This window comes from Stegostoma tigrinum, chromosome 2 (assembly GCF_030684315.1).
Source record: "Stegostoma tigrinum isolate sSteTig4 chromosome 2, sSteTig4.hap1, whole genome shotgun sequence".
Taxonomy (NCBI): Eukaryota; Metazoa; Chordata; class Chondrichthyes; order Orectolobiformes; family Stegostomatidae; genus Stegostoma; species Stegostoma tigrinum.
Genome location: NC_081355.1, coordinates 116,659,797 through 117,236,512, shown reverse-complemented (window position 1 = coordinate 117,236,512; position 576,716 = coordinate 116,659,797). Strand labels below are relative to the sequence as shown.

At 41.9% G+C, this 576,716-nt stretch overlaps 1 protein-coding gene and 1 pseudogene across 4 annotated transcripts; one reads left to right on the top strand and one right to left on the bottom strand.

The window, feature by feature from the left end:
• Positions 1-225,210: 225,210 nt before the first annotated feature.
• plxdc2b (plexin domain containing 2b) lies at positions 225,211-576,397 on the bottom strand. Of its 4 annotated transcripts, none has more exons than XM_059638778.1 (15): positions 576,156-576,397; positions 451,472-451,671; positions 400,710-400,856; positions 399,800-399,869; positions 333,414-333,536; positions 326,582-326,700; positions 325,351-325,450; positions 300,537-300,632; positions 298,288-298,369; positions 285,188-285,248; positions 284,654-284,816; positions 277,656-277,694; positions 272,044-272,133; positions 244,029-244,189; positions 225,211-230,761 (listed from the first exon to the last, which is right to left on the bottom strand). In XM_059638778.1, the coding sequence occupies exons 2-15, from the start codon at positions 451,658-451,660 to the stop codon at positions 230,642-230,644; spliced, it is 1,560 nt and encodes a 519-aa protein (XP_059494761.1). In that variant the 5' UTR covers positions 451,661-451,671; positions 576,156-576,397; the 3' UTR covers positions 225,211-230,641. The 4 variants fall into 4 exon arrangements, with proteins under 4 accessions (XP_059494761.1, XP_048407224.2, XP_048407234.2 ...); XM_048551267.2 differs by lacking the exon at positions 576,156-576,397 and adding an exon at positions 575,666-575,973; XM_048551277.2 differs by lacking the exons at positions 272,044-272,133; positions 576,156-576,397 and adding an exon at positions 575,666-575,971.
• On the top strand, positions 566,776-567,180 carry LOC125447711 (eukaryotic translation initiation factor 1b-like; annotated as a pseudogene).
• Positions 576,398-576,716: the final 319 nt, after the last annotated feature.

Below are 576,716 nucleotides of genomic sequence, written 5' to 3'. Positions count from 1 at the left end.
CTTGACAGTCTTTTAGTATTTTCCACTTTCAGTTCATGATCTTTTCCTGTGTTCATAGGATGCGTGTAAAATATTTGAACAAATACAGCATGTTTCTGGTGATTTTTCTTTGCTGGGGCTCCTGATCTGGCCCATCAACCACAACTTCTGGCAATAGCGTGTGATTTACTATTAACAAAACAGTAATACAGCAATTCTCCAAGATCACCTCATCAGCACCTACCTCTTCTGCCAAGTCCATCATTGAGGGAGTACAGCAGTAGTACTGTCATGGAACACCTTCATCTCCAAGTTCCCTTCAGGTTATTCAGCAATCTGACTTGTACATCATATTCTTCAAAAGTATTGAGTCAGTACACTGGCCTCTACCGACCAGCATTCTGGAAGCACTCTCACTGTCAGGAATGCAAAGTGGTTCAAGGCATACAAGTTACTCGAGTCCAATAACTTCTATAATAACCTTGCAAAGGTCAGGATTGGTCCTTCACTTTTAAGGGGTCCTTTTCCTTTTCCTGATTACACTTTTACTTCAAGACTTTTGCTACTTCCCTTTTCATGGATGACTATTTTGTTTCTTGCATTGAAAGTTTAGTTTCTCTGGTCTTCACTCTCTTTGTTTTCTTTCTAAATCTTTTATAATTAATGATTTTCCTTTTAATTAAACCATGTAAATTTGTCAAATTGCTTTTTACATAGCTAATTTTTTTGCAACTTTTATATTTATTCATGAATTTGGTGCCGGCATAGCTACCCTTGTAAGTCTGGTCAGAATATCTTTAACATCTAACATATTTATTTAGCTCTGAAATGTCTCTGACCACTGCCCTGCTGTTTGTTCTGCCATTTTCCAAAACCAATTAAGCTGAGCTAAGTCAATTTGACACCACTAAAATTAGTTAGTTTCCAGTCAGGCATCTTTGTCACAGGCTCCTTTTTATGATTTATTCTCTGTGTGCATCTGATAAGGTCCTAGTTGCTATTTCACAAGTATTTGCACGTCTTGCTTGATACATCTGTTAAAACTTGTTTGTGTTCCAACCTACAACTGCAAAAAAATGTAACATTATTGGAGGGTAAATGTCATAATCTATTAATTTGGAAATCAGCTGTATACTAATTGCACTTTGTGTGATCATTTTGATTCTGAATATTATGAGAAGAACTGATCATCTCACTGTAGAGAATTGCAGGATGTACATGCATAGAATTGTAACATTCAAAGTTGTTCAAAGAAGAGAAATATTCAGGTATTTCACTGGAAGGTGTGGTGTGAACAGTTGTAAGTTACTAATCAGAGACCATATGTAATTAGGTAATGGTGAAAAAGCAAGACCAATAGGAGATGCATTTGAAGATAGGACACATGCTGTCTTGCTCTCTCTGTAGTCATGGCAACAGCTGTATCTATTTTGTACACATTCATTTGTAACAGGTGAGGGAAAAGTAGGTCACACATGCTCTAGTTGGCTTAGAGCTACAAAGGATCATGCGAACTGGCTGAGATAACAAGGCATGGAGCTGGATAAATGCAGCAGGACAGGCAGCATCAGAGGAGTAGGAAAGCTGATGTTTTGGGTTAGGACTCTCCTTCAGAAAAACTGGCCACAAGGATATAGGTTGGCATGGAGGGTATGATAGGTCATGGGGTCTGAATGGCATGGTTTGGCACAAAATGGGACATTGACAGTGCGTGGAGGGCTTGATGAGGAGGTGGTCTGAGAGGAGAAGACTGGACAGCTGATATTTCCTTTATTCTTTTATTGGCAGAGTTGAGTAAGTGTCACTGCATGACGTTTCACCCAGTCTCCGTCCACCTTCCAGAACCAATGGCCATGATATTCCTTTCCACTTCATGGTGTCCAGCACCCACACTTCGGTCCATTCACCCACGAATGAAAATTTGGACTTGTGGATAACTTTGTCCCAGGTCGCATTGTGGGGAGCTACCCTGACTCAGTACTCCCAACCTACAAGCAATAATTAAGACCATGAGTTAGCACACAGAAAGAGACAATTCTATCCTTCATTTATGAGCCTGGTTTAAAAGCTACCTTGTTAGAGTCAATCCTCTGTCCTTTCTGAATGCTCTGCCATTTGTTTTAGTTCAAGTTTTTACTCAATTCTCCTTTAAGATTTATCATTGAATCTTTTCTCCTCACCCACCAGGCAGTGGTTTCTAGTTCATCACAATTAGCTATGACAAAAAAAGTTTCCCATCTCCCTCTTTTTTTTAATTGCCACTCACTTTAGGTTTGTGTCCTCTGATTTGGGACTGTTGTGTCCCTAGAAACAGTTTCTTCTCCATCAAGTCACTGATCATGATTTTATACTTTCATTAAATATCCCCTCAATGTTCTCTGCTCAATGGAGATCATTCCAGCGTTGGTCTCCCGATGTAATTGAACATCTCCCATCCCTGATTATCTCACCTACCCTGTCTAATACCCTGACATCCCCTCCAAATTCCAGTGTCCGTAATTGAAATCAGTACTCCATCTGAGGCCCAACCAATGATTTCTAAATATTTAGAACAGTTTTCATCCTTTTCCACTGTAATGCATTTATTTTGCCAACTTTTTTTTAAACAGACTTCTCATCTTGTCACTTCAATATCTGTATGTTCACATTGGGTCACTTATTTCTGTACCCCTTTTAAAATTGTGTCCACGTTGTTTCAAATGCCTATCTTCATTCTTCTTCTCAAAATGCTGCAGCTCATACTTCTTCATATTGCATTGCATCTGCTTTGTGACTGTCTTCTCATCTATATCCCCTGAAGTTTGTTACAATCCATATCATTCTCTATTACATCTCCAAATTTCATGCAACCTGCTAACTTTAAACTCATGGTCTACACGCTGAAGTCCATGTCATTAATATATATTAAACTGAGCAATGGTCCTAATATTGGCTTATGGGAATCATAAATCTGTACCTCTGCTCTGGAAAACAACTATTCGGTATGATTCTCTTATTTCTGTCCCTTGTCTAATTTTCTATCTATGCTGTCACTGTCGCTTTAATCCAGCAGGCTTTAATTTTTCTGACAGGCCTCTTACGTGGTACAATGTCAAAAACCTTTTGAAGTCCATTCACACAGCATCAGCCTATTCTCATCAAACCCCTCCATTACTTCATCAAGGAACTCCGGTTGATTACTCACAATTTACCTTCAAACCCATGCGGCATCTCATTTATTAGCTGATACTTTTCCAAATGCCAAGTAATTTTATTTCAGATTGTCTCTTTTAAGCTGGCTGTTTTTGCTGGGTTTATCTCTTTCCCTTTTATATGTAGGGATATAACAACTAGAACCTTATAGTCACTGGCATGACCTCCATATCCAAGGAGGATTGGAAGATTGTGACCAGAATATTAACTTCCTTCAGTAACTCAGGCTACATCATATTCAGACCAGGTGACTTTTCTACTTTGAGATCTGCCAATTCTTAAATAAATTCTGTTTTTCAATATTTATCTGATGCAATATTGTTTCTGAACTCCTTTACGTCTACATTGTTAACATCTCTTTTCTTTTGAACACAGATACAAAGTACTTAATTAATACTTCAAACACATCCTCTGTCTCCATTAAAAGTTAAAGGTCAAGTCACTACAGTTTTACCGGACATCTTCCAAGATGGCGGTGCCAGCATGGTAGGTATTGTTTGGGCTGAGCCTGTCTGTTTCAGGTGGCCACGTTCTTTTTCTATATCCTTTTCATCTTTTATTCCTTTTCATTTTCTTTTCTTCATCTTCCTGGTGTTGTGGGGAGACTGGAGTGGTGCCTGGAGTGGGGTTTCCTGGCTTGTAGGCCCAATATGTGCACTCCTGGAATGGTGGCAGGCCCTTGGCTACAGCGATGGCGAAGCGGAAACTCTCGGCTGCAGTAGGCCTGAAGCATGGACATTTTCGGCAGCGTGGGTTGTTGATCGCAGCAGAGTCGATACCGGGAGCGGGGACTCCTGGCTGTGGCAGGCCCAGAGTGGGACCTTGAAGGAGTCCTGGAGCCATGTTTGAGACCCCAGCTGATGAAAACAAACTCTATTTAAGTAAAGACAACAAAATGTGAGGGTGGATGAACACAGCAGGCCAAGCAGCATCTCAGGAACACAAAAGCTGACGTTTCGGGCCTAGACCCTTCATCAGAGAGGGGGATGGGGTGAGGGTTCTGGAATAAATAGGGAGAGAGGGGGAGGCGGACCGAAGATGGAGAGAAAAGAAGATAGGTGGAGAGAGTATAGGTGGGGAGGTAGGGAGGGGATACGTCAGTCCAGGGAAGACGGACAGGTCAAGGAGGTGGGATGAGGTTAGTAGGTAGATGGGGGTGCGGCTTGGGGTGGGAGGAAGGGATGGGTGAGAGGAAGAACAGGTTAGGGAGGCGGAGACAGATTGGACTGATTTTGGGATGCAGTGGGTGGAGTGGAAGAGCTGGGCTGGTTGTGTGGTGCAGTGGGGGGAGGGGACGAACTGGGCTGGTTTAGGAATGCATTTGGGGAAGGGGAGATTTTGAAACTGGTGAAGTCCACATTGATACCGTTAGGCCGCAGGGTTCCCAGGCGGAATATGAGTTGCTGTTCCTGTAACCTTCGGGTGGCATCATTGTGGCACTGCAGGAGGCCCATAATGGACATGTCATCTAAAGAATGGGAGGGGGAGTGGAAATGGTTTGCGACTGGGAGGTGCAGTAGTTTGTTGCGAACTGAGCGGAGGTGTTCTGCAAAGCGGTCTCCAAGCCTCCGCTTGGTTTCCCCAATGTAGAGGAAGCCACACCGGGTACAGTGGATGCAGTATACCACATTGGCAGATGTGCAGGTGAACCTCTGCTTAATGTGGAATGTCATCTTGGGGCCTGGGATAGGGGTGAGTGGGGAGGTGTGGGGGCAAGTGTAGCATTTCCTGTGGTTGCAGGGGAAGGTGCCGGGTGTGGTGGGGTTGGAGGGCAGTGTGGAGCGAACAAGGGAGTCACGGAGAGAGTGGTCTCTCCGGAAAGCAGACAGGGGTGGGGATGGAAAAATGTCTTGGGTGGTGGGGTCGGATTGTAGATGGCGGAAGTGTCGGAGGATGATGCGTTGTATCTGGAGGTTGGTAGGGTGGTGTGTGAGAACGAGGGGGATCCTCTTTGGGTGGTTGTGGCGGGGGCGGGGTGTGAGGGATGTGTTGTGGGAAATGCGGGAGACGCGGTCGAGGGCGTTCTCGATCACTGTGGGAGGATAGTTGCGTCCTTGAAGAACTTGGACATCTGGGATGTGCGGGAGTGGAATGTCTTGTCGTGGGAGCAGATGCGGCGGAGGCGGAGGAATTGGGAATAGGGGATGGAATTTTTGCAGGAGGGTGGGTGGGAGGAGGTGTATTCTAGGTAGCTGTGGGAGTCGGTGGGCTTGAAATGGACATCAGTTACAAGCTGGTTGCCTGAGATGGAGTCTGAGAGGTCCAGGAAGGTGAGGGATGTGCTGGAGATGGCCCAGGTGAACTGAAGGTTGGGGTGGAAGGTGTTGGTGAAGTGGATGAACTGTTCGAGCTCCTCTGGGGAGCAAGAGGCGGCGCCGATACAGTCATCAATGTACCGGAGGAAGAGGTGGGGTTTGGAGCCTGTGTAGGTGCGGAAGAGGGACTGTTCCACGTAACCTACAAAGAGGCAGGCATAGCTGGGGCCCATGCGGGTGCCCATGGCCACCCCCTTAGTCTGTAGGAAGTGGGAGGCAAGTACCTTCCTTTTATTCTTTTGTACCTCAAAATGGCGCCAGGTAGTGGCAACAGAACACTTTGCACTGTATCTCCCTAGATATATGACGATTCATCATTCCTGCATTCATTTACCATAGTCTTACCAGACTTTAGGGTTACTCTCATGTTAGAGACAATTAATGTTGGTTAACCTGAGGGTCACCATGCCCCAGGTGAGGGAAGAAGTTTAGAAGGAGACCCCTTCAGGTAAAATCAGCAGGTGTGGAAATTGCACCTACACAGTTGTTATTTGTCAACATTGCAAAACAGCCATACAGCAACCCAATCCCCCCCATTAAAGCACATCAATTTTGATTTCTAATTGGCTCATCCCTTCCAATGACTAACCCTTGACTGTTTTTGTGTTTACACTGTTACAATTTAGATTCCTCCTTCACATTGTTGTTTACTTTTGATTCATCATCTCTACTTTCCCTCTTCAGGCTTCTGTAATTTTTATTTTCAGCTTGGTTCTCTAATACACAATGTACCTGAAGCTTGTTACAAGCTTCTTTTTAATCCCAGATCTCAATTTAACTTCTATATCTTTATAGTCATCCTGGAACTCTCAGTCTATCATCAAAGGAAAATGAGAAAAATGTAACTTCAGAAGAAAACTGCAGTTTCAAATATTGATATGAAGGAAGAAATGTAGAAATGTAGAAAGAGTAGGGCCGATCAGGGATAGCATACGGAACTTGTCTGTGGAGTCTGAGGAGGTAGGGGAAGCCCTAAATGAGTTTTTTGCTTCTGTCTTTACGAAAGAAATGAACTTTGTAGTGAATGAAACCTTTGAAGAGCAGGTGTGCATGCTGGAATGGATAGAGATAGAGGAAGCTGATGTGCTGAAAATCTTGTCAAACATTAAGATTGACAAGTCGCCAGGCCCGGACCAGATTTGCCCTCGGCTGCTTTGGGAAACGAGAAATGCAATTGCTTCGCCATTTGCGAAGATCTTTGCATCCTCACTCTCCACTGGAGTCGTACCTGAGGACTGGAGAGAGGCAAATGTAATTCCTCTCTTCAAGAAAGGAAATAGGGAAATCCTCAGCAGTTATAGACCAGTAAGTCTCACGTCTGTCGTCTGCAAGGTGTTAGAAAGGATTCTGAGGGATAGGATTTATGACCATCTGGAAGAGCATGGCTTGATTAAATGCAGTCAACACGGCTTTGTGAGGGGTAGGTCATGCCTCACAAACCTTATCGAGTTCTTTGAGGATGTGACTAGAAAAGTTGATGAGGGTTGAGCTGTGGATGTGGCGTATATGGACTTCAGCAAGGCGTTTGATAAGGTTCCCCATGGTAGGCTCATTCAGAAGGTCAGGAGGAATGGGATACAGGGGAACTTAGCTGTCTGGATACAGAATTGGCTGGCCAACAGAAGACAGCGAGTGGTAGTAGAAGGAAAATATTCTGCCTGGAAGTCAGTGGTGAGTGGTGTTCCACAGGGCTCTGTCCTTGGGCCTCTACTGTTTGTAATTTTTATTAATGACTTGGATGAGGGGATTGAAGGATGGGTCAGCAAGTTTGCAGATGACACGAAGGTTGGAGGTGTCGTTGACAGTATAGAGGGCTGTTGTAGGCTGCAGCGGGACATTGACAGGATGCAGAGATGGGCTGAGAGGTGGCAGATGGAGTTCAACCTGGATAAATGCGAGGTGATGCATTTTGGAAGGTCGAATTTGAAAGCTGAGTACAGGATTAAGGATAGGATTCTTGGCAGTGTGGAGGAACAGAGGGATCTTGGTGTGCAGATACATAGATCCCTTAAAATGGCCACCCAAGTGGACAGGGTTGTTAAGAAAGCATATGGTGTCTTGGCTTTCAATAACAGGGGGATTGAGTTTAAGAGTCGTGAGATCTTGTTGCAGCTCTACAAAACTTTGGTTAGACCGTACTTGGAATACTGCGTCCAGTTCTCGTCGCCCTATTATAGGAAAGATGTGGATGCTTTGGAGAGGGTTCAGAGGAGGTTTACCAGGATGCTGCCTGGACTGGAGGGCTTATCTTATGAAGAGAGGTTGACTGAGCTCGGACTCTTTTCATTGGAGAAAAGGAGGAGGAGAGGGGACCTAATTGAGGTATACAAGATAATGAGAGGCATAGATAGAGTTTGTAGCCAGAGACTATTTCCCAGGGCAGAAAAGGCTAACACGAGGGATCATAGTTTTAGGCTGGTTGGAGGAAAGTATAGAGGGGATGTCAGAGGCGGGTTCTTTACACAGAGAGTTGTGAGAGCATGGAATGCGTTGCCAGCAGCAGTTGTGGAAGCAAGGTCATTGGGGTCATTTAAGAGACTGCTGGACATGCATATGGTCACAGAAATTTGAGGGTGCATACATGAGGATCAATGGTCGGCACAACATCGTGGGCTGAAGGGCCTGTTCTGTGCTGTACTGTTCTATGTTCTATGTTCTATGTTCTAGAATACTGCTCTGCTGTTCTCAAATTGCCTAGCTTCCAGGTTTTGACTTTCACTTTAAAATATATTTGAGATGATAGATACAAAACAAATATTAAAACAATCCATTATTTTCTATTTACAACTTCCTTTCACACTCTTTGGTTATTTGAAGTAATTGGTGTTTTAGATAAAGTTTCCTTTTCATCAGTGGTTGCTGGGGAAATGGGAATAGCACAGTTAAAAGGAAAACTATTGATTTAGATACAAAAGGAGAGAATTATTCTAAATATTGTGTCAATAACTAAGAATTGGTCCCTGTTGTACATTCTTGTTTTGATTGCATAAGCACTTCCAATATTGGCTTCAAACTATTGTAAGTTTCAGGCCTGCATTATATTTGCTTTCCTGAGAGCGACCACTGAGCCATTCATGTTCGGTCCATAAACATTGCTGATGTTTAATAATTTGTGGAATCAGAATGAGCATAATTTGGCTTCACAAAACAGCCCCTATCTTTCTATTAATCTTGTCACCCCTCATTCTTAAATTTTTCCACTCCTTCCCAGAATAACCTCACGCCCATGGCCTTTGGAATGATATTAGGATCTTCTTCTGTGAACATTGATGTGATGTATCTATTTAACTCCTCTGTTATTTCCGGGTTCTCAATTATTATTTCCCATCCTTGTTCTGTAAGGTCTCACAGGGCAACCCATGATCTTAAAATAGTGCCTTTAGTTTTGCATTCTCAAACAGGAGAAAGCAGGCTTTCTACTGATGAAGGGTCTAGGCCCGAAACGTCAGCTTTTGTGCTCCTGAGATGCTGCTTGGCCTGCTGTGTTCATCCAGCCTCACATTTTATTATCCAGGCTTTCTACTTCACTTTGATAAGAGCATTCAGAAGCTTACCAACTTCAGTCAAGACACCTCTCACTCTTCTAAACTCCAGTGGAAACAAATCCTGTCTGTCCAGCCTTCTTCATAGAATAATCCACTCATTCCAGGTATCAACTGAATGAACTTTCATGGGATCTTCTCCAATACATTTGCTCCTTCCTTAAATAAAGAGACAAAACTGCACAGCATACTAGAAATGTTGTTTTGCCAATGCCCTGTATAACTGAACAATTTTATGATCAATTCTTCTCAGTATAAGGGATAACTGTCTATTAACCTTCTTGATTACATACTGTACTTGTATACAAATCTTTGAGACTGTTGCACCAGAACTCTAGACCCCTCTGCACCTCAGAATTCTGCAGTCCTTCTCCATTTAAGTAATACATTGAGCACAACTAAGCAGAACATCAACCTTCCTTATGCTACCCTGAGGGTCTTGTGGCACAATGGCAAATTCCTGACCTTTGGGCCAGAAGGTTTCAATTTAAGTACCACCTCAGCATATGATGGCCATGGAGGTGCATCATAGAATGTTCCAACAGGTTGATTAAATGTTGTTTTCACTCATACCATTCAACTGTGACATTTCAGTGTTGGGGGCCTTGCTGTTTGTGGCCAATATAAATGATACAGACTTCAAGGGTTGAATAAGTTCACAGATGATGAAAAGTTGGTCGGCCGTAAATAGAGAGGAGGATAGCCTCAGATTACAAGAGCATATAGATATCCTGGTCAGATAGTTTGGGCCGTGACAAATGGGATTTCAGTCTAAATAAGTGTGAGGCTATGCACTTGGGCAAAACAAACAAGGCAAGGAATTACATGATGAATGGTAGTACTCTGGGAAGCATCAAGGACCGAAGGTGTCTTGGTGTCCATATACAAGGCCAGGGTTGCAATTCTATTCCAAAAACTCTTTCTTCTGGCTCTATTTTTTTTCCCAGTGGATTGCTTCAAGGAGCCTCTGTGGCATTTCACAGTTCGTGATCACATGCAGAAGGTCACAGATAGTCTCTTTGTGAAAGCCAAGCGTTTTATGTCTTTTGCCCTTGATGCAGGAAGTCAAGCAGTGAGGGATTCCACAGCCATCACTGGCTCCCCAGAGGTTTGCACCCACATAGCAACCAGAGTGCTCAATCATTAACCAGCAGTTTCCAGGAACAGAAAAGGATTCCACTCCCTTAACACACTAGTCAGATGTGACCACAACAGCCAGATAATGCAGGTCTGTGCTCGATATCCTGGGAGCTGCCATAACTTGTATCACATGAAGTTGGTTGCTGTGTTGCAAGGGATAGCCCCTTCACAACTGCCTGGCAAAACCTGTAAGTATTCCTCTCACTGACTCGAAGGACAGATACAAAACATTCAATGCCTATCCAGGGACACCATAGTTCGGACTATAGGTTGATCATGAAGCTGAGCTTCCAGTGCCTACTGGTCAGGAGGCCTGATGTAGTAGACTCCACAAATGGTGTCTTATATCCTAAATCAAATAGTTTAGTGGCCAGAGAATTTTTCAAGCACAAAGATTGGAGTTGTGCAGTAGGAGCAGATATAATCCACAGTGCAGCTGACTCCATGGGATTTGCCTTTGAAATTGAATTCTGCAATGGGAAATCTGCCTGCATCTTGAACTCTCTGAAACAGTCCATTGAAGCCAGGGAGTTGAGAGGATTCTGAACCACTCAAGTTAAATAGTTACCTGGGAAAAGTTAGAGAATTAAAAACCTAGTATAACCCCAAGTTACCTATTAAACTGACCCCTGACTCATCACTGAACATCTCCCCTGTTATACCTCCCCTGATCTCTGGTACCCTCTGAAGGAATACCACACAGCCCCTGACCTGCTCACCTATAATCGACTCACCACTGTCCCACCACAGCCTGGAGCTGACCACATCTCTCCACCCAAACCAGCTGGAGCAGACACTCACCCACCCAAGACCTTAATCCCTGACCCAGTCCTGCTAGAGTTGACACCCAGTCAATTCTCTCAACTTCAATGTGATCCAACCAAACATGACATGACCCCATTAACCCCAACCCCGAAGTAGTCTGCCCCCTTTACCTACTCTTCTGGCACCTTACCACTTCATCCACCTGCCCCCTCACACAGCATCCCTCTACTCCCTGCAACACTGTAACACTACCCTTGCACTGATTAGATTTCTCTGATGGTTATCTTTGATGAATACATTTGGGACAGGCCAAATTCAGATTCTTAGCTGGAAAAACATTGGTTGAATCTGTACCAATGATAATAGGATTACCTGAATACAGCATTCACAATCTCAGTCATGGGAGCGAGAAATTGGTGGCCAAGGAAGTGCTGCAGGAGTGAGGAAACCTCTGAGGAGGAAGATGAGGATAAGAATCCCGAGGTGGGCCATGAGGACTGTCAAAGAGATGAAGGCAGGCCGATGGTTCAGAGACCTTGAGAGTCCACCTGCTTCCAGAATGACTGAGCTGCATTGAGACTTCTGTTCCTGTTATTATTTCACCTGTGCTGTTCACTGACAGCCTTCTGCTTGCTATATGCCACATTCCTCATAGTTTGACATGTTTTCTTGTTGATTTATCTATGCAACAAGATGTTGACTTTTCTTAGGTATTGTGAGTCTAATATCCTCACCTCTGTTAAAGTGCATACACAAATTTAGCTCTGGACCAACGTTGGTGGTGAAGCAAATGTGATACATTGAGCACTTCCACTACCTCAGGCTCCTGACATTTACACTAAAATGGTCCATGCCCAATAACATGTGAGTCACATCAGGAATTCCACAGTCCACTGGCACAGTATTAATGTCATTGTCCCAGTAGCCCACAGAATAAGTGTTTTGGAGATACAGATTCAAATCTCAGCATGGCTCATGGTGAAATTTGAATTCAATTAAAATCTGCAAGCTGGCCTAAGGATGACTTTGAAATCATTGTTGATTGTTATAAAAACCCACCTGGTTCACTAATGTCCTTTAGGGAAAGAAAGCTGCTATACCCTACCTGGGCTGGCCTACATGTGACTCTTGACCCACAGGAATATCTTGATTCTATCTGACCTACAGGCAATTACAGTGAGCAATAAATGCGGGATGCTCACAACCCATGAATTAATTTTAAAATAATCTTGAGATAGCTCCTTAGATCTTACCATCTGTGCAGTACTTAAGAATAAAATAAGCTTTCATTATACCTTTCTTTGAATGATATCCCCCAGTTTGTTCAATCCATTCCAGTAACAGTAATTGCTTAGCTTTAATATCTTTCTTGTCAATCCATGTTGCATTTTCTACGTGCATCTATGTTCATTTTTAAAGTTTGGACTGCATAACCATGTATGAGATTTAAGTACGGTCTGACTAGGGTCCTGTACGTGTTGGACATGACTTTTCTAATTCCAATTTTAAAGCTCTGATGATAAGTCCGAGCACCTTGTTTACATTGTTAATTGCTTTGCTGATTCACAATGCTGCTTCTAAATATTTGTTCACCAATATCCCTTAATTCTTTTGCTCCTTTACTTCATTCAGCTTCAGTAAGGGCAGGTGATGTTTCTAATTTTCCTTCAATGTACATCACTTCACATTTATCTCTGTCAAAATTAGCTTGCTACTTGCTTGCCTAGTCTGCAAGATTTCAACTGTCCCTTTGAATTACATTGTACACTTCCTCAGTCTTAGGTATAAATTTTGGCTTGGTTTCAGATGCAAAAATTGCTGTTGAAATTCTTGTCAGAATAAATATGTTAAATTAATAAAGCAAATTCCACTCATACACAGTAACATGAACATTGATGGAAATGTGCCACAAAGGAAAAGGTCTGCTTGTAGGAGTTTTTTCCAGGATGGTCAAAAAAATATTCAGTTGGGAGGAATGAAAAGTCAGAATTTGGAAATCAAAAGATTTCCTGACACCCAAGAATCTGGAAAATCATAGAAAGGCGATAGTTCAGAAAGCTGAAAGGTATGATTATTGAATTGAAGGTGATGTGCAGCCTGTAGCCAGAAATGCAATGTGAAGGTGGCTTCAGGATAGGGAATACAATAATTTAGGTTTGGTGATCTCAAAGCAAATAGTCAAGGTGCCAGGGGTTTCACAGTAAACCAAAGTCAATATTGGAGAATAATTTTATTCCAGGGTAAGTCACAGGGGAGTTGAATCCATTATATTTGTGAAATAAATGTATTGTATGCATATATTTACATCCATATCACCATCATTTATGAACTTTAAAGACTGTTGAAAAGGTTTAGCAGGTCTGGCAGCATCTGTGAAGAAAAAAATCAGAGTTAATGTTTCGGATTCTGTGACCCTGCCTCAGAACTGAGGAATGTGTTCTGAGGAAGGATCACTGAACCCGAAACTTTAACTCTGTTTTTTCCCTTCACAGATGCTGCCAGACCTGCTGAGCTTTTCCAGCAAGTCCTGTTTTTTTCCTGATTTACAGCATCCGCAGTTCTTCTGGCTTTTAAATGTTGTTCATCAGCTAGATAATAGCTCCAGTTTCAGATTGGCATCTTTTTCTAGGTAACCATTAAACATGGAAAAAACATGATCCCAGCTGGGGTGGGGGCATGCTGAAAGGCAGCTGATTCAAGAACAAGTGCTATCATTTGATTTGATTTGATTTATTATTGGCACATGTACCGAGATACAGGGAAAAGTATTCTACTGTGTGCTAACCAGACAAATCATACCTTACAAAAGAACATCAGGATAACATAACAGAGTGCAGAATATATTGTTACAGCTACAGAGAAGGTGCAGAGAAAGATCAACTCTAATAGATGAGAGGTTCATTCATAAGCCTTTTAACAGCAGGGAAAATGCTGTTCTTAAATCTGTTGGTAACCGGTTTCAAATCTTGTTATCTTCTGCCTGATGGAAGAGGATGGAACGGAATAACTGAGATGGGAGGGGCCTTGGGCTACATTGGCTACTTTACTGAGACAGTGGGAGGTGTAGGTAGAGTCAATGGAAGTAATGCTGGTTTTCATGATGGACTGAGCTGCATTCACAACTTTCTGTAATTTTTTTACAGCCTTGAGCAGAGCAGTTGCCATGCCAACCTGTGATGCATCTGGATAGGATGCTTTCTATGGTGCAAATTGGTAAGAGACATTGTGGATATGCTGAATTTCCTTAGCCTTCCGAGAATCATTGAAAGAATCTGGTTAGTGCATTTACCCTTAGATTTGTGCAGAATCACAAAAGTTTTGATGGGTGTTCAATGTGACACAGAAGGCAATATAAATCACAGAGCTGACTGCGTTGGCTAACTCGAAAAAATGTAGCGGAAGAAGTAATGATTATGGCTTGTGGTGAAAACAGTGAAGTGCAAAACATTGGGGAGAACATAATCCATGAAGACATAACCTTCATTCAGGTAGAATTAACTGGCTCATCGTTTAGAGGGAGAATGATTCATTATTTAAATAGACAGACCCATGTACATGACCATAATGGAAAAATTTCCAAAACTGGGAGTGACGTGGGCTGGAGATCATTATTTTTCAGTCAACTTTTCTAGACAATTTTGCTTTCTTGTTAGAATGCAGTGCTCTGCTATCACTTGCATACTAAATAAATGAACGGATTAAAACTGGTTGAAACACAGCCAAAAGAATCAGGAGCAAATATACATTCCTAAAGTGTAATGTATTACATTTGATATTGGAATGCTGTTATCGCAGCAGTCACAAATTCAACTCCCTATGTTAATTCAGAGAAATGCTTTCAATTTATGCAACAACTCTTCATGTCAACCAAAAATGTCACAAAGAACTTCACACAAAATGAATTACTTTGAAATGATCTTGATAGCAGAAACTGTTTCCTTTCACATTTTGGATAAACTGTCATGAGAAAGTAAAACTATTTCCCCTGCTCATATGTCCATTCATCAAAGGTCCGGTACTGACATTAACCGTGATGTTTATAATCGGATCCTGTAGTGACACAGGCATGCACATGACCTAGGATTTTATAATGTACACCGTGATTAGTGCTACACATTTAGCTCGTTAAATAAGCAAGGGAGGCAAATAAAAATGCTTACATTTACAGAAACGTGTTGCATTATATAGCACTTGGGGAATTTTTGAAAAGGGTGAGCTGAAATGTGAGCTGCATGACCAGCTTTTGTTGCCTGTTCATAATTATCTTTAAACTGAATGCCTTGCTCGGCCATTTCAGAATGCAGTGAAGATTTAATCAAATTGGGGCCTGAAACCAGTTAAGTTTTTACAACAATTGTTTATAGTTTCACTGTCAACATTACTGAGACTTCTAATTTCATATATAAGACCATAAGATACAGGAACAGAATTAGGTCATTCAGCCCATCAAGTGTACACTGCCAATTGATCATGGCTGATACATTTTTCAACTTCATTCTCTTGGCTTCACTCTATAACCCTTGATCCCCGTACTAATGAAGAACCTAATAATCTCTATTTCAAAGACATTCAATGACATGGCCTCCACAACCTTCTTTGGCAATGAGCTCCACAGATTCATCACTCTCTGGCTGAAGAAAGTCTTCCTCATTTCATTTCTAAAGGACATCCCCTTCACACCGAGGCTGGGTCTGTAAGCCCTAGTCTCTTCTGCTAATGAAAGCATCTTCTCCATGTTCACTCGATGAAGGTCTCTCAGTATACTATAATTTTCAATCAGACCCCTCTCATCCTTCTAAACTCCATCAAGCACACACATAGACTCTTGAGCTATTCTTCATAGGACAAGCCCTTCATTCCTGGGATCATTCATGTAAACCTCCTCTGGAACCCCTCCATAAGCAGCACATCTTTCATTAGATTCATGGCTCCAAAACTGCTCTCAATATCTTACTTCCAAAATGGTGGCGAAGTGGGTCTCCTAAGCTGGAGCTTGTCTGCTCATCCCATTCTTTTTCTTTTTTCCTCTTTTGTGTTTTTTTTTCTTTCTTTATTCTCAGTGATGTTCTGAGCTCCTGGCCTCAGAGAGGGCCTGGCATGGTGATCTCTCATTCCAACATGGTGGCCTCACGGTCCAGCATGATGGCCCCCTGGCCTGGTTTGATAGTTTCTTAGCAGCCTGGAGTGGCAGCTGCACGGCCCACCGTGGCAGTCTCACAGTGTCTCAGCAGCCTGGAGTGGTGTTCTTTTGGCCCAGTTTGGCCTCAGTGGATGTCCGGCCTTGAGATGATTCAAGAGGCATCTCTGGGCCTTGAGAGTGTTGAGGGGAAGCCCAGTGCATTCTGAAGTCATGGCCTGGCGTGGGCTAACAGCGAGGTGCTGGTGTGGACTCAGAAACACTGTTATTCTGAATTTTCGAATTCTTCATTCTTCTGATTTATCCATAAGATCTGTAAAACTGGACATATTATTTATTTATTTTTCTGATTGATTTTTGCCCCAATAATTTGTACTTAAGCATTTGTACCTAGGTACCTTTGTACCTAAGATATACTAATGGTGACTTGTAAACTTTTCACTGTATTTGTTACAGTAGACGCGACAATAAAGCTAATTCTGTTCTATTCTATTCTAATTCTATTCTATAAATGTGGCTCTGACCAGAGCCTTATTCTGTCTCAATAGCATATCTCTGCTCTTGTCTTCCAACCCTATCAAAATGAATGCTAACACGGCATTTGCCTTCCCAACTGCCAAATGAACCTTCATATTAACTTTAATGGAATCCTGAACTAAGACGCTCAAGTATCTTTGTGTTTCAGATTTCTGAAGCCTTTCCCATTTTGAAAATAGTCTATGCCTCTTTTGTTCCCACCGAAGTGCATTACCTCACACTTTCCCACATTGTATTCCACCTACCTTTTCTTTACCCGTTCTGTTAGCCTGTCCGAGTCCTTCTGTAGCCTCTCAGCTTCCTCAACATTACCTGTCTCTCCACCTATCGTTGCTCATATTAATCAAATTTGAATTCCAGCAACTGCTATGGTAGATTTGAACTGTACTTTGGATAACTAGTCCAGTTGCATTATCACATTGCCATCATCTCATCCTAAAATCTAATGTCCAACATTAAGGCAATTCCAATTTAAAATCATCAACTGCTACATTTGCCCCTCAGTCATTTTGCTGATTCCAATAATGAGACTAGTCAGGCTGGAACTCATTCACAAAGGGAAGACTGAAGGATGGCAGAAAAGAGAGCAGTTATTACGAAAAAGCTTGAGACAACAGAGAGGGGGAGAATGTGTCAGATAAAATTCAGGAATATGACTGAATACTCTCCACTTTCATGAATGAACGCAGTTCCAACAGCTTTCAAGTAGCTTGACACAATCCAGGACAAAGCAGCCCGCTTTGTTGGCACCAGATCCACAAGCATCCACTCCCTGCACAACTGACACTTTGTGGCAGTAGTGTGTACAATCTACAAGATGCACTGCAAAAATATCACCAAGGCTCCTTGCATAGCACACTCCACAGCTGTGACCACTTCCACCTAAAAGGACAAGAGCAGCAGGTACATGGGAGCATCACCTCCTCCAAGCACTCACCATCTGACTTGGGAATATATAACTGTCCTTCACTGTTGCTGGGTCAAAATTGTGAAATCCCTTCCTAACAGCATTGTGGGTCCACCTACAATGCATGGACTGCAGCTGTTCAAGAGGGCAATATTTCACCACCTCCGCTGGGCAGCTAGGGACGGGCAATAAATGCTGGCTGGCCAGTGATACCCACGTCCCCCGGCAGTAAATTAAAGTTCAAGGAAGCGGGAATCTGTCATTGAAGAAACCATCTGGTTGGTGCTGCAACAAGTAACCGACTTTAACAAGGTCAGAGCAGACCCCGGACCATTGTCACTAAAATAACACAAAAATCTGCAGGTGCTGGAGATCCAAAACAAAGACTGAAATTCCTGGTGAAACTCAGCAGGTCTGACAGCATCTATGGGAAGAAAACAGACTTAAAGTCTCAAGACCGGTGATTCTTCACCAGAACTGTTAGTAACTAGAAAAAACTGATATTATGCCAAAGCCAAAGTGGGATGAAAGGGAAGAGAGGAGAGATACATGAATGGATAGGAGGAAATGGAGCCTAAGGTAAGGTATATGTAAACAAGGAGATAAAAAGATTTCATAAATGGAACTTTTCCTGCCGTGTGATTTCCTAAGACAATAGCAATGAGCCAGTTGCGTATTCAATAAGGTGATTAGTGAGAAATGTTGATCTGGGCCGTGGTGGGCTGGACCCAAAGAATCTCACTTGAAAAAATACTTCAACTTAAAATGCGAAAACTCAACTCAGCCTTACTAAAGAGCAAGGCACAAAGGATTTTTTTTATTGTGGAAGATACTTGACACTGTTAACAAAAGTATCTTGAATTATTCACTGCTACAAGCAAAAGTTCAGTCGACTTTTATTAGAAGTGTATCCATGGTTTTCAAACAATTCAGGAAAGTACTGGTAATGTGGTTAGGAAAGAAAACTGAATTTTATACTATGGTGAGCTAATATTATGGTGACCTCACTAATCCTTCTCAAATTATTTCTGCATTAAGAAACCTGAAAAATATTTATGAAGGGCTTCTTTATTAACTGGAGGCAGGTGATAATTTCATGACTTAGGGACATCATATATGCTTTCAAAGGTGTTAGAAATATTTACAGCCACTAATTTAAACAATTTGCATGTAATTGGGTTTGTAATATAGAATTATTATGATTTTAAAGTTGAACTGCAATTCCCTCAGGTTACAAATCTCTATTTACTGCACAGCACTGAATCTCACCCAGAGACAATCTACAACCTGAAAGTGACAGAGGAAAGTTATTACCTTCAAGATGTATAGCTGTGGGGTCTGTGCTCTGCATGCTTGAATTTTAAATTAACATCAATTGCATGTTATCAGCATTTTATTTCACCTCAAATCAAACCAACAATTGGATATAATTCATGTTTGCTGCTCTGCACTGGATTGACCAATCCTACAGTTGTAAAGCTCTAACATTTGGGCTAATTTTTTTTTCTGCACCATTATTCAGTATTCACAGCCTACCATCTTTGCAACCGGTACATATTAACAATATGTGTGTGAGTCAAAGGTGATGGCTTGGTCATATTGCTTCTGGTCTAGTAATTCAGAGCTGCAGATTCAAAACACACCACAGCAGATGGATTGAATCAAAGTTTGGAATGTAACGTCTAATGATGCCTATGAAACCACTGTTGTACAAACCATCTAACTCATTAATGTCCTTCACAGAAGGAAATCCACCTTCCCCACTTGCTCTGGCCCGTCTCTCACTCTAGACCCACAGCAATGGACTGTAGTTACAGTTCAGTGCCTCCTTCGAAAGAACAGTTAGGCAACCTGCTAGCAAAGACTACATCACTGAATGAAGTTTAAAAATGTAGTTGGCCCTTAACTGCTCTCTTAAATAGTCATGCAAGCCATTCAGTTGTATGAAACCACGACAAATCTTCAAAGGAATAAAGTACATTGACCATTTGGTAAAGACCAAGGCTTCAGGAATAACAACAGCAATTACAAAGGTGTTGACTTTGCAGTAGTCCTCCTTATTAATATCTGGAGCTTAATACCAACACTAAGAGAGATGCCTCACAGAACAGTCAAACAACAGCTTGACATAGAATTATATCTTACAGGTAATGTCCCGGACCCCAATGTCACCATCTCTGGGTATGTCCAGGACAGACAGAGTTGACAGCACAGTTGTACATAGTCAGGAGGGAGTTTAATGGGTAACTCAAAATGAATGCCTGACCACACAAAGTCTCATGGCATTGGATCAAACTTGAGCAAGGAAATCTGTTGCTGATTATCATCATCCTTACCCCTCAGTTAGTGAATCTGAACTCCACCATACTGAACACTTCTGGTGGAAGAATATACTCTGGGTAGGGAACGTTAATATCCATATTAAGAGTGGCTCAGTAGTTACTTGATTGATTAAGCTGGTCAAGCCCTAAAGGACATGGCTGCTGGATTGGGTCTGTGGTAAGTAGGAAGGGAACCAATAAAAGGGGAAAAACCTATTTGACATTGTCTTCACCATCTGCCTGTTACAGATGCATCTCTCCATGAAATTATCATAAGGGTTATTGCTACAGTCCTTGCGAGGCAAAGTCCCATCTTTGTATTGAGGACTCACCCTATCATGTGGTCTAGCCTAAAGATGTGTTAAATTATTTTTAGGGATAAATTTCAACCAGATCTTGCAACCTGAGATTGGTGTCTGCGGGGGCTATCCATGGGTCATCATCTGCAGCAGAATTGTACAGAAATGCAACCTGCAAACTTGTGGCCCAGAACATCCCTCCACTCTATGCTGGCAATGCCAATATTTGGCCAGGTATGTCACATACACAAAAAAAGGACAAGTCAAACTTAAATAATTACCACCCCATCAGTCTACTGTTAAATGTCGGTGAAGAGTCATCACCAGAGCTCAGTTTGGGTTCTGCCAGGGCCACACAAATCTTGATCTCAATGCAGTTTTGGTTCAAACATGGACATAAAACTGAATTCCAGAGGTGAGGTCAGAGTGACAGCCTTTGACATCAAACCAGCATTTGAACAAGTATGGTATCAAGGAGACCTAACAAAACTGGAATCAATAAGAATTAGGGGGGAAACTCTCCACTGGTTGGAGTCAAATCCAGCACCTAGGAAGATGATTGCGTCTGTTTGCGGTCAGTTATCTCAACTTTATGACATCTCTGCACCAGTTCTTCAGAGCAGTGCGCTAGGTGCAACCATCCTTAGGTAATTTGTCAATGACCTTCCTTCAGTCATGAGGTCAGAAATGTTCAATGATGATTGCAAGATAATGGAATCTAACCATTGCCCTTTGACATTCAAAGGTATTTCCATTGCTGAGTTGCTCAATATCAACATCATAGGAATTAACATTGACCAGGAACTGAAATGGACTACCATTTGAATGTCTGAAATTCTCCACCCGAGAGAGTTGTGGATGCTGACAGTATTTAAAGGGGAGGCAGATAGAGTTTTGAAATGTAAGAGTTGAGAGCTATGGCAGGATGGCACAAAAATGGAGTTCAGGCCTGGAGCAGATGAGCTACAATCTTGTTGAGTGGTGAGGCAGACTTGAGAGACTGAATGGCCTGGTATACTTCTTTCTCTTATATTCTTAAGTAAATACATAGGCTATAAGGGCAAGTCAGTGGCTAGAAATTCCGCAGAGAGTAACTCACCTCCTGGCTCCCCAAAGTTTATCCACCATCTAAAGGCACAAGCCAGGAGTGTGATGGAATACTCCCCACTTGCCTGGATGGGTGCAGCTCCAACAACACTCCAGAAAGTTGACACCATCCAGGACAAAGCATTAATTCCGTCCACAAACATCACTCCCTCCAACACTGATGCTCAGTAGCAGCTGCAGAATGTAACTGAGGTTCCTTATACAGCACCTTCCAAACTCACAGCTATTACTGTACAAAAGGGCAAGCGCAGCAGGTACCTGGGGAAGTCACCACCCACCCGCTCCCCTCCAGGAATCCAGACTTGGAAATATATCACTGTTCCTTCATTGTCACTGGGTCAAAATCCTGGAACTGCCTCCCTACGCCAAATGTAGTGTAGCAGTTTAAGAAGGCAGCTCACCACTAGCAGAGAAATGTGAAGTAATACATTTTGTGGAGAGACAATACAAAATACAGCATGAATCTAAAGGGGGAGCATGCCTAGATGGATATGTGCATTAATCATAGTAGCTTGCAGGTCAGATTGAGAAAGCAGTTACTACAGCATGCACTATCCAGGGCTCCAACAACAAAGACATTGATTACAAAAGTAACTTATGGCAAACTTACAACAAACATTAGTTTGGCCTTAACTCAAAGACTGTATCCAGTTTTGGACACCACACTTTAGGACATATGTGAAGGCACTAGAGGGTGTAGGAAGAATTCTGGAAAATGGTTTTGGGATATGGAACCTTCATTTTGTGGATAGATTGGAGAAGCCAGGGTTGTTCTCCTTGGAGAAGAGAAAATTAAGAGGAGTTATGATAGACATTTGAAAACAACAGGTATCTGAACTAACCAGACAGGGACAAACCCTTCCCATTGATGGAAGGATCAAGTACCAGGGTGGGTGGGGGTGGCAGGGCACTGATTTGTGGTTATTGCAATGATACAATAGTAGCATGTAGCATATGCCTAAGATTTTGAATGCACCACCTGAGTACAATGGGGGCTTTCAAGGCTTTCAATCAAGGCCTTCAAGGAATTACATGAAGTAAAAAAGACTTGCAGGATTATAGCCTAAAAGCCAGGGATTGGGACTAACTTCCAGAGAACCAACTTCCAATGACCAACTGATCTCCTTCGATATGGTAATCATTCAATGAAACTATAACTGATTAACTCTGAAGATGTTAATGGCATTTACTATTAATATCTAGAAGTAATATCATAAAATACACAGAATAAATGCAAGTATGTTATGACACTGTAGTACTCTTGAGCAAACTTTTAAAGATTACTGGAAGCCCAGGAGCACCTTAATCTGGAACACTGCAACACTCATTATTTTATTTCCTTTAGACTCTGCACCATTTGCCATCTATCGTGATTTTAATGATGCTTCATATAACCTTTTGGATGTTGTTTCAGTATTCTAAGTTTGTCACTGACTTTAACAGTTTCTGGCTGCCTCACATGACAGAAAGAAAGAAATATTACAGGAATGCCTTGAAAGTGCTCCATAATAAGACAGGAATGAATTTTATGAACAAATTATGAACCACTGCTTTCTCAGCAGTGTGAATGGAACTTTATTTTGTTACTTTATCCTCTCCATAACTCTTACGAAAAGAGATATCTCCCAGTAAAAACAAACTGAGAAATTTTTCGGAGCAATTAGGAATGGACAATGAATGCTGGCTTTGCCAATGTCACCAACAGATAAGCATATGGACGTACATGGAATAGTGTAGGTTAGAATGGCTTCAGATCGGTATGACAGGTCGGCACAACATCGAGGGCCGAAGGGCCTGTATTGTGCTGTAATGTTCTATGTTCTATATCCCATGAATGACTTAGGAAAAACTACTTGCTATTCGGGCCAATGATAATATGAATGGGTACAACACAGCCTTGATAGTGATATCCTTATCCTGAGGGAGAATTAAAGTTTGAGTCTCTACACAGGATGAAAATGTTAAAAGGAAAGACAATAAGCAATTATTGTTGATCCATTGCTGAAATAACAAATGTGTTTTTGAATGTGGAAAATTACAAATAATTATGTTGTACTTGTTCATATTTCCTTGATAACATTGAAAGTAAGAGACATGGATTGGTCCAGTTGTGACTTAGAAACATGAGGCATCATGCTTTTTGAAATTAGAATATGCAATATAATGAATCTTCGGAAAATCACAAAATAACACAGATACCAAGGGCATTCAGACTAACAACTCATTAGTTAATAGGGTCCACCTTTCAATAGCTATCTCAGTTATGTTCTTTGTTGTCTTGTTAAAAAATATCCACCAGTATGGAAAACCTATATTAGAATATGTAAACAGGTGCTGAAAGTACACTTAAGTGATCAGTGATCTGGTCTGCTGCTAAAGTGTGGTATTAAATTAAAATACACAATGTTTGATAATGTTCTTGTAACAGTAAGTATATATGATATCGTTGGTACATTTCATTATATTTTCTGCCGTAAAGAGTTATTGAATGTATGAAATTGACATGCACTGAACAATTGTATGTTTTGACAGGCTTATAAACACTACAAAAGAAGGAATGTAGCCAGTGATTTGTGCGTGTCACATCAATGTTATGTTAACTGACAGGTAACAATAAGTATTAGGAAGACTGTCATTCGGAGATATGCAACATGTGGACAATTTGGGAAACAATACTACAAGGATATATCAATTTCTGGGGCACTCTTGTAACTACAATGCTTGAATTTCGACAGTAAGTGCTGCCTCAAGTTGAAACCAGTTGGTGCTAATGTTCAGAATTGACCCTCAGCAGACAATGAGAGCCTGGTCTACAAAGGTGAAAATGGCACGGGAGGATACCTGTCAAATAATTCTTAGGAAGTATCTTAGGAAGATCTCCTTGTCCAAAAATACAGTACTCACACGCTGCCTTTTTGGATTTAACTTGAATATCCAAATTGTGAAAGCTCGAATATGGAGGAGAATAGATGAAAAAAAATTAAAATTAAAATGCATTAAGAGGGTAATATTCGCTTTAATAGAACACATGCCTGAAAAAATTTCTTTAAAAACCTGATACTTGACAATTATCAGCTTCATTAATATGCCAGTTGCATGGAAGCTTAAAATGACTCCCCTCTGTTATGAAGCCCTTAATCAGTTCACTCTCTTTATATTCCTTCTGATGACACCTTTACTTAGCACACTATCCCCACGATCCCCACTATCAAAACCTCAATGTCTCTCAGAATTCTAAGTTATCTCTCTGCCTGTTCTAAACAATCAGTAATCCCCATCCCCTTTGAGCACAGTTATTCTGCTCCACAGTTATACCTAAGGAAACATTGACCAACTTTAATGCTGCATTCATTCGTTAGCTCAGTTGGCTGGATGGCTGGTTTGTAGTAGAGTAACACCAACTTTGTGAGTTTAATTCCTGCACTTGCTGAGGTTACGATAAAAGCCCCACATTCTCAACCGTGCCCCTTGCCTGAAGTGTGGTAACCCTCAGAATAAACCACTGTTTGTTGTACTGTCTGCCTAATGAGAGAGAGGGGCAATGGTAATTTCAATTTTTATGCATCTTCAGTTCTTCTACATGAGTTCAGAATGGTAAGGGTTTGAGTTTTTTTTTATTAACCTCACAAGCGTGCTTGTAGGTGGCTTTAACTTTAAGTGCCCACACCCACTGGCCAAAAGCAAGGTGCTTGAGGCATTCAACTTCCTGGTATTTCTGGTCAGGTCATTTCTCAAGGATATGGAAGTTTTGCTGGTACATCTCTGACTATAACTTTTTGTTCTTAAAATAATCTTTATAGCTGCCATATTGACAGTTCCTTAGGCAAGAGGAAGTAAACTGTGTGAGCTTTACCCGTCAGCCTACAGTTGTTTGATTGTCCACTTTAACTGTTGTTGTGTGAGACCAAGTATTTTATATTTGGAGCAATAAACTGAAATACCAAGAGAGGTTTGCAATTAAAAAAAAACTAGTGCTACATGCTTTATGAGCGATGCAATACAGTGTCATATTTTGAAGCCCCTAGGAATGTGAAAGCAAAGGTTGTTAGGGAGGTTACCATTGAGGAAGAGGGCAGTACTGTGTTTGTGAGGATTGAGTGTTTTTTTTAATCAGAAATTCACACCACATTTTAGCAGTGTGGTTGCTCCATTGACTGGCTTATTGAAGAAGTGCAGAAAACTTCAGTGGAATGGCAGACTGTCAGAAGGCATTTGACAGCCTGAAAGCTGTGTTTACCTCTGTTACAGTGTTAGCCACACCTAATCATGCAAAGCCATTCAAGGTGGCTATTGATGTGAGTGATGTGGGCATTGGTTTTGTAGAGGAAGACAACAAGAATGGGGAAATTTGTTGACCCATACTTCCAGCGGTTGGTTGAATTAAATGCCTGGATTCATAACTGGATATAACAGGACTGCAATGGTTAGATCACATCCATTTGTTCTGGCATTGCTGAGTTCTGTCTATTACATACATCTTATGCTGTTCAGAATGCAAGTGATGCAGTTTGGTTGCTGAACTGGGTTGATACCTCAGTTTGACGTATGTCTGATGCCGTTCCTGGCAATCCCTCCTGCACTTTCCATTGAACCAAGGCTCATCCCTTAGTTGAAAATAATGGTAGAGTGGGAGATATGCCAGGCCATGAGGTTGTAGATTGTGGTTGAGTAGAATTCCGCTGCTGCTAATAGCCCACAGCACTGCATGGATGCCAGGATTTTGAGTTGCTGGATTTGTTTGATGTCTGCCCCATTTAGCATGGTCTTTGTATCTCACAATATGATGGCGGGTATCCCCAACGTGAAGATTGGACTTCATCTCCAAGATGCCTGTATAATGGTTATTCCTACTGACAGACGAATCTACAGCAGGTAGATTGGTGAGGCCAAGTTCAAGTATGTTTTTCCCTTTTGTTGATTTCTTTACCATCTGCCAATTCATGGCAATATGAAATGAATTAATGTCATTGTTCCAAAATAAGAAATTTCACCAAACCACAACTGCTATGAATTCTCAACATGAAACCTTTCTGCATCTGTAACAATGACTGTTTACTTCTCTGATCTGTGAAAAATGCATTTTCTTTCAGAAGAAAATGTATGGGTTTCCTGCCGAGGGAACTATTGCAACAATAGAAAGTTAAGAAACTTTATTACTTTACTTTCATCTGACAAATGCTTTGAATTTGATGCAACTGGCAGTAGGAGAAGAGTAGAAGTAGTGATGGGTGATACTTTGAAAATCGTTTGCTGAAAAAAAGATGTGGGAAGCAAACTCAGCTCCAATTAAACAGCTCGTCTTGACTATGGATCAGTGTGGCAGTGACAACAGGACAACAGAATGAAAGTAATCACAATGGGAAAACGTTAGTTCAGTAATTGAAAAATTACTTTAAGAATCACCTGTGTGAAATAAATAACTACTCAGGAAAAGAAGGCTGCTTCAGGGGCAACCAAAATGAATTCTTCAGAAGAAACCTCACAGCAATTTGATTGAATATTTTGAAAGGGTCATTAGCTCTCTAGATGATGGAAATTCAACAAAAAATATCCACTTTATTTTCAGAAAATTTGTGGTAAAGCACTGTGTATGAGGCTTCTTTATAAGATAGAATCTTTTGGCATACGTGGTATTACACTGCAGGGAATTCCAGTAAAGACCAGTTTTCGGGAAATGGGCTATTTGGTATTTTAATTAATTTTCAAGGAAAATTCAAAAATACAATACATAAGGGCCACCTGTGGTATTGGGCTCAGTAGATTTTAACAGTTGTCTTATCATAATCTTTCTGTACTATGCTCCTTAAGGAACTGCAATGCCAAGACTGAACAGTATAGCAGACAGTACATTTAATCAGTCCTCCATTTAAACCACAGCTTGCAATCTCTCTACAGGCCTCACAAACTATAGATTTCATCACAAAATGCCAAAAAAGCATATCCTGTCCAGCAAGAAGAATTAGACCTAAATTTTCAGCATGCTGGTGAATGTCACAGCAGAGTGGCTCAGTGGTTAGCACTGCTGCCTCACAGTGCCAGGGACCTGGGTTTGATTCCACCCTCTGGTGACTGCCTGTGTGGAGTTTGCATGTTGTTCCTGTGACTGTGTGGTTTGCTGCTGGGTCCTCTAATTTCCTCCCACTGTCCAAAGATGTGCATAGGCTGTGCCAAATTGCTGCATAGCATCTAGGAATGTGCATGCTGGGTGGATTAATCATGATAAATGTGGGGTTAGAAGGATGGGCTGGATCTGGGTGGGATGCTCTTTGAAGGGTTTTTGCAGACTTGGTAGGCCAAATGGCCTCTGTCTGCTCTAAAGTTTTCCATGATCTCCTCCATGTCAAAAATGGCTGAAATTGTGAATTCCAAGTCACATCTGAAATTTGCATTTTAGTAAGAGCAGGACTGGGGACTGCACATGTATGATTTTCCCAACAGTTGGTCCTTTATGTGACCAGCTGTCTCCACTGCAAGTGGATCCTGGAACCCCTGGTTTCCGGAAGCCAGAGTATACAGATTAGACCAGGTAAAAGCATGCCTGTTCTCAGTGCACTTCTGTTGATTAGCCAAGGGATGCCTTTGGGGAGCTGAGGGACCCTGTGAATTTAGTCTCAGGACAACATTTGAGTGAGGTTTCAGGTATTCTTTGTGGATGCGAGTCAGGGCTTCTTTGGTGGAGTCAGATGCCTTTTGGGATTCCTAAATAAAGAGACAATTGCTCATAAAAACGTACATAAAACCTTGGAACTTATCAAGACATTTCAAATGTCCCTAGAAGTGTCAATGAGGGCTGACCTGTTGAGAAGATCAAAAGGTGTCACAATGAAGTCAGTTTGCTGCATGGAACTTTAAGTAATCCAAATGTAATTTTTCATGTGCAAGGGTGTAGATTCATAGAATCATATAGTGCACAACATGTCCATCATATCTCTACCGCTAAAAAATAAACTACTACCTTCTATTTTCCTGCACTAGACCCCAAGTCTAGAATGTTATGACTACTTCAAATGTTCATCTGTACTTTTTAAAGATTATAAGGTTATCAGCCTCAACTAATCTCCAGGGCAGTGCATTCTAGATGCCCATCACCCTGTAAGTGAAAAGAAAATCCTCCAATCCCCTGTAAACCTCCAACCTTTTACTTGTAGTGCTAGTGGATACTCTGAGTTGGCATTGGAAAGAATAGTGGGTGAAAATAGGTATTAGCTTGGTAATGGAGTTTGAAGGACCATACCAATGGACAGTTTTGGGATGTAAGGCAACATAGAGATGGGTAAAGGGGCATAGAGTATCTTGGATGAGGCATTGGGAGTGTGAGGGGGCAAGTGGGAATGAATAGTTGGAATTTCTCTAGTATCTATGCCCTTAACCTGGGATTGAGGATTGGGACTCCACGTTCAGTGGCAAAAGGATGATTTCTAGGTCTTTTAGTGTGTTTGTTTCGAAAGAATTATGACCAATGCTACAAAATTCTAATTAAAGCAAATATGTTTCAAGGGTATATTCACAGGATAATTCTTATTACAAAAAAAGACTATTTATAATATTGCTTCAGAGATAGCAGGAACTGCAGATGCTGGCAAATCTGAGATAACAAGGTGAAGAGCTGAATGAACACAGCAGGCCAAGCAGCATCAGAGGAGCAGGAAGGCTGACGTTTTGGGCCTAGACCCTTCTTCAGAAATTGTTTGACCGCAGTTGGAATACAGTATCTAGTTTTAGTCACTTCATTTTATTAAGATGTTGTGAATTTAGAAAGGACAGAAATGAAAGCACAAGATTAGATCTCAGTTTAAGAGGGAGTGATGGGAAGAAATTTTTCAGGTTTCTGGAAGTTTACTTACATTTTACTTTTCTAACGTTTTAAGTGGTTAAAAGATTTATTAGTGTTGATGACAAGAAATTATTTCCTATAAGGCAGAAGATTAACATTAGAGCAGGATAGTTCAAGGTCTGATGTAAGTTATGTTATTTATACATATAAATACCATTTATTTTAATGTTTGGATTTTGAACCAGTGGCATCTGGGTATTGATACGGAAAAATTAGATCAATATTTTCATGAAAAAGGATATCCAAAGAAATATAATCAGATCAACGTTCAAATTTTAGATCATAGATTTTCAAAGAAATGATGGATATTTTGAGAGTGGAGTGATTTACAATTTCTACTTATCATCCACAATCTCAAAGTGCTCCGGAAAGACGTTATCAAAGTTTCCCTGATTACAGTCTCATTGTTAAGAGCATCCTAATGATTGAGCTATTGGGAATCCTTTTGCTACTATTTACTATTAAGGATGAGCCAAATGGCCATGCCCAGAATTCAGTTCTTCTGAGCTACAACTGGACATGAGCTGAGAGAACCTCTTAAATTAATTAAGGAAAAATTGATAAACTTAAGTTCGGAGATGATGCCATCAAGCTATGTTTTGAATTTCAGAGACAAACTCACCAAAGCATGGGAATTGACCAAAAACATTGTAAGTACTCACCAATGAAACTAAAGCAGGTAAATGACCAAAGTTTAAAATATTGTTGCTGGAGGCAAAATGTTAGTGTTGTTTCTGGAGAACTATTGAAAGCAAGTTTCAGTGGACCTTATCAAATCAAAAAGAAACAAAATAATGTGAATTGTGCAGGGAACAGTCCAGACAGGAGAAAGAATCAATGACTGTTTCTGTTAACAAGTTGAAAAGATATTATGAAATGGATGATAATTGGGAAAAAAGTGTACTTATGGCAGTGAGAGAACTTGGGAATTAAATAGAAATGTCAGAGCATTGTAGAACGAATCAGATGTTGAAACTTCAACAATGGACTTGACAGCAATCAGAATGGATAATACAGAGGTGCTTGAAACGCTTGGAATCATCAAGCTTGATCTTTTTGAATCCTGTTAAAGTGACCAAGTAAAGCTATCAACAAAATTATAAATTTATTTGTGAAATAGGACGGGAAAAGTGGATTGGGCAATTTAGGATATTAAGGTTGGGGATATGTTATAAATGAAACACAACCCTTTAAACTCAGTTCGGAAAGATTGGCTGAATTGAAGGAAAGGATCATATTCATGTTGGAAAATGTCATTGTTGAACCAACTGACAGCGATGTGAGTGAAATAACACCCCAGAGGCTAGTATCATGTCACCAAGTCACTCTTTATTTACACATAGAGAGTGCTTTACACTGATCCAGCTCCCCCACAGTCAGCTCTCAAAGTCAGCAAAATGTCAGCAGAACTCTATGCCCCTAACCTGGGGTTGAGGAATGAGACCTCACATTCAGTGGCATTGTTTATATCTGTCAACCAGGGCTCCCTGCTTGGACCAAATTAACAGCCCCAATCAGGAAACTCATATTCAATGATGTCCACCTGGCTGACCTTGTTATAATCATTGCATCCCTCCCCCTCTGAGGGGGACTGAGGCCAGTTTTTTTTTATAGCTCCTCCTGGGACATTTTTGCACTGAGTCAGGTTTCTCCAACTCTGCTTCTGATACAGGCCATGTGGAATAGCTCACCTCTTGCGCCCAAAGCTTCTCAGAAGAAATTCATTCTCTTCTTCAGGTGGCAAAGGCATTGAAATGGTGACATCTACTGTGTCCACCTCAGATTCTGGGGTATGTTCAATGATTGACGGAAAGGAAGAACCTATGGGTTCTGAAACAGTCGGAAAGCTGTTGATCAGCCAGGCACATTTTGCTCTCATATTGTTTGCAAGTTTCCAACTTTCATATGGCCCATGTGATTGTTCAGGACCATTGCACCTACTCAAACTTGATCCAGGAAGATCAAGTAATCTGGCTTGGAGTCTTCTCTCCATTAGCAACTCTGCTGGAGCTATCCTTGTAGTTGTATGAGGGGTGGCCCTATAATCAAATAGGAGCCGGGTTGATTTAATATTTAGTGAAGATATAAGCTGTTTTGTTAAGCCTGCCCTTCAAAATTTGGATTGCTGTTTCTGTCAGACCATTGGATGATGGATGGTATGGTGCTGTCCTGATATATCTAATGCTATTTGACTTTAGGAAATGCTCAAACTCTGTGCTTGTAAATGATGGTCTGTTACCTGTGACCAAGGCTTCTGGGAGCCCGTGTATCATAAAAGATGCACAGAGTTTTTCTGTCATCGTTCCCGCGATTGATGAATGAATTCTACGTACATTCAGCCATTTTGAGTGGGGCATCTACAATGACAAAGAACATGGAGCCCATGAAAGGAACTGATGCATAACTGAGTCCAGCATTTCACCAGCCTTTCCACGAAAGTGGGGTGAAATGCTGGAAGTTATTTTTGTCCATGTTGACACTCAGGGCACTGCCTGACCAATGTAGCTAAGTTTGCGTCCAATACTGGCCACCACACATAATCTCTCACCAACATTTTCATTTTGACCCTGATGGCGTTCAACCAGTATCAGGCAGTGACCTTTCCTCAGGACAATCACTCTTACTCCCCATAATGCTATACTGTCCTCTGGTGTCATCTGGTCTCTCTGAGTCCAAAAAGGTTTCAATTCTGGTTGTAATGGTTCTCTAAGTGCTCATTATTGGCCTTCCCAGTCACTAGCATGTCACCTCGATAAATGGTGACTTGGAGTCAACCTTGTAAAATGGTCTCCATCGTCCGCTGTAAAATTGCACAGGCTGATGATACGCCAAATGGTTGGTTTACCCCATTAGTGCCAAATGTTTTAGTTTCAGATCTTTCTGTGCTAATGCAATAATGTCAGCTGTGATTGGAAGTCTGTCCAGAAAATTTAAAAACATTACAGACTCTTGCAGTGGTTGTACCATCAGTAGTGTATCCACCAATGGTGGCTCAATGCATTTGCACTTGCTGCTTAGCCTCCTGGATGGTGTTCCAACTTGTAATTATACACACTTAGTATTAGAGCCCACCACTGAATTTGCAGCACTGTCTTGTCCTCTTTAAGTAGACTTAGCAGGAGTCTGTGGTCCATTATACTCACAAATTTACATCCATGAAGGCATTGGTTAAACTTCCTGATTCCAAATATGACCCAAAACTTTCCTTCCCTGTGTGGGCATATTTATGCTCTATATTAACCAAAGCCCTGGATGCATTAGTTATTGGGCCTTCCTCTCCATTGGGCCATTATGAGCTAATACTACCCTGATGCCATATGGGGAGGTATCGCATCTCAATACCTGTTCTCATTTGGGATCATAGTGTACCAGCACAGTAGAGGTTGACAGCTGTTTCTTCACATTCCTGAGAGCCAAGGCTTAGCTATGTGACCATGTCCAAGGCTGACCATTTTTAAAAAGAGGGGCAAATGTGCCAGAACGGAAGCCAGGTTATGTATGAACTTTCCATAATAGTTCATTAGTCCAAGGAAAGACCTAAGCTCCAGTACAGATGTGGGGGCTGGGTTATATTTGATTGCCTTCTTTATAGAACATAGAACATTACAGCACAGTACAGGCCCTTTGGCCCTTGATGTTGTGCCGACCTGTCATACCGATCTCAAGCCCATCTAACCTACACTATTCCATGTACGTCCATATGCTTGTCCAATGATGACTCAAATGTACCTAAAGTTGGCGAATCTACTACCGTTGCTGGCAAAGCATTCCATTCCCTTACTACTCTCTGAGTAAAGAAACTACCTCTGACAACTGTCCTATATCTTTCACCCCTCAATTTAAAGCTATGCCCCCTCGTGCTCACCGTCACCATCCTAGGAAAAAGGTTCTCCCTATCCACCCTATCTAACCCTCTGATTATTTTATATGTATCAAGTCACCTCTCAACCTTCTTCTCTCTAATGAAAACAGCCTCAAGTCCCTCAGCCTTTTCTCGTAAGACCCTCCCTCCATACCAGGCAAAATCGTAGTAAATCTCCTCTGCACCCTTTCCAAAGCTTCCACATCCTTCTTATAATGCGGTGACCAGAACTGTACATAATACTCCAAGTGCAGCCGCACCAGAGTTTTGTACAGCTTCACCATAACCTCTTGGTTCCAGAACTTGATCCCTCTATTAATAAAAGCTAAAACACTTCATCTTTATCTTCTCAGAGGTATATGCCAGTCTTCTTGACCCTGTAGCCCAAGTTAGGTCAATTGGGGTGCCTGGAACACACCCTGTTCCCTTCTAAGCTGTACTCCTGCATAGGAGAAATATCTAAGGAGTATGTCCAAGTTCTCTAAGTGCTCATTATTGGTCTTCCCAGTTACTAGCATGTCACATAGATAAATGGTGACTTGGAGTCACCACCTTGTAAAATGGTCTCCATCGTTCGCTGTAAAATTGCACAGGCTGATGATATTGCAAATGGTAGTCATATATATTGGTATAAACCCTTATGGGTATTAATTATAGCATACTTCTGGGAATCTTCATCTAACTACAACTGCAACCATGCAGGCTCATGTCCAGCTTCATGAAGGACAGCCCCTCTGCCAGCTTTATGTATAAAACCTCAATGTGAGGGACTGGATATTTATGCTGAGAAAAGTAGTTTACTGTTTGTTTAAAATCCCCACAAAGAAGAACCAGCCAGTTGGACTTCACAATCAGTGTGACTCGTGTTGTCCATTCCGCACACAGGACTGGTTTGATGATTCCTTCACTTTCCTGCCTCCTGATTCCTGCCTCTATCTTTGCCCATAAGACAAATGGCACTGTGTGGCATTTAACTGGGACAACATACCATCCTAGCTCTCGCCAACTACGGACGCACGTGGGAATTCCTAGAGGCCTGGTTTTTCAACCCGTAAAGCAATCAACAAACATGTGGAATTAGATCACAAATACAAACCCATGCAGAAAAGGACCAGAAAAAATCACAACCCAGCTTAGCGCTCCGATTGTATCATTACCAAGCAGAGTAGAACAACATCACTTCATCGGAGGCCGCACTGATGATGTTACCTAGCATGGTGATGAAACATCTGCAAGATAACCAGCCAGCTCGGCAAGCAAGCCAACAACCTCAAACTCTGAACTGTCTTTATTTGCAGTAGACTTGAGTGGAGAAATTTTATTCTCCAGAGATTTACACCACATGAAACTGACTGTAACATCTGGTTGTATTCTCTGGACAAACAACATTGTATTTTTTGCCATTAATTAGCTTTACAAATTTGAAAAAACAGATCTTCACTTTCTGATATTCTTTATTAACCCTCAAACGATTTGGTCTCTTTTTTCAATTATTGTTAAGTTTCCCTTTGTGATCAGAACAATCATTCGAAAAATACTAGGTCATTTTTCAAGAATAGCAAACTGCTAGGTGCAAACATGATGGAGTTTGAATTGGAAGCTCGGCTAATTATTCATTGATTCAACTCTGCCATTACAAACCACTAAAATATCACATATGAAGAACTATATATCGGTCATACATTCCTTTGTCAGTTTTCCTGCAAGAATGGATGTCAATATGCATAGAAACTGTTGTGCAGCCTCGCTTTGGAAAGATTGCTAAGTCTGTGATTGATTCAAGCAGTACCTAGATTATTACATATTAAGAAATGATACATGACTTTGGAAGTATGCCTCTTCTGAAACCATAATGTTTCTCCTCCAGCCTCTCAGTGATGTATTTCCCTTCAAAAAGGAGGTCCTGTTTTAAGCATTTCAAAGCAAAACACTATATTTTCTCTCATCCCACTGAGTTTTTAAAAATATTTTTAACATTCATAATTTCATAAAACAATTTCTCCCTAATCATTTTCTTGTCATATTTGGGAGATCTGTAATTTTTTGCTGAGCTATTGGTTCTTGACTTGCATGACTTTGTTTTAGGATTTAATATCCAGTTCTTTATTGATTTTTTGGCTCAAACTCTGGTTCATCCAAATGCATAATGATTGAAACAAAAACAGAAGTTGCTGGAAAACCTCAGCAGGTCTGGCAGCATCTGTGGAGAGAAGTTATAGTTAACGTTTTGGGTCCAATGACCCTTCCTCCGAGCTGATGGTAGCTAGGAAAATGTCAGTTTATAAGCAGAAGATAGGATGGGGGAGGGGGTAAGCAGTAAACAATACGTGGGAACAGAACCCAAAGAGAGAGAGGAACAGTTGGACGGACAAAGGATTGGATAATGATCTGGCTAGGTGGGTGAATAGCTGTTATTGGAGATTGTTAGTGGCTAACAATAGATAGTGCTTAATGGCAGACAACGTGATAACAAAGCCTGGAGTGTGGGATATGGGGCTCGGACATGAGAGAGTTCAGGCTGTAAAATTATTGAACTCGATATTGAGTTCAGGAATTTGCAGGGTCCACAAATGGAAAATAAGGTGTTGTTCTTCCAGCTTGTGCTGAGCATCACTGGAGCACTGCAGCAGGCCTGAGGCAGAGAAATTGGCCAGGGAACGGGGTGGTATGTTAAAGTAGCAGGCAACTGGAAGCTCAGAGACGATTTTGCAGACAGAACGCAGATGTTCTGTGAAGCAGTCACCTAGTCTATGCTTCATTTTCCCAATGTAGAGGAGCCCACATTGTGAGCAGCGAATGCAGTAGACTCGATTGTGGAAAGTGCAGGTGAAGTGTTGCTTCACCTGAAAGGTATGTTTGGGGCCTTGGATACTGAGGAGGGAGGAGGTAAATGGGCAGATGTTACACTGCAGTTGCAGGGGAAGGTGCCCTGGGGCTGTGGGGTGTTGGGGGTTCTGAGGAGGAGTAGACCAGGGTGTCCCAGAGGGAATTGTCCCTGCAGAAGGCGGACAAGGAAGGAGAGGGGAATATATGCCCGTTGTTGATGTCCCACTGGAGCTGGCATAAATGGCGCCTGAATGTCTTCTAGATGTGAATGCTGGAGAGATGGTAGGTAAGGACAAAGAGGAACCCTATCACTGTTGCTGGCTGGAAGGGAGGGGGTGAGCGTGGAAGTATGGGAGGTGAGTCAGACCCAGTTGAGTGTCCTATTAACCTCAGTGCTGTGAATCCTCAGTTGAGAAAGAAGGTGGACGTTTCAGAGGGTCCCTTGTTGAAGTTGGCCTCATTGGAACATATGCAACGAGGTCAGAGGAACTGGGACAATGGAATGGAATGGAGTCTTTACAGGAAACAGGGTGTGAGGATGTACAGTACAGGTAGCTGTGAGAGTTGGTGGGTTTTTTGAGGATATTAGTGGCCAGTCTATCCCTAGAAATGGGAACAAAGGTGTTGAGGAAGGGAAGGGAGAAGTCGGAGATAGACCAGATGAAAGTGAGCACAGGGTGGAAATTGGAAACAAATTCAATGAACATTTTCAAATCCAAATAAAAGAGGGAAGCAGCATGGATGCTATCATTGATATATCGGAGAAATAGTTGTGGATGGGTTCTGAAATAAGAGTTAAAGAAGAAATGTTCCACATACCCCACAAAGAGACAGGGATAACTGGGGCCCAAGTGGGTACCCATGGCCAAACCTCTGACCTGAAGAAAATGAGAGGAGTTAAAAGAGAAGTTGTTCAGGTTGAGGATGAGCTCAGCTGCAGAGTAGGGTGGTGGTGGGTGGGGACAGTTTAGGCATTTGCTCCAGGAAGAAGCGTGGAGCCCTGACACTATCCTGGTAGGGGATGTTGTGTAAAGGGATTGCATATCGATGGTAAGGAGGAGTCGCTAGAGCCTGCAAGCTGGAAATCCTGAAGCTGGCGTAATGCATCAGAGGAATTGCTGATGTAAGTAGGCAGGAAGAGGACCAGGGAAGAAAACACTGACTCAAGGTAGAAAGGGCTAGGGTGTGTGAGGCAGGAGCAGGCAGAAACAATGGGTCTGCCTGGGATGTGCTGTTTGTGAACTTTTGGAAAGAGACAGAAGCAAGCTGTATGAGGCTGGGGATCTGTCAGCTTTGAGACAGTTGGGGGGACATCACCCAATAAAGAAAGGTCAGTGACCATAGTAGATAAAATGTCCTGATGTGTTATGGTGGGTCCACGGTCCAGGGGAAGATAGGAGGAGGTATCTGAGAGCTGGCACTGAGCATCTACAAGGTAGAGGTCAGTACTGCAGATGCAACAGCCCCACTGCTATCAGCAGGCTCAAGAACAAAGTCAGGGTGAGATCTAAATGCACAGAGTGCAGTCAGTTCAGAGAGAGATAAGTTGGATTGGGTGGGGTGGGGAGTGCAGAGAAATTGAAGTGATCAATGTCACGTTAACACTTCTCAATGAACACATCAAGTGCAGGTAAAAGGCCAGAAGGAGGGGTCCAGGTGGACAGACAGTGTTGGAACTGGGCAAAGGAGTCCGTGGGATGGGGAGAGGTCTCGTGTCCAAAGAAATGGGCACTGAGGCGTAGGCAATGGCAGAGGAGTTTAACGTCATGTAGTGCCAAAAATTCATTATGATGGGGACACAGAGGGATAAAACTAAGAGCTGTGCTGAATACAGAACATTTAGCATCAGAGAGCAAAGGTTAGGAGGTCCAGTGAATACCCAACAGGAGGTGGGGTTGGGAGAGGGGATGAAATCAGAGGGAAGGGGAGGAGGGCCATGGGTATCTCTGAGTTGTTGCATCTTGTGGGCCTTAGTGCCTGAAAGAAAAAGAAAAAGTCTCTTGTTAGTTCGACGAGTGAGCCAGAGGATGAAGTGGAACTGCGGAGCGGTGCAACAGTGTAGCAGTGTGTTGTGATGCTGTTGGAGAGAAAGGTCGAGAGTATACATGTGGCACCACTTGGCACTGAGTGTAGATCTCAGGATATGGTAAGAGCATCTGCCTGTAGAATGTTGAACATGACAGAGCTACCTGTGATCCTGGGTGTATTCAAAGCAAAAGGGTTAAAACTTGAGTTGGAATCCATATGGGGTGAATCTGAGCTGGAGGCAGTCATCGAGGAATGTGATATGGCTGTGGAAACAATTTTTAGCAAATAACTGATGAAACATGAGGAGTGACAGTGAAATTAATGTTGGCGGACAAGGAGAAATAGGGGAACAGAAATCCTGTCGGAGGAGCAGAACATCTTCAAGGTGGACAAGCCTAGAAGGAATGTGGCAGTGAGTTAAATACAAAATAAAAACAGGAAGAAATACAGAAGCTATAAATCAGAACAAAGACAAAAGTTGCTGGAAAAGCTCAGCAGGCCTGGCAATATCTGTGAAGACGAATCAATGTTAACATTTCGGGTCCAGTGACCCTTCCTCAGAAATAATGGTAGCTAAGAAAATGTCAGTTTATATGCAGATGATAGGGTGGGGTGAGGGGGAAAGGAGAAACAAAAGGTGGGGATAGACCCCAAAGAGAGAGAAGAACAGTTGGTCAGACAAAGACTGGATAATGATTTGGCAGGGAGAGCAGTTAATGGAGTCTGTTTATGGCTAAAATAAGTAGTGTGTAATGGCAGACCCGTGATAACAAGGTCTGGTGTGTGGGGTTGGGTGCTATTCAACTCAATGTAGAGTTTGGAGAGCTGCAGGGTCACCAAGCGGAAAATGAGCTCAGTGTAAGCTCATCCGCAGTTCTTTCAGTTTTTATTTTGCATAATTGATTGTTGTTGATGAATAGAAATAAGGTACTCCTGTTTACAAATTCAGTACTTTCACCGTATGTTCTCAATAAGATGTCTGATTATTACCATCTTTGGACAATTACTCCTCTTTCTTACATCCATACAATTTCTCCTTCCATCAACTTGAGTATCTTCCTATTCTGATTCTTCCATTATGCTTTAACATTACTGTTTTTTTGATAAGACTGTATACACTCATATACTCTTTGACCATCTTTGGCTCTTGCTTTAGAAGTAATTTTTGGGTAAAATAGGAGACTGTGTTTTGAGCTTTCAGTTCAAATGGTGGTAACCCACACTGCAATACAGCAGTCTGTAATTTAGGAGTGTGGTCTGAACTTTTTTTTAAGTAATGCTTTGATAATTCAGACTCCCTTTTGGCTTCAATATTGAATTAGGGAAAATTATGATTTGTACAAATGAACAGTTTTCCACAAGATATGCAAAGTGGTCATTGGCAAATTTTGGATCATTGTTGGAGACAATCTGGTCAAAGATCCATGTGTTGCAAATATTTCCCTTAAAGCCTGAATGACAGTTTTAGTATCATTGTGTACAGATTTTCATCTGGAAAATAATCAATGACGATTAAGTAAGATTTTCCATTCAACATCAATACATACAATCATAGCCTGTATGGAAATTGAATGACAACAAGGGAATCCATTTGGTTTTGGTCAATGCATTGCCGTACTTAGCAATTACAAATAACTTCTTCTTGTGTTGTGATCCCAGTTGATGTTATTAGTAGATAAGTCAGATCCCAGGCACGAATCTGGCTCAATAGGTCGCATTTTTTCTTTTGTTTGGTTTTGGTTTGGACAAAGAATGACAAGAATAAGTATACAATATGGCAGAGATAATGGGAACTGCAGATGCTGGAGAATTCCAAGATAATAAAATGTGAGGCTGGATGAACACAGCAGGCCAAGCAGCATCTCAGGAGCACAAAAGCTGACGTTTCGGGCCTAGACCCTTCATCAGAGAGGGGGATGGGGAGAGGGAGCTGGAATAAATAGGGAGAGAGGGGGAGGCGGACCGAAGATGGAGAGTAAAGAAGATAGGTGGAGAGAGTGTAGGTGGGGAGGTAGGGAGGGGATAGGTCAGTCCAGGGAAGACGGACAGGTCAAGGAGGTGGGATGAGGTTAGTAGGTAGCTGGGGGTGCGGCTTGGTGTGGGAGGAAGGGATGGGTGAGAGGAAGAACCGGTTAGGGAGGCAGAGACAGGTTGGACTGGTTTTGGGATGCAGTGGGTAGGGGGGAAGAGCTGGGCTGGTTGTGTGGTGCAGTGGGGGGAGGGGACGAACTAGGCTGGTTTAGGGATGCAGTAGGGGAAGGGGAGATTTTGAAACTGGTGAAGTCCACATTGATACCATATGGCTGCAGGGTTCCCAGGCGGAATATGAGTTGCTGTTCCTGCAACCTTCGGGTGGCATCATTGTGGCAGTGCAGGAGGCCCATGATGGACATGTCATCTAGAGAATGGGAGGGGGAGTGGAAATGGTTTGCGACTGGGAGGTGCAGTTGTTTGTTGCGAACTGAGCGGAGGTGTTCTGCAAAGCGGTCTCCAAGCCTCCGCTTGGTTTCCCCAACGTAGAGGAAGCCGCACCGGGTACAATGGATGCAGTATACCACATTGGCAGATGTGCAGGTGAACCTCTGCTTAATGTGGAATGTCATCTTGGGGCCTGGGATAGGGGTGAGGGAGGAGGTGTGGGGGCAAGTGTAGCATTTCCTGCGGTTGCAGGGGAAGGTGCCGGGTGTGGTGGGGTTGGAGGGCAGTGTGGAGCGAACAAAGGAGTCACGGAGAGAGTGGTCTCTCCGGAAAGCAGACAGGGGCGGGGATGGAAAAATGTCTTGGGTGGTGGGGTCGGATTGTAAATGGCGGAAGTGTCGGAGGATGATACGTTGTATCCGGAAGTTGGTGGGGTGGTGTGTGAGAACGAGGGGGATCCTCTTAGGGCGGTTGTGGCGGGGGCGGGGTGTGAGGGATGTGCTGCGGGAAATACGGGAGACGCGGTCAAGGGCGTTCTCGATGACAGTGGGGGGAAAGTTGCGGTCCTTAAAGCACCTGGACATCTGGGATGTGCGGGAGTGGAATGTCTTATCGTGGGAGCAGATGCGGCGGAGGCGGAGGAATTGGGAATAGGGGATGGAATTTTTGCAGGAGGGTGGGTGGGAGGAGGTGTATTCCAGGTAGCTGTGGGAGTCGGTGGGCTTGAAATGGACATCAGTTACAAGCTGGTTGCCTGAGATGGAGACTGAGAGGTCCAGGAAGGTGAGGGATGTGCTGGAGATGGCCCAGGTGAACTGAAGGTTGGGGTGGAAGGTGTTGGTGAAGTGGATGAACTGTTCGAGCTCCTCTGGGGAGCAAGAGGCGGCGCCGATACAGTCATCAATGTACCGGAGGAAGAGGTGGGGTTTGGGCCTGTGTAGGTGCGGAAGAGGGACTGTTCCACGTAACCTACAAAGAGGCAGGCATAGCTGGGGCCCATGCGGGTGCCCATGGCCACCCCCTTAGTCTGTAGGAAGTGGGAGGAGTCAAAAGAGAAGTTGTTGAGTGTGAGGACGAGTTCAGCTAGGCGGATGAGAGTGTCGGTGGAGGGGGACTGGTCGGGCCTGCGGGACAGGAAGAAGCGGAGGGCCTTGAGGCCATCTCCATGCGGAATGCAGGTGTACAGGGACTGGACGTCCATGGTGAATATGAGGTGTTGGGAGCCAGGGAATTGGAAGTCCTGGAGGAGGTGGAGGGCGTGGGTGGTGTCACGGGCGTAGGTGGGGAGTTCCTGGACCAAAGGGGAGAAAATGGAGTCCAGATAGGTGGAGATGAGTTCGGTGGGGCAGGAGCAGGCTGAGACGATGGGTCGACCAGGGCAGGCAGGTTTGTGGATTTTGGGAAGGAGATAGAAACGGGCCGTGCGGGGTTGGGGAACAATGAGGTTGGAGGCTGTGGGTGGGAGGTCCCCTGAGGTGATGAGGTCGTGAATGGTGTTGGAGATGATGGTTTGATGCTCGGGTGTGGGGTCATGATCGAGGGGGCGGTAGGAGGTGGTGTCGGAGAGTTGGCGTCTGGCCTCGGTGATGTAGAGGTCAGTGCGCCATACTACCACTGCGCCACCCTTGTCTGCGGGTTTGATGGTGAGGTTGGGGTGGGAGCGGAGGACTGCCCATTCTGCGGGGGAGAGGTTGGAGTGGGTGAGAGGGGTGGAGAGGTTGATTTGGACATAGAGCAGTTTTTCCGCTGTCTTCGCCTCCATGCCTACTTCTTCAAACCGGGAACCTAACCCTCCTTCCACTGACCCCTTCACCCGCTTCCAACACAAGTCCTCCTCCTGGACACCACCCCCAGGCCTCCTACCCTCCCTCGACCTCTTCATCTCCAACTGCCGTCGAGATATTAACCGCCTCAACCTCTCCACCCCTCTCACCCACTCCAACCTCTCCCCCGCAGAACGGGCAGCACTCCGCTCCCTCCGCTCCAACCCCAACCTCACCATCAAACCCGCAGACAAGGGTGGCGCAGTGGTAGTATGGCGCACTGACCTCTACATCGCCGAGGCCAGACGCCAACTCTCCGACACCACCTCCTACCGCCTCCTCGATCATGACCCCACACCCGAGCACCAAACCATCATGTCCAACACCATTCACGACCTCATCACCTCAGGGGACCTCCCACCCACAGCCTCCAACCTCATTGTTCCCCAACCCCGCACGGCCCGTTTCTATCTCCATCCCAAAATCCACAAACCTGCCTGCCCTGGTCGACCCATCGTCTCAGCCTGCTCCTGCCCCACCGAACTCATCTCCACCTATCTGGACTCCATTTTCTCCCCTTTGGTCCAGGAACTCCCCACCTACGTCCGTGACACCACCCACGCCCTCCACCTCCTCCAGGACTTCCAATTCCCTGGCCCCCAACACCTCATATTCACCATGGACGTCCAGTCCCTGTACACCTGCATTCCGCATGGAGATGGCCTCAAGGCCCTCCACTTCTTCCTGTCCCACAGGCCCGACCAGTCCCCCTCCACCAACACTCTCATCCGCCTAGCTGAACTCGTCCTCACCCTCAACAACTTCTCTTTTGACTCCTCCCACTTCCTACAGACTAAGGGGGTGGCCATGGGCACCCGCATGGGCCCCAGCTATGCCTGCCTCTTTATAGGTTACGTGGAACAGTCCCTCTTCCGCACCTACACAGGCCCCAAACCCCACCTCTTCCTCCGGTACATTGATGACTGTATCGGCGCCGCCTCTTGCTCCCCAGAGGAGCTCGAACAGTTCATCCACTTCACCAACACCTTCCACCCCAACCTTCAGTTCACCTGGGCCATCTCCAGCACATCCCTCACCTTCCTGGACCTCTCAGTCTCCATCTCAGGCAACCAGCTTGTAACTGACGTCCATTTCAAGCCCACCGACTCCCACAGCTACCTGGAATACACCTCCTCCCACCCACCCTCCTGCAAAAATTCCATCCCCTATTCCCAATTCCTCCGCCTCCGCCGCATCTGCTCCCACGATAAGACATTCCACTCCCGCACATCCCAGATGTCCAAGTTCTTTAAGGACTGCAACTTTCCCCCCACAGTCATCGAGAACGCCCTTGACCGCGTCTCCCGTATTTCCCGCAACACATCCCTCACACCCCGCCCCCGCCACAACCGCCCTAAGAGGATCCGCCTCGTTCTCACACACCACCCTACCAACCTCCGGATACAACGCACCATCCTCCGACACTTCCGCCATTTACAATCCGACCCCACCACCCAAGATATTTTTCCATCCCCTCCCCTGTCTGCTTTCCGGAGAGACCACTCTCTCCGTGACTCCCTTGTTCACTCCACACTGCCCTCCAACCCCACCACACCCGACACCTTCCCCTGCAACCGCAGGAAATGCTACACTTGCCCCCACACCTCCTCCCTCACCCCTATCGCAGGCCCCAAGATGACATTCCACATTAAGCAGAGGTTCACCTGCACATCTGCCAATGTGGTATACTGCATCCATTGTACCCGGTGCGGCTTCCTCTACATTGGGGAAACCAAGCGGAGGCTTGGAGGCCGCTTTGCAGAACACCTCCGCTCAGTTCGCAACAAACAACTGCACCTCCCAGTCGCTAACCATTTCCACTCCCCCTCCCATTCTCTAGATGACATGTCCATCATGGGCCTCCTGCGCTGCCACAATGATGCCACCCGAAGGTTGCAGGAACAGCAACTCATATTCCGCCTGGGAACCCTGCAGCCATATGGTATCAATGTGGACTTCACCAGTTTCAAAATCTCCCCTTCCCCTACTGCATCCCTAAACCAGCCTAGTTCGTCCCCTCCCCCCACTGCACCACACAACCAGCCCAGCTCTTCCCCCCCACCCACTGCATCCCAAAACCAGTCCAACCTGTCTCTGCCTCCTTAACCTGTTCATCCTCTCACCCATCCCTTCCTCCCACACCAAGCCGCACCCCCAGCTACCTACTAACCTCATCCCACCTCCTTGACCTGTCCATCTTCCCTGGACTGACCTATCCCCTCCCTACCTCCCCACCTATACTCTCTCCACCTATCTTCTTTTCTCTCCATCTTCGGTCCGCCTCCCCCTCTCTCCCTATTTATTCCAGCTCCCTCTCCCCATCCCCCTCTCTGATGAAGGGTCTAGGCCCGAAACGTCAGCTTTTGTGCTCCTGAGATGCTGCTTGGCCTGCTGTGTTCATCCAGCCTCACATTTTATTATCATACAATATGGCAGATTTTGTTTAAACAATATAACAAGTTTTGTTTTACAAAATAAAGGAAATAAAATAAAGCAATACAAGCTATCTATCTATAACACAGATTTAAAAATTTTAAAATGCACAGCATAAGTATAACCCCAAAATGTAAATTGAAAAGAAGAAAAACAACTTTTGTATAACATTCAAAAACCACATCTTGTAGAGTGTCTAAAAAACTATCAGCATAAGTCTCACCAGAGACCCTGTATCAAATACCTCAGAAGGTTTAAGTCATTTGTAACTTCAAATTTTAAATGGGAACTCCAGATATCTTTCCCCTGGAGCTATCTTATATCTGAGTTTCAATTTATTCAGCTTTAAGTAAGCATTTCAGGGTTTTATCCCAACATTTTTGGTCTGGAACTAACATTAACTCTTTACTCTAAGGACCAAACCACTAACCATCATTCCCTTTTCAAGAACATCATACAGCCATCCTTTTCCAAGGATCTTACAGGCCTACCCCACTCAAAGTCCAAAGTGAAACAAAATGCTTTTCAGTTATTGTCATTTCCCTTAAGCTTAAAAAAAGTCAACACTCTAAAATCTTGCTAAACAATCTAAAACAAAATTTATAAGACATAGGTGCAGAAGTAGGCCATTTGGTCCATCAAGTCTGGTCTGTGATTCATGAGATCTTGGCTGACCTGATTACCTTCAACTCTATTTTCTTACCTGATATCTCATAAACCTTGATTCCCTTATTGAGTAAAAATCTGTTTCTCTCAACTTTGAATATATTTAATGATCTAGCTACTACAGCTCTCTGCAACAAACAATTCCATGGAATCGCTGCCATCTGAAAGAAAGCAATCATCTTCATCTCTCCCTTGAATGGGCAATCCTTTACTTTGTGATTTTGCTCCTAGACTCCCCCACAAGGGGAAACAACCTCTCCACATCTACCTTGCCAAATCTATTCTCTGTGCATATGAGCCCAAAATACTCAACCTCTCATCATAAGAAAAAGTCTCTAAACTTAGAATCAACCTGGTGACCTTCTTGAAAGCAAGGCCTCAAAATATATCTTTTTTAAAGAAATCGCCAAGTCTTTAGAAATACCTGAAATGTATAAGTAACTTCTGACACATAGAAGACCCACCACATACCAAATTTACACATAGAAAACCCACCACATACCAAATTTCCAGCCACTACACAGGTGACTGAGCCCATGTACTGTGCCCTGTGATTCTCTTGTGGATCTGCTGTATTTTATGCAAAAGGTCTGCCTGGAATGAGTCTGGAATCATTAGCCTCTCATCATATAGCAGCAAATCGGGCCTTGTGGTACTGTAGTAATATACCTGACTCAGCCAGGATGCCCAGGTTCAAATTCTAGCCACTCCACAAGTCCGTGATAACAACTCTGGGCAGGTTGATTTGTAAAATATCCATATCAGGAAATCATTCACAAGAGTAAATGGTTTCCTTTGCTCAAATGAGGAATCTCTCTGCAGTACCACGAGATACTATAATGGCCAACCTTGAATAATATTGCTGAATGCGGAAGCATTCTTCGTTTTGAAATGAACATGACAAATTTCTTTGACTATTTTTGACTTTCAGACTAGTGTACTATTGCAGACTAAGAATATAACACACTATTGCTATTGGGGTTAGCATCCAGATGTGCAGGATGGTCAATGGGGGCATTTGCTGTCATTTGCAGCTTGCCATGGACAGACACTGTTTCATAGCTGAATCTCATTATCCTCAACATTATTCTCAACATAATCTTTGGTGTTTGGAAGCATTGTATTGAGCTAATTCTCATTAAGGAAAGAAATTAGGAGTTTATGGCTTATGCTGAAATTTAAGTCAATAATATAATCAGAGAATTTTTCAGAAGCCTGCTTGGCTGCCTGAACCTTTTGCTCATATACACCATGGAGGGGGTGTCATGGTTGCTCAGTGGATAGCACTGTTGCCTCACAGTTACCTCAATTCCAGCCTTGGGTGACAGTCTGCGTGGAGTTTGCGCATTCTCCCCATGTCTGCGTGGGCCTCGTCTGGGTGCTCCAGTTTCTTCCCACGGTCCAAATATGCACACGTTAGGTGGGTTGGCTAGGCTAAATTACCCATAGTGTCCAGGAATGTGTCGGTTAGGCGAATTAGTCATGGGAACAGGATTACTGGGATAGAGTAGGGCAGTGAGTCTGGGTGAGATGCTAGACAGAGGTTGGAATGGTCTTGTTGGGCTGAATGGCCTATTTCCATGCTGTAGGGAATCTATTCTTCCTGATAGTGTCATACAATGCTCAGACGTAAAATAACTCAGCCTATGACACCTATGTGGCATTACGTGAAGAAAGACTGTCCCTAATACTCTAGCTGAAGGAAACTTGAAATGGTTCAGAAAAGATTTACAAGGATGTTGCCAGAGTTGAAGAGTTTGAGCTACAGGGAGAGGCTGGATTGGCTGAGGCTATTTTCCCTGGAGCGTTGGAGGCAGAGAGGCGATCTTATAGAGATTTATAAAATCACGAGGGCCATGGATAGGGTAAATCAACAAGGGGTTTTTCCTGGGATGGGGGAGTCCAAAACTAGAGGGCATCAGTTTACGGTGAGAGGGGAAAGATTTAAAAGGGACCTAAGGGGCAACTTTTTCGTGCAGAGGGTGGTGTGCGTATGGAACAAGCTGCTAGGGGAACTGGTGGAGGCTGGTACAGTTACAACATTTAAAAATCATCCGGATGAGTGCATGAAAAGAAAGGGTTTAGAGGGATATGGGTCAAATACTTGCAAATGGGACCAGATTAATTTAGGATATCTTGCTGGCATGGACAAGTCAGACGACAGGGTCTGTTTCTGGGCTCTATATCTCTATGATTCTATGACTCCGTCTGCCAAATTGAGGTTAGTAGTGACAAGTTAAAATTTGCTAAATCTCATGAAATTATCATCTACTTGGTCCTTTGTGATATTTGCTTCTGATGTGCGTTCCAACTCCATGTTTGAAGTTTCTTTAAGTACTGTCCTATAGGTTCAGCAGCTTGTGTTACGTTAGGCAGGAATTTTACCAGCTGATTAACCATTCTAAGGAAGCACTGAATGTTCTGGATGAACATATGATTTGGGAATTCATTCATGGCTTTCTTTTTTGTGTGGTTCTGTATGATGTCTTCATTATGTACAATGTGCCCTAGAGAATGAATAGATGTCTTCAAGAAGACACAAATTCCATTAAGTGTCTTGTAGACAATTTAAAGCATACAACTACATTAGCATTACGAATTAAGAGTAGGCCATTTGTCCCCATGAGCTTCATCCATTTAGTAAACTCAAACTGATCTGATTCCTTCACACAAAAAGAGAAATTGTTGGGGAAACTTAATAGGTCTGGCAGCATCTGCAGAGAGAAAGCAGGGCTAATATTTCAGGCCTAGTGACCCTTCTTCAGAATATCTGTTTACTCCCATTAACGTTTCACCTCCTCATTTATCATGAATCTAACTACTGCTGCCTTAAATATATTCAAAAATTCTGTTTCCACTGCCTTTTTAAGAAGAGAGTTACAAAGACACATGGCACTTTGTGAGGAAAAAATGCTTCCATATCTCTGGCTTAAGTGGGGAACTGCTCAGTTTTAAATGGTGAATCCTAGTTCTAGATTCTTCCACAAGAAGAAACATCCTTTCCAGTCCGACAAGATCCCTCAGAATGTTATATGTTTCAATCAAGTCACTTTTTACTGTTCTAAACTCCAGCCATTACAAACTTAAGAGTATAACTTTCCCTCTTAAGACAATCCACTTTGAACACATATCAGTCTAGTAACCATTCTCTGGGCTGCTTCCAATGCATTTCTATCCTTTCTTAAATATGGACACTACTATTGCACATGATTCTTCAGATGTTGTCTTACCAATGTCCAGTATAGGTGATAACAAAGTGTGGAGCTGGATGAACACAGCAGGCCCAGCAGCATCTTAGGAGAACATCCAGCTCCACACTTTGTTATCTCGGATTCTCCAGCATCTGCGGTTCCTATTATCTCTCCAGTATAAGTGAACTGTATCCTTCCTGCTTTTGCGATCAATTCCCCTCACAACAAAGCATAGCATTCCATTAATTATTGTAATTACTTATTGTTTCTACATACTAATTTTTATATCAAAATTGTGGCTTGGATGCTTGCCTTGAAGGAGCAGCTACCCGAACAATGTTATTAAGGAGGGAGTGTCAGGGAGCTGACAGTAAAAGAGCAGCAATATATTTCCACTTCACCATGGTATTTGAAGAGGAACTTTGAAGGGGCAGGGTGAGGGGGGTGGGTGTGTTAGTTACTGAAGTTCTTAAGCACGTGCTCTCTTTGTCCCAGGTGAGAAGGGTTGTGGGTTTGGAAGGTGCTGTGGAAGGTTATTTTATTAGATGCTGCTTTGTATCTTAAATATGGCGCATGTTGTATTTTCTCAGATGACCACTCCTGGCAACTTTTTGGTATTTGCATCCTCTACCAGTCTGTGATATTAGGTAGAGGTTGTTCGAGGTAATTTGCTGGAACCATTTCTCCAATGTCTGTGCTGAGTCTTAGGCCTTTCAAGTGATTAGTGATGGTGAATACATCTGTGTAGAATATCTATACAAGAGACAATGTCCTTAAATAATAAGAGGTGTTCTTACATGACAACAATAAACACACACTTCATCATGCAAACTTACTAGGATCTTAAAGAGCTGGTACAGATATATCTGAGTCCTCTGAAAGCTGGAGTAGAACTCCTTGCTTCCACCCGCAGACAGTATGTGGCGTTATTATAATGGATGGTGACCAATGTCACATGAACATTAACATGTTCAGAATCGTTACCTTGTGACAACATTCCCTCACAAACTTTTATAATATTATCAGAATGCACTTAGGCAGGACAGAGTTCTTTGTACCTTGTTGTATCCTAAATTTCTGGAATAGACAACAGCTTTCTTATTAAAAGAGCTAATCTTCTTTGCTTTAACGAAGCAGGTTCTTGACAAAGTCCTGAGTTTCTGGATGTTAGCTTGTCTCCCCCACAGTTGTATGTAACTCAGCTTCCTCGTGGTCTTCACTTGCCCAGTGCTGTTGTTTGGCAGGTTATATTAACCTTTCAGACCCTCGGCTGGAACACTGAAAGATCGTGGCAATCTGTCACTGTTATTAACTATTCTGCTTTAGAAGATAGTGAATTAAATAGTTCCATTAGTCCTATGAAAACTATGATTTCTTCAGTGTTGACGATGTTACTCAACATTTTTATGCTAACATATGTAATTTCACAAGAGGTTTTCTTCTGCTTGGGTATCTAGCTTGTGTCTGGGAAGCTCAGTGGCACCTTTTAGCAATTGCTCCTTCACTGGATGGGCATTTTGTGATTTGTTCCTGGACCCAAGTTTGGATGATTGTTTGTTTATCTCTGTTGATCTATTCTGACTCTGCTGATGAAGTTGAAGTCAAGATGAGTGTGTACAGGTTGAAACCTTTTTCACATATTTTTCAGTGCAGCAGTCCTATGCTCTTACCAATTATTCCACCAGGACAACATATTCTCATCTCTATAGGCTGTGACATTGATCAGATAAACCAATTTTCCAAGGAGTAGCAGGTGGAGCTTAATTCAACAGATCCAAATCTGCTGTCCCTAAATCCAATCAGAGGTAGTAAAGAATTGCAGATGCTGGAGTCAGAGATAACAGCGTGGAGCTGGAGGAACACAGCAGATCAGGCAGCATCAGAGAAGCAGGGAGGCTGGCGTTTCAGGTGCGACCCTGCTTCAGAAATTTCTGGAGCAGGGTCCCAACCCGAAATGTCAACTTTCCTACTCCTCTGATGCTGCCTGGCCTGCTGTGTTCCTCCAGCTCTACACTGTGTTATCCCCCTAAATCCAAAACTTTCTTTTTGTACTTTGTTTGTTTCTTTGTTCATAATAAGCTTAAATTGTACCATGTTGCAATTGCTATCACTAAAGTGCTCCCTCGCCACCATCTCAACCACCTGTCTGGCTTCATTCCCCCGAATTAGGTCCAGAAGAGCTCTATTCCATTTTGGACCCGCTATAATTTAGTTTAAAAAGTTCTTTTGTACTCATTTCAAGAAATCTGCTCTATCCAAACTCTTAACACTATGTATAACCCAATTTATGTTGGGAAATTTGCAATCTCTGACTGTAATTACCCATCTGTTATTATTTTTACACACCTCCGTGAATTGCGGACAAATTTGCTCCTCAATTTCCTGCCAACACTTTGCGGGGTCCATATTAAATACAACCCCTTTTTTATTCCTAAGCTTTTCCCACAAAGCTTCATTTGATCCCTTCCAAGATATCATCTCCTCATACTGTGGTAACTATCTCTTTAAACAATAATGCAATACCTCCCCCTCTTTTACGCCCTCATCTATCTCGCCTGAAGATTCTATGTCTGGGAATGTTGAGTTGCCAATCTTGCCCCTCCCTTAACCATGTCTCTGCAAGGGCAACTATATCACACTTCCATGCGTGAAACATCACCATTAATTCTTCCACTTTATCTGTGATACTCCTGGCATTAAAGTAAAGACCATCCAGCCTTCCCTTACTCACATGAAATTAACACAGTTGCACTTCCTCTGACTTAATTGTTTTACTGTAAGATTCTGAGCCCTTATTCTGCTAAGAGTCTGTGTCCCCTACTCCTGCTGAATTAGTTTAAAATCCTTCCAGCAGCATTAGCAAGCCATCCCACAAAAAACGTTAGTCTTGCTCTGATTCATATGTAGACCTTCCCAGTTGTTCAGGTTCCACCTTGTCCAGAGATGGTCCTAATGATTCGGAATATAAAACCCGCTGTCTTGCACCAACTGTTAAGCCACACATTCATCTCAACTGCCTTGTTCCCTGAATTCTTGATGCAAGTCCTCATCCTCTTTCTAACTTTGTCATTGATACCAACATGTACAATGGCCTCTGCCTGAATATCCTCCCACCTTCAGGGTGCCCTCCAGCTGTTCAGCAACATCCTGGGTCCCTAGTACTGGGGAGGCAACACACCATCCTAGAGTCACATTGAAGGTTGCAAAATCACCCTTCTATTCCCCTGTCTGTGGAATCTGCTATTACTATTTCCCATCCTCACTTCCTCCCCTGCTGCACAGACAGGCTGCTTATGGCGCCAGAAGCTTGGTTCTTTCTGCACCGCCTGGAGGAACCAATGCCCTTATCAGCCTCTAAAATGGAATAATGATTTGTGAGGAGGACCCCAGAGGTCTCCTGAACCACTTGCTTCTTTCTCTTAGATTGCTTGGTGGTCACCTGTTTCCTTCCTTCTTCAGGTCACTTCATCTGTGGTGTGACCACTCTCTAAACATGCCATCTGCAATGCTCTGAGGCTTGCTGATGCTCCACTGTGTCCCCAGCCATTGCTCCAGCTCTGAAACATGAGCTTCCAGGAGCTGCAGCTGGACACATTTCCTGTACACGTGCTGGCCCTAGGCATTGGAAATGTGCCCAGCCTCCCACATGAAGCAACAGCAACAAACCGTGGCTTCAAGTTCTCCTGCCAATGACCAAAATCTTTAATCTTTAAAACATTAGACGATCTTTCCTTCTCAAAAATGAATAACCAAATAAGTCCCTAGCCTTGCTTAAACAAAGACTTATGAAATAATGGTTTGGACATACTCACCAGGGCTAAGTCAGCAATCAGCTGCTCCGATATCCTTTCTGAACAGTAACGCCTGGTCTATCCTGCCCCTCGACCACCCACACCCATGACCTGTGGAAGTAGGAAGGGAAAGAAAACACAACAATATCTCCCTCCTCCACTTCTCTAAACTCCCACACTCATTTTAACTCACAGCATCTCATTCTTTTCAGCGAGCACATTCAGCTTGTATTTAACACCAGATTTCATTGAAATCAAAGTTCACCAGCTGAGAGAGTGAGATTCAAACCCATGTTCCCAGGCCATTAGACTGGTGTTCTGGATTACTAGTTCAGTCACATGACCATTACATCACTGACTCCCCACCATGCTTGATGGAATCACAGAAACATGCAGTAAAGAAGAAGACCTTCAGCCCATCAAATCTGTACTGGCCAAAAAAACCTATATATCTGGGTTGATTTGCTCAGTTGGCTAGATGGCTAGTTTGCAATGCAGAGTAATATAAACAGTGTAGGTTTAATTCCTACACCAGCTGAGGTCACCATGAAGGATTCTTGTTCTCAACCTCTCCCTTTGCTTGAGGTGTGATGACTCTCATGTTAAACCACCACCAGTTGTCTCTAATAAGACAACAGCTGAATGGACTGGTAAGACAATGACAACTTTACCTTTACGCTTATCTTATGCTATATCTACACAAATCCCGCTTTCCAGTGCTAGGCCCATAGCCTCAAATTATATGACATTATTAAAATGCTTTTGGAATTCGAGGGGACCAAGAAAATTTGCCCCAACATAAGGCAGAATAAGACAATATTGATATTGTGATGTTCTTTTATTTTTCAAATAACTTGCTGCAGACTGCTTTCTAATAGCTGACCTTAAAATGCCCTATTTTGGTTGGGTATACTATTTATCTCCAATGCAAGCTAATTATATATTACCTGTTATTCAAAATTATTACCTGTTGGATTTCCGAGGTCTGGTCATTGAAGTGCATTACCTAAAATATCATTGTACTATTTCACTGCAAATTATTACATTGTACAATTGGATTAATATCAAACATGTTTGTCCAATTACGTGGTTAGGCAGTACTTAAACTTTGTGAATAGAATGTTGCTATAAATACAATTTGATGCTTGCTGTCTCTAATTACTGTAAAAATTTACCACAGTACATATGGTGCATCAACCCTTTTATTTAGGCTAATACAGATTGTGGTAAGAAAAGCACTGAACACCAAGGAGGAAATTATCATTCTTGATATATTGAAACCAAAACAACATCTTTCATCTTTGTTGGGATTTTGGTATTCCCATTCCCAGACAGAGAAAAAGGAAAACAGTCAGTATCCAAAATGCATCCGTATTCTTTTACATTCATGTCACTAAAAATGATAACCTTTTCAGTCTTCATACATTCCTCTAGGAAGCCCTAGCTCATTCTTTAGTGCTCCAAATGATTATAATCTTTGGTGAAGATTAATGTTTAATTGAAACAGAATTCCAACAGCAATTTAATAATTATAGAAAACTGATTATTAGGGATAGATTTCAATTTGATGCATGATTCCAGTGGGGTTCCATATAGATGAATTAACTGCCTGTCTGCCAGAGGCAACAGGAGACCACAGCTATTCAAAACATGGGCTTGTATTTAAAGATTGCCAGTACCGTTGCTACCTAGAATGGGTGGGGAGAGGGATCGGAACTGTAACTACCAAGGGAAGACTGGGCCAGCTGAAAGCTAATTGTAGCATGTGGGAGGCTAGATGTTAAGCCCTCTCAAGGCAGAATTTTTATGGCAGCGATGATGGGGATAGGGGTGGGGATATATAAAACACATTGAATATAATAGAATAGAAATTTATTGTCATGTGTATTTTTATGTGGAAAATACAATGAAAAGTTTTATAAGTAGCTCCAACATGGAAAATGGAAAATTAAAACAAAGTTCATCACAATTCTATTAATGGCCCCTGGGCTCAGGGAAATCCAGGAACAATGGAATACCCTGAAGACGCAGTTGGGATGAGACCGCCATTCTGGGATCAGACCATCATACTAGGTTGATGGAATGTTTGGCCAGAAGGCTCTGCCAAAGAAGACCACCATGCCGTGCTGAGACTACCACTTCTCCTCCTTCAGGTGCCTGGGCCTAGCCACAGGCCTGGAATCTCAGCCCAGTCTGCGAGCCCAGGCTGGAGCAGTCAGCCTGGGACCTGCTCTTCACTGACTGGAAGACCCTGGGCTGGAGTGAAGCCATGTCTATCTCGTTTTGCTGTCGCTGCTGCTGCTGGAGGTCTTCTCCATCACCTGCCACTCGCCAGGCTTAAAAGAAAATAAAACAAAGGAGAAAAGAGAAAGGGCAAAAGAGAACAGAAGATAAAAAGAGAGAAAGAATGCTGACAGGATCAGATGAGCCCCAGGTTCAGCCCATCTACTCCACCACCATCTTGGAAAAAAATCAAGTCTTATTACGTGGCTAGGCCATTGGTTTCCCAACCATATTCAGTGATATCTTCCCTGGGCAGCACAGAGGCTCAGTGGTTAGCACTGCTCATCACTGAGCCAAAGACCCAGGTTCAATTCTAGCCTCAGGCAACTGTCTACGTGGAGTTTGCACATTCTCCTTGTGGCTGTGTGGGTTTCCTTCCAGCATCCAAAGATGTGCAGTTCAGGTGGATTGGCCATGTTGAATTGTCCGTAGTGTCCAAGCAAATGCAGGCTAGGTGGATTAGCCATGGGAAATGCAGGGTTAAGGGATAGGGCCTGGGTGGGATGCTGTTCGGATGGTTGAAGTGGAATAGGTGGGCTGAATAGCCTGCTTCCACACCGTCGGGATTCTATAACTCAGTCTCTATAAAACAATACGATGCTGAATACTGAAATTGGCAGCCTGACCAGCATTTTTTAAAAAGGTAATTAACGGTCAATTAAGCTTAACAGGCCAAATCATCCAAATATTGCACTGTTCACACCATTAAGATGTACCAGTACTCTTGTTTGCATAATTCATGAGGCCACTCAACTGCCTACAGAATCTTTCATGTCAAGAGTGGAAATGGTGGAAAGGATTGTTTTTTGAAGGGGTAAGTAATCTGCTTGTTTTGAATTCTCCACCATGGAACATGTACAAGTAAATTGGACCGTTTCATCATTCTGCTGATTTATCACATTTAGAGACCAATGGTTGGAGCTTTCAGCCCTGAAAGAGTTGATCCTTATTACCTACATTTTACATTGGAGTCTTGACAAAAGTCGAGCCTACAATGTTCCAAGCAAAACACTAGATAAATAAAAAGAATAAAATCTTCCATCAATACTAATGGATTAATTCAAGTAATTGTTTTTTGAGCAAGCAAAATTGAAAGATTGTTGTCTCTGCCAGGAACATTTTTGAAATGGAAATGCTGTGGTAAAACTATTCTCTGTCTTTCTCTCTCTAGAGAGACAAAGTAGAACCTCAACTATTTTCTCATCATGTTACATGCCAAAAATGTTGATGGGTGAAATATGTCATTGGTTTCAGATTTGTTAAGCCAGATGTCCAATGAAAATCATTTAACTAAGTGGAAATCGGAGTAGCTTGACAGAAAGATCAGTACAATTACTTTTAATGATTTCACATAAATTGTAACAATCTGCTGATAGTGTTTAGTAATGATCGTAAACATAATTATTTGATACATATTTCTGCAGTCACTGATGGACCATCCTGAAAAGTTTATTGAATATCTTGGCAGGATAACAATCAAGCACTAGGAATTGAATATATGTTATCAATACAAAGTAGACCTACACATGCTCCAAGATAACAAAGTGTGAAGCTGGATGAACACAGCAGGCCAAGCAGCATCTCAGGAGCACAAAAGCTGATGTTTCGGGCCTAGACCCTTCATCAGAGAGCCCTCTCTGATGAAGGGTCTAGGCCCGAAACGTCAGCTTTTGTGCTCCTGAGATGCTGCTTGGCCTGCTGTGTTCATCCAGCTCCGCACTTTGTTATCTTGGATTCTCCAGCATCTGCAGTTCCCATTATCTCCTATACATGCTCCACTTGCCTTTTCTCACTGCTGGTAGCTCTGTCTGAGTTTTGGAATTCCCTTCTCAAATCTCTCCATCATTCTCTCCTCTTTAAGACATTACATATCTTTGTTCTCTTTGACCAAGTTTTTAATCACTCAACCTTAAATTTTCTACTTTTGCGTGATGCCAATTCTTTTTTTCCTCAAAGACGTTATATAAATGCAAGTTGTAGTTGTAACTAAGCCTGTACTACAAATGTAAGAAGCAAAATATCTTAAAAGAATTGATCCCCATTTCCCCGACTTTTCCATATCCTGAGGGAAAATTGACATTTCTTCTAATTGGCTTTTTTTGACATATGATCTGTACTGTGGGAAATTGTTTTGTCGGATCAAGGTGCTACTTTTTGATTCATCACTTCTACAGGGCAGCTGTCATCATGGTCATCAGCTCAGGCTATTCAAATAACTCAACTTTCTGAATTTAGGACAGGATAATTGTTGGTGAAATTAGCAGATCTGAGTTGATGCCCTATTCACAAAGCATCCGCCAATCTGTTGATACAGCAGGATTTACGTCTTCTTAATCAAAACTCATAAAATAACTTAAGATATAATAAGGAAGAAATGTTTCTGCAAGTGTTGAAATAGCAGAGCTCAAACAGAATTTATACACTGTTGCAAAAAATATTCGGGTATGTTTTACCTTGGAATCGATCAGAAAGTGGATTGAAGCACAACTATACGCAAAGTCAGTTTAAGATTCTGCATTCCATCACAAAGGACGTTGAAGCACTTCTAGCCATTTGTAGATGGAATAGCTTGTTTTAAAAATCAAACAGTGGGGCTTTAAACACTGACTTAGAATTCATCCACTAAAAGGCTATTGACCAAGTATATTCATTTTAGGATTGCAAGATTCTGTTCTCCATGAGCATCTAATTGAATCATTTAAATCAATTAATGTTGTCCTGTTTGATGGGATATCTTATCGTAATGAAAATGTTTTATGTCTCTGTTGTTTGTGTACATCATTCTAAATGTTAAACATTAAATGAAAAACATCGCTGTCATTGACGAACAAGTGAGACATAATGATCATATTATGTAAACATTCAGTAATATCACTGCTAAGTGCTAAAGAAGCTTGTTAATGGCCACTGCTCTGGACATCCATCAAATGCTTGGGCAAATATTGCACTATGTTCACTTCTGGTGCAAAGTTGCACCTTGTCATGCGCATTTTAGACCCCGAATACTATTTATTTCAGTTTCTTCCACAAGATCTCATCAGGTTTGTTTTGTAATGTTTGTACTTCTTTCCATTTTCTTCCCCCATATTTATTCCATGTGCTGCAGTGTTGTGTTGCTATAGAATAAAATATTTAAGGAACAAAGAAAAAGTGAAGGGAAAATTAATGTAAACATTGATGAATATTTGAACAAAACATACCTAACATTTTAAAAGCCACAACTCTGTAAAGCCGTGACAAATGTAACCATTTGTTCGTAACTAGAAACAAAATGTTTGAAAAACATAGACCATCATCGAATCATACGGTCCACAAGAAGCATTAATATTTCTGAACCAGTGACCTTTCTCCAGAACGCACTGGGCTCGAAATGTTAACTTTGCTTTTTCTCCACAAATGCTGCCAGGCCTATTGAGTTTCTCCAGCAATTTCTGTTTTTATTTTAGATTTTCAGCATCCGCAGCTTTTATTTAGAAAATGATATCCTTCATTGTCACTTGTACAAAAAAGAATCATAAGAGTACAGTGAAAAGATTTTACAGTAGCTGCCTTTTAATGAGCCTAGGCACAAATCTTACAGAGTTAAAAATATATATATTGGTCTTACACAAAGAAGATTAAAGGAAAGCATAAACATTACTTACAAATGATAGTTACAACTTGGTGAAAAGGTTTGAAATTACAGTACGATAACAGCAGTTCACCATGCGGGGTCAGGCCCAAGTGTAGTAATTGTCCTGCATTGCTGCAGCTGCTGCAGTCCGCTCCTCACTGGCACTCAGCAGGACCCAGGTTAATCGCTCTGTACTGGGATTCGTATTTTGGACCCCTGTGGCTCCCGCAACTTGGGCTCTCTGACGCTTCGGGTCTTGGCCCTTCCATTGTTGCTTCAGGATAATTGCTCCCGCACTGAGTCGACTGCCTCAGGCTGCCTTCTGCCGCTCGCCTCGGGCTGCCTGCTCCTACGTGCTCCTGCTTGCACCACCGGTTCATGCTGGCTGCTTGGGTGATGGCCTGGGGCTGCTTCCCCATATGTAGCTGCGGGGCTCTGTCCCACACTGCTTTGGGGCTCACAGCCCATGCACCGTTGCAGGGCTTGCTGCCGCGGTGTTCTGGAACACGGAGGCTTGCTGCCCACTCCATTGCTGAGGGGAGAGAAGAAGAAGAAGAAAAGAAAAAAAGAACAGATGGAGCAGAGGAGCTGTGACTGGAGTGCCCTACTCTGCCTTTCTCTTTCACAGCTTGTTACACCTCTATTTAAGTTTGTTTTATTACAGTACAGAAGAGGATCATCAGACCATCATGCGTCTACCACCAAAGCTACTCTAAATCTACACTAGTCTGACGTTTCAGCACTAGGCCCATAATCATGAATATTATGACACTTTGAATGTTGATCCAAGCACTTTTAAAAGTTTTGAGGCTACCTGCCCCAACTATTATCCCAGGCAGTGCATTCCAGGCCCCCAACACTCTATGGGTGAACATGGTTGATTCAAATCCCCTCCAAACCTCAGGCTTTTCACCTTTGTATGCTACTTCTTTGTTAGTGGCCCTTCAACTAAGTTGAACAGCTGCTTTCTATTCTGTCCATGTCCCCTCACAATCTTATACATCTCAGTCAGGTCTCCCCTCCATCTCTATATTTTGAAGGAAACAACCCAAGCTTATCCAATCACTCTTAATAGCCAAAGCGTTCTTTCTGAGGCAACATCCTGGTGAATCTTCTCTGAGCCCCCTCCAGAGCAATCACATCCTTCCTATATTGCAGTGACGTGATCTGCACGCAGTACTCTTGCTGTGGCCTAACCAAAATGCAATGCAGCTCCAGCATAACCTCCCTGCTCTTATAATCTTTGCCTCAACAGATAAAGCTAAGTGTCCCTTATGCCTTCTTAGCTACTGTATTAATCTACCCTGCCACCTTTAGAGATTTGTGGACAAACATCCCAAGATCCTTCGCAGCTTTCTAGTGTCTGGCCATTCATTGTGACCTTCCTTCTCCTATTACTAGTTCCAAAGTGCATCACTTCACAGTTATCACGGTTAAGTTCCATCTGCCATCGATCTGCCGATCTGACCAGCCGGTTTATATTCTCCTCCAACCTCAGGCCTTTTTCCTTACTGTTGACCACCCAGCTAATCTTCATGTCATCTGCTAATTTACTTATTATCCACCCCCATGCCTTGAATTTCTGAGGGGAATGTCATAACTTGTAAAACAGAAGGCAGAAGGGGCCGAGAAGCTAAGTGAAAGTTCGGTACTGAGCGAAAGGCTACTAAGAAATGTATGGAGTTACAAAATGACACAACTCTGGTTCAGATGGACTTCATCTGGGGTTTGAAAACAGGTGGCTAACGCGTTAATAATTGTATTAGTATTCTGTGATTCCCTCAATTCAAGCAAGGTTCCAGCAGAGGAAAAAATGGCAAATATAACTTTCCCTGTTCAAGAAGGTTGGAAGGAGGCTGAGAACTGGAAACTATTGTCACGCCTCACCTGGATAGTGCACTGGAAAAAAAAATCTGAGTTATTCCCAGGTTCAATACAAAAGTTAAAAATATTTCACCAACATTTGCAGAGTCCCCAGTTTACCTATCTGATCAATGCAGATTTACTGAAAACATGGACTAGGTTTCTATACTTAGCAAGCACCACTGTTTATTGGAACTAAATACATTCTATGCAGTTCTAAACAACTATGAGCTGTCAACACAATTCTCTACCAGTTAAAACTCTAGCATTCTAGAACTCCACCACACACATACAAGGAAAAAATTGTTTTATGGTAGTAGGAAAATAAAATACTGAGGAAACAATTCACTGGCATTAGTCCTCAGGATTTGATGGGGGTTTCCTTTGCTTTTCCAAATCCTTTGGTTCTACAATGTTTTCCATTGCATTCTTTAATTTCTTCACAGGAGTACAGGATGACTGGGTCTTAAGTTATAAAATCTCTGACTTATTGGCTAAAAACATTGGCGTATAGTAGTTGATGGGAGAAACAACTGTCCCTCTTTAGCTTCAAGTATTTTACTAGACAGAGAGAGAGACAGACTACCTGTCCTTCCAAAGATCCAAAAGCTTCTCACTGTATCACTCATAGCCACTAACTATTCAGTTATTCAGAAACCACTCAGACTGACATTGTTAAGCTGTGACCTTTGACATCCATGACCCGGCACAGTTGCCCAAACCAATCAGCTACTTGTTGCTGGATGGATATCTTTCTGGGTTCAGGGCTGATGCCTCTTATACATACCCCCATTGCTTGCAAAACCACAGTGTAAACATAACTTACAATGCGTTTTAGTATCTTGCGTTTTTTAGAAGTACAACAATTCCTTCCTCAGTCATAGTTTGTATTTTTTACAATTCACAATAACAATAAAGAAAAAATAAAACTCATGGACTTTACACAATATGTAAGTATGCTTGACATTCATTGTGGGAAATACATTAGAATTGATCATTAAACAGATTGTAACCATACAAAAAGAAAATCTCAGGGTAATCAGTGTCAGCAGAGTTTTACCAAAGGGATATCATGTTTAAGCAATTTAGTGGAGTTCTTTAAAGGAGTAACATGCACTCTGGATAAAGAGCCTGCAAGTGTACAATACCTGAATCTCCATGGGGCATTTGAGAAGGTGCCACATCAAAGATTATTGCAAAAATGAAATTTCAAGGTACAGGGTATAACAATGTAACATAGATAGAAGATTAGCCATCTGGCAGAAAAGACAGTATGCATGAATGGATCGTTGACTGGCAGGACATGACCAGTGAAGTCTTGCCAGAGTCTATGCTGGGGTTTAAATATTTTATATGTTACATCAATGGTTAGATGGGGTGAGTGAAATCATTGTAAACAAATTCACAGACAGTACCAAGATAAACAGGAAGATATATTGCGACTAACACATACAAAGGTTACAGACACACATAGAAAGGTTGAATGTGAGGAGATAAAGAGTATAATGTGTGAGAATTCCAAATTGTTCCCTGTGGTAGGAGGACTTGGTTGAGTCCACATCTCCTCTGTAAGATGTAATTACTTTGGAGGTGATACAGAAGGTATGCAATTAATTGATCCCTGAAATAACTGGGTTATCCTACATGGACAAGTTGGACATGCTTACCATATTTCCACAGGAGATTAAAGGGTGAAGGTGATTTGATCTTGAATGGCCTTCACAAGGTTGCCCTGGGATGTTACCCATTGTCAGTGAGTTCAGAACTAAAGGGTGTAATTTTAAAATAAGGGATGAAGCTGTTAGCATTGAAATGAGGAGAGTTTCTTTTTTTTCTCAAAGGTCTGTGTAATGTTCCAGATCTCTGCCTCATAAGTCATTAAAGGCAGAGCCATTAGATGTTTTCAAGGCTGAGTTGAATAGATTATTTTGAAGCAGGTGAATCCAGAGATAGCAAAGTCAGGAATGTGGAATTTGAAACACAAAATGATCAGCTGTGATAGTGGTGAATGATGGATTAGGCTGGAAAGACCATATTGTCTGTCCATTTGATTTGGTTTTGATTTGATTTTTTGATTTGAATTATTATTGTTGCATGTGCTGAGATATAGTGAAAAGTATTATATTACGTGTTAATCAGACAAATCATACTTCACATAAGTACAACAGGGTGATAGAACAGAATGCAGAATATAGTGTCACAGCTACAGAGAAGGTGCAGAGTAAGATCAACTCTGATATTTGAGAGGTCTGTTCATAAGTCTGATAAAAACAGACAAGAAGCTATTCTTCAGAGATAATGGGAACTGCAGATGCTGGAGATTCCAAGATAATAAAATGTGAGGCTGGATGAACACAGCAGGCCAAGCAGCGTCTCTTTTGTGCTCCTGAGATGCTGCTTGGCCTGCTGTGTTCATCCAGCCTCACATTTTATTATCTAAGAAGCTATTCTTGAATCTGTTGGTACGTGATATCTTTGTATCTTTTGCTTGATAAAAGAGGGAGGAAGGGCATTATTGACATGATTTTGATTTCTCAGTGTAAGGTCAATGAAATCATCAAAAAGTGTGGCATAAGCAGACATCTGTAAACATGTCAGACAAACAGGATGTTGGATAAACATAGCAAGCCAGGCAGCAGCTGAATGAAAGGAGCAGTCAACATTTCGGATATACCTGGGGCTTTACCACTGGAATATGCAGTGAATATGTTATAGCCAAGTTTTCAGGTGGAAAACAACTGGTGAGAATGACACTAAGAATGACAGTGAGATATAGAACATTCAGTTGAATTGGCAAATACTTGGTCGATAGATTATAATGTAGGAAAATATGAGGTTATGCATTTGTCAGGAAGAATAGAAGAGCTGGATAAAATTTACATGGGAGAAAACTGCAGAAAGCTGCAGCACAGAGGAATTTAGGTTCCTGGTGTATGAATCACAAAAAGCTAGCATCCAGATTTAGTAGATAATCAGGCAGACACATGAAATGGAATATAAAAATAGGGAGGTCACGTTAAAACTATACAAGGTACTAGTCAGACCACAGCTAAAAAACATTTTCTAAGGAAAGATACAATGGCATTGGAGGCAGTCCAACTAAGGTTCAATAGACTGATGCCAGGTATGAGGAGACTGTGAATCAGCTGAGCTTGTAGCCATTGGAATTTAGAAGAATGAGAAGAAAGCTTATTGAAGCATTTAAGATTCACCTGGATTTGTATGTATAGGTGCAGAGATGTTGTTTCCTCTTGTGGCAGGGTCTAGGACCAGAGGACATAATCTTTGCGTAAAGGGTTGCCTATTTAAGACCAAGAAAAAAATCGATTGTTCTTTTTCCTATAGAGGATAGGGGATCTGAGGAATTGGGTGTGAGGTGCAGATGACTGTTGACATTGCGTTGTTCAGTAAGTTCAAGTCTAAGGCATCTAACCCTGAAGGGAATTGAGTGTTGTAGGGCTAAAGCAAGAAACTGGGGCTGAAGATTGTCAGATCAGCTACAATCTCCTTGATGGAGGAGCAGATGTGATGGACCAAATGCCAGACTTCTGGTCTTATGTCTTATAGCATTACCCTTCACTCTTCTAAAGTGGCATCATCCTGTCCAACCCATCCTCATACGACAACCCACTCATTCCAGGTATCAATCTAGTCAACCTCCTCTGAACTGCTAACAATGATTTACAACCTTCTTTAAATAAGGAGTCCAGAACTGTGCAAAGTACTTGAGGCATAACCAATACCCTGTATAACTGAAGCATAATGTCCTTACTTTAATCTTTATATGCGTAAACATCTCCACATAGGGCCATTGGAATAACAAAGTTAAACTGCTTAGAATGTTCCATATAAACATGACCAGACCCAGTCTCCACAATGACTAAAACATGTACTGACACTCTTTGTTTATGTAATGAGGATCCACACGCAACGCAATACAGTCTCTCTCAAATGTGAACATCGACTCGTCCATTGTATGTAGCAGAACATTGGTTGATGTCCATCATACAGCAGTTGGTTATGAGGCAGATCTGTGCCGCATGGAGCAACATCAAGAATACTTAGCACATGATTACCAGGTTTGTATGGAGAAGAGCTGTCATTCTCATTTGCCGAATTTTTGTTTCATGATTGTTAACCTTATTCCGATTTTTTAGCACATGCTAAGGTCTCTTCAAATTGTATCTTCAGGTAATTTGACCTGACAGAGAAGGGGATAAAACATCAGTATTTACAAACCCCAAAGAACATAAGCTTGCATTCTGCCACAGTTTACTTTGGCTCCTGAGGCTGGCTCAGATTGGTGTCAGATAATCGTCAGTCTGTGCACTGACAGATCCGAGCCGAAGACATCAGTCATGTACAAGGTGGCTTTGACCTGCACACCTCCATAACTGAAACTGCGCTGCTAGGATTTTATAAAGCATTTAGATTCAATGATTCATTTCTGTCCCAAGCCTCATTTTGAAAGCATATCCATCATGTAGTTGTGCAATATTCAGCTTCTTGATCCCAGATGATGGTACAGATATTCACTGTCCTGTCTCACACAGAGACAATACCAACCCTGAGTAGATCATAAAGATCCTCCTGCTGGATACAGCACTGGTTTGGTCAGAGTTGATCACTAAATCCAGAGAAAACTGACTGATCTCAATCACATTAGCACATTATTATGATATAAGTTTATTCCTGAGCATGCATCAACAGATCACAAGATGGTTCAGACACATTTTGACACGCTTACTGTAAGCCAAGAGCCTGATAGAAAGGGCTTTGTATCTGCTAAACTGGGTCCACTACAGTGTGCAGTCTGGTATCATACAGATAAAATAAGATTGCATAAAATTATCCAATTGTTTGCTTACAGATAGGTAAACAGATTGGCTTTGTAGTTGTTATCAGGAAGGGTCATTGGACCTGAAATGTTAACTCTGTTTTCTCCTCCCCAGATGCTGCCAGACCTGCTGAGCTTTTCCAGCAACTTTGTTTTTGTTGGCTTTGTAGTTGGTCTGCTCAGTCAGTACATTGGTATGAAAACAACAATTCTCCTCCAAGTAGCTCCAGGAAGTTTTCAGTGAAAGTTGTCTAAAGTTCCATCTAGATAAGTTTGGACCTCTATGGAGCCTGTTACTGAAGTGGCTGCTGAATCTTCAGAAATGCATTGTGTCTGTAAATAAAATAGAAATGAAATTTTAGTATGCAACTCACAGCAACATATTAGTTTTTACACAGAATTATGTTTAAATTAATATATTGCTGTTTATTGGAAGTAATCCTTCAGTGCAATCATTTCATCATCACAACTTCATTTCATCTGCAGATGGGAAAACATCTTGCCTTTTAAGTGCAGATGAAATGGCACATATTTAATCAAATGTTTTACTGTCATCTCCTGGGTCATCAATGCATTTATACAAATAAAATTTTCATAGTGCCAGTTGTAACAGAAATCTTTTTCTACAACATCCATGTTTATCATAGAATCATAGAATCCCTACAGTATGAAAACAAGGTCTTTGGCCCAACAAGTCCACACCAAACCTCAGAGAATCCCATTCAGACCCACCCCCCTCTAGCCCACCTAATCTACACCTCGCTGAACACTATAGGCAATTTAGCATGCCCAAACCACCTAACCCGCACATCCTTTGGACTGTGGGATGGACTGTGGCAGGAAACCCACACAGACATGGAGAGAACGTGCAAACTCCACACAGACAGTCACCCGAGGCTGGAATCAAACCTGGGTCCCTGGTGCTTACAGGCAGCAGTGCTAACCACTGTGCCACTGTTTATCATTTTGTATTTAAAATATTGCACTTTCATAATGCAACACATAGGAGGCCATTCTACATAATTAACATTGTTAGAATTTCAACAGTAAAAACACATTGGTGTACTGATGTTATTTTATATTTTAACAAGCATTTTAAGAATGGGTAAAGAGAAGTGGTTACCTGAATTGCAAATGACTACATTGAGGGTGAATTTCCTTGGAGTTTCTCACTGTCCATAAGGATAAATTTGACATAGCTTTTTATAGAATCTCAGTTACAGTGTTCGCGAAACCCTGTCAGAATTGTAGCAGCACAATAGGAGAAGTAGGAAAATATTCAAGGAAATTCAATTCATTAATGCGATTATTGTACATGGTTCAAATAAACCTTAATGTAAGTGCATGATACCTCCAAATACAGACATGTGGTAGACACTGAAGACAAAGTCCTAAAAAAATCTCCAAGTTTTCAGCTGATTTCTCATTGTTACTCCATAAGAACTCAATGGAATCAACAGAGAAAGGATTGGGTCCAATTATGGCAGATCTTCTCCAATTCCAGGAGATCTCTGTCAAGCTGCAACAGACAGCACTCATTTCTGTACATTGCCTGTTATGGGGATGCCTGCTTTTTTGCAAAGCTCCCACTTCTTCAGGCCTCAGCTTGAAACTGCAGATTGTATCCTGAAAACATCATTAGGTTGATCTACATAAATAAAACAAATACCCCTGGCCAGAGAAGGTAAATGACCCACTTTATTTTCATTGTCCACGATCAATTTCCCGTAACTGGCGCAAAAAAGATATGTTTAAACTGTTTAGGGAATTGATGATGCTACTTACCCTGCATCATCCCAAACCAATATCCACGCACCCTCAACAGCCCAATCAGTACTCTCTCTGAGATTGGAGATTGCATCTGGAATACCTTGCACAGCAGATTCAATCTACGCATTTAAAAAAGCTCCAACAACGTCCCTGAAACACTACACCCTCGCCCAATCCTAGAGATTTCCTGCTCAGCTCTACAAAACAGTGAATTAATATCTAAACCCTCTGAGACTGAGAAGGTAAATGACTGAATTTATTTTGATGTCTCCCCTGCATCAATCCCACCGTAACCCAGTAAACCTCTGATCCCTGTGGCACTCAGTTGTAGATTGCAATCCTGAAAATGCCCTTTTTAACCCAGCTCACTAACTTCTACTATTTAGCCAATCCTCTATTCATGCTAAGACTATCACTTACACCATGGGCTCTTACTTTTTTCAGTAGCCTAACGTGCAGTATGTTATTAAATGTGTTTTGAAATCCAAATATGTTACAACAACTGGTTCCCCGTTACAGCTCCTTCTTGCTTTTTATTCTTATTTGCTATTTTTATCATTTTATGAATTATTTCTAAATGTGTTATTCTCAAAGAACTCTAAAAAATTTAGCAGGAATGATTTCCCCTTCATGAAGCCATACTGATTCTGCTTAATTGTAGTATATATCTCTAAATGCTCTGCTGTTATGTCCTTTATAATAGATCAATATTTTCCCAATGACTCATGTTAAGCGAACTGATTGGTAATTACCTGTTTTTTGTCTCCTACTCTTTTTGATTAAGTGTTTTACGTTGGCATTTTTCCAGCCCTGTGAGTCTTTTCCCAAATCTAAGGATTCTTGGAAGACTACAACCAGTGTCTCCATTATCTCTGCATCTACTTTCTTTAAAATCCTAGCATGCAACCCATCAGGCCCAGGGGTCCTTTTGGTTTTAGCTCCCAATACTTTTCTCTGAGAATTTTCATTTCCTCGCCCCTTTTACCCCTTTGATTATTCAGTAATTTTGGAATACTGTTGTGAATTCTGCTGTAAAGACTGACGCAAAGTATTCGTTCAACTGTTCTGCAATAGCCTTGGCTGTCCATTATTATCTCCCCAATTTTATACTCTAAGAGCCCTATGCTCACTCTGATCTCCCTGTTCCACTTTTATATATTTAAATCAGCTTTAATAACTCTTCTTAAATTATTTCTAATTTGGCCTTAGAGTTCATTTTTTTCTCTCTGTTTTTGTTTCGTCGTCTTTTCTTTGGTTTTAAAACTTTCCAAATCCTCTGACTTATCACTAAACTTTGCCACATTGTAAGAATTTTCTTTCAACTTGATGCTATTCCTAACTTAAGATAATAAAGTGTGAAACTTCCCTGGTTAACTATGGTCAGTTCATTTCCTTCCTAGAATGCTTTTTCCTCACAGGGATGGATTTTTGCTGTGAGTCATGAACTGTATTTTCTAAATGTCTGCTACTGTTCATCATCTGACTTTTCTGATAAACCCCATCTCCAGCTCAGTCCGGACAATTCTGGTGTAACTAACAGTACTTAAGTTTAAGATAAGAAAGTGTGGAGCTGGATGAACGCAGCAGGCCAAGCAGCATCTTAGGAGCACAAAAGCTGACGTTTTGGGTCTAGACCCTTCATCAGAAAAGGGGGATGGGGAGAGGGCTCTGAAATAAATAGGGAGAGAAGGGGAGGCGGACCGAGGATAGATAGAGGAGAAGATAGGTGGAGAGGAGAGTATAGGTGGGGAGGTAGGGAGGGGATAGGTCAGTCTGGGGAGGACGGACAGATCAAGGCGGCGGGATGAGGCTAGTAGGTAGGAAAAGGAGGTGCAGCTTGGGGTGGGAGGAGGGGATAGGTGAGAGGAAGAACAGGTTAGGGAGGCGGGAACGAGCTGGGCTGGTGTTGGGATGCGGGGGGGAGGGGAGATTTTGAAGCTTGTGAAATCCACATTGATACCATTGGGCTGCAGGGTTTCCAAATGGAATATGAGTTGCTGTTCCTGCAACCTTTGGGTGGCATCATTATGGCACTGCAGGAGGCCCATGATGGACATGTCGTCTAAGGAATGGGAGGGGGAGTTAAAATGGTCTGCGACTGGGAGTTGCAGTTGTTTATTGCGAACCGAGCTTCGGCCCAATTATTTTAACTCAAGTTTCTCACTTTCAAACTGAATTCCAAATTTTACAATGTTGTGGCCAGTGTTCCCTAGGAAATTACATACTGTGAGTTTATTTATTAAACCTGCCTCGTTACACATTACCAGATTCCAAATATTCTGATTCCTGTTTGGATCTACCATATATTGTTCTTGGAAATTGTTCTGTTTCGGCTGGAAGAATTCTTCTTTGTGGCTACCTTTGCTAAGTTGATTTTATCAATCTACGTGAACATTAAAGTTACCCATGATTAATGTACTTTTTTCACCTGACCTCATTATCTTCTGATTTATTCTCCACCGTATAGAGCAGTTACTGCTTTAGAACTTCTCCCACCAGGGCTTTCTTTGCCTTAATATTTCCTACTTCTGTCTATTTAGATTCTATATCATTTGATCTAAATTATTTTTTGCTTTTCTACTTATTTCATCTCAAACTAACAAAGTAATCCCACCACTTTTCCTTTCCTGTCTGTTCTTTTGAAAAGCTATAGGCCCCTTACTATTTAACTCCCAGCTCAGATCTCTATAACCATGTCTGCTTTAATGGTTCGAAGATCATACCCATTAACCCACTTGTGTTGGGGCTCCAATTATTCACATTATTTATTAATGAATTGGATAATGGCAGAGAAAGTTACACATCCAAATTTGCTAATGACACGAATTTAGATGGCTTCGCAGAGAGTGCAGAAAGAAATTCAAGACAGCAAAGTTCCTGGCTGGCACAAATTGTTCTGTTTTCCTGACAGTATAAACCCTGATAAGTGGTATAAATCCTGAACTCTGCAATCTGGTCTCTTGTATTTTACAATCTTCAAATTTCATATAGTAGGGCTAAAGTGGTCAAGTTCAAAATTCTGAATTTCAGAAGTAAACCTGTGCATTTTACAAAGTTGAGCGAAAGTAGTAAGGAAGAAAAACAAGAGAATTATCAGAGCAGCAAATATTTAATAATTAGAATGAGCAAAACTGTGTTCAACAGCATTTTCTGCAAAAATGTATCAATAGCTAAATCTAGCTTTTGAAAAACATCAATTAGATTTAACAGTTGTTACATTTTTCAAATTCTATGAAAGTGCGGTAAAGGAAACAAATCCATTGACAGGTATATAATATTTTTCCAGATTATTGGTTCAGGAATTGCCAGGGCCTTGTAACATAAAATCATCTGCCTGCCTCAAATATAATTATTATGTTTCTATATATTTTGTATGTGTTGATTACAGTCTGCCACAATTTAGAGGAAATGAAAAAGTGGATTCAGGTGCCAAGAACCTCAGAATGGAATAACTGATCTAATCCTTTGTTGGCAGTGCAGAGCATTGAGATACAAGGGGGAAAACCTGTTACTACAAGTTACCTCATTTAAAGTATATGATATATTTAAGTGTTTAAGTGAGTAACGGGATAGTCACAATTAATTTGTTTCATAACAAAAATTGTTCAGTGTATGGAGTCAGTGGCATTGATTTGGCTGTTATTAGAATCTAACCAACAAAGGCTACAGATCTAATTTGTCTGAATTTCTTGCCAATGACCATTTCATAGAAGGAGCTGGAAAGATTCTGCTCATCGGATTTGAATAGGGTCTGAGGTAAACTACTTCAGGAACAAAAGTCTTTGCCGGGTCTCACTTCCTTTGAAAGCCCTATCATTAAAGCTTGTGAGCTGATAAATCACTGGAAGACTACATGACCGCAAGTGGAGGGCTCCTGAAAGAGAATATGGAATGTATTACCACCCTGTCTGGCAAAAGTGAACGCAGCCAGCCACAACTTCTCCAGGAATACATTACAGTGCCAACAGTTTCAGTGGCAAGTGATTTTGGCTATGAACCAGCAATGCATGAATAATACATTTTTCTGAATTTAACTGTCACTTGACCAAAGTTGTTTTGCATGTATATGTCAGTGTGTGTGGTACAAAATTGAAACTGTTGTTAATAAATTACATCTTTGCTTGAGTAAGTTTTGTTTACAATTCCTACCATTTAAGGATTCGTCCTGATTGTCTAATAAGAATATTTCTTTTAACAATATTTCTCATTTTTTAAAAATTCAAACTTTATTATGACCTTTGTGGAATGGGACAAGAAAAGGCATCAGGTCATCACTCTGAACTGTATCATTGATTTATGCTTTTGACAGGAACATTTGATCTATTTTGACCTCTTTACAGGTCACTTTGACAATTCCTCTTGACATTTTTAACAGTTGTCCTTTACATAAGTGCTCTGATGATTTTGATAGGTCCTTTAATAGTACAAATGAATTTGACAGTGATAGACTATCCACCATTTACACAAATATAAGCTCACTTTGAACAGTTCCAAAAGGCATGTTGTCTCTACCAAAGGACACCTTACTTCACTGAATCACAGAAGTATTATTGCACAGATGAAGGCCATTCAGTTCATCATACCTGCAGTAGCTCTTTGGATGAGCATCATTACATAGTGTCAATCTGCTGCTTTCTCCTCATACCCTTACACACTATTTCTATCCAAATAAGCATTCTCCTGAATGCCTCAAACTGCTTCCACCACAGTTCTGAGCAGTGATTCAGGAATTGAGCAGTGATTTATACACCCTAACTGCTTTCTCTGTGGAAAAGCTTTTCGTACACATCTCTTGCATCATTTTTGAATCACTTACAATCCATACTGTCTTGTTCTTGTTCCTTTTAGAGTGGGAACAGTTTCTCCAGTTCTTCTATCCAGTCCACTGATGATTTTGGGAGCCTCTTTCAAATTTCCTCTCAGCTATCTTGTCTCCAACCAGAACAATTCCAACCTCTTCAATCTATCCTGAGAACCAAAGTTGCTTGTTCCTGGAACCATTTCTGTAAATTGTTTCTGCACTGTCTCCAATGCATTCTCACCTTTCCTATAATGTGGCACCTATAACTGTATGCAATATTCCAGTTGAAAGGTAATAAATATTTTGTATAAATTCAACATTACCTTCTTGCTGTTGCGCTCTGTGCCCCAATTAATGCAGCTGACAGCACTGGATGCTTTATTAACTGTTCTTTCTACTTGTGCAGCCAAATTCAAAGATCCCTTCACATATAAACCCAGGCCCCTCTGCATCTGTAGCCAATTTAGAATTGTACCTCATATTTTATGTTGTCTTTGAATGTTCTTCCTACCAAAGTGTATCACCTCACATTTCTCTGCATCTGCCACCTATCTGTCCACCCCAGCAATTTGGGGCAGCATGGTGGCTCGATAGTTAGTACTGCTGTCTCACAGCACCAGGGACCTGGGTTCAATTCCAGCCTTGGGTGATCGTGTGGAGTTTGCACATTCCCTAGTCTGTGTGGGTTTCCTCTGGGTACTCTGATTTCCTCCTGAAGTCCAGGGATGTGCAGGTTAGGTGAATTGCTAATGCTAAATTATCCAAGGGTGTGTAGACTAAATGGATTAGTAATGGCAAATGTGAGTTACAGGCATAGGATGGGGCTGTGGGTTTGGGAAGGATACTCATTTGAGGGTCACTGCGGAGTCAATGGGCTGAATGGCTTCTCTCTGCATTGTGGGGATTCCATGATGGTCAATGTGCTTTTGGGGTTGCTCACTATCCTCCTCAGGGTTTACAATTCTTCCAAGTTTACTGTAATGTGCAAACTTTGAAATTGTTCCCTGTACACCAAAATGCAGATCATTATTATAGATCAGGAAAAGCAAAGGTCATAATACCCACTTGGAACTGCACTAATAACCATCCCTTGGCCTGAAAAATATCCATTGACCATTATTTTTTGCTTCTTATCACTGAATTAATGTTGTATCCATGTGGGTACTATTCCTTTTATACCATGACCTATAACTTTCCTCTCAAGTCTGTTGAGTGGCTCCCTGTTGTGGCCTTCTGGGAATCCATAAATTACCATGATCGATCCTTTCTGTTACTTATCTGGAGTTTTAATAATTGTTTCCAGAAACTTCCCCATCACCAACATCCATCATGTGCCAACGCAGTCTTGTTGGGTGGAAAGGCTTGTTCCTATATTATACTATTCTTTCTTCTTAAAATGATTATCTGTAGTTATCCTTACGACTTTTCTGGCACACGTTCATAATGTTTGCAATTCTCACTTTTCTAGCACCACCTGAGCCCAGGGAAGAGTAACAAATTACAACTGGTGCTTTCCACCAGAAGGTATCTTTCCAACCTGAAAGGTGTCCCAGGACTGAATCCAAAGGGGCATTTATCTCTCCATAGGTACGCCTTGTCTTAGAAAGAAATGTACAAAGTTCAGTTCCGTTCCTATCAGGTTTTACCTGTGCAGACATTATAATGCCAGCAGTTACCAGCTCAGTCACTGGCACTGCATTATTTTAAGGCCTTATCATGTAAGAGCAGAAGGAGGCCATTTGGCCCAATAAGTCTGCTCCACCATTAAATGGGATCTGATAATCCTGTGTTCCACTTTCCTGCTGTTTTGCTATATTCCTTGATCCCTTTACTGATTAAAGTCTGTCCATCTAAGCTTTAAATACGCTTAACAACCCATTCTCTACAGCACTTGGTAAAAAAATTCCCCCAATTTACTATCTTCTGAGAGAAGAAATATCTCCTCATCTCTGTTCTAACTGGGTGATCTCATACTCTGAGATTATGCCCTCTGGGCCTAGACTGTCCAACAAGGGGAAATGACCTCTCATTATCTATTATATCAAGTCACCTCTCATTCCTCTAGACACCAAGTATAGTCCCAATCTAAACCTCTCTTCATAGGACAATGCTTCCGCTCTTAGGGTCAAACTGGTGAACCTGGACTGCCTCCAATAGCAGGTATGAATCCTTAGATAAGGAAACCAAAACTGTACATTGTATACTATGTATGGTTGAATGAGTACTTTGTGGTGTTTTAGTAAGAATTACCTGTGGTCCATTTCCATTTCCATTGAAATAAAGGCCAACATTCCATTTACCTTCCCTATTACCTCTTGAGTTTGTGTACTAGCTTTTTGTGATTTATGTGCAGGTTAGGTGGATTGGATTTCGTGAATTAGAATCATGCAGTCATACAGCATAGAAACAGGCCCTTCAGCCGAACTTGCCTGGGCTGACTAAGATTCCTGAACTGAACAATCCTATTTGCCTGTTTTTGGCCCATATTTCTCTAAACCTTTCCTGTCCATGTACCCGTACAAATGTATTTTAAATGTTGTAATTATACCTGACTCTACCACTTCCCTGGCAGTTCATTCCATGTACGCACCACCTTCTCTATGGAAAAGTTGCTCCTCAGATACCTTTTAAATCTTTCCCCTCTCACCTTAAACCTATACCCTCTAGTTCTGGTCTCCCCTATTCACCTTAACTATGCCCCTCCTGATTTTATAACCTGTATAAGGCCACCCCTCAGCCTCTTACGTTCCATGGGAAAACGTCCAAGCCTATCTAACCTCTCTTAACTCAAACTTTCCAGTCTTAGCAACATCCTCATGAATCTTTTTAGCACCCTTTCCAGTTTAATAATATCATTCCCATAGCAGTGATGAGAATTGCAGATGTCCCAAGTTCTACACTCAATGCTTTGACCGATGACACATACCAGAGGCCTTCTTCACCACCCTGTCTACCTGTGACATCACTTTCAAGGAATTATGTACCTTCACCCCTATGATTCTCTGTTCATCAACACTCTTCAGGGCTGTACCATTAACTGTATATGTCTTGCCCTGGTTTGTCTTGCCAAAATGCAACACCTTGTGTTTATCCGAATTAAACACTGTCTACCATTCTTTAGCCCACTGGCCTAGTTGATAAAGATCTTAGACAACCTTCTTCACCATCCACTGTACCACCAATTTTGGTGTCATCTGCAAACTTACTAATCATGTCTCCTGTGTTCTCATGCAAATTGTTCATATAGATGATGGACAACAGTGGACCCAGCACTGATCCTTGCGACAAACTGCTGGTCAGAGTCCTCCAGACTGAACAACAACCCCCGATCACCACCCTCTGTCTCCTATCACCAAGCCAATTTGTATCAAATTAGCTTGCTATCCCTGGATACGATGCATTCTAACCTTACCAACAAGAATACCAAAACCTTCTTGAAGTCCTTGATAAAGCCCATGTATGCAAAGCCTACCGATCTGCCTTCATCTATCTTCTTGGTCATCACTTCAAAAAACTCAACCAAAGAATGATTTCTCATGCACAAAGCCATACTGACTATTCCTAACTAGTCCTTGCCTTTCCAAACACATGTAGATCCTGTCTGTCAGAATCCCCTCCGACAACTTATCCATCACTGACCTTAGGTTTACCTGCCTAGAGTTTCCTGGCTTTTTCTTGCAACCTTTCTTAAATAATGGTACAGTATTAGCCATACCCCAGCCTTCTTAGTGTCATTTTCTTGCTCATCCTGGGATGTGCAAGCTATGTGGGTAAAATGTGGGTTATGGGGTTACGCCGTGGAGGCGTGTGGGTGGGCGTGGGTTCTGGGTCTGCATGGATGGCCTTCAGAGGGCTGGTACAGACTCATTAGGCTGAACAGCCTCTTTCCTCATTGTAGGGATTCCATGATTCCATGATTCACATATCCAGCTCTGCTGTAGATTTATGTAGTCTTTCTCCACCAAAATAATGTTGAACCCCTTTATTCTGTATTATTTTTCTGTATTATATTCCATCTAGTAAGTTTTTATCCACTCTCTTAAACTATCCATATCCCTTGCAGCCTTTTTCTGCCATCCTCACTGTTTCCCTTCCTAGCTGTTTTTGTGTCATATGCAAAGTTAACTACAGCGTAATCACTTTCCTAATCCAAATCATTGATAAATATTGTAAACAATTGTGGGTCCAGTGCTGATCCCTCCATGTACAGGTTGCTCTACTTAATACAAATCTCTGTCTTCTATTAGTATCAATCCTCTGTCCGTATTAATATATTATCTCCAATCCCATGGGCTCATGTTATTAAATAGCCTCACATGTGAAATGTTACCAAATGCCTTCTGAAAACCCAAATAAGTTACATCCACTACTTTCCTTTCATCTATTTCTGCTTGTTACCTCATCAAGAATTCTGGTAAATTTATCAGGTTACATTTCCTCTTTGTGAAGCCATTCTGACACTACTTGATCACCTTATGCATTTCCAAAAGGTCTGCTATTGTATCCTTAATAAGAGCCACTAACATTTTCTCATTGACAGGTATTAAGAGGAATGCCTTATAGTTACTTATTTTTTGTCTCCTTCCTTTTTTGCATAAAAGTGTTACACTGGCAGTTTTTCAATCCATTGCCTAATTTTCAGAATGAGGTTGTAGACTTGCTCACTGAAGCAGTGTTGTCGATTGCAGATATTTTATCAACCTGCTAGCTAACATTGTCAGTGCGCCTCTGGTGACGCGTTGGCGTTCTTTCCCGCTTGTTATTGATATACCTCGGTTTGCCGGGGTGGTTAGCATTACTTGCGGTTTTGTTTCTCAGTGGTATATATATTGGGTCCAGTTCAATGTGTTTTATAGTGGAGTTTTGGTTGGGATGCCAGACCTTCAGAAATTCCTTGGCTTGTCTCTGTTTGGCTTGTGCTATTATGGATGTATTGTCCCAGTCGAATTCGTGTCCTTCGTTACGTATGTACGGAGACCAGACATAATGGTGGAAAGTAAGAACAATGGGATACTCCAGACCAGCTATACAGGAAGACCACACATATGGACCAGATACTTAATTACACCAGTAACCACCCTAAAAGCCATAAACGGTGCTATATCAGGACATTATTCAAACGAGCCAACATACTGCAGCAACCTGGAATTGTGCAAAACATAACAGAAGCGGTTATATGGAGTTTTTAAAAGGAATGGATACCCAAAAAGCGCAGTCCACCGTTACCTCTGTGATGGACCACAGCAAGAAAACACAACATGGCCGGACACACTAGTCACCCTACCGTATATCAGAGACATCTCCGAGATGACCACAAGACTACACAGACCCCTAGGTATCAGGGTAGCCCACAAACCAACAAGCACCCTGCGACAGCTACTGATGAACGTAAAGGATCCCATACCCACAACCAATAAACTCACATAATTTACAAAATACCATGCAAGGGCTGTGAGAAACATTACATGGGCCAAACCGGGAGAAGACTGACAATAAGGATACACGAACACCAACTAGTCACCAAGAGACATGGCCAATTCTCACTGGTCTCAATACACACTGACAAATAAGGACACAAATTCAACTGGGACAACACATCCATAATAACACAAGCCAAGCAGAGACATTGTAGGGAATTCCTAGAGAACTGGCAGTCTAACCAGAACTCCATCAACACACACATTGAACTGGACCTGATATACAAACCACTGAGAAACAAAACCGGAAATAATACCAACCATCCCAGCAAACCGAGGCACATAACTAACAAGTGGGGCAGAACAGCAGTGCTTCACTCGAGGTGCACTGACAGAGTTACCCAGCAGGGTGATGAAACATCTATGATCAAACCCACCGGCTCGGTGAGCAAGTCTACAACCTCATCCACAGCCCTGAACTACAAATCACCTCAAAAATGTTTTTCAGAATCTAAAGATTCCTAGAAGATGACCATGACTAGATCCACTATCTCTGTAACTACTTCTGTAGCAATGTAGATGCAAGATCTGTGCATGCTGAGATCATCAGGTGCATAAGTCTGCAGTCATTAGGTAGAAAGGGTTATACATGTGGCAGCTCCCAGAGGTACAAAAAATGTTGGGCTCAGGTCCTGCTGCAGAGAACTAAATGAAGAAGTTGATGTATAGCCCTACAGAAGAAAGCTGATGGTATGCACTATGAAATGTTTGGTGGATTGGCAGAACAGCCAGAGCACCTGCAATTCATGTCAAGGAGCATAGAGGTATCTCGCAACTCCTCACAGCATCTTGGGAAACCATCCTTTGCTTCTTGGCAGTGGAAATCGGCTCTGTTAACGCGGTAGCAGAGTGGACCATGATGTAGTATCTACTGACCAATCTCTCAGCTTCCATGAATGCTGCACCTATTGGAAATTCAGACCGGTCTAGCTGCTACAATATTGCTGTACCACCACATAGTGTGTTCACAAAATCCTCCAAACTCAGTGCCAAGAAAAGTGTTCAAAGCAATAACACCTCTCAGGCCCAACTGGTTAGCATTGAGGTGGCAATCACTCAAACGCAGATCTGCTGGACAGAACATATCCTTTGTATGCATCACACCAGATTCCTGAAGCAACCTCTCAACCCACAATATAGTCATTGCAGGAGGCTGTCTGGAAGACAGAGATATTTGCAAAGCATTCCTGAAGAAGTCAAATATAGCTTTCAATTCATGAATCTTACGAGGTTTGTAACTTCATAAGCTTCACTCAAAAAGTCAACAAATGCTTTGAGAGATTTTTGCTGAAACTCATGGAATTGATAGAAAGAAAGGAGGAAACAAATCTTCCAATGTCTCCCCAGTGCTTCCCTGGGCAGGCTCTGTACATCACACTCTAGACATTGATGTATTGGAACATCCCCTGATTGTCATTTGGCACCCATAAAGTGATGTGGGTGCAGTCAGTGGCACCCACAACATGGCAAAGCCCATTTTCCAGGCAAAGTCATGTGCTTGCTTTGCCTGCTTCTTCCTGAAAAGTGAGATTGTAATAAATTCAGACATAACAAGGTGCAGAGGTAGGAAGGAGATAAAAGTTGGCGCCAACTCTCCGACACCTCCTCCTACCACCCCCTTGATCATGACCCCACCCCTGACCATCTGCTCCTGCCCCACCGAATGCATCTCCACCTATCTGGACTCCATTTTCTCCCCTTTGGTCCAGGAACTCCCCACCTACATGTGTGACACCAACCACACCCTCCACCTCCTCCAGAGCTTCCAATTTCCTGGGCCCCAGCACCTCATTTTCACCATGGACTTCCATTCCCTGTATACCTGCAATCCTCATGCAGATGGCCTAAAGGCCCCAGCTATACCTGCCTCTTTACAGGTTACGTGGAACAGTCCCTCTTCCGCACCTACACAGGCCCCATAACCCACCTCTTGCTCTGTTACATTGATGACTGTATCGGTGCCAGCTCATGCTCCCACAAGGAGCTCAAACAGTTCATCCACTTCGCCAACACCTTCCACCCCAACTTCAAGTTCACCTGGACCATCTCCAATAGCTCTCTCTCCTTCCTGAACCTCTTTGTTTCCATGTCTGGCAATCACCTGGAAACCAATATCCATTTCAAGCCCACCAAGTCCCACAGCTACCTAGAATACACCTCTTCCCACCCACCTTCCTGCAAAAATTCCATCCCCTATTCCCAATTCCTTCGCCTCCACTGCATCTGGTCTCAGGATGAGGCATTTCACTCTCGTACATCTCAGATGTCCTTGTTTTTCAAGGACCGCAACCTCCCCCCTGCAGTGGTCAAGAACGCCCACGACCGTGTCTCCCGCATTTCCTGCACCTCATCGCTCACACTCTGTCTCCGCAATAACAACCAAAACAGAATCTCCTTCACCCTCACGTACCACCCCACCAACCTTCGGATCCTCTGACACTTCCGCCATCTGCAATCTGACCTCACCACCAAAGACATTTTTCCCTCCCCACCCTTGTCTTCTTTCCAGAGGGACCACTCCCTCCGGGACTTCCTTGTCTGCTGCACACTCCCCTCCAGCCCCAACACACTCGGCTCTTTTCCCTGCAACTGCACGATGTGCTACTCATGTCCCTACACCTCCCCCCTCACCCCCATCCCAGGCCCCAAGAAGATTTCCCACATTGAGCAGATGTTCATGTGCACATGTGCTAATGTGGTATACTGCATCCACTGTCCCCGTGTGGCCTCCTCTACGTCAGGGAAACCAAGTGGAGGGTTGGGGACCGCTTTGCAGAACACCTACCCTCGGTTCGCAATAAACAACTGCACCTCCCAGTGGCAAACCATTCCAAATCCTCCTCCCATTCCTCAGACAACATGCCCATCCTGGGCGTCCTGCAGTGCCACAATGATGCCACCCAAAGGTTGCAGGAACTGCAACTCATATTCCGCTTGGGAACCCTGTATCCCAATGGTATTAATGTGGGCTACACAAGTTTCAAAATCTCCCCTTCCCCCACTGCATCCCAAAACCAGCCCAGCTCGTCCCCGCCTCCCTAACCTGCCCTTCCTCCCCCAATCCCCTCCTCCCACCTCAAGCCCCACTCACATGTCATACCTACTAACCTCTTCCCACCCCCGTAACCAGTCCATCCTCCCTGGGCTGACCTATCCCCTCCCTACCTCCTCACCTACACTCACCTTTACTGGCTCCATCCCCACCAATCTTCTCCTCTATGCATCTTCTATCCGCCTCCCCTCTCTCCCTACTTATTTCAGAACCCCCTTCCCCTCCCCCATTTGTGATGAAGGGTCCAGTCCTGAAACTAGTCCTTCAGTTCTGAGGAAGGGTCACTGGACCCGAAACGTTCACTCTGTTTTCTCTTCCACAGATGCTGCCGGAACTGCTGAGCTTTACCAGAAACTTTTGTTTTTGTTCTAGTCCTGAAACGGCAGCTTTCCTGCTTCTCTGATGCTGCTTGTCCTGCTGTGTTCATCCAGCTCCACACCGTGTTATCTCAGATTCTCCAGCATCTGCAGTTCCTACTATCTTTGTAATAAATTCATCTTTCTTTGCATTTGGAGTATCAGTGACTGCCCCTCTCATAAATTGAGAAGTAATGTAAAATTAAAAGATATTGTTTAGCAATAATTGTCACTTATGCTATAGAATATTCACCTCCTCCTGCATAAAGCAAGCTCAAATCCTTCTGGTGCCTTTGGCTGAGAACTAGTGCTCAAGAATCTTAAGTTCACATCACTGTAGTGATTTTAATGAGGACTATTACAGTACATCTACTGGAGCAGCAGGATGTCGGGGATAGCAGCTTCCAAATTTCAGTTTTTTTTGTGTATTTGTGGATGCCAGAAGTTGTTGCTCAGCTTGTTTAATGATATTATGACATCTGATAGTCTCCTTATTATTCCCAATGCATGCTTCGAGCCAAAGTTAAAATACTTTGTTCAGTGAATAAGCACACTTGCAAATAACATTATTTGAAACAGCTTTGGTACTAATCCATGTGATAAATCCATTGAGATATATTGTCTAACAAAACTTTACAACTTCTATTGGCCTCTTGGTTTATCAAGCAAGATGCAATAATTTCCTTTTCATTAAAATCAGTATTCCAACGTACATCTGCTGCAAAAGCTTCACAGATTGTTTGGCCATAAACATAAAGATTGACAAATCTCATAAAACAATAACTTCTGGTTTTTCTATTTAAAGAGGAATTCCAACAGTAGAGATTGTAAACGTTAATGGTTTACTCATAAACAAATTCCTCTGCCAGATGTTTTGGAACATATTTACTGTGAAGAACATTAAACATTTTCATCACCAAGACAAAATTGGACTCTTAAACACAACTGATTTATTTTGCTAATGTGTGTTTCACCGGATGGCCACTCAAAATGGTAGAATTGGATAATATACCAAGCATGCTGGGAAGTCAAGCCAAGCATTGGCCAAAGTATTTATCCTAAGATACTGAAATAAACAGACCCAGACAGACGGGCTGCAGCTGCAGACAGCATAATACACAAGTGACTAAGCTTATTCACCAGAACAATAGGAAACAATGATAACACAGTGTGGAGCTGGAGGAGCACATGAGGTCAGGCAGCATCAAAGGAGTAGGAAAGTTGATGTTTCGGGTTGGGACACTCCTTCAGAAAGGGTCTGAAGAAGGGTCCCAATCCCAAATGTCAACTTTCCTGCTCCTCTGATGCTGCCTGCACTCATGTGTTCCTCCAACTCCACACTGTGATATCTCTGACCCCAGCATCTGCAGTTCTTACTGTCTCTGAGATAGGAAACGTCGAGCTGTTTCCAGAACCAAAAGACACCACTTGCTCTTACCTGAGAAGCCTACCTGCCTTACATACCTCTGAATGGAGGACCAAAGACCACCCTACCATCCACATGGCACAGCCTGACTGGGCTTGATCAATCAGGGTAATGAATTCCTGATCGATCCATTAGTGGGAATCAAAGATCCTCCCAAGGGGGTGCGAAAGCTTCCAAGGAAAAGAATTACTACAATAGTACCATTGGGAGTGGTAACTCGAGACCAACCACTGGGAGAGAAAGACCAGATGACCACCATCACTTGGATCAAGGTCAAAGCCTAGTGTGGTGATGTTTGATTGTTCCAAATTAAATTGAAGTACAAGATACTGACTTAGGTTTACAGTGTTGTCAGATTTATAGTGTTAATTGTTAATTTGTAGCATAATCACTTTTATAGTATTAATTATGTTATGTTATCATCAGTAAAGATCATTTCCTATTACTAGTAAAAATCAACTCACAGCCCTTCTTGGGATATACAAGCGAAACACACTGTGTGGTGAGAGCAACATGTGTTCCAAAATTTAGTGCAAACACTTGAGGCAGTTAAAGAGCATAAATTAAAATCTGAAGAAAGAAAATAGATCTTATCAACAACGTAATTCTGTTTTCAAAGTCTTTTTTTTATTCTTTCCTGGGATGTTTGCACCTTCGGAAAGACCAGGATTTGTTACCAAGCCCTAATTGTCCTTGAACTGAGGGCCTGACTGGGACATTTCCTAAAGCAGATACAATTCAAACACATTGCTGTGGGTCAGAAGTCACATGTGGTGTAGAGGTGACAGATTTCCTTCCCTGGCGGATATTAATGAGCCATGTGGATTTTTGGAACAATCAATGATAACTCTCAGGGTTGGCACTACTGAGACTAACTTTATATTCCTGGTTTATTCATTCAATTTAAACTCCACTGGCCAGCATGGGGTGATTTCAACCTGTGATCAAATTCAGAGCATTACTTGGGCCTGTAATTACTAATCCAGTAACTTCATCATGATGCCGTCATCTCCCTAATTATTCTGTAACTTAGAAAACAAAAATTTGGATTACAATGTGTGATGCAACATTAGTACATGAACATCTTTACAGGCTTTTGCTTTTGGGGTTAACTCATTAGAATTAATGGGTTAATGTCTATTAAATTGCACTGCCCAAGTTTAATCAATGGAAGCATTATGCTTATGAGTTAAGCTACGAAATTATCCCTTTGAAAAGAAGGAAAAGGTATTATATGCAGCTGTCTGACCTAATATTTTTGCCAGAAGATAAAAGAGTTGGATGAGTGATTAACATTGATTATATGAGATTGGGAAATACTACATTCAGGCAGTTGGGAATAGCTAGGCTGTTTGTAACCACAGTTTGGCAGCTTGTAGATCTTAAAGCTTTCAGTCTACACTGACTTGGCACTATATAGTTCAGAGAAAAATAAGTATTAAATTTCAAGAACAGCTGCTGCATCAATAGCATGTAGTTAAGCTCATGAAAATATCTTCAATAATACAACAGAAATCACCTATAATTAAGCAGAAACAAATGCATACTGCTCTGATTGAAATTTGCCCTGCAACCAACACTGCTATCAAAGCAAAATATTTTAGAGAAAAAATTCCACTGAAATGCACATGAATGTTTGTCAAGTCATATCATTAGCTCGAATACCTGAATTTGATCACAGCAAAATTAAAGTGGTGGGTGTGCTGAAATACCGTCATTTCATTTGCTTTCCTGCATTACAGTACATGGCAATTGATGTCGAAACATTAAGGTAGTAGATTATTTTAAATTCATGCTGTTAATGAGCACTGTGCTGCTGTGATTCTTTTCTATTGGTTTGAGTAAGTGCAACATTAGAACCGATGAGACATACAGGAAACAAATTATATCTGGTGCACTCTAAGGTCTCGGCCTTATATTCCTCTGTGAATATAATTACCGGACTGGCCGGGTTTAGGTAATTTACGTAACAAAGCATTCGCTGAATATTTATTCCACTCATTGGTGTATACTTCCTTACAATCATTTCTGAAACATAGAAAGATTCAGCTATGTTTCAATATCTTGGTCATAATAAATTATTATCAGAAGTAATTGAAAATAGTAGAATATTGGGAAACCTTGAATTTCAAGTCCAAATGGGCCAGTAGGTAGATGTTTTTTACTCAAAAGGAGTTGGATATATTCTGCTCAGTGGCTGACATATTAACAGAGAGAAGGTAGGTGAGTCTTCTACCTCACAGTCATGAAAAGGACATGAAACGTGTTTGACTGCCTATACAGGCTTGATTTTCTGACTTTGTTTTCCCCTAGTTTGGCATAATCAATTTTCCTCTATTTTTATTTGTTTCTCCAAGCTGATTCAATTACTTCATGGCATGGGAATTTACAGCACTTTGCCTGAGTTTGTCTATGGGCAGAAAACTTAATGCGACCCATCATTTACCAACCTCAAATTCTTATTGATCGAAAGCTCTCCCTCAGACTATGCCCATACTGATCTATATTGGTTCTTTCCGAAACCCTCCTACTTTGGTTGTACAAGCTCAGCCCTCCACCCCATCCTCATATGTCAAGTTAAAGTTCTGTTCTGATATTGAAATTCTTTCTGCCCTTCCCCTCCTAAAGCTCAACACATTTCTGTCATTAATTTCTCTGTTCTTCATGCCTCCATCTTAGCTTGACCTCCAGTTAATATCTGACTGTCATCAAAGTGTTCTGGGATATTCTTTTATGTTAATCGTACAAGCAAAATCTAAGCTGCTGTTTCTGATCACCTCAAGTAACAAATGGTCTCTCCTTATACCGGCTAAAATAACAAGGTTCGTCCAGCCTCCCTCAGCTTAGCTTACGTTGTCAGGCCTGAAAGTGGGACTTGAGCACATTACCTTGAGATAAAAAAGTCTGACTTTTGACATTGACCAACTGAGAACATTACTAATTCCTTCACGGCCAAATTTACCACACAACAGGAAGTTGTAAAAACTAGATGACAACTCTCACAGAATTCTCAGAATATCTAGTGATTGCCAGACAGATTCCAATGTCACCCATGTGCTAGCCTGGAAAGGCAATGAAGATCATGGACACTACCAAGAGAAGATTACCAGCCAGAAAGTATTCAGAAAGGGAGGCTAGATGGCAGGGATCATGTAACTAGGGAGTTGGGGGGTATCAAGGCAGCACCTTTCTTACTAGGTAGAAAGAGGCAATTTTATCTTTACTGTTTCTTGGTAATGCAGGCTTTATATTTTTGAAAAGAGAGCCATGTTGCATTCATCAAGACAAACACAAGAGCTCCAAATTTTATAATGATCACAACAATTGATACTGAAGTAGAAAGGTGGACTGTTTTGTTCACAGGTTGATGCTGACTGGCTGAGCATTACCACAGAGAAAGCAAAGGGAACGAATGATAAATGATTACGATAAACTAATTATAAAAGAGTAATAAACAATTGGTAAAAGATGTAAACTTTGAACATTTCCTTTTTGTTTGAGGAGAATAGGTCACTGCATATGTGTTGCTTTTCACAAATGTTAAGGAGTTGGATTATGAACTTGACTGATTATCTTAAAGTGGTTTCTAGTACAGTTATGAGCAAACTCAGGATTGTTCAACAATGTTATCATATCTTGTAATCACAAATAAAAGTAAATGTTTTATTGTGGATTTTGGAAAAGCAGTTGATTTAGTATGGTCTATATTCTGACTATTACGAACAACGGAAGGAACATGCTCTTTGATTTTATCTGAACTGAAATTGAACTATCGATGTAAAAGGTGATTCTGGACTCCCAGCTACAGGAAGGATGTTGTGAAACTTGAAAGGGGTCAAAAAATATTTACAAGGTTGTTGCCAGGATTATATATAGTTTGAGCTACAGGGAGAGGCTGAATAGGTTGGGGCTATTTTCCTTGGTGTTGGAGGCTGAGGGGTGGACTTATAGGGGTTTATAAAGTCATGAGGGGCATGGATAGGGTTAATAGAAAGGATCTTTTCCCCAGGGTAGGGGAATCCAAAACTAAAGGACCTAGGTTTAAGGTGAGAGGGGAAAGATTTAAATGTGACCTAAGGGGCAACATTTTCACACAGGGGTTGGTTTTATAATGATATATTACAGAGGTAACCATTTTTACTCTTCCAATGTATACTTCTGGTATTTTACTTTCTTCCTTCAATTGTAGTCTTCCAGATATAATTCACAAAGCAATGCCATCCTGATCACAGAGGCTTCTCAGTCTTCTGAGTAAACTACAAATATTTCTGGACCGTTCAGTCTCATTTGCCACTTTATTTTTATTGGGGCTCTAAAATCCTTTCAATATTCATAAGAAGGGTGACTTGCCTGGTGCTTGTTTTCAAAGCATAATATCTATTCTAATAAAATGCTGCTATTTACCTACAAACATTGTGTACTATACACATTTATATTGACGTGTGATCACTGTACATACATTGGTATGAAGTGGCCTTTCTTCTCCCGGGAGACAGCCTGCCTGATACAGCTCGACTTCCCAAATGCAGCATGAAATTATGACTTAATCTGAGCAAGATACAGAACTGTAAAGAAGTGTGCTGTGTGGGACAGTATAGTCTAGCTAAGATTCATTAGATTTTCTTCACTCTCCAAGTACTTCATTGTGAGACTTTACTGTGTTTTTCATGAGATTTTCCTCACTCTCTAAGTACTTCACTGTGAGACTTTACTGTGTTTTTTAAAAGTATGTCATAAAAGATGAACCAGTTTTACTACCACTCAATTATAATGGATAACAGCCACCTGACAACAGCTCAGATTAAATTACAAAAAGATGGATTATCACTGTTATAATGGCTTGATTAAATTAAAACTTTAAGCTAAAATTAATGCTGTAATCCCAGAACTGTTAGCTACAGCTGAAGGAAAGGTAACTATTGGTGGAAACCTCGGTTCATGAATGAAGGAAGACCATAAGACCATAAGACATAGAAGCAGAAACTAGGCCATTCAGCCCATTAAGTCATGCTGTGCCATTCAATCATGGATGACAGGTTTCTCAGCCTATTTTCCCACTTTCGCCCCGGGGCCCTTAATCCCCTTGACAATCAAAAATCTATCTATCTCCATCTTAAATGCACTCAATGATATGGCCTCCACAGCTTCAGTAGCAGTGAATTCCATAGATTCATCACTCTCCGGCTGAAGAAGTTTATTCTTATCTCTGACCTAACAGGTTTTGCCTTTATTGTAAGGCTTTACCCTCAGATCCTAGTCTTTCCCACCAATGGAAATATCTTCCCAACATCCACTTTGTCCAGGCCATTCAGTATTCTGTAAATTTCAATTAGATCACGCCTCAACCTTCTAAACTCCAATGAGTATAGGCCGAGAGGCCTCAAACGTTCCTCATATGTTAAGCTTTTCATTCCTGTGACCATTCTTGTGAAGCTCCTCTGAACCCGCCACAGGGTCAGTACATCCTTCCTGAGATATGGCGCCCAAAACTGTTCACACTACTCCAAATGTGGCGAGACCAGAGACTAATAGAGCCTCAGAAGTACATCCCTGCTTTTACGTTGAAGCCCTCTCAAAATAAATGCCAACATTGCATTTGCCTTCCTGACTACTGACTCAACCTGCAAGTTTACCTTGAGACAACCCTGGGCTAGAACTCACAAGTCTCTTTGCACATCAGACTTCTGAATTTTCTCCCCATTTAGAAAATAGTCCATGCCTCTATTCTTCTTACCAAAGTGAATTACCTCACACTTTCCCACGTTGTACTCCATCTGCCACTTCTTTGCCCACTTTCTTAATCTGTCCAAATCCTTCTGCAGCCTCCCTGTACCTCTATCTATCCTTGTATCCTCTGCAAACTTAGCCAGAATTCTCTCAGTTCCTTCATCTCTCGACATTAATGTGTAAAGTAAAATGTTGTGGTTCCAACACTGACCCTTGTGGAACACCACTTGTCACCTCCCATCCTGAGAACGACTCTTTTATCCCCACTCTGCTTTCTGCCAGGCAGCCAATCTTCTATCTATGCCAAGAACAAAGAGATGGGGCAATTGGTTTTGATTAAAACACATTCAAATCTCAACTTTGAATTATTCAATTAATATCTCAGAAACAGCTTGGCTATTCTGCACTGATTCATGGTTAGTAATGGCGCATCAAAATAATTATGCAAAGCATACAAGTTTGATTAGTTAAAAAACCAAGAGTCATTAGAAATAATAGGAACTGCAGATACTGGAGAATCCGAGATAACAAAGAGTGGAGCTGGATGAACACAGCAGGCCAAGTAGCATCTTAGGAGCACAAAAGCTGATGTTTTAGGTCTAGACTCTTCATCAGAAAATTAGAATATGTTACAGGAATATTAACTGTGGTGTTATAAAATAGAGGTCTTAATCTCTCCATCCTGTATCCTCTGTGTGACTTTTTATCAGGATACAACAGGGAAATTCTGAGAAGAGTTGTCACTATTTATGTATCACTTAAATTGAACTATTATTGTACTGTATACTAATCTTGATCATCTATATGGTATTTTTGATTTTCACAATTGCTTTGTTAATAACTGATCTTTGAAGACAAGAACCTAGAACAAAACTAAGTGACTTGCAGATGTTCTCCTTTAGCGGTGAGGCAATTAGGCAGACTCTGTGTTAACACATCACACACCCTGAGATTGTCAGTAATGCATCTTGCTATATCTGCTTAAATGACGCCCAGTTTGCATTCCACCAGGGCCACTCAGCTTATTACAAACTTGATTCAAACATGGGCAAAAGAGACAAATTCCAGGGGATAGATGAGAGTGACAGCCCTTAATATCAAGGCTGCATTCGCCTGAGAGTGGCATCAAGGAGCCCGAGCAAAATTGGAATCAATGGGCAGCAGGGCACAAACTTTCCAGTGGTAGGAGTCATAGGAAGGTGCTTGTGGTTGTAGGTGGTCAATTACCTCAGCTCCAGGACATCACTGCAGGAATTCCTCAGGGCAGTGTCCTAGGCCCAACCATCTTCAGCTTCTTCATCAATGACCTTCCTTCCATCATGAGGTCAGAAGTGGTTATGTTTGCCAATCATTACACAATGTTCAACACCATTTGTGACTCCTCAGAAACTGAAGCAGTCCATGTTCAGATGCAACAAGACCTGGACAATATTCAGGCTTGGGCTGACGAGTGGTAAGTGACATTCACGCCACACATATGCCAGGCTGTAACTATCACCAATAAGAGACAATCTAACCACCACCCCTTGACATTCAATGGTGTTACCAACACTGAATCTCCCACTTTTAACATCCTAGGGGTTACCATTGACCAGAACTCAACTGGACTCATCACATTAACACAGTGGCTACAAGAGCAGGTCAGAAGCTAGGAATACTGTGGCAAGTAACTCACCTCCTGACTCCTCAAAGCCTGACCACCATCTACAAGGCACAAGTCAGAAAAGAGATGGAATGCTTCCCACTTGCTTGGATGAGTGCAGCCCCAACAACACTCAAGATTGACACCATTCAGGGCAAAGCAGCCCGCTTGATTGGCACTACATCCACAAGCATTCACTCCCTCCACCACTGACGCTCAGTAGCAGCAGTGTGTACTATTTACAAGATACACTGCAGAAATTCACCAAAGACAGCACCTTCCAAACCCATGGCCACTTCCATCTAGAAGGCCAAGAGCATCAGTCATAGAGGAACACCACCACCTCCAAGTTCCCCTCCCAGCCACTCACCATCCTGACTTGGAAATATATCCCCATTCTTTCAGTGTTATTGGGTTAAAAGCCTTCTCTAATGGCATTGTGGGTCAACCCACAGCAGGAGAACTGCAGCGGTTCAAGAAGGCAGCTCACCGCCACCTTCTAAAGGGCAACCAGGGGGCAGGCAAGAAATGCTGGCCCAGCCGGCAATGCCCACATCCCACAAATGCATAGGATAAAATATTGTACACAGAACATAGAAGAGTGCAGCAAAGGAACAGGCCCCTTGGCCCACCATGTCTGTGCCGACTATGATGCTATTCTAAACGAATCCTCTCTGTCTATATATGGTCCTTGGCCCACTACTCCCCCCCTGCCTAAATGTCTGTTAAATGTTGCTATTGTGTCTGCTTTTACCACTTTCTTTGGCACTGCGTTCCAGGCATTTGCCAGTCTCTGTGTAACCTATTTGACTTGCACATCTCACTTAAACCCTCTCCCTCTTTACCTTAAAACAATGCTGTCTAGTATTTGACACTTCTACCCTGAGAAAACAACTCCGACTATCCATCCCTCTCTTAATTTTATAAACTTCTATCAGACCACCCCTCAGCCTCTGAAATTCTAGTTAAAACAATCCAAGTTTGTCCAACCTCTCCTTATAGAATAGAATAGAAATTTATTGTCACATTTACTTTTACTTGAAAATATAGTGGAAAATTGCCCCACCACTCTCTCAATCTATAATAGAAGTGATCACTGAGAATAAAAAAATGTAAAATTAAGATAAAGCTCATCACAGTTCAGATAGCTAAGACATGCCTATCTAGGCAACATCCTGGTAAACCTCTTCTGCATCCTGTCCAATGCCTCTGCACTCTTCCTGAAGTATGGTCACCAGAACTGCACACAAAACTGCCATATATAGCCTAACTAAAGTTTTATACAGCTGCAACATAGCTTGCTAACTTTTATACACAGTGCCCTGACTGCCGAAGGTAGGCATGCTGTGTGCCTTCTTTATTACCTTATCCACTTGTGTTGCCAAACTATAGACATGAGCCTCAGGATCCCTCTGTATATCAGTCCTGAAGGTCCTGCCATTTACTGTTTACTCTCAACTTGCATTTGACTTTCCCAAATGCATCACCTCATATTATCTAGATTAAACTTCATCTGCCAATAGAATCAAATAATCTCTACTGGGTGGAGAGAGGTCATTCAGCCTGTTGAGTCTGAAAAGCATTCCACCCAGACCCAGCTCCCCCCCGCTTATATTTCAGGTTCAGTAATAAATACCATATTGTTGGAAATAAAACACTGAGAAATAAGGAATGCTGAACATTATTGCTGCATACAACATTAACCCATGACTCTCATAAACTCCAGTGAAGCCTGGTGAATATTTCAGCTCCAGCATCGTGAGTCATATATTCTGGTACCACTACTGCTCATAAGTCAAGAGTAACTTTATTCCTGCAATAGCTTTGATTGATATGATAGCAAAATAATTATGTTTTGGATGAATATGTTAGAGGCCAGGAGCAATGATGTGGGTGATTGCAGTCTAATTGTTTTTGTTCATCCACAGGATATGGATGTCAGTGGCTGGGCCAGCATTTATTGCCTGAGTTAAGGGTCCATTTGATCTGGGTCTGAATTCACATGTAAACTAGATGGATGGATAGCAGACCAGATGGAGGTTTCCTCCCAAAAATGGTCATAATTTTCATGGTCAACATTAGAGTTATAATTCCAGATTTTTATTGAATTTAAATTCCACCATTTATCAATAGTCTAGTAATAATATCACGAGGCCATCAACTGCAAGGCTCCAGTGAGGAATCCCAGTCTCCGGCGAATCCTGACCTCCGATGACTCCTGGCCTGATGCAATGCCGCCTATGGTGGGCCCCCCGGTGTGGTACGGTGACCTCCTGGCCTGGCGGAGCTGCCTCCTGGTGTGGCATCCTGGTGTGGTGGTCCGAAGCAACCCCCCAACCTTATGATCCACAAGGTGAAACTGGCCATGGTCTGGCACTAGGGCTTGGTCATACTGGAAGGTAGGTGCCAGTGTGCTATGTTGTTTTGAGCTTTTATTTTTGCAATGCTGAACATTTCACTTCCCTGTTGTCTAAGATCTTGTAACTAAAGAAGCTGAGCCTTTGGTGCTGTAAGTGGCGATATGTAAACAGTTCAGTATAGTCATTGAGTGTATATGATAATGAAGGCTAATTATAATTCCAAATTCAAGTTACCAACCATGAGAAAGAAACTAATATGAATGTTAGTGCCCATGATGCTAGTGGATTGTCATAAAATAACCAAGCTGGTTCGCTGATGTCCTTTATGAAAGGGAAACTGTTACCCTTAAATAGTCTGATCTCAACATGACTCCACGCTCACTATTAACTCTTATGTTTTCTCTGAAATAGTTGGCAAATCACCCGGTTGTACTCAAAAAGGTGGCACACCACAAACTTCAAAGGCATTTAGAGATGAGAAATAAATGCTGATGCTATCATTGACATCCACATCCCATGAATGATGTGTTACAATATGATGAGGATGAGTGCTCAGTTCCTCTTTATTTTTAACCCTCTCTCGATTGATTACAGCAAATATTTTTATTTCTGTTTTTACTAAAAATCTCTCACACGTCAATTAAACTTAGTTAACTAAATCTGAAGTGAAGAGGAGCCAAATCCAAGATTTTCTGAAGTGAAAGTTGGTGGAACTTTCTTAAACCTGACAAAAATGTGAAAATGTATCATTAAATGTGCACACAGGACAGGTAAACATGTTTACGGAAAAGGGGTGGAGGGCTCCCTTAAACACTGAGCTATAAAGGCAGTTGCAGTTCCTGTGGAGATTTGTGTTCTATATATGAAGTATGAGGTATTTTATTTGTCTTCTTGACAATTCTTGGCTCTGGACCCATGATGCTGTGGGCCTGTTTTGAGCTGTAAATCTCCCTTTTATTGATAATAAAGTTTGGCTTATGCTGGAGAAACATTTATAGGTTTTTTTTTCTCCACTGTCTCCATGAAGAGTGAAAGATGTGGGGAGTGGGTGAGTTACTGAGGGAGCATGGCAATATTCTGAAGACAGATCAAAAGCTTGAAACATTGCCCCACATTTCACAATAGTGGAGACTAAAGTTCCTCTGTAAAGAATGTCATAGAACCATTGGGCCATACAGCACAGAAACGGGCTCTTCGGTCCAACACCAGGTAATTACCCAATAGAACTGGCCCCACCTGCCAATGCTTGGCCCTTATCCCTCCAAACTTTCCGATTCATGTGCTTATCCAAATGTCTTTCTCTGGCAGTTCATTCCACGCACGAACTACTCTCTGTGTAAAAAAGTTATTCCTATGTCCCTTTTGAATCTTTCTTCTTTCACTTTGTAAATATATCCCCTAGTTTTGAACTCCCCCGCTCAAGAGAGAAGACTCTTGTCATTCCATGGGATTGAGGGTGATTTAGCGGTTTGGACCAGGAATTGGCTAGCCGTAAGACGACAGAGGGTGGTGGTTGATGGGAAATGTTCATCCTGGGGTTCAGTTACTAGTGGTGTACCGCAGGGATCTGTTTTGGGGCCACTGCTGTTTGTCATTTTTATAAATGACTTGGATGATGGCACAGAAGGATGGGTTAGTAAATTTGCGGACGACACTAAAGTCAGTGGAATTGTGGGTAGTGCGGAAGGATGTTGCAGGTTACAGAGGGACATAGCCAAGCTGCAGAGCTGGGCTGAGAGGTGACAAATGGAGTTTAATGTGGAAAAGTGTGGGGTGATTCACTTTGGAAGGAGTAACAGGAATACAGAGTACTGTGCTAATGGTAAGATTCTTGGTAATGTGGATAAGCAGAGAGGTCTTGGCGTCCATGTGCAAAGATCCCTGAAAATTGCCACCCAGGTTGATTGGGTCGTAAAGTAGGCGTACGGTGTGTTAGGTTTTATTGGTAGAGGGATTGAGTTTTGGAGCCATGAGGTCATGTTGCAGCTGTACAAAACTCTGGTGCGGCCGCACTTGGAGTATTGTGTACAGTTCTGATCACCGCACCAGAGGAAGGATGTGGAAGCATTGGAAAGGGTGCAGAGGAGATTTACCAGGATGTTGCCTGGTATGGTGGGAAGGTCTTATGAGGAAAGGCTGAGGGACTTGAGGCTGTTTTCGTTCGAGAGAATAAGGTTAAGAGGCGACTTAATAGAGACATACAAGATGATCAGAGGATTAGATGGGAGGACAGTGAGAACCTTTTTCCTCGGGTGGTGATGGTTAACATGAGGGGACGTAGCTTCATATTGAGGGGTGATAGATATAGGACAGATGTCAGAGGTGGGTTCTTTACTCAGAGTAGTAGTAAGGGCGTGGAATGCCCTGCCTGCAACAGTAGTAGACTTGCCAACTTTAAGATCATTTAAATGGTCATTGGATAAACATATGGATGATAATGGAATAGTGTAGGTTAGATGGGCTTCAGATTGGTTTCACAGGTCGGCACAATATCAAGGGCTGAAGGGCCTGTACTGTGCCGTAATGTTCTATGTTCTCTGTTCACCTTATCTATGCCCCTTATGATTTTATAAACATCAATAACCTCATCCCTCAACCTCCCATGCTCCAGTGAAAAAAATCCCAGCCTCTTTCATTCTATTTTTATTTCTCAAGGCCTCCATTCCCAGCAACAACCTTGTAAATCTTTTCTGAACCCTCTCCAATTTAATAATATCCTTCCTATAACAAGACGACCAGAACTGCACACAGTACTCCAGAACTCCAGAAGAGGCCTCACCAAAGTCTTGCACAACCTCAACATGCCGTCCCAACTCCTATACTAAAAGGTCTGACCAATGAAGGCACACGTCTTTGCAGGGGAATGGTAAAATTCTGCCTGTTAACTTTGTTTCTCTCTCCACAAAAGCTGCATGACCTTCTGTGTTTCGCAAGCATTTCCTGCTTTTATAATTATTGTGTGAACATATTGTGACTTCACCTTTGGGACCTGAGTTGAAATCCAATCCAAGCGGATAGTCTTCAGCGCTCCCTTGGTAATACATTAAATGAGTATGGGTGGTTTCAATCCATTTCATACCGGGCCTCAGGTTATAATGCAAAACCAATAACAACATCATTAAGACGGCCCAAAAAAGAAGTAGAAAAATATGCACTGATGCACAGGAGAGTGCTCCTCAGAAACTGAGAAACAATATATTTTTGCTACCAGGACACAAAAGAATTACTGTAACTTGTATGAGTGACAGCCAATCAAGAAGTGCCCAAAGGCAGCATTTGTTTTTTTCCCAATAACCTTCATCATGATAATCAAAATAATGTGGCTCACTGTTCACAAGGAAAGATTGATTCCTTATCAACCAGACAGTTTCCTGTCTCTAAGCTCTTTGATTTCCAAGATTACACCTAATGTTGAAATGCCTTATTGATTAACTGGTGATAAAGTAAGATGCAAGACTAATTTCATATTGGCACTTGGACAATAGTTTGAAGTTGGATTGTTTGCCTGCAAACCCTGAATAATCATCCATAGATTGATTCTGCCCACAGGATTTTCTGTTTCATAGAAGTACTAGCATAAGAATTACTGCACCCATTTTCCAATATTTGGATGTTAAAGGTTATAGATCCTGAAAGATTAACATCATAATCAATGAAACTTATTTCTATTTTCCTTGGGCCTCAAAACCCTTGAGCTCCTCACTTCATCAATCCTTGCTTTTACTGACAATCTGCACATTTGTAAAGTCCATGCCAAGGTACAATAGAGCAGCAGCTGGAAATATGAAAAGAAATAGAAAATGCCAGCAGCAATTAGAAGGTCAGACAGCATCTGTGAAGAGATACAGGATAATAACATTCTAGACCTGAAACGTTTTCCAGCATTTCCTGTTTTCATTTGTAAAACCCAACTTTGGGTAATCTCCCTTTGTCTTCAATGATAATGTAATGATGTTCTGACATTTGATGTCAATATAAGTTTGGAAAATGTCAATATCACAACCTTGCTGAATTAATAGTCATTCCACCTAACAAGCAGAGCCTTGCAAAATAATCACTAGCTCTTCTCATCCTTGTTGGTGACATGTAATGTTGTTGAGTTTGTTCACGTTTTGGAGGTAACAAGGAAGTTTAATTACAGGAGTAAAGAGAAAAGCAAGGTGCTGTAGATGCTGGAAATCTGAAATAAAAAACAGGAAGTGCTGGTGAAACTCAGCATGTCTGGTAGCATCGCTGGAGAGAGAAACAGAGTTAACAGTTTGGGTTCATATGGCTTGTCTTCAGAGGAAGAATAAAAGCAAACCAGCGTCTACAGGAAAACAACACATACGGACCAAATACTGAACTACAGAAGCAACCGTCCCAACCCCCACAAACGAAGCTGCATTAGAACATTATTTCAATGAGCCACCACACACTGCAGCACAGAGGAACTACGCAGAGCAGAGGAAAACCACCTATACAGTGTATTCAAAAAGAATAGGTACCCTATGAACACAGTCCGCCGATTCCTCAGCAATAAACCCAAACAAACAGACAAAACGTGCCCAGAAACCATAACCACTCTCCCCTACATCAAAGACATCTTGGATATGACTGCCAGACTACTCAGACCTCTTGGCAGCATGGTAGCCCACAAACCCACCAACACGCTGAAACAGCAGCTAATGAACTTAAGAGACCCTATACAGACAACAAGCAAAACGAACGTCATTTACAAAATATCTTGCAAGAACTGTAACAAACACTACATTGGGCAAACAGGCAGAAAGCTAGCCACCAGGATACACGAGCATCAACTAGCCACAAAAAGACATGACCCACTATCACTAGTATCCTTACATACACATGAGGAAGGACACCACTTTGATTGGGACAACACATCCATCCTAGGACAAGCCAAACAGAGAAACACACGAGTATTCCTAGAAGTATGGCATTCCAACCGGAACTCCATCAACAAACACCTTGATTTGGAGCCCAGCTACCACCCTCTGAGAAAAAGAAAAGTAAATGACATCACCAACACAGGAAATGATAGCAACACAGGAAATGACATCACCAACCCAAGGAACCCTAAACAGATAAATAGAAAGTGGGACATAACACCAGCGCTTCGTCGGAGGCTCACTGATGATGTTACCTAGAATTGTGATGAAACTTCTGAAGAACGAACCTTCCAGCTCAGCGATCAAACTCACATCCAGAATAATGATGGTTTTGCCTTCTTTCCAAAATTATTTGTTACTTCACTGGCCCAGAAGAATAAGTTCCCCAAGATTCCAATATTTGATGTCAAACAATGGGCAGATACTTCCCAGCACCTGAATGATGTGGATATTGGTGAGAAAGTTTGAAAAAAAGCGTAGGTTGGAGCAAAAGAAATTATATACTTGACATTGAAAATGAATGTCAAATTCTATAACCATATTTTGAACGATGAGATGAGAATCGCACCCGTGAGCAGTGAGAGGCCAAATGCATCCATCTGCATTCCATTAGTACCTCATCTCATTGATATGAAGTATTCTATTCGCCAACCTGACCAATGGTAACTTTACAGAAACACCTCCCAACTGCAATGTCAATGTCACACCAATCTATGTTCCAACAGCATATGCAGGAAATGCATTGCATGTGTTTCAACCAAATGTCCATTTCTCAAAATCTAAGAAGAGTAGTGTTCAATCAAGCCAAAGAACACAGCCTTTATGCAGCCATTCCCAGCACAGACTCAGAGGGTGATGGGAATCTGGAACTCACTGTTGGTAATGTTGGTAGCGTTGGTAAATGCAGAATTCCCCAGAAACATTTAAGAAGCATTTTGATTTGCACTTGCAATGCCAAGGAATGCAAACTATGGGACAAATGCTGGAAAATGGGATTAGAATAGTTAGGTGCTTGATTTTGACCAGTACAAACTCGATGGGCTGAAGGGCCTTTTTCTGTACTGTAGATCTCTATGACTCCATGTCTCCATGTCTCAGTAAGGCAAGGAAACAGTCTGATGAAGGATCTCGGCCTGAAATGTCAGCTTTTGTGTTCCTAAGATACTGCTTGGCCTGCTGTGTTCATCCAGCTCCGCACTTTGTTATCTCAGATTCTCCAGCATCTGCTGTTCCCATTATCTCTGACTGCCCAGCTGCTGGCCAGAGTGTATGTACCACAGTAGTTTGAGGAGTGAGCCACAATCTGTCTTACAGATCCTGTTCTATCAGTCTGGGAAGTCAAGGTAAGTCAATCAGGTAGCTGCATCGAGATTAGTTGGGGGCCCAGTCACCTATTAGTCAAGGTTGTCTGTACAAATCAGGCAGGAGTGTGAGCTATGGTCAGTCCTGGAAATCAATTTAATGTAAGTTAATGGGAGTTATCAGGGGCCATTGCTATGTTAGGGAATTGGAGAAATCAATGATGGCGATTGGGGACAGCATGCTGGGATGCAGATAGCACAGTATGTGAGGGGTCAGTCAAATATATAAGGGGATAGGACCATAGTGCATTAGTAGATGTAGGTCACTGTGGAAAGGAATCATCACAGTCACAACCAGCCTGAACTGGACAATGGGACAGTGCAGCACGATGATTGACATGACTATGCTGTAGGGTCAGGGTTCAAGAGGCAATACTGGGAAATAAAAGTATAATTTAGCAGTGTGAGAGAATGTGGGGAAGCTCACTACTGATGTTTCAAGAGGGAATAGCAGGAAGAGAGGAACACTGATATTAAGAGGTGAGAGCTCCTTCCCTGATTACCGGCTGAGGCTGCGACTTGCTGTGCCAAGTGCGACCTGCCTTTCGTACTCACACAAATCGTAAGTGTATTCATAGTGCCCTCCATGCGAAATATTTGCAGCGTCCAGCTATGTGGGTTTCAAATCCTGATTACAAGCAATCTTGACCATGGGACTGGTCATTGCAGACTGAAGACAGTTGCACTATGAGGCAGAAGTAATCACAGGTGACTTTAAAAGTGTCACATGGGGGTCACAATTGACAAAGACAATCCAAGATCTCGCAGGCTTCATGAAGGCATGAAACAGATTTTCTCTCACCTTGTAATTGTAAGCATTCTTCAACATGCTCTTATGTGTGCAATGTTGCCTTTTTGGTTGATGAGAGCAGTGGGTGAGGGGATGACAAGGTTTAAGTAATCATACTGTATGTACAATCTCCAACTGCATTTGAGCAAAATGGCTTGTGCTGCATTAATCAGAATAGGGTCCTTATGTCAAAAGCCTATGTCGAAGAATTCAATGTCCATTGTTGTTGGAGTCTCCATGTTTCACTGTATAGTAAAGCATGCTGAACTATTAAGCGCAGGATGCCTTACAAAGTTGGTTATTGGGACACAAGGGCCACGCTGTGCAACCATGGCTGATGATTCCATTACACAACTCCTGACTGAGGCTAAACAAAAGCACAATGCTGAGACAAAAATAGAAATTGCTGGAAACGCTCAGCAGATCTGCCAGCAGCTCAGAACGGAGGAAGGGTCACTCGACCTGGAACATTAATTCAGATTTCTCCCCACAGGTGCCGTCAGACCTGCTGATCTTTTCCAGCAATTTCTGTTTTTGTCTCTGATTTACTGTGTCCACAGTTCTTTTGGTTTTTATTTCATTAAGTACAATGCTGCTCATTCTCTGACTAGTGACATCATGGAGCAATTGGTATGTCTGCTAAGTACAAGATTCCAATGCTTGGATCAGCGGGGTAGTTATGGGGATGGTATCTTGCAATACAATTCACAGTATTTCACTTAATTCTTGTATGCTGTGCTCTGCACAACAAGAGTGGGTAAAGTGAATGGATGCAGAAGATGCAGAAGCAGTCATCTGAGAAGGAAAGATGAGGATATTGAATGGGAGGAACATCATTTCCTGTATAATAAAACAACTGTAGGGTCAGGTACAATAAAAACAGACAGGACATAATTGACTCCCGAATCCAATTGATAAGAACTGGTGGCAGTGAGCACTCATTGACTAAATTTGTTGCTGCTTGAAAGGTAAAGAAGCAGAAAAACCCTCAATAAAACACATCAAAATTGACACTGTTGATTTCTGGTGAAATTCAGCCCTCATCACTGCAGCAGTAAGATGTGAGCAACGCTCTTGCTAAAATTACATGTTGTTTCTAATCACAGTTACAGAAATTTGACATGAATCTATTTTATCGCTTGATAAATAATGAAACATCTTAGCTGTTGAATGTCAGCTTGAAAACTGAGTGTCAGTTGAAGAAAATATTTCCACTTCCCTCAGAACTCAGTTTGGCCCATTCAACATAAATCAATCACCTGTAACTGGATCAATGTAAACCTATCTCATGAGTCGTCGTATATGAATCAGGAGTACTTAATGCACCCTTCGCCTTCATGTACAGGGGTTTTGCAACAACACAATACTCGCGTTCCTATGTTACAATTGTGCTATAAAAATAACAGGACCTGTGGGAAAAGTGGGGTTGGGAACAAACTACCAAAAACAATCACTCAAAATGGGCGGCACAGTGGCTCAGTGGTTAGCACTGCAGCCTCACAGCACCAGGGACCCGGGTTCGATTCCTGCCTCGGGTGTCTGTCTGTGCAGAGTTTGCACATTCTCCCCGTGTCTGCATGGGTTTCCTCCGGGTGCTCCAGTTTCCTCCCACAGTCCAAAGATGTGCAGGTTAGGTGGATTGGCCATGCTAAATTACCCGTAGTGTTCAGGGGTGTGTGGGTTATAGGGGGATGGGTTTGGGTGGGATGTTCCAAAGGGCGGTGTGGACTTGTTGGCCTGTTTCCACACTGTAGGCAATCTAATCTAAAATCACTCAAAAGCCTAACATAAAAGATAGCATGTTTTGAATAAATGTGTAATTCATATCTCATGCAATAAAAGTATATTTGACGCTTTACCTCGAAAAGGCGGCAAGATGACCTGATGGGGGAGAAAGTTTTGAGGTTGCTATATTGTTAATGTAGGGGTTGAGGGTCATCATCACCACGTTCAGGTGCAGTTGTGGTTACAGGATTAGGGCAAAAAATAGTTAATCCAGAAGTGAGTGGCTGTGGTTCACTGTTTTCTGACCGTTTCTTGGCTTAAAAAAGACATCCAGTTTTTGCTAATAGATTACTTTGTCCTTTTCCTTCTTTCATGAAGAAGCTGCTCATAGGGTGCCAAATAAGATCTTATTCCATGAACTGCTCCCCTGCTGCGTTCTGCATTGTCATTGTTGTCCTCTAAGAGCTACAACTGCTTCTCCATTTCCTTCAGGATAGAGGACAAAACAGAAGTGGAAATCTCTCATGGTGCTGCAACCTGGACTTCATTTTCTTCATCTCCAGCTTCCACTTGCCCCTCAGCAACAAGTTGTTTGTAGATCAGCTGTAGAAAGGTCTTCACCGTGGGACTCAAGCAGCTCTTCAACATCCTCACTTTCCATTTCTTCAAGCCGAACTTCCGATGATCATGTGATGCCAATGTGGTGTTAACTTTTGGTGTTAACATTGCGCATCCTCAGGACAAAACCCACAAAATAATCATGTGATATCAATGTGTACTCCTCCATGCATTGATAGAATCGCGTTACAGACAACACAAGTTTGTATTTTAGAATTAGCATTCCCCTATTCTTCAGTCATGTTACAGCCAAACTGCATTGCCGGAACACACTTTATAGCAGAATTCCCTGTACCATTATACTTCACAGGAAATATCAAGAATGACAGTTATAATGAAGTTGAAGTGCCATGGCATGATCAATTTATGACAGTGGAATGGAATTTTTTACCACTATTTGATTATATGAGACAAGATTTATGCTCAAAGCACTTGATAGAGGAAAAGGTGAGACAGTTTCACTACAACACCCCTGGTTGAGTCTCTACAAGACTATTTTCTTTCTTTCCCTGTCCTTTTTCCTAGTTACTTTATATAAGCAGAGCCTGATTAATCTATTTCTTGAAATACAGCTTTGCTAAACACAGCTTAAAAGGATGTACAAATATTCCCAATGGGCATCATTCTGTTGTACATGAAGTTCCCAGTGTGCCTTTGCTGTTGGCTAGATAAGCTGATGTTAAAGCAATAAGATACTTAACATATGCTATCCCAAAAGCTAATTGTCAGTTTCAAATTTTAAATGGTTCAAAAGAAATATTGCTGCATCTTAGCTGTTGCGGTGAGTTGTAGTATAAAATATGAAAATAAAAGCACATTGTAGGGGAATGAAACAACAATCAAGAGGGATTTAGTATTCCATGTATCTTCAGAAATATTTTCATTTCTTAAAAGCACATAAGCTTTCCTCTAAATTTCCCTTGGAGTCTACTTCTGCTCATAAAGAGGAAAAAAGAAATCACAAGTGCAGTTGGCTCTAAAGGTGAACACTTCAAATCTCTGGGCATGTATTATTACTAATATATATGTGTATACATAGAGAATCATAGAATTTTATTGTAAGGAAGGAGGCCATTCAGCCTCTGTACTGGCTCTAGAAAGCGCTACCCAGCTAGTTCCATTTTCCAGCCCTATCACAACAGCCCTCTAAATTGTATCAGAGATAATGGGAACTGCAGATGCTGGAGAATCCAAGATAATAAAGTGTGTAGCTGGATGAACACAGCAGGCCAAGCAGCATCTTAGGAGCACCTGTACTCCTGAGATGCTGCTTGGCCTGCTGTGTTCATCCAGCTTCACACTTTATTATCTTAGCCCTCTAAATTCATCACCATAAATATATATTCAACTTTCTTTTGAAACCTCCGGTGTAATTTGCCTCCACCACTCTCCCAGGAAGCACATTCCAATTGCGCTCTGAATAAAGAGGCTTTTCCTCATTCGTCTCCCAGCTCTCTTGCTGGCAATCTTGAAATTTTGATCCCTAGTTACTGACATAGCAACTTATGGAAACAAGTTATCCTTCTTTACCCTGTCAAAATTGTTCATAATTTTGAACTTATTTACAAATTCACCTCTTAATCTTCTCTGCTCCAAAGAGAATAAGTCCAACTTCTCCAATCTTTCTTTGTATCTAAAATACCTCATTCCTCATCTCACTCAAGTGAATCTCCTTTGCACTGGCTTCGGGGCTTTAACATCCTTCCTTATACAAGGTGCCCAGAAGTGAACACACTCATGAAAATATGGCCTGACCAAGGATTTGTTGAAATATAGCATCACTTCATTGTTTTTATACTCTATGCCTGTATTCATAAGCCCAAGAATCCTCTAAGCCTTCTTATCAGTTGTTTCAACTTGCCTTGCCACCTTCAGAGAATTATACACTTGAACCCCAAAGTTCCTCTGCTCCTGTACTTCCTTCAAAGTTGTACCATTGAGTATGTATTATCTCTCTATGTTTCTTCTACTAAAATGCATTTCCCAACATTTCTCTGCATTGAAATTCATCTGCCAGGCATGTGCCCATTTGGCCAATCTGTCCCTCTGAAGTCACCCAGCATATTACTCTCAATTCATTACTCTCCCTAGTTTAGTGTTATCTACAAATTTAGAGATATTTTCCTCCAGCACCCATAGAATCATTGAATCACAGAATCCTTACAGTGTGGAAACAGGCCATTTGGCCCAACAAGTCCACATTACCCTCCGAAGAGCATCCCACCCAGACCTATCCTCCTAACCTTTTACCTGTAACCCTACATTTCTCACATCTAATCAACCTAATGTACACAATCATTTATATAAATCAGAAAAACAAGGTTTCCAACACTGATCCTTTGGGAACATTGTTTTCAACCCATCTCCAGTTTAAGAAATGCCCATCTATACCTACCCTTGGTTTCCTATCTTTTAGCCATCTTCTAAACCAAGCTGCCAAGGACCCATCAATCCCAAACATTTCTCCTTGGCTAACCAACCTGTCATGTGGCAGGTTTCTGAAAGTATAAACACTCAACAACCACAACACTACCCTCCTCCACTCCCTGTGTCAACTTATCAAAGAACCTAATTAAATTTGTCAAACATGACCTGCTCTTGACAACACCATGTGGAATTTCTGGTATAAACTTATTTTTTTCTCTAGGTATATTTATCTTATCCCATTTTATGGCTTCTCAGTACTTCTCAGTTTTCTCAGTACTAATGTCAAGATGGCAAGTCTGTAGTTTGCTGGGTTACCCCTTGCCCCTTTCTTAAACAATAGTGTCATATTGACAATCCTCCAGTCTCCTAGAATTAATCCTGAGTTCAGAAAGGCCTGGAAAATTTCTGTTAATGGCTCTGCAATTACCTCATTCAACACTCTAGGGCGCATCCCATTTGGGCCTGGTGACTTCTCTACCTGAGCTATACTGCTCAGTTGCTAAACATCCACAGCACCAACTGGGCCATTGTCACCATCTCATATTTTGGTAAAGACAGAAGCGAATGCTCCTTTAGTATCTTAATCATACCATTTGCTTCAGTGAGCAATGTATCTTGCTTGCTGCTTATGGATTCTACTCTATCCTTCACAAATCTCTCACTGTTAATATATCTGAAGAACACTTCACTACTTGTTTTAGCACAGTCTTCCATGCTTTCCTCTGCTTCGTCTTGGCTTTCCTTATTTCACCCTTAGCCACACTCCTGCATTTGAGGTACTCTTCTTGATTTCAATTGCTATTATTATTCCAGTATGCCTCCTCGTCCCCCCCCCCCCCCCCGCCCCATCCCCACCCCCTTATTTTCTTCCATATTTTTCTAATGGAAATAGAGACTTGAACAGTTAATGGTTACATTAAGAAGAATAGAGCAATGCTGAAGTTTTTACAAGCTGTTTAACAAAATTATTTTATCACTTTTGCACCATTCAGTAAAATTCCAAATTTTTTAATGTCACTTCACAGAATTTCATGGGAAATATCAAGTATTGTAAATATTATGATTCTGCTCCTACCAATGTTTTTGCATGAATGAGTTGAAGCCAATAGCATCCTAGGAATAAGTTTTTTTGGCAAACATATACAGTCTTATATCAAGGGCCTTCAATCTCATTTTTCTTCATTTGAAAGTCAAATTTCAGCACTGAGAGGATGTGAGCAATGGCTATTTCGATTACATCATTAATTTTACAGCCAGCCTGATAAAAATACTGATCTCTTTTGATCTGAATGAAATTGATTTCTCTGCAAATAATGTGGCTGAGATTGAAAGTTCAGCATGTGAATTCAAATCTCCAATCTTCTACTTCAGTGTTTTGTGTCCACACCGAGCCTGGATGAGCTTCATTCAGCCTGTAGTCTTTGGTTGCATTGATGCACATTGAAAAGGTGCAGTAAAGTAACTGTTAAACTCCTAGACTAGTAATTCTGAAACTATAGCCTTAACTACTATCCAGGCAGTTATTAAACTAAAAATTGGAAGTAAAATGTTGTTATCAGTAGAGTAATTGTGTGCAAAGTCTCAGCATGCTTTCGAACATCCTTTAGGGAAGGAGACCAGCTGTTTTAGCCAGAGCTGGTCTGTGTGTCACTCTAGTCCCATTCCAATGTGTTTCACTCTTAATTGTCTAAATTGACCAAACAAGCCATTCAATTGCATCACCACTAGAAAGATAAACAAGAATAGGCCCTTGACTGTCATTTGGCATTGAATTAGAACATAAGGAAGGTATACAAGATAATGAGAGGCATAGATAGAGTTGATAGCCAGAGACTATTTCCCAGGGCAGAAATGGCTAGCACGAGGGGTCATAGTTTTAAGCTGGTTGGAGGAAAGTATAGAGGGGATGTCAGAGGCGGGTTCTTTACACAGAGAGTTGTGAGAGCATGGAATGCGTTGCCAGCAGCAGTTGTGGAAGCAAGGTCATTGGGGTCATTTAAGAGACTGCTGGACATGCATATGGTCACAGAAATTTGAGGGTGCATACATGAGGATCAATGGTCGGCACAACATTGTGGACTGAAGGGCCTGTTCTGTGCTGTACTGTTCTATGTTCTATGTTCTATAACCAGCACAGTCAGCCCAGGAAAGTCCTCCACAACAAGATATTTGGACTACTGTCAAAATTAGGGAGGTTCAATAGATTTTTCAAACAACAGTTTGACATATTCACAGCCTCAAATTTGTATCCATAAGGCAATGACCAGGACTCTTCCATCATTAACCCTGAATATGTTCCGTCCTGAGTGCAGAGCAGAGCTGTCAGAGATGGATGGCACAGTTGTGTACAACAGAGAGGGGTGGATCTGATGGTCCTCCACATTAAATGTCCCCAAAATGTTAGTGATTGCTGAGTAAACATGAATGTGGGAACTTTAAAATCTTCCCTCAGCTAATTAACCAACTGAACATCACTTACAATCACAGAGTCATTGAGCTGTACAGCAACTTGTCCTTGACAAACTGATGTCCCAAATTTATCTATTCCCATTTGCCAGTATTTCGCCCATATCTCCCTAAACCATTCCTATGCATATACTCATGCAGATGCCTTTTAAATGTTGTAATTGTACCAGCCTCCACCACTTCCTCTGGCAGCTCTATCCATAAACTCACCACCCTCTGCATGAAAAAGTTGCCCCTTAGGTCCCTTTTACATCTTACTTCTCTTATCTTAATCCTGTGCCCTCACAGTTTTGGAGTCCCCGACCCTGGGGAAAAGACCATGACTATTTACCCTATCCTTTGGAGGAAGCATTGAGGGTAGTAAGGGTACACATTATCGCGTTGCTGGAATTATAGCTTTGGTCTAAATATGGAGACAAAACAAGAATGTTGAGTTATAACCATTTACATCAAGGCTTAAGAAAAGGTAGAATGAAGGACACCAATAAAACTAAAGTCAATGGGGATCAGATGAAAATACACCAATGGCTGGAATAATTTCTGGCACATATGCTGCAGCTACTGGAGGATTTTCAGGCCACAACACTGTTGTAGGAAGTCCTTAGGGCAGGTATGTCTTAAACATTTGGGGATGTTAGTGTGTAGCTTTGGCACAGGTAGGACTTGCAAGACACTGCCAGTGCACCACAAGAGCCCAGTTTCTTGGGACTAATATTTTCTATTTCAATCTATTCAGAGATGGTATTACACACCGCCAGAGCAGGTGGGGTTTGAACTTGGGCCTCTTGGCTCAGGGGAAGGGAAACTGCCAAATTTCCTTAAGGCAATATCCGAGGAACAACTGCCTTCAGATGCTTCATCAATGACCTTGTCTTAATGATATCAGAAGTTGCTGTATTCTAATGTTTTCACAATGTCTAGCTTCATTCACCATTCTGTAAGTATATATTGATCAATGGTTGCATGCACAAAGATGTGAACAAGGTCTGGGCTTGGGATGATAAGTAGCTGGCATATTAATGCTTCCTAGCATGAAGCAATGCTTAACTTTGATCAATAAAATTCTAACAACCTACATTTGTCATCTCAGATTGAAATTCAACCAAACACTTTACTTTAGTTCAATACCAACAGCCAGGGCTGAACTCTCTGTATGGCAAAAATTGACATTTAATATTTGGAATAAAAGGAGCTCAGTATTTGTTTTAGGGCTTAGAAGGGTTTTATTTTGTCCTGAACACAGAAAACATGGAGAATAAAACCAGATTGACAAGTAGCCTAAGTAATGGTCTGAAAGAGAACCACTGGGGACTGCCAAAAATATCATTTTTCAAAATAATATCTTAGCATGGAGCTGCGTCTGGGAATGAATAAAGGGGAGGAGGCTAAGCATCTAACGAGCCCAAGGCCCTTTGATTTGAAGAATGGAAATCTAACTTTTCAACTGCATCCTTTACTTGTGATCAAATGTGTACTCTGAGGCGATTTATACAGAGTGCAGATAATAACTGCAATGATTAATTGCAACAAATGTCGTCACTGTAAGTTTAGATATAAGCTGGAAAATGAAGAGAACCTAATACCTCCCTCTGCCACAAAGGAAACCGCTGCACCAGTAATATGTGAAATATAATTAATTTGAATTCTGCTTTTGAGAATATGTAAGTGAAATGGGGATAGTAATATCTACAATTTTTTGTTCCTATGCAAAACAAAATCACATTATTTTCAGTCCAAAGATCTGGATTTTAAGGACGGCCTATTAATAATTTCTCATTAATGCTCATTTTCATTGGTGTAATTATAATTACTATTGTGAAATTTATGCAATACTGGAGCATGCTGCGAGATCATCAAAAATGACTTGTCTTAACTACCACCAGTAAGTTTATGGTAATGTGAATAGATTCCCATGCCATCATGAATTTAATAGTATATCAATCAGTAAAGATCAGTAATTGCATGTAATGGGAATTGATGTTGCTGCTGTCTCAGAGTGTTTCATTTGAGGCAACTTCAACTGTTGAATCTGGCCAAATTTTTGAATTGAACTAAAGTAAAATACTGCAGATGTTGGAAATCTGAAAATAAAAACAAAATGCTGGAAAAATGAAACATATTTTGCAGCATCTGTGGACAAAACTCATATTGAATTCGAAACATTAACTCTGTTTCTCTCTCTACTGATGCTGCCAGATCTGCTCAGTTTCTCCAGCATTTTCTTGTTTATATGTGATGTGAACCACTTATATTGCTCACTCGGATTTGTTGTTGTTGAAAATTGGGGGTAGACATCTTTGAGCTATACAAAATTAAAGGTCTTGCAGTGGGCTAATTTGGAAAAAGGAGTTGACAGCAGAGGCAACTAATGCCGTCAGAAGCAAAATCCATCCCCAAATCCCATCCAACATTATGTTGAGAAACTTCCACAATGAAATATGTTTGAAAAGAAACATGTAAATTTTTGTCCCACAATTCTAACATTCTGGAAAAGCAGCCTATTAGGATCCTGCAATCATCCTTCTGGAAATTTCAAAAGAAATCCTGAATTAACCTTGGACTTAGTTGCAGAAGACCTTGTTAACTGTTGGATCATTTAATTGTTCATACATGTTTCAGACAGGAGTTTTCTTTATTTCCTCTGGTCTACCAGAAATGTGATTACAGTTGAGGATATCGTGTTCTGGCTCCCTGCTCTTATAATAGTCTAGAAAATGGCAATGAAATGGTCTTTTCAATCATAATTTTTTGACAGTCATGACCTCCAAAGACAACTGTCTCAATGAGCTAGGTTGCACTTGGTAATACTCTGATAGAACAATGACTGAAGCAGTCTGGGTCCAAATGCAGAAAGAATTTGAAAACATTTGAGTGTTGGCTGACGAATGGCAAATAACATTTGCGATACACATACATCGACCAGCTTGAACGTGACAGAATCCAATCATTGCCCCTTGACATTTAATGGAATTGCCATTGTTGGATTGATTCCCCACTGTTGATATCCTGAGAGGTTACCTCTTACCTGAGACTGAATGGACAGGTTAGATTTTGGAAATTCACTTCTTGCCTCCTGAAAACATGCCCAGCGTCATTAAGGCTGGAATCATGAATGTAATAGAATGATTGGTAGTTGGCTGGATGAGTGCAGTTCCAACAATATTCAAGTAGCTTAACATTATCCAGGATCAGCCCACTTGATTGGAAGACCACCTAACATTATTAACACTCAGTCTCCCCACAACTAATATACTGTGACAGCTGTGTGTGCCACCTACAAGATACACTGGCAGTAACTTACCACGGCTTCAGTAATAGAACCGTGCAAACCCATTATATCTACCAATTTGAAGGAAAAGGGCGATAGACACATGGGAATATCATTTTGCTTGGATTGGTGTCTGCACTTTGTGTCAACTGCAGAGTCTGGTTCATTAAGTATATTCAAGGCTGAGGCAGATTTTTAAACAGGAATCAAGGACTTTGGGGGAAAGGAGGGAAAGTGGAGTTGAGGGTTGTCAGATCAGCCATGATCCACTGAATGGTGTAGCAGACTTGATGGGCTGATTGGCCAGTATAGGGGGGCTTCTATATAGGGGGGGCTCGCTGCATCACTACCTCAGCTTTTTGTGCATTGCCACCTCATTAAAACCTGCAGGCTCTCAACACTCTTTTATTGCCTTCTTGTTTAGACAGACTCAAAGTGAGACAGCTTGTCATGTTTGCCAACAAAGAACGCTCAAGAGGGAAGACATGTTGCTGCATGCCACTGTGCTATGCCTACCGTGTCTACATGGCAAATAATTCACTCAGTTTCGTCTCATTTCCCCATCACAACGTCAGTGCTACAAACCAGGAGGTAGGCTTTTCCACCATAAAAAGCATAGAAATTAGGAGAGGGAGAAGACCATTTCATCCTTTGACCCTGCTCTTCCATTCAACATGATCATGATTGATTTTCTATCTCAGTGCCATATTCCCACCTTCTTCCCTCACCCTTTGATGACTTTAAAATCTAATTTATTTTTTCTCTTCCTTGAATATTTTCCATGGCTTGGCCTCTACAACCTTTGGTGGTAAAGGATTCCAAGGAAGACATTTTCCCTTATCTCAGTCCTAAATTGTCTACTCCATATTCTGAGACCGTGTCCCCCATTTCTAGACTCCCCAAGCAAGGAAAGAATCCTTTATGCATTTAATCTGTCCAGCACTGTTCGAGAATATTTGAGACTTTTCAAAAAGACTCTGACTCATCCTTCTAAACTCTCGTGAGTACAGGCCCAATCTTTCATCATACAACAATCCATGATATCCATGATATCAGCTTATTAAATCTCCACTTCCCTCCCTCTTTGGCAAGTACATCAGCTCTTAGCTGGGGAGAATGAAACTGCACTCAATACTCAGTGTTGTCTCCTCAAGGCGCTGTATAATTACAGTGAGACTTCCTCACTTTTGAACTCAAATCCTCTTGCAATGAAGGTGAATCTATCATTTGCCTAGCTAATTGCTTGCTGTACATTCCTGTCTACTTTAATTGACTGGTGTACAAGGACACCTAGATCCTTTTGTACACCCACATTTCCCAATATGCCACCATTTAAATAATACACTTCATTTCTGTTTTTCATACTTAAGTGTATAACTTCATATTTAGCCTTATTAAATTGCATCACCCAAGTCTGCCCATTCGCTCAACGTGTCTAAATCTTCTAGGGATCTCCCTGTGCCCTCCTTGCAACTCACAATCCAACCCACAACAACAACAAAAACAAAGAAACAGAAATTTCTGTTTTCAGTTCTGAGGAAACTGAAAAGTTAACTCTGTTTTTTCCCTTCACAAATGAGCTTTTCCAGCAAATTTGTTTTTGTTCCTGATTTACACCATCCACAGTTCTTTTGGTTTTCACAATCCTACCCAATTTTCTACCATCAGTACACTTGGAAATGTTGCATTTGGTTATCTCTTCTAATTATTTATATATATCGTGAATAGCTGGTGCCAAATTACTGACCCTTGCAGAACCCCAATAAATTTTGTCTGCTACTCAGATTTATTCCTACCTCCTGTTTCCTGATCCATGCCAGCATACTACCACGATCCTACGCGCTTTAATTTTGTCCACTAACCTCTTACGAGGGACCTCTCCATCCTAATAATTCCTTCCTAGAGCAGGGCAGCCAGAACCTCACGAATCAGCACAATACAATGTCACAACTCCTATACTCAAAGGTCTGAACCAAGAAGGCAAGCATGTCAAATGCCTTCTTTACCATTCTGTCTATCTGCAATGCAACTTTCAACTAACTGTGTACCTCAACTCGTAGGTTTCTGTGCTCTACAACACTCCCCAGGGCCCTCACATTACCTCTATAAGCTCTGCCATTATTCATCTTTTCAAATTGCAACACCTCAAATCCTGCTCCACAATACAATTGCTAGTTTGTTTTGTCCAATCTAGATCTAAATTGAAGTGACTTATGATTACAGTTGTACCCTTATTGCATGAAGCTCTTATTTCTTATTTCTCATTTAATACCTTCCTTTACATTTCTAGTACTGTTTGGGGCCCATGCCAAACAAAATTTTCTGCCCCTTGATGTTTCTTATTTCCATATGTACAAATTCCACATCATGGTTATCCAAGCTAATATCCTTTCTTGCTATTGCAACGATTTCCTCCCTTACTAATAAGGCTGCCTGACCTCCTTTCCCTTTTGGTCCGTCCTTCCTAATTAAGGAATATCCCTCGATGTTCAGTTTCCATTCTTGGTAACCCTGCAGCCATGTCTGTAAAATGACAACTGTATTATAACCTTGTATATCCATCTACTCTGCCAATTCACCTATCTTATTACAAGCTTTTCATTCATCAGGACACAAAGCCTATAGATTTGTCTTTTTAACATTGTTAGTCAGCATAGCTTTAATTTTGGACTGTGGCAACATTTATTTTCCACCCTTATAGAGTAATACAGTTATACAGCGCAAAACAAACCCTTCAGTCTAACTAGTCAACGCTGACCTTGTTCCTAAGCTAAACTAGTCCCACTTGCCAACATTTGGCTCATATCCCTCTAAACTCTTCCTGCTCATGTACTTATCCAAATATCTTTTAAATGTGGTAACAGTACCTGCACCCACTACTTCCTCTGGCAGTTTGCTCCACACATGTACCACTCTCTTTATAAAAATGTTGTCCCTGGTGACCTTTTCAAATCTCCTTCCTCTCACCTTAAAAATATGTCCCCAAGCTTTGATTTCCCCCATCCCAGGGAAAAGACCCTTGCTATTACCTTATGTATGCCCCTCATGATTTTATACATCTCTGTCAGGCCACCCCTCAACCTCCTACACTCCAGTAAAACAAGTCTCAACCTATCCAGCCTATTTATAACTCAAACCTGCCATTCCCAACAACATCCTGTTAAATCTTTTCTGAACGCTCTCCAATTTAGTAATATCCTTCCTATAGAAGGATGACCAGGACTGCACTTGGTTCTCCAGAAGAGACGCTACCAAGGTCCTGTATAATGTCCCAACTCCTAATCTCAAAGCTCTGAGCAATGAAGGCAAACATGCTAAACACCTTCTTTACCACTCCGTCTATTTGTGATGCAAACTTCAAAGAATTATGTACCAAAACCTCTCGGTCCGTCTGTTCTACAACACTATCCAGAGCCTTCCATTAATTGTATAAATCCTGCCGTTGTTTGTTTTACCAAAATGTAATGCCTCGCATTTATCCAAATTAAACTCCATCTGCCACTCTCAGCCCATTGACTCAAATGATTAACATCTCTGAAAGCTTAGAGAACCTTCTTCTCTCTCCATTATGCCACCAAGATGAGTGTCATCTGCAAACTTACTCGTCATGCTTTCCATATTCTCATCCAAATCATTTATATAAATTGTTTTGTTTATACTGCCTTCTACTTTTGCTTCTTACATTTCTGTCTTTCACTTCCATCCTCGATTCTCCATCTTCTGTCACCTGCAATAGGGTTAGGGTCACCCTGATCAATACCCATCCCCTTTAACAGCGCCAGCAAACAGCACCATCACCATGATCCTACCCCACCCCCAACCTCACTGACCCTGGTCCCAGTCCTGCCCATATATAATCTATCCTGCTTGCACTGATCTCACCTTCTCCAGAACCAGCTCCAAACTCCCAGGAGTCTCTATCCCTCCTTCCTACACTGTCTCTCCAGCCACATTTTCATCTGGTATGTCTTGTTACTTTTACTTTTGCTAAAATGTGGCACTGGTAGCATCCAGACATTACTACCTTTGAGGTACTACTTTTCAATTTACATCAAACTCCCTCTATTCCTCTTGTAGGAATTCATTTGTTTTTCTTAACCTATGTCATGGGGACCAACATGCAACATGAGCACCGGTTGTTTACTCTCCCCCTTCACCCTGCCTGGCTTCTCCCAAGTGCAGGGCACATGTCATGTTGAGAGTGCCGTAATCACAGTTCAGTTAACTTTTTCAATAAAAACCAGAGTCATACTGTTGCACCTTCATCCATATCATATCGTGGTGGTCTGTGCCAGGTATTCTGGGAGCTGTCATTATGCTAATATCAAGAGCTCTAAGGATCCTGCTTCATCCCAATGACTAGATGCCTTATAAAGATAGTGGAAGATGAGGACTACCCTCTGTAACCATGATTAATGTCCCTGAGTGAAGCTAATCTTGGACACAGTGCACTCCCTTGGTTAACCAGAGCCCTTGTAGATAAGATGATAGGCTTCCTGAAGATGAGATTCAAATCCTTGGATCTGCGGCAGCCAGCCTTGTACTACACTGCAGGCAGAATGTAGTTTGTAATCCTATGTGCTGTACTCTATACAAGTGGAGCTGCCAAAGATGTTCAGAGTGTTTATATATTTGTCTGGCTCTGGCTTTCACAGTACTAGACTTGATGGTGATTCTTAACCTAACGAGGACACATGATGCTCTATAGCAGCAGCAGCAACAAGAGTGTTTCTTCTTAATGTGGTTTATTTTAACACAATGGCCAGTCCATCTGTAGTTCTGTATGTAGCCCGTCAGAAGTTGGCTGCCTGTAGGAACATCATGGTAAGTGCTAGCTTAATAAACCCATGTTTCAAATAAATCTCACTAGGGAACTTGTCAAAATGTAACTTTTTTTCACGGCTTAAAACTTTAAATAGTATAATATTACGATCATAATTTTCAGCAAACCTTATGTTAATGCCACTCTACTCCTTGGATAATTAAATCAAAGCAGGACAAGCTCTTAGACTGACAGAAAATCAATCTACCATTGGTCTATGTGGATTTAGTGCAGACCCATCCAAATGTATTGACAACTCCTGAGAAGCCCCTCTGAGTTTTGAAATTCTATAAAACAATAAATGTCCAACAGGATGTTTGCAAAAAGATTCTTCATTAAACATTTAAATGTTCTAAATAACAACAAGGATACTAAAGACAAACCTAACTTATGTCATGACAAGGTTATTGCATTTATCTTGGTCATTCAATCGTTAGATGATATTGACATTCTGCCAAGTCTGATTTGTCACTTTCTCAATTAACATAAAATTTCTTATACCTTCCTGCTCTATAAGTTAAAATGCATTTACATTTGAACCAGAAACAGAAAGGGCAGTCTAATCAGCAAGCTTTCTTTTTGATAATAATAATTTAAGGATGAATGTCTCTGATTTATTGTGTCAGTCGAGGATGCAAGTGGACATTAGATCATTCTGTAAATAAACGATAAAGCTGATTTCTCGATCAATTTATGTGATTTTTAATTTTCTCAGGGAAGAAATGCTGGATGTACATTGCTCTTGCACAAAATAACAGCCCCAATTACAATATAAATGTATGCAAACAGCTTTATGTAGACCAACATTTAAAACATAGAAAAGCTCATCAACAGCTGAACAAAAACCTGCCATCAAGAAATAATGAGCAGCTCAAGAGTAAACAGACCATACGACACAAAGATGACAGCATAGATCAGTAGGAAATGATGGTTACCATCATAAGCAACAGATATTTCATGCTTACAACAGTGTGATAATGTGATGGCTTTAAGAGATGTATTTTGTCCTAGCTTTTTTTACGAAGAGAGTTTGAGACAGAAGTGCCAATTAAGAAAACAGTTTGTGAGACCTACTATTTCTTTAAAAGTTGGAACAATGGAAGTAGAATGAATGGGTGGAGCCAGGCTCCCTCAGAACCAAGGTTTCATTTAGCTTTCAGTAGATGTTGGGGTTTTGAAGATGCCATATATCTCTCCCTACTATAGCAAAATGCTTATGTTTTCTCTCCATGCCAGAATATTCTCTTGATGTTCATTCCTTCCGAATTGGAGAAACATTGCATGTGGGACAATCTATTTTGCTGAATTTGCCTTTACCAAGGATGTGCTAGGGAGATGTTACTGTCTTGGAACAGTTGCTGCTTAGTAGTTAAATAATCTGTTATTCTGCTAAATTTTCAAATAGAGTTAAGTTATTCAAATTCTTCTTTCTTTTGCTTGGATTATATTTATATAATAAGAATAAAGTATGTCTTACATAAAGCTGAACACAGCACCTTACATTTGCCTTTAAAATAAGATAAAAGTTAGGGCCTATGGTTTTTTTGATGTATTTGAGAGGTTTGGTCTGGTCCATTAAAAGGGGAAAACTCCTGAAGTATATAAAAGTATGATTTGTAATAATAATGAATTTAAAAGATCCTGTAATGTGCAATAAGTGCTGCATTGTGAGTTTACTTTTGGGAATGCTGCAGCTCATGCTCTTGGGAAATTTTGATTTGTAACTGTTCTGCGATAGCTTTGGTCTTACCGGAAGACATTGAGAGGCGAGAGGCAGATTATGCCACTTTTCACGCTTCTTCCTAACAAATTATGTGGCAAGGTGAGCCTTCTTGGATGTTTTGGTTTTTGTTATCAGAGGGGGTTTGTCCTCTGCCTCGTAACAAAATACCAAGAGAATGAAAAACTCAGAATCTCTCTGAGGGAAGATTTCCATGATATTCCCTTTAAGTGTTAAATTTTAACCTTAGAATCTTGCCATTGAGCAACTACTCTATTTCCATTTGCTTACGTCTCTAAAGAGAACCAACTTGCTTTATACATGTGCCATTTCCAATTCTGCTCTCCTTCACAGAGAAGTTAAATGGTAAAAATTCCTGGCATGTGGGTCACAGCAGGTACCTGGTGGCTGCAATTCGCTGAATGCTTTTACTGTTCAACATATAAATGGTTTTTCACAACAACGGCCCTTGATGCTCCATGGTCACCATTCACCTCCGCCCTTCAATCATTCAATTTCTCATTGTCAGACTATTAGTTTCACCACATTATTGTTTACGTAGAGATAGTACGAACTGCAGATGAAATGAAGAAGGGACTAGGTCTGAAACGTCAGCTTTCCTGCTCCTCTGATGCTTCTTGGCCTGCTGTGTCCATCCAGCTCTACACCTCGTTATCTCAGATTCTCCAGCATCTGCAGTTCCTACTATCTACTGCTGGAGAAACTCAGTAGTTTGTAGAGAGAGAAAAACGGAGATACCATTTTGAATCCAGTGACCTCTTGGCAGAGTGTTTGATGGCCTGTTTACCCGTTTTGATCCCTGTCAAAAAGATTTATTGTCTTCCACACGGATAAGAAACCATTACACAATGAAATCAAGTTACTGAGAAAAGAACTTGGTCTGTATACCTTGATCTGATGCTCTCAGATACACCTGCCGGATTGTAATAGCTATCTGTCAGACTGGAATCAATCTCACTCGTTTCTAATGTCACTTTTCAAAGTTTGCTCCAACATAGACTGCTTTTCTTGAAATCACTTTGATAGCAATCATATTGAGTAAACTAACAAAATTTATAACTAGGCACTGTGACCCACAAACAAAAGACGTCAATGGTCAGCACTGCACATCAGAGTATGACACTAACAAAATCCTAGGTCCAGAGATCTCACTATATTTTACTTCAACTAATTGAATTTTATTAATCTGCTTTGACTCCCACTTATCATTGTTTTCCAAACTCACTTTCACTCACCTTAGGCCAACCAAAAAGAAATCAGCCCACAAAAAGCAGGGAATATATCAGTCCTGATTTTAAATTCTTTACAAACTTCCCTTACTCTACCTGTTAGCTGCTTAACATTCAACAGGGTGAATTTATAGTTTCTATTAAGCATTGTAATTTAATTGGACATTTAATTTAAGACATTGTTTTGAGTCTGCTCCAAATTCCATTACCTTGCTACTGATTCCATCACTTCTTATGCCAACAGTCTGAAATTAAGCCAGTCTTTTCAAAACCTCGTGGCGTATTTGAAGCAAGGTCAGCTCTTGACAACATATTTCATGCCATGGATAAGACACCCCTCTTTCCACACTCGTTGTTGCGCCTGACTTTACCTCATAACAATTCATCAGCTCTGAGACCTTCACTGATGATTTTTATTGGCTGTCCACTTTACCACCCCAGTGGATTCCAGACTGTTCTCCCACATCCTAAACTTGTTGCCTCCAAATTGGAAAATTAAATGTAATAAAGTGTGAAGCTGGATGAACACAGCAGGCTGAGCAGCATCTCAGGAGCACGAAAGTTGACGTTTCGGGCCTAGACCCTTCATCAGAGAGGGGGATGGGGTGAGGGCTCTGAAATAAATAGGGAGGGAGGGGGAGGTGGACCGAAGATGGATAGAGGAGAAGATAGGTGGAGAGGAGAGTATAGGTGGGGAGATGGGGAGGGGATAGGTCAGTCCAGGGAAGACGGACAGGTCAAGGAGGTGGGATGAGGTTGGTAGGTGGGAAATGGAGGTGCGGCTGGAGGTGAGCCCAGCTCATCCTGGCCTCCCTAACCTGTTCTTCCTATCACCTATCCCCTCCTCCCACCTCAAGCTGCACCTTCATTTCCCACCTACCAACCTCATCCCACCTCCTTGACCTGTCCGTCCTCCCTGGACTGACCTATCCCCTCCCCACCTCCCCACCTATACTCTCCTCTCCACCTATCTTCTCTATCCATCTTCAGTCCGCCTCCCCCTCTCTCCCTATTTATTTCAGAACCCTCTCCCCATCCCCCTCTCTGGTGAAGGGTCTAGGCCCGAAACGTCAGCTTTTGTGCTCCTGAGATGCTGCTTGGCCTGCTGTGTTCATCCAGCTTCACGCTTTGTTATCTTGGATTCTCCCGCATCTGCAGTTCGTATTATCTCTGGAACATTAAACGTGTTGGCTTTCTCTGGAAGTTCCTTTTATTGCAGGTGAACTTGGATGCACGCAGAGACTATGTAACTGCTGGAAATCTGCAACAGTATCTTGTCCCTGCCTGCCATTTATTGGGAGGGGTGATGGACTAGTGATATTATCACTGGACTCTTAACCCAAAGGCCGAGGTTCAATCCTGTCATGTCGAGATAATTTAATTCATTTTAACAAGAGGAAAATCTGGAAATAAGAGTTAATGATGACCATGAATAATCCATTGTCAATTGGTAGGGAAAAACCCATCTGCTTCACTAATTTCTATTAAGGAAGGAAAATGCCATCCTTACTTGGTCTGGCCTACATGTGACTCCAGATCAGGTAAGGATTAGCAATGTGGTTGATTCTTAACTACTAACCTTGCACCATTTGGCTATGTAAAGTGAAGTAGCCATGTAATTGATGGACAAGATTTAGCCAGAAAAGTTTGTAATACCTGGTTACTGAAGCACACTATTTCATATTTGAATCATTCTGCGTGACATCAAGAAATGGCTCGGTGCACCGGATACAGCTAAAGCCGACAACTTGGACTGGAGCTGTCTACAGTGCAGAAAATTTCCACTCCAGGATTAACTGGGCTGTTCCATTACTGCTACACTGGCTTATACCTGATAAAGTGAAACAGTACATGGGTGTGCTCTGTCCACAAATGGCAGGATGAAACCAATCTGGTTATGCACTGTCCTATCTGCACACGTCCAGTCATCAGCCAAATGAGGGAAGAGGTTGTGAACTGTATTATCAAGCAGTTTTTCCAAATAAACTTGCCAGAGTCGGTTAGCTCCAGACAGTAATATGGGCCATCGTCTGAACCTGGAGGTTTGGCAACTGATATTCCTGGGTATCAATACAGCACTCTAAATGTACATAAGTGTAACAAACATCACGAGCCAACCAGCAATGAATTAAATAGGCAATCATGCTTACTAGTGTAGGACTAAGCAAAAGTCCCCATATTCCAAAATACTGGACCAAGATCCTGGACTTTTCAAATAGTTTTTAAAGTTAAAAAAATAAGAGGCAGCTGGGCTGAGGGAAAATAGACACACTGAGATAGTTCATAGCATCCCTACAGAGGGAAAACAGGCCCTTTGGCCCAACAAGTCCACACTGAGCCTTGGAGCATCCATCCAGACCCATTTCCCTAACCCACCTAATCTACACATCCTTGAATACAGCAAGCAATTTAGCACAGCCAATCCACCTAACCTGCACAACTTTGGACTGTGGGAGGAAACTGGAGCACCTGGAGGAAATCCATGCAGACACGGGGAGAATGTGCAAACGTCACACAGACAGTTGCCTGAGGCTGGAATCAAATCCAGGTCCTTGGTGCTGTGAGGCTGCAATGCTAACCACTGAGCCACTGTGCCATTTGGAACTAGTGTTCAGCTCAAAAATCTATTCACACGTCCGCTCTAAAAGAACAGTCAACCTGGCCTAAACCCTACCCAACCCAGATGGGATGGGACCTCTGCAAATACCAGACATTCAACTTCGATCAACATTTATGCACCGGGCATTCCACTTCATCAAAATACATTTTCACCTACTCTTAACTATCAGGAAGCTAATTGCCTCAAAAGGGAACTGCAGTAACACAACAGCAAACGCAGATTTAGTGCGAAGATAAGAGACCCGCAATCAGTATAATTCCAGGCCCTGACCTCACTTGGGAGAGCTATCTCCCCAAGATCTATTTGCACATGGGTTGCCATGGGTACCTGCATGGGCCCGGGTTATGCCTGTCTCTTCGTGGGGTATGTGGAACATCCCTTGTTCCAGTTCTATTCCGGCCCCCACCCACAACTCTTTCTCCGATACATCGATGATATCATTGGTGCTCCTTCCCGCTCTCGTCAAGAATTGGAAAACTTAATCAATTTCGCCTCCAATTTCCATCCTGCCCTCACTTTCACCTGGTCTATGTCTGACTTCCCCCTTCCCTTCCTCGACATTTCTGTTTCCATTTCTGGGGATAGACTGATTACTAATATCCATTACAAACCCACCGACTACCACAGCTACCTGCACTATACATCCTCACACCCAACTTCCTGTAAAGACTCCATCCCATTCTCTCAGTTCCTCTGTCTCCATCACATATGTTCAGATGAGACCAATTTTGACAAGGGAGCCACCAAAATGTCCACATTCTTCCTCAAACGAGGATTCCCCAGCTCTGTTGTTATCAATTGGGTCTGACCCATCTCCCACACTTCCACCCTCACCCCTTCTCTTCCCTCCCACAACAGCGATAGGGTCCCCCTTATCCTCACCTACCATTCCACCAGCATCCACATCCAGAAGATCCCCTGTAACTGGCGATGGTGCAACATCTGCCCATTTACCTCCTCCCTCCCCAGTATTCAACGGCCCAAACATATCTTCCAGGTGAAGCAACACTTCACCTGCTCTTCCTAGAATCTTGTCTACTGCATTCACTGCTCACAATGTGGTCTTCTCTACAAACGAAGTGTAGACTTGGCGACCGCTTCACAGAACATCTACGTTCTGCTTGCAAAAAAGACCCTGAATTATCTGTTGCCTGACACTTCAATGCACTGCCTTGCTCCCTGGCCAATACCTCTGTCTCTGGCTTGCTACAGTGTTTCAATGAAGCCCAGCGCAAGCTGGATGAACAACACCTCATTTTTGGCTTGGGGACCCTACAGCCATCTGGACTCAATATTGACTTCAATCATGTTAGGGCCTAAATTCCCCCATGTCCCAGCCCCCCACCGCACACACCAGGCCTTGTAACCACATAACCTGCCATTACACACCCCCTGTTGTTAGTCACCACAGCCCCCATTAACAACTACTCACCCTCCCAGCCTGATCGTTAGCAACTTCTTTATCTAGCCAACTGTCTTTCTCTCTCTTTGGGCTCTATCTTATCGTTTACTCCCTACCCCAACCACCTCCACATTTCCTGCATGTAAACTGACGCTTTCCCAGCAGCCATCAGTTCTGATGAAGAGTCACCGGACCCGAAACATTAACTCTGTCTTCTCCTTCACAGATGCTGCCAGACCTGCTAAGTTTTTCCAGCAATTTTTTTTCCTGATTTACAGCATCCGCAGCTCTTTTGGTTTCTATGTGAACACCTACCTCTGGAAGATCCTAGTGGAAATCCTGCAGCCTACCGACATAGGCCTGTTCCATACCAGGAACCACGACCAGCAAATCTGACAACCAATGACCCCTGAAAACCACCAGTCTGATTGACAAGACCTCAGAGGCAATTGGAGGTGAAAATCCACCACAAGACAAGGAAAATCTAAGTTCTCACCCGATAAATTCAAAACATGTCCTACTGCATCAGTGGATTCAACCTAGTCTACACCGTCTGAAGTCTTCATCGAAGCACCAACTACGGCAAGTGGAAATGGCCAGCTATATTTCAAAATTGCTTTCATCCCCAGTGGTAAGCTTATATTCTCGAGGTCCCAAAGGATTCAACCTAGCTGGCAGGAAGGGGAAGGTGCGTGGTGGCAGGGCAGCGTACACCTAGGGTAGAAAGACAGATTAAAATTTCTGTAATTAGAGCTACTGTTTAGTTCAAATTGTGTTTAACCTATGTTTAATTTAATGGTGTTTGAAGTACTGTCCTCTATATAATTGATGATATCAATTTCACTGTTTTGTATTTGCCTTTATTTTCTGTAATATAGAAAATCTATCTTTTGTAGAAACATAGAAGATAGGAGCAGGAGAAGGCCATTCGGCCCTTTGAGTCTACTCCACCATTCATCGCATTCATGGTTGACTGTCCAACTCAATAGCATAATCCTGCTTTCTCCCCATAAACTTTGATCCCATTTGCCCCAAGTGCTATATCTTGTCTACTCTTGAATACACTCAATGTTTTGGAATCAAATACTTCCTGTGGTAATGGATTCAACAGGCTCACCATTCTTGGGGTGAAGAAATATCTCCTCATCTCCATCCCAAATCATCCATCCCAAATCTTCATACAGTGACTCCTGGCTTTGGACACACCCACCATAGGGAACATCCTCCCTACATCTACCCTGTCTAGTCCTGTTAGAATTTTATAATACTTTATGAGAGTCCCCCGTCATTGAAATAAATCTAACCGAGCCAATCTGTTCCTCACGTATCAGACCCACCTTCCCGGAATCAACCTGGTAAACCTTTGCTGCACTCCCTGAAGAGCAACAGCATCCTTCCTCAGAAAAGGAGGCCAAAACTGCACACAATATTCCAGGTGCGATCTCACCAAGGCCCTGTATAACTGCAACAACACATCCCTTGCATGCTCACCTTCAGCGACTGGTGCACCAGGATGCCTAGGTCCCACTGCACACTCCCCTCTCCCAATTAAAGCTATAAATGCAGAGGTTGTTTTGCACTGAAATGCCTGTCAACTGTCTTCTTCATTTCACATTCCCTAAATAATTCCAATGAGTCCAGTGTCAGAACCAGGGATCTGGGAGTGATTTGAACCATCTAAAAATCAGCTATTTACTGATTGCAAACCAGAATCCCTACTCTAGTAAATTTATAGTGCTTGGCATCCTTTTCTCCATTATTATGGATGAAATGCACAAAATGTGATGCGAAATTGAGGAGTGAACAAAAATATAATGTGCTCCTAGTACTTGCCTACATTAGAATGCACCCTTTGCAATACATTCTGCTTATGGAGGCTTCAGCGTTTCCAAAATGTCTCCTGATCTGTACCAAAGAGAACACCATTTTGAATAGTTGAGTATGCATCCATATTCTAGGCATTTCTAGAACATTTCAGATCTGCACAGAAGAATTCTCTTGGCAGCAAATAGGTAGAAATGGTGCAGGAAAAATAAAGAAAATATTTATTCTTTAGATTGGAGAAACAGATCTGTAATATTTAATTAATTGTTAGCACTCAGGCACTAGGAAATGCAGCTGTAGGATTGTAAGAAAAGAAAAAAATATTTATTTGGCAAGGTAAAACAAAAAATTTGGACTATCAATGCATTGTTTCTACCCTGTCACCTGAGGTATTGGGTATTGAAGAGATCTAGACAAATGAGCCAATTGATGGGCTATATCCAATTCCATTCTTGAAACATTTCTGATTACCACTGTGCTTTATTTGAACCATTACTTCACAATTTATACAGTGATAAAACAATACTTTATCAGAGTTGATAAGGGGGAGCCAATGAATGTGATTCACTTACACTTTCAACAGGTTTGGGGGTGGGCAAGGGGAACCGGAGGCATTTATTCTGGTGGGGACAAGGACTGTAATGGGAGCAGGGAGGTATTGCTTCAGAGGCAATGGTGAGTTATAAAAGGAGAGACCCTTGGTGATGAACAGTCTTCAAATATAGCCTAGGCAGAGTGCTGTGCATCCTGGTGAGCTGTGCTCTGCCCAATTAGAGCAGGCAATGAGGCAGAGTGATAGATGCTGAGGAAGTGTAGGAATGGGAGCAATTTTCCAATGAGGAGATGGAGGGCATTGGGGTTGGAATCTCTTGTAGTTCATGACTGATCTGACCTGTGTCAGGTGCTACAAGCCAGACTGGACCTGATTGACACCTAGTTGCAGTTGATGAGAGCTGGGTGCAACAGACCAGTGGAATACTAAACAGTTGTTGCTCATGATGTCAGCATTTGATTTCCATTGTGGGAGTGAACTACAGCCTCTATTCATTTTGAGGGTCTGTGTTCCATTTGGTGGCTGGAAACAAAAGCTTCAGTTTGGAATTGTCTGATTACTTGCTGATTACAATGTGATGCGTCATGACACGCTTAAGCTCTACAGTGGGCATTGGAGAGATAGTAGTGATGACTAAGAGTGGATATTCTGATTGGACGGAACTACAGACAGTATGGTATAGCCTAGTAGTTTAATAACAGGTAAGGTGAGACAATGCAGGGTTGTATGAGTGAGGGCATGTCGGCCATACCGGCTATAAGCTGCGTACAGTATGTTATTGTGGGTGCTGTGCTATTACTCTGCCAGTGAGGAGATTACCAACTCTTGTCCTGAAGCACAATGGCCTTTTAAAGATGTCATGACAGACAGTGTTGGTGTCTTTTGGCAGCTATCCGGTGAGTGGTGAATTATTCTTGGAAAGGCACATACTAAGTCAAGCTAGAATGGGGGTCAGGGATAACTGGGATGGGATAGATCGTAAATGATCAGATACAGGAGAGATATTGTTTGGTTTCATGGCAAGAAACCCTTCAATATATCTTGGCACTTTGGCAAAAAAGAAGCTGTGCTTATGTTTCCCTGCATTCAAGCGAATGATATTTTACTGATAAAGTTGACTTTCCTTCTTGTGAGATGAATTCTATAGTATTTGTTTCTGGATAAATGTTTGGCTTTGCATTCTCTTAGTCAACATGCTAATTAACCATCTAATTGGAATTTACTGCTAATTAGGATTCAGTACATTTCTCTTTTCATTAGGTGCCTATTATATCTCAAATCTAGCCTAAATTTTACACCATAAACTGAATCACAAATAAACAGGTAAGCTTCTCTTTTTAGCCATGAAGGGAGCAGCATTTTGTAGATAGGATAGGAATGGATGTTTCTGCATGCTTTCTATTTAAGTTATAGCTTCAATCTTTGTGTAATTTTGTGATACTCTCACTGAGACAAGATCCCTTCACTGATGTCTTTCTTTCGAATGACAGCATGTTTCATAGATCCTGAAGAAGGTAATATGTAAACTTTTGCAGGCGGCCCATAGTACACGGAGCAGAGGCTAGAGAATCAAATGGTGGTAGCAGAAGAAGAGCAGAAATACCTGGTGCTTGAAGGCCACATGACATCAATAATTGCTTACTCATTGCAATTATATCAACTGGTAATATCATGTTAATATTGTTGTTTAGTGGGAATGGAAATAAAAATCATACACCAAGCATTTGTCATGTGTTTCTTAACATTTGCATCATATACAGTGATCAATACATCCCCTAAGCTGGTTAGATGGTCAACCATGTAGCAACCAACACTGTACTATAGCAGGGAACAAACAGGCCTTGCAGAAACAAGAATCCTTTCAGATGTATTTTTGAATGTCACACGGCAGTCTTAAGGGGATCTTGATGAGCATAGCAAGCAGGAGTTAGTGGAAATGTTCGTTGTGACCTGGACTATCACTGAAGCAACAGGGCCGGTTGGCTGCTGATGTTCTGACAGTAAATATGGGCCAGGTACAACAATGAAGTCTGCTTATTGATGTGTACCAGGTCTGTGGATTCAGTTCATCTTGTAACAAGAATGGGGATGGAAGTATACTGCACCTCACAGCAATTCATGATTGATTTCCTGGTTAGTGCTGCCAATAATCTTGAAGAGAGACGTTTATGAAGGTTTTTGTTCATTCTTTCCTTTGAAGCCTTGTTTATTAGTTATAACATGTTTAGAGATGGGCACATAGTTGTTTGCTTGGGAATGCTGGTTGGTGACCTTATGAAATATCCAGAAACACATCCCTCCAGAGCTAGAAACATTACAAATCCTTTAAGGAACACAGGAAAGTGAGTGGAAGAGTTAGCCTCTTGAGGGTGTTCTGCCATTCATGACTGACCTGTAGCATTAGCCCATATTCCCATCTTTATCATAATTCTCTAATATCTTTGGTTTTACAGATATTTATTCATTTTGGATTTAAAATTAACAATTGATCTAGCCTTAACTGTTATTTGTGAAAGGGAGTTCCAAACATCTACTGACCTTTGCATGGAGAAACATTTACTAAACTCACTCCTGAAACACTTGACTCTATTTCTTAGGCAAGATTACCCAATCCTTGGAAACAGTTTCACTCTACTAGCCTTTTCTTTTTACTCACTTGTGGGACATGGGTGTCACCAGCTGGCCAGCATTTATTGCCCATCCCTAGCTGACCTTGAGAAGCTGCCTTCTTGAATCATTGCATTCCACGTGCTGTGGGTTCACCCACAGTGTCATTACGGAGGGTATTCCAGGATTTTGACCCAGTGCCAGTGAAGGAACGGCAATATATTTCAAAATCAGGATGGTGAGTGGCCTGGAGGGATACTTGCGGGTGATCGTTTTTCCATGTCTCTGCTGCCTTTGTCTTTCTAGATATAAGTGGTCATGGGTTTGGAAGGTGTTGTCTGAGGATCTTTGACGAATTTCTGCAGTGCAGGTTGTTGGTAGTGTACACAACTGCCACTGAGTATTGGTGATGGAGGAAGTGGATATGTGGTGATGTGGTGCCAATCAAGTGACTGCTTTGTCCTGTAAGGTGTCAAGCTTCTTGAGTGCTGTTGGGGTTGCACCCATCCAGGCAAGTGGGGAGTATTTCATCACTCTCCAGATTTGTGCCTTTGTAGATGATGGACAGACTTTGGGAAATCAGGAGGTGAGTTACTCATTGCAGTATACCTAATTTCTGACCTGCTCTTGTAGCCTCTGTGTTTACGTGGTGAGATATTTGAGTTTCTGATCAATGATAACCCCAGGGAAGTTGATAGTGTGGAATTCAGTGATGGTAACACTATTGAATTTCAAGGGGCATCATTTAGAATGTCCCTAACTGGATATTGTCTTAGTCTGGCATTTATTGTCACTAGCCACTTGCCAGCCCAAGCCTGGATATTGTCCAGATCTTGTAGCATTTGAACCTGGACTGCTTTAGTATCTGAGGAGTTATCAATGGTGCTGGACATTGCTCGACAATGATTGCACATCCCCACTTCTGACCTTTTGATGGAGGGAAGGTCTTTGATGAAGCAGCTGAAGATGGTTGGGCCTTGGATTCTACCCTGAGGAACTCCTGCAGAGGTGTCCTCGAGCTGAGATTTCTGACTTCCAACAACCACGACCATCTTGCTACGTACCAGGTTTGACTCTAACCAATGGAGAGTTTTCTCCACTTTACCCATTGATTCCAGCTTTCTGGAGTTCCTTGACAATACACTCTGTCAAATGCAACATTGTATCAAGAGCTTTCAATCTCACCTCTGCAATTCAGTTCTTTTGTCCACATTTGAGCTAACGCTGTAATGAAGTAGGAAGCTGAGTGGTCCTGGTGGAATCCAAACTGGGCAGCACTGAGCAGATTATTGCTGAGGAGGTGTGGCTTGATAGCACTGTTGATGACATTTTTCATCATTTTACTGACGCTCAAGTGTAGTCTGATGGGATGGTAGTTGGCCAGGTTGGATTTGCTCTGCTTTTTGTGAACAGGATGTAAGTGAGCAAATTTCCACAATGTTGGGTAGATGCCAGTGTTGTAGCTGTACTTGAACAGCTTGGATATGGATCAGCAAGTTCTGGAGCACAAGTCTTCAGTACGATTCCTAGAATGTTATCAGGGCCCATAATCTTTGCAGCATCCACTCGTGTCTTCAAACATTTATTGATAAGGCACAGAGTTGGCTAAAGACTGGTATGTGGTAATCAGCAGGAGGTTTCCTTGTGCATGCTTTATCTGAAGCCAGGAGTCTTTATGGGATGTGGAGTCAATGTTGAGAATTCCCAGGGCAGGACCCTCCAGACTGGGCTGGTGGGACAGGACATATTCATGTTTGGTGATGGTGATAAACCTGACAAATCTCCTTTAATATCTTGAAAGGTTATGAATAAATCATGCCTTGATCTTTAAAATTCTACAGTCTTCAGCTTTGATTTGTGCAATATTATGACACGTTGAATCAGCTCCCCTCTTTGTACACCTTTCCCTCAGTCAGCTGCAACAAATGTTTTTACTTCTTTTTAGTGCAAAGCTATATCATGCTTCAGTTAAAATGTAGTCACTAGATTGGAATTAAGAGCCAACTGTAAGGTTTGCTTGCGTGAAAGAGAGAGGAATTTTAGTATCTATTAGCCCTGAGTAAAATAATAAAACACAACATCCTACACACACAGGGATGAAGTCTAAAGAGGGAAGAATGTCTCATACAATAGGTAGATGAAGGATATACAAATGATAAAACTCTTAAACTGCTTCAGTTGTTTGAGTTGAATCTGACACCATTGCTGTTTAGTTGACAACTTGGGTTTTGACCACACTTGGAATATTGTATCCAGTTCTGGTCACCCTATTATAGGAAAGATGTGGAGACTTTGGAGAGGGTGCAAAGGAGGATTACCAGGATGCTGCCTGGACTGGAGGGCTTGTCTTACGAGGAGAGATTGACTGAGCTCAGACTCTTCTCTCTGGAGAGAAGGAGGAAGAGAGGTGACCTGATCGAGGTGTACAAGGTAATGAGAGGCATGGATAGAGTCGATAGCCAGAGACTTTTCCCCAGGGCAGGATTGACTGCCACGAGGGGTCATAGTTTTTAGGTGTTTGGAGGAAGGTATAGAGGAGACGTCAGAGGGAGGTTCTTCACCCAGAGAGTTGTGAGCTCATGGCATAGTTTACCAGTGGTAGTCGTGGAAGCGGAGTCATTAGTGACATTTAAGCGACTGCTGGACATGCACATGGACAGCAGTGAATTGAGGGGAATGTAGGTTAGGTTATTTTATTTTTGGATTAGGATTATTCCACGGCACAACATCATGGGCCGAAGGGCCTGTACTGTGCTGTACATTTCTATGTTCTATGTCCTATGTTCTGAGTTGAGGTTCTTCAATTCAAATCAGTTCCAGATGGGATACACTGAACTGTTAAGCTCCCATGTCAGCAACAGTGAATTAACTCCCCTTCTTTACTACCCACTCCCTCGGTTAGTCATAAGACTCTTTTACAAAAGAACCCCCTGTAATGAATACCTTTCTCCGAGAACAAATGAATTTAAGTGATAAAAGCAGCCAATTTTACAAGACATTCTTACATTCACGAAAGACTGACTAAATAATTAAATAAGAAAGAGTCATGCAACACAAATTCTAAGTCGGTGTGGACTCGTTGGGCTGAAGGCCCTGTTTCCACACTGTAGGGATTCTATTCAATGATTCAATAAAATTAGAAATAAGAGGTGGATCCAAAAAGATAAAAGTCAGAAACAACAGGGAAATAAATCGATCTTTGAATTGTTTGCACAGAGCACGTTGTTAAACATTGAAACTGATACAGTCATTTCTGCTACTGTTGACATTAAAATCGAACAGTAAATTTTGCAATTCTTTTTCAGATTACTTAAGATTCTGTAGCTCTGACAGAGGTGGATGAGGTGAGGACAAGGAGTCTCTATAACTGGTGTCAGAAGGAAGAGAGGGGCTGAAGGGCAGGAGATATTTCAGACCCGGCTGGGGAGCCTGTCAACCACAGTGCTGGGGAGCCCTTGGTTGAGGAAGAAGGTGAGATAACAAGGTATAGAGCTGGATGAACACAACAGGCCAAGCAGCATCAGAGGAGCAGGAAAGCTGATGTTTCGAGCCTAGACCCTTCTTCAGAAATGGGGAAGCGGAAGGTGGTTCTGAAATAAATAGGGAGAGAGGGGGAGGTGGACCAAAGATGGGTAGAGGAGAAGATAGGTGGAGAGGAGACAGACAGGTTAAAGAGGGGGAATGGAGCCAATAAAGGTGAGTGGAGGTGGAGAGTTAGGGAGGACTGGACGGGGTGGGGGTGTGTGAATGAGGTTAGTAGGTAGGAGATGGAGGTGGGGCTTGAGGTGGGAGGAGGGGATAGGTTGGAGGAAGGACAGGTTGGGGAGGGAGGGACAAGGCGGCTGGTTTTGGAATGTGATAGGGGGAGGGGAGATTTTGAAGCTTGTGAAGTCCACATAGATACCATTGGACTGCAGGGTTCCAAAGTGGAATATGAGTTGCGGTTCCTGCAACCTTCGGGTGGCATCATTGTGGCACTGAAGGAGGTCCAGGATGGACATGTCATCTGAAGAATGGGAGGGGGAGTTAAAATGGTTTGCAACTGGGAGATGCAGTTATTTATTGCGAACTCAGCGTAGGCATTCTGCAAAGAGGTCCCCAAGCATTTGCTTGGTTTCCCCAATGTAGAGGAGGCCACAGCACAAACAGTGAATACAGTAATCCATGTTAGCAGATATGCAGGTGAACCTCTGCTTGATGTGGAAAGTCTTCTTGGTGCCTGGGATGGGGGTGAGGCGGTAGGTATAGGGGCAGATTTTGCACTTCCTGTAGTTGCATGGAAAAGTGCCGGGTGTTGTGGGGCTGGAGGGGAGTGTGGAGCGGCCAAGTGAGTCATGGTGAGAGTGGTCCCTCTGGAAAGCAGATAAGGGTGGGGAGGGAAAAATGTCTTTGGTAGTGGTGTCAGATTGCAGATGGCAGGAGTGTCGGAGGATGATGCCTTGGATTTGGAGGTTGGTCGGGTGGTACGTGAGGACGAAGGGGATTCTGTTTTAGTTGTTACTGCGGGGAGGGTGTGTGGGGGATGAATTGCAGGAAAGGCAGGAGACACAGTCGAGGGCGTTCTCGACCACCGAGGGGGGCAAGTTGTGGTCTTGAAATGTGAGGACATCTGAGATGTATGGGAGTGAAATGCCTTATCCTGGGAGCAGATGTGGCGGAGGCGAAGGAAATGGGAATAGGGGATGGCATTAATTCCAGTCCCCCGTTTCTGAAGAAGGGTCTAGCTCTGAACTGTCGGCCTTCCTGTGCCTCTGGTGCTGCTTGGCCTGCTGTGTTAATCCAGCTCTACACCTTGTTGTCTCAGATTCTCCAGCATCGGCAGTTCCTTCTAGCCCCGTCATGAGATGCTCATCATTTTTGTAAACATGAAAGTTCACATTCCAATAGGTTGCCTTGCCTCTTTTCCAATTTGAAGGACTGTTGTTTGAAGGTCACTTTGCCTCTGTGTGTGTATAACATTTCATTCGTTCTCTGTCTCCAGGCAGCTACTTAAATTTCATCTGCAATTATTTTGATTTTTAACCAGGCTTCTTTTAAGGAAACACATTTTTGAATTAAAAACTAAAAGGCCTCCATGCTACTTACTCGTCATTTCAATGCTTGTATCCGCAGCAGTGGCAAAATTTGTGGAATCCTTTTGTTTTTAGTCAATGTGTGTTTCCATGAGAGAATAGAGTTTTCCAGTCCTGGCTATTATCAAACCATTTTTTCTTTTTCTATGTGCTCTGCTTTGTCAAACAGCTATTGAAACATGCTTATTTGTATATTATCGAGTCTAGTTTCATTGTTTGCCTAGTTACATATTTGCAAGCAATCTTTCATGTCCCAATCTTTCATGTTTAACCATCATACAACTGTAAACCAAAAACAAGTTTCTTGACACCTGCACCAACCATTTTAGTTCATGTCGGTCTCAGGCCTGATGATAGAATGACTGAAGTTGAAAACTGATAGTCCATATTCTAACAACTTCCCTAACAATAATCACTCCTCATAATTTAACTCTGAGTCCTAGTATCGTTTTGGTAAATAAAAGTAAAATCCTGCAAATGCTGGGAGTCAGAAATTAAAACAGAAAATACTGGAGAAATTCAGGTCTGGCAGTATCTGTAGAGAGGGAAACAAAATTAATGTTTCGGGTCTAAAATGGCTTTTTTTAAAAAAACTGAACGGAGCTGGAAAATGATAGGTCTTATGCCGTTGACAGAGGTATGGAGATGCAAGAGGAACAGATTATGAGATTGCCCATTGCAAAACACCATGGGAGTGATAATGCTGTTCATTGGTAGAATTATAAAATAGGTGCCAATGATGGCTGTAAAAAAGAGAACATAGCCTCTGCCAGATATTCAGAGTTTTGCCAACTCTTCTTGTTTTTATCCCCAGAGTGGTGCTATATTTCTTTACCCAATCACTGTCTAAGTTCAGAAAACACTACACTTGATACACAACATTTGGTAGCAGTTATAATAGAATATTTACAATTTCATGATCACATTTTAAAATGTGCTTAATTATCTGTAGAATGTTTTAGAATAGCCTGAGATGTAAAAGGTACTATATAAATGCTTGCATTTCTTTCTTTAACTTTCATGGTTATGGAGATGACATGGTGGGGAGATAATATCCCAAGTGATTTGCAATAGAGTGACTTCCGTGTAACTATTGGTTCTCATTACATTTACATGGAATTTCAGCCCAGGTAAAGGCATATTTTGGTTTGTAGGTGACCCAAATCTATTTTTGGAGTTGCAGAGCTCAAAGAAATTCATAGTATAAAGCATGACAGGTCATTTTCAACAAGTTTTACTAGTACTAGTTAAATATTAAAATAAATGTGGTGAAGTGAAACAACATAAAAATTGCACTTGCACAGTGAAAACACATGAAAAAAAACTCACTTTATGAGCTCTATTGCAGATGGAATTTTTATTATCATCCATTCTACTTGGGTGAACATTCAGTTCACCCCGTTCCTAATCGGATGGCAAATCATACCAGCTGTTATCATCGTTTGACATCTACAAATAATGCTTAAGTAAAGCTCTCATATGTTTCCTATGAGAGCATTTTGGGCTAATCTAAAACACCATTTTGCATTGCACCATGATGTAGCAATCTTGTGAAGAAATGTCATCTAAGTTTCACCTCAAGTATATTCTGAAGGAGCTGGGTAACCCTATATGAAAAGAAGTCCCAATTATCGATATGAATATATTCAACAAAATATCCTGTACATAATAATTAAGGCCACTTGGTCAATTTCCAGTTGCTGAATTAATTGATCGTGGTGATGACAAATTACAAGCATTTCCTTACTGACCTGCCATTTTCATTAAATTGCATAGAGTTACATATCATTATCCTTACCCTGATGTGATCCACAAGTATGTCCAGACCCATTGCAATGTGATTAACTTTTAACCTGCTGGGCAGTTAGGGATACAAAATAAATGGCCAGCCATCCCCACATCCTGTGAATGAATTTTAAAACAGTGCCAGATAATAAGGAATGCTGAGGGAAATGAGAAGTGTTGCATTTTGGTAAGACCAACCAGGGCAGGACTTACACAGTTAACAGTAAGGCCCTGAAGAGTGATACCGTGTGGAGAGACCTAGGAGTGCAGGTACATTGTTCCATGAAAGTGGAGTCACGGGTCGGCAGGGTGGTGGAGAAGACATTTGGCACATTTGCCTCCATTAGTGAAAGCATTGAGTACAGGATTTAATACGTCATCTTAACGACTGTACAAGATATTGGTAAGACCACATTTGGGTACTGCCTACAGTTCTGGTTCCCCTGCTATAAGAATGATGCTATTAAACTGGAATGGGTGCAAATAACATTTACAATGGTGTTACCAAGACTGGAGGGCTTTAGTTATAAAGAGACGCTGACAAGCTGGAACGTTTTACCCTGGAGGGTAGGAAACTGTGGGGTGACCTTACAGAGGTTTATAAAATCATGAGGGACATGGATAAGGTGAATAGCCAAGGTTTGTTCCTCAGGGTGGGGGAATCCAAAACTAGAGGGAATATGTTTAAAGTGAGAGAGGAAAGATTTCAAAGGGACCCAAGGGGAAAATTTTCATGCAGAGAATGGGCACATGTACGGAATGAGCTGCCAGAGGAAGTGGTAGAGGTGGGTACAATTGTAACATTTGAGAGACATTTGGACCAGCACATGGCTAGGAAAGGTTTAGAGGGATATGGGTCAAACACAGGCAAATAGGACTAGTTCAGTTAGCAAACCTGGATGGCGTGGATAAGCTGGGCTAAAGTGCCAATTTCCATGCTGTATGACTTACTCTATTTAAATGTGGATTCAAAATTGATACTTCTGATAGCAAATTCTCCGCAATTTTATTCCCTTCTCCGCTGCCCCATTTAACTGTAAATCTTTTGATGAGCTAGTGACGTGAATGAATTTTAACAAATCATTGAACCTGCTTTGGTTGAAGCTTTGGCCCATTGTCTGATAAAATCATTCAGCTATTCTTATTTCTTCTTTCTAATATTGTGAATAATTTCAAAATAATGTCAGTTAATTGTTTCTTTTTTTCACTTCAACCATACCACTTCCAATTTTCTTCCTGAGTTTCAATGGGTAACAGGTGCCAACTTCTCTGCTTGCACCAATCAATTTGAGGTGCAGAGTAGCTTTAACACCCTTTGGTGCCACTCGGATCCTAGCTACAAATCTTATTTTCTGAGCTTTAATTAATTCTCTAATATCATAAGTTCTTGTAATTTACTGTTAAAAGTTATGCAAGTTGAATTTCTTTATACTCAGGACACATCTACGTTCACATGAAACTATGTGAAAATCAATCCTACACTTCCCCTTGTTCATGCATTTTTAACATTGAATTGTTTCCCTAAAGGCTTCATTTTTATTATATTGGACATGTGCAGTGAAGTGTTAGAAACCTGAAGGTCTCTGTAATTTGGATCATCAGTCTCAAGTATCCATTCCATGAACTTGGAACATTACCAAGTTAGCCATCCCTTTAACTGACTCCACCTTTAAATTACACCAAAGCTGATCAATAGTCCTACTCAATTTCCCCACATTTGCACGTCAATCCTTTGAAACGTTTGTCTGGTTTTAGTTTTGGTGTTTGTGATTGTCATGAAGTGAGGGCAAGCATACTTCTGGTGCCTAACAATGACATCATTTATCAAACGAGTACAGAATATGCAATACGGAATGTGATACACTTGCAGCAAAGAATGATAATGGTAAAAACAAAATACCCACTCCACACCACTCACCCAGTTCCAGCTTCCGTGCCATTCCCTTTCAGCCTCCTACTGCATTGGAGGCAAATTGTTTTGGTGAAGGGAAATTCGTTTGTGGGTTTTGTGAGAAAGGATTCCTGATTTCACGAAGTGAAGAGGAGTGATAGCCTAGTGGTATTATCAGTGGATTGTTAATTCAGCAACCCATGTAATGTTCTGGAGAACATTTTGGGTTCAAATCCCACTGCAGGTGGTGAAATTTGAATTGATAAAAATCTGGAAGTAAGAGGTCTTATGATGACCGTGAATCAATTGCCAGGAAAACCCCATCTAGTTTACTAATGCCCCTTTGACAGAAACTGTCATCGTTACCTGGCTTGGCTGAAACGTGATTCCAGAACCACAGCAATGTGGTTGACAATTAGATGGGCAATAAAATGCTGGCTTTGTCAGTGATGCACTCATCCCATGAATTTACTGAAAGAAAAATGGAAATTCTCAACCACTGTTGCAGCAGAAACTGTTTACGTGCTACTGCTGCATCATTTATTCTGGCCAGCTAATGACTTAAATCATGATTCAATTAGATGATGAGTAGTTGCCAATTCTATTCATTTAACTGGATGCACACCTTTGGTCAATCCATTGAGCATCTATGACAGAATACCGACAGAGGTCAGCCGAAAGTCTTCAGCTTCAGCTCTGTAATGATCCCTATGATTCTGTGAACCTAAAATATAGGCCCTGAAGTTCCATGGAACAGGTTCCAAGCTGCTGCTGTAACTTTTCTAAATGTGTGGCACAAATCTTAATATGCAAATGTAGGATTTTATCTGCATCTCTGACAAAGTCAAGGCAATGGAATTAGAGCACAAGCAGTTCTGTGGCGGCTTTCATCTTTTTCTGGGCCTGTTGTTTATGGATGTTAATGGTTTGTATGATTGCTTTTTGTGTGGTACACGCCACGATGGGACTTGCAAATGAGCCTGTATCGTGGCTTAACAAGAACAGCAGTTATTCAGAACCATGGCTTGCTGATTACAATACAGAATTGTTTATGGCATTACTTAAAGAATGCTTTGAATTGCAGTAGAGACAGAAACATTATGCAAAACATACCTTTAATCAGCAATGAAATTCTGAAATAGGAAGCCCTTCCCATTGTCAAAGGCAATCGTCAGTAAAGCAATACATTGCAAAGGAATTCACAGATGGTAAATTAGTTCCACAAACGGGTCAGACAGTCACTGTTAGAACAGAGAGATTAAACAGATGTTAAATGAGAGGTTGATGACTTTAATCTTAGGACTGCCAATGCAATTAACTCAGCCATCCCATTCCATGACACTTTCCAGCCTCTACCAATAGGGGCAATGAAAATCAGTCATTTAAATATATCAAAATGCAACTCTGATATTACTATAGAGTCATAGAGCTCTACGGCGTGGAAACAGATCCTTCCCTCTGACTCATCCGTGCTGACCAGATATCCTCAATTAATCTAGTCCTGTTGCTCAGCATTTGGCCCATATCCCTCTAAACCCTTGCTAGCCATATACCCATTCAGATTCCTTTTAAATGTTGGATTTGTACCAGCCTCCACCACTTCCTCAGCCAGCTCATTCTACACATGTACCAGCCTCTGCATGAAAAGGTTGCTCCTTAGGTCCCTTTTAAATCTTTCCCCTCTCACCTTAACTCTGTGCCCACTAGTTTTGCAGTCCCCCATCCAAGGGCAAAGACCTTGTCTATTCACCCTAGCAAATGTCCCTCATGATTTTATAAACTTGTATGAGTATGCCCCTCAGCTTTCTATTTTCCCAGGGAAAATAGCCCCAGTCTAATCAGCCTCTACCTATAACTCAAACCTTCCAACCCCAGCAACATCTCTGTAAATCTTTTCTGAACCTTTTCCAGTTTCACAACATCCTCCCTACAGCAGGGAGACCAGAAGTGCAGGCATTATTCCAAAGTGGGAAAACCAATGTCCTATAGGGACACATCACTTCTCAGGGGTGGACGCTAGGAAGTTGTTTCTGTTAGGCAGGGAGGCTGGGACCTGTGGGCACAGCCTTAAAATTAGAGGGTGTAAATTTAAAACGGAAATGAGACGCCATTTCTTCAGCCAGAGAGTGGTGGGCTTGAGGAATTCCTTGCCGCAGAGTGCAGTGGAGGCCGGGACGTTAGATGCCTTCAAGGCAGAGATCGACAAATTCTTGATCTCACAAGGAATCAAGGGCTATGGGGAGAGTGTAGGGAAGTGGAGTTGAAATGCCCATCAGCCATGATTTAAATGGCGGAGTGGACTTGATGGGCCGAATGGCCTTACTTCCACTGCTATGTCTTATGGTCTTATGGTCTTATGGTCTTATCATGACCTTCCAACTCTTAAACTTAAAGCACTGACCAATAAAGGGCAGCATACAAAAATATTTTTCCACTAACCAGTCTATCCCTGCTCTCCAAGATGCTTTTGTTCAGCAACACTCCCCAGGCCCTTACCATTAAGTGTATAAGTCCTGCCCTGATTTGTCTTTCCAAAACACAGCACCTCACATTATCTACATTAAACTCCATCGGCCACTCCTCGGCCCATTGGCTCATCAGATCAAGATGCTGTTGCACTTTGAGGTAATCTTCTTCACTGTCAAACTACATCTCCAATTTTGGTGTCATCTGCAAACTTACTAACCATACCTCTTATATTCACATCCAAATCCTTTATATAAATGATGAAAAGCAATGAAGCCAGTACTAATTCTTGTGGAACTCCACTGGTCACAGGCCTTCAGTCTGAAAAGCAACCCTCAACCACCACCCTTTGTCTTCTACGTTCGAGCTAGTACCATATCCAAATGGCTAGTTCTCCCTCTATGTCATGTGATCTAACCTTACTCACCAGTCTACCATGTGGAACTTTGTCAAACATTTTACCAAAGTCCACATAGATCATGTCCACCACTCTGCCCTCACCCGTCCTCTTTACTATTTCTTCAAAATGTTCAATCCAGTTAGTGAGACCTGACTTCCCACACACAAAGCCATGTTGACTATCCCCAGTCAGTCCTTGCCTTTCCAAATACAAGTAAATCCTGTCCCTCAGGATTCCCTCCGACACTTTGCCCACCACTGATGTCAGGCTCAGCAGTTTATAGTTCCCTGGCTTTTCCTTACCACCTTTTTAAACTGTGGCACCATGTTAGCCAACCTCCAGTCTTCCAACACCTCACCTGTGGCTATCAATGATACAAGTATCTCAGCAAGTGGCCCAGCAGTCACTTCCCTAGCTTCCCACAGGGTTCTAGGTTACACCTACAATCAGGTCCTGGGGATTTACCCAGTTTTATGCGTTTTAAGACATCCAGCACCTCCTCCTCTGTGATATGGACATTTTTCAAGTTGTCACTATTTCTCCACATTCTCTATCTCTATCTTGATTCTTCACCATTTTATATAATTAAACAGCTGCCTTTTTTGGGAATATGACACATTTGCTGTCCAACAATATCGACTATCACTGCTTGAGCATGAGGATACAGGAACCTTACTCTTCCTTGAATTTACCAAACTAGAAGGTATGATGTTGAAATGAGCAAAACACTCATTTAATATCTCCCCCATCTCCGGTGATTTCACAATGATGGTCTTGCTAACTTTAGGGGGCCGTATTCTCTCCCTAGTTACTCTTTTGTCCTGAATATATTTGTAGAATCCCTTTGGATTCTCCTTAATGCTATTTGCCAAAGCTATCTCATGTCTCATTTTTGCACTCCTGATTTCCCTCCTCAGTATACTCCAACTGCCTTTATCCTCTTCTAGGGAATCAGTCAATCCCTGCTCTCTGTACCTGAATATGTTTCTTTCTTTTCTTAACCAAATCTCAGTTTGTCCACTCATCCAGCATTCCTTACTACTACCAGCTTTGCCCTCCACCCAACAGGCACATACTGTCTTTGCACCAAAACAAAGTTCCTGGAAAAACTCAGCAGGTCTGCAGCATCTGTGAAGGAACAAACAGAATTAACATTTCAGGTCCAGTGACCCTTCCTCAGAACAGTTCTGGGGAAAGGTCACTGGACCCAAAACGTTAACTCTGTTTTTTCCTTCACAGATGCTGCCAGACCTGCTGGGTTTCTCCAGGGACTTTGTTTTTGTTCCTGATTTACAGCATCCACAGTTCTTTCAGTTTTTATGCTGTCTTTATGTTCTCGTTATCTCATTTTGAAGGCGTCCCATTTTTCAGCTATCCCCTTACCTGGAAACATTACCCCCAATCAATTTTTGAAACGTTTTTGCTTAAAACCCTCAAAATTGACCTTTTTCCAATTTAGAACTTTAAATTTTAGATCCGGTCTATCCTTTCCCATCAATATTTTAAAACTAATAGAATTATGGCCACTGGTCCCAAAATGCTGTTCCAGTGACACCTCAGTCACCAGCCCTGCCTTATTTCCCCAGGTGCATCCACATACTGAATCAGAAAACTGATCAATATATTCATAGATTTTGGTTTATCTGCAATCTTTAAGTACTATTGAAAACAAGGCATCTCGGAAAGTTTTTGTATCTCTCAGGAGGCAATGATGAGACTGACCAGCAAATGGTCTCCACTGGATGAAACTTTTTGAAAACATCAAGGGAGTTCCATGATTATAACGTCTATATATAATTTGCCTTTAATTATACAAAATTTGAAAGAGAGACAGCCGATTGGGATTGTATCTTTTGGCTGTTACATTTTTAACTTTAAAGCTGCTTAAGGTTTTTTTCTAAGAGTGAGTCAGCAGGCAGTCTGTAACTTCTGATCATGACTGTCCCTGCCATCCCAGTGTAACTGAGTAAAATAATTATACCAGCATGATGCTAAGGCACGAACACTTAAAGGTACAGTTCCTATTATTGTGATATGCCTTAAAATACATTGCTGAGAATTGTTGTAAAGCACATTTGTTTTGACAGCTGCATGATGAATTTAGAAGACCAGGAAAGGGTTTGAGTCTGAAGTTAAGCAAGTATTTGTAATGACTTGATTCTTCACTATTTTATATAATTAAACAGCTGCCTTTTTTGGGAATATGACACATTTGCTGTCCAACAATATCGAGTATCACTGCTTGAGCATGAGTATACAAGAACGTTACTCTTCCCTGAATTTACCAAACTAGAAGGTATGATGTTGAAATTCTGCTGTGCGATATTTCTTGATTGACAAAATAGTGAATGCAACATGAAAGCAATCAAAGATAGTAAGAACTGCCGATGCTGAAGTCTGAGATAACAGTGCGGAGCCGGAGGAACTCAGCAGGCCAGGCAGTATCAGAGGAGCAAGAAAGCTGATATTTTGCCACTTCTAACTCCTGCAATCTGACCCCACTACAAAGGATATATTTCCCTCCGTACCCTTATCCGCCTTCTGGAGGGACTGCTCTCTCCGCCAGCCCCACCACCCCTGACACCTTTCCCTGCAATCGCAGTAAATGTTACACCTGTCCCTATACCTCCCCACTCACCTCAACCCCAGGCTCCAAATAAACCTTTCACATCAAACAAATGTTCACCTACACATCTGCTAATGTGGTCTATTGTATCTGCTTTTCCCGATGCCGTCTCCTCTACATCGGGGGGACCGCTTGGTAGAGCACCTATACTCGGTTTGCAACAAACGACAACACATCCCAATTGCGAACCATTTTAACTCCACCTGCCACTCCCTGGATGACATGTCCATCCTGGGCCTCCTCCAGTGTCACAATGATGCCACCTGGAAACTGGAGGAATGGCACCCCATATTCCACCTTGGAACCCTACAACCCAATGACCTTAATGAGTACTTTATGAGCTTTGATATCTCCCCACCCCGACCTCATCCCATGACCAGGCTCTCCTCTCATCCCTTCCTCTTTGACCTGTCCGCCTTCTCTCCCACCTATCTGCTCCTCCCACCTCACTGACCAATCCCCACCACTACCTACCTGCACTCACTTTTACTAGCTTCATTCTGACCTCACTGACCTGTTCATCTTCTCTCCCACCCTATCCGCTCCACTATCTACCAGCTATCACTGCCACCCCCCCATTGCTATTTATTTCATAGCCCCTTCCCCTCCCCCATTTCTGAAGAAGAACCCTGACCTGAAATGCTAGCTTTCCTGCTCCTCTGATGCTGCCTGGCTTGCTGAGTTCATCCAGCACTACCCTGTATTATGAGAGCAACCAAAGTTGCAAACTCATTTATTTCAAATACATGCTTTTTAGTACAGAACTTAAACATAGCTAAAATTAGAAGTTGAAGCGTTTTGTCTTGTATTTACCAGGGGTAGGATACAAGAAACAGACTTTGAAAAGAAAACAAAGACACCATTTTATGCAGTATGAGTCAAGGGTGCAGGTTACTTGGGCTGTCATTGGCGTGAACAGTTAACTGTCAATCTCAATTCACATGCCCAGGCAAGTAGATACTGATTGGCTAGGACATTGTCAGGGGGAATGCAGCAGAGCCTGGATGTCTCCATGACGCACTTCTTGAAAAGAAAATGCAAGGTAAGTACAAATTCCTTTCACCTACATAAAACAGAGTCTAGAGTATTTTTGTATGCAGCTTCTAGCATGCATAAATGCATCATACTGTGGACCTAGCTGATGATCTTCAATTGAGCAAAGTAGAGCAATTTGGCAAGGGTGAGTGTGGAAGTGTAGCCCTGAAAACAAATGATAGAATAAAAGCCGCAGAGAGATAGAAACATTGAAGTTAGGAGCAGGAGGAGGCCATTCAGCCTTCACGGCCATGGCTGATTGTCCAACTCAATAGCTTAATCCTGCTTTCTCCCCGTGTACGTTGATCGCATTTACTCCAAATACTCTATCTGGTCGCCTCTTGAATATGTTCAATGTTCTGTCATCAACTATTTCCTGTGGTCATGAATTCACAGGCTCACCACTCTCTAGGTGAAGAAATGTTTACTCGTCTCCATCCTAAATGGTCTATCCCAAATTCACCTGTGACCCCTGATTCCGGACATACCCACCATCGGAAACTTCCTTCCTGCATCTACCCTGTCAGTCCTGTTAGAATTTTATAAGTCTCTATTAGATCCCCTCCCCCATTCATCTGAACTCCTGTGAAAACAATCCTAACCTAGTCAATCTCTTCCTGATATGTGAGACCCATCATTCCCTGGAATCAACCTGGTAAACCTTTGCTGCCATCCCTCAAAAGTAAGAGTATCCTTCCTCAGAAAAGGAGACCAAAACTGCAAACAATTTTCCAGGTGTGGTCTCACCAAGGCACTGTATAACTATAACAACACATCCCTGTCCTGTACTCAAAATCTCTCACAATGAAGGACAACATATCATTTGCCTTCTTTACCGCCTGTGTCTGGTGCACAAGGACTCCTAAGTCTGGCTGCACTCTCTCCTCTCCCAATTTACAGCCATTCAGTTAATAATCTGCCTTCTTGTTTTTGCTTCCGAAGTGAATAGTATCACATTTATCCAAATTATACTTCACCCGCCATTGATTTGTCCACTCACCCAACCTGCCCAGATCATGCTGAAGGATCTCTGCATCCTCGTCACAGTTCACCATCCCAGTCAACTTGGTATCATCTTTGAGGCATTACATTCTTTTCCCTCATCCAAATCATTCCTTGTGGGGGGTCCAGCTCAAGGAAACATTGACAGAACAGCAATTATTTGCCAATAGGACACGTAAGATTCCCCAAGTGTCATATTGTGAGAGAGGGGTTTTATTTGTTAGGTGTTAGTGACAGAGGAGGTGGCAAACACTTTCTTCAGACCTGGAATACAAGGTAAACAAGGCCTAGAGCCTCTCCAGGTGATAAATTCAAGGGATTACTCCTCAATCCTGCCTTACAGATTCTAGTCAAAATATTCCACATCCTCGGCCCCTGTACCACATTGTGTCAAGTGTTCACAAATCCATGTCCCTCAGCTGTTTCAATGATGGCCCCTGTTTTGACCTCCTACTTTTTCTTACTTACTGATCTCTTTCAACATTTTGCTAACTCTTAGCATAGACAAGCCGATGATACTTGATGATTTCAATGCAAGAGTTGATGCAGATCACCAAATGTGGGAAGTATTCACTGGAAAAATAATAAGGTCGCAATTGTAACATTAGTTGAAGGTGTGTACAGCATTTGAGGTGTTAATCACCAACATTGTTTTCCACTTCCCTAGCTGTAAGGAAACATTTGGGATACACCCTGGTCTGTGCATTGCCACTTGCAAAGTCATCACGAGGCAGGGGCACACAGGATCAGTCTGGAGTGAAATCATCGCGTGACACTAACTGATAGACTGACTACTGCCTTATCGCTTCTTCTTAAACATCAAAGTCTATCATTTTGACACACCACGAAACAAAGATTCACAAATGTCTCAATGTCTCAATGCTCAAACAAGCATGCATTAAGAGATCTCATTCCAAAGAAATTCAAAAGTAGTACATCTACGGTTTAAATGAACACTCACTGAGAATGACAGGCAGCTCTCAGGGATGTAATGGTCTCCACTGCTCTCGAGATCCTTGACTCTAACTCTCATAAGCAAAGATTAGATCAATAAAAACAATGAGGTTTTCCCAAAACCTCTGGAGGAGAAACTTTGTTCTATAAGTTTACTTCAATGACACTTCATCACTGTCCCAAGACAATGCTTAACAAAACATCTTCAGGATTGTTCAATGTTCAGACAAATACGAGACACTTGAATGAATCAGAAAGCAATTAAATCCTCTGTCATAAGCAGACAACAAATACTGGAAGAGATGTGATGACATTGTGAAATCAGTCTGTAGATATCAGTCCACAGGCTCGTCACCAGTCTTCAGTGCTGATGGATCAACAGTACATGAGGCAAAAATGTAAATTCTAGAAACATGGGGATGATTGCTGATGATTGCATAATGATCAGCAAATTTGCAATTCCTCAGACACTGCAACAATTCATGTTCCTATGCCGCAAGACCTGGAATACATCCAGGCATGGGCTGACATCACAGCAAGTAACATTCATGTCACACTAGTGCCAGTCATGGACCATCTCAAAACAAGAGAATCTAACCAACACTGCTTGACATTGAATGGCATTACCATTGCTGATTCCCCTACCTGGAGAATGGAGTCAAGGAATGGAGTGAGTGGGACATGACACATGGTGGAGCAGACTGAGCACGGGCTGAATTCCACAATAGAGTGAGCACGGGCCGAGTCCCACAGCGGAGCGAGTACAGGCCGAGTCCCACAACAGAGCGAGCATGGGCCGAGTCCCACGATGGAGCGAGCACGGGCCGAGTCCCACAACGGAGCGAGCACGGGCTGAGTCCCACAGCAGAGCGAGCATGGGCCAAGTCCCACAACAGATCGAACATGGGCTGAGTCCCACAGCAGAGTGAGCACAGGCCAAGTCCCACAACGGAGTGAGCATGGGCCGAGTCCCACAACTGAGCGAGTATGGGCCAAGTCCCACAGCAGAGAGAGCAAGGGCCAAGTCCCACAACTGAGCGAGCACGTGCCAAGTCCCACAGCAGAGCGAGCACGGGCTGAGTGTCATGGCAGAGTGAGCTCGGGCCGTGTCATGCGGCAAAGCAAGCAGACAATTCCTGGACCGGAGGTGGTGTGAAGTGGATGGAGACTGGCAAGTGAAGATAGCATGGCTCATGCTCTGGGGCCTGCGGGCACAGACTGGAACTTAAGTACTTATGGTCACTGATTATCATTCTGGGCTTTTTCACTCTTTCATGCTAATCTATATTCCTTTTTACTCTGTAAGATTAGTACCTAGATACTTGTAACTAAGATGGCACCATTAAAGGCAGCCAATGTAAAAGCTTTGCTGTACTCCTGTACTAGAGTACAAGTGACAAGAGTATCCTGGGCTATTCTATTCTATCCTTTGTTACATTGATTGGAAACTGAGCTAGACTAGCAATATAAATACAATGGCTGCAAAAGCAGGCCAGATGTAAAGTAACTCACTCTGACTTCTCACGGCCTGTCTACCATCTACAAAGCACAAGTCAGGAGTATGATGGAATACATTCCATTTGCTTGAATAGGTGTAGCTCCAACATTTAAGACACTCAACACAACCCAGGATAAAACACCACATTTTAATGGTATCTTATGTGTCATCTTGAGCACTTCTGACCACTCCTGTAGTCAGACCTACATCCCATCTGAGCCATAGTTCTTCATTTCCTTCCTCATATTAGCAACCAATAGAGGGCTCCACGCATTAACAAGAACCATTGACACTAGCTCTCAGTTTCCAGAATGCACCATATTCTGTCACATGTACTTCCAGATATAATCATGACTGGCAGTTAAATTTCACACAGAATTCTCCTACAAACATCAATTAAGTAAATTACCAGGTTCATTTGCTTTAGGTTTTGGTTGAGGGATCAAAGTTCTCAAGGGTAATGAGATAATCCCCCTGCTGTTCATCAAAGAGTGTTGTGGGGCAGATAGTTCAATGTTTCCTGTGAAAGCTAGCACCTCTAACAGAGCAACTCTGATGTGTCAGCGTAGCCTATGTGCTCAGGTCTTTGGAAAGAGTTATTGGGGCAGTGAGGGCTTAATCTCAAAAGCTAAAACCTTCTGGTTCAGAAGTGACAATGCTACCATTGAGCACATAACGTCCTGAATTCGGCATCACAAAATGAAAATCCTTAGCTATATAAACAATTAATATAATAAAACCCTTCAATCTTTAGTACCATCCAGAAAATTTTTCTGTGTTTTACCTAGTATGTTTCAAAAAGTGCCCAGCTATTTTCTGTCTGAATCATGTTTTTAACCTGTTATGCACATCTGTTGGCAATATTAGATTTCAAGCTGATAATTCATTTGACAGAAATGTATCAAAACCGAAAAAAAATGAAATTGCTGGAAAAACTCAGCAGGCCTGGCAGCATCTGTGGAGAGACATCAGAGTTAATGTTTCGGGTTGAGTGACCCTTCCTTAGAATTGGTGGTAGCTAGGAAAATGTCAGTTCATATGCAGAAGATAGGATGGGAGGGCGGGTTAAGGAGTAAACAATAGGCATGGATGGAGCCCACAGAGAGAGAAGAAGAGTTGGACAAAGGAGTGGATAATGATATAGCTAGGAGAGAGAATAACTATTAATGGGGGCTGTGGGTGGCTAACAATGGATTGTGTGTGGAAGCAGACTATGTGATAACAAGGCCTGGTGTGTGGGTTTTGGGGTAAAGACATGGGAGAGCTCAAGCCCTAAAATTATTGAACTCGATATTGAGTGCAGAAGGCTGCAGGGCCCCCAAGCAGAAAATGAGGTGCTGTTTTTCCAGCTTGCATTGAGCTTTGCTGGAGGAGTGCGGCAAAGCTGAGATAGAGATGTTGGCCAGGGAACAAGATATGTTGAAGTAGCTAGAAGCTCAGAATTTTTTTTGCAGACAGAACGTAGGTTTTCTGTGAAATCTTCACCCAGTCTACTGTTTGTTTCCACGATGCGGAGGAGACCACATTGTGAGCAATGGTTTAGATGGTGTGAAATGTAGTTGAAATGAAGCACTGCTTCACCTGGAAGGTGTGTTTGGGCCCTTGGATAGAATAGAATAGAATCCCTACAGTGTGGAAACAGGCCATTTGGCCCAACAAGCCCATACCAACTCTCTGAAGAGCATCCCGCCCAGATCTGTACCCCTACCCTATAATCCTGCATTACCCATGGCTAATGCACCTAAACTACAAATCCCTGAACACTACAGCTATTTTAGCCACCTAACCTGCACACCTTTGGACTGTGGGAGGAAACCCCCAGAGCACCCGATGGAAACCCTTGCAGACACAGGGAGAAAGTGCAAACTCTATACAGACAGTCGCACAAGGAGGCACATTGGCTCAGTGGTAAGCCTCACAGCGCCAGGGACACTGGATACTGAGGGCAGAGGAACTAAATGGGCAGGTGTTACACCTTCTGTGATTGCAAGGAAAGGAGCTGTGAGGCTGTGCAGGGTGTATTGGGAGTGAAGGAAGAGTGGACCATGTGTCCTGGAGGGAATGGTCCCTGCAGAAGGCTGACTTGTCTGGTGGTAGCATCTCGTTGGAAGTGGTGGAAATGGTGGCTAATGATCCTCTGGATGCGGATGCTGGTGGGATGGTAGGAAACTATCACTGTTGTAGGAGGGAGGAGGGACAATGAAGTCTGAAGTGCTGGAGATGGATAGGAAGCATTCGCAGTTTTTTCAGGTTTTATTTAGACAGCAATGTATATTTACCACAATGATCCTTTTCACAAATAAATTAGAAAGCAAAATATGAAAATACAGATAAAAACTTCTTTTAAACAAAGCATTGAGCTGTTTTATATTGGTGTGATTTGACAATAAGTGCCTTTAAGAGGGATTTGTTCTGTCCCAGTACACTTAAAGAGGGGTGTTATAAACTCGGGTGATGAGGTGTCTGCTATAGGAAGTATAGTAAATTGCTTTGGTGTTTTTCTTAACAGTAGATAAAAGAAGTATGAGTAGGTGGAGTCAGGCTCACACAGACCCAGAGTTTTAGTTTTGCTTTCAGTTGTTGCAGTGGCGGGCGTTGGTGGTGTTTGGAGTTGAAGCTGCTAGATATAGCTGTTGTTTATTGGATGCTGCTGTATTGGAATTGTTGATGTGTAGTAGCTAAAAAATATTCTGTAAAGTATTTTGATAGAGGTGTGAGAATAAAGTGTGCTTTGCTTAAAGCCTAGTAGTTGGACCAATTGAATCACATCTGGAAGGCAGTGCCTCACTCTTGCCTCTATAACTAAGTTAAAAATTAGTGTCTAGGCTGTCTCCTCGATATTTTGAGGGAGTTTTGTCTGGTCCATGACACATTGGGGAGTCATGATGAGATCAAAATCTCTAATTCCAAGTTGGGTCATGGATTATCAGACTCAAAGGCAGTGAATGGTGGGTGTTGGTGTTCTCTTTTCACGTGTTGCATTTGGTTGGTTGACGTAGGGAGTGCTTTGTGTAATAACGGTTCTTTCAGTGGTTAAGAGTTTTCTGATGCGGAAGAAGTCATTCTGCGTGGTTTTACAGAAGCTTTTGGAATTGGCAGATAAGTTGGAGTTGGGGTTGCCTTTTTCCATGAAGAAAATGGAGGTAATTGCAGCAATATCTCTGCATTTATGATTGCCATAAATCGGAATCATTGGAAATGGCCAAAATTCAATTGCAAATGAAACAACTTGAACATGAAAAGGCAATGAAACAGTTTGAGTTATGAATGAAAGCAGAAGAAAAAGAAAGACTAACCCTCTTGGAAGAAAGGGATGGAGAACTTTGAACTTTGGTAGTTGGAACTGGAAAGTGAAAGTTGACTTAAAATGGTGGAGGGAGAGGTAAAAGTTGGGAGTAGCAATGAGGACAGTGATTGAGAACAAACAAAAAGCCTGGTGGGGATCTGTTTAACTATGTCCAAGTATTAACAAGCTTCAACAAGAAGGATGTGGAAGCCTTTTTCAAATCATTTGAGATAGTGGCTAAACAAATGAAATGTGGGCATTGTTGATTCAAACAAAGTAGGTAGGTAGAGCTAGTGAGGTACTTGTATCATTATCAGAGGAGGTATGTGGGGAATTTGATGAGGTGAAAAATGCCATTTTAAGAGCATATGAACTAGTACCAGAATCCTACCGACAATATTTTAGGAATCTAAGGAGGGAACTTGGTCAAATGCACATTGTGTTTGAAAAGATCAGACAACTAACTCCGAGAGCTGGATAAGGGCATTGAAAATAAATTAAGCATGTGATGTTCTTAGAGAGCCTGTTAATTTGGAGGAGTTCAAAAATTCACTTTCTGAGGTATTGAGAATTCAAGTGGAAGAGCAGAGAGTTAAGACTGCAAGGTTATCAGCTGAAATGGCAGATGATTATGAGTCGGTTCATAAGTCAAAGTTTGTCTGTGAGGGATAGAAATTGAGGTAAAGGGAAACCATCAGGAGTTAAGGAAAAGGGAGTTCTCATTGAAGAGAGTAAAGATAGTTTACCACAGCTAAAAAAGGAAAGCCATGAGAGGAGTAAAGAGAAGCAAAAAACATCCGGTGCTTTCACTGTAACAGGCCGCAGGAAGTTGCAGTGTTGGTGATTTAAGAAAAACACTGGCAAGATGTAGGAAAACAAGACAAGCTAGTGGGTTTTGTTAAAGTGGTAAAGGAAACCACAATGGAAGGTAAAAGTCTGCAAAAAAATGCAATCTGGTCAGGGACTGATTGATAACAAAGTGCCAGATCTCTAAAGGATTTACAGGTAGCTCTGCTATAACACGTGTTATGTCAACGCACATTGGCTGTAAGACGATAATGGGTGCTATTTGGACAACGTGAACTTTCTGCTGTACAGTTCTCGTGATTTTCTACAGCGATTTCCCTATAACACAATTTTCTATAGCGCAAGATTTTAAGAGATACAGGAGCAAGACAATCTTTGATTGATGAGAGATGAAGCAATATGTAATTCAGAAGGAATATTGCCAGAAAAGGTAGGAATGTGTGGAATTCATAGTGAGAAGAGTAGCATTCCATTATATAAGAAGAAGCTGGAGCGTCAGTTGAAAAGTGAAGCGGTGGTTGGAGTAATAGGGAAATTCTTGGTTCCAGAAATGTACTTTATTCTCACTAATGATATAGCTGGAACACAGGTAGGAGTGATGCCTACTTTGTTTGAAAAGCCAGTGGACAATCAGACAACTGAAGTATTATAACAAGTATGGAACATTACAGCACAGTACAGGCCCTTCGGCCGTCAATGTTGTACCTATCTGAAGCCCATCTAACCTACACTATTCCATCAACATCGATATGCTTGTCCAATGATGACTTAAATGTGCCTAAAGTTGCCGAATCTACTACTGTTGCAGGCAAAGCGTTCCGTTCCCTTACTACTCTCTGAGTAAAGAAACTACCTCTGACATCTGTCCTATATCTTTCACCCCTCAATTTAAAGCTATGTCCCCTCGTGCTCGCCGTCACCATCCGAGGAAAAAGGCTCTCCATATCCACCCTATCTAACCCTCTGATTATTTTATATGTCTCAATTAAGTCACCTCTCAACCTTCTTCTCTCTAACGAAAACAGCCTCAAGTCCCTCAGCCTTTCCTCGTAAGACCTTCCCTCCATACCAGGCAACATCCTAGTAAATCTCCTCTGCACCCTTTCCAAACCTTCCACATCCTTCTTGTAATGTGGTGACCAGAACTGTACGCAATGCTCCAAGTGCGGCCGCACCAGAGTTTAGTACAGCTTCACCATAACCTCTTGGTTCCGGAACTCGATCCCTCTATTAATAAAAGCTAAAACACTGTATGCCTTCTTAACAGCCCTGTCAACCTGGGTGGCAACTATAGCTTCCTTCGTCACTATCCACAATTCCACCGACCTCAGTGTCATCTGCAAATTTACTAACCCATCCTTCTACGCCCTCATCCAGGTCATTTATAAAAATGACAAACAGCAGTGGACCCAACACTGACCCTTGCGGTACACCACTAGTAACTGGTCTCCAGGATGAACATTTCCCATCAACTACCACGCTCTGCCTTCTTTCAGCAAGCCGATTTCTGATCCAAACTGCTATATCTCCCACAATCCCATTCCTCCGCATTTTGTACAATAGCCTACTGTGGGGAACCTTATCAAACGCCTTTCTGTAATCCATATACACCACATCAACCGGTTGACTCTCATCTACCTGTTTGGTCACCTTCTCAAAGAACTCAATAAGGTTTGTGAGGCACGACCTTCCCTTCACAAAACCGTGCGGACTATCCCTAATCAATTTATTCTTTTCTAGATGATTATAAATTCTATCCTCTATAACCTCTTCCAACACTTTACCAACAACTGAGGTAAGGCTCACTGGTCTATAATTACCAGGGTTGTCTCTACTCCCCTTCTTGAACAGGGGAACAACATTTGCTATCCTCCAGTTGTCTGGCACTATTCCTGCAGACAATGACGAGTTAAAGATCAATGCCAAAGGCTCGGCAATCTCCTCCCTGGCTTCCCAGAGGATCCGAAGATAAATCCCATCCGGCCCAGGGGACTTATCTATCTTTACCCTCTGTAGGATTTCTAATACCTCTTCCTTGTGAACCTCAATCCCACCTAGTCTAGTAGCCTGTACCTCAGTATTCTCCTCAACAACATTGTCGTTTTCTAGAGTGAATACGGTCGAAAAATATTCATTTAGCGCTTCCTCTATCTCCTCTGATTCCACACACAACTTCCCACTACTATCCTTGATTGGCCCTAATCTTACTTTCATCATTCTTTTATTCCTTAAATACCTATAGAAAGCCTTAGGGTTTACCCTGTTCCTATCCGCCAACAACTTCTCATGTCCCCTCCTGGCTCTTCTGAGCTCTCTCTTTAGGTCTTTCCTGGCTACCTTGTAGCCCTCAAGCGCCCTAACTGAGCCTTCACATCTCATCCTAACATAAACCTTCTTCTTCCTCTTGACCAGAGATTCCACTTCCTTCGTAAACCTTGGCTCCCGCGCTCTACAGCTTCCTCCCTGTCTGACAGATACATAACTGTCTAGGACACACAGGAGCTTTTCCTTGAATAGTATATCTTGGGATTTTTCCTGACTGGATGGTAACAAGGTCACAAAGTCACAGGTTGAAGCAGGAGGAGAAAGAAGGAGTAAAGACAGGGAAGTTGAAGTTCAATTATCAGAAACTATCTTTGATCAAATGGTTGAGAGAGAAAAAAGACGGAAGAACAGGTGGAGGACAAGGAAGATATTCTGTGTTCAAAGATGTTAGCTGAATTACAACAGATGAAAAACTAAAGCAGTCATATGAAAAAGCAAACACAGAAGAATGAGTGTATCCTAGAATATTGCTGTTTAAAAATGAAATTTTAAAGAGAAACTGGAGACGAGTACACATACAGGCAGATGAAAAATGGGCAGAAGTTCACCAAGGGATAGTAAGAACTGCCAAAGCTAGAGTTAGAGATAACACAGTGTGGAGCTGGAGGAACATCAACTTTCCTGCTTCAGAAGTTCACCAAGGTGTATTACTGGCGGGTTATAGAAAGGAGGTGTTGCAGGGAGCATGAGTTATCAATAGGAGGTCATTTGGGAGTAAGGAAAGCTCAAGCCAAAATACAGAAACGTTTTTATTGGCCTGAACTGAACAGTGGCATGGTTGACTTTTGCTGGTAATACCACACATGGCAAGTAGAAGGAAAACCCTAGTCAGAGATAAAAGCTGCACCTTAATATCACTTCCAGCATTTGAGGTATATTTTATAAAGTTCTGAATTGATTGCATAGAGCCCCACCTGAGAACAAAAGGTGAGAATCAGGATTTGTTGGCCATAATGAATGTGTCTACTAGATTTTCAGGGGCCATTCCATTATGCAGTATCACGATGAAAAGGATTGTAGAAAAGTCACTGAAATTTTTACAAGATATGGATTACTCACAGAAAAACAATCAGATCAAGGATCAAATATTACATGAAAGTTATTCAAGGAAGTTATGGATAGCTTAGGAATTAAACAATTCAAACTCACTGCGTAAGATCCAGAATCACAGGGAGTGTGAGAATCAAACTTGAAAGAACATGTTGAGGGCCTATATTCAAGGTTATCCAGAGGATTAGGATAAAGGAATTCTTATACTTTTTAACCAGTAGTGATGCTCCTAATGAATCACTAAATTCAGTCCGTTTGAATTAGCTTTTGGGCATGGGATAAGAACATAAGAATGAACATAAGAACTAGGAGCAGGAGTAGGCCATTTGGCCCTTCGAGCCTTCTCCACCACTCAATAAAATCATGGCTGATCTTTTCATGGACTCAGATCCACTTACCCGCTTTCTCACCGTATCCCTTAATTCCTTTATTGCTCAAAAAAAACTTAGCTTTAAAAATGTTTACTGAAGTAGTGTCAACTACTTCACTGGGCAAGGAATTCCATAGATTAACAACCCTCTGAGTGAAAAAGTTCCTTCTCAATTCAGTCCTAAATCTGCTCCCTCTAATCCTGAGGCTATGTTCTCTTGTCCTAGTTTCACCTGCCAGTGGGAACATCCTCTCTACTTCTATCTTATCTATTCCCTTCATAATTTTATATGTTTCTATAAGATCCCCCCTCAATCTTCTGAATTCCAATGAATATAATCCCAGTCTACTCAGTCTCTCCTCATTAGCCAACTCCCTCTGCTCTGGAATCAACCTAGTGAACCTCCTCTGGACCTCCTCCAGTGCCAGTACATCCTTCCTCAAGTAAGGAGACCAAAACTGCACACAGTACTCCAGGTGTGGCCTCACCAGCACCTTGTACAGCTGCAATGTACCCTGTCTGCTTTTAAACTCAATCCCTTTAACAATGAAGGACAAAATTCCATTTGCCTTCCTAATTACTTGTTGTACCTACAGACCAACCTTCTGTGATTCATGGACAAGGACACCCAGGTCCCTCTGCATAGTAGCATGCTGCAACTTTTTACTATTCAAGTAATAATCCCTTTTACTATTACTCCTACCAAAACGTATGACTTCACATTTATTTGCGTTGTATTTCGTCTGCCAGACCTTTGCCCACTCACACGATGTATCTATGTTCCTCTGCAAAGTTTCACAGTCCTCTGCACACTTTGCTCTGCCACTCATCTTAGTGTCATCTGCAAACTTTGACACCCTACATGTGGTGCCCAACTCCAAATCATCTATATAAATTGTAAATAATTGCGGTCCAACACCGAGTCCTGAGGCTCACCACTAGTCACTGATTGCCAGCCAAAATAACACTCATTTATCCCTACTCTTTGCTTCCTGTTAGTCAACCAATCCTCTATGTGTGCTAATGCTTTGCCCCTAACGCCATGCATCCTTATCTTATGCAGCAGCCTCTTGCGGGGCACCTTGTTGAAGGCCTTTTGGAAATCTAGGTACACCTCTTCCACTGGGGTCCCCATTGTCCACCTGGCTCATAATGTCTTCATAGAATTCCAAAAGATTTGTCAAGCATGACCTGCCCTTCATGAACCCATGCTGCATCTGCCCAACGGGACTATTTCAATCGAGATGCTTTGCTATTTCTTCCTTGATAATAGACTCAAACATCTTCCCCACTGCAGAAGTTAGGCTAACTGGCCTATAATTCCCCATCTTTTGTCTACCTCCCTTTATAAACAGTGGCGTCACATTTGCTGTTTTCCAATCTGCTGGGACTGCCTCAGAGTCCAGTGAGTTTTGGAAAATTACTGCCTGTGCACCTGCTATTTCTCCTGCCATCTCTTTTAGTACCCTGGGATGCACTCCATCAGGGCCAGGAGACTTATCGATCCTCAGCTCCATTAGCTTGCCCAACACGACATCTTCTGTAATAATGATTGTTTCCAGGTCCTCGCCTACCTTCATCTCTTTGTCAATTACTGGCATGTTATTAGTGTCCTCCACTGTGAAGACTGACACAAAATATCTGTTCAATGCCTTGGCCATTTCATCATATCCTATAACTAAATTCCCCTTCTCATCCTCTAAAGGGCCAATGTTTACTTTAGCCACTCTTTTTTGTTTTATATATTTATACAAACTTCTGCTATCTGTCGTTATATCCTATGCTAGTTTTTTTCTCATGTTCTATCTTGTTTTTCTTTATAGCTCTTTTTGTGGCTTTCTGTTGACCTGTAAAATTTCCCCAATCTTCTAGTTTCATCCTGTTTTTGACCACTTTGTAAGCCTTCTCTTTCAATTTGATAGCCTCCCTATTTCCTTGGACACCAATGGCAGATTACCCCTTTTCTTACAGTCCTTCTTCTTTACTTGAATATGCTTTTGCTGAGCACTTTGAAAAATTGCTTTGAAAGCCCTCCACTGCTCATCAACTGTCCCAGCATAAAATCTTTGTTTCCAGTCTACTTTAGCCAAGTCCTCCCTCATTCTACTGTAGTCCCCCTTGTTCAAGCATAGGACCCTGGTATTGGATTTTATCTTCACACTCTCCATCTGAATTCTAAATTCAATCATACTATGATCACTCCTTCCAAGAGGATCCCAAACTATGAGGTCGTTAATTATTCCTGTCTCATTAAACAGGACCAGATCTAGGATAGCTTGCTCCCTCATTGGTTCCATTACATACTGTTCCAGAAAATCATCACAGATACACTCAATGAACCCCTCCTCAAGGCTACCCTGACCGAGCTGGTTCGACCAATCTACATGTAGATTAAAATCCCCCATGATAATTGCCGTACCATTTTTACAGGCATTAGTTATTTCTTTGTTTATTGCCCGCCCCAATGTGATGTTATTACTTGGTGGCCTACAGACTACACCTATCAGTAATATTTTCCTCTGAGAATTTCTAATTTCCACCCAAATGGATTCAACCTCATTCTCCATAGAACCTATATCATCTCTCAGCACCTGCCTGATATCATCCTTGAATAACAGAGCTACACAACCTCCCCTACCTTCCTGTCTGTCGTTCCGAATAGTCTGGTACCCTGGATATTTAACTCCTGTAACAATGTCTCTGTAATGGCTACCAAATCATATTCATTCGAGATGATTTGTCCCATTAACTCATCAACCTTGTTACGATTGCTATGCGCATTCGGGTAAAGTGCCTTTATGCAAGCTTTCTTACCCTCATGATTTCCAACGTCTCTAATAATATCACCTGAGTTATCCTTCCTTTTTGCTTCATTCACAGTCTGCCTTGAACTTAAACCCTCCTGACACATGCTAACCTTTTTATTTACCATCACATTCCCTGTCGTTTTCCCTTTCCCTTCCCCCGCGACTCACTAGTTTAAAGTCCTCGTGACCACCCTATTTATCCGTTTCATGAGAACACTGGTTCCAGATCCGTTCAGGTGGAGACTGTCCCATCAGTGCAGATCCCCCCGTTCAAAAACTGATGCCAATGCCCCATGAAATGGAACCCCGCTTTCCCATACTACTCCCTTACTTCCTTAATTTTCTTGTCCCTATGCCAATTGGCACGTGGCTCGGGCAGTAACCTGGAGATTATGACCCTGGAGGACTTGTTCCTTAATTTCCTTCCTAGTGCTTGATAATCCCAAAACAGGTCCCCCATCATTGCTTTGCCTTTGTTGATAGTCCCAATGTGGACCACAACAACAGGATCTCCCCCTCCCGCTCCAATATCCTTTCAAGCCGGACAGAGATGTCCTGCACCCTGGCACCGGGCAGGCAACACACCATGCGGGACTCCGATCCAGCTTGCAAAGGATACTATCCATCCCCCTAACTATAAAATCCCCTATAGCTACTACTTGTCTTTTTGATCCTCCCTCTTGAATGGCCTCCTGCACTATGGTGCCATGGTGATCTGGCTCATCCTCCCTGCAGCCTTTTTCCTCATCCCCACAGGGAGCAAGTATCTTGTACCTGTTGGATAAGGTCAAAAGCTGAGGGTCCTCCACTCCTGAACTCAGGATCCCCCTACCTGCCTCACTTGCAGTCACACCCTGTTGTCCCTGATCACTAACAGAATTTGAATTACTTAATCTACCGGGTGTGACTGCCTCCTGAAACATAGCGCCCAGGTAACTCTCCCCCTCCTGGATGTGCCACATAAGGGGACCACTGAAATTAAGAGACTACATATTTGGACTATCTGTCAAATTTTAGAGATTAAATAGAGTGGTTGAGTTGGCTAGACACATTTAAAAACAGCACAGCGTGTGATGAAACTGAAAGCGGACAAGAGATCAAATTTTGCTAATGGAGATAAAGTATTAGTGTTACCACCAGTGGTAGATGAACCTTTAAAGGCAAGGTTTAGTTGGCCTTATCAAATTGAAAGCTAATTGAGAGAGGTGAATTATTTGATAAGAACGCCAGATAGAAGGGAAACTCACAGAGTGTGTCATGTGAATCTGCCCAAACGGTATTTTGACAGGTAAAGAAAGCAAAAGGAATCAACTCAGAGTGAAGAACCAAGTTCAGAGGATCCTGGGTTAATAAAATGTGAGGCTGGATGAACACAGCAGGCCCAGCAGCATCTCAGGAGCACAAAAGCTGACGTTTCGGGCCTAGACCCTTCATCAGGCTCTCTGATGAAAGGTCTAGGCCCGAAACGTCAGCTTTTGTGCTCCTGAGATGCTGCTGGGCCTGCTGTGTTCATCCAGCCTCACATTTTATTATCTTGGATTCTCCAGCATCTGCAGTTCCCATTATCACTCAGAGGATTCTGGATTGGGTATTTCTCAAATTAAATTGGACAACGAGGAAGTTGTCAAAAAATGGGATAAATTATTGAGTTACCTTCCAGAGGAAAGATTTATTACAATCACATGGTGAGATATGTAGGAATAAGCTGGGAAGTAGTAAAATGATTGTGCATGATATAAATGTAGGAAATGCAGAAAAGGTTTACAAGGATGCTATCACTGCTGGAGGATTTGAGTATATGGAGAGACTGAATACACTGGGACTTAAAGTTATGCCAGTTAGTGGAGATAAAGTGTTAGGTTTACTATCTGTGGTAGGTGAACCATAAAAGGAAAGGTTGAAGTTAAAGTTATGCCAATTCATTTTTTTTGTTTGTTATGTTAACTGTAGTATAAGAATAAAGTGTATTTTGGTTTATTCGATGTCTGACCAATTGAAACACACCTTGAATGTAGCACCTAATCCTTGCATTCAAATAAAATAGATGTTAGGGTCTAGGCTATCACCTTGTTTTGAGGAGGTGTGGTCTGGCCCACAACAGTAACCCAAGTCAATATCCAATTTCATTTTTGCTTCATTTATTTGGCAAATGCACTTATTTAATGAGAATGATCAATAATTTCATTCTGTGGAATGATAAGTCACAACAAAGAAAAGTAAGATTGCAATAAACTAATGATTATTTCAACCAGGAATATATAATGAATATTTCAAAGATGGATGCCATTATCCAGAGGTAGACAAGAGCTAGTTCTGGCTTTTCCTACTTTCAAAATTGGGTGCATCTGGCCTTCTCTAAAAACTTCCAGGAACAATTGTAACGATTCCAGCTAATGGTAAAATCAGATCCCGGAATGAAATATGACTTGATAGATTTTGTTTTCGTTTTACTTAACATGAAGGTCATTCACTAAAACATGGTTACACAGTGCTGCTGTCTTTCTTCAACAGGAGTTCATTGTATAAAAGACAAAATCAGGGTTTTTTTAAAAAAAACATGCTATCCAGATATGGAACACAGAAAAATCACAAAGCAAAAACAAGGTTTCAACCTATTCTGCAAAATCATCACTTTACAGCAATTCAGATCCACAAAAATTCCTTCCCTACGTCAATATTTCAGTTTCACTTCTTTGATTTTTTTTCCAGTTCTTGCCCTATGAACTCTGAATTCTTACATGAATACCCACAATATTACAGCTGAGACTTTAACAATTTCCAACAACCTGCAGATATCTAACTAATTGCTCCTGGTCCGAAGATGCATGAACTATTTTTTTCTGCTAAGGTAACATATATGCTTAACTGCTCTGAAAGAAAATATTCTTCCCAAGTGAGACCATACTTGTTTTGAACTCCTGTCGGGTCGACACAGAACTGCTTTTATATCTTTCAATTTCTTGACTTTCTAAACCCAAAGTCAATCCTTGATTATTCCAAACCGAAAACAAGCCAACGGTCTTCAATATATTAACTACATCTGTCATAAACCACTCCACTGTACATAATTATCCATTTATTTTCCAGGGACCCCCGCTATCTAACACAGACTGAATTAGCTCACTGTTTCAGAAGGCCTGACTAATTAGTTTTTTTAACTTTTCATCAAAGTAATTAGCCTTTATATGCCATTATTTTGAATTTTGAATGCTGTATGCCTAACATCTATTTTATTTGAATGCAAGGATTAGGTGCTACATTCAAGGTGTGTTTCAATTGGTCAGACAGCGAATAAACCAAAATACACTTTATTCTTGTACTACAGTTAACATGCAAACAAAAAAAATGAATTGGCATAACTTTAACTTTAACCTTTCCTTTTAAGGTTCACCTACCACAGATATAAGGCCATAAGAAGTAGGGGCAGAAATTAGGCTATTCAGCCCATCGAGTCTGCTCCTCCATTCAATCATGTCTGCTACGTTTCTCAAGCCCTTTCTCTCACTTTCTCCCCTTAACCCTTGATCCCCTTGACAATCAAGAACCTATCTATCTGTATTAAGTGTATTCAATGACCTGACTTCCACAACCTTCTACGGCAGTGAATTCCATTGATTCACCATGATCTGGCTGAAGAAGTTCCTTCTTACCTCCATTCTAAAATGTCTTCCCTTTACTCTAAATTTGCGACCTTGGGTCTGAGTCTCTCCCACCAATGGAAACATCTTCCCAACATCCACTCTGCCCAGGCCATTCAGTATTCTGTAAGTTTCAGTTAGATCCCCCTCATCCTTCTCAACTCCATCGAATATAGACACAGAGTCCTCAAACGTTCCTCATACATGAAGCTTTCCCTTCCTGGGTCCATTCTCATGAACCTCCTCTGAACCCGTTCCAGGGCCAGTCATCTTTCCTGAGATATGGGGCCCAAAACGGTACTCCAAATGTAGCGTGATCAGAGCCTGAGAAAGCTTCAGTAGTACATACCACTTTTCTATTCAAGTCTTCTCAAAATAAATGCCAACATTGCATTTGCCTTCCTAACTACTGACTCAACCTGCAAGTTTACCTTGAGAGAATCCTGGACTAGAACTCCCAAGTCTCTTTGTGCTTCAGACTTCTGAATTTCCACCCCATTTAGAAAATAGTCTGCACCTCTATTCTTCTTACCAAAGTGCATGACCTCACACTTTCCCACATTGTACTCCATCTGCCACTTTTTTACTCACTCTCCTAACCTGTCCAAATCCCTCTGCAGCATCGTCAATTCTACCTGCCCCTCTACCTATCTCTGTACCATCTGCAAACTTTGCCACAATGCCCTCAGTTCCTTCACCTAGATCATTAATGTATAAAGTGCAAAGTTGTGGTCCCAACGCTGACCCTTGTGGAACACCACTTGTCACTGGCTGCCATCCTGAGAAAAACCCCTTTATCCCCATTCTCTGCTTTCTGCCAGACAGCCAATCTTCTATCCATGCTAGCCCCCTGCCTGTAACACCGTGGTCCCTTATCTTACTCAGCAGCCTCCTGTGCAGCACCTTGTCAAAGTGAAATCTATCTATTGGTTCTCCTTGGACTAACCTGCTCATTTTTTCCTCAAATAATTCCAAGAGATTTGTCAGGCATGACCTCCCTTGATGAAGCCATGCTGAATTTACCCTATCTTACCATGTACTTCCAAGTATTCAGAAATCTCATCCTTCACAATGGACTTTAAAATCTTACCAATGACTGAGATTAGACTAATCAGCCTGTAATTTTCATTTTTTAAAATCTCACTTTCTTTTTTAAACAGGAGTGTCATGTTTGCAGTCTTCCAGTCCCCTGGGAACCTCCCTCACACTAGCTATTCCTGAAAGATCACCACTAATGTCTCCACTATCTCTTCAGCTATCTCCTTAAGAACTCTGAGGTGTAATTCATCGGTTCCAGATTATTTATCCACCTGCAGGCCTTTCAGTTTTTCGAGCACCTTTTCCTTAGTGATGCCCACCATACTCAGCTCTGCCCCCTGACTCTCTCAAATTTTTGGGGATATTACTCGTTTCTTCCACTGTGAAAACTGATGCAAAGTAATTGTTCAGTTCCTCAGCTATTTCCTTGTTCCCCACAAGTATCTCTTCAGTATCATTTACCACAGCTCTAATGTCTACTTTTGCCTCTTCTTTGCCCTTTACATATCTAAAGAAACTCTTATAGCCCTCCTTTATATTACTGGCTAGCTTACTCTCATTTTTAGTCTTCTTCCTCCTTTTTTTTGTTGCTCTCTGTTGGTCTTTGTAAGTTCCCTAATCCTCTGGTTTCCCATTGCCCTACACCACATTATATGCTTTCATGCTATCACTGACTTCCATCGTTAGCCATGGTTATCTTCATCCTCCCTGTACCATGCTTCTTTTTCCTCGGGAAGAATTTTTAGCTGTTTCCCCTGAATTACTCCTAGAAACTCTTGCCCTTGCTGTTCCAATATTTTTCTTGCTAGGCTCCTATCCTGATCAATTCTGCCCAGCTCCTCCGTTATACCTCTAAAGTTGCCTTTATTCAGTTGTAATACCAATACCCCTGTTTCGGTTGTCTCCCAATCAAATTTCAGAGTCAATTCAATCATAATTTGATCACTGCCTCCTGAGGGTTCCTTCACCTTAAACCCCCTTATCAAGTCTGCCTCACTGCACAACACTAAATCCAGATCTGAGGAAGGGTCACTGGACCTGAAACATTAGCTCTGTTTTCTCCTTCACAGATGCTGCCAGACCTGCTGAACTTTTCCAGCAACTTTGTTTTTAAATCCAATATTGCCTGTTCCTTCGTGGGTCCACCAAAGCTGCTCCAAAAAGCCATTTTTTAGACATTCCACAAATTCCTTTTCTTGCAATCCACTACCAACCTGATTTTCCCAGTCCACCTGCACATTGAAATCCCCCACAATTACCATAACTTTGCCTTTCTTATACACCTTTCGCATCTCCTTTTGTACCTTGCGCCCTAGCTCCTGACTACTGTTTGGAAGCCTGTACATAATTCCAACTATGGCTTTTTTTAACCCCTTGGGTTCCTCAATTTATCCACACGGATTCTGCACCATCTGAAACTTCTTCATTTCTTACATCATTTCTTACTAATAAGGCAACCCAATCCCCTTTGCCCACCTGCTTATCTCTTTAATAAGATGTATATCCTTGGATATTCAGCACCCAATCCTGGTCCACTTGCAGCCATATCTCCATGATGACAACCATGTCATATCTGCCAATCTGCCATATCTGTGCCACAAGCTCATTTACCTTCTACTGCGTGCATTCAGATATAACTCCTTCTGTCCTGTATTAACAATCCCACTTCTCATTGTCACTCATTTATCCAGTGTGCTTGAAGTTTGATTCCTAACCCTTTCCAAACTTTCTGTCTTATTTTTGTCTGTTCTGGAGACTTTAATAACTTTTCCAGGTTGTAAATCATGCACCTTTCATCACACAATGTGTCAGTATTTCTGCAACCGAATACATTACGTTTGATAAGATGAACAGCTTTTAAAACTTTGTTCTATAACAAGTAAATCCCGGTGAAGTAACTGTATGCAAAGTTTTCCCTCTGGACATCTGAACCCTGCCATCACACTGAAATTAGATATGGAAGCCCACATTGTTCCGAAAACAATCAGTGCTTGTAATTCTCCTTGTGTTGTGTAAGGTAATGGTTCACAAAGATTTAATGTTGAAGTTGCACAGGGCTCTACCCAGTCTGATAATGTCATACAGGCTTTGAGTCATGAATCAGACAGTCTTGCGTGATCTCATGATGGAGGCAGAAGTACCATCTCTAGTTCCTGATAGTCTTATGTACAAATGCTGAACTAGTCAACATAAGTTGTACCTATCGCTTTCAGTCAATCGACTACCTCTTGTTATGTAATGAAAATGCCTCTTCATGTTCAGAACTAGTCTATCCCTATCATTATTAATTAGACAGGCTCTTCGACTCAATTTAGACAAGAGAAATCCCTGTGCAGGGAGGGGCGGATTTGTCATTGGCCCTCCTTGTTGAGTTGCTCCTGGGCTTGGCCAAGGTGGTCATTAGCAGGCCCTGGCAGTGGGTCATAGATGCAGGCATAGACTTTTATGGTTATATTCAAGTGTCCATCGTGAAGCAACATAAAACTATAAGATCTGGATTAGAATTAAGCCATTCAGCCCATCAATATTGTTCCATCGTTCAATCATGGCTGATATTTCTTGACCCCGTTCCCCTTCCTTCTCCCCATAACCTTTGATCCCCTTACTAATTGAGAACCTACCTGTGTCTTAAATTCTTCCTTATCTCAGTTCTAAAAGGTTGCCCCTTCACTCTGTGCCTGCGCCCTCAGCTCCTAGTCTCTCTCACTAGTTGAAACAACTCCAGGAAGATATGGATACTCTCCATCCGGGCCTCTCAGTATTCAAGTTTCAATCAGAATCCTCCCTCGTCCTTCTAAACTCCATTGAGTGCAGACCCAGAGTCTTCAACTGTTCCTCATATGACAAGTCCTTCACCCTGGGATCATAACAAAGTTGCTGGAAAAGCTCAGCAGGTCATCTGTGAAGGGTGCTGACAGACCTGCCGAGCTTTTCCAGCAACTGTGTTTCTGTTCCTGATTTATAGCATCTGCCGTTCTTTTGGCTTTTATTCCTAGGATCATTCTTGTGAAAGTTCTCTGGACCCCTTCCAACAGAAGCTTATTCTCCCTAAGATAATGGGGCCCAAAACTGCTCACAATATTCAATGCAGTGCTAGAGGCCTTTAGAGGTTAGTGGGCACCACAGGATCTAGGGTGCATCATCACTATGGAAACTGTTATTTTGGTTTCATAAGCTTCCATTTACTCTTGTAAGCTTCCGTTAACGATTTGATAGTGTTTTTGATGCAGTGCTCCACCGGGTGCTGTCCAACTATTTGTTGATTCAGCATTCAAGAGCAGACAGGAGAATTGATGGCAGCACCTTATTAAAACCAACCTGAGTCCAATACTGCATAACACAGCAGACAAGTAAAGGTATGAGAGTGGGAACTTAAGAACAGCAGAGAGGTTCTCAAAGCCACGGGGCCAACCTACCATCGAGAAAGCAGCAGTAGAATGCAAGAGAAGGTCATTGAGGGAATAAATGCTTCAAATGGGTGAGGATAGAGTATTAGGATGTGAGGGACAGGGTGTCAAATGGGTGATTGCTTAGGATAAGCTGATGGTTTGTGTCAGGGCGAGTTTCAGGTCTGGTGTCACATACAGTGGGGTCAGATTGGCTTGTGGGCAGCTTGTTGTGTCCACTTGGCTCAGATGGTTCAGGCCAGGGGGTGGGAAGTATCACAACTAGAGATACTAGTGTTTGGGAGCTGGGTGGGTGTCAGTAATGTGTCTGGTGCTCAGTTCAACCAGGAAGCACAGTAGGTTTTACTTCCCTAGTTTTCCTGGGTAACTGTTCGGCTTAATTGAGATGGAACCCTCCAAAATCTTCAATTCTAACTTTTCTGGAGGGTGCCAGAAGCTCAGCATTTGGCCCAAGGAAATATCAAGTTCCTGGACAATTTCTGTAGAGTTGGAATTTCCACAGGGTCCCGAAATGCAGTTTCATCTACTCTACAAAAACTACCACCTTCCCAGAGGGATTTCTGGGCCATTGTCAGTTAAAGGAATTGGAAGTATATTTTCACCACATATTCTACATCAATATCCAGAGTCAATATACACAACAGTCTGTGTTTCAAACTGACAAGGTATTTATCCATAAAACACAGAGTGTAACGAGAGAAATACCTTTGATGAAGGGCTTGCATTTAAGTTCAATGGTGTCATTATTTCAAACTTCTGAGAAATATAAAACATTACACTCACCAACCATAAAGATTTTTTGAAGTGGTATTTATATGTATACATACTTCGTGTTTATTATCCTGAACAGTAGAAACTATCACACTGAGCAAGTTAGGTCAACCTTTAGCCTTGATTTTAATTGTATTTACTTTTCAGATGGTGATGTTAGAAGTTGCAAATATTTTTTAAGTCACAGAATTTAGACAATTAGCACTAGCTTATTTTACCAAGGTGTGAAACTTGCACACCAACATATATCAATCAGATTGAGATTTATCTCTAGTCTCTACTGTCTGTGGAATTAAATTAATTATTATATGGTGCCCATTGTCCTCCTGATATGGGATAGCATCATGTGAATCACTGTAGTGTTGTGAGTAATTTTTACATGTGTGACTGGTGGCAACTACTTTATCATGATTACATGGGACTGCACTATTAATTACTGCAATGGTGGATAGATGAGAAGGTGGCACCTCTCACATCTGTTCTCATTTACTGTCAAGTAGGATCTCAGTCTGCGCAAAAAGGATTTAAAAATTCTGCCAGTCCAATTGTGGGTTGAACTCTATTTTGTCTCCTGAAAATATAAAGCACTAAATGTCTGACTGTTTTCACAAAACCTCTCTGCTAAAGGGAAAAATGAAATGTTAATATCATAGAGCATATTCAAGACAAAGTACAACTATATTGCCCTGAACAAAGCTTCTTCATCTGACAAAGTACAAGTATAATGAAGCACTTTAATAAATATATAGATTAACCTATTTGAATTTATACAACATAGGAGGGGTATTAGTTATGTTTATCAAATGCTATTTCAACAGAGCCAATGCACTTACTGGAAAGTCATGTTATTGATACAGTCACAAACTAATTGATACTCTGAAAACTTTAATATTCATTTAAAATGATACTATACATAAAATAATCCATTCATATATAAGTAGTGGAAAATGGTATATTGTTAACATCTTAACGGTGGCTGGCTATATATACTAGAACAAAATTGAAGATAAATTTTCTTGAGCCCAGCTCTGATTCGCCTTCACTAGCTTGCATTTGTAAAGATGTGTTCAACCTTTACATTTTCTACACTTTGAATTCTCAAATCATGCAAGTTATCAAAGATTGCCCAACTATTTCTATGGTACACAGGTCGTGCATCAGGACTTAAATTAATGTGTCTTCAGTGAATAATTCCAGTACCCAGTACAGAAAATCAAAGATTTGCATTCTGTTTCTCTTCCACGTGTTTTCTTTTCAGATGCCTCTCAATTTTTAGGAAATTAAAATATCGCAGATGCTGGAAGACATTAACTGCTGGTGGTACTGAGTAGCTGGTCTGAAGAGCAAGAAGTTGAGATAATATTTTACGACAAATATTAGTTTTCTTCTGAACTGAAGGCAGGTAGAAATGTAATGGATTGTTTATTGTGGAAAAGGGAAAGAAAGTAAAAGTGGTTGCGACCAGGGAGCGGGAACAAAAATGACAACAAAGCTATAGAATTAAAAATAAAAGGAGCAGTAAAAGAAACAAAACATTTATCTAGAGTGTGTATGAATGGCAGAACATGGATAGGATGAATAACCAATGTCCTTTTCCAAGGGTAGGGGTGTCCAAAATAGGCTTAAGGTGACAGGGGAAAAAATTAAAAAGGACCCAGAGCGATAACATTGTCTTGCAGAGGGTGGTGTGCATATGAAAGTAGCAGGCAGCGGAAGTGGTGGAGGCTGGTACAATTACAACATTTAGAAAGAATCTGGATGGCTACATGAATAGGAAGGGTTTAGAGGAACATGGGCCAAATGCTGGCAATTGTCTGCTGGCCAGACATCCCACTCTGATCTAGTCATATTTAGAGTTTAGAGTCCAATAGCATGGAAACAGGGCCTTGGGTCCAACTCATCCGTGCTGACCAGACATCCCAATCTGACCAGTCACATTTAGAGCCAGAGTCATGGAGATATACAGTACCAAAATAGACCCTTTAGTCCAACATATCCTACGTAAATCAAGTGTCAAATGCTGACAAATGAGACTAGATTTATTTAGGATAACTTGTCGACATGTATATCTCTATGGCTCTATGGTGAGATTTAGGAATGCAGTTTGGCATAATGTGAAATATCTAACAAAGTCTCCAACTTTCCATTGCTGTCACATTCCAGAGTTCCATTGCTCAGTGTCCTCACCACTATTTCCATGTCAAACAAAGCTTATAAAAGTTTGTGTATTATAACCTACACTCATGTTTGCTTTTATTATAAATTAGGAGCAACATGCAACCATGTTGGCACAAATGCAAAATATTGGCTCATGCTGAGGGACAGGTGAGGAAGTGTCTGGAGGAATGAATGTGTGGAGTTATAACGTCTGACAAGTGTTGTTCAGGAAGATACCAGGAAAGTCAAAGAGTGAAGGATGGTATTCTGGGCCCTCACTTGCCTTTTACCTAGCAACTTGTTAAATGAAAGTATGCTAAAAAGTGGTGGAGAAAGAACTGACAAGAATTTCCCCAGTAATTTTATAGGAGGGAAAGTGTCCAGTTTCAAGGGACTAGACTCTTACTATTTGCCTCCTCAGTCATTTTCATCTATTTTTGCTTGGTTTGTGGCCCTGGCCCCTTCCTGCTGTCAATGAGAAATAGCACTTCACCTCAGTCTCTCAGATCCCACAGCAGCCGCACATCCAGGGAACAGCCAGAGTTCTGGAGAGGAATTTTATAGGGGCCTGAGCAATGAAGCAAGATCCTTACTCGGCAGTGACAAGTTCCTTATTTTGGCAATTATTACTTTTTAACAACCTTATTAACTGCATTAATAGTAATGTGCAGCCTCCCATTCTACCATCCTCCATGAGCAAATGAGGTGCGGAGAATTCTTGACATGGAAGTCAGAGTGGGTGCCTGGCTACCTCAGCTAGCTACTGGCTGTGAACAGTCTCAATATTCTTCAAAGATCAACAGTCAATTGATCCTTTTCTGTATAACTGGCAGGTGGGTTGCCAATTCTGCCTTCCCCATAGTTCCTCACATATATAATGAGAGTCAGTTTGGAAGTGAGTGGAAAGGTGGTGGGATGCGCATTGGCCCTATCTTTCACACCTTTCCTTGCCTGAAAACATACTCAGTGGGAGCATGCAATATCCAATCTTTGGCTTCAAAGGGGATTTTGACTAGAAACTAGCTTAGATAAGCCTGGTGTTTAGTTAAGAAGTCTCTACTTAGATTCTTAATAGACTAGGATATTAATTGTAGATTAGAGGCACAGGCTCAAAAAGTACAAGTAAAGCTTTTTCAAATACTAGAAGACTTTTGGTTAGTGCAAGGCCCATTGAAAGCTTATTTCAATTTAACACTTTTCATTTTAAAGGATGTATGGTACTATTAGGATCTCCACAAGTTTAACAAAATTAAGCTACTATGCCCTCAGTCAAAATCCCACTCTTTGTTCTGTGAGGTAGATGTTAGTCCACTAACGCTACTTCAGGCATAATGAATTTTAATAATTTTCTTTTATCCTCAGTATTTACTAGAAGAAACAGTATCTACTAGTTCTGAAGATGGGTTGAAACTTTAGCAATGCTTTCTGTCCACAGATACTGCCAGACCTTTTCAATATCTCCAGTGATTTCTGTTTTGGATGTTTCAGATCACTAATATACATAGATCTGTGTTTTATTTTATTACAGCATTTAATATTTCCTTCCAGTGGTTGACTAAAAGGTCTTCACAATGCAAGACTAAAAATTTCCAGAAGGATATCTGAGCTCAGCCTAGGTAGTACTTGTTTGGAACTTTCGAGAAATTAAAGTTGATTTAATTCATGTGATTGGTGCAGGTCATGTTTTAGTCCGTAAAAATCATTTTAAAATTTAAACAAGAACCTATTATTGTTAAAAGAAGTTATACTCTCTCTTCATGCCTTATGGACATGACAAAAGAAAAACAGTTTTAAAAACAGATATGAAGTATGTTAAATGATGATTATCGTGATGTTAGGTGCATGAGAAACACAAAAAAGTTAGCTTGTGTCTAATCAAGCAATTACAAATGCATATGGGATGTTGGTTCATGGGCTTTTATTACAAGGGCATTGGACTGAAAGAATATTGAAATTTTGCAATGACTACATTGGCTTTGATAAGATCAAGGCCGTGCAAGCTCTGTTTCCATGCTTAAGCAAGCATATAAATGGGGCAGCAATACAATGAATGTAGACTAGATCAGTCCATGGTATGACCACACAACAAAGGAACAGAAATCTACCAATCAGCAGATTGAGTCTGCTCTGCCATTAAATGACATGATGGCTGATCTTCACCTCCACCTTCCTGTCTTTTCCCCACAACCCAAGATTCCCTTACTGATTAAAAATCTGTATCTCTCAGTTCTGAATATTCTTAATGAGCGAGCCTCTACCACCTTCTGCAGGAAGCAATTCCAAAATCTCGGATTCCCTAGCCCCTTATCTCTGTTATAAATTGACTCCTTACTGTGCGATTGTGCCTTCTAATCCTAGACTCTCCCACAAAGTTAAGCAAACACTCAGTATCCATGCTGCTAAGCCAGGTAAGAATCTTATTTGCTCCAATAAGGCACCTTTCATTCTTCTACACTGCAATGAGTAAAGGTGCAAACTACTCAGCTCTCCTCTGAAGGAAATCCTCCCATGCCTGGTATCAACCTTATGAACCTTTTCCGGATTGCCTCCAAATTCAATATATTCTTCTTTACTTAAGGAAATCAAAACTATGTTGAATATTCTAGCTGTGGTCTACCTAGGACTTTTTATAGTTTTAACAAGGCTTTCTCCTTTTGTACCTTAATCCCTTTGAAATAAAGACCAACATTCAACTTGATTTCCCTATTAGTTGGTGAACCTGTAGGATAACTTCTTATGATTCATCCACAGGGACCACCAAATATCCTTGAAATGGAGATTTCTGCAGTCTTTCTCCATTTAGATAATAGTCAGCTCCTCTGCTCTTCCTGCTGAGGATTGGTTAGCTCAATTGGTTGGAAAGCTGGTTTATCATATAGAGTGATACCAACAGCATGGATTCACTTCCTACACTTGCTGTGGTCACTATGAAGGACTACCTGAGGTCAACCTCAATCAGTTGTGTCTGTCAGATGAGAGAACAGCCTGCGGTCCAGCAGGACGATGATGACCTTACCTTATTCCTAACGGGCATGCTTCTCATGCTTTCCTTCATTATAGCCCTTTTGTGAAGTTTTTGTCCATTTACTTAATAAATCTGTTTGATGTTATTTGCTTGTTTAACGTCAAAGTTTAGTTCTCCAGCCTTATTATATATTGATCATCATTTGATGACTTTTAGAATTTTCCCGAACTGGAACATCAATCTTCCTGCTCTTTTGATGCTGCCTGGCCTGCTGTGATCCTCCAGCTCCCCAGAGTATTATCTCTGACTCCAGCATCAACAGTCCCTACTAACTCTGAGCGATAGGGTTCCCATTGTCCTCACCTACCATTCCACCAGCATCCACATCAAGAGGATCTGCCACCTCCAGCAGGATGCCATCTCCAGACACACATTATCCTCCATTCCTTGTCAGGCTTCCGCAAGGACCATTGTCTCTAGGACACCCTAGTCCAGTCTCCCTTCACTCTCAATACCCCCCTCCCACAGCCCTACGGCACCTTCCCTTGCAAACACCTGCCTATTTACCTCTTCCGTCTCCAGTATCCGTGGGCCCAAACATACCTTCCAGGTGAAGCAGCACTTTACCTGCAGTTCACACAATTTGGTGTAATACTTTTGTTGCTCATAATGTGATCTTGTCTACTTTGGGGAAATGAAGTGGCAGTTCTTACTATGTTTGAATCCACAATACATTGATCTAGGAGAATATCCTGAATACACTGAAATAAATTATGAATTCTTCCTCATCTCTACCTTAGCTGATTTGATTTAACTAAACTACATGAAAATTAAAGCCACACAGATTAATGTTGTGATTCCTCATTTTCTCCTGTTCCTTTTTCCTTGTCCTACAGTATGACAAGTATTGTAGGGCCTGCAAAGTACTCCTACCAGTGTCTTCTTCCTCTTGTTGTCATCAACACTTTCCTGTATTGCAGTGAGCCCTGGACTGTGTATCTGCAACACGTGAGAGTGCTTGAAAAATTTCACCAGCAACACCTCTGCTGCAATCCTCTGGATTGAATGGGGTGGCTGTTGATGAACCAGCAGTGGCTTTCCTGAAGCCACTTCTGCAAACATTCAGATAAAACTTCTGCCCAACCAATGACTATGGACTGGACACAATGTCCAAAGGACTGAGAAGTGTTTCCCCTGCCAGGTTTTGTTTGTTCAACTGTCAAATGGGCAGCATTGCAAGGTAGGATAAAGAAAACACTATAAAGAGCTTTGAAGGTCTCCCTGAAAAGTGGTTGCATTGCTATTGGTGACTGTGATGAACTTTCTATCAACCATTCAAATGGCAACAACCTGTTCATTAAGTTATTGAATGGCTTGCACCCAAATCTCTTAATCATGAGGAAAAGTGTCAGCACGGACAGAAAGAAATGGAAGCAAATCCTGTTCTTTGGATCAAATAATTCATGGTATCCTCCCCGCTATGCAACGTTTTATAAGTTGAAAATCAGCCTGTTCAATCACAGAAAGACCCTTAGCAGAAACACATGATCCTGTATAGACATCATGTATAAACCAAGGGACAACCAATGACAACTTGTGTTGGGTAATAACACATTGCCTCCTCACCCTCAAACAACGCCAATCACAAATTCCCCAATGTGATGTGCCCCGGTCTCTACATCATCTTCATTTTTCATCTCGCAAAGATGATAAAAAAATTTTGGCAAGCGACTGGACAGTGAGTCTGATAGTAACAAATTTCAGCAGGTGTTAGGTAGACTGGAACACACGTGGCCATTGTGACCTGATGCTTTGTATAATGATGTAATTTCGGATCAACAGCGCGGAGGGGCAGTAAAACTCTTAACTGATACTACTCTGAAAATACCAAAGGACCTGGCAATGCAAATTCACAAACCTTTGCGGGTAGCTGGGCAGATTAAGGAGACACTGAATAAAGTGCTGAGGATAACTGGGTCTGTAAAAAGTAGGATTAAATACAAAAGCATAGTCTGTATAATTCTGGCACTGGCCTTCAGAGAGTAATATTGGTTGAGAAGAGGTTTACTCGCCTAAATACAGTGACAAGAGACTTCAATTATGTGCAGAGGTTAGAGAAGTTAACATTATTCTCCATGTAACTGAGAAATTTAAGGTGAGATCGGATAAAGATATCCATATAAAGTAAGTGGGATTGGGGCAGCACGGTGGCTCAGTGGTTAGCACTGCAGCCTCACAGCGCCAGGGACCCGGGTTCGATTCCAGCCTTGGGCAACTGTCTGTGTGGAGTTTGCACATTCTCCCCGTGTCTGCGTGGGTTTCCTCCGGGTGCTCCGGTTTCCTCCCACAGTCCAAAGATGTGCAGGTTAGATGGATTGGCCACGCTAAAATTGCTCGTAGTGTTCAGGGGTGTGTGGGTTATAGGGGGATGGGTCTGGGTGGGATGTTTCAAGGGGCGGTGTGGACTTGTTGGGCCGAAGGGCCTGTTTCCACATGGTAAACAGTTTCAAATGGATTGGTAACCACAGGTCACAGCACTCACAGCCTCAGGCAACTGTCCGTATGGAGCTTGCACATTCTCCCTGTGTCTGTGTGAGCTTCCTCCAGACGCTCCAGTTTCCTCCCACAGTCCAAAGTGCAGGTTAGGTGGATTAGCCATGGGAAATGTAGTTTGATAGAGACAGGGTAGGGAGGTGTGTCTGATCAGGATTCTCTTCAGAAGGTCGGTGTAAACTTTATGGGCCAAATGCCTGCTTTCACACTGCAGGGATTCTATAATTTAAAATAAATGGCAAAAGAGCTAGACAGAAATAGGAGAGTTTTCTTCATTCAAGGCATTCTCACCCAGGGGCTGAACTACAACTACAGGGATGCTAACAAAATGGAATTGCTGGCTACACTGGGAGCCAAACTCAAGGCCAACAATCTCAACAAAGAAACACAAAAAAACTATCAGACAGACAGTGGTCCAGACACTAACCTGAAAGAGGGAACTCAACACCGTCAATACACAGGAAAGACAAGCTCTGGACAGATTAAAGAAGGACAAGAACATCGCAAAATCAACAAACCCACCTGCCCTGGTTGACCCATCGTCTCCGCCTGCTCCTGCCTCACAGAACTTATCTCCACCTATCTCGACTCCATTTTCTCCCTCTTGGTCCAGGAACTCCCTACTTACATCCGTGACACAGCCCAAGCCCTCTACCTCCTCCAGAGCTTCCAATTCCCTGGTCCCCAACACCTCACCCTCACCATGGACGTTCAGTCCCCATACACCTGCATTCTCCATACAGATGGCCTAAAGGCCCTTCGTTTCTTCCTGTCCCACAGGTCCGTCCAGTCGCCCTCCACTGATACCCTCATCCACTCAGCCGAACTCACCCTCACCCTCAACAACTTCTCTTTCAATTCCTCCCACGCCCTACAGACAAGGTACCTGCATAGGCCCAAGCTATGCCTGTCTCTTTGTAGGTTATGTGGAACAATCACTCTTCCACAGCTACTCTGGCCCTAAATCCCACTTCTTCCTTCATTACATTGATGACTGTATTGGTGCCCAAACAGTTCATCCACTTCACCAAAACATTACACCCCAACCTTAAGTTCACCTGGACTATCTCTAACACCTCTCTCTCCTTCCTGGACCACTCTGTCTCCATCTCGGGCAACCAACTGGAAACCCATATCAATTTCAAGCCCACCAACTCCCACAGCTACCTAGAATACAGCTCCTCCCACCCACCTTCCTGCAAAAATGCCATCCCCATTCCCAATTCCTTTGCCTCCAACACACCTGCTCCCAGGATGAGCCATTCCACTCCCGTACATCTCAGATGTCCTTGTTTTTCAAGGAACGCAACTGGTCCCCCCACAGTGGTTGCAAACGCCCTTGACCGCATCTCCCACATTTCCCGCAACTCATTCCTCACAACCCCTCCCCACAATAACAACCAAAACAGAATCCCCCACATCGTCACGGACCACCCCACCAACCTCCGGATAAAACACATCATCCTCCGACACTTCCGCCTTCTGCAATCTGACCCCACTTCCAAAGGCATTTTTCCCTCCCCATCCTTATCTGCCTTCTGGAGGAACCACTCTCTCCGGGACTCCCTTATCGCTCCACACGCCCCTCCAGCCCCACTACACCCGGCACTTTTCCCTGTAACCGCAGGAAGTGCTACACCTGCCCCCACACCTCCTCCCTCACCTCCATCCCAGGCCCCAAGAAGACTTTCCACATCAAGCAGATGTTCACATGCACATCTGCTAATGCGGTATACTGTATCCATTGTACCTGTTGTGGCCTCCCTTACATCGGGGACACCAAGCAGAGGCTTATATTCCGCTTGGGAACCCTGCAGCCTAATGATATCAATGTGAATTTCACAAGCTTCAAAATCTCCCCTCCCCCTACCGCATCCCAAAACCAGCCCAGATTGTCCCCACCTCCCCAACCTGTTCTTCCTCTCGCCTATCACCTCCTCCCATCTCAAGCCCCACTCCCATTTCCTATCTACTAACGTTATCCCGCCCCCTTGACCTGTCTGTCCTCCCTGGACTAACCTATCCCCTCCCTACCTCCCCACCTACAATCAACTTTACTGGCTCCATTCCCGCCTCTTTGACCAGTCTGTCTCCTCTCCACCTGTCTTCTCTTCTACCCATCTTCTACCCGCCTCCCCCTCTCTCCCTATTTATTTCAGATCCCACTTCCCCTCCCCCATTTCTGAAGAAGGGCCTAGGCTCAAAATGGCAGCCTTCCTGCTCCTCTGATGCTGCTTGGCATGCTGTGTTCATCCAGCTCAACACCTTGTTATCGTTTAACATCACTATACTGCCTGAAGACAAAGGATGCACGATAGTGATAGTGAATAAAAAGGACTACATCTCCAAAGTTCAAGCACTGAACACTGATGAGAACACATACCAACCAGTTCAAACTGTTTGGACACCACAGCTAGGCAACAAAATCATTTACACGCTACAAAGACTTAAACAAACAGAACATACCAACATACCAATACCAATACCAGATTTCTTAAGAATGAAACGTGAAGGAACCAACACACCCCGATTCTACGGCCTCCCTAAAGTGCACAAGCACGAGAATTCCTGGAAGCATGACACTCCATGAAGCATGCTATTAATAAACACATTGAACTCGACCACATAGACACTCCACTATAGAGGAAAACCAGGAGTGAGGCAATCCATCGCAACGGACCCCAAAGTTTAAAGACCAGGTGGGAAAACCCACTGATGCTTCATCAGAGGCTGCACTGAGGATGTTACTCAGCACAGTAACAAAATGTCTGTGGAACAACAAACCAGCTCGGCCAGCCAACCAACCTCAAAACCCACAACTTGAGCTACAGATCTACTCCAAAGCCCTAGAGATGTTATTATAGTCTGAAAGTATGATGACATGAGCTTTCATAGGGACATTTATAGGAATACCAGTCAATCATTTAACCCCTCAACTCTGTTCTGCCATTCCATTTAAATTATGGCTGATCTATAATCTCAGCTCATATTGGCCTTAGTGCCACAATTCCTTAAATTAATTATTGATCTAACACTAGCCATTATTTGTGGAAGATAGTTTCAAGCTTCCATCTCCATTTGTACGCGTAAGTGTTTCCTAACTTCAAATTGAAGGGCCTGGCTGGACCCCTTAAGCTCTGTCTTTCTGTTCTATATTTCTAAACCAGCAGAAATAGTTTCTTTATTTACCTTATCGCTTTATATGCGCGTAAAACTTTGATCAATATACCCGATAAGCTTCTATACAACCTCATTTGTCTCGCCTCACAATTTAACCTTTGGAGACCAGGTCAAATTCTGTAAATCAATGATGTACACCCTCCTCGGCAAATATATCCTCCCTCAGGTATGGTCCTGGGACCGAACACATCAATCTTCTGCTGTAGAATATCCCTTGTCCTACTTTATTCTAGTGAGCTAGAAGTAAGGGTTGGCATCGCGTGAGTTGTTTTATAATTCCTTTCTGTATATGTCAATGACATTTTAGTAATTCATGGACGTTGGCCTCCCAGATGGGATTTTCAGTTGATGGCTGTTGATGAAATAGTGTGGGGGCTATGGAACCTGCAAGAGTGGGAAGCATGGCTCATGGGATGATTGAATTTGGCAGAATGCAGAATGTTAATTTCCTGCTGACAGGTTGAGGTGCTGAGATGAAGTTGGCATTGTGTTTGTGGCATGTTGAGCCTCATACTGTGGCATTTAATTCTAGTAATACACTTAGCTATGGCATCGCATTAGCATTCCACTTCCAGCCTTGCCAAGCAGTGAGAGTGGGAAAGACAACATGCTAGAATTGTCAAAGGAAGGATTTCCAATTATTTCCTCCTTAGCATGAGCTAAAATGACTCAATGAATTTTTAGAACCTGCTTCAATTTAAGAAAATAACTCCTCATCACCTTTTCAAGATCTAATTGGGATGGGTAATAAATTATAAGATTACCAGTGGAAAAAATGCCAAGTCTCCTAGGCACAAGCATGAACAGATAAAATTAATAACAATGAATGAGCCAGAGAATCTAGTGAAGACAGAAAAGGACACAAGTGGCCCTCCAGTGACAGGGATCTTGACATCTATTGGCAATGCTGCACCTCTGGGAAAAAGGTGCTTGTTCTGGGGAAATGCAAATCATTGCAACAACTCATTGCCAGGGTCTGAGCTGCCTGAGGCAATTGTGTCTGTCTGCTCACTGGTAAATGCAGAACACTTGGTTAAAACAGAATATAATTACCTATTCAAATACTTAAATATCGCAACCACTGCATGAGGGTTCCTCACTTGCTTCTGAACAGCCCATATGAAATCGTGAAGTATATGGGCTAGTGTTGGGATCTTGAGCCAATGACATGTTTAGAGAATTTAATGCCTCCAATGCATTAAGTGGCCTCGTCTAGCTCTCCCTCTACTCCCCCAGCAACTGCACACTCCCCTCCCCCCTCAATTGCACAAGTGGCCATCCTTTTCAAAGTGGCAAATTACGTTCCTCTGTAATAAAATGTGAGGCTGGATGAACACAGCAGGCCAAGCAGCATCTCAGGAGCACAAAAGCTGATGTTTCGGGCCTGGACCCTTCATCAGAGAGGGGGATGGGGGGAGGGAACTGGAATAAATAGGGAGAGAGGGGGAGGCGGACCGAAGATGGAGAGTAAAGAAGATAGGTGGAGAGGGTGTAGGTGGGGAGGTAGGGAGGGGATAGGTCAGTCCAGGGAAGACGGACAGGTCAAGGAGGTGGGATGAGGTTAGTAGGTAGCTGGGGGTGCGGCTTGGGGTGGGAGGAAGGGATGGGTGAGAGGAAGAACCGGTTAGGGAGGCAGAGACAGGTTGGACTGGTTTTGGGATGCAGTGGGTGGGGGGGAAGAGCTGGGCTGGTTGTGTGGTGCAGTGGGGGGAGGGGATGAACTGGGCTGGTTTAGGGATGCAGTGGGGGAAGGGGAGATTTTGAAACTTCGCAAGTTCGCAACAAACAACTGCACCTCCCAGTCGCAAACCATTTCCACTCCCCCTCCCATTCTCTTGATGACATGTCCATCATGGGCCTCCTGCACTGCCACAATGATGCCACCCGAAGGTTGCAGGAACAGCAACTCATATTCCGCCTGGGAACCCTGCAGCCATATGGTATCAATGTGGACTTCACCAGTTTCAAAATCTCCCCTTCCCCCACTGCATCCCTAAACCAGCCCAGTTCATCCCCTCCCCCCACTGCACCACACAACCAGCCCAGCTCTTCCCCCCCACCCACTGCATCCCAAAACCAGTCCAACCTGTCTCTGCCTCCCTAACCGGTTCTTCCTCTCACCCATCCCTTCCTCCCACCCCAAGCCGCACCCCCAGCTACCTACTAACCTCATCCCACCTCCTTGACCTGTCCGTCTTCCCTGGACTGACCTATCCCCTCCCTACCTCCCCACCTACACCCTCTCCACCTATCTTCTTTACTCTCCATCTTCGGTCCGCCTCCCCCTCTCTCCCTATTTATTCCAGTTCCCTCCCCCCATCCCCCTCTCTGATGAAGGGTCCAGGCCCAAAACGTCAGCTTTTGTGCTCCTGAGATGCTGCTTGGCCTGCTGTGTTCATCCAGCCTCACATTTTATTATCTTGGAATCTCCAGCATCTGCAGTTCCCATTATCTCTCTCAATTACGTTCCTCTGTTCAGAAGGATGTAATGTGTCTATACCCCAGGGGTTTGTATATCATTCTTCGCATTCTAAATTCATACACACTCACCCATTTGCTGCTGCCCTCACTCACCATGACTAACAGCATTCTGTTTCTACATGTGGTAATTCTAAAACAATTAACTTTGCTGGTAACTGGACAGGTATTGACAGCCATTACGTTATTGAATTTAATCATTTTGTTCTAAAGTGCCCTTGTGGTGCAGTGGTAGTGGCTCTAATTCTGGATCAGAAGGTTGAGCTCACGCCCAGCCTGCTTCAGAGGTGTGTAACAACATCTCTGAAAGGGTATCTAATCGTCTTGCTCTATGACTCTTCCATTAGAGCCACATGCCTTACAAAACAATCAATCACTGTTTCCCTTTCCATTGGGCTCAAATAAATTGATTTTTTAAAATTTATCCTTTGTTTGCACACTGTATTAATGTTGTGGGATTGGACATATATGCCATTGCCCTGAGTAGAAAAAAGACATGTGTTCCATTAGTTGTCCAATGAACACTTTGGACCACCTTGCTGTTGCATCACTATAGCATTGCCCATGCATGAGCCAGGATTGTTCAATGGTGGCAGAGGTGATTTGACCAGCACCTAGAGCGTTTTGCCAATGTTCCAAGGTTGATGCTAATGTCCTTGTTTCAGACAGTAGAATTCCAGTCTGCTGATCTCAGGGTTTTGGAGACAGTTGTGACAGGCTGGGAGATGTGCTAAGATCTGTTGAATGCGATATAACATGCTTAACTTCCTTCTTTAATCAGGCACTGCTACAAAAACCAAGCAGTATTAATAAAGTAGCAAAACATCTAACAAAACATGGCATTAAAAATATCCTGTCAATATATTGAAAACAAAATCTCTTCCAAGAGAAATTTAAGAGTTCCTACACCCAGAATATGCTCCAGCTTTAATAGGCACATGCAGAGAACAGACTCTAATAACATATTGTGTGAAGAAGTCTCTCCTTATTTCTCTCTAGTTCTTTTGTCAAGTATTTTAATCACAGAATCCTCGACAAGTGTCTTTGGCTTAAGATCCCAACATTAGCCCATCCACTTCCTGATTTCATTTGGGCAATTCAGAGTCAAGTGGTTGAGATATTTAAGTATTTTAATAGGTAATTAAACTCTGTTTTAACCAAGGGTTCTGAGTTTACCAGTGATCAGACAGATTTTGCAAGCTGTCAGAGAGGTGAGTGTACGCAAAGAAGTGCTAGTCTTTCCCTAATTCATTCACCAGATGTGGGCAGCATTTCCTGCCCATCCCAGTGCCCTTGAGAAGGTGGTGATAAGCTGCCTTTTGAGCTGCTGCAATCCATGTGCTATAGGTATACCCATGATGCTGTTAGGAGTTCCAGAATTTAAACCCAGTGACACTGAAGGAATGGCAACGTTTCCAAGTCAGCATACCTGCTGCAAATTTTCTTTTGAATTTTTGCAGTTTAAATATTGTTAAATTAAATACGAATTATGCTTGCATTGGAAAATGCTGCAAGAGATCAGCTCTTGAAAATGTAGAAGGGCTATCATGTCCCAGAAGGCATCATCAGTCAGAAATAGTAGAAAAGTGCAGTCTGTTTGCTTTTTGTCTAACTGGAGCAGCTGGTTTCTTCCTGGATCTACTGGGAAAGAAACAAGATAATTTATATCAGAAATTACTTTGTGCCTTAAATACTGAGCAGATCTCTGCTGTCACTGGTTCTGATTTACCAGAAACATGTAACTTGTGACGTGGGTCAGTCAGTCACAGAATCAAAGGACTGCAATGTGGAAGCCAGCCATATGGCCTGTTGAGTTCACATGAACCCTCCAAAGTGCATCTCACCTGGACCCACAGTCCTCACATGTGCAACGTTACGCTGCTTCCTGTGTGTGACGGAACAGGTCTCCCCAGGCCCACTATTCGAGATTCTGCGTTATTTCAAGCCTACAGAGGTACTGTAGATAGCTACCATGCACTTTGTCCCAATACAAATTTCACAGAAACTGTAGCACATCTGAAAACAGGATTAAAGTCATGAATATAGTTTATCTCACAACTAATGTAAAAGAAGAACACAGTCTCTCTCTATATTCATGATTGCTAATTCAATAAATGTACCATAGCAGTTGATATGACAACAAATTCTGAGCTTGAATTTCTGGGGTTCAATGCCTAAAAATCTGTATTATCGCTCCTGAATGCTGTCTCATATGTGTTCTTTATAATGAATGCTTTAAAAAATCAGTCATTATTCAGGTTTTGAACATAGTATTTTGGCCCAATTCTGCAGTGGCAGAGACAGAAAATCTGTGAGTACTTGGCAGAATGCACATTTTGTCACATTGTTTGCATACCAGATTGTGTTTGCCCAAGAGCTGGTTATACAACTTATGTTGGATTGTGTGCATGTCAAATCTGACCAAGCAGCTGATATAGAACATAGAACATTACAGCACAGTACAGGCCCTTCGGCCCACAATGTTGTGCCGACCCATCATACCGATCTCAAGCCCATCTAACCTACACTATTCCATGTACGTCCATACACTTGTCCAATGACGACTTAAATGTACCTAAAGTTGGTGAATCTACTACCGTTGCTGGCAAAGCGTTCCATTCCCTTACTACTCTCTGAGTAAAGAAACTACATCTGACATCTGTCCTATATCTTTCACTCCTCAACTTAAAGCTATGCCCCCTCGTGCTCACCGTCACCATCCTAGGAAAAAGGCTCTCCCTATCCACCCTATCTAACCCTCTGATTATTTTATATGTCTCAATTAAGTCACCTCTCAACCACCTTCTCTCTAATGAAAACAGCCTCAAGTCCCTTAGCCTTTCCTCGTAAGACCTTCCCTCCATACCAGGCAACATCCTAGTAAATCTCCTCTGCACCCTTTCCAAAGCTTCCACATCCTTTTTATAATGCGGTGACCAGATCTGTACATAATACTCCAAGTGCGACCGCACCAGAATTTTGTACAGCTGCAGCATAACCTCTTGGTTCCGGAACTCGATCCCTCTATTAATAAAAGCTAAGACACTGTACGCCTTCTTAACAGCCCTGTCATCCTGGGTGGCAACTTTCAAGGATCTGTGTACATGGACACCGAGATCTCTCTGCTCACCTGCACTGCTAAGAATCTTACCATTAGCCCAGTACTTTGCCTTCGGGTTATTCCTACCAAAGTGCATCACCTCACACTTGTCTGCATTAAACTCCATTTGCCACCTCTCAGCCCAGTTCTGCAGCTTATCTATGTCTCTCTGCAACCTACAGCATCCTTCGTCACTATCTACAATTCCACCGACTTTAGTGTCATCTGCAAATTTACTAACCCATCCTTCTACACCCTCATCCAGGTCATTTATAAAAATGACAAACAGCAGTGGACCCAACACCGATCCTTGCGGTGCACCACTAGTAACTGGTATCCAGGATGAACATTTCCCATCAACTACCACCCTCTGCCTTCTTTCAGCAAGCCAATTTCTGATCCAAACTGCTATATCTCCCACAATTCCATTCCTCCGCATTTTGTACAATAGCCGATTGTGGGGAACCTTATCGAACGCCTTGCTGAAATCCATATACACCACATCAACCGGTTTACTCTCATCTACCTGTTTGGTCACCTTCTCAAAGAACTCAATCAGGTTTGTGAGGCACGACCTTCCCTTCACAAAACCGTGCTGACTATCCCTAATCAATTTATTCTTTTCTAGATGATTATAAATCCTATCCCTTATAACCTTTTCCAACACTTTACCAACAACTGAGGTAAGGCTCACTGGTCTATAATTACCAGGGTTGTCTCTACTCCCCTTCTTGAACAGGGGAACAACATTTGCTATCCTCCAGTCATCTGGCACTATTCCTGTAGACAATGACAAGTTAAAGATCAATGCCAAAGGCTCGGCAATCTCCTCCCTGGCTTCCCAGAGGATCCGAGGATAAATCCCATCCGGCCCAGGGGACTTGTCTATCTTCACCTTCTGAAGGATTTCTAATACCTCTTCCTTGTGAACCTCAATCCCACCTAGTCTAGTAGCCTGTATCTCAGTATTCTCCTCAACAACATTGTCATTTTCTAGAGTGAATACTGTTGAAAAATACTCATTTAGCACTTCCCCTATCTCATCTGACTTCACGCACAACTTCCCACTACTATCCTTGATTGGGCCTAATCTTACTTTCGTCATTCTTTTATTCCTTAAATACCTAAAGAAAGCCTTAGCATTTACCCTGATCTTATCTGCCAACAACTTCTCATGTCTCCTCCTGGCTCTTCTGAGCTCTCTCTTTAGGTCTTTCCTGGCTACCTTGTAGCCCTCAAGTGCCCTAACTGAGCCTTCACATCTCATCCTAATATAAGCCTTCTTCTTCCTCTTGACCAGAGATTCCACCTCCTTCGTAAACCACGGCTCCCGCACTCTACAGCTTCCACCCTGCCTGACAGGTACATATTTATCTAGGACGCACAGGAGCTTTTCCTTGAATAAGCTCCACATTTCTAATGTGCCCATCCCCTGCAGTTTCCTTCCCCATTCTATGCTCCCTAAATCTTGCCTAATTTCATCATAATTGCCTTTCCCCCAGCTATAACTCTGGCCCAGTGGTATACACCTATCCCTTTCCATCACTAAAGTAAATATAACAGAATTGTGATAGCTATCACCAAAGCGCTCACCTATTTCCAAATCTAACACCTGGCCAGGCTCATTACCCAGTACCAAATCTAATGTGGCTTCGCCCCTTGTTGGCCTATCTACATACTGTGTCAGGAAGCCCTCCTGCACACACTGGACAAAAACTGACCCATCTATAGTACTCGAACTATAGTGTTCCCAGTCAATATTTGGAAAGTTGAAGTCCCCCATGACAGCTACCCTGCCTCTCTCACTTCTATCGAGAATCATCTTTGCTATCCTTTCCTCTACATCTCTGAAACTATTCGGAGGCCTATAGAAAACTCCCAACAGGGTGACCTCTCCTTTTCTGTTTCTAACCTCAGCCCATACTACCTCAGTTGACGAGTCCCCAAACATCCTTTCTGCAACTGTAATACTGTCCTTGACCAACAATGCCACACCTCCCCCTCTTTTACCGTCTTCTCTGTTCTTACTGAAACATCTAAATCCCGGAACCTGTAACAATCATTCCTGTCCCTGCTCTATCCATGTCTCTGAAATGGCCACAACATCGAAGTTCCAGGTACCAACCGATGCTGCAAGTTCACCCACCTTATTCCGGACGCTCCTGGCATTGAAGTAGACACACTTCAATCCAACTTCTTGGTTGCCGGTGCCATCTTGCGCCCCTGAAACTTTAATTCGGACCTCCCTACTCTCAACCTTTTCTATAGTCGAACTACAATTTTGGTGCCCATCCCCCTGCTGAATTAGTTTAAACCCACCCGAACAGCCTTAGCAAATTTCCCCCCCCAGGATATCGGTACCCCTCCGGTTCAGGTGAAGACCATCTTGCTTGCAGAGGTCCTACCTACCCCAGAAAGAGCCCTAATTATCCAAGAATCCAAAACCCTCCGTCCTGCACCATCCCTGTAGCCACGTGTTCAGCTCCTCTCTCTCCCTATTCCTCGCCTCACTAGCACGTGGCACGGGCAACAAACCAGAGACAACAACTGTGTTCGTCCTAGCTCTCAGCTTCCATCCTAGCTCCCTGAATTTCTGCCTTAAATCCCCGTCTCTCTTCCTACCTATGTCGTTGGTGCCAATGTGGACCACGACTTGGGGCTGCTCCCCCTCCCCCTTAAGGATCCCAAAAACACGATCAGAGACATCACGCACCCTGGCACCTGGGAGGCAACATACCAACCGTGAGTCTCTCTCGTCCCCACAGAACCTCCTATCTGTCCCCCTAACTATGGAGTCCCCAATGACTAATGCTCTGCTCCTCTTCCCCCTTCCCTTCTGAGCAGCAGGGACAGACTCTGTGTCAGAGACCTGTGCCCCACTGCTTTCCCCTGGTAAGTCGTCCCTCCCAACAGTATCCAAAATGGTATACTTATTGTTGAGGGGAATGGCCACAGGGGATCCCTGCACTGCCTGCCGGTTCCCTTTCCGTCCCCTGACCGTAACCCATCTGCCTTTTTCCTGTACTTGAGGAATGACTACCTCCTTGTAACTCCTCTCAACAACCCCCTCTGCCTCCCGAATGATCCGAAGTTCATCCAGCTCCAGCTCCAGTTCCCTAACGCGGTTTTCAAGGAGCTGGAGTTGGGTGCACTTCCGGCAGATGTAGTCAGCAGGGACACTAGTGGTGACCCTTACCTCCCACATTCTGCAGGAGGAACATTCAACTGCCCTGACCTCCGTTCCCATTATTCTAAATTCCCAAAGACTTAAAAAAAAGAATAAAAAATAAACTTGCTACCTTACCAATCAGGCACACAGAACCTTTTTTTTTGGTTCGAGGAGGAGGATGGGTGGGAGACACTACCCGGGTAGTGTTTCGGGTAACGCAACCACACAAATATATTACCTCACTCACTCAACACTCCCGTGTCGGCTCCTGCTCAGCGTCCCTCCGCCTATTCATGAGGTAAGCTTTTTAACGATTCAAAAACAGTGACTCACCAGCTTCCCGACATTCCCATTGCACATTGTAGAGTTAAGTCATTGTATTCTTTAAAAATATAGCTGTCTCATAGATCTGAAAGCTACTCACATTCCTAAACATTTCAACTCAAGAGTTATGCCTGGCATGAGAAAAGTACATTCATCTCATACGCTATTAGACGTCAAGCCGTGACTGGAGGAGCAGCAGGGAAGGAACAATAAGAGAGAAAGATGAGCTCTATTGCAGTAAAATCTTGCATTACACTCAGTGTTTCAAAATGGCTCCACAGTGTGGCAACACTTTGCATATAACACACAAGGAAACACTTTTCACTATATTTTTTCTATCCATTTAACAATAAATCTAAATCTAAATCTACCTTGTTTCTCAATATGGTTGTCAAACTCTTGGTATGTACAATAATTGTTCCATATGTGCAATATTTGCAGAGTGTGCAGGAGAACGTAAACTTCCAAGTTGAACATCACAGATAATGTAACAGAAATGAACTGTACTTTCTCCACTATGCAGGGACCTTTTTCTCCTCAAAAGTGTTGGACACTGCCAGGAATTTTGCACCTTTCTCGAGACAGTTATTGTTACCATTCCGTTGCAATGTAATATCCTAGCTAGCTGCAAGATATTGCAATGGCCAAGAGGAGGGTGTTATCTGGGAATTAGCATCTGTTCTGCAATCTCAATTTTCATACAGCTGCTCATTGTCTCCTCAATGTAGCTAATGCAGGGAAGTGTCAGCATAAAGCCTTGGATATGCATACTGCCACATATGTCATTGTGGAAAGGAGTGCTAGTTTGGAAAATCAACAAGTTTACAGCCATTATACCATGCTCTTAGAATGTCAAGGTCTTTTGCAGCTCACCAATCAGCCAATTTGCTAGCAGAACCAGACTATTATTTCATTTCAAAATATCAAACCAGTATGTGGATGCACAAAAAAGGTCATGCACAAATGCACCATCAACTCTGAAGATCAGTCACCTAACATAAAATGTTAACTCTGATTTTGCTCCACAGATAGTATGATGATACTAAAATGTAGGGTGTGCAGGGTAGTTTGATCTTAGTAGGATAATATGTCAGCACAACACTGTGGACCAAAGGGCCTGTACTGTGCTGTACTGTTCTATGTTCAGGCACTGCCAGACCTGCTGACTTTTTTTCCAGCAATTCCTGTTTTTCTTTTAGTCTCCATTATCCCTCTTGACTTTATGATCTATTACAGCCAAAGCAGAAATTCCCGGATCAGACAACATCTTCAAATAGCCTATACTTATGGCAACAATCCCTTGAGAATTTTTGCAATTTCTTTTCCTTTCCCTCAGATACAACCTATCACTGCAGAATCTTCTCATTAACGGAGAATATACCAAATCATCCCTTAGCAGTGGCAAGCTTTGCACACAAAGATGCTTTTGGGTTACCTGAATGATGATCTCTCTAAAACCTGCAAAATCAGGTTAACATTTTGTGGTTCGGTGACTGATCTTCAGAATTGATAGGGCACTTGTGCATGAGTGTTTTTGTGCACCCACATATAGGTCTGATACCTGCTGTTTGATGGTGTTTACCTCAATTGAAAAGTGATGAGGTCAAGTAGATTTCTCTGTACTTTCACTTAAATTTGGAGAAGGAGAGCTGTGAACCTGACCTTTGTCTAAATACACCTAAGAATTTTCAAAGTCAAATCCACTTTCTTTAGCATTTTAAAACTATCTTTTCATTAACGAGTGCTTTGGAGATGGGCTACGGGAAAATTTATTTACATTTTCCAAAACATTAATCAGTAGGCTTTTTGTTTACTTTGTTAGGAATATAGAGACATGGAAAACAGGAGCAGGAGTAGGCCATTCAGTCTTTTGAGTCTTCATCTCTATTCAATATGATCATTTGATTCAACTCAGTACCTTGTTCCTGCTTGCTCTATATATCCCTTGATCCCTTTAATCCTAAGCAATATATCCAAATCTTTCTTGAAAATATTGTTTGTGATATATGACCTGGGCTGAGGGCACAATGTTGCAAATATTATCCCTTAAACCCATTCATACATATAAAACACTCAAACTCTGGTACTTTGTCCTGGTTCAAGATTGGATAATGGTCTGCATAATCAGTGACCTTGCTCTTGTTCAATTTTCTCCCTTTTTTTAGTCAACAATGAATCATGTACATCTGATTGGGTGGTGACAGGGTGTGTGAGGGAATAACTGCGTGGATCTGCCTTTCAAACATGAAAGGTGTCAGTGTCAATAAACTATTGTCGTGAGGAGCAAAATGTAGATTTAAAAACAAAAGAAATCCAAATGCTGTAAGTTAGGAACAGAAACAAAGTTGCTAAAAAAGCTCAGCAGGTCCGGCAGCATCACAGTTAACGGTTCAGGTCTGGTGACCCTTCCTCAGAACTCCAGAACAGCTCTAGGGCTCGAAATGTTAACTGATTTTTTCTTCACTAATGTAGATTTAACATGGCTATCCAAAAGTCTTGGCAAGCTGCCTTGCATTTAACGTTCATGAATTTTACCATATAGACACTCTGTTCTGTGAGACCATTAGATTGAGGATAGTGAGAAGAAGAGGTAGTATGTTGAATATCCCATTTCCTTCTTATGTCTTAAAGGGTATACTAGTTTATTGTGAACTCTATTGTCCAACAAAACATGTTGAGCATTATCAAACATATTGAATACTATGACTGATGTGTTAATATTTGTTATATGTGTCGTAGCTTGAGTTTCTCACAAAATGGAATTTCGTGAAATAATCGGTATGTAGTTATGTAGATAATCATATGGACGTACATGGAATAGTGTAGGTTAGATGGGCTTGAGATCGGTATGACAGGTCGGCACAACATCGAGGGCTGAAGGGCCTGTACTGTGCTGTAATGTTCTATGTTCTATGTTCTTTTAGGCATGGAAAATATTTGACTTGCACCACGACACTGAAGGAATTTCATATGGAATGAGAGTTCACTTGATTGTTGAGTTTGATGGATTTGACCTGTTTCAAACAACTTGAGGAATTAATCAATGTTCTTTCTGATGCTGCACCAATAAATAGGTTGACTGTATCAATCCCTTGGTTTCTTTCTGAGCCCGTGTGATCCATGTATATATGGTCAAGCACATATCAACATAGATGGGGGGATGACCTACCAGAGGAAAGCCATAGTAGTCAGTTCTCTGGCACTGAGCCTGACACTGTGGCAAAGAAGGGAAGGGGGCAGAATAGAAAAGTACTCGTGGTAGGGGACTCGATAGTTAGGGGAATCGACAGGAGATTTTGTGGGCAAGATCGGGATTCCCGGAAGGTATGTTGCCTCCCTGGTGCCAGGGACCGGGACGTCTCTGATCGGGTGTATAAAGTTCTAAAAGGGGAGGGCGAACAGCCAGAAATCGTGTTACATATTGGCACAAATGATATAGCCAGAAATAGGTTTGAGGATATAAAAAGTGATTTCAGGGAGTTAGGATGGAAGCTGCAGAGCAGGACGAACAGAGTAGTGTTCTCTGGTTTACTACCGGTGCCACGAGATAGTGAGGTGAGGAACAGGGAGCGGGCGCAGCTGAACACGTGGCTACGCAGCTGGTGTAGGAGGGAGGGCTTCAGATATGTTGATAATTGGGATGCCTTCTGGGGAAGGTGGGACCTGTACAAGAAGGACGGGTTGCATCTGAACTGGAAGGGGACCAATGTCCTGGGTGGAAGGTTTGCTCGAGTAGTTCGAGAGGGTTTAAACTAGTATGGCAGGGGGGTGGGAACCTGAGCTGTATACCAGAGGTGAGCGTTGATGCAGGTGAGGCAGTAGCAAGAGGTAGACCAGCTAGTGGGAAGGATTTTCCTGGGAAGGAACCAAGGGATCGGTTAAAGTGTGTTTGCTTTAATGCAAGGAGTATCAGGAATAAAAGTGATGAACTTAGAGCATGGATCAGTACCTGGTGCTATGATGTTGTGGCCATAACAGAGACATGGGTTTCTCATGGGCAGGAATGGTTGCTGGATGTTCCAGGGTTTAGAACATTTAAAAAGAATAGGGAGGGGGGAAAAAGAGGAGGGGGTGTAGCACTACTAATCAGAGAGGGTATCACAGCTACAGAAGCTTCCTTTGTCGAGGAAGATCTGCCTACTGAGTCAGTATGGGTGGAAATTAGGAACAGCAAGGGAGTAGTCACCTCATTAGGGGTTTACTACAGGCCCCCCAATAGCAGCAGGGAGATTGAAGAAAGCATAGGTCGACAGATTTTGGAAAAGTGTGCACGCAGTAGGGTTGTTGTAATGGGTGACTTTAACTTTCCTAATATTGATTGGAACCTCCTTAGAGCAGAAGATTTGAATGGAGCTGTTTTTGTAAGGTGTGTTCAGGAGGGTTTCCTAACGCAGTACGTTGACAGGCCGACGAGGGGAGAGGCCATTCTAGACTTGGTGCTCGGAAACGAGCCGGGGCAGGTATCAGATATGTGGTGGGAGAGCATTTTGGTGATAGTGACCATAACTGCCTCACATTCTACATAGCTATGGAGAAGGAGAGGATTAGGCAGAATGGGAGGATATTTAATTGGGGAAGAGGAAACTATGATGCGATTAGACATGAGTTAGGAAGCATGGACTGGGAGCAGTTGTTCCATGGTAAGGGAACTATCGACATGTGGAGACGGTTTAAGGAACAGTTGTTGGGAGTGATGAGTAAATATGTCCCTCTGAGACAGGCAAGAAGTGGTAAGATTAGGGAACCTTGGATGACGAGAGCGGTGGAACTTCTAGTGAAAAGGAAGAAGGTAGCTTACATAAGGTGGAGGAAGCTAGGGTCAAGTTCAGCTAGAGAGGATTACATGCAGGCAAGGAAGGAGCTCAAAAATGGTCTGAGGAGAGCCAGGAGGGGGCACGAGAAAGGCTTGGCAGAAGGAATCCGGGAAAACACAAAGGCATTTTACACTTACGTGAGGAATAAGAGAATAGTCAAAGAAAGAGTAGGGCCGATCAGGGATAGCATAGGGAACTTGTGTGTGGAGCCTGAGGAGGTAGGGGAAGCCCTAAATGAGTTTTTTGCTTCTGTCTTTACGAAAGAAACAAACTTTGTAGTGAATGAAACCTTTGAAGAGCAGGTGTGCATGCTGGAATGGATAGAGATAGACGAAGCTGATGTGCTGAAAATTTTGTCAAACATTAAGATTGACAAGTCGCCAGGCCCGGATCAGATTTGTCCTCGGCTGCTTTGGGAAGCGAGAAATGCAATTGCTTCGCCACTTGCGAAGATCTTTGCATCCTCGCTCTCCACTGGAGTCGTACCTGAGGACTGGAGAGAGGCAAATGTAATTCCTCTCTTCAAGAAAGGAAATAGGGAAACCCCCGGCAATTATAGACCGGTAAGTCTCACGTCTGTCGTCTGCAAGGTGTTAGAAAGGATTCTGAGGGATAAGATTTATGACCATCTGGAAGAGCATGGCTTGATCAAATACAGTCAACACGGCTTTGTGAGGGGTAGGTCATGCCTTACAAACCTTATCGAGTTTTTTGAGGATGTGACTAGAAAAGTTGATGAGGGTCGAGCTGTGGATGTGGTGTATATGGACTTCAGTAAGGCATTTGATAAGGTTCCCCATGGTAGGCTCATTCAGAAGGTCAGGAGGAATGGGATACAGGGGAACTTAGCTGCTTGGATACAGAATTGGCTGGCCAACAGAAGACAGCAAGTGGTAATAGAAGGAAAATATTCTGCCTGGAAGTCAGTGGTGAGTGGAGTTCCACAGGGCTCTGTCCTTGGGCCTCTACTGTTTGTAATTTTTATTAATGACTTGGACGAGGGAATTGAAGGATGGGTCAGCAAGTTTGCAGACGACACAAAGGTCGGAGGTGTCGTTGACAGTGTAGAGGGCTGTTGTAGGCTGCAGCGGGACATTGACAGGATGCAGAGATGGGCTGAGAGGTGGCAGATGGAGTTCAACCTGGATAAATGCGAGGTGATGCATTTTGGAAGGTCGAATTTGAAAGCTGAGTACAGGATTAAGGATAGGATTCTTGGCAGCGTGGAGGAACAGAGGGATCTTGGTGTGCAGATACATAGATCCCTTAAAATGGCCACCCAAGTGGACAGGGTTGTTAAGAAAGCATATGGTGTTTTGGCTTTCATTAACAGGGGGATTGAGTTGAAGAGTCGTGAGATCTTGTTGCAGCTCTATAAAACTTTGGTTAGACTGCACTTGGAATACTACATCCAGTTCTGGGCGCCCTATTATAGGAAAGATGTGGATGCTTTGGAGAGGGTTCAGAGGAGGTTTACCAGGATGCTGCCTGGACTGGAGGGCTTATCTTATGAAGAGAGGTTGACTGAGCTCGGTCTCTTTTCATTGGAGAAAAGGAGGAGGAGAGGGGACCTAATTGAGGTATACAAGATAATGAGAGGCATAGATAGAGTTGATAGCCAGAGACTATTTCCCAGGGCAGAAATGGCTAGCACGAGGGGTCATAGTTTTAAGCTGTTTGGAGGAAAGTATAGAGGGGATGTCAGAGGCAGGTTCTTTACGCAGAGAGTTGTGGGAGCATGGAATGCGTTGCCAGCAGCAGTTGTGGAAGCAAGGTCATTGGGGTCATTTAAGAGACTGCTGGACATGTATATGGTCACAGAAATTTGAGGGTGCATACATGAGGATCAATGGTCGGCACAACATTGTGGACTGAAGGGCCTGTTCTGTGCTGTACTGTTCTATGTTCTATGTTCTATGTTCTATAGAACTAGTGGAATAGCCACCTTTTGAAATTATATTGACAGAGAGCTCTAATTGGTCTCTGAGTTACCATAAATAATGTTTTAGCTCCGATGAATCTGTTCAGGCCCTGTATTGATGATGATCCTCATGAGCTGTGCCAGCCTGACATCATCAAATGAAGCTTGCTGAACTTGCTCTGCTTAGCTATGACCAAAATGATTGAAGCAATGCAAAGATGATCTTCTAACTTTATTCAATAATATCACTTGCAGATCAAGAGGAGTATCCTTGTGTTTAGCAGTATTTGGAAGTTGCTAAGAACATCAGGAGTAATTGTCTGTCAAACTGGTTTGTATTGGGCTTCAAATTTTACTCTTAGATCTTCAGAAATAGACATTGTAGTTGTGGAGTTGCATTTGTGAAAGATTTTTGATTGCTCATCCCTAATGATTTGTGGTCAGTACAAGCAATGAAATGTTTGTTAAATAGTTACACATGTTGCCATTAAATTACAAAATCTAGAGTGAGCATCTCTCTTTCTATGTTGGAGTAGTTTGTCTGAACTATCGTAAGAACTTGGGTACCAAAGCCAAGAGGCCTGTCATTCTGAAATTGATGTGCTAGGAGATCGTTCTGAATGCATCGATTACAATGTGGTAATCTTAGAAGGATCCTAATATGGAAGAACATACTTGTTGGAAGATAAGGTATTTTTGAGAAGTTGTAAAGTATGTTGTGAATTTCCTGCCACATTTAGAGAGCAACTCTTGATGAGAAGATACCTTGCATGCAAAATTCAAATGGTATGAGATTGAGAAGTGAAAGAAACTGAAGACACCTTTGTAAGTCATCTGTCTTCTGCACATTTCTATTTTGGTAGGATCAGATTTAGTATCATTTGAATACCATTTTGATTTGATGTTTTTGCTGTTGGCAACTAGACCATTTCTTTTTTGCTGTTGCCAGGAGCTGATAGAGATTTATGTCATGCTCATATTTAGTTTTCCTGAGAACTGTGAGAACAGACAACCCTATAGATTCTCTGTAACATAATCTACATGTTGTTGGTATACATCCTCGCTAATGGATAATCCAAATGTTTACCAGACTAGTATCGGTGAACTGCAGCATACAGTTGACAGACATAAGAATAGACCATCAACCAAGCAGCAGCAATAAGGAAAGACTGTGAGCCACTCGTACTCTTCAATATCTTTCACAGAACCCCCAAGATTGGTTACTCATTTTCAAGTTGTGGGACATCACAACTTCTAACATCAAAACCTTGGAAAGTAAATGGAAGGTCATGAATCTCTTAGAGAATGGTTTAAGCAAGGTAAGACTCAGATGGCCCAACAGTGTAAAGCAAAAGTTGTATAACAGCTTTTTGTGCCGAAGCTTACAACATTTTGCTTCATTGTCTTCATGATAAAATCAAGAGCATGTGTCTGTCAGGTGTCACTCCTGTGTCAATATGCAAGGTGATTGGAAAGTGACGGCATAATTGCACTTAAAAGAACTTTTGACATTCCACTGTGCAATCAGAGTCAATAACAAGTTGGAAAATATTGCAAAGATTTTAAATATGCAAACTCAATTTTAATCAAGTGTAGAGGAAGGGGCCAACAAGAATGATGACTTCAGATGTTGCTGCCTCTCCGGATAGAGCACAGGAATCCTCCAGACAAACCAGCACAAACCCTAGCATTGAAGCTCTGACACTGACAGGTATGTTCTATGTGCAGTATGTATTTTGACCTACTTCAGAATCTGTTCCTCTGAAACACTAGCAAGTTACAGGAGAGTTACAGTTTGCTATGTATTAATTGCTTTTGTGTCACCTTTCGGAGTCAGGATTTAATTGGCTCAGAAGTGCACTTGCTCACCAGTCAAAGAATTGGCAGTGATGGGGGAGGCAGGGATGGGAAAGAGGATCCTGGTCGTGGTAGTCCCACCTGACAAGTGCTGATGGCCAATCAGGATCCAGTTGTTTGAAGGTACATGGGATTGTGGTGTTGGGCTTAAGGGCAAAGGACAAAGTGCAAAGGGCAAAGGGGTTATGGATAAACATCCTTTCGAAGTTCCAAACTATCTTCCTCATGTTTTACAATGATTTCAATTTTCATATCAAATTTCAAAATTTTGATTTGTATACTAAGTTCTTAACACATGTTGAGAAAGCAAGGGTTCTTAACATTAACCCTTGACAAATCTGTCTACAAACCTTACCCCAGTCCAAAAAGCAACAGTTCACCCCCAACGATAACAAAGTGTGGAGCTGGATGAACACAGCAGGCCAAGCAGCATCTTAGGAGCACAAAAGATGATGTTTCGGGCCTAGACCCTTCATCAGAAAGCCTTCTGATGAAGGGTCTATGCCCGAAAGGTCAGTTTTTGTGCTCCTAAGATGCTGCTTGGCCTGCTGTGTTCATCCAGCCCCACACTTTGTTATCTCGGATTCTCCAGCATCTGCAGTTCCCATTATTTCTCCTCTCTCAGTTCACCACCAATCTTTGTTTCCTGTCATTTGATCAATTTCATTTTCATAGTCTGTGGTGCAGCACTGTAGTAAATATCTTCTGGATGTTCCTGTATACCGCATTGACAACATTACTCTCATCTAACCTCTCTGTTACCTCTTCAAAAAGTCTAGCAAGTTATTAAACATGATTTCACCCTAATAAATTCATATTGTTATTGACTTTCCACATTTTCTCAAGTGACTTAGCAATCATCGTTTCTAAAAGCTTCCCAGGTTACACTGGTTGTCTTATCTTTAATCATTTAAACAACACTTTTGTACGAAGGTGGAAGATTTACAATTCTCCAGTGCTTTTGCACGTCCTAAGTCTAATGAAAATTGGAAAATTTTGGTTGGTGCCTCCACAATTTCCATTCTCTCAACCCTCAGGACTCTTGGCTGATTCAATTCTCATTGAACTTGTGTTTAATTAACTTTAGATCACTGATTCAATACCTCCTCCTTAACCCTTCATTGTCTAAACTACCTTCTTTTTCACCATGACCCGGACAGCATCTTCTTCCTTGGTAAAGATAGATGCAAAGTATTAATTTGATAGCTTAGCCATGTACCCTGTCCATGTAAAAGTCTACTTGATGGAATTCTGATGAAGAGTCATTGGATTGAAAATATTAGTTCTGCTTTCTTTCCACAGATGCTGCCAAAAGCTGCTGAGATTCACTGGCAATTTCTATTTTTCTTTCAGATCCCTAGCATCCACGATTCTTTGTTTTATTTACACAAGTCTACATATTGGTCCTTAATTAGCCACATTCCTCCTGTTCTCATCATTTTACAATTTTCCATTGCCCCATCTAAATGTCAGATTACAGTCCACATAGATACATAATCTTTGGATTCAGTCTTATAGAACCGGGCCTCATCTGCTCCGATCTGCTTTCTTATTTTATTTCTTCTCTTTTTGTTTACTTGCTTCTTGTCCTGACCTCAGATGACATCGAGGGATCCCAGTATAGACTTGTGGTACTGGTGAGTGAGCTCAGAGTTGACTTGAGTGAACCCTTAGTTACTTTTCTGGGCAGGTACGGGACCTGGCATCAGTATTGGTGGCAGCCACATCAGTGGAAGCGATGTCAGTGAGGTAGGCCCAATGGTGAAATATGGCTCCTGAGAACTGGTATTGGGACACAGCTCTGGTGGCAATGAAGTGGTGGCAAAGGGCATCATGGCAACATCAACAAGGTAGGCCCAGTGGGGACAGATGCAACCTTGATGATGATGGGTTCGGCACAGGTTACAGTGAGATGATGGCCTGAGGAGAATTAGCCCAGTGGTGAAACATAGCATCTGAAGAGTGATGACTTCAATGCAGGTTGGATTCGCTGTAGATGGTGGAAAGGTAGTGTAGGAAGGATGGCGGTCTACATGATGTTGATGATAAACTGGTTTAGGCCTCATTGACTGTCTTTTAGGTATACCTTTCAATTTTTTTTTCTTGTTCTTAAACAGCTCAAAATAGCACCAGATCATGGCAACAGAGGAAAAACATTTCACAGAACTTTCCTAATGTAAAATACAGGTGACAATAAAATCATTCAGTCGTTCATTCTGTTAGTTGCCAGTCTCTTCTCATACTCTCTTTTAGCAATTATCAATGATCGTTATGTGTTCATTCTAGTTCTCAATTGCATTATCCACAATTCTTGTCATCTGTCAGAAATACACTTTCTCTGCTTCCTGTTATTCTCTATTTCCTTCTTCATTCAGGCATTACTGGATTTGTTTGCCTGACCCTTCCCCTTTAGAGAGTATCTTAATTGTACTTAAAATGTCTTTTCTCTAACAACAATTTGTCATTCAGTTGTACACTGTCTGCTAATTTTTAATTAGAATTTAATCAAACCAACCCATTCTTTCCCCAGTTAATCATTCTTGCTCTGGATTGCTCTTTATCCTTTTCTGGTCAACCTAGACCGTAAGATGAAATGATCACTGCCTACAACATTGATACTCCCGGCCCACCTTATTCCCAAGAACCAGGTCCCGCAATGCTGGAGTGGGAATACTATGCTGCAGAAATTCCTCCCAAAAACAGTAAGAAGTCATGTCCCACTCTTCTCTGTACACTAATATTACCTTAATTTATATTTGGCGAATACATCTCCTTTGTTACAACAAAACTTTAAACCCAGCATTTAAGCTCAGGTGGCGTCAAGGTCTTTGATGCAGGGATTCAGCTGCCTTGAGCTGTCACTGCCTCCTTGCCCCCTACAAAGTGACTTCATGGTGTCAGCCCATTGTCAGATGACACTAGTCTTGCCATCTTTCGACCTCTAGTGCTGCCTTACGTGTTATAAGTCGTACTCCATATCATTGAAATTTGGAGCAATACCTCAGTGCAGACAAATGAATTAAAATCTATCCTCCAGAAGCAGGTGGCATCAGTGAGGGAGGGCAGCAAACAGGGGAGCTCATGCAGTTGGGCAAACCCTCTACAGAGGAAATATGTCTTGTCAGAAAGAGGCCTCAAGGAATGAGGGAAAGGCAGGGAAATTTCATATAAATATTTTGTTTTCCCACCTTAACCTTATTCTGCCATCATGACTGTAATGACCTGATGCCGGTAGAAAAAAAATCCCTTCTCTGAGATCTTCGGGCCATCCAAATATTTGAACCTCATGTTAAATTACTGACATTATTACTGATTGGAGAGAACAGGCATTAGAAAATGCTGGAGGAGGTCGAAAGAAACTTGGCTGAGATGGAGCAGATGGAGGAAAGATTGAAAGAGGCTTATCTCATGGGTTGAATGAACATTGACCTCAGCTTTAGCTTGCTCATTTGTTGCCATCTATAAGTCATTCAATCAGCTCTAAGATATTTACATCTATTGTCTTGATTCATTTTAAAACAAGATTCCAGCCTTTGAGAGTTACTGTGACATTTCGGCGCAAACTGCTGAGTTACAGCACTTAATCTAAACACACATTCTTTTAGACACATTAATGCATTCAAACATTTCTAATCATTAGTTCGTCTTTAGGTGTCATATGTTTTTCCATTTAATTTCAGTTCAGCTAATCAGAGAAATTTTAGGTTAATATTTACAGCATCTGTCAGTTTCTCTTGAAGACACACACTGTAATCTCATGGGACTATATCGCAACTCCTCTACTGTCACTGGATCAAGATCCTGGAACTTTCTTCCTTACAGCTCTCTGCACTGCAGCAATGCAAGAAAAAAAAACTCACCATTAAATTCTCAAGGACAACTGTGGATGGGAAATAAATGCTGGCCTAGCCAGTGATGCCCATATGTCATGAATAAATATTTTTAAAAACAACCTTTGGGATTAAAGTCACAATAAAGAACTTAGATGTAGGGCTGGAAGGTTACTTTCATAACCATTGTTTTTATTAAATAGGGTAAGGATAGATTTTACTTCTTCACAATTTGAATGATAATTGACAGCCAGATTATTGCTTCACAGAATCTACCTAATTTCTTTTTTAGTTTAGATTACAAACATGAAGTAAATATTTGAAGATGCTAATGATTATGGACAATACCTTGGAACGAACAATGACTTGCCTGATTTTGCTTCCATTAAATCTGAATTAAAGGGTGCATTTATATTGCTGTCTGAGAACAGTTTCACTCCCCAAATCCTTTCTACTTTTCAATGTACAAATTTGTGAGGGTGTAAGAGGTTTGAATGCAAGCATATTGTTTACAAATGGGAGATGTGGGAATAGAATATTCAGGGGCCATTCTCAAGATGCTGGGATTCTGTCTTATTCACAACAACTGAAAGCCTCAGCAATGGGGAGAAGGAGAAGAAAATGTACCTACTTCCGACGACTCGGGGGGCAGAACTGAGGAAGATTCCAGACTACCCTGGAATTCTTACGATTATGCGCACATCACGCACCCTGGAAATCTCAACAGTCAAGGACACTTGCCTCAGAGACTTGTGCAAGCAAACGGACTATCAAGGAAGCAAGGAGAAGCAAAGCTGATCTGAATTAGATATTCATTATTGATGTAGAAATGTGGGCAAAGCAGAAGTGAGTAGCCAAGTGCGTAACTTTGAAATACGGTGAATTGGATTTAATGAGACACCAAACTAAAAAAGTCTCTGCTCAGTCACCAATAAGTGAAATACCTTTAAAGACATAATGCTGAGTTTGCAGGATACGTGTATTGCCAAAGTCAACCATTCCAGATTTTTAAAAAATGGCTTAAATTGATTAATGAACAAATTGTAAAAATTAGATAGTGAGGAAATGCCTGTCCAAATGACGCAGACAGAATGAATAATGGTTCATCAATATGAATACAGAAGATTCAGAGCTGCATTAAAAGGATTATAAGAAGGAAAATGAAACATGAAAAGTATATGCGGTTATGCATTTAGAGAGGCAAAGGTTTTGTGGTGTAATCGCTAGACTATTAATCCAGAAACTCAGCTAAAGTTCTAGGGAATCTCATCATGGCAGATGGTCTAATTTGAAATAAATTTCAAAAATCTAGAATTAAGAATCTGCTGATGTCTATGAAACCATTGCCGCTGTAGCAAAAAAAAACACCTGGTTCACTAAAGTCCTTCAGGGAAGGAAATCTGCCATTCTCATGTGGTTGATTCCAGACCCACAATTGTCTCTCACTGCCTTCTGAAATAGTCTTGCCAGTTACTCAATTATACCAGTCATTACTAAGTCTCAACAAAGAAATGAAACCGAACAGACCACATGGCATCGACTGAGGCAACAGAACAAACAACAGCAGAAACAGCCCTGCCACCCCAGCAAAATCCTCCTCACTAATATCAGTGCCAATATTGGGAGAGCTGCCTCACAGACTAGTCAAGCAACAGCCTGACATAGTCATGCTCATGGGATCATACCTTACAGACAATGCTCCAGACATCACCATCACTATGTCCTGTTTCACTGGCAGGATAGACCCAGCAGAGGTGGGGCAGAGTGACACAAAGTCAGAGGAGAGTTGCCCTGGGAATGCTCAACATTGATTCTGGATGCCGTGGAGTCTTACAGCTTCAGGATAAATCTGGGCAAGAAAACCTCCTGTGATTACCACATAACATTCTCCCAAAGCTGATGACGCAGTAATCCTCCATGTTGACCTACACTCGGAGGAAGCACTGAGGGTGTCAAGGGTGCAAAATGTCCACCACCAAGAGTAGCTCAGCAGCAGCACTACCCATTGAGCTGATCAAGTCCAAAAGGACATAACTGCTAAACTTGGTCTGCAGCAGGTGGTGAGGGAACCAAAAAGAGGGAAAACCATTTTGGAAATCATCCTTACCAATCTTCCAGCTACAGATACATCTGCCATGACAGTATTGGTAACAATGACCGCCACAGGGTCCTGCCTTTGAAGGCAAAGCGTTGCCTTCACAGTGAGAATACTCTCCATCATGTTGTATAGCACTGTCACTTGCTAAATGGGACAGATTTTGAACAGATCTAGTAACTCAAGACTGGATATCTATGAGGTGCTGTGGGCCATCAACAGCAGCAGAATTGTACTCCAGCACAATCTGTAATCTCATGGCATGGCATATCCCTGACTCAACTATTGCCATCAAGCCAGGGGATCAACCCTAGTTCAATGAAGAGTGCAGGAGGGCATGCCAGGAGCAGCACCAAGCATAACCTAAAAATTATGTGTCAACCTGGCAAAGCTACCAAACTGAACTACTTGCACGTCAAACAGCAAAAACAGCGAGTGCTAGACAGAGGTATGCGATCTCAGAACCAATGGGTCAGATCTAAGCTCCGCAGTCCTGCCACATTGAGTTGTGAATGGTAATCGACAATTAAACATCTCACTGGAGGAAGACGCTCCACAAATATCCCCACCCACAATGATGGATGAGCCCAGCACATCAGTGCAAAAGATAAGGCTGAAGCATTCACAGCAATCTTCAGCTGGAAATGTCAAGTGAATGATCCATCTCAGGCTCCTCCAGTGGTTTGCAGTATGACAGATACCAGTCTTCAGCCAATTCACACTGTGTGATATTCAAAAATGGTTGGCTCTGGGCCCTGACAATGTTCCAGCGATAGCACTGAAGTCTTGTGCTCCAGAACTTGCTGCTCCTCTAGCCAGCACAGTTACAACACTGGCATCTACCTGAGAATGTGAAAATTTGCCCAGGTATGCCCTTTACTTAAAAAGTAGAACAAATCCAACCTGGCCAACTACTGCCCTATCCGTTTACTCTCAATCATCAGTAAAGTGATGGCAGGTATCATCAATAGTGATATCAAGCATTACCTGCTCAGCAATTACCTGCCCAGTGATGCCCAGTTTGGGTTCTGCCAGGGCCACTTGAGGTGAGAATGACAGGCCTAGACATCAGGGCTGCATTTACCGAGTGTGGCATCAATGGGCATCAGGGGGTGAACTCTGTGCTGGCTGGAGTCATACCTGGAACATAGAAAGATGGTTGTAGTTGATGTAGGTCAGTAATCTCAGCCGTAGGACATCTCTGCAGGAGCTCACCAGGGTAGTGTCCTGGGCTCAACCATCTTCAGCTGTTTCATCAATGATCTTCCCTCCATCATAAGTCAGAAGTGGGGATATTCACTGATGATTGCACAATGTTCAGTACCATTTGCAACTCCTCAGCTACTGAAGCAGTCCATGCTCAAATGCATCAAAATCTGGACAACATCCAAGACTCAGTTGACAAGTGACAAGTAACATTTGTGCCTCAGAAATGCCAAGCTATGATCATCTCCACTAAGAGACAATCTAACAGTGACTTCTAGACATTCAGCGGTATTACCATCACTAAACCCCCACTATCAATATCCTAGGGGTTACCAATGGTCAGAAATTCAACTGGGCTCACCACATAAAAACAATGGCTACAGGAGCAGGCCAGGAGCTAGGAATACTGTAGCAAGTGACTCACCTTCTGACTCCCTGAAGCCTGCCCACCATCTGCAAAACACAAGTCATGACTGTGATGGAATACTCCCCACTTGCCTGATAGGTGCAGCCCCAACAACACTCAAGAAGCTTGACACCATCCAGGACAAAGCAGCCGGCTTGATTTCCACTAAATCCACAAGCATCCATTCCCTTCACCAGTGACACACAGCAGCAGTGTGTACTATATATAAGATGCTCTGTAGAAATTCACTAATGATCATTAGACAGTATCTTCCAGACGCATAAAATACTAACATCTAGAAGGATAAGAGCAACAGAAACGTGGGAACACCACTTCCTGCAAGTTCCCCTCCAAGCCTCTCACCATCCTGACTTGGAAATATAATGCCATTCCTTCATTGTCACAGGTTCAAAACCTCAGAATTTCCTCCATAAAGGGCGTTGTGGGTCAACCTACAGTATTTGGTCTGCAACAGGTCAAGAAGACAGTTCACCAGCACTTCCTCAAAGGCAGCCAGGAACAGGTGATAAATGCTGGACAGCCGGCAATGCCCATGTCCCACAAGTGAATTTTAAAAAAAGTAAAAAATCAAAAAAATCCCCAGCACTACAACAGCAAGAGGACTGTCAGAAAATTAATGACAATCATGCAAGGACTCAACATCATGGATAATGTGAATAGTTACTTCATTGAAGTATTTGCAAACGAAAATATGAACAACATGCACTTCCTAAACTTTGGCATTCAAGGATTTCTATAAACTGAGTAAATAAGTAAAGACAAATAAATCCATTTCAACAGGCGTTGGCAACTATAGACCAAAAGGTTTTATTTCTACCTGCTGTAAAATAACTGATTCAGTTTTCTTGAATAAACTTGAAGAACATCTATATAATCATGCTCAGCACGGATTCTGAAAAGAACGCTTTAAAAAATTTAATAATGAGGAGTATGGCAATTCAGTCTGAAATTGCATTTTACCGATAAATTAGCATGCATTAGTTTTATATTTATTGTCAATGAAGGCTCAAACTTGAACTCTAATTCTGTTCAATTCTATACATCAGTTATATTGTTATATTTTATAATTGTATTGTGGGCTTGAACCTCAAATTTCAGTCTGATTATATTCAGTAATTTAGGCAATGAACCTTTCATACATATCTATACATAAAAGATTGATTTACAAAAGTTGAATTCCAAAATGAAAATAACTAGGCGCATAAGTAAGGTATGTGCTTCATAAATTACATTGTATTGCAATCATTTTCATGCTATGTTAACATTGTGGATAGAATTATTTCAGTACTCCTTGATAACTAGTTCAATTTCATTTCCACGTCCACTGAACATTTACGTTCCTACAAAGCCTTAAGTAATGGTACCTTGTGCGTGTTGGCTGGAGGGCGAGGATTACGTATGATAAACCACTTATAGATAGGCCATTCAGCCCAAATCATCCATGCTAGTGTTTGTATTCTAACTGAACATCAATTCATCTTTCTCATCTTATATTCTATCACCAGATTATCTATAATCTATTCCCTTCAGCCTCACATTCTACTTCTTAAAATATATCTATACTATCTATATCAATCATTCCCCATTGCAGCACATTCCACAATCTCACAGTTGTGGTTAAAGATTTTTTTTTCTGAATTTCCATTTGGATTCCTTGGTGTCTATTTTATATGGGTAGCCTCTAGTTAGTCACTAGAGAAACTCTCAGTGTAAATTCCTTATTTAAAAAGGGGTGAAATAAAAACAGATAACTATAGACCAATTAGCTTGACATCTGAAACTGGGAAAATATTAGTGCCTATTGTAAAGCAGCGCATTTAGAAACACAAAATATAATTGAAAACATGGCTTCAAGAAGGGGAAATGCCTGACAAATTCATTAGAATTTTGAGGGGAACAAGCATGATAGACAAGGGGCAATCAGTGGATGTAATATATTTGGATGTTCAGAAGGCATTTAAAAGTTACCACATGTTAGGCTATTTAATAAGATAACAGCCTATGATGCTGAGGGTGATATATCAGAATGAATAGGGAATAGGTGACCAAATAGAAAGTAGAGTTGTGATAAACTGGGTATTTTCAAGATGGCAATCTGTGTAGTGGGGGGATTGCCAAAAGGGTCATTCCCAGAGACACATTTATTTACAACATATTTTAAAGACAAGGATAACAGAAGTGAATGTTTTACCATCATGATAGTAGATGACCCAAGAATAGGTGGCAAGGCAAGTAATAAGAGTCACAACACAAGACACAAAGACTTTACAGAGGGCTATGGATATATTGAGTGGGCAAAAACTTGGAAGCTGGAATATAATATGGGAAAAAAGTAAGGTTACACGTTTTGGCAGGAAGAATAGAGGAGCTGAATATTATTTAATTAGAGAGAGACTGCAGAAAGCTGCAGCACAGAAGGATTTGGGAGTCTTGAAACATGAATCACAAAACGTTAACAAGTTCAAGTTCAGCGGGTAATAGGAAAGACAAATGGATGTGGCCTTTATCTCAAAAGGAATGGAGTGTAAAAATAGAGGAGTCTTGCTGAAATTACAAAACACTAGTCAGACCATAACTGGAATACTGTGAATAGTTTTGGTTCTCTCAGGGAACGTCAGGCCATGTTCCATGGGCAACATCTGTCTGCACCATCTGTCCAGCCTCCAAACATCATCATGCCACATCACTGACTCACTTAGTGAGTCCAGTGCCGCACATTGATACTGTACATTGGAACCCACTGACATCTTATATTTATTTTTATTCATTCTAGGATGTGGGAATTGTTGGCTGGGCTAGCATTTATCACCTGTTACTTCACACTCATTCTAACTCTGCCTTGTGCCCATCGCCCATGAACACTTAACATATACTACTCTCAATATTGCATGGGGAGCATCTAAAGGGTTTTGGTCTCAGATTTTCAGGCAGAGGGCAGTAAATATTCAGCCTTATTGCTGTGGGTCTGCAGTTATATATAGTCCAACTGTTTCCTTCCCCAAAGGGCATTAATGAATCAGGTGGTTCTTTGTTTTCCTCCAACAATCAACAATGCTTTCATGGTCATCATTTAACTCCTAATCCCAGATTTTCATCAAATTCAAATTCCACAATCTACCAAGGCAGGATTTGAACTAATATCCTCAGATGTTATTTGGATCTCTGCATTAATAGTGTAACAATAATAGCACTAGTCCATCGGTATTCCCTAATTGCTGCTACTAGTAATGCTGCTACCAGGCTGCTTTGTGCACATTGCCAGGTATTTGTCTCATGCATTGGAACAGGATGATCCAAAGGCCCCTTACTTGGTTTCTTAGCACTCACTCGCCTTGCAGGTTTTTGGATGCTCACTGCATCTCTACTTTGTCGTGCTGTTTCCTTCAGCACTTGTACACTCACAGGAGCTTGTTATGTTTGCCATCAATGTATCAGTCGAGGACGTGAATGTGATGCTATGTCAAATTGTAGTAGAGGCAGACAGTGGTAAGCACCTGCCATGCTGCCTGAAAATCTAAGGGACCAAAATCCCTTAGATGCTCCCCATACAATATTGAGGGTAGTACATATTAAGTTTCATGGGCATTGGGCACTAGGCTAAGTTAGAATGAGTGTGACATAACAGCAAGAAGATGATGACACTTACCCTGATGGAATGCATAGGGTCATTAACATTGTCGGGGCATTGCTGCATGTTCCTCCAGGCCATGTTCACTGCAACGACCTAGGTGGCAATGCTTGAAATAGTGCACAGATGGAGTTTAAATATAGTGCTCGCACTGTGAGTGTTATTAGATCTTGGCACTGACAATCACTTCCTCCGCTGCTGAGCACAAGATTGTGTGAGAGCATCACCATGGAGATGGGTACATAATCAGTGAAGTGAGCAAGGACCCACTGCGTGAGAAGAGTCATCAGGGCTCACAGGCTAAATGACTCCATGTAAATTTCCATGAAACTACTTAGCTAATACATGGGGAAATACGTGTTTTTCTTTAATTCATTCATGGGATATTGGCATTTGCTGATAGGCCATCATTTATTGCCCACAAATGGTAATTAAGAGTCAACCATACGGAAGCCAAACCAGGTAAGGATGGCAGTTTCCTATACTAAAGGCCTTAATGAATCAGATGGGCTATTCCTGACAATTCATGATCGGAGCCTTAATTCCATATTTTTTGGTCTAAAAAATTAAATTCAAACTCCATCATCTACTATTGTATCAGAGATAACAGGAACTGCAGATGCTGGAGAATCCGAGGCAGTTTTGAACTCCAGCCATGGACCCAGTCAAGCATTGGTAGTCCGGAATTGCTGCTTGTCAGGGTACTTAAATCTCTTGGCAGACATTTCATTGAAAATGCAAGCCCACATTTACGCATCTATCCCTGTTTAAGCACCAAGTCACACAGATGAGCCACATACCATGTTAAAACCTAGTCTAGGTCAGTGCTACTTTTTCACCAGTGCTCAGTCTAGCTCAGCATCTCATTATTGTCCTCTGTGGAATTCTTTGCCACATAGAGCTCCAGGGGCAGAATCCTTGTGTATATTTAAGGCTGAGATAGATAGTTCTTGATCTGTAAGGGAATCCAGCATTAAAGGGAAAATGTAGGAAAGTGGATGTGAGGAATGTCAATTAGCCATGATCTTATTGAATGGCAGAGCAGGCTTGAGTAACCAAACATCCTACTCCTGTTCCTATTTCATGTGGTCTAACAGCCTAATGGTCTTCAAATGCTTCAAAGCAGTCACCTATATGTCAACAACAAAAGCTAACCAAAAGCAATTAATGGTTCATCTTGTTCCCAGTCCATTCATTGCGTGTTCAGTCTCCCAACTCCTGATTGGACATCTAGACAGAGGCCACTATCTCTGGAGCAAAACAGGCTTCAGGCCTCCATGCTGGAGAATGTTGGCAGTTTGACATTGGATTCTTAGGCCCTTTTAATACGCTGTTTTGATCATTCCTGCACTTTGCACACAGATATTGAAGAACTGAATGCTGCTACTAAATCCTATGCATTCCAGGTGACAATTTTCACTCAATAATAATTATAACGGATGCAAAATGGTAAAACAATACTTGTATCTCTCCTAGATAACAAAGTGTGGAGCTGGACGAACACAGCAGGCCAAGCAGCATCTTAGGAGCACAAAAGCTGACGTTCCATCAGAAACGGGGGAGGGGGAGAGGGTGCTGAAATAAACAGGGAGAGAGGGGGAGGCAGATCAAAGGCTGATAGAGGAGGAGATAGGTGCAGAGGAGACAGACAAGTTAAAGAGGTGGGGATGTAGCCAGTAAAAGGTGAGTGTAGGTGGGGAGATAGGGAGGGGATAGGTCCATCCAGGGAGGATGGACAGGTCAAGCGGTGGGAATGAGGTTAGTAGGTGGGAAATGGAGGTGTGGCTTGAGGTGGGAGGAGGGGATCGGTGAGAGGAACAACAGGTTAGGGAGGCGGGGACGAGCTGGGCTGGTTTTGGGATGCATTGGGGGGAGGGGAGATTTTGAAGCTTGCGAAGCCCATATTGATACCATTGGGCTGCAGGGTTCCCAAGCGGAATATGAGTTGCTGTTCCTGCAACCTTCGGGTGACATCGTTGTGGCACTGCATGTTGTCCAAGGAGTTGGGGTGGGGGGAGCATGCGGTTAAAATGGTTTGTGACTGGGAGGTGTAGTTGTTGTTGTAGTTGTTTCCGCAAAGTGGTCCCCAAACGGAACACCTACGCTCAGTTTGCAACAAACAACTACACCTCCTAGTCACAAACCATTTCAATGATCCCCTCCCATTCCTTAGACGACGTGTCCATCCGGGGCATCCTGCAGTGCCACAATGACACCACCCAAAAGATGCAGGAACAGCATCTCATACTTCGCTTGGGAAACCTGCAGCCCAAGGGTATCAATGTGGGTTTCACAAGCTTCAAAATCTCCCCTCCTCCGACCACATCCCAAAACTAGCCCAGCTAGTCCCGCATCCCGAACCATTCCTCCCACCTCAAACCCCAGCACCATCCCTTGCCCACTAATCTCATCCCACCCATCCCCCCCCTTCCCCGACCTGTCCGTCCTCCCTGGACTGATCTATCCCCGCCCTAACTCCCCAACTACATTCACATTCACTGGCTCTAACCCTGCCTCTTTGACTTGTCTGTCTCCTCACACCCTATCTTCTCCTTTATCCATCTTCTATCCACCTCCCTCTGTCTCCCTATTTATTTCAGAATATCCTTCCCCTCCCCCATTTCGGAAGAAGGGTCTCGATCCAGCCCCACACCGTGTTATTTCAGATTCTCCAGCATCGGCAGATCCTGTTATCTTTGTAAGCCTTCTCTTTCAATTTGATAGCCTACCTTATTTCCGTAGACACCCGTAGCAGATTACCCTTTTTCTTACAGTCCTTCCTTTTCATTGTAATATACTTTTGCTGAGCACTTTGAAAGTCCTCCACTGCTCGTCAACTGTCCCACCATAAAATCTTTGTTTCCAGTCTACTTTAGCTGAGCCCTCCCTCATTCTCTTGTAGTCCCCCTTGTTCAAACATAGGACCCCGGTATTGGATTTTATCTTCACGGTCTCCTTCTGAATTCTAAATTTAATCAAACTATGATCCCTCCTTCCAAGAGGATCCCTAACTATGAAGTCTAAGAAGAGTCTGCAGTGTTCAAGATGCAGTGCTTGCTTGCAACATATCTTCTACTCTGTTTACATTTCACAGAACGAAGGTCAATTACCATCACCTTTCAAGCTTTGCTTCTAAGAAATTACAGCCTAAAGTGACATTGTTAGTCGAGTATTGCTACCAGATTGTGAACCCTATCTGGCCTGCTGCAATCTTTTTAGCATTACTTACATAAGATGCAGTCACAGTTAATCTTATCATGCGTTGCCTGTTCACTTTGTGCTCTCTAGGGAACAGTTGTCTTGTTAACTTATGCACAAGACTCCACTTAAGAGACCTCGCGCATCTGCAAGTTTGTTCATGGCATGTTAATGTCAATTGTATTAATATTCATGACCTATCTTTCTGCTTCTCTTTCCCCTCCCTTCTCCAGTGTGCATTAAGTGTGTGGCAAAGAGAATTTGATTAGCTCTTGCCACATCGGCCTTCCTTTAGACTTATTGTCCGCCTTGCAATGTGTGTCTCAGTGTTTATGTGCTCCCCATTTCCCGCTGTCTCCTCCACTTGAAGGCCTCATCTGTCAGGGCCAAGCTGCTTTTTGGTCTATCCTGCTGTTTTACTGAGCAAACTTACCTCAGTAATCATGGCACTCAAAGTCTCACACTTTATTCATTAGTTAATTGACTAGCTTCCAGAGGAGTGAGATCCAGTAAAGTTTTGTAGCAAATTTTTTTTTCGGACTGATGAGGAGACAGTGAGACAGGGTTTTGCTCCTGTGTAGGGACCCCAACATCAGGGTCAAAACCCAACTCAGTGTGGCGGGCAGTCATGTGGCACTGGTTTTGCTGAAAAGAATGAATTTATAGACAGACAGGGCTCCGCATCCAGCCAGCAGGGGACCCTACAGCCCGGATGGAGCAGCAGCTTGCAAATCCGGTAACCGAGAGAGAAAAAAAATTCCGTTTTTGGATGTCCTCTTTCCAACTCTTTAATCTTCATATTTAAAATTGATTTCAGCAGCCAGGTCACCACAGTGGAAGGGGAAGTACAATAAAAGGTAACCTGACTGCAGCGGTAGATAGTTTTAGTGGATCTGCTCAGATATTGAATGGTACACCTCTGGAGCAGGAATGGTCCTTTGGGTCCAGAGCTAGGGACCTACACCGTGCCACAGGATTCCCACAAACTTAAATTCCGTTGACCATCGCTCTAAAGAGGGAAGACCACCAGATGCATGGTGCACTGGCTACTAATCCTGACTAGTTTGACTGAACCAGGACCAGACTGAGTAGTCCTCAGTGGCCTCGATATTTCACAAATTGCAGCCACAAATTGTGCCTGAAAATTAATTTCTACTGAGCCATTTCATCAAAACGTGCAGCTGACTTTTATTTTACCAATTTACATCTGTCCGATCCTTTGAGACTTATTTTTCTTTCTCCTTAATCAATTTCCTACTGTCTGTTCTGTTTAGTGCGGATTTAATTAAATTACTTCCGAGTAACCATGCTTGCTCTCCTCCTGATAACAGATGATGTCACTTGATTCCCCATCGCCCTCTGACAGCGAAGTATCACAACTGCCACCTGTCAATCACCTTAAAATGACCAGAGGGCAATGTAATTGTAAATCTCTCCTTTCAGGAGACTGACTCATACAATAATTTTAAAACAATTGAAACTAGTTTAATGTCAAGAGTTAAGTTGTATGAATAAACGAGTTAATACTTATGAGCAATTATTTGCAGCATATAAGCGAACTGAAGTTTCAGTATAACTGATATCTGTCTGTAAATTTGTAAGTGGTTGGGATTTTGTACATGTCATAGTGTAATATTTGAAGTTTCTTTACCTTATAAGCTGTTCAATTGCTTTAATATTGCTCACAATGCATTTGTTGTGTGGTAGGACTAATATATGTTGTGACCTTTGCAAACTACCAACAGGGATCAAAAACATTACTCTCGTTACACTGTCAAATAGTAGTCTAAATATGAAGTAAATGTCACCAGCGCCTTTGTGGGTGTAAGCTATGCGGGACAGAATGGTGAATACAATAAATGAGTGAATAGAAAATAGCATATTCAGGATAACTAATATTCTTTTGAAAGATATAATCACACGCAACCTTCAGTTTTATTGGACATGTCTGTGAGTGGGAATTATTTCCATAACTTACTTCCCTTGCCAATCCCTTTATTATTGCATAATATTATTTACTTTCTGGAAAATGCAAACTCTTTTTAATGAGTTGCTTGAAGGGCATTGAGTATTAGAACCAAGTCTAGTTGCATCCATAAAATATTTCTTTGTCAGTTCAGAATTGGACTGAGATTACAAGACAGAGCAAAAGAAAAGGACTTGCTATAATATACCAGCTTCTACAACTTTGGGACATTGCAAAACACTTTACAATTAAACACTGTAGTAATATAAAGAAATGAGATAGGCAATGGGCACACAGCAAGGTTTCACATACTGTGACAAATGACCAGGTTATCTGTTTGAGTTGAGGGAGAAATGCTAGCCAAGAGGATACCAGGATAACTTTGCTGCATTTCAATAAATAGTGCCATGTAATATATCCAAAAATTAGGTGTTTGAATAAATTTGGGGATGTTTCATTGTACTGATGCATAAGACATGCAAATCTTTGCAATTTGCTGCCTGTACTAATCTGATGATAAAGTGGCTTGTTCAAATCACCTTGACAGTGAGCAACTAAATGGACTGAAAGTAAAATTATTTCAAAAGCCTTTCCTAACTGGAGGTGACCTAGTATTGGATGTGGATGAACCGCAAATTAAAAACTGTCTTGTAAAGATTTTGAATTTCGTTAAGGTGACAAAGTGCTCCGTTAAGGTGGATAAATCCCCAGTGTCTGATGGTATCTACCCCAGATTATTAAGAGAGGCCAGAGAGGAGATTGCTGGGGCCTTGACCAAAATCTTTGTATCCTTACCAGCCATTGGAGAGGCCCCCAGTGACTGGAGAGTAGCTAATGTTGTTCCTCTGTTCAGTAAGGGAAATAGGAATTATCCAGAAAACTATAGACCAGTGAGTCTCACATCAGTGGCTGGAAAGCTATTGGAGAGAATTCCTAGGGATAGGATTTAGGCATGCCTAGAAATGCGAAGCCTAATTAGGGACAGTCAGAGTGGCTTTGTATACGGAAGGTCATGTCTTACTAACTTGCTTGAATTTTTTGAGGAGGTGACAAAGGTGATCGGTGCGGCTAGAGCAGTGGGTATTGCCTACGATAGTAGTGGATAAGGCTTTCAACAAGGTCCCTCATGGTAGGATCATCCTGAAGATTAAGATGTATGGGATCCACAGTGACTTGGCCATGTGGATTCAGAATTGGTTTGCTCATAGAAGGAAGAGCGTTTTTCCGGTTGGAGATCTGTGACCAGTGGTGTTCCTCAGGGATCTGTACTAGGACTTCTGTTGTTTGTGATCTATAAATGACTTGGATAAAAATGTAGATTGGTGGGTTCGTAAGTTTGCAGACAATACAAACATCAGTGGAGTTGTGGATAGTGAAGAATGATTTGGGCGGCACGGTGGCTCAGTGGTTAGCACTGCAGCCTCACAGTGCCAGGGACCCGTGTTCGATTCCAGCCTTGGGTGACTGTCTGTGTGGAGTTTGCACATTCTCCCCGTGTCTGCGTGGGTTTCCCCCGGGCGCTCCGGTTTTCTCCCACAGTCCAAAGATGTGCAGGCTAGGTGGATTGGCCATGTTAAATTACCCTTGGTGTTCAGGTGTGTGTGGGTTATAGGGGGATGGGTCTGGGTGGGATGTTTCAAGTGGTGGTGTGGACTTGTTGGGCCGAAGGGCCTGTTTCCACACTGTAGGGAATCTTATCTAATCTAATGTTACCAAAGGATACAGCAGGATATTGGTCAGTTGTAGATATGGCAGGAGCAGTTTAGTGTGTGTTAATGTGAGGTGCTGCACTTTGGAAGATCAAATGTTAAGGGAAAGTAGTTAGTGGCAGGACCCTGAACAGCATTGATATACAGATGGACCTTGGGGTTCAAATCCAGGCTCCCTGAAAGTGAGCACGCAAGTAGATAATTTGGTAAAGAAGGCATATGGCATGCATACCTTTATTGGTCAGAGAATTGGGTACAAGAATCAGGATGTCTTTTTGCAGCTTTATAAGACTTTGGTTAGGCTGCATTTAGAATACTGCAGTCAGTTCTGGTTGCCACGTTACAGGAAGGATGTGGAGGCATTGGACAGGGTCCAGAAGAAGCTTACCAGGATGCTGACTGAATAAGACAGTATGAACTATAAGGAGAGGCTAGAAAACCTGGGCTTTCTCTGGAGCAGTGGACGCTGAGCGGAAACCTAATTGAAGTCTGTAAAATTATATGATGCATAGATCAGGTTGATGGTCAGAATCTTTTATCCAAAGTTGAAATGTCTAATACTAGTGGGTATGCATTTAAGGTGAGAGGGAGAAAGTTCAAAGGAGATGTGAGGGGCAAATTTTTTACACAGAGAGTGGTATGAGTCTGGAATATGCTGCTCGGGGTAATGGTGGAGGCAAATACGATGGGGCATTTAAGGGACTTGTAGCAAGTGCATGAATATGCAAGGAATGGAGGGAAATGGGCCAAGTGCAGGCAGAAGGGATCAGTTCAATTTGGCATCATGTTCAGCACAACATTACGGGTTAAAGGGCTCGTTCCTGTGCTGTATGGTTCTACGTTCTACTCCATTTTCCTGCCTTTGGCCCAAATCTTTTGCTTAGCAAAAATTTATCTATCTCAGTTTTAAATTTAATAGCTGATCCTACATCCAACACCCTTTGAGTCGAGAAGTGCTTCCTAGCCTCGCCTCTGAACAGTCTGGCCCTAATTCTCAGGCTATGCCCCTAAATTTACATATGCCAACCAATGAGAATAATTTATCTTTACTCACCCTGTCTTTTCCTGTTAAAAGCTTGAAGACTTTAATCAGGTTATTCCTTAATCATCTTAAACTTCACCAGCAACTCAACTGAGTCTGAGCTTCGAGCAACATGAGTGTTGTGCACAGTCAAAAGAACTTCAGCTGGGCATTGACATGCTGATCTCTTTAACTCACATGAACTAATTTTGATATCTGTATTTTTAAGTGATTTCTAACTTGTGGGCAGCACGGTGGCTCAGTGGTTAGCACTGTAGCCTCACAGCGCTAGGGGCCCAGGTTCAATTCCAGCCTCAGGCAACTGTGTGGATTTTGCACATTCTCCCTGTGTCTGTGTGGGTTTCCTCCGGGTGCTCTGGTTTCCTCCCGTAGTCCAAAGATGTGCAGGCTAGGTGGATCGGCCATACTAAATTGCCTGTAGTGTTCAGGGGTGTGTGGATGATAGGGGGACGGGCCTGGATGGGATGCTCCAAGTGGTGGTGTGGACTTGTTGGCCAAAGGGCCTGTTTCCACACTGTAGGGAATCTAATCTAACTTCTATCCTTTATCTTTTCTTTCTTTTGCTAGATGCAAATATCTGTAAGTGTGTGTGTGTGTGTGTGTGTGTGTGTGTGTGTGTGTGTGCGCGTCAAAGAGGCAGACAGTGATCAGTGAACAATTTCCCAGTTTTTAATGACAGTAATAAACATTTCTTTGTATTAACTCTTTTGTATTAACTCTACTAAAGAAATAGCTGTTTGTCACTTGAATTTCGCTTTCACAATCAGGGTTTGGAGAATCGCACGAATATTTCTGAAAAGCAAATGGAAATGGAAATAAGAAAGAAAAATAAAACTCAACCCTTGTAATGAACAGGAGAAGTGGAAAGAAAGGCAAGCACAGTGACAAGGATGGAGAGGGAGCCAGGTGGATAGCAATGAGCAAATAAAGGAAGCCTGTGATAGGGTTGAGAGATTAAATTACCTAAAGGAATAATGCTGAAAAGCAAAAGGATAAGAATTTTTCATTTATTCATTCGTGGGAGGTGGGTATTGCTGGCCAGGCACAACAATGTTGTCCTGAACGTGATGCAAAATTAAACTGATCCCTTCTGCCTGCACTTGAGCTGCTATCTTGAATGGCTGCAGTTTTGGTGTAGGGGCGGCCACAGCGCTGCTGTTAGAGAAGGAGTTCCGGCATTTTGACTTAGTGACGGTGAAGGAACAGTGATATAGTTTCAAATCAGGATAGTGAAAGTCCTGGTTGGGGAGAGGTGGTAGGGTGCTGAGAGATCTTGTGGGTGGGGTTACCATGTAGTTGCTGCCCTTGTCTTTCTAGGTTAAGATTGTATTTGGAAGGTGCAAAAGTTAGAGGTTTGGTGACCAATGGAACAGGCAGAAATTCAGAGGAACTCCATGGGGTGAGTACCTCTTTGTACAGAGTTTTGAGCTGAGGGGAGGGCAATACAGTTAAGCCTGGCAGCTGGTGGTGACTGTGACAGCCAAGACACAGGGCCATCGGACACCAGACCCATATCTGATCCAAGGCTGATAATAAACTTGGAATGACTGCTGGAGGTGCACCTTAAGGCATGGGAACTCTGAGTTCGAGTCAGACACTTTGGATAGTTCTGATTTATTTTTCTGACTAGTCAGCTGGGAGATGTGAGAGAGAAAATTGCTGGACTGGCTCCTGAGGCATGTACAGTATACCTCCATCCCCGAATCATCCCATTCCCATGACTCTCAACTCCTCTCTGATCTGAGCTCACTATCTATCACTACCCGACTCCACTTTGACTCCTTCAACCACACCCCTGACACCCTGCCTCCCATTCCCACAACCCAACCCGACTAGCCTCACAGCCAACACCCCCAACCACAGCCACCCACTCTAGACCAGCTCTCAATATGGCAAGCTATCCTAATCCTATAGAGCTAGCTCCCAAATTACTTGCCCAATATTCCGCCAATCCGTCCGGCTATGTGCCAACCCAGCCACCTGCCACCCTTCCACAGTATTCGCCTGCCATTCTGCCACACTGCCCCCTCATCACTCTTAGCATCTGACTCATCTTCTACCCTAGCCAGCTTCCACCTTTCCACCCTATCCATCCCCCACTCTTCCCTCTGCCAAGCTGCCACCCTACCATACTGTCATCTTAACTACTCACTCACTTACACCTCCCACTCTAACCACGTACTCACTTACCTCACCACCCTAATCACTTAATTGCACATTCACTGATCCATTCACTCACTGATTTGTTGAAAGCTTAAAAGGTGTCAGAGCCAACTCGAATACTTACTTAAATGAAACCTTTGTTTTTAAACTGTGCTCCTTAGTCCTAGATTCCTCCAGAGGGAAAGAATCTACTCAGTGTCCACCCTGACAGGCTGTCCTTCAGAATTGATGTCTTGATAAGATCACCTCTGAATTCCAAAACTGCTGAACCTCTTCATCCCAGGAATGAACCGCAACCCCCTTTGAGTGATTTCCAATACAAAGTAAAATTCTCCTTACGAGATGATACTTGCACACAATGCTCCTGATGCAGATAAATAGAAAGTGGGACATAACACCAGCGCTTCGTCAGAGGCTCACTGATGATGTTACCTAGAATGGTGACGAAACGTCTGAAAACTAACCTTGCAGCTCAGCGAGCAAACTCACACCCAGAACCTCAACCTGAGCTACAAATCTTCTCAAAACTCGCTAGCTCCTGATGCAGTTTCACAAAGGCCCTGTGCATCTTTAATAACATTGATCTACATTTGATTCCCTTTACCTTCCTAATTACATGCTATGCGTACATGCTGCCATTTTGTAATCATGAACAGGGACAGCCAGGTCCCTCCGTACCACAGCACGCTGTTGGTCTCTCCACTTTGATGATAAAGCCTGATTCCAAGCCTCCCTGTTTGTCAGGTAATTCCTTTGTGATTCATCCATACCAACCAAACCATCAGCTGATGGCAGGGTCCTCCAGTAGAAGCTCATCCCCACATTGTTGCAGGCATTTTAAGTGCCTGCCATTGACTCTTTACATTTTTATACATATGAATTGGACGGCTCTCCGAACATGAAAGCAGAAGTGTGCCCACTTCAACTTCTGCCAACAAGAATGGTATGTCATTGACAAAAGCCCATCTCATGTTTTTACTGCCAGGTTGTATTTCAGTGAAACGTGGGAAAGAAGGGCCCATTGCAGGTACATATCGTTGGCCTTCAAACACCAATATGTTAACCTTATTGATTTGTAAGGCTATTAATACGACAGCAAATGCCCAATTCTTCTTGGTGTTGTGCCAGATCTTCTGGGGCCCTCGGACTGTTGACAGATCTGCAATTTCCAGGCCACACAGACAGTTGTTCAAATATTAATGAAGAAATGGCTCACAGCAGCTGCACCAGCACCAAAGGGACACCATATACAGATTCCAAGCGGACAGAAAATCCATGAGGCAGATGCAGCTTGCTGCGTTTAATCATTTGTATGACATTGGTGCAGAATGACACTTTGATGAGGTGTACCTAAAAATCTCCCACACAGGATGTTCCCATTGTTAACAGTTAAGTACTATTCAAATGAATCATACTTTCCAGCCTTTATTTCCTATATGATAATGCCTTAGAGTTCAATTTACTGCTTGACTGAAAATTATCCATCCACACAAAAAATCTATTAGAAGTAATGAACAGTTGAACATCAGAGCCCATATCATGTCAATAGCTACTGAAAAATTGCATTGCGTGTCCATCAAACATCTCAGATGTCTTCGTTTTTCAAGGACCACAACCTCCCCAGCTCAGTGGTCAAGAACGCCCTCAACCATGTCTCCCACATTTCCCGCAACTCATCCCTCACACCCCCTCCCCGCAATAACAACCAAAACGGAATCCCCCTCGTCCTCATGTACCACCCCACCAACCTCCGGATCCAACGCATCATTCTACGGCACTTCTGCCATCTGCAATCCAACCCCACCACCAAAGACATTTTTCCCTCCCCACCCTTAGCTGCTTTCTGGAGGGACCACTCTCTCCTGGACTCCGTTGTCTCCTCCACACTCCCCTCCAGTCCCACCATAGCCAGCACTTTTCCCTGCAACCGCAGGAAGTGCTACACCTGCCCCACACCATCGCCCTCACCCCCATCCCAGGCCCCAAGAAGACTTTCCACAACAAGCAGATGTTCACCTGAACATCTGCTAATGTGGTATACTGCATCCGCTGTTCCCATTGTGACCTCCTCTACATTGGGGAAACAAAGCGGACGCTTGGGGACTGCTTTGCAGAACATGTACGCTCGGTTCACAATAAGTAACTGCACCTCCCAGCCGCGAACCATTTCAACTGCCCCTCCCATTCCTCAGACAACATGTCCATCCTGGGCCCCCTGCAGTGCCACAACGATGCTAACCGAAGGTTGCAGAAACAGCAACTCATATTCTGCTTGGGAACCTTGCAGCTCAATGGTATCAATGTTGACTTAGCAAGCTTCAAAATCTCCTCTCCCCCTACCGCAATGCTAAAATGAGCCCAGCTCGTCCCCGCCTCCCTAGCCTGTCCTTCCTCCCACTTATACCCTCATCTCACCTCAAGTCCCACCTCCATTTCCTACCTACTAACCGCATCCTGCCCCCTTGACCTGTCCGTCCTCCCTGGACTAACCTATCTTCTCCCTAACTCCCCACCCACACTCACCTTTACTGGTTCCATCCCTGCCTCTTTGACTGGTCTGTCTTCTCTCCACCTATCTTCTCCTCTATCCATCTTCCATTGGCCTCCCCCTCTCTCCCTATTTATTTCAGAACCCTCTTCCCCTCCCCCATTTCTGAAGAAGGGCCTAGGCCCGAAGTGCCAGCCCTCCTGCTCCTCTGATGCTGCTTGGCCTGCTGTGGTCATCCAGCTCTACACCTTGTTTTCTCAGATTCTCCAGTGTTTGCAGTTCCTACTATCTCCAGATCTTAGTGATATTGTTTATAATACCACTTTGTGACCTTATATTCCTTTTTTTCATACGTAATTTGAACATGCCATGAAATAATGATCATAGACCCACAATTTTGACAGATTCACTGGAGAATGAAGTTTAAGTTGATCTGTCTCATCTCAATGATTACCTAAGATAGTAGGATAGATAGTTTCTGAAGAAGGATCTCGACCCGAAATGTCAGCTTTCCTGCTCCTCTGATGCAGCTAGGCCTGCTGTGTTCATCCAGCTCTATATCGTGTTATCAACGATTACCAATTTCAATTATGGTACGCTGTGTCCTGCATAATATCAATCACTTAAAGCGGTAAATTTTCTGATTCATAAGTATCCACCTGAAGATTTTGGCCTTGATTTATATGTCACATCAACATCTTGTTTAGAGCAGAATTTGGCATAAAATGGAGCAGTATTAAATCACACCCCAAATTCCCATTTGACATTGCATCAGAATTGCCCTCCAAACCAAAAGGTCATCCTCTTTTTAAAAAAAAAATTGCACCTCAATGGTGGTATATCAGTGTAACTGAACCATTGGGCCCATTATCCCCAACTTCTGCCCTGAACCAGTAAGTGGTGGATATTGCAGTGAGGAGGGTATTTTGTGTTTTGCAACTGAAGATTAGTGTTATACAAATAATGTAAGTCTATGGAATTGGTATGTATTTTCAAGGTTTTATTAGGAGTTCTGCTGCTGCTTTTAGCCACCCCTGAAACACTTTGGAAATGGATTTTTCAATCAGAATTAAAAAAAAGAACAAGAGGACTGTGAATGCTGGAAAACAAAATTTCTGGAAAACATCAACAGGTCTGGCACCAGCTATGGAGAGAAAGCAGACTTAAAGTTCCTTTCCACACATGTTGTCAGGCACGCTGACTTTTTCTAGCAATTTCTGTTTTTGTTGCAAGTGGGAATTGCTCTCTTTCTAATTTGTGAAGATGAGTGGAATGAGGAGATCAAAGAGACCAGACTGGAGGATCTTAGATTAAGTCATCACAGAAGATGTTTTCCCATGAAATGCAGAAATCCACTTACCAGAACTTACGAACCAAGACATCTAAACTTTTCTGAAAAATGCTGTTACAGAAGGCTATGCTTTCACTTGATGTTACTGGAGAGAGATATAATGGCAGGCTAAAGCCCTACAGTCAAATTCCACCAGAAGGACCATTGCCCATTGTCCGGAATCTGTTTGCTACTAGATGCTCCCAGGCAGCATCATCAGACCTTGTCACACATTTGTCAGGCAGAAGGTTCATGGAATCACATAAAGTGCTTGTAGCTTTTTTCGGGAAGGCTGCATAATCAGCACCTTTCTCGATACAACCAGAAGAACACAGACAGGATACTTTCCAACTTTATCAATTTAACACACTCTACAGAGGCTCCTTTATTAGAGTGGAGAACCATGAAGGAGAGATAAAATATGTTTTATTTACTTGAAATTCTTCAAAGTAGTTTGGAAAGAAGAATGAAAAAGATTATACAAACCATCAGGGAACCTTGTAATAACTTACAGAAATTTGCAGCAGTCACTGTTCAGTAGCTGAAGATATGCCCATTTCAATTAATGAAAAATGGCCTAACTGCCATAGGCTTATTGATCTCACCCTTGAAAATTGAAATTGGCCCAGCCTTTTAGGAGATAGAAGGAGATAAGCTCAGATTCTCACTATCCTTCAAAGGTACTTCCTGATTTAATTCCTAAATGAAATTGTGATATTTTTAAGATTCTGCCCCCTGTTTGGGAATCCCCCACCAGAGGCAATAGTTCCCCTGTATTTACACAACCATTTTTAAGAGAAAACAAGCCATTTTAAGAACTTTGATTAGATTTTTTAAAATCAAAGGAATACAGATTAACTGTATATCATTCTCGCAATGGCATTCCTTACCCCAAATATGGAGCTTGCTACTGTCAGGAGTGGTTGAGGTGAATGGCACGGATATCTGCGAGGTGAAGCTAGATAATTGTGTGATGGAGAATGGAAGGAAGGATGCTGGAGATTGCAGTGTATAAGTCAGGCCAACATACAAAATCGGCTCATTATCCTGACATCAAAATACATGTTTCAGTACCTTACGAGCCTTACATTTAAGATGCTCCCACACAATGCATACCATGCGACCTTCAATAGAAATTCTGCAACAAGAATAATGTACAAAACTGATTTCAAATAGAATCATACAATGTGCTAACTCACAGAATATCTGTGCTGCAGCGAGGGATTTCAGTGTTGGCAAAGAGGCTGGCATGAGAATCGAAGGACTCCTTTTGGAAGAGGATGCTGAGCACCAAATTCACTAGGACCACAGGGTCTGATAAACTGTCAGCTCTTGAGAAGGACATATTGAAAAGGGGGGGAGGTAAATAGTGGAGGGTGGCCTTAAATTGCAGGGTCATCACATTATTGAAAACTGGTCAGATGGACAAAGCAGTGCCAAATAGAATTTAACTCCGAAAAATGTCAAGTGTTATGCCTGCGAAGGGCTAACAAGGCAAGGGATTGCATTGTGTGTAGGACTCTGTGTGGAAGGTAGTGAAGATCAAAGGGACATTACTGCACATATCCACAGATCCCTGACAGTAGCAGGGCAGGTTGATAAGTTGGTTAAGAATGCATTTGGGATACTTGCCTTTATTCACCAAGATACAGAACACATGAGCAGGTCTTGCTGAAATTGTATAAAACACTGGTTAGGTCACAACCTGAGCACTGCATCAGTTCTGGTTGCAACATTATAGGCTGCTCCAGAGAGGGCTGGAGGGTCTGAGCAATGAGCAAAGACTAGATAAGCTGGGATTGTTTTCCTTAGAGCAGCAAAGATTGAGAAGGGACCTGATGGGGATATATATGATTGTGAGGGGCACAGATACAGGTGGTTAGGAATGCGCTTTTTCCAATAAAAGAGGGGTAAAAGGAGTTTAGCCTAAGAGTATCGGGAGCCTGAAACTCATTACCTGAATAGATAGTTGGATCATAAACACTTGTAACACTTACATTGTATTTAAATAAGCTGCTTTTGCATTGCCATAGTCTCCAGGCCCATGGGCCAACAGTTGGACAATGGGATCAGTGTAGTTAGACCTATATTGACTAGTGTGCACATGATGGGCTAAATGGCCTCCTTCTATGCTGTAAATTACAGAGTGGTATGCAATGAATGACAGTAACAGTGGGATTCATGTGAGAGGCCCTCTGAAATGAAGAATGACACTTGCTCAGTTAGTGGCACAGGGATGTCTCAGGATCCCCACAGGAGCAACCCTTGTCTTCTCCTGCAAGGGTTAGCATTGCCTACTTATAGAGTATGTAGATAGGCCAACAAGAGGTGAGGCAACATTGGATTTGGTACTGGGTAATGAACCAGGCCAGGTGTTAGATTTAGAGGTAGGTGAGCACGTTGGTGATAGTGACCATGATTCGGTTACATTTACTTTAGCGATGGAAAGGGATATGTATATACCGCAGGGCAAGAGTTATAGCTGGGAGAAAGGCAATAATGAGGCAATTAGGCAAGATTTAGGATGCATGGGATGGGGAAGGAAAGTGCTGGGGCTGGGCACAATTGAAATGTGGAGCTTGTTCAAGGAACAACTACTGTGTGTCCTTGATAAGTATATACCTGTCAGGCAGGAAGGAAGTGGTCGAGCGAAGGAAACGTGGTTTATGAAAGAAGTTGAATCTCTTGTCAAGAGGCTTATGTAAAGATGAGGCATGAAAGCTCAGTTAGGGCTCTTGAGCGTTACAAATTAGTCAGGAAGGACCAAAAGAGAGAGCTAAGAAGAGCCAGAAGGGTACATGAGAAGTCTTTGGCAGGTAGGATCAAGGAAAACCCTAAAGCTTTCTACAGGTACGTCAGGAATAAAAGAATGACTAGAGTAAGATTAGGGCCAGTCAAGGACCGTAGTGGGAAGTTGTGTGTGGAGTCTGAAGAGATAGGAGAGGTGCTAAATGAATATTTTTCGTCAGTATTCACACATGAAAAAGACAATGTTGTTGAGGAAAATACTGAGATGCAGGCTATTAGACTAGATAGGATTGAGGTTTCTAAGGAGGAGCTGTTTGCAATTCTGGAAAGTGTGAAAATATATAGATCCCCTGGGCCTGGTGGAATTTATCCTAGGATTCTCTGGGAAGCTAAGGATGAGATTGCAGAGCCTTTGGCATATGGAGGACAATGGAATAGTGTAGGTTAGATGGGCTTCAGATGCATTTCACAGGTCAGTGCAACATAGAGGGCCGAAGGGCCTGTACTGCACTGGAATGTTCTATGTTCTACACCCTGATCTTTATGTTGTCATTGTCTACAGGAATAGTGCCACAAGACTGGAGGATAGCAAATGTTGCCTCCTTGTTCAAGAAGGGGAGTAGAGATGACCCTGGTAATTATAGACCAGTGAGCCTTACTTTGGTTGTGGGTAAAGTGTTGGAAAGGATTTTAAGAGATAGGATTTATAATGCTCTAGAAAGGAATAATTTGATTAGGGATAGTCAACACAGTTTTATGAAGGGTAGATCGTGCCTCACAAACCTTATTGAGTTATTTGAGAAGGTGGCCAAACAGGTGGATGAGGGTAAACCGGTCGATGTGGTGGATATGCATTTCAGTAAAGTGTTTGATAAGGTTCCCCACGGTAGGCTATTGCAGAAAATAAATTACGGAGGCATGGGATAGGGTGATTTAGCTGTTTGGGTCAGAAATTCGCTAGATGTAAGAAGACAGAGGGTGCTGGTTGATGGGAAATGTTCATCCTAGAGTTCAATTACTTGTGGTGTACTGCAAGGATCTGTTTTAGGGGCCACTGCTATTTGTCATTTTTATAAATGACCTGGATGAGGGGGTAGAAGGATGGGTTAGTAAATTTGTGGATGACGCTAAAGTCAGTGAAGTTGTGCATAGTGCAGAAGGATGTTGCAGGTTACAGAGGGACATAGATAAGCTGTAGAGCTGGGCTGAGAGGTGGCAAATGGAGTTTAATGCAGACAAGTGTGAGGTGATTCACTTTGGAAGGAGTAACAGGAATATAGAGTGCTGGGCTAATGGTAAGATTCTTGGTAGTGTGGATGAACAAGAGAGATTTCGGTGTCCATGTGCATAGATCCCTGAAAGTTGCCACCCAGGTTGATAGGGTTGTTAGGAAGGTGTACGGTGTGTTAGGTTTTATTGGTAGAGGGATTGAGTTTTGGAGCCATGAGGTCATGTTGCAGCTGTGCAAAACTCTGCAGCTGCACTTGGAGCATTGCATACAGTTCTGGTCGCCGCATCATAGGAAGGATGTGGAAGCTTTGGAAAGGGTGCAGAGGAAATTTACCAGGATGTTGCCTGGTATGGAGGGAAGGTCTTATGAAGAAAGGCTGAGGGGCTTGAGGCTGTTTTCGTTAGAGAGAAGAAGGTTAAGAGGTGATTTAATAGAGACCTACAAGATGATCAGAGGATTAGATGAGGGGACAGTGAGAACCTTTTAGGACAGATGTCAGGGTAGGTTCTTTACTCAGAGAGTAGTAAGGGCGTGGAATGCCCTGCCTGCAACAGTAGCAGACTTGCCAACTTTAAGGGCATTTAAAGGTCATTGGATAAACATATGGATGATAATGGAATAGTGTAGGTTAGATGGGCTTCAGATGCATTTCATAGGTCAGTTGAGGGCCGAAGGGCCTGTACTGCACTGTAATGTTCTATGTTCTATACCCTGGCAATAGAGAGAAAGTTATTCACCTTCTTCCAGCAAAATGTTGGGCATCCTTCTGGATTATGGAAGCAGTACTGACCTCGAGTGACACTCGAGAATTGGTGCAGAATTAATGTTTCCAGTCTGATATTACACTTCTTCAGAACAAGAAGGTTGTTAACAAGCAATAATCCCCTTTAACAGGCAGTGCTGATAGACCTGGTGAGGCCTTAAAGGATATAGCTACTACACTTGCTTTCTAGCAGGGAGTGAGGCATCCAACAAGAGGGAAATGTATACAAATGTATACATACTCATTGATCTGCGGGCCACGGATCATTCATCTGTTACAGTTTCAGGAACAGCTCTTGAGGACACTAAGTCCTGCCTTTACATTGATAGTACCCTACATCATGTGGTGTACAAACTCAAGAATGAGCATTCATGTGTGAACCATCGGCTGCGGCAGAATTTCACTCCTAACACAATCTGCTACCTCATGTTCTGCTGAATCTCCCACTTTAACATGAGCATCAAGCCAGGCCATCAACCCTGATTCAATGGAGAGTGCAGGAGGGCATGAAAGCAACAGCACATGGCATACTTAAAAAAATGGTGTCAATCTGGTGAGACCACAAACAGGACTATTTGTAACTATATCAAATGCTAGGGCCAAGCAACTCCAGAACCAATGGATCAGATGTAAACTCTGCAGTCCTTCCACACCTCATTTTGAATGGTGGGGCACAACTAAATAGCTCACTGGAGGAGGCAGTTGAACAAATATCTCAATCATCAATGATGCGGGAGCCCAGCACATTATTTGCAAAAGATAAGACTGAAGAATTTATAATAATCTTCAGCTTGATGTGAGAAACAGATGATCCATCTTGGTCTGATGCAATTTGCCCCTACATCACGGACGTTCAGCCAATCTGATTCACTCCACGTGATGTGAAGAAATGTCTGTCTGCAGGCAGTGATCACTGCAAAGGCTATGGGCCCTGACAACATTCCGGCAATAGTACTGAAGACTTGTGCTCCAGAAGTTGCCACTCCCATGGCCAAGCTGTTTCAGCACAACACTGGCATTTTGCTGACTATGTGGAAATTGCATAGGTATATCCTGCACACAAAGAAAAACAGTTACTGGCCCATCAATTTACTCTCGATTATCAGTAAGGTGATGGAAGCTGTTATCAACAGTTCTATCGAGCAGCACTTGCTTCATAATAACCTACTCATTGGCGCTCAGTTTGGGTTCACTCAGCTCCTGACCTTGATTCTAACATCATGTAGAGCTGGATGAACACAGCAGGCCAAGCAGCATCAGAGGAGCAGGAAAGCTGATGCTTAAGGTCGAGATCCTTCTTCAGCCTGCTGTGTTCATCCAGGTCTACACTTTGTTATCTCAGATTCTCCAGCATCAGCAGTTCCTACTGTCTTTGTTTCTAACATCCTTGGGTTGGTATACGATGCTGCACCAGTAGTAGCAGAAGTGAATGTTTGTGAATGTGATTCCAATCAAGCAGGAAGGAGGGAAGGCAATTGTTGATGGAGATGAAGAGGATTAATCTCCAATAACCACACTTATCTTCCTTTCTGTTTCATATGACTCCAACCAATATATAGCATTCCCCCTAATTCCAATCTAGCTGAGGCTTCTTGATGTTACAGTCAGTCTTGGTGTCAAGGGCTGTCACTCTCACCTTGCCTCTGGAATTCATGTTTGAACGAAGGCTATAATCAGATCAGGAGCTGAATGATCCTGGCAGAACTCAGACTGAGCATTGGTGAGCAGATCATTCCTTTGCAAATGAGTTTGCCTAGATGTCTAGATTACTAGTCCGCTGAAAATATGACCACTCTGGCAAATCCCTGCCACTTGCTCCATGATTTACGTTGCTCATCTTCAGAAAAATACTTTGCTTCTAAATTTGTCTAAATCCAGGACATTAATTTTGTGATGAACCAATCCCAAATACTTCTGTGGCTATTTTTGATGTGGAAAGAATAACACAATGAGCATTGTACCTCTTTAGAACATTCCAGATATATAAAATGGCTATGTCATGAACCTAAATCATTTCAGTGAGGGGGGCAAGTGGACGGAGAAATAAAACTAAATACCTGACGAGTTGGGGGGAGTTCTGAAGAAGGGTTTGGGCCCAAAATGTCAGTTTTCCTGCTCGGCCCACTGCGTTCTTCCAGCTTCACACCTTGTTATCTACTGACTGTGTCTGTCTTGTATAGAATATATATTTGATTATTGTGATTGTGGGTCCTTGTGTCGCAGAGGTGGTGTCCCTACCTTTGAGCCAGGGGTCCTGGTTTCAAGGCACACCAACTCCAGAGGTGTGTGCTAGTATCTCTAAATGGGTTGATTAGAAAAAAAAGTTATCAAAACGAGATTTGACATTATGGGTAGGTATGTTGCAGCATGCTATTATCTTCAAGCTCACTATATTGGTGCAATCATTTAGAATGAACCTAGCAAGGGTAAAGTTAATTCAATTCTCCATGAAACATTTAATTTTCCCATTATTGTGAACTTCAAACTGGCTGCATGCTAATTTGCCTCCATGTATAAACTGACCCACTAATCACACTAAATTAAACAGGCACAGTTTAAATTATAGCCATGCTTATAGTCTTTTGGAAAGTGCAAATACTGAGTATGTAAAATATGAATGTTGCAGAATTTACTCAAATTAGGCTACTTTCAGTGCTGTTGTGAAAATTAATGTTGATCTCTTGTGGTGTGGCTATTCTTAATTATCTCAATGGAGGGTACCCCACAGCCAGTGCAGGGTGTGTCCAGTGGCATTGCCTAAACCAATAAATCAATATCCATATACGTACTGGCACTACAAGAGTTGCCACACAGATTTTTCCTTCATTGCCATTTAATAACCAGTTTCCAGCAGTTCGACTCATTTCATTGCTTGTTAAATTTTGCATAATTTATGAAACAAACTGCTATGTAGTGAACATAGATTATTAATTAGTTACCATACATAGTAACACTAAAAATGGAGCCGACACAAAAGGTCAAAATTATAGAAATGACAGTTTATTGTAGAAAACAACCTATGCATGTTATATCCTTTGAGTTATATGGAAATGAAGTAAAGCTCTAACAGATCTATTCCGGGTTCAACTATCTCACTTATTCAAACCAAAGTGTGTCATACTGGAGTCCATGCTGTTTTTGTTTCAGACAGTGATTTTTTTTTGACTGTCCTAATTTAAGTAGGACACCCTCACCTTAAACATCATTGTCAAGAGTGACTGCAGAAGATCTCAAGACTCTGAAGCTAGCAAAATTAGCCAGCATGCTAATTCTATTGGATACAATACACCCACTCCCAAACAGCATTCCCAGTTCCATCCTTTCTACACATTGTGAGATTTACCATGTGACTCACAGAGACTGGAACATTTCCTCTTATAATGTAGTTGAAAAATCCCATAAGATACAGTATATACTTCTGTTGACCCACATTGATTGTTTTTTTTTGCCAGAGAAAATCTACAGGAAATTTCTTCATCTTTATCATGATCATATTTAGAAGGCAGAGCATATTCAGTTTTTTGTTCTGAAATTAAAATACACTTTATGTAAAAACAAATGTTCTGGACAGGTTTCAAAATTGCACCAAATTTGCATTAATGACAACACAAAGTTTGTGAGCAGGTCACTGCACTTAGTGAGATAATTACATGCAATCAACATGTAGGCCAACACAAAATATACTGCTTGTTTAACGGTATACAGCATTGTTTCGCTTTACAAATCATACGCATATTATACTGTGTCAAAATGAGCAAGCATATAGAAAAATAATCTTATAGAAAAAAAATCCTTAGTAAACTATCCAATATTGAAATGCACCTGTGTCAAACATTGAAAATGATGCACTGGAACACATTTATGCCAATTTGAAGCATTTAATACATTCAAACTAAAAGGATTTTACTGTTGGGTTTGAATATAACAAGGTCAAAAGTAAGATATGATACAGCAGTACAGAATAATGTTTTAGTGACCAGCTTGCTTCCATTAATTTGTAAGGAAATCCATTAAATCCTTCAATATAAGGTACTGGATGAACTTTCCCCATAATGCTATGCCCCTGTACGTCAAATATTGGGTAGTTTAATTCTAGTACTTCTTTTCACACTTAGTGCAAAATCTTGGTACAATGGTATTGAACTTGCAGGTTCAGGTCAATTAGAATTAGTCCATTCATAAAAAAAGACTTTACTTCTGTTATTGTGCAAAAAGTTTAATTCACATGTAATTGTAAAATGACTACTAATAAACAATAAGCCAGAGTGTAGGTCTAGTAAAAAAGGCTAAAGGCAGCCAAAGGAAATCCCTATTAGAGCAGGCAATATATTTTTCAAAAATGTGCTTTGATATGTTCTGATGCATTTTTCATTGAAGTCTTTCATCTTTCGACAGGATTTCTTGATATTTATAATGGTCTCGATAACAGAATGAGTGAGTGAAGCAAAACAGACTTGCTCAGCTAGTTTTCCTCTGTAATGCAGTAATATGATTGGAATTTGAACAGGTAAAACTATTTTCCAGGATAATTTCTAGTATAAACCTAATGATGTACTATAATTGGGAGGTGTATACTTGTCTAAAAGCTGTCTAAAAGGAATAACAACAACTTTTGAAACAGGGATGAGGTTTACAGTACTCTGCCAGTATTTTTAAAGGTAAGGGCATTTGTAAAAAAAAAGTGTGGTTTGACTCACCTAGCCCTAGTTTGTCTCCCAGATTATGATTGATAAGCAATGTGTCAGCAGCTTACCTGACCATGAACATATTGATGATCATGTGTTATTAAAATATATGTGGCAGAGCAGTGCATAGCCAAGGTGGGCAGCCCAGCAGCGTTCACTGTGCGGGTTGCTGGAGAGGAGGAAGGGCTCTATTAGGGGGTTGTCTATGCCATTCAAAGATCATCCCCCCCGAGGCTATAGTCTCCTTTATTCCAATGTCCCTGTCTCTAAAACCTGACCACCCGTGAGCTGCTGGGTTCTGCCATGTAGACTTGACAAAAACTCTATACTTACCTAATGTATGGGATGCATTACAATTCATCCTAGTTGACTGTCTGTCGCTCTAGCAATGGACACTACTCAGTTCTGGTACGGCAGAGACTACAGATCTGGCAGTCAACCAGATTAGCTGGCAGCTCTCTAGGTGGGGCCGTGCTCCCAGGATGGGGCAGAAGTCATGCCAGTCCAATGAAGGCTGCCAACAGTGTATTATTGCAGCACAGCAAGCAGGTTTATGATGGCACAGTGCCAACAGACTTTCCAGTTTGAGGTTATGGCTAACCTGTAAAATCTACCCCATACCTAACATATTGCGCTTGCATGAGAAGGCATGGTAAGTGTTGGGTGAAATGTTAATTGGGAGTTGACAGAAAGGGAAATGCTGGCACACTAATAACTTCAAAGGATATGGATATAGTGAGGAAAACACGCATGATCTGTTTGAATGGCTTGAATGGCCTATTCCTGTTCCTATATCACATGTTTCAATATTCTTGGGAGGAGGAATAGGGAAAGAAATTGCAATTTTGAAAGGAAGACAGGAGCATTGAAATGTGGCTGGATCACCAAAAAAACTTCTGGCCTCTCAGGCAATCAAGCAATATAGGGAACAGATTAAAAAAGTGCACTTGAGGCAAAAGATCAGCTAGTGTTTGGTGAAGCAGCTTTGACAGGTTCACTCCTGCTCTGATTTGTTACGTTTTTATAGCCTTACGGTTTCAAATGAAATATATTCAGGTTTTTCCTGATTAAATTTTACACCATAAGAAACTACAAAATGTGGAAATTCCGCTAGTATCTGTAAAAGAAAAATACATTCATAATATGGGTAGTTGCTTTAGCAAACTCTCCAGAGAAGTTTGGTTCTGAGCTTTTTTGTTTTTGTTCACCTGCATTCAGTTCAGAGCATCTAATCCCTGGAATTATTGATTGCTTTTTGAAACAATATGATGCAGATACACCTGAATGTCTTTTATATTCATCCATGGAATGTTCATGCTCCTGAGAAGGCCAGCAATCATTGCCCATTTTTAATTGACCTTGAAAAGATGAAGGTGAGCAATGCTTGTGAATAATTGGATGTCCATGTGGTGTAGGTACAGTTACTGTGCTGTTTAGGAAGGTATTCCAGCATTCCAAGCAGTAGTGAAAGAATGGCAATTTAGTTCTAGGTCAGGATGCGGAACAGCATGGAGGGGGACTTGTGGGCGATGGTCTAACGTAGATGCTGCCTTTGTTTTTCCCAGGTGGTAAAGATCACCATACTGAAGGAATGTCAAAGGTGCCTTGGCAAGATGAGGATGAGGGAGTCTTTTTGGGAGTCTTTTCATTACACAGCAACAGTTTTGTACATTGGTGCTTGCAGCTGGTGACATTACTTGAATGTTTACAAGAGGTACCATATATTTAAGGCTCATTCTTGACCAGCAGGGGGAAAGGGCAGGAAAGTGGATTTGAGTAATGTCAGATCAGCGATGATCCTGTTGAATGGCAGAGCAGGCTTGAGGGGCCAAAATATCTACTTTTGCTCCTGTTTCTATGGCCTTAGAGAACATTGAACTAAAATTAGGATCACATCAGGATCATTTAGTTCACTTCATTCAGTCAAAACAATGCAACTATACCCATTTTCCACTTAAGGAGCCCGTTTTTGTCAGGGGGCATTTAAAACCAGGTCATCATTGCCTGCAAATGAGTTTCCATGTTTATCTGATACATTAGGATAAAGTTTAATGAAATATTTCAAATTGTTTCTCTAGATAGCTCCAGATAAAGCCCGAATGAACGAGCTGTCTTAACACTAATTGATAACCTTGTGTCAAATGCTCATCAAAATCAAAATCTGTTCCCAGCAAAGTTGAACTCACAGTGAGTGAAACTTCTGACACTATTGTTTGAAGTGTAAGATTATAAATCTGCAGTGTTCACTGACTGCGGTGTTGGCAAATGGAAATAAGTCAATAATCTGTAATTAGACCTGAATCTGCCATTTTCAATACTTAATATCAATAGCAAGTGCCTTTACGTCTAAGACTGGAAGATTTATTTCACAGGATTTTATTGAAGAATAATACTTACCTGAATTTACAAACAGCCCAGTTTCACATCACAAAGAAAGCTCAAAAGAAAACAATTCATTTCAGTGAAGACAGTCAAAAGTGCGTGTTCTTTGCTCTCCACGAAGCTACTTTCTATTGTTAAACAGTACTCAGTCTTAATTACTACTTTATAACCCATTTTATGTCTGCGATAATTCATGTGACACACCCCTTCTGGATGGTAAAAATACACTATAACATTTCATCACAATCTGGAGACACAAGAACCTGTCTTGTGTAAACTATCAAGAAACAAAATATATTCATCTATTTAACCAATGTGTCCACTACACAACAGAACTAATTGAATATGCAAATATTCCCAGCATTTGGTTTCTAGTAAGGGAGTATTTAAACCTTTGCAGTCTCACTACCTTTCAAGACAAAAGATGACACATTGCACAATTTGCAACACAGAGGGTATCAATCCCCCAGCGATTTGAAACTGATTGAATCTTGTGCACAATAATTTGGGGAATTTCCTGTTAACTTAAAAGACTTACATCAGGAATGTCAGAAGTCACCGAGGGAAATAATTCAAATTTATCAAAAAAAAGTCAGATTTGCTTATTTGCAAACTTTCCTTTTTTAAAATAACATATCAATTGTCTTCAGTTGCCTCCCAAGCCTTATGCAACTGAACCTTGACAATTGAGACACAAAATTTTACCATTTTATAGCTCATCTACAGGAAAGAAATCTATTTGTAGTGATTCATATACACTCAAAACCTCTGATGAATTCGGAAATATCCTCATGAAGAAAACGTACACGTTAACCATATTTCCCTGAACTGATGTCAGTGATTTTTTTTTAATGTATACACTTTTAAAGAATCAAAGTAAATGCTGAAGAGAGTGAATCCATTCATTACTTTATCTGATTGATGATTGGCTAAAAGCATGCTGTAAGCAATTTTCCTGCATTTATAACCATGGTAACATGGATAATTGATTTCTTTTCCACTCTTATTTGTTGAAGTTTACTTGAACCGGTAAAGATGGAATGAAATTGATTCTTTAGTTTTGCGGCTTGTTTGCATCACTAATGCTCATTCAATTCCACAACAGCTATCCGAAAGGGATGATAAGTTCTTTTTGACAAATTGATGATTTCTGCAGGGCTACTAAGGAAGATTATGGAGTGGTGATCTTGTAGATGAAAATGTGTATCTTTCCTACTTTCAGCTGATCCAGAAGTGGGTATTTCATGGACAGTGGGTTTGAGCTTGCTTCTTTATTCATTTCAGAGCATAAATCCCACACCTGTAGGCCAGTACTGGTGCACTACTTTTTTTTCGCTCAGTTTCAGCACTGTTCAGACACAATAAAACCTTCTTTCTCCTGCCCAACTGGCTCCACTTCGGCATAAGCAGGATGACCAGAGCCACGTCTGAACTTCATTGCAGGCCATCTACTGGGGCGGCGCTAGAATTGAACAGAAATTAATTAACAAGGATATTGTGGAGAAATGTAAACAATTTCAAACAGAAGGTATTAGTGACTTAGTTGAATAAGGGCAAGTGAGTTAAATGGTCAAACTGTAAATAAAGCTGAAACCATTTGAACAGACCTTGTTTAGAAGCGATCAGGAGTTACTTCACCAGTTAGATTAAATTCCCTACAGTGTGGGAAACAGGGCCTTTGGCCCAACAAGTCCACACCACCCCTTGGAGCATCCCACCCAAACCCATCCCCCTATAACCCACACACCTCTGAACACTATGGGCAATTTAGCATAGCCGATCCACCTAGCCTGCACATCTTTGGATCGTGGGAGGAAACTGGAGCATCCGGAAGAAACCCACACAGATGTGGGGAGAACTTGCAAACTCTGCACAGACAGTTACCCAAGGCTAGAATCGAACCCTGGTCCCTAGCACTGTGAGGCTGCAGTGCTAACCACTGAGCCACCGTGCCACATTACTAATGCAAATCTGATATTTAATGCCAAGGCCTAGAGGATATTTTAGAGCTGTGTCAGTAAGACCATCTTTTTAAACTTGCTCTGGTGCTGAGAAACAGAATAGAAACAGAACGGCAAACTTACAGCCCCTCTGATAGAATACCAACACGCATGATGCCAAATGGAAACCCATTCACAAAGCTCACCACATTACTCACTTCCTATCGATTTAACTTTGGGATGCTGCTTGCAAATCCAGGCTGAGTTACAACACAGGCATTAGATTGAGATCCATGGTCAAAATACTTTGACACCACAATCCTCTGTGTCTTTCTCCCTTTATTCCAGTTCACTCCCCTCATTCCACTGGCATATAGTTACGTGGACATTAGCCATGCTCCAATGTCCAGAATAAAAATATATTCTATAAGAACTAAAATATGAAGGGTCAGGAAATATTGAGCCAAAGCTAGTCCTACAGGTGCTGCCCTGTTCATGTCCACATTTCACGTCCAAGAAATAGTCAGAATGACTAGGAAGAACCTCCTGGATTGTTATGAGTTTGCCAATGTGCACTTAATGAACCAGCATCAAAATTTCTCACAGGCAAAAGGCAAAAATAAACAAACTATACTGCAAGAATAGTTGGACAAGCACTGGTCGGAACAGTGAAATAAAAGTCATGCAATGTGATAATAGGCCTGAGAAAGGGTGAGAATGGGTTGGCAGCACGAAAACAGGATTGGGTGTAAGGTTTGCTATGCGTTGAAATAATCTCCTTACAAATACCAGAAATAAAGGTTCAACACTTATCATCATCAAAAACAGCTTTCCAGGTACTCGTACCACAATGATAGTTTTAAATATCCTTGTTCAGTGGTCCCAGAGGATTCCTTCCTAACAAACTTTTGCATTCATGCAATTCTACCTTCTTTATGAAACATCTCTCAATAAGGCTCTTAAACAAACTGGTAATATAGCTCACATACTCCTTTCCATATGTAACTGTGGTATTGATGTTCCAGGCAGTTTTCCCAATGAATAATTATTGCTGTTATAAAGAGATTTGCGCTCTCACTCACTCACTGTGGGATGGTTTGCTCTTTCTGAAAGGAAACTATGACTGTCTCCCTATGTTTTTTTTTCCATTCATTTGTGGGATGTGGTAGTTGCTGATTGGCCAACATTTCTTGTCTGTCCCTAGTTGCCCTTGAGAAGGTGGTGCTGAGCTGCCTTCTTGAGCCGCTGCAGTCTTCCTGCTGTAGGTTGACCCACAATGCCATTGGGGAGGGCATTCTAGGATTGTGACCCAGCAACAGGAATGGCAATATATTTCCAAGTCAGGATGTTGAGTAGCTCGGAGGGGAACTTGAAGGTGGTGGCATTTCCATATACTGTTGCCCTTGTCCTTCTAGATGGAAGTAGTTGCGAGATCGGAAGGTGCTGTCTGAGGATCTTTGGTGAATTTCTGCAGTGCATCTTGTAAATAATGCACACTACTGCTACTGAGTGTCAGTGGTGGAGGGAGTGGATGCCTGTGGATGTAGTGTCAATCAAATGGGCTGCTTTGTCCTTGAGTGTTGTTGGGGTTGCACTCATCCAGGCAAGTGGGGAGTACTCTATCACACACCATGTAGATGGTGGGCAGGCTTTGAGAAGTCAGGAGGTGAGTTACTCGCTGCAGTATTCCCAGCTTCTGACCTGCTCTTGTACCCACTGTGTTTATGTGGTGAGTCCAGCTGAGTTTCTGGCAATGATAATCCCCAGAATGCTGATAGTGTGTATTTAGTGATGGTAATCTCAGTCATATGACATCTAGTGGTTTGGCAACAGCACAATTTTTTTCTCCCTTTTACACTCGTTTTTTAAATCACTGAATGGTTTATTTCAGAGATTTTTAAAAGGCTTACTTATATGCATGTTAACAGCCAGCCGAACACCATTCACAGAACTTAAAATCTAAAATGGAACTAAAAGTATGTTTTCTACCATTTTAACCAACATAATATAGAAACACAAATCAAAATTAAATCCATTCATGGTTCTGTTCACTTTAGAACCCATGTATCATGAAGCTTCATCCCAATGAGGATATGAATGCAGTTCTTAATATCAAGGTAGATCCTCCTTGGCAACCACAGACCAGAAGGTCTGGACTAAAAGCCCACTCTTCTTTGTATCCCATAGTAACTAAGTTATGCATTCTTACTGAACCAGATCTAACCGTCATGCTGAATACCTTTTACCCACTGTGACATGATTATTTCAAACAGCTAGGAATACTGCGGCGAGTAACTCAAGCCCTGAGTCCTCAAAGCCTGTCCACCACCTACAAGGCACAAGTCAGGAGTGTGATGGAATACTCCCCATTTGCATGTATGACTGCAGCCCCAACAACACTCAAGAACCTTGATACCATCCAGAACAAAGCAACCTGCTCAATTGGCACTGCACCCACAACTGAAATGATTGGTACACAATGGAAAAGACACATTTTAATTTCTCTCATTGCTGACATTTTGTAGGCTAATGATAATACACTGATCAAAGATACACATCTTGGAAGATGAGAACTGTTGTATCCACAATTTTGGGCAGGCTTCCAGAGCAGATTTCCATCCCACACCCAAAGCATGTTGTGATAAGTTTTATTCAACGTATATATAGTGGATACTAAGTATACAATGAGGAGGAAGGTGATAAAGGTTAGGATACTAGCAATTCAAGAACTCCATCTAATGCTCTGGAGACAATCATTCAAATCTGGCCACAGCAGATAGCAAAACTTGAATTCAATAAAAAATCTTATACTAAAAACTAGTCTATTACAGACTTTGTTTTGGCTGTCATATAAACCCATCTGGTTCACTAATGCTCTTTAGAGAAAGAAATCTATAATCCTTACCTGGTCTGGCCCACATGAGACTCCAGACCCCACCCCCAGGTTCAACAATGAAGTTGATTCAACTGCTTTTTGAAATGATCTTGAGAGTCAAGCATCCCAAAACCAGCCCAGCCTGTCTCTGCTTCCATAACCTGTTCTTCCTCTCACCCATCCCTTCCTCCCACCTCAAGCCGCACCTCCATTTCCTACCTACTAACCTCATCCTGCCCCCTTGACCTGTCCGTCTTCCCTGGACTGACCTATCCCCTCCCTACCTCCCTACCTATACTCTCCTCTCCACCTATCTTCTTTTCTCTCCATCTTCGATCCACCTCCCCCTCTCTCCCTATTTATTCCAGAACCCTCACCCCATCCCCCTCTCTGATGAAGGGTCTAGGCCCGAAACGTCAGCTTTTGTGCTCCTGAGATGCTGCTTGGCCTGCTGTGTTCATCCAGCTCCACACTTTGTTATCTCAGTTCAAGGGGTAGTTAGGTTTACGCAACATAGGCTGGCCTAGTCAACAATATCCATATCACAAAGACAGTGAGTTTCAGCTGTTTGCAACTTTTGCTGTTTATGAAATCAGAAAGATTCATGGAACAGAAGGAGGCGATTTGTCTCCTTATGTCTGTGCTGACTGAAAAAGAGCTGTCCAGCCAAACTCTATTTTTCAGCTCTTGGCCTGAAACCTTGTAGGTTATGGCATTTCATAGAATGGTAGAAATGCTTACGAAGACATGAGGCAGGACTGTAGGAAAAAGCACTAACAGTGAAAAAATTAGATTGGGAAAATATATTTTTGTACTATAGTATATTCCAATTTTAGATAATTTCACCTTTAAAAAAAGAAAGATTGGTTTATTTAGTTCAAAAAGGTGGGGAGACTATTTTTAAGACTACAGCACACATTCACATTTAAATTTGATCTATTGTCGCAAATGGAGACTTAGTTCCTTTTATGCCTTTCAAACCCAAACTCTGTAATCATAATGGTCTAGACTTAGTAGAAATAACAATAGCGATGCTATCAGCATTCACTGTTATTACTCTGCAGAAACTAACAAGCCAGGTAGTCAAAAGTGGATAATTCCAGAAGAACCTGCAATAATTGGTCGTTCCTTTACAGGGTGCAACCTCCACCAGTTTGCAATGAATTCAAAATCACTGAATTTATGAAAATAAAAATGCTGTTAGTCTCACTGTAAAAAGCTTTGAGAAAGTTGCCATGTAATAGATATGCGGAACTTGGGTTTTTAACGGCACATTAATTTCACGAGAACTTGTGAACATCAATACTGGCCCTGAAAAACTAATATTGAAAATGATATAGTTGTAAAAATTAGTTTATGCAATTTTAGCTATTTTAGCACTATGTGTATGTTCCTCTCATCTGTTATGGCGTCTATTACAATTTAATTAAAAGTAAAGGATGATTAGTGCATTTTACTTCCTGATTCACTATCTGCCAGAATACATCAATGTTATTGGCATCAACCTTCTCGATGATATCTTGATGATAGCTTCAAAATCTCCCCATCCCCAAACTCATCCCAAGACCAGCCCCCGCCCCAGTCCCCGTCTTCCTTGACCTGTCCGATTTCTCTCCCACCTATTCTTTCCTCCCACTTCACTGACCAACCCCCATCCCCACTTTCTACCTACACTCAAACACTAGTTTCATCTCTGCCTCCTTGACCTGTCCATCTTTTCTCCACCTATCTGCTCCACTATCCACCTTCTGTCACCACCTCACCCTCTCTCTATTTATTCCAGAGCCCCCTTCCCCTGCACCATTTCTGAAGAAGGGTCCTGACCCAAACCATCAGCTTTCCTGCTCCTCTGATGCTGCCTGGCCTGCTGTGTTCATCCAGCTCAATACCTTGTTATCTATTGATGATATCACTGATGATAGACACATAGAGATCCCCTTAACTTATCAACAAAATCAAAGCAGCATAAGAAAAAAGCAAGTCCACAGCACGGCCATCACTGGATTTCTAAGGGCCGCTTTCTTCAAGATTAGTGATGAATACCCTCACTTCTGAGCTATATATAAAATCCAGGCCAAATTTTAGAAGACCTAAGTGCACCTTGAAGCAGTATAATTGGAGTCAAATTGGAGCCAAGGGAAACAGTTTGTTAGAAAATCAAATCTATTGCAGAGTAGATGGAAAAATGAAAGTGAGGTCGAAGCTCAGCTAACACCACATTGAATAATGGGGGAGAATTAATAAGACATATGGTCTACTGTTGTACTAATTTCCTGCATTCTTCTGTAATGAAGAAGCAAAACATTTGGAGGGTTTAGTTTGAAAACTAAAAATGTTGAGTTCACAGCAGGTCAGGCAGCATTGTGGAGAGAGAGCAAACTAATGTTTCGAGTCTAGACAACTCTTTATTAGAGCTGATATGAAGCATGGAGGGGGCAGTATTTATGTAATAGTGGATGGGGGGTGTTGGGGAGGTGGAATGCTAGAGAAGAACGTGCAGGTTAAACGATCGGCATGTGAGAGTGTAAAAACAATGGTGTGTCCACCTGCCAGAGTGGAAAGAACAGACATTCCCACTAGAGTGGGAGGAAAGAACAGAGAACATAGTGACAGAGAATGCAACATGTAAAGGTAAAGGAAAGGGAAGAAGTGGGATAGGGTTCACAATCTGAAGTGATTAGGCTGAAGATGAGACAATACTCCTCTAGTTTTAGCTGTATTCACTGGAGCAGTACGCTGAGGATAGGTAAGTCAGCATGAGAATAGGATGCTATGTTAAAATGATTGGCTACGGAAAAGTTGGGGTCATGCTTGTGCATGGATCGGATGTGTTTTGCAAAGTAGTAACGCAGTCTGTGTTTAGCTTCTCCAATGTAAAGTAGGTAACATTGGGTGCAGCGAATGCAATAGACCAGTTTGGAGGATGTACATGTGAAATGTTACTTCACCTGGAAAGACTGTTTAGGCCCTTGGATGGTGAGCAGGGAAGAGATGAAGGGGCAGGTGTTGCACCTCCTGCGGTTACATGGCAAGATGGTATGGGAAAGGGGGGTGGTGTTGGTGATCATTAAGGGTTGATTTACCTGATTGTGATGATGTTATTCTGTAAGATGTCACCAATTGAAACTCCCTCTCCCATTCCTTAGACGACATGTCCACCCTGGGCTCCTGCAGTGCTATAATGATGCCACCCGAAGGTTGCAGGAACAGCAACTCATGTTCCGCTTGGGAACCCTGCAGCCCAATGGTATCAATGTGGACTTCACCAGCTTCAAAATCTCCCCTCCCCCCACTGCATCCCAAAACCAGCCCAGCTCGTCCCCGCCTCCCTAACCTGTTCTTCCTCTCACCTATCCCCTCCTCCCACCTCAAGCCGCACCTCCATTTCCCACCTACTAACCTCATCCCGCCTCTTTGACCTGTCCGTCCTCCCCACCTATCCCCACCTATACTCTCCTCTCCACCTATCTTCTCCTCTAACCATCTTCGGTCCATCTCCACCTCTCTCCCTATTTATTTCAGAACCCTCTCCCCATCCCTCTCTCTGATGAAGGGTCTAGGCCCAAAACGTCAGCTTTTGTGCTGCTAAGGTGCTGCTTGGCCTGCTGTGTTCATCCAGCTCCACACTTTGCTATCACCAAGTGAAACCTTGGTGAGCGTTGTGGCCAAAAATGTAACCTGCAAACTTTATTAAACTTGTACATTGTATTTACTCTTGAGGTGCCGGCACAGAATTGCAGACTTTATCTGCATTGTTGCCAAATCTGTACTCCTAAAACACTGACCAATCTTTCAAATAGGCCTCATTATCTTCTGTAACAAGAACACAAGAATTAGGAGCAGAAATAGGCAGTTCAGTCCCTCAAGCTTGCTCCACCACTTAATAATGATCATGGCTGATCTCATCACAGGCTCGACCCTTCTTTAATGCCTGCTCTCAATTTAATGTGTTACCAAGTAAAAATCTGTCTTTGCCTTCCCTAGGTTTATTCAGTGGTGCAGCCCCCGCCCCGCGCTGGGTAGTGAATTCCAGCGTTGAGAGAAGTAATTCGTCCTCATCAATAAATGATCATTTCTGAAGGAGTGTCCCAATCCGAAATGTCAGCCTTCCTGCTCCTCTGATGCTGCTTGGCCTGCTGTGTTCATCCAGCTCCACCCCTTGTTATCTCTGACTCCAGTGTCTGCAGTTCTTGCTTTCTGTCTCTTAATTCCTTGTCAACTCTGTTTTAAGTCTACCCACCCTTAGTCCAAAACTATTATCTGTCATTTAGAATGCCACACAGGGGGAAACATTTGCTCTATGTCACAAGCAGAAGTTTCTTGGGTAACACACAAAAAAATTATAGTTCAGGGAGGGCGAGGGTGGGCACAAAGCTGTCCTGACTTTGGCGGTGTGAAATCCAGTAGCAAGTGAGATTGTTGCCCCTCAAGGAAAACAACAACAAACATTTCAGAGATAACGACAATTGCAGATGCTGGAGAATCCGTGATAACAAAGTGTGGAGCTGGATGAACACAGCAGGCCAAGCAGCATCAGAGGAGCACAAAAGCTGGTGTTAAACATCAGCTTTTATGCTCCTAAGATGTTGCTTGGCCTGCTGTATTCATCCAGCTCTACACAAATATTTCAGTTTGGGTTTCTTCTGCCCCCATGCCTGTCCTTGTGCTAGTTGATCGTGAGAAAGCCACATCACTGTTGGGCCAATTGAATCAATGCCACAGCCTGATCTGCATATCAAAATAAGCATCCACCAGTTTGCTTCCTTTTTGCCTGCTTAAGGGGAGCAGATTATAATCATGGCTTGTGGGGAGAGGGCGAGAAAGTCCCATGTGATTTTAAGCCATTTTTCCATCACACGAGTGATGTTAAATCATTTCTACAGACAACAATGCTTTCTGTTTATTCTGGAGCAAGGGGAAGAATACCAGAGGATTGTGCGATATAACTGGATAATTAAACTGTCCTGCACGTTTTCTAATCTCTGTGTGAAAGTTCAATTAAAATAGTCGTTTAAAACTTGCTCTGAATCCTAACAGTTCTTACAGGTGCCTTTTATAAATTGAAATGGTTGAAGAAAACATACTTCATTTTTTAGTTTTGGGGTAATTTTTATAGGCCATTTAGCTTTACATTTGAACATCATTCTAGTGAATAGAAATGATCATGATTTTTAAACATTTTTCATTGTTCATTTTTTGCTATTTGTCATTAGTCTTTCAGAGGGAAGCATTTGCAGCAAGTTGACTTCCTCTACTGTGTATGTAAGACACAGTTATTAAATGATACGGAAGTAAGTCAACAGGCCTCTGCAGCTCAATCTTCCAGCCATTTAACATGAAATAGTTTTAGGTGCTCCATCTGTTTTCTTTGAAATATATGCAGTGGATCAATTAAAGTGCAGATGTTTGTCTATCTGAAGCCACTCTCAAACTGCTGACATCTACATTTTAATGTCATTTCAAACCCAGTCGACTGAACAGTTAACAACTATTAACCATTAACAACTATTCACGCTCCCGGCTTGATCATAAGCAACTCCTTTGTCTGTTCAGAGATAGTAGGAACTGCCGATGCTGGAGAATCTGTGAAGCTGGATGAATGCAGCAGGCCAAGCAGCACCAGACGAGCAGAACAGCTTGACTTTTCGAGTGGGGACCCTTCTTCAGAAATGGGGGAGGGGAAGGGGATTCTGAAATAAATAGGGAGACGGCGGAGGCGGATAGAAGATGGATAAAGGAGAAGGTAGGGTGAGAAGAAACAGAGAAGTCAAAGAGGCGGGGTTAGACCCAGTGAAGTTTAATGTAGGTGGGGAGTTAGGGAGGGGATAGGTCAGTCCAGGGAGAACAGACAGGTTGGGGGGGGTGTGGGATGAGGTTGGTGGATAGGGGATAGGGATGGGGCTTGAGGTGGGAGGAATGGTTAGGGAAGTGTGGGCTCGCTGGGCTGGTTTTGGCATGTGGTTGAGGGAGGGGAGATTTTGAAGCTTGTGAAGTCCACATTGATACCACTGGGCTGCAGGGTTCCCAAGTGAAATATGAGATGCTGTTCCTGCATCTTTCGGGTGGTGTCATTGTGGCAATGCAGGAGGCCCAGGACAGACATGTCATCCGGGGAGTTGAAATGGTTCGCGACTGGGAGGTGCAGTTGTTTGTTGTGAACTGAGTGTAGGTGTTCTGCAAAGCGGTCCCCAAGCCTCTGTTTGGTTTCCCTGATGTAAAGGAGGCCACAACGGGAACAGATGTGCAGGTGAACATCTGTTTGATGTAAAAGGTCTTCTTAGGGCCTGGGATGGGGGTGAGGGGGGAGTTGCAGGGGCAGGTGTAGCACTTGCTTCGGCTGCAGGGAAAAGTGCCGGTTGTGGTGGGGCTGGAGGGGAGTGTGGAGTGGGCAAGGGAGTTACGGAGAGAGTGGTCCCTCCGGAAAGCACATAAGGGTGGGGAGGGAAAAATGTCTTTGGTGGTGGGGTCAGATTGCAGATGGCGGAAATGTCGGAAGATGATGCGTTGGATCCAGAGGTTAGTGGGGTGGGACGTGAGGATGAGGGGGATTCTGTTTTGGTTATTATTGCGAATGGGGGTGTGAGGGATGAGTTGCGGAAAATGTGGGAGACACGGTCGAGGGCGTTTTCGATCACTGTGGAGGGGAAGTTGCGGTTCTTGAAAAAAGAGGTCATCTGCGATGTTCGGGAGTGGAATGCCCCATCTCGGGAGTTGATGCAGCGGAGGCAAAGAATTGGGAATAGGGGATGGACATTTTTCAGGAAGGTGGGTGAGAGGAGCAATGTTCTAGGTAGTTGTGGGAGTCAGTAGGTTTAAAATGAATATTGGTTTCCAGGTGGATGCCAGAGATGGAGACAGAGAGGTCCAGGAAGGAGAGAGAGGTGTCAGAGATGGTCCAGGTAAACTTACGGTTGGGGTGGAAGGTGTTAGTGAAGTGGATGAACTGTTCGAGCTCCTCATGGGAACATGAGGCGGCGCCAAAACAGTCATCAATGTAACGGAGGAAGAAGTGGGGTTTAGGGCCTGTGTAGGTGCAGAAGAGGGACTGTTCCACATACCCTACAAAGAGGCAGGCATAGCTTGGGCCCATGTGGGTGCCCATGGCCACTCCCTTTGTCTGTAGGAAGTGGGAGGAATTAACAGAGAATTTGTTGAGGGTGAGGACGAGTTCGAATAAGCGGATGAGGGTGTCAGTGGAGGGGGACTGGTCGGCCCTGTGGGACAGGAAGAAGCGGAGGGCCTTTAGGCCATCTGCATGGGGAATGCAGGTGTATAGGGACTGGACATCAAAAGTGAAAATGAGGTGTAGGTGACTGGGGAATTGGAAGTTCTGGAGGAGGTGGAGGGCGTGGGTGGTGTCACTGACGTAGGTAGGGATTTCCTGGACCAAGGGGGAGAAAATGGTGTCCAGATCGGTGGAGATGAGTTTGGAGGGGCAGGAGCAGGCAGAGACAATGGAGTGACCAGGGCAGTCAGGTTTGTGGATTTTGGGAAGGAGATAAAAGCGGGCAGTATGGGGTTGGGGAATGATGAGGTTGGAGGCTGTGGGTGGGAGGTGACCTGAGGTGATGAGGTTGTGGATGGTTTGGGAGATAATGGCTTGGTGCTCGGGGATGAGGTCATGATCCAGGGGATGGCAGGAGGAGGTGTTGGAAAGTTGGCGCCTGGCCTCAGTAATGTAGAGGTCAGTGTGCCATACTACGACTGCACCTCCCTTGTCTGTGGGTTTAATGATGAGGTCGGGATTGGAGCGGAGGGAGCAGAAGTCTACACATGCTTTCTTTCTCTTTGGGCTCTATCCTATCATTTACTCCCTACCCCAGTCACCTACCCATTTTCTGCATGTAAACTGACGTTCTCCCAACCACTATTAGTTCTCAGGAAGGGTCACCGGACCTGAAGTGTAAACTCTGTTTTCTCCTTCACAGATGCTGCCAGACCTGCTGAGCTTTTCCAGCAACTTTGTTTTTATTGCGACTGAACAGTTAAGTGTTTTTAATTTGAAAATAATTTACAGAAGCCACTCCTGTTTATCTTTACAACTGCAACTGTTCAATGGAGCAGTCAATCTCAGTGATTTCAGGTTGCTGGTTGCGGCATTGATGCATACAAGTCTAAAACGACAGGATTATTCCTAGTGAGGCACACAGTGTTTGTCTACACTGTTCGGCTCAATTTCATATTTCAAGGTCCATTTGAGGGGAGCCTAATACATATGAAATGATGTTGAACCATCCTTCTTCAGGAGACTCTTTTGCCTAGAGTTTTTAAATTAGTGGTTACCAGTGGGTGTGAATCCCTGCAGTGTGAGTGCGCACTTTTTAATGATACTATATTGCAGGAATGGTTCTTATCAGCCTTTTGTCTTATTCTCTGGCCAGAATAGGGGTTGGATGGGAAATACAGGCAATCCTTCTCTGTTATTTGCCCCATCTCCAGTGTTATGGGCGAGACCAAACCTCTCAACATATATCAAAGAGTTTGCCTGGACCCTAACTTTTATCTTCACATAAAGGTAAGTGTAAGGCACTTCTTTCCTGATGTTATTCGAATGGTCACATAACTAGGTTTTAAGCAAAACACGTATTCTTACATCACTGTTAAAACACAAAGAATAAGAATTGGCACAACTTTACCTCTATTGAAATACTTAACAAAATAATTTTTATTTAACTGCTACTCATCAACTCTTGCAACACAGCAGCATCCCATGAACATACTGTTGGCAAAGGCAAATTCAGCAAAACAGATTTCCCTCATTTGCAATCTTCTCCAGTCCTGGAGAAGGAACACTGATAGAATGAATCTAGCAGCAGAGAGAGAACTCAAGGTTTTTGCAGCACCAGGGAAAGAGTCGTATCTAGCAGCTTCAATTCCAATTACCCCACTTCAAGAACTGAAAGCAAAACTAAAACCCTAAGTCTGTGTCAGCCTGACTCTACCTACTCATGCCTCTTTTGTATAATTAACAAAAAGACCCAAAGCTATTTACTCTGCTTTCCTTGGAGCAGGCATGTTATCACCAAGTTGACATCACACCACTTCAAGAGAGCAAGACAGAACAAATCCCTCTTAAAGGCACACTAGGATCATTAGCATTAGCTCACGGCTTGCCAGTAATTAATTTCCAATGTCACCTGGGAGGTCCTAATCACTGTGACTATGTTTACAGCTTCAAGCTTTGATTCCTCTTGCATGGTTCACTGCCAAGAGACACTGGGCCTGAGCTTAAATGGCCAAAAATGCCCAATCCTGGTGATCTTGGCTCTGGACAGAAATGGAGTTCCTGGGTAAATTGCAGCCCTTTAGCATTGGGGCAAGGTGAGGTGTGGGAGGGTGGTAGGTGTTGCTTATGCCTGAGGTTGAGGAAAAGTTACCCTGCAAATTCTAAAGCAAAGTAGTTCAAGATGTTGCTGGCTATATATTATTACAATCAGGAAAAGGTGGCCGCTTCATCTATTCAATTTGAACTTATCAAGTAACCAAAAATATTTACTTAAAGATGCTTATGGAGTGCTGTTTTCTTTCCTCACTTCAGGAAGGAATAAAGCTGGTCAAATATGTCACTGCATCAGCTCACTCACTTTTAGACAGTTTTTGTCATTTATGCTGTGGCATTACCACAAATAACTAATTAGAAATAGAGGAAAACAAGACAGACCTCACCCTCCAGCTACCTGTTATCTTTGTTAACCACAATTTCAGCAGCTATTAGGAAGCATACTAGTAAAGACAATCAGTTTATATATTCACGTTGCATCACTTTTTCTCACCCAGAAATTCATAATTTTGTTTCAAACTTTGCTAGAGGATGTCTATTTCATGGTCAAAAATGGTTTGCTACAACTTGTTCATCTCATGAACCTGATTGTATAGGATTTCAATAAATTTTGCATCATATCATTGGGGTATACCTCAAGGAAGAAGAGACTTGCTGCTGATGTTGGGTGGTGGTACATGTAAAATGTCACGAGCACTCCTGCTATAACAATGATGATGACCAGGAGTATCCCCACGATCAGGCCAGTGTGAACTGAGTCACCTTTCTTCTCAGCAGTGCTGTCAGCTGTGGAAGCTGAAAAAATAGTAAGAAGAGAAACATGTCATTTCTTCAACCTCGGCAAAAGTAGCGGCTAGGATGTTCCATGGGTTAAATTAGGGATTTTGCATTCTGGAATTCCATTGCCCTCAAGTGATAAACCTGTAAACCACTTGAGTGTAATTGTTAATGAGGTCTGACAGGTATGGCACACAGTTTCCCTGTGGATTGCCATTTATGTAAAATAGCACTGATAACATCTGAGGTATTTAATCTCTTACAGCTTAAATTTGATCAAATGTATATTTGAATTTCAGGTAATTCTGGCTGCTTCAACTACCTAGATAACATTAATGACTACCCTGAATTACAGTTCCGAACATTAGGATCAAGCAAATGGAGTAAAAAATTGTGACATAATTTACAAGAGGAAATAATTTTTATGGCACCATCAATTTAACCAAGGGCTTCATTAGAGATTGGCACCAAGCCATCTTGTTAAACATTTTCAAATGTAGCCATTATTGGAGGAAGGTTCAGGCAAGATTTAGGGAGCATAGAATGGGGAAGGAAACTGCAGGGGATGGGCACATTAGAAATGTGAAGCTTGAAAATCGGTATGACAGGTCGGCACAACATCGAGGGCCGAAGGGCCTGTACTGTGCTGTAATGTTCTATATTCTATATATTCTATATTCTATAAATAGTTAGAATGACCTATTACACATGCTTCACCATTTGTTGACTTTCATTTATAAATCATAGAACATGTTTTGCGGACCAACGACTAACTTCAGCCATTCATGTTGAAAAGCTTGGGTACTTTCTCAAAAATTTGGGTGTTTGGCTCAATTGATAGCAATATCACTTCAGAATACTGTAGTTTTGATTCTATATATGATGTGAGCTCATAAGCTAGTTTAATCTTTAAGTACTCAAGGAGTGCTGAATTATTAGAAGTGTCAGATGTGATTTAAATCATTGTGGTGAAAGCACTATGTGCAGGAAAGTAGAGATCTTTTTCATTATGTGTGCTGCAACATAATTCCATCAGTGCAACACAGATTACTGTTTAACAGTAACAGAAATTATCTTCAGGCTGTGAAACTTTGCATGCTTCAGCAATTTTGAACTACACTAAATTACAGGGTCTTCAAGGGGGAAGGGGGTTAATGTTCGAAAATTCTTAAAAGATAGGTGCCAAAAGAGTGTAGGCATTAGCTTCAGTGGCTGGCCAGATTAAACAAAAATAAACTCTGCTTTACCAAAATGTGTAGGTGCACTGGTGTTTATGCTGGCAATTCCTGGCTAATGCATAATCTGTCCGGCCGTGCTCATGAACATACTATTCACATAACAGTACCTAACAGTTGTTTAAAAATCCAAATTGTGATGCTTTTGTTTTTCTCCATCCCAGTCCTCTGACAGCTGGCAACATTGTGTTTCTGTTAATCCTTAGTTTGCTGGTCATTCAATCTCCTCCTATTGTGACAAGCTTTGCTGGATGATGATGATGTAGGAAACCATGAAATTTCTGGAGCAAAATCAGAAAAACTGTTGGTGAAACACAGCAGGTCTTCACCAATCTCGAATGTTAACTCTGCTTTCTACCCACAGATGCTACCAGACTTGCTGAGTTTCACCAACAATTTCTGATTTTGTTTCAGATCTCCAGCATCCATAGTTATTTGTTTCATTTTAAGGAAATATCTGGAGACCCTTGGGATGGCACGGTGGCTCAGTGGTTAGCACTGCAGCCTCACAAAGCCAGGGACACGGGTTCGATTCCAGCCTCAGGTAACTGTCTGTGCAGAGTTTGCACATTCTCCCTGTTTTTGCGTGGGTTTCCTCCAGGTGCTCTGGTTTCCTCCCACAGTCTAAAGATGTGCAGGCTAGGTGGATCGGCCATGCTAAATTGCCCATAGTGTTCAGAGGTGTGTGGGTTATAGGGGGATGGGTTTGGGTGGGATGCTCCAAGGGGCGGTGTGGACTTGTTGGGCTGAAGGGCCTGTTTCCACACTGTAGGGAATCTAATCTAAAACCCCTCTTAGGGCTGTATTGAAAGACACGTTCTGACCTGCACATGTATTGGAACTTGTTTTAAAAGGCCAGTTACTAGTTCTAACAGTGCAGTTTTCATTACAGTGCTTCTTAGCTTCAGTGATCAGGTTCCTCAGACTCATGAACCAGTTCATACAAAAGGCATATCCTTTGTTGCCCAGCAACTCGCCACGAAGGTGTTGGATGCTGGGATTCAGGGTGGATAAAACATTGTGGTTAAGACAAATGCTTTATGGCTTCTATACATCTAGACAATCCAACGTCTATGGTTGCAAATCAATGGCAGGTTGAAGGAATGAAAGTTTTTTTTGTGCTCTGTTGCATAGGACCCTCAGATGGAACGCGCAGAATAATCCGTGTGAAACAGAACCCACTCAGACTCGGAGCTCTTTCCTTGGTTGGGTTGCAACTGATGGGAAGGTGCTAAAGTGGTTTTGGCTTTTAGAAGACGACATTGTTGACCTGCTTGATGATGCTGTTGGTGCCACCCATTGAAGCCTGGAAAGTCTCAGATAACAAAGTGTGAGGCTGGATGAACACAGCAGGCCAAGCAGCATCCCAGGAGCACAAAAGCTGACGTTTCGGGCCTAATCCCTTCGTCAGAAAAAGGTCTGATGAAGGGTCTAGGCCGGAAATGTCAGCTTTTGTGCTCCTGAGATGCTGCTTGGCCTGCTGTGTTCATTCAGCTCCACACTTTGTTATCTCGGATTCTCCAGCATCTGCAGTTCCCATTATCCCTGGAAAGTCTCAGATCAATTTGAATTTTGAAAGCCATTTATTGCCTCAATCAGCACAATGTATGACCTGGTGCTGGGCTGTGATCTGCAAAAGCCTTCCTGGTAAAACTGAGTCAGCAACTGCATTGCTTTGCATTGAGGTTGATGTGGGACAGACAATTGTCGAACGCCTGTTTGCCGTAAGGTCTCCTGCACCCTCTTCACCTTGATACTTTCTTGCCAGAAGCTGTGATCCTTTGTATTTTGCTGCTGTCCAAGCCTCCCCGCCCTCACACCAAGATGCTCTTGCTCCATCAGCACCCTGAATATCACCAACAATGTACGGAAACCCAGGCATGGAGAGACTATTCAAGTTCCTAAATGTTGCCTGCTTATCATCATCAAACCACAATAGTCAAAAATAGATCTAGAAGTAACTAGGTACTTGCTCAAGTGCAGCTGAAGATCGCTTTAATTATCCTTCACCAGACAAGGGACTGTTATTTTAATATGTAAGTATGGCTCCACAGCATATAGGCATACAACGAACTTTAGTGACTGGTACAATTCCAGAGGAGATTGAATGACGGAGATTTGGCTCTAATTTCTAATGTTATATTCAAAATGCATCTGACAACCTTCCCAAATTTGAATTTTTTTCAGAATAGGAACATATGAACTGTATTAAGAATAAGACAAGTCAAATTTTTTTCTCCTTTAATCAAAATCAGAATGCAAAAATACAGTATCAATATTTTGTCTCTTCTCTTAAATATGTTGCAACACAGAATGAAGAGTAACACTTCGATTGGTATGTGATGCTGTTCTGCAAGTCAACAGCATAGAAAACATGTCAAAATTAATTCGGTGTCAAACCAAGAGAACAATGTTTTGGGAGTTTATAAATATTACATGAATTACCAAATGTTTGAAACACAATTTAAATGTCTTCAATCTGGAAAAAGAAATTGTTTGATTTTCCTTTTGTGAGACCCAGCTTTTATGCAAGGTGTTGGATAAGGGGTTCTCAAGGTAAAACCAAATGGTTTAACTTGATTTGCCCTTGCACTAAATAATTCTAACTATTATGACGCTTTATTTCAATCAAGGTATACTGCACAAAGACATTTCAGGACTTCTAATGAATTACATGTAGCTATAGATGAGTGAGCTGAAGCAGGTGACTAATTGCCACACTGTACTTGTAAAAATACTCAGAAAGGGCAGGTTGTTTTAAATATAATTAGCTAATGGATCTTACTCCTTTAAGAAGGTTGTATTCATACCTTGTTTGGTTGAAACAGACGCCTACAAAATCTGGAGCCGGGTCAAACAAGGTCTATTTGATTGGCCCTAAGTTGTTTCCAATCTACCTGATAGGAGATCAACTGCCCTCTGGTGTCAGTGTTAAATACCATCCAGACAGGAAACTCTTAACTTCAGTAGATGTTATGCTAAAACAAAACTGACCACAATAAATATATCTGACCTTCAGAATGCAAACAATTACAGGGCTGTTTCCCACTCTGCAATCAGATTTGCAAGGCATTCCTGATCTCTTTAATTCTGTGTACAAGAAACCCTTTAATGCTGTCAAATTAAATCTCATGCATCAACCTACACACAGTCAGCCAAATATTCCATCTCTCACATATGTTGAGTACGTTGCATACACCCTGTACTTTGGCAGTTACCTCTCTTAACAGATTACCATTGAGGAGGAGATCTAATGCCAGATTAGCTACTTGAGCACAGCCTTAGAAACAATGGCAGTAAATGTTTGACAACAAGGGCAACAAAAGTCCTGCTGTACAGAGCTGTCATCCTCAACACACCTCTGTACTCCAGTGAGACCTGGACAGTAATTCGGCAGCACATAAGAGCACTAGGGAAATTTGGCCAGCAATACCTCAGTCATAAGCTCTGGAATCAATGGGAGGAGCATCAAATGGAATGTCCTTCTTGAAGGACTCCATAAGAATTCAGACTTAGTCCTTAACTCTCAAACAACCAATGCTCTGGAGGGAACCAAAGTGCATCCTTCCAGGGCTCTCTGGAACTCTCCTTGAAGTGGAAGCGCAATGGCATTAATGAGTGGGAGAAACTCGCCACCAATCATTCAGAACAGCAACCACTTCTCCATCAGGCAGCCTCATGCTTTCAATCATAACGTCTTAACACTGGGCCAGTGGTGGCACAGCAGGTAAGAAAAGGAAGCAAATCCTGCACTCTGGACTCCACTACCCTGTGTCATACTGCCCATGTGCCCAAATCTCACAGTTACATGAAGATGATGAGAGAAACTCATGTCCCTGAGTAGAAATCATCTTGAACTGAAGGACAGCTGACAACAATTAATGAAACATACCTGTTTACTATACGATTAATCATTTACATTCCAGTATAAATTATAACATGAGATTTATTGTATCAATTGTACAAAACACAATGAGTTTGAATTACGTAGATTTAAAAAATTTTGTTTTGATGTCTTGCTAATTTTTGCGATGGAACTGCAGTACTGATTATCTATATGCTGGAAAACTATGTTGAGGTATTTCCTGGTGTAATTAATTGCAGTTGTAGCACAGCATTTTGGTCGATTAATTTTGTACCACTGTTCTTTTTTTCACTTTATTATTTAACCTAAATGAATGCATCAGTTATTGGCCTATTGCTGTTCATGGTACTCTGAGATATTTTCCTTTCTGTGCAGCTAAAAACAGCAACATTAATTACACAATTGTCAAAAGATCATAATGATAAGAACAATGAAAAGCAAACTGCATCATTCAACATACACACAACTGTGAGAGGAGCACAATGAAACTGGCTTATAGGAAAGAAAAATCAAATTGTGAATCAGAGTTAACAAACAATTAGCAGGCAATGTTATGAATGTGAAATTATAATTTACACACATCGCAGCGTCACTTTTATTTGGTCTTGTCTTTTCATTCGTTCATGGGATACGGGCATTGGGGGCAAGTTCAGCATTTGTTGCCTATCCCTGTGTGCCCTTGAGCTCAGTATCTTGCTTAAACCATTTCGGAGGGCGATTAAGATTTAACCACAATGCTGAGTACCTGAAATCACATGCATGCCAGACCAGGTGAGGATGGCAGGTTCCTATGCTAAAGGACATCAAGGGAGCCAGATGGGTTTTTACAACAAAGAATGATAGTTTCACGGTCACAGTCACTGAAACTAGAGTCATACATAGAGTCATAAGCATGGAAACACACTCTTCGGTCCAACCAGTCCATGCTGATCATTATCCCAAACTAAGCTAGTCCTATCTACCTGCGCTGGGCCCATTTCCCTCTAAACATTTTTTTATTCATGAACTTATCCAAATGTCTTTTAAATGATGTAATTGTACCGGCATCCACCACTTACTCTGGAAATTCATTTCCCATATGAACTATGTAAAAAAAAGTGTCCCTCATTTCTGTTTTAAATCTTTCTCCTCTCACCTTAAAAATATGCCCCCGAGTCTTAAAATCCCCCACCCTAGTGAAAATACACCTGCCAATCATCTTATCAGTAACTCTCACAATTTTATAAACCTTAAATATTTAATGTGGAGAAGGATATGGCTGCTAAGAACTTGGGGAAATAAACAGGGTTATCTTGAAAAGCAGCCATTTTACAGAGGAGGTGGTACTGGATGTCTTAAAACGCATAAAAGTAGATAAATTCCCAGGACCTGATTAGGTGTATTCCAGAATTTTGTGGGAAGCTAAGGAAAAGAGAGTTGGCCCTCGCTGAGAGATTTGTATCATTGATAGCACAGGTAAGGTGCCGGAAGCCTGAAGGGTGGATAATGTGGTGCTGTTATTCGACAAATGCAGTAAGGAAAAGCCAGGGAACTATAGACCGGTGAGCCTGACATTGGTGGTGGGCAAGTTGTTGGAGGCGATTCTGAGGGACAGGATTTAAATGTATTTGGAAAGGCAAGGACTATTTGGGGAAAGTCAACATGACTTTCTGTGGGAAATCGTGTCTCACTAACTTGATTGTGTTTTTTGAAGAGATGACAAAGAAGATTGATGAAGGCAGAGTGCTGGATTTCAGCAAGGCATTGGATACAGAGGGTGGTGGTGGAGGGTTGCTTTTCAGACTGGAGGCCAGTGACCAACCGTTTGCCATGACCATCAATGCTGGGTCTATTGCTTTTCGTCATTTATATAAATAATTTGGATATAAACATAGGGGAAAATGGTTAATAAGTTTGCAGATGACACCAAAATCGGTGGTGTAGTGCACAGTGGAGAAGGTTACTTCAAAGTTCAGCGGGGCCTTGATCAAATAGATTGAGGAGGGGCAGATGGAGTTTAATTTAGATAAGTATGAGTTATTGCATTTTTGTAATGCAAGTTGACGCAGACCTATACACTTCTCAGTAGGGTCCTGGGGAGTGTTTCCAAATGGACAGATCATGGGGTGCAGGTGCACAGTTCCTTGAAGGTGGAGTCACACGTTGAGAGGGTAGTGAAGAAAGTGTTCAATACACTTGCCTTTATTGGTCAAGTGCATTGAGTACGGAGTTGGGGTGCCATATTGCAGCTGTACAGGATATCGGTTAGGCCACTTTTGGAATTCTGCATTCAGTTCTGGCCACCTGAAGAGCACCTGCTTCTGAGAAAGGAAAAGCTCTGGAATTAAATTTCAATTTGATTTATATTCGTTTCATTTGATTTCAGGCATCAGGTCAGATTTGAGATATTTCGAGCAATAGTGCAATAGCTATAACTGTCTTTTGATTTAGAATATCTAGAAGAAGAGCAAGGCCTTTGTTGTAACACCCTACAAAATGTGAAAACATTTTAAGGTGAGGTGAATCAAGAAGAACTTAAGGGCAAGGCCCAGCGGCCTCTTCTCAGGACAGTTAGGGATAACTGTAATAGCTTCGTTCTTACTTCAGGTGCTCATTGCCCGAAGAAAGAGCTCAGCTTAAAGATAGACATAGATAGAATTATGTAAACATGTAATAAATCTTATCTATTATGAACATTTATGGGAATTAGGAACATGAGCAGGCCATCCAACCTCTCAAGCCCACTCTACCATTCACTAAGTGCATGGCTAATCTGACTACGACTTCATACCCACTTTCCTCACAACCCCTGATATCCTTTGAGCCCCTTGATATCCAAGAATCTATCTACCTCTGACTTAAAAATATTTGAAGACCTTATATAAACTGTGTTCTGGGGCAGTAAAACAATTATTCTCTACTCGATTTAAGTGGGAGACCACTTAATTTTAAATTATGTCCCTTAATTCTGGCCCATCCCACGATGCTTTGGCACCCACCCTGGCAAGTTCCCTCAGGATCTTAAATGTTTTAATATGATCAAAATCTATTACATGCTGTTTGAACTAAACTCTTGTCATTGCTTTGATTACTAAGCTTCCTTTCAGTTACTAAAATGGAATGAGCTTCATACATTAGAACATAAAATTAAAAAAAATTACGATCTTGCTAATTTTATAGTTTATTATATAGCACGAAAGAACCTCACTAATCACTTACAGCTGCAGTTCTTAAGTTTGATCTGTTTCACACAGGATATAAAAGCACAGCCTCTGTTGCATTCACAGCTGCTTGCACAGCTATCTCTGACAGGTAACTGTGGAGTATTAGACGTAGCCAACCATCTGGAAGTGTACTGATAACTGCATCAATTTGTGCCACACTGAAGCCTGCAATATAAGAGCTACATTTGTTCTTAAGTTCAGGTGTGAGACTAACCTCTCTATACTGTGGGTTTAATGTTAGGGACTGCTGATAGGATTTTCTTCTTGCATTAACACCACTGAGAGGTAATCTTTAAAAATACAGCAGTTAGTCATGAAGTTGGAGCTAAACTATGAACTCAAGAGTCCAAGGAGAGCCTATTAAAACTGATTCCAGAGCTATACTGTCATACTAAATTTTCCAGAGTTGTGTTGTCACACACATACTAGACATAAATGGAAAGAATGAATTACCTAAGAGAGAAAGGTTAGACAGGCTAGGCCTGTATCCTCTGGAGTTTCAAAGAGTCATAGGTAACTTAATTGAAACATATAAGATTCTGAGGGGACTTGACCGGGCGGATGTGAAATGATATCTCCTCTTGTGAGAGAATCTAAAACCAGTTTAAAAATGAGGTGTTGGTGATTAAAAATAATGGGTCACCCATTTCAGGTAGAGATGAAGCAACATTTTTCTCTGCCAGGAGTTGTGAATATTTGGAATTCCCTTGAATTCAAACCTGATTTAAATTGAGTTGCATTAATACAAAGCAGCTGGTAACATCCATATTCACATTCAAGACACGTTGCTCCATTCTTCATACATGACACTGCATATACATGTAGAAATTTCTATCAGTTGAACACTGTTGAGAGGGAAGGCCTTGCTTCTGTCTGCAAACCTCGGTCACCACAAACCCCTTCCTGACCATTGTTCGTAACCTCAGTGCCTGATTTGGGCATACATTTTGGAAAGCAATATGCAAACACAGGCCACTATTGTCTGTACGCACTAAGATTGTATTTTAAAAACTGGGCTAAAATGGTTATACGGGTGTTTCCCGAGGGAAAGAAACATTCTAACTTTACCGAGAAACTGTCAGGCGTGTCAAAGGTTTAAATGCTGGTGAATGTCATTCTTTGTGAAAGTGATAAATTATCTTTCACATTTCCAGTGTAAAACCAGCTGTTGTTAATAAGTAGGGACCTTGGGACTGAAGATTAGTTGAATAAGACAATAAAATGTGAGGCTGGATGAACACAGCAGGCCCAGCAGCATCTCAGGAGCACAAAAGCTCCTGAGATGCTGCTGGGCCTGCTGTGTTCATCCAGCCTCACATTTTATTGCCTTGGATTCTCCAGCATCTGCAGTTCCCATTATCACTGATTAGTTGAACAAGCCTTGCCAGGCTTACTGACTGAATTTAGGCTTCAACCATCTTTTTAAGAGCTTGTAGTCTGTTCAGGGCATGTGGACATAAGTCTCAGTGCCAGAAATGCACCAGAGGTAAAATCTTCATTTTACAAATACAGCTAATTGAACAAATACAACTCCACACAAAAATATTTAATCAAACATTAGCTCTGATAGAATAAGTCAAGAATTGAGATCTTAACAAGTGCTTTGGGACTGCAACTGAAGCAGCATCTTCCAAACTGAACAGTCTTTCTCAGCTGAATTTCCAATACAATGGTCTTGTCGTGAGAGGAGGTAAAGAATGGAAAGCTGAAAGTCTTGTTTGTGCTGTGGGTAGTATTCCCCACCTCTGAAATAGAAACTCTCGGTTCAAGTCCCACTCTACGACTTTTTGTCTAAGGAAGGTGAATTCATAATAATGGCCAAACAAATTGAGCATCAACATATAAATCTTTTCAACACATTCTTATTGTGCAGAAGGAGGCTGTACCAGCTCCCAAAAGTACTACCCTGCTAGTTCCATTCTCCAGCCCTATCTCAGTAGCCCTCTAAATTCATCACCTTCAAACATAGACACTGTACTCTTTGAAACCTTGTATTGAATCCACATCCATTACTGTCCCCGGAAGAGCATTCCAAATCCTAACAACTTTCTGAGGGAAGACATTTCTCCTCATCTCACTTTCAGGTCTCTTGTTCACAATCTTGAAAGAGTGATCTCCAGGTACTGACATATCACCCAATGGAAACAGAATTTCCTCCTTTACCCTGTCAAAATTGTTCATAATTTTGAACATATCAATAAGATCATCTCTTAATCTTCTCCAAGGAGAATAAGCCCAATTTCTCTAATCTTCCCTTGTATCTAAAATCCCTCATTCTTGGTGTAATTCTTGTACATCTTTACACTCTATCCAGGGGTTTAATATTCTTCCTTAAATAATGTGCCCAGAACTGAGCACAATACTCCCAATGTGGTCTGATTAATGATCTGTAGAGGTATAGCATCACTTCATTGCATTTATACTCCTTGTATCTGTTTATAAAGCCAAGGATCCTCTAAGCCTTCTTAATATTTAAGCCTTCTAAGACTTCAGCAAGGCATTTGATAAGGTTCCCCATGGCAGGCTCATTCATAAAGTCAGGAGGTATGGGATACAGGGTGATTTGGCTGTCTGGATTCAGAATTGGTTGGCTGACAGGAGGCAGAGAGTGGTTGTAGATGGTAAGTATTCTGCCTGGAGGTCAGTGCTGAGTGGTGTCCCGCAGGGCTCTGTTCTTGGGCCTCTGCTCTTTGTAGTTTTTATAAATGACTTGGATGAGGAGGTTGAAGGGTGGGTTAGTATGTTTGCTGATGACACAAACGTTGGAGGTGCCGTTGATAGCATCGAGGGCTATTGAATGCTTCAGCGAGACATTGATAGAATGCAGACTTGGGCTGAGAAATGGTAGATGGAGTTCAACCTGGATAAATGCGAAGTGATGCATTTTGGAAGGTCGAACTTAAATGCTGAATATAGGATTAAAGGCAGGATTCTCGTCAGTGCGGAGGAACAGCGGGATCTTGGTGTTCAAGTGCATAGCTCCCTCAAAGTTGCCACCCAAGTGGATAAGGTTGTTAAGAAAGCATATGGTGTTTTGGCTTTCATTAACAGGGGGATTGAGTTAAAGAGCCGTGAGGTTATGCTACAGCTCTACAAAACCCTGGTGAGACCACACTTGGAATATTGTGTCCAGTTCTGGTCGCCCTATTATAGGGAAGATGTGGAGGCTTTGGAGAGGGTGCAAAGGAGGTTTACCAGGATGCTGCTTGGGCTGGACGGCTTGTCTTACGAGGAGAGGTTGACTGAGCTCGGACTTTTCTCTCTGGAGAGGAGGAAGAGAGGTGACCTGATCGAGGTGTACAAGGTAATGAGGGGCATGGATAGAGTTGATAGCCAGAGACTTTTCCCCAGGGCAGGATTGACTGCTACAAGGGGTCATAGTTTTAAGGTGTTAGGAGGAAGGTATAGAGGAGACGTCAGAGGGAGGTTCTTCACCCAGAGAGTTGTGAGCGCATGGAATAGTTTGCCAGTGGTAGTCATGGAAGCGGAGTCATTAGTGACATTTAAGCGACTGCTGGACATGCACATGGACAGCAGTGAATTGAGGGGAATGTAGGTTAGGTTCTTTTATTTTTGGATTAGGATTATTCCATGGCACAACATCGTGGGCCGAAGAGCCTGTACTGTGCAGTACTTTTCTATGTTCTATGTTCTATAACTGTTTCAACTTGACTGGCCACCTTCGGAGAACCGTGGATGTAAACCCAAGGTCCCTTTGCTCCTGTATTCTCCTCAAAGTTGTACCATTCAGCCTGGATTGTTCCGGGTGCAGAGGACGGTGGAAAGGGGATTGAATTGGAAGAAAGGCAGGGTAGGTTCTTAATGACGTGAACTTGGTAAGATATGATGAGGAAACTCACGAGACCTTGCAGAGAAAAACCCTCTATGAAACTCAATGAAACTGACACTTCGGGCTGAATCTTACAATATTTTGGTCATGTCTCGAACAAATGAGGATCCTGGGTGAGAATGCTTTAACGTTCTGTGAGTTCAGGTGCATATTGAAGATTTACAATTTGAGGATGAGCCCCGGTATTTCGATTAACATCCTCCCCTCAACCGATTTCATCAAAAAAAGATGACTGTGAATCTCATCTCTGTTCTTGTGTGCACTATAACTTGTGATTATCTAACTAAGAACAGTCATTGTGCTTCAAAATAATTAATGATCTACGGATTCTGTGAAGTGTTTTAAAGAGATATGAAAGGCATTCATTAAATACATTTTTAAAATACTTAAACTGATGCGATTAATTTGTTTGCTTCAAATAGCTTATGATATAAATAATCTTACAACATGACTCCACAGGCTTTCGCCAACTTGTAAGGGTCAGAACAATACTCTCACCTCTCCTCAGTGGATAAAGTTGGTGGAAAATGGAATAAGGGACTTGTACAAATTTAGGGGCAGAAATATTTCAATGGTTCAGGGGATAAAAGTTGTTTTAATTCTTTATTTAGGTTAAATCCACAAAATATTAACTTAGTTCTAAGTGTCTGATAAGGGAAAACACAGATTTCTAAATCTTTGTTACATTCGTAGAAGATGAATGTGCAAAATGGGAGCATAAAGACTTTACATAAAATTAAATATTTGACTAAAGTATGAAAGTATCTAACAGTGTATCTTTAGCCTCAATTCTAGTAAGGTTGGAAGTTGGGTGAACAGGTACCAGAGCGTATGACAAATACCTTGACCTTGGCAGTAGAGAGGTCTGGGAGACCTTAACTCTGTGTGTCATCTGTGTGAGCTGTTTGTCAGTTTCCGAACTGAAAGTGTGAGAAACAGCCCCTGGGTGAGGCTTGGAGAGTTATGTTAGGCTGCAAGAAGCTGCCATCCGGGATTGACAGAACAAGGGAGCTCAGGACAGGATGGCACAACCTTTCCTCAGGACCTTGGAGGAGTTCTCACATTAATTTGGATAGGATAGGTGCAGTGTCTCAAATCCAGTTGTCCAAAAACGGGGTATGTAGTTAAGCAGCCATCACCTAATTTTCGCTTTTCACTGACATGGTTGGTTTAACTGTATGACTAGGGAATTCTTGGCGCAGCTTCCATTCCACCATGAACACTTCTCCGAAGTGCAGTGGGAATCCCATTTACATGGAAAATCAAAACTTCTCTCACGCCTCTGGTAAAATAACACTAATGGAACTGAAGCAGCTCCGACGAATTTCCTTGCAGCATTGTCCATATATCTTGCAAAGCTGCCTTTTACAATTTCAACCTGAGAAACATCTGTGGACTGAAAGGTCTAGGTTCAAGTCTCATCTGCCCCTGATGTGTATTGTAACGTGTCTGACCAGACTGATTCAAATAACTGTCTTCAACCCTTTACATTTCGGACCTGACCCGGCCTAAAACAACAGATCTAAAAATTAGCAAGATTTAAAATCCGCCCTGGATTTAGAGCAGATGCTGCTGGTTTTGAGATTCTGCACCTGCTCTTACAAGGACGATGCATGTTTCTTGTGTTTTTGCACTTGTTGAAAAATATAATTTCAATGCAGTCTCCAATGACAGCAACATTTAAGAGGCAGCAGATACAGGGATATCGATCACATGGAGGCAGATGGGATTACTTTAGAATGGCATCATATTTAGTACGGACATGGTGGGCCGAAGGACCTGTTCATACACTGCACTGCTGTATATACTGGGGGATATGTTTTCTAATTTTCACTCAAAATTAAAAGGGGCAAGTATCTTTAGTTGAAATAAAAGCAATACAACAATCTTGGAGAACTAAATGTTAGAAGTCAAATTAGTGTCTCTAGTGATTGTCACAAAAGTAGAGAATAAATAATGGCAAGAAATATGTCGTGGCATTTCCATATGTGGTTAATGTCGGAGTAACATCCTGTGAGTATTGCCTGTGCCATGAGTGAGGGTAGTGAAAACTTTTCATTTCTGGTTATGATGTTCTACTTGTGTATCATACTTAAATGTCGAAAATACATTGAACGACCATCACATCTGGAAAGAGAAACATCTGTTTAAGATATTATGCTAACTTTTCTGAAAGTGATAGGTCTATTGTGCCCATATAACATTTCCTGCTTCATTTTCAGATTTAGCTTTCTGTGCTTTTACAGTTTGATCTTCTCCCCTTCCTCATATTGAAAAATTATAACGACACAAAGTCAGAGGGTACTGATCAAGTCAGACATTTCTCGCCCTTTGCTAACCTTTCTCTACTCTTTCATCAATATTTCACTTGGTCCATTCCTATAAATTTATATATGGTATTGGTGAATCTTTGTGCATTTTTAAAATAATTACCCAAATAAGCTTCACACCCTATAACTAAGAACATTGAGTGAACATTGGGCAGAAACCTGTGCATCTCCAGGAATGGGATGCAAGAAGGATAGGAGAGATTAATTGAGTGGGAGACCAATGACAGCATCTCAATGGCAGGAGGAAAGTAATCCATTAAGTTCAGTAAATTTGGAAAGCAGGTCCGGCTTCTGGATGGCAAACATCACTAGGTACTTTTGGATGCATTTCACTGTCATTCGTGCTAATTAAAATACTATCTTGCTGGAATTAAGTTCCCTGTTCCAATGAAGTAATTTGGCAGCAAGCAATCAGATTTAGAATAAATATAAATGGAAAGCAGCTGGCAATGTAGTCAAGTTGCAGGAACTGGAGTTAGTAATTTCCTGTTTCTTTCCTATTCTATTGTGCAGAATCTTGGGCCATTTTTAACCTTGAGGACATTACATTAGTGCTGGTTCTAGTTATTTTTGTGGTCTTTTATTCATTTTGCTATTTAACAGACTTCAAAAACTTGTATTCAATGCACTGTTACTGAGGGCATTAAAAAAGAAACAGAGAAATCTTGGGGCTACTAAAGGATTCAGTTTCTGATTTTCACTCAAAATTGAACGGGAGAAATGCCCTTTATTGAAAGAAAGCAAATACAATCAAAGGAGAAAAGGGGGATGTTTTTCAGATACAATCATCAAAACATGGCTTCCTTCTGGTTTATTAGTCCACTTTTTAACAGCAGAATGAATTTTGTTTACAGTATTGCATGTACAGTCTCTCTATGCTAGGTCAGTCACACAACAGAATAATAGCTTGTTCAAACTAAATTGCTGGTTCATCCAAGTGCCATGGGATACTTAGAACATGAGGGTTTACAAATGAAACCCATAATCAACAATGCCAATAACATTTCCACTGCCTTTACCTTTAAAATATCTGCTTAATTGGAACAATAATCTTACATAATTTTTGTGTTAGAATAGCAATGTCGTATTTAGAAATAAGAGCACAAGCTTTTAAAAAGGCACCCAATTAAATTGAAGGGGCCTGAGGGTTCTTGAAGGGGACTGAGGGTTCATTTGTTTTTGATAGAGCAACTTATTTAATTGAGAGGGATGTTTTTGTCCAGAATTTAAGAATATGTCTATCAGGACCCTGCAGAACCTGTTTTATGCCCAATTACTGTCAAATTATTATTATTTAATTCAATATGGATATTCATTAAACCAACATTCTCTAGCCACTGTCAACAAGGAATGTAGCGAAGCCAGTGTTATCAATCCATAACAAACATTGTAAGGTCTGAATGGCCTTTAGCAATTCATTACGTAGAGGTCAGTTGAACTTTGACAGTTCCAAGAGTCATAGTGGACTTGAAATATGATCTCCTTCTCTCTTCAGATGCTGCCAGACCTCCTCAGTTTCTTCAACAATTTATGTTATTGTTGAATTCACTGTCTTTTGATAAAAAATTATGTTATCAACTTGCTGCTGTTAATTATTATTGCAATTATTACATTTCAGAATTATGTTCCTCAATTTCAATCTGACCACAGCAAAACTAGCACAGATCACAGTACCACAGGAACGGCCTGAGTCATAGAGATGTACAGCTTGGAAACAGACCGTTCAGTCCAAATCATCCATGCCGACCAGATATTCTAAATTAATCATTTGCCAGCATTTGGCCCACATCCATCCAAGCCTTTCCTAATCATATACCCATCCAGATTGCATTTTAAATACTGTAACTGTACCAGCCTCCACCACTTCCTCTGGTAGCTCATTCCATAAATCTTTTACATGAAAAGTTGCTCCATAGGTCCCTTTTAAATCTTTCCCCTCTCACATTAAACCTATGCCCTCTAGTTTTGAAACCACCCCCCCCCCCCCCACCCTGGTCAAAAAAGATTAGAACAGAATGTGGCTGAAGCAGTCAGGCAAACATTGAGGCAATTTGAGGACATTATGTGACAGTAACAATGGGGGAGGAGGATGTCACTTTGTAAGAAAGGTTTTGGTTAAGATACCCAACCTAGAACTAAATTAAGTACTAAGTAAATTAAGTAATCAAATTTGAACATGATTTCGGATAACTTTAGCTGCTTGGCTAATCAGCGGACATGTGGCAGAGCATCTCAGTTCTGTCAAGGACACGTCTCACATTTCAAGTTGGCCACGGAGTAGTCTGAGCTTTGGGTTTAGATCTTGAGAAGCAGCTGGCATCAGTACAAAACATGAAACCATTTCTGGAGATGGTCACCCTACAGATTAGGATTGTGCAGTCAGAGTGGGAATGGGTGATTGCCAGACGGTCAAAGAGGGCTACGTGAGTAATGCATGAGTTCTCAGCTTTTGAACTGTGCTTGGTACAGAATACTTGTGAAGGCAATGGCTCCTTTGAGGAGTTTAGATAGGGCCGACTCCACAAAACAACTGGATATTCATCTGCTGGGTGGGTGGCTGGGAATGCAGGATAAAGGAAAAAGCAATTTCTGTGATCACGGGGCAGAATGTTGACTCACTTGCGTCAAGGTCGAGGATGTCACTGTGCAGCTGCAGAATACTCTGGGCGGGAGTGGGGTTGCTGGTGAACAGCTAGAGCTTGTGAACCATTACAGTACTAACAGCATCAATAGTAAGAAATAGAAATAGATGAATAATGGAAGTGCAGGAGGGAAGGCTATAAATTTTTGGGCATTGAGAGTTGTTCTGGTGTAAATGTGATGAGTACAAGTCAGGCAGATTTCACCATAATAGGCTTGGGATCAATAGCCTGTTGGAGATGTTTGTTGGAAGGGCTTAAACAAAGTAAGCAGGGGAATGTGAACCTGAGAGCAAATTCAAAGAGTTGAGAAACAAAATGTGCAAGTGGGAGATTGGAAAGTTTTTAAATGAGAACAGAATGCAGAAATAGGAAAGAAGAAAGAAAAGGAGATTTTCAGTGATTAGTGTCATTTACTGCATTGCGAGGAATTGAGTGAATAAAAACATAAGGTGTCAATGAAACATAGCTTAAAGAAAAGTAGGCATGGCATCCCAACATTCACACAGGATAGAGAGGAGAATTAAAGAAAGGTGTTTTCTCTTGCTTCCAAGTTTATTCCATGTACGTTCACGGGTGAAACCCTAAATTTTATGGTCAGGTGGGCAGGATGTCCTGTCATCAGGAGGGAGTTTTTGAGATCCAGCATCCAGGCCAATACTTGAAAGGCAGCCAGACAACTCTTCACTCTCTGCACCCTACGAGCATCACTCAGCCTCTACTCATCAGCAACACCCATCACTGGAGAGATCAGAGCCGATCTTTCTTTACACCTTCTTTCTGGCTGTAACGCTACATTCTGGATTCTGTTCTATTACCTTGATGTACTTATATATGGTGTGGTTTGCCTGGATAGCATGAAAACATTACTTTTCACCATACATTGGAAAATGTGACAATAATGAATCAAATTAAATCAAATCTCACGTGAGAGCAGTCGACCAACCGCAGGTCAGACCTTTTCCAGTACCCACCGGGTTATATTGGGAGTGGCGGCCAGTTTCAGTACTACATTTGGGTCTGCAGTAAAGATTGGCCATGGAGTTCTGAGGGGAGGTGAATGCTGTTAAAGGGTTTAGGGAGGTGTGCTTTGGAAGAAAGGATCAGGGTGTGGCTTTCAGTGGGGATCCTCCCTCACCTCCTCCTAACATTGGATGTCTCAATTGAAAAAGCAGCTAAAGACAGTTTGGTTTATGAACAGCAGGTTGTTGCTGTACGCCAAGCAGATGATGTGGCCTGTGCAAAGCTTGTTCCATCAACCTCCTCTTGAAAGAGGCAGTAAAACAGCTTTGAACAAATGAAACATGACTGGTTGAATGTGAAGTGTTTCTCTGACTGGAGTTAAGGGGTATCATCAAAGATTCATTTACCTCAATCAGACCATCTAGAAGAGTATACAGAGGTTGGACACAAGTGATGGCGTGCACTCAGAACCCAAATATGTGGAAAGTTCCAAAAAGTTATTTGTGATCCATCCTGTCATCCATTTTTCTTCTGAGTTTAATGGATTCTATCCACTGTTATTACCATAAGTATTAGGCACTAGTATTTGCCATTGTTCACAATGTCATATTGGGCTCTAGGTGGCGTGTATTCAGGGCAATTCACAGCCATCAATTCCCCTTTCTCTGATAAGTCTAAGGGACCACCTAGTTATTAGCAGTTGAGAATAAACCACTGGAGAGTCTTAACAAGAAAAGACAAACTAGTTTGTTGCATGATAGCACTATGTACTATTTACATTAAGTAATTAGGCACAATTAAAGCTATCGGAAGCCAGACTTGACCTATTTTTCTCTTTTGGGGCCTTGTACAAGGCTCATTAATTCTCCAACCAAAGACTGTGTTAAATAATCAAACTCGGTGGAGCTAATGCAAATCCAACATTAACTCTTTCAAAACCATTACAAAGCCTAGTAAGTAACACAGAGATATCACTATTCAATACAGTTAGAAGATTGAAAGAAGTAACTCAATACAGTTCTGCTAGTTCACTGAACTTAAAACTTTATTGGAAGCATTTAATGCAGAATTGCCACGATGCAAAACTTAAAAGCCTGTAAACAAAGAAAATATTTCAATATTGCTACAGTTTAGAGTGCATAAATTTGAAGAAATCTTAAGACAACAGAACTTAAATAGTAATGGTCTAATTGAAAACTTCAAGCTTGAAGATATCAGATTACAAATAGCATTGAGATGCTACAGATTTAAAACAGCTTCAACAGAATAAGGATAAACTAACACATTTAGAAGAAATGGAAGGATAAATAATCATTCCAAAAATGATTCAATGTTCCAGATGGGCCACACAGAAACCAGGATTGGATATCCAGGGGACAACAATTTTTAAGGGGCAAAATGGCTTCCCTTTCTTGACTTTTCCCTATAAATATTGATTTCCATACTAATTTAAAAAAAAGTCTATCACCCAGCCTCTACAGTAAGGAATTAAACAAATTCACTACCCTCTGAGAGAGGAAATTCATCCTCATCTCTATCTTACAAGGGAAACCCCTTTTTCTGAGCTTATGCCCTCTGGTCAAAGACCCTCTCACCAGGGAAAACAACCTCTCTACATCTACTTGGTCAGTCCCCTAAGGATCTTGTGTGTTTCAAGAAGGTTGCTTTTTGTTCTTTTCAACTCCAATGAGTACAGGCCTCAATGTCTCCTCATAAGACAGTCCTCCCATACTCTGGATCAGCCCAGTGAACCCTCTCTATACTACTGCCCACCAGTGTATCTTTCCTCAGATAAGAGACCAAAACTGTTAACAGTATTTCAGCTATGGTCTAACTAAAGTCTCGTCGTGTTTAGCAAGAACTCACTATATTTTGTGATCCAACAGACACCCGACCTCATCCCTTGAGGAACCCTCCCTCTCATCCCTGCCTCTTTGACCTGACATAACCTGTCCATCTTCTCTTCCACCTATCTGCTCCTCCCACCTCACTGACCAATCCCCACCACTCCCTAGCTGCACTCACCTATCACCTATCGTCCCACCTACCTTCCCCAGCCCCACCCCTCCTCTCTCTATTTATTTCAGAGCTTCCTTCCCCCTCCCCCATTTCTGAAGAAGGGTCCCAACCCAAAACATCAGCTTTCCTGCTCCTCCGATGCTGCCTAACCTGCTGTGTTCCTCCAGCTCCACACTGTTATTTTTGACTCCAGCATCTGTAGCTCTTACTATCTCTGGGTAGGTTGGAGCTTTTTTCACTACAGCAGAGGAAGTTGAAAAGTGTTCTTATAGGGGTTTAGAAAGTCATGAGGCGTATAGATAGGATTAATGGTAGGTGTTTTGACCCTAGGACAGGGGATTTCAAGAGAAGGGTGTATGTTTTTAGAAGATGAGAGTAGAGATATTTAAAAAAGAGATGAGGGGCATTTTTTTAATACAAAGGGTGGTTTGTGTGCAGAATGAATTTCCTGAGGAAGTGGTAGATGCAGGTACAGTTACAACATTTAAAAGGTACATAGATAAGTACATGAATAGGAAATGGGCCAGGAACAGACAGGTGGGACTAGTTTAGCTTGGGATTCTGTTCGGCATGGACTGGTGGGACTGAAGGGTCTGTTTCTTTATTGTATGACTCTATGAACTTCCTACATAGCAGCACACTCTGTATGGACTGCTTCAGTTCAAGTAGAGCTTGAGCCAACTATGAATTGACAACAAATACTGAACAGGCCAGCAATTTTCACGTCTAGAAAAGAAATGAGAAAGAAATTAAATGGAGTAAAATGACACCAAGTAGTATGTGAGAAAGACAAGTCATGTTTCAAAGATTATAATTAAATGCATTAAAATGAAAGAGGTGATTACCAATTCAAGAAGTGCCTGAGCATCAGAGTCAGGGCTAAAATCTTCGAAAATAAATAACATTTCAGTCAGTGTGCAGGAGTCTACAGAAAGCAATTTAATAACTCTGAGAACTGGCAGTTAACGTGAGAGTCACTTTTCATATCAGGCTGTCAAGCAAAATATAAGAGTATTTCAAACTCTGAGAATGACTGGGCTTGGTTGCAGTATCCAAAACTGCAAAGAGAAAGGAATGTTAAAGTATGCAGTGCACAGGAGTTGACTGTTGGAGGCAATTTTTAAATGCCTCAGCAATATCTTTCTGCTGCACGTATATAGCCAGTGATTACAGCCTGTTTACTGCTGTCTGTAAGTTATTAAAATTGGAACAAGAAAGGAAGAAAGACATGGATTTATATCACATCTTTCGTAAGTGGCAGACAGCTCAAAGCTTTACAGCCAATGCAGTACTTCTTAAGTGTCATTATTGTTGAAATGTAGGAGTCAGGGCAGCCAATCGTGTGCATAACAAACACCAAAAAGCAGCAGTGTGATAATAATCAGATATTGCTTTATTGGGATGTTGATTAGGGATAAAGTTAGCTGAGACAGCAGGGATACCTTCCCTGAATTAATGCCATGGGACTTTTAATTTCAACTTGACAGTGCAACACAGGGCATTGTTTTAAAGTCTCATCCACCATTACTGTACTCGAATGCTCATGCCCTGTAGTGGAACTTGAGCTCACTACCTTCTGTCCCAGAGTAAGTGTGCTACCAGCTGCTACAGCTGATGAGAAGACTAGGTGGTATCTAAATAGTGGTAACTTTTCCTGCAATGAATGTACACAAATAAGAACAAAAATGTTTTTCAGCAAGCTAGCTAGAGTCATGGGTCACCCAACTCTGACTTTCTCCTTCAGTCTGGCCAGAAATGACAGAACCCACACAATTATTTAGTGAAAATCAGAACATGTCAAAAAGTCATTACCTTTAATGTTCACTCAAGAGCTAAACAAAACTATGGACTGTACACATTAGGATAGAATTGCAGAAGACAGACAAATAAAAAAAGAGTATGGTCAAATTACAGCATGTGAGAAAACTAATGAGAAATATGAAAACAGATAGGCAAAAAGACATAAGATTAAGTCCTAAGTCCAATTTGTGCTGAGGTTTTTGCAAGCCTAGTGAATTCTCTCGCTTTATCTTGCCAAACTTGCCTTTTTAATGACTTACCATGCCTCAAGGCATCTCTGACATCTGACTTCTACTTCATCTTACCACTGGCTGTTCCTGGAACAACTCACCACATAGTGGACATCTGCTGAAAGACCAGTATTCCTCGTGCCCACACCATATTTAAAAGAGCTTTGTGCACCTCACATTCTGAAGCTGCTCTGCTCAGTGAGACACTATAGTGGAATAGCAGAGATGGGGATGATGGCACGTGATTTTCTGACAGGTGGTCCTGGTGGATGGGCTGGTTCAGGGCAAAAACATCCTACTTCCAGAGAACCAGCAGAAGACATTGCACCATCAGGCCCTGCCAGTGATTTTGAGATTTTCAATCAGATTGTGCCATCTCGAGGGTGCAGAGAAGTGGCAAGTGAATAAGCGCCACTCTTCATTCCACTTCAAATCTCCAATGCTGTCACTCTCAAACATTGCACACCACTCCTAACAACTGACTGTGATGTCTTGTCTTTTGTGTCTTGCAGGTTCTGATAGCTTAGCTGTAACATCTGCTGGTGTGCCCTACAATGCAAGTCTGTGCTTCCTGAGCATACCATCTGTGCATTGGAGAAGCGACAAGGTGTTGGCATATGTCAGTTGCCAATTATGTGGCTGAGGGGTGAATGTGCTTGGTGCCTGCGGACAATGCTCTGGGCTGCAGCTTGGTCTTGAGCAATATGGAGGTCGTTGGAGCAAGTGGTGAACTCCATCTGCCAGGGACTTTTCCCCAATGTTGAGGTTATTTAGTGAGTTCAATAAGACGTAAGGCTGAATAATGAGGCATGTTAACAAGTGTTAATCCCAGTCAGTTGGCATCTTGCCATTGCCTAGTCAGAATCTGGCCATGTTATTGTGGCAAGTATAAAAGATGGAGTGAGAAGATCTTGATATTGAGATGGGCCTTGCTGCATTTGTTGCCTCATTCTGCCATACTTTCCACCATAGCCTATGTCATTCAGACCATAGTAAGATCCCACGCATTGTTAGAGTTTCTGTTAACTTTTTTCAACAAAAGTGTTGCTCCAATGGCGAGCTCAGGGAATTGATACAGTCTAATGGAACATAACGAGGCAGTAAATGAACTGAACAGGCATTTTGCAAGAGCCTTCTATAAAAAGTATATGTAACATTCCAGAAATAGCTATAAACCGTGAAATCGAAGAGAACAAGTCAATAAAATCATAATCTCCGGGGAATTGGTACTAAGCAAATAGGTGGAACTGTTGGCTGACACGTCCTGATGGACTTCATCCAAGGGTATGAAAAGAAGTGGCCAGTGAGCTAGATAATGTGCTCATTTTAATTTTCCAAAATTCATGCGATCTGGGAAGATTCCACTAGATTAGAAAATGGACAACGTAAATCCTTTGTTCAAGGATTTTGGGAGACCGAAAGCAGGAAATTGCTGGCCAGTTAGTTTAACTTTTTTCGCGGAGAACATTTAGAAACTATCTGTTAAAAACAGTACAGCATTTGGTATGTTGTCACAGTAAAGCTTATTTTTTGTGGTGTAGGGGGAAATATATTGGCATGGATTGAATTTTAGAAAGCTAACAGGAAACAAGAATTAGGCTTAAAGCGTCATTTTATGATTGGCAAGATATAAAAAGTGCTGCGCCACAGAGAAAGGAGTCTCTGATTGGACCTCAATATTTTATATAAAAGACTAGAATGTAAGGATTGAAAGTATGTTTGCCAAATATGCTACCTACACAAATACAGGTTAAAAAAAAAAGTAAATTATGAAGTGCACATTAGGAGGCTACAAAGGGATAATGTGAAATAGTCCATTGCAGAAGGTTGGAGAGAAAGTAAGTCATCTAAATAATAACAAAGTGTCCTGGAGCTGGATGAACACAGCAGGCCAAGCAGCATCTTAGGAGCACAAAAGGTGACGCTAGTTAATCTGCAGGACAAGCAAGTAATTTGGAAAACTTATGGAATGTTGCCATTTATTGAGGGGAATTGAACATAAGAGGAAGGAGGACAAGCCTTAGTTAAACAAGACATTGAACCATAGAATCTCTACAGTGCACGAGGCCATTTGGCCCATTGAGTTCACACCAACCCTCTGAAGAACATCCTATCGAGACACAGCGCCTCCACCATATCCCATAATTTCACATGCTATCCACATAGCCTGTTCATCCCTGAACACTACAGGCAATTTCAGCATGGCTAATCCACCTAAACTGCACATCTTTGGACTGTGGGAGAAAACGGGAGTACCCCGAAGAAACCCACGCAGACACGGGGAGAATGTGCAAACTCTACACAGACAGTCACCCAAGGCTGGAATCAAATCCAGATCTCTGGCACAGTGAGGTAGCAGTGCTAACCACTGAGAAGCTGTGCCACCCCCACATTAGTGACCCTACATCTGAGCAGTCCATATTGTATTGCTCCCCTTACTTAAGGAAGGATGTAAGTTGTAAGGAGACATTTATTAGACTTGTATCTGGAATGAAAGGTTGTTTTTAAAGCTTAGGTTGTTCAGGTTTGGCTTGTACCTGCATAAATTTCTACAGTCCTGAGGAATCTTTACAGGGTAAACATGGAAAGAATGTTTCCTCCTGTAGGAGAATCCAGAAGTAGAACCATCATTTCAAAAGACGAGGTTTTAAATATTGAGACAGTCAAGGAGATTTTTTTCTCTTTTTATATAACTGAATGAAGAGAATGTCACAGCTGCACTGAGGGAGGACATCTTGGCAGGCTCATTCAAAGGGGTAGAACTCAGGAATAAAAAAGTACAATCACTATGATGGCATGATAGGCCTCCCAACAGCCAACAGGAGATAGAGGAACAGATATGTCAGTAGATCATGGAAAGACGTAAAAATCATATGGTTGCTGTACTGTGTGATTCTAACTTCCCCAATATTGACTGGGATTCCTTTGAGGCTGGAGCTTAGATGGGGCAGAATTTGTTAGGTGCATCTAGGAGGAAATCTTGAAACAATATGCAAATATTCCAACTAGGCCTGGGCCTGGCCAGGTGATTGAAGTTTCAGTGGAGGAGCATTTTGGAAACAAGGATCATAATTCTGTACTTTTTAAGATATTTATGGACAAGGATAAAACTGGTCTTTGGGTGAAAATGCTAAATTAGGGCAAGGCTAATTATAACAGTATTAGGCAGGAACTGAAGAAATTAGATTGGGGGTAAATCCATATTTGACATGTGGAAGTCTTTTGAAGACCAGCTGATTAGAGGATCAGGACCTGCATGTTCCTGTGAGAATGAAACATAAGGAGAGCAAGATTTGGGAATTTTGGATGAAATGACGTATTGAAAGTCCATTCAAAATTAAAAAGGGAAGCATAAGTGAGATTTAGGAAACTGAAAGCAGACAAGTCCCTTGAAAAACATAAAGGAAACAGCGAAGAACTTAAATAAGAAATTAGGAAGGCTAAAAGGAGTCATGAAATGTCATTGACAAGTAAGATTAAGGAGAATCCCAAGAATTTTATATGTCTATTGGGGCAAGATGATAGCTAGGGAAAGGCGAGGTTCACTCAAAATCAAAGAGGGGAATTTATGCGGAGATCAAGTGAAGTGTGAGGTCCTGAATGAGTACTTTGAATCAGTATTCGCCAAGGAGGAGAATATGGATGATGTTAAGATTAGGGAGAGGGATGTTGATACTGTTAAGATGTTCAGGAGGAGGAAATGTTGGTTATCTTGAAAAGCATTAAGGTAGAATGTGCTGCCAGGGGAGGAAGTAGAAGCAGATACAGTAGCAACTTTTAAGAGACATTTAGACAGCCACATGAACAGGTGGGGAAGTAGAAGGATACAGACCATGTATAGACAGAAGGGATTACTTTAGAATAGCATCAAGGTTGGCGCAGGCATGGTGCGCCGAAGGGCCCATTTCTGTGTTATACTATTCTATATACTAATTGTTTGAAGATGGCCCTCAGGCAGAGATAGTATCAGAGACAGAAGAAGTGGCCTTTATGGCTCTACAGGTCACAGAAATAAGCACGTGATGCAGCAAGCACAGAAGGTGATTGCTTGGATATGAAGACAGTGTGTGCATTTGGGTTGATATCCAGGAGAATATCCTGTGTGATGAACAGGACCAAAACAAACAGCATAGATCTTGATCAACAAACATAATAATTTGAATGTGCTGCTGTTAATGGCTATCAGTAACGGTTCTAACTGCTAGCTATAGTTGCCTCAAAATTTCACAGAGATTTCAATGACTTTATGTATGTTCTCAATGATGCAGGTTACCATGGTCTCAGTGTGTGCCAAAGCAGAATAGTTGGAGGTACCTGTAAGTAGTAGAGTGACTATGAGGCTAGCAATGAGGATGGGTTGAATATCTGAATATGAACCATGACTTTCCAGTGTTAGGGATTGTTGGCAGGTGAGTGGTGGGCATGAGCAGTATAAGAGCTTGATGGGGTGGTGGATACAGGATGCTCAAACATGCTCCCAAACTGGAGTTGACATGTAATGATTGATGGTCTCAGAAAGGTTAAGTGTTCCAGGTCCAAACAGAAATTGAGAATACAAAATATATCCTAAAAGTTACTTTTATTCCAGAAATATTAAAGCACAGCATAAGTATGACAGAAGTTACTTTTGCAACATTAGCTAAAGGTAGAGTGCGAGAAAATAACTAATGCAAGAGGCAGAGAGATGACAAGGAGAGACTTTCTGTCCATCCCAATTTGGAATGCTCTGCTGAACAATGGTGGCGTCAAATTCAGTAGTTATTTTCAAAAAGGAATCGAATTTACACTTGAAAAGGAAAAATGTCTGGTCCACGGGAAAAAGTAAGGCTGTTGAAATATTTGGATAACTCTTTGAGAGGGCTAGTACAAGTACAGTGAACCCATGCTACAGGACTCTGGTTCTGTAAAGGAAAGCAATGTCTACTGTTGTGGCCTAATGTGACAGTGAAGCATAACAGAGAAAAGAAAATAGATCTGCCTGACACTACAGCCAACCTCCACATGAGGAATTAGATTGCATTCTTTTACAGTTGCGTCCCCTAAGGGACAGTATACACTCCAGAATCCTATGTTACTTTAACTTTGGACTTAACTTTCCTGGGCCTACACACAGTTTTATTTTGCTGTACCACATTAAAATCTCATTTACAATGAATTGGGACAATGTTTACAATTTAACTGCATGCTTTATTAGCTCCTTTTTTAATCTGCCCTGCCACCTTCAATGATTTGTGCACATATACCCCCAGGGTGCTCTGCTCCTGAACCTCCTTTTGAATTGGATCCTTCATTTTATATTGCTCTACTTGTTGTACCTACCAAAATAAATCACTTCCTACTTCTCAGCATAAAACTTCACTGATCACTTTTCTGTCCGACAAATGGCTAACAGTCCTTTGAAGTTCTAAACTACCTCTTCAAACATCCAACTTTTGAACCTTCAGCAAATTTTCAAACTGTATGTTCTATATCTACGTCTAGTATTACATGCATCATGAAAGGAATGGGTTTAATACTGATCCCTAGGGAAATCCTGCCATATTCCATTCTCTAGTCTGAAAGAAGTTTACTCCTGTTCCCTGTTTCCTGACACAAAGCCAATTTAATATCCATGCTGAGTGGTTGCCTTCAATCTGAGAGAGGTGGCAGAAATGCAGCCTCAGAACTTGATGAGGCTCAATAAGATCATCTGTTATACTTTGTTTGATGCCTGATTCTGAAAAAGTAAGGTCACTCACAAGTCCCGCACATGAGGTTGTCCATCGCCAATGGTGCAGAAGGACCTGTCCTGATACCCCGTTCATAGGCGACGGTCCCTTTAGGAGCTTCTGAAACACATGTTATAGTGGTGGTAATTCTTGCCCACTGGAATTACTGTTGCCATTTTAACCGATCTTTAGTCTGTCATGACTCATACTGAGGGCTTTCATGTCTCTTTTGACAGGATCCATGAATTGGAGCTTTTGGTGCTCTACTGGCCTCTTGGCAAAGAATAGCACACAGCACAGCTTTCAGAATCTGGTCACCTTCCATCATATGCACACACCCAAGCCAGCGAAGCCTGCGTTGCTTGATTAGTCTTTGTATGCTTGACAAGTTGGCCCTAGAAAGGACTGATTTTTTGGTGACTATCTTTCTATATGATGCCACAAATGTATAATGAACACCAGAGTTGCAAGTTGAAAGTCTTAGATCAAGAATTTGCTGGCTGCTTCCAGTGGAGTGCTGTTGAGTCTGACCGCCGGCTGAGACAAAATCTGTCCTATAACTATAGTTCCCATGACACATCTGGTGAGGGTGAACATGAAAAAGACATTCAATAGATGCTCCATGAGACTTCAGAACTGGTCTGCTGTCTGGGCAACTAACATCAACATCCATTATATTTAACAGAAAGAAACAATAGAAATCTTTATTAATATATTGCCTTGGTTATACTGCTTTTGGAAAATCCACACTGAAGAGGCTTTATGGTGTCTACAGAATAGAAATAAGCCAGTCCACCCACCAAGTCCACACCAACTCTCCAAACAGCATCCCATCCAGACCCACCCATCTATTTCCCATGGCTAATCCATCTAGCTTGTACATCAATAAAAGAGATTTGTAGTTTAGACAGCTATTTTTAAGGAATATTTTAAAGATAAAGAATAGGTGAATGGGGGTGCACATCTTAATTATAGAGCTTAAATCACTGATAATCAATGGTGGAATTGTTAAAATAGGGCAAGACGCCAGATTTCAAGAAGTGCAAGAATGAGGGTTGTAGCACTGGAAGAGGTTCCAAATAGGTGGATTGGCATTGCCTTGGAAGGATTAAGGAAGATAATCATTTTAAAATCAAAGGATTACTGAACTGTGAGACAGCACAGATCAGGAAGTACAAGGGTAATGGGTTAATGTGATTAGATATGAGTTAGGACATGGGCAGCAGATGTTTGAGTGAGTTCATGCAAATGGAGGGTGGAAAATGGGAAGCCAGCCAGAAGTGCATCAAAATTTTCAACAGAATTGTCATTGTCAATAGAATCATCATCACTTGGCAACTGTAGTTATTTTTCCACTGCAAGCTGGCTTAATTTTCTCCATCAAACAAAAAACTGAACAATTCTATTATCTAAGTGTTTGCCTCCATGGCTGCCGAATCAATTTTAGTTCATTGATAGCAAAACTAACCTGAAATGACTCTAGGCTATGAATATTTACTATGTGTAATTCAACATCATATCAAGAACTCAGGAAAATAGTGTGGGAAATCACTCATAATTAATTACCAAGTTAACAACAATTCATCCAATCAGAGCCTCAGTTATGATAGAGGGGCTCAATGTTTTTGCAAATAGCGTGAAGGTTGTATTCAATGTGACCAGCATGGTCTACATTTGGCATTTCTATGGACTGGATGATTTAAATTGCCTCCCAGCTACAGAGCTGTATCCAGCTTTCATCACTCATATTCACTGAACCACGTTATTAGACAGTAGTAGGTCTATATGACTAGGAACAATATATTTTTAAATCTAATAATCACAAAGCAATTACTTTATAATAGCGCACTAAATAGGATGGGGTGTTAAACTGGATGTTACTTATATGTTACAGCATTGCTACTGCACCCAATGCCAAATCTGCGTGGCGTTGTATAACATAAATATGATGGCACTAATGGGTCAGAGTAATTGCCTCAAACAAGTGATATTACATGCAAAACTCAAATATGTATTTGAGCCTTTGGTTTGTTATATCCTGGATCTGTGCTGACTCTTCGCACTTGAAAAGTGACCCTGATTTCTCTTCTGCCTCAACTTGACCTCCACGTTATTTTAACTGAAAAGCCACACTGTGCCTTTTGTTCAGCAGTGGGTGCAAAAGAAACCCGAGCGTTAAAGTGATGACATTGGACATTTTAAGTATTCAACTGTCCTGCACATCTGAAACTAGTTAGGTCCCAACTCAAAAATTCATTTTGTCACCTATCAATAACTACTCCTTGAACAATCCTACAAATCTGCAACAATCAGACTAGAAATCTTAAATCTGTTACTCTCTCATTCAACACTGCCTGGCCCGCTGACTATTTCTAGTATTTGCATCATCATCTTTTGGAACCTTTGATTTATTTTTCTGTCCACAATGAAAACTAGCAAATTCCAGGTTATTAGTCATACTGTACATTATGTTTCTCCTTCCAGCATCGTCTGTAATGCAAGTGTAAAGCTAAAAGAATAGTTTCACATACTCAGATTGTTTTTGCTAATAGCAATAGAGCAAAATTTCAGAATGACCACCAGTTCTACATTTCTGTGATTTCACTTCTATTTTCTTCTCAAAACTGTAAACTAATTGCCACTCTGTAGCAGCACTTTGAACTGTGCGACAATCCCTCAGTTTATATGCCTAAATTTCTGGAGACTGCTTCGAAACTGTACATTGAATCAGAACCAACAGCATGACCTCGAAGTAAAGGCTGGCATTTTCCAATAGCACAGCTTTTAAAGTCCTTTCTAGTTTGTTTCCCAAGTGATGTTGTCTGCAGATATTGTGCAAATGAAGACATTTCAAGACTTAACCAAAATAAATAATGATAGTCAGAGTACCTGTGGGAAGTTTGTTAAATACCTTTTGACCATTTTAACACCAAAAGATCGCATTTTTCAAAAAAATCACCCAAATTGTTACAAAGCTGATTTGTTTTCTCCAGACAGCATCAAAATATCCCTTTAGAAAGAAAGAATTTGCTTCTGAGTTTAGAGGAATGAGGATCAAAACTGCAGTACCATATGACTGTTCAATTCTCATCTCAAAGGAAATTCACATCTGATTCAAATAAATGATTCAAGTGACAGGCACATTATACAGATCGAGGTCAGAAATTACATAACACCAGGTCGTGCTCCGATGATGCCACATGGCCTGCTGTGTTCATCTAGCTCTACACCTTGGGATCTCTTATAGTCCAATCCAACAGGTTTATTTGAAAGCTTTCATAGCCTCACTGCCGGAGCAAGGCTTCGAAAGCTTATGTTTTCAAATAAACTTGTTGGACTATAACCTGGTGTTGTGTGATTTCTTGAGATTTCTGACCTTGTCCACCCCAGTCCAACACCAGCATCTCCATAATATTCAGATCAAAGCAGGATGTTGAAAGAAAAATGAAAACAAAGAGAAGCGGCAAAAGGACCTCACTTATGGAGGATCTAGAGAGGCAAACAGACGGTGACTCAGGCATGCTGCTCAACACTGCATTCATTGAGTTTAATACAATCATTTGGCACTTTAGACTGGAAGTTGCTGTGAGGGATATTATACGAATGCTTAAATACTTGGCAGTCAAATATCCACCACTGCAAGGTTAAATGAAGCATTAAGCCATTTATTTAAAAGCATAATGTCTCACTATCATTTGAAGCCTTATTTTGGACTGGATTTTGCTAGCCTCATGATGACATAGCTGGAGAAGGGAAGGCTGGAAAGAGTGAAGGTATGTCACCTGACACCTTACCGCTGACAAACCGTTTTGCTAACAGGTGACAGAAAGGCTGTCCACCTTGAATTGATTTGATCCATTTAAGTGTCTAATTAAAGGATGCTTCTCAACTCTGCTGACATTTTACAAGCAGTGCATCTTCCAATCCTGTTTACCTTACTATCAGGGAGCATGACCATCTAAGGATACTTACATCCAAAGGCAGGCCCAGCAAGGTTCTGCTCCTCCCACTGGAGGCTTCTGAGCTTCCAACCATCTGATTCAGGCTGGCAACTTCAGCAGCAACTACATACTTGTCTGTAATCTAAGGATCCAACCCCAGGTCATGCGTAAGTAGAATTTCCCCTACTCTCCCTTTGCCCTACTTTTCACCTTGACACCACTCTACCATGGGAAAAGGCTGGCTTTTGATTCAGCTAATTATCTGATAGATACGATTATTTCTAAGTGCTTAAAATGAATCCCAATAATTCAGTTTCATACGAGAGTGAACAGCCACCAGCAGCCACCATTCCCAACACTGCTGATTTCTGATCAACCAGCAGTTCAAGGAGGCAGTACGCTATGGCATTTTCCAAGAACAATTAGGATGCAAAATAAATGGCTAGTGATGTCCATATACCTCAAATGAACAATAATGTAAAAATCGTGAGGCATTTCAATTTTTCCGCCTAAAAAATGACGCAGTGCTTTGTGTTACAGCTGCGATGTTTGAAGAGAGCAGTTGCACATAATCTCTAACCACATCCCTCTAGATGACAACAAGTTCTCACTGTTAGGTCCAAACCATTCCCTTCCACAGATATTACAACCAGCCATAATGCCATCTCAGGGGCAGGTCTTTGACACCACTTGGGGAAGTGCATGAGTTAACTGTCCTCTGTGGAATTGGGAGCCCCAGTGGCAGTGCTTCTGCAGCCAATTAAGGACGTCATTCCTTCAGGACTCCTGGAGCAAGGTTAGCAGGGATACCACCAGTTTTAGTAGCTTGGGGCTTTCTCTCACCTCATTGTATTCTATCTAGTTTCTCATACAATTATCTTGTGATTCTTTCTGAATCTCTTGGTCTGTCTTTGCTACACACGGGCCTCCTTCTCCACTTGTTCCACTGTTGACCTCTCTGCATCATTTGTATCTTGACTAAAAACAATTCTGTAAATCCATGTAGGATACAAAAGATCAAATGTAGCACAATTTTACATTGTAAAAGAAAGAATCACTGCTCGTGCTTGAAACATAAGGATATAGAAATTTTTTTAATTGCAGAATGCAATTAGATTTCAAAAAGTGAATACTCTGGGGAAATATGCTTTTGTGAATCCTTGCTTCCCCACTTGTGGCATCTCCATTATTCTTAAGTGAATTAAACACTATGCAGCCTACACTGTCATTGTGTGAGCCCAGAGACATTCTGTTCATTATTCTGAGCACTATTTGTAAGGTCAGGTATCCACAAAAATAATTTTCTCTGCTCAAAATTTCTACCAGCAAAGGAAATCATTTTTATACAATTTCTGTAGATATTGTATTATAACTAGGCATAATATATTAAAAATAAAGGAGATACAATTTTTGCTATTTAAATATCAGATACAAAGTGCGTCGTTGAGATAAAATTTACTTAACTGTATGCTCCTGGTGCATGGATTTCACATTCATTCTGAATTCAATGTTAATAGAGATTGGGAGCAAATCTTATGAAATGAAGTTAATTTTCTCATGAAGCATATATTTAAAAATAAGAAGGTTGAATACACTGGTCTTCAAATTCATATTAAATTCTTGGCTAAGTGCCACAGAATGTTTTTAATTATTTAAATGAAAACAATTAAATTTGTATCATTATGTAAGTCAAACATTTACCTCCATTGTCCCTCAGGTGCATTGCAATCTTTGTATCATCTGCAAAACATTTAAAATATGAATTAGCAATGGCTCGCGAGTACAAACCTTACATTACAGAATATCTATTTAGTAGGACACAAAATGGGACTCCACAGTGCTGCCTAAGGGTGTGACTGAATATTTTCAAGCAATAACACATCATCTCATGCACCTTATGAGAAATTTTCAAAACTCAATTTTTTTTTCACTGTTAGGAGCAAATTGAAAGGGAAGGCTTACCTCCAGTCACTTACCACTTGGGTATGATAAAGTAACCAAATCACAATAAATGTTTTCATACTGATTGTTATTAAAGCAAATAATACTTTACAGTAATTGGTTATTGTGGCAAAAGGTGGAAAATTATATGGCAGAGAATGAAGAATACATAAGAACATAGAGAAAACCAGAAAAAATTGAATTAAGGGAGGTAGTTTTTGCTGCTGAAATCAAAAAACACAGGAGCAATTGGATCAATATCTAATAATATTAATACTGATCCTTCAACATAATGAATTGGCCTAAGGTGCTTCACAAAAGCATAAGGAAGAAAATGTTGTGCGAGCCTCAGCAATTCTAGAGTAGGTTTCCAGTAGCTGGGATTGAGCGTGTTTGAGAAGGTTTTAAAGGAGGAAAGGAAAGTGGGGTTGGGTCATTAGTCCAAGGAAGAAATCCAAGAGAATACAGCATTGGAAACTGAGGACGCAGCAGCCCGTGACCGGATACAGTTGTACAGTAGGAAAATACGAAGGGAATGGAGAGCTTCATTGGAAAGTATAGGGTTGTTTGAAGAGATAACACACATAGGAAGTAATGGTAGATGTGCATAGAAGAGGCAACCTGCATCAGCAATATACATTTATTTTGCGCCTTGAGCATAAAAAATCCCAAGCCAATTCATTGGCGTACTACGGCCATAAGTTTAGTCAAAGAGGTAGGCTTTAAAGTGTCTCTTAGTGGAAAAAGCGGTGGGAAGCTGAGTGAGTGAATTTCAGAAGTAAGCGTCTAGGTAGCTGGAGGCACAACCAGCAATGGCAGAATGATTAAAATCAGTGACACATGAGAGGCTGTAATTATCTTGGAGAGTTGTAGGATTGAAGGAGATTCACAGGAAATATAATATCATTACAGAGAGGGGGAAATTAATGGAGGGATTTGCAAGCAAGGTGAGCATTTTAAAGGCAAGGTATTGCATGACCAGAAACATAAAAGAGATGGGTGAACAGGAGGTGGTGTGACTTGAGATGGATTAGCAGTGTTTTGGATGATCTGAAGTTTATGGAAGGTGGAATATATGAAGTTGATCGGGACCTTATTAACAGTGTCAAACTTAGTATCTTTTAGGCATGACTAAGGGTTTCAGTAGCAAGTGAGCTGAGACAGAGGCACAGCCGGATGATACTACAGAGTTAGAAATGGTTGGTCTATATGAGATAAATGCATGTTGAGAAGCTCATTTCAAAGTCGAACAGGATGTCAAGGTACAATTTGTCTGGTTTCAGCCTCAGACAGGTGCAAGGGAGAGAAAAGAGACATCAGCTAGTGAAAGGAACTTGTAGCAGGCATCAAAAATTATTTGGTTTTATCAAAACTTAATCTATAGATATTTCTGCTCGTAGAGTATTGAATATGAATGTCGGATAAGCAGTCTGATAATTCAGCAAGGGGGAGTCAAGAAAGATGAAGAAGTAGAGCTATGTGAGAACCTTCGGTCGCATTTGAGGCTCTGTTTGCAGATGATATTGCTAAGGGCTAGCAGGGAGATGAGAAAAAGGAGAAGGCCAAGGAGATATCCTTAGGAGACACCTGAAGGCACAGTTTGAGAGTGGGAGGTGAAGAAGCTGGGAGTAGATGCTTGTCATGAAGAGGAAATTAGGTCAGAATTATCAGATTGCTGAGGCCTGGTTCAGCCTAGGATAATTGTTGGGCAGGGAATGAAATTTAGGCATAGAGCTCTTGATGGAAGCTGAAAAAATGAACTTCATAAATTCCAATATTTAATGTGACGAAATTATGGTGAGGAATCTAGATGTTAAAGAAGCACGATGCCAGTGAGGCACTGATGAGAGTGTTGATGCAGAATTAAAGCATGGAGAGGTTGTTATTAGCACAAATATTGCCACAGTGCAATATACAATTGAGGGACATAAACAAAGTTGCTGGAAAAGCTCAGCAGGTCTGGCAGCATCAGTGAAGGGAAAAACAGAGTTAATGTTTTGGGTCCAGTGACCCTTCCTCAGAAGGACCTGAAACGTTAACTCTGACTTTTTTCTTCACAGATGCTGCCAGACCTGCTGAGCTTTTCCAGCAACTTTGTTTTGTTCCTGATTTACAGCGTCTGCAGTTCTTTTGGTTTCTACACACATGAGCGAAGTCCATTTAGTGGTAGAAAGTAGAGGATAGATAGCAAAACCATTACTGGAAGTATTTTGGTTATGAATGGATAGGAAAAAGTGGAATAAAGCTGGAGCAGTGCTAGTGAGCTAGAAAAAAAGAGAGATGACGTAGTTAATACTATGTGAGGCTTCACAGAAGCCAAGGTGAATGAAAAGAGATAATGTCATTTGAGTTGCAGAAGATGTCATTTGTAATTTTGATAAAGCCGTTTCAATGCAGGAGAACTGGACTGGAAAGATCGAAAATAATGATTACCAGGAAAGCTGAACAAATGTGACAATGGGCGTTTCACAACTGTAATAATTGTTCATGGATTGGAAAAAAAATCAACAAAGATAAACAGTTACACATGGATTGAAAGAACCAGCAAGAACTCTTTAAACTGTTTCTTGAGATAAAATGGACAATGAGAAACTGTTATAGAATGAGTTACAACATGTGAAGTAAACATCCCTGGGAAGAAGGAGCTACATAAACAAAATAAACAAGCTGTTTCTTGGGAGACAAGAGATAACATTTATTTGATAATCTGCTGCCTCATGACAAATGGGCAATTAGATCTGCCTGCAGAAAGAATGTTTTGAAGTGAAGGGGTTAATGCAGGAAAAAGCTATGTTTTAAACAGACTGCAAACCCCAAATGTAACAAGGAATAAAAAAGCTATTTTTGATAAAAGGCCAGCTTCAGGTTTGAATTTGCTGAAAATTGGGGATGAAAGAATCTAGAGGATATCAATAATGTCATACTGTATAAGTATCCACCTCCAGATGTCTCAACAGAAGAATTTTGAACAACAACACTGCAGACAGACTGAACATTGGACATTTTCAGAAACAGATCACTGTTGTTTGATACCCTAGCCAGATTTCATCATTAATTGGGTAATAGCTAAGCTGTGTCGCAGGCTTACACTTGCTTACTTGAGGGGTCTTACTAAAGTGTAAATCAATGTTTCAGCATTTGATTGACTGTGAGATTTCTTAATAAGTAGCAAATTAGAGGTAACTTGTCATGATTTACCCACAACACAAGTATTTGGGAAATAACAATATAATGAAGCATTGCAGAGAGGGTAAGCAGTGTGGGGGTCATTTCAGGACGGAGTGGGCCTTAGTGTAAGTTAGAAATAGTGGGGAGAATATGGGCGGCACAGTGGCTCAGTGGTTAGCACTGCAGCCTCACAGCGCCAGGGGCCCAGGTTCGATTCCCGCCTCGGGTAACTGTCTGTGTGGAGTTTGCACATTGTCCCCGTGTCTGCGTGGGTTTCCTCCGGGTGCTCTGGTTTCCTCCCACAGTCCAAAGATGTGCAGGCTAGGTGGATTGGCCATGTTAAATTTCACATAGTGTTCAGGGGTGTGTGGGTTATAGGGGGATGGGTCTGGGTGGGATGCTTCAAGGGGCGGTGTGGACTTGTTGGGCTGAAGGGCCTGTTTCCACACTGTAGGGAATCTAATCTAATCTAAATGATATTGTGGCATTGAAGGGGACAGCAGAATGTCTGACTGGAGGGTACAGTTTACAGTGTCAGCTGATGTGATCGTCTGGAATGAAAGTGAAGCTGTCAGTAGCTTGGTGAGGTCAAGGTCAAGAGGATAGGGAATTATACCTTAAGGTTAGAATAAAGTTTGAGGGGACATAAAGGCAGGTAGGAGATCAAGTATAAAAAGACATAGGATTAGTGTGAGACCACAGGGAGCCTAGGATCAAGATTTGACTTCGTGGGCAATGTGAACAAGGAGAAGCAAGTGAATAGATGGTCTCAGCGACCAATAAGGATGTAGTTCCTCACTCAGTTTGTTGGAAATGAGGCTGTTGGATGAATTTGACAAAGGGGAGTGATGCCTTGATGTGGTTCAGTCACAACTGATGCAGAATAGGTCAATCAATAATGCTCTTTGAACTTGTGGACTTGAGTGAGTAGTATTGGAGAGAATAAAACCTCTGCTGAGGAAATGAGCATCAAAATGCATGGGGGACCTGAGAAAGTAAATTGACAGCTTTAGGAATGTTGCGGTGAATGGAGATCTAGACAATTAGGAGTTTAAAACTATATTTACAAGTAGCTTGGGGAGAATTTTTAACACTAATTTCTGCAACTGTAAATGAACAAAATGTAACATTAATGCATTTAGTGCACATAGCTGATTGTCACTATAAATTCAGCAGCAAACATTAAAGAAATGCAAAGGCAGTTTTGAAACATGCATCATTTCTTGTTTCAAAATGTTATGCTTTTGCAGAGCATCAAGTTGACTAAGTATTATTGTCTTCATAATCTTGCAGTCCATACTGCAAGAAGTACCTGGAGTAACTTTTACTATCCCTTTCCTCGTCTTGAAAGTGCCAGAATTATGAGTGCAATTTATTTCCTAAGTCCTAAGTACTGAAATGAGACGACATTTCTTCAGCCAGAGAGTGGTGGGCTTGTGGAAATCATTGCCGCAGAGTGCAGTGGAGGCCGGGATGTTGGCTGCCTTCAAGGCAGAGATTGACAAATTCTTGATCTCAAATGGAATCAAGAGCTGCGGGGAGAATGCAGGGAAGTGGTGTTGAAATGCCTATCAGCCATGATTTAAATGACGGAGTGGACTTGATGGGCCGAATGGCCTTACTTCCACTCCTATGTCTTATGGTCTTATGGACTTTCCTATATTCAGTGAGGTATCTTGAGCAATATAGGCAAAACTTTGTAATGAGTTGCCATAATTGAGTATTCCTGGTCCATCTTGCCCAAAGCTGCTCTGAATTAGACTTCATTAATAAATTCAAACAATTTCAGTTCACCCTTGCCAATATTAACAATGAAACTGTTTGTTACAATATAACGTACAGTTTTAAGTGTCAAAGCAAAAAACAAACATCATGCAATTAAAATCAGCAAATAAAGCAGACCCGATGTGGTTTTGTAGTAAGAACTGTAACTTAGATGAAAGCTAAGTGCTCTTTGCGATAAAAGGTCTAATCTTGTTTGCCGATTCAGGCTTATCATTCCAAATACTGTCCTGTTGCTGCTCTCTGCCATTAGTTCAGGGAAGTAATCTTCCCATTTTACACTGCCACTTCTCAGAAATAAGTCATCACCTGATTTAACATTCTGGCTCATTCATGAAATCAGGAATTCAAGCTTACATTGTGCAGTGAAATTGGATCCCCAAGAAAAGCAGCAGTAGCATGAAGGCTCAATGCAGCAGATAACATCCGTGGTATCTTCAGAATTGGAGATGATGGTGTTAAATGGCCTTTCAATCTAAATACAGACCCTGTCTGCAGTTTCATTAGCCCTGCTCTGTTGCCTCCCTCTTGCTGGCTCCAAAGCTAAATATTCAGCTATTTAAAAGCATCATTAGCTGATCTCTGCACATAATTGTATTTTAATAGCATGTTGAAAAATGAGAAGACAAGTACTCCATCTTGCACATTAAAAAAATACTATGAGTCTGTAAGAATACATGTTGTCACCGATGATACTGAGAGATACTGAAGTCCACTGAGATAATGACTTGCAGTTTGGCATGTCATGTTACAAGCAGCAAAACATTCACTTTTTATGCTGTCACCTATCAAGATATACAACATGGGAAACTAATTTTACATTAATTCAATATTTAAATATAATTGATGCAAGTCAGGATTGCTTATAATGTTAGCTAATACATAACTCACTTGTTGAAATGCTGCCAAGTATCTTCTTTGCATCATTGATGGCTTAAACAAAAGCAATAAAATAACACTAACCTTCACTAGAGTAATCAGTGATAATATTTATTGTATTGTGAATCTGTACAAAAAATTACAAGCCCTAAGCAGGGCTGAAACCATAAAGAGGAGACATTCTCCTCAAGTTATTTGACATGTGGAACAGTTCCTCAGAAATAGGATTAAGATGCTTCATAAGCAGAACAGAAGAATTACAGAGATAGTAGGAACTGCAGATGCTGGAGAATCTGAGATAACAAGGTACAGAGCTGGATGAACACAGCAGGCCAAGCAGCATCGGAGAAGCAGGAAGGTCGATGTTTTGGGCCTAGCCATTTTCTGAAGAAGGGTCTCGGCCCGAAACATCAGACTTCCTGCTCCTCTGATGCTGCTTGGCCTGCTGTGTTCATCCAGCTCTACACCTTGTTATCTCAGAAGAATTTATAATTATCATTCAAAATCAAGTTGTAATGTTGACACTTTGTCACTTTCTGAAAATACAGGACTGTGAAATAGGTAAACACAAGTAAGTAGAGATCCAAATATGACTTCTGTGTGCATCATAAGATCTGCTGGGGCAAGTGACCCCTTTGTCAAAATGAAATGCAGTAGAAAGACATGATCTTTTTTGGCATTTTCCTCTAGGGTGGTTGAATTGGAGTATTTTGATTCTATACCTTTTCATTGATTTGCAAAAATTTAATTTTAATTTTGACTCACTTCTCACATGCGAAAATACCTTTAAATCAAAATATAAACCACGTAGTACACTTGAGGCACTAAAAAAAAAGTTTAGGTTCTATACAGGCTTCTAACCATCAAAATATGTAATGATGTTGTGCTCATTGGTGAGTTATGAATAGCTCATTTGCCTTTATCCTTACCTTCAGTGGTTAGGCTAGAAGTCGGAACAGCAAATGTGAAAGCAGTTGTGGATGTGGTGCTTGAGATTCTGGGTTTTGTAGCCAATGTTGCAACATTCATTGTTGTGGATGAAGCACCTTGAGTCACTTCTCCAGGCTTGATGTCACATATCTTATCTTTCGACTGCAGCAGAGAGAAAAGTAATTCAACTCCAGCAAAATGCAGAGTTCAATTCTCTAGAGAAACAATGACTCACAGAGAAGCAGTAGGCAGCATTATTAAGTTTGTGAAACTACTACTGGAGGCACTGTCAGGAGACAACATTTATCATAAAACCCTGATGTTCCTAACTGTCTGATAAGATTACATAAAGCTCATCTCAAGACTGAAAACCATTCATCCTTTTGCTCCAACGCCATTAAAGTATTTAGCAATGTTACAACCAATGGTTTTCATGAGCATGGTTTAATGAGGTGGAGAATGGAATTCTGTTACAATTTTAATTTTGTTTTGTTATACATCTGAACTTTCTTTCAGATAATGCACTAATGTACCTCATCAGGGCAGCTGTTATCAACCCAATCCTGCCGATGCCGATCAAATCCACTGGAACACCTACATGCAGAGAAACAGTGAAGCAAAATTAATTTTACATTTCCATTTTTATAAAAAATCATGTATGCAGTTAGAAAACAATTAATGTAACATGCTTTGGCTAATATTTGCTAATGTGTTTTTATTGAATGGTTCACACGTGCACACTGAGATAGGATATTGAAGACTTTCCATTTCTGGCGGCCAATCCCAGATCACATGTAGGTGAGAACAAGGATACGTAATTAGTTTAAGTCATTAATATGAGCAAAACTGAGAGTTTTCCAGTTTCTACATCAATTTCCAAATGCCCGAAAAAAAGCATTCCAGGAAATTTTAAACTGCAATGTTACTGGTAAAGACAGCAAACATGCAGACCAGAGTTACACAAGGCAGAGTTTTCATGTCTCTTATGTGTTTGTTTCATGTGAACCATCTTTAATCCAGGCAACAGCCACTGTGTGTAAGAGACTTTCACCCTGTGTTTGTGTAACTGAATGCTCAAAGACTCCAACTCATCACTGATTGGACATGGCTGCTTTATGTGGCAAGTACAACACTGCAGATACTTTCTAATCAACCAGTTTATAGATGTTTTTATGCCAGGATTTGAACCCAGGGCTCCAGTCCATTGTTAGGGACACTACCACAATGCCACAAATGCTCAAAGTGTAACATCATAGTGCTGCAGTTCTGATTAGTTACAGTAGATCCGGCCCAGAAGTTTGAAATGATGATCCTAGGCAGCTGGAGCTGGGAAATCTACAGATGTGTCTGGGACCCTCCCTTACCCAGAAAGCTCAGAACCAGGGGGTGGGATGGTTGCTTGACTGCATAATAATGTGCTCAGTGTGTGCTGACTTCGGTAGGCAGCGAGTTATTTTGAGTGTTCTTGGTAGTCACTGTGGAGATTTGAAACAGCTGTAAGCAAGTGACAATTGATGTGTTTAAACTTTGCAACTACCTAACATTTTCTCTACATCCTAAAACAATGGTAGAATTGCAAACTAGTACATTTATCTTAATAGGTTTGTGATGGTGTCTACTTTGTCGAAATGTCAAAGTACTTGTGTTTTTCCCAGGTTTTTAAGTTATGCCTTGGGTGCTTACGGCCCTTTAATTAAAGCTCTTAAGAATGGCAGAGATAACACAGTGTGGAGCTGGAGGAATCCAGCAGGCCAGGCAGCATCAGAGGAGCAGGAAAGTTAACGTTTCGGGTCAGGAATTTTCTGAAGAAGGGTCCCAAACCGAAATGTCAATTTTCCTGCTTCTCTGATGTTGCCTGGCCTGCTGTGTCCCTCCAGCTCCAGACTGTGTTAACCCTTTACTTAAGTTTTTTTGAACTGTTAATCTCGGTAGCTTTCAATCGAGGCAGTGAAGTCCTAAAATAAAACTTTTGTAATTGTTTACCATAACCCAAGGGAGTTCACATTAAATAAATTCAGTGCAGTTGAGTTATCATTTTTCTATAGTTGCTATCCTAGTCATTATTAGTCTTCATAGCTTAAGTTTTGAAACTGTGGTCTCTGATGCACTTGTTCCATTTCCCCAGGCTTTCTCTGATTTTACTTCTGGTGATCTCTCCCAGAATACATATAGCCACATTTGGCAATTCTGTAGAGTGAAGTAGCAGCCAATTTTGCATTCAGTCCAATTTTATAAGCAAAAACTGAAAGAACTGTGGTAGGGTCACCAGACCCGAAACATTAATTCTGATTTTTTTCTTCACAGATGCTGCCAGACCTGCTGAGCTTTTCCAGCAACTTCCATTTTTGTTGCCAGTTCTGTAAGTTGTGGTTTAAGTGGGATAACAATCTAGCACGTAGCATTTTCTGCTGCTGGTGCAGCCAAATTGAAACCCCTTAAGATTGAATAAAGCTCTTTCTTGATTATTCCAAAATCGTACATTTATATTTGCTTATTCTGAAAAGGAATGCTAACTTTATGCCAGTATAAAGGGTTGTTTTGTTCTGTGCATGTTTGTCAATTAAAGACAATGATGAAGGGTCTAGGCCTGAAATGTCAGCTTTTGTGCTCCTGAGATGCTGCTGGGCCTGCTGTGTTCATCCAGCCTCACATTTTATTATCAAAGACAGAGTTGATAATGTTTTGACCCTACTGTACGTAAGAGACTAATAGTTAGCATAACAAAGATATTTTCATTGATTAGGTTGCATTGAGTTTGCAGTGCTGTTCCCAGAGATGAAAAGATAATAATTTAGAAATTACAGTTCATTGTAAAGCAATTAATTCACTATTTTAACATTGGCATTAATGGCAGATAAAGGAAAATCATGTGAACATGGCCAGTGTTTCTTAGTGGTCACAGACAGGATCTATTCAAGTGCATCACTCAACTCCTGAATGAGCTTTCAAAATCAATATCAGCAATGGAAATAGAATCAGACACTCATAGTCAATAGAACATATTTTAAAGAATGCCACAAACCAATTTAATTGTCAAATAAATCTTACTGATTATTGTAAAAGAATTTCAAAAACGATAGCAAATTTCTGCAGGAGTCATCCTGTTTGCTACTTCAGGAGAACAGCTTTTGAAACGATAAAATAATGACACAAAAGACATTGCTGCTGCTTCCTTTAAGGTTTCTGGGGTTCTTTCATTACATTACAGTGATCAATCGCGAGAAACCCCTTGGAAATTCACTTTTAGCGTTATTTAATGCTTTCCCTTAAAACTTGTCTATGGACTGGTAAATTAGATCTGTTCAGTTGCAAAATCTATTTCACATGATGTCGAGAAACTTTTCAGCCAAACTAATTGTAATATACTGCAAACCTGTACACAGCATGAAGAATGACTTTGTTTCAAAAAACAGGCGGTGCATTTTTCTAGTTGTCTAGATTGGAGTTGTTGTTCATACAAAACGCTCAATTACTATATGCAAATTTCTTTCGTGTTTCATTCTTTTTTGAAACTGAAAAGGTATTGTTATGTACCCAAAGGAATCTGCGTCGGACTTCAATTCATGGGGTGAATAATTTTCTGCTTCAAGAAACATATTAGTCTTCACAGTATCCTATTTAACCACTATTTAGAATACTTTAACTGTTCAAAGCCTCTTTTCCTTTAATCTATTACAAGGAAATCAGTGTCACTAAGAGTGAAGAGTTGGAACAAGTTAATATTTTCAGTTTTGGAGATCCATTTTACATAAGGAACAGTTTCTGTTTGTTTTGTAGCCACACAGATGTGTTCCATTTTACAGAACCAGTCCACAGGACTGGCTGATTCTGCAAAGTGTAGAATAAGAATTGCTTTTGGATTTGAGACCGCAATGGGGGAAAAGAAGCCTGCCATATATGCAACGATCACTTGGTGTGATCTTCCCCAAATTACTGAGCAAAGTGCAAACTTGGAATCTAGTTATGACAGGCAGACTGGTTCGCAAAGCTCAAAGAATGCTCTCCATTACCAAAGCAATAGCAGGTGATCTTCAGATTAGAGAGAAAGAGGGACAGGGAGACCCCACTACATTGTTAAATTTTTTTATTTGTTCACAGGCTGAGCTTTTATTGCCCATCCCACTGTAATGTAATGAAAGAACCCCAGAAACCTTAAAGGAAGCAGCAGCAATGTCTTTTGTGTCATTATTTTATCGTTTCAAAAGCTGTTCTCCTGAAGTAGCAAATAGGATGACTCCTGCAGAAATTTGCTATCGTTTTTGAAATTCTTTTACACAAAGCTTTTATTGCCCATCCCTAATTGTCCACTGTCAATGATATTACTGTGGGTCTGGACTCACACGTAAGCTAGACCAGGTAAGGATGATAATTTCCTTTCCTAAAGGACATTAGTGAGCCAGATGGGTTTTTTTAAAAACAGCCATCACTAGCTTGTTAATTCCGGATATTTATTGAATTCAAATTCCCCACGTGCCATAGCGGGATTCAGACTCAGGTCCCCAGAACATTATCTGGGTCTCTGGATTAGCAGTCCAATGATAATACCACTAGGCCATCGCCTCCCCTTTCAACGCGGCACTTTCTAACATTTTCAAACTGAAGCCAAATATGTGCTGAGCAACTGGGCCACCGGTGTGGAGGGGGGGGCCCTTGCACAGAGCAACCTGCTACTGAAGCCAGGCAGGTGGAGTTATCTCCCAAGCAGCCAAGGTTCGAAGGCAGATCGGAAAATTCCACATCACCTTTGACAATGGGGCCTTGAAGAGTCTTAACTAGCTGAGAGTGGATAGTCTTGTTGGTACCATTCCTTCCTCTCCTGCCAGGAAGCCCCCCCCTCAGAAAAATATCCTGGGAGCGGGATGATGCTGGAAACGGTACATTGACAGGCAGTGAGGCATTGCGCACTTATCCACTCCCACTGGGGCCTAAACATCAACGCCATAAAAGATAACTTCAGTCTTGGGCAAAATGAAGTCAAATTTGAAAAGTGCTTAAAGGTGTTATGATGAACTAAAGGGGAATTTCCCTTTAATAAAGCTGTTAAATAAATCTGTTAATGAAAGCATCAACAAGATGGCCTTTATTCATTTATGGGATGAGGGTGCCACTGGCCAGGCAGCATTTATTGCCCATCCCTAATTGCCCAGGGGGCAGTTCAGTGTCAACCACATTGCTGTGTGTCTGGAGTCAAGTGTAGGACAGACTGGGTAAGGATGGTAGTTTCCTTCCCCAAAGGACATTAGTGGCAGAGTAGCAGGGCTGAGCCTGGGGGCTCGTCCACTTCTGTCTGCTTTCTGATATAGTAGAAACTGCAGATGCTGGAGAATCTCCAGTCTACACCTTGTTATACATTTCTGAAGAAGGGTCTAGGCCCGAAACGTCAACTTTCTTGCTCCTATGATGCTGCTTAGCCTGCTGTGTTCATCCAACTCTACACCTTGTTATCCCCAGCCCCATCTCCTACCTACTAACTTCATCCCACCCCCTTGATCTGTCAGTCCTCCCTACCACCCCACCTACACTCACTTTTACTGGCTCCATCCCCCCCCCTCTTTGACCGGTCTGTCTCCTCTCCACCTATCTTCTCCTCAATCCATCTTCTATCCACCTCCCCCTCTCTCCCTATTAAATCAGAACCCTCTCCCCATCCCCCATTTCTGATTAAGGATCTAGGTCCAAAACGTCAGCCTTCCTGCTCCTATGTTGCTGTTTGGCCTGCTGTGTTCATCCAGCTCTACACCTTGTTATTTCTGTCTGCTTTCTCTTTTCCCCCCCTTTTCTTCTTTTCACTTTTCGCTCTTTTCTTCTTAATTTTTCTTCATTCTCTTTCTCTTAAAGCCTTTTGCGGTTGCACGACAGCAAGAGCAGGAGCGGGCCATGCGTGGAATGGTGGCAGCCTTCCGGCCGTAGGAGGTGGCTGTGAGATTGGAGGCAGTGGCGTCCCGGGTTCCCCTCGGTGATCAGAAGAGGCTGCAGCACGGCATTGGCAGTGAGAGCGGGCCTTTGGCCTAACGATAACAGCAATAACATGGCTCCTTCCAGCATCTGGGTTGGTGGTAGTGGCAATGGGCCTTCTGGTGATCCGAGGTGGTGGCAGCATTGTCAGTGGCAACAGGCACTTGGCTCTTCGTGGTGATTGATGCAAGACTTTCAGGCTGACCTAAACTCCAGGCCATGGCTAGGCCCAGGTGCCTGCATCATTGGTTGAGCATTTTAAACACATTTATGGAGGTAAGACTAAGATCTGGATGTTTTCTTATGTTTTAACATTTCTTTTTGTTTTTTTTTAAATCCTGGTTTGTAACCAAAATGGCACCCGAGAAAGGTGACTTTGCACACTTTTCACTGTACTCATGTACTCCTCTACTTGAGCACATGACAATAAAATCTAACTCTAATTCTGGAACAAACACATTCGTGGGAAAGATGGCAGTGCTGGAATGGAAGGCAGCATTCGGGCTGAGCCCATCGCTTCAGACCAGCCGATTCCTTTCTTCTTCTTTACCCTCACAACTCTTTTTTTCTTTTTCTTTTTCTCCTTTGCTTAATCTTCCTGTCAGGGAAGTTGATATCTCGGTGGAGGGCAGCCAGAGAGCAGGACGCTTGGCAAGATGGTGCTGATGGTGTGGCCTGGCAATGGAGCCAGGGACTCCAACCTTACATCCCATCCAAATGTTTTTCAGAATTCTCATCTCTAAAATCTCATATCTTTTTTTCACAACTCCTAAGATTTCTCTAACCACTGTATCTCAGAAATTGCTCCTCTTCCTCTGTCCCTCAAAGTGCTATCTGTCTTCTTTATAGCATTTGTAGGAATTAATTATATTTTGGCTGGTGTGCCATGGTGTCAGGGAGAGGCAGTGGTGTAATGCCACTAGGTGAGTGATCCAGAACCTCCGAGGCCGGAGATGTGGAGAGATTTCTTCACTCAGAGAGTGGTGATTCTTTGGAATCCATTGCCATGGGAAGTGGTCGAAGCCAAAATACTGAATGCTTTCAGACCAAGTTAGATATAGCTCCTGGGGGGGGAAAGGGATCAAAAGGTATGAGGTGAAAGTGGGAGCAAGGTACTGAGTTGAATGATCAGCCGTAATCTTAGTAAATGGGAGAACAGTTTCTCCCCAAACTCATAATTCAGAACAAAGTTGCTGGAAAAGCTCAGCAGGTCTGGCAACATCTGTGAAGAAAAAATCGGAGTTAACGTTTTGGGTCCGGTGGCCCTTCCTCAGAACATAATTCAGAACCCTAACTAATGTCCGAGAAACATGGCTTTGCACAAGTTAAATCTGCAACTCTGGAGTAAAAGTCTAGCCCAATGGTGACCACTGTTGATTGTCATAAAAACCCATCTGGTTTACTGATGCTCTGAATGGAAGGGTCCTGACCCGGAACGTCAGCTTTCCTGCTCCTCTGGTGCTGCCTGGCCTGCTGTGTTCATCCAATTCCACAGCTTGTTATCAAAATTATGATGCTGCCCAACTCTGCATAAGAAGTGGTGCAATAGACACTTGAGATAAAAGGGAATTGACGTGAGTTGAATATGGTGACTTTGATCCTACCAATGTTTGAAGAGAATTATAGCTTTATTTGTCTTAGGAATGCAAATAATTCTGGCAAGATTAATTATTAATTACTTATCCTTGAAAAGGTGGTGCCTTGAAAAGGTGGTGAAGCCTCGGAGCACAGAACCCCTTGCTATGAAGGTGCTGTCATTATGGTGTTTTTAATTTAAAGTCAGCAAGCCAGATGGACAGCACTATCAAATAAAGTAGTCCTGGCATATGCATAGAAGCTGGCCTTGTACCTGCAGATAATATTGTCAAGGAGTAGAAAGTAAGAAGGAAAAAGGAAATGGCTAAGGTTGGATCTTCTGGTTATGCTACCAGATGCAGGATGACAGGTCTGACTGGAGGAATAGAAACAGCTGAGGACCCCATCACAGTTGGGATCACAGAGATGAGCAATGGAAAAAGACAGAAAAACAAGAGTTTCTGCATCCTGCACTACAGAAGGCAGGTAGACCTGTGACCGCTGTCTACATTAAATGATAGATGGAATGATGATTGTAGGATCCACCTTGGACTTGATAAAAGGCTCCAATTATTTCAAGTTCCCTCTGTAGTCATAGCACCAGAATCTAAGAATGTTTTGGCAGACTTGTCATAAAATGACCCAGATTAACACAGAGTTTTATGCAATACCCATTAACATTGCCAAGGGGCTAAATTAAGCAATATTTGGTTCCCAAACCTGGCACCTTGATTGATTGAAGAACTGATCAGAAAATCCAATGGCCTAATTCTCTAGTTAATAAAATTCAGATCTTGAAAACTGAGAAATGCAAATTGCACATTCAGGCATACAGGCCTCAGTACTCAGTGTTCTGATTCACACTGCTGAGAGGTAGAAATTCCATGCAGAAAACCTTGCCTTGTAACTTTGTATAACAAGAAGTAGCCTTAATAGAGTAAGGCAAGGTTATTGCACATTGTTTTTAAACAACATGTTACATATAAAATAGTCTGCCTTCTACCGTTTGTCTTAGCCCTAGCTCCTTCAACTTTTCTTCTTAAGACCTGGCCTCCAGTCCAGGTAGCAACTTGGTAAATCTCCTCTGCGCCCTCTCAAAAGCTTCCATATCCTTCCTATAATGAGGGGACCAGAACTGAAAGAATATTCCAAGTGTAGTTTAGCCAGGGTTTTATAGGGCTGCAGCATAACCTTGCGACTTTTAAACTCAATTCCCCTGCCAATGAAAGCCAACACACCATACGCCTTATTTACAATCCTATCAACTTGGTAGCAACTTTGAGGGATCAAATGGACGTGGAACCCCCAAGATCCCTCTGTTCCTTCACACTGCCAAGAATCCTGCCATCAACCCTGTATTCTGCATTCAAACTCGACCTTCCAAAATAAATCACTTCACACTCTTCTACCACTTCTTTGCCCAGCTCTGCATCCTGTCAGTGTCCCATTGCAACCCTACAATAGCCCTCCACACTATTCACAACTCCACCAACCTTCGTGTCATTGGTAAACTTACTAACCCACCCTTCCACTTCTTCATACAAGTATAAAGATCACAAAGAGCAGAAGCCCCAGAACAGATCTCTATGTAACACCACTGGTCACCAAGCTCCAGGCTGAAAACTTTCTGTTTATTACCACCCTCTGTCTTCTATTGGACAGCCAGTTTTGTATCCAGACAGCCAAACTTTCCTGAATCCCATGCCAGCTTACTTTCTGGATGAACCTGCCATGTGGAACCTTATCAGATGCCTTGCTAAAATCCATACTCATCACATCGACTGCTCTGCCTTCATCAATGTGTTTTGTCACATCCTCAAGGAATTCAAATAGGCTTGTGAGGCATGACCTACCCCTCACAAAGCTATGCTGTTTCTCATCAAACTATGCTTTTAAAAATAATCATAGATACTATCTCTCAGAATCCTCTCCAATAATTTGCCCACCATAGAAGTAAGACTGACTGGTCTGTAATTCACAGGATTATCCCTATTCCCTTTCTTGAACAAGGGAATGACAAGTCAGAGTGATCAGTTTAATTCAACTGAGACCATGATGACAGCACGACTTGTTCTGATCTTATTGTTTGTTGCCTGAGGCTGTGCTTACTTGATTTACAAAGGAAACAATGTCAGCAGATTGTGCTGTCATACATACCTTTTTAAGAATGTGATTAAAACGTATTCATTTGTGAAGACCTGTGTGTAATAATTTTATGGGGCATCGGTTTCTAGTTAAAATTCAGTAATATGTTGCTTTGACAACAGTTTGATCAATTGTAAAGATTGTGCGATGTGAATAAGGAATTCGCACAATCTATTTGCATATTTTAATGAGATGTATCCATTTGATGGAACTATCACAATTTTGAAGTTTGTTCTTGTATCACTTCATAGAATTATAGAATTGGAGATACCTACAGTACGGAAGCATGCAATTCAGTCTATCAAGTACACACTTACCCTCCAAAGAGTATCCCACCAAGACCCATCCCCATCCCCCCCTACTCTATCCCTTTAACCCTACATATGGCTAATCCACCCAACTACAGATCCCTGGAAACTTCAGGCAATTTAACATGGTCAAATCACCTAACCTGCATTATCTCTGGACTGATGTGGAGGTGCCGGTATTGGGGTGGACAAAGTCAGAAGTCACACAACACAAGGTTAAAGACCAACAGGTTTATTTGAAATCATAAGCTTTCGGTGTGTACCCCCTTCATCAGGTGAAGTGAGAGGAGAACTCACAGATACAGAATTCATAGGCAGAGAGGTCAAGGGAAGAGTGATCAAAAGATCATACACATGGTATGAGTGGAGTGTTGAATAAGTCCTTGCAAGTGATCTGAAGTATTAGATGGTGTGAGTAAAGTGTCAACAGCTGAATAACAAACAAAGGGGTGACCTATAATCTGATTAAATACGGCAGAGAGATAATTACAAAAAATTAAAAATAAGGTTGTTCTGGAGACAAACCAAATGAATGGAATAACATGATAGGTCTCAGAGTCGCAAGCCGAGGATCTAACCAAAGTAATAAGTAATCCAAAACTGTACAAACTAATTAAGGTAGGGAGATCATAACAAACTATCATGGTGACGGTGTCAAAAGAGGACAATAAGGAAGATTTTACAAATACAGAAGTGTAGTGGAATCACATCTAGAATGACATGAACCCAAGATCATGGTTGAGGCCGTCTTCATGGGTGTGGAACATGGCTATCAGCTTCTATTCAGTGATTCTGTGTCATTGTGTATCTCAAAGGCTGCCTTGGAGGATGCTTATCTGAAGATCGGAAGCTGAATGTCCTTAACTGCTGAAGCGTTCCCTGACTGGGAAGGAACATCCCTGTCTGGCAATTTTGATCACCTGCAGAGATTAATTATTTGCCACTCCACTCACACCATTTGCAAGCTCTTTTGATCTCTCTGCCTATAAATTCTGTGTCTGTGTGTATCTCTCTCACTTCACCTGATGAAGGGGCTACACTCCAAAAGTTTGTGATTTCAAGTAAACCTGATGTACTATAATCCTGATGTTGTGTGTCTTCTGACTTCATCTTTGGACTGTGGGAAGAAACTAGAGCACAGATGAAACCGAGGCAAACACGGAGAGAAGGCACAAACTCTGCATAGACAGTCCCCCGAGGGTGGAATTGAATCTAGATCACAACTTCTTCAAGGGGATTTGATATTTTCTGAGATCTGTGCCAGCAGCTTTTCCTTGCACAATCCTCATGATGCAGCTCAAAGCTGACAGTGTCTTCCAAGACACATTTTTATTCTGAGATTGCGTGAATAGTGATTTGCTGACCGATTGTGCCCACGTGAAATTTAGTATGATGTGAAGCTTACTTCATGAATGAGCACCCAATCACTTGCTTTCTTGTGTGCCTCTCTATAACGTACAATTACAGATTGTGAAATAAAATGTCATTGGGTGGTATAGAGTTGACTCACTGCCATTACAATGACAAACTGTAAGCACAATTAGACATCTGTTAGGATTTTCTCCATTAATGATAAATTGTGATCCATAACACAATGACATCTGGTTTCAAAAATCTTAGACGCAAACCTCAGGGAATCACAATAGTGATGTGTAGGGCCAGCACGAGCTACATCACAAGAAAGAATAAAATAACATGATGCATTATGCCACCAGGGCTTAAGTCATTGTATTTCATGGGTACAATTTTAAGTGGCCATTGTGCCAATTCCTGGGCGTGAGGATCTGATCTATGACAGCTACAATAGAAGTGTCCACTGCACAGTCCTCATGGAAACTAAGTTCTTTCTTCACAACGAGAATGCTTTGCAGCGTGGTGTGTGGTACAACCACCATATTAAATTAGTTACATTTGGAACAGATGTAGCAACTCAAAATGCGCCATCCATGAGGGTCTGCAGGCATTGAGCAGTGGGAAAATTGTACTCAACCTGCAATCTGTAACCTCATGATTCATCATATCCTCAATTCACCACACCCCAATTACCCAGGGCACAAGCCTAAAATGCAGATACTCTACCTCACCCTCATGGATATTACAAAGTTGTCAATCTTACACCCAATTCCCAGAACTTCACATACTTTCAGACATACAGCTACAGCTGTCACACTAGCAGTTGCCATCTTTATTACTGTCACTGTACGTAACCTAAAAGTTGTTTCCGAACGGAGCACCACATGTGTTGAGTCACCAGGCACAAGTGCATCATAGATGGGTCATGGAGTATGTATGGTTCATGTGTCAGTTCAAAGGAAAGCCAAGTCACAGATGGGTTCTGCAGCAACAAACTCAGATGACAGACTCAGTAGAGAATGATGGTGAGCAGCACTCCAAGATGTTGGGCTGCCAGTCAGAACATTGTGCACAGCTTGACAAATTTGTACAGTTTACTCCGTTGAATTGTTACTTTGCAGACCTAGAGACACTTGAACTGCAGACCCTATGGCTGATGCAGCCTTTGCATGGAGAGATCACAAACACTCTGCATTTCCTGGGAGGTTACAGCAACAATCTGTGGCAAATTCAGAAACTCAGTGCAATAACTCCAAAAATTTAACTTAAAACTAAAGTTGATCTATGGTGATTTGTTTTTAAATTCCTACGTGAGATGTGGGCTTCACTGGTGTAATCAGCACATTTTTCTTTCCATTTCTAATTGCCCAGAGACAGTTGAGAGTGAAATATATTGCTGTGGGTCTAGAATCTTATGCTGGCCAGACCAGGGAAGGGTGCCAGATTTCTCTTCCTAAGGGACATTAGTGAACCAAATGGTTTTTTTAAACCCCACGACCATCAGCAATGGTTTCATGGACATCACAAAGCTCTTATTTCCAGAATATTAGTGCATTCAAATTCCACCATTTGCTGATGAGGTTCATGCCCAGGTCCCCAGAACATTACCTAGATCTCTGAATTAATAGTCTAGTGATAATACCACTCAGCCATTGCTTAGGCTATCCTGAGTAACAAGCACATTCATCCAATGGACTTGTGCAATCGAAATTTCGAGGCTGGGATGGCAGAGTGGTGTCAAAGTAATTCCTATTCTTGTGTCTCAGGAAGACGTAGGGATGCCCTTGCAAGTGGGCCGTATAGGGAGTGGTGCAGGCAGTCTCCCAGCAGTGGACAGGGCAGGGTTAGTGGTTTCAAACAGGTTGACAGGCTCTCCTTACCTATCTGGTTGCTGCCAGGGTATCTGGGTCAGTGTTAATGTTTCCTCAGTTACAATCTTTGGATGTTTTGTTGTGTTAAAGATGATACATAAATGCAAGTTGTTGCTGTGGAGTAATCTGCAATTATGCTGCAAAACTCTACTGGTAACATGCAAGTGGTTGAGAAGCATTTTAACTCCATTCTAAAAAGTATATTTTCTGTGTAATTCAATAAGCTGAAGGTCTAACTTTACCATTGCAATGAAGAAAATTTATATATCTGTACAAATGACAATACATCAGAAATAATATAACTTTCTGATAAAGTTAATCCACTGATAATAATTGCAATAGTTTCCATTGACAGAACTTCAGCATTGTCTAATGAAACAATTATTATCTGCTCATGGCAATGTTCACTCAGAACAGCTGGCTTACCTCTGGAGCTTGTCACACCATGTGCAGTTGAAGCCAATCTGTGCATTGATACAGGCAGAGCAACTTTTGTATTGGAGACAAGCTGGGAGTAACAGAAAGATGCAAAGAAGATCAGGACAAAAATGCAGGCTGTCAAAATCCTGGAACTGAACTGCCACTTGAAGTTTTTCCAAGTGTTAAAATGTGGCTTAAATGACCTAACAATTAAAGCTTTCCTGTTACACATGTGCAAGATTATTAATATGAGGTACCAGGGATAACTTTTAAAGTAATTTTAACCTCAAAGGATCAGCCGTTCCGAACATTATTTTCAGTTCAAAACTTAAGCTACTTTGCATTCTGCTACCATGTTTCATATTTGGATAGGAGAAAAACAAAAATTCCTCCAGCTGACCAAGAAGTACTGCAGGTCCTAAAGGTTACCATTCTGAGAATGAGTTATCTAAACTTAGCTTATATTTGCTTGAGTCCAATAAGTCAGTAGGTATTCAAGTAGAGTATGTGATCTTAAAAATCTTCATCTTAAAATCTTAAAAATAGGCCACTTTGGAGCGAAGTTAGGAAAATTCCTTTGTCCAAAGAAATGGGTAAAATTTAGAAGTTCCTGTCCCTTTTAAGGGGTGTAATGAATCAGTGGTCACATGGCTCAGGGAGCTGAAGTTGACTGGGACTTTCAGGGTATGACATTCCTCCTGCTACCTCAACTATCTACAGTGCCATTAATGGGAACTCAGCTGTCTTTCACTTCCTAAACTTAAAAAGGTTAATGACTGATCTAATTGAGGTTCTCAGGATATTAACAGGGGAAGACAGGCTAGATAAGGATAAAGTAGTTCCATTAGTTAAAGATTTTAGAACTAGGAGGCAAAGTCTAAGAATTAGGCCAAGCCATTCAGGAGAGATGTTAGAAAGCACTTCCACAAGCAAAGAGTAGAGAAGGTTTGGAACTCTCTTCTTCTCTTCAAACGGTGGTCAAAGCTAATTTGATTGTTAAATTTAAATCTGAGACAAACAAATTTTTGTTAAGGGAAAGGATATGGACCCACGGTAGACATATGCAGCTACGCGACAGATTAGTCATGATCTTACTTGAATGGCAAAGCAGGGTCAAGGGGATGAATGGTCTACTGTTGTTCCTATGTTCCTACTTAACTGCAGCTGCTTGGGGATTTACCATAAGAACACAATGATACATAAATAAACAGGAAATAGGCAACAAATATTTGCGTAAGACTGATCCTTCTGAAATCAGGTTATTGAATTTTTTTCCTCTGAGTTTGGTACGGCTGGTAATATTTCACCGAATTAATAAAGGTAATAGCACAGATGAGGTCATTCAATCCACAATGCCTATACTGGTATCCCCACAGTTACCCCCTATATATACACACAAGTTCCTTAGTTATCGATCAAACTTGCTTTTAAGATTACTTCTGGAATATATAACGCTTATTTAGTTAGAGTGCTCCCGACCTCAACAACACTCTGTTTGAAAAAAGAAGTCTCCTTGTCACTGCTCTAAATCTTTTACCAATGCTCTTGAATCTATGAAATTTAGATATTAACCGCTCATCAGAGGTTAAAATCTTTCCCTTATATGACAAAATCTTTCATCATCCTGGAACTCTTTATCAGATCTCTTTTTAAACTTCCATGCTCCAAATGTCTCAACTTTTATATTCTCTCCTGATAGCTGATGCCTTTCATTCTTGGTGAAATTGCTCTGAACTTTCTTTGACACCTTTATATACTGAAAGCAGGTGACCAGGCTTTTGCTGGTTCTCTAGTTGTTCAGCAAGATGCCAGTTACTTCCATTAAATGTGCCCAGTATATATTGTGTATGAGCTACATTGCAACATTTCATCAAGCTTGTTCCAACAATACACCTCAGCCCCAAGGTCTCTACCACTGGTTTTAGCTTTCCCTCTCAGTTGCACGCAAAATCTTGACATGAATATATCATGTCGTTCCATCATCAGTGCTGGTCAAAATTGTAGAAGTCCCTGTTTAATGTCACCATGCCAATGGTATGAAGACAAGAACGACAGTGGTTCAAGAAGAAAGCCCATTACCACCACCTAAGGGCAATTACAGATGAGCAATATATATCACCTTGCCAATAGCTTGCATTTCTCAAGATTAAATAAAATATAACTAGACACATCCACATTAGTGCTTTCCTTAAAATACACAAAATTTTAAGTTACTAAAACTTGAATGAAGGTGAGATTGACAAATTAATACCCACTGGCGAGAGGGACCATTTCAACAGCGGACGCATTGGTGACTTTTGACATCTGCAATTCAACTCGGTGGTATTCATAAATTGTTCTTCTGCGAACATCTGTAATATAGAACATGCTACTGAAAAGATTGTAGCTCTGCATTAATAATAAATAAAACCCAAAAATGCCGGGGAAACCTAGCAGGTCTGGCAGCATCTGTGAAAAGAGAAGCAGATTTAATGTTCCAATTTTAAGGATTGTTTTTAGAATTTGAAACATTAACTCTGTGTCTCTCTCCAGAGATGTTGCCAGACTCGGTGAGTTTCACCAGCATTTTCCGGGTTTTTTTTCAGATTTCCAGTATCTACAGCATTTTGCTTTCACGGTTTTGCATCGATGTGTTTGCAGCTTTTTCTCACAGTAACGATCTTTATAACTTTTTACAATTAAGCTGGTAGTAATTTAGGAATGTAACACCTTCCACTTCTCAAGCAAACACCAATTTTTACAGAATTAAAACCCCCAAATATTGAAAATAGATAATTGCTCCTGGCAAATTAAAAGTCGCTGCAAAATACATTTCTTCATTGCCTTCTTCTATCTCATGGACAGGACTGCACTTCATCAAAATAAGTTATTCTTTCATTGCATGAAAACCTGCTTAAAAGGGACCTTATTTACGCAAAATATTAAATATAAACATCAAAGATAAAATAAACAATAAAACCAGAAAAGCCTGCCAATACTCAGTCTAGTGCCACCATGACTGCAGTCATCCTCAGCTCCATATATAAGAACATAAGAACTAGGGGCAGGAGTAGGCCATCCGGCCACTCGAGCTTGCCCCACTTGCGTAGCATACATAAATTGTGTTAAAATAAGAACTCGCATTTACAGAGGACTTTTTACAATAACAAGCTGGATTGTCTATTGCAACATAGAGAAACACAACAGCTAAATTGCTCATAGTAATATCCCAGAAACAATAAATAAATGAACTAATGATTTGTTTCAATGATGCAGGTTGAATGGGGGGGCAAATATTAACTGAAAAACTAGGAAAGGCCCCTGGCAAATTTTGGATCAGAATCATTTTTTAAAAATTAATTCTGGGAAATGCATCATTGGTAAGACCAGCCTATATTGTTCATCCCCAATTGCTTTCAGGAAAGTATTGCTGCATCATTTTTTCCGAACATGAATTCCACTGATATCCTAAAGTTTTTGTTGTGTTGTTTTGACTCGCTGTGGTATTGTGCTAGGAATCAAGCCCTTCTTTTTCCAGGGTCATCACAAAAGGAATAGATTTAAAAAATTATGCACAGTTTCATGTCATCTGAGTTTCATATCCAAGTCAATGGGAAGCATGAACCAAATTTCTATACTAAACAAGAATGGCTATTTATTACAATTACTTAAAATCTAGATAGGGAAACCGTTATAAATCACTGGCATATAACACTCCTAATTGAAACTCCAGTCCCCTTATAAACTCGCCCTTAAATTCACATAGACAGATAATTGGACAGGAGAAACTGGAAAGGCAGTTCAGTGATCTTTTTTCCCAGGTATCATTGTCAGATGATCTTTATGACACTTTTGCTGACCAGGATGTTGCTTTAATTATCTTTCTCCAGATGCTTCCATTGTTTGGTAAGAGACGCAAGGTAGCTGGTTCCCTTATAAAACTTCTCTGATTTCTCAGTTAAAAATCACAGGTTACAGCAGCTGTTGCTGGAAGCATAAACTGGTTTTCTTCAGGTTTACGGTGAGCTTCGATTGCAGTGAACAGTAAGGCTGCTCCAATGCTGGGGAAGAACTAAACTTTTCTCTCTCTCTCTCTGTAGATTGTTCTCAGCTCTAACTTGTTCAGCTATCGGAGAATCGGTCACAAAGTCGTTGGCAAGCAAAGGTGTCTGTCATTGATAACTAATAACTAGTTCATAAACCAATCAATGTCTTGTCACTAGCAGAAGTATCATCCATACACTTCCCTTGGCTCCAAATCATCTACAACTCAAATTCTAATTACTGCTGGTTGAAACAGTGGTTCACGATGCTTGCCATGAATGTCAGGTTATTTGATTTTCCAAATTTACAGCCACTCTTTCAAATACTGGTTTCAAAACAGTTGTTTCTCGTTACAATTTCCAGTTTTTAAAAATACACAAATGAAAACAAGGTTACTACAATGAAACGCTCAGAATTGTTCAGCAATTGCTGCACAGATTATGAAATGACATTTAACAGCAGATATTTTGTCTTGGTTAATCCCTTGTGCATGATGGTCAGGCTTTGGGGAATGAGAAGGTTAGTTACTCAACTTGGAATTCTAGCCTCTGGCCTGTGCATGTCGCCACAGTAATTACTTGGCTGATCAGTTCACTTTCTGGTCAATGGTCAATCTATGATTTTTTTAGTGGGGGCTTCAGTGATGGTGATGCCATTGAATATCAGGGGGAGATAGTTGGATTCTCATTTGTTGCAGATGAATGTTACTTGCCTCTTATTAGCCCAAACGTGGAAATTGTCCATGTTTTGCTGTATAAAGACACAGACTGGGAATTCTGATGTTGGGGGCTTTAGGAGGAGGCCAACATGGATAATATTCAGCTGCTTCATCAATGAGGTCAGAAGTGGGGATGTTTGCTGATGATTGCACAATGTTCAGCCCCATTCACGACTCCTCAGATACTGAAGCAGTCCATGTCAGCAGAGAGTGGCAGGAGCTGGGCGGAAGTGAAGTCGGAGCAGAGAGGCAGTTGGGAAGGTAAGTGATTGCTATTTAAGCACTTACCTTGAAGCCCCAGGTCCTACACAGTAGGGCCTCCCTCCCACCCTCCTCCTCTAACCTAATTAAGTGTCCACAGACTCGCAGCAGGACGAGCGGGAGCTTTAACTGAGAAGGACTCTCGTGTGTTGTGAAGGTAAGGCTTTTCAATTAATATTTCTTGTGTATTGTGTGATTGATTAAAAGTTTATTTGCTTAATTGGAAAATACCATAGCAGAGAAGTACTAGAAATTATTTACTACATAAAGTGTAAAAGTTAACTAAATAAGTAGTAATGGCTGGGCAGGTGATGTGCTGTAGCTGTATGATGTGGGAGCTGGCTGATCCCATTGCGAACGGCAGCGACCATATCTGCAGCAAGTGCTGGTTGCTGGAAGAACTCCGGATCAGAGTAAATGATCTGGAATCTGAGCATCAAACTCTGCGGCACATCCAGGAGGGGGAGAGTTACGTGGACACTTTGTTTCAGGAGGCAGTCACACCCGGTAGATTAAATAATTCAAATTCAGAAAGTGTTCAGGGACAAGGTGTGAATGTAAGTGAGGCAGGTAGGGGGATTCCGAGTTCAGGAGTGCAGGAGCCTCAGCCCTTGACCTTGACCAACAGGTATGAGATCCTTGCTCCCTGTACGGATGAGGGAAAGGACTGTGGACAGGATGAGCCAGCTGACCGTGGCACCGTGGTGCAGAAGGCCATTCAAGAGGGGGGAGCAAAAAGACAGGTAGTTGTTGTAGGGGATTCTATTATTAGGGGGACAGATAGTATCCTATGCAAGCCGGATCAGGAGTCCCGCATGGTGTGTTGCCTGCCTGGTGCCAGGGTGCGAGACATCTCCGGCCGGGTTGAAAGGATATTGGAGCAGGAGGGGGAGTATCCAGTTGTTGTGGTCCACGTTGGGACTAACAACGTAGGCATAGCTAGGGTAGAGGACCTGTTCAGGGATTATCAAGCACTAGGAAAGAAATTGAAGTACAGGTCCTCAAGGGTCATAATCTCCGGATTACTGCCTGAGCCACGTGCTAATTGGCATAGGAAAAAGAAAGTTAGGGGAGTAAACGCGTGGCTAAGGGATTGGTGTGGGAAGGAGGGATTCCATTTCATGGGGCATTGGCATCAGTTTTGGAACCGGGTGGATCTGTACCGTTGGGACAGTCTCCACCTGAACCGATCTGGAACCAGTGTTCTAGCGAAAAGGATAAATAGTGTGGTCAGTAGGACTTTAAACTTCTGATTCAGGGGAAGAGAAAGTGAAAGCGACAGGGAGTATGGAGTTAAATGGAAAGATTAGCAACAGGATAGCATGTGTATACGTGGGTTTCAGCTCGAGGCAGACTAGGAATACAGCAAAAAGGAAGGATAGCTTAAGACATATTATGATTTCCAATATCTCCAATAATGATAAGAAAGTTAGCATTAAGACACTTTATCTAAATGCTCATAGTATTCATAACAAAGCAGATGAATTAACAGCACAAATCATCTTGAATGATTATGATGTGGTAGGCATCACCAAGACATGGTTGCAGGGAGCTCAGGACTGGCAGTTAAACATCCAAGGATTTACAACTTATTGAAAAGGCAGGGAGGTAGGCAGGGGGGGTGCGGTTTCCTTGTTAGTTCAGAATGAAATTAAATCTACGGCACTGAATGACATAGGGTCAGAGGATGTGGAGTGTGTGTGGGTGGAGTTGAGGAACCACAAAGGCAAAAAAACTATAATGGGAGTTATGTACAGACCTCCCAACAGTGATCAGCACCAGGGGCGCAAGATGCACCGAGAAATAAATAGGGCATGTCAGAAAGGCAAGGTAACGGTGATCGTGGGGGCTTCAATATGCAGGTGGATTGGGTGAATAATGGTGCCGGTGGATCCAAAGAAAGGGAATTCATGGAATGTTTGCGGGATGGCCTTTTGGAACAGCTTGTGATGGAGCCCACAAGGGAGCAGGCTATTCTGGACTTAGTGCTATGTAATATGCCTGACTTTATAAAAGATCTTAAAGTGAGGGAACACTTAGGAGGTAGCAATCATAATATGGTAGAGTTGCATCTGCAGTTTGAAAGAGAGAAGGCAAAATCGGATGTCATTGTGTTACAGTTAGATAAAGGTAATTACAGAGGCATGAGAGAGGAACTGATGAAAATTGACTGGAAGCAGAGCCTAGCGGGGAAGACAGTAGAGCAACAATGGCAGGAGTTTCTGGGTGTAATTGAGGACACAGTATAGAGGTTCATCCCAAAGAAAAGAAAGATTACCCGGGATGGGATTAGGCAGCCATGGCTGACAAAGGAAGTCAGGAAATGTATCAAAGGAAAAGAGACAGCCTATAAAGTGGCCAAGAGCACTGGGAAATCAGAAGATTGGGAAGGCTACAAAAACAAACAGAGGATAACAAAGAGAAAAATAAGGAAGGAGAGGATCAAATATGAAGGTAGGCTAGCCAGTAATATTAGAAATGATAGTAAAAGCTTCTTTCAATACATAATAAACAAATGAGAGGCAAAAGTAGATATTGGGCCGCTCCAAATTGATGCTGGAAGGCTAGTGATGGGAGATAAGGAAATAGCTGAAGAACTTAATAAGTACTTTGCGTCAGTCTTCACAGTGGAAGACGTGAGTAGTATCCCAACGATTAAGGAGAGTCAGGGGGCAGAGTTGAGTATGGTAGGCATTACAAAAGAGAAAGTGCTAGAAAAGCTAAAAGGTCTAAAAATTGATAAATCTCCTGGTCCCGATGGGCTACATCCTGGAGTTCTGAGGGAGGTGGCTGAGGAAATAGCGGAGGCTTTCGCTGTGATATTTCAAATGTCCCTGGAGTCTGGGAAAGTCCCAGTTGATTGGAAAATCGCTGTGTAGCCCCCTTGTTTGAAAGGATCAAGACAAAAGATGAAAATTATAGGCCGTTTAGCCTAACCACAGTTGTTGGTAAAATTCTAGAATCCATCGTTAAGGATGAGATTTCTAAATTCTTGGAAGTGCAGGGTCAGATTAGAACAAGTCAGCATGGATTTAGTAAGGGGAGGTAATGCCTGACAAACTTGTTAGAATTCTTTGAAGAGGTAACAAGTAGGTTAGACCAGGGAAACCCAGTGGATTTTATCTATCTAGACTTCCAAAAGGCCTTTGATAAGGTGCCCCACGGGAGGCTGCTGAGTAAGGTGCGCGCCCATGGTGTCCGAGGTGAGCTACTTGCTTGGATTGAGGATTGGCAGTCTGACAGAAGGCAGAGAGTTGGGATAAAAGGCTCTTTTTCGGAATGGCAACGAGTGACGAGTGGTGTCCCGCAGGGTTCAGAGTTGCGGCCGCAGCTGTTCGCTTTATATATTAATGATCTGGATGAAGGGATTGGGGGCATTCTGGTGAAGCTTGCTGACGATACAAAGATAGGTGGACAGGCAGGTAGTACTGAGGAGGTGGGGAGGCTGCAGAAAGATTTAGACAGTTTAGGAGAGCGGTCCAGGAAATGGCTGATGAAATTCAACGTGAGCAAATGTGAGGTCTTGCACTTTGGAAAAAAGAAAACAGGCATGGACTATTTTCTAAATAGTGAGAAAATTCATAAAGCAGAAGTGCAAAGGGATCTGTGAGTGTTGATCCAGGATTCTCTAAAGGTTAACTTGCAGGTAGAGTTCATGATTAAGAAAGCGAATGTAATGTTGTCCTTTATCTCAAGAGGGTTGAAATATAAAAGCAGCGATGTGCTTCTGAGGCTTTAAAAAACTCTAGTTAGGCCCCATTTAGAATACTGTGTCCAATTTTGGGCCCCACACCTCAGGAAGGACATACTGGCGCCGGAGTGCATCCAGCAGAGATTCACACGGATAATCCCTGGAATGGTAGGTTTAATGTATGATGAATGGCTGAGGATCCTGGGATTGTATTCATTAGAGTATAGAAGGTTGAGGGGAGATCTAATAGAAACTTACAAGATAATGTATGGCTTAGAAAGGGTGGACGCTGGGGAGTTGTTTCCGTTAGGCGGGGAGACTAGGACCCGTGGGAACAGCCTTAGAATTAGAGGGAGTAAATTTAAAACGGAAATGAGGAGACATTTCTTCAGCCAGAGAGTGGTGGGCTTGTGAAATTCATTGCCACGGAGCGCAGTGGAGGCCAGGATGTTAAATGTCTTCAAGGTGGAGATTGATAAATTCTTGATTTCACAAGGAATTAAGGGCTATGGGGAGAGTGCAGGGAAGTGGAGTTGAAATGCCCATCAGCTATGATTAAATGGCAGAGTGGACTCGATGAGCCGAATGGCCTTACTTCCACTCCTATGTCTTATGGTCTTATGTGTCCAAATGCAACAAGATGTGGACAATATCCAGACTTGGACTGACAAGTGGGAACTTACATTTGTGTCACACTCATGCCAGGCTCTGACCATCACCACTAAAAGACAATCTAACCACCACCTCTTGGCATTCAACGGTGTTAGCATCACTGAATCCCCCACTGTCAACATCTTAGGAGTTATCATTGATCAGAAGCTCAACTAGACTCACCATATAAATGCAACGGCTACAACAGCAGATCAGAGACTTTGGAATAATGCAGTGAATAACTCACCTCCTGACTCCTCAAAGCCTGCCCACCACTTACAAGGCACAAGTCAGGAGAGAGATGGAATACTTCCCACTTGCCTGAATGAGCGCAGCCCCAACAACACTCAAGAAGCTTGACGTCATCCAGGACAAAGCAGCCCGCTTGATTGGCACTGCATCCACAAGCATCCACTCCCTCCACCGCCAATGCTCAATAACAGCAGTGTGTACTTTCTACAAGATGCACTGAAGAGATTCACCGAAGACCCTCAGACAGCACCTTCCAAACCCACGATCACTTCCATGTAGAAGGACAAGGGCAGTAGACAAATAGGAACACCACCCCCTGCAAGTTTTCTTCCAAGTCCTCACCATCCTGACTTGGTAAATTATCTCTGTTCCTTCACCATTAATGGGTCAAAATCCTGGAATTCCCTCCCTAATGGCATTGTGGGTCAACCCACAGCAGGAGGGCAGCAGCGGTTCAAGAAGGCAGCTCACCGCCACCTTCTCACGGGCAACTAGGGATGAGCAAGAAATGCTGGCCAGCCAGTGACATCCACTTCCCACAAAAACAAACAAAATAAATAAATAAATCCACTTGGCACTTCTAGCTGAAGAGGATATTTGTGGAGCTTTTACCTCGAGCTAATTGTTTAATTACCTGTCTCCTACCATGATTGGAAGTGGCAGTACTATTTAGCTTAGATTCGGTCCTTTTATCATGGGATTGTTTAGCTCTCTGTTGTGTGCTTCTTCCACTGTTTAATATACACAGCAGCTCTGTGGTTGTAGCTTTAAAAGGTTGGCACCACACCCCTAGATATTCCTTGTGCTGCTCCTGGCATGTCCTCCCATTCATAATTGAACCATGGCTAATTTCCCAATGTGGTGGTAGTGGTAGCATGGGGGATATCCCAGGTCATGAGGTTACAGACTGTTAATGATTATAATTCTGAGTATGCTAATGGTCCACAGAGCCTTGGGAACGTCCAGTTTCATGTTTCACTAGATCTGTTTATAATATCCCATTTGGCACAGTGCTGGTACAAAGTTTTAAAACTTGTATTTTTTGAGAGACAAATTGGAAAGGAAAACAGAAGTGGAAATCTGGAAAGTAAGGAAGGAACTGACATGACAGTTTCTAACAAAACTGAAACTGAGATTGGAAACCATAAATTCTGGGAGGACTTAACATGGTTGAAATCATATAAAAGAGAAAACTGTCATAGCTCATTCATAGATGGTAGGTCTAGAAGAAGGCAGAGACTAGATGCAGAAGCTAAGGGTAAGCAAAGATATAGTTTGTTCAACTGTTTCTGGTATTGAAATAAAACATTGATGGATCTCTGTCATTCAGACCATTGTATGCAAAGTTCAGCAGGTACAGCAGATGTGTGCCACTTTGGTAGGGAACAGAACATATCCACATCCTCGTTCTGAAGAAGGATCACCAGACCCAAAATGTTAACTCGGATTTTTCCTTCACAGATGCTGACAGACCTGCTGAGCTTTTCCAGCAACTTTGTTTTTGTCCATAGAACTCATGTTGATCGTGTGCCGCTGTTGGCTAAAGATCAGGTAAATCCTGGAATAAAAGGAGTTGACTTTTTTTTATGCGGAAGGCAAAGTTCTAAAAGATGTTGTGACTGAGACTGATGAAATATAAGGTAAGTTGACTGCTGAGCTATTTCATGAAATTGCCCAACTTGCCCCTTAATGCATAATCAACTACAACTTGTCTGTAAATTCATGCTTATGTTGATAGTATAAATAAATATCCAAGATAGTATTTATTGTATCTTATGTTTGATTCTTGTAGGGTAAAAAATATTTTGTTTTAAACCATGGAATCTTGTGTTTTCAATCTTTCAGTAAATAATGAGATTACATATTTCAAAAATAGTGAACAACCTTAACTAAGAATGGTAACACTATTTATGAAATTGACTGGATATAATCATTTATTTCATCCCATGTTTTGATGTTAGACACTCTATAATTAGCTTTTCTGAAATATCTTTTTCTTTATAGTACAGTCTGATTTTAGAATTTGGAATAGCAAACTTAATGTATTTTTGTCAGACATCAAAGTAAGAATAATTCATCTATCAGCTGGATTTAAGAAGCTTGAAATTATTATATATGACATTTGAGAGCTTTTTCATCTGTTTCAGCTGAGATTTTATTTTTCCCAAGACTCAGAAGTCTCTCTTCTACATATTAAGCTGAATACTTTGGTTGTATTTAATCTACTTTTCAATTAAAAATTTAGAATCAAAATGAAAACTGTGGAAACATTATTAATTAAGTGGACAGCATTTCATTCTCTAGGGTGATTGTTTCCTAGTCAATATCTGCAGACTGCAAGAGCTCCTTGATTTTGCTGCCAAAAGCAACTAACAATAGGTCATCTTTGGGGCAGTGCGGAAGGCGCCTGTCTACATATCTTCAAAATAACCATTTGTTTTGCAAAATATAAAGCAGTAGGCTTGAGAATAAGTCATATATTACAGTGCAATTTTATTTCCTGACCTCCGCTCCAGATGAAAAATATAATCTAATCTTTGCTTTGATAAGCATTAGTGCATTGTTACATTGCAATAATTAATGGTTCCTCATTTTCGTCACCAACCTTTGACAAAAATATAGCAGCTGGCTCAACAAGACTGTCCCATTTGATCATATTACAATTAAATATCATGACCCCAAATGTTCTTTACTGTGTAGCAGTTGTATGATTGCTAGGCATTTCAACATCTCATTGAAAGCACAGGTATGCCAATTCAGGAAAGAAATACACTTCCGAGATTCCTCTTTTAGCCTATTCTACTACTGCGTTTAGATTAGATTATAATGTTGCCTTTTCATGTAAATTTATAAAATTTGCACAAGTCTTTCTGTCATCCATGGATCCTGTGCTTCGATCTAGATCTTTAACACAGATAGTGATGAGCAATGAACCTAAAAGTGGAGCTCAAAAACAATGACCATTAGCAACTAAAATAACAAGGTGTGGAGCTGGATGAACACAGCAGGCCAAGCAGCATCTTAGGAGCACAAAAGCTGACATTTCGGGTCGAGGCCCATCTTCAGGACTTTTTTTTTTCTGAAGAAGAAGGGTCTCAACCCAAAACGTCAGCTTTCCTGCTCCTCTGATGCTGCTTGGCCTGCTGTGTTCATCCAGCTCCACACCTTGTTATCTCGAATTCTCCAGCATCTGCAGTTCCCATTATCCCTGACCATTAGCAACAGATTTTCAAAATGAACTACTGTTAATAATAATTCTTCGTCTACAAGAATAGAACCTGGAAGCAGTTCCTTCCACAATTAAGGAGATGCTCTTCAATCCCACCCAAATTTGTCTTTTAAAGTAGTCAAGATCTAGATTCCATGCCCTGTGCTGGTAGGCTTGAAGATGGGGGAGGTCACAATATCCTGCATGTGGACCTTCCGCTGCTGACCCACCACTTGCAGTGGTGAGTAAGGTGGGGCCAGGCTAAGCTTATATCTGCCTGCGTATAGGAAAATGAAAGGTGACTTGATTGAAACACATAAGATTCTGAGAGGTCTCAACAGGGCGGGTGGACTGTGTCACAGCATAGGGACACAGGCAGACCATCCAGGATGGAAATGGGGAGAAATTTCTTCATCTAGAGAGTGATAGTCCTTTGGAATTCTCTGTCATGGAAACAGATTGAGGCCAAAACACAAGTTAGACATAGAAAGTGGGGGCAAGATACTGAGTTGGATGATCAGCCATAATCTTACAGAGTGGGTGAGCAGGTTCTTCCTTACTAGCTGCATTGGGGTGATGCTGTCATCTGGACACTCCCTCTGAAGAGGTATAGACTTTTTCGAATTAAAATGTAGACACATTTGTCAGGGCAATGTTGAGGGAAGCTATGGCCTGCAGTGGGAGGGTGAATTAGAAGAAGCCACGTGGGCCCCTGTCTGATCACTGGCATGATATCTCCAGGCACTTGCCAGACCTCAGTCTCAGCGCAGGTCCCATCAGCTGTAGGAAAGATCTTGTCGTTTCCCCAGTCTCCACACAATTAGTAATAATTTGATTAAATGGATTAGCCACTTCAGACAGGCAAATCTGGCCAGAAGCAGGAACACGTTAGCTGACCAATCTTACTCCATCATTTCAAACTTGCTTCCCTGCCCCACTTTCATACCGTTGTCCACAGGATCTGTAATAGTCTGCTCAGTCTTTCCTGGCTTAGATTTGCTACCCTTATTATCGGTACAACTCGGGGGCCTCAATTCAATCCATGGGAGCAATTTCTAACTCAAAGTGCCCACTTGGTGTGTTTTCTTCCATTTCTTTGATCACTCTTTAATTGGTGCCATCCAGTTTGTTTCAAGATCCTTTATTCTCCCAGGGTTATAACTTAATGCTGTTTGACATTTATAACTTTCCATTATATTGTACATTGAGTGTAGTTTACTGGTGTGAACCCTGATGTATAACCATGTAAAACCTCTGCTATGTCCTGGGTGCTCTTCTGTATGTGCCCTGAAGCATTCAGTACCACCTGACTCCTAAAAATATTACTACTGCTACTGCATTTATCTTCTAAATTCTCCAGGGGCCTACAGCCTGCTTTGATAACAGCTATTCTTGCCTTTAGCCAAACCCTAATGGTATTGCTCCTGTACAGAAAGTTATTTTAAACTATAATATATTTTTTGCTCATTCTCAGTTGTTCTTGTAGATCACCATTTTGTCAACCTTCATGCCCTTATTTTGATGCTGGGATCAAATAGGGATTATGTTTGCATCTCATTATCTTTGAAGGAGTTCTTCTTTACCTCTGTTGTGGTAATTTCCTCACCAGGTTCAAGTCCTTTGGTTTGATTTTTATCTCCAAATGAAGGCAGAAATGTGGTTAAGAAAGTAAAACGAAAGTCCAATTCACAGTTCATTCCCAACCCTGATATTTTTGTGTGGCCTTTTCAGAAGTTGGCATGGGCTTGAAACAAAAACCCCACATATACCTCTCCTAGACCCTGGGTTGGCATTGTCAGACCACAGAGAACTTAAATTTGCTTCGCTATGCTGTGTTCACATGTTCTCACAGGTTTTGCAATTAGAAAGAAAGCCAGCAGGTTTGACAATTCACGAATAGGGCCTGTCAAGGAGTCTGAAAGATTACTGCAGGTAAATGTTAGATGTTTTGACACCATTGAATGTTGCTACTGAATACTGAATTGTAAAGTAAGTGCTTTTCTAATGTAGTGATTTATCAAATGGCTCTGCCTTACACTGAACAATATTGTGTAACCATTGTTAAGCATTTTAGTATCTTTCCCAATGGGCAAAGTGACATAATATAATTAAACTACAGGAAAATGTATAAAGAAACCCTTTTTTTTGTTTTAGACTGAGATGTAAATATCCAGTGATTTATAACTTTGAAAAGTGTGGTCCTAGTTTATAGTATAAAATCTAAGTACCTACTTAATTGATTGTCAGGCAAGCTGATTTGAAATGGAACTGAATCTGCAGCTTTAAAAACAGGTGTCCTGTACTTTAGTCTCAATGGATTCCATTGCTAACATTTGGTAGCTGGGCCTGTTGAGGATGATAGGTTACAGGTTAGAAACACCACAACAATTATCTCAGAGGAGAGTGGGGAGCACGGTGAAGAGATGTTTACATTTTGATTGATAGCTTTAAAAAACCATTAAAGGATTTTCTGCCTTTGATGTAACTGAATAAGGGATTGATTTTATAATAGATTAATCACTTAAAGAAATTACCATTTTTAATGGTTTCATGAAGATATTTTTTGTTATGAAATGTTTTTGAATATGACAGCTTTATATGTCACTTTTAAATATATCATAGCTTGTCTATAATGGATACTATATGAGTTACAGTGAGAATACATGGTGACATGGAGAGAGAACCATGGCAAGAGGAGAAATGGAGGCGTATGGGAAAGTGAAGGAGGCATGTAGGCATGAGTGGGCATAAGGACCTGAGGATATGAATTTGCATTGACGGTAGGATACCATAGGATGGTATGTTGAATATGAAGGAGCATTGGTGGCATAAGAGATTAATAGGAAACTAATGACATTGAAAGATCAGGGTAAGGAGCACAAAGACAATGTTGGATACCTTGGTCCACGTCCCAGCAAACAGAGGTGGGCCTCATAACCATGGACATTGACATCCATACTCCTCTGATGCAGGCTCGGGGTCAGTGGTAAGATTGGTGTGAGAGAGTCAGGATTGTGGAATTTGTGGTTCTGTGAGAGAACTGGAGTCAAGTCAGGTCCAGGATGGGGAAATTGGGCTTCACTGGAGGCATAGGGGGCTTTTCGGTGGAAGTCAAGGCTATATTATGCTTAGCCAATAATCGGAACATGTTTTAATCCCTTTAAACTTACCTGGTTAGTGACTCAAGTCAGTCAGAACTCTCTGAAGTTTCCAACTCAGTCTTAGAGATGGAATTTATTTTCAGAAGATTCACTGAATCCCTAAGGTATGTAAACAGGCCCTTTGGCATAACATGTCCACACCAGCCCTCCGGAAAGCATCCCACCCGGACCTATCCCTCATAACCCACCTAATCTACACATCCCTGAACACTATGGGCAAGTTAGCATGATCAATCCACCTAGCCTGCAGATTTTTGGACTGTGGGAGGAAACCGGAGCACTCGGAGGAAACCCACACAGACATGGGGAGAATGTGCAAACTCCACACAGACAGTCACCCGAGGGTGAAATTGAACCTGGTGCTGTGACACAGCATGCTAACCGCCGAGCCACCGTACTGGTCATGGCCTGAGGGAAGTTTCAATTTCCTGGCAATTCCTGTGGAACCAACTGCTTTCAGACTTCTGTGAGGTTCTAACGCACACCTCCAGACTATGCATGAGCAACAACTAACTTCCTGAGGGGATATCTGGGCCATTACATTAAATGCACTATATGAGTGTATTAGATTATATAAATACATGAACACAACTGAACAAAGTAGCTAACAGTCATTTATTTCATTTATTCCTTAGGGCAATATGTGACCAACTGAACTCAACCTGCCTTAACTGTCAGTTATCATCCTGGTACATTTTCCATGGCAATGTCTCTACTGATCAGATTCTAAACAAACAGCACTCTATTCTCATACAGGATAAAATATTATTCCCCTTTCAATTGGTATGTTTATGAATGTTCTCATGAATGCAAGATAAAAAGCATTGACAAAATGTTTTTTTTATCAATAGTTAATGCAAGTTGTTGGTGTTAATACTCCTGTTATCCACTAGTTCATGAACATGGCAAATAGCAAATCTGGGCAAACAAACTGTGCAATTATCACTGTGGGATCCACCAGCTATGCCAACATTCCCAAATGTATCACAGTGAAACCTTAAATTCTACCTTCTCACAACTTATTCTACAAATGTAAGTAACCAAGTGATCGTTCATTTTATCACTTATTTACATATTCATGTGACAGACTAGCATCCAGAATTTGTCACTGCTGATGTAAGTATTGATTAGTTTCACGGACAATGTTGCTGTTTCCTTTAATCCACAATGTAATAACCATAGCTCACTTTGTTGAATCATAGGATTGTTACTGTGCAGAAAAGAGGCTATATGATCCATTGTGTCCAGATTGACTCTCTGAATTCACACTTCATCGTGCCATTCTCTCATCTTTACTTCCACAACCCCTGCACGCTGTTTCTTTTTAAACTGTTGTCTAATTCACTTTTGAATGCCTCAGTTGAACAAGCCTCCACTATATTCCCAGACTTTTAACTATTTGCTATGTAATAAAGCTTTTCTTGTATCAATTTTGTTTTTTTTTTGTTTTGCCAATTACATTGAAACTGCCCTCTCATTTTCATGAGTGGGAACAGTTTCTTCCCAATTACCCTGTCCAGACCCCTGATGATTTTGAATGCCTAGACCAGATCTCCTCTCAATCTTCTCCTCACTCTGGATCCTGTTTCTTAATATGTTCAGTGTTTCTGTAGATGCAGACGCTAGTTTTTAATTTGGAGGGTTCAGATCCACACAGAGATACAAAGAAACAAAGAAACCTACAGCACAGGAACAGGCCCTTTGGCCCTCCAAGCCTGCGCCGATCAAGATCCTCTGTCTAACCTGTCATCTATTTTCTAACGGTCTGTGTCCATTTGTTCCCTGCCCATCCATGTACCTGTCCAAATATATCTTAAAAGACGCTAACGTGTCTGTGTCTACCACCTCTGCTGGCAATGCGTTCCAGGCACCCACCACCCTCTGTGTAAAGAACTTTCCACACATATCTCCCTTAAGCTTTCCTCCTCTCACTTTGAACTCATGACCCCTAGTAATTGAGTCTCCCACTCTGGGAAAAAGCTTTTTGCTCTCCACCCTGTCATACCTCTCATGATTTTGTAGACCTCAATCAGGTCCCCCCTCAATCTCCGTCTTTCTAATGAAAATAATCCTAATCTATTCAACCTCTCCTCATAGCTAGCACCCTCCATACCAGGCAACATCCTGGTGAACCTCCTCTGCACCCTCTCCAAAGCATCCACATCCTTTTGGTACTGTGGCGACCAGAACATTACACAGTACTCCAAATGTGGCCGAACCAAAGCCCTATACAACTGTAACATCTCTGGTCCTCAATACCCCGTCCAATGAAGGAAAGCATGCCATATGCCTTCTTGACCACCCTATTGACCTGCGTTGCCACCTTCAGGGAACAATGGACCTGAACACCCAGATCTCTCTGTTCATCAATTTTCCCCAGGACTTTTCCATTTACAAAACCCTCAGTCCTTCACTTTACTGCCACCAAACAAGCAGTGAAGGGGTATTTAACAACTTCACAGACTGGGCTGGTTGTTGTTTAAAAACGGTGCCAGCAGCAGCACAGCCAGTATGTGCCACTGGGAATGCCACCCTGACTCCTGCCCTGTCACATGATTGGGAATGCTCCACGTGTCCTGTTCGCATCACAATTGGCTGGCTCTTCCTATACCACCACCAACCCATTCAAGGTGTGCTAGTTAGACCCACATTGTCAATGATTACATTCTGATTTCCATCTATATGTGTTGCCTGACCTGTTCCATGTTTCCAGCATCAGATCACCGAGCATCTGTGCTGGTGTGCTTTTGTGTTCTCACAGAGTATTACGTTGCTGGTACCTTGTAAATATAGAATTATGTTGTTTGGAAGCAATGTGCTTTAATTAGTTCTTCCAACTTGGATACTTACACAACCCATTCAGGCACTGCAGTAGCCGTGAGAGCAGAATGAACAGAAAACAAAGTTAAACAAAAGGAATCAAAAATTAGAAATCAATTTGTCTCGGGTGAAAATTGGGAATGTACTGGCTCCCTGCAACAAATGAATAGCTGTCTATTTTTAAAGTTTAAACAAGATTTTGCGCATTGTTGTTACATAAGAATAAGTGAAATAGGAGCAGAGGTAGGTCATTTGGCACTTCAAACCTGTCTCGTCATTCAACAAGGTCATGGCTGATCTGCCCCAAGCTTCAACTTCTCTTTCATGCCAACTCCAAATAGCCATGAACTCCCTGACATTTCAAAAGTCTACTTACAAAGACTCTTTAAATTTTTCAGTGATCCAGCCTCCAAAACGCTATTAAGTAGAAAATTCCTATATTCACTACTCTCTGACTACTTCGCCCTCTAAGGGAGTCAGTTCCTACATATCTGTTTTAAGTAAATGTACCCTTATTCTATAACTATGTCTTCTAGTTCTAGGCTCCTTCATTATCCTATTAATATCTACCCTTTCAAAGTCCAGCAGAACATGTAATAACTTTTATGAGGCACCATGTCGAATGCCTTCTAAAAATCCAAACTATATTTAGCAATATTGCTTCTTATATCTTCAAACAACTCTACAAATATCAAACATTCATAAAGTTTTAAGGTAAAGATAGATTTTTGAACAGTAAAGGAATTAAATGTTATGGAGAGCAGGTGGAGCAGTGGAGCTGAGTCTACAAAAAGATCAGCCAGAATCTTACTGAATGGTGGAACAGGCTTGAGGGGCCAGATGGCCTACCACTGCTCTTATTACCTTATGCTCCTATGTTAAATCATGTCGACTGTGTTTGATTATGTTAAATTTTTCTATGTATCTTGCCATTTATTCCTTAATAATGGAGTCTAGCATTTCCCCAATGACAGATATTAGGTGAGCTGGACTATACATTTGCTTGTGTCCCTTCTTTATTGTGCAGAAGCATCACATTTATAGTTTTCCAATGAGCTGGAATCCTCCTGGAATCCAGTGAGCTCTGAAATATTTCGACCAATACCTCCACCATCTCAAACAATCGAAAGAAATGTGGATGCTGGCAACCTGAAACAAAAACAGAAAGTGCTGGATAAACACAGCAAGTCCAGTAGCATCTGCAGAGAAAGAAACTATCTCTGTCACCACTTCTTTTAAAAGCCTTGGATGTAGGAACATCAGGTCCTGGCAGAACTGCCTGAGGTATTGTGCAGGCATGTGCGTGTGGCTGATGGAGTTGTTCATCCAGGCGAATGGTTCTGTCACTGCTAAGACATTTGTATACATGGCTACCTCCGTGAAAATGTTGGCAACCTTCACAGAAAGGAAGATTCAGCAGACCACTTAATGGGTGTTGAGGGTGTATACCTGGCTGAAAAGCCTTACTGTGACCTTGAACCCATTGTAAAAGTAGCCAAGCACTTTGCGATCAGTGCGCCTCCAAGTGCACTGCTACTTATTTAAAGCAGACCGGGCCTAATGCGCATGGAGAAGCTTCAGAAATCTGGGAGCTTCCACTCAAAGTACTCTGAGGGTGGATAGGCTCTCTCTGACAGTATGATAGTGATCCATATGCTTCCTGCCAAGAGTGGCCACAGTTGGGGCTTCGGCAATGGTGCAGGGTCTGTCAGATGGCTAGGGCCATGCAGACCTTGAACAACCAGAGGGCAGCTGCTGCACTCATTGTAGATGCAGCATATCAGGAGCCTGTCTCCAGCTCAGCACACAGATCTCAGCACAGCACAAGTAAACACTTTGATGTACCACAGTGGCACAGTCATTTAAACATCTGATGTCAGATACTGTCGCTTATTTATGATTAATACTCATGATTAATATGAGGTATCCCTCATATTCTTTGTTCAGCGATTGATTCTTTAAGAATACCTTCTGGAACCTGTGAATCCTTAAATGCAGATGTGAAAGGTTCCTGCAGGAATGTGACCCTCTCTGTGTAATGGAGCAGGGGGAAGCAGAGGCTGGATTAATGGATCAGAGTCAATACCTATTAGATGACTTTTGATGATGGTAACCTTGGTTAGAAAGTAGCTGCTTGTTGTGTGTGGGACAGATGCCAGAAGTTTCAAGAATCAAGTTTCTATGGGCCTCCCTAATGTGTACTTGCATGTTCCTGACCCCTGCTACAGGTAAATCACGTGTTACATTTGCAAAGCGCCCTCTTCACCATCTTCCTCATCCAATGATGGTATTGTCTTTCCCAGATTCTGTGTGCAAGGTTCTTCACAATTGCTGTGCCAAACTGTGTGAGGTGTCATCGACAGCGATGATCTGTGGGACTCACACTGGATCAGCTGCACAACAGTCAAGGCAATGGAAGTGCATCTACAGCATTCCTACTGTCCGCTCAGCAGTGGAGTTATGTTTTGCACTGTGCTAGTCTCTGCCTCATCGCAAGGGTTCATGGTTCATTACGTAAGTATGGAGAGGGTAAGCCCTGGCATGAGGTACCATCCCTGGTGTAGTAGCTATGGATTGAACAAACGTGACATTCTTAAGGACATATGCCTCATAGCTACTGCCTGCAAGATGCACACAGACCTTCAGAATTCACTTTCTGCGGTCATATATTACTTCAAAGTTGATAGAATTCAATCTCCTTTTGTTGATGAATGATGCAGCCTGGTTCAATGAAGGCTTGATGTCACATGTGCACTATCGATGATACAGTCTAAATGGCAGAGTTTGAAACTTGAATCTTTCCATTTTCCTGCAATGGGAACTCCACCCATGCAATTCAACAGCCTTGACTGCCATGTTTCCCACTTGAGAGAGTTGCATTAAATTCTGATCTGTGATTTTTCATCAGTTATAATACTCTCCTGGGCACAATTGGCTCATTCTCAGCAAATGGAACTTATCTACAAAATATTGCTATTTAGCAGTAATTTGCTAATGAATGAATTGTGAGCTTGGTCTTACTGACTGAGAACAGGTCAGGATGATTAAGAGTTTACTTTTTCACTTTTGTGTGTGAAATCATTATTGATGGCACCTGTGAAGAACAGCACAACAGCAGTTCTAATCACTGGTAGTAAATAAATCATTTTTCAAAGTGTCAAGAATGTCATCAAAAACGATTACAAATCATCACAGTACTTCTAATCAATTGGTAGCACTATTTGCAACTGACAAGACTCACTTTAGGGCATGAGATCTGCCAGGAAACTGCATTGAACAAAATGCATCCTGTTTCTGTAGCAACCATCAGCAATGTGCATACACTGGTGAGATTGCTCCCCTATAACTTTGCTGAGGGTCACTCATTCGACTTTAGTGCATAATTGAATTAATTTGCTGTTTTGTACATTTATATTGTAATTCAACTAAGTAAGCATAAAATTATGCAATTTCATACATAGCTCCCTCCCTTATGTTGAAGGCTGTTGCTGTGTAACAGTGCATAAGATGGAAAAATGTAGTGTTTGAATACATTATCTGCAAGGATTTACAGAAGTTAAAAAGCAAAAGCTAAAGATTCAGACATAGGTTTTGCAATATTCGCACACTCTATTTAATGTTTTGGATCCAGTGACCTTTTTTCAGAATGGATTGTAGCTAGGAAATGATTGGTATCTGTGATGAAGACAGGGATTGCAGGTGATAAAGGGCATTGAAGATGACTTTTGACCTAAAATGATTAATTCAAAGTTCAATAATTTTAGGATCTGAGTACCTTCTTCGATGTTCTTTATCCACCCCATACCCCTGGCCGTGTCATGACATGCATTGCTTTCATCACAGGCAACCTATTTTCACCAACTGATTGCAGCGACTGTAACAAGGTCAGCCAGTTGGACCTCATAGAGTAGGTGTTTGCTGATCAGGGTTGTTCATCTCGTCCAAGCAGTGAGCCCTGGCTGACAGATAAAAAGGGGAGTGTTCAAGATGCTGACACACTGGTACCTGACTCTGAAAGTTAAGGACTATTCACGTGTAAATAAGGGGAGGCTTGGTGACAGGATACCGGCCTCTGTGGAGTTATTTCACTCATGGTCACTATTGCCAGCCTTTCTTTCTCCCCGGTTCAGCTATCTGCCTAACTGCGGTTCTCTCTCTCTGAACTCCAACTCCAACTAAATTTGGTCCTCCCCCCACCATGCTGTCTTCAGCATATATAACCAACTGTTTCCTAGCTACAATCAGTTCTGAAGAAGGGTCACTGGTCCCAAAATATTAACTCTGCTTTCCCTCCACAGAAGCTAACAGACCAGTCAAGTCTCTCCAACAATTTCTGTTCCTGTTTTGTATTCTCTTTGGACTTGGTTTGGAGTACTTGGTGGTTCACTGTGGTATGTTGAAAGTAACCTGAATTCATTTGCATGTGCTTCCACTGTCTTGTCTACCACTTGTTGTGACTCAATGTAGTAGTGCACTGAAAATCAACTTCTGTCACAAAAGTTCAAACATTTTAAGATATATATTTAAAATTCCCCAATTTACCTGATTCTCAAACTCAGGACCTCTGGTTTCTGTACTTAACAAAAATGAATATTTAATACAAGTCATCAGACTGTAGCTTCAGATAAACAATTATGAACCATCAGCATATAACATTATTAATTAAAATTATTATAATCCTCTTATAAACCCTTGAGCACACACGAGTGCGCACACACACACACACACACACACTCACACTCACACTCACACTCACAGACACATACACCATGGGGGAAAGGTGCATATTTCAATGATACAAAGAAGAATACAGCACTGAACCAGGTCCTGTGCCAACATATTTTGCCCTTCCATACTGTTACAGGATCCATATCCCTCTGTTCCCTTCCTATTCATGTATCTGTTCAAGTGCTTTTTGAATGCTGCTGTTGGGTCTGATAACATCACCTCCTCTGGGAGCATGTTTCAGGCATTCACCACCCTTTGTGTGAAAAACATGCCTCTCACACCTTTTCTAAATTTCCTTTCCCTGCACCTTGAACCCATGTCCCCTAGCAATTGAGCCCTCCATCCTGGGAAAAAGCCTCATACTTTCCACTCCATTGATGCCATTCACAATCTTATAAACTTCTGTCAGGTTGTCCCTCAACCTCTTGCGTTCCAGTGAAAACAAACCCAGCCTATTCTAAATAACATAGTGTGGAGCTGGAGGAATAAAGCAGGTCAGACAGCATCAGAGGAGTAGGAAAGTTGACATTTTGGGTCAGGATCCTTCTTCAGAAATGGGGGAGGGGGAAGGGAGCTTTGAAATAATTAGAGAAAGGAGGGGTGGGGCTGGGGAATGTAGGTGAGGTGGTGATAGGTGAGTGCAGGTAGGGACTGGTGGGGATTGGTCGGTGAGGTGGGAGGAGCAGATAGGCAGGAGAGATGATGAACAGGTTATGTCAGGTCAAGAAGACGGGGATGAGAGGGAGGGTTGGTCATGGAATGAGGCTGGGGGTGGAGAGATTTAAATCTGGTAAAATCCACGTTTAGGCCATTGGGCTGTAGGCTCCCAAGACGGGATATGAGGTGCTGTTCCTGAGGTGGTGTCATTGTGACACTGAAGGAGGCCGAATTACCATCCCACCTACCTTCCCCAGCCCCACCCCTCCTCTCTATTTATTTCAGAGCTTCCTTCCCCCTCCCCCATTTCTGATGAAGAGTCCCAACCCGAAACTTCAGCTTTCCTGCTCCTCTGATGCTGCCTCACCTGCTGTGTTCCTCCAGCTCCACACTGTGTTATCTCTGACTCCAGCATCTGCAGTACTTACTATCTCCCAGCCTATCCTACCATTCTTCAGAGCTAAAATCTCCCATACCAGGCAACATCTAGGTGAACCTTTTCTGTTCCCTCTCCAAAGTATCCACATCCTTCTGGTAGTGTTGTGACCAGAACTGTACACAATATTCTAAGTGTGGTCCAACTAAAGTTCTATAAAGCTGCAGAATAACTTGCCTATCCTTACATTCAATGCCCCTTCTAATGAAGGCAAGCATGCCATTGGCCTTTATTACTATCTTGTCTACCTGCGCTGCCACCCTCAGTGACATGTGGACCTGCACACCCAGATCCTTCTGCATATCAATACTCGTAAGGGTTCTGCCATTTGCTGTATAATTTCCACCTGTACTTGACCTTCTGAAATGCATCACCTCACTCACATTTGTACGGATTAAACTACGTCTGCCATTTTTCTACCATGCTTCCAACTGATCTATATCTGTTATATCCTCAGAAAATTCTCCTCATTATCCACAACTCCATCAATCTTTGTATTGTCTGCAAACTTACTGATTAGACCAGCTGTGTTTTCCTCCAAATCGACACTCCCTTCCCTGAGATCATCCTTCACCAAGGATGGGAAATAATTTACCCCAGAGCCAGCAATTCTGCTGGAAAGAGTTCTATTGGCTGTCAATCTGAAAAACACCTCTTTGTCCCCAATCTCTGCTTTCTGCCAATCAGCCAATCCTCTATCTTGCCCCGATACCATGGGCTCTTATCTTATTTCACAGCCTCCTGTGTGGAAATTCGTCAAAGGCCTTCTGGAAATTCAAATATATCACATCCACTTGCTTTCCTTTGTCTAACTTGCTTATTACCTCCTTAAAAATTTCTGACAGACTTGTCAGGCATGACCTCCCCTTGACAAAGCCATGCTGACTCATCCCTATTTTGCCATGTGCTTCCAAGTACTCTGCAATCTTATCCGCAATAATGTGCTTTAAAATCTCACCAAAGAGATTGGTAACTGGCTTATAATTTCATGATTTCTGCCTCTATCCCTTCTTAAACAGGTTGGGGCATGAGCCATTTTCCAGTCCTCTACAACCCTTCTTGACTCTAGTGATTCCTGAAAGATCACCACCAATGCATTTGACAATGTGGTTGCAGGTGCGATGGAATACAAAATAGGGATTCTGAGCCTGTATACTCCAGGCCTGCTGCATCCTTCGTTCTCTCTGTTTCCCTTTCCATTTTTCTCTTTCTGTTTTCCTTCATCATCGTGGGTAGCCAGAGCGGTGTCAGAGTGTTGTCGGCAGTGGCTGTGCAGCTTGGTGCCTGGGCTGGGTCTGCGGTAGGCCTACAGTGGGGGCAGATGAATCGTCAAAGCTCGGTGGGCCATCTGAATGTGGCATGGACTTGGGCAAGGCACAGCGTGAATTGGCCGTGAGCTCCCAGCGCGGACTGGAAGCAAGTCTACGTAGACAGAAGGTGAGGTCCAGCATGGACTGGAGGTAAGGCCTGCGCAGTCTGCTTGAAGGACTGTAATACTGACATTTTTATTTCTTTGTTTTTCTCATTTATTCCTGAGATCATGTACTTTGGTAACTTTGTACTTAAGATGGCGCAGTAAGTGGCAAATTTGTAAACTTTTCACAGCACTCATATGAGGGCATATGACAATGAACCTAATTCTAATATTTGACTAAGCAGAATGAAGTGTCAAAAGAAATTATATGTTGGAGACAATGATCAAGCAATTGAGATTCTCTCAGCATTACAATGAAACTACAAATAAGCTGAGGTGAGTAGTCTTATTTCACTTTGACAGTAATTGACTTGAGCTATGGCTGATTTAACATCTCTAAAAGGAAACAAACAAGAAGACACACATATTTAAAGAACAGCTGACACTGGAGCTGCTCAGGCCAGATGTATTTAACAGTTCAGCCAAACCACAATGTCATTATCGCTGTATGCTAAAAGTCAAATTCTGTGAACATACACATTTAATTTCTCAGAACATCTGAAATTTCAACCATAAACGCTTGATTATTTGTCCACTGTCTGTAACATGAAGGCTGTATGAATAGCCAGCTGAAAATCTTAAAAGATTCCGACAAGTAAGTAATGTCAACTAACACATATCTGATTGACTGGGTGGGAACTGTCTGTGCTACATCAACTGTACGTTTGTAATTCTTGATTTCAAGTTGGCTGATTTTGATTAATTTCTGTGAATAATTGTTCCTATTCTGTCTCTGCTTTCATTGAATCTTAATGATGCAAGAATTGTGACATTAGAAAATACTCTTTATGCACTCTGATGAAATGTCCAATCCTGAAACTTAACTTGAATGTTAACTTTGAAATGTAACTTTTCTTCTGAATACAGGACTCTATTGGCTACATTTAAAACTTTAATTTGAAGAAAACCTCTCCCAAAGAACTGATTGAAAGCTCTCAGCTAATGTTTCCTGTGGTACGTGTACTGTGGAATGATGCAATTTCACTTACTGGGAATCTGTTGGATCTTGTGGACGACTACAAATGCATCTGACAGCCCCACTTTGACTGGGTGATTCGCTGAGTTTATCTGTGTCACAGGAACAGGAATCTGGACAATACAAGGATCAATATATAAAGGATAAATTCCAATTCTTCAGGTATTTCAAAGTGCAGCTATTATCTGTTCACTGTTTACTGGTCACAGGTAATTATATTGGAATAAAACATTGCTTGTGGAATACAAAACATCTCAAGTTGTAAACCTAATTGAGTAGTTCAATTGCAGTTACTTTCAAAAATCACTGCCATAGGTAAAGAAAAATACTACAATTCTGAACTATTACATGTGTATAAATCACATCCTACTTCAGAATCAGTCATGTTCAGCTTTCACTTAGGAGGGAATGATTGATTCAATTTATAAATAGCTACTTCCTGCAAAATAAATGCATTGAAATACTGCTGATAAAATATGTCACAAATGGTGATTATTAAAATGGAATAGCCATCTTCAATGCAAAATATGAGTAATAACACGTTTCCACCTATCTGTATATTTAGTTTTGATAAATATTTATAGATGCCATCTTTTTCTTGAGATTTGGAATGGAATAAGTTGTGAAGATATGTCAGCTTGTTTTGTAAGTATCCATTCGAGGGTTGCAAACTGGATGAAACAATGGTTTAAAATCTCAAAATGAACAAGAGTGATGTGATATCCTTTGTTGTGGCAATAGAACAGTTCTCCTGCTTTTTACTTATTAATTTGCTCCTCCGGGACTTTCCTTGAAAATGGAGAAGAAAATTAATGTTTTGACTTTATCACCCCTTGTCATCACTGCCTCGGATATAACAAAGTGAGAAACGTCCTTTACAGACATCCAATGTCACAGCAAAAGAATGTTCACTGTGTGAATAATAGGGCATCTTTTAAATTTAACTTCATCACAGCCAGAGTGGTTACAAGATCTGAGAATTAACTTGTGCCTGTCCTCATCCATTCCCACTCTACAAGACAAATAAGACACAAGCCACCGGGTGAATGACACCAAACAAAGGAAAAACTTTAATTTGTCCAAATCTACCTCAAAATGATTGGTTATCAATGAAAGAATTGCTTCTCCATACTGACCTGACACTGCCATCCTTTTTGTGAGGTTAATTAGGTAACCTCCATCGGGGCATTCAACATTTATACTATCATTACTGATACAGAATGTAAACTAGCTGGAAAACGTACCTCTTTATAAGCAAACACAATCCGTCCATCATTATGCAGGGTGGCCTGGAACGTGAAGCTCCCTAAATCATAGTTATCCTGTAGGCGAACATTATCCCACTGTACAACCAGAGCAGTACCTGCACATACAGAAAATGCATAACAGAACAAATAAAACCACATGCATATGTAGAACCTTCAAGCTAATCTGCTGAGCAATACTTCTGCCTCGCAAAGGGACATGCTTTGTCAGAAAAACAACTGATTTGTTGTCCATTTTATGCACTTACACTATTTTGGATGGTACAAGTTTTTCATTTCTTTCACTACAGATTGTAAGGTCAGGAAATTCACAACATTCCATTAGCTGCAGCTGAAAGAAATGAAAGAACTCCTGCTATAACTTTGTCAGACATAGTGGCAAAAATGACCATTGACAACATTTCTGAGAGTTCCTGCCAACAGCCCACCAAAGTTGAGGTCAATGACGAGAACAGTCCCTGTGAAAACCGCTACTGAATATCTGGTAGCAAAGCGCCACATGGTCATGGAGGAGGTAGGTACAATACTGCTTCTTCAGAACTGCAACACAGAATCAGGTGCTTTAGACCAACTTGTACTTGCTTTTGTTTGTCCTCTATGTGAGCATTAATCTTAATCACACACAGGGACTCTGATTCCACATCCTTTTTCCCTCCTGTTTTTAACTATTTCTCTGAAATATTCTAAAATATTGAGGTGGTCAGTGCTTCAAGCACTAACTCTTCGATCCTGTGGAGTTTCTTTAACCTGAGCATTTGGACATTGCTGGCTGGGCCATCACCTATTGTTCAACTCTAATTGTCCTTGGAAAGGTGGCCGAAGGTTGTTTCTTGAACTTGGGTTGCTGTCTGTTTATTGAAGGCATTCTCACTCTGCTGTTGAGACGGAGTTCCAAGAAGGTGTATGGCAACAATGATATAGTTCCAAGTCAGGACGTTCAGCTACTTGGAGAGAAGCTTTCAGGTAGTGGTATTCCTGTGTGCATCTTGTCTTTGTCCTTTTGAGTGGTAAAGGTTAAAGTTTGTGAGGTGTGTTTTTGAAGAGGTCTTGCTGAGTTGCCACAATGTATCCTACAGATGATGGTGCTCACTGTGACTGCACCCTGTCTGTGCTGAAGAGGGTGAATGTTTAAGGTGGGTGCAATGCTGATCGAGTGGGCTGCTTTGTCCTGGACAGTGTCAAACTTCTTGAGTGTTGTTGGGGATGTTCTCATCCAGACAAGTGGGGAGTATTGCATTACACTCCTGACTTGTGCCTTCCAGGGTGCAGAAGATTTTTGGAGTCAGAAAGTGAGTTACTCGCTTCAGAATTCTCAGCCTCTTCCTTCTTGCGGCCAGAGTATTTTTGTGTCTTGTCCGGGAATTTAACGATGAAAGATTCAACGATGATAATGTTGCTGAATATCAATAGGAGGTGGTTAGACCCTTTGTTAGGGAGATGCCCATTGTTTGGCACTTGCATTGTACAATATACTACTTGCCATTTATCAGTCAGTTAGTTCAGTTTGCTGGACAGCTGGTGTGTGATGCCGTTAATGTGGGTTCAATTCCAACAATGACTAAGGTTACCTTAGCGCACTCTCCTCAATCTTTCCTAATGCCTAAAGCATGGTGACTCTGAGCTTAAACTACCACCAGTTGTCTCTCTATACTGAGAGAGCAGCGCTATGGTTTGGGAAGACTATAGTGACTTATATGTCTGAGAAGGTTGATAGAACTGACCACTTCAATCAACAGTAAACATCCCCAGTTCTAACATAAGAATAGAGACAAAGTCATTAATGGAACAACTGAAGATGTTTGGGCCTAAGATCCACAGGAACTACTACATCAATGACCTTAGACTAACATGATTGGCCTTGAACAACACATCTATCCTTCCTTGTTATGTTTAATTCCACTGAACCAAGTTTCCTCCCAAATCTCATTGGTTTCAATTCTGTGAAGGCTCCTTGGTGCTCCACTTGATCACATTTTAAGGGGAGTCATCCTCACTACTCTTTTGGAATTCAATTGTTTTGTTCACATTTGGACCAAGGTTGTACGGAGGTCAGAAGTGCAGTGGTCTGTTTGCTGTCAAATTGGGCATTTATGAGCAGTGTTCCCTCTAAAGTACCTGCAGGTGCAGTCATAAATTCATCTGGCAAAATATGCACACTGAAATGTTCAGAATATTCCACTGAGTTTGAGTGGAGTGAGGCTGAGCTTCAATCGCAAGCATAACAGCATAAGCAGTTTGATAAAACTGAGAAATGGGCACCTCCATTTGGAGGAGCTACAAATGGAGGAGACTGGGAATATTTGACTGCAGGAGCGGCAAACAGTGCAGGAAGGGATTTTCTTTTCTTCCACTCCACATCAAGTTGTCAGCCCTGGATTTGAAAGTGCTCCCCATTTAGTAGTTTGCAATGGCCCTGGCACCAAAAGATCAAGGTCGTAAATCCACCATGATTCATTTGGGCCAGATAAACACGCACAGCCGCGGATGAAGTTGATCAATGGATATAACTTCAAAGAGCATCAAATGCTTTTGGGCCTGCAGGTTTATGATGCATATTGAGTTATTGATTGTCTATACAGACTGTGTCAAACAAGCATCTTGGTTTAATATTTGCTTAGACACATACCTGTATATCAGACAGGCTCACTAAATCCATCTATGTTAACGGATAATGGACGTGATATCAGATTATTTGAGTTTTATTTCACTGTTTGACTTGACGAATTAACTTTTAAGATTATATTTAATCTAAGCGTGGACTTTCAAGCTGTGTGCTTTATCTAGTGCTTCATTTACTGTCCTGAAAGAATGATCCCTTGGGTCAGGAAAGGGGACTGATAAGTCCAGATGTGGGCCATGCGAGTACCAATAAAATGGATGGATGTAGAGCAGTCGAATGGGGGTGGGGATGTTGGTGGTGGGGGGAGCCTGAAGAGATGGAAATACAGCAAGTGCAGGGCCACAAGTTAGAATGGGAGATGTGAGAATAAAGGCAAAATAGGCCGTGCAAGAGGAAGTGGAATAAGAAATAGGACAAGTGAAAGGTTTACTCAGAAAGAGGCAGAGAATAAGACCTGTCTAAGTAGGAGAATGGAATGTGTGAAAGAATGTGTAAAATTGCACATGTGAGGTAAAGTACTATAGAATTAGTGATAACAGCAAGAAAGAACCTATGACAGTAAGAGGTGAGGCAGAATGGTTTGTGTGAAGAGAGGGTTAGCCCTTTTCTGTACTGTGGACCACCAGGGCTTTATGATATATTACACATGTCAACAATTTTTAAATGTGGTACTGACCACGTAGCTATTAACTGAATTTAAATTCTCCAGTTACTGTGATAGGATTTTACGTTAAGTTCCTAGATGTCATCAGTCTCGACTTCTAGATTTCTAGTCCAGTAACATAACCAGAATGTGACAGCATTGTAGTGGTGGTGCCAATGAAGGTGAAGGAGAGATGGTTGGGCCATTTCTCAGGTGAATCATTAGATAATGCTTATAGTATCTGTCACTTTTCAGTCGATCCTGGATATTGTCAAAATCTTGCTGAAGGCTGGCATGAGGTGCTCCATTATGAGAAGAGTTGCTCATTAATACAGGTGATCAGGGATAGGTGGTCTGAGGTGCATTTGTTTTCATGCGAGAAGTGTAGTAGATAAGGCAGATGAGCTTAGGGCTTGGATCAGTACCTGGAAGTATGATGTTATTGTTATTACTGAGACGTGGTTGAGGGAAGGGCATGATTGGCAACTAGTTGTCCCAGGATATCGATGCTTCAGGCGGGATAGAGAGAGAGGTAAAAGGGGTGGAGGAGTTGCAGTACTGGTCAAAGACGATATCACAGCCGTACTGAAGGAGGGCCCCATGGAGGACTGAAGCAGTGAGGCAATATGGGTAGAACTCAGAAATAGGAAGGATGCAGTAACAATGTTGGAGCTGTACTACAGGCCTCCCAACAGCGAACGTGAGATAGAGGTACAAATATGTGAACAGATAATGGAAAGGTGTGGGAGAAACAGGGTGGTGGTGATGGGAGATTTTAATTTTCCCAACATTGACTGGGATTCACTCAGTGTTAGGGGTCAAGACGGAGCAGAATTTGTAAGGTGTGTCCAGGAGGGTTTTCTAGAGCAGTACGTATGTAGTCCAACTCGGGAAGGGGCCATACTGGACCTGGTGTTGGGGAATGAACCCGGCCAGGTGGTTGATATTACAGTAGGGGACTACTTTGGAAATAGCGACCACAATTCCATCAGTTTTACTATACTCATGGACAAGGATGGGAGTGGCCCTAAAGGAAGAGTACTAAACTGGGGGAAGGCCAACTATACCAAGATTTGGCAGGATCTGAGGAATGTAGATTGGGAGAAACTGTTTGAAGGTAAATCCACATTTGATATGTAGGAGGCTTTTAAGGAGAGGTTGATTAGCTTGCAGGAGAGACATGTTCCTGTGAAAATGAGGAATGGAAATGGCAAGATTAAGGAACCATGGATGACAGGTGAAATGGTGAGACTAGCCAAGAGGAAAAAGGAAGCAGACATGAGGTCTAGGCGACTGAAGACAGACGAAGCTTTGCAAGAATATCGGGAATGTAGAGCGAATCTGAAACGAGGGATTAAGAGGGCAAAGAGAGGACGTGAGATATTGCTGGAAACATGGTTAAGGAAAACCCCAAAGCCTTTTATTCATATATAAAGAGCAAGAGGGTAACTAGAGAAAGGATTGGCCCACTTAAGGACAAAGAAGGAAAGTTATGCGCCTAGTCAGAGAAAATGGGTGACATTTTTAACGAGTACTTTGCATCGGTACTCACCAAGGAGAGGGACATGACAGATGTTTGCTTACTCTAGGTCAAGTTGACATAAGGAAGGAGGAAGTGTTGGGTATCCTAAAAGACATTAAGGTGGACAAGTGCCCTAGGTCCGGATGGGATCTATCCCAGGTTTTGAGGGAAGCGAGGGTATTAACAGATATCTTTGCAGCATCCTTAGACACGGGTGAGGTCCCGGAGGACTGGAGACTTGCTAATGTTGTCCCCTTGTTTAAGGAGGGCAGCAAGGTTAATCCAGGTAATTACTGACCGGTGAGCCTGACGTCGGTGGTAGGGAAGCTACTGGAGAAGATACTGAGGGGTAGGATCTATTCCCATTTAGAAGCAAATGGGCTTATCAGTGATAGGCAACATGATTTTGTGCAGGGAAGGTCATGTCTTACCAACTTAACAGAATTCTTTGAGGATGTGACAAAGTTGGTTGATGAGGGAAAGGCTGTAGATGTCATATACATGGACTTCAGTAAGGCATTTGATAAGGTTCCCCATGGCAGGCTGATGGAGAAAGTGAAGTCACATGGAGTTCAGGGTGTGCTAGCTAGATGGATAAAAACTGGCTAGGCAACAGGAGACAGAGAGTAGTAGTAGAAGGGAGTTTCTCAAATTGGAGACCTGTGACCAGTGGTGTTCCACAGGGATCTGTGCTGGGACCATTGTTGTTTGTGATATATATAAATGTTTTGGAGGAAGGTGTAGGTGGTCTGATCAACAAGTTTGCTGATGACACTAAGATTGGTGGAGTAGCAGATAGTGAAAGGGACTGTCAGAGATTACAGCAGAATATAAATAGACTGGAGAGTTAGGCAGATAAATGGCAGATGGAGTTCAATCCGGGCAAATGCGAGGTGATGCATTTTGGACGATCAAATTCAAGGGTGAACTATACAGTAAATGGAAAAGCCCTGGGGAAAATTGATGAACAGAGAGATCTGGGTGTTCAGGTCCATTGTTCCCTGAAGGTGACAACGCAGGTCAATAGGGTGGTCAAGAAGGCATATGGCACGCTTTCCTTCATTGGAAGGAGTACTGAGTACAAGAGTTGGCAGGTCATGTTGCAGTTGTATAGGACTTTGGTTCGGCCACATTTGGAGTATTGTGTACAGTTCTGGTCGCCACATTACCAAAAGGATGTGGATGTTTTGGAGAGGGTGCAGAGGAGGTTCACCAGGATGTTGCCTGGTATGGAGGGTGCTAGCTATGAAGAGGGGTTGAATAGATTAGGATTATTTTCATTAGAAAGACCGAGATTGAGGGGGCACCTAATTGAGGTCTACAAAATCATGAGGGGTATAGACAAGGTGGATAGCAAAAAGCTTTTTCCCAGAGTGGGGGACTCAATTACTAGGGGTCATGAGTTCAAAGTGAGAGGAGGAAAGTTCAGGGGAGATATGCGTGGAAAGTTCTTTACACAGAGGGTGGTGGGTGCCTGGAATGTGTTGCCAGCGGAGGTGGTAGACGCAGACACGTTAGCGTCTTTTAAGATATATTTGGACAGGTACATGGATGGGCAGGGAGCAAATGGACACAGACCCTCAGAAAATAGATGACAGGTCAGACAGAGGATCTTGATCGGCGCAGGCTTGGAGGGCCGAAGGGCCTGTTCCTGTGCTGTAATTTTCTTTGTTCTTTGTTCTAATATGGCAGAATCATCTACATTTAGCACACTGTACTAACGGCAGTCACTCATAAAAATTATTGGTTTTTCTTTCGCAATGTTTCAAGGAAAACAAATTGAAAAGCATTAGCAGTAAGACTACTGGACCGTAAACAAAAGCAACAATTTGCGGATTACAACCTAACCTATTATCATAGGCTTAACAAGTGTTCAGAATCATCCTTTAAAGGTATTTGTCATTACCTGTTCAATTATTCTTCCAATTTAAACCCAAAGACCCTCTACATAATTTCTAATAATATTTTAGGGAAGAAACAATGAGTATTTTTGGGGTTTAAGTTATCCTGCAAATTTAATACTCACCATTGTCGAAGTATTGAACAGTTGAATTCCTAGACACACTTGGGTCAAAATTAGCCATTAGTGGTGCGATGTACTGAGTAGCTGTTAACATACGGTGCACAACTTCCCCCGTGTAGATAAAACCTAGAAGACAAAATATTCTATGAAACTAGATCCAATATCCAATAAAACTGAAATTAAGTCTTGTAAGGAGTGTAATTCAAATTGAACAGCTAATTAATCAGCTGTACTTTCCATCAAAGAAATAAAAACCTTGAAGCAAATGATGACATAAAAATTACTACAGAGAAACAGGCTGTTCAGCATAATCAGTCTAAACTGATGTTTATCCTACATGCAAACAGTCCAAAGCCCATGTATATGTCCTGTTCCCATATCCCTTCATTCATCTGTCCTTCAACTACTGTAATCATCCAAGAAAAGTGATGATTTCGTAAGTAAGTTCAGAAAAGCTGGAGTCCACACAACTCAGAAGCAACCAGGTATACTTCATGCCATTTCAGCAAGTTGTAGTTGAATAGACATTTAAACCTCTCCAACATATAAACAAGGAGCAAGAGTAGATCATTAATTGATCCTGCTCTACCATTCAATATCTTATTGTAATCTCAAATCCACATTCCTACCTAGCTCTAACAACCTTCTTTGTTTTGATTTGTTTGTCCTTACATCGTGTCATAAAGTCAACACAGGAGGTCAGAAAAACTAGACTGCAGAGAGCACGCGAGTTTGGATCAGACATTGATATAACTTTGAGTATTGAGCTGCAAACATGAGGATAACAGTTTGATGATGGCTACAGAGTGAGAGTCAGACAGAAGCAGATATGTGGTCAGAAAACAGACAGTGAGAGATGTAGTCTGGAACATAATTTAATTAAACTTCCAGTCGGAAGACAGAGCCTAAAGAGGGTCAGAATCTCATCAGATTGGACATTTGGAAGCCAGTTCATGAAATAACATTAGTGCTCTATGTAATTTTACAAGGCAACAAATTGCAAAGCAAAATCTGAAAAATCATCAATAGAAATTTAGTGTCATAGCACCAATGATCCCAAAATATCTATTTTTGTCAATATTTCACAGTTGTCATCAAAATTATTTACCATTAGTGGTCTAGATTTCGTACAAATTGTTATAAAGACAAACGAACATATGAGCAACACTCAAAAATACACATTGTCTCACAATTGAGGGGTCAAACGAATCACAAGTCAATTAGTTTACTGTTTGGAATTCAGGTGCCAGGTCATGAAATTAATTTAAAACTTCTGGCTTCAAGACATTTGAGCAGGAAGTAAATCATCTCAAAAAGGAGGAAGGAAGAATGTTCATTGTCAGCCACCTTATTCAAAGTTGACTTCAATAGCTATTTCTGAGGCGAGGTGTTAGATTTCACAGTACTTATATGTCAGTTCACTGATAATAAAGTTATCTTGCTTAATAGCAAGCTTGCGTAGATGAGCACAGTATTGTGGTTTCTCATACCTCAGGGAGTGACAGTAAAAGAATTTATTAAAATACAAAGAAAATATAGGTTCTCTTGCATGTAGCATTATGAAGTACTGTTCCAATTATTGGTATCTATTGGTACCTGGAAGAGAGAACTCAATGTGTATGAGAACTTCCACCTGGACCTAATCCTTTAAAATAGCACAATGAACTTTCTTGGGCTCCTTGCCTCTAGCAAAACAGACTATTTCCCTGCTCATTCCCATTCTCAGCTCAGCTTCCTAGGATGTTACAAAAAAAAACTGAAGGTGAACTACTGGAATGACATTTCATTTTTCCACAGGGGAATTGATAGTCTTTTGGGCAAAACATAGTCATTGTCAGCAATGCCTTGATTTGTTGATAATATCTGCTCAGGGCCATGGAACTGAACAGGCCCATTCTTAACTCACAGATCTTTGGGAAAAAGGGGCAGAGAGTCCCGTGAGTCAGTGGGATCTGGAATGCAGGATTTTCCACCATGCTGCCACATCATCAAGACATGTTGACTCAAAGCATCATACAGCTTGATGGACAGGTTATCACCATTCTGAATGACTGGTAGCCAACTCTTCTGAGTCATTTATGTCAATGCTGCTGCACTTCACAGCCCTTCAGCATATCATTAGTTTCTTTGTCCTCGCTGGCCATTTGTGAATTGAGACAACAGGTCCCTTTTCTGATGAAGGGTCTAAGCCCAAAACGTCAGCTTTTGTGCTCCTAAGATGCTGTTTGGCCTGCTGTGTTCGTCCAGCTCCACACTTTGTTATCTCGGATTATCCAGCATCTGCAGTTCCCATTATGTCAGGATGCAGTGTCTGGTCCACCATAATTAATTTTATCGACATTTTGCCTCTAAGCCTGAAAAATAGGCCATAACCTCTGCCCTTACTTCTTCAATGACAGATAGCGTGATAATTCTACTATTATATATTTCCCATTCTCAGCTCAGCTTCCTAGGATGTTACATCTTTGTCTTTGGTTTTTCCCTTGTACCAGTTCTTTTGCTTTACACCATCTTCCTCACATCACTTAATCTGTCCTGCCTTTCTCTCCAGCCAAGCAAGGCTGATACAGCAGTTACACTGGATACACACACACACCACACACACACCTCCAATGTTTATTGCAAAAATCCTTCCATCACAATGGCACTCACGGTTCAGTCAGCAACAAACGTGTCACTTTTATTAGGTTGTAAGTTCAGCTATCAGTGGAGAGACTTGAGAATAAACCCAGAACCACACTTCAGTGCTACATTGTAGCAATTTTGTGTTGTTGGTGGTACCGTACTTCATATGAGGTGTGAATCTGGAGTCTTATGCAATCATAACATCAGGAGGGATTGGAGCAGAAGTAGGCGATTGGTCCCACTGAGTTTGCTCTGACCCTTTCCCCATTACCTTTATTTCCCTTATTGATTAAAAATCTGTCTATCTCAGGCTTGAATATACGCAGTGACACAGTCTCCACAGCCTCTGTGGCAAATCTTACAAAAATTTTACAAATTCATCACCATCTGAGAGAAGAAATTTCTCTTTGTCTCTGACTTAACTGGGTGTGACCCCTTACTATGAGTTATACCTTCTGGTTCAAGACTGTCCACCAGAGGATAACAACTTCTACACATCTACCCAATCAAGTCACCTAAAAATCTGATCTATTTTAACAAGGTTGCCTCTTATTCTTCTCAACATCAATGAGTTCAGACCCAACCTACTCAGCCTCTCCTCATAAGACTGTCCCTCCCCATCCTGGATCAACCTTGTGGCATTTTGTGGATGGCCTCCAATGCCAGCACATCTTTCTTTAGGGTGGCACTGTGGCTCTGTGGTGAGCACTGCTGCCTCACAGCTCTAAGGGACCCTGGTTCGATTCCACCCTTGGGCGACTGTCTGTGTGGAGTTCCCACATTCTTCCCATGTCTGTGTGGGTTTCCTCCAGGTGCTCCGGTTTCCTCCCACAGTCCAAAGATGTGCAGGCTAGGTGGATTGGCTATGCTATGGTGCCCAGGGATATATAGGTTAGGGTTATAGGGCAATGGGTCTGAGGGCTGGTGTGGACTTGTTGGGCTGAAGGGCCTGTTTCCAACTTGTAGGGATTCTATGATAAGGAGACCACAATTGTTCACAGTATTCTAGATTTATGCTCAATTCAATATTAAAAATATGGTGGCATTATTTGAAAGATCCAGAAACTGCTCACTAGTACACTGGCCAATATTTATACCACAAACAACATCAACAGTGGAGAACCTTGTGCATAAACCCAGACCCACAGTTCAGTTCTTTGTTGTTTCTTACACATAGCTGTGTGTAAATTGGATGACACATTTCCTGAATTACAAGTCACTACGGTGAGGCACATTCAAACGCCTCAGAGAACTAGTAGGACATCAAATTAATGAGACACATGTCTGCTTATTCGAAAATAACCTTGTTTCTGTTTTTTGCAGAAAACAAGCAAGTTTGGATTCTGTACTTTCTCAGAATAAACGCTCTATTTGAGGGTCTGAATTTGGCAGTGAGACTAAAGGTTGGTGCAGAAATTAGGTGCTGCTCTTGTTCAGTGGACCAAACACAGGAACTGTACTGCCGCTGTCCCAAGATGGGAAACCAGGCAGTAAGGTCAATGTCAGCTAATGGTGAGATAGGAGATGGTGCTGTATTGAAGGTACTGCCAATATTGTATTCCTGAGGAAATCACCACAACACCCCACCACCCACCCCCAGCATAAGGGTTGTGTCTCTTCGTAATGATTAAAAGTTCTTCCTCCTTTTGACTCCAGAATGAGACACAACACACTACAAGAAAAGGCCAGACGCCTTTTTATCTTTGCCCCAATGGAGGGGGAGTTGGCAAAACATGAGGGTGACCATGTGAATGCTGATGCCAAGGTAGGTGTATGCATCTAAGAAGCTGAGAGAATGAGCTGATGCACAAGGATATACCTGGCATATTGGCAGATATAAAGGTACACACACACGATAGATTCTGTACAGAATGTCTTAATATATAGTTATACATATGTGTGTATATATAAAATTTATACATAAATAGAACTATATATTAATACATATATGTTGGGTACAATTAGGGCGGCACGGTGGCTCAGTGGTTAGCACTGCAGCCTCACAGTGCCAGGGACCCGTGTTCGATTCCAGCCTCGGGCGTCTGTCTGTGTGGAGTTTGCACATTCTCCCCGTGTCTGCGTGGGTTTCCTCCGGGTGCTCCGGTTTCCTCCCACAGTCCAAAGATGTGCAGGCTAGGTGGATCGGCCATGCTAAATTGCCCGAAGTGTTCAGGGGTGTATGGTTATAGAGGGATGGGTCTGGGTGGGATGCTTCAAGAGGCGGTGTGGACTTATTGGGCCAAAGGTCCTGTTTCCACACTGTAGGGAATCTAATCTAATCTAATCAATTGCAACATTTAAAAAGATATTTGGACAGTTACATGGATGGGAAAGGTCTGGAGGGACATGGTCCAAAGCCAGGCAAATGGGACTGGTTCAGTTTAGGAAAGCTGGTTGGCATCGATAAGTTGGGGTGAAGGGCCTGTTTCCACACTCTATGACTCTGGCTAGTAAATGTCAGAGATGTCTAAAGACCTGCATGTCATCACCTTCATTGAGAGCCCCATAACAGTATGAGAAGGATGTATGAAGATTCTGATACATGGAGTTTCCAGGAGACCCCATCCCTCTCAGGTGATCAGGCATGTATGAGTGTGCACGGACTATCATCTACTCCTAGGGCTCATCTCTGGGCACTTCTGGTACATGCTGTCAGAGAAGGCTCTTGCACTTGCGAAGCAAACCCTGAGCATGCTGGATCACTCCAAGCCTCAGGGAAGCAAAGGATAGTTGTCAAAGTCATTTTACCTATGGAACAGCAAAATCAGCAGTCTGCCTCCAGCTCAGCTGCAAGAGCAAGTATCCCACCTTGTGGGAACATTTGTAAAATAAATAACAAGAATACCTAGTAGCACTAAGTATTGATGGGTGATCGCAACTTATAAATGAAGTCTTGTATCTGTTGTGAAGCTCAATATTTATTTCACTCACTTTTGCTGTTTCTCATTCTGTGTGCACACAGTGACATCACTAGTGATGAAGTGCAAAATGAAAGGGAGGGATGGTCGGATGATTAACAGGTCAGACTTCACTGGAATCTTTCTGAAAGGACAGAGGGGTAAGTGGAAACAGATTTGTACTCATGTCGATTTACTGCGGAGCTGGAGGAACACAGCAGGTCAGGCAGCATCAGAGGATTAGGAGAGTCGACATTTCGGGTCGGGCAGGACTGGGGAGGGAGGAAGTGGTCTGGAAAATAAACAGAGGGAACAGCAATGGTGATGGGGAAAGGTAGGTGGGATGGCAATAGGTAGATGCAGGAAGTGGGTAGTGGGGATTGGTCGGTGGGAAGGGTGGCTGGATAGGTGGGGAAGCAGATGGACAGGTTGTGTCAGGTCAAGGAGGCAAGGATGAGAGGAAGGGTTGGACATGGGATGAGGCTAGAGATGGGGAGATTTGAATCTAGTGAATTCTATGTTTCGGCTATCGGGCAATAGGCTCCTGAGGTGGAGTATGAGGTGTTGCTCTTCCAGTTTGTGTGTGGTATCGTTTTGGCACTGGAGGAGGCCCAGGATGGACATGTCACCCAGGAAGTAGTAGGGGAAGTTGAAATGGTTGGCAGCCAGAAGGTATTGTTGACTATACAGTATGGAGAGCAGGTGCTCCACAAATCAATCCCGAGTCTGTGCTCGGTCTCACCGATATAGAGGAGGCTGCATCGGGAACAGATACAGTCAACCAGGTTAGAGGACGTACAGGCAAATCCCTGCCAGATTTGGAAAGTTTGTTTTAGGCCTTGGGTGGAGGTGAGAGGGGTAGGTGTAAGGGCAGGTGTAGCACCTTCTGCAGTTGCAGGGAAAGGTACCGGGTGTGGTGGGGTTGGTGGGGAATGTGGAGCGGATGAGGGAGTTGCAGAGTAAGCAGTCCCTATGAAAGGCAGATAGGGGTGGGGAGGAAAATATCTGTTTGGTGGTGGGATTGGACTGCAGGTGGCAGAAATGATGGAGGATGATGTGCTGGATGCAGAGGTTGGGGGTTGGTGATATGTGAGGACCAGGGGGACTCTGTCCTTATATTTGCTGGGGGACGGGGTTAGGACAGAAGTGCTGGGAAATGCATGAGATGCAGTTGAGGGAAGTTTTGATCAACAGTGGGCCTGTACAGTCTATTCTGCGCACATCTTTTGTGCGCAAGGACCTACTGGCACACCCCTTTGGGCTCTTCTCCAGAAAGCTCACATTGATCTTGGTCCCGAGGTTGAAGTATTCTCATCGGTGCCGGATCCCTCTCTCTGAGCTTCTGCAACAGAGTCTCAATGGACAATGCCCAGTACAGCAGGCCTGCCTTATTCCTGTACTTTCAATGCAGTCGAGCCCATTACCTACTGAGGCTGACAGGTGGCCTTATAGAGGTTTATAAAATCAGGGGGGGCATAAATAGGGTCTTTTCCCTGGAGTGGAGAAAACCAAATCTAGAAGGAATAAGGTTAAGGTGCATGGCAAAAGATTAAAAGAAGTACCTGGCTGGTAACTTTTTCATGCAGGTGGTTGTGCATATATGAAATGAGCTGCCAGGGGTGGAGATGGGTACAAAGACACCATTTGAGAGACAGCTGGATGGGTACATGAATAGGAAGGGATTGGAGGGATTATGGGCCAAAAGCTAGAAAATGGGGGTAGGTCAGATTGGGATATATCGTTGGCATGGATGGAATTGGACCAGAGGGTCTGTTTCCATGCTGTATGAATCTATGACTCTATAGCTCTACTGAACTTGTCCTTGGAACTTGAGATCTTTCCTCAGATCAATTGCCACTGTTTCTTTGTGATACTCTCAGCATATAACTATGGCAATTGTTGTGGACCAGACCAAACCTCCTCAAAACATGTGAAGCAGATAGCCCCAACCTTATTTTTTTCTGATTTTGAAGGCAACTACCAGGCACTGTGTTTAAGATGCAATTTGATTGGTCAAACAATCAGGATTGAAGCAAAACACACTTTATTCACACATTATACTTAAAGTATGGACAAAGAAAAAAATTGGCTTGACCATAACTCTATCAAAATAATTCATAAACCAATAAAGTACTCATTGATTTTTCCAATATAGGAACATCTCATAAGTACACCCTTGTCAAAGGCAAATTCAGTAACATAGTTTGTCTCACATGCAATTATAGCAGCAGGAAGAAAATCCCAGCTTTTAGGTGTAACAGGGAAGGGGAAAACAGCTTCCACATCCGGCTTCAAGACCCCAGCAACTGCTACTGAAACTAAAAATCCTTGTTCTGTGGAAGCTTGATCCCACCCAATTAGAGATAATGGGAACTGCAGATGCTGGAGATTCCAAGATAATAAAATGTGAGGCTGGATGAACACAGCAGGCCAAGCAGCATCTCAGGAGCACAAAAGCTGACGTTTCGGGCCTAGACCCTTCATCTGGTGAAGGGTCTAGGCCCGAAACGTCAGCTTTTGTGCTCCTGAGATGCTGCTTGGCCTGCTGTGTTCATCCAGCCTCACATTTTATTATCCCACCCAATTAGGTTGCTTCTATTGTACCAACTTTTAAAAAAAATCTCAAGGCCTCACAAACTTTGTTGGCTTGGAACAGTCCACTCGACACCTGTGTCTCAACCTCACAGAGTCATAAAATACCTACAGCGCGGAAGCAGGCCATTTGGCCCATCAAATATATACTGACACGCCAAAAAGCGTTCCACCATTCTTCATAAAAAAAGCCATTGAATTATCACTCAATATTTGAAAGATGGAAAGAGCTTTCAGCCCAGCTTCACAAAGGGTTTCTGTCCTGTACCCTTTGCTGGGTTTAAGGGTACAGTGACAGATAGAACTTACTTGCTGCGATGGTCTAGTAGTGTGTATCTTTTGACAACATGTTTTGCAATGAGTTGTGTGTAAAGTAGTCAATCACTGTTGTATACAGATCTTAGTCATTGTTTTCTTCAGAGTAACCACACATAATCATCACGTACAAGATTTTCAATGTTTTCTTTCACATAAGGAACCATGAAATTATTTACACCAATATGGTGCTATTCACTTTAATCTGAGTTTCTTTTAAATACTACTATAATGCAAGTTACTTTCCTTTGTAACACATTGAAGTCGACTTTGTATATAGCGGAGTTATCTGTCCAGCCTTGTGAACGTTTTTCAAATTCTACATTCCATGAACAATTCAGACCATTCTAGATGTCGTTAATTGATCTATATTTACATAAGTCCATACAGGATTGCAATGGTGGTGTCACAGGAAATTTGTTCTATTTCTACTGGATTTTGAGAAGATTTGTAGTTCAGGTTGAGGTTCTGGATGTGAGTTTGCTCACTGAGCTAGAAGGTTAGTTTTCAGATGTTTCGTCACCATTCTAGGTAACATCATCAGTGAGCCTCCGTTGAAGCACTGGTATTATGTGCTAAATAGAAAGCGGGTCATAACACCAGCGCTTCACCGGAGGCTCACTGATGATGTTACCTAGAATGGTGACGAAACGTCTGAAAACTAACCTTCCAGCTCAGCGAGCAAACTCACATCCAGATTTCTACTGGATTTTTAACGCAGGGTGTAAGCAGCTCAGGGAAGGATGACCATGCCTGACTCTGTTGATCTTAGGTTATGAATTTACTGCACAACCTTTAAAAATGACTTACCTATTGTAGCTCTGTTACAGGAAGCTAAACTTATTCACACGGTCTAAATGATTCCGCATGTTTCTGGTTGAGAAAGTTTAGGCCTCTCACTAGTTCACAGTATCTGTAAATAGACACTCCTTTGGGATGATGTGAGAACTGTATAACAGCTTCAAACACAGGATCCCAAGTCAGTTAGAGGCCCTGATTGAATCCAGTGAAACGGCTGATTTCTGATATTTACTACTAATCTGCTACTATTATATTATCCCAGTGCAAACATGTTTTTCATTGTGCAAGCGTTGGCTTGGCATCAAGTGGAATAACTTCCAATTAGCATTTTTGTCGAAAAAAAAACATGATGAACCCAAGCCAATCCATTGTACAGGGATCGTTCCGCATAGACAGATGCTACTTAAGCTGCTGAATATTGTCAGTGTATCCTGTTTTTATTTCAGATTTCCAGCATCTGGTTTTTTGCTTTTGTACTGGATTTCCTTTCCTGCCTCTGACATCGCACTTCCCCTTTCATTCCACAATTGCTTCTGGTTGATTATCTGCGGATGTTCTAAGTGTGTATCTCAAACTATCCGCTACCCATTCCTCAACACCACCATTGCAATCCTGTATGGTTTGTCGTTCAGTTATCCATGAACTACAGATAGGGTCTGTCCAGGTTGCTTTCGTTTTTCACCTTTTTTCTATTACTCTTACCCAAGCTCCAGCTCCCCTACTGCTTACCATGGAGATGGTAGCAGTGGTTGTCCCCTCGTAAGGGTGAGATTGTGTATCCAAGGCACTGAATGTATGTTCTGGGATGCCAGAATTCTGATCTATGACATCTGGCAGCATATCTTTTTTTATGTCGTACATTGTGTGTGCATGTTGTGTTGTGTTTAATATTTGAGTGTGTTGCACGCTGGAGAGAGGAGACATGTGATCAATGGCTATCCTTGCTGTCCAGTAGAATACAGGTGGCACAGCTAATTCCAGCAGAATGAAGGCATCAAGCCAGGGCACCCAGCACTGAGGGTGCATACTTCACTCCTCGTGGATGCACACCCAGTTGTTGCAGAGGAAGTGGAATCCATTTCAGTTCGAGTATATAGCAGAGTTGACATGAAATGCCTGCAAAACCATGAAAGTGCATTAATCACGAAGGAGCTGGCTGCAGTCCCAGCACCTGCTGGTGAGAGTGAACAAAATGTTGCTCACTCTCACTGACCTCCCTGTGGGTGGCAAATTATGGTGTATTGCAAAGATTTCTAACTCCAACCTGGAAGAAAGTAGAAGTGCAAACACTCATCCCCTGGGTCACCTCCTTAGCCACTGGCTATGCTCTCCTTTGTGCACAGGCCTTCATATCAGGAAAGAAGTCTTTGCTCTGATGAAGGGTGACTAGACACGAAACATTAGCTCTCCTTTCTCTCCAGGCCTGCAGAGTTTCATAAGCAATTTCTGTTTTCGAGGGTGAAAATTCTTTCAGCCACCACACTATTCCCTGTAGACCTAGAACTCAAAATACCTGTATGGACATCTATATCAACCACTAAACGCTTATTGAACCAGAGTGACAGAATAAATCAAGCAGAAACTAACTAACAAGATGGTAATGATTCCTGTAAACAGTTCTGACTGGGGGATGGTGTGGGTCTAAATCTTCTACCTGCTGCATATGTGTATAATTGTGAAAGATTAACAGAGGACATAGGCTGGAGCTTTGACCTTCAAAATGGCGTCACAGGCATCAAATCAGTGACAGGGGCTGATTGACAATCTGATCTAAACATTCAAATGTTGGCTGTGTGTGCAGCAAAACCCTCACTGAGATGTGTGCTGAATTGCTTTGTCCATGGTTTTTGATGCCGAACAAGCTGGACAGAATGAAATTTGACAAGTTTCTTGTCTGCTCCATGATAGTTTGGATTTGCAAAAAACACTAACTAACTCAAGTACAAAGGTAAAAAAAACTTATCTGCAGCTCTTGCATTTGGGGTAAAGTACACACTAAGTGTATTCTCCTATTTAATATAACGGGCTGTGACCTCTTCAGGAATCAATAACGTAGTAGTATGTTTTTTTTAAAAAACTGACAGCTGGGTTTCTTTCCATGAAATTTAAAAGGTCAATGAAGGTTTCTACTCCTGCATCAGCTCTCAGATCTGTCTCAACTCTGCAGACTAATTGCACAAAAATCTTTACTGGGTTTCAACTTAATTGCCCAGTGATGAAGTACACAGAATTCCAGGATACGTTGTTAACACTAATGGCATCCTCACATAAACTTAATTTGGAAAGAGAAATCACAGTGGTAAAGAGCAAGCAATTATACCAGTACGCTTAAAGAGCAGAACAGGGAAAGACCAATGCACAAGAAAATTGATGGATGAGATAAAGTCGTTGTTAAAAGAAATGCAATTGCCAGTTCTGATCAAAACAGAGAATCAAAGCTATTCCTTGGCATTGCTGCAGAAATATGATTACTGTGTGCTAGATAATCCAATACCTCTTCAAACACCAATACTATAGACAATTGTACAATGAGCCTGTTCGTTCAGCTCTGAAGACGGTGCTACCCAAGAATTAGAGTGAGGCAAATTTCTCGTGTCAATATTTGGCTAAAATATCAACAGAAAGAGTCCACGTTCTTCAAGGACCGCAACTTTCCCCCCCCGCAGTGGTCGAGAACGCCTTGACCACGTCTCCCGCATTTCCCGCAACACATCCCTCATACCCCGCCCCCGCCACAACTGCCCAAAGAGGATCCCCTCGTTCTCACATACCACCCCACCAACCTCCAGATACAATGCATCCAACACTTCCGCCATCTACAATCCGACCCCACCACCCAAGACATTTTTCTATCCCCACCCTTGTCTGCCTTACGGACAGACCACTCTCTCCGTGACTCCCTTGTTCGCTCCACACTGCCCTCCAGCCCCATCACACCCGGCACCTTCCCCTGCAACCACAGGAAGTGCTACACTTGCCCCCACACCTCCTCCCTCACCCCATCCCAGGCCCCAAGATGACTTTCCACATCAAGCAGATGTTCACCTGCACATCTGCCAATGTGGTATACTGTATCCATTGTACACGGTGTGGCTTCCTCTACATTGGGGAAACCAAGCGGAGGCTTGGGGACCACTTTGCAGAACACATCCGCTCGGTTCGCAATAAACAACTGCACCTCCCAGTCACGAACCATTTAAACTCCCCCTTCCATTCCTCAGACGACATGTCCATCATGGGCCTCCTGCAGTGCCACAATGATCCCACCCGAAGGCTGCAGGAACAGCAACTCATATTCTGCTTGGGAACTCTGCAGCCCAATGGTATCAATGTGGACTTCACAAGCTTCAAAATCTCCCCTTCCCCCATTGCATCCCAAAATCAGCCCAGTTCGTCCCCTCCTCCCACTGCATCACAAAACCAGCCCAGTTCGTCCCCTCTCCCCACTGCATCCCAAAACCAGCCCAGCCTGTGTCCGCCTCCCTAACCTGTTCGTCCTCTCACCCATCCCTTCCTCCCACCCCAAGCCGCACCTCCATTTCCTACCTACTAACCTCATCCCGCCTCCTTGACCTGTCCGTCTTCCCTGGACTGACCTATCCCCTCCCTACCTCCCCACCTATACTCTCCTCTCCACCTATCTTCTTTTCTCTCCATCTTCTGTCCGCCTCCCCCTCTCTCCCTATTTATTCCAGAACCCTCTCCCCATCCCCCTCTCTGATGAAGGGTCTAGGCCTGAAACGTCAGCTTTTGTGCTCCTGAGATGCTGCTGGCCCTGCTGTGTTCATCCAGCTTCACACTTTGTTATCTTGGATTCTCCAGCATCTGCATTTCCCATTACCACCTCTAATTCAGCCTGTTTTAAAATGGTGGCAGAAGTCACCTGATCTACAAAAGTAGCCAAGTTTCTCTGAAATTGAATCATCAAGAGACATGCCTGGGTAGTTCCCCCTGCAGTCGTTCACACCTGCTGTCTAAAGAAAAACCTGAAGCTAATAAGCAACAGACTTTCTGCCTGCAGGCGTGTGCAGGGCCAAAGAGAGACCCTGATAACAAAGTGCGGGGCTGGATGAACACAGCAGGCCAAGCAGCGTCTTAGGAGCATAAAAGCTGACGTTTTGGACCTGGACCCTTCCTCAGGAGTCCCTGACTCCAGCATCTGCAGTTCTGACTATCTTGACTGAAACACATTGTGTGGAACAGAATGCTGAAGACTCCTTTGCCTGTTTCAACTTGAAGGTTTTGATGACTGGTGTTCGAAAGCTTTTCATTCATATGGATTTTCCCCATTTTTTTTGCAAGCAGCTAGCTAAACATGACTGAAGAACGAAGATTCTAAGCTGGCCTGAGTTAGCAGAAACTCCTGTTTATGACATCAGACAGTAACATCAGGGTGACCAGTGGTCTGGAAGGGTAACAGCAACTTGCTCACATTTTTTTTCCCTTCAAACTCAGGCCATAACTCTGTTACAAGTCGGTATACACGAGCGAGATAACAGAATTTAAAACTAAAAGGAATTTCAGGGGGATAGCATCCACTCGAGAAAAATACTGACTGAAGTTTAAGAAATGTTGTCTTCTGAAGAACAAACAGCTTACATTGGCAGCAATATCACTGGGATTTCAAGAGCACCAAAGGAACATTGGACCAAATGCTTCTTTTTAATTGTGGTCTTTATAATTTTGTTCCAATCTTACCTGATAAACCTGTTAGAATTCTTTGAGGGAATAACATGCAGGTTAGACCAAGGAGAGCCAATTGTATACCTGGGCTTCCAGAAGGCCTTTGGCAAGGTGGCGTACAGGAGGCTGCTGAGTAAGATAAGGGCCCATGGCGTTAGAGGCAGGGGGCTAGCATGGATAGAAGATTGGCTGTCTGGCAGAAAGCAGAGAATGGGGATAAAGGGTCTTTCAAAGGATGGCAGCCAGTGACAAGTCGTGTTCCACAAGGGTCAGTGTTGGGACCACAACTTTGCACTTTATACATTAATGATCTAGGTGAAGGAACTGAGGGGATTCTGGCGAAGTTTGCAGATGGTACAGAGATAGGTAGAGGGGCAGGTAGAATTGAGGATGCGGGGAGGCTGCAGAAGGATTTGGACAGTTTAGGAGAGTGGGCAAAAGAATGGCAGATGGATACAATGTGGGAAAGTGTGACATCATTCACTTTGGTAAGAAGAATAGAGGTGCGGACTACTTTCTAAATGGGGAGAAAATTCAGAAGTCTAAAGTGCAAAGAGATCTGGGAGTTCTAGTCGAGGATTCTCTCAAGGTAAACTTGCAGGTTGAGTCAGTAGTCAGGAATGTAAATGCAACTTTGGCATTTACTTTGAGAGGGCTTGAATATAAAAGCAGGGATGTACTAATGAGGCTTTATAAGACTCTGGTCAGGCCACATTTGGAGTGCAGTTCTAGGCCCCATTTCTCAGGAAAGATGACTGGCCCTGGAGCGGGTTCAGAGGAGGTTCATGAGAATGGCCCCAGGAATGAAAAGCTTCACAAATGAGGAATGTTTGAGAACTTTGGCTCTATATTTGATGGAGTTTAGAAGGATGAGGGGGATGTAATTGAAACTTACAGAATACTGAATGGCCTGGACAGAGGGGAAGATGTTTCCATTGGTGGAAGAAACTAGGACCTGAGGGCACAGACTTAGGGTAAAGGAAGATCTTTTAGAACAGAGATAAGGAGAAACTTCTTCTGCCAGAGAGTGGTAAATCTATGGAATTCACTGCCTCAGAAGGCTGTGGAGGCCAGGTCATTGAGTACATTTAAGATGGAGATAGTTAGGTTCTTAATTGTCAAGGGGATCAAGGCTTATGGGGAGAAAGCAGGAGAATGACGTTGAGAAACCTATCAGCCATGGTTGAATGGTGAAGCAGACTTGATGGGCTGAATGGCCTAATTTCTGCTCCTACGTCTTGTGGTCTTTCCCACTCTGTAACCTGTTCAGCTTTTGTGCCTTGGTGTCATTGTGTATATTACAGATTTTGGTATGAATTTTACCGTATCAATAAGTTTTGTGCTTTTCTTGAGTGAGCTTTTTCATAAAGCTAACTCCTTGTTTTAAAGAACTGAAGTGATCTGTGAGGATTACTTCTTTATGTAGCCTTAGATAGTTAAATGCATAATGAATTCAGAAATCACAGTCCGAATATTGTGGACCAGCCTCTGATGTGCCTTCAGCATTGGGGGATATAAAATTGAGAGGGTGTCCTCATCGTCCATCCCTGAGCTCGCCCCGATTTATGGAAGGTAGACAGGTGCCAAAATCCATAAGGCAGTCAGACAATGGGACAGAATTAAACCTACATCCTCTAGTTTTGGATCCCCTATCCTGGGGAAAAGACCTTGGCTATTCACTTTATCTGTGCTCCTCATGATTTTATAAGCCTCCATATGGTCACCCCTTCAGCCTCCTACATTATACGGGGAGAAGTCCCAGCCTTTCCAGTCTTTCCTTATAACTCAAGCTTTCCAATCGAGTTAATTCCTTGTAAATCTTTTTCGCACCTTTTCCAGTTGAATAACACTCTTCCTACCACAGGGCAAGTGGAATTTTACACAGTACTCCAAATGTGGCCTTATAAATATCTTGTACAGCTGTGACTTGACTTCCCAACACTGGTACTAAATGGTCTGACTGATGAAGGTAAGTGTGCCAAATGCGCTCTTCACCACCCTACCTGTGACGCCACTTTCAAGGAACTACGTACCTGTACCCCTAGGTCTCTTTGTTCAACACAATATTGCTCAGGGCACTACCATTAACTGTGCAGGTCCTGCCCTGGTTTGTCTTACCGAAATGCAACACCTCACATTTATCTAAATTAAACTCCATCTCCTGTCTTTGGCCCACCGGCCCAGCTGATCAAGATCCTGTTTTACTCCTAAATAACCTTCTTCGCTGTCAACTGAAATACCAATTTTTGTGTCTTCCACAAACTTAACTAACCATGCCTCCTATATTCTCATTCAAATCTTTTGTATAAATAACGCCCAACAGTGGACCCCAGCACTGATTTGTACAGCACACCACTGGTCAAAGGCCTCCAGTTAGAACAACAATCCTTTAACACCATCCTCTGCCAATTTTGTAACCAATTGGTTTGGTCTCTCTGGATCAAAGCAATCTAACATAACTAAACGCTCTACCATCCAGAATCTTGTCAAAGGCCTCGCCAGCCTTCCCCCAACGACCCTTGTTCCCCTTACCAATCAAAAACCTATCTACCTCTGTCTGAAAGACACCCAATGGTTTGATCTTCACAGCTTTCTGCGGCAATGGGTTCCATAAATTAACCACTGACTGGCTGAGGAAATTTCTCCCCATCTCAATTCTAAAGGTAACAACGTGTAGAGCTGGATGAACACAGCAGGCAAAGTAGCATCAGAGGAGCAGGAAAGCTGATGTTGCGGGCCTAGATCCTTCTTCAGAAATGTCAGCTTCCCTGCCCCTCTGATGCTGCTTGGCCTGCTGTGTTCATCCAGCTCTACAGCTTGTTATCTCAGATTCTCCAGCATCTGCAGTTCCTGCTATCTCTGAATCAATTCTAAAGGGTTTTCACTCTGAAGCTGTGCCTTTGGCTCCTAGTTTCTCTTATTAGTGGAGTCATCTTCTCCACATCCACTCTATCCTGGCATCTCAGTATTCTGTATGTTCCAATCAGATCCACAACCACCACCCCCACCCCATCCTTCTAAACTCCATCAAGTGCAGACCCAGAGTCTTTGACTGTTCCTCATATAAAAAGCTCATCATCTCTGGGATCATTCTTGTAAACCTCCTCTGGGCTCCCTCCAATTCCAGCACATCCTTTCTTAGATGCGGGGCCCAAAACTGCACACAATGTTCCAAATTAGGTCTGACCAGAGACCTATACAGCCCCAGCAGTACCTTTGTGCTCTTGTATCTAGCCCTCTTAAAATGAATGCTAGGACTGCATTTACCTTCCTAATTGCCAACTGAAACTGCATGTTAACCTTAAAAGAATCCTGAACTAGGACTCCCAAGTCTCTTTGTGCTTCAGCTTCCCTAGGGCCTTCTCCTCAGTGATGGCCATTACATTCACCTCTGGCCCCTGACTCTCTGGAAGTTCTGGAATGTTGCTGGTATCTTCCATTGTGAAAACTGACACAAAGAACCTATTCAGTTCCTCCCCCATTTCAGTGTCTCCCTTTACTAGTTCCCAGCCTCACTTTCCAGTGGTCCAATGTCCACACTTGCCACTCTCCTACCTTTTAGGTATTTAAGAAAACTCTTGCAGTATTTTTTTATATTGCTAGCTAGCTTATTCTCACATTTCATTTTCTCCCTGACTATTGTTTTTTTTTTATCCATCCTCTACTGGTTTTCAAATGCTCTCCAATCCTCTGGCTTCCCATTAAACTTCACCACATTATCTGCTTTTTCTTTTGGTTTTATGCTATCCCTGACTTCCTTTTTCAGTCATGGTTGCTTCGTCCTCCCGAGTATGTTTTTTCTTCATGTAGATAAATGAATTTTCTGCTGTGCCTCCTGAATTACCCCCAGAAACCCCTGCAATTGCTGCTCCACTGTTTTCCCTGCTACATTCTCTTCCACTTAACTCTGGCAAGCTCCTTCCTCATGGCTTTGTAGCTACCTTTACTCCACTATAAAGCCGTTACATCTGATTCCAGCTTTTCCCTCTCAAACTGCAAGATGAATTCTGTCTTCGTATGGTCACTGCCCCCAAGGGGTTCCTTCACCATAATCTCCATAATTAATTCTCCCTCATCAAACATCACCAAATCCAGAACAGCCTGTTCTCTAGTAAACTCTACCACAAGCTGCTCCAAAAGAAACACATAGTAATCATTCCATAAATTCTCTTTCCTGAGATCCACTTTCAACATTATTTTCCCAGTCCACCTGCACATTGCAGTCCTCCATAATTACTGTAATAGTGCATTTCTTACATGCCCTTTCTAATTCCTGATTTATTTTCTTCCCCATATTTTGACTACTGCTGTATGTAATTCCCATCAGGATCTTTTTCCCTTTCCTGTTCCTCAATTCTACCCACACCAATTCTGGGCCTTCAGACCCTATATCACTTCTTGCTATCGATGTAGTTTCATTTCTTACTAACAAGGCTTCTGCCCGTCCTTTCGGCAGTATCCTTGGATATTTAGCTCCCAGCCCTGATCCCCTTGCAGCTATATCTCTGTGATACCTACAACCATACCTGCCAGTTTCAATCTCCAGCCAGCCCACCATATCCAAACAAGTAAATCAGTCAAGTTTGTTAAAAGCTCAATTGGCTGGAACATTACTCTTCTCATGCCATGAAACGGTTGGTGTGGGCAGGTGGCCAGGGATACGCAGTTCATATTTTTGCAAAATTAAAATTAACACAAAGGAAGGAAGAGCTGGACATGATCTGTACAGCATGCATTTCGCCCATCAGGGACATCACTTGAAAACAGGGTACTCCCACTTCCTTCCTAACCACTTCAAACACCCCTCTCCCTGCTCCCTGAAGATGGGCACACTCTCCCCATTGAATATCCTCCTGACTTACCTGACTGCAGGATCATGACTGTCTTCCTCCTGGGTCTGCCTGCAGTAGCAGCAATGCTCACTACTGATCCCTGGCATGACTGGGAGTGTGGAAGCTCGGGACAGTTGAGTTGTTCAAAAGGTCTGCGTTTGGGACTTCCTCTCCAGCGAAGAATAGAAGTCCCATGTTCAACATGTTAATGCTGTCTGCAGTATCTAATTGCTGCAGGGCAGACTCTTTTTCACTGGCTGGTCTCTAGTCAAATTGTTAATTGGAGGAGAGTAGTCTACACCTGGGAATGTTTCTCAAAATTCCAAAACTTCATTACAGCCAACCTTGAGAGTGAAACGAGAAGAGTTTATTCATTCTTCCAGAATTCATGATAGCAATATACTCAGAGGACATGTGGTGAGTACTTTTCAACAAACTATTGTGTTTTGCACTCAAAACATTTTAGAAATTGCAGCCAATGATTATGCTTTCCCATATCACCGATTAAGTTCTCAACAATAAGCAGGTAAATATCAATGATTTTATCACTGTTTGTGATCTGATTTTTGTTAGAAAATATGAATAAAGCAAAGCTTTAGAATAATTTTATGATTTGTCCCATAGGCAGGAAAAGTCCTTCAGTCATCTCTTATTGGGATTGGAGACTTTCTTTAGTTAACATTACTGCACTAAATATGATCGTATGTATACTGTTTACTTCTGGCACAAATATCTTGTTGGTAAGTCTGAGGATTACAAAAGAACAGAGAGGCTCTACTGATATCTGCTTCATTCAAAAATGTCTGTCATTGATCAGTTGTCACCTTTTCCTACAAATGATCAACATATTTTTGATGATTTGGTTGCGGTACAAGTGCAAACAAATGACCATACTTCCTTCCACAAGTTGAATAATACCAGCATTAAAGAAATATGAAACTGTATTGACATTATTATTGCAAATAGAAATACATATTTAATGATGTTAATGGAACTTTGCCGCAGAGATGTTGGATTGACATCACTTCAATTGGTCCTTTGATTTAGATGACAAATATTGAACTCCCATGCACATTTTTTTTTTAAAAACAAATGCTGTTTTATGAAGAGATAATAGGAACTGCAGATGCCAGAGAATCCGAGATAACAAGGTGTGGAGCTGGATGAACAGATGCTGCTTGGCCTGCTGTGTTCATCCAGCTCCATACCTTGTTATAATGTTTTATGAAGTTTTTTTTGCAGAATGACTGCTGAAACCAATGATCTGAATTACTTTTAAACAAAAAGTGCACATGTAATGTAAAGCTGATTTTTATAAGTTAACTTTCTGATTTAAGACATTTTCTCTTCACTTATATATTCCATGTTTTTCAATTTTTGCTGTTCTTTAGGATCTTACAGTAATGTATTTCAGAAATTTCGTTACTGTTAAATATGCCCCTGTGTGTCAGCGCAGACAGCATTTTTACGTGGTGGGGATAATCTTCTGCTCAAGTTGATTAGAAGGCCCTGGTCTTTTTTTAAAAATAATTAAACTACCACGAAAGAACAGAAACAACATATCTTTATCACAATTTCACCCAGCACTTTCTGCACTCATGATATGAGAGTTCCACTTCTCTCACCAACTGTTTTTACTGTGCATGGTAACAATATCGTGTCGAACCAAAGTGTAAGTCATTCTGTTTTTTGGGCTTCCGAGTGCAAGAAACTGGGTTCAGTATGCACAATTACATCTGACAGACTAAACAAGAACTCATCCCATTATAAAGCTTAGGGTTCATGTAGATTTAGGTAACAAAGTTAAGGATGCGTGTCACCCAATCCTCTAGCATTCAGATGAATATAAAGGGTTACATCGGGAAAATATTGGTTAAAGTCAGTGGGGGAAGAATCGGATTGAGCTCGTAATTAGGCACAGGAATCATGATTATCTTGCACCAAATGTAGAACTCACATTTAACATTGGACATTCTGCTCTGAGTTTTGCAATCATTGGGTGATCGAATACGGCCAGTGCTCTGTCTATTGTGAACAGCAGAAAGATGTGCTTTTAATGCATCTACCAGTTGTGGGCACATATAGCCTATGCACCTGACACTGCAGGTGCACTGAAACTGATGATAGAACATTACTCATTAAAGTGTCAGGCAGAATGTCTGCATGGCAGCACTCTGTTAACGGACAATATCACTTGCGCTGCTACTGCACAGTGGCAGGTTGAAATGGCAAGATTCACTGCCGCTCAATCTTTTGTTGATACCTGACCATTCCAAAATAATTAGACATAGACTGGGTACTCTTCTGGCCCAAACGGAGTAACCTTAAGCCCATACCTTGGTTTACACAATGCAAAGCAAGCAATGATCTGATTGGAGTAGCTGTTATATTGCACTGGCACAATATTTACTAACCAATCCCAACTAACAACCAATTTAAGATTGTCAGTCAGGCTTATGATGATAACAAGGTGCGGAGCTGGATGAACTTAGCAGGCCAAGCAGCATCTTAGGAGCAGGAAAGCTGACGTTTCAGGCCTAGACCCTTCTTCATTAGACCTCAGAAATAGGAAGGATGCAGTAACAATGTTGGAGCTGTACTCCCAACAGTGAGCGTGAGATAGAGGTACAAATATGTGAACAGATAATGGAAAGGTGTAGGAGAAACAGGGTGGTGGTGATGGGAGATTTTAATTTTCCCAACACTGACTGGGATTCACTCAGTGTTTGGGGTCAAGATGGAGCAGAATTTGTAAGGTGTGTCCAGGAGGGTTTTCTAAAGCAATATGTATGTAGTCCAACTCGGGAAGGGGCCATACCGGACCTGGTGTTGGGGAATGAACCCGGCCAGGTGGTTGATATTACAGTAGGGGACTACTTTGGAAATAGCGACCACAATTCCGTCAGTTTTACTATACTCATGGACAAGGATGGGAGTGGCCCTAAAGGAAGAGTACTAAACTGGGGGAAGGCCGACTATACCAAGATTTGGCAGGATCTGAGGAATGTAGATTGGGAGAAACTGTTTGAAGGTAAATCCACATTTGATATGTGGGAGGCTTTTAAGGAGAGGTTGATTAGAATGCAGGAGAGACATGTTCCTGTCAAAATGAGGAATAGAAATGGCAAGATTAAGGAACCATGGATGACAGGTGAAATTGTGAGACTAGCCAAGAGGAAAAAGGAAGCATACACAAGGTCTAGGCGACTGAAGACAGACGAAGATAATAAAGTGTCAAGCTAGATGAACACAGCAGGCCAAGCAGCATCTCAGGGGCACAAAAGCAGACGTTTCGGGCCTAGGCCCTTCATCAGAGAGCTCTCTGATGAAGGGTCTAGATCTGAAACATCAGCTTTTGTGCTCCTGAGATGCTGCTTGGCCTGCTGTGTTCATCCAGCTTCACACTTCATTATCTTGGATTCTCCAGCATCTGCAGTTCCCATTATCTCTGACGACAGACGAAGCTTTGCAAGAATATCGGGTATGTAGAGCGAGGGATTAAGAGGGCTAAGAGAGGACATGAGATATTGCTGGCAAACATGGTTAAGGAAAATCCCAAAGCCTTTTACTCATATATAAAGAGCAAGAGCATAACTACAGAAAGGAGTGGCCCACTTAAGGACAAAGAAGGAAAGGTATGCGCCTAGTCAGAGAAAATGGGTGACATTCTTAACGAGTACTTTGCATCGGTATTCACCAAGGAGAGGAACATGACGGATGTTGAAGTTCGGGATAGATGTTTGCTCACTCCAGGTCAAGTTGACATAAGTAAGGGGGAAGTGTTGGGTATCCTGAAACTCATTAAGGTGGACAAGTCCCCAGGTCCGGATGGGATCTATCCCAGGTTTTGAGGGAAGCGAGAGAGGAAATAACCGGGGCTTTAACAGATATCTTTGCAGCATCCTTCGACACGGGTGAGGTCCCGGGCGACTGGAGACTTGCTAATGTTGTCCCCTTGTTTAAGAAGGGTAGCAAGGATAATCCAGGTAATTATCGACCGGTGGGCCTGACATCAGTGGTAGGGAAGTTACTGGAAAAGATACTGAGAGATAGGATCTATTCCCATTTGGAAGAAAATGGGCTTATCAGTGATAGGCAACATGGTTTTGTGCAGGGAAGGTCATGTCTTACCAACTTAATAGAATTCTTTGAGGACGTGACAAAGTTGATTGATGAGGGAAAGGCTGTAGATGTCATATACATGGACTTCAGTAAGGCATTTGATAAGGTTCCCCATGGCAGGAGAAAGTGAAGTCACATGGAGTTCAGGGTGTGCTAGCTAGATGGATAAAAAACTGGCTGGGCAACAGGAGACAGAGAGTAGTAGTAGAAGGGAGTTTCTCAAATTGGAGACCTGTGACCAATGGTGTTCCACAGGGATCTGTGCTGAGACAACTGTTGTTTGTGATATATATAAATGATTTGGAGGAAGGTGTAGGTGGTCTGATCAACAAGTTTGCTGATGACACTAAGATTGGTGGAGTAGCTGATAGTGAAGGGGGCTGTCAGAGATTACAGCACAATATAGACAGACTGAAGAGTTGGGCAGATAAATGGCAGATGGAGTTCAATCTGGGCAAATGTGACGTGATGCATTTTGGACGATCAAATTCAAGGGTGAACTATGCAGTAAATGGAAAAGCCCTGGGGAAAATTGATGAACAGAGAGATCTGGGTGTTCAGGTCCATTGTTCCCTGAAGGTGGCAACGCAGGTCAATGGGGTGGTCAAGAAGGCATATGGCATGCTTTCATTCATTGGACAGGGTATTGAGTACCAGAGTTGTTACAGTTGTATAGGACTTTGGTTCAGCCACATTTGGAGTACTGTGTAATGTTCTGGTCGCCACATTACCAAAAGGATGTGGATGTTTTGGAGAGGGTGCAGAGGAGGTTCACCAGGATGTTGCCTGGTATGGAGGGTGCTAGCTATGAAGAGAGGTTGAATAGATTAGGATTATTTTCTTTAGAAAGACGGAGATTGAGGGGGGACCTGATTGAGGTCTACAAAATCATGAGGGGTATAGACAGGGTGGATAGCAAGAAGCTTTTTCCCAGAGTGGGGGACTCAATTACTAGGGGTCATGAGTTCAAAGTGAGAGGTGGAAAGTTTAAGGGAGATATGCATGGGAAGTTCTTTACACAGAGGGTGGTGGGTGCCTGGAACATGTTGCCAGTGGAGGTGGTAGACGCAGACACGTTAGCGCCTTTTAAGATATATCTGGACAGGTACATGAATGGGCAGGGAGCAAAGGGACACAGACTGTTAGAAAATAGGTGACAGGTGAGACAGAGGATCTTGATTGGCGCAGGCTTGGAGGGCCAAAGGGCCTGTTCCTGTGCTGTAATTTTCTTTGTTAGAACATAGAACATAGAACAGTACAGCACAGAACAGGCCCTTCAGCCCACAATGTTGTGCCGACCATTGATCCTCATGTATGCACCCTCAAATTTCTGTGACCATATACATGTCCAGCAGTCTCTTAAATGACCCCAATGACCTTGCTTCCACAACTGCTGCTGGCAACGCATTCCATGCTCTCACAACTCTCTGCGTAAAGAACCTGCCTCTGACATCCCCTCTATACTTTCCACCAACCAGCTTAAAACTATGACCCCTCGTGCTAGCCATTTCTGCCCTGGGAAATAGTCTCTGGCTATCAACTCTATCTATGCCTCTCATTATCTTGTATACCTCAATTAGGTCCCCTCTCCTCCTCCTTTTCTCCAATGAAAAGAGACGAGCTCAGTCAACCTCTCTTCATAAGATAAGCCCTCCAGTCCAGGCAGCATCCTGGTAAACCTCCTCTGAACCCTCTCCAAAGCATCCACATCTTTCCTATAATAGGGCGCCCAGAACTGGACGCAGTATTCCAAGTGCGGTCTAACCAAAGTTTTATAGAGCTGCAACAAGATCTCACGACTCTTAAACTCAATCCCCCTGTTAATGAAAGCCAAAACACCATATGCTTTCTTAACAACCCTGTCCACTTGGGTGGCCATTTTAAGGGATCTATGTATCTGCACACCAATTCTTTGTTCATTATCTTGGATTCTCCAGCATCTGCAGTTCCTATTATCTCAGGCTCATGATGATGTTCACTTACACTTGTGCGATGCAACACATTAGTAAAGAGAAAAAATGAACATGAAAATTGCCTTTTTGAATTTAACAAGAGAATGAGGAACAAGCGCAAGTTTTAGCACAATCCCCCTGGCAATACCTCAATAAGAGTGGACTTGTCAACCAGTCACCAACCCTTACTAATGCAGTATAAATTGTTCCTCCTTTTCAAATGTAGCATTCTTGTATCTGTCCTGATGAGCACAAGCTTCAACAGGATGCTCCTTTTTCAATAAAAAGCAATTTTGAGTTTTCTAGCATTATATTTCCAAATTTCACTAACTACAGCACACCCCTATTGTGCCCACTTGCTCTCTTCTCCTACTTGACCTAGGTGAAAGTCCTCAGCACCACGCAGTATTTTAAAAACTTTAACTTCTATGAGGACTCTGTGAATAGTGGGGCTTGATTTCCAGTGCAACACATTAGTGAGGTGTAACATTCTCCAATTCATACAACCAGTATGAGGCCTGTCTAATCAAAATGCAGATATAGTAGTCCACTGTCACCCTCCAGATCAAAGTCAAAGTGCTGCTGACTGTTAATGATACCCCTTCTCACTTACTGCTGTCCCTTTGATGCCCTATCATCTCCCCCACTGAAAAGTTAAGCTGTCCCTTTTCATCATTGCTTGCATTCCCCTGCTGCGTCCCAGCATACTGCCTCTAATTCCCACAATTAATTTCCTCAGCTTCACACTTCCAGCATGAGATGCTGAAACCATTTCCGCCCTCCACCGTGTTGGTGGGAAATATGACCTTTTGCTCTCAAAGTCTTGAAGCATGGTTAGCACTGCTGCCTCACAGAGTCAGGGATACTGGATCGATTCTAGCATCATGTGACTGTCTGTGTGGAGTTTGCACATTTTCCCCTTGTCTGCGTGAGTTTCCTCCAGGTGCTCTGGTTTCCTTCCACAGTCCAAAGGTGTGCAGGTTACATGGATTGGCCATACTAAATTGCTCCCTCATGTCCAGGGATGTGTAGCTTAGCTGGGTTAGCCACAGGAAATGCGGGGTTATAGGGATAAGGCTGGGGACAGAGTTTGGGGGGATGCTCTTTGGAGGGTTGGCGCAGACTCGATGGGCCAAATGGTCTCTTTCTGAAATGTAGAGATTCTATGATTCTAAGATCTTTGTTTCTATCTCACATGATTTTCCCAACTTTCTCACCACGGCCAATGTGGTTCTTTTGCTTTTGAGGATAAAGATGATAAATCTAAATAATATTCTAACAATATCCCCAAATCATGAACACGCCTCTGAAGTGGTTCTTGCAGTAAGAACTAAAGCATATTTACTTCAAGTGAAGACATAGGTTAGTTTTAAGAATTTTGTTTAGTCTGGGATAGATTTCAAAGATTCTGTAAAGGCATATCAAATGTATCTGATACTTTTAACTCAAAGAAGCTTTTAACCTAGTATATCAGTTTACATTTATTAATCAATACTGAAATTGGCATAGCCTACAATGAAATACTTCATCTTAACTCAAGTGTTTACTGTCCAATAGCTATACCATTAAACATGTAGACTATGTTCTCTCCAATCATTTAAATACTGAAGGATTCCAATTAATTTTTAAAAAGCCAAGAGCTTAACAATTAATTAAATGAATTGCCATATGACTGATAATTGCAAAGTCCTTGCCATGATCCACAATATTCTATCTTATGGGCAGAACTGGAATTGATGTCCCCAGGGGAATTACTAGTGCAGTTGCAGAGGGTTCAAACTAAACTGGCATGTGGATGTGAACCTATGCAGGGAAATGTAGGAGTGGGAAGGCCAAAAATAAGAAAGAGGAGGAGCAGCCTAGTGGCACTATTTAGTCTATTTATCCAGAGACTTGGGTAATGTCCCCAGAATCCGGGTTCGAATCCTACCGTGGCAGATGGTGGAATTGAATTTAAGAAGAATTTCGAGTTAAGAGTCTAATGATAACCAAGAAAACCTGTTGATTGTTGGAAAAAGCCATCTGCTTCACTAATGTCGTTCAGGGAAGGAAATTGCCATCCTGACCTGTTCTGGCCTACATGTGACTCCAGACCCACAGCAATGCGGCTGAGTCTTGACTGCCCTCTGGGCAATTCAGGATGAGCAATAAGTTGACAGGTCAGCAACACCTAGTTTCTGTGAATGAGAAAAAATGGTAGGCAGAAACGTTCAAGGGCAAGAATCAAATAGGGCTGTGGTACGAAATAATGTGAATGGGATGAAAAATACGAAAAAGACAAAACCTAAGGCCTTGTGTCTAAATGCACAGAGCATTTGCAAATAAAGTGGATGAATTAGTTGCACAAATAGATACAAATGCATAGGAAATACTTGGGGGCGTGGAGACATAGCTGCTGGGTGAGCAGGGATGGGAACTAAAAATCCTGGGGTATTCAACATTTAGGAAGATCAATTAAGGAGGAAAAGAAGTTGGACAGTATTTCTGATTAACATGGTATTATGAAAAATACTGGTGAGGTGAAATCTGTATGGGTAGAGCTTCAAAACATGAAGGCATACAGTATGATAGTGAGAGTTTTATACAGATGTTCTGACCGACGTGGTTATGTTGGAGAAGGCATTCAAGACAAAATTAGAGACGCAAGCAATAAGGGTACAGCTGTAATTACAGACAACCTTAATCTGCATATAAATTGGACAAATCGAATCAGTAACAATACCACAGCGGAGGAATTCCTGGAATGTGGACACTATGGATTTCTGATCAATATGTTGAAGAACCAATTAGAGAATAGGCCATCCTAGCCAGGGTATTGTGTAAAGAGAAAGGAATAATTGACATCTAGTGATGCAAGGTTCCTTGGGGAAAAGTGACCATAATCTGATAGAATTCTTCATTTAAGGTGGAGAAAGGCTAAACTGAGTCTTGGAGTAGGGCTCAGAATCCAAATAAGGGAAACTACAATGGTCTGACAGGGGAGCTGGCTATGATGAATTGGGGAATGTTACTTAAATGGATAACAGTTGATAGACAATGGTAAACATTTTGAGGGCACATGGTTGAGCTTCAATGAACAATTGTTCATTCCTGTCCAACACAGAAATAGAGTCACGATGGATATACAAAAGGGAAATTATGTTCAACAAATTTATTGGAATTTTTAAACGGTGTCAATATTACAGATGTTAAGGGGGAGGCAGTCGATGTGGTTTACTTAGACTTTCAGGAGGCTTTTGAGAGATTCGCATGTAAGAGATTAGATATGTAAAATTAAAGTGCACGGAAAGTGTATTAACATGGATAGAGAACAGACAGGAAAAAAAAGTCAATAGAAACATGCCATGGTTTTTGAGTGACAGGCAGTGACTTGTGGAGTACCAAAGTGATCAGTCCTCCAGCCCCTGATATTCACAACATATATTAATGATTCAGATGAGGAAACTAAATATAACACCTCCAAGTCAGCAGATGACTCAAAACTGGGTGGGAGGGTAAGTTGTAAGCAGGATGAAGAGATGTTTTAATATGATTTGGACAAGTCAAGTAAGTGGATGCAGTGCAATCTAGACAAACATGTGGTCATCTGCTTTCATAGAAATAAAGCAGATTATTATTCAAAGAGTGATAGTTTGGGAGAGGGGAAGGTGAAACAAGGCCTGGGCATCCTAATGCACCAACCACTGAAAGTAGGCATGCAGAGCAACAGGTGGTGAAGAAGAAAAATGGTATGTTGACCTTCATAGTGAGAGAATTTGAGTATAGGAGCAATGATAGTTTGTGCAATTGTGCGGGGCCCTTGTGAGACCACATCTGGAGTAATGTCTACAGTTTTGGTCTACTTATCTAAGGAAGGATGTCCTGGCTATGCAGGAGGTGCAACAAAGACTTACCAAACTGATTCCTGGGATATCAAGGCTAACATATGAGGAGAGACTGGATTGGCTAGGGCTGTATTTACAGGAGTTTGGAAGAATGAGTAGGGGAATCTCATCGGTACCAATAAAATGCCAACTTGACTAAACAGAATAAATACAGCATGGATGTTCCTGATGACTAGGGAGGTCAGAACCAGGGGTCATTATTTAGGAGTGAGATGAGGAGAAATGACTTCACCTACAGTGATGAGCTTGTGGAATTCTCTGTTACGGGAAGCATTAAGTGTTTTCATGAAGGATTTAGATAGTGTTCTTAGAGGTAAAGGGATCAAAGAGCGTGGGGAGGAAGTGGAACAGAATACTGAGTTGTATGATCTGCCACGTTCATATTGAATGGTGGAAGAGGCTTGAACAGCCTACTCCTTTCCCTATTTTCTATGGTGAAAGAGAAGTTGAATAACATGCAGAGGACTCTCTTCCTGGGCATTGTGAAGCCGTTTCTTTTATTTTAAGAAATAATGTTAATGATTTTAAATTGAGAAACTTAGTACAAGGACCAAGGTCCAAAAAGTTGGAGGTAAGGTGAGATAAGTCATTGGGTGACACCAATTCACAGTTATATGTAGCTTTTGTTTAATTTTGTTATTTATTCATGGGATACGGGCCTCACTGACTAGGCCAGCATTTATTGTTCATTGCTAATTGCCCTTGAGAAGGTGGTGGTGAGCTGCCTTCTTGACCTGCTGCACTCTACGTGATGCAGGGACAACCACAATGCTGTAAAGAAGGGAGTTCCAGGACTTTGACCTCAGGACAGTGAAGGCGCTTGTGGGCACTTACCTGTTATATTCAAGATAATCATGGCACTGTTGAAGAGATGGAAAAATAGAAAAGATAACCGATAATCCTTGTTTATTCAAATTAGTTTTATGGATATAGCTTTTTATATTTATGAGGTCATTCAAATTCAGGTGCAGCAAAGGAATTCTCATTTGATTATCTTAATATTTTATGACATTGATTGCCTTCGGTCTGCTAGTTTCTAGTTACAAATCAAGGAATGGATTTCACAGCTAATGACTACATATTTCTAAATTTGAAAAGAAATGTTTTATTATTTAGAGTGTACTTGCAGTTGAAAATAAACCCCTTCTGTTTATTATCTCTTATTTAAAAGAAATGTTGATGGCAGGTACAAATTTTATTATCACCCTATGCAGAAACTATTGTGTAATGTCTCCTTTTCTACTGCATTCTTTAATCTAAGTAAAGGATACAAAAACGAGTTGCATATTTTAGTGAATGACAGAGACTGTTTTTCATTGCATTGGTTCATTGTAAAGAGATAAGTATAGGCAGAATCAAAACCTTAAAATAACCAAATTGGGAGAAACTGAGACCTTCAACTGAAAAAAATATTTTCAATTAAGGATGAATTGTAAGTGGAAGATGAGCTCAACCTGAAATATTTATCCATAATTGAAAATCACAAAACAAATGGTAATACTTGATATCAATGTAGATTCATGTTTTCACATACATTAACAATCATTCACTGCACAGTTCATTCCTACTGGCCACTACGCCTGGACCATTAACTTAATTTTGTGGAACTACAATTGAAAACATGAATAATAAGGTTGTTTTGCTGCTCTGAAAACATAGCTGTCTTTTATGTATACAGTGGCTTGAGGTTACAACCTGGTGATCATAAATTGTTGTCTGTTATGAAGATGGGACATCTGAAATTAATATTATAGAATATCATTAACTGGACATTTACTTATATCTTGGACTTGTTGAAAAGAAGACTTTATAAAGTTATGGAGACTTGTTGTAACAGAGAAATATACAGCATTTGCAAAGAACACAAGCTGCTTGGCTATTTCTACAATACTTTCAGAGAGAAGTCCAAATGACCAGTTTCAAGGAAGCAACTCATTGATATCTTTATAAGGGCAATTATGGATGGCAAAAAGTGCTAGCATAGCTAGTGACATCCATATCCCAAAAAGCATTAAAAATAGCCAATAAACTAACAGAGAAGCAAATAATACATTTAAAGATGTTTGATTATGGCATTGTTCCATAGGCTTGTGACAGTCTTAGCTTGGAAGAAAGCTGTGGAAGGCCAAGTCAAAAAGGCTAGTCAGGAGAATGGTGTCATAAGAGATTTGAATAGTATGAGAACATTGAAATTTTACAGGTGTGATCCCCAACTCCTATTGAAGGTGGCAATGAGGGTAATACAACTATAGGTGTGTGTGTGTGTGTGTGTGTGTGTGTGTGTGTGTGTGTGTGTGTGTGTGTGTGTGTGTGTGTGTGCGCTCAATAAATAACCTCAGCAAGGGGTTGCAGAAATCTCAAGAGAAACAGTGTAAGTAACTGTTTTCGCATTCATTTTATCTCTCTGCAGTTTAAACATTTTCATTCATATACTGACAAATGAAAGCCTTCAAGGTCAAATTTGGTAAGCCGTGCAGTAAACCCCCTTCAATCAATCAATGACTGACAGGTTGAAGTTACAGAAGGAAACTGGGATTCCCTGCAGAATTTCAAGGCTTGCTCACACTACTGAGATGTCCCACATCACCATCGTCCTGAAATAAAGCAATGGATGATAGAAATTTGAAACAAAAACAGACTGTTTAAGGAACAGTTGTTGGGAGTGATGAGTAAATATGTCCCTCTGAGACAGGCAAGAAGGGGTAAGATAAAGGAACCTTGGATGACGAGAGTGGTGGAGCTTCTTGTGAAAAGGAAGAAGGTAGCTTACATAAGGTGGAGGAAGCTAGGGTCAAGTTCAGCTAGAGAGGATTACATGCAGGCAAGGAAGGAGCTCAAAAATGGTCTGAAGAGAGCCAGGAGGGGGCACGAGAAAGGCTTGGCAGAAGGAATCCGGGAAAACACAAAGGCATTTTACACTTACGTGAGGAATAAGAGAATGATCAAAGAAAGAGTAGGGCCGATCAGGGATAGCATAGGGAACTTGTGTGTGGAGCCTGAGGAGGTAGGGGAAGCCCTAAATGAGTTTTTTTGCTTCTGTCTTTACGAAAGAAACGAACTTTGTAGTGAATGAAACCTTTGAAGAGCAGGTGTGCATGCTGGAATGGATGGAGATAGAGGAAGCTGATGTGCTGAAAATTTTGTCAAACATTAAGATTGACAAGTCGCCAGGCCCGGACCAGATTTGTCCTCGGCTGCTTTGGGAAGCGAGAAATGCAATTGCTTCGCCACTTGCGAAGATCTTCGCATCCTCGCTCTCCACTGGAGTCGTACCTGAGGACTGGAGAGAGGCAAATGTAATTCCTCTCTTCAAGAAAGGAAATAGGGAAATCCCCGGCAATTATAGACCAGTAAGTCTCACGTCTGTCGTCTGCAAGGTGTTAGAAAGGATTCTGAGGGATAAGATTTTTGACCATCTGGAAGAGCATGGCTTGATCAAATACAGTCAACACGGCTTTGTGAGGGGTAGGTCATGCCTTACAAACCTTATCGAGTTTTTTGAGGATGTGACTAGAAAAGTTGATGAGGGTCGAGCTGTGGATGTGGTGTATATGGACTTCAGTAAGGCATTTGATAAGGTTCCCCATGGTAGGCTCATTCAGAAGGTCAGGAGGAATGGGATACAGGGGAACTTAGCTGCTTGGATACAGAATTGGATGGCCAACAGAAGACAGCGAGTGGTAGTAGAAGGAAAATATTCTGCCTGGAAGTCAGTGGTGAGTGGGGTTCCACAGGGCTCTGTCCTTGGGCCTCTACTGTTTGTAATTTTTATTAATGACTTGGATGAGGGGATTGAAGGATGGGTCAGCAAGTTTGCAGACGACACAAAGGTCGGAGGTGTCGTTGACAGTGTAGAGGGCTGTTGTAGGCTGCAGCGGGACATTGACAGGATGCAGAGATGGGCTGAGAGGTGGCAGATGGTGTTCAACCTGGATAAATGCGAGGTGATGCATTTTGGAAGGTCGAATTTGAAAGTTGAGTACAGGATTAAGGATAGGATTCTTGGCAGCATGGAGGAACAGAGGGATCTTGGTGTGCAGATACATAGATCCTTTAAAATGGCCACCCAAGTGGACAGGGTTGTTAAGAAAGCATATGGTGTTTTGGCTTTCATTAACAGGGGGATTGAGTTTAAGAGTCGTGAGATCTTGTTGCAGCTCTCTAAAACTTTGGTTAGACCGCACTTGGAATACTGCGTCCAGTTCTGGGCGCCCTATTATAGGAAAGATGTGGATGCTTTGGAGAGGGTTCAGAGGAGGTTTACCAGGATGCTGCCTGGACTGGAGGGCTTATCTTATGAAGAGAGGTTGACTGAGCTCGGTCTCTTTTCATTGGAGAAAAAGAGGAGGAGAGGGGACCTAATTGAGGTATACAAGATAATGAGAAACATAGATAGAGTTGATAGCCAGAGACTATTTCCCAGGGCAGAAATGGCTAGCATGAGGGGTCATAGTTTTAAGCTCGTTGGTGGAAAGTATAGAGGGGATGTCAGAGGCAGGTTCTTTACGCAGAGAGTTGTGAGAGCATGGAATGCGTTGCCAGCAGCAGTTGTGGAAGCAAGGTCACTGGGGTCATTTAAGAGACTGCTGGACATGTATATGGTCACAGAAATTTGAGGGTGCATACATGAGGATCAATGGTTGGCACAACATTGTGGGCTGAAGGGCCTGTTCTGTGCTGTACTGTTCTATGTTCTATGTTCTATGTTCTAAATTGTTGGCAAAATTCAGCAGATGCAGCAGCACGTGTGCAGAGAATGCAAGGTAACATCTAGAGCCTGATGACTTTGAGTATAGGAGTTGGGATGTCATTTGAGGTTGTACAGGACTGGTGAGACCTCTTCTGGAGTACTGTGTGCAGTTTTGGTCACCCCACTAATAGGAAGGATATTATTAAATTAGTGAGGGTTCAGAAAAGATTTACCAGGATGTTGCTGAGAATGGAGAGTTTGAATTAAAGAAATGGCCTGGAAAGGCTGGGACATTTTTCACTGGAGTGCAGGAAGTTGAGGGGTGACCTTATAGAGGTTTATGAAATCATAAGGTGCATGGATAAGGTGAATACCCAAGGTTTTTCCCCAGGGCGAGGAGTCCAAAACTGGAAGGCAAAGGTTTAAGGTGAGAGGAGAAAGCTTTAAAAAGGACGTAAAGGGCAATCCTTTTACACAGAGAGTGGTTCGTGTGTGGAATGAACAGCCAGAGAATGTAGTGGATACAGGTACAGTTACAATGTTTAAAAGGCATTTGGATAAGTACATGAATAGGACTGGTTTGGAGGGAACACCACAGAATTCTGTTGTCATCCTCCGCTTAAATAATACATTTTTTTATTCTTCCTGTTGTAGAGAGCAACATCACATTTTCACACATTATCATCACATCATTTTGATAGATTTTTATCCATTCATTCAACCTACATATCTGTATCCTTTTCATGTCCTACCGTGTTGTCTGTAAATTTAGCTACCACTTCTATACTCCCCTCATTTATGTGATTGATATAGATTGTAAAAAGTTGAGGCCCCTTCGGGGATCCCCTGCAAAGGAGAATTATTAGATTTTCTCTTATCATTCCAATGCCTGGCACATTTTTGTTGTTTCCCATTTATCAGACTGAGCTTGAATGTTGGCAAAATCTTTCTGCATTTGAACATGGTCTGCTTCAGTGTCACAGGTGTCCAAAATGCTGCTAAACATAGAGCAATAATCAGCAACACCTCACCTCTGACCTTTTAATCAAGGAAAGGTCATTGACGAAGCAGTTGAGGATGGTTGGGCCTAGGTGAATAGCCTGAGGAACTCCTTCAGAGAAATACTAGATTTGAGATGATCGTCCTCCAACAACCATAACCGTCTTTTTAACTACATTTGGCTTCAATCAGCAGACAATTTCTCCCGATTCCCATTTACTCTGGTGCAGCTCTTTCATAGCCTTTTGATGAAATGGTGCCTTGATGTCGAGGGCAGTCACCCTCACTTATTCTTTCAAGTTCAACTCTTTTGCCTGTGTTTGGACCAAGGTTATAATGAATTCAATAGCTGAGTGACCCTATCAAAGCCCAACTGAGCATCAGTGAGCAGATTATTATTGATGAACTGTCACTTTATAGCACTGTTGAAGACACCTTCTGACACTTGGCTGATGACTATGAGTAGTCTGATGGGGCAGACTGATTGAATTGGTTTTGTCAAGAATCTACGATACATGTAATACAGTTCAATTCAGTTTTCAGTTCCAGAATATTGCAAAAACTCACAGTCTTTGCAGTCCAGTGCCTTCAGAACTTTTTTTGATATCTGAAATCGAAGTGGCTCGGACCTCTGGAGGAGGCCACGATGGATCATCCACTTAATACTTCTGATTTCAGATAAGACCATGGTTGAAATGTGCCTCAAACCCATTTTCCTAACTTCTTCCTATAATCCTCAATATCTTTACTAATCAAGAACCTATCTATTTCCGTCTTAATGATTTGGCCTCCACAGCCTTCTGCAGCAATGTATTCACAAATTAACCACCCTCTGGCTGAAGAAATTCCTCCTCATGTCAGTTCTAAAGGATTGTCCTTTCACCTTAAGGCTTGTCCTCGAGTCCTAGTGTCCTACTAATGGAAACATCTTTTCCATGTCCACTCTAATTCGGCCCCTCAATATTCTGTAAGTTTCAATCAAATGTCTCCCCCTTCATCCTTTTAAATTGAATTGAGTACAGACCCAGAATCCTCAGCTGTTCCTCATATGAGATAACAAGGCTTAGAGCTGGATGAACACAGTAGGCCAAGTAGCATAATAGGAGTAGGAAAGCTGATGTAGAAGGGTCTAGGCCCGAAATGTCAGCTTTCCGGCTCCTTTGATGCTGCTTGGCTTGCTGTGTTCATCCAGCTCCACACTTTGTTATCTCTAGTTCCTTAATCAAGATTGTTTATGTATAATATGAATATTTGTGGTCCCAACTCTGATCCCTGTGGAAATCACGAGCTACCGGCTGCCTTGGAAATGCTTCAGCCTTGTCTTTTGCACCGATGTGCTGGGATACTTTATTACTGAGGAAGAGAATTTGTGGAGCCTCCTCCTCTTGTGAATTGTTTCGCACCTCACACAAGTGGATTTGGCAAGACTTTAGAACCTAGCTCTGACCCACTTTTTGTGGGGACTCTTTGCCCTATCTATCACTTGCTACAGATGCTGTTTGGCCACAAACTATTCTGTATTATGACTTCACAAGACTGACGCCTCATTTTCAGATAGATCTGGGCTTTGGGCCTGTGTTCTTCATTGAACCAGGGTTGACCCTGTGGCTTGGTGGAAAAGATAAAGTGGGGGTATACCAGCCCATGAGGTGCCAGATTATGCCAGTCTATAATCCCATCACTCCTGATGGCACACAGAACATCATGGATACCCAATTCTTTCTTTCTCGATCTGTTTAAAATCAATCTCATTCAGCACAGTAGTAGTGCCATTAAACGTGATGGAGTTTATCCTCAATGTGAAGATGGCACTTCTGCAGTGACTGTGCAGTGTTCATTGCAGTGTCCAGTGTGTTTAGCAATTTTCCGATATCATATGAAGTGAAACTGAATTGGCTGAAAGCTGGCATCTGTGATGCTGGGGACCATTGAAGGAGGCCAGAATGGACTGTCTACCAGACGCTTCTGTCACATCATCCCCAAGAAGTGTCTACTTACAGGTTCTGTGAATTGGTGAGTGCCCTGAGTCTTTTCAACCAGAAACATGCAGAAGCATTTAGACTTTATGAATAAGCATAGCTTCCTTTAACAGAAATACAGTAAGTAGTCCGTTTTTAAAGGTCACGTAATAAATTCATACCTCAAATCTACATTAATAGCTAATCGGTAATGGTTAGCTTTCTTCCCAAAAAGGGCATTAGAGAACTAAATAGGTTTTTACAACAAGTGACAATGGATTAATGGTCACCATTACAGCAACCTGTGTTTCAAGAATGACTAAATTAATTTAAACTTCCCCATTTGCAATAGTGGGATTCAAACACATGCCCCCAGAGCATTAACCTAGGTCATTAGCCAAGTGACTGAAACATTACACCACTACCTTCTCCAGCTGGTGTTGCCTATGGCAACTTTTCTAATATTTGCCAGTGATGGCTTTTGCAATAATTTATTAATCCACTGGTATGTGCTGATTCGCTAATTTATTTGCTGTTATCTCTGTAATAATTCCTTCATTTGTTCATGCCATCTGCTCTATGAATTTAATTCACTGGTGTTTGTTTCTCATAATTTGTTAATTAATTTTATGATTAATTTATTAAATCACTGGTGCCAACTTAACAAAAGTGCAATACTCAATGACCTCTTACTGCGAGGGCATGGTGATGCATGTGGTTTGTGTTGGTTTTTTTTCCAGACATTGTAATCACACTGGGGCTGCACAATGTCAAGCAAAACCAATAGTACTGTGAGCAGTAATTTAACCTTTTTCATTCATTTCACTTTATTTGACATAATGCTGTTGGCTTCTGTTGGTCAGTGTTTTATGCATTATAGTATGTCATTGCATGGTAACAGAGGAAATGGCAGACCACTCAAGAACAGGAATAGATGATCCTTCGGGGGCCAAGAAGACAATTAATACTGACTAATCATCACTCCCTAACCATCTACCCAGAGCTGCCATGGTTTCTGTTTCCTTGTTGGAAAGTTACTAAAATGTTAAAAACAAGTTGATGGGCTTAACCTTGAAAATGGTTGGACTCTTTGAGTGCTTGTATTGAGCAGGTAGTGAACTTCCTTTCCCTGCCTTCTGCCAGTGCAAGTATTCCCTTCCTATAGTATCTCATTGTTTGCCAAAATATGGATAAGCAGTTGATGGAATTGCAATTGCCTAACTTCTTTGAATGTAGCTCCACAGTCTGAATTTCAGGTGACCAAATCAATTGTTAACACTCAGTCCTAAGTTAAAATTGTTCCATATGTAACATAAGATTTATAACTGATGCTTTTCATTTGCTGTGACAAAAGGGAAATAATAACATTTAGATTCCTTATCAAGCAGGTACAACGGTGTAGGAATGCTGCAGAACACTATCCCCCAAAGTCATAAGTGCCCCTGACAGTGGGAGTACATTTTCTCTCGTCACTTTCCTAAAACCTGCTCCTTGACTTCAATATGAGGCCGTACTGCCTCGAAGGCAGAGATAATGGGAACTGCAGATGCTGAAGAATCCGAGATAACAAAGTGTGGAGGTGGATGAACACAGCAGGCCAAGCAGCACTTTAGGACCATAAAAGCTGACGTTTCGGGCCTACGAAATGTCAGCTTTGGTGCTCCTGAGATGCTGCTTGGCCTGCCTGGAAGGAATTGCCAGGAATTTAACTTCATTGCTTGATCTGACCTCCAGATGCACTTGAAGTTGTATTGTTGTGTAGCTGTTCAATTCAGACAGGAAAGCTATAATGACTTCCACAATGAAGATGTAAATAGTTCATCACTCATACGGACCCCACAAGTTGAAATAACAGAATGGAGGAAAGTATGATGCCAATTCCTAGTTTCCCCTGACCTACCATCTTTTCCTCAGCTTCAATAGAAAGGGAGACACCCGAAACATACACTTAGAATCACTGGGCAATTGAAAATGTGAGCAATAGGAGGAGCGTCCAGCTCCAAGATGCATTAAAATTAATGTGTATGCCATAATCCTATCTCAAAATTAAAACTTTAGAATACTACATTTACTAATGGGAACTACTATCACTACCCAATGGTATAGAACTTTGGATATCAGGCCTGCTCAATCTTGGAGTCTTTACAAATGTACAATGATTCAGTCGGCTATTCAATTGAACCATCCAGCTGCCCCAATTTACCTGACTGATGAACCAAACTTTTTCAAAAAAAAAATCAGGTTCCTGTCCTCAACAAGAAAATAGTTATTCATTGCAAACAAATTGTTTTTAACCAATGACATAAATGAATCACAAATTCCTAACTCTATAAGTCAAACTTGACCAATTTTCAAAAAGAAATTCAACCAAAACGATAAAAATAGACTACAAACAAATACTTAAAGACAAAGCACCAGATTCAACTGTTATGAGTAAGGAAGGAGCAAGGAGAAAGTTACTGGAACACAGTTCTGACACCAGTCTAGAATACAGGTGAGATATTTCCCTCAGTTCTCCTTCAATCCTTTTGTCCTTGCGAGGAAGATATGAAGTTTTAGACGCAAAGACTTTCATTCGATCATTCAGCAATTAAGAATTCACTCTTTCAGTCTGTTGCCCCTTTTCCTTTCAAGAAGAGAATTTACAGGGAGAGAAAGTAGCTAGCTGCTTGGAATGTTTCTTTTCTTCTGCCTTGTCAATGAAGGCACAGTGTGAGAGAATTTTCTCCTTCACAGGCTGGGTGTTTCTGTTGTCTTATTCAAACACAAAGCTTAGGCACTCACCCAGGAACTAATCAAGAAGCTGTTCTTATGCTGGCTACTCTGGAAAAACAACAATTGGTTCTGGTTTAAAACCAATCGAAAGTCTGTCACTGGGCAAAACTCATGGAACCAAGGTTTCTAGCAACCTTCTCCACTGCTTGAAAAAGAAACTTTGCAGATGCTGCACACAATAAGTACCAGTGATACATCTAGACAAAACTGCAACATCTTCTTCCATAGTCCCTTGGCTTAAACCAACAACTTTTCCAATTTTTTGACCACTGGCCTAAAAATTAAAGTGGTATTTACACTATGTATTGCATGGGTTGGTGTCAGTCCATTTAAAGAAATAATGCAGGTTATGTAATATTTAGTTTTATAAATTTGGTTAAAAAAAATTAATATCCACTTGGAACTACCTGTTTGATGATCATTTTTAAATCTCACCTCACCTTGCTTCACACTTCTGCCACTATATTTCCATGCCATACCAGTTAACGTGTTGTCCATCTCCTCCTTAGTTATGGAGGTGACTGAAAACATTTCAGAGCTTAATATTTGTAAGATCAAACACATCTGGTTAAATCAGCAGTGAAAGAAAATCTTATGGACTTTCCCTGATGCCATCTTTGCACCGATCTGCTTGCTCGGGACAGCATCATAGAACATAGAACATTACAGCACAGTACAGGCCCTTTGGCCCTCGGTGTTGTGCCGACCTGTCATACCGATCTCAAGCCCATCTAACCTACACTATTCCATGTACGTCCATATGCTTGTCCAATGACGACTTAAATGTACCTAAAGTTGGCGAATCTACTACCGTTGCAGGCAAAGCGTTCCATTCCCTGACTACTCTCTGAGTAAAGAAACTACCTCTGACATCTGTCTTATATCTTTCACCCCTCAATTTAAAGCTATGCCCCCTCGTGCTCACCGTCACCATCCTAGGAAAAAGGCTCTCCCTATCCACCCTATCTAACCCTCTGATTATTTTATATGTTTCAATTAAGTCACCTCTCAACCTTCTTCTCTCCAATGAAAACAGCCTCAAGTCCCTCAGCCTCTCCTTGTAAGACCTTCCCTCCATACCAGGCAACATCGTAGTAAATCTCCTCTGCACCCTTTCCGAAGCTTCTACATCCTTCTTATAATGCGGTGACCAGAACTGTACACAATACTCCAAGTGCGGCCGCACCAGAGTTTTGTACAGCTGCAGCATAACCTCTTGGTTCCGGAACTCGATCCCTCTATTAATAAAAGCTAAAACACCGTATGCCTTCTTAACAGCCCTGTCAACCTGGGTGGCAACTTTCAAGGATCTGTGTACATGGACACTGAGATCTCTCTGCTCATCCACACTACTAAGAATCTTACCATTAGCCCTGTACTTTGCCTTCCGGTTACTCCTACCAAAATACACTTGTCTGCATTAAACTCCATTTGCCACCTCTCAGCCCAGCTCTGCATCAGTGTCTTATTTCATAAGGAACTCAAGTTCAAAGCCCATATCCTTTTAATCACTAAGAATCTTCATTCTTATCTCCATGGTAACATTGACCTTTGTTCCAGCCTCATCCTAAACACTGTTGACATTTTTATTCTGCAGGCTTAATCGTAAATGCTGAAGGTGTTCAGGAATTTGGACAGTGAGAAGTGTTGTAACTTCCAGAAAGGACGACATAGGAGAGGATTGAGTGTTGACACAGACTGAAGAAAGTACCAGACTGTGGCGGAGGGAACAGTTTGTTTGGATAGCTGAAAAAAAAAGGGTGGGTGGGGAGGGTGGGCAGTGGTGGAAGACTTACTTGGGGATGATGTCACATTGGAGACGGCGGAAATGCAGAGGACAATCTTTGAATATGGAGGCTCATGGAAATATGGAGGCTCATAGAATGGATGGAGAGGACGTGGGGAGCCCTACCATGGTTCAGGGACGTAGGGGGAAAGGTGAGAGTAGAGTTTCAGGAAATGGAATAGACACAGTCGATGTCTGGTTCAAAAACTAGTTAATTATCGGTTGAGGACAACAAAAAATGTACTGGAAACACTAATGAAGGAATTTGATTGCCTGAATGAATATAATGGATAAAGAGAGACTGGGAGAATGGAATAGAGTCCTAACAGGGTATACCTGGAGGGTGAGACTGGACAAAATCATTTACTGAGCTTTAAAAGAAGGACAGAACTGTGGCCCTGATTGTGAGGTATGTCATTATTTTTGTTAAATAAGATTTCTTCAATCTGGTTCCCACCCACTGGAAAGGTGAGAACCACTTCTTTTGGTTTCCCCTAATGTTCTCTCCTACTCGAGGAACAGTGCTTTTCCTATTTTGTCACATTTGGGAATTCTGCACCTTTCTGTCTCTGAATGTGTGCAGTGCTGGCCAGATGATTTTAAGGTGCTCATCTTCCTGCTATTTTGGTGGGAATTTAGGGAAATTTCCATTTTATAAATGATGGGCTAGTTCTGTTGCTGCAGAGGGTATTCAGGTTACAGCATACAAGTCAATTTATTCATCATATGTAGATGAGATGCAGTGGCAGCGTAAGGTTCCCTTCCTTAATCTGGTGAATTTCCTGGCTAATTCCAATCCACCGCTATTTATTAAATTTAATTTCCATGCTTTCCAACTTTGGATTTGAACTTTCACATCAAAAGTGCGAGACTGCTTTGTGAAGCAATACTATGGTGCCTCTACTTCAAAATAAGAAGGATGCTATGGGCTTTAACCATCAGAAAAATGATAATTTCCAAAGGATGTTCTACTGTGAATTGCAGGAAGAGTTTGCATTTCAACAATACCACCAGTAAATGTTTTCATTTCATCTGACAACCTCCCATTACAAATATTATTTCAGAGCTTGTTTCTAGCTGGTAGACCAATTCTTTTGAACCTTAATATTGCCTTCAGCTACATGTAAACGCATACCCTTTGGTGTTTTTCTAGCACATATTTCTGAAATATCACAATAGAACTAAGAAATATGAGAAAAAGAAATATAGCACAACTGGTGTCAACCACACATTCCTAATCCACCCAAAGCAACCGCAGCAATGAAATGAACTCTTTCTTTATTTAATGAAACCCATGTTAGGTTTTGTTATTCAATCTTCTCAAAGAGCTACAACGAGCAATGTGTTTCTCTCTTCAGAGTTTAGCTAGACAAATGATTGCACAGCCAGCGCAATAATTAAGATCAGGCAACAAAGATTTAGATTTGTTTTAAAAGAAAATGGGTGGAATCTTCTGTTGCCTTCAGTGGCTTGGGCAATGATGATGATGAAATTGTGAAAATACAGCGAGAAGGATACAATCAGATCGCCAATTTCAAGAGAGAAATCCCATTTTCCCCTATGGGTTTAAATCACGAGTTCTTACCTCACTAATGAGAAGCATCTAACTCATTTCTATGTATTTCCATTTCATTACTAGCTAACTTTGCCTAATTTCTATGAAGCTCCTGATTCTACCTTCTCCAAGCAATAGGGTGGTGCCAATTTCCATCTTGGGCACTGGTGTGGGTACCTGGTGCCACAGCTTGCCATTTGCTTCTCTAGATGCACGGCTCCACTGTCACCACCATTTCCCTGCATGGTCCATGGACACTGCCCTCTTCCACCTTTCCTTTCTACAAGTGGGTGTCACTCAGCCTCCAGCCACAACACATCATCACGGCTACTTTCTCACCATCTCACACACCCCACTGCAGCTCTTCAGGACTTTTGATCTAGACCTCACAGATGATACTGCTTCTGCCAGATCACTTTGTGCAACGAACACAGGCACAACACATGAATCTATATAGGATACATCTCATGTACCTTATTACAAAAGCTTAGCCTGCTTTCTTCATACTCCTCACTTTGCATTGTCATTGAGGCTGCCAATCTCTCTGGTTTGTATTACTTTTCAGCATGTAGGCTCCTCAGTCCTACATTAAAGGCTGTCTCCCTCTGTCACATGAATTGCTTTTTAATGCACAGGATTGGCCTCAACTAACCAAGTGGCCAAAAGAAGAGTCCAAGGCGAACCAGTACTTAGTAGAATGAGGGTGAACAATAGCCAGTTCGGAAATGCTGTCACTCTCAGTCAAGGAGCATGTCTGTCCAGTTGCCTGGTCTCCTGCATTCACCTAAGTCCCAGGGACCTGGGGCATTCCTTCCTCAATTGGTTGCAGCATGTCAGTGATGTGCTCAGTAAGCTGTACTCCCAAACCTAGTCTAGAAAGCAAAGCCACCAAAGCGAAACACCCCGAGCTGAGGAAGGTATAGTTCTAAGCCTTGCTAGCGCATTCTCTGAGGGTTATTAACTTCCTCCTCAGAGGTGGAGATGGGCTCTAGTGTTGGTGAGGCCGGACTCCTTCTCATTACAGCTTGTTGGGTCCTACTAGTCCTTGCATAAGAGGAGAGGTCGTTACTTGTGAAAAAAGGCTAAAAGCTTGCTCACGATAAGGATGATTTAGCACTGGTGTTAATGGGAGAGCAATGCAACACAGCCTTTTTGCTCAGTGAAAGCCTTTGACAATTCGGGAAGATTCAAACGCTTTGAAATAAAAGCTTTATTTTTCTAAACTGAGCATAAAACTGATTTTCTAAATGCCTGGGGCATCAACACTTAATGAGGTGGGTGTTATTGGAAAACACACTGCACGATCCTGCAGTCTGATGTCTTTCCAAACAAATCTAATAAAATGCATGACCCATATACCAAAATAATGGAGCAGTCCATGGCAGTAAATGCATGTTTTTACTTACAATAGGTATTGCAGAATCAATAAAACAAAAGGCTTTCTCTCTAGCTTTCTATCTTTCCATTTCCAATAATAGACCCAGATGAATCTGCTGAAAAAAAATCCATTTGGTGCCTCATGCCTCTGTCATATCATTTATTTTCTTTGAATTACAGCATTCTTCCAGTGCTGCAAAGAGATGTGACCTAACTATCATTGTTTAAAACGTATGTGGATCCATACCACATATCATGAATTTTTAAACTAAGGATGCATTGCAAAGTAAAAGCACGAGGTACAGCAGTAATAGGAACTGGGAGGTTGGATGGAGTTATGCTGCCTAGAGAACGTTAAGAGAGAGGTCACAAGTCTGAGTTTGTAAGTGAAATATAACTATTGTATCTCTGAACTCATGAGTGAGAATGCGAGACCTGCCTGAAGAGCACAAGTCTTTTACCACCCCGACACCCTCCACCTCCCTCTTTCTTTCTTTGTAACTCCTCTCAGATCGATGTGTTAGCTAAAACTCACCCAAACCCACCCATCTTTATAATTTGGGGAGAGTTCCTGAAGAGGACTACCCCACCATCTAAAGCAAATGGAATTCAGCCAATTACAAATGCACCAGAAATACTCCTCAAGACCAGCAGCTTGTGAGGGTATGGAATACCCTCTGTATCAGAAACCAGTTAAGTCAATCCTTAATCTCGTTTTCAATCATGACTCTTGACCAAAGTACTTTGAAGCTAACATTCAGCAATTTCCCTGTTTTCGTTGTTCTGCATATGCGTGTGCATACATATTAGTTTTCTTCACGAAATCCAATTGCTTGTCAGAAAATGTTGATTTTTTTCTTGAATAAGTTTGTCTCCATTGATTAACCATTTATTTGTTGCTGAATAAACAAACCTGGTTGACTTGATCTCAGTAGTGAACCTGTTTATCTGAGATCTCAGAGGGGTCCATATCATCAAACTGGTTAAATGCCTGGTCTAAGATAATGAAATGTGAGGCTGGATGAACACAGCAAGCCCAGCAGCATCTCAGGAGCACAAAAGCTGACGTTTTGGGTCTAGACCCTTCATCAGAGAGGGGGATGGGGTGAGGGTTCTGGAATAAATAGGGAGAGTGGGGGAGGCAGATCGAAGATGGAGAGAAGAGAAGATAGATGGAGAAGAGAGTATAGGTGGGGGGGTAGGGAGGGGATAGGTCAGTCCAGGGAAGACGGACAGGTCAAGGAGGTGGGATGAGGTTAGTAGGTAGGAGATGGAGGTGCAGCTTGGGCTGGGAGGAAGGGATGGGTGAGAGGAAGAACAGGTTAGGTAGGCAGAGACAGGTTGGACTGGTTTTGGGATGCAGTGGGGGGAGGGAACGAACTGGGCTGGTTTTGGGATGCGGTGGGGGAAGGGGAGATTTTGAAGCTGGTGAAGTTCACATTGATACCATTGGGCTGCAGGGTTCCCAAGCGGAATATGAGTTGCTGTTCCTGCAACCTTCGGGTGGCATCATTGAGGCACTGCAGGAGGCCCATGATGGACATGTCATCTAAAGAATGGGAGGGGGAGTGGAAATGGTTCGCGACTGGGAGGTGCAGTTGTTTATTGCGAACCGAGTGGAGGTGTTCTGCAAAGCGGTCCTCAAGCCTTCGCTTGGTTTCCCCAATGTAGAGGAAGTCACACCGGGTACAGCGGATATAGTATACCACATTGGCAAATGTGCAGGTGAACCTCTGCTTAATGTGGAAAGTCATCTTGGGGCCTAGGATAGGGGTGAGGGAGAAGGTGTGGGGGCAGTGTGTAGCATTTCCTGCGGTTGCAGGGGAAGGTGCTGGGTGTGATGGGGTTGGAGGGCAGTGTGGAGCGAACAAGGGAGTCATGGAGAGAGTGGTCTCTGCAGAAAGCAGACAGGGGTGGGGATGGAAAAATGTCTTGGGTGGTGGGGTCGGATTGTAGATGGCGGAAGTGTCGGAGGATGATACGTTGTATCCGGAGGTTGGCGGGGTGGTGTGTGAGAACGAGGGGGATCCTCTCTGGACGGTTGTGGCGGGGGCGGGGTGTGAGGGATGTGTTGTGGGAAATGCGGGAGACGCGGTCAAGGGCGTTTCTCGACCACTGTGGGGGGAAAGTTGCGGTCCTTCCATCCCCTATTCCCAATTCCTCCGCCTCCGCCGCATCTGCTCCCATGATGAGGCATTCCAGTCCCGCACATCCCAGATGTCCAAGTTCTTCAAGGACAGCAGCTTCTCCCCCCACAGTGGTCGAGAACGCCTTTGACCGCGTCTCCCGCATTTCCCGCAACACATCCCTCACACCCCGCTCCCACCACAACCGCCCCAAGAGGATCCCCCTCGTTCTCACACACCACACCACCAACCTCCGGATACAACGCATCATCCTCCGACACTTCCGCCATCTACAATCCGACCCCACCACCCAAGACATTTTTCCATCCCCACCCCTGTCTGCTTTCCGGAGAGACCACTCTCTCCGTGACTCCCTTGTTCGCTCCACACTGCCCTCCAACCCCACCACACCCGGCACCTTCCCCTGCAACCGCAGGAAATGCTACACTTGCCCCCACACTTCCTCCCTCACTCCTATCCCAGGCCCCAAGATGACATTCCACATTAAGCAGAGGTTCACCTGCACATCTGCCAATGTGGTATACTGCATCCACTGTACCCGGTGTGGCTTCCTCTACATTGGGGAAACCAAGCGGAGGCTTGGGGACCACTTTGCAGAACACCTCCGCTCGGTTCGCAATAAACAACTGCACCTCCCAGTCGCAAACCATTTCCACTCCCCCTCACATTCTTTAGATGACATGTCCATCATGGGCCTCCTGCAGTGCCACAATGATGCCACCCGAAGGTTGCAGGAACAGCAACTCATATTCCGCTTGGGAACCCTGCAGCCCAATGGTATCAATGTGGACTTCACAAGCTTCAAAATCTCCCCTTCTCCCACCGCATCCCAAAACCAGCCCAGTTCGTCCCCTCCCCCCACTGCATCCCAAAACCAGTCCAACCTGTCTCTGCCTGCCTAACCTGTTCTTCCTCTCACCCATCCCTTCCTCCCAGCCCAAGCTGCACCTCCATCTCCTACCTACTAACCTCATCCCACCTCCTTGACCTGTCCGTCTTCCCTGGACTGACCTATCCCCTCCCTACCCCCCCACCTATACTCTCTTCTCCATCTATCTTCTTTTCTCTCCATCTTCGGTCTGCCTCCTCCTCTCTCCCTATTTATTCCAGAACCCTCACCCCATCCCCCTCTCTGATGAAGGGTCTAGGCCCGAAACGTCAGCTTTTGTGCTCCTGAGATGCTGCTGGGCTTGCTGTGTTCATCCAGCCTCACATTTCATTATCTTGGATTCTCCAGCATCTGCTGTTCCAATTATCACTGAATGCCTGACCTGCTGTGTTCCTCCAGCTCCACACTGTGTTATCTCACACTCCAACATCGGCAGTTCTTACTATCTCTAGTTAAATGTAAAGTTTTACTGTAACTCATGGAAGAGTGGAACTCAAAAATGAAACAGAGCACCCCTCCAACCTCAGTCTTATTACAAGCAATAACTGGCGAAACAAGTCACTCATATTGACTGATGGGATTGAGCATTAGTTGGCAGTAGCAGGCACATCATTGTGAAATGAATAATTTAATCAAAGCATCATTGTAGTAAAGAAAGCCAGCTGTCAGTATTTAGTGGAGCAAGATAGAATTAATTTATAGCTGCGCATTAATTCTTCTAATTACTAGTTTCTATTTAAATTGCAATCTATGTTCTTCCCTCAAATTACAGGGTGATATCTTAAAGCTGCAGCCTGTCATCATTTGTTTGCTGCCATTTGTAAAGAATGGTTTGAGAAACTAATCAATGGAAAATGGTCACAATATTCTCTGGTGAGAAATGCTAGTTTCCTTATCACTCAAATCCATTTGTAAAATCTATGACTGATGCATTAGCATCACTGGTTCCTGTTCATCACCCTCAGAGAATGATTGAGAAGCCGTGCTCCAAAGTAACACTTACATAACTTCCCAAAAACAGGTGATTTGTTTTAAAGGTCTTATATCCTTACAACTTAAGAAATGGTAATTGTAGGTTGATTGTAAACCTAAGCAACTAGATATCAAATTAATACACAACACCATCTCTATTGATCACATCACATGACCACTAATCTTCTGTTTACAACTAATGTAGTGATATAGGTTTGGCTATAATTCAATTTTTATATTGCCTCTCCTGTCCTGGGTCATCAAGTTCAAAGACAGTCTTCACAAAAAAAATCCATTCTGACTAATCGCAGAGTACCTTGGATCCTTTTCTCATTTTTAGTTGAACAGCTTCATGTTAGTGATGTTGAGAAAACTCGTTGTCACATCACTTAATTCCATGCTGCTGTTGTGTTATCCAATAGCTTGTCCACGTCAGGATAAGTATGAAAATAAAAAAAATCTATGGCCGTGTTTAATTTGGAACCAACCTCTTCCTGCTCTACTTCACTCCCTCCGTACCATTACAATCCTCAACCACATTCACACCAACTTTAGGTCCAACTTTTCCTTGGAATCTTCTCATAACTGCACTCCATAAACCCAACTTATCTATCATGTGAAACTTTCCTGCAATAAGCCCTGCTCACTTATGTCCTTCCCATGACAACCTTACTAGCTCAACTTCACTAAACGATAAGTTTCAAATTCTTAATCCTCAGGTATATTAATTTGCAAAGTATTTAATTAATTTTCAATTGAAGATAATTTTTACAATAAGTATAGAGAGGTAGATTGAAAATATAACGTTAAATGTTCATTCATTTCAGTACTTGATCACATTTGCACTTTTCCAGAGAGAATAAATCACCCTCTCCATGCAGTCAGCAGCATCGTTTTATCATAGTTTGATGTGTGCATACTTTGCCTGAAACTTTTATTTTGCCTTGATATGGTGTTGAAAAAACACATTGGTTCATAACACGGGTGAGACTGGCAAAGCTGTATTTTTTTGTGTGTTTATGACTAATATGGTATAGTGAGTTAAAGTAGATTGATCCAACAACGTTGAAGGAACAGCAATATATCAGGTCAGAATCACAGAAGCATGAGAGACTTTAGGGGAATTTGGAAGTAATGATGTTCCCACAACATTGCTGGTTATTGTCCTTTTCAGTGATTGAGGCACCAATCAAACTAACTGTTCTACCTTGGATGGCTAAGCTTATTGAGTGTTGCTACGGCTTCATCATTCAGGCAGGTGGTAGGTGTGTCATTTTCGCTTAAAGACGGGGAATTTCCATTGAGGAGTGAATGATTTATTGCAGATTTCCCAGCCTCTCTCTTCCTTGTATAAGCACTGGTCCCTGAACCAACAAGAGGAATGGGAAGAACTGAGGGAGAAAACAGTGAGAATGAAGAAAATCTAATCATCAACACCAAGATTAAAATCTCTGATCTTATTTCCATAGATTTCATCTCAATACTTGGCAATTCATCATCTTTATGTGCAATTTAGGATTTTACCAAACAAAACAGATGGTGTGAATTCCTGACTTGAAAGACACAGTAGTTACCCTGGTGCATGCAGCTTGCCAGCTTCTTCTGAGTTTCCATCTTCAGGCCATTTACAAACATCTCATTGCACACTCCACAGCAGTGACCACCTCCACCCAGTGTCCACATCGTTGGCATTGCTCAAACCTCGTTTTAGCTTCAGACTAACCCAGAATACCTTTCAGCACTGCACCAATGCAATAAGGAATTCTCAGACAACCTACTCCTGCCAGGTTGCTCTGTTTGCAGGGTACCACTCCCATCTTCAAAGGATTAATCTCTGGGCTCTTAGCTTACTTTCTGAGACCTTATTCACTTTGTATCTATTTGGACATTCACAGGATCTAAACCTCGCCTTGCTTTTTAGCGCACTGGTGCTTCAATGAAAACTTGCAGGCCCAGACATTTCTACCCTCTTTTGCAGTTTAGCGTGCACAGAAAGACTACCAGGTTATCATGGCTGTCAGTAGCAAAGAGTCAGGGAAGTGATTATGTTGCTGGACAGCATGTGTGATATCACTGTCATACTTACAGCATTGTGCCAGCAGCTTTCACAGAAAACACACCTCATGTGTTTCAACCAAATTGAGTCATTTAGTGTCACATGTATTCAGTGCAACAATACAATGAAAAGTGCGTATCTTCGCCGCACATACATGGCGCTATTCATATTAACTTAGAATAAGGCAAAAAAAAATTTAAAAGATAACTCCAATGTTCCTTTCCACTGCTGTAGTTCTGTTCCGGGCTTTCCAGCCCTCACTGTGCTCTGGGCTTTCCAGCCTCACTGTGTCCCTGCCAGAGTCCTGCTCCGGGCTTTCAAGCCCATGCTATGCCACTGCCAGCAACCCGCTCTCTGCTGCCACACCGACTCTCTCTCACCATTCTGATCTCACTTCCGCTGCCTCACCCCCCCACTCTCACCATTGCCTCACTGGCCTGCTCGCTCTTGATCTGCCACCGTCTCTCTGGACCACGCTTGATCCACCGTTACTGCAGGACACGAATGATGCGTTCAGCTCCTGCTATAGGCTTCCCGGTTGTGACCCAGCTCCTTCCTGACTCCTTAGGTTAGGGTAAGGGTTAGTTAAAAGGAGTGGGGGGTGTAGAATTACTACTGAGGGAGAGAGAAGAAGTGAGAGAAAAGAAAGGAAGGACAAGGAAAGAAAGAGAAAGAGAACTGGCCATCTTGCCAGAAAATGACCATGCTTGTGTTTCAGTTTGAGTTTGATTTATAGTTGTCACATGTACCAAGATAGAGTGAAAAGTGTTGTTTTGAAGCTATACAGGCAGATTGTGCCATACAAAGTGCATCAGGATAGCAGAACAGAGTGCAGAGTACAGTGTTACAGCCACAGAGGAGGTGCAGAGAGAGACAGATCAATATTAACATTTGAGAGGTCTGTTCAAAAGTTTGCTAAAAGATGGGAAGAAGCTGTTCTTGAGTCTGTTTGTACATGTATTCAAACTTTAATATCTTCTGCCCAACAGAAGATAGTGGAAAAGAGTAAGGTCAAAGAGGAGCAGTTGTTAGAAGAGTGAAAGGACACCACAGTCAATCACTGGTGTCCCCAACAATCAATCAAGGACATCCCTAAGTTCAGGGGATGGCCACGGTTAGTTACACACTTGGTGAGATAGGGTCTGAGGATCAATACTTTTGCAGTCCAGAGATCAAGCCATAAGACCATAGACTTTAAGATATTGGAGCAGAATTAGACCATTCGGCCATTTGAGTCTGCTCTGCCATTGGATCATGGTTGATATGTTTATACATGCCTTCCTGTGTAACTGTTGATTCCTTTACTAACTGTTATAAAGTGGAGGTTGACCCCCTCTGATATCTAAGACCAAAATACCCAGAGAGGAGCTCCAATCTGGTATAAAGTAGTGTTTAAACAAACATTAACCCTGACACTCTCTTTAAATTCAGCAAGTCACAATTTATTTATCTAACACTACCAGTGAACAAACTAACTAAACTATTAACAAACTGAATAACTCTTCTAATTACTAACTATTTCCAAATAAAAAGATTACAGTGGTACACTGTTCTAATAAATAAAGATCCCACATATATAAAAGAAAATAGAATTTAGTCTCTTGAAATTATAGCCAGGTTACATCTTCTAGAAAATTCTGCGTCTTCTTTGATGAATTCTTCTGTCAGGAACACCTTCTCCATTGAATTTCTTTTGTCAGGAACATGAACTTTGTGTGCCATGGGTACCTTTAATTTAGATGGAGCTTATTCTAGGGCTTAGAGAATTCTGTGAGAGCCAGTGATTCTTTCTTTTAGAGATGAAGCTGTGCTCTTGGCAGACTGCAGATGGCCTTCCCCTGATTTTCTAAATGTCCTCATCTTTTATACCCTTGATGACACATCAATTTCTTACAATAGGATTGGTCCTATGTTGTCAAAACTATCAGACTTAAATTTTAATTTGTTTTGGTATCTAAGGGCCTGTTTTAAATCAAAATGGTTAAATTTAAAAACTTGTTGTCTTGGTAAAGTTGCTGCTTTGCCTGCTAACAGTGTTGTCTTTTGATACAAATGTTTCAATTCAGGTGCTCTGTGCACCTGTAAAAGTACAGACATCTTTTTTGAATCTCTAAGCACAGAAAAGCCACATCATCTTTTAAAGGGACCGCACACAGCTTTCCCCACAGCATTTTGCGAACACTAAATTCTAACATCCTGCCTTTCAATCCACAAGTACTCTACTCAACATCGCAACACTACTCACGGACTTATCTTTCTCTCTCTTAAATACACTCAATGACTTGGTCTCCACAGCCTTCTGCAATAGTGAGTTTCATAGCTTATGTGCTCTCTGAATGAGGACATTCTTTTTCACCTTAATTCTAAAGGTTCATCCCTTCACTATGAGCCTGTGTCCTCAGGTCCTTGTCTCTTCTACTGGTGAAAACATTCATCTACATCCACTCTTTCTACACTTCTCAGTATTTTGTAAATTTCAATCAGATTCCCCCCCTCATCCTTCCATTGAGCACAGACTCAGAGTCCTCAACTGTGCCTCATATAATAAACCATTCATCCCTGGAGCCGTTCTTGTAAACCTTGTCTAGACCATCTCCAATGCCAATCTAAGCACATTCTTCCTTGTGCTTCCTTATGACACAGGCAGAAAACTGCTTGGAACATATTCCAGATGTGGTCTGACCAGAGCCTAATGCAGCCTCAGCAATCCATCTGTGTTCTTATATTCTACCCCTCTTAACATGATATCTAACAGTGCAATTGCCTTTCTAACTGCCAACTGAGCCTACATGTTAACCTAAAAGAACCTTGAGCTAGGACTCCCAAGTTGCTTTATGCTTCAGATTTCTGAAGCCTATCCTTGTTTAGAAAATATGCTACACCTTCATTCTTCCTACCAAAGTGCATAACCTTGCACGTTCCCACATCGTATTCCATCTGTAATTTCTTTGCCCACTTTCCCAGCCTGTCCCTCCACTTACCTTGGTGTCATCTGCCAATTTAACAACAATGCCCTCATTTCCTTCATCCAGATAGTTAATGTATGACATGTATATTATAATCCCAATGCTGACTTTTGTAGAACCCCACTAGTTGCTGGCCGACATCCTTTATCCCTATTCTTTGCTTTCTGCCCGACAGCCAATCCTCTATCCACACCCGTAGCTTGCCCTTAACATAATGGGCTCTTGTCTTAATTAGTAGCCTTCTGTGCGACATCTTGTTAAAGCCCTTCTGGAAATCCAAATACATCACCCTTACTGGCTCTCATTTATCTAACTTGCTCGTTACATCATCAAGGATTATAGCACTTGCAAGTACTCTGCAATCTCATCCTTAATAATAGACTCCGACACCTTAGCAATGGCTGAGGTCAGGCTAACAGACTGAAAATTCCCCATCTTCTGCCTCCCTCCTTTCTTAAACAGGGGTGTTCCATGAGCCATTCTCCAATTCTTGAGAATTAGACACTCTCGGCACCAGTGATACCTGAAAGATCACCAACACTGCCTCAACAATATTCTCGGTCAATCTGCAGGTCAGTCTGGGATCGCTGCTATGTCAGTTCGGGAGTTGTGGAAACATCATTCTGAGGCTGTGAGAACTGTCCTCAAAGTTAGTTTGGTGATGTGGATCCGCAGGATTATTGTGGACCCTCCATGCTGAGTTAGGAAAATTAGGAAACTCAAGTCTGGGGATGGGATGCATTGTGCTGGTGCGCAGAAGACAATGAGAGTGAGGTTAGGCAACTTCAAACAAAAGGGAGGGAGCTGACAGCACAGGAGAACGCAGGTATTGTGGTGGGAGGGGGAAGGTAGGGTTCACAAGTCACCACCACTCTGGCCTCAACTGGGAAACAGCGGATAGCCATTGAGCCATGGAATTGCAATAAGTCAAAGGAGTCCAGGGAGAAGACAATTGGATCTTTGTTTAAATCTGTAGGTTTAGTTCCAATTACTTCATTAGTACTTGGACTGTAATTTTATGCCTGAGGAATGCAAGGGATTTCTGAAATTTAGCTAGTGAACTGAGCTTTCAACCCAACCACAACTTGCCACATCCACTCAATTGAGGCACAATACCAAATTTATCAATGGCTTTAGACTGACAAAGTTTAACCAGCATTTCCATTGGGCAATGCTGGGGATTGCTTTCAGGCCTCCAGAATGCTTCACCCCACCACAGCAGCTGCAGAGCTGTTGTACTTTCCTGATTGGAGACAGCGCAAATAGCCCTTGGCCGGAGCAGTGATTCTTGGTGGTCAGGTACAGGAAGAGGTACAGTGTACCGTGGGAGGACAGCCATTGATGAGGGTGCCTAATGAGGAAACAGGATCTTTGTAGCTGATGCCTTTGCTTTCACCTCACTCCTGAACTCCACCTGCAGCATTCAAACCTAAAAGCCTCAACTGGGAGCAAGGGCCTCACCCTTGGCCGCACTTGCCCCCAGACAGCTGTAATCGGTCACGGTTAGGCAGAAAGGGTGGCGGCCACCCAAGGAATTTAATGGAACTCTCATCAGCAAAGCTGCCAAGGAGTTTCTGTAAAATTCTGCCTATTTACTTTCATTAGAACATCACTATTACTGGCAACAACATTGGTATAAAATACCAGCTAGTAAAAGTCACTAATCAAATTGTCTTCCGATACAGACCATCTCAAACTGTTGTTGCGTGGACTCTGTCTTGTGCATTTAATGTACTGTATCAATGCTCCTTGAATACTAAATATTATCAAACACACACAGAATATTCATCCAACCTGCGATGTTTATTGTTGAAAATGGTCTGCTATCACATTCACCCTCATAGCAATAGGAATGTGTATGATTTCAGCTGGTCTCTGCCCACAAAGTAAGTTTCAACCGCATTCCGATTTAACAATTTAGTTTTTTTTTTAGCAATCATAATCATCTTTGCTCAGTTGTGTTTGCTGCTGGTGCAATAAAGGTTTAGAACAAAGAATAATACAGCGCAGGAACAGGCCCTTCGGCACTCTACGCCTGTGCCAACACATTTTGCACTTTCATACTCAAACTGTCTTCTGCCTCAGAACTCAGGTAACTCCGATTTTTTCTCACAGGTGCTGCCAGACCTGCTGAGCTTTTCTGGCTACTTCTGTTTTTGTTCCTGATTTGCAGCATCTGCAGTTCTTTCATTTTATTTTAACTTCCTATTAAGCCTTTTCTGTACCCTCTCCAAATCATCCACATCCTTCTGGTAGTGCGGCGGCCGGAACTGTGTTCAATATTCCAAGTGTGGCCTAACCAAAGTTCCATAAAGCTGCAGCATAATTTGCCTATTCTTATACTAAATGCCCCATCCAATGAAGGCAAGCATGCCATTGGCCTTTTGTCACTACCTTATCTACCTGTGCTGCCACCTTCAGTAACCTGTGGACCTGCACACCCAGATCCCTCTGCATGTCAATACTCCTAATGGTTCTGCCATTCACTGCAAAATCTCCATCTGTATTTGAACTTCCAAAATGCATCAAATCACATTTGTCCAGATTAAACTCCATCCACCATTTTTCTGCTCATGCCTCCAACTGATCTATTTCCCGCTGTATCCTCGGACAATCCTCCTCAATATCTGCAAATCCACCAATCTTTGTTTTGTCCAAAACGTACCAATTCGACCAGCTACATTTTCCTCCAAATCATTTAGGTTGTCCACAGACAGCAGAGGTCTCAGCACTGATCCCTGTGGTACACCACTAGTCTCAACCCTCCATTCCGAAAAGCACCCTTTCACTGCTAAACTTTGAGTCCTATGACTAAGTCAGTTCTGTATGCATCTTCCCAGCTCACTCTGATACCATGTCACCTCACCTTTTGTACCAGTCTGCCATGAGGGATCTTGTCAAACGCTTTAATGAAGTCCATGTAGACAACACCATCCAATTTTCCCTCAATCAACCTCCTCAAAAAACCCGATCAAGTTAGTGAGGCACAACATCCCCCACACAAAGCCAAGCTGTCTATCACTAATAAGGCCATTTGCTTCCAAATGCTAATAGATCTTATCCCTGAGAATCTTTTCCAATAATTTCCCTACCACCGACGTGAGGTTCATGGCCTGTAGTTTCCAGCATTATCCCTGCTACCCTTCTTAAACAATGGGACAACACTAGCTATTCTCCAGTCCTCTGGGACTTCACCTATGGCCAAAAGGGATATAGAGATGTCTGTCAATGCTCCAGCAATTTGTTCTCTTGCCTCCCTCAATTTTCTGGGATTGATACCATCAGGACCCAGGGACTTATCTATATTAATACTTTTTGAGATGGACAACACCTAATATATTATTTGGGCGGCACAGTGGCTCAGTGGTGAGCACAGCGCCAAGGATCTGGGTTTGATTCCACCCTCAGGCGACTGTCTGTGTGGAGTTTGCACATTCTCCCCATGTCTGTGTAGGTTTCCTCCCAGAATCCAAAAATGTGTAGGCTAGGTGGATTGATCATACTAAATTGTGCATAGTGTACAGGGATGTGTAGATTAGGCGGATGGGCCTGGGTGGGCTTCACTGAGGCTTGGTGTGGACTTGCTGGGCCAAAGGGCCTGTTTCCACACTGTACGGATTCTATGATTTTATAATCATCCAGACACTTGGACTTTAAAGTAGATTTACAATAGATTTTAGTTTTCAGTTCTATGAAAAGGGCTTGTTTCTTTTAACAATGGTTAGCTATACAAAACTCTAGTTTGGCCACATCTGGAATATTGAGTCCAGTTCTGGTCGCCTCATTACAAGAAAGATGTGGAAGTGTTGGAAAAGGTGCAGAAGAGAGTTACAAGGATGTTGCCTGGAATGGAGGGAAGGTCTTACATGGAAAGGTTGAGAGAGCTAGGGCTTTTCTCTTTAGAACAACGAAGGATGAAAGGTGACTTGATAAAGGTGTACAAAATAATCAGAGGTAGACAATAGACAATAGGTGCTGGAGTAGGCCATTCGGCCCTTCGAGCCAGCACCACCATTCATTATGATCATGGCTGATCATCCACAATCAGTATCCTGTTCCTGCCTTATCCCCATAATCCTTGATTCCACTATCTTTAAGAGCTCTGTCTATCTCTTTCTTGAAAGCATCCAGAGAGTTGGCCTCCACTGCCTTCTGGGGCAGAGCATTCCATATATCCACCACTCTCTGGGTGAAGAAAGTTTTCCTCAACTCTGTTCTAAATGGCCTACCCCTTATTTTTAAACTGTGTCCTCTGGTCCTGGACTCACCCATCAGCGGAAACATGCTTCCTGCCTCCACAGTGTCCAATCCCTTAATAATCTTATATGTCTCAATCAGATCCCCTTTCATCCTTCTAAACTCAAGCGTATACAAGCCCAGTCGCTCCAATCTTTCAACATACGATAGTCCCGCCATTCCGGGAATTGACCTTGTGAACCTACGCTGCACTCCCTCAATAGCAAGAATGTCCTTCCTCAAGTTTGGAGACCAAAACTGCACACAATACTCCAGGTGCGGTCTCACCAGGGCCCTGTACAGCTGCAGAAGGACCTCTTTGCTCCTATACTCAATTCCTCTTGTGCTGAAGGCCAGCATGCTATTAGCTTTCTTCACTGCCTACTGAATCTGCATGCTAGCTTTCATTGACTGATGTACAAGAACACCTAGATCTCGTTGTGCTTCCCCTTTACCTAACTTGGCTCCATTGAGATAGTAATCTGCCTTCCTGTTCTTGCCACGAAAGTGTATAACCACACATTTATCCACATTAAACTGCATCTGCCATGCATCCATCCACTCACCTAGCCTGTCCAAGTCACCCTGTATTCTAATAACATCCTCCTCACATTTCACACTGCCACCCAACTTTGACTCTATCTCCCCCCTCGCAAGGGACCGAATATCACTCCTCACCAACAGGGCTACCCTACCCCCTCTGCCCACCAGTCTGTCCTTTCGATAGCACGTATAGCCTTGAATATTCATTTCCCAGGCCCTGTCCAGTTGAAGCCACGTCTCAGTTATCCCCACAACATCATACTTGCCAACTTCCAACTGAGCCTCAAGCTCATCCACCTTATTTCTTATGCTTCACGCATTCATATATAATATTTTTAATTTGTTTCTCCCCTCACCCTTCCTATCAATCCCTATTTCACTTGGCCATACTGTACGATCCCTTCTTGAGTTTTTTGCTCTGTTGATTCTGTTCTCCTTGTTAACCTCTCTTATTTTCACTTTCCCTTTAACTTCATTCTTAAATTTCCAGTTTGGCCCCTCCCCCCCATTACTTAGTTTAAATACACCTGTGTTGCAGTGGCAAACCCGCCTGCCAAAAAGCTGGTCGCCCGATTATTAAGATGCAAACCGTCCCTCCTGTACAATTTATTCTTACCCCAAAACATACCCCAGTGATCCAAGAATTTAAATCCTTGCTTCCGACACCAGTCCCTTAGCCACATGTTCAGGTCCATTATCTCCCTGTTCCTGCCCTCTTCAGCCCGAGGAACTGGAAGCAAACCAGAGATAACCACCCTGGAAGTCCTGCTTTTCAGCCTTCTTCTGAGTTCTTGAAGTCCCGCTGTAGAATGCTCCTCCTTTTCTTCCCGACGTCATTAGTGCCGACATGCACCATCACCTCTGGGTCTTCACCTTCACCCTCGAGGATTGTCTGCACTCTATCAGTGACATCCTGGATCCTGAAGGCAACACACCATCCTCAAATCTCGCCTGTTGCCGCAGAAACCCGTCAGTCCCTCTCACAATGGAGTCCCCTATTACCACAGCTCTCCATGATGTCTGACTTCTCAGCTCTGCCTCTACAGCAATTTTTGACTCGCAGACCTGTCCACCTCTCGGACTGGCAGTGTCGTCTGTCTCGGCAGTTTCCAAGACAGTCAGCCTGTTTACAATAGGTGCTTCCCCTGGGGTCTCTTGTACTTCATTCATGTCTTCCTTTGTCATCGACAACCCCCTTCTCTCTTCAGGTATCCTCGGTGTAGTGACCTTGCTGAAGGTCCTGTCCAGAAAATTCTCATTCTCTCAGATGAGCCTGAGGTCTTCTAGTTCTTTCTTCAGTGCTGCAACAACCTCCTTCAGAAGCTAAATGTGTACATACTTACCACAGCTATGGGAGCCAGAAACACCAACAGTGTCCCTGTCCTCCCACATCATGCATGCAGCACACTGAATCAGCTTGGCAGTCATGTCTTCACCCTCTTCAACAGTGGCGTAATCTCCTCACTGAGCCTCTTCACCGAAAACTTGCACTTTACTCACCAGGCACTTCCCTCAGCCCTTGTGTGTTTGCTGTGAGTCTGTGGACTCTTAATTACGTGAGAGGAGGAGGGTGGGAGGGAGGCCCTACCATGTAGGACCTGGGGCTGAGAACACACCTACTTAAATAGCACTCCGCTGCAAAAAGAACCTGCTGGCTTCGAGGTAAGTACTTAAATAGCACTCACTTACTTTCCCAACTGCCTCTCTGCCCTGACCTCACGTCCGCCCGGCTCGCGCCGCTCTCTGCTGCAAAAAGGACCCGCTGGCTTCGAGGTAAGTGCTTAAATAGATAGGCAAAGATAGAATGGACAGCCAGAGGCTTTTTCCTCGGGTAGAGGTAGCTATTACGAGGGGGCATATTTTAAAGTGAGTGGAGGTAGATATAGGGGAGACGTCAGAGGTAGGTTCTTTATTGAGAGAGTGGTAGGGGGGTGGAATGTGTAGCTGGAGCAGGTAGTGGAGTCAAACTCATTAGGGGCACTTAAGGGGCTATTAGATAGGCATATGGATGATAGTATAAGGTAGGGGTGGAGGTTAGATAGACCTTAGATTTAAGGTAAAAGTTTGGCACATCAGGGGCCAAAGGGCCTGTACTGTGCTGTACTGTTCTATGTTCTATGTAAGAAAATCATCGTTGAACAGTGATTTCAAGCATTATTTCAAATAAAGCATTTGTCTTAAGCTAAATGAATAGAAAAGCGACATGTGGAGTTATCTGATTGCAAAGATGACCTTCTAAGGCATACAGAAAGATAGAACATGGCTACAGTCAGGTTACTGTTGAAAAGAATCATTTTGCAGGGGCGGCACAGTGGCTCAGTGGTTAGCACTAATACCCCACTGCACCAGGGACCCGGGTTTGAATCCACTTTCATTTTGTACGGAGTTTGCACATTCTCCCCATGTCTGTGTGCTTTTCATCCAGTTTCCTCCCCCGGGCCAAAGATGTGCAGGTTAAGTGGATTGGTCATGCTAAATCGCCGGTAGTGTTCAGGGATGTGTAGATTAGGTGGGTTATAGCAGGCGTGGGATGTTGTCAAGGTTGGTGTGGGCTTGTTGGGCCGAACAGCCTGTTTCAACACAGTGGGGATTCTATGATGATGATGATGATGATGATGATGATGCTGATGTCAGGAGGAGAGTTTATTCGCTTGAGGCATCCAGGCTTTCAGAGCTGGAAAAGATTCTTAGAATTGTTTAAGTAGGAAGGGCTTTTCTTAAAATTTAGTTCAGAAACTCAGTGAAGTAGTTGGTGCCTGTTCATCTTGGCGAGAAACAGCTAACAGGGAGAATCACATTTGGTTAAACTGTACAGAATGGCTGAAAGGAAATGTTTGCAACCTTGCTAATTAAGAAAAGAATTAAAGAGTTAGTACAGACATAATAATTCTTTGGGCTTGAACGAGGACAAAGGATATTTCTGGGAAAAGGGTTGAATTTTTATTTTCACTGGTCATTTTAAGATCTTTCTAAATTGTCATATACAAAGATTTGTTTTTTTTTGCATAATACACTGTGTTCTTTAGTGAATAGGGTTTCTCGATCATTTGTTCAATGACTGACAACTCAACTGAAAAAATAAAACTTATGATTTATCAAGCCACATTTCACTCTGTAACCTGACTTATTCAACATCACCAACAACTGGAACCACAATGTCATTCCACGAGATAAATTCACAACTGCAAAACTTTCAAACCTACTCAACAGGCCCTGTCCTTATTTCAAATAGAGCAATTGTTATGGCTGCTATTTCTTTCTGGGGGGCAAGAAAATTTACTTTGTTCAGTTTGTAAGCCATTAAATAGATCTTTAAATAAGATTCAGGAATATATCATTATTTAGTTTATGTGCCCCTATGGAATAGGAAATGGCATTAAATACACAGAATGCTAAGTAAAATAAATCAATACTTCACATTTAAAACAGAAAATATGTTGCGTCATCAACACAGCAACTTATAAATCAATTTTTATCACCTTTTCAGAATTGTTTTGTAGGTTCGATTTCATCTTAAATGTCTAACCATCTGAGTTGTGCTAGCCTCGATGTAATATTTTCAGGGTTAAGAGAAGAAAAAATACCAACTTGCTCAAAATGTTTAAATAACCTTTTAAATCCATCTTATATTCTCCTTTGCAAAGTAAGCAGCTTCAAACTCTTTGTGGACCAGTGCAATTCCACTTCCACAGATTTCAAAGCTCCTATCCACAACCAACACTTAACTTCAAATTCTGACCACTGCAGCATTTCATAGAGACATCACAGTGACAATGACAGTGCATTAGTGGCTTGCTCTCTGATTTTATTTAATATGTTTAAAACATCACCGCAATTTATGACTAGCAGTGGTTTTACTGATTAAAAGAGAAACTACACAGCCATCATCTATCATTGTAATAATTCCAAAGACCTGAAAATGCATTAACAGGATTCATATACTAATAATTATAATGCATTGATACACTGCAGTTTAAAGACTGCATGAAAACAGATTTCACAACATACCCTGTATTCTCAATGACGTGATAAAATATATCAACATTTTACTTATATTGAATTACATACAATAATAAAGAATGCACACCTAAGTAAAAAGCAGATATATTGTCTAACCAAGCATTCACTTATCAGCTACACTCAACAAATGTGCATTACCATATCTACCACCAGAATCACTAATTTTGAATTTGGTTCATATGAACAACAGATACCAGCAGTTAAAATCTAGGAAGATGCAATACCCACACAAACACAGAAAAAAAAAGCTGCAGAATGCACAAAGCACTCAGGGGATTCTGAACAGATTCACACCACATGTTGAAAAAAATAGCAAGTAGAAAATTGTGATTTTTCAAGAGATTTGAAAACCAATTTAAGAAGTAAAGATTGTGGATTCACCTGTTACAGGCAGACTTAGTGTTGGTATTTTTGAATCTGCCACAGTATCTCCAGAAGAGAGAAAAATAAGTGAGCTCTGATTAGCTTATGCATAGAACATAGAACATAGAACAATACAGCGCAGAACAGGCCCTTCGGCCCTCGACGTTGCACCGACCTGTGAACTAATCTAAGCCCCTCCCCCTATACTATCCCATCATTATCCATATGCTTATCCAAGGACTGTTTAAATGCCCCTAATATGGCTGAGTTAACTACATTGGCAGGCAGGGCATTCCACGCCCTTACCACTCTCTGAGTAAAGAACCTGCCTCTGACATCTGTCTTAAATCTATCACCCCTCAAGTTGTAGCTATGCCCCCTTGTACAAGCTGAAGTCATCATCCTCGGAAAAAGACTCTCACTGTCCACCCTATCTAATCCTCTAATCATCTTGTATGTCTCTATTAAATCCCCTCTCAGCCTCCTTCTCTCCAATGAGAACAGACCCAAGTCCCTCAGCCTTTCTTCATAGGGCCTGTGCTCCAGACCAGGCAACATCCTGGTAAATGTCCTCTGCACCTTTTCCAATGCTTCCACATCCTTCCTGTAATGGGGCGACCGGAACTGCACACAATATTCCAAATGAGGCCTCACTAGCGTTTTGTACAGTTAGAACATAGAACATAGAACAGTACAGCACAGAACAGGCCCTTCAGCCCACAATGTTGTGCCGACCATTGATCCTCATGTATGCACCCTCAAATTTCTGTGACCATATACATGTCCAGCAGTCTCTTAAATGACCCCAATGACCTTGCTTCCACAACTGCTGCTGACAACGCATTCCATGCTCTCACAACTCTCTGCGTAAAGAACCTGCCTCTGACATCCCCTCGATACTTTCCACCAACCAGCTTAAAACTATGACCCCTCGTGCTAGCCATTTCTGCCCTGGGTTAGTTGCAGCATGACAACACGGCTCCGGAACTCAATCCCTCTACCAATAAAACCTAACACGCTGTAAGCCTTCTTAACAGCACTATCAACCTGGGTGGCAACTTTCAGGGATCTATGTACATGAACATCAAGATCCCTCTGCACATCCACACTACCAAGAATCTTTCCATTGACCCAGTATTCTGCCTTCCTATTATTCTTCCCAAAGTGAATCACCTCATATTTATCCGCATTGAACTCCATTTGCCAACTTTCAGCCCAATTCTGCATTTTATCCAAGTCTCCCTGCAACCTGCAACATTCTCTCACACTGTCCATCACTCCACCAACTTTAGTGTCATCTGCAAACTTACTAACCCATCCACCGATGCCTGCGTCCAAGTCATTTATAAAAATGACAAACAGCAGTGGTCCCAAAACTGATCCTTGAGGCACACCACTAGTAACAGAACTCCACGCTGAATATTTTCCATCAACCACCACTCATTGCCTTCTTACAGAAAGCCAGTTTCTAATCCAAACTGCTAAATCTCCCTCAATCCCTTGCCGCTGTATTTTCTCCAATAGCCTACCATGTGGAACATTATCAAAGGCTTTACTGAAGTCCATGTACACCACGTCAACTGCCCTACCCTCATCCACATGCTTGGTCACCTTCTCCAAAAACCCAATGAGGTTACTTGTTAACTAAGGAGAGCTAACATCTTCAGAGACAGTTTACCTATTGACAATGGCTGTAAAATGTCTACTGGGTATTAAAGAACTAACTGTCCTGTCCATTTCATTCTCTTCAGGCCTCACTCCTGAAGTTAAATACCCTTTCAACTTCGAAGGTCTTCAAAGCTAATCAGAGAACAAGAAGGGTGCCCCACATGTGGAACTCTCAGCATATTTAGTAACGGAAAAATAAGTGATGAGAAAATTGGTATTAAATGCTATAAATTATGTACCAATATAAGTTATAAAATATCTTCCAAAAATACCAAGTATATTCATCCCACGATATCATCGGTTCATTTACCGTGGTTGGTTCGCTCACCGAGCTGGTTTGTTAGTTTGCAGAATAACATCAGCCTCTGATTGTGGGCTGTTGTCCCGCCTGGTATTTAAACCCTGGGGGCCATTGGAATTGATCACCTCATTTCCGGTTTTACTTTGCACTGCTATATATGTAGGGTCTAAGTCTATATGTTTATTGATGGCCTTACTGGTGGAGAGCCAGCCTTCTAGAAATTCCCGTGCCTGTCTGTTTGGCCTGTCCTAGGATCCTGATGTTGTCCCAATCGAGCTGGTGGTTCTCCTTATCCGTGTGGACGCAGACGTGAGAGTACTGGTCGTGTCTTTTTGTTGCTGGTTGGTGTTCATGAAACCTCGTGGCCAGTTTTCTTCCTGTCTGTCCAACATAATGTTTGTCGCAGTCCTTGAATGGAATCTTGTATATCATGTTGGTTCTGTCCATGGTGACACAGGGTTGATGTAGGTTTTTGAGCCATTCTGATGCCTAATGGTCGTAGGAGTCTTGTGGTCAGTTCAGATGCATTCTTGATGTATGGCAACGTGATGAGTGTGTCAGGGCATACTGTATCTTCCCGCAGTTATTTGTGTGATAGGCATCCTTGGACTCAACTGTTCAGGTACCTGTTGTCCTTAAATACTTGGTAGAGGTATTCTTCTTCGTTTTGGCATAGTTCTGGGTTGCTGCGCTGTGTTGTCGCTCATTTAAATAGTGTTTTTACGCAACTTTGTTTGTGGGTGTTGGGGTTGTTGCTGTTGAAATTCAGGGCTTGAACAGTGTCCGTGGCCTTTCTGTCAGAAATTCCCTGTTGGCCTTGCGTTCTACCATGACATCCACGAAGGGGAGTTCATTCTTTTCTTCTTCCCTGGTGAATTAGATGCCGGTGAGAGTTGGTGCGTTTCCTCTAGTTTAGTCCGCTTGATGATGACGGAAGTGTCATCCGCATATCAGATCCATTGTTTCCAGCTGGATCTGCGGAACAGCCATACTTTCAAGTCTATGCATCACCACTTCAGCTATTAGTCCAGAGATGGGTGACCCCGTAGACGTCCCATTGATTTGTTCATAGATTTGGCCATTAAAGGTAAAGTGAGTCATGAGGTATAGGCCCAGTAACTTCAGCATGTTCTCTGTGGAGGTGGTGTCACTCGGGCCTTGTTCTTTCAGTGGTGTTGCTAGTGTTTCTCTTGCCAGTGGTATGTCAATCGAAGTGAGTAGGGCAGTAATGTTACAAGACACCAAGGTTTCGTTCTCGTCTATTCTGATGTCTTTGGGAGAATTGAGGAATCCTGGGCTGAATGGATTGAGTGGTTAGACTTGCTAACGAAGTGCTTTAATCTTCATTGTAATTCCTTGGCTAGCCTATGTGTTGGTGTGCCTGTCAGGGAGGCTATGGGTCTGAGGGACAGTTCCCGTTTGTGTACCTTTGGGAGGCCGTAGAGTCGGGGGGGGCGGTGATTGTCCCTTCAGGTTTCAATTTTAGGTAGTCTGCTTTGTTGGTTTGTCCAGTCTGTTTCAGTTCCATGACTGCGTTGGTTATTTTATTACCCAGTTGCAGTGTCACAGCAGTGCTTCATCGGAGACTGCACTGATGATGGTGCCCAGCAGGGTAATGAAACGTCTGCAAACTAACGAACCAGCTCAGCGAGCGAATCAACCACATCATCCTCAACCCGAGCTATAAATCTACTCGAGAACCTTAGACAGTTTATTTACAGTCAACCAAACTACTGAAACCCAGATTCATACTTTTTTCGAAATGTTTAAAGTATTGACAAACAACAACAACATCCTAAAAGCAAAAAAAATTAACTACAGCAGTCAAAATATTCAAAAGTTGAATTTGCATGTGCATTGTTTTGGAACACACATTTTGAGCATTTCTGAGAGCGTTGGAGCAGGGTTTCATGTGGAGGTGGATGGCCGATGCATCAGAAGGTTTCCAGCTCAGACACCTGATTTGAATTTAGTACAGCAGTCTAATATATCCAAAGGCCAACAGGATTTCTATGAGGCTGCATTTCCTTGGAACCTGCTCACTGTACTGTTGTAACTTTGCTGATGGTTTGGCATTGTTCACATACATAAGTGGATACACTTGTCATATTGCAATGAATTCATTCCAAGCTAAGTTTAAGAAGGACAGAAACCTCCCAGAAAGGGGAGGGGATATGGTCATGGCCGTTCAGTGAGAGAAGACTCGAGGAAATTCACCTCTAAAGTAAATCCTCAGGATCAATGCATTCTCATTATCTATGTTGATCCAACAAAAATTAGGGGCATTTGATCAACGTGTGAGAAGGCAGGAGTGAATGAGTTGTTGTTGCTTATATTATTAATTTATCAACAGAAAAACACAGTTAACATTCAAGAGGGACTTACCACCAGTCGCCACAGTAATCTCGGTCAGGAAATGTCCATAAAATGGGAAGTGGAAGGACAAATTTACCCTCTGCATGAAGCAATCAAATTAGTTTGTCAATAAAATAAGTATTTATAATATTTTTTAAGAGACATAAATCATTAAAATTCATTTACACCATTTCATAATAATGATTAGTTAAAGAAATTGAAACAGCCCTGTTGCCAGAGGTTTTTCAGCTGACTGAAGGTGAGAATTATTACATATTTGTACAAGACTAAAACGTCTTTATTAAAAGGATTGAAACCTTCATGATAAAACATTTCATTCTGAACAGAAATAGCTGGAAAAGCTCAACACGTCTGGCAGCATCTGTGGTGACAAAGCAAAGTTAACTTTTCAAATCCAGTGGCCCTTTTTCAGAGCTTCAGTTTTGGAAACCGAAACAGTAACCCTGTTTTGTCTCTTACAGATACTGCCAGACCTGCTGAGTTTCTCTAGCAATTTCTGTTTTTGATTCTGATTTCCAGCATCAGCAGCTCTTCATTTTCTTTTCAGTCTAAACAGTGGAGTTGCTCCCTCTGCTCTACCAGAGCTATCAGGGCTGGGCGCTTGGGAATTTTATTCACAGATTCTTGCATCGTTCTACGTCTCTCTCCACTTTAAAATCCTTCACCTTTCACTTTATGTTACCCGCTCTAACTATGAGTTCATTTTTTTTTTATTTAAATGCATTGTGGTGCCTTTCTACAGTAATAGTACATTAGTGATAAATGCATTTGAATATGATTTGAAAGAAGAAAATTTGCATTTACTGAAGAAATGTAGCAAAATAATGTGATGACTTACTCAAAGTCAATCATCTAAATTTATCTAGCTATTTGAAAAATGTACTTTATTTGACTATAATAATAGTTACATGACACTTACCGCAGCTTGCCGGTGGGTGTTAGATAGGATCCCATGAATCTTCACTTTGTCTTTTTCCATTTGATCCATGTTCACCCATAGTTCCCTGGTTTCTGGATCAGACGGCCCATACATTCTTGATGTATAGTAGTTGTGGTCTGTGTTTTCCTGAAAATAATTGAGTAAGGTTGACACATTATAATTGTCACAGAGGAAAACCCAATGTTATCTAATTGCCAGATGTGTCACATGCTTCAAGTCTTAACACTGGATTCTTGAGGAGAAAACATTTCTTCTTCTTGAGCTCTCTGCCCTAGTGTAGGTTGTCTCATAGAGCCACGTTATCCTTTATAACTTGGGCAAGGAGGCAAGTCTAGCTGGAACAGGAATCTAACCTCATGCTGCTCAAATCACATTGGCTGTCCAGTCAACTAAAGCAACGGGTCACTTAAGGATACTGAATTGCTGTGGCAATGTGCACTTTTATATGCTTTATGTAGCCTGGAGAAACAGATGCGAATCTGGTGATGGTGAAAGCTCCAATTTCTTTCGTCCATGTGGATGGCTCGGAATCATTACTACTCTTAATACCTGCTATTGGCACATAATGAAATAATATACAAGTTGACACTTCAACCTGTTTGGCAGTGTCATGATTGCCACTTCCTTGGCTACTAACTCCTGATGTGGGGTTTGAACCAACAGCTTCTAACTCAAAGGCAGGCAAGTTACTCGCTGAACTATAAGATTCCTGGAAAAGATTTTGAATAAAATATTTAGAGGGCTGCTTTGAGCTATGTGGACTGCGCAAGTTGACCCATGCGGGATTCTTCTGGGATCAATGAAGATAGCTCCACCTGTTTGCTGTCTGTCCCCATGAAATTAACAGAGTACAGAAACCAAAGCTAATTTGGAAAGAGTGTGCATTTGTGTACAACTGCACCACTTGTTCAGGGTATCACGAAAAGCTTTACCATCAGAGAACTCATTCTCAAGTGCAGTCCTTTATGATGTAGGTAAATACAACTGCCAAACAAATCTCAGAGAATAAACAAGATGAAAGATAAGCTAATTTATATGGATGGTGTTAGAAAAATTCATGATTCTCCTTCAATTAGTGCCACGAGCCTTTTGCTTACTATGAAAATAGAAAAATACCTGGTTTTACATCCCACCCAAAACACCTCTCAAAATGCAGCACAGCCTCAAAATTTTGAAATTTTGCCCTCACACCCATTTCTAGTTCACTTTTGAACATCAAGAAAAGCAGTGGCTCTTGTAAAGAGCTCCAGGGAACCCCATTTTATACCTTTCCCATACCGGAATATCAATCATTCACACCTCTCACTTAATTAATATTGTATTTGTTCTATGATTTGAGCTTCTATTCCATGGCTTTGACATTGCTGACAAGTCTATCGCATTGTAACATATTAAACTGCTTTTGGAAGTCAATATATCAACTCCATTACTCCCAAAAATCGTTTCTGTTACATTATCAAAGAACCCAATCAAGTTACTTAATACAATTCGCCATTAGCAAGATCAAAGCAACTGTTAATTTTATGTCATATTATCATCGCTTAATGTTTTCCCACTTGCAAGTTTAAACAAACTGTAGATGCTGGGACTACCGTTTTTACACAAATTCCGTGAAGAAAATGTGCAGTTCTCCAATCCGCTGGCCGCAGTCTCCCTGCCTCTGTATCCAAAGGTGGATTCAAAGATTATGGCCAGAGCCTGAGATTTTGATGCTTACTTCCCTCAGCATCCATCAGTCTTAGTGAGTTAATAACTTTCAATACAGCCGCCTTTCTAATAAATTCTATTTATCAATTTTGAATCTATCCAGTATCTTAAACAACACCTTCTTCACAATGACTGTGGTAAGTGGCAAATGTAAAGTAGTTGTTTAGTCTGTGAGCCATACACTTTTGCTTCGATGCATCAATTCTGTTTCTGTTCACCAATTCATTCTTCCATCCCTGCCACCATCCTGTCATCATTACCCTTTTATCACTATTTATAATATCTATGGAAGGTTTTCTTCACTTCAAATTATGCCCTCAACTTTAATTCCAGATTGAACTATGTTCTTTCCTTTAGCTAATCCAAAACTTATGATCCTATGAAAATATTCCTTGACTGGCACTTGATCCACTTGATCCATCTCCATTAAATAGCCAGATCCACCCATGTTACCTTTACAATTGAAAATAGCGCTTACAAGCAGATGAAAGAAGTGAATGTGGAAGGTAGTGGATGGGCTGCTAATCAAATGAGCTGCTTTGCCTGAGTGACAAGCTCCTTGAGTGTTGATGGAGCTAAACTCAGCCAGGCAAGTAGGAAATGTTCTATCACACTGTTATCACACTATTCTATCACACTCCTGACTTCTTTGGCACTGGAAGCAGGTTTATTTAAAAAGGCAATGAGACAAAAATCAGTTTGTTACAGGTCAGTTAGTTTAACATTTGCTGTTGCAAAAATGTTGGTATCTTTTACAAAGGCTAGTAAATAGCATTTACAGCAATAGCATATAAATGTCGTTCATCGTTTATATAAACAAGTTGGATGAAAATATGGGAGGCATGGTTAGTAAGTTTGTGGAAGACACCAAATTGGTGGTTTAGCTGACAGTGAAGAAAGTTATCAAAGAGTACAACAAGATCTTGATCAACTGAGCCAGAAGAGTGATGAATGGCTAAAAGAGTTTAATTCAGGTAAATATGAGGTGTTGTATTTTGATAAGACAAACCAGGGTTACACAGTTAATGGTAAGGCCCTGGGGAGAACTATCAAACAGAGAGACCTACGGGGTTCAGTATATAGTTCCTTGAAAGTGGTGTCACAGGTAGACAAGGTAGTGAACAAGCTTGCCTTCATGCGTCAGTGCATCGAGTACAGAAGTTGGGATGTTATGTTACAAGTGTACAAGACATTGGTAAGGTCACATTTGGAGTACTGTGTACAATTTTCGTCAACCTGCTACAGGAACCATGTTATTAAACTGGAAAGAATGCAAAAAAGATTGACCAAGACTAGAAGGTTTAAAGTGAGAGGGCAAAAGGTTTAAATTGGACCTGAGGGGCAACTTCTTCACACAAAAAGGGTGGGGCATGTATAGAGCGAGCAGCCTGAGGAAGTAGTAAAGGTGAGTATAATTACATCATTTTAAAGACATTTGGACAGACACATGGATAGGAACAGTTGAGAGGAATATGAGACAAATGCAGGCAAATGGGACTTGTTTAGTTGAGGAAAACTGGTCGGCATGGAAGAGTTGGGCCGAACAGCCTGTTTCTGTGCTGTATACCTCTATGACTTTACAAGTCATTACCGATCATGTCATGGACAGATACGTCTGTGGCAGATTTGTGAACTTGGAACCAAGTATGTTTTTCCTTTTATCGGACCAAAACGTAAACTCTGCTTTCTCTCCATAGATGTTGCCAGACCTGCTGAGTTTCTCCAGCAATTTCGGTTTATGTTTCTGATTTCCAGCTTCTGGTTTGATTTTTTTCCCTCTTGTTGGTCCCCTCACCACCTGCCACAGACACAGTCTGACTGCTATGTCCTTTAGAGCTTGACCAACTGTGCTGCTGCCAAGCCACTCTTGGTGGCAGACACTGAAATTCCCTCTCCAGAGTACAATCTTGTTTAACACAGAGGAGTACTGATTCATCAGCTGAGGGCAGGGCAGTATGTGGTAGTCAGCAGGAGGTCTCCCTGCTCATGTTTGGCTTGTTGCTATGGGGCTTCATGAGGTCAGGAGTCACCTGTTTGTTCTCCAACAAGTCTCACACCTTCTTAGACAGTAACAAAATTGCCATTTGCTCATTGTCACAAATTTCTGGACTTCTTTCCTTACAGCACTCTTTGTGTGTTAGTACTAAATGGTTCAAGAAGGTTGCTTGCCATCACCTTCTCAAGAACAATTAGAAACGGGAAATGAATAACCAGATGAATCACCAGAAAACCTTGCATCCATGAAAGAATAAAACAATGTCACTTTGGTTACAGTTGTTTACAGATTGTTGGAGGAGCCTGATTAGAGAGATTCAAAAATTTTGTTGTGGGGAACATAAGGAGTTTTGAAGTGACAGTTGACTACTTTGATAAGGCTAGGGTGTTTGGAGATTGAATGTTAATTTGCAAGGATAGATTGAAATTTGCACTCTTTTTGACGATTAGATTATGAAACATGAATCTCCGTAATGGGCATTTCATAATGAAGCAAGTGTATACAAGTCGAAAAACAGCAGACTATTACTGCTTATTTATAACCCCTTCTCCATCTTTTGGTTTGCATAATATCTAAAACAAACTTCAAAAGATGCAAATTAAGGCAATTATTACATAACTATTGAAGGCAATTAAAGCATACTTGCTTGAGCAAGAGTTCTATCTATTCATGATTATAGTATTAGGCATGAATTATTTTAGCTAACTGATAAAACAAACACATTGTCAATTTACACTGTTATATGGAATCCACGAGGGCAGATCAAAGCACTTCCTCTACTCAATTAAGTTGATTGATTGCTCTTTAAGTGCACATTAAAAGACACCTGAGTCTATACAGAAAGTCACAGTAAGGAACAAATGCTGTAATTACAATTTGTAATGTTGCAACTAGGGGCAATGTGTATTTGGAATTGCTCAATTTAATCAATGTTGGATGTTGAGTTTTCTTCAACAGATATGTAGAAGACAAACAGGTGAGTTTTAACAATGCAAGGCATTGCACACCAGATTCATTGCAATAAATCTGTGCAGCCTTGGAATCCTACATCTCTTACCCCATAACATTTTCCATTTTTGTCTCATTTAATTGTGGAAATTTTACAGATACCTCTTTCCAATGTTGAACATTAAAGCTATTTATGCACATCATCAATCTATGTTGTTCCTAGTTTATGAAACATAATATTCCCATGACTCCACGAAGGCACATGTACCATATGACATACAGATCTCCCAGTAGGCGAAGTACCAGTGTACAGTAATTGACTGGTTGTCTCTTTTAAGAGGCTATATTGTTACCGTTGACTTATTTTTTCCCATCAAGGAAAAGGGGAATTTAAATCTAATGTATTCAGTTAAAAAATGATTTTACCTGGTGAGTTGTTTAAGTTACATGCTGCATTGTTTCACTTTACATTTTTGTCATTAACAGACAAATTTCACATGCAGTAGTTGTTAGTTACATGGAATTTCAAAAGGCATTTGATATCTCCAATCAGGTTTCTTTGAAAAATTCAGGTCTGTGCTTTGTGGAAATGAAGCAATAAGCATAAAAAAAGTTACTTAAAAGGTAGGAAACAAAGTTTTGGGTGAATAAATATAGCAAAAATTGTTAGTAGTTAGAATTGATATATGCCAGATCTGAAAAATGCTGAATCCTCTTTGTCCTTTATACACTTAAGTAAATCGGTGCGACATCTTGCATTCGTTTCACTTAACTAGTAAAGTTGGAGATGGATTTTCCAGATTATTCCCTCCTTAATTCACACAGGGATTTGCCTATTATTTTCTCAATTCTAAGAGTTGAACAGTTGACAAATAGGGATTATTCAATAATGTTGCAGTAGGCATTTTGATTAGGTGGAGAAGACTTGATAGATGAGATTATCAACTCCTGCAATCATTTTTGTCTGCTTGTATACCCTCCCAAGCCACTTCACCAAACTGAATCCATACTGAAGCAAACTAAAATCACTCACTGTTTATGAAAACAGACTTAGACTTGGGCACAGAAAACAGGATGGCATGGTCAAGGGATACGGTCACAGTCAGGCAAGGGGATCATCTAATTACACAACAGGGAGTTAGCCATGGGCAGTCTCGCAGGTCAAGTTCAAGGTAATGGATGCTGCCGAGGTTATGCGCCCTGACATAATTCCAGTAAAGTACTGAAGACTTGTGCTCTAGAACTTGCTGCTCCCCTAGCCAAGCTGTTCCAATACAGTTACAACACTGACAATATGGAAAATTGCCCAGATATGTCCTATATACAAAAAGCAGGACAAATCCAACCTGGTCAATTACCGGGCCCATCAGTCTACTCTCGATCATCAGTTAAGTGATCAAAGGTGTTATCAGCAGTGTTATCAAGCAGCATCTGCTCAGTTTCGGTTCTGCCAAGGTCAGTCAGCTTCTGACCTCATTACAGCCTTGGTTCAAATATGGACAAAAGAGCTGAATTCCAGAGGTGAGATGATATTGACAATCTTTGACATCAAGATCTTATTCAGCCAGATGAGGCATCAAGGAGGCTAATAAAACTGGAGTTGATGAAGGTCAGGGGGCAAACTCTGCTGGTTAGAATCATAAATGGCACATAGGAAGATGGTTCTGGTTGTTGGAGGTCAGTCATCTCAGCTCCGGGGCATCCTCAGGGACATGTCATCAGCCTAACCATCTTCAGCTGCTTCACCAATGGCCTTCCCTCCATCATCTGCTTTTGCTGATTATTGCACCATCGTAACTCCTCAAATACTGAAGCAGTTCATGCTTAAATGTAACAAGATCTGGACAATATAAAGACCTGGGCTGAAAAGTGGCAAGTAATATTTGCATCACACAAATGACAGGCAACTACCATCTCCACCAAGAGACAATCTAATCACCACCCTTGACATTTAATGGTGTTAACATCACTGAATCCTCCACTATCAACATCCTGGAGTTACTATTGACCAGAAATCCAACTGGACTTGCCACATAAGCACAGTAGCTACAAGACCAGGTCAGAGGCTAGAAATACTGCAGCAAGTAACTCACCTCCTGACTCCCAAAGTCTGTGCACCATCTATTAGACACAAGTCAGGGATGTGATGGAATACTGAGATAGTAGGAACTGAAGATGTTGGAGAATCTGAGATAACAAGGTGTAGAGTTGGATGAACACAGCAGGCCAAGCAGCATCAGAGGAGCAGGAAAGCTGATATTTTAGGTGTAGACCCTTCTTCTGACATGGGGGAAGTGGATAGAAGATGGATTGATGAGAAAATAGGTAGAGAGGAGACTGACAGGTTCCTCACTGTATTTTCTGCTGAACCCATTTCCCAGTGCACTGCAGCCAATTTAGCCCTCATTACTATGTGATTGCACTCATACAAGCTGTGCACAGCTGTTTCTGACCCAAATTTCTCCCTCTCAAACTGACTGCCAAATTCTACCACGATATGGTCATTGTTCCCTAAGGTTCTTGTGTTCTGATGGGATCATTTTTAAATCTGCTTCATTACACAGCTTCATCTCTGGCTGGATCCAGAAAATTTTCCAAAACATAATCTATGAATTCCAACCCATTACTACCTTTGCTAATTTGATTTTCTCAATCTATAAGAAGATTAAATTCACCCATGATGAGTGCACTGTATTTTTTACATGCCCTCATTTTGTCATGAAATATCCTGTGTTCTGTAATGTTCCGTTAAGAGACTTATAGAACACTCACCAAGACATCCTTGTCCTTGTTATTTCTTTTCTCCACCCATAATTTCTACATCATTTGGTCCTAGATCATTTCTTGCTACTGAACTTATTCCATCTCATATTAAGTAATGAAGTGACCCTATCATCTCTCCCTCCAGCCTGTCCTTTAAAAAGATTTTGACCCTTGAATATTTAGTCTTCAACTTTGACCTCCTTGTAACTAGGTTTCCACAGTGTTTTTAAGTTCATGCACATTAATCTACATATGTGCCATTAATTCATTTACTTTGCTCTGAAGACTACACTTCCTCGAGTAAAGAACCATTAACTTTAATGTTTTACCCATTTAACAACATAGCCTTTTGTTTAGGAAACCACTGTATTCCCTTCCTGGACCTTCTCCTCAAATTAGTTTAAAGCCCTCTCTACAGCACTATTTATTCAATTCTCCAGAATCCTTGACCAAGCACAGCATAAGTGAAGTCTCTTCCATTAGGATCACTGTCTTCTGTGCCAGTACTGATGCCAATGCTCTATGAGTAGAAACCTAATCTTTCCTCACCAATCTTTAAGCCACACATGTAACTCTTTGATTTCATTTACCCAATACCAATTTACCTGTGGCTCGATAGTAATCAGCACCCTCATTAATTTTCTGTCGGACTTCATGGGTGTCTGAGGCTCATGTACAGCAGCAAATCCTAGAGCCAAAAATTAAACCTGTGATTGGTGTGCCAATGTTGATCGCTGTGTTTGGAATCTTGGAGTGGCTGCACACATGCATGGCTTAAAAGTAACACGGGTGGCAACCCTGAGATTATCTTGGAGGTTCTGATTTTTGGTTCAGCCCCGAACTGCTCAAAATCTTTCAGCAGAATCTCCTTTCCAGTCCATTCAATGCTGCACTAATGTGGATGATAAACTTGGATACTTCCCATTTCATTCCAAGTTCCTATCCAGCCCTGGCTCAAATTAGGTGACACAGCCTTCTGGACTCATACTCATGGCTGCAGTGAATAATATTCATCTCCCTAATAATACACTGTTAGCTACCATTACTATTCTCATAGAATCCCTACCATATGAAAACAGGCCCTTCGGCCCAACAAGCCCACACTGACCCTTGGAGCATCCCACTCAGACCCATCCCCCTAATCTACACATCCCTAAACACTATTGGCAATCCACCTAGCCTGCACATCTTTGGACCTTGGCAGGAAACCACAGCACCTGGAGGAAACCTACCCAAACATGGGGAGAACATGCAAACTCCACACAGACAGTCACCCGAGAGTGGAATCGAACTAGTGTCCCTGGCACTGTGAGGCAGCAGTGCTAACCATTGAGCCATTGTGCCACCCTATTATCCCCCCCCATCTGAATAGTTCCCTGTACCATCGTGCCATGGTTACTTTGCTTATCCTGCCTGCAGTTCCCATTTCTGTCCACACAGCTAACAAGCAGCCTGCAACAATGAGATATCTGCAGGAGCACAGGCTCCTCAAGAGCTTTCCCTTTATCCCCACTGTACCCTGACCTAAAAACATTCCCTCTGTCCTTGATCACAGACTCAATCTGAATTACCTTTTCTAAGGAGTATAATCACTTTCTGGATAATTTTCCTGCTCATTGATAGAGCACAACGTCCGCAACTCAGAGTTTACATCCCAGCTTGGATCCCAAGCTGGTCCCACTGCAAAAACTCATTACAGGTGTGTTCACTGTTGATTGCCTTGCTTTCTATCAGTTGCTACATATTGCAGCTACAGCATATCATCCACTCTGCCATCTCTATCATATTTTACAGAAATTATCACTCATCTGTCACTGGTCTTTGCACTTGAAGAATCCCCATTCTGTACACTTTATTGTAAATTTTATCTCCTTTACACACTTGTTGAGACAATCTTATGTCTAAAATGATATTTTCAAGAAAAAGAGAGAAAAAAGGTTGGAGACCTAACCACAAATTGAAAACCTCACTTTTATGATAAAAACTAGAAATACTCATCAATTAGCTACTTTGTTTTAGCTAAACACTTTGTTCCTTCCAATACCTTGAGATGCTCAACTTCAGCAGTCTTGTGTAAGTCACACTAAATTAGTTACTTACTTAAACACCTAAAAATGACATTGCTGAGACGGTTCATGAGAATCCTATTTTAGCTGGTTCTTTATTAAGCTACCTTTCCAATGCATCCCTTGAAAATAAACCTCCTCAGAGGTCACAATGACAGATTTCAAAACTGCAGTTTTGCACAATTATTTTTCACTTCCTTAGTCAGAAAATGCATGCACTCCATCTTATTCTACTCTCACTCTTCTAGGAAAGTCACAATCTGGTCCAATAATCATGATTTTTAAACTTATGGTCACTTCTTGCACAATCTCCTTGCTTTAAAGCAGTATATTCCTTCTTGGATTTAGATTGAACCTTTCATTGCAACATGTGAATTTTAAAAAGAGGTGTTACATGCCAGAGATACATTCAGTGGCTGTGTGGATAGGAACCCTGGAATGTCACATGTGAAAGTATCAAGAAAAATTCAAAGGAAGATATGTACTACAAACCGAAATGTAATCTCCTATGAGTCTCTCGGACTGTGTACATGACGGGAGAATTGACCCCAATTTTATTTTCCGTACAGTAATCCACAAAAACTAGTTAAAAGCAGTTTTCAACCCTGTGCGCTACAGACTCGGATACTTATCTAAGCCTATCAACTGAGACACTTGGGTGTGACTAGTGTGGGGTTGAATGGTGATATGTTACGAAAATCACGTGAATCACAGGAACCATACATTAGTCTTCTCTGCGTTCCAGGTAAAGGACATCAAGTGCTGGAAGCCAGTTCAAAATGAAATAGGAGAGAAGAATTTCAACCACTCTGAAACGGGAAACATTTTAAAATCAACTGCTCAATGATCAATTTTCTACGATCTACACTTCACAAGTGACTCTAAGACTGACTTCTATGTCTTTTTAGTTTTATTTGGATTCACTTCTCATTCATCATTTATGTGCATGTGTGATATGTCATGTTTTGTAAATACTAAACACACTCTTTTGTTAATTCATGAAAGCCTGGTTAGGTTTGCTCTGGGAAAAAGGTATCCAAAAGGATATAATTACCATGTTGTAACCTACTAACAGAGATAGTGAACAAAGAAGGTATTCCATTACATCGCTTCTCACCAGGAACTTGAAAATTTGGGGTATCTCCCCTTATAACCACAACAAATTGGACAATCCTACCTTGGGCCTAGTGATAACAAGATGGTGCCAGAGGTTTGGAAGTCAGAAGGATTCACTAATGGCAAGCAAACCATGCGATTTCTCGAGAAATGGTGAGCACATGATTGACATCCATTTGAAACTGTTTCAGCACCAAACATGCTGCTGACAATATCACATTTCTGTAGAAATTTCAGAAAAGAGCGATCTAATCTAACAATGAGCAATCATTCAGGAGAAAAGTCTGAATAAAAACCGTGTTGCAACACAGACTTGTGCAGTGGTAAATATCCCTTTGTGTTATTTGAACAAATGTGTAAGTTGCTTGTTTTTGTATCACATTCCTTATCATATCTTCAGAATCTCAAACAGTTTCACAGACAAAAGGAAAAAAAGAAGAAATATCCGTATTGAGATAATGCTTTTCGCAACCACAGAATGTCTCAAATGCACTACAGCCAATAAAGGAATTCTGAAGTGCATTCTCTATTATTGGAAATGTATTGGCCAAATTGCACTCGGCAAACTCCCACAAACAGCAAGGGCATAGTGACAAGCCTGCATTTTTTCTGTGAGGGATAACAACACTAGTCAGGGCTATCCACTATCACCTGACCCTCATGGAGAAATTTGTGAAGAAAAACACCTTTGACCACAAGTCCATCAGGCAGTGGTCAACATGTAGCCTCCTTGAGACCCTGCAAGGAGAGGGTTGATCTGCTCTCAAAGCAGCTCTGCGGGGAATAAGACTGCCATTCACCTTCTTTTGGAATGTGACTATGCAAAGAAAATCTGCAGAGAGATGCAGTGGTTTTTGGTGAACTTCATCCTGAGCAGCTCCTTGACGTAGGACTCCATGTTCTACGGTCTGTTTCTTTGACATACACCTAGACAAACATCAGCTGCACCTGCAGCACCATCGACTTGGAGAAGGACACTTGTTGGTCTGCCTGAAACTTGCTGGTCTTCCAGTTGAAAAAGTTAACCCTGTTCGAGTGCTGCAGGCTGGCACATTCCAAGGTCCAGGATTACGTGTGGGGGATGCGCTAAAGGCATCCGCCAAGGCACAGTGAGGAAAGACCAGCATCTAAACTTTTGCTGCTAAAGTACAACGGCGGTCCATTCAGTTATTGGATCTTCCCAAACCCTCAGAGGAATGCCTATAGATTTATTATAAGTATAGAGGAAGCCAAACCACGATGTTAACTGTGTATGTACATAAAGGTTTTCTTTTAAGAATAAAGTCCATTTTTGTATTTTAAAAAAGTACTGGTCAGGGTAGTATCCATTGCTTCGAACAGTAACATTGTAGACTCAGTTTTTCCACTATCAAAGTGCCACAAGGCACAGTACGGGCTCTGAAGGATGTTAACTCTGATTTTTCTTTACAGATATTGCTAAACTTGTTGAACTTTTCTGGTAACTTCTGTTTTTGTTTATGAAAAAGGGTCATTGGACCTGAAATGTTGACTCTGCTTTCTCTCCATTGATGGTGTCAGTCCTGCTGAGTTTGACCAGCAATTTCCAATCTTGTTTCTGTAACTACGTTCCCTACTTCAAGACTCTCCCATTGGTGGAAACATCTTCTCAAAAACTTCCTCGCAAGCCCACTTGGAATCTTGCACATTTCAACAGTATCATTTCCTTGATCTTCTAACTCTAACAAATAAAGGCTTAATCTCTTTGGCCATTCTTGATAAGTCAATCACTTCATCCCATCTACTGAACCCTGTTTAAATTGCATCCAATGTCAAGGTATCCTTTTTTTTAAATCCAGGGACAAATAACTGTACATTGTTCTCCAAGTGCAGCCTCACTAACATCCGATGCACTCATCCTTATTTTTCAACTCTAATCTCCGAGGAACAAGTCAAAATCCACTTGCCTTCTTAATGACTTGTTGCACCAGCACGATAGCTCTTCGTGTTTAATGCACAATAACACCTAAATCACTTTGTGCTGCACGTTTTTTGGAGTTTTTCTCCATTTAAATAATAGTCTACCTTTTGATTCTTCTGATCAAAGTACATTCCCTCATATTTTCCTTCATGAAACTCTGTTAGCCAGAACTTCACCCATTTATCCAAACTTTCTACATCCTATGGCGGATTCTTTAAGTTTTCATCACAACATGCCCTCTCACCTATTTTTGTATCACCACAAAATTTGGATAGTTTACACTATGTCCCCTCCTCCAAGCATTCATATTGTCAGTAACTGAGGCACTGAGACTGATCCTTGTTACACTCCAATAAGTTACATCTTTTCAACCTGAAAAAGATCCATAAATCCCTACTCTGTCTTCCCTGTGTTAAACAGAGGTCTATGCTTATACATAACCCAACACAATGAGCTCCTATTTTATGCAATAAACTTTTATGTGGAGCCATATCATTTGCTTCCTTCAAATTGAAATACCTTATGTCTACCCGTTCCCCTTTATTCACTCTGCTTGTTACATCTTCAATGGACTCTATCAACTTTGTCAATCACAATTTCCTTTTCACAAAACTATGCTAACTCTGATTATGTTCAGTGTTTCCAAGCATCCTGATAGTTCTTTCTTAATAATGAACTCTAGCATTTTCCTAAAAACAGATGTCGAATTAACTGGCGTACAGGTTCCTGAAGAAGGGTCACTGGACCCGAAATGTTAACTGTGAGTTTTCTCCATAGATGCTGCTGCACCTGCTGAGATTTTCCAGGAATTTCTGTTTGTGTTACATTCTGTTTCCCTTACCTCTTGAACAGGGGCATTACGTTAAAGCAGATTTTCAATTTGCTGGAATCCAATGAGTTCTGGAATATTTTGACCAAAGCCTCCACCACTTCTGGAACCACATACTTTAAAACCTTGGATGCAAACCTTCAGGTCCTAGCAGTCAAATTGTTTGCCCTTCCATGATAGAAACTGTACAGGATCTTTTCCTTCATTAACACCTTGCAGTAAGTTCCAACAAACAGCCAGTCAGCTTAATGACCTGTCATATTTCAATGAATTTGGTAATGTGGAATGATGCATTAAGAGTGCAGTTTTTTTCTTTAACAAGTATCACAGCATCCTTTTCATTAAGCTGAACATGCAGACAGAGCATGGATTCAACATCTTAGCAGAACAAAAAGACCTTGAACCATGTACCAAGCGATTATGGAAGTTGCTGGTAAATCCTACTGTCCGATGATAAGATGGTAGAAGCTGAGACTGTATCCTCCAGTTTTGAAGAATCAGAGGTGATCACATTGAAAGCTACAAAATACCTAAAACGGTAGACCAGGGAAATACAGGTAGGATGTTTACATGGGTGGGGAGTGTGGAACTTTAAATCTAGAACTTAATTTCAAAATAAAGGGAATAAGATGGGGAGAAATGCTTTTACTCAGATTGTGAACCTTTAAGGTTCTATACCCCAGAGGACTGTGAAAACTCAGTCATTGAGTCATTTTAAAGTGAAATTTGACAGATTAATAAATGACAATGGTATGGGGAATACAAGGATAATGTAGGAAAAAGACAGTGAAGTGGATAATTAGCCAGTGTCAAGTTGGAATGGGGCTGGATGCTGAACCTTCGGATTCAGTTTCTCTATTTTATCTGAGATAATGGGAACTGCAGATGCTGGAGAATCCAAGATAATAAAGTGTGAAGCTGGATGAACACAGCAGGCCAAGCAGCTCCTGAGATGCTGCTTGGCCTGCTGTGTTCATCCAGCTTCACACTTTATTATCTCTACTTTATCCGTTCAGTTCAGTTCAGTTCAGTGCACTATGTTAAATCCTTTTCCTCTGACAAGGATGTCTAGGCACTGAATTCTGTGCCATTCCTCACTCTCTGATGAGGTGTAATCTGCAGCTTCAGTTGAGACAGGAGAGATTTGACATTGAATTTGAAATGGAGACAAGCATCTACCACAATTCCACTTCACTCCAAATAATCATGTCAAATAGATGGCTGATAAAAGAACTCCTAAATGAGTGAAAACCAAGATATTGCACCAGAGGCATTTTTTATCATGTGAGCTTGATTATGAGAATTTTCATAGACAAAGCACCCTGTAAGGTCAAAGTCAGTTCAATGCTGTTTCAGCAAACACATTTCTTAGGAAATATTTCAGTGTGGTTTTCAATATTCTTGTGTTTCTAAGGAAACAATGCCAGGAAACAGACTGCAAAATTATTTATCGGTGTAGGTGAGGCAGCAGAATAGCTATTAATGGTAGTTAATCATTTAGTTATGATTTCCTTGCATTTATGACTTTAAAAGATTGTACAAACATTTGGTGGCAAAGGTATTTGTGAGCTTCCTTTAACATAGAACCCATTAGAAGAGGTCTGGCAAGGAATCAGTAACAAATAGCAGTGCAGAAGGTGCAAATACCTTTAAATTTATCACAACTCCTCAAAGAAATCCCATTTAATTCTGCCTGACCTCAGCTCACCTTCAGTTCTGCATTGCTGTTTTCCGGAACAGACTTGCCCTTAAGCATGATTAAAAAAAAACGAGCTCATTGATTATCAACAGAGCCACAATGAAAGTCATCCCTAACGTTGTGGAGATCTCCTGTTGGGTCAACAGAGAAATAATGAAGCAACATTTTATTTAATCTTGACTAATGTAATCGCCTTTGCCATTTGCCAGAGAAGGCATTGAACTTTGTAGGGCAGGAAAGAAGTGTGCTTTTAATATTTTGGCAGTAGCTCAGCATCACTGTAATACCCCTAGGTAATATAGCACATGGCTGTCTCAAACTGAAATATCACATACTTTATAGGTCTCACTGATAGAATATTTGGAATACATACACCTTAAAAAGGTAACACATTCTATACGCAAGAATTTAGACAAAGAAATTGGTGTCTATTAAAGGACTGGCAGTGGAAAGGAGTAAGAACTCTGGGCTTGGATCAAGTTGCACTTGCCTGGTTACTGGCTTCTATTTTGCTGTTAATCAGTGAGCATTAGTAAGAGGTAAAGCTGCCACAGTCCCAGAGAACCATAGGGTCACTCATTCATTAGAGACCAGGATGGCTGGTGGTGGTCATCATATCTCAGGCGAGTGGAGAGGCTGAGAAGGAAAGGCCTTCATGGTAACCTCGGCTGGTGTGGGAATTGATCCACATTGCTGATATCATTCTGCATCACTAACTGGCCAAACCAGCTAACTAACACCGGTGCAGATGTAAGTGAATGTTATGAACTACTGTAAAAAAGGCATAACTTGTGTAAATTTACTAATATGTTGTTTTGCATATACATTTGAGAATCCTAGCCAACAGACTGCAGCACTTTATTCATGTGCATGAAAATTAGTATATATTAATATAATCCTCCAGTCAAGACCTAATTAGGAATTTAATGAAGCAGTTTCATAACATAAGGGTTCATTTTTGGTCCATTACAGTGCTGTAACTGAAATTAGGATAGCTTTTCAAGAAACATTCCCTTATTAAAGGGAAGTAAAAAGAATGCAAATTTGTTCTCATCTACTCGTAAACAAATGGCCTTGGTTTTGGAGTATGTATAGTTATTATCTGATGTCATAATATTTCTATAGGAATGATGAAATATGAGCTGGTTATAAAGTATTCTGTTGTAAATTATATATTATTCTTTCTCAATTTGGTGGGTAATGTTACTGAGTGCAATCTTTACTGTCCAACTCTGGTTGTCTTGAGTGAAATAATAATCAAACAATAGTACGGGATAGTAACCACATGTTAGCCAGTTTAGTTATGGCTGAACACTCAGTTAACCAGTTAGGTTTTTAGACCAATTCAGTAGTTTTCATGGCTATGCTCTAATACTCTGCCACACACCGCTGTTTTATGGAAGTGAATGCCTCACGTTTTTGCAGTAGGACCTGCCACGTGCAGAAACTTGAAATGTTTGTGCACATGTGCAGCCATGCAACTTAGAGGGAATGCTGTTTCCCACAGGGGAATGCAATGAAGGGCAACTAGGATAACTCCTGGGATAGCAGGTTTTTCATAAAAGGAAAGGTTTGGTTTACTGTGCCTGAATTCACTGAAGTTGGGAAGGTTCAAACTGGATCTCATTAAAACATATAGAAATCTCATAGGGTTTTAATGCAAGGAACCAGAATGGTAGGGTAAATAAACTTAAGGGCACTGATCAGCACATAGGAGTATGGTATTGTTGCAACCTCTCGGGGCCAAAAGGAGGTCAGGACTGGCAGCTCAACATTCCAGGCCACAGAAGTTTCAGGCAGAATGGCCGGGGGTTGGGGGAGTAAGAGAGGTGGGGGAATTGCATTATTGATAAAGAAAACCATCACTGCAGTCATTACTTCAATATTATTAAATGCCCTGGCAAACATGGGCTGGCGTAGCTCCTTGCAAGTAAGTCACTTTTTGGAAACTGGCAGTCTTTCAAAAGTACTACAGTGAGAATTTGGACCCAGCATGTTTCTCTGAGAGTGAAGGACAAGGGCAGCCAATCCAGGGAACCCTGGATGGCAAGGAACATCGAGAGTTTTGTACAGAAAACGCAGGAAGCATGTGATAGGTACATAGCATTAAAAACAGGGAGGCGCTCAAAAATTATAGAGGGTGTAATAGGTTGTTTAACAAGGAAATCAAGAGGACAAAGAGAGGCTATTACAAAAGCCTGGGTATTTCAGTTGGAATGGTGAGGTACTAGGGCACATTTGGAAGAATAAGGTATTTGATGTTTTAATGTGCATTTGGTGCCAAAATACCCCGGGCCTGATGAAATGTAAAGACTGGCTGCTATGACAGACAAGAAAGGATATTGCTGGGGCCTTGGTGGATACATTTAATACTTTGCTGCACACAGGAACCATCAATGCTGGTTCAGTCCCATAACAGGAGGATAAGATGGGGATCGAAGATTTGGGTTACAGTCCCCTGCCAGGATTTGTTGGTCACAGAAGGACTTTCATTCAATGGGCTTGGGATCACCATTTCCAAAAGGGAATAAAAAATGGTGCAAAAATACAGATTTAAAAAAAGCTGAAACTTGAGAAAGGAAAGGGAAATCCCAGTAGCATTCAAATTGGGTTACCTAGAATATAACTGGAAATGGCCTCCGAAATGATAAAACTTGAATTACAAGGGGACAATAAACAGAGGAAAGCAAAACGCAAAACAAATGAGAAATGTGAAAATAGAATCAATGAATCCCTACAGTGTGCAAACAGGCCATTCGGCCCAACGGGTCCACACAGACCCTCTGATCAGCACCCCACCAGACACATCTCCCTACCTATCCCTGCATCCTGCATTTCCTTTGGCTAACCCACCTAGGCTGCATATCCCTGAACACTACATACAATTTAGCATGGCTAATCCACCTAACTTGCACATCTTTGGCCTGTGGGAGGAAAATGGAGCACCCAGGAGAGACCCATGCAGACATGGGGAGAATGTGCAAACTCCAAACAGACATTCACCCGAAGGTGGAATGAGCCCGGGACCCTAGCGGTGTGAGGCAACTGTGCTAACCATCGGATAAAGTCTGGATTCCAAAGAGTAAATAAAAGAAACAGAATAATTTGAATTTTAGAGGGAAAAACAAACAAGAATATTTGATCAAATAAGAAGAACTTGTGAAGAGTGGATGACAGGAAAAGTATCATGATTTGGATGTAACTCCTAGTTTTGCTTTGGTGAGGAATATTTGTTCTGTGCCTAAATTTAGTGAGGAAGCTGCTGAAATCTATTTTGTGTCATTTGAGAAAATTGCTCCTAAACTGCAATGACTGAAAGAAATTGACCAATTTTATTGCAAACTGTGTTCAAGGAAAGGGCATTGGAAACATACATGGGTCTTTCAGACATCTAATGACTACCATACAGTGAGAACTGTTCTCAATGCCAATGAATCGGTGTTGGAAGGCTACAGATAAAACTTTAGAAATTCAAAGAAGAAACAGAATCTGATTTTTGTGAAATTTGCTGGAGAAGCAAATATGAGATAGGCCTTTTAGGTCTTTGAAGGTTGAACAAGATTTAAATTTAAAAAAAACTATTCAGTGGTATCAGTTTTGGAAGCATTTAAAAAGACCATAAGGCCATAAGACATAGGAGTGGGAGTAAGGCCATTCGGCCCATCAAGTCCACTCCGCCATTTAAATCATGGCTGATGGGCATTTCAACATCACTTCCCTGCACTCTCCCCGTAGCCCTTGATTCCTTTTGAGATCAAGAATTTGTCGATCTCTGCCTTGAAGGCATCCAACGTCCCAGCCTCCACTGCACTCTGCGGCAATGAATTCCACAAGCCCACCACTCTCTGGCTGAAGAAATGTCGTCTCATTTCAGTTTTAAATTTACCCCCTCTAATTTTAAGGCTGTGCCCACGGGTCCTAGTCTCCCCGCCTAACGGAAACAACTTCCTAGCGTCCACCCCTTCTAAACCATACATTATCTTGTAAGTTTCTATTAGATCTCCCCTCAACCTTCTAAACTCTAATGAGTACAATCCCAGGATCTTTAGCCGTTCATCATACGTTAAACATACCAAAAAGTGTCTCTTTTGAAGTAAATTCTAACCAGTAAAATTTCCCAATAACATATACTGGCATGTTTCATCTTAGATGCCTCAAGGTGGAGCTCCTCTATGACCAGCATGTTAATTTCCATGCAATAATTTTTAACTGTCTTATTCCCCCAGTGGGTTGGAAGATCATAATGTCTCTAAGTTTAAGAGCAGCTACAGTAATGATTCTGTATTCTGTCTCAGGTGTGTTTACAGGAAGTCTCTGTTTGCAAACCAACATGGAAACTACAGAGATAATATGTGTGACAGTGAAGAGGATTTGGTTACAATGAGGAAAAAGTAAACACAGAAAGACAAACTCTATTCACAGTAGTTAAATTTAAGAGCGGAGGACAAGTATGGTTGAAGAGGACCAGCATAGAACTGTTGTCGTAAGAGAGCATATAAAGGTTGACTTTTGCTTAAGCAAAACCGTAGGAGTTGCGGGATTCAATAGCCTGTCTTTAGAAAATGCTGTACCATTAGATGCTGCTCATCACAGAGAAACATAGAAACTAGAAGCAGGAGTAAGCCGTTCAATGAGAATTAAAGATGAGCTCAGTCATGGACATTGACTAGTAATCGGAACATCGCTTAAGGAGAATTCACTATTTGAAATTGTATTGATTCAGGATATGAATAGAACATGTTACAACCACTCAGTTATATACAGTTAATTTAAAATGTGGTTTAATTTCTGATGTAATTGTACCGATTGTGCCTCAGGTATTAAATCCCTATTAGAAAATAACTCAGCTATGAACAAGATTGCCATGTCTAGTGACTTCAGGTAATGCCAGCCCTACCAGAAGACTCACTCAAATATCATGATTTAGCCATTAAAATAAAACAAAGAACTATGGATGCTGGAGATCTGAAACAAAAGCAGACATTGCTGGAAAAACTCAACAGGTCTGGCAGCATCTGTGAAGAGAAAGCAGAATTAACGTTCTCAACCTGTTGATGCTTCATTAGAATTCACTGAGCCATCATTCGACATCCCAATGGCAATCAACTGATATCAATCACAGAATTTACCCTGCAGTCTCATGTCGTGTGTGTGGACTTCCCAGGATTCCACTTGACCTTCTCAAGATTTGGCCTATATTCCTCTGGGCAGTGACTGCTGCACTGTGTAAGGTTTCATCTTGCTACTATCCAAGCATCTTTGGTGTCTGTGCATGCGCAGAACAGAGTCCACTGTCAGTTACATCCGTGGAAGGTGACCCACCTCCATCACCTTCTGAGACAGGGTTCCAAGATCATACAACCCTCTGGGAGCAAAAAATAGCATTCTAAAAGGGTAGTTCCTAATTTTTAAATGGTTCCCCCTACTCCTGGACTCATACAAGAGGACACATCCTTTCTATATCCACCTATCAAGACTGTTCCCATTATCTCTAAGACTGTTCAGGACCTTACTTAATTCACTTAGATCACCTTATTCTTCCAAAATCTAGTAAAAACAAGCCCCATCTATTCAAAGATAATGGGAACTGCAGATGCTGGAGATTCCAAGATAATAAAATGTGAGGCTGGATGAACACAGCAGGCCAAGCAGCATCTCAGGAGCACAAAAGCTGACGTTTCGGGCCTAGACCCTTCATCAGAGAGGGGGATGGGGGGAGGGAACTGGAATAAATAGGGAGAGAGGGGGAGGCGGACCGAACATGGAGAGTAAAGAAGATAGGTGGAGAGGGTGTAGGTGGGGAGGTAGGGAGGGGATAGGTCAGTCCAGGGAAGACGGACAGGTCAAGGAGGTGGGATGAGGTTAGTAGGTAGCTGGGGGTGCGGCTTGGGGTGGGAGGAAGGGATGGGTGAGAGGAAGAACAGGTTAGGCAGGCAGAGACAGGTTGGACTGGTTTTGGGATGCAGTGGGGGGAGGGGACGAACTGGGCTGGTTTTGGGATGCGGTGGGAGAAGGGGAGATTTTGAAGCTTGTGAAATCCACATTGATACCATATGGCTGCAGGGGAAGGTGCCGGGTGTGGTGGGGTTGGAGGGCAGTGTGGAGCGAACAAGGGAGTCACGGAGAGAGTGGTCTCTCCGGAAAGCAGACAGGGGAGGGGATGGAAAAATGTCTTGGGTGGTGGGGTCGGATTGTAAATGGCGGAAGTGTCGGAGGATAATGCGTTGTATCCGGAGGTTGGTAGGGTGGTGTGTGAGAACGAGGGGGATCCTCTTGGGGCGGTTGTGGCGGGGGCGGGGTGTGAGGGATGTGTCGCGGGAAATGCGGGAGACGCGGTCAAGGGCGTTCTCAATCACCGTGGGGGGAAAGTTGCGGTCCACACTGCCCTCCAACCCCACCACACCCGGCACCTTCCCCTGCAACCGCAGGAAATGCTACACTTGTCCCCACACCTCCTCCCTCACCCCCATCCCAGGCCCCAAGATGACATTCCACATTAAGCAGAGGTTCACCTGCACATCTGCCAATGTGGTATACTGCATCCACTGTACCCGGTGCGGCTTCCTCTACATTGGGGAAACCAAGCGGAGGCTTGGGGACCGCTTTGCAGAACACCTCCGCTCAGTTCGCAACAAACAACTGCACCTCCCAGTCGCAAACCATTTCCACTCCCCCTCCCATTCTCTTGATGACATGTCCATCATGGGCCTCCTGCACTGCCACAATGATGCCACCCGAAGGTTGCAGGAACAGCAACTCATATTCCGCCTGGGAACCCTGCAGCCATATGGTATCAATGTGGACTTCACCAGTTTCAAAATCTCCCCTTCCCCTACTGCATCCCTAAACCAGCCCAGTGCATCCCCTCCCCCCACTGCACCACACAACCAGCCCAGCTCTTCCCCCCCACCCACTGCATCCCAAAACCAGTCCAACCTGTCTCTGCCTCCCTAACCGGTTCTTCCTCTCACCCATCCCTTCCTGCCACCCCAAGCCGCACCCCCAGCTACCTACTAACCTCATCCCACCTCCTTGACCTGTCCGTCTTCCCTGGACTGACCTATCCCCTCCCTACCTCCCCACCTACACCCTCTCCACCTATCTTCTTTACTCTCCATGTTCGGTCCGCCTCCCCCTCTCTCCCTATTTATTCCAGTTCCCTCCCCCCATCCCCCTCTCTGATGAAGGGTCTAGGCCCGAAACGTCAGCTTTTGTGCTCCTGAGATGCTGCTTGGCCTGCTGTGTTCATCCAGCCTCACATTTTATTATCCCCATCTATTCAAGCTTTCTTCACTCAATTAATCTAGTAAACCTCCTCTAAAAACTCCTCCTTCTACCTCTGATAGGTAGAAGGCTCTTTACCTATCTACATCGGTCAATAACTTCTAAATGTCCTCTTCACAACATAGTTCCCACCACTCCTTGTGCCATCTGCAAATTTAGAAATTGTGCTTTTATTTCCCTCATTTAAGTAATCAATAATAAATTGAAATAGTTGTGGTACTGGGTCAGAGCCCTGCATGGTTCCCCTCTTGACATCCTGCCAATCAGAAATTAGGTTAACAGTAACAGTAGATGTAGGCAATGCAGTTGATTCACCTACAGCATAACAACATGTGAATTAGGAACAGAACTAGGCCATCTGGTCCCTTGAGCCTGCTCCATCATTCAATAAGATGATGTCTGATCTGACTGTGGCCTCAACTCCATATGGATGACCTTTAGACCCTAGAATAAAGTCCATGAAGACCCAGGGATTTGTTAGCTTCAGTTCCAATGATATTCTCAAACTCTTTACCCAGATGAGCATACATGTTTAAAGCTCCTCCAAATCTTTCACCTCTTGATTCACGTTTATTTCAGCACATTTATCTCCATTCTCTGCACACAATTCATCTGGCATTTCCTTACTTACTATTATTAATTCCCCAAACTCTCTCTCTCTCTCTCTTGAGATCTAACACTCACCATGATTACTCTTTTCTTTGTAACTACCTGCACAAACTCTTGGGCCCTAGAGTTTTATTCAGGGATCAGATGTATGAGGGCGGGAGAAATCCCAGCTCAGTCAACCTGATCTTTAAAATGGCCTCTTGCAATTCCAATTTTTAGTCTAGGGGAGAGAGGCAGGCTGGATTGAGAATAAGGCGAATTGACTCAAGGAGAGCCTAGGAATCTGCTAGTTCCCAAGGTAGGCTTGACAGAAAGCATGTCTCCCTGTCAAAGTTTAGACATAAAGATTAAAATCATAATCCATTCCCTCCGTTTCCAATACCCCCCGCATCTACTATCCATGCAAAAAGTACCTCCATGTCTCCTCATATGCCCATCAATCTACTCCAACATGTACCCTCATACCCTGACGTGAATCTACACATCTACCACAGACTCCCACACACTATATGATGCTAATTGCACCCATTGCCCTTCTAAAGATGTGGATGCTTTGGAGAGGTTCAGAGGAGGCTTACCAAGATGCTGCCTGGACTGGAGGGCTTATCTTATGAAGAGAGGTTGACTGAGCTCGGACTTTTTTCATTGGCGAAAAGGAGGAGGAGAGGGGACCTAATTGAGTTATACAAGATAATGAGAGGCATAGATAGAGTTGATAGCCAGAGACTATTTCCCAGGGCAGAAAAGGCTAACACGAGGGGTCATAGTTTTAAGCTGGTTGGAGGCAAGTATAGAGGGGATGTCAGAGGCGGGTTTTCTACACAGAGAGTTGTGAGAGCATGGAATGCGTTGCCAGCAGCGGTTGTGGAAGCAAGGTCATTGGACACATTTATGAGCCTGCTGGACATGCATATGGTCACAGAAATTTGAGGGTGCATACATGAGGATCAATGGTCAGCACAACATCGTGGGCTGAAGGGCCTGTTCTGAGCTGTACTGTTCTATGTTCTATGTTCTATGTTAAACCCTTACTCCACCTCAGTTCCAATGTTGCCCCCAGCCATTACCCTTTGTCCTCCCTCTTTATGACAAATCACTTATTATCTCTCATAAGCATGAATCAGGAGGCATCCTGACAGAACATAAATTGACTAATGTACTGATGGTGTCACTACTGAATAGTCTGACTGACACAGAAAGTATCAATACATTGAAATTGCTTAAATTAATCCATTATGAAAAGGTACATGGCACTTAAATGTTCAATGTCTTTCAGAAACGATTTATCAGGATGTTGTCAGGATTAGAGGGCCTCAGTTACAAGGAGAGGCTGGATATACTGCAACTTTTTTCACTGGAGCATCAGAGGTTGAGGGAATGACTTTATAGAAGTTTATAAAATCATGTGAGGCATAGATAAAGTGAATAGCAAAGGTCTTTCCCTAGGATTGGGTAGTTCAAAACTAGAGGGCATTTATAGAAGAGAGAGAACGATTTAAAAGGGACCTGAGGGGTAACCTTTTCACACAGAGGGTGGTTCATAATTAGAATAAGCTGCCAGAGGAAGTAGTAGATGAAGGTACAGTTACAACATTTAAAAGACATCTGGATAGGTACATAAATAGGAAAGGTTCAGATGGATATAGGGCAAATGCAGGCAAGTGGGACTGGTGTAGTTTGAGAAACTTGGTTGGTATGGATGAATTAGACTGAAGGGTCTGCTTCTGCACTGTGTGACTCCCTGACTATAATTCAAGTAGTAAAAATCAATGACCCTATGACTCAAAGCGTGCCAACTTGCACCAAAAGTTCCTGGAACCGGATGCAAAGGGATAACCATATAAAACAATCCTCCAGCGCTCATTCCTCACAACATCCCTCATAAAAATCCTTCAATCCCCTCACCCCACATACCTCCTCAGCCCTGTCCATGCTTACATAAAGACTTCTTCCACCCACACCGTTCCTCCCTTCCCCACCATGTTAACTTACTGAGTACCTACAAGTACACATATACTTGGGAGAAATAACACTGCTCTCGTCATTTAATTTCCATAGTACAGAGTAGGCTACGTTGAAAAATGCACTGTCACTGAAAAACATGTATTTTGACATTGATGACACTTCTTGACAGGTTGGCACTTGTTGATGCTTGTTGCCTGGCCTTGTCAAGTAGGACAATTCCATAGAATTTATCTACAATGTTCCCCACAGTTAACTCAACCAAAGAGTTATCTGACCCACATGAAAGAATCCCTTACACCCACCTCCCAAAGGATCCCTTACTCCCACTCCCAACATGTCCCTGGGCAATATTCAAAAAGCTCTCAATCTTCCAAAGGCATATCCTGGGTATCCAAAAGATATGTGCTAACTTTAATTAATTACCGCAGTCTCATTGAACATTGCCAGATACTCTGATTGGGTCCTAGAACAGTCTGCTTGAAGGAGACATCCTGAAACATTCCGTGAACTCATAAGAGCTATCTTTATCAACTCATCCAGCCTATCTATAGATCAAAGTCATGGATTATTACTGTGAACTTTCTTGCAAGCCCTCACTATTTCTTTCTGTATACCCCATTCTACATTGTTAGGAGGCCTATGTTCAGCAACTTCCTACCTGCACTATATCTCATCTCTACACAATCTGAGGACATCCAAGAAGAAAACATTTGTTACAGTGCCACACAACAGAATTATGAGCCAAGTTATAGTTCACAGAATAAATGAGCATTAGCAACATGGATACAGAATTGGCTGAGGGACATAAGTAAGAGAGTAAATGGATAATGGATGTTTTTGAGATTATTGAACTATACAGCACAGGAACAGGCCTTCAGCCCACGATGTTTGGGTTGGAGAAAGGTTTATGTGGTCAGTGTTGGGAATCCAGCTTTTCCTGATGTATATGTTATGAAGGTGAACAAGGATAGCAGATACAAGGGAATGCCACCATCTGCAAAGTTTGCGTCTGAGTCACACACTATCCTGACCTAGAATTGTTACCACCATTCCCTCACAGTTGCTGCATTAAAATCCTGGAGCACCCCTTGCAACAGCACTCTGCATGTTCCTACACCGCAAAGTCAGCAGGACTTAAAGGGGAGAGATAATGGGAACTGCAGATGCTGGAGATTCCAAGATAATAAAATGTGAGGCTGGATGAACACAGCAGGCCAAGCAGCATCTCAGGAGCACAAAAGCTGACGTTTCGGGCCTAGACCCTTCATCAGAGAGGGGGATGGGGGGAGGGTTCTGGAATAAATAGGGAGAGAGGGGGGAGGCGGACCGAAGATGGAGAGTAAAGAAGATAGGTGGAGAGAGTGTAGGTGGGGAGGTAGGGAGGGGATAGGTCAGTCCATGGAAGACGGACAGGTCAAGGAGGTGGGATGAGGTTAGTGGGTAGCGGGGGGTGCGGCTTGGGGTGGGAGGAAGGGATGGGTGAGAGGAAGAACCGGTTAGGGAGGCAGAGACAGGTTGGACTGGTTTTGGGATGCAGTGGGTGGGGGGCAAGAGCTGGGCTGGTTGTGTGGTGCAGTGGGGGGAGGGGACGAACTGGGCTGGTTGAGGGATGCAGTAGGGGAAGGGGAGATTTTGAAACTGGTGAAGTCCACATTGATACCATATGGCTGCAGGGTTCCCAGGCGGAATATGAGTTGCTGTTCCTGCAACCTTCGGGTGGCATCATTGTGGCAGTGCAGGAGGCCCATGATGGACATGTCATCAAGAGAATGGGAGGGGGAGTGGAAATGGTTTGCGACTGGGAGGTGCAGTTGTTTTTTGCGAACTGAGCGGAGGTGTTCTGCAAAGCGGTCCCCAAGCCTCCGCTTAAAGGGGGCAGCTCAATACCACCTTCAGCTGGACAATTAGGGATGTGCAATAAATGCTGGCTGACCCAGTTAGGTCTAATCCCACACATAAATAAAAATTATATGTTAATGACCTAGATCTTGGTGTGTGGGTTGCAATTTCAAAGGGTGTGCATGATACTAAATTTGAAAACATTGTGAGTAGAGCTTTAAAATGATGATTTCAAGATGGCGCCGAAGCATGGGGACATTTTGCAAGCGGTCTACATCAGATTTTATTCTCACATATCATAATCATTTTGCTCTTCTAAAACTCTATTTGAAGTCTATCAGAATTACTAGCAATGCTATCTTAAATCACCTTTTTAAATCAACTATGACTGACAAGGCTTGACTATCGACACTGGAATGACAAGCCCAGGGGAACTAAGGGCCAACCAGCTTCCCACAAGCCCGACCTCCTCATAGAAACACGGAACCATAGCCCAGCCAGTGCAGGAACAAGACCTGACCCCACGGTGACAAAACCTCGTGGAGGCCTGACCGAACTGGCCAGAAGATCCCCTGGAAAGCTCAAGGCCACAACTCGTGGCCAGGATCCCATCACGAGCACCCACTCACCTCTTGGAGCAACAGACTTCCATCACCGATGCACGGAATTGACTAGGGGCTGCTCCCTTCCCAGGAAATGTGGGAAGTGCGCTGGATCTCAGGTGAGAATGAAACTTTGAGGTTTCAAGTACCCCTCCCCAGCATACTCCTGGTAAATGCCTAAGCCAGTGAAAACAAGATGGATGACCTCACAGCTAGGCTCACCTTCCAAAGGGAATTGAGAGACTGCTGAGTGTTCTGTTTTACAGGTGTGGAGGTGCCGGTGTTGGACTGGGGTGAACACAATCAGAAGTCACACGATGCTAGGGTCCAGTCCAACAGGCTTTCAGAGCACTACTCCTTCATCAGGTCAAATGGAGGGATACTCACAGACATCTTTAACTTCTGCTTACCACGATCTGAAGTCCCCATCTGCTTTGAGAAGGCCACTGCTGCCAAAGAGAACCATGCAGTCCAATGGCTCTGGCCTCCATAACAAAGAAGGGCTTCGAGAGGTTAGTTATGGCTCACATAAATTCCAGCCTTTCAAATCGCCTTGACCCTTTGCAGTTTGCCTACCGGTGCAACAGGTTCACAGCAGACGCCGTCTTCCTGGCCTTACACTCATCCCTGGACTCTGGATAATAGGGATACCTGCATCAAGTCCCTACTTGTTGACTACAGTTCCACCTTCTGCATCATAATTCCAAACAAACTCATCTCTAAACACTGAGGTCTCGGTCTCAGCTCCCCACTCTGTAACTGGGCCCTCAACTTCCTGACTTATAGACCACAATCAGTAAGAATAGGTGATAACACCTTCTCTACCAATGTTCTCAACATCAATGCCCGACAAGGCTGTGCACTCAGCCCCCTCTCTACTCCTTACACACTCACAACTGTGTGGCCAAATTCCACCCCAACTCCATTTACAAGCTTCCTGATGACTCCATCATTGTTGGTCAGGTCTCAAACAGTGATGAGGCGGAATACAGGAAAGAGATTGTGTGCTTAGCAGCATGCTGTAAAGACAACAATCTCTCTATAAATGTCAGCAAAATGAAGGAGCTGGTCATTGACTTCAGGAAATGGTGTGGAAGGTACACCCCTGTCTGCAGCAATGGTGCTGAGGTGGAGATGTCGAGAGTGTCAAGTTCAAGGGAGTGATGATCTCCAACACTCTGTCCTCATCTACCCACGTCGACGTGATGGTCAAGAAACCACAATAACATCTCTAATTCCTCAAAAAGCTAGGAAAATTTGGCATATACACAAGGACTCTTACCAAATTTTATCGGTGCACCACTGAAAGCATCCTATCTCGATGCATCATAGCTTGACCTGGCAACTATACTACCCACGACCGGAACAAACTACACAGACTCATGAACATGGCTCAGTCCATCATGCGAACAAGCGTTCCATCCACTGACTCCATCTATACTTACCACAGCCTAGGGAAACCCTCCCACCCCAGTTATACTCTCTTCCACCCTCTTCCATCAGACAGAGGACATAAAAGTTCGAATAAATGTACAGATTAGAATTAGAATCAGCCATTATGCTCAGTGAGTACAGTGTTTGGAAGAACATGGAGAGACAAATATAATTCAAGGGCACAATGCTAAAAGGCATGGAGGAGCAGAAGGACTAGGGTGTATGTGTCGATAAGTCATTAAAGGTGATAGAACAGGTCCAGAGTGGGGTTAATACAGCAAATAGTGTCTTAGCTTTTATTAATAGGGGCATAGAATACAGGCACAAGAAGGTTATGTCAAACCTGTCTAGGGCCCAAGTTTAACCTCAGTTGAAGCTTTGTATTCCGTTCTGGGGTCATACATTTGGAAGATGTGAACGCACTGGACAGAAAGATTGATGAGAATGGTTCCAGGCATGAGGAACATTAGTGATAAGGACAGATTGGAGATGTTTGGACTGTTATCCTTGAAGAAAGGAAGATGGAGTTGAGATTTGATTGAGATACAAATCATGAAGGGTCTGGACAGACTAGAGAGGGATGAACTTGTTCCAGCCAGACGAAATGACCAAACATGGGAGGGCACAGAAATAAAGTAATTGGTAAAAGGTACAACATAAAGAAAATCTTTTACACAGAATGCATAGCCTATGAGTGTGGCAGAGGCAGGTTCAAATGACCATTACATAGAACATAGTACATAGAACATTACAGCACAGTATAGGCCCTTCGGCCCTCAATGTTGTGCCGACCCGTCATACCGATCTCAAGCCCATCTAACCTACACTATTCCATGTACGTCCATATGCTTATCCAATGACGACTTAAATGTACCTAAAGTTGGCGAATCTACTACCGTTGCTGGCAAAGCGTTCCATTCCCTGACTACTCTCTGAGTAAAGAAACCACCTCTGACATCTGTCTTATATCTTTCACCCCTCAATTTAAAGCTATGCCCCCTCGTGCTCGCTGTCACCATCCTAGGAAAAAGGCTCTCCCTATCCACCCTATCTAACCCTCTGATTATTTTATATGTTTCAATTAAGTCACCTCTCAACCTTCTTCTCTCTAATGAAAACAGCCTCAAGTCCCTCAGCCTTTCCTCGTAAGACCTTCCCTCCATACCAGGCAACATCCTAGTAAATCTCCTCTGCACCCTTTCCAAAGCTTCCACATCCTTCTTATAATGCAGTGACCAGAACTGCACGCAATACTCCAAGTGCGGCTGCACCAAAGTTTTATACAGCTGCAGCATAACCTCTTGGTTCTGGAACTCGATCCCTCTATTAATAAAAGCTAAAACACTGTATACCTTCTTAACAGCCCTGTCAACCTGGATGGCAACTTTCAAGGATCTGTGTATATGGACACCGAGATCTCTCTGCTCATCTACACTACTAAGAATCTTACCATTAGCCCTGTACTTTGCCTTCTGGTTTCTCCTACCAAAGTGCATCACCTCACACTTGTCTGCATTAAACTCCATTTGCCACCTCTCAGCCCAGCTCTGCACCTTATCTATGTCTCTCTGCAACCTACAGCATCCTTCGTCACTATCCACAACTCCACCGACCTTAGTATCGTCTGCAAATTTACTAACCCATCCTTCTACGCCCTCATCCAGGTCATTTATAAAAATGACAAACAGCAGTGGACCCAACACCGACCCTTGCGGTACACCACTAGTAACTGGTCTCCAGGTTGAACATTTCCCATCAACTACCACCCTCTGTCTTTTTTCAGCAAGCCAATTTCTGATGCAAACTGCTATATCTCCCACAATTCCATTCCTCCGCATTTTATACAATAGCCTATTGTGAGGCACCTTATCGCACACCTTGCTGAAATCCATATACACCACATCAACTGGTTTACTCTCATCTCATCTCATTACAAGGGAAGTGGAAAATTATTTAACTGGAAAAATATGCAGGCTTTGCAGAGAGTGAAACCTTCATTTGGAGAGTTGGTGTGAACATGGTGGGCTGAATGGTCTTCTACAGCGATATTAATAATTAGTCCCTGAATGGTTATTGTATCCCCAATACCAGGAAGTTGAATGAATTAATATTAAATATGGTCAGAATGCTTAAAAGGAAAATTTAGTCACATATAACATTTTAATTAATTTCTTTTTGACTTCTTTAAGATGAACATGTCAGGTGCTGTTTTCTAATTTAAATGAATTTATTAAGAGACTTTAATGAAATTGCAGTTCAAGTGGTACATTGCATTGTGGAGGAATTAAATACAAAATTGGCTTGTGGTTGAATCCCTATAAAAGATGTTCTTGCAAAACAAATACTAATGTGATGCCAGCAATATTGCATTTTTTCCCGGGAAGACACAGAATGTAACACTGGAGGATTTTCACCTTAAACATAAGCCTCCAGATATGAAGGTATCACTAGTTAAATTACACCTGATCACTAAGAAGGAAAATATTTCATCTTGACTCACATTACACCCAAAACATTTTAATTAAACGCACTGGGAAAATAGCTGTTCTTCTTTCTGGAAATGAAGTAATAGACAATCTGCTAAAAGTATAACGCAGCATTTGAAGTGCTCTTTTTATTGGCAATAAAATTTACAGAATACACCTTTTATTGATGAGACTCGTTATTACATGTTGTGCCTCAATTTGTTTTTCAGTGTTCCTGTCAGCTTCTGCTGGAGTGGAAGGCAGAAGTAGTATTTCTCACAGGCTGGCTGGATACATTCTTTGGAGTGGTTCTCCTTGTATCGCTCCTCACCTCTGTCCAGCTCTCATCTATGACGGCAAGCAGTTGCTAGTATCTGAGAGTGGACTCACAACAAACCACTTTCACTGCTGGGTCAAACCAGGCGAGTGCAGCCATTGGGGCCAGAAGAACTAGCCAGAAGATCCCCTGGAATGCTCAAGGCCACAACTCGTGGCCAGGATCCCATCAGGAGCACCCACTCACCTCTTGGAGCAACAGACTTCCATCACCGATGCATGGAATTGACTAGGAGCTGCTGCCTACCCAGGAAATGTAGGAAGTGCGCTGGATCTCAGGTGAGAATGAAACTTTGGGGTTTCAAGTACCCCTCCCCAGCATACTCCTGGTAAATGCCTAAGCCAGTGAAAACAAGATGGATGACCTCACAGCTAGGCTCACCTTCCAAAGGGAATTGAGAGACTGCTGTATGCTCTATTTTACAGGTTTTTTACAGGGTGCGTACTCTTGGCTATTACACGATTTATCTACCATGGCACATGAGTGGTGATTCTGGAGGACTTGGGGGAATGAGCCTAAACTAAGGTCTAACAGACTTGGAGATAGTAAGACCTGCAGATGCTGGAGTCGGAGATAACAAGGTGTGCAGTTGGAGGAACACAGCAGGCCAGGCTGCATCAGAGGCGCAGGAACGTTGATGTTTCAGGTCAGGACCCTTCTTCAGAAATGGGAGAGGGGTTGCAGGCTCAGAAATAAATAGAGAGGAGGGGTGGGGGCGGGGTAAGGTAGTTGGGGTGGTGATAGGTGAGTGTAGGTAGGCAATGGTGGTAGGATTGGATAGGTGGGAGAGAAGATGGACAGGTAAGGAGGTGGGGGTGAGAAGGAGAGTTGGTCATGGGATGAGGTCGGGGGTGGGGAGGTTTTGAAACTAGTAAAGTCCACAGTGAGAGCATTGTAGGCTTCCAAGGCAGAATATGAGGTGCTACTCTTCCAGCTTCCGGACCGCATCATTCTGACACTGGAGGAGGCCCAGGATTGTCATGTCACCCAGGGAGTGGGATGTGGAGTTGAAGTGATTCGTGACAGGAAGGTTTTGCTTGTCGCGAACCGAGTGCAGATGCTCTACAAAGTGGTCCCTGAGCCTCCGCTTGGTCTTACTGATATACAGGAGGGCACACTGGGAGCAGTGGATGCAGTAGACAACATTAGCAGATGTGCAGGGGAACACTCACTGACCAATCCCCACCACTCCCTTTCTGCACTCATCTATCACCATCCCACCTACCTTCCCCAGCTCCACCCCACCTCTCTCTATTTATTTCAGAGCTCCCTGCCCCGTCCCCCATTTCTGAAGAAGGGTCCTGACCCGAAAGGTCAGCTTTCCTGCTCCTCTGATGCTGCCTGGCCTGCTGTGTTCCTCCAGCTCCACACTGTGTTATCTCCAACAGACTTGGAGATGTGAGCAACGCGTTATGGAATATGTAGAGCTCAGCTTCACAAAGAACGTATCCAATTTACCTACTGCAGCCAGATTTATGTCCAGCTGTCTAGGCTTGTCACTGGACTGGGATAGATCTGGATGACAGACTGGGATTAATAATGCTCAACTCTTCCTCAGTATTTTAAAGTTCATGTGTGAGAACATGAACATCATCGTTCTACCATTTGGAATTCATTAGCTATCTATCCCAGGCCTGCGATGATAGGTGAATGATGTAGCAGCAAGTGTGGAGTCACGGGGGGCTATAGCTATGAAGATGCCAGCAGGCTGCCCAGTCACCAGGTCACATTTCACTGGAAGCAAATAGAAAAGTGGAACTGGGCAACACCCTGAGTGACCAAGAAGCCTTTTTCAGTGCAACGTTGCCCACCTCCTTATCTGTGTAACTGCGTGTATTGTTAGTGTTATGACCAAGGCTGGAAGAATGCACTGTCTCTCACCACTCCTCTGAGGTCACCACATATATTTGAATGTTTTACTCAGTTACAAACATGTCCAGTTATCCACTTTATCTATACTGGGCTCAAAGTAAAACCATCCATCAACCGAAACTGTTGATTTAGGAAGAAACAAAGATCCAAAATTGATTAACTTCAATTTGAAACTTGAAAATATAAATACTTACATTCTAATTATCTCAACACAGCCATACAAACATTCTGAAAGATGTCACTTTCCGGGAAAAAAAAGCATCTTGCACAAAATCATTGTTAATTCTCAGAAGACAACATGAGATATTTCAGATAGCATTCAATCTAGCACACAGGTTTACTTCTATAGGTGTCACTAGATACAGATGGATGCACTTTGTTGAGGATTTTGAGAGGAAATCTTACAGAAGTGTTTAGAGGGTAAACAGCTGCTTCAGTTTTTTTTAGCCATTACACAGGATCTTCCAGAGCTATTCTCAGTAAGGTGGCAAAGCCTGAGCTAGGAGTCTTTCCAATTGAACTCCAAACAATACCAAAATAGCCACACTGCCATCAGCTGTAAACTGAGAAATATGAATTACAATAAACACTGTAGTTATGCATTTTTTGGTTTATTTTAAAATGGTGTCCCACATTGTTTCTTCAGTGACTTTTGAATCTCTCACTATCAATATCCTCGGGGTTACCGTTGACCAGAAACACAAAATGGGCTCGCCACATAAATGAAGTGACTACAAGAGCAGGTCAGAGGCTAGGAATACTGCAGCCAGTAACCACCACCTGACTCCCTAAAGCCTGTCAGCCATTTACAAGGCACAAGTCAGGAGTGTGCTACAATACTCCCCAATTGCCTGGATGGGCACAGTTCCAACAACACTCAAGAAACTTGACACCATCCAGGACAAAGCAATGCACTTGAATGGCACCATGTCTGCAAACTTCCACTCCCTCCACCACCGATGCTCAGTAGCAGCAGTGTATACTATCCACAAGATGCGCCGCAGAAATTCACCAAAGATCCTCAGACAGCACCTTCCAAACCCACAACCATTTCCAACTATAAGGACAAGGGCAGTAGATACATTGGAATAACACAACCTCCAAGTTCCTGTCCCAACCACTTACCATCCTGACTTGGAGATATACTGCCATTCCTTCTCTATCACTGAGTTAAGATTCCTGGACTTCCCTCTCTAATGGCATTGTGGGTCAACCCACAGCAGGAGGACTGCAGCAGTTCGAGAAGGCAAGTCACCACCACCTTCTCAAGGGCAACCAGGGATGGGCAAGAAATGTTAGCCAGCCAGTGACACAAAAATAAATAAAAAATAAGGAAAAGAAATCCAGGTATCTCCTCAATACCTCAAATTTATCTATTTTCACAACCGTTCAGACATGAGTCCTCACAAAAAATGATGGAGGTGTCTACTTAATGGCCTTGGAAGAATGAAATGCAAGTTTTAAATATGTCTCATTAAAAAGTGTTAGCAAAGACAAAATATAGATTAAAAATTAGGCCACATTTACTATTCATTATCATTCACTCTTTGTGATTAACATTTGGTCAATATGCATGAAGGAAATATTCCTGGAACCTTTCGCTGCAAATTCTCTGTCATTTTGTAATCCCCTTACCTTTCTGTGACTACAGGAGAGCTGACACCTTCACACTGACCAAATAATTTCTCAGCAGTAGGGCAACCGTGTCTTCATTTAAACTCCATACAATCATAGTTACCATTCCATCAGAGTCACCATTCCAGACATTAGGTCACATTCCAGGTGCATAAAGTAAAAAAGGTATGGAGATATACTTCCAGCCAGTGTAATTCACTAAAATACTGCCATTTGATTCACTCTCTCATGGGAAAGTTTCCATTTTATCCAACAAAAGTAGCTGGGTGTTTCCTATAACTTTAAGTATAACTATAGGTCTACCTGTGTCATTTTAAGGATAGGGCGTTACTTTCATTTTGACAAGAATTCCCTGTAGCTCTCAGGCATCTTGCTTTCCTTCCCTGTATTCACAGTGATACTTATACTGGCCTTCGCAATACAATTGTTGAACTCTCATTCAAGGCCCCTTGTCTGCACTGACCTTATGTACCCCAGTAAATCCCAACCCCCGTTTGCCATGCAGCTTCTCGCAATCCACACAAAGGAGTCACCCCTTGTGGCTATGGAAACATCAAGATTTTTGGGAAGTCCCCCAGCCTCAACACCCTCTTCTGTGTCCCAAGGAGGGAATCATGAGGCATTCCCAGCTGTCCCTTCTCATTTCTGGCTACTTGCCATCCTTTCACTCTCACACCTTCTTTCCATCTTGATTTTGTTGGGGTGATGCAAAAGAAGTTTTGAATTGGTGTACTGTGTCTGGCTTACCACTGTGAGCATGTACACAAATTTTAAACTTCTTTTACATCACTTATAGACCTTCTCATTCTCTATATCGGCACTTGCTAATGGAGGAAGTTGTTAGATACTTCCAGGAGAGATCTTATAAAGGCCTTTCCCATACATGTTTGTATCTAAAAGATCAAAATTATTTTGTTCTACCTTGTCAAATTCTTTCTAAGCCTGTCTACGCTGCTTATGAAAATTTTGAAATTTTTGCATGGCAGCCTTGGGGAACAATTCACACACATCAAGAATAATCTTTTTTTACTGTCTCATAATCTGGTGCATCCTGCTCAGGAAACATGGTACAAAAACTTCATGAGCTCTGCTGATCAGTCTACTGACAGCCAGCTTGATTACTGTCCAATTTCACTTTGGCCACCTCATCTGTCAAGCAACCTTTTCAAAATAAATAAAAATGTATTTACATCCCTTGAATCAGCCTTCAGGAGGGTTTGCAGACAAATTTCAACATCTCCCACTGGGCCTAGGATTGGATGCAGACAACTCCCCATCCAAATCTCTGTCAGAAGCATCTGTTATTTTCAGTTCCAGTTTCTTAAGTCAGTATTCCCGTGCTTTCTCACTGCCTCCCTCTTGTCTCTCCTTTTTCCGTGAACAATTCTTGTTCTAGCCACTGAAAAGATCTTGCTTTGGCCTTTTTCTGTCTGAAGTGTATCTCTTTCCAATTCTGTTTTCCTGGTTAAATTTTCCTATTTCTTTATCATTTCTTTTAAGTTCAAGCTGCTACATCTGGAACTGAATTCCAGCCAACTGAATCACCACTTGGATTGCCTTTTTCCTTCTTGCCATTTCACAAATGACCTCAATTAGATCTGTTTTCTTAGCCCCAACTTTTAATTCTAACTCCAACTTTGCTATTAGAGTAACCTTGGTGAATTTTTGCAAACCTGCTAAGGGATAAATCTTCCCTCTCTGAAAAAGCCTTCAAAACGAATAAAACTATTTTGGTTCTATAAGAAGCACTTTAATGCACATGATTTTTGGCATCCTTCCTGTATACCTTTTTGCTTATTAAGAACCTCTTCCTATTGTACATTTGCAGCATTGGATTATCCCAAGTTAGCCACAACTTTACATTGTGACCAAGATTGGAGGAGTGCAGTCTCCTTTTTTTCCCCACTAATCCACTGGTCACATTTATTTATATGCTTTACCAGTTACTGATTTCGCTAAGTATATTGTTTATTTATAATGGTTTCAGAACAAAAAGATCCATCAGCCTGATTTCTTTTAAACAAAAGAAAAATTATTTGTTTGTTATGAGAACAAGACTCATTTGTCAAAGATGGAAAGGTTGTTAACATAGTTTTAAATATGGATGTATAAATATTGGCTAAACTTAAACAAGGGAAAGAACAAAGGGTTAAAGGAGATAAATCAATGGCTAAGAACTGGTGTATTGTTCAGGGAATCAGGTTTTTGGACAACTGGAATGTCTTTTGGGATAGATTTGTTCAAAAAGGATGGGTCTAACCTAAATTGGAAAGGGACAAGTATCTTAGCCGAGAGATTTGCTCATTCCATTAAGGAAGACTTTAGACAGAAAGAGAGGAGAAGTGGAGCTTTGGCAGATAAGCTTGGGGATAATCTAAACAGATTCTACAAATATATTAAGAGCAAGACGTAACTAGAGGGAGGGTAGAGCCTCTTAAAGACCAAGGATGTCGTCTTTGTGTTGAACCCCGGGAGATGGGAGAGATACTAAGTGAATATTTCATGTCAGTTTTTACTGTGGAGAAAGAAATGGAGCCAAGACTGTGCAGCAAAATAAACTTTGATGTTTTAGAAACATTTCACATGACAGAAGAGGAAGTTCTGGAGGTCTTAGAGAATATAAAAGGTGGATAAATCTCCAGGGTCTGACCTAATGTATCCCAGAACATTTTGGGAAGTTAGGGAAAAATTTATGAGAGCCCTTGCAGAATTATTTGCATCAACTATAACCACAAGTGAGGTGCCTGATACCTGGAGGGCAGCTAATGTTGTACGTTTGTTTAAGAAAGGTTGTAAGGAGAAACTGGAGAACTATAGACCTGTGAATCTGACGTGAGCTGTGGGTTAGAGGTGAATACAAAAGATAGGATTTATGGACAATTAGAAAGGCAAAAATTCATTAGGGATAGTCAGCATGGTTTTGTGCAAGGAAAATCATGTCTCACAAACTTGATTGAGTTTTTTTTCAAGGAAGTTACCAAAAAGATTGATGATGGCAAAGCAGGAGACGTTGTTTGTTTGGATATTAGTAAAGCCCTTGATAAGGTTCCACATAGTAGACGAAACAGTAAGGTTAGGTCACCTGGGATTCAGGGTGAGATTGCCAATTGGATGCATAATTGGCTTAATGGTAGGAGACAGAGAGTAGTGGTAGAGGTTTGCTTTTCACACTTGAGGTCTGTTACCTGAGGTGTTCCACAGGGCTCAGTTCTGGGTCGTCTTTTGTTTGTCATTTACATAAATGATTTGGATGAGAATGTAGAATGCATGGTTAGTGAGTTTGTGGACAACACCAAACCTGGTGGCACAGTAGACAGTAAAGAAGGTTTTCTAAGATTGCAGAGGGATTTTGATCAAATGGGGCATTGGGCTGAAAAATGGCAGATGAAGTTCAATCTGGATAAACACAAGGTATTGCATTTTTGTGCAACAGACAAGGAGAGGGTTTATACAATTAATGGTAGGGCCTCATGTACTGTTATAGAACAGAGGAACGTGGGATGCAGGTACATAATTCTTTGAAGTTTGCACCAAATATACACGGGGTGGTTAAAAGGGCGTTGGGCACTCTTGCTTTCATTGCACAGTCCTTTGAGTATAGGGGTTGGGAAGTCATGTTGGGGTTGTACAGGACATTGGTGAGGCCTCTTCTGGAATGCTGTGTCCAGTTCTGGTCACCCAGTGAAAGGAATGATATTAACAAGCTGGAGATGGTTCAGAAGACATTTACCAGGATGTTGCCAGAGAAAATTTGAGTTATTAAGAAAGGCTGGATAGACTGGCACTTTTTTCACTGGGGAGTAAGAGGTTAAGAGACAATCTGAATGAAGTTTATTAAATAATGAGGTACAGATAGAGTTAATGGTAGGTGTCCTTTCCCTGGGATGGGGAGCTAACATTTCGGGTCGAATGAGTCACTTGATCTGAAATGTTGACTTTGATTTCTCTCCCTAGATGCTGCCAGATCTGCTGAATTTTTCTAGCAATTTCTGTTTCCGTTTCTGATTTACAGCATCTGCAGTTCTTTTAGTCTTCATTCAGTCTTTACCCAGGGGGCTCTTGTGGCACAGTGGTACTGTCCCCAACTCTGGGTCAAAGAGGCCTGAGTTAAAATCTCACCTATTCCAAAGGTGAGCCATAACATATAAAAGCCAAATACTTGATGCTTGATGTCTGAAACAAAACTGAGGATGTTGAACAAATTCAGAGGATCTGGCAGCATCTGTGTAGACAGAAACAGACTTATGTTTTGGGTCTGGTATGAAGAATGCATGTGAAAGACAGTCACACTGGACTTAAAATGTTATCTGTTTTTCTCTCCACAGATGCTGTTAATCGTGCTGAGTTTCTCTATCGTTCTCTGTGTGTGTCATAATGTGTTTAAAATTGATTAAGAATGTTTAAATTCCAACATTTAACCTTCTAAATATCTCAACAACGGGTGACTGTCTGTGTGGAGTTTGCACATTCTCCCTGCGTCTGTATGGGTTTCCTCCAGGCACTCCGGTTTCCTCACACAGTCCAAAGATTTGCACGCTAGGTGGATTGGCCATGCTAAATTACTCATGGTGTTTAGGGATGTGTAGATGAGGTGGGTTCAGGGAATGTGTCTGGATGGGATGCTCTGAGGGTTGGTGTGGACTTGTTGGGCCGAAAGGCCTGTTTCCACACTGTAGGGATTCTATGAATCTGTGAAAAAAATCACACAAAAGAAGTAAATAAGGAAACGTTCACTGCAGAAATTTAGCCTTGGGAGAAAAAAACATTTGGCCAAAATCGCTGTTAATTCTCAGAGAATGAAAGAGTAAACTGTGAAATATTCCAGACATCTTCCAGTCTGGTGTCCTGGCACACATAGATAGTTGTCACTAGACACAGATGGTTGACACTAGATACACATGGCTTTCCTGCTTGATTGGCTTCAGATGCAGGTCCTTCAGGATGTTGACAGAATGTCTTCAAAAAGCCTTTTTTAGAGAAACACGCTGTTTCAGCTTTTCAGGTGTCACAGAGAATTTTTCTCAGGATGTTGGCAAAGGCTGAGGCAGGGGATGTTTTATCTGATCACAGGCTACAACCCATCTCAACTTTAAACAATATCAAATAGTCACATGTCTGATAGTCATAGAACTGAGCATAGGTGGCTTCCTGTACATCGGGGAACCAAGCGGAGGCTTGGGGATCGCTTTTTAGAACACCTACGCTTGGTTCGTAATAAACAACTGCACCTCCCAGTCGCGAGCCATTTAAACTCCACCTCCCATTCCTTAGACAACATGTCCATCCTGGGCCTCCTGCAGTGCCACAATGATGCCACCTGTACGTTGCAGGAACAGCAACTCATATTCCGCTTGGGAACCCTGCAGCCCAATGGTATCAATGTGGAATTCACAAACTTCAAAATCTCTCCTCCCCCCACTGCATCACAAAACCAGCCCAGCTCGTCTCTGCCTCCCTAACCTGTTCTTCCGCTCACCTGTCCCCTCCTCCACCTCAGGCCGCACCTCCATTTCCTACATACTAACCTCATCCCACCCCTAAGATGCTGCTTGGCCTGCTGTGTTCATCCAGCTCCACACTTTGTTATCAGGAAAATAAAGGAGCAATCTTGGGGCATGATATCCTGTTGAAATTGGGTTCAGCCATTTTTAAGATATTCGTCTGAAATAGTTACTCGGTGCCTTCAACATGGTTAAGGTCTTCTCATATTGTAATTATTTCACTTTGGAATGACCTCCTGCTACTAAGACCCACTTTATGCATTGACCAGCAACATTTAATCTGCGGACTGTTGGCAGACATGTTTCTAATAAGAAATCCGATTATTTAGATACAGTGTTCCACAATTTATGAATATGTTTGAAAAGCTGAGTTAAAAATGTGCATTAAATGCCAGATCGTGCTTTATTTATGACACAGGACAGTGAATGCATGGAGAATGTGCCTATTTTGACACTCTCTGGGGATACTTTGTTACTTTTACCACGAACAGACTCAATTCTCTAAAGAGTAGCAAAAAGGTAAAATGATAGATGATAAGAAAGACAGCAATTTTTCAAGTTAGGTGAGCACGTTTCTCCAGTTTATCACACTGCAAAATCAGGAGAAGGTAAGTAAATTCTTGTGCTAAAAGCATCAGCTCTGCCTTACAAACAATTCCACAGATTTTTAAGGAATAATAAATTGTCAAGCTAAATAATTAATATTTTACTATACCTCATTCTGTACTATTCCCTGGAAATCATTCAGAGCTAGCATCACTCTGGACAATGGGAATCGACAGATAAATTCATTTCATTATCAGTGAAAATAATAGCCATTTGGGGCAAAAAACATTTTGTGAATGAAAAATTAGAATAGTTTTGACTATATTTACTCACGCTTGAAAGAAATACTTCTGCATAAATGGGTCATTCATTTGTATCTACCACATCTGACTGAACCCAGAATGGCTACAAATTGGTATAAATCAGTCATCATAAATAAGAACGAAACAGGGACCAATTAACCTCCAGTGTAAAAGTGATTGATCTTCATTTTACAGAAAAACTAAAACACCTCCACACTTCTGAGCATTTTTTTGTTGAATCTCTGTTACGGCTGACAGTCTGCAAGTACGCTGTTAAGCAATCTTCAATGGATGCTACTTTTAAGACACTGTTCCACAGAGAAAGCCCGAAAATAGCCCAAAAGGGGGAGAAGATGATGAAAACTATGCATTACAGTCATTCCACTGAAGACGACTTGCATTTCAAAGCTGCTGTAAAGTAACAGAACAAAAACCAACAATGAGCATTTGTTAGAATGCTAAACTGTTCTGCTCATATTATTTTAATTATTTTCTTTTATTTTAACTATTTTCTTTCACAGGCTCCCTGAATGAAGGTTCAATATTTCTAACTAAAAATATATGACAGTTTCCATAAATCTCTCAAACATATTTTTAAAAATGCCCTCAAGATTTCTTTGGTACACAAGACTGAAGAAAAATAGAGTTCCTCATTTTCAACAGATCAATTCAATTGAATCAGTCAGAAATATGAATGGAAAGCTGACAATTGTGTATTATTTACACAGAAAATCATTTTTACTGAGCAGGGATATTTAACTGCTAAATAATCAATGTCTGTATTGTCATGTAATTACCTTTTAATAAGGATGTATAATTTTCAGAGGAAGGGTAATGCTAATACTACCTACCATGAATCACTATCTATCATTTGGTACATAAAAAAACTGATTGCTTAAACCAAAACATACTGAGAGCATGCAGCAAACAGTAGATGTCGAAAGAAAAAAATAGAGTTATGGAAATGTATCTCACAAAAGGAGGTCATTCAGGCCAGAGTCTTGGTTGACTCTGAGAAAACTAAGTATAGTGACACAGTCCTTGTTTACCCTGTAACTTCATCAACCTTTAGTAAGTTAAGAGAAGATAAACAAAAATAAAATATTACTGACAGAAGAGGGATCAAAAGAACAAGGAAGAAGAGGAGCTAAGCAGCCAGAACATAAATTGTAGCGCTGCCTGTTCCAAGTGTGCATTTGTAGAAATCAGATGAGAATAGGATTGTAATTGGCTGGATTGCTTCTTGTGATTGACAAGCTGCTAACGCTTGCTTTACATATTAAAATAACATGGGTAAAGTCTGAGAGGTTGGCCAGCAGAACTGAAATCTAGAAATGTAGCAAGTGTTAAACACCTTCGGAAGAAGGGAGGAAGAGGAGAAAATTACAAAGTAAACCATAGGATGATGTTTATCAACACAGCAAAGCTGATTAAATGGGTCATGGAGTGGTATAATTACATCCTTTCACAAGCCTTGTGAAATACAATACAGTGGATCAAGATTCAGTCATATTGATTAAATACAAATTATTTAGTTGATTACTGTCAGAAGGAAGAGAAAAAAAACTGAAGTTTCAACTTTGGCTGTTACGTTTTTAATCAGGTTAAAAATATTGCAAAATTCAATTTGCTAGAAATTGAGACAGTCAGCTATGCCCACGCTACGTGTGGCTAAAGTAGCTGTACCTTTAGGAAACCCTGTTAGGCCACCACTGACAGCATAAAGTTTTAACATATACTTACTCAAATGAGGAACTATAAAGAGTAGAAGCACCCTTCCTGATGATATGATCAAAGAATGCAGACCAGCATTTATAATTGCTACCACTTTCCCTACCTTTCCATTTTTTATTCGACAGATTAGTAAGGCAAATAACGGACCTGAAAGAGAGTTAAATAATGGATTGAAATCCTAAAATACAACGGGCATTTTTAGTCCTTAATTCTAATATATATGTGTTTGAAACAGGACTGCTACAGAGACAAGATAGTTGCAGGTCTGAGACCAACTGGATGTAACACCTGAAGATGTCAAAGAAACTTCAAACTGCCCAAACTGTAATCCCTTGTGATTATGAAGATAACAAGTGTCAAACCATCCTTCTGCTCAACTGCAGGCCATCCCTTTCATACTACATCCCAAATGACAGGCATAGTTTGCATTTTCTCTTTGAAGAATACACAAGGGGTTGGGTTAAGAAGCCATTTCCAACTTCACAGATGGAGACAACTGTGACTGAATTTTTATTGGATACTTGTTTAAGTTTGACAGTCAGTGTGCCCAGTGAAGTTCAAAGTCAAAGAGTCACCTCTGTGTTACATGGCAAGACCCTAGATGCTGTAAACCCGCTAAAACATGAATCAAGACAAAGAAACTTGAGCCCAAAACCAAACATCTCGGAAATCAACTGTTCAACTACCAATGTCAATGCTATCAGTAACCACTGCCACGGCCACATGTTTAAGTATTCACTCTTTTTGGAAATCACCTCCTCTTTCTAAGTCATGTCAATTTGTGCTGCACATGTACGAATGAATAAAGTCAGTCTTTTTATTCACTGAAGAATGCCTGGTTAAATTGCCAACTGATGAAACATAAGTTCATTTGGCTTTGGGAGAAGGTATGCAAGGTATGCACAACTAACTGAGAGGGATAGGAGACTGAGGAAGGGGAGCCAGTTCATCCCTCCTCACATGGGACATTGACAGTTTTGGATATCCCATCTGGAACGGCAGTGATCTGGTGTCTTGTCAGAGTAAGAAAGACACAGATTACATGAGATAACAAGGTGCAGAGCTGGATGAACACAGCAGGCCAAGCAGCATCAGAGGAGCAGAAAGGCTGACATTTCAAGTCTAGGCCCTTCTTCTTTTTCTGAAGAAGGGTCTAGGCCTGAAACATCAGCACTCCTGCTGCTATGATGCTGCCTGGCCTGTTGTGTTCATCCAGCTCTGCACCTTGTTAACATAGAACATAGAACATAACAGCACAGTACAGGCCCTTCGGCCCTCGATGTTGTGCTGACCTGTCACACCGATCTCAAGCCCATCTAACCTACACTATTCCATGTACGTCCATATGCTTATCCAATGACGACTTAAATGTACCTAAAGTTGCCGAATCTACTACCGTTGCAGGCAAAGCGTTGCCCCCTCGTGCTCGCTGTCACCATCCTAGGAAAAAGGCTCTCCCTATCCACCCTATCTAACCCTCTGATTATTTTATATGTTTCAATTAAGTCACCTCTCAACCTTCTTCTGTCCAATGAAAACAGCCTCAAGTCCCTCAGCCTTTCCTCGTAAGACCTTCCCTCCATACCAGGCAACATCCTAGTAAATCTCCTCTGCACCCTTTCCAAAGCTTCCACATCCTTCTTATAATGCAGTGACCAGAACTGCACGCAATACTCCAAGTGCGGCCGCACAAGAGTTTTGTACAGCTGCAGCATAACCTCTTGGTTCTGGAACTCGATCCCTCTATTAATAAAAGCTAAAACACTGTATGCCTTCTTAACAGCCCTGTCAACCTGGGTGGCAACTTTCAAGGATCTGTGTATATGGACACCGAGATCTCTCTGCTCATCTACACTACTAAGAATCTTACCATTAGCCCTGTACTTTGCCTTCCGGTTACTCCTACCGAAGTGCATCACCTCACACTTGTCTGCATTATACTCCATTTGCCACCTCTCAGCCCAGCTCTGCAGCTTATCTATGTCTCTCTGCAACCTACAGCATCCTTCGTCACTATCCACAACTCCACTGACCTTAGTGTCGTCTGCAAATTTACTAACCCATCCTTCTACGCCCTCATCCAGGTCATTTATAAAACTGACAAACAGCAGTGGACCCAACACCGACCCATGCGGATGAACATTTCCCATCAACTACCACCCTCTATCTTCTTTCAGCAAGCCAATTTCCGATCCGAGGTAATAAAATGTGAGGCTGGATGAACACAGCAGGGCCAGCAGCATCTCAGGAGCACAAAAGCTGACGTTTCGGGCCTAGACCCTTCATCAGACAGGGGGATGGGGTTAGGGTTCTGGAATAAATAGGGAGAGAGGGGGAGGTGGACCGAAGATGGAGAGAAAAGAAGATAGGTGGAGAGGAGAGTATAGGTGGGGAGGTGGTGGGGGGGGGGGAATAGGTCAGTCCAGGGAAGACGGACAGGTCAAGGGGGTGGGATGAGGTTAGTCGGTAGGAGGTGGAGGTGCGGCTTGGGGTGGGAGGAAGGGACGGGTGAGAGGAAGAACAGGTTAGGGAGGCAGAGACAGGCTGGACTGGTTTTGGGATGCAGTGGGTGGAGGGGAAGAGCTGGGCTGGTTGTGAGGTGCAGTGGGGGGAGGGGACGAACTGGGCTGGTTTTGGGATGCGGTGGGGGAAGGGGAGGTTTTGAAGCTGGTGAAGTCCACATTGATACCATTGGGCTGCAGGGTTCCCTAGCGGAATATGAGTTGCTGTTCCTGCAACCTTCGGGTGGCATCATTGTGGCACTGCAGGAGGCCCATGATGGACATGTCATCTAAAGAATGGGAGGGGGAGTGGAAATGGTTCGCGACTGGGAGGTGCAGTTGTTTATTGCGAACCGAGCGGAGGTGTTCTGCAAAGCGGTCCCCAAGCCTCTGCCTGGTTTCCCCAATGTAGAGGAAGCCACACCGGGCACAATGGATACAGTATACCACATTGGCAGATGTGCAGGTGAACCTCTGCTTAATATGGAAAGTCATCTTGGGGCCTGGGATAGGGGTGAGGGAGGAGGTGTGGGGGCAAGTGTAGCATTTCCTGCAGTTGCAGGGCAAGGTGCTGGGTGTGGTGGGGTTGGAGGGCAGTGTGGAGCGAACAAGGGAGTCACGGAGAGAGTGGTCTCTTGGGAAAGCAGACAAGGGTGGGGATGGAAAAATGGCTTGGGTGGTGGGGTCAGATTGTAGATGGTGGACGTGTAGGAGGATGATGCATTGTATCCGGAGGTTGGTGGGGTGGTGTGTGAGAACAAGGGGGATCCTCTTTGGGCGGTTGAGGCGGGGGCGGGGTGTGAGGGATGTGTTGCGGGAAATGCGGGAGACGCTGTCAAGGGCGTTCTCGACCACTGTGGGGGGAAAGTTGCGGCCCTTGAAGAACTTGGACATCTGGGATGTGCGGGAGTGGAATGTTTCATCGTGGGAGCAGATGTGGAGGAGGCGGAGGAATTGGGAATAGGGGATGAAATTTTTGCAGGAGGGTGGGTGGGAGGAGTTGTATTCTAGGTAGCTATGGGAGTCGGTGGGCTTGAAATGGACATCAGTTACAAGCTGGTTGCCTGAGATGGAGACTGAGAGGTCCAGGAAGGTGAGGGATGTGCTGGAGATGGCCCAGGTGAACTGAAGGTTGGGGTGGAAGGTGTTGGTGAAGTGGATGAACTGTTCGAGCTCCTCTGGGGAGCAAGAGGCGGCGCCGATACAGTCATCAATGTACCGGAGGAAGAGGTGGGGTTTGGGGCCAGTGTAGGTGCGGAAGAGGGACTGTTCCACATAACCTACAAAGAGGCAGACATAGCTGGGGTCCATGCGGGTGCCCATGGCCACCCCCTTTGTCTGTAGGAAGTGGGAGGAATCGAAAGAGAAGTTGTTGAAGGTGAGGATGAGTTCGGCTAGGCAGATGAGGATGTCGTGGAGGGGGACTGGTCGGGCCTGCGGGACAAGAAGAAGCAGAGGGCCTAGAGGCCATCTGCATGCGGAATACAGGTGTATAGGGACTGGACGTCCATGGTGAAAATGAGGTGTTGGCAGCCAGGGAATTGGAAGTTCTGGAGGAGGTGGAGGGCGTGGATGGTGTCACGGATGTAGGTAGGGAGTTCCTGGACCAAAGGGGAGAAAATGGAGTCCAGATAGGTGGCGATGAGTTCGGTGGGGCAGGAACAGGCTGAGATAATGGGTCGACCAGGGCAGGCAGGTTTCTGGATTTTGGGAAGGAGATAGAAACAGGCCGTGAGGGGTTGGGGAACAATGAGGTTGGAGGCTGTGGGTGGGAGGTCCCCTGAGGTGATGAGGTCATGAATGGTGTTGGAGATGATGGTTTGGTGCTCGGGGGTGGGGTCATGATCGAGGGGGCGGTAGGAGGAGGTGTCGGAGAGTTGGCGTTTGGCCTTGGCAATGTAGAGGTCAGTGCACCATACTACCACTGCTCCACCCTTGTCTGCGGGATCCAAACTGCTATATCTCCCACAATTCCATTCCTCCGCATTTTGTACAATAGCCTACTGTGGGGAATCTTATCGAACGCCTTGCTGAAATCCATATACACCACATCAACCGGTTTACTCTCATCTACCTGTTTGGTCACCTTCTCAAAGAACTCAATAAGGTTTGTGAGGCCTTCACAAAACCATGCTGACTGTCCCTAATCAATTTATTCTTTTCTCGATGATTATAAATCCTATCCCTTATAACCGTTTCCAACACTTTACCAACAACTGAGGTAAGGCTCACTGGTCTATAATTACCAGGTCTATAATTACCCCTTCTTGAACAGGGGAACCACATTTGCTGTCCTCCAGTTATCTCAGATTCTCCAGCATTGGCAGTTCCGACTATCTCTAAAACACAGATTTCATGACCTATCCTCCCTTGTTAATTTCTTTTGCATTCCATTGTGCTAGTTACTGTGATTTGTGTCAGTTCATTTCTGGCAGCAGATTGTATCTAATTACTGTTTCTCTACCTATGAAACCAGCAGTCAGTACATATGGAGAAATCTATACCTGAGTTAGACATTTCAAGAGGAAGATTTGAATACACCATCTATTTCTGGCTGTAGGAACATTTTTCAAAATTCCAGCAATATTCTTCATATCTGTAGAAAGCCAGGCTACTTAGAATAATTGAAAGAGACAATGATAGTTAAGGGGAGGTGATGGCCCAGTTGTATGATCACTAGATTGTTAATTCAGGAAACTGAGCTAATGCTGTGGAGACTTGGATTCAAACTCCCCCCATGGCAAACCAAAAATAAATGGAATTAAGAGTCTAATGGTGACTATGAAACCATTGCTGATTGTTCAAAAAAAACAATCCTTAGGGAAGGAAACTGCTATCCTTACCTGGTCTGGCCTACAAGTGACTCCAGACCCACAGCAATGTAGTTGACTCTTAACTGCCCTCTGGGCAATTAGGGATGGGTAATAATTGCTGGCCTAGCCAGCACTGCCCTCGTCCCAAGGAAAGAAAATTGCAACATCTGTAAAAGTCCTAAAGTCAAAACTGTAGTGTTTGGACCATAACACCATATTCAGTTTGACAAGTTTAAAAAAACTAACTAAAATTTAACCAAAAGGGTAGGAGGAGATATATGGCAGAAATTAAAGCTCCCCTCATGTGCAGGCTGTGTGATGGGGTAACAGGGCCTGAGGTGGGAGTCCATCATTAGCCAAACACCCCATGATCAAGTTTGGGCTGAAACAGGTCGAGGGCAGTCTTCTCACTGAGTGGCCAACTGAACCTTTGCATTGCCACTGATAGCCACTTAGCAGCCTCATCCCATCAGTGGTGGCATTCAGTCACAGCGATGGATAGGCACAATGTAGACACACCACCACTTAAACCCTGGTACAATGTTTGCAGCCTAACAGTGAAGGGTTTACTTCATCCAGCAGAGGAATACATCGATGGAAAGGGAGGGACTGGCAGGAAGCCAGCAACCCTCTCTTCCTGAAATTCACCACTACCCTTGGGAGGTCTTCATGACTGGTGTTGGCAATCCTATTCAAATCACTTTTGTCTGGTTCCAGCAATGATCCTCATCCTCGAGTCTCTTGCAGTGCCACCGGTGATCATCTTACCCGTTCGCACTGCCTGCCTCTGATTAGGTGGCATAGGTTGGTCATTCATTCTACACTAGAAACAGTTGGGAGAGAACATTGCTCTTTTAGAGCTGGAAAACCACGGTGCACCCAGAACATGGGCATCCTGCCTAATATACATATTTTGTCATGCCAAATTTTGTTCATAACAATGTAATCAAGGAATTATCGAGGAAGATTCTTGGCCTGTTTTGTTCCAACCATCACCACTGGAATCATGAGGAATTTTGGGGCACTGCCTAACCTCTACCCCAAGACATGTGGGAGTTTTTAAACAACAGTGTTGATTCTAACCGCTTTTATTAATAACTCCAAAAAATGACAGCTTTCCTCAAAATAAATCAATGGCTGTGTCTGAAATGCTAAAGAGGAGTAGCACTAGTTTTTCTAATATTTATTATGTTATGACCCAGTACATTCTGAAATTCTTTAACCTTAAACTAACTTTAACATTTTAAAATATAACCACAAGAAGGATGCACAAATATGGTTGAGGACCATCTAAGTTCTTTTGTGGATTGAAGCACTCCCCTTTCTCTGGAGGAAAGTAAATGACCATCCAGAATGATGCTGATCCTGCTGATCCAATGACTTTTCTTGCAAAGCAATCAACAGCGAAAATTTCAAATTGAATTGGTCTTTCACACACAAAAACCTGGGCTCTGTAAAACCTTCCAGGCATGAATGCCACCACAGAGGATGAATAATCTACCAAACTATCAATTTTAATTCGGCAAAAGGACTTTGAATTTGTGGATGTGACCACGAGAAGACCATGCTTTCCATATGTTTTTAAAACACATCAGAAAACTGCTTTATGGTAAGAATTGAATAGTGTCCATTAGAAAAACAATTGAATCAGCTGCAATTCAACTGATCATCCAAAGTGCGAAACTGCAAAACCTAAAACGTGGAAGAAGTAATATCCCTAACTTCTAGTTCACGTGGGATTCAATTACATGGTAATTTGAGTACAAATGACCTTACATATTAAGGAGAATCCTCAGCAGTTCAAGGCATTTGCTTCAGTCAAAGCAGCAACTCCTCTAAGGAACTACAGGCCTTCTATAAAGGAGAGACTAAGACAACTGTACATTTGTAATCATATTGTTTATCCTCATCAGTATTTAAATTTGTGCAAGGGACAATGTGTATAAGTCAAGTAAGTAAGATATTACTAATTTAAACCTTCGAGGCAAGTGTGGGGAAATAAATAACTTTGCTAATTTTAAAAATGACATAAAGCTTGCTGCTGGCAAATTTGCGAGTTGGGCAATCTCTCTGAAAGGTAAGAAAACACACATGTCTCAGACACAAAACATAATGATCATGAACGGCAATAAAGTGCATAAAGTTCTGTCCATGTCAGATCATCTATAACATTTCTAAAGCATTTCTTAAAATATGTATGACATAGTTTCTCTATAATACTTCATTATAACAAGCATACCTCAATTTTTGTATCATTGCTATTGTCCTCAGCACGTTGAATGTCAAAGATTTTAGTCGGATCTGCAAAGTCCTGTTCTGGACTAGCTCTGTTCGTATCCACTGATTTGGGTGGCTGCTGTCGCTTCCATCGGTGATTATAGCTTTTGAGACCTGTCAAGATATCTGAAGGCAACCTCTGGCTAAACATGTAGAACACTCCTAGAATAAAAACAGACAGATGTGAGGTAACATGACATATTCTATTAATTAAGGGAACACAAACAGAAATTTCAAATCTGGAACTACTCATTGAGCATAAATGCATAAAAAGCAGCTGAACACAAGATTAGGGACCTTGTCAACTGGTGTATCTTTTAGGCAGAATGTCTGAAACTGGAAGAGAAAATGAGATTCATAAAAGAATGGGACATTGAATATCCTTTTGAGGAGGTGTAAATTTGGTGGAAAATTCAATGAATATGCTTACGAAAGAGTTATAAAAGATTGCCACTTGTCAAGCGCATTATATAACTACAGAATGGGGCAAAATGATTTATAAGCAAGGAAGTACATTTTGATTAAATTTATTGTTTTAATGAGGCAAATGCAACAATCACCATGAAACTACCATCAATTTTCATTTAAAAAGTATATTAACTTTATTAATATCCTTTTGCGAAGAAAGTTTGCTATCCTTACTTGGTCTGGCCTACAAATGACTCTAGGGCCATGATAACGTGATGGCTGAACAAGCCATTCAGTTTGTAGTTATGTTCGGGCAACAAACACAGGCCTTATTAGTGATGGGCACATCTCATGAAAGAAATACATTTCTTATTTCTTTTCTTGGAATTGATCAGATTTGCTGAATCTCATGAAATTCTTTTGCATTTTTCAGAAAATTTATCTGCTGGGTTTGATATTTTTGAGACTGCCCCAGTATTGGACACGATAATGATCTGCTGCGTCTTTTGCACTTCCAGAGAGAATTTTGTACGGAATTGGCACTAACACAATTTCAGTAGCGTGTTGTCTGTTGCTACAAGGACATGATTTTTTTTTTCCGTAAATATTTGACTCCCTTTATAGCAGAGGCGCAGGCCTAGTGGTATTATCGCTGGACTGCTAACCTGGAGACCCAGAAAACATTCTAGGGACCCTGGTTCAAGCCCTGCCACAGCAGGTCATGAAATCTGAATTCAATAAAATATCTGGAATTAAGAATCTAACAATGACCATAAATCCATTGTCAGGAGAAGAATCCATCTGGATTACTAATGCCCTTTCAGGAAGAATTCTGCCATCCTTACCTGGTCTTGTCTACATGTGACTCCAAACCTACAGCAATGTGGTTGACTCTGGACAATTAGGGATGGGCAATAAATGCCTAGCTAGCAATGCCCTCATACTGTAAATGAATTTAAAAAAGACACATTTTTGTAAAGAATCCTGTCCAAATGGTGCTGGCAAAAATGTTTTGAGAGAAACCATGACCTTATTTTGTGGTCTTTACAGCTATAGATGAATAAAACATGGCTGAAGTGACTGAAACAGTGGTGTTATTAGGACACACGCTAGCTTTTAACTATCTATATTCACTGCTATAGATTCAAGCATACTTAGGACTGTTTACAGGATTCTTGTTGGCCAACATCATCGTGCTGCCATAAAACTGTGAAAATCATGTCGCATACATTTGGATAAATTCAAAAGGATATCATTGAGGTGTCTTCCAAATATATATTACCACAAAATGACATACTAACATTCACTGAAGGCCATTCTTTTACTCCTATTCATGAAAGTCCAAGTCAATCAATCTCCTAACTTCAATTTGACATCTGATAAACGTTAGGCAATTACATCCCATAACAAGCACCAACTCACACCAATAGATCTAGATTACATGTCTGCTAAAGTCAATAGATATGAAGCTGGAAAAGCACAGCAAGTCAGACAGCATCCGAAGAGCAGAAAAATCAATGTTTCGGGCTGAAACCCTTTCTCAGGACTGGGGTTAGGAAGGGAGCGCAGAAGTAAATACAGGGAGAGGGATGGGGCTGGGGGGAGGGTATGTGGGATGGCGATAGGTGGATGCAGGTAGGAGGTTATTGTGATTGGTCAGTGGGAAGGATGGAGTGGATAGGTGAGTAGGAAGATGGACGGGTTGGATCAGATCAGAGAGGTGAGGAGGAGGGGAAAGGCTTCCAAGGCAAACTACCTGGTGTTGTTCCTCCAGTTTACATTTGGCCTCACTCTGACAGTGGAGGGGGCCAAGGATGGACATGTCACTAGGGAAGTGGGAGGGAGAACTAAAATGGATGGTAACCAGAAGGTCGGGTTGGTTGGTGCGTACACAGCATGGATGCTCTGCCAAATGGTCCCTGAGTTTGCGTTTGGCCTCCCTGATATAGAGGAGATCACAGGGAGCAATGGATACAATAGATCAGGTTGGATAAAGTGCAGGTAAATCTCTGCTGGATTTGGAAGGATTGTTTGGAGCCTTTGACAGAGGTGGGAAGGGAGATGTAGTGGCAAGGGAAAGGTATCGGATGTGGTGGAGAGGTCAGTGGGGAGTGTAGAGCTGACAAGGGAGTCACAGGGTAAATGGAACTTGCAGGAACTGGACAGCGGTGGGGAGGGAAATATCTTTTTGGTGGTGAGGTCTGATTGTAGGTGGTAGAAATGTTAGAGGATGATGCGATGGTTGAATGGCAAAGCACACTAAATGGGCCAAATGCCCTAAATTCTGTTCCCATGTCTCATGGTCTAACATAATCAAGATTGCTCTCACACGTGTTATTCTCTCTCCCACCTTCTTTTGTCGAGCAGAAGGTATAAAAGTTTGAATATACATACGAATACATTCAAGAAAATCTTCTTTTCCACTGTTATTAGACTTGAATAGACCTCTCAAACATTAATGTTGAGACCTCTCTCTGCACCTTCTCTGTGGCTGTAACACTACATTCTGCAATCTGTTCTGCTAGCCTGATGCATTTTGTATGGTATGATCTGCCTGTACGGCACACAAAACAATATTTTTCACTATATCCCATTACATGTGACAACAATAAATCAATCAATACAAGAAATTGAATATTAAATACTGATACAATAATGATAAAGCTGATCCAATGACTGAAGGCTATCAATAATAATACTCTTCTGGAGAGTGAGGGAAGTTGGTGTGACTCGGCACAAATTGTACAAAGTTCCATTTGATCCAATGTACATTACACATCCTGAAATAATGCATATTTCCACTGATACTTTCTACACATTCATCATTTTCACAAGACACTTTCATTAAACATGCAGGAAATTATACCACCTGCTGCATCAGATATCAATATGCAAACAAATGGACACTAAAATCACAGCAAAAGAATTCTGAAGGCTAGTATCTCATCAAAAAAACTGTCTTTTTTAAGGAAATTAGAGAGTGCCAGCAATTATTGTGCTTTGCACTGGCTCTCTTGGATAATGCTAAAAATCTCAGAATCAAATTTCCTGTTGTCTTAAACAAGATATCACATATCAGAGCATCACTGCTGTGCAATGCTCAGTTTAAGTTATTATAGTCCAGCAGGCCAGGATCATATTCATCTCTAAAAAGTTTTAAATTCAATACAGTCACCAAACTGAGTGCAAGTTTTGTGATGGATGAGTTATTTGTTGTTTCAAATCAGATGTTTAAAGTCATATTTCTTCAGAACAGATTAAAATATCTCTTCACTGTCTTTTACAAAGGCAACTGTTGCTGCACTTCTGTACTTGCACTTTGACCTCTTCTATTACAGCATAAACACCACGAAATGTTACCACTGAGAGTCACATTGTTCTGACCTGCTGATTAAACGTGTTCCACAGGGTTACTTGCAAAACTTGTAGTTTCTTCCGCAAACTCATGTCGTTGCCACGTTCTTCTGAGCTGTTTCTAAAACCTGTCTATATTGGGCGGGGGGGGGGGTCGTCTTACAAGTGTTTTTTTTCTCAAAGAGATTATTATTTTTGTAACATGTTCTGTTTTGACCTTTTCCTAAGTTTACTTTCATATTCGCATCATGGCACACAATCAGCATGAGTCACAAGCAAAACTGAGCATAAGGCTTGTGCGTCATGACAGTTATAAACTAATTAGCATTTTTTCCTGTGAAAATGATATGATCAACAAGTATAAAACTAACTGATCAATGCAAACAATATGTCAAATTCACTAGAAAGGAAATAAATGATACAAATAACTTTTCCTATAATGTAGCACATTTCAACTTGTAGTATCGATTATCTAGTTCAAACCCTCCCTCCAAAGTTTCTTTCAATACCTTCAGCGTACAGAATCAATACATGTTAGTGGAATCAAATCAGCATCATGACACTGTGCACATTATTCTGTGTTGCTTCTACTTGAGAATAACAGCATCCAATTATCAGGGAGCAAAGAATTTCAAATGTCAAATGTTGTCTGACTTTCCCATTGCTGTTGCAATGATGTGAATATTCTTGTTCAGCTACTTAGAGAAACAATTACAGGAATAATTCTATGCTTAACAAAACAGTATAATATCCAACGTTAAGAAATGTGTGACAAGAAGTGAGAATGCATTATACCTATCTCAACCACTGTGTGAGGCAACCACATGTGGAATTTAATGGTTGCCGCAATGGGCTGTCCACCCACTGGAGAGTCAGTGGAAACACCACAGTGCCAATTGTCTATTGGTATTAAGTCCCAATCAGGTAGTCACTGATTGGGCTTCCAGGTCTTGCAAGGAGACTTTTTACCTCTGACCCATTCAGTTTCTGGCAGTGTCCAATATTCTCCAATCTTTGCAGCATTGTCAGTGTTGGCATGGCAACAGGCCCCAGGAGGAGGATCTGCACTGGATTCTCTGGTTGGTCTTTTCTTGGGGCACAGGCTACTCAGGCAGTATGAACAACTTCCATTCACTAGGCTGGATGCATGCCTGTCAGATTCACCTGGAAACTCACCTGAAACTAGTTGAATATCAGCAGTGATGATATAAAGTTTAAAGTTTATTAAATATATTAACTAGTCCGGCCTCAATGTGTTTTCTGGGCAGGAAGACTACAATCAATCCTTCCTACTTAATTGGAAATGTTCAGGAAAGGAACAGGCTACCTACCCTGAATCATCCTGCACCATTACATGGCCATCCCGCTCCCATTTAAATCCCCCCACGTTTCACTTATGGAAGGCATAGTTAAATTAGAATAACTCCCACAACCCGAAATACAACCAAGGAACATCAAACAGAAAGAACTGATATCAGTTATTATGGTATTCCACATTTTTGTCATCGCCAATTACCACCAGTTCGATAAAGTACAATCTGAATGCATCACTGTATTATGAGAGTGACCGATGTCCTACTTCATCACACTGTTTTATGAATGAAGAGTAGCACTGGCAGGCCTGAATGGGGCTGTGCTGGTAAAGATGAGTGGCACCACAGTGTCTGGAAATGTGTTTACATGCAGTTAAGTGAGGCTTCCAAAAAGCCCCTGAGAGGAACAGTTCAGTGCTATAGGTCAACGAGGGTAGCAGAGGGTAACAAAGCCTCACTACTAGGTAACCTATGGCTCAGGAGGCAGAAACAGAAACCAGCACCTTTAGAAAGATAGGACCATCCAGAAAGTCAGTGAGTGTGCACATTTCTGTCAGATCAAAACAAGGCACTCGGAGAGATGAAGGACCTCTGTGTAGCTACTTGGTTGATAATTCCTTCCTAACACAGAACTTATTGGAATATAAAATACACTGACTGACAGAATTTTTGTGGCACTGTTTAAGATCTGACTTTTACAATGTACGAACAACAATAATCAGTTCTGTCATTTCTGAGTGATCCTGAAGTACAGTTGTAAATCATGATCATTAATTCTTTTAGTGCTGTAATTACGGTGGGCTAGGTCAGTTAAGGTTGAATATATCGTGGCGTTCTGACATATGTAACTTATTTGACTGGCTAGTATGTCATATCATGTATATGGCAATCTCCATTTAATTATAAAATAACTAAACAAAGAACTGTGGATGGTGGAAATCTGAAACTAAAACAGAAATTGCTGCAGAGACTCAGCAGTTGTGGCAGCATTTGTGTTGAGAAAACAGAGTTAACATTTTGTGTCCAATGTGTTCTGAATGTCTGTTTTTGCTACATTAGGTTCACTGTCAATTCTTCTATTATTATTTTTCAGCCCCTGTATCCTCTATCAGTCTAGCATTACTAGTTACAAGGCATGCTTTTGAACTTACCTGGGAGATGTTCCCACATCCACATTGTTCTCTGGATCTTTGTGACTTCTTCATGTACCCTGCATTCTGTTGAGGTATTCCCACTGATAAAACTAGGCCCAATTAGTCCCTCCACACTCTTTGGTTGTCTACTCATCTTTCCACTACTCTACTGCAATATATAGAGTATTATTTGCTGCACCCATACTGTCAAGCAGAAACCTTCACTTCAAATGTGGCTCTGTTTAATGATCCATTGAAATCTTCCTTTGATAAATTCACTATGCAAAGTCTGACCTGAATAAATGAATCACTTAGAAGCTGCTGAATGCTACATCAATTCCTCATTGCTGTCTTCAAATGAAAATTTGCTATTATCATCAATTCGCAATAATGTTCAGTAATCTATTTCTAAAGGAACTAGATCTTCAGATCAGCACAAATCTAGATAATAGTCCATTAATGTTTTCTGCCATCATCAAATAACTGTTTACTTATGGCCACTTTTCTACTAAATTTTAGTAGAGACTGGAAAATACAGTTGATAGGAATGTTCATGGAGCTCAGTTTGGGTTATGACCTTAAGTAGCTGCTCTCATCTGTCAGCATGTATGTATCAGCATGTTTCAGTTGATAAACATTCTACAACCTGAATTAGAACACTGAAACTTGGAGCTACATGCCAGGAAATGATGTGGATAATTTTGGACTTAAAAATTAGACAGGCATAATGGGCAGCTGATCTGGTATAACCTATGTTTAATGCAAAGCATCTTTAAATGTGACATAAAACTGAAGCTGTAATTGGATGAACAAAGCATCTCGGCACAATTTGAAAAGGGGTAAATTAATTTTCCCCTGTCTCAACCAACATCTTTACCAAAAGCTATTTCATTCATCTCATTGTTAATTATGGGACCTTGCCAAGAAGAAACTGTCACTTTGCCAACAAACCAGCAATTCACATGCTTCTAAGTAATTCATTCTTTGTGATACTTGATTGAAGCAAGGAGCCACCAAAGCCAAATAGTGTGGCCAGTGATCACACAGTTTGGTGAAATACTAAATACCATCAATTCTTCACGTTGTAATTAAATGTGGAAGCTGGCAATCCCATGCAGTACCAGATGCTGCACAGTCAGAAGGGCTGTCTTTCAGTCTGGATAGTAATTTGAGATCCTAATTGAAGCCCTGCACCAGTATGTGTGCACAAGCAGGACAAGTGCAGCAAACTTTGTTTTTACTGGCATCTTATGATAGGCACTCTCGATAAGCTGGCAAACATTATATACCTGAGATACTGAAAGTTTACTTATTGCAATCTCCGCAGTGTACGAGTCAGCAGTTAAGGGTGTGAGCGAGAAGGGTCTCTGCCACTAAGTTTTATTTTAGGTATTTTAAGTGATTTATGCCGTAAGTAAAGCATATCCCTGCATTACATTCCTATTATTCAGCGTGCGTTTTATAATGATTATGCAGACATCTTGATCAACCAGAATATGTCATCGACACAGAACCCACGGGGGCCAGTTAATAAAATGTTTGGTGTAACAGTGAAGCTTTTTAGATTACAGATTTGTTATTGAGATATACAGGAGCCAAAAAAAGGTGTAATAACAGCCAAAAAACAATTTTTTTTTGTATATGATCACTACCTGATACTTTAGTGGAGTGAATTTTACCAGCAGCAAAATATGTACATGAGACAAAATACAGATTGGAAAGGAAACCTGGGACTGAGATATAGACAGAGAGAAAGAGAGAGGTAGATAGAAAAAGTGAAAGAAAAAAAAACAGTTTTAAATCTCCAACATTAACTTCTGAAGGAACAGAACACTGCCCATAAAATCAAGCTTTCAGAGCCAAGGAGATTTCTAAGGTGTAATTATCACTTAACATGCTATAAAAATTCACTTATGCCTGAATGATTAAACCTCATTGTTTTCTGCTGCAGTTAGTGGATTAACAGCAGAACTTCACACCTTTACATGGATTCCAATACTTAATCCATCAGCAAGGTGTTGGTGAGATGCACCATGTGGAGCAATAGGATATCTCAGACCACAACTTCTAGATTTCCTTAGGATCGGCACGCATTGGAAGCAGTTTAGCAAGTTACTGGACTAATACCTGGAATAAGTGGATTACCTTTTGAGGAAAGCTTCGACAGCACAGGCAGCCCCTAGAAACATTTGAGGTGAATTAATTGAAAGATGTAAGATCCGGAGGGGGCTTAGCCAGATTGACGTGGAAAGGATGATTTACAATGTTGGAGAATTTAGAATAAGGGGCTATAATTTCAAAATCAGGATGTTGGCACATTTAATACAAAGGTAAAACTTTTTCTCTCAGACGGTCAAGTGTCAATGTAGTTTCTTCCTTAAAATTCAGAATCTTTGAACATTTATGAGGAAAAGGTAGATAGATTCTTGATAAACAAGACAATAAAAGATTATCTAGGGTGTGAAGGAATGTAGAAGTTAAAAACAGGGCAAACATGATCCTATTGCAGAGCAGGCCTGAAGGACCGAATGGCCCACTCTCGTTCCTTGTTCAGAAATCACACGATACCAGGTGATAGCCTAACAGGTTTATTTGAAAACACAAGCTTTCGGAATCTTGCTCCTTCTTCAGGTATTACTGACAGGGGTGGCATCAGACACAGAATTTATAAGTAAAAGACCAAAGGGTCACTCCACTGATGAGGATGTACTAAACAAACCTAAGATGCTGTTAAATCTTTAATTAGTTAGAAGGTTTTAACTGATTAATATGTATGTGTAAATCCCTGAATTCCTTTGAAGACACTGACTTGAGATAACTAAAGGTTTTATCTGTGTAAAGAAGAGGTGACATTGAAGAAGGAGTAAGACTGCGAAAGCTTCTGTTTTTTCAAATAAACCTGTTGGACTATACAGATGTCATGTGATTTCTGACATTGTCCACACCAGTCCAAAACCGGCACCTCCACATCATTGTGATTGGAGATAATGGGAACTGCAGATGCTGAGAATCCGAGATAACAAAGTGTGTAGCTGGAAGAACACAGCAGGCCAAGCAGCATCTTAGGAGCACAAAAGCTGATGTTTTGGGCCTAGACACGTCATCAGAAAAGTGGGATGGAGAGACGGTTCTGAAATAAATAGGGAGAGAGGGGCAGGCGGATTGAAGATGGATAGAGGAGAAGATAGGTGGAGTTGCAGTGGGAGAGAGATGCCCTGAGGTTTGTCCGGACAGAGCAGGGTAACTTCTTCAGGTTAAGTTTCCCTGGAAGAGGCTTCACAGTGAGGTTAAAATTGTGATCATTGTTCCTTTTTCACAGGTTCATGATGCTAACGGGGCAGGGTAGTTAGGGATAGATTGTGTTGCCTGCTGCCATGGCTAGGAGATCTGAAGATTGTCTGCGCCTGCCCAGGGTCAGGATTAAAAAAAAATCCTTTTGGCTGAAGGTGATGCTGGAGTGGGAGGGGGGAGGATACAGTTGCTGTGACTTGATAAGGAACTAACAAAATCAGTACAACAGGGAATGATGTTTGGTGAGCACATTTGAAGACTTCAGGTTCAAATTAAAATATGGTATAAAATGAAAATAAAAATATTTGTTGTTTTTGATCTCTCACAACTACATAGATATGGCTACCGACTAACCAAAGTTAGGATCTAAGTATTCCACAGTACAAACCACTTTTAAAGACAGACAGAATTGCATAGAATCTAAGGTAGCCCTGTAGTAAAGGGTGACATAAGAATAATTATGAGGAAATATACTCACTTTGAAGATCATGAAGTGAACTCAGTGTGGGTTGAGATTAGACAATAGACAATAGGTGCTGGAGTAGGCCATTCGGCCCTTCAAGCCAGCACCAGATTAGGAACAGAAGGAATTGAAAATATTGGTGAGAATTGTTTCTACATCTCCTACATCTCCTAATCATACTGTTGGATAAGCATTAATCAAGAAATTATTGGAGCATTTAAAAAGGTGACACAATAATTGTGGGAGAGTTTAATTTTCAGAAAGACTGCACCTGTGACGAGGGTGGGTGAGAAAGTGAATTTATAGGAGGTTTTGTGACAGTTCCTGGAGCAATTCATGATGAAAGAAACAATAGCTAAAGCCATTTTAGATTAAATATGCATAATGAGGCAGTGTTAATTAACAATTTCATCGTTAAATATCCATGACCTGATGTAATTGAAACCTATGTTCAATTTGAAAGTAATATAATACAGTGCTTAAACTTAAACAAAGACAATTCCAGAGGGGAATACTGGTTAAGGATGATTGGGCGAATAGACTAAAAAGCATGGCAATAAATAAACAGTGGAAAAGATTTAATGAAATAATTCAAAATATTCAATATAAATAGATTCCACTGAAAACAAAAACTCACCTGGAAAGATCCATCCATGCCTTAAGCAGCATCCTAAGGATTATATCAGACTAAAAGAGGAGACTTTGAAAGGTTGCAAGAGAATATGAGAAAATCTGAGAATTGAGAGCATTTTAGAAACTAGCAAAAGGTCAACAATAAATTGATAAAAAGAGAAAAAAATAGATTGGGCACAAAGTCAGTAGGAATATAAAAAAAACAGGTCATAAAAGGTTTTGCAAATATATAAAAAAGGAGGATAGTAAATGTTAGTAGCTTAGAAGCAGAGACAAGAAAAAAAATCACGAGGAATGAAGAAATGGCAGAGTCATCAAACAAATATTACCATCACAGCGCAAGACACAGGTTTCATACCAGAAATAGAGTCCAGACAAAAATGATTGAAAATAGTGAGCAAAATGTGTAAATTAATATGAGCAGAGAAAAAGCACTGGAGAAACTTAAAGGACCAAAATCAGGCAAATCTCAACCTAACTGCCTACATCTTAAGATTCTAAAAGGGAAAGTTTAACTGATAGACGGGTTGGCTGTTATTTTCTAAAAATCCTTATATTCTTGAATTGGTCAATGAGATTAAAAGTAAGTAAATGTGATTATTCAAGAAAGGAAGAGAAAAAAAAGGAAGCATTGACCAGTTATTCTTATATCAATTGTCAGGAAAGTGCTGGAATTCATTTTTAAGGAAATCGCAATAATGCATCAGTGGTGAGTGGAGTTCCACAGGGCTCTGTCCTTGGGCCTCTACTGTTTGTAATTTTTATTAATGACTTGGACGAGGGGATTGAAGGATGGGTCAGCAAGTTTGCAGACGACACCAAGGTAGGAGGTGTCGTTGACAGTGTAGAGGGCTGTTGTAGGCTGCAGCGGGACATTGACAGGATGCAGAGATGGGCTGAGAGGTGGCAGATGGAGTTCAACCTGGATAAATGCGAGGTGATACATTTTGGAAGGTCGAATTTGAAAGCTGAGTACAGGATTAAGGATAGGATTCTTGGCAGCGTGGAGGAACAGAGGGATCTTGGTGTGCAGATACATAGATCCCTTAAAATGGCCACCCAAGTGGACAGGGTTGTTAAGAAAGCATATGGTGTTTTGGCTTTCATTAACAGGGGGATTGAGTTTAAGAGTCGTGAGATCTTGTTGCAGCTCTATAAAACTTTGGTTAGACCGCACTTGGAATACTGCGTCCAGTTCTGGGCGCCCTATTATAGGAAAGATGTGGATGCTTTGGAGAGGGTTCAGAGGAGGTTTAGCAGGATGCTGCCTGGACTGGAGGGCTTATCTTATGAAGAGAGGTTGACTGAGCTCGGTCTCTTTTCATTGGAGAAAAGGAGGAGGAGAGGGGACCTAATTGAGGTATACAAGATAATGAGAGGCATAGATAGAGTTGATAGCCAGAGACTATTTCCCAGGGCAGAAATGGCTAGCACGAGGGGTCATAGTTTTAAGCTGGTTGGTGGAAAGTATAGAGGGGATGTCAGAGGCAGGTTCTTTACGCAGAGAGTTGTGAGAGCATGGAATGCGTTGCTAGCAGCAGTTGTGGAAGCAAGGTCATTGGGGTCATTTAAGAGACTGCTGGACATGTATATGGTCACAGAAATTTGAGGGTGCATACATGAGGATCAATGGTCGGCACAACATTGTGGGCTGAAGGGCCTGTTCTGTGCTGCTGTACTGTTCTATGTTCTATGTTCTGTTTAGAAAATCGTAGCACTAACAAAAAAAGTCAACACGGCTTTACCAAAATGGAAATCCTGTTACAACAAATTTATTCATGTTTTTTGAGGATGTAACTCATCAGATAGATAAAGGGAAACAAGTTGAAGGAGTATACCTGGATCTCCAAAAAACAAACGCACGTAATAAGGTGCTACACTGAAGGTCAATAAATAAGATAATGGCTCATATGGATGATTGGTCAACTGGCGAGAAGCAAAGGGCCGGGTAAAAGAGACATTCTCAGGATTGCAAGCTGCAGCTAGTGAAATGCAGCATGGGTTGGTCGAGAGGTCTCAGCTAGTTACAACCTATGTTGTTGATTTAGATGAAAGTAACATACGTAAGTTGTGATGAGGATTCTGAGAAGCTGCAAAGTGATATAAACAGGTTGACTGAGTAACCAACAACTTGGCAGCTTAAGTATAATGAGGGGAAATATGAGTTTATTCAGTTTGGTTGTAAGAGTAAGAAAGCAGAATATTTTTTAAAGGACATAGAACGTGCTTAGAATGCAGGTACAACAATCTATTTGGAAGGCAAATGGAGGATTGGCAATCATTGCGTTGAAATTGGAGTACAGGAATAAGAAGATATTTCAGCAATTGTACAAATATGTAACCAAATGCTAATAACCTTTAATCTAATTCCTGATTTTATATTAATCCAGCTCTTCTTAAAAAGATCATCAACACAAAATTCACTTCCCTGCAAGGCACTTGTCACAATATACTACCCTGTGAAGAGGCTGTCATAGAGTCATAGAGATGTACAGCACAGAAACAGGCCCTTCTGTCCAACCCGTCCATGCTGACCAGATATTCCAGATAAGTACAGTCCCATTTGCCTGCATATGGCCCATATCCCTCCAAACCCTTCCTATTCAGATACCCATCAAGATACCTTTTAAATATTGAAATTGTACCAGCCTCCACCACTTCCTCCAGTAGTTCATTCCATACACGCGCCACCCTCTGCGTGGAAAAGTTACCTCTTAGCCCTCTAGTTTTGGACCTCCCCACCCAGGGAAAAGACCTTGTCTTCTTACCCTATGCATGCTCCTTATGATTTTAGAAGGTCACCCCTCAGCCTCCAGGGAAAATAGCCCCAGCCTAATCAGCTTCTCTCTATAGCTGAAACCCTCCAGCCCTGGCAACATCCTTGTAAATCTCTTCTGAACCCTTTCAAGTTTCACAACATCCTGGTTTATAGATTTTCCAATCATAGACCTTACAGTGTAGAAACAGGCCATTTGGCCCAAAATGTCTACACTAACCCTCCAAAGAGCATCTCACACGGACCTATCCTCCTGTAACCCCACATTTCAGATGGCAACGCACCTAACCTACACATTCCTTGACAGTATGGCAATTTAGCGTGGCCAATGCACACAACTTGCACATCTTTGGACTGTGGGAAGAAACTGGAACATCCACCAGAGATTGATGCAGACACAGGGAGAACAGACAAACTCCACATAGAAAGTTTTCCAAGGGTGGAATCCAACCCAGGTTCTTGGTGCTGTGAGGTAGCAGTGCTAACCACTGTGCTACCATGCCATCCTAGTCATTTTTGCAATTCTTTCTAAACTTAACAATTATAGGTTTTAGTTTCACAGCTAATTGTGCTTCAGAGCAATGTTTCAAATGAAACATTAAAATGGGGCTCCATGTGCTTATTTGGGTGTACATAAAACACCCACAGTGATGTTTGAGAAAAAGCAGAGAATTCTTCCTGGTATCTTGGCCAATCATTTTCCACTAACCAACTACAAAAATGCACACATGGTTCATTCATATCTAGTGTTTGTGATCATGTATGCAAAGTGCATTTAACTACATAACAGTGGCAATTACTTTCCAAAATAATTGACTCTGAAGTGCCCTGTGAATATTATCTTAAAGTGACATTTTTTTCGAATGCTTCATGAAACTGTGCATTTCTAAGCATTTCTCTAATGAACTGTATTGCACACTTAGTATAATCTTCTAAAGATAACAATCTTCCAGACTGAGTACATGACAGCACAGTAATGAAACATTTCATTTTCATTAAGTCCTCTATTAGTCTACTTGATCAAGTAGCTCTAATGGCACAACTTTGCTTAATATTACTATTGTCCCTTTCAGCCAGAAATGTGACCTGCAAAGGAGATGGATTGTTCCACTTTAGCATCAGCTTTAATAATTCTCAGTACAATTCACTTTTATACCTGAAATAAATGTCTGTGATATGATATGACAGTTTATGCAAAGCTGTCTTAAAATATTTGAGATGATTCTGAAACTGTCCTGGTGTACCTGCAAAAAATGTGTTCCACTGTTCAATCTAATTTAGTTATGTCATGCAATGCCACATTACAACTCCTCAAGAAACGCTATGAGAAAACAATAACACTGCCTGCAGTGTACCTCTCATTATGTGTAATCACAGATTTGGTTTTACAAACTGATAGGTTCTGGTTATAGTCGGGTGCGAGGTTAGAGAATCCGTCCCATAGAAAATGATCATTTGTCGTTTAGTGTCAATTGGCAATCTTGAATTGCAGTTGAGAGATAGCTTGTTTCTTTTTAATTGTTTACTGGACATGGGTGACAGTAGCAAGTCCCAGGCTGAGTGAAGCTTCAAAAACAAAAACAGCAATTGCTGAAAAATCTCAGCAGGTCTGAGAGCATCCATAGAGAGAGACAGCAGAGTTAATGTTTTAGCTCCAGTGATCCTTCTTCAAGACCTCAAGTTTCAGCTATATTCAAAAACCTTGCCACCATCCAAAGGAAAAATCAGATCACTGTATTTAGGTACTTCGTCATTACATCAAGCTTCATTCCCCCACCACTGACACAGTTTATCATCAATAAGATGCCCTGCAACAAACAGGAACCAAGATAATAAGGTGTAGAGCAGGATGAACACAGCAGACCAAGCAGCATCTTAGGAGCAGGAAAGCTGATGTTTCAGGCCTAGACCCTTCATCAGAAATGACTTCTGATGAAGGGTCTAGGCCCGAAACGTCAGCTTTTCTGCTCCTAAGATGCTGCTTGGCCTGCTGTGTTCATCCAGTTCTACGCCTTCTTATCTCGGGTTCACCAGCATCTGCAGTTCCTACTATCACTCACAAACAGGAACCAGTTTCCTTTGTAAGCACCTTCCAAACCCTACCACCTAAAAGGATCAGAATCCCATACCTGGTCTCTGTCTTGATACATCAAAAAAACCCAAAGAAATACAGATGCTGGAAATCAGATACAAGATCAGAAATTGCTGGAAAAAGTTCACAGGTCTGGCAGCAATTGTGGAGAGAGAAAACAAGAGTTAACGTTTTGGGTTTAGTGGCCCTTCTTCAGAACTGATAGTGGCTTGAAAAGGTTGGTAATAATGCTAGAGGGGTGGAAGTAAGGGGGGAAACAGTAAATGATGAGTGGTGATGGAGCCCAAAGAGAGAGGTAAACAGTGGGGCAGACAAAAGAAGGTTAGAGGTCAACTTGGAAAAATTAACTGCTGATACTGGGTGCCATTAGTGGCTGGCATTGGGCTGTTTCTGGCTGCAGCCCATGTTATGACAAAGCCTGGTGTGTGGGTGTTGGCAGAACAAGATCGGAGAAGGTGATCAAGCCCTAAAATTATTGAGCTCAATATTGAGTTCAGAAGGTTGCAGAGTTCCCAAGTGGAAGATGAGGTATTTTTCTTCAGCTAGCATGGAGATTCGCTAGAGCACTGTAGCAAGCTTAAGACAGAGATCCTGGCCAGAAGACAGCATGGTGTGTTGAAGTGGCAAGCATCTGGAAGCTCAGGGTCATTTTTGCAGACACAACATAGGAGTTCTGCGAAGCAGTTGTCTAGTCCGTGCTATGTGTCCCAGGTGGAGAAGTGACCATGTTGTGAGCATCGAATACAGTAAAGAAAATTGAATGAAATACAAGTAAAGCGCTGCTGCACCTGGTAGGTACATTGGACCCTTGGGTACTGAGGAGGGAGGAAGTAACTGAGCAGGTGTTGCATCTTCTGCGATTGCCAGAGAAGGTGCCGTGGGGCTGTGGGGTGTTGTTGGGAGTGAAGGGAGTGCGGACCATGGTGTCCTGGTGGGAAAGGTCCCTGCAGAAGGCTGACAAGGGAGGGGCTGAGAATATGTGTCTGATGGTAGCACCCTGCTGCAGGTGGCAGAAATGGCAGCTAATGATCCTTTGGTTGCAGATGCCATTGGGATGGTATGTGAGGACAAAAGGGATCTGTTGTGAGAGGCAAGAGAGAGAGTGAGGTCCAAAGTATGGGAGGTGGGTTGAACACAGATAAGGACCTTGTCAACCATGGTGTTGGGGAATCCTTGGTTGAGTAAGAAGGTGGACATTTCAGAGACTCCTTGTCGAAGTTGACATCATCAGAACAGATGTGGCACAGACAGGGGAACTGGGAGAATGGAATAGACTCTTTACAGGAAGCAGGGTGTGAGCATGTATAGTGAAGGTAACTGTGGGAGTCGGTGGGTTTATAGTTCATATTGGTGGCCAACCTATCCCCAGAAACAGAATCAGAAATGTCTAGAAAGGAAAGGGATACATGAGAGATGGATTATTTGAAGATGAGACGGAATAGAAATTGATGAACTTTTCCAATTCCAGACGAGACAGGGAGGCTGCATCAACGATATCATCGATGCACTGGAGAAAGAGTTGTGGCTGGGAGCCAGAGCAGTATTTGAATAAAGAATGTTCCATGTACCCCTTAAAGAGTCAGGCATAGCTGGGGACCATGTGCGTACCAATGGCCAGCTCTCTGATGTGAAGAAAGTGAGAAGAGTTAAAGGAGGAATTTTGCAAGGTGAGGACAAGCTCGGCCAAGTTCGGTGAAGAGGGTGGTGATGGGACTGGATTGTACAGGCCTTTTCTCCAGGAAGAACTGGACAGCCCCGAGACCAGCCAGACGGAGGACGCACGTGAAAAGGGATTGTATGTCTATGGTAAAAGGGAAGCTGCTGGAGCTTGCAAACTGGAAATTCTGAAACTGAAAAAAATGTCAGAAGAATTGTGGATATAAGTGGGAAGGGGCTTGACAAGAGGAGGAAAAGTCCAGTCTGTTTTCTGTCTATCTGGATCACCTATCATTTACTGTTTTTCCCTCCCCAACACCTCCTCTAGCACATATACCAACATTTTCAAAGCTACAATCAGTTCTGAAGAAAGGTTACTGGACCCGAAACATTAACTCTATTGCCTCTCCACAGATGTTGCCAGACCTGCTGAGTTTCTCCAGCTGTTTTACTTTCTGACCTTCAGCATTTCAGTTCTTTGTGTTTTTCTCTGAGTCACCTGGTTCTAGAATCCCGGGGCAAGGGCAACATCTTTCTTGTATTTATCCTATCGAGCTCTGTAAGAATTTTACATGCTTTAAATCTCTCATTAGATTTAAAGACTTGAGGTGATAAAAAATTAGTGACTTCTTCTTGTCCACTGAAGTTTCACATTCAGGCAAATGTCTGTGTGGATTCACACATTCTCCCTGTGCCTGCATAGGTTTCCTCCCACTGTCTAAAGATATGCAGATTAGGTAGATTAGCCATGCTAAATCGACCATAGTGTCCAGGGAAGTGCAGGTTTGGTGGATTAGCCTTGGAAATGCAGAGTTACAGGAATAGGCGGGGGTGTGGGTCTGGGTGGAATGCTCTTTGGAGGGTCACTGTTGACTTGATGGGCCAAATGGCTTGCTTCCACACTGTAGTTTCAAAAGCATAGATTCGCTGTTTAATTATGTTTCCAGAAGCTGATTCCTCCTCTTCGACTCCAATCAAAATGCAAAGCAAAGCCCTATAGCAAGCCCCTGGAAATGTCTGCCCGGGTATCAAGTGTCTGTCTAAAGGTGGGTCCTGACAAAGAGTCAAAACCCAAAACTTTGACTTTCCTGCTCCTCTGATGCTGCCTGACCTGCTATGTTCCTCCAGCTCCACACTATACTGACTCTGCCTGATGGTGTTTTCTTTGGCATGATTAGCATAGGCATATCTGTCTTCTATTTAAATGACCCTATGAGGAGCAGCAACTCTCTCTATTGCGCCTGTAAGTAGTTTTTGATGGTTGGTCAATATTGATCAAGATTTTCACACACAATTTTGGATTTGTTAAGTTTGAAGTGTCTACAAAAGTATTGTGAAACTCATCTTAATTAGTTGAAGAACTGCAGCTATTAATCACAGGTGAAGCCATTTGAATGTTTAATGACCTCTCAAAGAAATGTACAGAAGGTTGTTTGCATTTTAATTACTTCATCAAGACTAGACGTGACATAAGGATTAACTCAGGGATCTTGTAATTCCATGTGTATTGGCAGGAACTCAAAAGTCATTTGACCTCTCAACTTAATTTTGTTTTAAAAAGAAGAGTTCATTTTTGGGGTTAAACTTCACAAGTTCATATTAATAGCCATTCCACTCCAGGGGATGTGGGTACCAATTGCTCAGCTCGAGTTCATTGTCCTTGAAAAGGTGGTGGTGAGTTATCTTAATGAATTGCCGCAGTATCATGATGTGGATATAATCCTGTTCCTGGTTTTTCAGCCAGTGTCAGAGAAGGAATGGCAATGTCATTCCATGTCAGGATGGCGTGTGGCTTGAACAGGAACTTTAAGGTGCTGGCATTCTCACACATCTATTGCCCTTTGTCCTTGTAGATTTTAGAAGTCATGTGTTTGGATGGTGATATAATATTTGCAACCGGTACTCTGGTATTGCCTTTCTGCTGGATCTTCCACAAATATTCTTCCCTGTTTTAAATGTGTGCTTTCTGTTTGATTAGAACATCTTTTGGGTCTGTTCTCTCACTAAAAATCTCTTATTGATGGTTGACTACTTTCAGAGCTTCTGCACAGGCTGATAGATATCCTCCTTTCCCATCAGATGTGCTCATATAGCAGGATCGCCTAGGCCTAAGACAATTTTGTCTCCGATGGGGTCATTATTTTTGTTTTCTAAAATCACAGGTATCAGCTCGATGTATCTGCATCATCTTGAAACATACGTCCTCTCTCACTGACTTCTGATGCTGAACATATACTGTTTTAAGTAATATTAACAAGGGGTTCAAAGTGTGTCTTCAAAATTTCTCCAGTGGTCTTTCTGCTCCTTAGTGAGAGCTGGGTACAATATACCTAATAGCACTCTTTTCCAAGTACTTGCAACTAATTTGCTCCTCTTATTTGTTCAAGCTTTATTCAATTCTGTATCTATGTCATGGTTTTGCCCCTGAGATTGGAATGAATTCTAACTCTGTCGCATATCACTTTCATTGCCACAGCACAAGGCATTGGAATAATCACAACCTTCCTGACTCAGCCAATAATTCAAAGTTGCAGACTGCTGTTTTAATTTTTCCTTGCTGTTTCCTACAATAACTATCTTATAGCTCAGAACACAATTCCAACTGGACATTTCTGACATAAATATTTCATGGAGGTTAGCTAACGTGGTGAGCACTATTTAATAAAGTTGGTAAGGAAAAGCCAGAGAGCTATAGACTGGTGAGCCTGACATCGGTGGTCGGCACATTGTTCGAGGGGAATTTTGAGGGACAGGAGTTATATGTATTTAGAAAAGCAAAGACTAATTAGGGATAGTCAACATAACTTTGTGTGTGGGAAATTGTGCCTCACTGATGAAGGAGAACAACATAGGGCGACACGGTGACTCAGTGGTTAGCACTGCAGCCTCACAGCGCCAGGGACCCAGGTTTAATTCCCACCTCGGGCGAATGTCTGTGTGGAGTTTGCACATTCTCCCCGTGTCTGCGTGGGTTTCCTCCGGGGGCTCCGGTTTCCTCCCACAGTCCAAAGATGTGCAGGTTAGGTGGATCGGCCATGCTAAATTTCCCATAGTGTTCAGGGGTGTGTGGGTTATAGGGGGATGGGTCTGGGTGGGATGCTTCAAGGGGTGGTGTGGACTTGTTGGGCCAAAGGGCCTGTTTCCACACTGTAGGGAATCTAATCTAACTTGATTGAGTTTTTTGAAGAAGTAACAAAGAGGGTTGATGAGGGCAGAGCAGTGGAGCAGTGGACATGATCTGTATGGGCTTCAGTAAAGTGTTCAACAAGAATCTTCTTGGTAGACTGGTTAACAAGGTTAGATCATGTGGAACACAGGAAGAACTCGACATTTAGATCTCGAACTAGCTTGAAGGTAGAAGGCGGAGGGCAGTGGTGGAAGGTTGCTTTACAGACTGGAGGCCTGTGACCAATGGTTCTGCCACAAGAATCGGTGCTGGGTCCACAGCTTTTTGTTATTTATATAAGTGATTTGGATGTGAACACAGGTGGCCTGGTTAGTAAGTTTGCAGGTGACACCAAAATTGGAGGTGTAGTGGACAGCCAAGACAGTTACCTCAAAGTGCAGTGGGGTCTTGATTTAGTGATAATGGGAACTGCAGATGCTGGAGAATCCGAGATAACAAGGTCTGGAGCTGGATGAACACAGCAGGCCAAGCAGCATCATAGGGGCACAAAAGCTGATGTTTCAGGCCTAGGCCCTTCATCAGAAGAAGCTTTTTCACAATTCTGAAAAAGCATCGTCACTTATTCTCACTATTGCAGCCACACGAATTCAGATACATAATCTAGTAGATAGCTTATAGGCAGGACATGGATGTGTTGAACACCAAACGTAAGTGACTTGTAGCTGGTGCAGGAGACAAGGGTTGTGTAGATGCCAACTCATGAGCTGTACTGCAGTGGATAGAGTACTTTAATTGGGCAGCCTACAAATGCAGCCTGATAGTGGGCACAATGAAAAGCTTTGAGTGCAGCACGTCTGCCAGAATTCCTGCTGCCAAGGCATATTCAGAGTGTGGCACCATTGTGGTATGGTGCTTTGCACAGAGCCTGGAGACCTTTTGTTTCTAGACCACAGGGTTTCTTTCACCTGAACTGTGCTTTGTTACACTAAGTTCACTATGAAATGTCAACTCTTTCTCACCGTTATGGATTACGTACTGTTATGACTGCGACCAAAAGCAAGGTGCTTATTTTATGAAACAAAGAAACATAATTGCATCCTGGTGATTGTTAACTCCATTATGATAACTGCAGAACTAACCACACAAAGAACCTGATGGCTGATGTCTCAACTTCCAATGTAGCACACGTAAAAGCCATTTAATGCTCACTAGTGAAGGCACAAACTGAAGTCACGTTAACGCGGTGTGGAGCTGGGTGAACACAACGGGCCAAGCAGCATCAGAGCAGCAGGAAAGCTGACGTTTCAGATCTAGGCTCTTCTTCAGAAATGGGGGAAGGGAAGGGGATTCTGAAATAAATAGAGAGAGGAGGACCCGGATAGAAGATGGATAGAGGAGAAGATAAGTGGTGAAGAGATAGACAGGTCAAAGAGGCAGGGTTGGAGTCAGTAAAGGTGAGTGTGGGTGTGAGTTAGAGGGGGAATAGGTCAGTCCGGGGAGGACGGATGGGTCAAAGGGGCAGGATGAGGCTTGTAGGTAGGAAATGGGGGTGGGGCTTGAGGTGGGGGGGTGGTGGGAGGAAGGACAAGTTAGGGAGGTGGGGATGAGCTGGGCTGGTTCCGGGATGTGGTAGGGGAAGGGGAGATTTTGAAGCTTGCGAAGTCCACATTGATACCATTGGGCTACAGGGTTCACAAGCGAAATATGAGGTGCTGTTCCTGCAACCTTTGGGTGGCAAAGAATTCTGTTCATATTTGAAATTCTCCAGCCCAGGCAATATCCTGGCAAATCTCCTGTGCACCCTCTCCAGTGTCGTTAAAACTTAACATTCCAATAAATGTTGATTTACACAACGAAGGTAGGTCTAGGTCACCATGATCTAGGGTGCAGCGCAAAGATCTGCCATTAAATCTGGTCCAATCAGGGAGCCCTAGCTGACAGATATAAACAGGAGTGTGAGAGGTTCTGTTCATTCTGAGAGATGGCTCTGAAGGAGCTGGATCAGAGTCAAGGACTCCCAACAGGTAAATAACAGACGACTTGGTGATGGGATACTGACATTTATGGAGTTATTTCAAGGTCTATAGCCTTCTTAAATGATACATTGCTGACCAGGCCAGAAATATTAAATCAGCACATGGTCACTGTATTACTACCAATCTGCAAGTGCTGTATGGTCTTCCCAAATCTGAAGGAATCCTACTATTCATTTGGCACCCACTGCTCTTGCACAAGGCTGGCAATTTTTTTTTAGCTTGCTTTCCAGTAAGACTGTCTGGTCACACTATGCTGAGTGGCACGTCCAATGGATACAAATTTGGACTCTCCATTAAGAATGGCATGTATTTTGTTCATAGAGCCATGCTTGTTAAATATGACCATTTCAGTTGCTTTGTTGGCTTTACTGATTTATATATTTATCTGGGTTTGCCCAGAAGCCTCGCTGTGCTGCCAGACATTCGTGTTGCATTCTTGTAAATAGGGCACCAGCCATTTGTTAACTGTGTAAACTTAATGCTGAAATATGTGCTGTCTCGTTTCTCAGTGTGGACAGGAGAATTAGGAGTGGGATATTACAGGGCAAGTTGGGGATTTGATGAGATGCAAAAGAATGGAAATATGGTAGTCGCTACACAAGGGCCAAGATTCAGAAGTCGCCTCAAATAGGAAACCTCCACCAACAGGCACTGCATCTGCTCCCACCCTCTGAATTTAGTTGCCCAATGTTTTACCAGAATTGGCTAACAGGAAATGCTTTATCTTCAAGGAAGCACTTCCTAAATTAAAGAGGGATGCTTAAAGATTACCATTGGGCAAACTTACATTTATAAATTACCTCATCATGATGTCAGCACTTCACAATTGCCAAAATGCTATTAGAAGTCCATCATTTTAATTATTCATACAGCAACCTATTTTGACTGTTCTGATAACCAGGTGAGACTTGAACCTGGACCTTCTGGGATAGAGGTAGGAGGACTATCACCAGCCCACAAGACCCTCAAAGAACAGTTGTTGCATATAAGCAAATAAGACAGTCACGCAGCAAGTGGATGCAGCAGCTGTCACATTAAGACTATTAGACGATAAGACGCAGGAGCAGAAATTAGGCCATTCAGCCCGTTGAGTCTGCTCTGCCAATAAATCATGGCTGACAGGTTTCCCAACCCCTTCTCCTGCCTTCTTGCTGTAACCTTTGATCCCCTTAACAATCAAGAACCTATCTATCCCAGTCTTAAACGTACTCAATGACCTGGCCTCCACAGCCTTTGGTGGCAGTGTGTTTCACAGATTCAGCATGCTCTGGCTGAAGACATTTCTCCTCATCTGTTTTAAAAGGTCTTCCCTTTACTCTAAGGCGGTGCCCTCGGGTCCTAGTCTCTCCTGCTAATGGAAATATCTTCCCAATGTTGACTCTTTCCAGGACTTACAGTATTCTGTAAATTTCAATTAGATCCTGCCTCATCCTTCTAAACTCCATCAAGTACAGGCACTGAGTCCACAAACATTCCTCATATGTTAAGCCTTTCATTCCTGTGACTGTTCTTGTGAACCTGCTCTGGACCCACTTCAGGATCAGTGCATCCTCCCTGAGATATGGGGGCCAAAAGGGCTCACATACTCTGAATGTGATCTGACCAGAGCTTTATAAAGCCTCAGAAGAATATCCCTGCATTATATTCTAGTCCTCTTGAAATAAATGCCACATAGGAATGCAAATGCAAACCACCGACTCAAACTGCAAGTTTACCTTGAGAAAATCCTGGACATGGACTTTCAAGTCCCCATGCACTTCAGAATTCTTAACTTTCTCCCCATTTAGAAAATAGTCTATGCCTCTATGATTCCTACCAACACTTCCTTCCAACACTTTCCCATGTTGTATTCCACCTACCACTTCTTTGCCCAAATCCTTCTGAAGCCTCTCTGTTTCATTAGTACAACCTGTCCTTCCACCTACCTTTGTATCATCTGTAAACTTAGCCAGAATGCCCTCAGTTCCTTCGTGTAGATCATTGATGCATAAAGTGAAAACTTGTGGTCCCTACACTGATCCTTGCAGAAGAAGCACCAAATGAGATCATTAATCAGTTAGTCCATATTTCTAGTGGTGCTGGCTAACCAGCACTCCACCACACTTCACCGCTTACACATGTCTTAAAGATAGGCTCATGACCACATCCTTGTCTCCCAACAACTGTAACTGAAATTACATTCGATCCTTTGTAAGCTCACATTTATGGCTCGACACTCATGCTAAGATTTGATGTTGTTATAATGTAATAATGAATTTTTTCTTTTTTTTCTTTAATCTGTTGTGGAGAAATTGGCAGCCTCGAAGTGTTGAGTGCGTCTGAGACAAGGTTTGTTCTTGGCAGCGGTAGTGAAGAGCCAACTTTGGTGCAGTGTCATGTAGATCAAACCGTCTCCAGGGACAGTAACGGAGTGCATGGGAGAAGGTGCATAATGCAGAGGAAATCGAGCCAGCATGGGGGACAGCGTGATAGCGAGCCCAACATGGAAGACAGTGAGCTCAACACAGGTGAGATCAAGCCCTGTGTGACAGTGAGAGAGGTCCCCCAGCATCTGCGGTGGTGAGAACAGTGTGGAGGAGATCAAACCGAGGATGGAGGGGATCGAACACTTATGCGGAGTGCAAGGCGAGCATGACTAACTACTTAAGGAGGGCTGCAATGTTGGTTTTTTTAAAACTTTATTTCTTTATATTTTTACATTATAGTATTTTGACTTTTTTTAAAATTTACAGTAAGAAGGACTTTAATATTTTGGAGTAGATCTGTAGCTCGGGTTGTGGGTTTTGAGGCTGGTTGGCTCACCGAACTGGTTTGTTGTTCCACAGACATTTTGTTACTGTGCTGGGTAACATCCTCAATGCAGCCTCTGATGAAGCGTCAGTGCATCTTCCTGCCTGATTTTTAAACTTAGGGTCCGATGTGGTGGATTGCCTCACTTTTGGGTTTCCTCCGCAGTGGAATGTATATGGGGTCGAGTTCAATGTGTTTATTAATAGAATGCTTTGTGGAGTGCCATGTTTCCAGGAATTCTCGTGCTTGTCTCTGCCTAGCCTGTCCCAGGATCTTGGTGTTGTCCCAGTTGAAGTCATGGTTCTCCTTGTCCGTGTGGATTGAGATGAGTGAGTATTGGTTGTGTCTTTTTGTAGCCATCTCAATCCACATGGACAAGGAGAACCACTTCAACTGGGACAACACCAAGATCCTGGGACAGGCTAGGCACAGACAGGCATGAGAATTCCTGGAAACATGGCACTCCACAAAGCATTCTATTAATAAACACACTGAACTCGACCCCCATACGCATTCAATTGCGGAGGAAACCCAAAAATGAGGCAATCCATCGTAACGGACCCCGGAGTTTAAAAACCAGGTGGGAAAATGCACTGACGCTTCATCAGAGGCTGCACTGAGGATATTACCCAGCACAGTAACAAAATGTCTGTGGAACAACAAACCAGCTCAGCCAGCCAACCAGCCTCAAAGACTTTAATGTTGAATTTTTAACATTGTTTGTTTATTTTTCTACTTTGTACCTAAGATTTTGTACCTAGGTACCTTTGTACCTAAGATGGTACCTGGAATGGTGCCATTGTACACTTTTCACTGTGCATATATGAAGGTGTGACCTAGATACGTGATATACAAATTTCATGCTCATGCCAGCAGACATTGCAGGAGGATGCTGACTACATTGTTCATCTACAATTTATTATTTACCGTAACTGGTTGCATCTCTTTTCTGTTTCTTCCACACTTTAGCTCAGGAACAATATTTGCACGTGCAGCTGTTATTTTCACATGCCAGTATAGAATGGTCTTGGCAATGTGCTGTATTTTAGAGGAGACATTAATTTTGTGGTAAATGCTTTGAATTCCAAAATATTTTAAACATTCCAACTGGTTCTATTTCCCATTCTTTCCTCTGTTTTTTTTCCTCTCCTTCGGCTTTCTCTTGGGTCTGGTTTCATGCCCAGTAAGAATCTGTTGGCAGTTCCTTGTGCATTTGTGAGCCAGAAAACTAAGTATCAGCTGGTTAGCTAACAGTGGAGTATCACAGTTGAACCTGCACCAAATTTCTGAAGCAGCCATGATGACCTGACTCATCCAGCATTGATCAGCAGGTGCCAATACGGCAGATTATTGACATTTAGGTCGATTACAATGTCTCCTTACTTCAGCACATCAGTATCACACATAGTACATGGAGTTGTTTAGAACTTTAGATATCTAAAGGGATCCCACATGCTTCAGAGTCAATAACTTATTTTTGAAGTGAGGTACCAATGTCCAGTCAGTGAGGTTTGCAGCCAGTTTGAATATGATACGCAGATTTAAATAGCCAGATCACTTGCTTTAGTTTGTGGTTGAGAGATGGATATTGAACAGGGTAGCAGGAGAATTCTCCTGCTCTACTTCAGATTGTGCCACGGGATGTTTCACATTAACTCAAAAACTCAGTGAGATCTTGCTTTAACTTTCATTCAGACAACAGAACATTCATAGTGCATTACTGCTCCTCCGATGCTGCTTGGCCTGCTGTGTTCATCTAGCTGTGCACCTTGTTATCTCTCATTCATGGTGCATTGTTGCCTTAACAATAAAGCAGAATTTTTCCAGGTTTACACATTTAGAATATTGTTATTTAGCATAAACTATTACTCTTCATTCAATAACTGGTAACTACCAATCTCCCCAATCATTCTCCACTCAAGTCCCTGTCGCAAATTCAGCATTCCAAATATTAATGTCGAGGATGACATTGTCAGAAGCCACAGGACACCAGGTTATAGTCTAACATGTTTATTTGGAATCACAAGCTTTTGCAGCACTGCCCCTGACCTTGTCCACTTCACTCCAACACCAGCATATGCACATCATAACTATGATACTGGCTATGGAATGTAATGAAGACCTCTCTTTACCTTCTCAGAATATACAAACTGGGGGGAAGAAACTTACCTGTCAAACAATCCCAAGACAGTACTCTAATTTTAGGATTGAAAGGAAGGAGCATTTTAGTTTTTAATCCAATTCCATCTTGATTTTCCTTCCTCTTGTTCTTTGTAATATTGAGCAAACAGTCAAAAAAATCAAACAATAGTACTGCATCAGAAACGTATTAACTCAACATATGTCAACAAAAGTGAGTTAGTGCAATTAGAAAAAAACACACTGGCTACAGACTAAAACATATTTTAACCACCCACACTGCAAAAGGCTAATAACTGCAGCTAAATTCACTTTCAGATGTGACAATTATGAGCAATGTAGGCAAATTACAGTCGATCAGCATCTTTTTTGCAAGCAATCACTTACAGATGCCATTTTTCTGAATGGAGTTTTAACACCTGCTTCTCATTTGCTTCAAGTTAAACAGCTGTGTGCTTCTCCAGTTTAAAAAAAACACAATGCTGTTATCAGCCAATTCTCTCAGTTCACCACACTTGCAGTAGCTCATTGCAGCCCTGGATCCTTTTTCCTGTTCAAATGCCTGTTACAGACTAATACAGGATAACAGTTCCTTTCGCTTCTGCTTTTTCTATATGATAGTTGTTGCAGGTGTGGGCTCATGCCACTCGACTCCAAATAGCTGCTCTGCTGCCGATGGCAAGATGATCTGTAAACAGTGATCGCTGCCTTTTCTATTCACTGGACATTTGATTTTAAGCCCAGCTCACTTTACAGCTAGAGTGTAATATGAAAATCAGCAGAAGTCACAGTTTGGAGGAAGTGGGATGCCCTTTTCCATATGCTAAGCAGTGTTTTATTTCTCTGTTTCTTTTCTTCTTCATATTATTCTCTATGTTGGATTCTTTTACATTTCATTATGGTCAAAGACCCTCCCCTGAATGAGACCTTTAATTGTTCAAGCTTTGTTAGAGTATAAAGGCGTACGTTGTAGTGTAGTAGATCCCAGTTACAAACGGGTGATCTAAGCATATTCTAAAGTCCTTTTACTCATTAATTATCTCATGTATATTCCAGAAGCTGTGAAAATAGTTGCTTTTTTGAAGCAAATAATCTAACCACTTTACATAAATAAAATATCGTAAATCATCATATGTGCATAATTCCTCATGAGGCTGACAACTGCTTGCATGTGACACTGCAGATTGACCAGTGAAGTATTTATTACATCTCACTGCTTACTGTGACATGTCCTCTCTGTGTGGTGTAATGATCATTTCCTGTTCAGAACTGGCCTTTGCTCTTTGGCCAGACTTAAGACATTTGATTGATGCAGAATGCTCATTGCCTTCAATAATAGATCACTCACCAATCCCACAAAGTTAGATGCAAAACAGATCATAATATCTTTTATCTTCTACTATTTTGGTCTTATTCTGCAAAACTTTTCTGACAAAAATCAGCAAAAACATCACTAATTTCTCCAAAATCCCCATTTTCATTCATTAAGACAATTAATTAGAAAAGTATTCCTGTTTTGATGGCAATATTTATAAGTGTAATTTTGATCAAACAATAAAGTGTTTCTTTTTTTTGTTAAGATGCTGAGTAGAGAGTTGAGTTGTAAAAAATGACATTGGTAAGAAGTCATATATCAACTATATTGCATAGGGATTCAGGTTTCTAGACTAATTATATATTATTTTAATTTCACTCCTTAGGTTTTAAAAAAAACTGAAATCCAGCTTTATGCCATTTTGAGTCAAAGCTTTCCCTTGTTTCTTATTTCAGCCTTGCTCTTATAATCATCATCTTCATTTTCTAATGCCAATATGGCATCTCCCCTTCCTAAATCCCCATGCAATCTTTCAAACCCCCTTAGCTCACCAAAATGTCAGCACTCCTCTAATGCTGGCTTCTTTTGCATCCCTGGTTTGAACTGGTTCACAATTGACCATAATAACAAAATCCCTGAAATTTCCTCCTTAAAATTCTCTGCATCTCTACAATGCCCTTCTTTAAGGTACTCCATGAAACCTATTCTTTGATGAAGCTTCAGGCCATCTCTGTGAATTTCACTTTGCATAGTTTGGAGTCACATTTATACTTAACTGCTTGAGTGAAGCACCTCTAAACATCTTGCTGAAAGACATTACAAAAAAGCATTTGGTAGCATTGTCGTTGTTATGGTTGTAGTAAAAATGGACTATCAATATTCAATTTATATCACCTGATTTTTATACCTGAGACCTTCATGAACTAAAGTGGCTTTTACAAATGGAACGTGCTGAGCTAAATTAGTAGCTGTGACCATCTGACCACAACTGGAGGGTAAGCTGGAGGGTAAGCTTTGAGAACCAATGTGAGACCAGACTGCAGGAGGTAATGTATTTGCATGGATTGAAGATCTGCAAGCAGAAATTGCGATAAGGTGAGAGGGGTGGAGTTTCAAGATGGCAATCTGTAAATAATGAGCACCACAGGGTTTAGTGCTGGGATCACAATTGCTTATAATGCGTATTAATGACTTCGATGACGAAAGTGAATGCACCACAGCCGAGTTTGCAAATGATGCGAAAGTAAGTGGGAAGACAAGTGATGAGGATGACACAGAGCCAGCAGTAAGATACAGGCAGGTTACGAGTGGTCAAAAACTTAACAAATGGAATATAATCTGAGGGAATGTGATGTTATGCAGCTTTGCAGGAAGAATAGAGAAGATGATTATTATTTAAATGGAGAAAGACTGCAGAGGATCTCAGAACAGGGGGAGTTGGGAGTCGTCCATGGAATACAAGAAGCTAGCGTACAAGTACAGTGGGTAGTAGGGAAGGCAAATGGAATTTGCCCTTTATTTGAAAGGGAATGCAGCACTGAAGTAGGGAGGTCTTACTAAAACTATTTAGGGCACCTGTCACACCACAGCAGGAATGCTGCGAACAGTTCTGGTCCCTTGTCTCAGGTAAGATATACTGGCACTGGAGGCAGTGCAGAGAAGGTTCATTAAGTTGATATCAGGCATGAAGGGACTGACTTATAAGGATAGGTTGAGTATGTTTGGCTTGTACTCATTGAAATTTAGAAGGAGAGGCAACCTTATTGAAATAGACAAGATTCTTAAGGGACTAAACCGGATAGATGTAGAAAAGTTGTTTCCCCATGTGGAATAGTCTAGGGCCAGAGGGCATCATCTCAAAATAAGGGGTCCCTTAGTTAAGACAGATTTTTTTCTCTCCAAGGTTAATGATTCTGTGGAATTCTTTACCATGGAGTAGTGTTCAGGCTGATTCATCAAGTATAGTCAAGGCTAATTTAAATACATTTTTAATTGGTAAGTGAGTCAAGAATTGCGGGGAAAAGGCAGAAAAGCAGAGTTGCATCTCGTTTAATTCGCACACGTATGATAAATTTGAATATTGAGAGGTGTAAGGCTCACCTGTCAATTATCCAGCTTGAAAAACAATCAGCAGATTCAGGAATATAAAGATGGATCTATATCAATAGTTGCTTGGGGCAACAAAACAGGGGCATGGAAAAATAGATTTATAAGCATGAACTTTGGAAGATATCCTTTCTGCCTATCACTCTCGCCCGAGGGCCAAGGCCCAAAACGTCAGCTTTTGTGCTCCTAAGATGCTGCTTGGACTGCTGTGTTCATCCAGCTTCACACTTTGTTATCTTGGATTCTCCAGCATCTGCAGTTCCCATTATCACTGATAAAGAGGATAACAAGGTGTTGAGCTGGAGGAACACAGCAGGTCAAGCAGCAATAGAGGAGCAGGAAAGCTGATGTTTCGGGTCTAGACACTTCTTCAGAAATCAGATTCTCCAGCATCTGCAGTTCCTACTATCTCTGAAACAACTGATAAAGAGTCAGGATTCAGAATTAAAATCAAACACCTCAAAGACTCAACAAACTTAAAAATGCAATTGCAACTGCAATGTACAGACAATTCCAAGCTCTTTATAAACTTATTACTGGTGCTTGTATTCACACTGTTGTTATTATTTTCAGGGGTATAGTTAATAAAAATATTTTCTTCCTATCAATAAAATCTTGCAACTGGCTCCTTTATTTCAATCCAGTTGACTGGATATTCATTGAATTGTGCTAGCCGTGTGTTTGAAAACTCAATGAAATTCATTTATTGGGACCAATGAAGAGGGGATTAAAAAGTGAGGAGTCACCCACCTTTCCCCATCTGGTCATTTCCATCTAACTTCATTTTGCTTGATGAGAAAAATTGATATCTTAGTCAATATGAAAAGAAATTACAGTCATAGAGGTTTACAGCATAGAAACAGGCCCTTCCGCCCAACTTGCCCATCCTGCCCAGCTTTCATGATCAATTTCGTCCCAATTTTTTGCGTTTGGTCCACACCTCTCCATACCTATCCTTTCTTAGGGAGTCATAAAGGTTTACATAAAGTATTAATGAATTAATATGAAGAACAATGCTCATTTATTTCCAGCTACTGACCCTGGATGTAGAAGACAGCATCATGACTGCATAGGCATTTTGCTCTCGATACAAATTTAGAACTTAACCACTTAATTACAATTGTGCCTAAATTTACATATGTTCTAACTGAGGTCAAATTTGGTTTGGTATCAGTCAGAGCTATAATAAATATTTTATTTTCAATCAATTTGGTACTCAAATGTAACATTTACTCTCCACAAATGCTGACAGAATCTATTGAGTTTCTCTAGCAATTTCTGATTTTGTTTCAGATCTCCAGTTCTTTTAATTATTTTGCTAAAATAAATCTAAGAGCTTCTGTCGTACAATTTTAAACAGCTAACCCAGCAGGAATATTTCAGCAACAGAAATGGAGATGAATAGCATTACAGTATTAACCAAAGACAGGAAATAAATTGCAGTTAAAATGAATTTCTTATGATGCCTATCATTTGGTTAAAACTGTTGATGTAATTTCTAAGCCTGGAGTGTCCATGCACTATGATAAACATACAATACACACTCAGAGCCACCTATTGAAGATTACAGGATGTGCTCTACCTCCATAATCCAACATGAAATGTTGTACATAAGCTGACAAATCAAATACTTTTCACAAATTACTTAAAGATTTAGAGCATCACTTGAATTAAAGGAGAAGCAAAGCTATGTATGCTTTTCTTCCATTTATTTACAAAAGTCGAAGCACAACATATATTACAAGAAGAAACAGAAACAAGAGTAGGCCATCGAGTCCCCTGACCCCCCTTCATTGTTCAAAGCATCATTGTTGATCCAACATTCCACATATCCACTTTCCTGCCCTTTCCTCATGACCCTTGATTCCACTACTGCTTAAGAATCTACCTATTTCAGACTTAAATATACATACGGACTCTGACCTTAGTGGGGGTGGGGTGGGGGTGGGGGTGGGGGGGGGGGGGGTGTGGTGCGTGGTGGTGTGGGTGCGCAGTGCCTATGTATATTTAAGGCTGAGATAGATCGATTCTCTGTGGCAAGGAGTTCCAAAGACTCAATTCTCTGTGAAGAAATTCCTCCTCATCTCATCTCAGCCTTAAACTGGCACTTCTTTAACATAAAAAACGTAACATATAACAAAGTCCGGCCTCCATAAATAATGCACAAGTACAGCAAAATGTATCCAAGCACACATAAGCTTTCAATTCAATTTGGTTTCTTCAATGGGGAGGAATAATATGAACTGAAACATGCTCCCCTACTGAGTTCACAGCAATTTATTAATCAACAAATGTCAAAGGAAAGCTTCTTTTTTATTTCCAAGAATAGAGGAGGTAACAAATTGTCAGGGAATTCTTCACAGTTACACAACACAAACAATTGTGTGAGTATCTGGGATTTGCAGACGAAATTATACACTGTTTGAAGCTTTCAGCAGAATGTAACCTGGAGCCAGGGAAGAATGGAAATAAGAAAACTGAAATGCTAACAGTTTTGTCTACAGCAACCTGAGAGTAGCTGCACTTCCCTTACATGCTCTCACAATCAGACGTGTCCATTTACATTGCTGCTTCTGCATCTGCGTCAGTGTTGCAAATAACTGAAACAAATAATTTTGGAACCCAAAGCAGCAGTGCTACAGTTCAGAACAAAACAAAATGTGGCTTAACACCTTCAGATCAGCTGAATATGCCTGTTCATCTCGTGGCATTGTAGGAAATGGAAAACAATGGACTTGGGATCAATTGTCCCTGTTTACCACCTCCATAAGCTGCTGGTTCTGGGATGTCAGGCAGAAGAAACTGGAACACAAACCTGTGCCCCAGATTTTCATTCCCTTTGAGTCTGACATGCATTTCTAATAGTGTCCGCCAGAGTAGTTGAGAGATGTGTGACAGAAATAGGAGCAGGCTGTTAAATTATGTGATAATTCTGCAGAAGTGGTGCCAAAATATCTTCCAAGTCATTTTCCTGGTTTTCCACCCACAGGGACCGAAAACACCGGCTCACTGACCAGTGACAACTCCTGACTGTTACAGATTTTGAAACAGGGTTTCAAAAATACTTCAGCATCTCCAGAACAGCAAGTTTGGGAACCACTACCAGCCACAAGGAGAAGTAGTAAGGATGCCATCTGGCCGCTGTGTTTGTCAGAAGAATAGTTACCCATAAGACAGAAAACACTAAAATCAGTAGGTATTAGTAGTGTTTTTGCAGGTACGTCTGACCTGGACTGCCCCCAGTTGGGAACGTTCTCCCAGTTTTGCACCCCTCTGAAAGCAAGGCCACACAAATGAGCTAAAACCCTGAACTCCACCTGCAGCATTGTAATCAGCTGCAGTGTCGAGGTAACAGTTTGACTCAAATTTGATCCCTAAGTACCAAATCAGTCAGCAGTGAAGGAAAGGGAGTTAGTGGCATCATTTCATGGTGCAGTAAATCCGTATGACTGCAATTTTAGTGGGAGCCGCTGTTTCCACTCCAAAAGTAATGAGTTACTTAACTAGACTGATAAAATTCCAATGTACTCATTCCATTGCACAATGTGAAGAACAATCCTTTAACTAATAAAACCAGGACCAGCTTATGGCATCTTACTGTGAACACACCCGCTGGATTTGCCTCCAAAACACTGTACCTCAAAGAAACTAATTCTTTAAAAAAATCATTCACTGGATGTGGGTGCTGCTAGCTGGCCAGCATTTACTGCCCATCTCTAATTACCCTGGAGAGGGTACTGGTGAGTTGCCTCTTGTACCACTGCAGTCCCAATGACGTAAATACACCCAAAAAAGTTATTAGGGACAGAATTGCAGGATTTGGACCCAGCAGCCCTAAAGGATTGGTGATGTATTTTCAAGTCCGGATGGTAAATGGCTCGAGGGGAACTTGTGCTCCCATGTATCTTCTGCCCCTGTCCTTTGAGATGGTAATGAGGTAAAGAAGTGAATTATAATTGCAATATTCCCTGATTTGTTCTTAGGGGTAGACAGACTGAAAAGTCTACATTTATTGTCAATCCTAGTTGCCCAATCTCTTACAATTAAGGAAGTTGCAATTCCAAATGTAAAGGGACTAAGTACTAATCAAATAACGTGCTCTTCAAAGAACCTGGATAGTAGTGCAGGAACCTTTCAACAAAGACAGGAAAACAGTGATGCAGTTTGTTTCTGTTACAAAGCTGTAGTTAGTTTCACTTTTTTTTCTGGCACTAACCTACAATGGTACTAAATTTATTGAATTCAATTTAAAAACATGTTGAGAATGAACTCACAGCCTCAGGGCTATGAATCCATGATCATAGCCACTATATTTCTGTGTCCTCACTTCTAAGCTATCTGATGGATTGTAAATGTCTCTTCAAAACACAGAAACTATTTTGGTATAGGTTATCAAAATTTCATTGCTTTCGACAATTGTTCACAGCCAGTTTCATGCTTATGCAACAAAAAAGTTGAAATTGTTGAGAATTTATCCTACATGGAACATTTATGGATGCACCACGAAATATCTTGATAAGCCCCAGTGTGAGTATTCCCCACAAAAATTCAGAACTAATTCCAGTGTTATTTATCAGATCTGGGGAGAATCCAATGAAGTTTCCAACATACCACGAGGGCACATTGGAGTATACAGCTGCTGCAGGACGTGAATTGCAGCTGGCTAACCTTCAAGAGGATCGCAAGAGGGAAGTTTAAAAGCTAACACTGAATTTAAAAGTTTATTGGTTTGTCAAAATATTGTTTAATTGTTTATTATTTTCTTGCATAAAAAGGTGATTAGGTAGCTGTACATAGTTTTGTTGGAAGAGTGTTTCTGAAGAAGATAATCAGTTTCCCTCACAAAAATATGCGCAGGAGAATATTATGAAAAGAAATTGATAGCGATAGAATCAGAGTTGACGTTAATTGTAATGTGAACAAAATAAGGAGAACTGGAAATGACTCAGAGAACCACAAGGATGTTTGTGGCATTCAGGCGATCTTCATGTACTCTTTGCACAAAGACAAGGAGCATCTACTGTCAGACATTTCCCTCTTTCAGTTGAAGGGACTGACTCATGGATAACTGCATTGCTTTGCGAAAGAGACCATTCTTGATGTGTCAGCATAGACAAAGTGATTATCAGCACATAATTCTACCACAGAAGACCCGGCATGATTTTATTCTCACTCACTAAGTTCATTACCTTTCAAAAATCTTTCAAATTTTAAATTTAATATTGACGTCACTTTCTGTGCACCTTCTCTGCAGCCATTCCATTACTCTGTTCTCTTGCTCTTTTCTCCTACCCTAATGCACTTTGTGTGGCATGATCTGCCTATATGACACGCAAAACAAAACTTTTCACCATACCTAGGTACTTGGGACAATAATAATAAATCAAATCATATTCAATCATTAGTGCTGCAGGTGTGATATGTATATGAACAGGGGAGCGTGCTGGGGTTATCCTCTTCCCAGGGTAAGAGTTGGGAGGTTGTACATACTGCAAAGAGAGAGGACGAAACAGTAGATCTTTCTAATCTATTTGGCCCAGTTTCAAAACAAGGAGCCAGATTTCCCACTGTGCTACTGGGGGATCCAGCAGGTTTATTTTTTAAATGGTGCTTGGACACAGCTGATTTTGGATGCCTGCCAGAACAATTCACCATCAAAACTGCATAATGCTGGTGTTTCACTTCTTGTTCCATCTACTGGATTCTGCACTAAATAAACAGTAGGATGACTGTGGCATTTCTTAAAATTAAGTCCCAATGATTCAAATATATTTTCTCTATTTGAAAGTTTTCTGCTGCTAATCAATCACTTATCTGAAAAATTTATTCAGATTTCCAGATATCCAATTTGATTTGGTGTCTTATTTCGAAAGCTTCAAAAAGTAGCACAACATAATGGTGCTCCCCCCAAAAAAACAAGACTTTTATGTTAATGGCTCCTATCTGACAGTCTCTTCTAGAAAGTGTTGCTGTATTGGCATTAGGAACAATTAGCTTAGCTTTCCGTGATTGCTCGAGGATGAAAGAGCTGAGTGGGTTGATACTGAGTTGTAAATACCTAGATCTTGGTGCAGATATTGTGGATTTATGGAGACGCTGCACATTAGGCAAAATGAAGCCAGGAGCTACGTTCCATAAGTCCTGCCACGATTCTGTCCCAACCTAATTTCAACAGTGAGGGAATGGGAGTGGAAAATGAGTCAATTATGGAGGGAAACTGAACTCAGTAGGGCCTTTGACTTCAAACTCTATTTTCACTGAGGTAAGGTCCTTAGTGCATGGCTACAATTTTTAAGAATAGAATCTAAATGCTCAAAATAGATAATATCTATGAAGCTGAATATTTATTTAACACCCCTGCCTTGTTAAAGAAAAAATACTGACTGTAGTTTGATTTGTGATTTGTTGACATATCATTATTGTTCTATATTATTAGTGACAATGGCCTCCACAACTTTTGGTTACCAAAGAAAGAAGATTTAAGTTCATGGTTTGATTCACAGCTACAAGAGAATGTCAAGAGGTAGCTATTCTAGTCAACCTCTTAAACGTATTGAGTAGGTTTTTACTTATGGGAATTCTCCAGGATATTCAGGAATTTGTATCATCTCAGGCATGCCCATAGTGGATAATGGGTTAGTGACATGGAGGGTGCAAGCTGGTGGATGAGGGCACGGATTGTTTTGAATTGATACTAAGTTTGAACAGTCACACAGGGGCCAAGGGGATGAGTAGAGTCAATAGAGTCAAAGATTGGCATTGGTGTATAAGGTGCAATGAGCTGTGGATAGATGGATTTGGCTTAGCATGGAGGATTTGAGGGGTCATTGGGTTGGGCATAGGGAAATGGGTTGGAATGGTAGATTTAAGGTCCACAGGTCATAAGTAGGAGCATCAGCAGGCATTAAGTGCCACAGGTGAGCCGAGGAAATGAGTGGAGGTTGGGGTTGTGAGGCACGTGATCAGTGGGTTGGGCTGCCTTGGCACCCTGTGGCGGCCTCTAAATTGTGTCTGGTCTTGGTAGGCCCAACTCCAGCATGCACACACTCCCCTTAACGAAGATGCTGTTACTTGGGATACTGTTTCCTAAGAGGATACCACAAGCTGCCAAATGTCCAAAACCTACATACCAACCTCAGCAACAAAAATCCAAGTCTAATTTCTTGTCACAGGTGCTAACGGACCTGCTGAGTTTTTCCAGCAATTTTTATTTTTGTTTCTGACTTCCAACACCTGTAGTTATAAAGTAATAGAGATGCACAGCACCGAAACAGAGCCTTTGGTCCAGCTAGTCCACACCCTCCAGTTTTCCTAAATATACATCCCATTTGCTAGCATATGGCCCATTTCCCTCTAAACCCTTCCTATTCATATACCCATCCAGATGCCTTTTAAATATTGTAATTGTACCAGTCTCCACCAATTCCTCTGGCAGCTCATTCCATTCATGCATCATCCTCTACGTGAAAAAGTTGCCCATTAAGTCCACTTTAAATCTTTCGTCTCTCACTTTAAACCTATGCCCTCTAGTTTTGGACTCACTCACCCTGGGGTTGACACCTCCATTTTGGTTTCAGCTGCAAACTTACTAACCATACCTCCTATGACCACATCCAAATAATTCATATAAATGATGAAAAGCAATGGACCCAGCACCGATTCTTGTGACACACTGCTGGTAACAGGCCTCCAATCTGAAAAGCAACCCTCCACCACTCTCTGCCTTCTACCTTCAATCCAGTTCTGGATTCAAATTGCTAGATCCCCTGCATTCTATGTGATCTAACCTTTTTAACCAGTCCACCATGAGGAACCTTGATGAACGCCTTACTGAGGTCTATGTGGATTCAATTCTTTCACATTTTTGTTCAGTTAACACGCAACGGGGAATACTCCCAAAAGGATCTGTCTATCTGCTTTCTATTTTTTAAATGCTGCTTTTAATTTTCAAAACAAATATTTTACTAGCTTTAAATGATTTGTTTGCAGATTGTGGATATTCCACGTTTATTCTTACCACTGTCAACGTCTTGGATGAGTGAGAAAGTAAAAACATAAGACGGTATGAAACAAACAAGTTTTACTGCACAAGGTTAAAGAAGTAGAAACTGATATGGAACTTACAGATCAGAGTCATACAGCATAGAAACAAACCCTTCGGTCTAACCAATCCATGGCACCGTTATCTCAAATTAAAATAGCTCCTTCTGCCTGCGCTTGGCACATGTCCCTCCAAACATTTCTTAATCAGGTACTTATCTAATTGTCTTTCAAACATTGTAACTGTACCCACTTTCATTGCATACACGACCCACAAACCTTCCTCTTCTCACATTAAACATATTTTCCCTAGACACCCCCCACACTAGGGAAAAAACACCCGTCATTCGCCTTATCTATACCCTTTGAGACATCACCCCTCAAACTTCTATGCTCTGGATAAAAAATTCCGAGCCAATTCCAGCCTCTCCATATAACTCAAACCCTCCATTTCTAGCAATATCCTGGTAACTCTTCTCTGAACGCTCTCCAGGTTAATAATATCCTTTCTAAAGCAGGGCCACCTGAACTCGACACAGTAGAGGCCTCACCAACATCCTGTACAACCTCAACATAACTTCTCAACTCCTATACTCAAAAGTCTGAGCATATTATAATATTATTCTACCTTATTGTGTCTACTGTTAGAATTAATGTGATTTAAATAAGAATTACTAGACAAACTTGCAATCAAAGACTTCAGAGAGCACATAAAAAGCAAATGTGATTACAATAGATCCTTTGAGCTTCTCAGCAATCAGCCAAATCAGAAGGACATTGTGGGTTACCAAAATTTTGCTTAAAGATGGTCCCCTTAAAAGGGTTTCAACTCTTCATTTTCAAAGACTTAACTTTAAAATTTTCTCAACTGCTGCTCCATTTTGGACTGCATTCAATGATGGGCCACATCCAGGTGGTTTACATTATTTCCCAAGACACAAGTTCAATTAGTCAGGCATAATTCCAGCTCTTTCACAAACAACTAACTTCAATAAGCTGACACAATCCCAGCAGGTCATCTTAGCTCGAATATTTTTCAGCTGCACAAAGTAAATACTGCTTATGGGCTTCTTTCACCCTAACTGCCGAGAGGCTACTAATAGCGGGACTTGGTAAAGCCACTTCTTTGCTTCAGTTTTTGCCCAGTTTGAAGCTGCAATTCCAACCAATTTCTCCAACAGACATATGGATAAAATGAAACAGAGAACACTGAGCTCCATGCATCCACGTGGTGACAGCCTCATTAGCACTATCCTTAAACTGGCCTGTAGAGTTTAGGATTCATCATTTCCAATTTCTTCTTTGATCTGATGAAGCAAATGGATTTTTTAGCTTTTATCACTAAATCCTAAAACAAAATGTCTTCAATTCTGATCTTTCTGGTGCCTGAACCCCTTAAAGAAATATGACCTCATTTAAGCGCAATCACTTCAATGTACTTCAGTTCTATCCATCCCATTTCTATTATTAAAATTTAATTCCTAAAACTAAAACATATATTCTAAACCAGATCAAATGAAACAGACACTTGTAACAGCGCTCTTATACCGAAACTCAAAATAGAACAAATTCCACATGACCCAACAGTGGTCATACTTACCCTTCCTCTTTGTACATACTATAAGGCAAACCATTCCAGATTCAATGGGGTTGGTTGTGAACTAGTAACCTGGGTGTAAAGCTGCTTTTGTTGACTGTCTGTCCATTATAAAAACAACACCATTTTTTATTTCCAACCATCATTTGCTGCTGGGAAACCAAGGAAGGTCCTGGGTTTTGTGCAGTTCATTCATTTTTCTTTCTGACTGTGAGCAACGTTGAAAATTAGAATAAAAACAGTATCTGTGCAAGCAGGTTCCTAGGAATAGCACAATTGGACTCAAATGCTCACTTCATTTCTCACTTCACACATGCTACTGGGCCTGTCAAGGTTTTCTGGCATTTTTAATTTTATTTCAAATTTGCAGGATCTGCAGTATTTTGCTTTTATTTGAAGTTGGATATTTGCTGCCCTGCCCTGAGCTATGGTAAGAAAACAGTAGAGTTCAAAACCACAGCTGAAAGTCTGGGCTACATTTTCTTCTTTCTCAGATGTGGTGTTAGGCTCTTACAATTTAATGGACCCCATTAAGACCTTATGCATAGACTCCATACGGCAGACATGACCCTCCAGTTATACACCCTGAAACTGCATGGTCTGCATAAAGGAGGAAAATCAATGAAGCTAAGAAGCTGTTAAAAGTTATATAATGATTTAGTTCTGCCAAAATTCCATTAACATCTCTCCGCCTTTCCTTCTGGCCTGGTCTACGGTAAATTTAAAATAGCCCCAGAGGACCATAGGGCTACTCTCTCGTTAGACAGCAGTGACACGTGATGTGTTTAACCTGAAGGTCACCTCGCCTGAGGTGAGAGGTGAGGTTGGGAAGGCAGAGTTTTCATGGTGACGTCAGTGGCACAGGAAGTGAACTCATGCTACTAGTGTCACACTGCATCGCAAGTCAGTTATCAAGCTAACCACTCCCGACCCCACATTCCCCACCCCAAACCTGGTCTACACAGCAGGTGGTGAGAACATTTTTCTTCTTCATTGTTTCATAGAATGCAGGCGTCATTGCTAAAACCAGCACTTGCTGCTCAATACCAAGTGCCCTGGAACAAATCACCTTGTGAGACTGTTTCAAAAAATAGTTATCAGTCCACCACATTGCTATGGGTCTGGAGTTGGCAGATTTCTTTCCCAAAAGGACGTTAGGAAATGAGATGAACTTTTAAAATAATTGTTTCAGGATCACCATTTCTGAAACTAAGTGCAGATTTATCAGTTGAATTTAAATTTTACCAGCTATGGGAGTGGGACTTAAACCCATGTCCCCAGATCATTAACCCGGACTTCTAGATTACCAAAACAGTAATGTTACCATTTTGCCACCAGCTCCTTCTGAGATACCTGCCTGAAACTTATGAGATCCTTCTTGAAGCATGCATATCAGGCTTTTAAGAATTTAATGACTATGATTTTAACAGCTAACACTCCTGCTAAATGCGGTGGGAGTGAGTAGGGATTCACAAGAAAATTATTTTTATTTTAAAAGTATTTGGATGCGGGTGTTACTGGCTGGGACAGCATTTATCGCCCATACCTAACAGACCCTTGAACTGTTTGCATCATTTCACGGGGGACTTAATTGTAAACCACAATGCTATGGGTCTGGGGGCATAATAATAACAGACTTCCTTCTCTGGAGGAGAATCAGATTGGTTTTTACAACAACGGGTACCTGGGTGCTACAAAGCTACATTGCTTAACTAAATTCCAATTTTACCATCAGCTATGGTGGTATTTGAACCCTTGTCCCCACAGCATTACCCTAAATCTCTGGGTTTATAATCCAGTAACACTGTCATACCACAACCATCAAATCAATTAGAATTTTTCATAGACATTTTTGCGAGTGGCAGGCTGTGACTAGTGACCTCCACCAGCATCAAACCTTCAGCCCCAGCTATTCATGATATACATAAAAATGACCTGGAGAGGGAACCAAATACAATATTTCCAAGGGTGCTGATGACACAGAACTGGACAGGCATGTTTGGAGGGTACAAGGAGGCTTCAAGGTGATTTACACAAGTTTACTGACTGGGAAAATACATGAAATTCAAGAGGTAAATGTGAAGATATACACTTCAGTGTGAAAAACAGAAAAGGAAGAATATTATTTAAATTGTGTATGTTAGGAAGTGCGGGTGTACAGAAGCATCCGGGTGTCCTTGTACAACAGTCAATGAAAGTAGACAGGCAGGTACAACAAGCAATTAGGACGGCAAGTGTTATATTGCAACATTTGAGTTTATAAGTAGGGAAGTCTTACTCCAATTATACAGGACCTTTGTGAGGCCAGACCTCCAGTATTGCATGCAGTTTTGGTCTCTCTAGCTAAGAAAGGATACTTGACACAGAGAGAGTGCAGTGAAGTTCACAAGGCTCATACTGGGGATGACAGCACTGTTCCTTTGCAGAGAGATAGATTTGACTCTATTCACTAGAATTTAGAAAGATAACAGGAGATCTGATTGAAATGTATAAAATTCCAATAGCATTAGACTGGCTGGATGTGGAGAGGATGTATTCCCTGGTTGGGGAGTCTAGGACCTGAGGACACAGCCTCATGGTATGGATTGGATCATTTAGAATTTAGATGAGGAAAACTTCATTCACTTAAATGATGATGAACTTGTGAAAATCTTATCCACAGAAGACAATGATGTGGAGTAAATGAATATATTCAAGAAAGAGACAGAAAAAGCTTAGACTTTAAAGGCATCAAGGATATTGTGAGAAGCGGGAATATGGCATTTAGATAGAGAATGAGCCATGATCATATTGAATGGCAGAGCAGACTCAAAGGGCCAATGGCCAACTCCAGCTCCTAATTTCTGCGACCACCCTCCATAATAGACACACAAATGAGATTTATGCCACATGGCAGTCAAGGTTACTGTGTCCCCACCCCACCCCCGCCCCGCCCCCCCGGAGCCTGGTGAACCGAAATCCCAGCAGAGGCATGCGAACATGGGACATAAAGTCCTGCACAAGGCCTGTTTCCATTGCTGCTGCTTACAGCCAGATATGGTTTATGGTGCTGCACATCCATACTAAAATAGGATTCATTAATAAGAAGTGTTTACAACACATGAGTAGGCCTTTTATTGTGATATGGCTCTTTATTCTGACCTTCAGATACCTTTTCTAATTGTTTACTGGCTTTTTAAATTTGGTATCTGCCAGGATGTTAATCAATAGTAAATGTAGACATTTACAAAATTTGTTAAGTGTTAAAACCAACTTGCCCTACTGATGAAATTCAACTTTGATTTCATCCAAGCACTTTGCTTGTTGAACATTGATCTCACTAAGCGACATGTCGAAATGCATATTAGTTCATTACTATATGCAGATAGTCATCACAAATAGGTGTCCACTGAAAACGGCGATTTGATGGAATACTTCAGTCAATCTTTCTTGGTAAGTCACATTTGTGTATTTTACAAGGTTTTTTTTAACTTTTGAAACAGATAATAGGAATTTAAACTTCAGAGTTCCAAACTGTGATGAAGATCTTCAAGATGAATTTTGATGTGCTTCCCCTGCTCACCTACTGTGCTTTCAGTGAGAAAGTTGCAGAAACACCAGAAAAATTTAAAACATTTAAACTAATTCTCTGGTGTTTTCACACCTCTTCGCAAAGTCACAGTGACAAAGCCCAAGAAAGTCTATTGAAATTTACCTTCCCTTGACACTTACACTGATTTAACAATGGACATTTATTTCCAGTGTCTCAACTGTTCAGTTAATAACAGCTTGTATGTGAATTTTACTTATTTTTACATCAAACACAGTGGACAGCCATGAAGGGAAAAGGAAGAGTGTTTGTGGTGAGTAAAAGCTGTGAAATCATCTCCTTTCTTGCCTGGTTCGGCCACATCTGGAGTATTGTGTCCAGTTCCGGTTGCCTCATTACAGGAAAGACATGGAAGTGATGGAAGAGGAGATTTACCAGGATGTTGCCTGGAATGGAGGGTAGGTCTTACGAGGAAAGGTTGAGAGAGGTAGGGCTTTTCTCTTCAGAACAATGAAGGATGAGAGGTGACTTGATAGAGATGTACAAAATGGTCAGAGGTATAGATAGAGTGGACAGCCAGAGAGTTTTTCCTAGGGTGGAGGTAGCTATTACGAGGGGGCATAGTTTTAAAGTGAGTGGAGGTAGATACAGGGGTGACATCAGAGGTAGGTTCTTTAGTCAGAGAGTGGTAGGGGCATGGAATGCATTGCCACAGAGAGTAGTGGAGCTGGCCTCATTAGGGGCACTTAAATGGCTATTAGGTAGGCATATGGGTGATAGTGTAAAGTAAGGGTGGAGGTTAGGTAGACCTTAGGATTAGGGTAAAAGTTCAGCACAACATCGTGGGCCGAAAGGCCTGTACTGTGCTCTACTGTTTTCTGCTCTATGATCTATGTTCTATCATCTTATTTCTGCTCTGTCATGTTGACAAAAGTTTCCCCAAGATTCCACTGGTCAGTCAAACCACCGTTCTAAGAGACAGACACATAAACGCATGCACAGAGGACAAATGCAAGTCAGCAATTCAATTTGTGCAACTTCCCAGACAGCTGGCTGTCAGCCAAGTCACAACAGTGCACTTGATCAGATTGGGATGGATTTCCACTCCAAATGAGCTAGACAGACAAAGGAAATTAACCAGCCAGACAGGTAGATCTGTTATACTGCTCCATTTGTGCTAATCTTATCCAGCATTGAAGGATTATCTACACAGCAAACAATGATTCCTCCCACTATCCTGATGGATATCTGTGCACAAAATTAGGAACTATTTCACTTTGCATGTTTACTGCCTGATAGCTCCAGCCACACTAAAAGAAAGTCGTACAATTTCTATTGCTTTGTACTGAAATAGAAGTTTACACATGGTAGATAACTCAGTTATGAATAAAGAAAGGTGCTGTTCAGATATGTGTAAATTTGAAGACTAATCAACAGATGCTTATTTGCAGTAACTGTTCATAAAAGTCACACAGTGCCAATATACCTAAAAGGCAAGCAGGCATTGAAAGCAATCGAAATAGGGAGAAGCAGAGACCGTGAAAGTCAGAAGTCACAAGACTTCAAAGGAGCTATGCTCTGAAAGCTTGTGATTTCAAATAAGCCTGTTGGACTATAACCTGGTGTCTTGTAACTTCTGACTTTGTCCACCCCAGTCTAACACCAGCACCTATGCATCAGAAATAGAGAGAAAAACAATGTGACTTCACACTGAAGGCAAGCCTATGAAAAGCCAGGTACGCTCAAGGAGAGGAAAATACTCTTTCAATTCCAAGGTCTTCATCATGCCAAATGGGCCCAATTAGCACATAAATTACCTGGTCTCTTCACGTTAAGCCACAGACGAGACAACAATTTCTGCCTCACCGCTGTCTTCAGTGGTGGTACTTATCAATCCATTGAAAATGCTAACCCTCCAGAAACTGAGAAAAACCATAAGATTACCTATTAGAAACATCACGATATTAGAAAACTATTTCCCATAGCCTTATCAGTTTATTTTGGAAGCAGCTGAACATATTGAACAGCAAGGTTCCAGGTTCCATCAACTAACTCAGCATTGGCAGATGATATCGGGCAGAAGCAGCAGTAACTGTTTCTCTATTTACCATGGTGTTTCTGGATTGTTGTTGGGGAAACTTGGGCAAAGATTCTCACTATCGCTTCCCACCAGCCTTTACAAATCTGTGAGTGGACTTTGATTCAACTCTTGTCTAACACTAAGCAGTAATGAACCTGCTGACATTCACCACCAACGTTCACACATTCATTGAAGTCCCGCTGTTCATACTGTAATTGTTCTCAGTAAATCATGCAAATGGTGAAACTATGAATAGCAAACATATGTTATAACTGCAGCCAATATGATAGGTTCCCACCATCCAAAATTTTGATATCCACAAACATTGTTTTAGTAAACAAAAGCAATCTTAATGATTTTTACTTATTCATTCACAGAACATCAGTATCACTGTCTAAGCAGCATTCATTACTCTGCCTTATTGCCTAGAGGGCAGTTAATAGTCTACCATATTGCTGTGGGTCTGGAGTCACATGTAGGCTAGACCAGCAATATCCTTCCCCAAAGAATATTATTACACCAGATAAACTTCCCTGACAATCAACATGGTCATTATTTGAAACTTAATTTCAGATTTTCATTGAGTTCAAATTCCATCATCTACCACGGTGGGATTCAAACCCAGGTTCCCAGGGCATTATCTGAGTCTCTAGATTACTAGTCCAGCGACAATAGAGCATCGCTTCCCCTAATTACATAAAAATTACATTATCAACTTCAAAAACTCAAACTCTGCTGTAGATTTATTACTGCTCATGAGCACCAGTCTGATTGGATAGACTGTCCTTTAATACAGGCATTTAAGAGATTTGGTATTTATCAAAATTCAGCAGAAACTAATAGCAAATTTTATATTCTTCATTCTTCCTGAACAGTAAAACCTACCTCTGGCAATATGGCTAGCTGTAAGTAGTGCACAGCAATCTGATTCTCCCATACTGCAGGAAGGCAGAACTGTTCAGTCCTACAAACTCTGTTTTCATGCAATCATTCTTGGTGAAAATGTAATGAATCTTGGCACAAAAAGTTAATTTCAGTGGAAAAACAGTTACGGAGTAGAGGTGATGGATTGAAACAACGTGACTTGATATTAAATAAATACCAAAGATTCAAACACTCACCATTTGCAAGTTGATGGTGACGTGCAGTGACATGGTGTGTTCTAGTCTGGAGCAAAGATCAATTGCTATCATGTCTGATATCAAAACAATAGTAGGCTCAGACATATTTCCTTCTGATCGAGTTGAATGAAGCATCTATTGCGTAGTGCTGTATTTCATGTCCACAGAGGATAAGCGCCCATTAATCCCAGCGCAGGAGAAATGCTGCACACAACACCACATATGGAAGGGCAAATGGTGAAGATGCAAACAGTGGGACTTTACTGGATACAGACTGGCATTGGATGAAATACTTGAAGTTAACCAACTTCACCAACTCCAACAGGAGTTAATATGCGGTGCTTTCAGTTTAGTTACAATATGATGTTAATATGGTAGATATATTCTATTTTCAAAATAGGCTTTCTCATTCCCTGTTGAAGAAGTTCAACAACAATGGGAGAAAACTGTAACTGAATTTCTGTAAATGTAAATTTTAATGCTTCCAATTGTAACTGGCCTTATGTTTGACAGGTTCAAACTGAGCACATTGAAATTACTACAGATTATATGTTCAAGGGATTTTTGGTCAACCTATTCAGAAACACAGCAGATAGGGAGAAACTGTTCCTGCTCATTACAGAATGAGATGGCACACATTTAACCACCTTTAACATCCCCCTCTCTGATGAAGGGTCTAGGCCCGAAACGTCAGCTTTTGTGCTCCTGAGATGCTGCTTGGCCTGTTGTGTTCATCCAGCTCCACGCTTTGTTATCTTGGCACACATTTAAAGTGATTTGTAAAATAAACAAATGTAACACAACAGAAAAATTTTACACACCATGAATGATTCAGATCTGAAATGCACTGCCTGGAAGTGTGGTGGATTCAGGTTGAATCAAAACATTGAAGAGGGCAATAGACAATTATTCAAAGAGAAACAATGTGCAGAGTTATAGGAAAAAGGCAGGAGAATGTCAAAACGCTCTTTCAGAGATCTGGTGCTGACAAGATGGAGCAAATTATCTCCTTATTCACTGTAACTATTCTATGATTCTGTTAACTATGTCGCTAATCTTATACACTGTTCAATGTATCATAGCTCCAACATTCAAGGGCAAACAATCTCCTTCAATTACAATTTGCAACTAACATTTACACCCTCACTGCTGCAACCTTATATAAAATCCCAGAATGATTATAGTACAAGAAGCACATCAGTACACTGTATCAGATCTCTGCAATAGAATTTAATAAGTTGTATTCCCCTGCCCTTTCCTTATATCTCTGTATGTTGTTTACCTCCAGGTGCTTATCCAATTCCATTTTGAATCCACCATTTTTAGGCAGTACATTCCATTTGAAACCACTTGGTCCTCATGTTGCCTTTGATTTACTCATCAATCATGTTAAATCTGTGTCTTCTGGTTCCCGAGCCTATTGTTAACAGGAACAATTTCTCTTCATCTACTTTGCTTAGACTTTTCATGACTTTGAACGTCGCCATCAACTCATTCAATCTTCTTTACGGAAAATAACTCCATCTTCTCTAATCTATCCACGTAGCTAAAGTCCCTCATTCCTGGGACAATTCTTACAAATTGTTTCCGCACCCTTTCTCTCCCTTCACTTTTTTTTCTGCAATGTTGCACTAGAATTTAAAACAATACCCTTCTGCAGAGAATAAACTTCGTTTTTTATCTCGATTCACCATAACTAGAGAGAGCAGTGGGGTTGAGATACTGTAAGAGATTTGAATAAGGGAAATTACGAGGGCATAAAAATTGAGCTGGCTAAAGTGACTTGGCAAATCGAATTGAGGGATAGTTGAATACAGATGCAGTGGCAGACATTTAAGGGTTTTTTTTTAGAATAAATACATTCTAACAAGTAAGAAAATTTCTGAGGAACTGACCCATTATCTGTGGTTAAATAGAAATGTTAAAGAGAGTATCAAACAAAAAGAAAAAGCAAATGATTGTGCTAAGACAGGTAGCAGGTCAGAGATTTGGCAGACTACAAAATCAGCATATAATGAACAAAAAATTCATAATGAGGCAAAAGAAAGTGTATGAGAGAAAGCTTCCAGAAGTATAAAAACTGATAGGATTTTGATAATGGGAACTGCAGATGCTCGAGAATCCAAGATAACAAAGTGTGAAGCTGGATGAGCACAGCAGGCCCAGCAGCATCTCAGGAGCACAAAAGCTGACGTTTCAGGCCTAGACCCTTCATCAGAGAGGGGGATGGGGTGAGGGTTCTGGAATAAATAGGGAGAGAGGGAGAGGCGGACCGAAGATGGAGAGAAAAGAAGATAGGTGGAGAGGAGAGTATAGGTGGGGAGGTAGGGAGGGGATAGGTCAGTGCAGGGAAGACGGACAGGTCAAGGAGGTGGGATGAGGTTAGTAGGTAGGAGATGGAGGTGCGGCTTGGGGTGGGAGGAAGGGATGGGTGGGAGGAAGAACAGGTTAGGGAGGCAGAGACAGGTTGGACTGGTTTTGGGATGCCGTGAGTGGAGGGGAAGAGCTGGGTTGGTTGTGTGGTGCAGTGGGGGGAGGGGCTGAACCGGGCTGGTTTTGGGATGCGGTGGGGGAAGGGGAGATTTTGAAGCTGGTGAAGTCCACATTGATACCATTGGGCTGCAGGGTTCCCAAGCGGAATATGAGTTGTCCACATTGATACCATTGGGCAACTCATATTCCGCTTGGGAACTCTGCAGCCCAATGGTATCAATGTGGACTTCACCAGCTTCAAAATCTCCCCTTTCCCCACCGCATCCCAAAACCAGCCCAGTTCGTCCCCTCCCCCCACTGCACCACACAACCAGCCCAGCTCTTCCCCTCCACCCACTGCATCCCAAAACCAGTCCAGCCTGTCCCTGCCTCCCTAACCTGTTCTTCCTCCCACCCATCCCTTCCTCCCACCCCAAGCCGCACCTCCATCTCCTACCTACTAACCTCATCCCACCTCCTTGACCTGTCCGTCTTCCCTGGACTGACCTATCCCCTCCCTACCTCCCCACCTATACTCTCCTCTCCACCTATCTTCTTTTCTCTTCATCTTCGGTCCGCCTCCCCCTCTCTCCCTATTTATTCCAGAACCCTCACCCCATCCCCCTCTCTGATGAAGGGTCTAGGCCCGAAACGTCAACTTTTGTGCTCCTGAGATGCTGCTGGGCCTGCTGTGTTCATCCAGCCTCACATTTTATTATCTATGATAGGATTTTGAACCTGTTTTTCTAATCAACCTGTTCAGAGGTGTTATTACACACCTCTAGAACAGGTGGACTTTAACCTAGTCCTCCCAGTCCAGGGGTGGAGGCACTACCACTGCACTACAAGAGGACCTTTAACTAAGCTATCGGCTTACCCTCCATTGAAAGATAATGTAAGGAAACAATATACACTGTGATTTTTAAGAAAGGGCCCATACCACCTAAAGTTAAAGCAAGGATAAACCACTTTAAATTTGCTCTCATTCACTGCTTGATGATGTCAGTAAATTCACTACATTGCGTGAAATGAAACAGTTTAAATTAGACCAGTCTGGTCATCAATTGTTTGCTTGTGACAAGTTGGATGACCCAGACTAGAGATTTATAAAATCATGAGGGACATAGATAAGGTGAACAGCCAAGGTCATTTCCCCAGGGTAGGGGCGTCCAAAACAAGAGGGCATAAGTTTAAAGTGAAAGGGGAAAGATTTAAGAAATATTTGAGAAACAACGTTTTTCACACAGTGGTGCTTACATGAAACAAGTTGCCAGAGAAGTAATAGAGGCAAGTACTTTTGCAACAGTTAAAAGACATTTGGACAATTACACGGATAATAAAGGTCTAGAGGGATATGGGTCAAACGTAGGGAAACAGGACTAGCTCAGTTTAGGAAACCTGGTCTATGTGGACGAGTTGGGCCAAAGGTGCTGTGTGACTCTATGAGTCTAAGGCATATCTTTCAATTTTGTAAATATTTAAACCAAAAAAGAGAGCTACCAAAGTGAGTGGTTGATCCTATTGACAGTGAGAATGGAGAATTAATAATGGAAAATAAGGAAACAACATATGAATTGGACAAGTAAGTCCAAAAAGAAACTTCAAAACACATTGTCAAGCTGCAGATGTCAGTGGAAAAATTTGCATAGAAATGAGCTACATAGACCCGTATGGATTCCCCTGGCATGTTGGCACCTTGCATTTTTAATAATTAATAGCTACAGCAAATGATCCATATGAGGACTATTATTCCCTACGCATGGGGTGGCAACAATTTCAGGCAATACATAAAATAAATTTCCACCACCTCATGCTTAATATTTTAAGATTCCTAAAAGGCAAATATTGCTCATTTCCATCTTGATCAGACACTTTTGGTTGATATCTGTACTTCATGCATCTCAGTTTAACAAAGCCAGAGTGCAATAACCATCTAACCCAGGAAACTTGCAGCTGCTCCCTCACTGTGACATATCTATTGTCAATGGAAACATATTTGAATAAATTGAGAAATATACAATGGAGTGCCGATTTGCAATCATCTACTTTACATGACTGCTCAGAGAGAAAATTCAACTGCCAACGCGAAAGGAGTGCAGCCAAAGTGTTTAAGACGTGCATGAAGTAATAATTTCTCATGATTTACCACCTTGCATATCCAACACTCTGAAAACAGTGAAAACATTTGCACCCTCGCTGTCCCCCGCTCCAAGTTATACTGGGCACTTTCAGACTACTGTGAAAATCAACAATTAACTACAGCAATCTCTTCCTGCAAATGGTGCTTGCCGAGGAAATTGTAGGTATTGATTGAAAATCTGCCAACTTTGAAAGTATGACCTTTTGTACTTGATAAAAAAGCTATCTCAAAAGCTTAAAAGGGGAAGAAAAATACAGCAAAGCAAGTCCCCACATAAACACCCAATTATTGTTTCTCTTTGTTCCATTATTGTTTGTAAATAATTGGGTAATAGTTAATAAGGATTTTTTTCCCAGTACCGAAAGCAAGTGCTCAGATTCTAGTACTTATTTTGCCAACATTTTCATAATGCCTTTTGTGTGGAAGAGTATGCAGCCATCTTCCTATGTAGTGAAGTTATGCTGGCATTTAGCTTATCGGTGACTTTTTTTTCATAAATGCTTCAAATTCCCAAGAACCAAACCCATACAAACAATTTTAGAAAGGCCAATTATAAAGGAATGAAGAGGAAATCAAGCAGGAATAGCTCAGAATAATGAAGGGTCTTGACTGGTTGGTTTGGATAAAGCTGTTTCCATTGTTTGACAAGTCAATAAGCAGAGAATCCAAGATTAACATCATCATCAAAAGATATACATTAAGATATTAAGTTAAATCTTTTACCTCAGATGGCTGCCAGCACATGTCATGGTATCCCTCATAGAAACAATCATGGAAACAGAATCCATCAATAGCAAACAAAAGCAAAAAGGGTGTGGGTGATCATTCTTGCAGAAAGCTAGTGCAGACAAGACTGGCTGCAATGCTCCTTCAAAGCTGTAAATGCAATTGATTTTTATGATGTGAATGTGCTGGTGTTGGATTGGGGTGTACAAAGTCAGAACTCACACTACATCAGGTTATTGCCCAACAGGTTTATTTGAAATCACAAGCTTTTGAAGCACTGCCCCTTTGATGGGTGCAGTGTGACTTGATTTTTAGGCAGTGTTGAGAGCACTTTGAGAATAATTAGAGTTTTTAATGGTCATCTGTACAAGACATAGGCCCAATTTTAAAATCCCACTAGAGCTTTATCCTCACAGTACAAAGGAGGAATCACTCCCATAATTTTTATTGCTCACCTTGCCAAGGTAGGAGACAGGGAAGAAAAGTTTTGTGATGGTGGAGGGATTATGGGATGCTAGAGTCAAATCAAAACAAATTGGACTACAAAGATAACAAAGGGCTGACTTTCACCTGCTTAACATAAACCACTCTTATAGGTTATGGTCCAAACTAGATATGTACTGTGTTCTTTTCTTTGAAGAGTACACAAGGACAGAGGTTTAAAGGCCAGCTTCAACTCAGAGAATGCTAGTAATATTGAACATTCTTGTGTGCACCAGTTCAGGTTTGAGTATTAGAGTGTTATGAAAGACACATTCTAAGAATGATCTCCTAGTCTCTCCTGTGCTGCAGGTAAAGACCTTTTCTTACTCCGAGTGTTCAAAGTCAGCCAGCTAGCAGTTAGACAAAAGGACGCTCCCTCACCCTAAATGCCTGAATTCATTTACAATCCAAAGAAATCAGAGTTACAAAATCTCAAACAATCGATATAACTAAAGATTGTGAACCTGACTGGTATTGACAATTAATGTCAATGCTAGTGGTAACCCCTACAGCAACAATGGCAGTGGTTAACTAGCTGTTCTCCACCAGCAATTCTGAGACTGATCTGTACATCTGTTAACTTTATTCTTGGCACTTGTTTGCAAAATCAAGCCTGTAAAGTATCTCAATTTTCTGCCTACTTTTTGGTCCTTCTCTTAAGTCTCTATAGAATCATAGGTATAGGAGGGGAGAACAAAAGCAGATTGTTTGGGAATAGTTCTTCCCAAACATCAGCTTTCCTGCTCCTCTGATGCTGCCTGGCCTGCTGTGTTCCTCCAGCTCCAGAATGTGTTATCTCTGACTCCAGCATCTGCATTCCTTGCTATCTCGGAGTTTTGGCCCTCTTATTTTAGAATATAATTTACAATATAGGAGAATAAGTTATAATTCATTGTAGGCCGAAGGGCCCATTCCTGTGCTGTACAGTTCGATATTTGAAATATATTTGCATCAGAATCAGTTCAAAGAAAGTTCACTGGACTCATGAAGAATTATCAAGCAGGCTTGAGTCATTGGAGCTGAGAAGAATGAAAAGCGATCATATTGATACATAGAAGATTCTGAGGGGCCTGAAAAAGTTTCCTTTCTTGAGTAAACTAGAATGAGGGGACATAGTTCAAGAATAAGAGATAACAAAGTGTGAAGCTGGATGAACACAGCAGGCCAAGCATCATCTCAGGAGCACAAAAGCTGACGTTTCAGGCCTAGACCCTTCTTTTGTGCTCCTGAGATGCTGCTTGGCCTCCTGTGTTCATCCAGCTTCACACTTTGTTATCTTGGATTCTCCAGCATCTGCAGTTCCCTTTATCTCAAGAATAAGAGAACTCCCTTTTAAGTTGGAGATGAGAAGATAAGGTTTCTGCCAGGATTGTTTTCCTGCTCCACAGGAAGCAGTGAAGGCTGTATCACTAAATTTACTCAAAGCTGAGGTAGATGGATTGTTCTTTGATGCACAAGGATGTCAAGAATTATGGGGGCAGACAGAATATAAAATTGAGACCATAACAAGATCAGCCATGATTTTATTGAGTTTGTTCTCGGAGTTTGCTATCCTCCAGTTTTCTTCTTTCTCTTTTAACAATATTGAATTTTTTCTGTGTTCATGAGAAATGCATACTTCAATTATATATCATTATTTTGAAAAACAGTAATGGATCTCTCTCAATCCTTTATACTGTAATATTTTATTCACTACCAATTTAGCTTGAGGCTACTGGAATATTGGGCACTCTATTCACTCATAAAGCGAATTTGGAAAATTTCAGTTGGATTTTAAGCTGGCTCAAACAGCTCCTTATTTAGCACCAATGGGCACAAAATTGACAATCTCAGCCAAGGTGCAAGAAGGTCATGTTCATCTGTCGCTTCCTTCACCCATCATTGGTGTAAATAACTTTAGCCATCAAGGCCACAGCTCTGGAGGTCAGTGCCCAAGCCTCTGCCTCATGAAAAATTTATTTTAACATTTTCTCTTGTGGCACAATGCCTGTATCCCTACCTCTGAGCCAGGAGGTCAAGGTTCAAGTCTCTCCTGTTCTAGAGTTGTGTAATAACATGTGTGAGCAGTTGACTAAAATAACTGATTCTACGATCAAGCATTTGATTAATATTTCTGTCATTGGTTTGATGATTGAGTATGCATCTGTGAAGTGGGGCTCTTGCACACTTTGGAACCTTTATAACGCATGTTGCTGATTATGCTGTCAAATGGTGGTATGCAAATTGGAATGATATACAATAAATGCCCCAGCAATGCACTTCTCAGATTAGAAGGCAAAGAATAAAAATTACTCTTAACTGTGTTATCATCTACAGACATCTATAGTCAAGTTCCTCTTTTCATTCACAGAGGTTGCCTACTTTTCAAATGTCTGACTTACAAACACTTAAACTTATGAACATTATCTCACACAGGGGTGTAATTTTAAAACCTGACATATAAACATTTCCTATACTTATGAATAACTGCTTTACATTGTCCTGCATTGCGTTCCAGATTGCGTTCAAATTGATTTGTGATTAGACTCCAGAACTGAACCTGTTCACAACCTGGGGCTGCCTGTATTTTCATGCTCCAGTTAAAATATGAGAGTGCGAATATATTCAAGCAATTTGTACCAACTCTTGGGACATATGAGGAGGTTTACTCTGTAGTGTACTCTCTAGGTTAGTCAGACATACATATTAACTATGGTAACATTGACATCATCTCCACGAATACGAATTTCATTTATATTTGGTAAAGTATACATTTATTTTGATGTATTGGTTTTAGTATTTTCTCTCCTTCCATACTTCAGGTTCCTTGGGCTGTGCACCATCAGTGACGGGCATGTTAGGCAGATGTTCCTTATACTTTACACAGATTGGTTTCAAACTCTTCTGCGAGTGACCTGGGGTAACTCTCCCTGACTGTATCTTGCTGCTCGTGAGAAAGCAGCTGGCCTCCAATTTATGCCAACAATAATGTGGCTGTTATGGCTCAAAGCACTGGGGATTAATTTGCAAATGGATGTCCTACTGCTCTTGTGCAATCCAGTGGCTGTGCCAGTTTTACAACAGTTCCTGTGATGGAGCTTAGTGTAGTGAGTCAGAGGAAAGGTTTCAACACAAACCAAAGAAGGCTCTGAATAATACCACAGTGGAAGCCAGAAAGGAATCCTTTGGAAAATAAAGGAACCTATTGATTCAGCTGAGAACTAAAAAGATAACAATATACAAAGTTTATTCGTAACTTTTCCCTACAATGAGTGGGCAATGATTGCTTGAAGAAATCCTTCATTATTCCTTTCTGGTTTTGCCTGTGCAGATTGTGTACCAGGAAGTAGAACACTCACAGTGTGGTAAAAATGTTGAACTTTCTTCAGTTGTCAAGTTAAATCAGATATTGTTAAATTCTTTTCAACTAAATATACTAAGGAGCATACAGCAAGATCAGGCATGCATAATTAGGACATAGATCAGCCATGATCTCATTGAATTGTGCAATATACTTGAGATTTAAAATCTGCCCTCCTTATGTTCCTACTTTTTTTGGACTTGGCTTCAATAATAATTTGTAAGGATAGCATGTTGTGAGGGGCAGTGATGCCAGTAGAGTGGTAATGTTGCCGGATTAATAACCTAAAAGGCCCAAGCTAATGCACTGAGTACTTGGGTTCAAATCCCACCACAGTAGTTGATGCAAGTTAAATTCAACTAATAAATCTAGAAATGAAAGTTAGTGACCGTGACACTACCATCAATTGCCTTAATAACTCATCTGGTTCACTAATACCTTTTAAGGAAGGAAATCTGCCAACCTTATCTGGTCTGACCTACATGTGATTCCAGGCCACAACAATGTGGCTGACTCTAAATGCTCTCTGAAGTAGTTTAGCAAAATACTCAGTTCAAGGGCAACTAGGGAATGGTAACAAATACTGGCATTATCAGCATGATCACTTGCTGAGAATGACTGAAACATAATTTTGAAACAAAATTAGATCCAATGCTCTTTTACCTCCTAGCTTCTCACCATCTAGGACTCCAAACATTCTTCTGAGGTGAAACAATGATTTATCCTTTCAATTCAGTCTGCTGTATCTATTACTCACAATACTTCCTTTAAACTGGAGAGATCAAGTGTCGATTTGATAATACTTTCAGGAACATCTCTTCAAATGTGGCCTTTGAATTCTGTTTGTTTGTTTGAATTTTCCAGACCATTCATTCCCTGAGCACTCTATCCTCAAACATCTACAATGTTCTAATTTAGCTCAATGGAAGCTCCATGAACAGCACCCCATCTTTTAGTTTGGAATTTTACAGTGTTCTTGGCAAAACTATTTCAACAATTTCAAATCACAATCATTCTTCCTCTGGCAGGAAGCACTGACAGCAATGTTGTTTCTGCCGTTTACATCACCTTCAGATCTATGCTGCTTCACTTGGTTCATTAACACCAACTTTTGGCTTGAATATTCTTCCTTCCTGCATTTAACCTCTCCTGCCTTCCACTCTCACACAGGCTTCCCTTTTGTCTCTGTGCTTGCTCAGAACTTTTTACTGTCTGAGGAAGCCACCTGCTTGAATTGTTCATTCAATTTTTCTTTTCACAAGATCTGCCCATTCTGCAGAGCATTTCCATAATTTTCCGTTTTCCATTTCAGATTTGCCACATCTAACATAATGCTCTTATTTCGTGATGCAACTTGATGGTCCATTTCACTCCACACCTATCTTTCCTCCACAGGACGCAAAGGTGTCCCTTGTGGGGCTATGGTATCAATAGACAGAAGGACGCATTTAAGTCTTCTATTTGAAAAGCCAGAAGTTTGAGTGAAACCTAAGCTGAAATTTCAGAAAGTACCAGGGGAGCACTGCAATATCAGTGATGCTGTCCTTTGGATGAGATGCTCCATCTCTCTGAATGTAAAAAATGCCTTGGCATTATGTTGAAGAGCAAGGGAACTCTCTAAGGTCTCCTGGCCAGTATTTACCCAGGGTTAATACAACTCAAACAGATTATCTGGTTATTATAAACATTGTCACCCATGGGAGCATTCTAAGTCACATTCCCTGTATTAGAAATTCAGCACTTCAAAAATACCTCATAGTGCACTTTGGGCATCTTGAGGTTGTAGAAGCACTTGTAAGTTTTTTTTTCCCATTCACAGCAATCTTGACAGGACTACATAGTAGGAAGCAATTAAGCTCAAATAACTCAGTTGGCAGCAGAACAGATTCTTTTTAAATCATCTCACATTTAAGCTTCACTTGTGTTGGTACAACATAAAGGTCAATTTATTCACTTCTCATTGATCTTTAGCTGTTGTCTGCAGACAAGCAATCTTGAAGGAATGAAGAAAAAGTTCGATAATTGTGGGTTTATAAACGTATTGTACGTGTGTTTGCCTAAGTTGGAACAGAGAGGCAGAGCATTAATGCAGTGGGGGAGAAATCCTGTTGTGTCATTGCATTTCAGTGAGTGAAATGAAATGGGCATCCTATCCATCACTTCAGTGCAAACAAAATGACAGGCAATGGGTCAAAACTCCAGCATGACAAAGCCTTCACCAGCTGCACTGTGACACTGACAAAGACAACTTAGAAACATTTGCTTGTCAACTCCACTTTTTTGGCAAGTGTAAATGAAACATAATCCTGCTTTATTCAGGTTCTGTGCCGAATGGTAAACAAATTTAAAAATGCGATGCTAATTGCATTGAACAAAATAAACGATACGTAGATCAGTATCCTTCATCCATATGCCCAAAAACATAAAATATCTAAAAACCGAAGGTTGACTCTCCTGTTCCTCTGTTGCAGCCTGACTTGCTGTGTTCCTCCAGCTCCACACTATATCAACTTTGACTCCAGCACTGGCAGTTCTTGAGGGTGGATGGCTCGTCAAGCTGGTTTCTTGATTTGCAGATGTTTCGTTACCATGCTGGGTAGCATCCTCAGTGCAGCCTCCGATGAAGCGTCAGTTCGTTTCCCCACTTGGTTTTTAGACTCTGGGGTCCATTGAGTTGGACTGCCACACTTCCGGTTTTCCTCCGTAGTGGAGTGTATATGGGGGTCGAGTTCAATGTGTTTATTAATAGAATGCTTTGTGGAGTGCCATGCTTCTAGGAATTCTCGTGCTTGTCTCTGCCTATTGTGTCCCAGGATCTTGGTGTTGTCCCAGTCGGAATAGTTGTTCCCCTTATCCATGTGGATTGAGATGAGTGAGCATTGGTCGTCTTTTTTTTGTAGCCAGTTGGTGTTCACGTACCCTTGCTGTTAGTTTCTTTCCTGTTTGTCCGATGTAGTGTTTCTCGCAGTCTCTGCAGGGGGTTTTATGGATATCCAAAAAACTGGGTCAGAAGATGCCTACATAAGCAACATCAGGAAGTACTACATGCTCCGACACACTCATCACACTACGCTACATCAGAAACACATTGGAACTCACCAGAAGACTCCTACGACTGCTGGGCATCAGAGTGGCACACAAGCCTACGTCAACCCTACAACTAGTGCTTACCCAAACTAAAGACCCACTCCCTGCCATGGACAGGACCAATGTCATCTACAAGACCCCCTGCAGAGGCTGCGAGAAACACTACATCAGCCAAACAGGAAGGAAACTAACAACAAAGGTACACAAACTCTAAGTGGCTACAAAAAGAGAATACACAATCCACATGGATAACGGGAACAACCATTTCAACTGGGATAACACCAAGATCCTGCGACAAGCTAGGCAGAGATAGGCACAAGAATTCCTAGAAGCCTGGTACTCCACGAAGCATGCTATTAATAAACACATTGAACTCGACCCCATATACACTCCACTACGAAAGAGAACCGAAGTGAGGCAATCCAGCTGAATGGGCCCCAGAGTTTAAAAACCAGGCAGGAAAACACACTGGCGCTTCATCAGAGGCTGCACTGGGGATGTTACCCAGCATGGTAACAAAACATCTGCGGAACAAGAAACCAGTTTGGCGTGCCAACCAACCTCAATACCCACAACCCAAGCTACAGATCTACTCCAAAACCTTAGATCTGCAGTTCTTGCTATTTCTGAGCTTCACAGTTAGGTTTGTTCAGGGCTGGGACCTGAATGGACCTACCCTGTATAATCATTATTATATCCAGAGAATAGCTGGTCCTGATCTATATTTGAAGACTTGTAATAATCACATAAACAATGACTGTTATAGACAGAAGTATTGCTGAGAAAAAGACCAATTTTACTTGGTCGGTAAATGCATAAAGAATGTTCCTGATAATTGGGGAGTGAAGGACCATGGGTCGCTATCTGATGAGAGGGGGGTAAGCCATTCTGGACGGTGATGAGGAGAGATTTATTCATTCAGACAGTGGCAAGCCTGTGGAATTCTCTACCACAGATTGTGGTTGAGGCAAAAACATTGAATACTTTCAAGAATGAGATAGATAGAATTCTGAGCACAAATGATCAAAGAGAATGAGATGAAAGCAGGAACTTGGGGGTGAGTAAGCAGCCATGATCACAATGAAAAATGCAGCAGGTTCAAAGGGCCAGTGCCTATTTTCTGTGTTTCAGTTTTGTTGAAGTTTTTGTCTGGCACTCTTCAGGAAAGTTTGCCCCATTGGAGGCAAGTTAGTCACTGCCAAACTCTCAGCCTTTTACCTGTTATTGAAGCTGGACTACTTAAATGATTGGTGCAGTTCAGTTTCAGATCGATGCTAACTAGGCTGCTCACCAATAATAATGCCATTGATTAGAGTCTGGTGTGAGATGGTTAGATTCTATTCTTGCTGGAAATGGTCATTGCCTGACACTTGTATGGTGCAAATGTTACAAGCCTGGATATTGTCCAGGACTTCGCGTATGAGTATACAAACTGCTTCAGTATCTAAGTCATTGTAAATGGTGCTGAAGTTTGGGCAATCATCTGCTAATGTCTCCACTTCTGAACCATATAATGGAGGGATAGTTGTTAATGAAGCAGCTGATGATGGTTGAAGCGAGACAAATATCCAGAGGAGCACCTGCAGAGACGTCCTGGAGCTGAGATGACTATCCTCCAAAAGCCACAGCCATCTTCGTTTATGCTAGGTATGATTCCAACTAATAGAGTGTATTCCCCCTGATTTCCATCTAGTCCAGTTTTGCTGGGGCTCCTTGATGTCACACATGGTCAAATGAGGCCTTGATGTCAAGGGCAGTCACTGCCACGTCATATTTGGAACTCTGCTCTTCTGGACCAAGCAAGTCAGGAGATGACTGTCTATGGTGGAATCCAAAATGAGCATTCTTGACCAGTTTATTACTGAGCAACTGCTGCTTGATAGCACTGCTGATATTTCTTTCCATCTTTTTCAGATAGCTAACAGAGCAGTAATTGGCCAAACTGGATTTCTCTTGTTTTCTGTATACAGGATATACTTAGGCAACTTTCCACTTTGCCAGGTGGATGCTAGTATTGCAGCTGTATGGGAGCAGCTTGGTTGATGCCCAGGTACTTCAGACGTACACGCCTTCAATACACATCTATTGCTTAAATATTGTCAGCCCTTTGCAGTAACCAGCTCATTCAGCCATTTTTTGTGGGGAGAGCTAAATTAGTTAAATATCCATGATATTAGGGACCACAGAATGAGGCTGATATGAATGATCGACATGACATTTCTGGCTAAAGATGGATGGAAGTGCTTCAGCCTTGATTTTCACACTGACATGCTGGGTATACCCTTGTACAGCTTTGTCTTCCTCTTGTAAGGTGACCACCACTATTCATGACTGGATGTGGCAGGAACTGCAGAGCTTAGATCTGATCCATTAGTTGTGGAATCGCTTAGCTCTGTCCATCACTTGCCAAGTTTGCCATTTAGCACAAAAGTAGTCCTGTGTTGTACCTTCATCAGGTTGTCACCTCATTTTTATGTTATCCTGACATACCCTCATGCACTCTTCACTGAACCAGAATTGATCACCTGGCTTAATGGTAATGATAGAGTGGGGCATATATCAGAGCACGAGATTATACATTATACCTGAACACAATTCTGTGGATGATGATAGTCCATGCACCTCATGTTGGTGTATCAAACCTGAATCTGCACTGTGCAATAGTCACTCTTGTCATTACGTAATGGGCAGCAGTTAGATTAATCAGGACAAGGATCACATCAAGTAGGTTTCATCCTCTTGTTGGCTCCGTCACCATTTGTTGCAAACCCAGGCTAATATCTGTGCACTTTAGGACTTAGGTAGCTCAATCAGTAGTGATGTTGCTCAACTCCTTTTATAGTGATGGACATTGGACTATTTCATGATTGCTTTCTTTGCACTCTTCAAATGTCTTCCAGTTGGTGTTCAACATTGAAGATTTATCAGCTAAAGGAGATGAATGGGCCAATGCTAAACTTCATCAGGAGGTTTCCTGATGCCTTTTGACCACTAATAAAACATGCAGTATCCTTACCTTTATTAACAGCTTCTGTGTCTCTATGTTCATCATGCACAGAATGCTGGTTCAACCACAAGTGGAATATTGCATCCACTTCTGAGTGATACACTAATGCAGAGATGTGAAGAAGTTGGAGTGCAAACATTACAAAATTACAAAAGGTTACAGAGATGAGGAACTTCAGTTATGTTGATAGATTAGAGATAGTAACACTGTTTTTCTCGGAGAAGGTGAGGAGGATAGCCTTACATTACAGGACGATATTGATGACTGGTCAGACAGGCTGATCACTGGCAAATGGAACTCAATCTGGATAAGTGTAAAGTGATGCACTTGGGCAGGACAAACAAGACAAGGGAATACATGATGAACAAAATGACCAAGGATCAGAGAGATATTGGTGTCAATGTCCACCAGTCCCTTATAGTATCAGGACAGGTAGATAAAGTGGTTATGAAGGCATATGAAATACCAGAATTTATTAGCATAGCATTTAATACAAGGGACATAATGGTGTAGTCACAGCTAGAGTACTGTGAGTAGTTCTGGAACCGATATTATTGGAGGGACGTAATTGCACTAGAAAGAATACAGAACAGATCTACCTGATTGTTGCCTGGGCTGGAGGATTTTAGTTATGAAGACAGACTGGATAATCTGGGGTTGTTTTCCTTGGAGCTGAAGAGACTGTGGGAGAACATGATTGAGATGTTCCATGTCTTTAGAGAGTGAGGGGATACATCATTCAGATATATAGAATTATGAGAGGCATAGATAGGGTAGAAAGGAAGGAACTTTTCTCTTTGCTGAAGGGGTCAGGTAAGGAGCAGGAGGTTTAGAGGGGAGGTGAGGAAAATGTTTTTGAGGATGTGAGGGGAATGTGAGGAAAATATGGTTAGAGTGTAAAACTCTCCGCCTGTAATAGTGACAGAGGCAGAAATCCTCATAATATTTAAGAAAGCATTTCAATGTGCACTTATGATCCCAAAGCATACAAAATTAAGGACCATATCTTAGAAAATGGGACTGGAATAGATAGTTGCTTGTTTTTGAACAGTATAGATATGGTGGGCTGCAAGGCCTAGTTTTATGCTGTAGACTTCTAAAAGGTAAAGATAATGTTGTCACAGTCCTCCTGTCTTATTAGACTGATGGTGGACTAACCTGAGGGTTACCATACCTCTTGGGAGGGGAGGGATTGAGAAGGACAGTCCTTCACAGTGGACGTCTGTGACTAAGTTTGACTGGAGATTTAGTAAGAGGTACAGAAAACTGTGAGGAAACTGTACAGAATGGGCAAAGAAGAACTGTTCTCACTGGTGGTACGATTGAAAGAAAAGAGGGCATAGATTTAAGGTAATCAACAAAAGAAGCAATGGTGACATGAAGAGAGCTTTTTTTCACATTGTGAGTAGTTGAGATCTGGAATGCAATGCCTGAGAGAATAATGGAGGCAGGTTTAATTTTCGCATATCAGTGGAAATTCAATTATTATTTTAAAAGGGAGACTGCATAGAGCAATCAGGAGAAAGCCAATGGCTGGTAGTTGGTAAATTGCTTCTCAGAGAGTTAGCCAAGATAAGAGGGGTTAAATGCTATCTCGGCTAAATCTTCATTCCAATCTTCTCCAAAAAAACAGTATAATTTTTTAATTTATCTACAAAACAGAAGTTCTTCAACTCTGGAGCCATTATTGTAGTTTTTTTTTGGAAACTGTACTGCATCCAATCAGTGATTCTGCACTACTACATAGGAATAGGAGATTCATGATCAATAAAAAAATTCCTTGAGAACAAAATAAACCTACCTCCAATAAGGGGTATTTATGGAGCACATGACTTGAAATTCCAAGGCACTAAGGCCCAGAATGGCATGTGGCCCCTTACCCATGCATTCAAGTGTATCCAAATCCATCACTGCACAGCAGTGAACAAAGGAACATTTACTGAAGACCTGCTAAAATGTAAACATGGCCTCCATCCTGTCTTCTCAGGATGGTCACAGCACAATGACCTATTGAAGAGAGCATTGGAGCAGGAGTTCCATCCAGCTCCTTGAGCTTGTTCCACCGTTTAATGAAATGGTCGCTGATCTGTGGCCTAAATCCATCCACCTACCTTTGGCACGTTTCCTTTAATGAGTTTGGAAGTGAAGACAAACACAGAATAAAATAAGACAAATACAATGGCCATTTTAATTGTAAAGCACTGTTGGCTTGTTTACTGAGCAGTCTCATAGCAATATATTCTCTATTCATGTAGAACCTTTAACATGAAACATGCCCAAATATGGTTGACAGGGAACACTGCATTCATTGACGTACAGAGTGGATTGGGTGGCCAGCAAGGGAGCGTAACCATTGTGGCTGGGCCTCCAAAACACACAGCTTTCAACTACTGGTAAAAGAACAATTTTTGTAGGAGCCCTTTGCCTCCATGTTGGGAGTATTCAGTTCCCAAGAGGAGGGCCTTCAGTATGGCAGTCATCCAGGATGAGCAGTTACCACCAAACTAAATTAAAACAACAGTGCCTGTGTTCTTTCCAGATAGCATCATATCATGTGTACTTAACGGGGTTTACTGCCAATCCAAGCAGGTGGTGCAACCACCTAGCAGTAGTCCATTGGGAAGACTGCATCATCTGCAACCACGGGCAGAAGGGAGGAAGGATCAAAACTTGGCAAGACGGAGGAGGGGGTGTCATCAACTTGTTGCAACAGGCCTACTGGCCTGGCCAGGAAAATCTGCCCCTAAAGCCTAGTGCTGGAACAGAGGGCTAACCTTGGCGTGAAGGTCTCGGCCTCGGGTCTTCCAGCTGCCCAGCGTGGAGGTCTCGCCTCTGTGCAGCAGGGTGGTCTCGGCTCAGCCCTGTGTTGTGTTTTTGACCCGGTTTTCTAGCCTCCCCTGAACCCAGGAGCTGTTAAGTGAATGTGATGAACTTTTACTTCTTTTTCTCCTTATTTGGCTTCTGCCATTAATTTAGGTGCCGTGGTAGGATAACTTACAAAACGTCTCACTGTATTTTCTTTGTAAAAACGCACAATAAATTGCTCTTCTCAGCATTCGGATGATAGTTACAAAATGTTGTCATGTCCTTCTAGCAGTTTTTATCAACACAACTCAGTAAGGATCATTCCTATCATATTTCAACATACGTTATTCACTATTAGTAACAAGTTGCATCAATAAGAGTTATTTTACTAAGGATACATGTGTAGTTTCCCTTTCTTGAAGATATGACAGCAATTAATGCAATGTTTTATGTAGCCTGATCTTGATTTTGTTTATTCATTCATGGGATATGGGTGTCATTGTCTGGGTCAGCATTTATTGGCCATATTTATATCCATGAATTACTACAGTCCATTTGGAATGTAGGGAGACTCACAATGCCATTAGGGAGGGAGTTCTTGAATTTTGATCCCGCAGCACTGAAGGAATGGCAATGTATTTGCAAGTCAGGATGGTGAGTGGGTGGGAGGAGAACCTGCAGATGATGGTGTTCTTACACATTTACCACTCTTGTTCTTTTAGATGGCACTGGTCACAGTTTGGAAGATACTGTCTAAACCAGGCAAGGATAGCAGTTTCCTTCCCTAAAGGACATTAATGAGTCAGGTGGGCTTTTCACACAATCGGCAATGTATTCACGGTCAATACTAGACTCAATTCCAGATTTTTAGCAAATTCAAATTCCATTATCAGCCACGGCAGGATTTGAACCCGGTCCCAGAAGATTACTCATATCTCTGGATTGACAGTCTAATGATAATACAAGACTGTCCCCTAGTTTGCAAAGAGAAGATCTGAAACTGTACTGCTGGATGTACAGTTGAAGGGAGCTCACAAGAAAAACATCACAAAAATATCACTTCTCCTTCTTCCACAATGAGAATAAACAAAATAAGCAAAATTAGTTGTATAGTGGTTTAAGTTGCATGGCTGACAACAATTAAAAATGCACCACTCACTATTTGTAAAAGCAAGCTACCCTTTATGGAATTCTGGAGACAAGGCGTTTACTTGGTAAAATATCATTGCAGGGAGGGAAGAAGATACGGAGGGCAGGAATGTTGTTTTTTTTTTGTAACCAGTCAGTATTCCCAAGGTCAAATACAAAACATTGTTTTCTGTTACTCCAACAATGACCTACAATTTCAACTGGCTGTGTTGTGACATTGATTTCTTTTTTGAGATATCTCAATTAATGCTTATGTCAGCTCTTATTCGAAACAAAATTTTGTTGTGATCACTTGTCCAGTGGAAACTAAACCGACATTGTCTACTTCAATTGCTTGTGCAAGCCACAAAACCAAATTATTTACAATCCCCTTTGACTCAGGGTGGCTCAACCCTTTCAAAAGAATTTCACCAGGGATGAAGTGTAGATATTTCAGAAAAGGAATATTGCAGATTTGAATGTACAGTACTACTTACACAGAAAAAGCCAATTGCTTAAATATTGCACCATCAGGGAAGCTGAACATATTAAACTACGCAATTGACTTTGTGGAGGTGTTTCACAAAGAACCTGTGAGGATTTAATGTTTCAGCATTAGAGATAATGCATTCTGCATAGAGAAAAGACCAGAAAAATATCTGCATGCACAAAAATAATAATTTGGTTTGATTAAGCAAATTAGCACCGATGAAGGAGTTCTTACAATAAGTGCTGAATGATCCCATTAAGTCATTTGATGTGCTTCCAAGGTTCATTTGCAGCAGGCAGAGCATTTAAATTGATTTTTTTCCTTAATCAGCTAGAAGATTTAAAGTAGCACTGAAGGAGCATATTCATGTCAGTGAGGCACTATGATTTCTAAGTAATTTGGTCCAATTGGGTGCCGGATTATTTTTTAAAATAAGTTTTCCAAAATGCTCAATAACAGCAGGGTTCATCCATAGAGGCGCCTTGTGTAAGCGATCTAACAGTACAGCGGAGACAGTTGAATAACAAGGTTTGTTCACTAACTTACCTAAAAATCCCTTTTGGTTATTCAGTTATAAGGCATGGGTGTCGCTGGCTGGCCAGAACTTATTGCCCATCCCTAGCTGCCCTTGAGGAGTTGATAATGAGATGTCTTCTTGAACTGTTGCAGTCCACGGCCTATATGTTCACCAACGAAGCCACTAGGGAGAGAATTCCAGGATTTTGACCCAGCCACAGTGAAGGCACGGTGGTGTACTTCCAAATCAGGATGGCGAGTGACTTGTTGGAAAACTTGCGTGCGGTGGTGTTCCCACGTGTCTGCTGCCCTTGTCTTTCCAGATGGCTGAGGTTGTGGGTTTGGAAGATGCTGACTAAGGATCTTTGGTGAATTTATGCAGTGCATTTTGTACATAGTACACACTGCTACTACTGGGTGTCAGTGATGGAGGGGGTGGATGTTTGTCCATGTGGCTGCTTTGTCCTTAAGTGGTGTTGGAGTTGCACCCATCCAGGAAAGTGGGGAGTATTCCATCGCATCCCATACTTGTGCCTTGTAGATAGTGGATGGCCTTTGGGCAGTCAGGAGGTGAGTTACTCACCACAGTATTCCTAGCCTCTGACCTGCTCTTGTAGTCACCATGTTTATATGGCAAGTCAAGTTGAGTTTCTGGTCAATGGTAACTCCCAGGATCTTGGTAGTGGGGAATTCAGTGATGGTAACATCACTGAAAGTCACAGGGCAGTGATTAGATTGTCTCTTATTGGAGATGGTTAGTGCCTGGTATTTGCAAGGCGTGAATGCTATTTGCCACTTGTCAGCCCAAGCCTGGATATTGTCCAGATCTTCTTGTATTTGAACATGGACTGTTTCAGTATCTGAGGGGTCATTAATACAGCTGGACCTTGTGCAATCATGGGAAAACATCCCCATTTCTGACCTTATGATGCCGGGAAGGTCATTGATAAAGCAGTTGAAGATGGTTGGGCCGAAGACACTACCTTGAGGAAATTTTGCAAAGATGTCCTGGAGCTAAGGAGTCCTAGGCCCGAAACGTCAGCTTTTGTGCTCCTGAGATGCTGCTTGGCCTGCTGTGTTCATCCAGCTCCACACTTTGTTATCTTGGATTGTCCAGCATCTGCAGTTCCCATTATCACTGTCCTGGAGTTAAGATGACTGACCTCCAACAATCATCAGCCCATTCAACTGCATCAAAATATCCCTATTTTCATATTTCTTCCTAATTGCTTGTTGAACCTGCATACTAACTGGTTATAATTCATCTACTGGAATACTTGTTTCTCTGTAACTCAGAATTCTGCAATGTCTTCATTTCAGCAATAGACTTTGCTTCCTCTTCCTGTGAAACATCAAACTGAATGCAAAATCCAGTCAGGTTATGATCACTATTTTTACTTAGGAGGTAATTAATTAATCTTGTTGTAATGCATATTACTAGTTCCAGAGAAACTGTCCTCCAATTGACTCAACCATGTGCTGATCTAAGAAATTCTCAGAGAAATTGGACAGTTCCAATTTCCAATTTTAAAGTCACGCCAGTTATCTGTCAGCTTCAGCTCTTGAGTCCTCTTTAGATCTCCACCCATTGGAAAGAAGGCCCAACATCCCACGAAATTTGGCCTGGACATGATAGAGAAGGTAAAATTGGTGATAACAAGGTGTGGAGCTGGATGAACACGGCAGGCCAAGCAGCATCTTAGGAGCAGGAAAGCTAACGTTTTGGGCATAGACCCTTCATCGGAAATGGGGGAGGGGAAGAGGGTTCTGAAATAAATAAGGAGTGGGGGAGGTGGAGTGAAGATGGATAGAGGAGAAGTTAGGTGGAGAGGAGACAGACAGGTCAAAGAGACGGGGATGGAGCCAGTAAAGGTGAGGTAGGTGAGGAGGTAGCGAGGAGACAGGTCAGTCCAGGGAGGACGGACAGGTCAAGGGAGCAGGATGAGCTTAGTAGGTAGGAAATAGGGGTGCGGCTTGAGGGGGGAGGAGGGGATAAGTGAGAGGAAGAACAGGTCAGGGAGGTGGGGATGATTTTGGCTGGTTTTGGGGTGCAGTGGGAGAAGTGGAGATTTTGAAGCTTGTGAAATCCACATTGATACCATTGCACTACAGGGTTCCCAAGTGGAAAATGAGTTGCTGCTTCTGCAACCTTCGGGTGGCATCATTGTGGCATAGAGGAAGCCACAACAGGAACTACAGATGCAGTATACCACATTAACAGATGTGCAAGTGAACCTCTGCTTGATGTGGAATGTGAGGGAGGGGGTGTGGGGGCAAGTGTAGCACTTCCTGCGGTTGCAGGGAAAAGTGCAGGGTGTGGTGGGGCTGGAGGGGAGTGTGGAGGGGACAAGGGAGTCACGGAGAGAGTGGTCCCTCCAGAAAGCAGACAAGGGTGGGGAGGGAAAAATGTCTTTGGTGGTCGGGTCATACTGCAAATGGTGGAAGTGTTGGAGGATGATGCGTTGGATCTGGAGGTTGGTCGGGTGGTATGTGAGATCGAGGGCGATCCTCTTTTGGTTGTTATTGTGGGGACAGGGTGTGAGGGATGAGTTGCGGGAAATGCGGGAGGCACAGTCGAGGGCGTTCTCGACCTCTGCAGGGGGCAAGTTGCGGTCCTTGAAAAATGAAGACATCTGAGATATACAGGAGTGGAATGCCTCATCCTGGGAGCAGATGTGGAGGAGGCGAAGGACTTGGGAATAGGGGATGGCATTTTTGCAGGAAGGTGGGTGGGAGGAGGTGTATTCTAGGTAGCTGTGGGAGTCAGTGGGCTTGACATGGATATCGGTTTCTAGGTGGTTGCCCGAGATGGAGACAGAGAAGTCAAGGAAGGTGAGGAAGGTGTTAGAGATAGTCCAGTTGAACTTAAGGTTGGGGTGGAAGGTGTTGCTGAAGTGGATGAACTGTTCGAGCTTCTCGTGGGAGCACGAGGCAGCGCCAATACTGTCATCAATGTAATGGAGGTAGAGGTGGGGTTAGAGCCAGTGTAGGTATAGAAGAGGGATTGTTCCAAATAACCAAAGAGGCAGGCATAGCTTGGGCACAGGTGGGTGCCCATGGCCACACCCTTTGTCTGTAGGAAGTGGGAGGAATTGAAAGAGAAGTTGTTGAGGATGAGGACGGGTTCGGCTAGGCGGATGAGGGTGTCGTTGGAAGGGGACTGGTCGGGTCTACAGGACAGGAAGAAGCAGAGGGCTTTTAGGCCATCTGCATGGGGAATGCAGGTGTGTAGGGTCTGGATGTCCACGGTAAAAATGAGGTGTTGGAGACTGGGGAATTGGAAGTTCTGAAGGAGGTGGACGGTGTGGGTAGTGTCACGGACATAGGTAGGGAGTTCCTGGAATGAGGGGGAGAAAATGAAGTCCAGATAGGTGGAGATGAGTTCGGTGGCTGTCTCCTCTCCACTATCTTCTCCTCTATCCATCTTCAATCTGCCTCCCCCTCTCTCCCTATTTATTTCAGAACCCTCTTCCTCTCCCCCATTTCTGATGAAGGGTCTAGGCCCGAAACGTCAGCTTTTGTGCTTCTAAGATGCTGTTTGGCCTGCTGTGTTCATCCAGCTCCACACTTTGTTACCTCGGATTCTCCAGCATCTGCTGTTGTTATTATTTCTGAAGGTAAAACTGGTGCCTGGTTTTGCTGCCAGGGATCTGGAGGTCCTGTTGGATGGGATGGTGCAGATGTAGAACATCCATTTCCCCCCAAGACCAGCAGAGGAGGTCATGACACCAGCCCATGAAAGCCTGGTGCAAAGTTGTTACTTGAGTCAGTGCGGTCTCAGTCACTGACTGTGTTCAACCCTGCGGACTGGTTCTGGAGCTGGCTGTGACTCACTGTGCCAGGACCCCTGACCAAGACTATCAGCCCCGACTTGACAGGAGACTGCTGACAACTATAACAAGTTTCTTGACTTTGTGTCCACGCTAAACAGTGTAGCAAAACAGCAGTACTGTGAGCCTGGTATCTCTGGGTGGGGAGCAAAGTGCAAAATGCCAATGCTAGGCAGGAAGCTTGTCAGAATCCAGGGAGGCTCAGAGTGAGTGGAAACTAAGGCAGCAAGCCTACAGTTTGGCAATGCAGCCTGGATCAATGCGTGAGGTGGGTACACAGTAAGCGCACAGTGTTCTTGTTGCAACATTACAATGATAGTTTCCAATGCAGCCCAAGGTGCAGTCATTCAAGTGCTGGAGTATCTTGGAAAAAGATCAGAGATGAGCCATGAGTGTTCTTGGAGGCTGGCGAATGTTGGATACCAACTTCCAAGGGATGTGTGGTTGATGCCCATGAAACATTCTCTGAAATCTTCCTGCCCAGTGTTCAATGTGGAAGTCCTTTAGAGCAAGCAGCAAGCTGAAATCACCAGTACCCGCTCTGATGGCCGTGGCAAGAATTTTCAGTGCTTAGTTTGTTCATGGTGGTGGTAAGATAGGAAGGTGAAAAATGCATTTAATAAGATTTCTAACTGGCAATAATCTCCTTCAACTCTCTACCGTGTAGCAAGAATTTTGCCTTGATGCTCAGCATTTAGTTAAAAGATGCAGTGAGTCGTTCCTGATATTGAGAGAGGTCTCACTGGAATTCTCACACGATTCTGCCAGATTTCTCACTATAGCTCACATCATTCAGGTCCCCACAAGATTCTGCTCTTTAAGACCACTGACATGGATTAACAGGAGATATGTCTGGACAGTTTGTCTGCAGAATTTCACACTTGCCATTGTTTGAAACACAGAAAAATAACCCAAGGAAAATGAACAACAGCTTACAGAAAGGAACGACAACAATGCAGCCTGCAGGATGGAATAGTGACGTCTCGAGAGATTTTCCCAGCCTAGTTTCTATCTCTGTTCCATCGGGTGGAATACATCATAGAGACAGAAAATTTAAAAATAAAAGGAACATAAAAGGAACACTATAAAAGAGACCAGCTCCAGATGAACAACCAATTTATATTGGCTACTACGCAACATTAATGTCAAGGGTCCCCAAAGGAACCTCTGAAATCATTTTTTCCACTTGCACTTTAATTCTTTTTCAACTCCACCTATCCCAACTTTCCAATTAATTTTTGCATGTTAGGGTGCATGTGTATTCACTGGATTTTGGACGTATTTTTAGCTTTCTGATAAGTTTCATACCAAAATTCAATGAGGTTACAATAAAACTAATTCCCTAATTTTGTTAACTCAAGACATTTGTTTGGCTTATCTCTTTGTACAGCTTTACCTACAATCAAGTACATATCGAATTGAAAAAATACAATTTTGAAAAAGATGTTCAAACTCTGTTATAATCAACTTCATGAGCAAATAGAAAGGAATGTATTCACCCATCCAGACTTGATCGTAGCGATAGTTGCAACCTGGAAGGATCTGTATTTTGGGCTGAACTATTGCAGTGTTTATTCACTGTTTAGATGATATGACAAAAGAGACAGGTTGCTGACAACATAAAGGTAAAAAAGCATTTTAAGCAGTGTAGATGGAATCATATCATTTTGTACATTAATGGATTAAATTAATTAGTGCAATTGTGCTAAATGGATGGTAATATAGGCAAGTGTGAACTCATCCACCTTGGACCAAAATCAAAGTCATTGTGTTCTAAATGGCAAAACAGTAGAAGCAGGGAGCTCCAATCAGGGAGTGGCCAATACGAATGTGGAGCCTCCTCAAAGAAAACAAAAAGATAGAATGTGTCACTAAATGTGACACTCTTTCAAGTGGGCAACATAGGTGTGATTCATTGCTGCAAGTTTCTTTGGTTCTAATCCTGTTTAGACATGTCCATGTTTTGTTTGCAATCTTGGGGCCAATCTCATTTCACACAATTCTCTCATGTCAAGTTGAACATTTAACCCAAGCTTTTTCAAAGTATCATTTAAAATTATTTAATTGATGTTCAGCTAATTGGAAGTAATGTTAATTAAATGAATCAAGTTCAGCTCTCTTGGACGGGGAATTTAACAGAAAAAGTAATGATGAATGAAAGTCACAAGTCAGACAACTAGGTGCTTAAGGGCCACGCTTTGAAATGTATTAAGTTAATGAAGTAAGAAGTATTCTGCCATCACTAAATGTTTTGTCTGACTGATACTTTTTCAAATTTACTGGCACTTTCTTTAATTTCACGCTGCATTGAATGATCATCGAAGTGAAAACACTTCTGAATATTTACATAGGCTTCAACTACTGTGTCACAGCTTGTCTAGTTTGTCTGGATAGCATGACATTATGAGAAACTTTAGTAATATTGTAGAACATCACTGTGTATGTAGTAAAGGATTAAGAAAGCATAAAGCCAGCACGATGCTATTGATGAATTGACAGTGTCAAAGCAGTTGTAACAAATGGCAACAGCCTTACCATTTTACCCTCCCTCCTGTCAGAAAGCAGACTAGAAACCCAAAGGGATATTTTCAAGAACAGTGCATGTCAGAAGAAAATGTACATTATATGCACAAGAGCATGGCCCATGGAAAAAATAGATCCCTCCATCGATAGTCAAAGGAAAGATATGCTATTTTGCCATTTGCTCATAGATTCCTTTTCAAAAGAAGACATGAATGACATTGAGCCAAACTGATCCAGTATGATGATATTAATCCTAGCACATAAATATAACAACATTATATTACAAGTAGAGATTCTGGGGTTAACCTCCGATTGTCTGACCAAAATGTGCCTGCTGCTTACAGTGGGCAGCTATGGCAATAATTGTCAGCCAATATGCAGGAAAAATACTGCATTATCCTTAAAACATTGCAATGAATAACAATAGTTACCCATTTGAAGTATAGGCGCCAACACAATCTCAAAATCTAGCTCACAAGCAACTTATGTCTATTATTAATGTCCCTTTTTTGGTCAGTGGATTTTTTCCCTAATGGCTGCGACAACCCATGTAATTAACAATTAACACTTGGCTGACTTCTTGATCACACACACTGACACCATCAAATTGCTGCCTTCTGCTGGTTGGCCCATTTCCCTTTCTGAGCAAGTCAAATTTTATGGCTCCAACATGTTGAGATGACACTTCGCTGTAGTATTAGGAAGCAGTGATGAAGCCAGAGAATGTGACAGGGTCAGTCATGGAGACTGGCTGATGTGGCTTTGAGTAGTTCCAATCCCAAGGACTCTATCAACATCATGGGCCTCCATTGAAGCATGTAACATAATTGCAACCACCCAAGGTGGATGAGATCGGGGCCCTAGAACAACTGAGTGAGCAACCCAACTTAAACTTGTTCCTAAAAACTGGAAGAAGAACTGCAGATGCTGTAAATCAAGAAGTTGCTGGAAGCTCAGCAGGTCTGGCAGCATCTGTGAAGAAAAAATAAGAGTTAACATTTCGGATCTGGTGACCCGAAACGGGACCTGAAATGTTAACTCTGATGTTTTTGTTCACAGAGGTTGCCAGGCCTGTTGAGCTTCCAGCAACTTCAGTTTCGGTTACATTTGCTCCTATCAATTTTTATAGAAACACTTCAGGGCCAGAGGACTGGACTGGTTAGTTCTCAAGGGGTCTGTGCTCCTCCACTTCACTGCATCTTCTGTAGTGAATGGTTGCAGGACAGTCACCCTACAGTTACCCCTGTGCTCAAGTTCCCTTTGCTCTCAGCTTTCTAGCCAAACCCCCTCATTGCTACCACCTGTCCTCTCTCTGGTTTGGGTGCCAGAGATTGGAAAACAAAAATAATATTTTTTTAAATCAAACTTTCCTGTTAAATTCAGTAAGAGCTAAGACAACGAGGCCATTGTGTTCACTGCTCATCAGAAATTCTGGACCAAAGCAAAATACTATGGCTGTTCAAAACCTAAATTATAATAGACAACTGTGGAAATACTCTGCAGGTCAGCCAGCATCTGTAGAGAGAAACAGAGTTATTATTTCAGGTCAATGGACCTTCATCAGAAATTCCGTATCCTTGTCATTGTTTTCATCTCCTCATCCACTCTATCTCAAACACTATCAGACCTTTCATTGCCATAGTGTTCTCTAGGCCAAGAGTTTTGCATCTGCCTCTCTCTATGTGTGTTCCATCACGAACAAAAATGCCTACTTTCACCTTTATCACTTTACATGCTGTAACCCACTTCCTGTAAGGCTTCATTATGTCCAAGCTTAAGCACTGATTTTCTGAGACAACAAAGTGTGGAGCTGGATGAACACAGCAGGCCAAGCAGCATTGTAGGAGCACAAAAGCTGACATTTTGGGCCTAGACCCCTCATCAGAAACGTGCAGCCCTCCCTCCGGTCCCTCTGCTCCAATTCCAACCTCACCATCAAACCCGCAGACAAAGGAGGCGCAGTTGCAGTATGGCGCACTGACCTCTACATTGTTAAGGCCAGACGCCAACTCTCCGACACCTCCTCCTACTGCCCCCTGGATCATGACCCCACCCCCGAGCACCGAACCATCATCTTTTTCTGATGAAGGGTCTAGGCCCGAAACGTCAGCTTTTGTGCTTCTAAGATGCTGTTTGGCCTGCTGTGTTCATCCAGCTCCACACTTTGTTGTCTCAGATTCTCCAGCATCTGCAGTTCCCATTTTCACTGATTTTCCGTACCTGACCTACTTTATGCCCTGGGACTGAAGTTAAAATGGTCCTCAGTAAGTGTCACCCAAAGGAGTATTACTTGATGATGAGAAGAAGTTCATTTTTGAACCATCACTTATGCATAACACTGACTGATTGCTGATGGTTTTATTCCATGGCATTAAAAGCATGTGTTCTGTCCAGAAAGCCTGGGAAAACATTCCAAATGAATTCCTATTACACACAAGGAAACCTAGAAGATGTTTTGCCTACCTGCAAAGTTTGTTTAAATATTTTAGCAAGAGATTGTGAGGGATATGGAGCTTGTCAGTCAGAAATGTTTTGTAACACTGTCTGTGGATGAGGAATGTCTGTTTAAAGTAGCTATTTGTTCTGATTTTCACAGTGTTATGTGCAATAAGTAGATAAAGAGACATGTTTTTCTTACAGGAAGTTTCATTAAGAACATCCTGCAGTACTTTGCTGACCCAAGTACTTGCTCGTAAATGAGACATTCAGGGCCAAAACAAGTGCAAGCTAATGAATGATTCCAAAACTGTTTGGGCAACCAGCAGTATTTGTGCAATAATAATCTGTTTATCGCAATGATCCAATGGCATAGCATGCAAACCATTCCATTTATTTGCTGACAAACTGTGAACTACAAACAACAAAGCTGGCACAGAACAGAAGCTGAAAAACTTCTAACTATTAAACCCCAAAGCAAATAAAAAACATCCCACTGCTCTCTGCACCCTTTTAGCTTAGCATTCATTTCTGCTAAAATACAAATGCAGCCAATCATTTATACCTCTAAATGAAACATACTATTTGACCTAATCAGTCAGGACTTCTCCACACAAGTATATATTTTTAATTACAATCACACAGCTGGCCACATATATGATCAATTAACTAGTGAATGGAATCTAACATGACAGATAGCAGTGTTCAAAATTGTGACATTTCATAGCCGTGGTCTATTTAGTTCAGGTAAAAATAACACATCCAAAATATCAAGTCTAAAGTAAAAATATTAAGGCTGTAGTGCCGTGCTTAATTTCTGTATGTAGTGCCTTAAGGTCCTATTAAAGTTTAATTTATGCGCATCATTACCTCAACTTTTATTTTCCATTTCTCATGTGATTAAACAAAAAAAAACTTTTGAAATTCTGGGGTTCAACAGCCTTATCAACCTAAGGTGCTCTCTTTCATGCACTGTGAGCCTGTACCCTCAAATCCCTCTGCTCTTTCAGCTGTTCACTAACAAGTTGTGACACTTCACATAAGTGATTATAAAGAGAAGGTGCGAAGGGCCAGCATCAAGAAAAAAATCTGACTGACAAGTTTTAGGCTCTTTGAGCCCTGGACTAAACTATGAATCACAGTAATGCAGCACAGTACTGATATCTCCTCCAGTTCATTTTTAGAATGATAACTGATGCAAATATTATGTTCTGTTCAAGATACCTTAATTTGAATGCTTTCTCAATTTATTACCATCTCAATTAACTAATGTGTGAAAAGATTATTGGCAAAAATTCCATTGCAGCAAGACATGTTGAACATCAATTTGCAAAATGTAAGTCATCTTCTTAATTATATTCTAGTTAGTTTATTACCAGCAAATTATCCCACACCCCTCCCCCCTACCCCAGCACAGGGCAAATACAGAGATTGCAAGTTCAGAGGTCAGAGGCCCAATTTATATTAATATATCAGTCTTTTAATCTGTCCCTTCATGTGGAATTAATCTTCCTATTAGTTTACCACAGTGGGAAAAAAAATCCTCTGTAATACCCAATGCATCAAGCAGTGGATTTACGTTTCTGCTGGATAATTTCTTTGCAACTTAATCAGACATCATCTACATCGTAATTTAATTTGTCAAAACTCTCAAAAGGCGCAAATGGAATGGTTGGGGGAAGGGTGAGTTAAACAGGTCAAAGTTTTGAAATCTTAAACATTTGCATATTTACGCAGTTTAATTAATTTAAGAAATTTCTAAATTCCTCTGATCCTATAGGTCAGGTACAATGTAAGCAGCAGCAAAAGCAGGATGCAGTCAGCTGTTTAAAGAATGATTACTCAGGGAATAATAACAGTAAATAAAACAAGAGCTAGTAAATCAAGGGTAGGCAATGGCTCGTGTATTATCACTAGGCTATTAATCCAGAGACCCAGGTACAGTTTTGGGGACCTGCGTTCTAATCCTGCCACCACACGTGGTGGAATTTGAATTCAATAATAATCTGTAATTAAGAATCTAACAATGACCATGAAACCAAAAACCCATTTGGTTCACTAATGCCATTTACGGGAAGATATCTGTCACCCTTACCTGGTCTGAGCTACATGTAACTCCAGACCCACAGCAATGTGGTTGACTCTTAGCTCTGCAATAAATGCTGCTCTAATCAGCAACACCCACATCCCATGGATGAATTAAAGATACTAATGTATGTCTCTTTAATGCAATGTTAATAGTGTCTGTGTTTTCTGTGTTTCACACAGACATGTATCAGCATCAATGTCCTTTTTCTGTGACTTAGTTTTCACATAAAATGTGAAAGTCATGCCACTGTATTCACATGCTAAGCTCTATGTGAAGTATAGATCATAAATCCAGATGTCTAATTAGGGATTAAAACAGGGATTTTCAAATTCTAGGCATTGCCACCCTGCAGGAAATGTGAGGTGGTCGATACCAGCAAACTCACAGCTATGAATGAGTGTTCAGCTGGAGACAGGACTGCCACCCCATCACTCGGAACGAAAACTCACTTAAGCTCTGCAGCCCTGACATTGCCAGGTTCAAACTTGGGCCACTGTTGCTACTACAGGATGTTCCCAAGGAAGAGGAGCAAAGGGAGGCCATACTCCAGGATCAAGAAGGTATCTCATCATCACCTTCTGAAAAGCAACTCAGAATAGGCAGGTTATTGCTGGCCCAGCCAGTGCATTTCAAATACCATGACTGAACATTAATTTAAAAAGCCCAGAGTATGACACAGGAGATAACCTCTTATCTGACAGTGGCTTTCTCAAGACAAACTTCTGGGATATCCACCAGGAGTGGGCCTCCCGCTGCCATGGGTAAAAGATCATTGGGCCAGGATGAGGCACTAAGAGTTGGCCATTATTTGAGTCACCTGATAGTCCACAGACCCATAAATCAAGACCTATTTCAGGCTGGGCTGATAGGCTGCACGCAGGCTCCCGCACTGTATTTTACAGCACCCCACGTCCTGCCAGCAAGGAAGCATAAAGTTCCACTCTTCTAAGTCCTTATCAATAAGGTTTTGAAGGGCTTGATAAGATACTGGAATGAAAATTTGCCAAAATGCACAATCATTGAATCCAACACCATGATACCAAAAGTCTACATTTTTAGATTTACTCCACCTCCAAACAATAACATTTTCCAAACATTTCTCTCCCATCAAATTTAGCAGCAATTTACCAGTGAGTAATAAATGCTAACCTGGCCAGTGATGCCAATACCCCAAGAGTGAAAGGCAGTAAATTTACCAGTAATTACTGCTCCTTCAGTAATTTACTGATAGTTTTAATGTTCAACTCTATTAGAGAATTTTCTGCTTTTCAAAAAAGAAAATTCATTCTTGAGATGTGGACATCACTGGTCAGGTTAGCATTTATTACTCACTGCTCTTGACAGGCTGCTGATGAACGCTACAGCTCATGATGTATCGATACATCTGCAGTGTAGTCAGGGAGTTATACGATTTTGACCTAGTAACAGTGACAGCCATATATTCCTAAGTGAGGCTAGCATGTGGCTAGGATGTAAACTTGCAGAAAGTAGCAGTTAGAGATTTAATGAACTCTGTCTGAACTTCTGTTGCCGCACTGATACATTGACAGGCTGCAGCCTGCGCTGAGTCGACACTGACACACTGTCAGACTCTTCCATCATGGGTCAGTCATACAGTGCTGCAAGGGAACTGCCCACTGTCTCCACAGTGGAGATACAGGTTCTGCATTCGTGCACAATGCCATGTGGAGTGTCTCTAGCCAGTGAATAGAAGCTGTCAGAACTGACAAAAGACTAAACACTTAACTATACATAGTCGATAGTGGTCTCTTTGTAGTCTGCACCATTAGTGTCCTCGTCTATCTTCTCTACAGCAGAACAGAGTCTGACCTCACCCTCCAGGGGTTTCCACAGGAACCAACCAATCTGCTATCAACCTCACTCAAGTTACACCTGGTGACTCCCTTGTGCAAATCTCTATTAGAAACAAGCCTGAAAGGTACATTCTCTGCCATAACCTGCTAGTTTATGTGATGGTACTTCTTCCTAAAAAAAATTGTCCTTCCAACCCTTCCATTTCTTCCTTCAAGGTATCATAAACCAACAGTCTTTGCTACTTGAAAGCACAGAAGCATGAGGAGCTGTAAAGGGAAGGCCAAGAAACTTACAGCATCTATGATCACTCCGTCTCTGTTTTGTGTTTTATGGCACTTTTCAGGATAAGAATGAGGAGTTAGTGGACAAGGTAGCAATTTAACCTCATTCAGAATGGATCCTGCTGCGCTGGATGCCTGTAGCTCTATAATACAGCTATCTGTGATCTATAGCTCTATCTCCTCTAAGTCACTGGCAGGATGTGATCATCGTGGGCAGCCTTCCCTCCTGTTCTGGGGGATCTGCATCTACAAGAAAGAGCAGGTCAAATGTCTATAATCATGTGTCAGTAATGTTTGGTGATGGCTGCCATAGCTTAATAGCTAGAAGCAACAGGAACCTTGTGAAGGTGAGCAAGCGGCAAGAGACCTTGGAAATGTATGTGTGTGGGAATTTATGTGGATGTGTGCATGTGATCTGGAGGTTAAGGATTTTACGGGCGAGTCTTGAGTGCCAATGTCTGGCTCTGGATAGCTGATCAGCATTGTGCATTCAGCACAGAGATTTATGTGATATGCCTAGACCATGGTGCTTTGATCAAATAGAATTCACTAATCTTGTGATATGCCCCTTCTCTCCTCAGTATCAGTGTAGAGGACTTCCTGTCTATCCTTCCAGACAGACGGTTCCTTCCCTTGGTGTGGCATTGTTTTTCTGTCAGTCAAAATCAATTATATAGTGATTGTCGTTTGTTGTTGCAGTTTAAAATGCTGCAGTTGGGGAAGGCCTGTCCAGAACACACATTTTTCATGGAACACAATTTTCCTCCGGGAGTTTGCAAATCATAAACCGCACAGAAATGAAGACTGAGGTTGTATGGGGCTGCACTGTTCCACACCACAGTAATGGCAGGGTTGTAAATAAAAACCGAAAGAACTGCAGATGCTGTAAATCAGAACAATAACAAAGTTGCTGGAAAAGCTCAGCAGGTCTGGCAGCATCTGCGAAGGAAAAAACAGAGTTAACGTTTCGGGCCCAGTGACCCTTCCCCAGAATGGCAGGTTGATAGGCAGACCAATTTTCTTAACCACTCCATCTCCAATGAGCACAGATATGTCATTAACATGGCCCCACATTTGAAAGTCAGGGCAACTGAATTTTGAACTCAATAATTTTTAAGATGATGAAAAACTATCAAATACTTGGTGGCCTTCCACAGTCATGCAAACCTTCTCCTCAGCTGTTCTCGCATTCAGGCCAAAGGTGAGATTGCATTCACCCATTGTCATTTTTAAAAAAAATCTGATAAGCCAAACTTAAAAGAGCGATGGAGCAGATCTAGGAAACTAAAGACCAATTACATTAACAATGGAGGTATAAAAACATTACTGGGCTCTTTGTTTTAATATGCATTGGAGAAACAGTGAGAAAGCAAAAATATAAGAAAGCACAGTTATCACAGAATTCAAATGAGAAGGTCATGCTGGGTCAACTGTCTGAATTAGTTCAGGTAACAGTGGAAGGATTAGACAAGGTAGTGCCGTGGCTACAATATACATGATCCTTCGAAAGATCTTTGATGAGCATGTTCTGCAAATTGAATGTGTAACTGGTGAATTAATTTCAATCCTGGAATAGAAGGTGGTATTATTTGGTACAGGAATAAATTAGACCACTTAGTTCTTAAGAAATAAGAGTCAAAAATGAAAAACATGCAAAGAGATCTAAGTGGACAATTTCATAGAGGTGTAATTTAATAAATCAACTTTACTAGTCTCACCTGCCTGCATTTGTCCAATGGCCCTCCAAACCTCGCTTATGCGTATACTTATCCATATGTCTTTTAAACATTGTAACTGGACATGTATTCACCACTTCTCAAAGTTCATTCTACTCACCAACCACTCTGTGAAAAAAAAAGTTGCTTCTCACTTCTTTTTTTAAAATCTTTGTCTTCTCACTTTAAAAATATGTTGCCAGTCTTGAAATCCACCATCCTCAGGAAAAGACAACTGCCACACACCTCATCTATGCCCTTCATGATTTTCATGATCACCCATCAAGTTCCTACGGTCCAGTGAAAAAGTCCCAGCCTCTCCATATAAATCAAAACTCCTATTCCCAGCAAAATCCTGGTAAATCTTTTCGGAACCCTTTTCAGCTTGATAATATCCTTCTTATAACTGGGTGACTGGATACAGCACTCCAGGAGAGTAGGAAGTTACAAGAATCAGTGATTTCAATGTCAGTCCACGAACAAATGTTGATGTTTATAAAGAGAGTAAAATTTTGTCCATGGCGTGATTTAGACTCATCACTGAACTGGAACAAATGGGCAACTGAATTCATGTTAACTTCACTGCGCAGCGAGATCAACTTCACCCAAAGGTAAATTAAATTTACACTAAATTAGTGGTCTGAAACTTTCACTAAGAGTCCCAGGAATTGCTGCTGTTGGAACTGCAAGGAGTCTTCAGAATATACAGGACCCGACCAATAGAGTGGGTGGTATCACTGGGGAAACTTTGGCTCATTGGTTAGCACTGCAGCCTCACAGCACCAGGGACCCAGGTTCAAGTCTAGCCTCAGGCGATTGACTGTGTGGAGTTTGCACCTTCTCCCAGTGTCTGCGTGGGTTTCCTCCGGGTGCTCCGGTTTCCTCCCAGAGCCCAAAGTTGTGCAGGCTAGGTGGATCGGCCATGCTAAATTGCCCGTAGTGTTCAGGGGTGTGTGGGTTAAAGGGGGATGGGTCTGGGTGGGATGCTTCAAGGGGTGGTGTGGACTTGTTGGACTGTAGGGCCTGTTTCCACACTGTAGGGAATCTAATCTAAACAAAACTTGATGTGTGAAGGGTGGGATTCATCCAAACCCAGTCCCGCTTCAAGAAATTTGTTAAAAAAACTGACTTCGAATTCCCACCACAATGCATTAAAGTGAACAGACACTGAACCAGCAATGCTACTTCATTCCAATTAGGAAACCAAGATCTATCATTCCCAAAGCAATGTTTGGATAATCCCCAGACAATTACACCAAGAACAGCCACATGAGCAGTCTCTGCTATGGACAAAGCTTTGGACATGTCAAAAACTGCAGGTCTAAAAGTTCCATTGCCATTGAATTACAGGGGCATTACCATGGTGCTTATATGCAGAAGGATGTGTAATGTAGATCATTCAAGAGTTTTGCTGCCATGTTGTCCAATTGTGTCAACCACTTCAATTTTGTTCTTTTCAGAGTTGAACAGAAACAATAAATAACAGTATGAAACCCCATTGCAGCTACAGTGTGGTGTCAGCTTCCAGAGAAGAAAATGCAATGATTCAGTGAATGGATTTTTGCAAGTGATTGCTCTAGGGCCTTAATGCTGCAACAAAGCCTTTCAAATAAGGTTGTTTCGGTTTCAAACATTAATCCTCCGAACACCATCAATGTGGGAAACTCTGGCTGTTGTGATTAATGACAAACTACCTTGTGGAGAATTACTGCTGCTTTCTTTGGCTCCTTGTGATGACATGTAACATTTAGCTACCATTCTGGGTGCATCAATGACATTGCATCATCAATTTGAAAACAAGACATTTTTATGCAGACTCTACAGTTCCAAATCTACAAATTACAGCGTTTGCTCATTTTACTTTTGCTCTCCAATTTACAAAAATATACTCATTGAGAAAGTGGGTATAAAAATAAGAGATAACACGGTGTAGTGCTGGATGAACGCAGCAACCCAGCAGCATCAAGGAGCAGGAAGGCTGATGTTTCGGGCCTAGACACTTCTTCGAAAATGTCAGCCTTCCTGCTCCTATGATGCTGCTGGGTTGCTGCGTTCGTCTAGCTCTACACCTTGTTATCTCAGATTCACCAGCATCTGCAGTTCCTACTATCACTGGTTATAAAAATAGATTTTTTAAAATATAAATTAGACAGGAAGCAAAGAAAATATACAAAAATGTAAGCAATTATGGGGAGAGACCTGGATAGAGCTAGCGTTAGCAGAATGTTTACAACAATTTTTGTCGAATGCATTCAATATATGCGTAATGAAGGTATTCAGAAGATCTCCATGTTATTACATATGAAAATTTGTTTCAGAGTCAGTGAGAGAGCTTCAAGTTGAATTTGTAGCCAATGCTGCCAATTTACTCAATGTTCATACATTTGAATTAATGGAAGGAAGAAAATTAAATGTCAAGCCTAAAAATTCCAGCAGGTGGCAACTAAGCAAGAGGGGAAGCAATGTGTAATATATCCAGGAATGAAAAGACTGGACAAGGCAAATCATTATTATGATTTGGCTTGACAGACCACAGAATGTGTGGAAGAACCATGGGTAAGAAAATAAGTGGCAGGATTCCAGGAGAGAAATAAAATACCAAAAAAAACTTCATTACATGAATATAAGTCATAGTGGCTAAGCAGTTGTACTAAAACTATAATAGTGATTTAAAGCCATATACACAATAAAAGCTACATATATTCCAATATTCGGGATTAACATGAGTTGAATGTTAATAAGTTCACAGACAAATTGTGGTCAACCACCCCAACAACTACACTTTACATGGTCAATCCAGTCAAGGCAGATCTCACCCAGATATGAATGACAATATGGGTGACAAAACATTCACAAGAGATTCCATTCTTAATTCATAAAACGTCCTCAAATCTTTCAAACTTGATCTGCCTTAATGACTGCTTAAAAATCTTGGTAGTTCAAGCTCTTCTCTTGAAACTAAAGTTCCTGGTACTTGAAACTGCTTTGAAATCTCTAGTCACCAGCACATTTTCAGCTTTTACTAAAATTCACCATTCCTCAAGCTGCATCAATCAAATACTGCTTGTGGGTCTGCTTCAACTCTGCTTCAGCAGCAATGAATTACTAAGAAATCCATATGCTTCTTTCTTTTGCCAGAACATTTTTCCACAACTCAGAAACAGTCATCCTTGGGACTTCAAGATAATAAAATGTGAGGCTGGATGAACACAGCAGGCCAAGCAGCATCTCAGGAGCTTCTCCTGGCTCCTATTTGGCATGTGTTTGCAAACATCTCGAGCTACTTCTCCTGCTTCAGCACTCTCCCAGCTCTAAACAGCAATTAACTCCTTTCCCAGTAAACGTGGCTAAAGTGAAACCAGAGAAGCTTCTTAAACCCCACGCATACCTATTATGATGTAGACTTCTCTAATTTATCCTTTCATTTACAATTAAGTGTCACTAATATGTGATTTTTAATTTGGTCCAATGAAGTAAATGGATTTTACATCCTTTCAGAGTTCAATGAATGCTTTTATCTAATTTAGCCTTCACTTCCAAAATAAACATCCCTCTGAACTATCATTAGGGCAGGTCAGTGTCTCCACTTTACCACCCCACCTGCTGTTTCTGCTCCTAACTTTCTAGCTGTTAACCTCAAAGCATCATGGCTCCAACTTTTCATATGTAATAGACTTGCACATGCTTCAGGTGCATTTATTCCATTTTCTACAGTTATACTTTAATTCATAAAACTAAACTCACACGAATCCATGAACTGGATGTTTGATAACAAGCATTGAAAATGTGATACAGGGCAGGGGTCTCACAGAGTCACAGTAGGGAGAATTCCAAATGTATGTACAAATACAAATGATGCATTATAATTGACTAGCTTGGATACTTGTGAGGAAATTACTGTTACATTGCTAGTGAAACATGTTCATTTTGTACTGTGATAAAAAAACACAAATGGAGAGTTTGAAGACAGCCTGTCAAAGTATTCCACCACAATTAATTCCCCTTGTTTTCTGCTTTTTTTGGATTTTTAGTCACTATGTTCCATGGGTGACTGGGTTTAGCATAGATGTACAAGTAAGAAGCTGACAATAGGCAGAGATGACCAAATCCATTGTTCCACTCCAGAACCATCTGCTCGTAGGCTCCTTCCAACCTAGTTTTGAAGGTATCTTCTGAATCAAGTTACTTTGCTGCCTGTGGATGTAGCAAGGAGGTTACAAAGCATTATCAGCAAAGGCAATCACCAAATCATTCTTCAACTAACCATGAGCAGCAAAATGACAGGCAGCACATACCTGCAAAATTGCTGTTCTGAAGACTAAATCTGTTTCAAAATGGACCGAGGGCTTTATTAAAAGATTTCAACGTTCACTCTCATCCCAGGTAAACTGCAAAAAATTCAGTGCTTACACTGACAACAGCCTATGACAAATCTTTGCACTGCAGACATCTAATCACCAACTGAAACTAAAGGAAACAATAGGAAACATGCAATAAAAACAAAGCATGCAGACACGAATCACAAGTCCAAAATTTGGCAATGGATGGACAATGTGAGCTCTGTGCTCACTTCGTAGCACTCTCCCCCCTTAGAGGCTCAAATCACACTTCACGACTTGACTTTGTATCAGTTTTCACAGTGGAAGGCACCAGCTGCATACCAGAACTTCAAGACATTCAGGGGGCAGAGGTGTGTGTAGTAGCCATCACTACAGAAAAGGTGCTGAGGAAACTGAAAAGTCTGCAGGTGGATAAGTCACCTGGACCAGATGGACTACACCCAGCGTTCTTAAGGAGATAGCTGAGAAGGCTGACATCTGTGATGTTGGCACCTCAACTGAATGCTGGGAGGGATAATCAACTTGGCAGTTCAGGCTGAAGATGAACACAAATACTTTAATCTTGTCTCTTGCACCAGTGTGCTTAGCATCCCTAACAGAAGACAGGGTTATTTGCGAAGCATTCACACCTTAGTTTTTGTTCAACTATCCAGCACCATTCACGACTTGAATTGGCAGGACTGCTAGGAGTGATTCTCATCTATTGATGGTGGGATCGCTTAGCCCTGCCTACTTTTGGCATGAACATAATCTACCAGTCATGACATTGCTGTATAAGTATACATATTTCACACATAGTGATTTATGAAAAATGAAACAGCTAATATTGGAATCAGCATTTAAGCTTTATGCCTGCATCAAGGCCATAAGATAATAGGCTATTCAGTGCATTGAGTCTGCAACACTAGTCATGGCTGATATGTTTCTCAAACTCAATCTCCTGCCATCTCCCTGTAACCCTTGATCCCCTTAATAATCAAGAATCTATTTATCTTGGTCTTAAATACAAACACTGCCTTAGCCTCTGCAGCATTTTGCAGCAATGCTTCTGCAGATTCAACACTGTCTGGCTGAAGAAATTCCTTTTCATCTCAGTTGTAAAGCATTGTCCCTTCACTCTGAGGCTGTGTCCTCATGTCCTAGATACTCTTATGAGTGAAAACATCTCCATGTCCAATCTATCCAGGCCACTCAGCATTCTATAAGTTTCAATCAGATTCGCCCCCTCATCCTTCTAAACTCCATCAAGTACAGACCCAATGTCCTCGACCACTCATTCTAAGACAAGACCTTTATTCTTGGGATCATTCTGGTAAACCTCCTCCAGATCCCTTCAATGTCAGCACATTTTTCCTTTGATAGGAATCCAAAACTGTTCATAATATTCCAAACATGGTCTGACCAAAACTTCATTCAGCCTCAGTAATACATCTCTGCTCTTGCATTTCAGCCCTTTCGAAATGAATACTGACATTGTATTTGGCTTCCTAACTGCCAAACTGAATCTACACATTAATCTTAAGAGCATTCTTAACTATGATTTTGTGCTTCAGATTTCAAAAGCCTCCTCCTATTTGGAAAATAGGCAACATCTCTATTCTTCCTACTGAAATGCATAACTTGCACTTTCCCACCTTGTATTCTTTGACCACTATCCTTGCCTGTCCAAGTCCTTTTGAGTCTCTGTACTACCTATCCTTCCATCTACTTTTGTATCATCTGCAAACTTAGCAACAATGTCCTCACTTCTTTGTCCAGATCATATATTGTCATTAGTTGTGGTTCCAACACTGACCACTAGAAACTCCACTGGCCATCTGCTGCCATTTTGAAAAAGACGCCTTTATCCCAACATAATAAAATGTGAGGCTGGATGAACACAGCAGGCCAAGCAGCATCTCAGGAGCACAAAAGCTGACGTTTCGGGCCTAGACCCTTCATCAGAGAGGGGGATGGGGTGAGGGTTCTGGAATAAATAGGGAGAGAGGGGGAGGCGGACCGAAGATGGAGAGAAAAGAAGTTAGGTGGAGAGAGTATAGGTGGGGAGGTAGGGAGGGGATAGGTCAGTCCAGGGAAGACGGGCAGGTCAAGGAGGTGGGATGAGGTTAGTAGGTAGGAGATGGGGGTGCGGCTTGGGGTGGGAGGAAGGGATAGGTGGGAGAAAGAACAGGTTAGGGCGGCAGAGACAGGTTGGACTGGTTTTGGGATGCAGTGGGTGGAGGGGAAGAGCTGGGCTGGTTGTGTGGTGCAGTGGGGGGAGGGGACGAGCTGGGCTGGTTTAGGGATGCGGTGGGGGAAGGGGAGATTTTGAAGCTCGAGAAGTCCACATTGATACCATTAGGCTGCAGGGTTCCCAAGCAGAATATGAGTTGCTGTTCCGGCAACCTTCAGGTGGCATCATTGTGGCACTGCAGGAGGCCCATGATGGACATGTCATCTAAAGAATGGGAGGGGGAGTGGAAATGGTTTGCGACTGGGAGGTGCAGTTGTTTGTTGCGAACCGAGCGGAGGTGTTCTGCAAAGCGGTCCCCAAACCTCCGCTTGGTTTCTTCCTATTTATTCCAGAACCCTCACCCCATCCCCCTCTCTGATGAAGGGTCTAGGCCCGAAACGTCAGCTTTTGTGCTCCTGAGATGCTGCTTGGCCTGCTGTGTTCATCCAGCCTCACATTTTATTATCTTGGATTCTCCAGCATCTGCAGTTCCCATTATCTCTGACACCCTTAATCCCAACACTCTGCATTCTACCAGTCGGCCAATCCACAATGCACTATCCATACCAATATCTTGCCCTAACACCATGGGCTCTTATCTTAGTTAGCAGCTTCCTATGTGGTACCTTATCAAAGGCTTCCTGGAAATGCAAAGAAATCACATTCATTGGCTCTCCTTTGTCTAATTTGCTCATTACCTCCTCAAATAATTCTAACAGTTTTGTCAGGCATGACTTGCCCTTGGCATAGCCATGCTGACTAAACTTCTATTTTACATGCGGTTCCAAGTAATAATGGATTCTAAAATTTTACGAACAACTGAGATGAGGCTAATGGGCCTGTAGTTTCCCGTCTTCTGCTTTTCTCCCTTCTTAAACAGAGGTGTTATATTAACGATTTTCCAGTCCTCCCAGAGTCCAGTGATTCCTGCAAGATCATCACCAGTGCCTCCAAAATCTCCTCAGCAGACATTCTGAAAACTCTCGTGTATAATTCATCCGGTCTATCTGGTGTTGCATCCACATTCAGACCATTCAGCTTCCCTAGCACCTTCTCCTAAGTGATGATCACTACATTCACCTCTGTCCCAGACTCCTGAAGTTCTGGTATGCCACTGGTGTCCTCCACTGTGAAAACTAATGCACAGTACTCAGTTTGTCCACTGTTCCTTTGTTCCCCATTACCACTTCTTCAAGCCTCATTTACCAGTGGTCCACACTTGTGTCTCTATTATATTTTAGATATCACAAAATTTTCTGGCAATCTTCTTTTATATTACTAGCTGGCTTACCCTCATATTTCATCTTCTTCACCCTTTTTTTTAGTTGTCTTGTCCTTGTTTGTAAAGGCTTCCCAATCCTCTGGCTTCCCATTATTCTTCACCACATTGTATGCTTTATCTTTTGCTTTAATACTCCCTGACTTCCCATGCCAGTCATGGTTGCTTCATTCTCCCCTTTTTCTTGCTTCAGATGCATTTCTGTTATGCCTCCCAAATGGAAGGGTTCAGAATTAGAAGCAATGACAAACACGCAGGTGAGAAATCCATAGACTTGAAACTGTTTCTCTTCCAAACTTTTGCCTCACCTGCTGAATGTTTCCAGCATAATAAAATGTGAGGCTGGATGAACACAGCAGGCCAAGCAGCATCTCAGGAGCACAAGCTTTTGTGCTCCTGAGATGCTGCTTGGCCTGCTGTGTTCATCCAGCCTCACATTTTATTATCTTGGAATTCTCCAGCATCTGCAGTTCCCATTATCTCGAATGTTTCCAGCATTTGCTTTTATTTCAGATTACTATCATTTAGCCTTTGTTTCATTTGAGTGATATTACAGGTCTCTATTTTATCTGCAGCAGTAACTACAATAATTTTGCCACAATATTAATACGTGGTATGTGTTATATCTTGGAAGGACATCAAGAAAGATTCTTGCAATAAGTCTCATTTCACCTAAGAGGCTAAGGGAGTCTGAAGACATATAGGTAACAGAGTGACAAGATCCTGGCACAGCTCTTTGAAAAAGCACACATTATCGACAGCAACAGAACTTTAGCTGTTCTATTCATTCCAAGTTGGTCATATTCAATGGGGAAAAAATACAGACTAGCTGAATTCCATGCATATCCCTGCACAATTTCTGAGTTTAAAGACCCTTGTTTGCACTCATCTACATTCTAACATAAAAAAGTAGACAAATAGGTCAATTGGCCTCAGAGCCTGCTCTGACATTCAACAAGACCACGGCAGATACAATGCTTTCATATGGAAGCCAAGAGTAGAACTGAACAAATTTACAGAGATTCATGCTGTCTTACTTATGATGCCTGACTGGATTCAGTCCATTTTCAGGAATACCACCTTAAACAAACATTAGTCTCTCTGCATATGTTAATAAGTGTTGGGCTTCCAGCTTCCAGATTCTAACTTAATTTGCAAAGCAGGCTAAAGCTTGCACTTGGTATTGAGTAAATGAGGCTTCAATGCACCCGAACAAAGATGTTTTCAAAGCAGATCAGCAAATAAAAAGGCTTAATGAGCAATATTTCAAGTTAATCTGTGGGGCTGCAGGACAAATTGCCCCATTCAAGACTGATTTTAGGAAATACATCTTGTTATAATGATCAATATCTGTGACCGTCTTCCCAGTCGGGCAGTGGAGGCAGACTCCATGAAGGCATTCAAGATGCTGTGGGTCTATCACAGAAATAAATCCTTCTCTATGTAAGTTTAGGATGATGCCGGTTTCTCCAATCTGTTCTGCTACAGATTTTATTAAGACGTCACAACTTCATAAAACAGGAAGTGGTAAACTAAAGTTGGTGTAAATCTGCCTCCGACATAGTCTTTTACCATGAGCATTACTGCATCAGATATCTCCCAAAACTTACACATTTAATGGTAAAGTCCTGGGGAGCGTGGCTGAACAAAGAGACCTTGGAGTGTAGGTTCATAGTTCCTTGAAAGTGGAGTCGTCAGTAGACAGGATAGTGAAGAAGGTGTTTTGTAATCCTGCTGTTATTGGTTAGTGTATTGAGTATAGGAGTTGGGAGGTCATGTTGCGGCTGTACAGGGCATTGGTTAGGCCACTTTTGGAATACTGTGCACACTTCTGGTATCCCTGCTAATAAGAAGGATGTTGTGAAACTTGAAAGGGTTCACAACAAGGTTTACAATGATGTTGCCAAGGTTGGAAGGTTTGAGCCATAGGGAGAGGCTGAATAGGCGGGCCTAATTTTTCTGGCGTGTCAGAGACTGAGGGGTGACCTTATAGAGGTTAATAAAATCATGAGGGACATGAATAGGGTAAATATATAAGGTCTTTTTCCCCAGGGTGAGGGAATCCAAAACTGGAGGGCTTAGGTTTAAGGTGAGAGTGGAAAGGTTTTATAGGGATATAAGGGGCAACTTTTTCAGGCAGAGGGTGGTGCATATATGGAATGAGTTGCCAGAGAAAGTGGTGAAGGCTGGTACACTTCCAACATTTACATGGTATCTGGATGGGTATATGAATAGGAAGGATTTGAAAGGATATGGGCCAAACATTCTGGCAAATGGGACTAGATTAATTTAAGATATTTGGTGGGCATGGACGAGTTGGACCCAAGGGTCTGTTTCCACGCTGTACAGGTCTATGACTCTATGTACTGTACTGAAATCCGTTAGCATTTGAAATGGAGCCAGGTGTACAGAAACTTCACAGCCGCCAAGCAAGAGTGTTCTCACAGAAGGAAAGTGTAGAAGGTGCTTTGAATGCACAAAGGAGATCCCACTTTACTTCAGATCAGAAAATTTCAAATGATGAAATCAGAGAAAGAAGGAAAGTGTAAGATCCCTGGAACCCTACATTCCTCATGGCTAAACCGCCTAGTCTACACATCTCTGCATGCAATGGGTGATTTAGCATGGCCATTCCAATCCACATAACCTGCACATCTTTGGACTGTGGGAAGAAACTGGAAGACCCAGAGGAAACCTATGGTCATCACCATTTATTACAACGTTAAAAGCTCAATTGCTCCTGATCATATGGAACCTAACTTTGTCACTGCTTTCTGTTTAAGCAAGTGAATAATTAGCCAAGTTCATGCTAATAGTTATCTTTGCTCAGTTCCTATTGGCAAAGACTGAAATGTAGAGTCTTTGGAAAAGTCAGGTCTCACTAATCACAACTTCTAGGCTGCTTCACTGAACTGTGCATGTATGCCAAAATATACTGTCAGTTTTTACCCTGCAATAACTGTTTGCATTTATAGCCTTGTCATTACAAGTACAGAAAAATCCAGGCCAATATCTCAACATATTGTATTAAAATTAAAATAAAAAGATATGAACATTGGGCTTTGGGTTTCGTGTCTGTGAGTGAGGTTCTGAGAAAAAAGCACATTTATAAATAAGAGATAACAAGGTGTAGAACTGGACGAACACAGCAGGCCAGGCAGCATCAGAGCAGCAGGAAAGCTGACGTTTCAGATCTGGGCCCTTCTTCCAAAATTCTCCAGCATCGGCAATTCCTACTATCTCTGACTGACATTTATAGATAAGCCTCAAATTGCAACAACTGCACAAGTCTGAGAAGCTGTGTTTTATTTTCAGTATCAAAACAGTTACAATTAACATGAATATTTTAATGCAAGATCCAGCAGCATTAAATTATTCTGGAACAATCCTTTGAAGAGGCATATTCAAGCAGCCAACAATGGCAATGCAACAAGCCCTGCTGTATGCAGTGAATACTCGATGCAGTCATGAGGCTGCACGCCTGAGGTGTTTTGGTCGAGTACAATAGCTAGCTGAACTGATGTGACATTTCTAATGGAGATAAACAGCTACTCAGCATCAAACGGCTTCTTTATTTCTAATTTGCCTGAATCAGAATGTTCAAATAAATAATAAGAATTCTAATTTGCCCATTGAGTTCTATTACTATATTTGTACCTGAATTAAATAGGGCGAGCTTGGAACAAGGCAACTTATTTAATTTCGGTGACAAACCAGCTTTGTATATACACATATCCCTGCTTTTATATATTTCCAAAATTCTGATATTCCACATTAAATGGTGCACAAAGTAAAGTATGTAGACTAGCCAACCCTGGTAGGGTTACTAGTTCCTGGTGATAGTCAATGTTACCTCAGTTCCAGCTAAAGTGAGCGATAAGACTGATTAAAAGTTCGAAGCACATTGGATGTACTCATTCCATTGAAGTGCGAGTTGAAAATAGTAACTTCATTGTGCCAAGCATGTCCATTCCTCTGAAATCATGCCAGCTCCTATGTAAGCAGGTGATCATTTGGTTTTGGGTCATGTTGATTGAACTGTCCAGCACATGATCAAAGATTTCTTTTCTTTTAAAATGTGGAGGAAAGTTTTGTTTTGATCGTCCAACATGTTGACATCACCATTGTTGTCTGAGCAGTGCTTATTCAGCATTAAAACCTAAAGAGACGATTGTGTGGGGTGAAGTATGTGCAGATGAGGCTTTCTGTTCCAGCATTTTAAAGCCCATTATTCAGTTTGTATCCAGAATCCAGCTGGAGCAAGAATAACATGAGCAAATAAATGATGTCTCTGATGAATACACAAAAATGAAATATGGTTTGGTTTGAGTTTCATTTAGCATTTTCAAATTATACTTGAATACAATGCCATATGTTATGTGTGGTTATAATAATAAACATCATTAAAATGCTGGTGGCAACCAGCCCACATCCACAGACGTGGTTGCCTCAGAAGCAGAAACTGGAAGACTGCAATATTGGAATCAAACTGCATTTTTAACACATTTCTTATATTTACAAGCCTGCATTCAATGCAAATCTACTTAAAACTATTTGTGCAGCATTGGGTTGTTATCAGACTTCTGACAGTCTACACATAATACAGTGATATCATTATACCATCTGAATCAAATCAGCATGAAGTATGCATCAATGGTCAATTTTCTTAAGCTTAAAGCAGCTGAACCAGTGATCTGTAAAAAAGCAACAAACAATAAAGTGCTCCACCTGATTTCACATTGAAATTCTGGGTCACTGCATTTCTACCTCCTGAGATTTTACCCAATTTCTCAAGCAACTTTGTGAAGAACTATTACTGAGCTGGCTAGACTGCATGTAACTGTCTCCCAAGATATAACCAACTTTTCAGCATTCCAGGTGCATTCTAATACAAGGGAACCTGTTTTATATAGTCTTCTTGCACATCAATTACCACACAGAAATTAATTCAAATACTGAATTTACAATGCAGTTTGGGGAAACCTCAATTTGCCACTCAAGCTTTTGACTTCATCACAGCCTCTGTTGAAACCAGGACAAACAAGGAAATGAGGTTAAGGTGACTGTCCTGAAGATAAAAGCAGTGTTTGACTGAGTGCAGCATTAGGGATCCCAGCAAAACCGGAGTAACTGGAAACCAAGGAAGAAACTCGCTGCCACTTGAAGTCATATCCAGCACAAAGGAGATGGTTGCGGTTGTTGAAGGTCAATTATCTCAGTCCCCGGAAGTCACGACAAGAGCTCCTCAGGACAGTATCCTAGCCTCATGCAGCTTCAGCTGCTCCATCCAGCACCTTGCAGTCATAGTCATACAGCACAGAAACAGACCTTTTGGTCAAAGTCATCCTTGCCGAACAGGTTTCCCTCGACTAAACTATTCTAATTTGCTTGTGTTTGGCCAATATCCCTTTAAACCTTTCCTATTCATTTACCTGCTCAAATGTCTTTTAAATGTTGTAAGTGTAACTGCCTCCAGCAGTTCATTCCATCTATGTACCACACTTTGTGTGAAAAATTGCTCCTCAGGTCCTTTTTAAATCTTCCCCCCTTACCTTAAACCTATGCCCTCTAGTTTTGAGCTTCCCTACCCTAAGGAACAGACCTTTGTTATTCACCTTATCTATACCCTCATGATTTCATAAACTTCTATATGGTTACCCGTCCCCTGCGACGCTCCAGGGAAAAATAACCCTAGCCTATCCAGCTTTGCCTTATAAATCAAATCCTCTAGTCCTTCCTCCATCTTAAGGGGGGAAATGGGAATGCTTGCTGATGATTGCACAGTCTTCAGCACCATTCATAACACCTTAGATACAGAAAAAAAATCAATGTCCATAATGCAGCAAGATCTGGACAGTATCCAAGCCTGGGTGGATAAATGGAGATTAATATTCATGGTACACATGTACTATATCCCACAAACGATACTCTAACATCATCACCCATGCATTCTTTTTGCAGAATTCCCCACTATCTACACCCTGTGGGTGACCACATATCAGAACCTGAACTGGACTAGCCATATAAATACTATGACTACAAGTGCAGGTCAGAGTCTAGGAATCCTGCAGCAAATAACTCACTTCTGATGCCACAAAGCCTGTCCATAACACACTAGTGAGGAACATGATGGAACATTCCCCACTTGTCTGGATGAGCACAGTTCCAACAACACTTCAGCAGCTTGCCACCATTCAGGGCAAAAAAACCTGAGTGAATGGCATCACATCTAACACCTTCAAAATCTATCCTCTTCACCAATGATGCATAGTGATGGCAGTGTGTACCATTTCCAAAATGCACTGTGAAAATTCATCCATAACGGGATGAAAGCCCCTTCTAAGACAATATATAATGCCAGCTACCAATTAAAAGCACCGTCCATGTAAGTGGCAAGTTTATTAATGTATAGCAAGAAATATATGCAGTAATTCAATTAGAAACACACAAAAAGTAAGAACGAATTTGGGATTTTATGACATGTCTTCAAATGCCTATGGGACATCAATTCTAATAACTATGATCTAGTTGCTTTTATGACTGAACAACATTTGTGATTTGTTAATGGCTCCATCAATCAATGTTTCAACTGATATCCCTGGTTCCCAAAGGACAATGTTGCAATCTGCTCAAATAAGCAGGGTGCGTACACGTATTTTGCAATGAAAGAATAATATACCCATTTTAGGAATTTGGTATTCACCACCGAGGAGAAGATTTCCTCGACATTGCAATCCATCTGCACATCAAGGGAATTATAGCTGTACAGGTTGAGGTGAGGCATCAGATTGACTGACAGCGCCTCTTTCTCCATATGGATTCAATCAATCACGTTCAAAACCTGGGAAAGCCAGCAACATCATAAAACATTTATTGCCCGAACAGCTGTCTCTCACTATTTTTACTTAAATAAGCCCTTCCAGGGGAATGCAAATCAATATAATTCTTGGTGCAATAAAATCTGATTTTTGAATTTACTTTCATAGGTAGTAGCAGAGTCGCTGAAGTCAATGATTCCAACAAACCAAGCATAATTGATTCACAGAGGTATGACATGAAAGCTCTGGTGTGGTTGCAGCTTCTACTGCACAGTTCTCTTCGGCAACAAAAACAAGTCAATCAACTCATCTGCTCATGGTATCACCTGACCCTGTATCCCTTGGACGAACTGCAGCATCCATCATCAAGAGACAAAAACACTCATTTTCCTTCTACGGTATCACTAAAGTTATTTGCAACATGACTTATTGTGGGGGCACTCTTACATTAGCTTTTAGAACAACGAGAACACACTGTTTGGTCAGCTGATTGGATCTGTTCCCTGATAATGAGTGTAAATCCTTCCAATATATTGCAAAAACCAGATCAAGAAACATGAGTTGGTATTAATACATGCACGCCAAAGAACTCTCTTTCCTAGGTATAGAAAGACTCAAAAGCACACTCTCTTTGAAGCGCTTTCAGGGCCACTACAGAAATTGGTCACCCCAATAAACTTGACAAAATTGTTAATATTTTCTTAACAGATGCTGGAAATTTAAGAACATGAGAACATAAGAACCAGGAGCAAGAGTAGGCAGTTCAAACCCTTCAGCCTGTACCTCCATTTAATACAATCATAGCTGATCTCATCTTGACCTCAACTCCACTTTCCTGCCTGTTCTCCATAACCTTTCACCCTGTTGTTAATTAAAAATCTGTCTGTCTCCTCCTTAATTTTACTCGATGTTGCAGCCTCTTCCACACTCCGGAGTGCTGAATTTCGCAGACTCACAACCTTTCGAGAAAAACCATTTCTCCTCATTACTGTTTTAAATCTACTACCCCATATCCTAAAACTATTACACCTCATTTGAGAGAATCATTGCCATCAAAAAGACATACAGGATACTGTTCTTCTTCAGCCAAGGCCTACTGTATAAGAAGAGAAGGGTTAGGTTAGAATTTTCAAAAACATTGGTTAGACTGTAGATAGAGGATTGCACACAATTCTGTCCCAACAGGCTGCCAGACCTGCTGAGTTTCTCCAGTAATTTCTGATTTTCCCGTGAAATGATAGTTGTTTTTAAAGGAGGAAGGGGCAGGAAGAATGGGGTAAGACAATGTGAATAGAATGATATAATTTTAACAAGGGTGCAAGGAAGAGAGACCCAGTTTCACAGCCTATCACCTTCAATGATCCGTGTTTAAATTGCAAAAAAACTCAGAGACAAAAGAACACAAAGACCTTACAAGATACCAGCTGGGGTTCAGCCAGAGTGTGTGGGCACCATATTTTAGGATGGATAGCAATGATTTGGAAGAGAGAGCAGAGTGGATCAAGTGGACTGAAAGCAAGGATGATGGACTTCAGTTATGCAGAGAGACAAGATGGGCTGGGACTAGGACATAAAGTTCTACAGAGGGATTCCTCCAGATCATGAGGGGATCAATACAGTAAATGAAATAGAAACTAGCGATAGGTAGATTGGTAACCAGTTAATCAAGATTTAAGGATATTTAAGATCAGAAATGCACTGCCTGAAAGGGTACCAGAAGAAAAAATCAGGAGTAATTTTCAAATTAGAATTGGATATACTGGAACATGAAGAATACGAGGATAACATGTTTATGCATCACCAGGAGACAACTTGGTCAAGGCGACAAATGGGAAACTTCCCTTCAGTAGTCAAGGTCTAGTGTATAAAAACAGTAGTCAGAATGCAGTTCAAAGACTGCATATAGTTCAGTGTATATATCTCAAGAAAATTCCAGTACAGAGAACTGTAAGTAAAGTCGCCACAACATTGCAGATGGTTAAAGCATCTAGCTCCAATATCTTGAAATAAGGAGAGAGGGACTTGCTTCTTGAATCTATTCCAGATTCAAGTTCGCCCAAGAGATCAAACTATTGGCAAGTCACCTTCAATGACAGGTTTCTTTCAAGACCTTCACTCCATCCAAAGTGTCAACTCAATTATTAAACATCAGACCGGCACCAAAACAAAGATCGAGTTAAATTTCATGTTTACAATTCATGTCTAAATCTTTGTCCAATTTTGCATTCGCACTATACTGTGGGTGAGTGCAGTGAAACAGCTGTCATGTTTTCATTAAGCTCCAGGGCAAATATGCAAATTAAAATTCCCTTCTTAATTGTTGAAAGCTTGCTGTTGCCTTTGTAAAAATTGACTCAATCACTATGAGGTTAAGAAAATAGATGCATCTGCACGTAAATATACTGCACACAGGCAAATAAAGGTAAACACCTAGGGCAGAAATTATCCACTGCTTTGAGCAGCATGGGCAATGGTGAGAAAAGAGGAAAAATACAGCAAGTATGAAAAACAAATTCAGATTTCCCTTTTGGGTTTAAACAGCAAGTTCTGAATCTAGCTAACAAGAAACAAATATCTCTCATCTTTTCAATGGCACTCCCAATTTGCCCCTCTTTCTGATAAACTCAATGGCACAATTCTTGACATAAAAGTCAAAGCAGCTACCAAGCAGCAACAACTCCCTGATAACAAAGTGTGAGGCTGGATGAACACAGCAGGCCCAGCAGCATCTCAGGAGTACAAAAGCTGACGTTTCGGGCCTAGACCCTTCATCAGAGAGGGCGATGGGGAGAGGATTCTGAAATAAATAGGGAGAGAGGGGGAGGCAGACCGAAGATGGATAGAGGAGAAGATAGGTGGAGAGGAGACTATAGGTGGGGAGGTGGGGAGGGCATAGGTCAGTCCGGGGAGGACGGACAGGTCAAGGAGGCAGGCTGAGGTTGGTAGATGGGAAATGGAGGTGCAGCTTAAGGTGGGAGGAGGGGATAGGTGAGAGGAAGAACAGGTTAGGGAGGCGGGGACGAGCTGGGCTGGTTTTGTGATGCAGTGGGGGGAGGGGACGAGCTGAGCTGGTTTTGGGATGCAGTGGGGGAGGGGAGATTTTGAAGCTTGTGAAGTCCACATTGATACCATATTAAACAAAGTGACAATTCGCCAGAAACACAGAGATCACTCCTACCGGGTCAATTCAGACACAGGATACACACACCTCGCATGCAACTACATGGACTGCTTCATACAGGTCTTAGCTTTCTTAATGTTCACTCACTTGTTGTGATGTGGAAGCTGCCAGGCTCTCTGGCTTGGATTGCTGTTTAGCACATAGGTTCTTTAGGGACTGCGAGACTGTTTGATATTTTTTGTTTAGTGCAGAGAGACAGGTAGTTTGTCATGGTTGGGAGAAATAAACAGTTAAAAGAGATGGACATGATGCAATAGATGCAATATCAATATCACACCTACAGCATGTACCAGCAACCTACGTGACAACCACATTGTACATGTTTCAACCAAATGACCATGTTTGAAAGTCAAAAGACACCAGTGTGAACAGGGGCTGTGGCAATTAATGACTGTTGTCAAATGCATTCAAATTACGGGTCCAGGGTATTAGCCGTGGTCAAGCAAGCACTTCGTCTGACCAGAGCCCAGGGATCTATGTCCTTGCAGTCTAGGGACTAGGCCACGGTCAATACTGTAGCTCAAATACAACCAGCCCAGGAGCAACAGGGATGTCAGTCAAGCTACTGTGGAGCCACCTGGCCAGCCAGACAGAACAGTCCTGGAAAGTCAGTCCGTGGACTGCTCCATGATCAATCCTACAGATTTATACATTGTTGGCTGCTGGAAATCTCAGCCCACTATTATCGCAGTCTTCACAAACATTTAGAATTTTAATCAAAGTAACAAAGGCCCGTGTTTGCCAAAAACATAACAAAGAACTGTGGTACTACGTATCTGAAACAAAAACAAAAATTGCTGCAGAAACTCTGGCTGTTAGATAGACCCGTGCTGCTAAAAACCACCGTCACACTCATACAAAACAAGTTAGTGTTATGAGTGAGGGGAAGAAAAATAACTGGGGAAGCAGTTCAATAGCGCCAGTCTTCAGGATTAGATGGAGATGTGCCTTCACCTTCCCAAATCCTTCAGTTCTTTCACTTCTTCATAAAAGAATCGGACAGATTGCTTCACGAATCATAAAGTCTCTAACTTATTGGTTGTATGCAAGAGCTTAGAGCAACTGGTGGAGAATATAAATGGCTCTTTTCAGGTTTTTAGTACATTACTGGGGAAAGAAACACACCATCTGCTTTTCCAACAGTCCAAAGGCTTCTGCCAGAAACACACACTGTTGTTACCCAGGAGCCAACTGAATAATTTTTATCGGACTGACTGCCACTGGCATTCACAACTGACACAAGTTCATCAACTACATTTCATTTCCAATATACCTCCCAGTCCTGGCCTGTCTTCAAACAGCTTCCTGGTCTGTTTGAACAAAACGGCACCATACACATGACTCATAACGAGTTTCAGTAACTTGCATTTAATTAGTACAGCAATGTCTTCCACAGTGTTCCTGTTAGAACAATCCTTCTCAATTTACAATCAAAAATACGCAAAAATAAGAAAATGTGGTCTTCACAGTGTAGAACAAGCATGCTGCTTCTGCAACAAACATCAGGGTAAACTTGCAAAACTCCAGCTTCCACCTCCATAGCACAGAGGCTGCTGTGTCACACCGGAAAATGTCACTGATTGATATTGCTGGGAGGGCTCAGAAGTACCATTACTGTTCAGTTTCTGATATTCTACACAGACCAGCAGCTCACAGGTTGGAGATGGAGCCTGTGCTCCAAGCAGCACCTGGGGACCTGAGCACCATCTCCCAATCCTCAATTCACAAATGCAGTTTGGATCTAACTGATAACATTTTCTCCAGGGCACAGCCCGTCATTTCCTTCCCCTGCAATGAGGACAGTCAAACAGCCCAGGCAGCGGGATTCTCCATAATTGCTGTCTTCACCCAGTTGCATGATGCTATAGCTTACTTTGACAGTGCCCTATCACCACCCTGCACAGTTTATCAACTGCTCAAATTACCTCTGACCATCGATGCTAAATTACGGAGGTCTACACCAGATATCCTTCGACTCTTACATATCAGGGAACTCACGGATTCCCTGCTTCTTCCAAAATTCTTGGGTCATTCAGCAATGGCTGCTGGGAGACCAGGGCTGCCCTTTCCAATCATCATAGTTCACACATTTTCAAATCCCACAAGACAAAGATATAACAATGCCCCCACTTTGACCAGGGCTACAACGGAACAGATTACAGGACACCATAAGGTGAATTCTGACACTTGGGCCACTCTGGCAGGGCCTAGCCAGAAAAGGATACACTGTATCGTTGAAGCATGCTGTGCCCTTCACAACTAGAGACTACAAAGTAGGTATGCTCTAAATGCAGAGAAAGTGGGGGATCAACAGTAATGCTCTGAGAATGAGGATAAAGTTAAGGATCAGGGCAGTGACCAGGAGGAACCTCTATGGGGCCACGGCAAAGCAATTCATTGTCAAGCATAATAATCTAGACGTAATGTAATTGCTGCCCACTATCAACATGACTGAACAGGGTTTGGGCTTCCTTTAATTATAACTTAGTTTGTTACATGGCAAGAAGCCCCTGCACACTTAAAGTACTGTGGAATAAAAACTGAAAGAACTGTGGATGCTGTAAATCAGAAACAAAAACAGAAGTTACTCGAAAAGCTCAGTATGTCTGGCATGATCTGTGAACAGAAATCAATGTTAATGTTTTGGGTCTGGTGACCTTCCTCTGAACGATGATAGCTAGGTCTCCTCGGCACTGGGGAAATGAAGCATAGACTGAGTGACTGCTTCACAGAATATCTACATTCTGCCCACAAAAAAGACTCTGAGCTTCCAGTTGTCTGCCACTTTAACACACCACCCTGTTCCCTGGCCAACTTCTCTGTCTCAGGCTTGCTGCAGTGTTACAGCGAAGGTCAGCACAAGCTGGTAGAACAACACCTCATTTTCTACTTAGGGGCCCTGCAGCCTCCTATGCCCCCTAGAAACTCCCACAGCAATACATTTTATTTCAAGTAAGTTAATGGAGTCAAATGAGTAGATGTTCAGTGAGGCTTATGGGGTCTGATGGGCTCCCACTCAGAGAAAAAAGGTGAGGGTCTTTAGGCTGTCCTGGTGGGTGATGGAACTATAGAGGAATTGGATACACAGAATGGAAAGGAGAAGACTAGATCAGGAAACTAAAAGCTGTTAAAAGTGGTAGAAGGCTTTGAAAGAGATACAAATGTAAGGTGGGAACACACTGACTGGTGGATAGGAAGAAAGCAAGTATATGAACACAACAATTTAATCAGCCATTCCTAGGCTTGCTTTGTTTAAAATGCCTCTTAGTTTAAACTAAATAGACCACAATAGCTTATTTAAAAATACATTAAAACTTTATTGCATAATTGTATCTTAACATATCAAAAGCTATTTGGAGGCTCAAGTTATTTAAACACCCTCCAATATAGGTCAGTTATAGTTAATATGATCTAGATATACTGTAGAGAAATCATTAGCTGTTAATCAGTTTTCAATTGCACAGCTAGAATGGGAATCTAAAGCATTTTAAAATGAATACGAAAAGTTGCTTGAATATTTCATTAGACAAGAATACAATTTACAACCAACATTGTGATGTTTAAAAGCAAATTTCCCCCTATTTTGATCAGCCCTGCGCTTTTATTCATGTGCATTGCAGTGTTTTTTCCAACTGAAAAGGTACCACAGTGCAATGAAAATGTCACATGGTTTCCTGTCAGTGTGTGCTGTCCTACTGTCTACCATAATGTAAATGGCGCTGGCTGTTAGGGGGAAACATCTAACCACCTCCTGCTTTAAACTGATTGACAAGCACTTTTCTTCGAAACTAAAATTAACACTTCCTACTATTTCCTTTGTGAGAACACCCTGGCTGGGACTACTTTGAAGTTTCCAAACATTTGGCTGAATTTCAAATGCTAATGGATTTCAGCACAGTACATACAGTCATAGAGTCGTAGAGCTGTACAACTCATCTATGCCAACAAGATATCTTAATTAATCTAATCCCATTTGCCAGCATTTTTGGCCCATATCCCTCTGAACCCTTCCTATTCAGATACCCATCCAGATGCCTTTTAAATGTTGGAAGTGTACCAGCCTTCACCACTTTCTCTGGCAGCTCATTCCGTACACGCATCACCCTCTGCGTGAAAAAGTTACCGCTTTTTTCTCTACAAAGGCTTTCCACTCTCACCTTAAACCTGTGCCCTCTAGTTTTGGATTCCCCCACCCTGGGGCATAGACCCTGTCTATTTACCCTATCCATGCCCCTCAAGACTTTATAAACCTCTGTAAAGTCAACTCTCAGCCTTTGATGCTCCAGAGATAATAACCATGGCCTACTCAGCCTCTCCCTATAGCTCAAATCCTGCAACCCTTGTAAAGCTTTTCTAAACCCTTTCAAGATTCACAGCATCCTTCCTATAGCAGGGAGACCAGAGTTGAATACAGTATTCCAATAGTGGCCTAACCAATGTCCTGCACAGCCACAACATGACCTCCCAACACCTATACTCAATGCATTGACCAATAAAAGCAAGCATACCGAACACTATCTTCATTATCCTATCTACCTGTGACTCCACTTTCAAGGAAATATGAATCTGCACTCCAAGGTCTCTTTGTTCAGCAACACTCCCCAGGACCTTACCATTAAGTGTACACATGTTCTATTCATCTAAGAATGAATGGCCCTTTCACACATTGAGAGCCAGATTACTCCAATGTTGGATTGTTGGAAATAAAAACAGAAAATCCTGGAAAATCCCAGCTGGTAATGCAGCATTTGTGCGGGGGGAGAAAGAGAATTAACATTTCAGGACTGTAACATTCCATCTGAACTGGAAAAAGTTTAAGACCTAATAGATTTTGAGCAAGGTGTGAATGGAACAAAACAAAAATGAATGGCAAGGTATTTCAAATGTTGTAGCAAAGAGTGAAGCTAACTGTTTCATGCTGAGATAACAAGGTGTAGCGCAGGATGAACACAGCAGGCCAAGCAATACCAGAGGACCAGGAAGGCTGATGTTTCGGGCCTAGACCCTTCTTCAGAAATGGGGGAAGGGAAGGAGGATCTGAAATAAATAGGGAGAGCGGGGGAGGTGGATAGAAGCTCTACACCTTGTTATCGCGGATTCTCCAGCATGTGCAGTTCCTACGATCTGTTTCATGCTGATACTGTACAGTACCAACATGGGTGGGGTTCATACTAACAGGATGCTGCTATCAAGCCAAAAGGACTTCTGCTTATCACCCAGTGAGTAATGCGGTCTGTAAATATCAGCGTTACTGTAGTGCTAGGTATGTAGGCTGTACATCCAAAGGGATCGTGGATCATGTCAAACAGCATACCACTTTGGTTGTCATGTTAGGCATTGGCTGAATGAAGACAGCCCATTCTTACTCAGCCTCACACCAGCCAACGTTAGATATGATTGCATGATTCAACAACATTCGCTGGATAATCCTGAATGTGTGAAGAATTACCCTGACAGTGAATTTAAGGTTGCCACTTGGGCTCACAGGGGGGCATGTGTGCCCTTCAAGCTACGTACATTAAGGCACATAACCTCATTCTTTGCAAACAGGAAAAACACATAAACACACTGCATCTGTTTCATATCAAAAACATGGGTCACAGCCACTCTCTGGTTCACATCACAGGGCAATACCATGACCAATTAGAGTCAAATTGCCTGGTTTAAAATTTAAACAAAGTCTGGAAGTCAACTGTCAGTCATCATTAACTGTTAAATTTGCCAATGCAACACGCTTTTTTTTCTTTTATTAACTCAAGGGATGACGGCATCGCTGGCTAGGCCAGCATTTCACAGAATCCCTATAGTGTGGGGACAGGCCTTTTGGCCCAGCAAGTCCACACTGACCCTCAGAGCTCCCACACAGATCCATCCTCCTATAAGCCACCTAATCTACACATCCCTGAACGCTTTGGGCAATTTAGCATTGCCAATCCACCTAGCCTGCACACCTTTGGACCATGCGAGGAAACCAAAGTACCTGGAGGAAACCCATACAGACATGGGGATAATGTGTAAACTCCACACAGACAGTCACCCAAGGATCAAATCAAACCTGGGCTCCTGACACTGTGAGGCAGCGTGCTAACCACTGCGCTACTACCACTGTGTGTTCCCCATCCCCAATTGCCCAAGGAGTAGTTAAGAGTCAACCACATTGCTGAGGATCTATAGTTACATGTAGGCCAGACTGAGTAAGGATGACAGATTTCCTTCTCTGAAGGACATTAGTGAACAAGACAGGATTTTTCAATGATCCACAATGATTTTAAGTCATCACTAGACCCTAAATTCCAGATTCTTCTTTTAAAATTAAATCTAAATTCCACTATCTACCACGGATGGGATTTGAACTCATGTCCCCTGAATATTGGTTTAGTTTCTGGATTAATAGTCCAATGATTCCACTAGGCCATTGCCTCCCTCAGAAGTACCTGCATTAATCACAGTCCACGTGACAATCAGTTTGCACTCTCCTCTCCTACAGTATAAACATTGGTTTTCCTTTTGCTTTGCTACTTATTTTGTTCTGTTGAACCAAGACAAGGCTCAAGTGGCAGAAAAGGAAACAATGTGGGGGCCAAGGTTTAGAGTCTGAAATTAGTGGAGTCAATTTTGAATTCACAAAGCTGTACAATCACTATCTGAATTGTTAGGTGTTGTTCCTGAAGCTTACATTGAGTGTCACTGGATCAGTACATTAGGACAGAACAAAATTGACAGCATGTAAACAAGGTGAAGTATTAAATCAACTGGAAAGTGATGATAATGCTTGTGGGCAGAATGGAAACATTCCACAAAGTGTGACCCCATCCGTATTTGGTCGCCCCAGTGTACAGGAGACCACATTATAAGCAGCAAACACTGTATACTGGACTGAAGGAGGTATAGATCACTTTTTTTTCATCTGGTTGGAGCATTTTTCACCATTAGATGGTGAAAGCTTTATTTTCAACTGATTCTGCACAGAATCAGAGGAATGTATATCATGCATATTGAATGAGTGGCTGTAAAGAATTCATATGGCAATAGGATGGGGGGCTCGGTTGAGGTTTAGGCAGCCTTCAAAGACGGTTAGGTTCTGGGGTCCAGTTTTAGGAAACTACAGCAGACCTTTACATACCTGATCCCACCCTCACGCGCCATTAGATCCTGTAAACAGTAGCCCACTCTAGTGAGAAAAAAAATCAGGCATCAGTTGTGTGATTTGTCCCAAGCCTGGAAAAACATTTGACCCATCAGACATGCTTTTTTTCCCCTCAACCATCTTGTGCTCCTTTAACATGCTCACCCATCTCTTATTCTTCAGTGCTTAGGAAAATGTCAACAGGAGATACTAAATGGACCTGCTGCATCTTTCTCCCTCTAACAGTTCAATGTTCTTTTCATCTAGTCTTTTCCTGTCCATCATCTTCACATATTCCTGTATTAATTACGCAGAATACCTCACTGGAAAAAATGGTTGTCCCCTTTCCTCTGTACAAAATAGTTTTCCAAAGATGTTTTCATCAGATTGCCATCCTAAATAGGTGAATTGGTAATGCTTTCATTTCTATACAATACCCCATGTGCTGTTATCTGCTCCCAGCTCATGGCAAAGGGGGACAGTCAGAAAGTAGTTAGTCAGTTCGACCTATGTTGTTCTTTAACCTTAAGATGAGCAATATTCCTCATCTATTGCTCCCAAATATCTGAATGCATTCTCCGTGGAAGATAAATTAACCATGTATCCAGGAATGCCTGAGTGTAAACATATTGATAGTGAATTTTTACACTTCAGGCACAAAAAAATGCTCTCATCTGTCAGAAACACTATTGATCATGGGTTTTACATCACCCCTGCCCAGCCTTGTGCTTACCCAACAATACGTCAAATATATCATTGCTTATAAAACCTGTACCTATAATGCAAAACACAACAACAGGAATAGGCTATTCAGCCACTGAAGCATTGCTTCTGGTGGTACTTGAAGATCAACATTTGTACAGTTGATAAGACGCTAGAATTAAAAATATAAAACTTCTGATAGGTTTGGGGGGTGGTTATGGGGGTGTTAATTATTGTGGCACAGCGGCGGTAGTTTCCCTATCTCTAAGCCAGAAGACCCAGATTCAAGTCTTATCTGCTCCAAAGCTTCATAGCACATTTGAATGAGTTGATTAGAGGTATCTCAGAAGCATGGACGAGAGAATCATGACTCTGTGTATTTAGGGTGGGGGAAGCGGAGACAGTGTTGGCCAGTCGAAGCAGCAAGAGATATTGTATTCCACCCAACAATCGGAAGTCTCAGTTTTGTATGTAAAATGGCAATTGCATAAAATGTGGAACTGATGGTGAGAATGTTGCAAGATCACCATTTTAAATATCCCAACATGTTCCTGCAATGCAGAACAAGAAATACATTTGTCAACAGAAGCTAAATATGGAACGCCCAGCAGTTACTGTGCTCTTAGTACACGTCAAAGCAACAGACACGAAAGGGAGTTAGTTTTCTCTGATGTAGCAGTAAATTTCAACATTGCAATGCAGCAAACAACTGAAATAATAATATACAGGGATAGATCCACATTAAAAATAAACTTTCGAGGGCATACCTCTCATTTTTGTCAACAAGTGCACAGTGCACTAGAGATTTGGAAGGTGATTGGTAAAAGGATGTAGTTATTGATCACTGTGACTGCTGCAATGTTTATGACAGTACTGGGCCTTAAACCATAAATGTGTGTGGTGTCAGTAAGGTCAGCAGAAGATGGAGTACTATAATTTGTTTTTTAAAAGATTTGTAGAAAGGCATCAAAACTGCATTTACCTTCCCAAAATCTCATTGTTTCTACTTCCATTTTTCACATCTGCAATCCATAGTAAGTAAATTGGTTTGGATCTGAAGGTTTTAGTTAAGTTCAAGAGTCCTTTCAACTTCAACTCCAAAAACAAGCTTAGCCATTTTCAGCACCAACTCAACACCTTTTGTTGCCTTTCACCAGGTAATTGTCACATCTTCATTTTTTTTTTTGTTTATGTTGCACAGAATCCTGACAGTGTGGAAGCACAACATTCAGCCTATCAAGTTCATCCCAACCCTCCAAAGAGAATCCCACCCATATCCACCTCATCCCTGGAATTCCACATTTCCCATGGCTAACCCAAACGTCCTGGACACTATGGAAAGTTTAGCACAGCCAGTCCACATAACCTGCATATCTTTGGACTATGGGAGAAAATTGGAGTGCCCAGAGGAAACCCACACACAGACAGAATGTGCAAACTCCGTACAGATAACTGCCTGAGCCTGGAACCAAACCCACACGGTGTGAGGCAGCAGTGCTTACCACTGAGCCATGGTGTTGCCCTACAACAACAGGGAGAAATAAAATCTCACAAAAATAGCAGAATGTGTGTGAAGGAACGATCTAATGTTGTGAGTTGCTTGCAGCAGTGAATGGCTGAGCAGAAAAGATGAGGAATTTATCTGAATTAGTCTATTTCAAAGGTAGAAGAAAAGTCAGCAGGCTGCAAAATAAGCTGGCCGACCTCCTTGCTCGAATTTTCATTCTGATCTTGGATTGTGTTCCCTGCAGAAATGGCAAATCACAAGCGGTAATCTACAGCTTTTGGTCCAATATATGATGTACGTTGGATTTTTTTTACGGAATCTATGAAATTATGAATTTTAACACAAGAAAGGAGAACCAAGATTCACCTTTTTACCAAATATAGAGAGGCCTTGGGTTCAAAAACACGTCTCCCATTGAACAAATTCCCCATTTTATCTTCAATGCCAGGAATTGAGAGGATGCACTCAAGGAGGAAGTCAAATCTACAGCATGAACCATCCTCAGCCACTTCAAAAAGGCTGATCAAACACAGAACTAGACAAACCTATGAAGTCCCACCTGTTTTGGATAAGCCAGTGTTGCTTAGAACCTGAAGCTTTACAAGTTATAAATGCATATTGTTCGAGTAAATCCTTGAAGCAATTAGCCACTTTGTTTCTACTGTTCATCAACAAGAACCGCTATTAAATATTTTAGTGGCAAAGTGGACAGAATCACAGATCACAATGCCTTGGACACTGGCAACATTCACAGAAAATCCAGGAATATGTGGTCAGAAAAAAGTACAACTTATACACCCAATTTGGCTTGAATATGAGAAGAGTGCTGGAATGCAGCTCCCAAAATAAATGGGAACAAACTGCAAAAAACCCCTTGTAGTTAAATTATATGTTTGTTGTCTTGATAGTGAAACTATTCACCAACAAGTGAGCTTCTATTCTTCAAAGTAAGCAATAATTAAGAGACGAACAAAATGCTACTGGAATCATTCAGCACACATCAAGATTAAAACATAACACTTGATGGATAACATCACATTACTGGCTTGACACTCCAGTGCTCTCATTTCCAGAAGGTTCAAAAAAGGTTGCTAGGATATCCAAGGTATTGTCCCTCCACATTATTTCATCCAAAGCTTCTGCTTAATTTTATGATGGGACATAGGGCTCCTAATGAATTTGCCAGAGTCTGTTCTTACAAGCAGGCAGGCAAGGGAGGAAAAGAGACCACCTCAATTCCAGCCGCACAATGCTGTACAATAAGAACACACAAAGATGGGATGAATAGCTACTTATCTCCTGCCAGCTTCGCCAGCTATTTACTTGTCAAAAATCAGAAATAGAAAGCCTTGTTGCACTTGTGTACTATACTTCCATGCCTAATGACAAAAAATCTTCACACTGTACATTTGCATTTAAAAAAGGAACCCATTATTGTAAACATTACTTACTATGTATCGTGAAGGTGCTTGAGTTTGATATGGTATCACATTGACATTTTGCTGCATTCACGTTATAAACAGGATATTAGAAGGTATGATTACAAAAGTGAATTAAAGATAAACATCAGCAGGCAACTCTTATGCAAGTGTACTGTGACAGATATTTTTAAACTGTAAACTTTAAAGCATGCCAAAATAGAACTAACAATATTTACACCCCAGTCTAAAACGACAGTGCTTGTGAGCTGTGGTAGTTTAGTAAAAGGTGGCTAACCAAGCCTTTCATGGATAATTATGAAAATTAAATCAAACACATCCACATAAGGTTCCATGCACAAAGTGTACTTCATATATATTACACTTTACAAGGGAAGGAATCACATTTTTTTTGCTGGATTTCATGAAAAATATCATGGGTGGAATCTCACATCGGCTGGGAGAATCATGCGAGACATCCAGCTAGGCCTTAGTCACCATTGGATGCAACAAGTCACATGTTTCTACAGACATCTGGACATCAAGACGACATTCTCGCTCGTGAGTGGCAAAAGTGAGATCATCTCTCGCAGTCACCTTCATTATCACTTAGTCTCACCTCACTAATATGCCCCTGCTATTCTATCACACACTGGATAGAAACTACACCCTGGACATTCCTGATGTCAGGACCTGACCACTCCAGCTCACTGCTTGCTCCTCTGGACCTTCATGTTGGAATCCGGTAATGGGTCAAGGAGCCTTCCATGGGCAGAGGTCGCACACATACCGCACCCACAGGCACTGGCACCTGACAGTGCCGGCCTCATTATGTCACCATGGCTTATTTCCAATCCACTTACAGCATGCTTTCACACATCAGTGCTTGCCTTTAGAACACACCAGCAACTATCATTGAAAAGCTCCTGGAAGGACACTTAGTGTGCAGTGACAGACAATCAGTGTACAAATTGGACAAGGGCATGTCTCAGGGCTGCTTGCCTGCTCTCTCTCTCTCAGTGCACAATCACTTAGTACCTACACAGATGCACGCAGCATTCCTGCCTTTCCTTCTTATGCCATGGCCTCTCAGCCAGAACCTAAAGGCTTGCCTTGCTGCTTAGTGCAGAATCAAACCCAGGCAGCTTGGAATGTTTGTAATATTGTATGTTCCCCTCCCTAACTCCCCACCTACATTCACCTTCACTGATTCTAACCCCGCCTCTTTGACCTGTCTGTCTCCTCTCACCCTATCTTCTCCTTTATCCATCTTCTATCCGCCTCCCCCTCTCTCCCTATTTATTTCAAAATCCCCTTCCCCTCTCCCATTTTTGAAGAAGGGTCCTGACCCGAAACGTCAACCTTTCCTGCTCCTCTGATGCTACTTGGCCTGCTGTGTTCATCCAGCCTCACATCGTGTTATCTCAGCTTGTAATGTCGGTTGGCAGCTATCACTCAAGAGGGTGGAATGGCAGTTCTACAGCAAAGCATGACGTCAATCGCGGACTAACAGCATGGGCCAGCTGCCATGAGCTAACATACAACATGTGCTTCAACTAAATGTCCTATCTCAAAGCCTAAGGAGGTAGTGGTCAGTTGACACAAATGGGTTGTTGCAGGTCAGGAGACCCCAGTGCAGTTAGTCAAGGGAAATATCTGGTCACACTCCAGGGGCTTGGTCAAGGTCACTCGCCTGCTTGAGGAGGCCAGGATGAGGGGTTCCAAACAACTACACCCTGGGGACATGGCCATAGTCAGTCCAGATGGTCAAAAGGAAGGCAAGTCTGGGGGAGGGGGCTGGCGAGAAGCAAAATGAGGAAGCCCTTTGGATATTAGGGAGATCAAGGCAGACAGTCTGGGGAGTGCCAGACAGAAAGGGACACAGCGGCTCCAGTTGGGTGGAACCAGAAAACAAGTTACCCAATAAAAAAAATGAAAGAACCACGGATGCTGTAAGTCAGGAATGAATGCAGAAGTTGCTAGAAAAGTCCAAATTAATGTTTTGGTTCCAGTAACCCTTCCTTCGAAGCAAGTACATCACAAGTTAGGTTTCTGTCCTCAATCTGATAACTGCTAAAAACTAGGAAATTAGCTGAGATTTTGCCCAGAGTGGGCACAGTCAATGTCAGTTTGCTTGCCTAAAAACCTCAGGCCCCACTTCTGTGCGACAGCACATCTTTCATGGGCAGGGTACTGGTGTGCTCATCACTGTTAATGCGCCACCACAAAGTTGCAGGGAGATGCAGGGAAGAACCAATACGCCCAGGGCCAGCAGTAACTTGCTGAAGAAACGAAACAGCCTCCACTATGTGAAAGATGGCAGCTGCAGAGCCCCATAAGGTGCAGTGGAGACAGAAAAGCCAGATCAGTGAGGTAGTCAGTACAGACTGAGAACAGTGCTGCTGGAATGGGAGCAGTGACCTGAAGGAATGTCTGGCTATCTTATCCTGGTGGACATCAAGATGACGGCTGCACTGGAGTTGTGTGTGACTGGCTCTTTCCAGGGCACCATGGAGGATCTGTGTGGGATCTCTCAATCAAGTTCATTAAAGATGGTGACCAATGTCATTTGTACCAGATCACACTGGTTGACTTGTTTCCCTATGACAAGGTCAGTGCTCCAGCCCAAGCAGTAAGCTCTGTATCATAGCTATATTCCCCCAGGTATAAATGTAGCAAAATGTAGATACTGCTTGTTAGATTCCTGTTCACTCTTGACGTTTTTAAATAAAAGTTAATGTTTTGCATCATTTGAAGATTGTACTGTCTGTGAAGGTCCCTAAGGTGCTGGGCTACAGTGGGTACTGGTGAACAGTAGCATAGACTAAGGGAGGACTGCAAGAAGGGATGTGATATGTTGGTGAGTTGCATGGCCTGGTAGTTAAACAGCAATTAATGTAGGAATATGTAGGTGAATGTGCAAGGAAGTGTCAGCCATGCCATCTGTGAATTGTGAGGCATCCTGGTTTATGGCTGCTGTGCCACTCCTTTGATGGTGAAGGGCAGCTCTGGGCTACCAACTCCACGTGCAACTCCAGGTGCAAATCCAGGATTCACAGAAGGGGCTCATGCCTGATACATTCTTCCAGGACAGGCCAGCATTGGCGAGTTTCTCTGGCTACAGTGACTGGTCAAATTGGGCTAGTATCAGACAAGAGGAGTGCCATATGCAGTTAATAGATAGATGGAGCGAGAAAGTCCACTGGCCTCACAGAGAGACACCCCGCGTAGAACTCCATGAAAATGGCACGTGGCCAAAATCTGGTTAAGATTCAGTCTCATAACTTAAATAATGGCAGATACTCACACCTTAACTCTGTTGGCATGCATCATGAAATTTTGCAACTCAAGACTCAATCATTAATGTCTAAGCACGTGATGTTAAATGGTACTGTTCCAATGGCGGATGAAATCAATCAATTATAGTCACAGTTATATTATGTAACGGTTTTGCTGAGTTGGTGGATCTCAACTGGAGCATCAGTCAATGTGGTGAAACCGACGTCAATATTACTTCAGACTGAAAAAAGGAAATAATTCAAACAAAACTGCTCCAATCACCAGTTGTTACTTTGTTCCTTATTTCTAGTAGAAGATGCATGCACGAAGAAGAACAGTCAAGTAAGAGGCTGCTTTCAGAGTCATGCAGGTTGCTGGCCCTTGCTGTTTGAATACAAACAGTCGTCTCCAGCATAACACACCAGCAAACACCCAGCATCTGCTGATTCCTGCCTTATCCTGATCTTCCATTTCATTTCTATTTATTTTGTCTGCAATATTGGCAAATATTTTGGAAGACTTTCAAGATGTGCAAACTATAATGGGTGATTACAGGTCTCTATCCAAGGATCACAATTCCAGCAGCTCTCAGTGCCATGCAGATTTGTGGGCAAATTAAAAATGTGCAGAACATGCCCAGATCACAAGACACATGGGAGCTAAATATGGCTCAATACATAAAACATATTTATGTTTAGAAAGAAAAGCAATTTTCCTCTTTCTTCTGCCGCAGTTTGCCACATAAACTCTGTCAAATGGCCAACCTATGCCTTTGGAGGCCCTTCGAAATCTAATTATAAGACACTTAAGGGCCTAAATACACTTCCACTCTCATAAAAAGCTAGACAGTGGGGGCTCTAATAGTGCAGTGGTAATGTACCAACCTCTGAGTCAGGAGAGATTCAAGTCTCACCTGCTCCAAATTATCTAAACCACTGGACAATGTTAGGCAGGCTGGAGTGCAGAAGCTGATTTTTATTTGAACAGGTGGGAAGGAAGGGGAGGTAACACCAAGGGTTCCCATTGCATAATTGAGGCAATCCCGCAAAATGTCACACATCCCCCCCCCAACTTTGTTTCTCCCTCACCCAGCCTCCAAAATTCTAGCCCCCAGTCCTGCTCCCTAGAGCATGCAATACCACAATACCTTCTCCTTGGCCTAAAGGCTTATATCTTCCCTTGGTGCAGTTGTCATCGATGATCTCTGTGGGTCTCCTTTCAGTTCAGGCAGTGCCCACGACTCGGTTCTAGTGTTTCTAGACAATTAGAGGTGGAAGTCAATCAGACTGGCTGGCAGCCCTGGAGGGCAGTACTTCCCATCCACTTTAATGGTACTACGATGCCACCTCCCAACACGTGAACTCAGTGAGACAAGCTTTTCAAAATTTGGTTCATTTGAGTCCAATTTTTCTTCCAGGGGAGAGTGAGGTTGAGTAGTACACTCCCCTATGTAGATATTTTAATCAACTTTTAATCAAAGTGACCAGCTTTTCAATCCCGAAAAGTCTTTCTATAATATCAAATGTCCACAAGCCAGAACCTTCAATCATTTGACCCCTTTGCTGATGTAACTAAGGGTGACGATCACCTCCTGGCAGGGACTGAAGAGTACATCTATACAAGAATTTAACAACGTAATGACAGGAAGACACCAACGACTATCCAAGGCATTGCAGATGGTTATGATAAAAAGAAGCTTATGAAAGCATTTAAAAAGAAATTTGCTTGCAATGGTACTGTGAGAGAACACCCTGAATATGGTGAATTAATCCAACTTCAAAGTGACCAGTGGAAGAACATCTGTCAATTTATTCTAGAGGTTGGCATCATGAAGGAGAAACATTTAAAGGTCTATGGCTTCCAGAGGATGTGTTTAACAGCTCCTGAAGTTTCCTGTTGCATGGCCGGTTCTTTGTATATTTGTTAGCTTATATACACACTCATATTATGCAGGAATGAATAGCTGCAGTGAATGGACTTCCCATGTGATTAGATCTCAAGAATTTAACAGCGATATGCATGACGATAGAAGAAGTGTGCTATTTAACGCATAATAAAAGTGATACAAGATGGTAATAAAATGACAGACATATGTATATTTAGCACATTTCCAATGGAAATGTTTTAGTGCTAATTGTTCTACCTAAATTTTCCTGATTTTGAAGGTTTTTTGTTGTATTAAAACCATGTATGCTGTATAAGGCAATTAACAATAAACCAACTGTGTATTCTGGAAAAAAAAATGGGGCAGTACAGTAGCTCAGTGGTTAGCACTGCTACCTCACAGCCTGAGGGACCCAGGTTTAATTGCAGCCTCAGGTGACTGGATGTGTCGAGTTTGCACATCCTCCGCCTGTCTGCATGGGTTGTACTCCCACAGTCCAAAGATGTGCTGGGTAGATGGATTGGCCATGTTAAACTGCTCTTTAGTGCCCAGGGATGTTTAGATGAGGTGGGTCAGATAAGGGGAAATGTAGGGTTGGGGGAGTGAGTCTGGGTAGGATGTTCTTCAAATGGACAGTATCGACTTGTTGGGCTGAATGGTCTGTTTCCACACTGTAGGGATTCTACGATCTTGTCTGTACGCTTTACGTTACATCTCTGGAGTAGGTGAATCCTGAATCTTTACCTGAAGAGGCCTAACACTCCCCACCAGACTTAGATTTTAGACTGGTTTAGAGTTGTTATGAAGGCTTATGGTGTGTTAGCTTTCATTAACAGAGGGATTGAGTTCAAGAGCCGTGAAGTTATGCTCCAGCTATACAAAAGCCTGGTTCGGCCACATCTGGAGTATTGTGTCCAATTCTGTTCGCTTCATTGCAGGAAAGATGTGGAAGCTTTGGAAAGGTGTAGAGGAGATTTACGAGGATGTTGCCTGGAATGGAGGGACGGTCTTAGAAGGAAAGGTTGAGAGAGTTAGGGCTTTTCTCTTTAGAACGATGAAGGGTGAGAGGTGACTTGATAGAGATGTACAAAATAATCAGACGTATACATAGAGTAGACAGCCAGAGACTTTTTCCTAGGGTGGAGGTAGCTTTTACGAGGAGACATAGTTTTAAAGTGAGTGGAGGTAGATATCAGGGAAACATCAGAGGTAGGTTCTTTACTCAGAGTGGTGGGGGCGTGGAATGCTTTGCCGGAGAGCGAAGTGGAGTCGGCCTCATTAGGGGCATTTAAGTGGCTATTAGATAGGCATATGGATGATAGTATAAGGCAGCAGTGGAGGTTAGATACACCTTAGGCACAACATTATGGGCCAAAGGGCCTATACTGTGCTGTACTGTTCAATGTTCTATGTTCTACTATTAATATTTTCTAAATTAACTTGCTCAGAGATGTTACTGCACACCTCTGGAGGAGGTGGGCCTTGAATCCAGGCCTCTTTGGTCAGAGATAATGTTCCCCACTATAAAATTCAGCCCATAAATGCAGATCATCTGTAGCAGGCATTAAATACACAACACCACAGCATTAGAAATTCTCTGCATGCAGCAGTGTGACAATTCCACTCAATACACTATCTACCACACCATGGAATAATTTTCCTGCAGACCCATCTGCTGTAGAATTTAACTGCTGTAATTGGTCATACTCATCTCATTATAGTCATTAGAAGAATAAGCTTGATTATCAATCTCTGCTAACCTGGTCTCCAGGTGGAAAAGGGTAGCACAAATATACATCCTTGATATAATTTCAACTAATATTTAACTGTCCCAAAAATTCAGGAGAAAATTAGACTAATTTATGGCTATTCAGCATTGACAAATCAACTTTTTTTTTGCAAAAGCCATACAATCAATCATATATTAACATATCGGTTAGCTGGGCATAATTTTACCTCTGTAAAAATGTAGGTTTTGAATGAGTTAAAATGTGGCCCAGTCTGTGGCATGGCTAGTGTTTGAGTATATTAGTTATCAGAAACAAATATTGCCTGTTTTAACAAACCAATGAGGAGAGAAGCTTTACAAAAGGATATTGCACACCCATATTGCTTCAGCATTCTGGCTTCTTGCCTAATTTACTGTTTGAAAAATTACTTCTTCCAATTCAAAATACAAATTCATTTACCTGTCAATCTATACATACAAAAATGTTTAATCTGTTTGAAATCAAGATATCAAAAGCATGTGAGCAAGAATGCTTACCACATTTTGCAGAGGATGAAAGAAATAGAAAATGATTTTACGTGCTGACTATCCTGCTTAATAAACAATTTCTGGCACCCTTTTGAATTGAGAATTGCAACTGATCATCACCACAGTTTGGTCTTATGCAAATATGATTACACATATAAACTTGAGCTGTGATACATTCATTAACACGATACATTGCACTTCTGTACTGGGCTTTTTCTTCCACAAGTGTCACAGTTCAACTGTTGTAGCATTCCCCATGTTTCCCACAGCTATTTAAACCAACTGCCTGAACTTCAAGTTCTCTCATTAAAGGAAAGGGAATTCAGCTGAACTTCTACATAATCCCTAATGTTACTCTGTTGTGAGCAAATACTCATCTCCCATCAGTGGCTACTGTGTATTATTCTTTAAGCATTCTGGGTAGATGAAGCCTGGGAAGAAACATCTTGTGGAGAGTTTCCCCGCCACCTGCAGTCACATCATGCAGTGTTGTTCCAGTGACATCATGGAGAGCACTGACCTAAGCCCACAGTCTCCATTCATACAGGAAGAATCCGAACAAATGTCTTTATCCTAGTCTCCCTTTCCTGGGCAACTACAAAGCATCAAACATGGGAACAACAGACAACTGAATATGCAAATGTGTTATGTAGCAATCAGATGAATACAGCCATTTAAAGTAAAACAGTGTATTTTGTAGTAGCCAAGAGTATTACGGTCTTTGTCATGTTTTACAGTGGATTCACCACAATTATATTTGGAAACTATTGAGTACCTGGTGCCAAATGGGTCAACAATTCTTTTGCTGTTAATAGGGACAGATTACGTTAATCAAGGTGGATCAACACGAGTCTTGCTCACTATTAAAATAAAAACATATTATTAGAGATGCTGGAGATCTGAAATAAAAACAAACTACTGGAGACACCCAGCAAGTATGCAGCATCTGTAGAGAGGGAAATAAATTTAAAGTTTCAAGTCCAATATAAAGTCTTGAAGTCATATCAGACTCAAAACATTACATTTGTTTCTTTCTCCACAGATATTGCCAAACCTGCTGAGGTCTTCAGAATTTTCTGCTTTTATTTCAGGTCTCCAGCATCTTCAATAATTTGCTTTTGTTTTAAAAGTGAGCAAGACTTCGACTGAACTACTGTTCTGCTCCAGGCTATCGTGGCCGATAACCCCTTTTTTGAAATATGTTTTCCCATCACAATTCCCTCCCAAAGTTGCAGTAATCAAATTAATTATATTTTCACACACTGCTTATCCCAGTTGATGTCTTTCCTGCCTCTTTAAGCCAGCAAAATTCGATAATTCGTATGGCTAGCTGACTGTACATCAGACCTAAGTAAAATAAAATGTGAATGTTTGTTTTACTGCAAGGAAATACCTACAATTCTGTTTCACCACATTAAAGAAAATAGCAGCACTCATTCTGAAGGAGTAATTGAATTTGATGATACCTCAAGCATCTTGGGATTTTTCTACATTAAAAAGACAGAATGCAGGAATAAGAATGCAAATTGTTCTAATTAAGATATCAAACTCATGAAGCATGCTTTCAGTCTTTCGAAGTAATTTTTTGAATAATTACATTACCTCTAACCAAAATTGTTATTATCCTCAATCTTTGCATCTCACACTATTATGATTATGTAGATAGCAATGAGACAATTTTGCCATTTCTCTACATTGTCTAATTATTTGTTTACACTTGCCATTGTGATTTCATAGCTAATTGCCTTTTCAAAAACCTCACACTTCAAAATGAAGTTTAGACAAACTTCAAATGTCTGGTCCATTGCAAATATTCTAAGAGACAAAAGGATGATCTGGATCAAACACTTTAACTATCCTAGTCTCCTGCTAGTGAACTTTATCACATCTACATACAGGTAGTCCTACTGAATAAGACAACTCAGCTAGTGAGGAATCATGGTTGCGACCCTATTTCGTACATTTTCTAAAGCAAAATGATAATTCTCCAACTACTTGTTGTGGACTACAATAAGATTAATCAAAAATGTAGTTAAGACAATGATCCATGTTCCTATCCTATAATTACATTCTTTAATATTTGAATTAAATGTATTTCTCAATTTGTTGCACCTGCATTTTTTTGTCTCAATATCAGCAACCTAACCACCGACATTCTAAACTAAAAGATTATCCTCCTCCCAGATCTGACAAGCAAACCAAGCTCCTCAAGGAAGTTGTAAACATTCCAGGCTAGCTGCTGAGCAAATGGATGCAGTAGGGACTGAAGCTCAAGTGCTGTCAAACATCTGTCTCGGTTGCTTTTTTTGTTAAAAAGTTTGCCAAATATCTCCGACTGATTATCCAGTTTACAAACACCTGGAAACAATATTCCTAGACCAGAAACAGCACTTCAAAGAATTGAAAGCTTCCACAGTACACACTGTTATTTCTAAAGCATTCTTCTATTTCTAGACCTTAAAACATGTTGGAATTTTACTAAGTCAGTGATTACTCAGTCTGAGCTACAACCAACCTAGACTACCAAACCTACTATTAAAACTGCACTTTGAACTTTGGCCCAATAATACAGGAAGGTTCAAGTATCTATTCACAATGTTTTGAAACAATTAGGGAGACATAATTTTGTTCCCTTCAGCACTCAACCAAACAAGATCCCCTGCTTAGCTGATTTACATATCAAAGGCCTCAAATTGTAAGAAAAAATACATTAATAGAGCAATCAAGTCCCAGACAATATAATATGTGGAAGTTCTTATTTTCTGGTCATTAACTGTTAAGCATTTATGATGATAAACTCCATTGTCAAATAGATTAGCTTGTAGCACAAGTACAGAATCAAAACCCATAGGCAGCACAGACAATATATTTATTGCTGGTAAGTTTGAAGTGTACAACATCCTTTATCCTCCTCCTGCTGCAATTAACTCTCTACAAGATGGATAGACCGTAGCAAAGGTAATGACACTATAAAGTAATCAACAGACTGAGGCAATGTTCTAGTTTTCAAATATCATTACGACCAACCTGTGGTGTCTAACATAACAAATAACATTTGGAATTAAAAGAGGTGGCAAAATCATTATTGATTGTTTTAAAACCCCATATGATTCACTAACGAACGATTTTTAGAAAAGCAAAGTCTGATATCCTCAGCCTGTATGTGGCTCCAGACTCTGGGGACACCACCATCTGCAAGTTCTTTTCTCATTCATTAATTTGTGGGATGTGTGCGTTGCTTTATTGTCTGTCCCGAGATATCTGTGAGGAGGCGAAGGTGAGCTGCCTTCTTGATCTGCTGCAGTGCATATGCTGTAAGTAGAGCTACGATGTCCAGAATTTGGACCACAAATTGCAGTTGGCTGTGGTCCTATGTATCTGCTGCCCTTGTCCATCTTGATGGAAGTGGTTGTGTGCTTGGAACGTGCTGTCTAAAAATATTTGGTGAATTTCTACAATGTATCTCGTAGATAGCCCACATTATTGCTAGTGACCATCAGTGGTGGAAGGAACGGATGCTTGTGGATGTGCAGCTGATCAAGCAAGCAGCTTAATGCTGGATGGTGTCAAGTTTTTTGAGCATTGTTAGAGTTGCACTCATCTAAGCAAGTTCCTCTCTAAGCCATTCATCACCTTCACTTGGAAATATATCACTATTTCTCCAGTTTGCTGGGTCAAAATTCTGGAACTCCCTCGAGTGTGGGTCCACTAGCACCAAATGGACTGCAGTAATTCAAGGTGACAGCTAACCACCATCACCATGTCATGCTCAATAAATTCTGGTCCATTCTTTGAAGTTCATGTCTAATTAATAACAAAAACAGACCATAGTAATGTGGCTGACTCTCAACTGCCCTCTGAAATGATCTAGCAAACAACTCAATTCAAAAGCAATAAATTCTGGCCTTACCAATACCACCCAGATGTATGTAAGAATTTTAAAAAACTGCATTTATGAATGTTCTACCCCAAATAATTTTCAACTCAATGAAAAAATGGGTCAGTGCACAACATTTCTTTCTCTAACAGATCTTCCAAGTGTTAAACTATTTTAAAGAGTTAATTTTGGCACATTTGACATTAGCAGATGTGTTAATAGCACTGCAGCCTCACAGCGCCAGGAACCCGGGTTCAATTCCCGCCTCGGGTGACTGTGTGGAGTTTGCACATTCTCCCCATGTCTGAGTGGGTTTCCTCCGGGTGCTCCGGTTTCCTCCCACAGTCCAAAGATGTGTAGGCTAGGTGGATCGGCCATGCTAAATTGCCCGCAGTGTTCAGGGGCATGTGGGGGATGGGTCTGAGTGGGATGCTACAACGGGCGGTGTGGACTTGTTGGGCCGAAGGGCCTGTTTCCGCACTGTAGGGATGCTGCCAGACCAGCTGAGCTTTTCCAGCAATTTCTATTTTTGTTTCTGATTTGCAGCGTCTGCAGTTGTTTTGCAGCTGTCCAGAATCACAGTTAACGTTTGGGGTCAAGTGACCCTTCCTCAGAACTGAGTTCCCCAGTCACTCGACCTGAAACATTAACTCTGGCTTTCTCCGCACAGATGCTGCCAGACCTGCTGAGCTTTTCCAGCAATTTCTATTTTTACCAGCTACCTGCTGCTCTGACAGTAGGCAAACCCTGCAGAATTTGATTACTTCAATCAAAAGTGCACCTTTCACTTAAAACCAAATACTTGCTTGTGTTGCTAGTCTGAAAGTGCAGCATAATGGCAAGCATTTTTTTTAAATAAAGACGGACAAATCCACGAAGTGAAACTTCCTAAGTCCTGAAGAAGGTCACTGGACCCGAAACGTTAACTCTGCTTTCTCTACACAGATACTGCCAGACCGGCTGAGATTTTCCCAGCAATTTCAGATTTTTGTTTCTGATTTTCAGCATCCGGAGTTCTTTGTGTTTTCTGATAGTTGAGCTATTTGAAGGGCTGAAAGCCTTTCCTTGTATTGTATTAAAAGTGTTGCGATACAGAGGCTGAAAAAATGCATGACATCAAGTAAAGGTACCGTGAGATCCTGCCTGGCGTTAAAATGCTGCCAAATGGACAAACACATGCATTTATCACAGTTTATTCGCTGTTGGGATAACTGGTCAAAAGAAAGCACGGTAACGAATCAGAAATACACAAATCTTGACGAGCAACACCATCCAGTCCACCTGCCAGTGATGCCAGTATGAGTGCCCGCTGAGAAACCACCGCTGCCGCACTCAATGCGGATCAACGTTCAGCTTGAAGCCAAGAACGCACCGCGCTCCCTCCCCAACCTCAATCCGGCACCACCCACCGCCTTTCTCCACACTCTCAAACTCCACACGAATCCTCAAACTCCCGGTGCACTCGGCCCCCTGACTTAGCCTGAAAGACTCGCCAACTCCGCCAGGAATGCCAAGCAAGTTAGACCTGCGGTTCGTCCATGAGCAAACTGCAGGTAGGCAGCTAGATTTCTATATTCTCTGCAAAGTGGGAAGCGTCTCTTATTCGTAATTTTAAAGGTGGTGGTGCAACGGGTTGGGGGTCAGGATGATAAATGAGCTTTGAATTGGGGAGTAATTGAAGTGAGACTGTAGAGATGATAAACGAGCTTTGAATTGGGGAGTAATTGAAGAGCCACGGTGCCAGCGGACAGCACTAGGCAGCGGTGGGGGGTCGGCTGCTGGGTTGGAGTCTCCTCGCGGTGAGAGCCCTCCACCCGGGTCTCTGACAAATCCCATGCAAACGTGTGCCGCTGTAAACACGCAGCCTAACAACGGGCTTCACGCTTCGCAGCTCTGCCGGCGTCTCTGTGCGAACCCACACACTGGGAAGGAATTGCCAGGCATGTGCGAGCCGTCAGACTGAAAACTCCTGGCTTTAACACTGAAACTTTTGCTGAACCTCGGGAAAACCAGCTCAGCAAATTCCTGCCGGCCGCCTCCGATACCTCGGGACTGATGCGCAGACTGTGTTCAAGAAAGCAAACAGATAGTGTGTGTGTGTGTGTGTGTGTAAAAGGAAGCATATCACGGCAAAACCCCCCAAACAGAGAAAACAAAAACTGCTGTTGCCTTAAAAATTTAAAAACGAAGTGCAGATGTTAGGAAAACTTCCACCTAAAGCTCCGATCCCACCCCCCCCCCGAACACATTGTCAGCAACTTAAGAAAAACGAAGGAGCAAACTTTCGAACTTGACAGTTCCTTACAGCCGCGGGGTTTTATTCTTCCTCTCATTTTTTTTGTTTTGGGCGATTTTAAATCGTTTCTTGTTGGGGAGGGGTGAACTCTCCTTACCAGTAGCATCCAGAGGTTGCTGGCTTCGCCCTAGACTGAGGTGCACCAGGTTTCCCAGGGTTACAGAGAAGCAGAGGACAGCTGCGAGGGAGCCGGCTTTCTTCGCACCCGCCATGATGATCGCCCACAAGTTTACACTTGCCGAGTCCGAGCTTGTGTTCCAGCCCCCTCTCTACAACACTTGGAGAGAGGAGAGAACAAACACCTTCTACAAAGCGACCGCTCCCCGCCCCACTTCCCAGCTGCGGAAGGGAGTGAACAAGCCAATCAATGCACAGGGTTGGAGCGGGGGGGGGCAACACACACTGGCGTGGAAATGTCAGCAACCAGTGGCCCGAGCTGCTGCAGATCGCTCCCCCCACCCCACCCCCCCAAACTCCCCCAGCAGCTCCCCGAGACACACAGGCTGATGTGAAGCTGCCCTCTTCACTTCACTGCTGCTGCTGCTCCTCTCCAGCGAGAGCTCTCCCAACACCGTGCAGCCTCTCACCGGAAGTCTTCTTCCTCCTAAATCTTCACACTGTGAGGGGCAGGCTCCATCATCTGGAGGCAGTAAGCGGTTTGTCCCCTATATCCACTGCCAGGCTTTCCACTCTCCGTAAGGAGCAGCTAGTATCTGTATGTGTGTGTCCTAGGCAATCAAACACCACCCCACCTCCCCCCATACCTCTGCAATGGCGAGCCACTGGCAGTCTAGTCTCCTCCTACTGTTTGGGTTGCTCGGCCGTCCGTCATGTGTGTGTGCTATAAAAACTCCAGCTAGTACCAGGGCTTCATCTGCGACTTGCTGTCTCTTGCACTTTGTGTGCCCGACCCTCCCAGCTCAATGGGATGGCACACGACACTGCTGCTATTTCCACCTCAAGCAGTATTTGGGTCGGAACAGAACTTGCATATTGCAGCCGTCAGTCGTGCATCTGCTTCTTTTACTTTCGCTACCTTGAATATTTTAAGCTAATATTAAACATGGAATGTTTCCAGTAATATTTACGCCGTCGCTGACAGGTGAACTGTGTTGGTTGTCTATCACAAATTCGCTTTAACAAATTGA

Bases quoted from the DNA above. Each gene is read 5' to 3' on its own strand.
- plxdc2b (XM_048551267.2), bottom strand. From the start codon at position 575,780: ATGGCGGGTGCGAAGAAAGCCGGCTCCCTCGCAGCTGTCCTCTGCTTC. The intron at 400,857-451,471 runs GTATGCTTGTTA...AATTATTTTCAG, and splicing joins GCAATGATACAAAAATTGAG to GAAAACACAGACCACAACTA. The intron at 326,701-333,413 runs GTGAGTATTAAA...CTGTATGTGCAG, and splicing joins TGTTCAATACTTCGACAATG to GTACTGCTCTGGTTGTACAG.